Source organism: Hordeum vulgare, chromosome 2H (genome assembly GCF_904849725.1).
Source record: "Hordeum vulgare subsp. vulgare chromosome 2H, MorexV3_pseudomolecules_assembly, whole genome shotgun sequence".
Classification (NCBI taxonomy): domain Eukaryota; kingdom Viridiplantae; phylum Streptophyta; class Magnoliopsida; order Poales; family Poaceae; genus Hordeum; species Hordeum vulgare.
In genome coordinates, this window is record NC_058519.1 from 482,872,534 (window position 1) to 483,449,249 (window position 576,716).

The window sequence follows — 576,716 nt, forward strand, 5'->3', positions numbered from 1 at the left end:
AGACGAGTAACACTCGACGTGGTATTCGACACGCCCGAGAACTACCGATTGGAAGAACTTATTTTTTTCATAACGTACCCTTTCAAGTGGTTACCATGACATGTTACGATGTGAAGCATTCACAAGATTCCAGGCCATACCACACTACGGATACATGATGCTCAAAATGCCAGGGCCAAACTGTGTGATCACAGTCATAAGTGACCCCAACAGAGCCCTCCAAGCTAAAAATAAAACAGCATCCCTGGCCCTTGAGGTACTAGCAGAAACCGTCACCACAGAAGAACTCACTACACTCCATTCCATAGTGTACAAGGACGACGTGATCCTCGGTAAGCGGCCCAAGTCCACGTCCTTCAAACCTGCGGACGAGGTCATCAAATTGCACGTGCACCCAACGGACCCCAATAAAACCGCGTTCATTGGACCCTAGCTGGACCCACAATTGACGAAGCATTGCGCACCTTTTTACACGAAATTGGGACATATTCTCCTGGCACCACTCAGACATGCCAGGAATCCCTCGGGGGCTGGCGGAACATAGCCTCAATATAATAGCAGGCTTTAAGCCTATCAAACAGGCCTTGCACCGATTTCCAAACCAAAGCGTCAAGCTATGGGTGAAGTACTTGCCAAACTACTAGAAGTCGGGTTCATTAGAGAAAGCAAACATCCTGAATGGCTAGCAAACATGGTCATGGTACCAAAGAAGGACAAATCTTGGAAGATATGCGTTGATTTCAAAGACCTCAATAAGGCATGCCCTAAGGATCCTTTTCCCTTACCCCGAGTAGACGAAATTATTGACGCAACTACCGGAGACGACCCTCTATGTTTCCTCGATGCTTAGTCCAGATACCATCAGGTTAAAATGAAGGAATCTTACCAGGCTGCAACCGCCCCCTTTTGGGCCATTTTTTTAACATAATTCCTTTCGGGTTAAAAAAACATGGGCGCTACTTACCAGCGCATGATTCAGACATGATTGGAGAAACAAATCGGCAACAAAGTAGACGCATAGGTGGATGACATGGTCGTCAAGACCAAGCACGTCAGCTAGCTAGTAGATGACCTCAGGCATACCTTTGCCAACCTACGAGAATACGACATACGGCGTAACCCAAACAATTGTGTCTTCGGGGTCCCACCCGGCAAACTTCTCGGATTCATTGTGTCGCATAGAGGAATAGAGGCCAATGTGGCCAAGATCCAAACCTTGTCACAACTTGCCATCCCTACAAAGGTGTAGCATGTCCAAAAATTGGCAGGCTGCATGGCGACCTTGAGTCGGTTCATCTCTCGCCTCGGCGAGAAAGCCCTCCCACTTACGGGCTGCTTAAGAAGGCCAAGAACTTTGAATGGACCGATGAGGCTGCGACGGCTCTGGAGGAAATGAAAATGCTTCTCACTAGCAACCCCATTCTAGCAGCACCCCATGCGGGGGAACCAATGTTGCTATACATGTCGACTACCAATCAAGTGGTCAGTGCGGTCCTCGTCGTAGAATGGGAGGCCGAGGGTAACCAACTATGGATACAAATGTCGGTCTACTATGTATCTGAGGTGCTTACCCCCATGCAAAACCAGATACCCACACTATCAGAAGATTGCCTACACGGTGTTTATGGCATCACGCAAGCTCGGGCACTATTTCAAAAAATGTGCGGTCATGATAACATCCGACGTACCCCTGAACGACATCATTAACAACAAGGACACCACTAGCCGAATACCTAAATGGGCCATCGAGCTCCTGCTATTCGAGATCACATACAAGCCATGATGATCCATCAAATCTCAAGTGCTCGCCGACTTCGTTGCTGAGTGGATAGAGGCAGAGCTCCCCAAAGAGTATAGCACTTACGCTCATTGGACCATGTACTTTGACGGGTCCAAAACGCTTGCTGGACTTGGGGATGGGGTGATCCTCACATCCCCTGCTAGGGATAATGTATAATATGTACTACAGATCATGTAGCTGACTCGAATAACGTGGCAGAATACGTGGCACTACTACATGGTCTTCGGATGGAAACCTCAATGGGGATACAACGGCTCGAGGTACGGCAGGACTCCAACCTCGCTATCTCACAAATCAACGGCAAATACGATGCAAAAAATGGAAGCATACATAAATGTTGTCCTTAAGATATCAACATGGTTCAAGGGATTGGAATTCCACCACGTCTCGAGAGAAAACAACCAAGCAGCGAACGTCCTAGCCCGCTTAGGCGCAAAGCGTGACCACGTCCCCAAAAACACATTCCTAGAGAGGCTTTTCAAGTCATCTGTGTATGTCAAGAGGAGGTTAGAAGCACAAGATCTGATGGTGTAGAATAGGTTGTACCCCCCATAGCCGAGCCAGATGATCAAATCGTTGGTGGACCTACAACTGAAGAAACAACTTCAACTCACGAGGTCATGGCAGTGATCACGCCATGGCCCGAGCCTTTCCTTGCTTACCTTTTGCACAAAGAACTCCCTGACGACCAGACCGAGGCGAGATGCATCATCCCTTGATCAAAGGCCTACTATGGCCATGAGGGTGAGGTATATAAGAAAAGCAACACAGGAGTCCTCCAACGGTCCATCTACGAGGAAGAAGGGAGGCAACTTTTTGCCTAAGTACACGTAGGTATGGGCGCCACCATGCAGTGGCACGGGCCCTAGTCAGCAAAGCTTTCTAAGCTGGTTTCTTCTGGCCGACATCCCGAACAAGTTCACCAACAATCCCCAACAATCGTCCCCAACAATCGTCCAGCAACTGTGTGGGTGTCCACTTTTTGCAAATCAAAGCCACATGTCCCCAACGTCTCTTCGAACAATTCTGATCACCTGGCCCTTTGCGGTCTGGGTTCTGGACATGGTCGGACCACTTAAAGGGGGGCCAAGAAAAAGAAATACCTCTTGGTTATGGTTGACAAGTTCACCAAATGGATCGAAGCAAAGCCTGTAAGCTTCACCAAAGTAGGGCCGGTCATCGACTTCATATCAAGTGTCGTACACCATTATGGTGTCCCGCAGAGCATAATAACGAATAATGGATCCAATTTTACCGTCGAGGAGGTCAAAGATTGGTGCAGAAACTTGGGCCTCAAGCTCGACTATGCCTCGGTATATCACCCCCGCACCAATGGACAAGTCGAACGAACCAGTGGGCTCACTATGAGTGGTATCAAACATCGGCTGGACCGGTCTCTTAAAGAATCCGACTGCCACTCGGTGGAGAAGCTCGACTTTGTACTATGGGGACTTCGTACCACCCCGAATAGTTCAACAGGGCACATGATACATCTCCAACGTATCTATAATTTTTGATGGTTTCATGCTATTATCTTGTCAAACTTTGGATGTTTTGTATGCCTTTTATATGTTTTTTGGGACTAACTTATTAACTCAGTGCCAAGTGCCAGTTCCTGTTTTTTCCGTGTTTTCGACCCTTTTCAGCGGAGGATTTTAAATGGAGTCCAAACGGAACGAAACTTCCAAAAAAAAATTCTGAAATAGAAGACGAACTTGAGAACCAAGGCACAGGATCACGAGGGACCCCACAAGCCCCCTAGCCGCGGCCAAGGGGGCCCACGCCTCCCAGGCTTGTGGGATCCCTAGGCCTCCTCTGCCCTAGGTATTTCTCCTATATATTCCCTAAAATCCCACAAAAAATCAGGAGATCATCGAAAGTACTTTTCCGCTACCGCAAGCTTCTGTCTCCGCAAGATCCCATCTGGGGCACGTTATGGTGCCCTGCTGGAGGGGGGATTCGGATACGGAGGGCTTCTTCGTCAACACCATGACCTCTCCGATGATGCGTGAGTAGTTCACCATAGACCTAATGGTCCATAGCTAGTAGCTAGATGGCTTTTTCTCTCTCTTCGATCTTCAATACAAAGTTCTCCATGATATTCATGGAGATCTATCCGATGTAATCTTTGTTTGCGATGTGTTTGTCGAGATCCGATGAATTGTGGATTTATGATCAGATTATGTATGAATCTTATTTGAGTTTCTTCTTATCTCTTATATGCATGGTTTCATATCCTTGTAATTGTATTCGAGTTGTGGGTTTTGTTTGGCCAGCTTGATCTATGATTCTTGCAATGGGAGAAGTGCTTGGTTTTGGGTTCATACCGTGCCGTGACCTCACCCAGTGACAGAAGGGGTAGCGAGGCACGTATCATGTTGTTGCCATCAAGGGTAAAAAGATGGGGTTTTCATCATTGGTTTGAGTTTATCCCTCTACATCATGTCATCTTGCTTAAGGCATTACTCTGTTCGTCATGAACTCAATACACTAGATGCATGCTGGATAGCGGTCGATGTGTGGAGTAATAGTAGTAGATGCAGAAAGTATCGGTCTACTTGTCTCGGACGTGATGCCTATATGTATGATCATTGCCTTAGATATCGTCATGACTTTGCGCGGTTCTATCAATTGCTCTACAGTAATTTGTCCACCCACCGTAATATTTGCTATTTTGAGAGAAGCCTCTAGTAAACACTATGGCCCCCGGGTCTAATTCACACCATATTTTCAGCCTTGCTCTTTTACTTCGTTGCACTTTCCGCCTTCAGATCTCACTTTGCAATCAATCTTGAAGGGATTGACAACCCCTTTATAGCATTGGGTGCAAGCTCTTTTGTGTTTGTACAGGTACTCTGGACTTGACGCGATTCTCCTAGTGGATTGATACCTTGGTTCTCAAACTGAGAGAAATACTTAGTGCTCCTGTGCTGCATCGCCCTTTCCTCTTCAAGGGAAAAAACCAACGCAAGCTCAAGAGACGACAGAAGGTTTCTGTCGCCGTAGCAGCACACACCATTTTTCATGGTGTACGGGGCCGAAGTAGTTATCCCTTGCGACATCATCCACGAGGCACCTTTGGTGCGCAGGTACGAGGAAAGAGAGGCCGAGTTAGATCGTCAAGATGACTTAGACGCATTGGAAGGCGAGCGTGATATAGCTCGGGCCCGATCTACTTTTTATCAACAACAGGATCGATATTATCATAGCAGAGAAGTTTGGGCAAAAACATACAACATGGGTGAACTCATTCTATGTCTCCCAAAGAAGTAGAAGCATAAACTTAACCCCAAGTGGGAAGGCCCTTTCCTAATTGATTAAGTCTTGACAGGAGGAGCTTATCGCGTGTGCAACCTAGAGAACATCCGCTTCGAGCCAAACCCATGGAACACAGCCCGCCTTCAGCATTTGTACGGCTAGACTGATGTCGTTACCTTATTTATACCCTTGCATTTTTCCTTTTTCCAGTTTTTCTTCCCTACTTTTGTAGGATTCCTTAGATTTTCGTAGGATATGTTCGGATCAACTGAACTGCTTCAAGCATTTATCAGAACACGTTCATGATAAATATAATGTCCAAACTCAATAGCACCTGGGGGCTTCTACAGGGAAGCCGTTCAATGTATTTATTTCTCCTACATCTTTATGTACTATATCCCTCGACTGAACATTGATTTATGCCACCATATGCATCCATTGGACTTAAGATTCTTGCAATGTTGGGTTGTATTGCTCCTATGCTTACCCACTATGTTCCCGAATGTTCGCCTAGGGGGTAGAGGGAGCACCTCTACAATTGTTACAAGCGGTTCACCCAGATACATACCTTAGACGAGTGAAGCCAAAAGTGTTGGGGAACGTCGCAAGGGAAACAAAAAAATTCCTACGCACACGCAATACCTATCCATGGTGATAATCATCTACGAGAGGGGAGAGTGCATCTACATACCCTTGTATATCGCTAAGCGGAAGCGTATATAACATGGTTGATGTAGTGGAACATCTTCGCGATTCAAATCACAGCCCATCCCGCTATCTCATCACGATCCGTCCCGAGATCCCATCACGATCCATCCCGATCTAGTGCCGAACGGACGGCACCAACGCGTTCAGCACACGTAAAGCTCGATGACGAGCTCCGCCTTCTTGATGCAACAATAGGGGCGAAGAGGTAGATGAGTTCTCCAGTACTGCGGCATGGTGGTGGTGGCAGTGGATCTATTCCAGCAGGGCTTCGCCTAAGCGCTACTTAAAATCGATCTAGAGGAGAAATAGATCTATAGAGAAGTAGAGGGAGCACGTGGTTGTTTTTCTGTGTCTCAAAAACCCTCAATACCTCTAGTATATATAGGAGGTAGGGAGGGGAGGAGGCAGCCTAAAACCCTCAAGGTTTGGCCGAAATTGGAGGTGGAGGAGTCCTACTCCAATCCTACTAGGAGTAGGATTCCTCCTTTCCACTTGGAAACTCTTTCCACCTTTTCCACCTTTGGGTTTTTTGCATCTCAAACCTCATGGGCCTTAGTGGGAGCTTATGCCAGCCCACTAGGATCTGGTTTGTATCCTCCCACAGCCCATAAGGCCCCTCGGGGCGTGACGCCCCTCCTAATGGTCCCCGGTACCCTCCCGGCACTCCCGGTACACTACCGATGAGCCCGAAACTTTTCCGGTGACAAAAACAGGACTTCCTATATATCAATCTTTACCTATGGACCATTTCGTAGATCCTCGTGATGTCTGGGATCTCATTCCGGACTCCGAACAACTTTCGGTTACCAACACATATAACTTAACTATATCGAAACGTCACTGAACCTTAAGTGTGCAGACTCTGCGGGTTCCAGAACTATGCAGACATGACCTGAGACACTCTCCGGTCAATAACCAATAGCAGGACCTGGATGTCCATATTGGATCCTCCATATTCTACGAAGATCTCTATCGGTTCAACCTCTATGTCAAGGATTCAGTTAATCCCGTATGTTGTTCTCTTTGTCCTTCGGTATGTTACTTGCCCGAGATTCGATCCTCGGTATCTCCATACCTAGTTCAATCTCGTTACCGGCAAGTCTCTTTACTCATTCTGTAATACAAGATCTCGTAACTAACTCCTTAGTCACATTGCTTGCAAGGCTTGTTGTGATGTTGTATTACCGAGTGGGCCCCGAGATACCTCTCCGTCACACGGAGTGACAAATCCCACTCTTGATCCATGCCAACCCAACAGACACCTTTGGAGATACCTGTAGAGCACCTTTGTATTCACCCAGTTACATTGCAATGTTTGATAACACACAAGGTATTTCTCCGGTGTCCGGGAGTTGCATGATCGCATGATCATAGGAACAGATACATTGACATGTAGAAAACAGTAGCAATAAACTCACATGATCATATGCTACATTTATAGTTTGGGTCTTGTCGATCACATCATTCTCCTAATCATGTGATCCTGTTATGAAGTGACAACACTTGCCTATGCCCATCAAACCTTGACCATCTTTGATCAACGAGCTAGTCAACTAGAGGCTCACTAGGGACCGTGTGTTGTCTATGTATCCACACATGTATTTGAGTTTCCAATCAATACAATTCTAGCATGGATAATAAACGATTATCATGAATAAGGAAATATAATAATAACCAATTTATTATTGCCTCTAGGGCATATTTACAACAGTCTCCCACTTGCACTAGAGTCAATAATCTAGTTCACATCGCTATGTGATTTTGATGAATCTAACACCCATACAGTTCTGGGGTTTGATCATGTATTGCTTGTGAGAGAGCTTTTAGTCAACGGGTCTGAACCTTTCAGATCTGAGTGTGCTTTACAAATCTCTATGTCATCATGTAGGTGCTGCTACCAACGTGCCATTTTGGAACTATTCCAAATGACTGCTCCACTATACGAATCCGGTTTACTACTCAGGGTCATCCGGATTAGTGTCAAAGCTTGCATCGACATAACTCTTTACGACAAACTCTTCAATCACCTCCATAATCGAGAAAATTCCTTAGTCCACTAGTTACTAAGGATAACTTTTGACCGTTGTCAAGTAATCCATTCCTGGATCACTTCTCTACCCCTTGACAGATTCATGGCAAGGCACACATCAGGTGCAGTACACATCATAGCATACTATAGAGCCTATGGCTAATGCATAGGGGACGACCTTCGTCCTTTCACTTTCTTCTGTCGTGGTCGGGCTATGAGTCTTACTCAAATTCACACCTTACAAACAGCCACGAACTCCTTCTTTGTCGATCTATTTTGAACTCCTTCAAAAACTTATCAAGGCATGCATTTCATTGAAAGTTTTATCAAGCGTCTTGATCTATCTCTATAGATATTGATGCTCAATGTTCAAGTAGCTCAATCCAGGTTTTCCTCTGAAAACACCTTTTCAAACAACACTATATGTTTTCCAGAAATTCTACATCATTTCCGATCAACAGTATGTCAACCACATATACTCATCAGAAATTCTATAGTGCTCCCACTCACTTGCTTGGAAATACAAGTTTCTCACAAACTTTGTATAAACCCAAAAGCTTTGATCATCTCATCAAAGCATATATTCCAACTCCGAGATGCTTGCACTAGTCCATAGAAGGATCGCTGGAGCTTGCATACTTGTTAGCATTCTTAGGATCGACAAAACCTTCTGGTTGTATCACATACAACCTTTCCTCAAGGAAACCATCGAGGAAACAATGTTTTGACATCCTATGTGTAATATTTCATAAATAATACAGCAACTGCTAACATAATTCCAATAGACTTTTAGCATCGCTACGAGTGAGAAAGTCTCATCATAGTCAACTCTTTGAATTTGTCGGAAACATCTTTGCGACAAGTTGAGCTTTCTTAAATGGTGACTTTGACCATCATTGTCTCTCTTCTTTTAAAGATCCATCTGTAATTAATAGTCTTACGACCATCAAGTAGTTCTTCCAAAGTCCACACTTTGTTTTCATACATGGATCCTCTCTGGGATTTCATGCCCTCCAGCCATTTGTTGGAATCCAGGCCCACCATCGCTTCTCCATATTTCGTAGGTTCATTGTTGTCCAGCAACATGACCTCCAACACAGGGTTACTGTACCACTCTAGAATAGTACTTGACCTTGTTGACCTACTAGGTTTGAAGTAACTTGATCCGAAGCTCCATGATCACTATCATCAGCTTCCAATTCAATTGGTGTAGGCGCCAAAGGAACAACTTCATGCGCCCCGCTACACACTAGTTGAAGTGACAGTTCAATAACCTCATCAAGTTTCACCATCCTCCCTCTCAATTCTTTTGAGAGAAACTTTTTCTTGAGAAAGGACCCGTTTCTAGAAGCAAACACTTTGCTTCCGGATCTGAGATAGGAGGTATACCCAACTGTTTTGTTTGTCCTATGAATATGCATTTATCCGCTTTGGGTTCGAGCTTATCACGCTGAAACTTTTTCACATAAGTGTCGCAGCCCCAAACTTTTAAGAAACGACATCTTAGGTTTCTCCAAACCTTAGTTCATACGTTGTCATCTCAACGGAATTACGTGGTGCCCTATTTAAAGTGAATGTGGTTGTCTCTAATGCTTAACCCAAAACGATAGTGGTATTTCAATAAGAGACATCATAGTTTGCACTATATCCAATGTGGCGTGGCTATGATGTTTGGACACACCATCACACTATGGTGCTCCAGGTGACATGAGTTGCAAAATAATTTCCACATTGTCTTAACTGTGTACCAAGCTCGCAACTTAGATATTAATCTCTATGATCATATCGTAGACATTTTTATCTCTTGTCACGACGATCTTCACTCTGAAATAGCTTGAACTTTTCAATATTTCAGACTTGTGATTCATCAAGCAAATACTCATGTATCCACTCAAATCGTCACTGAAGTAAGAACATAATGATATCCACTGCGTGCCTCAGCACTCATTGGACTGCACACATCAAAATGTATTACTTCCAACAAGTTACTTTCTTGTTCCATCTCACTGGAAAACGAGGCCTTCAGTCATTTTGCCCATGTGGTATGATTTGCATGTCTCAAGTGATTCAATAATCAAGTGAGTCCAAACGATCCATCTGCATGGAGTTTCTTCATGTGTTTATACCAATATGACTCAAGTGGAAGTGCCACAAGTAAGTGGTACTATCATTACTACTTTATATATTTTGGCATCAATATTATGAACATGTGTATCACTACGATCGAGATTCAATAAACCATTCATTTCAGGTGCAAGACCATTGAAGGTATTATTCAAACAAGCAGAGTAACCATTATTCTCTTTAAATCAATAACTGTATTGTGATAAACACAATCTAATCATGTCTATTCTCAGTGCAAACACCAAATAAAAATTATTTAGGTTTAACACTAATCCCGATGGTAGAGGGATCATGCGATGTTTGATCACATCAACCTTGGAAACAGTTCCAACACATATCGTCACCTCGCCTTTAGCTAGTCTCCGTTTATTCCGTAGCTTTTATTTCGAGTTACTAACACTTAGCAACCGAACCGGTATCTAATACCCCGGAGCAATGGGGAGTACTAGTAAAGTACACATCCATATCACGTATATCCAATATACTTTTGTCGACTTTCCAACCTTCTCATCTACCAAGTATCTAGGGTAGTTCCGCTTCAGTGACCGTTCCCCTCATAACATAAGCACTTAGTCTCGGGCTTGGGTTCAACCTTGGGTTTCTTCACTAGAGCAGCAAATGGTTTGTCATTTTCATGAAGTATCCCTTCTTGCCCTTGCCCTTCTTGAAACTAGTGGTTATACTAACCATCAACAATTGATGCTCCTACTCGATTTCTACTTTCGTAGTGTCAAACATTGCGAATAGCTCAAGTATCATCATATATATCCTTGATATGTTATAGTTCATCACGAAGCTCTAGTAGCTTGGTGGAAGTGACTTTGGAGAACCATCACTATCTTATATGGAAGATCAACTCTCATTCGATTCAAGAGATTATAGCAGTCATACAATCTGAGCACATGCTCAACGATTGAGCTTTTGTCCCTTACTTTGTAGAAAAAGAATCTTGTCGGAGGTCTCATACCTCTTAACAAGGGCACGAGCATGAAACCCCAATTTCATCTCTTGGAACATCTCATATATTCCGTGATGTTCAAAAAGTCTTCGGCGCCTCAATTCTAAGCCGTTTAAGCATTACGCACTGAACTATCCTGTAGTCATCAAAAACGTGTATGCCAGATGTTCACAACATCTACAAACGACGGTCTGGGTTTAGCACACTGAGCGGTGCATTTAGGACATAAGCCTTCTGTGCAGCAATGAGGACAATCCATAGTTTACGGACCCAGTCCACATAATTGCTACTATCATCTTTCAACTAAATTTTCTCTAGGAACATATCAAAAACACTAGAGCTACAGCGCAAGCTACAACATAATTTGCAAAGACATTTTGACTATGTTCATGATAATTGATTTTAGCTAATCATATTACTAATAACTCCCACTCAAATATACATCCATCTAGTCATTCGAGTGGCGCATGATCCATATGCACTAACTCAAGTCCGATCATCACATGAGTTGAGTATAGTTTCAGTGGTGAACATCTCCATGTTGATCATATCAACTATATGATTCATGCTCGACCTTTCAGTCTCTTGTGTTTCGAGACCATGTCTGTACATGCTAAGCTCGTCAATTTTAACCCGAGTGTTCCGCGTGTGCAACTGTTTTGCACCTGTTGTATGTGAACGTTGAGTCTATCACACCCGATCATCACGTGGTGTCTCGAAATGACGAATTGTCGCAACGGTGCACAGTCGGGGAGAACACAATTCTATCTTGAAATTTTAGTGAGGGATCGCCTTATAATGCTACCATCGTTCAAAGCAAAATAAGGTGCATAGAAGGATTAACATCACATGCAAATCATAAGTGACATGATGTGGCAATGAACTTGTGCTTCTTGATCTCCATCACCAAAGCACCGGCATGATCTCCATCGTCACCGACGTCGCACAATGATATCCATCATCGTGCCACCATCGAGGTTGTCGCACTATCTATGCTATTACTACTATAACTACCACCTAGCGATATAGTAAAAACATCTGCAAGCACAGACGTTAGTTTGAAGACAACCCTATGGCTCCTACAGGTTGTCGTAGCATCAACGTGCAAGTCGATATTTTAACTATTACAACATGATCATCTCATACATCCAATATATCATATCATGTCTTTGCCCATATCAAATCACATGCATACCCTGCAAAAACAAGTTAGACGTCCTCTAATTTGTTGTTGCATGTTTTACATGGCTGCTATGGGTATCTAGTATGATCGCATCTTACTTACGCACAGCCACAACGGTGGTATGAAAATTGCTATTTAACCTTCTCCATGGACCACCTTGGTCAAATCCGATTCAACTAAAGTTCAAGAAACAGACACCGGCCAGTCATCTTTATGCAACTAGTTGCATGTGAGTCGATGAAACCGGTTTCTCATAAGCGTACGAGTAAAGTTGGTCCGGGCCGTTTCAATCCATCAATGTCGTTGAATCAAGAAAAGACTAAGGAGGAAAGCAAATTGAACATCAACGCCCACAAACTCTTTTGTGTTCTACTCGAGATATCATCTATGCATGAACCTAGCTCATGATGCCACTGTTGGGGAGCGTCGCATGGGAAAGAAATTTTTTCCTACGCACACGCAATACCAATCCATGGTGATAATGATCTACGAGAGGGGAGAGTGCATCTACATACCCTTGTAGATCTCTAAGCGGAAGTGTATATAACGTGGTTGATGTAGTGGGACATCTTCGCGATTCAAATCACAGCCCGTCCCGCGATCTCATCACGATCCGTCCCGCGATCCCATCACGATCCATCCCATCTAGTGCCGAACGGACGGCACCTCCGCGTTCAGCACACGTACAGCTCGATGACGATCTCCGCCTTCTTGATCCAGCAAGAGAGGCGAAGAGGTAGATAAGTTCTCCAGAATGACGGCATGGTGGTGGTGGTGCAGGATCTATTCCAGCAGGGCTTCGCCTAAGCGCTGCTGAAAACCGATCTAGAGGAGAAATGGATCTAGAGAGAAGTAGAGGGAGCACGTGGCTGTTTTTCTGTGTCTTAAAAACCCTCAATACCTCTAGTATATATATGAGGGAGGAAGGGGAGGAGGCAGCCTCAAACCCTCAAGGTTTGGCCAAATTGGAGGTGGAGGAGTCCTAGTCCAATCCTACTAGGAGTAGGACTCCTCCTTTTCACTTGGAAACCCTTTCCACCTTTTCCACCTTTGGGTTTTTTGCCTCTCAAACCTCATGGGCCTTAGTGGTAGTTTATGTAAGCCCACTAGTGGCTGGTTTGTATCCTCCCACATCCCATAAGGCCCCTCGGGGCGTGACACCCCTCCCGATGGTCCCCAGTACCCTCCCGGCATTCCCGGTACACTACCGATGAGCCCGAAACTTTTCCGATGACCAAAACAGGAGTTCCTATATATCAATGTTTAGCTCCGTACCATTCCAGAGCTCCTCATGACGTCTGGGGTCTCATCCGGGACTCCGAATAAATTTCGGTTACCAACACATATAACTCAACTATACCAAAATGTCACCGAACCTTAAGTGTGCAGACCCTGCGGGTACGAGAACTATGCAGACATGACCTGAGACACTCTTCGGTCAATAACCAATAGCGGGACCTGGATGTTCATATTGGCTCCTACATATTCTATGAAGATCTCTATCGGTTGAACCTCTATGTCAAGGATTTAGTTAATCCTGTATGTTGTTCCCTTTGTCCTTCGATATGTTACTTGCCCGAGATACGATCGTCGGTATCTCCATACCTAGTTCAATCTCGTTACCGGCAAGTCTTTTTACTCATTCCATAATACGAGATCCCTTAACTAACTCCTTAGTCACATTGCTTGCAAGGTTTGTCGTGATGTTGTATTACCGAGTGGGCCCCGAGATACCTCTCCGTCACACGGAGTGACAAATCGCAGTCTTGATCCATGCCAACCCAACAGACACCTTTGGAGATACCTGTAGAGCACTTTTATAGTCACCCAGTTACGTTGCGATGTTTGATAACACACAAGGTATTCCTCCGGTGTCCAGGAGTTGCATGATCACATGGTCATAGGAACAGATACATTGACATGCAGAAACAGTAGCAATAAACTCACACGATCATATGCTACGTTTATAGTTTGGGTCTTGTCCATCACATCATTCTCCTAATGATGTGATCCCGTTATCAAGTAACAACACTTGCCTATGGCCAGGAAACCTTGACCATCTTTGATCAATGAGCTAGTCAACTAGAGTCTTACTAGGGACAGTGTGTTGTCTATGTATCCACACATGTATTTGAGTTTCCAATCAATACAATTCTAGCATGGATAATAAACGATTACATGAATAAGGAAATATAATAATAACCAATTTATTATTGCCACTAGGGCATATTTCCAAGAAAAAGCTAGCGTTTATTAAGAGACAACTTGGTCGGCTACGAATGAGGTTCATATAATCGGCAATCTTCACCACAAAAGGGGATTATTCCTCCCGAAATTGCACATATCCACACTGCACGAATACATAGCTATAAAATCTACGTTTTATGTAGTAGCCCGAAGAAAAGGAACCCATCGAGGAACTATTTTCTTTAGAAGATGTTTCTTATGTCGTATCGTAATATAACATAATACCCCCGTGCGCTCTCTGTCTGTTTGCACCACATGGCCAGATTGCCTGGTTCTCGGAAATTAGCTTGCTACCGCAGGATACACAGTACGGAACACTGTCCGGTTATTAACAGGGGAGGTAGAAGCTGATGGCTGGTTAAATACCGAGTTTTTGAGCACGGAAGGAAGTGCCTTGATACACAAATACAAAATTACATATAATCTTGTGCTAGGAGATTGGCCGAGATGATGTATTATGACATCTAAGGTGCATTATTCTTGTGAAAGGCGGGCGGCGGGCATCACTTGGTCATATACCAGGTGAAGAGGAATCCCGTTACCATCCGACCATGCCGGCCCACCCCGGGCCATATGCTCTGGATTAAGCTAGGTAAAACGGGTCTTCACCATAGCCCACGCCTCTCGAGATCCTTCTCGGTAGGCCGAAGTCTTCCATAGCTCAAAGCGACTCTGGGGTACTTTGAACCGCTCGGCACGCTCATCCATTCCTGACGGAGGATTTTCATTTGGCCATAACGCTTTGATCATGTTCCTCATAGCCTTTCGAGCCTGCTCAAGCATAATGGATAACTCCTTTAGAAGCCCCCCGAAATATCTAACTTCTTCCTCGAGACGTCCACTCAAGAGACCTGATGAAAAGGAGTTGCGTGTTTTTATGATCAACGCAATAAAAAGTGATTTATCACATTCCAGGTTGGGATTTTGCTTACAGAATATGCCGCCCTTGAATTTTTGATTCTCTTCATGGTTTTGCACCAATTGAGCTTTCAAATTCTCAATTTATTTAGCTTATCATTTATTCCCCTCCTTGAGTTGGTTCTTTTCCTCATGACTTTGCTTTAATACGCGAAGACCAGCTTCAAGCTGAGATTCGGCATACCTCTAAGAATCTCTGGATGCATCTTTTTTTCGCAATTGGCTTATAAATTCGCCTGCTATGACAAAGTCCTTTGTTATAAAGGAAAACCCATTAAAGTTTAGCACATTTTAAATAATTTTACTCACTGTGCTTCTCCGGTGAATTTCTTCACCTCCTCTAGTTCGGCCTTGCTGGCTCGCAATTCAGCCTGGCTTAAGTCGAAATCCTTGGACAATTTTTCATTCTCCTCCTTTAGAGCCTGCATGGTGGCAAACTATTATCTCGACCCTTAACTCGATCATCCCAACCAAATTAAGGCTCGGGGGCTACTAGGTTCAAACTTATGTCCGGTTATCATAAACCAATCACTCACCTGTAGATTGGAAGACATCAGCCTGGCCGCTTCCTCGAGTCCGGCTCGTGCAGCCCCAAGGCATGCATCTGCTGAGCTGAGAGCGTTAAACTCTTGTTCAGGAAAAACGGGGTGACGCAATGACTCTTTTCACCACCGATGATTCATTGTGCTTTCAAATTCGGAATTAGTTGTCGAAACCCCTTCGGGGTCGTCAGCGAGTCGGTCCATATTTGGGACTCTTGCGTTAGCCGAAGACCTTGGGTTTTGATGACTGCCTAACATTTCGGCATCATCTTCGAACGAAGTAGGTTGCACACGTTTCCTGAGTATTTTGGCCTAGGGTCGTGAACAATTAAGGCAATCATTACCGTAATGGGTAGGGATTGATATGTATACCTCTCGGTCGATGGGACCGCCGGCATGTTTTTCGTTGTTGCCCCTTATCCAGGATTCCTGTTCTCGCTTGATGCAACCCCAGCCGGTATAGCCTGCGATGGAGTTTGGCGCGTGGAACAACGACCCTTGGGGGTAGAGACAAGAACACTTGGGAGGACGGGAGGCATGGCCGCTCTTCGGGTGTTGGCTTTCCTTTTGTTCGCTACAAGCGATGGGAGAGACCTGGGGTTGTCAGCCTAAAGGGCCACCTTGAGTTCGTCGACACTTTCCTGATAAAATACTCCATCCTCAAAAATGATTGAAATCTCTGGATCCTCATGGAATCTGGGGTCATCGTCATGGAAGTAATTATCAGGATGGGGGGCAGGACACCAGACAGTCTCAATCCAACGCCTCGAGGTCTGCTAAGGAGGACAAGAGGTTATTGATCGGAAAAATCAAGAATAAGCATCCGAGCTAAGAGAACATAATCACACTTACCCATTCAACGGGATTATATGCCGAGAAGTCGTCCCTGATGGTGAGGCAGGCAAAATCTTCTTTTTTCCCCTTGAAGAGGTCGGACAGAATAACTCTTAAGGCTTCCTAGTTGTCCCGTCCCTGTAGTCTGGAACGGGTAGTGTCGCTTGTCCAGTTATAGCATCACAAGGGGTGCATGCGCTGTTGTAATGGTTGGACGCACTGGGTAAGTACCACGTCCATCACCTCAATGATGGTCATCCCGCTGTGAGCAAGTAACATCACCTTGGCGGTTAGGCATTTTACTTCAGAGCTCTTTTCTTGGGATGAACTCACACGCCACCAGCGGAAACTCTTTTTAAGGGGGCCTCAGAATATTCGGGGAGACCCCTCCGAACTGGGTTGAATAGGGAAACGTCTTCAATATAAAACCATTCCGAAGATCGCTCGTTAGTTTCCTTCTTTGGGGTCCCAACCGGGTATCCTATACCGGCTATAAGCCACACTTAGGCTCCGCCCACTTCCCGAATTGATTTTTCCTTAGTCCGAGGAATGAGGCAAAAGTATTTTCTCCATAGGTCGAAGTGAGACTCGTAGCCCAAGAACATCTCGCACAGGGCTACGAAGCGTGAGATGTCATGGATTTGGCCGGGTGTGAGGTTGTGGAGTTGTAGCCCATAGAATTTCAATAAGCCCCTCAGTATGGTGTGGACTAGAAAGCCCATACCTCGAAGGAGGAAAGAGACGAAGCACATCTTTTCACCCATTTGAGGCGTACGGAAATTCTCTGCGAAGGCCTCGCCGTTTGCGGAGGTCAAACCAGCACGAGTGGGCGTAAGATCCGACATGGGAAGATATCCTTGTATTTTGAGCTCGCACAACTCGAGCGGGGAAACGAAGCATCTTGCCCAGTATCGTGGGAAGGGGCCAAAGCGTCGCAGGAGAAACTCGCCATGGCTCTAGGCACTGAAGCTTTAGAATTTCTTGATGGTGTTTGGAAGGTGATTATCACCTAGGACGGATCTTGATCTGCTTATAAAAGGTCTTTTCTCCCTCGGTAACGAGTGGCGGTTCCATGAAGGACTGCTGGATTTCTTGTCTTTATTAATACGCACAAGAATCAAGTGCCTCTATCGATCTTTGAGTGGAAATGTTAAAGGTCGAGGGCCCAGCGGCACTTTGATAATCGAGAACTAGTCGCTGACTAAATCATCACTATACGAATCAAAAGGGATAGAGGAACTCGCCTCGCAATCCGATTACTCTGGATACGAGGAGTTGTTGAAGACCATACACATCAGCGTTGGATGCTAGTTCAGGGGCTACTGAGGGAGTCCGGGACTAAGGGGTCCTTGGAAGGTCGGCCCATCTCTTAGATACCGACATAATTGGTCGTGTTGTTGAAGACAAATTGGTAATCTTCGAGGGGCAGGTGCTTCATCGCAATGAAGTTGTCGCTGCCACCTATCTGGATGGCCAATAGATAATCTTCAAGCCAAATTTCTGGCTTAGACTCGTCGTAGAACTTATTGATCCCTGTAGCCAATCGATAGTTGGAGGGGATCCCCTCTTCGCGGATGTGTGTGCCAAAACACTCAAGGCCAGAGACCCCCCCCCCCCCCCGGCTTGCTCGCGACCGGTCAACCATGTTATGCGTGATTATAGACCTCGTGTTGAACTGGTGAGCTCGGTAGTCGTCGTCTTCATAACCCATGTGCCGATTGGGGCTTGGACTGTGGTCGTGGGGCCTGTGTCCAAGTGAACCACTCATCGGGGAGGTGTTCTGCCTCTGATCCCCATACGGTCCTCTCAGAAGAGGAGGAGATCTTTGGCGTATTCCAAGTGCATGAGGGATGTGTGCCAACTGCATCGTGTCTGCTTGGACGGACCTGTTATGGATGCGATACCGCGATTGTGATACCGTGGAGTTCTGCTGCAAGGCACTCTTCAATAGAGTGTGGATGTGTTGAATGCCTTCCTCGGCCGCAAAATCACTCGGCTGAATGGAATCAGAGATCTGAGTGGCTCCGACCAGGTTCTACAAAGGTGTTTGCATCACCTCAATGTTACACTTGCGGTCGTTCGGAAACAACTGCCGGCGGTTGCGACTGGAACTCGGCTAATCCCTCGCGGCTCAGGTGTCGAGTGAGCGCTGAAGACGCTCGAGTCGCTCGCGCTCGGCCAGAGTGGCCTCGCATGCATTCTCAAGTGACGTCTCCTCTGGGGTGTTCCCGGTGATGGGAGTACGAAGAACCCCATCGCTCCTCCGCTGAAGTTCCTCCCACTGCTGCTCAGTGAGCAGCTGAGGAACGTGGTGGCTGATGTTGCCATGACGATGCTCGCCACCATCGTGTCCGTCAGAATTCTCTGTAGAAGAACTAGGCGTTCCTCCACTGGTTGTGTCGTCCATCAAGACCTCCGTAGCATCCCCGTTGCATTCGTAGTCAGAATCGTAGAAGGAATCGTCGCTTGACAAAGGGAAAACGCTGACGATGAGCTCGTTTGAATCGAGCATAGCCACATGCCCTGATGTGGCCTGAAGGGCCACCACATGCTTCATTCACCATTGCACTCGTTAGTGACCGGAGCGCTTGAGACAAACCGCAGCAGGACGTGGGGGCACTAAATGATACGGTACCGACGGATGTCGGGTCAGGACCCCGTGTGCCGCCTCGCTGAACTGCGAAGCACCTCGAGCGCGTAGAGCGTCGGTGTCGAGCGGTGCATCCTGCAGCCACGCAGAGTCGTCGACGATGAAGCTGAGAGAACCAAAGAGGATTTCGTCAACGAGTGTCATCAGGATGACGGAAAGGATGGAAATTCCAACTGTGCCTTGCTAAACACGCAGCCCCATGGTGGGTGCCAACTGTCGTAGAATGATCATGACAATATTACCGGGGGTGCGAATGAGGGGCGAAGCCTACCTACATCACAGTGGTTGCACTAGGATGTACGAGTTTGGGCCCCACTCGAGACTGGTAACGACCCTATGTCTCGAGCCCGGAGGCTAGTGTTTGCTTATGGGGGGTGTGAGATTACAGAATGCTCAACCTTGTCCAGGAGCTCGGATGCGGCTTATATAGAGTGCGCCACGACCGGCCGAGCACGATTACAAGGGTGATTTAATGCTAATAACTATGGAAATTACTAGTAACAACAGCTCTAACTCTGGCGTTACTAGTAACGTTGGTCTTCACTCCACTTCATGTGGTAGTTTAAGTCTGTGGTCATTGTAGTCTCTTCGTCATCCATACCTTGTTGTAGTCCGAGTGTCGGGTCACATCCGACTGACCGAAGATAGTCCGAGTGACCTTGAGCAACCGAGTGAGAACCTGTTTGCCCGAGTGAGACCGTGACTGCACCGGTATCTTTGAGGACATTGATGTCCATGTGAGGCCTTAGGTGGGCCCTCAAATGCAGGTCCATGAGCCTACCCCTAATGTACAATCCCATCAACTAGCTCACCTATATTATAGTATATTGACTTGAGGAGCCAAGCAACAATGCTTGATCATAGGTCATACTCATCGTTAAGATCAAATGGGGTTACCATTCATTAAGCATTTTAATGTCTTCATACCACTCGAGTTGCTTTACCTCATGACTTGTAGTAAAGCTTTATCAAGGATATGAGTACATACCTTTGCAACCGAGTGAGTCTAGCTCAAGTCTGAAGCATCAATGATGTTCAACTCACTCCTCAAGTGAAAAAACACTTTCTGATCAAGTGGATTTGTAAAAATATCGGCCAATTTTTTGTCGATACGAACATGCTTGAGATTAATATCTCCTTCCCGAACATGATCACAAATGAAATGATGTCAAACCAGATGGGATCACGGCGGAACAAAGACTTGCATCGACAGAAAAAGTGCTTCGGGTGGCTCTCTGATGTTTTTTCCACCATATTAGGATTTATAGGAAGGGAAATAGGTCAGGAGGCCGAGGGAGGTGGTCCCAAGCCATCACGGTGTGGCCATCCCCCTAGGCGCGCCCTGTTGGCTTGGCGCCATATCTTGTGTCCTCTGGTCTCCCTCCAAAACTTCTATGTCTTATTTTTGTCTCGAAAAAACATCAAAAAGTTTTGTTGAATTTGGACTTCGTTTGGTACTGATTTCGTGAAAAGCCAAAAACACGTAGAAAACAACAACTAGCACTAGGCACTGGGTTAATAGGTTTGTTCCTGAAAAAGATATAAAACATCACACAAATGCATAAAAAGTTTCCAAGATTGATAATATAATAGCATGGATCAATAAAATATTATAGATACGTTGGAGATGTATCAGCATCCCCAAGCTTAATTCATGCTCGTCCTCGAGTAGGTAAACAATAAAAACATATTTTTTTATGTAACATGCTACCTAACATGTAATCTTATTCAGGTATGATCACTGAGAAATGATGAACTAATAAACATCAACATAGTAATATCCATAAAAATGAGTAACACAATCATCAACTTTCAAAATAAATGATCCCTAAAGAATGTTACGCCCCATTCTTTTTATCATATTAGCATGGCACGGCTCCATCTTTACAACATAAATACAAATGTTGAGCACGAGGGTGTTAAGTCAGGCAATTGGACCGTACTTTTTAACGTGCTTCTGTATTTTCAACCTCACTCAATACATGAGCGTGAACCATAGACATACCATATAGGTGGAATAGAGTATAGTGGTAGTTATGAAAGGAGTAAAAGTGGAGAATAAAGTCTTAGATCAACTAGGCGGACGAACAGGCTATGGAGATGCCCATCAATCGATATCAATGCGAGGAGCAGGGATTGCCATGCAACGAATGCACTAGAGCTATAAGTGTATGAAATCTCAACGGAAGCTAAGTGGGTGTGCATCCAACTTGGTTACTCATGAAGACCTCATGCATTTGAGGAAGCCCATCATCGGAATATGCAAGCCAAGTTCTATAATGAAAAATTCCCACTAGCATATGAAAATGACAAATCGTGACACTCTGTATATGAAAAACATGGTGCTTTCTCTAAGCACAAGTGTGGAAAAATAGTTAGTAGCATTCTCCCTTCTCTCTTTTCTCTCACTTATTTCAATTTTCTCTCTGTTTTTTCTCATTTTTCTCTTTCTTTTCTTTTCTTTCTTTCTCTTTTTGTTTCTGTCCGGAGTCACATCCCAACTTGTAGGGGAATCATAGTCTCCATCATCATTTCCTCACCGAGACATTGCTCTAATAATGATGAACATCACACTTCTGTCTACTTACAACTCGATATAACAACTCAATAATGATGAGTGACTCTATATGAATGCCTCTGGCAATGTACCAGGATGTGTAATGTGTTGGGGAACGTCGCATGGGAAACAAAAAAAATTCCTACGCTCACCAAGATCTATCTATGAAGACTCACATCTACGAGAGGGGAGTGCATCTACATACCCTTGTAGATCACTAAGAAAAAGCGTATATAACACGGTTCATGTAGTCGAACATCTTCACGATCCAAATCGCAATCCGTCTCGCAATCCCATCACGATCTGTCCCATGATCCCATCACGATGTGTCCCGATCTAGTGCCGAACAGACGGCACCTCCGCGATCATCACACGTACAGCTGGATGACGTTCTCCGCCTCCTTGATCCAGCAAGCAAGGGTGGAGAGGTATATAAGTTCTCTGGCAGCACAACGGTGTGGGGGTTGTGGTGGTGAACTAATCCGGTAGGGCTTCGCCGAGCTCTGCCGAACTAATCTAGAGGAGGAAGGCGATCTAGAGAGGAGAGGGCAACACGTGGCTTTTCAGGTGGTGGTTGCCCTCAAAACCTCCACTATATATAGGAGGAAGGGGTGGGAGGAGGCGCCCTAGGGCTTCCCCAGGGCCTTTGGCCACCGGCCAAGGAGGTGGGCGTGGGGAGGAGTCCTACTCCAACAAGGACTCCTCCACCCTCCACCTTTTTCCTCTTGGGCACATGGGCCCCTTATGGGGTCGGCTACCCAGCCCACCAGGGGCTGGTGCACAAACTCTTGGGCCCATGTGCCCCCTGGGGTGGGTGCGCCCCTCCCAGTGGACCCCCGGAACCCATTCGTCACTCCCGGACACTACTGGAAATACCCGAAACCTTTCTAGAACCCAAATACCACTTTTCTATATATAAATATTTACCTTCAAACCATTACTATATATAAATATTTACCTCCGGACCATACCCTTTGTGACATCCAGGATCTCATACGGGACTCCGAAAAACTTTCGGTTATCACCACACATAACTCATTAATATTAAATCGTCACCGAATCTTAAGTGTGCAGACCCTGCGGGTTCGAGAACTATGCAAACATGACCGAGACACTCTCCAGTCAATAACCAATAGCGGGACATGGATGCCCATATTGGCTCCTAGATGTTCTACGAAGATCTTTACGGTCGAACCACGATGTCAAGGATTCAATCAATCCCGTATACTATTCCCTTTCTCCATCGGTATGTTACTTGCCCGAGATTCGATCATTGATATGTGCATACCCAGTTCAATCTCGTTACTCGCAAGTCTCTTTACATGTTCTATAATACAAGATCCTGTGACTACCTCCTTAGGCACATTGCTTGCAAACTTCTTGTGATGTTGTATTACCGATGGGCCCTAGACAAATCCCAGTCTTGATACCCTCAGAGATACTTGTAGAGGACCTTCATAGTCACCTAGTTACATTCTGATGTTTTACACACACAAGGCATTCCTCCGGTGTCTGGGAGTTGCATGATCTCATGGTCATAGGAACATATACTTGACATGTAGAAAACGGTACCAATAAACTGGCACGATCATATGCTACGTGCATAGTTTGGGTCTTGTCCATCACATCATTCCCCTAATGATGTGATCCTATTATCAAATGACAACTCATGTCTACGGCCAAGAAACCTTGACAATCTTTGACCAACGAGCTAGCCCATCACATGCTCACTAGGGACATAACGTTGTCTATGTACCCACACATGTATTTGAGTTTCCAATCAATACAATTCTAGCATGGATAATAAACGATTATCATGAATAAGGAAATATAATAATAACTAATTTATTATTGCCTCTAGGGCATATTTCCAACACAATGATATAGCATAGCAAAGATATCAAAAAACGAACAAGCCGTGGAAATATCATGATAGCTATCTTACGATCATGCAAAGCAATATGACGATGAACAAACAAGTCATGTGATGTAATGGTAGAAGTTGCATGGAAATATACTTCGGAATGGCTATGGAAATGCCATGATAGTTAGGTATGGTGGCTGTTTTGAGGAAGATATCCTGTGGCTTATGCGCAACAAAGTGTATCATGTTGCGGGGTTTGGATGCACCGGTGAAGATTGCACCGATCCTTGAGGTGAGAATGGGCAATGCACGGTACCAAACAGGCTAGCAATTATGGAAAGGTGAGTTTGCATACATACATGGATTCACATTAGTCATAAATAACTCGTATACTTATTGCAAAGCCTTATTATCTCTCTTGAAGCAAAGTACTACTTGCATTACCCTAGGGAGGAGGTTAGTAGGATTTAACCATCGGGTGCCCCCGACCTAAACAACACTAGGATATCAACAAGGAATAAGAATGCTCACACGTCATCACCATGCCATTACCAATTTTTAGATGAACAACAAGTTAACACCCTTTAACTATCGATATTTCCACTAACCAACAACCATGTACTCATGCCCTTTCATATTACCACATCAATATCATTAACCCACAATTTCTCTTTTATGTGCTATATGAAAGTTTTTATTATATCCTCCTTGAATACATATCATTCTTGAACTAGTATTATAACCCATGAAAATTACTATTCCCCATATTAGAATCTCAAACAAATATAAGTGAAGAATGAGAGTGCAATTATTTCTAAAAAATCTACATGCCACCATGCTCTAAAAGATATAAGTGAAGCACTAGAGCGACTTCTTAGCTCAAAAGATACAAGTGAAGCACATAGAGTGTTCTAAAAAATCATGATAAACATGTGTCTATATCAAGTAGGTGTGTCCAACAAACCATCATTTTGCAAAAGTTAAACAACAAAAAATTATAATACACAACGCTCCCAGCGAAACACATGATATGTGATGAATAAAAATGTAGCTCCAAGTGACATACCGATGGAATGAAGGCGAAAGAGGGCATGCCTTCCGGGACATCCACAATCTTAGACGGTTGAGTATTCCTAGGATATTGCCTTGGGGTGCCTTGGGAATCCCAAAGCTTGGAGTCTTTCCGCTCCGTATTCCTTGCTATCCCACAAACAACAGCGCCAGAAATTAACACGTTGACAGAGGTTGGGCTTGCGTTGGTTCTTCCCTTGAAGAGGAAAGGGTGATGCAGCACAGGAGTAGTAAGTAATTCCCTCAGTTTGAGAACCAAGGTATCGATCTAGAAGGAGGGTCTCGTCAAGTCCAGAGTACCTGCGCAAACACAAACAAGCTTGCACCCAACGCTTCAATCCCTTCAAGATTGTTTGCAAAGTGACATCTGAAGGCGGAAAGTGCAACGAAGTAAAAAGTGTAAGGCTGAAAATATAGTGTGGAGTAGACCCTGGGGGCCATAGTGTTCACTAGAGGCTTCTCTCAAAATAGCAAGTATCACGGTGGGTGAACAAATTACTGTCGAGCAATTGATAGAACCACGCAAAATCATGACGATATCTAAGGCAATGATCATGCATATAGGCATCACGTCCGAGACAAGTAGACCCATACTTTCTACATCTACTACTATTACTCCACACATCGACCGCTATCCAGCATGCATCTAGTGTATTGAGTTCATGACAAACAGAGTAACGCTTTAAGCAAGATGACATGATGTAGAGGGATAATCTCAAACCAATGATGAAAACCCCATCATTTTACCCTTGATGGCAACAACACGATGCATGCCTCGCTACCCCTTCTGTCACTGGGTGAGGTCACCGCACGGTATGAACCCAAAACCAAGCACTTCTCCGATTTCAAGAATCATAGATCTAGTTGGCCAGACAAAACCCACAACTCGAAGAGAATTACAAGGATATGAAATCATGCATAAGAGAGATCAGAAGAAACTCAAATAAGATTCATAGATAATCTGATCATAAATCCACAATTCATCACATATCAACAAACACACCGCAAAAGAAGATTACATCGGATAGATCTCCATTAAGATCATGGAGAACTTTGTATTGAAGATCCAATAGAGAGAAGAAGCCATCTAGTTACTAGCCATGGACCCGTAGGTCTATGGTGAACTACTCATGCATCACCGGAGAGATCATGGTGATGATGAAGAAGCCCTCTGTGTCCGAATCCTCCCTCCGATAGGGCACCAGAACGTGCCCCGGATGGGATCTTGCGGAGACAGAAGCTTGCGACGGCGGAAAAGAGATTGCGATGATCTCCTGATTTTTTCTGGAATTAACGGGAATATATAGGCGAAAGACCTAGGTCAGTGGACGTCCAGGGGGCCCACAAGCCTGGATGGCGCCCCCCTGGCCGCGGCGTGGGGGCTTGTGGGCCCCTGGGCTCCCTTGCCTTGGCTCCCAAGTTCCCCGATCTTCTTCCGTTCCAAAAAAATCTTTTCGGCGATTTTCTTCCGTTTGGACTCCGTTTCAAAATCTCCTATGAAAGGGGTCAAAAACATGGAAAAAAATAGGAACTGGCACTTAGCACTGAGTTGATAAGTTAGTCCGAAAAAATAAATAAAAGGCATGCAAAACATCCAAAGTTGGACAAGATAATAGCATGAAACCATCAAAAATTATAGATATGTTGGAGACGTATCAAGCATCCCCAAGCTTAACTCCTGCTCGTCCTCGAGTAGGGAAGTGATAAAGAATGAATTTTTGATGTGGAATGCTACCTAGCATAGTTGTCCTTTGCAACTTCTTTCACGTGACAAGAATGTTCAGATCCGTAAGATTCAAAACAATAGTTTGCTATTGACATGAAAACAGTAATACTTCAAGCAAACTAGCAAAGTAATCATGAACTTTCAAAATAACAAGGCCAAAGAAAGTTATCCCTACAAAATCATATAGTCTGGCTATGCTCCATCATCCTCACACAACTAATGTAAATCATGCACAACCCCGGAATTGGCCAAGTAATTGTTTTCGCACTCTTACTTTCTCCAACCTTTTATAACTATCACGCAATACATGAGCGCGAGCCATGGATATAGCACTATAGGTGGAATAGAGTGTGGTGGTGGTTGTGAGACAAAAAGGAGGAGATGGTCACACTGACTCGGCGTATCAATAGGCTATGGAGATGCCCATTAATAGATATCAATGTGAATGAGTAGGGATTGCCATACAAGAGATGCACTAGAGCTATAAGTATGTGAAAGCTCAAGAGGATAACTAGTGGGTGTGCATCCAACTTGCTTGCTCACGAAGACCTAGGGCAATTTTGAGGAAGCCCATCATTGGAATATACAAGCCAAGTTATAAAACGAAGATTCCCACTAGCATATGGTAGTGACAAAGCAAGAAGCTCTCAATCATGAAGAACATGGTGCTAACATGAAGCACAAGTGTGGAAAAAGATAGTAGCATTGTCCCTTCTCTTATTTTCTCTCTTCTCTTTTTTTTCATTTGGGATCTTAGGCCTCTTTTTTCTCTTTTTTTTGGGGGCTCTTTGGCCTCTTCTTTTTTTATTTTTTTTATTTCCTCACATGGGACAATGCTCTAATAATGATGATCATCACACTTTTATTTACTCACAACTCAAAGATCACAATGATGATGACTCCATAGGAAATGCCTCCGGCGGTGTACCGGGATGTGCAACGATCTAGCATGGCGTATGACGTTGAAACATCTCGCTAGCTATCTTACGATCATGCAATGGCAATATGAGAGTGACGGCACAACTCATGAGACGGAACGGTGGGAGTTGCATGGCAATATATCGCGGAATGGCTATGAAAATGCCATAGTAGGTAGATATGGTGGCTGTTTTGAGGAAGGAATTTGGTGCGTTTGTGCACTAGCGAGAATTGCGCGGCACTAGAGAGGCTAGCAATGGTGGAAGGTGAAAGTGCATCTATACCATGGGCTCACATTAGTCATGAAGAACTCACATACTTATTGCGAAAGTTTTTATTAGTAATCGAAACAAAGTGCTAAACGCATACTCCGAGGGGAAGGGTTGGTAGGTGTAAACCATCGCGCGATCCCGACCTCAACACAAAGGATGACAATCAATAGATCAATTATGCTCCGACTTCCTAACATAGCAGTTCACGATACGTGCATGCTACGTGAATCACTAACTTCAACACAAGTATCTCTAGATTCACAACACCCTACTAACATAACTCTCAATATTACCGAATCCACGTCTCAAAACTAATTGAGAGGAATCAAAACTTCTCTTTCTACTTAATGCACATGACGATGGAGGTTTTTGCATCCTCTTTGGGTACCTAGCACATTTGGGACTTCTTTCATAGCATAAGCCAACTACCAAGTCATGCACCGCCGTGCTCTAAAGATATAAGTGAAGCACGAGAGCAAAAGTATCTAGCTCAAGAGATATAAGTGAAGCACTAGAGCAAAAGTATCTAGCTGAAAAGATATAAGTGAAGCACTAGAGCAAAAGTATCTAGCTCAAAAGATATAAGTGAAGCACTATGAGCATTCTAGCAAAATCATGATGAGTGCATCTCTCTCTCAAAAAGGTGTGCAGCAAGGATGATTGTGACACAATAAAAAGAAAAGGCTCCTAAGATACAAGACGCTCCAAGCAAAACACATATCATGTGGTGAATAAAAATATAGCTCCAAGTAATGTTACCGATGGATTGAAGACGAAAGAGGGGATGCCTTCCCGGGGCATCCCCAAGCTTAGGCTTTTTGGTGTCCTTGAATTTGGCTTGGGATGCCTTGGGCATCCCCAAGCTTGAGATATTTCCACTCCTTATCTCTTTGGCAATGGGAACATCACCCAAAACTTGAAAACTTCACAACACAAAACTTAAACAGAAACTTGTGATAACATTAGTACAAGAAAACCAACTACCACTTCTTTTGGTACTGTAGCAAACTTGAATTCCATCCATATTGATGATGGGCTACTGTATTCTAACTGTTCTATGGCTAGTACCCCCCCCCCCCAATACTAACCATAGTTTCATCAAAACAAGAAACCAACTCAACAAAAACTTAATCTGTCAAAAAGAGACCAGTCTGTAGCAATATGTACACTTCGTAGACTTCTCGTACCTCAAAAAAATCTGAAAAATTACGATGGCCTAGGAAAAAAGCATATCAATCAGAAGAAAAAAGAATCAACTCAAAATCTCTTTCTGAATAAACATGAAAAATCATCTCGTGAGTGAAAAGTTTCTGTCTTTTTCCAGCAGGATCAAACAACCATCACCAAGACTAGTCATAAAGGTTTTGCTTGGCTCAAACACAAAAAGAAACACAAAAAACACAATCACAACAGAATTATGATGGTGTGGACTCAACAAAACAGAAAGAAAAAGATAAATTCATTGGGTTGCCTCCCAACAAGCGCTATTGTTTAACACCCTTAACTAGGCATAGAAGTGATAGAATCACGTATCGTCGCCTTTGGTGCTCAAACCATAAGTGGCCCTCATCATGGATTCATAAGGCAATCTTATTTTCTTTCTAGGAAAGTGTTCCATGCCCTTCCTTAAAGGAAATTGAAATCTAATATTCCCTTCCTTCATATCGATGATAGCACCGATAGTCCTTAGGAAAGGTCTACTAAGAATAATAGGGCAAGTAGGATTCCAATCAATGTCAAGCACAATGAAATCCACGGGTACATAGTTCCTATTTGCAACAATAAGGACATCATTGATCCTTCCCATGGGTTTCTTGACAGTATAATCAGCAAGATGCAAATTAAGAGAACACTCTTCAATCTCATTAAAACCCAGAACATCACATAAATACTTTGGAATCGCAGAAACACTAGCACCCAAATCACACAAAGCATTGCACTCGTAGTTTTTTATTTTGATTTTGATGGTAGGTTCCCACTCATCATGAATCTTTCTAGGGATAGAGACTTCCAATTCAAGTTTCTCTTCAAGAGATTTTATCATAGCTTCGACGATATGATCGGTAAAGGCTTTGTTTTGGCTATAAGCGTGTGGAGAGTTTAACATGGATTGCATCAAAGAAATGCATTCAATCAAGGAGCAACTATCATAATTGAATTCCTTGAAATCCACGGTAGTAATTTCATTGCTACTCAAAGTCTTAACGTATTCTACTCCACTTTTAATGCTTTTGGCATCAAGATAGATGAACTCCGAATCATTGGGGAACTTTTAAACCAAAGTGGATTCATATCCAGCCCCATAATCATTAGGTTTGACACAAGAAAACAAAGATTCAATGGGAGTCACACCAAGCACTTTAAGATCTTCGTGATTGTCATCACGAGAACACGCCTTTTTAAGCCATTCATGTCTAGCACGAATTTGGGCGTTTCTTTCTTGGCTCTCAATCATGGAAACACGCATATCTTTCAAAGTTTCATCCTTGTTGATTCTGGGAGGATCACATCTAACTTTCAAAGCATCAACATCACAAGAAATTATATCCACGCTCTTAGCCAAATCGTCAATTTTGAGTAGTTTTTACTCTATGGACGCATTGAAAATCTTTTGAGAGTTGATGAACTCTTTGATATTACTCTCTAGATCAGAGGGTAATATATTGTAATTTCCATGAGTATTGTTGTAGGAGTTGCCAAAGTTATTAGATGAGTTACTAGGAAAAGGCCTAGGAACATAGTTTCCTCTAAAGGCATTGTTGTTGCCAAAGTTATTCCTACCAACAAAATTAACGTCCAAGCTAGCGTTGCTACTCTCAATCAAAGAAGACAAAGGCATATCATTAGGATCCAAAGGAGCACTTCTACTAGCAACCAAATTCATTAACTCGCCATCTTAGCACTCAACGAGTTAATTTCTTCTATAGCGTATACCTTCTTACTAGTAGGTGACCTTTCAGTGTGCCACTGAGAGTAGTTCGTCATGATGTTGTCTAAGAGCTTTGTGGCTTCTCCTAACGTGATTTCCATGAATGTTCCACCTGAGGCGGAGTCCAAGATATTTCTAGAAGCGAAATTCAAGCCAGCGTAAAAGATTTGAATAATCATCCACAGACTCAAGCCATGAGCGTGACAATTTCTAATCATTAATTTCATTCTCTCCCAAGCTTGTGCAACATGTTCCTGATCAAGTTGCTTGAAATTCATGATATCATTACGGAGAGAGATGATCTTAGCCGGCGGAAAATACTTGGATATATAAGCATCTTTGCACTTATCCCAAGAATCGATACTATTGTTGGACAAAGAAGAAAACCAAGTTTTTGCGTGATCTCGCAACGAGAAAGGAAAAAAGCTTCAATTTAATCACGTCATTATCCACATCTTTTTTCTTTTGCATATTGCAAAGATCAATGAAGGTATTGAGATGGGATGCGGCATCTTCACTATGAAGGCCAGAGAATTGCTCTTTCATAACAAGATTCAGCAAAGCGGCATTGATTTCGTATGACTCCGCACTAGTGGCGGGAGCAATCGGAGTACTAATAAAATCATTACTATTAGTATTCGAGAAGTCACAAAGTTTGGTGCTTTCGTTCATGGTGACTTCAGCAAGCAAGCAAGCACGCAAGCAAACAAAGAGCAGGCGATAAAAAGGGCGGACGAAAAGGGCGAACGAAAAAGGCAAACGAAAAAGCAAATTGGTGAAGTGGGGGAGAGGAAAACGAGAGGCAACTAGCAAACAAAGTAAATGCAAGAGATGAGTTTGCGACACCTACTTGGATGAGTTCTTGATTTGATCTTCCTCCCCGGCAACGGCGCCAGAAATTCTTCTGCTATCCCACAGACAATAGCGCCAGAAATTGACACGTTGACACAGGCTGGGCTTGCGTTGGTTCTTCCCTTGAAGAGGAAAGGGTGATACAGCACAGGAGCAGTAAGTATTTCCCTCAGATTGAGAACCAAGGTATCGATCCAGAACGAGGGTCTCGTCAAGTCCAGAGTACCTGCGCAAACACAAACAAGCTTGCACGCAACGCTTCAAAGGGGTTGTCAATCCCTTCAAGATTGTTTGCAAAGTGAGATCTGAAGGCGGAAAGTGCAACGAAGTAAAAAGTGTAAGGCTGAAAATATGGTGTGGAGTAGACCCTAGGGGCCATAGTGTTCACTAGAGGCTTATCTCAAAATAGCAAGTATCACGGTGGGTGAACAAATTACTATCGAGCAATTGATAGAACCGCGCAAAGTCATGACGATATCTAAGGCAATGATCATGCATATAGGCATCACGTCCGAGACAAGTAGACCGATACTTTCTGCATCTACTATTACTCCACACATCGACCGCTATCCAGCATGCATCTAGTGTATTGAGTTCATGACGAACAGAGTAACGCTTTAAGCAAGATGACATGATGTAGAGGGATAATCTCAAACCAATGATGAAAACCCCATCTTTTTACCCTTGATGGCAACAACATGATGTGTGCCTCACTACCCCTTCTGTCACTGGGTGAGGTCACCGCACGGTATGAACCCAAAACCAAGCACTTCTCCCATTGCAAGAATCATAGATCTAGTTGGCCAGACAAAACCCACAACTCGAAGAGAATTACAAGGATATGAAATCATGCATAAGAGAGATCAGAAGAAACTCAAATAAGATTCATAGATAATCTGATCATAAATCCACAATTCATCGGATCTCGACAAACACACCGCAAAAGAAGATTACATCGGATAGATCTCCATGAAGATCATGGAGAACTTTGTATTGAAGACCCAAGAGAGAGAAGAAGCCATCTAGTTACTAGATATGGACCCGTAGGTCTATGGTGAACTACTCACGCATCATCGGAGAGGTCATGGTGTTGATGAAGAAGCCCTCCGTGTCCAAATGCCCCCTCCGGCAGGGAACCAGAATGTGCCCCAGATGGGATCTTGCGGAGATAGAAGGTTGCGACGACGCAAAAGCGATTGCGATGATCTCCTGTTTTTTTTCTGGAATTTATGGGAATATATAGGCGAAAGAACTAGGTCAGGGGACGTCCAGGGGGGCCACAAGCCTGGATGGCGTGCCCCCCCTAGCCGCGAGGTGGAGGCTTGTGGGGCCCCTGGGGCTCCCCTGCCTTGGCTCCCAAGTTCCCCGATCTTCTTCCGTTCCAAAAAAAAATATTTTCGGGGATTTTCTTCCGTTTGGACTCCGTTTCAAAATCTCCTCTGAAAGGGGTCAAAAACATGGGAAAAAACAGGAACTAGCACTTGGCACTGAGTTAATAAGTTAGTCACAAAAAATAAATAAAAGGCATGCAAAACATCCAAAGTTTGACAAGATAATAGCATGAAACCATCAAAAATTATAGATACGTTGGAGACGTATCATTCCTTAATCCATCGTGATCGCGCCCAAAACTTGAAAACTTCAGCACACAAAAATCAAGAGAAACCTCGTGAGATCCATTAGTACAATAGGCAAAGCATAAACTTTAGGTACTTTTATAAATTGATTCATATTTAGTTATTGCATAAGTTACTGTATTCTAACTTCTCCATGGCTTATACCCCTTGATACAATCCATAGCATCATCAAAACAGGCAAACTATGCAGCAAAAACAGAATTTGTCTAAATAGAACAGTTTGTAATGATCACCACTTAAACCATACTTATTTAACTGATAAAAGTATAAAAAAATTATGATAGGCTGATAAATTTGTATTAGAATACTGTATAAAAAAATTAGATCAAAAATGCATCCCACTAAAGTCACAAAAATTCTGCATTGGACGTAAAAGTTTTTGTTTTTCCACCGTATCAATTCTACTTATCATCCAGATAATCCCAAAGGATTTGCTTGGCACAAAAACTAATTAAAACATAAAAACATAATAATTAAAGTATCAATAATCATATCAACTCAAAATAACAGAACGTAGAACATGAAAAATAAGATAACTATTGGGTTGCCTCCCAACAAGCAATATCGTTTTACACCCCTAGCTAGGCATAATGCATAGTTTCATGTGTTGTCATACTTGACATTTAGTACATAGGTGGCCCTCATGATAGATTCATCAAGTGGTTTAATTATATTCCTAGGGAAGTGTTCCACCCCTTTCTTTAATGGGAATTTGAATCTTATGTTTCCCTCCTTCATATCAATAATAGTACCTATAGTTCGCAAGAAGGGTCTACCAAGTATAATTGGAAAATAAGGATTGTATTCAATATCAAGCACAAAGAAATATAAATGCACATAACTTATATTATCAATAGTAAGAACATCATTTATTCTACCCAAAGGTTTCTTAATGCTAGAATCCACAAGATGGAAGTTAAGGGAAGAATCTTGTATATCGGTGAGACCAAGCACATCACAAAGAGATATAGGCATAGTTAAAACAATATCACAAAGGTCACACAAATCATTAAAATCATATTATTTAAGCTTGATTTTAATAGTAGGTTCCCACTCATCATGCAATTTCCTCATAAGCTTTTATCATCTCTTCTACGATATGTTCACTAAAAGCTTTATTTTGTTCATAGGAATTGGGTGTGCTAATTATGGATCGCAACAAGGAAATACACTATACTAAACGACAACTATCATAATTAAAGCCCTAGTAATCCAAGATAGTGGGCACATCACTAGTTAAAGTTTTGACCTCTCCAAACCCACTTTTTCATTTTTATCATTAGGATCACCACCCTCCAAACAAATGGGACGCCCTCTAGCTAAAGTTGACTCATCTCCAGTCCCTTTATCATAAATTTTAAGATTATTAAATAAATATATAACAGGAGACACACCAATCGTTTTAATATCTTCATCATGATTACGGTAAAAACCAGGTGGAAGAACGTTTTCTAAGAATTCTCGTTTAGCTCTCAACCTAGCGGTCCTCTCCTTGTTTTCATTAATAGAGACTTGAATAGATTTAATGGATGATTCCGTGACAGCAAAACTTCCCCTGCAACGGCACCAGAAGAATGCTGCAAGCACTCTCCGGCAATCAAAACTAGAAGAATGTTGTTGACGGCCCACCAGCGCGTGGGATCGCAACAGTTTTCGAGGGTAGAGTATTCGACCAAAATTTGTTGATCGCCAGGTAGGAGGTGAGAGAATACTCTCGAGTATTAGCAGCTGAATATGTCAGATTCAACCACACCTGAAAGATTTGTATCTGCAAGCAAAGAGTCAGCAGCAAAGTAGTATGATAACAACGGTGTCAGACACGATCTGTTGATGGCAGACTATTCCTAACGATTGTATCAATGGCGCCAAGTTGCCCGTTGACGGAAATTGTCTTTTCCCGTCAACGTCGAGCGAACCAAAATTGTAGAAGGTAGCAGCAGTATAACGAGTAATAGCAGTGGCAAGGAACAGCAGTAGTGACAGCAGTAGCAAGTAGCAACAGTAGAAAGCGACAGTAGTAGCAACAGTAGCAGCAGAGCAAGACAAGTAACACCAGCAGAGCAAAACAAGTAACAGCAACAGTAGGACAAACTCGTTGGCAATGGGTCGGTGATTTGTTTGGATGATATTCATCATGCAACAGCTATAACACGAAGAGATATGTGGCTAGCTCCCGTTCATCAATGTGATGTAGGCATGCATTTCGTGTGTCGTCATACGTGCTTAGGGAAAAGAACTTGCATGACATCTATTGTCCATCCCTCCCGTGGCAGCGGGGTCCAAAAGGAAACTACGGGATATTAAGGTTCTCCTTTTAATAAAGAACTGGACCAACGCATTAGCACTTGGTGAACACATGAACTCCTCAAACTATGGTCATCACCGGGAATGGTTCCGGTTATTGTCACTCCGGGGTTGCCGGATCATAACACATAGTAGGTAACTACAACTTGCAAGATCGGATCTAAAACACACATATATTGGTGACAACATAATAATTTCAGATCTGAAATCATGGCACTCGGGCCCTAGTGACAAGCATTAAGCATGGCAAAGTAGTAGCAACATCAATCTCAGAACATAGTGGATACTAGGGATCAATCCCCACCAAAACTAACTCGATTACATGATAGATCTCATCCTACTCATCACCACCCAACGAGCCTACGAATAGATTACTCACGAACAACGAAGAGCTTCATGGAATTGGAGAGGGAAGAAGGTTGATGATGACGATGGCGACGATTTCCCCTCTCCGGAGCCCAAAACGGACTCCAGATCTGCCCTCCATATGAAGAACAGGTTGTGGCAGCGCCTCCAAATCGCAAACGCGACGAAATATTCTATCTTCATTTTTTCTCGGACGAAAGTGAACTTATAGAGCTAAGATTGGGGGCGGCAGAGCCACGTGGGCCCCACAAGCTTGCCATCCACCACCAGGGGGTGGCGGTGGCAAGGCCTGTGGCCCACTGGCCCACCTCCTCCGGTGGATCTTTGCGCAGGTATTTTTCATATTTTCCAAAAATATTCCCCGTAAATTTTCAGGACGTTCTGAGAACTTTGATTTCTGCACAAAAATAACACCAAGGCAATTCTGCTGAAAACAGCGTCAGTCTAGGTTAGTTCCATTCAAATCATGCAAATTAGAGGCAAAAACAAGGGCAAAAGAGTTTGGAAAAGTAGATACGATGGAGACGTATCAACTCCCCCAAGCTTAAAACCTTGCTTGTCCTCAAGCAACTCAGTTGACAAACTGAGAGAGAAAGAAAAACTTTGACAAAATCTGTTTGGTCTTGTTGTTGCAGCTATGTCTAACTCATAACCAGAATTTCAGCAAGATCACAAGTTAACCACATAAGCAAGTAACACAAAGGTCTCACGGTAAACTAATATCAATGGCATAATCAGCTAACGAGCAAATAATAATGAGTTTCAAATACCAACTCTTCAATCAAAACAAGCATGAAGCAATATGAATTGGTGGTATCTAGCTAGCTCTTTCTGAGACCGCAAAACATAAATGCAGAGCACTTTCAAAGATCAAGGGCTGACTAAACATTGTAATTCATAGCAACGAAGATCCAGTCATAGTCAAACTCAATATCAATCGAAAGCAAAGCATAAAAATCACAGACGTGCTCTCTAATTGGTGCTTAAATAAGAAGAGGATGACTCGATAGGAAAATAAATAGACAGGCCCTTCGTAGAGGGAAGCATTGATTTGCAGAGGTGCCAGAGCTCAAGCTTTGAAAACAGAGATAATAATTTTGGGTGGCATGCTTTCATTGTCAACGCAATGACCAAGAGTTCTCAATATCTTCCATGCTACTCATGCTATAGGCGGTTCCCGAACAGAAAAGTAAAGTTTTAACTCCCCCACCACCAATCAATCACACTCCACGGCTAGCCGAATCCTCGGGTACCGTCCATACTGACATCAATCCGGGGGGAGTCTTGTTTTACAGTTATGTTTTCGATTTAAGCGAGGAACTGGGCATTCCAATTACCGGCCCCTTTCTCGTGAATGACAGTGAATAAACACATGTCGAGGATAACACTCCTAGCATGGAAGATACCAATAGCCCCCTGCCACCACATGAGCGGTTTGAGCATGCAAAACAGATTATTTCTTGAAGGTTTAGAGAGTGGCACATGCAAATTTACTTGGAACGGCAGGTAGATACCGCAAATAGGTAGGTATGGTGGACTCTCATGGAAAAACTTTTGGGTTTATGGAAGTGGATGCACAAGCAGTATTCCACTTAGTACAAGTGAAGGCTAGCAAAAGACTGGGAAGCGACCAACTAGAGAGCACAACAGTCATCAAGATGCAATGAGTTTGACTAACATTGAATGCAAGCATGAACAGGATATAAGTCACCATGAACATGAACATCATAGAGGCTATGTTGATTTTGTTTCAACTACATGCATGAACATGTGCCAAGTAAAGCCACTTGAATCATTCAAAGGAGAATACCATCCTATCTTACTACATCATAGTCATCTCAAAATCTATGTTGGCATTCAAGACAAACCATTATAAACTCTCAGCTAAATAAGCATGGCATCAGAAACTATGATCTCTAAGTTATCATTGCAAACATGGTTCTCTCACCACAAAGTTGAATCTGGAACGACAATCTAGTCATATTTACAAAAACAAATAGATAGAGTTCATACCAGCTTTTCAGTCTCAGTCACTTCATCATATATCATCATTATTGCCTTTCACTTGCAGGATCGAACGATGTGAACAATAATAAGAGTGCTCATGCATTGGACTAAGCTGAATCTGTAGGCAAACACAAAGGAGAAGACAAAGTAATATGGCTCTTTTGAAAGCTAAACAGGTATGCTTGCAAGAACCACTAAACATTGTAACCAACATCTTCTACCTTGACCCAAAGAAAAAGAAAACTATTTACACGGGGAAGCTCCCAACAAGCAAAAGAAGAAAGGAAAATCTTTTTGGGTTTTCTCAAAAGGACACAAAACAAGAAAACGAAAATAAACTAGCATGGATATTATAGTGGCAAAGTGTAAACACCGTCTAACAAAGTGAAAGCATAAGCATGAATGTAAGGTCGGTGAGAACACGTACTCCCCCAAGCTTAGTCTTTTGGCCTAGCTTGGTCTACTCCCAAGGAGGGAAATAACCAGCTCCAGGATACTCCGGAGCAGACTATGGATGCCACTGCTGTGTGAGCTCCTCTGGCTCCCACTGATAAACTCGCGTCTGGTACTGAACTGGCGGCTCAGGCAGGGGCGCCTGTGGTTGGGCCAAGCCCCAATATGCGTAGATGTCCGAGGGCATAATAGTGTACCTTCCTGCATGAACATTGGACAAAGAAGGAGCAGGCAAAGTAATAGTCTCTCGAGTACCCTGACTAAATACCAGGTTATAAATCATCCGTCTACTAGCATCTCTATCCAGAAAATCATGGCGAACCATGCTGTCATAATCCAGATATTTCTCGGGGAGAAGCATCTCTCCTTCCTCTCCCAGTCTAATGGGTATCTCAAAGTGTCTGGCAAGACGGGTAGCATAGATACCTCCATAGACGACACCCTTGGAACGGTTGGTGTTCAACTGCTGGGCTACTATAGCACCTAAGCTATAAGCCTTATCGTTATAAAGGCCTTCGGCAAAACCGAAAGGTCTGGAGAACTAAGTGATCCAGCCTCCCCACGGCCAATCAAACATTTTCCTACAAATAGTGAGAAGTACCGAAGCATGGGAAAATGTATGCTAGCAATTCTAGCGCGAGACACTCTCTCTCCTCTCCAACAGCAATAGTACCAATGAAATCTTCCAAGTCCCGTGGACGAGGGTCACGGATATCCCCAACATAAGGTAATTTGCATACATTGCAAAAATCATGTAGTGTCATGCACTGGGGAACATCGTATACCATGAACTCAACCATGTGAGGATTCTTCCTTGGATAAAAGTTGAAGCTTTGAACAAAAATATTGGTGAGGAGGAGGTATTGTGAGCACTTATCTGCAACGAACGCAGTAAGACCTGTGTTCTCCACCAAGTAATAAAAGTCTTCATAAAGCCCAGCGGCGTGCAAAAATTCATCACTTAGCCACTCGCACGCTCGAACTTCTGTGAATCGAGGGACTACGTACTTGGGTGGTTCTTCTCATCCTCCTTGGGGTTACGGCTTGAAGAGCCTCTCAAGAACCTCCTCATCTTTTCCTTTTTCTAGCTCTGAAAAATTCTAAATTTTTTAGAGACTTCAAAAGAAAAGTGAATAAAGATTAACCCAACTTGTAGCAACTACTCCTACTAGTGCCTAGAGACCGTATCACGCGCTAAAACTACTTGGGACCAGCTAAAATCAACCTTTCTAGCTCAAGAACAGGGTCACCAAGGTAGCAAGAATATGCGAAGGATAAAGCACTAGAGCAAAAACTAATTGGACCAATGGAGGAGTCACTTACCAAGGAGTAATTTCCCCAAAACGGTTCGGAGAATGGTGCTTTGAGCAAGGAGATCGAAAATCATAGCCAAATGAGCAAGAACACATGTTTGAGCTGCGAAACAATTTTTTCTAGAGGTGGAAGAAGAGGCTGGGAGCTGGAATGAGTGGAGGGGGTCCATGTGGGCCCCACAAGCTTGCTAGCCGCCACCAGGGGGTGACGGTGGCAGGGCTTGTGGCCCACTGATCTGGCCGGCAGGCCAGCTCTCAGGCCCAATATTTTTCAAATATTTCAGAAAAAATCATACTAAATTTTCAGGACCATCGGAGAACTTTTATTTTCGACGAATTTTTCTCCGGGACGCTAAAACAGAAAACAGGAAAATTGAACTAAATCTATCGTTTTTTTTCTAAGCAACAGAAAATGAAATCTCAAAACAGAGGTATGTGACTCTTTGACTCATCCATTTCATGGTCATCGAAAGAAATCCGTCAATGGGGTTGATCAAGTCCTCATGACAAAACCTTCTCGAATCGCAAGAGAGAACGGAGAATTTTCGAGTAGCCACTAAGTCACCTCAATGGGGATATGTATCTCCCCAACAAGCAAATCATACTTCATCTTGACACGAGGAATAGGGCATTCAAAGCTCCCAATAAGAATCGATGAAGTCTTTTCGATAGCATTGATGCTATGTACTTGATATCGTTTCTTCGGAAAGTGCACTGTGTGCTCCTTACCGTTGACATGGAAAGTGACATTGCCTTTGTTGCAATCCATAACAGCCCCTGCAGTGTTTAAAAAGGGTCTTCCGAGGATGACAGCCATGGCATCGTCCTCGGGAATATCCAAGATAACAAAGTCTGTTAAGATAGTGGTGTTAGCAACCACAACAGGCACATCCTCGCAAATGTCGATAGGGAAAGCAATTGATTTGTCGGCCAGTTGCACAGAAATTTCAGTGGGTGCCAACTTATCCAACTCAAGTCTATGATAAAGAGAGAGCAGCATAACACTAACAACGGCTCCAAGGTCACATAAGGCAGTTCTTACGTAGTTTCCTTTAATGGAGCAAGGTATAGTGGGCACTCCAGGATCACCAAGTTTCTTAGGAGTTCCACCTTTGAAAGTGTAATTGGCAAGCATGGTGGAGATCTCAAGATTTGGTATCTTCCGTTTATTAGTCATGATATCTTTCATGTACTTGGCATACGGAGACATCTTGAGCATATCAGTTAACCGCATCTGCAGAAAGATGGGTCTTATCATCTCAACGAAGTGCTCAAAATCCTCATCATCCTTTTTCTTGGATGGCTTAGGAGGAAAGGGCATAGATCTCTGAACCCATGGCTCCTTTTCTTTACCATGCTTCCTAGCAGTGAATTCATTCTTATCGTATCTCTTAGGTTGTGGGTTATGAACATTAACCGAAGGTTCAATCTCCACATCCTCATCATTGCTAGGTTGAGCATTATTATGAACATCACTGTCCATATTGTCACCAGGTTCATGTTCATCACCAGATTGTGTTTCTGCATCAGACGCAGAAGTATCATTCGGTTCTTCAGGTGTGATAGTATTTGGTGAACTGGCATGTAGGTTTCTATCATCCTTCTTATTCTCCTTAGGATGACTGGGTGTATCAGCATTGATTCCTTGAGAATCTTGATCAATTCTCTTAGGATGACCTTCAGGATACAAAGGTTCCTGAGTCATTTTGCCTCCTCTAGTAATGACTCTGACAGAGTTGTCATTTAATACATTGAGCAGGTCATTCTGAGCTTTAGGTACTTGTTCTACCTGAGCAGTAATCATAGAGGCATGTTTACTCAGAAGCTTCAGATCATTGACATTTTTGTCTACACAAGCACTTAAATGGCTAAGCATACAAGTACTTTGTTCCAAATGTCTGCTAACATAATCATTGAAACTCTGTTGTTTGGCAACAAAGTTGTCAAATTCATCAAAGCATAGGCTAGCAGGTTTATCAAAAGGAATATCACTCTCATCAAACCTATGCAGAGAATTCACTTCTACTGCTTGTATCGGGTTATCGAGACCATAGATATCTTCGATAGGTGGTAGATTTTTGACATCTTCAGATCTAATACCTTTCTCTTGCATAGATTTCTTGGCTTCTTGCATATCTTCGGGACTGAGGAATAGAATACCTCTTTTCTTCGGAGTTGGCTTAGGAGGTGGTTCAGGAATAGTCCAAGCATTATCGTTGATCAAGATGTTATCCAGTAGGGTCTCAGCTTGTTCTACAGTTTGTTCCCTAAAAACACAACCAACACAACTATCTAGGTGGTCTCTAGAGGCATCGGTAAGTCCGTTATAGAGGATATCAAGTATCTCGTTCTTCTTAAGAGGGTGATCAGGCAAAGCATTCTGTAGCTGGCCGAGCCTCCCCCAAGCTTATGGGAGACTCTCTTCTTGGAGTTGAGCAAAGTTGTATATTTCCTGCAAGGCAGCTTGCTTCTTATGGGCAGGGAAATATTTCTGACAGAAGTGATAGACCATATCCTGGGGACTACTCACACATCCAGGAGCAAGAGAGGTGAACCAGGCTTTAGCGTCATCCTTTAGAGAGAAAGGAGACAGCTTAAGGATATAGTAGTGGCGGATCTTCTCCTCATTAGTGAAAAGGGTGGCTATATCGTGTAGTTTGGTAAGATGGGCTACGACCGTCTCAGACTCATAACCGTGAAAAGGATCAGATTCAACTAGAGACATTATCTCACGATCGGCACAGAATTCATAATCCTTATCGGTGATAAAGATAGGTGAAGTGGCAAACTTCGGGTCGTATTTCATCCTAGCTTTCAAAGAATTTTCCTACCACTTGAGAAGTAACTTCTCAGCGTCATAGGCATACTTACACGCAAGAAAATCCTCAGCTATCTCTCCCTCCATAACGTAACCCAGGTATATCAGGCAATTCATATCTAGGAGAGCTAGATCTAGCAGGAGCAAAAGCAGGTTCTATCTCAATAATATCGGCAGTTTCGGAAGCATCACGAGCATTGGCAGTAACTCTAACAATATGAGCATCATGGAATACCCCTAGTGGAACATCAGGCGAAGTAGTATCTCTAGCAGTATCAACCATAGCATCATTAGGCATAATAGCATCTCTAGCAGTATCAAGCATAGTATCTCTGGCAGTATCAGGCAAAGCAGTATCAGGCATAGTATCAAGCATAGCATCTCTAGCAGTAGCATCATAAGCATCTCTAGCAGTATCAAGCATAGCATCTCTAGCAGTATCAAGCATAGTATCATCAGGCATAGCATCTCTAGCAGCAGGTGATGTCACATACTTACTCCTAACTAAAGGTGAATCAAGTGCAGAGCTAGATGGCAATTCCTTACCTCCCCTCGTAGTTGAGGGCAAGACTTTGGTTTTCTGATCCTTCAGATTCTTCATAGTGATTAGCAGATATAAATCCCAAGTGGCTCAGAGAATATAGCAATACCTCCCCGGCAACGGTGCCAGAAAAATGGTGATTCCGTGACAGCAGACCTTCCCCTGCAACGGCACCAGAAGAATGCTGCTAGCACTCTCCGGCAATCGAAACTTGAAGAATGTTGTTGACGGCCCACCAGCGCGTGGGATCGCAGCAGTTTTCAAGGGTAGAGTATTCGACCCAAATTTGTGGATCACCAGGCAGGAGGTGAGAGAATACTCTCGAGTATTAGCAGCTGAATATGTCAGATTCAACCACACCTAAAAGATTAGTATTTGCAAGCAAAGAGTCAGCAGCAAAGTAGTATGATAACAACGGTGTCAGAAACGATCTGTTGATGGCAGACTATTCCTAACGGTTGTATCAATGGCGCCAAGTTGCCCGTTGACGGAAATTGTCTTTTCCCGTCAACGTCGAGCAAACCAAAATTGTAGCAGGTAGCAGTAGTGTAACGAGTAATAGCAGTGGCAAGGAACAGCAGTAGTGACAGCAGTAGCAAGTAGCAACACTAGCAAGCGACAGTAGTAGCAACAGTAGCAGCACAGCAAGACAAGTAACAGCAGCAGAGCAAAACAAGTAACAGCAACAGTAGGACAAACTCGTAGGCAATGGGCCGGTGATTTGTTTGGATGATATTCATCATGCAATAGCTATAACACGGAGAGATAAGTGGGTAGTCACGTTCGTCAATGTGATGTAGGCATGCATTCCGTGTGTCGTCATACGTGCTTAGGGAAAAGAACTTGCATGACATCTATTGTCCATCCCTCCCGTGGCAGCGGGGTCCAAAAGGAAACTACGGGATATTAAGGTTCTCCTTTTAATAAAGAACCGGACCAACGCATTAGCACTTGGTGAACACATGAACTCCTCAAACTATGGTCATCACCGGGAGTGGTTCCGGTTATTGTCACTCCGGGGTTGCCGGATCATAACACATAGTAGGTAACTACAATTTGCAAGATCGGATCTAAAACACACATATATTGGTGACAACATAATAATTTCAGATCTGAAATCATGGCACTCGGGCCCTAGTGACAAGCATTAAGCATGGCAAAGTAGTAGCAACATCAATCTCAGAACATAGTGGATACTAGGGATCAATCCCCATCAAAACTAACTCGATTACATGATAGATCTCATCCTACTCATCACCACCCAGCGAGCCTACGAATAGATTACTCACGAACGATGAAGAGTTTCACGGAATTGGAGAGGGAAGAAGGTTGATGATGTCGATGGCGACGATTTCCCCTCTCCGGAGCCCAAAACGGACTCCAGATCTGCCCTCCAGATGAAGAACAGGTTGTGGCGGCGCCTCCGTATCACAAACGCGACGAAATCTTCTCTCTTAATTTTTTCTAGGACGAAAGTGAATTTATAGATCTGAGATTGGGGGCGGTAGAGCCACGTGGGCCCCACAAGCTTGCCATCCGCCACCAGGGGGTGGCGGTGGCAGGGCTTGTGGCCCCCTGGCCCACCTCCTCCAGTGGATCTTTGCGCAGGTATTTTTCATATTTTCCAAAAATATTCCCCGTAAATTTTCACGATGTTCTGAGAATTTTGATTTCTGCACAAAAATAACGCCAAGGCAATTCTGCTGAAAACAACGTCAGTCCAGGTTAGTTCCATTCAAATCATGCAAATTAGAGTCCAAAACAAGGGCAAAAGAGTTTGGAAAAGTAGATATGATGGAGACGTATCAATGGACTCATTAATATCATGCTTGGGTGGCAAATTTTTAGTTTTAGGAGTTTCTACATCATGTGCAATTCTATCCATATTTCTAACAATATCGACAACTTTATGAATTTTTCTTGTACCATAGTATTGAAAACTTTTTGAGAACTAATAAATTATTTAATGGTGTACTCAAGATCAGTGGGTATCCTATTATTAGTAGTATAAGAGTTTCCATAGGAATTGCCATAACTATTAGAAGAATTACCGGGGTATGGTGTAGCATTGAAATTTCCTCTATAAGCATTGTTGTTGAAATTGTTTCGAGAGATAAAGTTCACATAAATAGCATCATTATTTTGCTCAATCAAAGTAGATAATGGCATATAATTGGGATCAACATGAGCATGTTTACTAGCAACCATATTTATAAGAGCATCCATCTTTAATAAGATCAAATAAAATAATGGCATATTAATAAGAGCATCCATCTTATAATGGCATATAATTTCTTCAACAGAATTTACCTTGTTGCCAATTGGAGCTTACTTGGTGTGCCATTGAGAATAATTTTTCATGATATTGTCCAGAAGTTTTGTGGCCTATACCAATGTAACCTCCATAAAGGTATCACCTGCAGCAGAATCTAGAAGATTTCTAGACACAAAGTTTAGTCCCGCATATAAATTTTGTATAATTATCCATAAATTTAAGCCATGAGTGGAACAATTTCTAATCATCAGTTTTATTCTCTCCCATGCTTGTGCAACATATTCTTGATCATATTATTTAAAATTCATAATTTGATTACAAAGAAAGATAATCTTTGTGGGAGGAAAATACTTGGCAAAGAAAGCATGTTTACACTTATCCCATGTTCCAATACTATTATGAGGTAAAGATGAAACCAAGCTTTAGCTTTGTCTCCGAGTTAAAAAGGAAATAATTTCAATTTGACTACATCATTATCCATATCCTTTTCCTTTTTCATATCACATAATTCAAAAAAAAATATTGAGATCCAAAGACGGATCCTCATTAAAACTTTCGGAAAATTGCTCTTTCATAATAAGATTTAGCAATGCAACATTAATATCGTAAAACTCCGCACTAGGGGCGGGTAGTATAAGAGTACTAATGAAATCATTATTATTAGTATTTGAGAAGTTACACAACTTGGTATTATCTTGAGACATAATGACGAAACAAGCAAGCGAAGAAAGTAAACTAACAAGTATAGCAAGCAAACAAGTAAACTAGAGAAGATAAATATTTTCTTGTTTTTGATAATTTTATGTAAGCAAATACAAAAACAACTAAAAAGTAGAACAAGTGAACGATAATTTGTGTGAAGGTACTTGATAGGAATTTGTTGATACTCCCCAGCAACGGCGCCAGCAATTCTTCCTGCTACTTGTAAACTGCGTTGGGATTTTCCCGAAGAGGAGGGAAGATGCAGCACAATAGAGATAAGTATTTACCTCAGTGAGAACCAAGGTTATCAAACCAAAAGGAGGACCATGCAAATTCCCATCTGCAGCGCCTACAGACAAAACAGCCACGCGTACACCCAACGCGGGCAAGAGGGTTGCCAATCCCCTTAAACTCGTTACTTGCAAGCGATAAGTTGTGATACATAGATAATATAAATACAAAATAAAATAATAGTAAATAGTATACAACAATATGTTTGCTGTTTAACAATAATATTGGTGAAGACCCGGGGGCCATAGTTTTCGCTAGAGGCTTCTCTCTCGAAGAAAGCATACGGTAGGTAAACAAATTATTGGTGGGCAATTGATAGAAAAGCGCAGAGTTATGCAATATTTATTCACGTCAATGATCATATATATAGGCATCACGTCCATAAGAAAGTAGACAGACTCCTGTATGCATCTACTACTATTACTCCACCCATCGACTACTATCCAGCATGCATCTACAGTATTAAGTAAAACAGATAATGCTTGAAGCAAGATAACATGATGTAGACAAATTAACTCAAATAATATGAATAAGCCCCATATTCTTACCACTAATAGAAGCAACAGAAAAACGTGTCAGGCCCCTTTCTGTCACTCGGATTGAGCACCGCAAGATTGAACCCATTACAATGCACCATCCCCGCCGAAGATAAATCAATCTAGTTGGCCTAAGCAAACCAATAGATCAGAGAGAAATACGAAGATATAATAATCATGCATATATATAACAGCAAAGATTCAATATATTTCAAGAATAATCTGAACATTAACTCACAATTCATCAGATCACAACAAACACACCGCAAAGATGATTACATAGGATAGAGCACCGCCGGAAACGCGGTGATCTTTGCATCGAAGAACATAGAGAGAGATAGATAGCCATCAAGGTACTAACTACAGACTCGTAGGACTGTGGTAAACTACTCATACATCACCATGGAAGCAGCAAGGTTTACATAGAGGCCCTCTGTTTGTCCATGATTGCCCCACCCCTAGTCAGAGGACCGGAATAGAGCTCCAGATGGGATCACGATGGAAGAGAGACTTGTAGCAGCGAAAAAAGAATATCAGGTGGCTTTCTGGTGTTTTCCCAACATATTAGTATTTATAGGAGTGCAAATAGTTTAGGAGGCCGAGGGAGGTGGTCCCCAGCCATTAGGGCGCGACCACCCCCACAAGGCGCGTCCTCTTGGCTTGGTGCCACCTCATGTGGCCTCCGACCTCTCTCCAAAGCTTCCACGTCCTATTTTTGTCCAAAAAATATCAAAATGTTTTGTTTCATTTGGACTTCGTTTGGTACTGATTTCCTAAAAAGCCAAAAACACGTAGAAAATAGCAACTAGGACTGGGCACTGGGTTAATAGGTTAGTTCACCAAAATGATATAAAACAGCATGTAGATGCATATAAAACATCCAATATTTATAATATAATAGCATGGAACAATCAAAGGTTATTGATACGTTGGATACGTATCAGAGACCAGTTCTTCCTTCTTCAACTGGGAACCTATGCCATGGAAGGTGGAGGACAAGCCTACTACTTCACCACCGTCATCACCCAAGAGGTACGCTTGAGTACATGGGTATGGGCACCCCCCTTAGCTTGTTCCAAAATTGGGGGAGGTTCCCTGGTATAGTATCACAATCACATTTAACATCATTACCTATTTCATTTTCATCCTTAGTCATCCTCTGATTTAGAAGAATAAAGTTTTAGTATGATTTAGTCTGAGTCTTTGCTTAGTGATATAACTATCAATCTAATTGAGTTCGAGAGTTATATAATAAAGAGTAGTTTGATTTCATTTTTTTTACCTTCTTGCATCAATCTTAGACATGAAAATAATAAATAAAAAGATCATATGCTAATCCCATGGGTAGTGGTGACTTCACATGAAAAGACTATGATTGATAAAACTTGTTGGGAGTTGGCAAACATAGTATTAGTCATTTGTGCAATTGCATGAAAAAGTAATAAGAGAAGAGAGGTATCACATATAAATATACTATCTTGGACGTCTTCTATGATTGTTATCCCCCATTAATTATTCTATGCATGATCAACTAGTTGACGTTGGACAAGGAAGACAATGTAATGATTTATGTTTTCTTACATTCACATAGAAGTTATATTGTTATCGATCCTCCAACATGTGGTGCTTTCTCATAACCTTTGCTACCAGAACATCACACCAAGTAGAGATATTACTTGTGCATCCATAAACCCTTAAACCCAGTTTCATTCCATGAGAGTCCATTATGCCTAGCTATGGATTGAACAAGATCCTTAAAGTAAGTTGTCAACGATACAAAAGCAATACTAGTTTATCCTAAATATGTATGATATTTTATTATAAGGGAAAATAAGCTTTGTACGATCTTGTCATGGCAAAGAAATAAAAGCAATAGACTGCATAATAAAGGTTGCTATCGTAAGGGGCAATATAAAGTGACATTCATTTACATTAATAGCTTGCACATCCAAATAAAAAGCGCATGACAACCTCTGCTTCCCTTCGTGAAGGGCCTATCTTTTACTTTTCTGCAAGAGTCATTAATTTTCATCCCTATTCCATCCTTATTTACTCTCTACTTGGCAAGCATCATGTGTTGGGGAAAGATCTACACACACACACACACACACATATATATATAGGATGGCCGTTTGGGGCACCTAGGTGCCTGGGCACCTTGCTTATAAACCGTCGGATTACGCTGAGATGTGTGCACTAGTATTAGTACTAAAATGTTTTATTAGGAAAGAATTATTGCTAATTATTGCTTCACATTTAATAGCCACATTAGAATGGAAAGAGAAAATAAACAATTAATAATCACATGCATGGTGCATGCACGTTTCTACACATAATATAAGTCATATTTTATTGCTGTGTTATAACTTTTTTTAGTGAAATGTATGTCACATGATACTATATTCATTTTACAATTTTAAAAACAATAGTTTGTGGGTAGAACATCTCAGGTATATATATATACCTCAAAAAAAGAGTATAGCATTATTAGGTATGTCATCATTAAAAATTATTATTATGGATTTGCCTTCAAGGCATATACCTCCACTAATTGAGAATTGAGTCTGTGCGTACAATATCTTAGGTATGTATGCATTCTCTATATCATTTTCACTAGAGGTATATCATTGTATTTAGAAATAATTCTATATATTTTCGCATAGCCAGGTATATGGGTCGACCAAGTATATTTAATATTTTCCTACCTTTTTTCACATGAACGAGTATATACGTCGGTCGAGTATGTAAAATATTTTTCTACCTTTTTCACATAGCTGGGTATATACATCGACACGGTATTTACATATATACTCATGATAGTTTCAACGTATCTACTTACTCATGATACATACTAGATTTACGTACATACTCATAATATTTTCAAGGTATCTACGTACATATGACATTTTTAAGTATGTTAGTAGGTATTTGAGCTACCCGAGGTATAGTTATAATATTTATTTTGTATAATACCTTGTGTATGTGTACATCTAATACCACGGGTATATTTTTTCTATTAAGTATAATACTTTTGCTATGTGTATATTTTCATTAGATATTGTAGCCCGTGTATGTGTATATTTCCATTAGGTATAATACATTAACATAATATTTCAAATGGAATTATTGTTAGGATAGTAGTGCATGCAAACAAAAAATGGAAATCAATCATTGATAATAAAGGATAGTAGTGCATGCAAATGAAAAATGGAAGCTAGTATTTCATTTATTGCACGCCATGCACTAATAAAAATGGCTTGCCATAATAGACGTCTAGCCCCAAACAATTTACCTATATATATATATATATATATATATCATGATGGATATAGGTGATCATGAGTCATTATTGTTGACATTATCCTCGAGACAAGTGGTGAGGTGGTTAAAAATTATAAACCCCTATCTTCCTATGTGTCTGATTGATGCTTTTGTTTCACAAATATGATGTGAGTGTCAACAATAATAGAAGGCTAAATTATAGTTGAGTATGTGAACTTGCTAAACAAAGCTCTAACGTAGACTCTTTCTGAAATATGATGAATTGCAAGTGCCTCATTGACTAAGAACATAGCTTGTTAGTTTTCAATAAGGTTTGTTGTCTATACTTTAGCATGTGAATAGCTTATCACTTGTTCATGATAAGTTTTATGATATTATATTGTTGTTATAATAATGATCATGATGCTATCATGCCATGATTTGTTTTTATCGACACCTCCCTCTCTAATCAAGTGGTCTTTATTATCGAGTTTGGCTTTCGCTTGAGGACAAGCGAGGTCGAAGCTTGGGGGAGTTGATACGCCTATTTTGCATCATGATTTCATATTGATATTTATAGAGTTTTTTATTTTTGTGCCCCTGGCTCCTTAGCTCTACTCATTCATCCCCGCGCTCTTAACTTTTGCTCAATTTTCCCCACTCCCTTGCCATAAACCCTCATAACTAGGCACAACGGGCGTTGTCGTCGGGTCAAAGGCTTGACCGTTAACTCTGACTAGTGGGGCCACGTTGGACTGTGTCGTCCGTTCGACCTGACAAGTGGAGCCGCGTTGGGTGGTGTCGGTGTTCGACCGTTGGGCCATGGTTTCATTGGGCCGTCCCTTGCATTAAATGTCTGCGCGTGCCGCCAGGACAGAAGCCTGCTATGCATGCACCCGTCAAACCCTGCCTGCATGCGTCGATCGAGCCTGCATGCGCCGATGCCACGATCCCATGATGCGCCGACCGAGCCTGCAAGCGTCGATGCATCCGCCACGATGCACTGACCGAGCAGCTTTCTTGCACGCCAGCCGCCACGGATGCAACGACGGTCACTACCACTGGTTCCTCTCTTCTAGCTAGGTGGCTACATATTTGTGGCTTGTGTAAAAAAAGTCACTCCCTTGCTTAGTTGTACTCATTCATCCCTACTAACAAAGCTTGCTTGCATGCACTAGGTGGTTACTAACAAGGGAACCCTACTAACAAGCCGAGCTCTCTAAGAAAATAATCAACAAATATGTAGTCCCAATATGTAGATGGGTTCCCTATGTAGATAGGGCCAACAAGCCCATAGCACGATCACATAGCTCAAACTAGGAAGAACTTAATAATAGAATAGATAGAAAACTTAATAATATAATTTAAGAAAAGGGCCAACAAGCCCATAGCAACTCCAACATAGTTCAATAACAACTTAACATAACATAGACTAAAAAAAGATAGAGGGTTTAGAACCCTAGCCGCCGCCTTCTCCACCTCGCTCCTCCTCCGGGAGCCCTTTTCACTGCTCCTCCGGGGCGTTGTCGATGGGGTACGGAAGAGTGTGCATGCGTGTCGCGGTGGGGAAGATGTTGTTGTACTCCGTGAACCTGTTCTGGGTGGTGAAAGCGATGAACTCAGAGCCACACCAAAACACCCAGCCGAGGAGGTAGAAGGCGTCGAATGTGTTGGTGAAGTGGGCAAGGAGAGAAACCACCACCTGGTTTTGGATGACCTCCTCGACGCGGAACATGTTGGAGATCTCCTCGGGAGGTGGTGGTAGCCGGACGCGAGGAATAAATCGGTGAAGTTCCTTGCGGTCCTCAGCCTTGATATCGCCCACACACGTAGTGTGCGATAAACGTACACGCCGGTAGGGTAGAGCCTCTCCGGTACGGTGGGTGGGAAGCGGTAGGTTAGTCCGGTGTACTGCATGGCTGAGGGATGTGCAGAAGACGGAGAAGGGGTCGAAGAGCAAGAAGGGTAGATGGATGAGGGATGGCAGAGGCAGAGGGTGGCCTAAATAGCCGTAGTGCTACGTGTTATTTGGTCGTGGCAATAACAGGGTCAAATGTGAAGTTAGTAGCCCATTTTCAAACCCACCGCACCATCGGGAGTGTACACGCATGGGAAACGGTGGTTTGAAAAGAAGAAGAAAAAGAAGCTAATTGCACGCGTGGGAATCTGTGGTCAAACCCTATATTATATGAAAAAATACAATTTTTGAAGAGCTTGTGGCCATTTTGCATGATAAAAACAAAAAAAACAGCCAACTGCTACCTCTTGAGCTTGCGTTGGTTTTTCCCTTGAAGAGGAAAGGGTGATGCAGCACGTAGCAGTAAGTATTTCCCTCAGTTTGAGAACCAAGGTATCAATCCAGTAGGAGTATCAAACCAAGTCTCCACTGTACCTGCGCAAAAATAGCAAACTTGCACTCAACGCTACAAACGGGTTGTCAATCCCTTCACGATTGATTGCTAGGTCAGATCTGAAGGCGGAAAGTACAACAAAGTAAAAGTGTAGGGCTGAAAATAAGATGTGAAGTAGACCCAGGGGTCATAGTGTTCACTAGAGGCTTCTCTCATGATAGCAAATATTACGGTGGGTGAACGAATTACTGTCGAGCAATTTATAGAACCGCGCAAAGTCATGACGATATCTAAGGCAATGATCATACATATAGGCATCACGTCCGAGACAAGTAGACCGATACTTTCTGCATCTACTACTATTACTCCACACATCAAGTGTTATCCAGCATGCATCTAGTGTATTGAGTTCATGACAAACAGAGTAACGCCTTAAGCAAGATGACATGATGTAGAGGGATAAATTCATGCAATAATATAAACCCCATCTGTTTACCCTTGATGGCAACAACATGATGCGTGCCTCGCTACCCCTTCTATCACTGGGTGAGGTCACCGCACGGTATGAACACAAAACCAAGCACTTCTCCCATTGCAAGAATCATAGATCCAGTTGGCCAAACAAAACCCACAACTCGAAGAGAATTAAAATGATATGAAATCATGCATATAAGAGATCAGAAGAAACTCAAATAAGACTCATAGATAATCTGATCATAAATCCACAATTCATCGGATCTCGACAAACAGAACACAAAATAAGATTACAACGGATAGATCTCCATGAAGATCGTGGAGAACTTTGTATTGAAGATCCAAGAGAGAGAAGAAGCCATCTAGCTACTAGCTATGGACCCGAAGGTCTATGGTGAACTACTCACGCATCATCGGAGAGGCAATGGTGTTGATGAAGAAGCCCTCCGTGTCCGAATACTCCTTCCCACAGGGCACCAGAATGTGCCCCAGATGGGATTTTGTGGAGACAGAAGCTTGCGGCGGCAGAAAAGTATTTTCGTGGCTCTCTCCCGTGGTTTTGGATTTTTTGGGCATTTATAGGCGGAAGAAGTATGGCAGAGGAGCCACAAGGGGCCCACAAGCCTGCTAGGCGCCCCCCCAGGCCGCGGCTAGGGGGCTTGTGGGCTCCCGTGGTGCCCTCTGCCTTGGTTCTCAAGCTCCCTGCATATCTTGTGTTCCGGAAAAAATCTTTTCGGAGTTTTATTCCGTTTGGACTCTGTTTAATATTCTCCTCTGAAAAGGGTCAAAAACACGGAAAAAACAGGAACTGGCACTTGGCACTGAGTTAATAAGTTAGTCCCAAAAAAGATATAAAAGGCATACAAAACATCCAAAGTTTGACAAGATAATAGCATGGAACCATCAAAAATTATAAATACGTTGGAGACGTATCAAGCATCCCCAAGCTTAACTCCTGCTCGTCCTCGAGTAGGGAAGTGATAAAGAATGAATTTTTGATGTGGAATGCTACCTAGCATATTTGTCCTTTGTAACTTATTTCATGTGACATGAATGTTCGGATCCGTAAGATTCGAAACAATAGTTTGCTATTAACATGAAAACAATAATACTTCAAGCAAACTATCAAGGTAATCTTGAACTTTCGAAATAACAAGGCCAAAGAAAGTTATCCCTACAAAATCATATAGTCTGGCTATGCTCCATCATCCCCACACAATGAATTTAAATCATGCACAACCCCAGTATTGGCCAAGTAATTGTTTTTGCACTCTTACTTTCTCAAACCTTTTTCAATTCTCATGCAATACATGAGCGTGAGCCATGGATATAGCACTTTTAGGTGGAATAGAGTGTGGTGAAGGTTGTGAGGCAAAAAGGAGGAGATGGTCACATTGACTCGGCGTATCAAAGGGCTATGGAGATGCCCATCAATATATATCAATGTGAAAGAGTAGGGATTACCATGCAATGGATGCACTTAGAGCTATAAGTGTGTGAAAGCTCAAAAGGAGAACTAGTGGGTGTGCATCCAACTTGCTTGCTCACGAAGACCTAGGGCAATTTTGAGGAAGGCCATCATTGGAATATACAAGCCAAGTTACATAATGAAGATTCCCACTAGTATATGGTGGTGACAAAACAAGAGACTCTCAACCATGAAGAACATGGTGCTATTATGAAGCACAAGTGTGGGAAAAGATAGTAGCATTGTCCCTTCTCTCTTTTTCTCTCTCTCTCTCTTTTGTATGGGCTCTTTGGCCTCTTTCCATATATTTTTTTGTGTGGGCAACTTTGGCCTCTTTTTTTTTATTTCCTCACATGGGACAATGCTCTAATAATGATGATCATCACACTTTCATTTACTCACAGCTCAATGCTTAGAACGATGATGACTCTATAGGAAATGCCTCTGGCAGTGTATCGGGATGTGCAACGATCTAGCTTGGCGTATGACGTTGGAACATCTCGCTAGCTATCTTACAATCATGCAATGGCAATATGTAAGTGACGGCACAAGTCATGAGACGGAACGGTGGGAGTTTCATGGCAATATATCTCGGAATGGCTATGAAAAGGCCATGATAGGTAGGTATGGTGGCTGTTTTGAGGAAGATCTATGGTGGTTTTGTGTACCGGCGAAAGTTGCGCAGCACTAGAGAGGCTAGCAATGGTGGAAGGTGAAAGTGCATCTATACCATGGACTCACATTAGTCATGAAGAACTCACATACTTATTGCGAAAGTTTTTATTAGTAATCGAAACAAAGTGCTAAACGCATACTCCTAGTGGAAGGGTTGGTAGGTGTTAACCATAGCACGATCCCGACCGCAACACAAAGGATGAAAATCAATAAATCAATTATGCTCCGAGTTCCTAACATAGTGGTTCACCATACGTGCTTGTTACGGGAATCACTAACTTCATCACAAGTATTTCTAGATTCACAACACCCTACTAACATGTCTCTTAATATTACCAAATCCATGTCTCAAAACTAATTGAGAGGAATCAAACTTCTCTTTCTAATCAATGCACAAGAATATGAAAGTTTTATTGTATCCTCTTTGGACGCCTATCATCTTTAGGACTACTTTCATAGCACAAGCCAACTACCAAGTTACTCAGAGAGAGGACTCTCAAAAAGATATAAGTGAAGATCGAGAGTTCTTATTTCTCCAAAATATGACACTGCCATGCTCTAAAATATCTAAGTGAAGCACTTAGATAAAAGTTATCTAGCTCAAAAGATATAAGTGAAACACATGTGAGCTAAATTGCCTAACTCAAAAGATATAAGCGAAGCTCAATGAGTATTCTAGCAAATTCACGATGAGTGCATGTCTCTCTCATAAGGTCAGCAAGGATGATTGTGACACAACAAAAAGAAAAGACTCCTATAATACATGACGCTCCAAGCAAAAAACACATATCATGTGGTCAATAAAAATATAGCTCCAAGTAATGTTACCGATGGATTGAAGAAGAAAGAGGGGATGCCTTCCCGGGGCATCCCCAAGCTTAAGCTTTTTGGTGTCCTTGAATTTGACTTGGGATGCCTTGGGCATCCCCAAGCTTGAGCTCTTTCCACTCTTTATCCCTTTGTCCATGAGAAAATCACCCAAAACTTGAAAACTTCACAACGCAAAACTTAAACAGAAACTCGTGATAACATTAGCACAAGAAAACAAACTACCACCTCTTTATGTACTATAGAAAACTTGATTTCTATTTATATTGGTGTTAGATTACTGTATTCTCACTTTTCCATGGCTCGTACCTGCCCCCCCCCCCCCCCCGATACTGTCCATAGTTTCATCAAAATAAGCAATCAACAAAACAAAAACAGAATCTGTCAAAAACAGACTAGTCTGTAGCAATCTGTATACTTCGTATACTTGTGTTATCTCAAAAATTGTGAAACATTTCGACAATTTGGGAAATTGGCATATAAACCAGCATCAAAAAGAATCAACTCAAAATATCTTTCTGGATAAAAATGAAAAATAATTTCGTGAGCGAAAAGTTTCTGTCTTTTTCCAGCATGATCAAACAACCATCACCAAAACTAGTCATAAAGGTTTTACTTGGCTCAAACACAAAAAGAAACACAAAAAACACAATCATAACAGAATTATGATGGTGTGGACGCAACAAAACAAAAAGCAAAAAAGCAAAGATAAATTAATTGGGTTGCCTCCCAACAAGCGCTATTGTTTAACGCCCTTAGCTAGGCATAAGGCGATAGAATCACGTATCGTCGTCTTTGGTACTCAAACCATAAGTAGCCCTCGTCATGGATTCATAAGGCAATCTTATTTTCTTTCTAGGAAAATGTTACATGCCCTTCTTTAACGGAAATTGAAATATAATATTCCCTTCCTTCATATCGATGAGAGCACAAATAGTCCTTAGGAAAGGTCTACCAAGAATGATAGGACATGTAGGATTGCAATCAATATCAAGCACAATGAAATCTACGAGTACATAGTTCCTATTTGCAATAATAATAACATCATTGATCCTTCCCATAGGTTTCTTAACAATAGAATCCACAAGATGCAAATTAAGAGAGCACTCATCAATCTCATTGAAGCCTAGAACATCACATAAAGACTTTGGAATCGCGGAAACACTAGCAACCAAATCACACAAAGCATTGCATTCATAGTTTTTGATCTTGATTTTGATAGTAGGTTCCCACTCATCATGAAGTTTTCTAGGAATTGAAACTTCCAATTCAAGTTTCTCTTCAAGAGATTTCATCATAGCATCCACGATATGATCGGTAAAGGCCTTGTTTTGGCTATAAGCGTGTGGACAGTTTAGCATGGATTGCATCAAGGAAATACCTTCAATCAAAGATCAACTATCATAGTTGAATTTCTTGAAATCCAAAGTAGTAGTTTCATTACTACTCAAAGTTTTGATATCCTCTACTCCACTTTCAATGCTTTTAGCATCAAGATAGATGGACTCCGAATCATTGGGGCGTTTATCAACCAAAGTGGATTCATATCCAGCCCCATCATCATTAGCTTTGACACTAGAAAACAAGGATTCAATGGGAGTCACACCAAGCACTTTAAGATCTTCCTGATTCTCATCACGAGAACACACTTTTTTAAGCCATTCATGTCTAGCACCAATTTGGGCGGTTCTTTCTTTACTCTCATTCATGGAAACACGCATAGCTTTCAAAGATTCATCCATATTGATCTTGGGAGGATCACATATAACTTTCAAAGCATCAATATCAAGAGACATTCTATCAACGCTACTAGCCAAATCATCAATTTTTAGTAGTTTTTCTTCTATGGACGCATTGAAAATCTTTTGCGAGTTGATAAACTCTTTAATATTACTCTCTATATCAGAGGGTAATTTATTGTAATTTCCATGAGCATTGTTGTAGGAGTTACCAAAGCTATTAGAGGGATTACTAGGGAAAGGCCTAGGAATATAGTTTCCTCTAAAAGCATTGTTGTTGCCAAAATTATTCCTACCAACAAAATTAACATCCAAGCTTTCATTGCTACTCTCAATCAAGGAAGACAAGGGCATATCATTTGGATCTAAAGGAGATCCTTTACTAGCAAACAATTTCATTAACTCATCCATCTTAGCAATCAACGAGTTAATTTCTTCTATAGTGCGTACTTTTTTACTAGTAGGTGACCTTTCAGTGTGCCACTGAGAATAGTTTGTCATGATATTGTCTAGGAGTTTTGTGGCTTCTCCTAATGTGATTTCCATGAAGGTTCCATCGGACGCGGAGTCCAAGATATTTCTGGAAGCAAAATTCAAACCAGCATAGAAGATTTGTATAATCATCCAAAGACTCAAGCCATGAGCGGGACAATTTCTAATCATCAATTTCATTCTCTCCCAAGATTGTGCAACATGTTCATGATCAAGTTGCTTAAAATTCATGATATCATTACGGAGAGAGACAATCTTAGCCGGCGGAAAATACTTGGATATATAAGCATCTTTGCACTTGTTTCAAGAATCAATACTATTTTTGGGCAAAGATGAAAACCAAAATTTTGCTCGATCTCGCAACGAGAACGGAAATAGCTTCAATTTAATCACATAATTATCCACATCTTTCTTCTTTTGCATATCGCATAACTCAATGAAGGTATTAAGATGGGATGCGGCATCTTCACTAGGAAGGCCGGAGAATTGCTCTTTCATAACAAGATTCAGCAAAGTAGCATTGATTTCATATGATTTCGCACTAGTGGCGTGAGAAATTGGAGTACTAACAAAATCATTATTATTAGTATTCCAGAAGTTACAAAGTTTGGTGTTTTCAGTCATGGTGACTTCAGCAAGCAGACAAGCACACAAGCGAACAGAAAGCAAGCGAAAGAAAAGGGCGAACGAAAAAGGCAAATATTTTTGTAAATTTTTGTTTTTCAGAAGTGGGGGAGAGGAAAACGAGAGGCAAAAAAGTAAATGCAAGATATGAGTTGGCGACGGCTACTTGGATAAGCTTCACTTGATGCTCCCCGGCAACGGCGCCAGAAATTGGCACGTTGATGGGAGACTATTCTTGACTTGATCCTCCTCCCCCGCAATGGCGCGAGAAATTCTTCTTGCTACCTCTTGAGCTTGCGTTGGTTTTTCCCTTGAAGAGGAAACGGTGATGCAGCACAGTAGCAGTAAGTATTTCCCTCAGTTTGAGAACCAAGGTATCAATCCAGTAGGAGTATCAATCCAAGTCTCCACCGTACCTGCGCAAAAACAGCAAACTTGCACCCAACGCTACAAAGGGGTTTTCAATCCCTTCACGATTGATTGCAAGGTGAGATCTGAAGGCAGAAAGTGCAAAAAAGTAAAAGTGTAGGGATGAAAATAAGATGTGAAGTAGACCCGGGGGGCATAGTGTTCACTAGAGGCTTCTCCCATGATAGCAAATATTATGGTGGGTGAATCAATTATTGTCGAGCAATTGATAGAACCGCGCAAAATCATGACGATATCTAAGGCAATGATCATACATATAGGCATCATGTCCGAGACAAGTAGACCTATACTTTCTGCATCTAGTACTATTACTCCACACATCGAGCGTTATCCAGCATGCATCTAGTGTATTGAGTTCATGACAAACAGAGTAACGCCTTAAGCAAGATGACATGATGTAGAGGGATAAGTTCATGCAATAGATATAAACCCCATCTTTTTACCCTTGATGGCAACAACACGATGCGTGCCTCGCTACCCCTTCTGTCACTGGGTGAGGTCACCGCATGGTATGAACCCAAAACCAAGCACTTCTCCCATTGCAAGAATCATAGATCAAGTTGGCCAAACAAGATCAAGTTGGCCAAACAAAACCCACAACTCGAAGAGAATTACAAGGATATGAAATCATGCATATAATAGATCAGAAGAAACTCAAATAAGATTCATAGATAATCTGATCATAAATCCACAATTCATCGGATCTCGACAAACACACCACAAAAGAAGATTACATCGGACAGATCTCCATGAAGATTGATACGTCCATTTTGCATCATGTTTTCATGTTGATATTTATCGCTTCTTTGGCTGTTATTTCACTTCACGGTACTATTCTTATGCCCTTTCTCTCTTATTTTACAAGGTTTGCATGAAGAGGGAGAATGCCGGCAACTGGAATTCTGGCCTGAAAGTGGAGCAAAGTTGAGATACCTATTCTGCGCAACTCCAAACGCCGTAAAAATCAACGAGAAATTTTTTTCCCGATTTATCAAAAATACTAGGCCGAAGAAGTGCCAGAGGGGCGCCACGGGGTGGCCACAAGCCTGCACGGCGCCCCCCCCCCCAGGCCGCGTCATGCGGGCTTGTGGGCACCCTGCTGGCCCACTTGCCCCCCTCTTTTGCTATATGAAGTGTTTCGTCCAGAAAAAAAATCAGGGAGGAGCTTTTTCGTGGTTTCGCCGCTGCCACGAGGCGGAACTTGAGCAGAACCAATCTAGAGCTCCGGCAGGACTATCCTGCCGGGGAAACTTCCCTCCCGGAGGTGGAAATCGTCGCCATCGTCATCACCAACACTCCTCTCATCGGAGGGGACTCGTCACCATCAACATCTTCATCAGCACCATCTCATCTCCAAACCCTAGTTCATCACTTGTAACCAATCTCCGTCTCGCGACTCCGATTGGTACTTGTAAGGTTGCTAGTAGTGTTGATTACTCTTTGTAGTTGATGCTAGTTGGATTACTTGGTGGAAGAGTTTATGTTTAGATCCTTCATGCTACTCACTACCTCTCTGGTCATGAATATGATTATGCTTTGTGAGTAGTTACTTTTGTTCCCGAGGACATGGGATAAGTCATGCTAATAGTAGTCATGTGAATTTGGTATTCGTTCGGTAATTTGATATGTTGTATGTTGTTTTTCCTCTAGTGGTGTTATGTGAACGTCGACTACATAACACTTCACCATTATTTGGGACTAGAGGAAGGCATTGGGAAGTAGTAAGTAGATGATGGGTTTCTAGAGTGACAGAACCTTAAACCCTAGTTTATGCGTTACTTCGTAAGCAGCTGATTTGGATCCACTAGTTTAATGCTATGGTTAGACTTTGTCTTAATTCTTCTTTCGTAGTTGCGGATGCTTGCGAGAGGGGTTAATCATAAGTGGGATGCTTGTCCAAGTAAGGGTCGTACCCAAGCGCCGGTCCACCCACATATCAAACTATCAAAGTAATGAACACGAATCATATGAACATGATGAAAACTAGCATGACAGAAATTCCCGTGTGTCCTCGGGAGCGTTTTTCCTCCTATAAGACTTTGTCCAGGCTTGTCCCTTGCTACAAAGGGATTGGGCCACTTTGCTGCATAGTTTCTACTTTTGTTACTTGTTGCTTGCTACGAATCATCTCACCACACAATCACTTGTTACCGACAGTTTCATGCTTGCAGATATTTCCTTGTTGAAAACCACTTGTCAGATCCTTCTGCTCCTCGTTGGGTTCGACACTCTTACTTATCAAAAGGACTACGATTGACCCCTATACTTATGGGTCATCAAGACTCTTTTCAGGCGCCGTTGCCGGGGAATGAAGCGCCTTTGGTAAGTGGAACTTGGTAAGGAAACATTCATATAGTGTGCTAAAATTTATTGTCACTTGTCACTATGGATACTAATCCTTTGAGGGGCTTGTTCGGGGTATCTTCACCTCGAACGGAAGCACAAATAGTTGCTCCTCAACCTGCTGCACCTACTGAAAATATTTTCTTTGAATTTCCTTCGGGTATGCTTGAGAAACTGCTGGCTAATCCTTTTACAGGAGATGGAACATCACATCCAGACTTGCATCTAATCTATGTAGATGAGGTTTGTGGTTTATTTAAGCTTGCAGGTGTGCCCGAGGATGAGGTCCAGAAGAAGGTATTTCCTTTATCTTTGAAGGATAAGGCGTTGACATGGTATAGGCTATGTGATGATACTGGATCATGGGACTACAATCGGTTGAAATTGGAATTTCATCAAAAGTTTTATCCTATTCATTTAGTACATCGTGATCGGAATTATATTTATAACTTTTGGCCTCGTGACAGAGAAAGCATCGCTCAAGCTTGGGGAGGCTTAAATCAATGTTATATTCATGCTCCAATCATGAGCTCTCGAGAGAAATTATCATTCAGAACTTCTATGCTCGGCTTTCTCATTATGATTGCACCATACTTGACACTTCTTGTACCGGTTCTTTTATGAAGAGAGATATTGACTTCAAATGGAATTTATTGAAGAGAATTAAACGCAACTCTGAAGATTGGGAGCTTGAAGAAGGTAAGGAGTCAGGTATGAATTTCACGTTTGATTGCGTTAAATCCTTTCTTGAGACAAATACTTTTTGTGACTTTAGCGCTAAGTATGGATTTGACTCTGAGAGAGTAGCTTCATTGTGTGAATCCTTTGCTGCTCATATTGATCTCCCCAAAGAGAAGTGGTTTGAATATCATCCTCCTTTAGAAGTCAATGTAGTTAAACCCAATCCAGTTGAAGAGAGAGTCATTGCCTATAATGATCATGTGGTTCCCAGTGCTTACATTGAGAAACCACCTTTCCCTGTTAGGATAAAGGATCAACCTAAAGCTTCAACTGTGATACGTAGAGGCTACATTAGAGCACCTACAGCCCCTGAGCAAATTAGAGTTGAACCTAGCATTGCTACTATCAAAGATCTTCTGTCTGAAGATGTTGAGGGACATAATATTCACTTCTGTGAAGATGCTGCTAGAATTGCTAAACCTCAGGTTAGAGACAAACATAGGCCTATTGTTGGCATGTCTGTGGTTTCTGTTAAGATAGGAGATCATTGTTATCATGGTTTATGTGACGTGGGTGCTAGTGTTAGTGCAATACCTCAATCCTTATACGATAAATTAAAGACGAGATTGCACATGTTGAGATAGAGCCTATTGATGTCACTATTCAGCTTGCCGATAGAGATACTATCTGCCATGTGGGAATTGTTAGGGATGTTGAAGTCTTGTGTGGTAAAACGAAGTATCCTACTGATTTCCTCGTTCTTGCTACCGCACAAGATAGCTTTTGTCCCATCATATTTGGCAGACCCTTCCTCAAGACTGTCAATGCTCATATTGATTGTGAGAAGCAAACTGTCACTGTTGGCTTTGAAGGTGTGTCACATGAGTTCAATTTCTCTAAGTTTGGTAGACAACCTCATGAAAATAAGTTGCCTAGTAGGGATGAAACTATTGCCTTAGCCTCTATTGTCGTGCCTCCTACTGATCCCTTAGACCAATACTTGCTTGAGCATGAAAATGATATGCATATGGATGAAAGGGATGAGATAGATAGAGTTGTCCTAGAACAATATCCTATCCTTAAGAATAACTTGCCTGTTGAACTGCTTGGGGATCCACCCCCACCAAAGGGTGATCTTGTGTTCGAGCTTAAACAGTTGCCTAATACTCTTAAGTATGCCTATCTTGACGAAAAGGAGATATTTAGGACAGTAAAACTGAGCCTAAACCGAGCAATCTTACGCCCTCATGATTTCTGGCCGTTAGATCTCACATTAGGGTCATTTCTTTCCGTTAGATGCTCTGTCCTAAGGGGCTGCTACTCCCGAAGATAAATCCGCGATTTGTGGTTCATCAGGCCTTTGTCGGCCCATTAACCTCTACCCCAATCGCGGGAGGCGAGAGCCTGTCGTTCGTCTTGATCGACAAAATCAGATCGACTCCTTCTCCCGACCTCTCGTCTCTCTCACGACCAGGCGACGACATACCTAGGGTTGGAGCCGGCGTGGAAGATGGCTCGACTAGGAAGTCGGTGGCCACCAACGACTTCCATCCGGCGTTGTCCCGGTCCTCCTCCCGTCCTTCCTCCCGCCATCTCTCTCTCTCTCCAGGAGGTTCTTCTCTTCGCGTTGTTTAGCTTCCATCCGAGATCTGGAGGAGGAGGCCCGGCAAAATCGAGCGTGTTTGCGGTGGCTCGAAGGTTGTGGCATGCAGCCGCTTGAACTCGCCACTATCAGCATGACTGAGGTGCAGGCACCACCTCGCGTGGTCATGTCCGGCACATCTACTGCAGGTTCATGTTTCCCCATTTTTTCTCCTACTGCTATTCAAGGATTTTTTAAGTTCATTGTTCATGTGTGTTGTATTATAAAATATTTACTAAAGAAGACGGTTATTTCTATGCCAAAGATCTTTTGTTGGTGAATCTATAGGGAAGAAAGAAAGAAAAAATATGTGAATGCAAAGTTTGGATTTGTAGCGAGCAAATGGGCCATGCCAATGCATTGCGTACTATATATAGCAACGATATACATCAGGTTGCTTTTAGAATTAGATTGAATTACTTCGGAGTTACTGAATAACCGAACATTAAAACATGCAAGAAAGTCCTCCGTTTGTTTTGATCCTACAGAAGCCCCTGCAGCCCTACTGTTCTTGATCCCAAATCCCATGACCAAGCCCCACCTCCTGGTTGTCCAATGAAGGAGTCCGCTTCTAAAAAGTGAGTTCTCTTAATCAGTATATATGGCCTCTCCTCACATGTCCTTCCTTCATATTTAAGAGGCCCTCAAGCTTTGTTAGTTTTTTGATAGATATGGAGTTTTAATTTGATAGCCCCAACAATAGTGGGTACCCATGGAGTTATCTATCTTTATTTTCAATCTGACACAATTTTTTCGCCTTCTATCATGTTAAGCTTTATTAATGGATGATATGTGCCATGTTTTTCTTCTTATTCTTTTTCTTCATTTTCATGTGAAAGTATTTGATATATCTTGGGTATGGACGATTTATTTGCAGAATGTCCCGGAATTTGTGAATCTTCGTGTGCAAGAATCAACACAAATGCTGAAACATGATTTTTGCTGAAGGTACTTATTTTTTTCCGTTCCCAAGATTGTCCTCATGTTTGCTTCTAAAAATTAACTTAGCAAGGCTTATGTGACTCATGGAGTTTACTTAGCAAAGATAATATTACCAGTTTATAACTTTTTTAAAGAAGCAGACAAGAAGTGCACTCACTCTACATAGAGAAAATCCCATACTGGGCATTCTTTCCTTTTACTTATTTTTCAGTAACATAGATTTAATTGTATCAACATGTGTTTATGCTTTACAGTCTGACGTCTAACCAGGACTAGCTTTTTTGGTTTTATTTCTTCCTCGTTCATGTATCTCCTCTTCCCTAATTCATCTTCCGTCTATGGAATTTGTTTTGTTCACTAGTGAGGTTGCTTGTGCCAAAATGCAGGACGAATTTAAGCAATAAGTTGCTCTGGGTCAAGCAGCACATCAACTAATTCATCGTGCACTTTTGCTTTAGCGATATATAAATTTTAAATCTATTTACCTAATGTATAATTGTCTAATTGCACTGTTCATGATTGTGAGGCTATAGCCAACTCAATATTTGACACTCTTGCGGATGGAAGCAATGTAATCAATCAAAACTATAACTAAATACGTTCGCGCGTCCTTGCTCAATTTACACTAATATATCACTATATTTATTTGATAGGTAAACACAAGCAGTAACAACAACGACCGGGACACCACTGATGAAAATGAACAGTGGAGTGCAGATTTCTCCTATACTTGATGCAACGATACTACCATTTCTTACTTAGTTATACCCTTGACTAAAATTATTCACTTCATTATCACCGTGATTTTCTTTTAATAATTAAAGGAACACATAGCACCATCTTCAGCCAAGTAAAAAAGAATCACCATCTTCTAACGTTGGAACTCCAAGCAAAAATGATTCAGCCACAGCTAGCAAGAAGTCCTACAAAAGGTCTAAGCTACACCTTAGAACCTTAATTGCTCCATGTCTGCTCAATATTTATTTACAAACAATTCTGTGGATTACAAGGCTGGAACTGAAGCCAACAAATTGTCTTCAGCAAAGAAGATGCATTGATACTAAAAAGATCTTGGATCAGTATTTGAAGTGCTAATAAAGTAATGACAACCTTGTGCATGTGTCCATATTTTTCGAGTGATTTAGTTTTCCCCTAATAAATATATCGCATGTGTACAAATGCTACTTCATGATCAGAACAACATTGTCTTTTGTGCCCTGGATAATTAAACATGCAATTCTACACATATGGTTATTCTACCTCTTAATAATGTTTGGTTCGATAGCCTGGTGCTAATAAAAATGCACTGATTCATATTCTACTCCCTTCGTCCGGAATTATTTGTCATAGAAGTAGATGTATCTAGATATATTTTAGATCTAGATACATTCATTTATTTCCATTTTGGTGACACAAGTAATTCCGGACGGAGGGAGTACTATTCTACCAAGAATATTTCACTCTCCGTGCCATATTATCTCAAATTGTATTAGCATAACGAAATGCACCTTTTTAGTTTCCAGTTAAACTTTCGCCTTGCATAAGCAGAAGCTAACATTTGATCTGACCATCTTAGTCTCTAAATTCATATGACAAATCAAAAATCTTACCCTAAATTCAGCAGTGAAAGCAGCGGACCTGTAGTGCCCACCACTGAAAAAATTGAAGCCTGGAGCTCCTTCCTCTCTTGTATCAAGGTACCTCCTTTTCCGAACGCACGTGGAGTCACAGTAAATGCGGACAAACTTTATTCATCACTTATCCAAAAATTATTTACTAATAAGCTACAGATATATGGTGCAAAATTCCTGCAACAAAAAGATATATGGCGCAAAATGATAACTGAATAGTTATAAATGCTTGAATATTGCACACAAATTAATCACACCATATAATGACCATTAGGCTAACCTATCACAGACTATTCTTAAGTATAGAAATTCTACAATACAAGGTATAATTACAATATAAAAGTTAATCAACAACATGTTTACATATATCTGTACCTTCGCTCATCTGTATCACTACCTAACATTAAATTGCAACAATAGATGGGCGCAGCAACGCGCGCCAGCATGATCTAGTATCCTGTTATTATTAGTGCTAGCCTCTCGGAGCATGAAGAAAAGAAGCTACTAAAAACTCTGAGGAAGCACCGTGTTGCTATTGGATATACTCTTGGTGATCTTAAGGGCATTAGTCCCACTCTATGCCAGCACAAGATTAAAACTGATCCTGACTTCAAACCAGTTGCTGATCATCAAAGGAGATTGAATCCTGAGATGAAAGAAGTAGTGAGAAAATAAACACTAAAGCTCCTGGAAGCAGGTATCATTTATCTTGTTGCTCATAGCGATTGGGTGAGTCCGGTGCATTACGTCCCTAAGAAGGGAGGCATTACCGTTGTCCCTAATGATAAGGATGAATTGATCCCACAGAGGATTATTACTGGCTATATGATGGTGATCGATCTTAGGAATAAAGCCACTAGGAAATATCATTACCCTTTACCTTTTATTGACCAAATGCTAGAAAGGCTGTCCAAACACACACACTTCTACTTTCTAGACGGATATTCTGGTTTCTCCCAAATACCAGTTGCACAATCTGATCACGAGAAAACCACTTTCACCTGTCCTTTCGGTACCTTTGCTTACAGACGTATGCCTTTTGGCTTATGTAATGCACCTGCCACCTTTCAAAGATGTATGATGGCTATATTCTCTGACTTTTGTGAAAAGATTGTTGAGGTTTTCATGGATGACTTCTCCGTTTACGGGTCTTCTTTTGATGATTGCGTCAGCAACCTTGATCGAGTCTTGCAGAGATGTAAAGACACCAATATTGTCTTGAATTGGGAGAAGTGCCACTTTATGGTTAATGAAGGCATCGTCTTAGGACATCAAATTTTCTGAAAGAGGTATTGAAGTCGATAAGGCTAAGGTTGATGCAATCGAGAAAATGCCATACCCCATAGATATCAAAGGTATAAGAAGTTTCCTTGTTCATGTTGGTTTTTATAGAAGGTTGATTAAAGATTTCTCTAAGATTTCTAGGCCTCTTACCAATATCTTGCAAAAGGATATTCCTTTTGTTTTTGACGATGATTGTGAGGAAGCCTTCGAAATACTTAAGAGGGCTTCGATAACTGCACCTATTGTTCAACCACATGATTGGAACTTACCTTTTGCGATTATGCTGTTAGTGTTGTTCTAGGGCAAAGAGTTGATAAGAAGTTGAATGTTATTCACTATGCTAGTAAAACTCTAGACAGTGCCCAGAGAAACTATGCTACTACGGAGAAGGAGTTTTTAGCAGTCGTGTTTGCATGTGAAAAGTTCAGGTCTTACATAGTTGATTCCAAAGTCACTATTCACACTGATCATGCTGCTATTAAGTACCTCATGGAGAAGAAGGACGCTAAACCTAGACTTATCAGATAGGTTCTCTTGCTACAGCAATTTGATTTGCACGTTGTCGACAAAAAGGGTGCTGATAACCCAGTAGCAGATAACTTGTCTAGGTTGCAGGACGTTCTTGATGACCCACAACCTATTGATGATAGCTTTCCCGGTGAGCAACTAAATGTCATCAATGCTTCACGTAGTGCACCATGGTATGCTGATTATGCAAACTATATCGTTGCCAAATATATACCACCTAGTTTCACGTACCAGCAAAAGAAGAAATTCTTCTTTGACTGGAGACATTTCTTTTGGGATGATCCTCACCTTTATAAGGAAGGAGTAGATGGTGTTATTAGACGTTGTGTACCTGAACATGAATAGGGACAGATCCTATAGAAGTGTCACTCCGAGGCCTGCGGAGGACACCATGCGGGAGATAGAACTGCACACAAGGTATTGCAATCAGGTTTCTATTGGCCCACTCTCTTCAAGGATGCCCGTAAGTTTGTCTTGTCTTGTGATGAATGTCAAAAAGTAGGTAATATTAGCAAACGCCAGGAAATTCCTATGAACTATTCACTTGTCATTGAACCATTTGATGTTTGGGGCTTTGATTATATGGGACCTTTTCCAAAATCCAATGGGTATACTCACATCTTAGTTGATGTTGATTACATCACTAAGTGGGTAGAATCTAACCCCACTAGTAGTGCTAATCACAACACCTCTATCAAGATGCTGAAAGAAGTTATCTTCTCTAGATTTGGAGTCCCTAGATATCTAATGATCGACGGTGGTTCACACTTCATTCATGGTGCTTTCCGTAAAACGCTTGCTAAGTACGATGTCAACCATAGAATTGCGTCTCCCTATCACCCTCAGTCCAGTGGTCAAGTAGAGCTAAACAACAGAGAGATTAAACTAATTCTGCAAAAGACTGTCAACAGGTCTAGAAAGAATTGGTCTAAGAAGCTCGATGATGCACTGTGGGCTTATAGAACTGCCTATAATAATCCCATGGGCATGTCTTCGTACAAAATGGTGTACGGTAAAGGATGTCATTTACCTCTTGAGCTAGAGCATAAAGCTTTATTGGGCAATCAAAGAGCTCAACTTTGATTTCAAACTTGCCGGTGAGAAGAGGTTATTTGACATTAGCTTGCTTGATGAATGGAGAACTCAGGCATATGAGAATGCCAAGTTGTTCAAAGAGAAGGTTAAGAGGTGGCATGATAAGAGGATACAAAAGCGTGAGTTCAATGTAGGTGATTATGTCTTGCTATATAACTCTCGTTTAAGATTCTTTGCGGGAAAGCTTCTCTCTAAATGGGAAGGTCCCTATGTTGTTGAGGAAGTATATCGTTCCGGTGCTATCAAGATCAACAACATGGAAGGTAATTGTCCGAGAGTGGTAAATGGGCAGAGAATCAAGCATTATATCTTAGGTACTCCCATTAATGTTGAAAGCAATATCATCAATACCATAACTCCGGAGGAATACCTAAGGGATGTTTATGAGCCTGTTTCAGACTCCAAAAACGAAGAGGTATGTGATTCGGTAAGAAAACAGAGTCCAAAACTTTTCCAGTAGGAAATTTTCTCCGTTTTGTAATATTTGAAAAAAATGAAAAAATTGGAAGTAGTCCGGAAAGTGCGCGAGGAGGCGACAAGCCCGCACGGCGCGGGCCCACCCCCTGGCCGCGCTGTGAGGGCTTGTGGCCACCTCGTGCGCCTCCCGGACTCCGTTTTCATGCAGGGTACTCCTTCTGGTCTGGAAAAAATCATTATATATACTTCTGTTTGGTCTGACCCCTGCATCACGTAGATTTCCTCTGTTTTTCGTTTCGAGCCTGTTTGTGTTGAAGATCTAGATCGCCATGACTTCCCCAAAAGCTCCGAAGGACAAGATCTTCGAGAAGGTCATCAATCCCTACCTCACGGGAGTGCTGCAACACCCTCAATCTATCGAGATGCGTGAGGGGATGTTGCACATCCGTGATGTTGAGGGGCCTAAGAAGACCGGAAGCGTGGAGACGAGGCTCGAAGCAATGGAGCAACAAGTCTTCAAGTGCCAAGGGATGGTGGAGCGTGGACTCAACGCCAACCACATGATGATCACCGAGTTCACCAACAAGCACAGGATTGATGCCAATGACATTGGGAAGCATATCTCCAGGCTCTATGACAAGATTGATCAACTCCAGGGCCACATCTATGACATGTAGAACCAAAACTGTGAGTATGAGTATAGATTTAAATCAATACGGTTGGCTGCAGATTTGAGGATTCCGGAGACTCGTTCATCTTTCCATGATGGAGCACCTATGCCTTGGAAGACGGAGGATCAAACTCATGTTGCAACAACTCCACCATGACCACCAAAGGAAGACAACTGAGCATTGGTATGGTCAATCCCCTTGGCTTGTGCCAAGCTTGGGGGAGTTGCCCCGGTATCGTATCACCATCACATCTTTTGCCTTTACCTTTGTTTTAGTTTTCCTTTTCAGTTTTCTTTTTCTCTAGTAGTTTAAAAGTCTTAGTGTTTTAGTCTTGAGTTTTGCATTGTGTCACCCCCGATGTATTCTTGCTCGTGAGCCATATAATAAAGAGTGTCTTAGTTGAAGGGCTTTGCCTCTTGCCATGATCAAAAGAGTGAGCATAGAACAAAAGCATGAAAGATCATGTAATGATCTTATGGGAAGTGATGGCTTCACATATAAAAAGAATGAGGATTGAAACTTGTTGAGGGTAGGCAAACGTAGACCTTGGTTATTGTTGCAATTAATAGGAAGTGATAAAGAAGGAGAGGTTCACATATAAATATATCATCTCTGACACCATCTATGATTGTGAACACTCACTAAACTATTGCATGCCTAGAAGTAGATGTTGGACAAGGAAGACAACATAATGAATTATGTTTGCTTGGTTCCGAACAATGTTATATGATTAAGAGATCCCCTAGCATGTGACGATTGCTTCCACCTCACATTAGCCAAGCCTCCCGCACTAAGTAGAGATACTACTTGTGCATCCAGAAACCTCCAAACCAGTTTTGCCATGAGTATCCACCATACCTACCTATGGATTGAATAAGATCCCTCAAGTAAGTTCTCATCGGTGCAAGCAATAAAAATTGCTCTCTAATATGTATGATCTATTAGTGTGTGGAAAATAAGCTTTATACGAACCTGTGATGAGGAAGACATAAAAGCGACAGACTGCATAATAAAGTTCTTTATCACAGGAGGCAATATAAAGTGACCTTCCTCCGCACTAAGAGGACACGCATCCAAACCTCAAAAGCGCATGACAACCTCTGCTTCCCTCTACGAAGGACCTATTTTGTACCTTTACTTTTTGCCCCTGAAAGAGTCATGGTGATCTTCACCAATTCCTTATTTTGCCTTTGTCTTGGCTAACATCATATGCTTGGGAAAGATCTATATTCATATGTCAACTTGGAAGTAAGTATTCATGAATTATTATTATTGACATTACCCTTGAGGTAAGCAGTTGGGAGGGAAAACTGTAAGCCCCTATCTTTCTTTGTGTCCAGCTGAAACTTTGATCTCATGAGTACCACGTGAGTTGTAGAAATTGTAGAGAACGAAAGAATGATTGAGTATGTGGATTTGCTTTACAAGCTCTTATTTGACTCTTTCTGATGTTGTGATAAATTGCAATTTCTTCAATGACTAAAGGCTATCGGTTGTTACTTCTCGGTAAGGTTCTTGATCCATGCTTTACTTTTTGAAGGAATTATCACTTTAGCATGAGATATTATATGTTGGTATTGCTGTTCTCATCATGATCATGATGCATGCATGTTCGTATCTTGTTTTGTCGACACCTCTCTCCCTAAACATGTGGACATATTTATTGAGCTAGGCTTTCGCTTGAGGACAAGCGAGGTCTAAGCTTGGGGGAGTTGATACGTCCATTTTGCATCATGTTTTCATGTTGATATTTATCGCTTCTTTGCTTGTTATTTCACTTCACGGTACTATTCTTATGCCTTTTCTCTCTTATTTTGCAAGGTTTACATGAAGAGGGAGAATGCCGGTAACTGGAATTCTGGCCTGAAAGTGGAGCAAAGTTGAGATACCTATTCTGCGCAACTCCAAACGCCGTAAAATCAATGAGGAATTTTTTCCCGATTTATCAAAAATACTGGGCCGAAGAAGTGCTAGAGGGGCGCCAGGGGGTGGCCACAAGCCTGCACGGCGCCGCCACCCCCCAGGTCGCGCCATGGGGTCTTATGGGCACCCTGCTGGCCCACTTGCCCCCCTCTTTTGCTATATGAAGGGTTTCGTCCAGAAAAAAATCAGGGAGGAGCTTTTTGTGGTTTTGCCGCCGCCACGAGGCGGAACTTGAGCAGAACCAATCTAGAGCTCCGGCGGGACGATCCTGCCGGGGAAACTTCCCTCCCGTAGGGGGAAATCGTCGCCATCGTCATCACCAACACTCCTCTCAACGGAGGGGACTCGTCACCATCAACATCTTCATCAGCACCATCTCATCTCCAAACCCTAGTTCATCACTTGTAACCAATCTCCGTTTCGCGACTCCGATTGGTACTTGTAAGGTTGCTAATAGTGTTGATTACTCTTTGTAGTTGATGCTAGTTGGATTACTTGGTGGAAGAGTTTATGTTCAGATCCTTGATGCTACTCACTACCTCTCTGGTCATGAATATGATTATGCTTTGTGAGTAGTTACTTTTGTTCCTGAGGACATGGGATAAGTCATGCTAATAGTAGTCATGTGAATTTGGTATTCGTTCGGTAATTTGATATGTTGTATGTTGTTTTTCCTCTAGTGGTGTTATGTGAATGTCGACTGCATAACACTTCACCATTATTTGGGCCTAGAGGAAGGCATTGGGAAGTAGTAAGTAGATGATGGCTTGCTAGAGTGACAGAAGCTTAAACCCGTTTTTGCGTTACTTCGTAAGGGGCTGATTTGGATCCACTAGTTTAATGCTATGGTTAGAATTTGTCTGAATTCTTCTGTCGTAGTTGCGGATGCTTGCGAGAGGGGTTAATCAGAAGTGGGGTGCTTTTCCAAGTAAGGGCGGTACCCAAGCACCAGTCCACCCACATATCAAACTATCAAAGTAACGAACGCGAATCATATGAACATGATGAAAACTAGCATGACAGAAATTCCCGTGTGTCCTTGGGAGCGTTTTTCCTCCTATAAGACTTTGTCCAGGCTTGTCCCTTGCTACAAAAGGGATTGGGCCACTTTGCTGCACCGTTGCTACTTTTGTTACTTGTTGCTTGCTACTTATCATCTAACCACACAATCACTTGTTACCGACAATTTCAGTGCTTGCAGATATTTCCTTGCTGAAAACCACTTGTCACATCCTTCTGATCCTCGTTGGGTTCGACACTCTTACTTATCGAAAGGACTATGATTGATCCCCTATACTTTTGGGTCATCAAAGATCATGGAGAACTTTGTATTGAAGATCCAAGAGAGAGAAGAAGCCATCTAGCTACTATCTATGGACCCGAAGGTCTATGGTGAACTACTCACGCATCATCGGAGAGGCAATGGTGTTGATGAAGAAGCCCTTCGTGTCCGAATCCCCCCTCCGGCAGGTCACCCGAACATGCCCCAGATGGGATCTTGCGGAGACAGAAGCTTGCGGCGGCGGAAAAGTATTTTCGTGGCTCTCTCCCGTGGTTTTGGATTTTTCGGGGATTTATGGGCGGAAGAAGTAGGGCAGAGGAGCCACAGGGGGCCCACAAGCTTGCTAGGCGCGCCCCCCAGGCCGTGGCCAGGGGGGCTTGTGGCCTCCCCTGGTGCCCTCTGCCTTGGTTCTCAAGCTCCTTGCGTATCTTCTATTCCGGAAAAAAAATCTTTTCGGAGGTTTTATTCCGTTTGGGCTCCGTTTAATATTCTCCTTTGAAAAGGGTCAAAAACACACAAAAAACAGGAACTCGCACTTGGCACTGAGTTAATAAGTTAGTCCCAAAAAGATATAAAAGGCATACAAAACATCCAAGGTTTGACTAGATAATAGCATGGAACCATCAAAAATTATAGATACGTTGGAGACGTATCACCAACACGTTCACAAAAAGCAGAGGCAACACGTTCACAAAAAAACGACGCGATTCGACGGCCCAACTAGAGCTTGGTTTCCTTTTGGTCCCAACACCACCATTTTTCCGCGGAGTCAATGGTGGGCGAGCAGCCGAGCACAACCAACAAGATCGCCTCTCGCGGATCGCCCCACGATCCAACGATGTGGAGCCGTCCTTGTGATCCAACGGCGCGGAGCCTGCACACAGCCTGCCCACCGAATTCCTTCTAGAAGACCACATCCGAGGGTTGTCGCTTGGCTCCAGGGTGTGATCGGACGACTAACATTGGGAGCTAGGGTTAGGCGAAACCCCGCAGGGTTTAGAGGCGTTTTGAGCTAGTCAACGGGGTTACGAAAGCTTTGACCGAGCATAACAAATTTTAAAAAAAACAAAAAAAATATGAAACCTTTGTCGTTCGTTGTTTTATAAGACACACTAACGTGGAAAAATACTAAACTTGGTATATGGTCATTTTCATGAAAAACCGTAGGTGGCACGATCGAGGTCAAATGAGCACCATTAAATTTTATTTTTTTTAAAACATGAAACCTGCGCACAATGTTGTCTTATGTGACATATTACCAACCAAAAATCATAAACTTGGTCTATGGTCATTTTCATGAGAAAACCTTCACACATATGAGCTATCACCTACAAGATTTCATAGAGTTCAAGGAGATGAGGTAGGGTTACATTCTGTTTTTTAAAAATTAAAAAAAATCAAAAAAATCACCAAAGCTTTATTTCAAAGTGAATAAGAAGGATCTGAACTTAGTTTTACATTTTCATATTTTAAACGTGTTTTTAATAGTTTTTATATTAAAGCATATTTTTCAAAAGAAAATGTAAAAATATGAAGATTAATTCAAAAAATAGTGAGACTTCAAATCTACACTATATAGATTGAATAGGTGTTAATACAAAACATTTGGCTCATTTAGAGTAGGTCCAAAAAAACTTGATTACAAATGGGCTGTTTACCCAAGCATGGGAGCTCATTTGGAGCATATTTTGAATCTACACTATATAGATTGAAGCAGCACTGAAACAACATGTGTGATCAGTGAAGCAACACTGAAGTGATCAGTGAAGCAACACTGAAACAACATGTTTGATCATTGCAGCACCTAAACTCTAATTCACAACATCTAAACAGAACTAACCATACACCACAGGCAAATATAAGGACAGACAAATATAGATAGAATAATACGTTACTAGCATCACCATAGATTAAGTTCACACCATAAACTGCCACATTAAGTTTACCATAAGTAACCGGACCCTAACTACCCAAAAGATTAAGATTCACTTCACATCATCGCACCATCACAGCATCATCACATCACTTCACGCCGGAGTCAGGGCCTTCTCGAGTGCAGCATGCTGCCCCTGATCTTATAGTCCTCCCCGCGGATCGCTACATCCTCTGCATGAGACAGAAGGTGATCGAAGCAGACATCCTTGGGCTTTGGCTTGGTGGTGCAGTAGGGGCAGTGCCACTTCTTGAACTTGCAACAAAAGGAAGCAACTCCCTTGGCCTTGATCTTCTGCACCTCCTTGGATGTGAAGGACACCACGTTTCCCTTGTACACATCATCTCCAGAATCATACTGCAAACATGAATGGATTGCATTAATACATTATAGATTCATATACACCATGTCAAAGGAACTAAATGAACAAGGGATAGGCTTACCTCATATTCAGAATCGTCACTAAACGCCTCCTCGTACGGGTCGTAGTCGGCCAACTTCCTCTTTCTCCCCCCCCCAACCATCATCCTCCTGGATATATAATTACATCCATCACTAGTAGCCAATTGAAAATTTAGATATGCACACATGACACATTGATCATAGGGCTAATATAATCCCAATATCAGAAATGTTTTAGAAGTGGGGTTTTTTTATTTCTGTGCCCCTTAGCTCTATGCATTCAAAAACCACATCCATCACTAGTATATCAATGTATTAGATTTTTACACACATTGATCAAAAACCCCAATATGACATTCAAATAACACACATTGAAGAACGGAGCTAATATAACTACATATTGTGGACAAATTTATATACTAATGAATAAAATTTATATACTAATGAATCAAAAACCCCAATATGACAAATTTACACACATTGAATCAAGGCCACCCTTGAATCAAATTTATAACTTCTTAATCAACGCATTCCATTTGGGCATATGACATTCAAAACCCCAATTTGAGTAGCATTCAAAAACAAATCTAATAGGGACCCAATCTAAGGCAACGAATCTGAGTAGCATTAAAATCCCCAATCTGTGAGCACTAAAAACAAATCTAATAAGCATCATAGCATTAAAAAAAACCCAATTTGTTCACAACATCTAGCACTTTTGCAACGAAATTATCCAAATGTAAAAACCCCAATCATTGCAGCACCTAAAATCATAGTTCACAACATAGCATTTTTGCAACGAATTTATCCAACAAACCCTAGTCCAAAAACCCCCGTCCCCACAACCCATACACTACAGAAAACCCCGGCCCATCCGTCAAACCAACTACTCTAACCTTCTGAACTACCATTTGAATCATAATCTAACCAATGCAACTAGGGAGCAATTAAGTCTACAAGCTAAGCAAGTGCAAATACCTGCTCCTCCATGGCAGGCGGCGCAACGGATGCATCTGGATTGACTATGCCGCTCAACGCCTTCACCTTCTGCAGCGATGAGGCAGAGCCCGCCACATCCGCAACGGTTGCAAGTATCCCCGCACCGCCGTGGACGCCGCCGACATCCGCAGTCACCGCGCCTGGACCCTGCAGCTCCACCACATCTCCGGCCGCTGCGCCGGTGTCGCCACGAGCGTCAGCCATCTTATAGATGGAGGCGATGAAGGTGAGGAAGAGGATGTGGTGGGGAGAGAGAGACGGTGCGGTGGAGGCAGTGGAGGAGAGCTAGATGACGCCGGTGAGGGAGAGGAAGACGATGTGGCAGGGAGGGGATTTGGGGGAAAATGGCAGGGGCGATGGAGGTGGTTGCCCTCTTTATATGATGGGACGTTTCGGGCATGCCCATGGACACGTGCTACCCCACGACCGCGGTCTCGCATGCACCCACGTATACGTGGCCCCACTCGTCAGCTAATGGTCAAAGGCATTGACCCGACGGCAACGTCCGTTATAACCCGTTCTGAGGGTTTCGGACAAGGGAGTGGGGAAAAGTGAGCAAAACTTAACACAGTGGGGATGAATGAGTAGAGCTAAGGAACCAGGGGCACAGAAATAAAAAAACCATATTTATAATGTTTTCAAGCATTATTTCACTTTTTAATGCAATCCTTATATCTTTTCTCTCTTATGTTACAAGGTTTACACAAAGAGGGAAACGCCGAAAACTGGAATTCTAGACCCCAAAGGCCATAGAAAAGTTGGAAAATTTCTGGACTCCAAATGATCTGAATCTTCACGGAGATTTTTTATGGAATATATAAAAATTATTGGAGAAAAGAAGTACTATAGGGGGACCACCACCTTCCCACAAAGCAACAGGGTGCGACCACCCCCTGGCGTGCGCTGATGCCTTGTGGGTCCCATAGGCCGCCTCTGGTGCCCATATTCTGCTATATGAGGGGTTTTGACCTAGCAAAAATTAAGAAGATACTTTCGGGAGAAGCGCTACCATCTTGAGCCGGAAACCTGGGTGAAAGGACGTGGATGTCACCTAGAGGGGCGTGAATAGGCGCTTTAAAATAATTACGGTTTAGGCTTGAACAAATGCGGAATAAAACTAACGTTTAATTTGTCAAGCACAAAACCTACAACAACTAGGCTCACCTATGTGCACCAACAACTTATGCTAAGCAAGATAAACAACTAAGTGATAGCAAGATATATGACAATAAACAATATGGATATCACAAAGTAAAGTGCATAAGTAAAGGGTTCGCGTAAGAGATAACCAAGGCACGCGGAGACGATGATGTATCCCGAAGTTCACACCCTTGCGGATGCTAATCTCCGTTGGAGCGGTGTGGAGGCACAATGCTCCTCAAGATGTCACTAAGGCCGCCGTAATCTCCTCACGCTCTCGCACAATGCAAGATGTCGTGATTCCACTAAGTGACCCTTGAGGGCGGTCACCGAACCCGTACGAATGGCAAACCTTGGGGGCGGTCACCGATACCCGTACAAATTGCTCGGGGCAATCTCCAGAACCTAATTGGAGACCCCCGACGCTTGCCCGGAGCTTTACACCACAATGATTGAGCTCCGAGACACCACCAAGCTTCTAGGATGCCAAAGCATCCACAAAGAACAATATCTAGGGTACTAAGTACCAAAGGTAATAAGCTTCTCAAACTTCACTTCCACGTATCACCGTGGAGAACTCAAACCGATGCAACTAATGCAATGGCAAGGGCACACATAGTGCCCAAGTCCTTCTCTCCCAAATCCCACCAAAGCAACTAATGCTAGGGAGGAAAATGAGAGGAAGAACAAAGAAGAACACAAAGAACTCCAAGATCTAGACCCAAGGGGTTGCCCTCACTTAGAGGAGAAAGTGATTGGTGCAAATGTGGATCTAGATCTCCTCTCTCTTTTCCCTCATGAACTAGCAAGAATCATTGGAGGGATAGAGAGTTAGCAATGTCGAAGAAGGTCAACAATGGGGGAAGAACACGAGCTAAAGAGATAAGGTTCAATGGGGAAGAAGACCCCCTTTTATAGGTGGGGAAAAATCCAACCGTTAAGCCTCACAGCCCGCACAGAGCGATACTACAACTCATGGGAGCGGTACTACCGCTCGGTAGGTTCACCAACCTTGTTGAAGCCAAAAAGGATGCAAAAACAGTCCGACGGAGCGGTACTACCGCTCCTGGAGCTAGCGGTAGTAAAAATTTACTACCGCTCCGGGGGCGGTACTACCTCTCAGGGGGCGGTACTACCGCTACAGGAGCGGTACTACCGCTGGATACTGAAACTGTTGTAACTTTCGCATACGGACTCCGAATTCAACGAAACCAAGTTTGTTGGAAAGCTAACGACATGGCCTAACACAATCTTGACAGAAAAACCAATAAGAAGCAAGTGAGAAAATTCCCATAATAAAATGGTGAGAACCCTTCTTCGAATAAGACCGGTAAAAACTCCCAACATCGAAAACATCATAGAAGATGCATATGGACTTCGTTTTCGATGAACTCGAGCGTGTCATGAAGATGACCATAAGATCTAAAACTCACAAAGAGAAATATAAAACAAGAACCAAGAAGTATGATGTAAGGATGCAAATGGTTTGAGCTCTCAACGAACGATACGATCACGCTACTCACTTGAGAGCCCCCCTTGACAGTACGACAATCTATCCTAAAACAAAAAACCTATAAAGGGCAAACCTATACCTTGCACCTCGTCCTCTTGAGCTAGATGACGATGATCTTGGCTTCCTCAAGATGGACCACCTTTCTTGCTTGCGTTGGCTTGATGAAGACTAGTTGATTGCTCCCCCATACACACTATGGGTGAGCCGCTCTTCAGCATATCTTCACAAGTCCATTGCCACCATCCTCCATCACTTGACGTCATCCTCCATGGGTTGTATGAGATATTCCTCTTGACGCAAGCCCATGGAAACACACCTAACCCCACATAGAACTATCAAGAAGACCATGGGTTAGTACACAAATACGTACTGGACAATGTTTACCATACCATGGGATTACTTGATCCCTCTCGGTACATCTTGTACGCTTTGTGTGTTGATCATCTTGATTTACCCTTTGTCTGGCGATCTTGATCAACCTTGTGTCTCTATGACCATTCTTTGGATAATACCTTGAATCCCACATTGGTTATCATATAAACTCCTTGAACCCAACAGATGGACTTCAAGAAGTGCCTATGGACAAGTCCTATAAATATAACTTCAGGCAACCATTAGTCCATAGGAATTGTCATCAATTACCAAACCTACATATGGAGACATATGCTCTAACAATCTCCCCCATTTTGGTAATTGATGACAACCACTTCAAGAGAGTTTATATAAGGAAATAAGCATAACCAAGCGCACACATACAAAGCAATAATGCATGCGTGCAAGATGTAAATGCTTGCACAATAAAAAGCAAAACCCTCTAAACATATCCAAAGTAAACTCTCTAAACTTCTCCCCCATTGGAATCGATTGCCAAAATGGACGAAAAGTTTAGAAAGCCAATATAGTAGGTGGTCCTCCAAAAAGTGTGTACTTCTCAGCAAATGAGTGAAAAGAAATACATAAATACAATGATAAGTAGTTGGAGGAAAACAAACTATATTGAGGACCCAAAGATTGCAAACGAAGGATCGTATGGCACAAATACATACAAAATAGAAGCAAGCAATCAAAAGATACCATATGGAACAAACAATCACATGGTCCTTCGAACCACATGAATAAAAGATACTATGATGAAGGCAAAGGAGTGTTTTATCAAAACTAGAGAAGCTCCCCATGATTTGTGCACTAATGAGAGATATTTTGTATTTGATTCAAGTGCACAAAATAGGATCGTTGCTCCCCCAAAATTAATAAAAACACACAACGAGTGCAAGGAGATAGATGAGACAATAAGCATATCACTTGCACAAAACAAATGGTTGAGCAACATGTAAAAGAAGAAACTTAAGAATAGGCTCAACCAAAATAATGTGTGTGAGTCATGGCAAATTACTTGAGAAGACTAAGATAAGGATGAGCATTACTCATCAACATAGTCTTGATGAAATGAGAAACAAAGTGCAAGACATATCATTCCCACACACACATACTAGAAAATGGGTTCACAAGCTTACTAATAAACAAAATAAGAACCAATGCTTGTGACAACCCATGGTGAAGATAGGAAATAAGAACCTTGTCAAGAGGAGGAATACCAATCGAAATGGCAAAACCCTCATCAAGACAAGCATGAGGAAAAATAATCTTCACGGCCAAAGAGTGCATCAAGATGTAGGAAAATAAGATACACACTCAAGACAAATCCTTTCACGAAGCCACTAAAACTAAATAAGGAAATGCAATGGTGGACATGAAAGAAAATAGGATATCAATTAGAGATGTAACTTCTCTCATGTGTAAAAGATTCTAAGTAGAAGACAATCATGATGATATATATCCACAAAGAAGGATGTACACACGAAATGGTTATAAGAAGGAACAAACAAGGTATCCAAAAGGAAGTCATAAATATATCAATAAGATCTTCGCTTGGAAGCATAACACATGGCCTAATATTTTCTTATTGTACAATATGAAATTCCAACATACGAACATCAAAGACATCCCAACTAGCAATAAGACATCATCGTTTGGATGCTTTGAGAAAGGAAACAAGTACTACAAGAATGAATAAAGAGATTCATGCCATGATGCAACCTGGAAAAGAAAAGACAGGTTTGGGCCTTTGCAAGAAATGAATGCATGAAGTAGATACTTGTTACCGAGACAACAATGGATTTATGTAGTAGATAGTTGTTCGTTGATCAACCTAACTTGGCTCCAATAATCACATGGTCTCAACACCTTCCTTGTAGATGAGCCGAGCATCCAACGCATCTCCAATTGTTCCTGGAACAAAAAAACAAACAAAATGGTGCCCAAGCTCATTGGGACCAAAGAGTTAGAAAACCAACAATACATAGGACAAACTCCACATACATTTGTGCACAAGGATATGAATTTGAATTTCATGCACACTTTAGCCAATTTATGACAAGGTGGAGTTTCCCCTAGATATTGGGTCAAAGAAAGAAAGCAAGAAAAATAAGCTATATATAGTAGATATGCATGCTCAAGGCTTTCAAGAATCAACTCAACACAAAGTTGATAATACACCAAAAGACAAGGTATCAAGTGATAATAAGATACCAAACGAAAAACTATCACTTGAAGGATATCAATTAAAAGATACCTCAAGGAATGAGATATCCATTTACACATGCCAAATAAAAGGAAACAAGATACCAATTGAAGGAAAACAAACATGAGGTATCTAGTTTCCAAAAGAAAGCTAGGTTGCAACAAACCAAACCCTCGACAAATTTGTTGGAATTATGCCCTAGAGGCAATAATAAATATAGTTATTATTATAATTCCTGTACCAAGATAATCATTTATTGTCCATGCTACAATTGTATTGAATGAAGACTTATATACATGTGTGGACACATAGACAAAACACTGTCCCTAGCAAGCCTCTAGTTGGCTAGCCAGTTGATCAAAGATAGTCAGGGTCTTCTGATTATATACAAGGTGTTGTTGTTTGATAACTGGATCACGTCATTAGGAGAATCACGTGATGGACTAGACCCAAACTAATAGACGTAGCATGTTGATCGTGTCATTTTGTTGCTACTGTTTTCTGCGTGTCAAGTATTTGTTCCTATGACCATAAGATCATATAACTCACTGACACCGGAGGAATGCTTTGTGTGTATCAAACGTCACAACGTAATTGGGTGACTATAAAGATGCTCTACAGGTATACCGAAGGTGTTCGTTGAGTTAGTATGGATCGAGACTGGGATTTGTCACTCCGTGTGACGGAGAGGTATCTCGGGGCCCACTCGGTAATACAACATCACACACAAGCCTTGCAAGAAAAGTGACTTAGTGTAAGTTGCGGGATCTTGTATTACGGAACGAGTAAAGAGACTTGTCGGTAAACGGGATTGAAATAGGTATGCGGATACTGACGATCGAATCTCGGGCAAGTAACATACCGAAGGACAAAGGGAATGACATACGGGATTATATGAATCCTTGGCACTGAGGTTCAAACGATAAGATCTTCGTAGAATATGTGGGATCCAATATGGGCATCCAGGTCCCGCTATTGGATATTGACCGAGGAGTCACTCGGGTCATGTCTGCATAGTTCTCGAACCCGCAGGGTCTGCACACTTAAGGTTCGACGTTGTTTCATGCGTATTTGAGTTATATGGTTGGTTACCGAATGTTGTTCGGAGTCCCGGATGAGATCACGGATGTCACGAGGGTTTCCGGAATGGTCCGGAAACGAAGATTGATATATAGGATGACCTCATTTGATTACCGGAAGGTTTTCGGAGTTATCGGGAATGTACCGGGAATGACGAATGGGTTCCGGGTGTTCACCGGGGGGGGCAACCCACCCCGGGGAAGCCCATAGGCCTTGGGGGTGGCGCACCAGCCCTTAGTGGGCTGGTGGGACAGCCCAAGAAGGCCCTATGCGCCAAAGGATAAGAAATCAAAGAGAAAGAGAAAAAAAAGAGGAGGTGGGAAAGGAGAGAAGGACTCCACCTTCCAAACCTAGTTGGATTCGGTTTGGAAGGGGAGGACTTCCCCCTTGGCTCGGCCGACCCCCTTGGGGCTCCTTGAGCCTCAAGGCAAGGCCCCCCCCCCTCTCCCACCTATATATACGGAGGTTTTAAGGCTGATTTAAGACAACTTTTCCACGGCAGCCCGAGCACATACCTCCACGATTTTTCCTCTAGATCGCGTTTCTACGGAGCTCGGGCGGAGCCCTGCCGAGATCAGATCACCACCAACCTCCGGAGCGCCGTCACGCTGCCGGATAACTCATCTACCTCTCTGTCTCTCTTGCTGGATCAAGAAGGCCGAGATCATCGTCGAGCTGTACGTGTGCTGAACGCGGAGGTGCCGTCCGTTCGGCACTAGATCATGGGACGGATCGCGAGACGGTTCGCGGGGCGGATCGAGAGACGTGAGGACGTTCCACTACATCAACCACGTTCACTAATGCTTCTGTTGTGCGATCTACAAGGGTACGTAGATCGGAAATCCCCTCTCGTAGATGGACATCACCGTGATAGGTCTTCGTGCGCGTAGGAAAATTTTTGTTTCCCATGCGACGTTCCCCAACAGTGGCATCATGAGCTAGGTTCATGCGTAGATGTCTTCTCGAGTAGAACACAAAAGTTTTTGTGGGCGGTGATGTGCGTTTTGCTACCCTCCTTAGTCTTTTCTTGATTCCGCGATATTGTTGGATTGAAGCGGCTTGGACCGACATTACTCGTACGCTTACGAGAGACTGGTTTCATCGCTACGAGTAACCCAGTTGCTCAAAGATGACTGGCAAGTGTCGGTTTCTCCAACTTTAGTTGAATCGGATTTGACCGAGGAGGTCCTTGTATAAGGTTAAATAGCAATTCATATATCTCCGTTGTGGTGTTTGCGTAAGTAAGATGCGATCCTACTAGATACCCATGGTCACCACATAAAACATGCAACAACAAAATTAGAGGACGTCTAACTTGTTTTTGCAGGGTATGCTTGTGATGTGATATTGCCAACGATGTGATGCGATATATTGGATGTATGAGATGATCATGTTGTAGTAGATAATATCGACTTGCACGTCGATGGTACGGCAACCGGCAGGAGCCATAGGGTTGTCTTTAAACTAACGTTTGTGCTTGCAGATGCGTTTACTATTTTGCTAGGATGTAGCTTTAGTAGTAATAGCATGAGTAGCATGACAACCCCGATGGCGACACGTTGATGGAGATCATGGTGTGGCGCCGGTGACAAGAAGATTGTGCCGGTGCTTTGAGGATGGAGATCAAGGAGCACGTGATGATGGCCATATCATGTCACTTATGAATTGCATGTGATGTTAATCCTTTTATGCACCTTATTTTGCTTAGAACGACGGTAGCATTATGAGGTGATCTCTCACTAAAATTTCAAGACGAAATTGTGTTCTCCCCGATTGTGCACCGTTGCTACAGTTCGTCATTTCGAGACACCACGTGATGATCGGGTGTGATAGACTCAACGTTCACATACAACGGGTGCAAAACAGTTGCACACACGGAACACTCGGGTTAAGCTTGACGAGCCTAGCATGTGCAGACATGGCCTCTGAACACATGAGACCGAAAGGTCGATCATGAATCATATAGATGATATGATTAGCATAGGGATGCTTACCACTGAAACTATACTCTCAACTCACGTGATGATCGGACTTGAGCTAGTGTAAGTGGGTCATGAACCACTCAAATGACTAGAGAGATGTACTTTTTGAGTGGGAGTTTAGCAAGTAATGTGATTAAGTTAAACTCTAAATTATCTTGAACATAGTCTAAGTCCACTTTGAATATATTTGTGTTGTAGATCATGGCTCACGCGACAGTCACCCTGAATTTTAATACGTTCCTAGAGAAAGCTAAGTTGAAAGATGATGGAAGCAACTTTGTAGACTGGGTTCGTAATCTTAAGTTAATCTTACAAGCTGGGAAGAAGGATTATGTCCTTAATGCTGCGCTAGGAGATGAACCACCTGCTACGGTTGACCAGGATGTTAAGAACGCTTGCTTAACACGTAAGGAGGACTACTCAGTAGTTCAATGTGCAGTCTTGTATGACTTAGAACTGGGACTTCAACGTCGCTTTGAGCGTCATGGAGCATATGAGATGTTCCAGGAGTTGAAGTTCATCTTTCAGAAGAACTCTCGGGTCGAGAGGTATGAGACCTCCGATAAATTCTATGCTTGCATGATGGAGGAGAATTCGTCTGTCAGTGAACATGTGCTCAAAATGTATGGGTACTCAAACCGTCTAACTGAGCTGGGGATTGAACTCCCGCAAGAGGCTATCACTGACAGAATCCTTCAATCACTGCCGCCAAGCTATAAGGGCTTTGTGTTGAACTACAACATGCAAGGGATGAACAAGTCACCCGGCGAGTTGTTTGCGATGCTGAAAGTCGCAGAGTCTGAACTCCGTAAAGAGCATCAAGTGTTGATGGTGAATAAGACCACTAGTTTCAAGAGAAACGGCAAAGGCAAGAAGGGTAATTCAAAGAAGAGCGGCAAGCCCGTTGCCAATCCGACGAAGAAACCCAAAGCTGGACCTAAGCCTAAAACAGAGTGCTACTATTGCAAGGGTATGGGTCACTGGAAGTGCAACTGCCCCAAGTATCTGGCTGATAAGAAGGCGGCCAAAGAAAAATCAGGTATATTTGATATACATGTTATTGATGTGTACTTAACCGGCTCTCGTAGTAGTGCCTGGGTATTCGATACCGGTTCTGTTGCTCATATTTGCAACTCGAAACAGGAACTGCGGAATAGGCGAAGGCTGGCGAAAGATGAAGTGACGATGCGCGTAGGAAATGGTTCCAAGGTTGATGCAATCGCCGTCGGCACAGTTTCACTTCAGTTACCATCGGGATTAGTTATGAACTTGAATAATTGTTATTTAGTGTCTGCGTTGAGCATGAACATTATATCTGGATCTTGTTTATTGCGAGACGGTTACTCTTTTAAGTCAGAGAATAATGGTTGTTATATTTCTGTGAGTAACATCTTTTATGGTCATGCACCCAATGTGAGAGGATTGTTCATATTGAATCTTGATAGTGATACACATATACATAATATTGAGACCAAAAGAGTTAGAGTTAACAATGATAGCGCCATATTTTTGTGGCACTGCCGCTTAGGTCATATTGGTGTAAAGCGCATGAAGAAACTCCATACCGATGGACTTTTGGAGTCACTTGACTTTGATTCACTTGACACGTGCGAACCATGCCTCATGGGCAAGATGACTAAAACTCTGTTCTCCGGAACAATGGAGCGTGCCAGTGACTTGTTGGAAATCATACATACCGATGTGTGCGGTCCGATGAGCGCAGAGGCACGCGGCGGATATCGTTATTTTCTCACCTTCACTGACGATTTGAGTAGATATGGTTATGTCTACTTAATGAAGCACAAGTCTGAAACATTTGAAAAGTTCAAGAAATTTCAGAGTGAAGTTGAAAATCATCGTAACAAGAAGATCAAGTTCCTACGGTCTGATCGTGGGGGTGAATATCTGAGTTTCGAGTTTGCTGCTCACTTAAGACAATGTGGAATTGTTTCACAGTTGACACCGCTTGGAACACCACAGCGTAATGGTGTGCCCGAACATCGTAATCGTACTTTATTAGAGATGGTGCGATCTATGATGTCTCTTACCGATTTGCCGTTATCGTTTTGGGGTTATGCATTAGACACAGCTGCATTCACTTTAAATAGGGCACCATCAAAATCCGTTGAGACGACACCATACGAACTGTGGTATGGCAAAAGGCCAAAGATGTCGTTTCTTAAAGTTTGGGGATGTGATGCTTATGTCAAAAAGCTTCAGCCTGAAAAGCTGGAACCCAAAGCGGAAAAGTGCATCTTCATAGGTTACCCAAAAGAGACAGTTGGGTACACCTTCTATCTCAAATCCGAGGGCAAAGTGTTTGTTGCTAAAAACGGAGCTTTTCTCACGAAGGAGTTTCTCTCGAGAGAATTGAGTGGGAGGAAGATAGAACTTGATGAGGTTGTCGAACCTCTCATCCCACTAGATGGTGGCGCAGGGCAAGGGGAAACCCCTGTCGTTGCGACAACGGTTGAGGAGGAAGTTAATGATGATGATCATGAAACTCCGATTCAAGTTCCTGTCGAACCACGCAGGTCGACGAGACCACGTGCTGCTCCAGAGTGGTACGGTAATCCCGTTTTGTCAATCATGTTGTTAGACAACAATGAACCTGCAAATTATGAAGAAGCAATGGTGGGCCCAGATTCCAACAAATGGCTAGAGGCCATGAAGTCCGAGATAGGATCCATGTATGAAAACAAAGTGTGGACTTTGGAAGTACTACCTGAGGGCCACAAGGCTGTTCAGAACAAATGGATCTTTAAGAAGAAGACGGACGCTAACGGCAATGTGACCGTTTATAAACCTCGACTTGTGGCAAAGGGTTTTTCACAAGTTCAAGGAGTTGACTACGATGAGAAATTATCACCCGTAGCGATGCTTAAGTCCGTCACAATCATGTTAGCAATAGCTGCATTTTTCGATTATGAAATCTGGCAGATGGATGTCAAAACGGCGTTCCTTAACGGTTTCCTTAAGGAAGAGTTGTATATGATGCAACCCGAAGGTTTTGTCGATCCTAAGAATGCTAACAAGGTGTGCAACCTCCAGCGATCCATTTATGGACTGGTGCAAGCATCTCGGAGTTGGAACAAACGTTTTGATGAGGTGATCAAAGCATTTGGGTTTATACAAGTGGTTGGAGAATCTTGTATTTACAAGAAAGTGAGTGGGAGCTCTGTGGCGTTTTTAATATTATATGTGGATGACATATTGCTGATTGGAAACAACGTAGAGTTTTTGGAGAGCATAAACGATTACTTGAATAAAAGTTTCACTATGAAGGACCTAGGAGAAGCTTCTTACATTCTAGGCATTAAGATCTACAAGGATAGATCAAAACGCCTGATAGGACTTTCACAAAGCACATACCTTGATAAAGTTTTGAAGAGGTTCAAAATGGAACAGTCCAAGAAAGGGTTCTTGCCAGTTTTACAAGGTACAAAATTGAGTAAGACTCAGTGCCCAGCAACTGATGAAGATAGAGAGCATATGCGCTCCGTCCCCTATGCTTCAGCCATAGGTTCTATCATGTATGCAATGTTGTGCACTAGACTAGATGTTAGCCTGGCCATAAGTATGGCGGGTAGGTTCCAGAGTAATCCAGGAGTGGATCACTGGACGGCGGTCAAGAATATCCTGAAGTACCTGAAAAGGACTAAGGAGATGTTTCTCGTGTATGGAGGTGACGAAGAGCTCACCGTAAAGGGTTACGTCGATGCAAGCTTTGACACAGATCCAGACGACTCTAAGTCGCAGACCGGATAGACTTTCCCTCCTATGCTCTGAGTTCCAGTATCGATAAGAATTTGAGTTCTTATTGTTCTTATGTTATGGTATGAATATACCATACCAATTCGTTATGTATGGATGATGGATGAGATTCCATGGATAGAGAGCCAGTTCCAATAGACTTATGGAATGTTCCCGTTCGTGTGCATCCAGCAGGAATTGAACCCGCAAATTTACCAATTATGAGTTGGGCGCTTTAACCATTCAGCCATGGATGCTTAACAGGGATCATCGTACATCGTAAATAACCAATTTTCATATAGAAAGACATATCATAGAAAAATGAAATCGAAAATATTCCGAGATGGCAAATATTCGGAGATGACTATGAAAACACCTCTCTGGATCCTCGAATTGAAAGAGAGATTGAGGGGGTGCGGTAAGCTGGTGCAGTTCCAAGCAAAGCGTTGTAGCAGATTCTACATGTGAAGCGGAGTACATGGCTGCCTCAGAGGCGGCTAAGGAGGGTGTCTGGATGAAGCAGTTCATGACGGATCTTGGAGTGGTGCCAAGCGCACTGAATCCAATAACCTTGTTCCGTGACAACACGGGTGCCATTGCCTTAGCAAAGGAACCACGGTTTCACAAGAAGACCACACACATCAAGCGACGCTTCAACCTCATCCGCGACTACGTCGAAGGGGAGGACGTAAATATATGCAAAGTGCACACGGATCTGAATGTAGCACACCCGCTGACTAAACCTCTTCCACGGCCAAAGCATGATCAACACCAGAACTGTATGGGTGTTAGATTTATTACAATGTAATTCGCATGATGATGTGAGGGCTAGATTATTGACTCTAGTGCAAGTGGGAGACTGTTGGAATTATGCCCTAGAGGCAATAATAAATATAGTTATTATTATAATTCCTGTATCAAGATAATCGTTTATTGTCCATGCTACAATTGTATTGAATGAAGACTTATATACATGTGTGGATACATAGACAAAACACTGTCCCTAGCAAGCCTCTAGTTGGCTAGCCAGTTGATCAAAGATAGTCAGGGTCTTCTGATTATATACAAGGTGTTGTTGTTTGATAACTGGATCACGTCATTAGGAGAATCACGTGATGGACTAGACCCAAACTAATAGACGTAGCATGTTGATCGTGTCATTTTGTTGCTACTGTTTTCTGCGAGTCAAGTATTTGTTCCTATGACCATGAGATCATATAACTCACTGACACCGGAGGAATGCTTTGTGTGTATCAAACGCCACAACGTAATTGGGTGACTATAAAGATGCTCTACAGGTATATTCGAAGGTGTTCGTTGAGTTAGTATGGATCGAGACTGGGATTTGTCACTCCGTGTGACGGAGAGGTATCTCGGGGCCCACTCGGTAATACAACATCACACACAAGCCTTGCAAGCAAAGTGACTTAGTGTAAGTTGTGGGATCTTGTATTACGGAACGAGTAAAGAGACTTGTCGGTAAACGAGATTGAAATAGGTATGCGGATACTGACGATCGAATCTCGGTCAAGTAACATACCGAAGGACAAAGGGAATGACATACGGGATTATATGAATCCTTGGCACTGAGGTTCAAACGATAAGATCTTTGTAGAATATGTGGGATCCAATATGGGCATCCAGGTCCCGCTATTGGATATTGACCGAGGAGTCACTCGGGTCATGTCTGCATAGTTCTCGAACCCGCAGGGTCTGCACACTTAAGGTTCGACGTTGTTTTATGCGTATTTGAGTTATATGGTTGGTTACCGAATGTTGTTCGGAGTCCTGGATGAGATCACGGACGTCACGAGGGTTTCTGGAATGGTCCGGAAACGAAGATTGATATATAGGATGACCTCATTTGATTACCGAAAGGTTTTCGGAGTTACCGGGAATGTACCGGGAATGACGAATGGGTTCCGGGTGTTCACCGGGGGGGCAACCCACCCCGGGGAAGCCCATAGGCCTTGGGGGTGGCGCACCAGCCCTTAGTGGGCTGGTGGGACAGCCCAAGAAGGCCCTATGCGCCAAAGGATAAGAAATCAAAGAGAAAGAGAAAAAAAAAGAGGAGGTGGGAAAGGAGAGAAGGACTCCACCTTCCAAACCTAGTTGGATTCGGTTTGGAAGGGGAGGACTTCCCCCTTGGCTCGGCCGACCCCCTTGGGGCTCCTTGAGCCTCAAGGCAAGGCCCCCCCTCTCCCACCTATATATACGGAGGTTTTAGGGCTGATTTAAGACAACTTTTCCACGGCAGCCCGAGCACATACCTCCACGGTTTTTCCTCTAGATCGTGTTTCTGCGGAGCTCGGGTGGAGCCCTGCCGAGATCAGATCACCACCAACCTCCGGAGTGCCGTCACGCTGCCGGAGAACTCATATACCTCTCCGTCTCTCTTGCTGGATCAAGAAGGCCGAGATCATCGTCGACCTGTACATGTGCTGAACGCGGAGGTGCCGTCCGTTCGGCACTAGATCGTGGGACGGATCGCGGGACGGTTCGCGGGGCGGATCGAGGGACGTGAGGACGTTCCACTACATCAACCGCGTTCACTAACACTTCTGCTGTGCGATCTACAAGGGTACGTAGATCGGAAATCCCCTCTCGTAGATGGACATCACCATGATAGGTCTTCGTGCGCGTAGGAAATTTTTTGTTTCCCATGCGACGTTCCCCAACAAAATTTTCATGATGGCACAAAGCATCATAAAGAGCAAGACTTGCCTCCCATCAACACACACTTGATGGGGATCAAAAGATTTTATGATGGGCGAATAAAGAGAGTGTTCTAAATAAAATAGGATAGCTCCCCCAAGGGATGTGCATTATATAGAATTTGCATTTAAATAAAAAATGCACAAGATGGGATCATCACTTTCTCTATATCTATAAAAACACTAGACATGTTAAAATAGATCCACAAGAGGCAAGAAAGACAAACGAAACACAAAATCCAATGTAAAGACGATTAGCAATTCCTACCACATGATGGGAATACCAATTGTCAAGGAGAAGAAGTATTTTGGAAATGATACTCATTGGTAGATCGCAAATATATCCAATATCATCTTTACCCATATCAACACTAAGTGGCAATACCTCAAATGTACACATTCTCCAGGCTTGTAATATGCACATAGCATATTACTCCCCCATAATGTGATAACCCAATAATATTAACAAGTGGCAAATTAAAACCAACAATAGATAATTAATGGACCATATAGAATTTGAATTTCTCATGAGTAAGACATACCACATAGAAACTAGATAATCTTGAAATATCAATCCTAAGTGGTATTCCCCATGTATACACATTTATAGGATTGTGAGGTGTGCAAAGCACATCACTCCCCCACAATGGGATAATCCATTAATCTCTCACAAGAGCCAACAAAGATACAAACAAGATGCAAAAAGGCTCAATACAAGACTCGCATGTACATGATATGCAAACCAACATACACATACTCGATTACTCAACATAAGCAAGTTGGAAGCACAACATGTACAAACACATGCAAGGTACCAAACCACAACATGCAAAGGGCAAGCAACTAACAATGTAAACAGTTTAAGTACAAGTTACCGTAAGGAGGCACATTGGATATAAGATAGAAACTCGATAATCCAAATGACTTGGCTTGAGAAAATATGAATGATGAAGACCCCTTAATTCTTCATTATGTATCCAAGTCTCTAATGTCCTCCACAAACACATATTGATCAAGTTTGAGCTTGTTGGTCCCCAACCACGTTGGGTCCTAAGAGGTTAGTCACAATAGGCTTGGCAACCCAAATGGTACTTTTCTTGACACCACTTTGAGTACCAACAAACTTGGCAAACACATTGCCAACCTTATCCTTCCCAAGCGAATAGATATCATCAATAATGATTGGGTTGGATAAATTACCTCTCGTGCAATAAGAAGTGAAGTGACCCTTCTCACAACATAAGTAGCAACATCTACCCTTTAATTTCTTCCATATTGATTTCTCAACACGAGGAGTGTTGGCTTGGGTCTTCTTGGGAAGGGGCCTTTCTTCAACTTGTATTTGAGTTTGTGAGTGCACTTGTGGCCTCTTCCCTTGTTTCTTGTGACTTTGGGGCTTCTTCTTTAGTGGGCAAGATCTAACATGGTGCCCTTCAATTTTGCACTTGAAGCAAATAATCTTGGTAGAATTCTTGACTTGTTCTTGGCCCTTCTTCTTGAAGCTTTTGGACTTATTCTTCTTGTTGGAGTTGAATCCAAGTCCATATACATTTGGGGATTTTTGCCCACACAAGACATTGTTGAGTGTGGACATTCCTTCATGACTCTATTCCAAGTCTTTCTTCAAGGAAGTGACTTGGGCCTTGAGCTCTTTGATTTCCTCTACATGGTTAGTATCAACACAAGTACTAGAGGAAGTATAGGCTTCATTGTTAGAGCAACAAGGCATGGGAAGTAATTCATCACAAGATGTAGCAACATTGTGAGTAGATGAATTACGAGGACTAGCACATGGCAATATAGCTTTTTGACTAGAAGTAGTGCTAATGTCCACATGAGGCTCACTCGATGTTACCTTGGTAGTAATAGCCTCATGAGATAATTTTAGCACATTATGGGATACTAGAAGATCATCGTGAGAGCTTGTGAGCATTACATGACTTTCTTCCAATTTCCCATAATTTCTAGATAGCAACTCGAGATGAGCCCTTAGCTCAACATTCTCCTTTAAAATGGATGCTTCACAAGAAGTAGAATTAGTAGCACAAGCATCATTATTAACAATAAGAGGAGAAGGCAACTTGGCAAGCTCTTTAGCATATGAAGCTTCAAGTTGAGCATGAGACTCGGTGAGTTCGATGAGTGAACTCTTAATAGCTTTTGAGCCATTTTCGAGGTGCTCATAGTCCTCAACGAGTTTAGCATGTGCAACTTCAAGCTTATCATTTTTAGTTCTAAAATCATTAGCCACCTCGAGAGCTCTATCATGGGATTCCTTTAATCTAGATAATTCTATAGCAAAGGTTTCCTCAAGAGATTCCTTGGTGGTTTGTTCATTTTCAAGAGCTTGAGATAGCTCCGCGATCTCGTTAGCGTATTCACGCTCATGACCTTCCATTGTCTCAATGGTGGCCTCATGCTCCTCGAGATGAGCTTCCAACTCCTCAATGTATTTCTTGCCCTCAGTGGAAACAGACATGATTTCCAAGAAGTTGGAACAAGCAAGTTTATTCTTATAAAGAGATTTAAAAATCATTTCACCCTGAATTTTTAAGGATGCAATATTATCACTCTCTTCATCATTATTCTCATCCCCATTATCATCAACATAGATGATGATGTAGGATCCCTTGAAGCATCATTCAAGGCCACATCTTGTTCCATGGAGTGATGAATTTCCTCTACATTGTTAGCACAACAACTTGAGGAAATATATACATTTTTATCATGGCAACAAGATATAGGAAGCATATCATCATGAGATTTAGTCAAGCAGTTTTTACATGATATGCAAGGACTATCAACACAAGCATGTAAAACATTTAGAGTGCTCGAAGTTTTAATGCCCAAAGATGAAGCATTTCAATAATATAGTAATGAAGGATCATCAACAATAAACCCACTATCATCGTTGCAATGATCACCACTACTCACCATATCATTACCTTGTGGCAATCCACATGTAGGTGAAGTAGATGAAGTTGAGAAGACCACACGACTGGAGGTGTAGGGAGAACAATTATTCCCACAAATCTTGGACATACCATATTTATCTTGAAGCTTTGTCCACAACTCATGAGCATCCCGGAATGGCATGATTTTAATTATAACTACATTGCTCAAAGCATCAAAAAGCACATTAGAAGCTTGAGCATTGAGATAAGAGTTTTTCTCATCCTCGAAAGATATATTTTGAGAATCCTTTGGAGGATAAAAAACCCATATCAACAATTCGCTCTAAATTTGGGTCCAAGACCCGAAAGTGATTAAGCATGCGAATTACCCAAACATCAAAATTTGTGCCATCGAAACTAAGAGTGTCAGTGAATCCTAAACCCCTAGTCGACATCCTTACTCTCTAGGTGGTTAAACCTAATAAAGAGAGACCTAGCTCTGATACCAATCGAAAGTACGTGGATGTCGCCTAGAGAGGGGGTGAATAGGCGCTTTAAAATAATTACGGTTTAGGCTTGAACAAATGCGGAATAAAACTAATGTTTAATTTGTCAATCACAAAACCTACAACAACTAGGCTCACCTATGTGCACCAACAACTTATGCTAAGCAAGATAAACAACTAACTGATAGCAAGATATATGACAATAAACAATATGGCTATCACAAAGTAAAGTGCATAAGTAAAGGGTTCGGGTAAGAGATAACCGAGGCACGTGGAGATGATGATGTATCCCGAAGTTCACACCCTTGCGGATGCTAATCTCCGTTGGAGCGGTGTGGAGGCACAATGCTCCCCAAGATGCCACTAAGGCCACCATAATCTCCTCACGCTCTCGCACAATGCAAGATGTCGTGATTCCACTAAGGGACCCTTGAGGGCGGTCACCGAACCCGTACAAATAGCAAACCTTGGGGGCGGTCACCGATATCCGTACAAATTGCTCGGGGCAATCTCCACAACCTAATTGGAGACCCCGACGCTTGCCCCGAGCTTTACACCACAATGATTGAGCTCCGAGACACCACCAAGCTTCTAGGACGCCAAAGCATCCACGAAGAACAATATCTAGGGTACTAAGTACCAAAGGTAATAAGCTTCTCAAACTTCACTTCCACGTATCATCGTGGAGAACTCAAACCGATGCAACTAATGCAATGGAAAGGGCACATGGAGTGCCCAAGTCCTTCTCTCCCAAATCCCACCAAAGCAACTAATGCTACGGAGGAAAATGAGAGGAAGAACGAAGAAGAACACGAAGAAATCCAAGATCTAGACCCAAGGGATTCCCCTCACTTAGAGGAGAAAGTGATTGGTGGAAATGTGGATCTAGATCTCCTCTCTGTTTTCCCTCAAGAACTTGCAAGAATCATTGGAGGGATTGAGAGTTAGCAATCTCGAAGAAGGTCAACAATGGGGGAAGAACACGAGCTAAAGAGATAAGGTTCAATGGGGAAGAAGACCCCCTTCTATAGGTGGGGAAAAATCCAACCGTTAAGCCTCACAGCCCGCACAGAGCGGTACTACCGCTCATGGGAGCGGTACTACCGCTCGGTAGGTTCACCAACCATGCTGAGGCCAAAAAGGATGCAAAAAACAGTCCGACGGAGCGGTACTACCACTCCTGGAGCTAGCGGTAGTAAAACATTACTACCTTACTACCTCTCCGGGGGCGGTACTACCGCTACAGGAGCGGTACTACCGGTGGCACCAGGAGCGGTACTACCGCTGGATACTGAAACTGTTGTAACTTTCGCATACGGACTCCAAATTCAACGAAACCAAGTTTGTTGGAAATCTAACGACATGGCCTAACACAATCTTGATAGAAAAATCAATAATAAGCAAGTGAGAAAAGTCCCATAATAAAATGGTGATAACCCTTCTTCGAATAACACCGGTAAAAACTCCCAACATCGAAAACATCATAGAAGATGCATATGGACTTCGTTTTCGATGAACTCGAGCGTGTCATGAAGATGACCATAAGCTCTAAAACTCACAAAGAGAAATACCAAACAAGAACCAAGAATTATGATGCAAGGATGCAAATGGTTTGAGCTCTCAACGAACGATACGATTAAACTACTCACTTGAGAGCCCCCCTTGACAGTACGACAATCTATCCTAAAACAGAAAACCTATAAAGGGCAAACCTATACCTTGCACCTCGTCCTCTTGAGCTAGATGACGACGATCTTGGCTTCCTCAAGATGGACCACCTTTCTTGCTTGCGTTGGCTTGATTAAGACTAGTTGATTGCTCCCCCATGCACACTATGCGTGAGCCGCTCTTCAGCATATATTCACAAGTCCATTGCCACCATCCTCCATCACTTGACGTCATCCTCCATGGGTTGTATGAGATATTCCTCTTGACGCAAGCCCATGGAAACACACCTAACCCCACATAGAACTCTCAAGAAGACCATGGGTTAGTACACAAATACGTACTGGACAATGCTTACCATACCATGGGATCACTTGATCCCTCTCGGTACATCTTGTACACTTTGTGTGTTGATCATCTTGATTTACTCTTTGTCTGACGATCTTGATCAACCTTGTGTCTCTATGACCATTCTTTGGATAATACCTTGAATACCACCTTGGTCATCATATAAACTCCTTGAACCCAACAGATGGACTTCAAGAAGTGCCTATGGACAAATCCTATAAATATAACTTAAGGCAACGATTAGTCCATAAGAATTGTCATCAATTACCAAAACCACGTATGGATATATATGCTCTAACACTCGGCAGAAGCACTTTTCTCTCCGGCACAACAATTCAATGGGGGGAACTTTCCTCCGGGAGGGAGAAATCAAAACCATCGTCGGCACCAACGCCTCCTCCTTCGTGAGAGGACCAATCTTCATTAACATCTTCATCGGCACCATCTCATCTCAAACCCTAGTTCATCTCTTGTATGCAATCTTTGTCTCAAAACCTTAGATTGGCACCCGCGGTTTAATAGTAGTGTTGATTACATCTTGTAGTTGATGCTAGTTGGTTCACTTGGTGGAAGATAATATCTTCAAATCCTTAATCATATTCATTATACCTCTAATCTTGAACATGGTGATGATTTGTGAGTAGTTACCTTTGTTCTCTAGGACATGGGATAAATCTTGTTATAGGTAATCGTGTGGAGTTGATATCTGTTTGATATTTTGATGATATCTATGTTGTTTCTTCCTTTAGTGGTGTCGTGTGAACATCGACTACATGACACTTCACCATATTTGGGCTTAAGGGAAGGCTTTGTGGAGTAATAAGTAGAGATGGGTTGCTAGAGTGACAAAAGCTTAGACCCTAATTTATGCTTTATTTTGTAAGGGGCTGATTTGGATCCACATGTTTCCTGCTATGGTTAGAGTTATCTTAATTCCTCTTTCATAGTTGTGAATGCTTGCGAGAGGGGGTAATCATAAGTGGGTTGTTTGTTCAAGTAAGAACAACACCCAAGCATTGGTCTACCCACATATCAAATTATCAAGGTAACGAACGTGAATCAACTCAACATGAGGAACGTGACTAGACGACAATTCCAATTTTTCCTCGAGAGCACCTTGCTTTATACTACCTCCGTCCCAAAATAAGTGTCGTTGATAGAGTATAAAATTTGTACTAACTTAGTACAAATTTTGTGATACTTATTTTGGGACAGAGGGAGTATAAGAGAACTTTCAGGCTTGTCCTTTTCTACAAAAAGGATTGGGACAATTTGTTGCACCCTTCCTACTATTGTTACTTTTTACTTGTTACGAATTATATTGCTACAAAACTATCTATCATTATTACTTACAACACTTGCAAAGAATACCTTGCTGAAAACTGCTTATCATTTCCTTCTGCTCCTCGTTGGGTTTGATACTCTCGCTTATAGAAAGGACTACGATTTACCCCCTATACTTGTGTGTCATCATGGTCCTAAGAAAGAAAGACATCATTGTTAATTGCTATAAGATAATGGTTGACAAGCTAAAATAAGTGGACCTGAGGTAATTGTGGCCTTGATAATGCTCTACCTCCCGAATGATCGAGCAAGTTGTCTGATCCCATGAGGTGATGCTAAGGTCTCGAAGCTTGGACACATATAGATCCATCTAGCTGCCCACTTCCTCAAATGGTTGTAGATCTAGGTGGAGGTCACCTCCTGGCCATAGCACTCGAACACCTGTTTCACAAGGGTGTTCGAGTGCACTTCCTTGAAGCTCTTGCGAGTCCTAACACCACTATATATGAGCTCACACATCTCGTTAAGCACGAATGTGGACATGAACGGGTGCCACTTTCATGAGGTCCCTCTACCATCCTTCTTTGCCTTTGCGACTGTCATTTGTGGAGTGGCAGAAGCAACATTTGGCACAACGAGCACAAATTTTGTAGGCACAAAAGTAGGACCCATGTCTTCACCCTGGAACACATCTGAATCAGGAGGCATCTGGCCATCGATGGGGGGAGTTCTCGACATAGGACGACGAGAATTGGCTCTCATACATGACAATGGCCTGACTAACTTCTTGCGTTTACATGACCATGTATTACATCATACACATGGACAGTAAGCATAGAACACACTACTGGACCTTCTAGCTAAACACATCACAATATGAGCATCATACACCAACAAGCATTCTATCAATCAATCACAACTAGCTACCAATTCATTGTGTTCAATACTATGATACAAGCCTAGCATGCTACAAATCCATCACCAATAGCTAGCACAACATGAAAATGTCACATATCGGTAGTGTATAATGCTACAAGATGGTCATAGATCAAACCCTACCACATGCTCTCAGTTCTAGCTTGAACGAGTTCAAAGAAGGGGGATGATTGACCTCATGAAGACCATCATTTCAAGTCGAGGGAGACATAGAGCAGGTCGGAGAAGAGAAGGGCACGATTAGTCGCCACCATGGATCACCGGCCAGAGAAGAAGTGTTGCTTACCTCCTCGTTAGTGTCGTTCCGCTTCGGAGAGAAAGTTCGAGGTCGGGGGGGAGGGGGGTTATGGCGAGAGTTTGCGTAGTGAGGTGAAGATTGCTATATATGGCGACTGAATTGGCGGGAGATAACCCGAAATCCTCCCGTTGATTTTTGGGGGATGCACGCGAGCTCGGCCATCTTCGTGATCACATGAGCTTCACCTCTTCCCCCCTCTTTGGTCGAGCCTGACTCACTAGAAACTGTTGCTTCAACGGTTCTTAGGTGCGAGGCAAGCCAAACTGTGAAGTCAAGCAACACAAAAAAACTAACTTTTTTCATGCGGGCAACCGGACGCTTAGTGAGATGGCATGATCCTTAGAGCAACTCCAATGCGGTGACCCAAACAGACGCGAGCTTTGTCCGGTTTTCGTCCGTTTGGGTCGGTCACGCAAAAGTGCAAGTCCGCTTTTTGATTTGGGTCGGTTGGTGCGTCCAACTCTGGCCCGACCCATATTTTCAAAAAACAGACTTAAAATAAAAGAAAAACATCACGTACAAAGTAAATCATAATTAAACATTAAACGCCGGTCAACAACAACTAGCCAGAGTCCACATCAACATTAAAATCAATAATTAAACTTTAAAAAAGTTCGCACCACCCCCACACCCAGCCCTAGGTGTCATCGTTGTCTGAGCCAGAGCTGGTGAGGTCGACTAGCTTCGGCGCTGGACCAACCCAGGGGAACACAGTCACGCAGGCCAGGGACACGTCAGCCTGTTGTGCCAGTTGCACCATCGTTTGGGCTGCTGCGGCGCTGGCACAACGCTCCTCCTTCTTCTTGTGGCGCTCCTCCTGCTTGCGCTCCAACTTCATGAGCCTCTCGCCGTCAGCGCGTTTGTCCGCTAATGCATGCTGCCTCCAGCGCTCGAGGTAGGCGGTCGCCTGCGCCGGCATCGCGTCGAGCCAAACATGGGGCGCACGGACCCACTCACGTACCTGTTTGGTTCATACGTAGCGTTGCGTCGACTTCATCGGTGGTGGCTCGGCCTTAGGCGTCGGTGGAGTGGGCCTCGGCGGCAAAGGTGGCACGATGTAGTCATCGACCGCATAAAGGGTGAGGGCCTCCGCCGACCTCACCTGGTAGTCTACCTCCTCTGCCTCCGCCTTGCGCCGCTCCTTAATGGAGATATGCATGGCCGTCGCCAGCGCCTCCTGGTATACAGCCTCCTCCCGCTCCTCCTCTTTCGGCCTGACGACGGGCGGCGAGCCAACAGTAGAGGGTTGGTGTGGTGCTCTTGAACACCGAGGCGGCGTTGCTTCTCGTGCTCGAGGGAGAACCACCTCTCCCAATTGGGAGAATCCAGAGCGTACGCCGGCACCCGATGTTGTTCCGACATGAGCAACTCCCGACAACGGCGCACCTCATTGGTGTGTGCCCGCTGCGTCCGCCGCACCGTCGACATCGAGATTCGTTGCGGATCGAGATGCCAGTCGTCCGGTAGGGTGACGTCCGGGTAGGACACCGATTGCATGTACAACAAGTGCCAACGCGTCTCGTGCATCGAAATATGCACGCGCTGCTGCACGGGGCGGGCAGGCGCCGGTGGAGATGGAGGAGGATGCGTAGGGGTGATCTTCCCTTTGCTCTTGTGGGAAGCATTGAAGAACCCCATGACTAGGGTTTGGTTGTCACCGGCGAGGGACCACGCGTGGGGGGGGGAGAGATTTGGACGGACAATGGAAGTGGATGAGCCCCCTCCCCCGTGCGTCCATTAAAAAAAGAACGGCGACGCGGCGGTTCCACCCACTGCTAGGAGGGCCTGAAGTAGGTGGGCGCATTTACTATGACCGCATACAGTGGTTGGTCGGCTGACTTGTGGGGGCGCGACAGACACCGAGGGAACGCGCGACGCATCCGCTTCATGTCTGCGGCAACTCATTTCAGAAATGCCTTGGCGCAGACACGAAAATGACGCATTTTGGGTTTAGGTCGGCGCGTTGGGCCGACATTCTTGTCCGCGGCGACCCAAACGAACATGGACGAAAGAAATGGGTCATCTCGTTCAGGTTGCTCTCACGGCATAACCAATGCACCCCAAGGTGATGTCCCGTATGTCATATAGGATCATAATATATGTCCGGACAGTCTAAAGTGATCCTTAGGAGAAGGCGAGTGCTTCAGAAGAAAAAACATGGTTCTATACAAAAAGTTAAAATAGAAAATAGAGATACATATGTATCAGAGTCCTTTTTCTTTGATGATGTCCATTAGTAAGAGTTCACATTGAAGAGAAAAATATCAATTTAGACGTCTCAATTTTTTTTTGGCATCATGGACATCTGCACCATTGTACATATCCTCGCAGACCAACTTCGTGGGACCGCTTGTCAGCTGGAGCTTCACCCGCCAGAGCCAGACTAGCAAGGCGCTTCCAGCCAACCACGCTCGCACACCGCAGGGTATCCACCCACTCGTGTTTGTGTTGCGTGCCCCGCCAAACACCCCCACTCGATCCGGCTGCGACCGCGACCTCCTCGCCGCCCCCAGCGCCACCGCCGCGCCATGGACCCGGACGCGGTGCGGCGGACCCTCGAACCCACCGCTTCCCCCGCGGACATCTCGGGTTCCACTCCTTACGACTCCTTCGTCATCAGCGGCGTCCGCCTCGAGGCCGCCGAGCACGGCCGCGTCCTCTGCTCCTTCGTCGTCACCCCCCGTATAGCCGTAAGCCACGCGCTCCCTCCCCGCTGAAACCACAAGCGCCAGCTTCCTTGCTCCTTCGGTCTTCACACGCTGACGTGACGGCGCGTGGTGTTTGGTTCGAATTTTGGTGATTCGTTTGCAGAGCCCCCAAGGGTACCTTCTCAGCGGCGTCACGGCATCGCTCGCAGACCAGTTGGGCTCGGCCGTGTTCTTCTCCAGCGGGGTAGGCACGAGCGGGGTCTCCCTCGAGATCAGCGTGTCCTACGTCGACACCGCCGCCATCGGGGTGAGACTTCAATTTCTCTCTCCCTTACTAAGGCTTCAGACACTGATCCTGTTCGTCATCAACATATTTTAGTTTATGCTGGATGAAATTTTTGGTGATGAAACTTTGATTCTGTCAAATTTGACGTGCGATTCGTGCTAGAATTCTGCCCTGTGAACTTGCTGGGGCATTGGACTTGGGGAGTAATTGAGTCGCAATGAGGCTCCTACCATGTTGTTTCTATTCAGATTTCAGAACGCTTTAGGGCGCATCTTATTTCTTAGGCGAGGAATTGGATCTGGTGTTAGTAATTACACTACGTCCTGCTGATAGGGGCGAAGCCAGCCAAAATTCTTTAATGTGGGCATCATATACTACATTGGTTCAACACTAATTACTTTTTGATAAGTAACTTACCATCCGTTTTACGTAATGTTTGGGTCAGCTGACTCCAACACTATAGTGCAGTTTCAGTTGAAAGTCAAAATTAGACTATTGTTCTGGAAGTTGCAATTGGGTATGCTTGTCATGACTTGGGTGTTAGGAACATTTTTATGCCTAGCTGAAGGTGTCACTTAGGTGTCGACTGGGATCTCAGTGGTACCTCCATTGGTATCGTATGTACAACTAACCAGTTTCTGATGGTAACAAGTTGTTGGAACTTGGAAGAAGACTTGATTGAACTGGGGTTAGTTTTGGCAATTACTTTGAACTTGGTGTGAGTTGTTAGAAATTCTTGTTTGCTGCCTCTTTTTCATAATAAGGATTTGACCTGGAGCATAAGCAGTAGAGTGTATTGTGTTGGCATAACAACCATGCAACATTTTTGTACTTGTTCATGAATGATTAGGTATGCTCATAGGTGACAGAAGTTAGGAGGCTCTAAATACTTATTCTTCAGTTTTCCTTAATGGTGACCATATAGCAATCTAATGGAGTGCCCTTTTATATAGAGAGTAGTTAAGAAGCTTTTGTCTTTTTGAGATGACTCATGCTATGGTGATACAATTTCTGTTTTATTGGTGGGTTTTTTCCCATCTTAAATGTTGGTTATATTGTTCATTACTAATTATTACGTGCAATCTTTTAGTTTGGCATTGTGATACTCCTAATTGTTTTCTTTTCTCATCTTCCAACAAATCCACTTTCCTTGTTTCGACACCTTTTGAGCGGCGTTCCTATTGCATGCCAAAGTATATAATTTAATGAAAATAATTTCGAGATTGGCTAAATTTTGTGCTCAAGTATATATGCTTACTTTCAGTTCATAGGGTTTAATACCTACTAGAAGGGTTGGACGCGCTTTGCTACGCTGTTGGTGTTGTTGGATGTCTTCACAAATTAATCACTCTGTTTCAAAATATAAGATGCATTATGTTTTAAAAAAGTCAAATCTTTTTAATTCAATCAAATTTATAGAGAAATATATCAAAATTTGGAACCATAATGTATAATATAGAAGAATTGAATAAGAATGACCGGTCGAAATCGGATGACTTAATTCTAATGGAGACCTCAATTGAACGTGAGCTCTTCAAAACTAGGGAGCTTAGTGTTATAGAGGATGGGAAATGATGTGACATGGATTGATTTGAAGTGCATGGCTGTTATGGCTCAGGTGGATGCCTCCAAGTTGTTGATCGGGATTGGATGTGCCAGGCTGGTTGCCTAGAGGTTCACTGCGCAAGCCTTAGTTTGGTGACCTCCAGGCAAAAGCCTAGCACTGACTTCAGATGATGGCGTCCTTGGACATTGTTGCCCTCCTTGGAGGCATCTTCGTGGAGCCCCTTCACCTCCCTTGTCATTTGAATCTCGAGTTCTCCAGGTGAAATCTCAAGTTTCGGCTTTGGTTGAAGCGGGCGTCGGGGGCGTGCGTTCTCCTGCACTGTTGTCGCTGGCTAGGCTGGTGTGTGTGCCTTTGGGATGCATGGTGACTGCTCTGGCAGCTTGGGTGGTAGAGATGTTGGTTCATTGGGTGTGCGGCCTTGGGGCCAGTGTGGAAGTCAGAGTGGTGGCTTCGAAGGTCACCTTTGTGATGCAAGGTGTCTGCTTTGGTTGCTCAGGCGACACAGTCGTTGGCTCGTCGGGTGCATGGCCCTGGGCTGATGGGGTGCATTCGCCGAGGTTTATATGCCGGAGTGGAGACTCTGGGTCGTGTTATAGGGTGTCGACTCCAGCTAGTTGAGTGGCAGAGTCGCCGTCTCGTTTGGGGCGTGGCCTCGGGGCTGGCATGGTGTTTGGTTTGTATGTGTCGGTTTTCGTTCAGTTTTCTCTCTCAATGAAATGGCAGAGCTCCCGTCGAGTCCTCAGAATTTTTGTTGGTACTATGACTTCTTTTTTGTAAAATAAATAAACACAGAGCATTGCAACTACAACCACTTCTATTTTTGTACGGGACACATTTGATCATATTTTTGCATAATAATTGCATACCTACATGTTCTAACATGATACACGTTTATGAAGTTTTTAAGATGCACAAGTACATAAACCTTAAACTCAGTCACCCACCCTTGCATGCACATTTGCTTTTTCCCAAATAATTTTTCATTGGTTAAAAATTAAAATTAACTTAAAACTTTGATTGCTTGTATATTCATAGTCTTCTAGAAAGGTGAAAGTTGGTACTCTGAAGAGTTAACTTCGGTGAACATGGGAGAATGACATCTCAGTTGGCAACATAAAAGGACCAATACTTCTTACCTTGCAGTCATTTTTATAATATAAGTATTAAGCGAAAAGATGGTTTAGTTCAATGCACCTGCATTTCTATGTTTTTTTGTTTTGTTTCCTTTGATGAATTCCATTCAGATTGGAGCTTGCTGGGTACAAAATGGTTCCTAGAACCAGTTTAGGGTCACAATTACTGTAATGTTGTCTAGATATTGCTCTGAAGAACCAAAACGGCCTTTTCAGGTTGCTTGGCTACAAGTTTTTCACCCCAAAAGGCAGCTTTGGCCAATTTATTGCTACAAGTAGTATGAGACGGCTTGATTAATTTCGAACGTACCTTTGTAATTTCGCTGTTATGCTATCTTTAGTAGTTACTTGACATGCCGTAAACTCTTTGATTAACTTTCCCAGGAAGAAATAGAGGTTGAGGCGAAGCTATTGCGTGCTGGAAAATCAGTGGGTGTTATCTCTGTTGATTTCAGGAAGAAAAGGAGCGGCAAATTGATGGCTCAGGCGCGTCATACAAAGTACCTTGCTGTATCTAGCAGATTGTGAGGATTCCCTTCTGTTGTAAGATAAAAAAAAACATGGTTCCGCTGCCCTTTATCGATAGACAAGAGCAACAGGATGTAGTGGTGTATTGTTTAAGAAAGTCTGGTTATATATATCAATCTGAAATTCTGTAACACACACTGCTCTGCTCATTTCTTTTTCGCTTTTCAACCTTTGTCACATACTCCCTCCGTTCCTAAATATAAGACCTTTTAGAGATTACACTATAAACTACATACAGATGTATATAGACATATTTTAGAGTATAGGTTCATTCATTTTGCTCTGTATGTAGTCCATAGTAGAATTTCTAAAAGGTCTTGTATTTAGGAACGGAGGGAGTAATATCTTCGAAAGAGTACAGTTCCTGTTTGGACTTTGGAACGCGGGAACTTTGCAGAAAACGGAGCAAGTCCTCCGAATTTCATGCCTAATTCCAGCACCCCAAACAGTGCCCTAAGAATATGGGGCAGCTGGAAAGTAGTACTGTATAACACTTGTAAAATTCTATGCTTTCTTCTGCTGATGGATTACTGTAGTCCGCCCTCATCTTGAGGGAGATAGATTCTTCCCTCATTCATTATTGTACAATTCGCGTGGTGACTAAAAGATGAGTGCCCTTTCCTGTTTCCTCGTTATTGTATATAACTGTCTGAGATAGTTGGTGAGAAGAGGCCCAGCTACCATCATGCTCGCGTATGTGTGCACACGCTATTAAGTTCTTGTGTGCTGTCCCGGACCCTGAGTGCCTCCCGTCCTCTTAACTGCTGGTCGATTTCAGTAGGGAAGCAAGACAAACCAAACCAAAAAATTGGGCAGATTGGTAGAATAGAAGGCTCAACAACCGATGCTCCTTTCTCCCTGCTCTCATGAGGCTGTGATGTACCTAGGCACAGTAGTTGCTAACAAGACAAAAACGTCACTTACGAATGTCCATTCTTGCATTCGGCACCGCTTGCATCATGAATTTGTACGAATCTATCTTTTCCAAAGTGCCAAACCCCGGTGCAGCTCGCTCCCTCCCAAGTCACAACACTATAAGTTTGCCCAAAAGAGTGGTAATGTTGAGTAATATGATTATTAGAAAGTACTTCCTACGTCCGAAATTACTTGTCACAAAAATAAATATAAATGGATGTATCTAAAACTAAAATACACCTAGATACATCCATCCCTACTACAAGTATTTTTGGACGGAGGAAGTATAAATTACTTGTCACAAAAATAAATATAAATGAATGTATCTAAAACTAAAATACACCTAGATACATCCATCCCTACGACAAGTATTTTCGGACGGAGGAAGTATAAAATAGACTAGAATTTGTTTATGTCTTGATTTGTACTTTAAGATAATCATGTATTTATATATATATTTTCACGATGCTCAAGCCATACAACCAACTATTTCATCAATCCATCTATCCCTTCTAACATGGTAACAACCTAACCGATTCAAATCCTAGCCGCCGCCCGTTGCTTTCGCCCCGTGTGCCGTCCTGGGACGGTTTGCCTCCATGACCGCCGTCGGGGGCCGTGCCGTCCGTACCTAGGGTTCGTCTGCCAGTCGTGTTGACCGGCTGCTCTAGAATGTCTTTTTCCCCGATCCTTTGGTTCGGGTTCCTCTCTTCTGCCGGTCGCTTTGATCGGCGTTTTTTTGTTGTTTTTCGATCTAAGATCGGTTTGCGTCGCCTACCACCGTTGTCGATCACGTGCCTCTACTCCGACATCGGTGCGAGCGCCCGACCTCTACTTCGACCCGACGACCCCTCATGATCATCTCCACATGCGTCTGCTTGCCCGTCGCCCTGCACCGGGTGTCGTCGTCCCGCTTCGACCGGGATCTCTCCATCACGACCCGCCTCCATCGTGTCTGTATGATCGCGCAGCCAGCTGCCTCGGGCCGACTTCCTCGGGCCGGGCGTGTCGGTCTTGTTGGTTGCGGCGGGCTGGTTGCCGACTCCGACCGCGTCGGGCTCGTTGGCTGCCGGCTGTTGGCTTCGCCGGCCTTGTCGACTGCCTCAGACCGGCTGCGTCGGGTCGGCTGCCGCCTCCGGCCACGCCAGACTCATAAGCACGTCGTCTCACGCAGGACCGTCGTCACCGACTTCATCTCGGACTCCATCGCCAACCCGCCTCTACCGAGCAACATCTCCAACCTCGCGCGCGATCGGATTGATCACCCGTCGGTTCGTGATCTGCCTCATCTACGCCGTGCGACCAATCTGGCATGTCGGTTGCACGCACCTCCGCAAGTACCGTGAAGACTGTCCCAAGTACACCGCGCCCCTTTATCGATCGAGCAACGGGCTGCCGTTGCGTCGCCCATTGGGCCGTAATGCCACCGCCTTGTGGTTCTCCCTGCGGCTGCACCAACTCGCGTGTTGCCACTACGTTGTCCCTTCGGGCCTAGTGCCGCAACACGCGGTCCCCATGACCCGCAAGTCGTCGCTACACCACCCCCTTCGGGCAATAGTGCCGCGACACGCGGTCCCCGCCGCTGCCTGAGGTCGTCCCCGTGGATGCACCGACCCGCACTCCGCTGTTGTGCCGCTCCTTCGGGCCGTCGCGTTGTGACTCCGCCGCCCCGAGGTCTTCCCGTCGTTGCCCCAACCTGCGTGTCGTCGCTTCGTGGCCCCTTGAGGGCGTAGCACCACGATATGCAGTCCACTCCGCCGTCCCCGCCCCGTCAACTTCTACGTGGCATGCGCCACGCCGACTCCCTTGGCGCGGGAACACCATTGTTCGCGTCGGTCTTCGTCACACTGTCGGGTTCTTCCTCGCCTACTTTGAGCTTCGCCGCCGCGCTCCTAATCAGCCGTCGCCGCCGCTCTTCTTCTACGCCGCTGCAGCTCGCTCACCCGAGTCGCGCCGCCCGTCCACCCCCTTCATCTCCGTCCAGCACCAACTCATCGCTAGCATCGTCGTCGTCTACCCCGACCACTTCATCTACTCCGACCACCGCGGACGACATCAGACCCACGTTGATTTGCACCGTAACCGTCGTTGAGTCATTCTCTACTAGTCCCCCTCGACATGGCGTATCCGCTTGTGTACGTCCCCGTCTCTGCATGTCTCGTGCTGTCAACAACTTCATCTCCGGTATGTTTCTAGGCCTGGCAAATGTGGAACGACGCATCGTCAACATCGCTTTTGTCCGTCTACGCATGCCCGGTGCTGGCAACACTGATGCGTGCCTTCGTCCACAACGTGTCCCCGGGCTTGGGAAACCCGGTGCGGTGCGTCGTCAACAACCCTTCTCCCTGGCGCACCACTACTTCGACACCACCACGCCCATGACTAACTCGATGTCTCGTTGCGCCTGCGGCTCCACGATGACTTCCTCGACATCGGCTACCCCGACTCGACATCGACCACAACGTTCTTCGCACGACTACGTCGATCATGGATACACCATCCTACGCTCTCGGTTACCTCGACATCGGCACAAAGGGCTACCACCTTGCTTGAGCAACCTCATCGCTTTTTCATTCCAGCCACAACTTCCACGATGCATCGACCGTTATGACCATGGGGTGGATGACCGTCGTCTTACCTTCGAATTCTTCTCCAGTCTCACCGTCTGCGTCGCTACCGTTGTGACTACGGGAGATGTTGAGTAATATGATTATTAGAAAGTATAAGATAGACTAGGATTTGTTCCTGCCTTACTTGTACCCTAAAATAATCATGTACTTGTAAGTATATATACCACAAGGCTCAAGCAATACAACCAACTATTCCATCAATCGCTCTATCTCTTCTAACGCATAACATTAAATCCTTGCTTACTGCTCCCTCTGCATCTTAATGTAAGATCTTTTTTTTACACTGTCATCTACTCTACTACAAACTCTGCGAATAAGTTTCGATGCAAATTGAGTTGGCGACACACAGCTGGCTTGGACCAGTACTCCCTCCGTTCCTAAATATAAGTCTTTTAAGAGTTTCTACTAGAAAACTACATACGGATGGATATACACATACATTAGATTATAGATTCGCTCGTTTTGCTCCGTATATAGTACTTTAGTAGAATCTCTAAAAAGGCTTATATTTAGGAACGGAGGAACTAGATGGCATGTATTATGAGGATGGAGATGACTACTGTTCTACTCCCTTCGTTCCTAAATATAAGTCTTTTAAGATATTTCATTATGAGTCTACATACGGAGCAAAATGAGTGAATCTATACTCTAAAATATGTCTATATACATCCGTATGTAGTTCACTCATGAAACCTCTTTAAAGACTTATATTTAGAAACGGAGGAAGTACTAGTAACGAGGCACTAGACGGTTGGGCGTCGCTGTCCCTCCTTTCGCCTTTAGTGCGAGCCAAATCTGCTGTCCCTAGGTGAGCTGAGCGAGCGAGCGAGTCACCCACACAAAACAAGCACGCGTCCTCCATTTTCCCCACTAAAAACAGCGCAAGCTTTTTACCCCACGAACGCACACAAATTGATAGGTGGCCCATGAAAATGTCGTGCACCTTTCTTGTGTCTTCAGATCCAAGGATATATTTTACATGGAAAAAGAGCCTCGTCCCTTTTCCAGTTCATAGGAAGGAAGTAAAAAAAAGGTTCGGCATACAGAATCTGGGCAGCTAAGCTTCCACTGTCTGGAAAGCAACCTCCATATTCATCATTACGTTGTGTCACTGGGGCGACCACTTAGCTGCTTCCAACGATTACATCATTGAGTAGTCATGACACGATATCTCTTGAGCCGTGACCAATGGAGAGATTTTCCACGGGTCTTGATTTTTTTGTTTTCTTGTCGATGAACACTAATTACACTTACCTAAATAAAAAACACTTAATAACTCATACTCGTCTAGTATAATTTACCACGAGGTCGTGATTCATGACAGGACACATCTCCTGGGTCATGACAAGTGGGTACAAAATAATTTCTACGGGTCTTGACTTTCTATACATTTTACAGAAACAAAAGGAGGAGCAAAGAAGATGATGCAAAACAATGGAGTGATATGTGCTGAATTCCTCTGTAACGGATGGGCTCTAGTTACACCCATCATGAACGAACGCTTAATTACACATGTCCGTGTAGTATATAACTTAATTAACTTACTCGGCGTTTGCATCACACGGATGTCGTCTCAGGTGATTGTGCAGGCTGTACGTGTGCTGTGTGCATGTATGCTGCATCACTTTGCTGCCTTGGCCTTCTGGCGCCGATGCGCGGCGGAGATGGTCGTCTTCTCGACGACGAAGAGCCTCTTGAAGATCCTCATGAGCAGCACCCAGCTGCCGCTCCGGCGGTAGTACTGCCCCGTCCCGCCGGCCCTCGACGACGCCCGCAGCATCGGCGCGCACCCGCGCCCGCGCTCCCCGGCCTCCGACTCCGTGTCCGACAGCTCGTCCAGCCCGCACGCCGCCGCCGTCTTCTTCGAGCAAGAACCGGCGCGCCGCAGCGCCTCCAGCTCCTCGTTGAAGTTCTCCCACAGCATGTCCATCTTGTCCTCGCCGTCCGCGCCGGCAGCGCGCACGACCACCCCTTCGTCCGTCTCTCCTCCCCTCTCCCCCTTGGACCGTCGCCCGGCGTCCGACGACGTGGGCTCCTGCTCTTCCATGCCGTCGGCGGGTCGGCGGCTCACCACGGCCACCACCGGTGTGACGGCGACGCCGTCGCCGGGAAACCAGAGCGGCGAGGAGGCGAAGTGCGGGAAGGGGAGAAAGCGGCGGTGGTGATGTAGGAACAGTGGCTCCGCATGCTCTGCCGCGGCGGCCGTTGCAGGGAAGGTGAAGTCGTCCATCGCTGCCCGCGGTCTCTCTATAGATAATCAGCACCTACCTCGCTGTTGCTGTTCGTCTGGCTGGCTGTTGGGACAAGGATATATGAAGCGAATCCGGTTGGCTCGTGCCGCTCGCTAGCTCTCGCTGGTGGTACTTGCTACGAGTGCTCTATCTCGAGCACTATTTATTACGTAGTCGCCACGTTAATATATACTCCCTCCGTTTCTAAATATAAGTCTTTGTACAGATTTCACTAATGGGTTAAATACGAATGTATATAGCATAGTTTTAAATAGCCCGCTATAGCCCCGTTATAGCCTCGTTATAACCTTTTCAGCAGGGTGTCGCTAAATGGTATCATGTACAAATATGCCGCTATAGAGGCTCGCCGCTATTTGCCGTAGTCCGTTATTTAAAACATTGGTATATAGACATACTTTAGAGTATACATTCAATCATTTTACTTCGTATGTAGACATCTAGTAAAATCGCTTAAAAGATTTATATTTAGGAACGGAGGGAGTACATATAAGACTGCAAACAAGTCAAATTTGAGCGAGTTAGAGTTGGCTAAGCTCAACTCATATTAAATGCCACACGAGCTTAAACTGAGTGAAATTTAAAATCGAGTTATAGAACATAACTCATGCTCAGCTCTAGTCGATCTCAACCTAGTTTTGAGCTAAATGAGATGATAAGAATTATAAATACATGGTGATTATTATAACTAGATAAGGCTGAACATGACATAAGAAAGCACTAAAAAATATTATTCCAATCTAAACGTTGATAATTTAAATTTCTTTGAAGTAGTTTGATTTATTTTCTCATAACCAAAAGTTTAGTATCAAAATAAGGTAATGATTTACGACAGATATATAATTGGGAAAACAAATTATAGAACAAAGACCATAATAAGGTCTAAATCTTCTCTGCACTTAATTAAGCTTTCATGTTTGCTGGTAACTAAAGTGAAGAAAATTGTGGACAACATGTCTGGTAATAAATTATTTTAATTTCATTTAATATATGGCATCATCATTTAACATAATACTATTATGTCGAGCTATGAGTCTGAAATCGAGCGAACTAGTATTGGCTCAAGATCGGTTCGTTTCTGGGTCGAGGTACACTCGATCTTCAGTCAAGCTAAAATACGAGTGGATCTCGAGTGGATCACAAGACTCGAGCTTTTCTTGCAGCCCTGTATACATACTTGAGACCGAGATAATGCTGCCATATCGTGGATTTAGAGGCATAAACAGGACATGCCCTCGTGTTATGGACACTAGAGCATATACAACCGTATTAGGCACATACCTATTTGAGTATGAGCAGGAATTAAGTCTAAGAATGTTGATACGTCTTCGTCGTATCTATAATTTTTTATTGTTCCATGTCAATATTATACAACTTTCACATATTTTTGGTAACATTCTATATGATTTATTGGACTAACATATTGATCTGGTGCCAAGTGCGAGTTCCTGTTTGTTGCGTGTTTTTTGTTTCACAAAATATCCGTATCAAATGAAATCCAAACGCGATAAAAATTTGCAGAGAATTATTTTGGAATATATGTGATTTTTGAAAGGTGGAATCAATGTAAACGGAGGCCACAACCTCTAGTAGTTCCATTGGTGAGCTTACCTTAGCTCATATGTGCATCCGTTACATGATAATCCATACTCCTCACATCATATCTATCATTTGGCTTTCTCTCGCCTATGGTTGTCCTCATTGATGTGAGCCTTTCACACCTTTTTGTCTTCCTTCCCCATCATTATTCTATTTGCCATCCTAAGTGCCAACATATCTTTCTTACACTCATCCATTGCATGAGTGCTCAAAGTCAAAAGGGAGAGGATCATTTTGACATGTGCCTGACTAGTGGTGTGGGGATGAGTCAAAATAAGATTTCGAAGGAGACCAAGTGTGAAATTTTAGTAGATTGAGTTCTCAATTAAAAAAAATATATTATGATCTCAACCCGTCTCCCACTTCTTGCACGCAAACACCATTTAGAAACATTCGAGTCACGGACAGTGAGAGCTCTTGCACCTTTATGTTCTTACTTTGTTAATTTCAATACTAGATATAAATTTTTGCTTGTTATTGTCTTGACTTGAATTGCGTATCTTACTTGCTTTACTTTGAAGTTCTTATATGTGTGTTAGCATGTTGATACGTCACCAACGTATCTATAATTTTTTATGGTTCCATGCTATTATCTTGTCAAACTTTGATGTTTTGTATGCCTTTTATATCTTTTTCGGGACTAACTTATTAACTCAGTGCCAAGTGCGAGTTCCCGTTTCGTGTTTTTGACCCTTTTCGGAGGAGAATATTAAACGGAGTCCAAACGGAATAAAACCTCCAAAAAGATTTTTTCCGGAACAAAAGATACGCAGGGAGCGTGAGAACCAAGGCAGAGGCCACAATGGGAGGCCACAAGCCCCCTAGGCGCGACCAGGGGGCCCGCGCCTAGCAGGCTTGTGGGCCCCGTGTGGCTCGTCTGCCCTACTTCTACCGCCTATAAATCCCCGAAAAATCCAAAACCATGGGAGAGATCCACAAAAATACTTTTCTGCCGCCGCAAGCTTCTGTCTCCGCAAGATCCCATCTGGGGCATGTTCTGGTGCCTTGCCGGAGGGGGGATTTGGATACGCAGGGCTTCTTCATCAACACCATTGCCTCTCCGATGATGCGTGAGTAGTACACCATAGACCTTCGGGTCCATAGCAAGTAGCTAGATGGCTTCTTTTCTCTCTTGGATCTTCAATACAAAGTTCTCCATGATCGTCATGGAGATCTATCCGATGTAATCTTCTTTCGTGGTGTGTTTGTCGAGATCCTATGAATTGTGGATTTATGATCAGATTATCTATGAATCTTATTTGAGTTTCTTCTGGTCTCATATATGCATGATTTCATATCCTTGTAATTCTCTTCGAGTTGTGGGTTTTGTTTGGCCAACTTGATCTATGATTCTTGCAATGGGAGAAGTGCTTCGTTTTGGGTTCATACCGTGCGGTGACCTCACCCAGTGACAGAAGGGGTAGCGAGGCACGCATCATGTTGTTGCCATCAAGGGTAAAAAGATGGGGTTTATATATATTGCATGAATTTATCCCTCTACATCATGTCATCTTGCTTAAGGCGTTACTCTATTCGTCATGAACTCAATACACTAGATGCATGCTGGATAGCGGTCGATGTGTGAAGTAATAATAGTAGATGCAAAAAGTATCGGTCTACTTGTCTCAGACGTGATGCCTATATGTATGATCATTGCCTTAGATATCGTCATGACTTTGCGCGGTTCTATCAATTGCTCGACAGTAATTTGTTCACCCTCTGTAATATTCGTTATCTTGAGAGAAGCCTCTGGTGAACACTATGGCCCCCGGGTCTACTTCACATCATATTTTCAGCCCTACACTTTTACTTGTTGCACTTTCCGCCTTCAGATCTCACCTTGCAATCAATCGTGAAGGGATTGACAACCCCTTTGTAGCGTTGGGTGCAAGTTTGCTATTTTTGCGTAGGTACATCGGTGATTCATCTTGATACTCCTACTGGATTGATACCTTGGTTCTCAAACTGAGGGGAATACTTACTGCTACTGTGCTGCATAACCCTTTCCTCTTCAAGGGAAAAAACCAACACAAGCTCAAGAGGTAGCAAGAAGAATTTCTGGCGCCATTGCCGGGGAGGAGGATCAAGTCAAAAATAGTCTCCCGTCAACGTGCCAATTTCTGGCGCCGTTGCCGGGGAGCATCAAGTGAAGCTCATCCAAGTAAGTGTCGCAAACTCATCTCTTGCATTTACTTTTTTGCCTCTCGTTTTCCTCTCTCCCACTTCTGAAAAAGAAAAATTTACAAAAATATTTGCCTTTTTCGTTTGCCCTTTTTCTTCGCTTGCTTTCTGCCTGCTTGAGTGGGATAGTCTACCTTCCCTCATGGCTAGACCTACCGCTTCGAACGATACTCCCGAGAGCGAATTTCTCAATTTTAAACAAAATGAGGAAGAAAACTTAAAGGACGCTTGGTATAGGATTTGCAATGCTCAGAGTAGATCAACTCGTAAGCAATCTACTACCGTCCTACTTCGCAACTTTTATGTGGGTATTTCCCCTTGGAATAGTTATGTTCTTGACACCATCGTAGGTGGAAATTTCTTGGGTAGCCATACCGTTGATTCTTACGATGCTTTAATAAATTTGGTAGGCTCAACCCCACTCATGGTTAATGTAACTACCTTAACTCTCGAACATGTGATGGGTAGCCTGGATATCATTGAAAATAAAGTTGCTACGATCGAACTCTTTGAGAATTTGGATAAAAAGATCCACAATCAAATCACTCAGTATGGATCCAAGGTGGGAATGACTTTGAAAAATTTAAGGGAGAGGGAACCCACACTTAACGAAAAATTAGGTCATGATTCCGCTAGGATTGGCAAACTAGAGGATGTTATAACCAACTTGGGTTCCGCTTTTGCCGCTGTGCAGAACACTCCAAATTTTGCCCACAATAAGGCCACCAAGGCTGTTTTTATTCCTAAAAATAGCGGTGAACCATCTAGTAAGAGATATGAAGACCTTAAGGTGATGAGTGTTCACCCTACTTATGGTTTAAATACCAAAGACGATGATACGTGATTCTATCACCTTATGCCTAGCTAAGGGCGTTAAACAATAGCGCTTGTTGGGAGGCAACCCAATGAATTTATCTTTGCTTTTTGCTTTCTGTTTTGTTGCGTCCACACCATCATAATTCTGTTATGATTGTGTCTTTTGTGTTTCTTTTTGTGTTTGTGCCAAGTAAAACCTTTATGACTAGTTTGGTTATGGCCGTTTGATCCTGTTGGAAAAAGACAGAAACTTTTCACTCATGAAATTATTTTTTATTTTTATCAAGAAAGAGCTTTTGAGTTGATTCTTTTTGCTACTGGTTGATATGCCAATTTCCCAAATTGTCGTATTTTTTCAGAATTTGTGAGATACCATAAGTATACGAAGTATACAGATTGCTACAGACTGGTCTGTTTTTGACAGATTCTGTTTTTTGTTGTGTTGGTTGCTTATTTTGATGAAACTATGGATAGTATCGGGGGGGGGGGGGGGGGGGGGTACTAGCCATGGAAAAGTGAGAATACAGTAATCTAACACCAATATAAATAGAAATCAAGTTTGTACAGTACCTAAAGAGGTTGTAGTTTGCTTTCTTGTGCTAATGACATCACGAGTTTCTGTTTAAGTTTTGTGTTGGTGAAGTTTTCAAGTTTTGGGTGATGTTCTCATGGACAAAGGGATAAAGAGTGGAAAGAGCTCAAGCTTGAGGATGCCCAAGGCATCCCAAGACAAATTCAAGGACACCAAAAAGCCTAAGCTTGGGGATGTCCCGGGAAGGCATCCCCTCTTTCGTCTTCAATCCATCGGTAACATTACTTGGAGCTATATTTTTATTCACGACATGATATGTGTTTTGCTTGGAGCGTCGTGTATTATAGGAGTCTTTTCTTTTTGTTGTGTGACAATCATCCTTGCTTCACACCTTTTGAGAGAGACATGCACTCATCGTGAATTTGCTAGAATACTCATTGAGCTTCGCTTATATCTTTTGAGTTAGGAAATTTAGCTCACATGTGCTTCACTTATATCTTTTGAGCTAGATAACTTTGCTCAAAGTGCTTCACTTAGATCTTTTAGAGCACGGCGGTGTCATATTTTGGATAAATAAGAACTCTCGATCTTCACTTATATCTTTTTGAGAGTGCTCTCTCTGAGTAACTTGGTAGTTGGCTTGTGCTATGAAAGTAGTCTCAAAGGTGATAGGCATCCAAAGAGGATACAATAAAACTTCCATATTCATGTGCATTGATTAGAAAGAGAAGTTTGATTCCTCTCAATTAGTTTTGAGACATGCATTTGGTAATATCAAGAGTTATGTTAGTAGGGTGTTGTGAATCTAGAAATACTTGTGTTGAAGTTAGTGATTCCCGTAACATGCATGTATGGTGTACCGCTATGTTAGGAAGTCGGAGCATAATTGATTTATAGACTGTCATCCTTTGTGTTCCAGTCGGGATCGCGCGATGGTTAACACCTACCAACCCTTTCCCCAGGAGTATGCGTTTAGCACTTTGTTTCGATTACTAACAAAAACTTTCGCAATAAGTATGTGAGTTCTTCATGACTAATGTGAGTCCATGGTATAGATGCACTTTCACCTTTCACCATTGCTAGCCTCTCTAGTGCCGCTCAACTTTCGCCGGTGCATAAACCCACCATATACCTTCCTCAAAACAGCCACCATACCTACCTATTATGACATTTTCATAGCCATTCCGAGATATATTGCCATGCAATTCCCATCGTTCCGTCTCATGACTTGTGCCATCACTTTCATATTGCCATTGCATGATCATAAGATAGCTAGCGAGATGTTTCAACGTCATACGCCAAGCTAGATCGTTGCACATCCCGGTACACTGCCGGAGGCATTTCCTATAAGAGTCATCATTGTTCTAAGCATTGAGCTGTGAGTAATTAAAAGTGTGATGATCATCATTATTAGAGCATTATCCCATGTGAGGAAAAAAAAAGAGGGCAAAGATGCCCAGAAAAAAAATGGAAAGAGCCCAAACAAAAAAAAAGAGAGAAAAAGAGAGAAGGGACAATGCTACTATCTTTTCCACACTTGTGCTTCATAATAGCACCATGTTCTTCATGATTGAGAGTCTCTTGTTTTATCACCGCCATATACTAGTGGGAATCTTCATTATGTAACTTGGCTTGTATATTCCAATGATGGACTTCCTCAAAATTGTCCTAGGTCTTCGTGAGAAAGCAAGTTGGATGCACACCCACTAGTTCTCCTTTTGAGCTTTCACATACTTATATCTCTAAGTGCATCCATTGCATGGTAATCCCTACTCTTTCACATTGATATCTATTGATGGACATCTTCATAGCCCTTTGATATGCCGAGTCGATGTGACCATCTCCTCCTTTTTGTCTCACAACCTCCACCACACTCTATTCCACCTATAATGCTATATCCATGGCTCACGCTCATGTATTGCGTGAGAGTTGAAAATGGTTTGAGAAAGTAAGAGTGCGAACAATTACTTGGCCAATACCGGGGTTGTGCATGATTTATATTAGTTGTGTGGGGATGATGGAGCAAAGCTAAACTATATGGTTTTGTAGGGATAATTTTCTTTGGCCTTGTTATTTTGAAAGTACATGATTACCTTACTAGTTTGCTTGAAGTATTATTGTTTTCATGTCAATAGGAAACTATTGTTTTGAATCTTACGGATCTGAACATTCATGTCACACGAAAGAAGTTACAAAGGACAAATATGATAGGTAGCATTCCACATCAAAAATCCAGTCTTTATCACTTCCCTACTCGAGGACGAGCAGAAGTTAAGCTTGGGGATGCTTGATACGTCTCCAACGTATCTATAATTTTTGATGGTTCCATGCTATTATCTTGTCAAACTTTGGATGTTTTGTATGCCTTTTATATATTTTTTGGGACCAACTTATTAACTCAGTGCCAAGTGCCAGTTCCTGTTTTTTCCGTGTTTTTTGACCCTTTTTAGAGGAGAATATTAAACGGAGTCCAAACAGAATAAAACCTCCGAAAAGATTTTTTCCGGAACAGAAGATACGCAGGGAGCGTGAGAACCAAGGCATAGGCCACGGGGGGAGGCCACAAGCCCCCTAGGCGCGACCAGGGGGGCCCGCGCCTAGTAGGCTTGTGGGCCCCCTGTGGCTCGTCTGCCCTACTTCTTCCGCCTATAAATCGCCGAAAAATCCAAAACCACGGGAGAGATCCACGAAAATACTTTTCCGCCGCCGCAAGCTTCTGTCTCCGCTAGATCCCATCTGGGGCACGTTCTGGTGCCCTGCCGGAGGGGGGACTCGGATACGGAGGGCTTCTTCATCAACACCATTGCCTCTCCGATGATGCGTGAGTAGTTCACCATAGACCTTCGGGTCCATAGCTAGTAGCTAGATGGCTTCTTCTCTCTCTTGGATCTTCAATAAAAAGTTCTCCATGATCTTCATGGAGATCTATCCGATGTAATCTTCTTTTGCGGTGTGTTTGTCGAGATCCGATGAATTGTGGATTTATGATCAGATTATCTATGAATCTTATTTGAGTTTCTTTTGATATGCATGATTTCATATCCTTGTAATTCTCTTTGAGTTGTGGGTTTTGTTTGCCAACTTGATCTATGATTCTTGCAATGGGAGAAGTGCTTGGTTTTGGGTTCATACCGTGCGGTGACCTCACCCAGTGACAAAAGGTGTAGCGAGGCACGCATCGTGTTGTTTCCATCAAGGGTAAAAAGATGGGGTTTATATCTATTGCATGAATTTATCCCTCTACATCATGTCATCTTGCTTAAGGCGTTACTCTGTTCGTCATGAACTCAATACACTAGATGCATACTGGATAGCGGTCGATGTGTGGAGTAATAGTAGTAGATGCAGGAAGTATCGGTCTACTTGTCTCGGACGTGATGCCTATATGTATGATCATTGCCTTAGATATAATCAGGACTTTGCGCGGTTCTATCAATTGCTCGACAGTAATTTGTTGACCCACCATAATATTCGCTATCTTGAGAGAAGCCTCTAGTGAACACTATGGCCCCTGGGTCTACTTCACATCATATTTTCAGCCCTACACATTTACTTTGTTGCACTTTCCGCCTTCAGATCTGATCTTGCAATCAATCGTGAAGGGATTGACAACCCCTTTGTAGCGTTGGGTGCAAGTTTGTTGTTTTTGCGCAGGTACATCGGTGCTTCATCTTGATACTCCTACTGGATTGATACCTTGGTTCTCAAACTGAGGGAAATACTTACTGCTACTATGCTGCATCACCCTTTCCTCTTCAAGGGAAAAAACCAACGCAAGCTCAAGAGGTAGCACATGTCACCATAGAAATTATTGTGTTATCATTTATCTACTCGAGGACGAGTAGAAATTAAGCTTGGGGATGTTCATACGTCCCAAATGTATCTATAATTTCTGCTTGTTCCATGATCTTTTGGGTGACATTGTTATATGTTTTGCTACACTTTTATATCATTTTACACATATTTGGACTAACCTACTAACTCAGTGCACCCAGTGCCAGTTTTTGTCTACTGATGTCTATTTTGCAGGGGCTTTTACCCAATTTTCCGAAGCCCCCAAAATTTGAGGAAAAATATATAAAACATCAGCGTAACGGAAGCTTCGAGATCACCGAAGATGGGCCAGAGGGGGGCAAGGGGCCGCCCAGGCGACCTGTTGGCGCGTCCTACCCCCTGGCCGAGCCAGGAGGGCGCCTGGGTGGGCGCCACCTCCTCCGGTGCCCTCCTAAGGCCTATATTTAGTCCTCTGAGAGGAAACCCTTCCACAACTTCCAGAATCGTGAATTTCTCCATCATTCCACCGTCGCAGCGCTTCCGAGATCGGGAGCGTCAGGAGACCTCTTCCCGCCACCCTGCCGGAGGGAGGATTGACCTCCGGGAGCTTCTCCACCGCCATGGACGCTTCCCGGACGTGCTGTGAGTAGTCCTCCTTGGACCATGGTGTTGGGGAGCGGTGCATGGGAAACAAAAAATTTCCTACGCACACGAAGACCTATCATAGTGATGTTCATCTACGAGAGGGAGATCCGATCCACATACCCTTGTAGATCGCTAATCGGGAAGCGTTAAGAAACACGGTTGATGTAGTGGTACAACTTCGTGATTCAAATCACCGTCGTCCCACGATCCGTCCCGATCTTGCACCGAACGGACGGCACCTCCGCGTTCAGCACACGTACAACTCGATGACGATCTCCATCTTCTTGATCCAGCAAGAGAGACAGGGAAGTAGATGAGTTCTCCGGCAGCATGATGGCGCGCCGGTGATGGTGATGATCTATTCCTACAGGGCTCTGCCCGAGCACCGCAGAAATCCGATCTAGAGGAAGAACTACGAGGTATAGGTTTGAGTTGCACGTGGCAAAGTTGTGTCTCAAAAACCCTAAAACCTCTAGTATATATAGGAGGAGGGGAGGGGCTAGCCTTGGGGCTCAAGAGAGCCCCAAGGGCGCCGACCGAAGGAGGAGATGGACTCCCACTCCAATTCGGTTTGGAGGAGGAGGAGTCCACTCCTTCCTTCCCACCTCCCTCTTTTTTTATTTTCTTTTGGTTTTTCTTTCCTTGGGGCCATAATCCACTTGGGCTGGCCTCACCAGCCTAGTAAGGGCTGGTGCGCCACCCTAGGACTATTGGGCTCACTACCGGGTGGGTGGGCCCCTCCCGGTGAATACCCGGAACCCATTCGTCACTCCCGGTACACTACCGGTAATGACTGAAATCTTTCCGGTGAACAAATGAAACCATCCTATATATCAATCTTCATTTCTGGACCATTCCGGAAACCCTCGTGATGTCCGTGATCTCATCCGGGACTCCAAACAACCTTCGGTCACCAACACCTATAACTCAACTATACTAAAACGTCACCGAACCTTAAGTGTGCAGACCATGCGGGTTCGAGAACTATGTAGACATGACCCGAGACACTCCTCGTTCAATATCCAATAGCGGGACCTGGATGTCCATATTGGATCCTACATATTCTACAAAGATCTTATCAGTTGAACCTCTGTGCCAAGGATTCCTATAATCCCGTACAACATTCCCTTTGTCCTTCGGTATGTTACTTGCCCGAGATTTGATCGTCGGTATCTCTATACCTATTTGAATCTCGTAACCGGCATTACTCGTTCCGTAATACAAGATCCCGTGACTTACATTTGAGTCACATTGCTTGCAAGGCTTGTATGTTATGTTGTACTCCCTCCGTCCCAAAATTCTTGTCTTAGATTTGTCTATATATAAATGTATCTAGTCAAGTTTTAGTATTTAGGTACATCCATTTCTAGAAAAACTTAAGACAAGAATTTTGAGACGGAGGGAGTATTACTGAGTGGGCCCGAGATACCTCTCCGTCACATGGAGTGACAAATCCCAGTCTTGATCCATGCTAACTCAATGGACACCTTCGGAGATACCTGTAGAGCACCTTTATAGTCACCCAGTAATGTTGTGACGTTTGATACACACAAGGTATTCCTCCGGTGTCAGTGAGTTACATGATCTCATGGTCATAGGAATGAATACTTGACACACAGAAAACAATAACAACAAAATGACACGATCACATGCTACATTCATAGTTTGGTTCTTGTCCATCACATCATTCACCTAATGATGTGATCCAGTTATCAAGTGACAACACTTGCATATGGTCAGAAACTATCCTTGATCAACTCGCTAGTCAACTAGAGTCTTACTATGGACATTGTTTTGTCTATATATCCACACATGCATCTATGCTTTCATTCAGTATAATTATAGCATGGATAATAAACGATTATCTTGAAACAGGAAATATAATAATAACTATTTTATCATTGCCTCTAGGGCATATTTCCAACAGTCTCCCACTTGCACTAGAGTCAATAATCTAGTCTCACATCGCTATGCGATTTACATTGGAATGAATCTAACACCCATACAGTTCTGGTGTTGATCATGCTTCGCTCGTGGAAGAGGTTTAGTCAGCGGATCTGCTACATTCAGATCCGTGTGCACTTTGCAAATATTTACGTCCTCTCCTTCGACGTAGTCGTGGATGAGGTTGAAGCGTCGTTTGATGTGTCTGGTCTTCTTCTGAAACCTTGGTTCCTTTGCTAGATAAATGGCACCAGTGTTGTCACAGAACAGAGTTATTGGATTTAGTGCACTCGACACAACTCCAAGATCCTTCATGAACTGCTTCATCCAAACACCCTCCTTAGCTGCCTTCGAGGCAGCCATGTACTCCGCTTCACATGTAGAATATGCTACGACGCTTTGCTTGGAACCGCACCAGCTTACCGCACCCCCATTAAGAATAAATAAGTATCCGGTTTGAGACTTAGAGTCATGCGGATCAGTGTCAAAGCTTGCATCGACGTAACCCTTTACGGCGAGCTCTTCGTCACCTCCATAAATGAGAAACATTTCCTTAGTCCTTTCCAGGTACTTCAGAATATTTTTGACCACCGTCTAGTGATCCACTCCTGGATTACTTTGAAACCTGCCTGCCATACTTATGGCCAGGCTGACATCTGGTCTAGTGCACAACATTGCATACATGATAGACCCTATGGCTGAAGCATAGGGGATGGTACTCATCTTTTCTCTATCTTCCGCTGTTACTGGACAGTGAGTCTTACTCAACTTTATAACTTGTAATACTCGCAAGAACCCCTTCTTGGACTGCTCCATTTTGAACTTCTTCAAAACTTTATCAAGGTATGTGCTTTGTGAAAGTCCTATTAGGCGCCTTGATCTATCCCTATAGATCTTAATGCCTAATACGTAAGCAACTTCTCCTAGGTCTTTCATTGAAAGACATTTGTTCAAGTAATCTTTTACGCTCTCTAAAAACTCCACATTGTTTCCAATCAGCAATATGTCATCCACATATAATATTAGAAACGCTACAGAGCTCCCATTCACTTTCTTGTAAATACAAGATTCTCCAACAACTTGTATAAACACAAATGCTTTGATCACCTCATCAAAGCGCTTATTCCAACTCTGAGATGCTTGCACCAGTCCATAAATGGATCGCTGAAGCTTGCATACTTTGTTAGCATTCTTCGGATCGACAAAACCTTCGGGTTGCATCATATACAACTCTTCCTTAAGAGAACCGTTAAGGAACACTGTTTTGACATCCATCTGCCAGATTTCATAATCGAAAAATGCAGCTATTGCTAACATGATGCGGACGGACTTAAGCATCGCTACCGGTGAGAACGTCTCATCGTAGTCAACTCCTTGAACTTGTGAAAAACCCTTTGCCACAAGTCGAGCTTTATAAACGGTCACATTACCGTCCGCGTCCGTCTTCTTCTTAAAGATCCATTTGTTCTAAATATCATTGCGACCTTCAGGTAGTACTTCCAAAGTCCATGCTACCTCTTGAGCTTGCGTTGGTTTTTCCCTTGAAGAGGAAAGGGTGATGCAGCACAGTAGCAGTAAGTATTTCCCTCAGTTTGAGAACCAAGGTATCAATCCAGTAGGAGTATCAAGCCAAGTTTCCAAAGTACCTGCGCAAAAACAGCAAACTTGCACCCAATGCTACAAAGGGGTTGTCAATCCCTTCACGATTGATCGCAAGGTGAGATCTGAAGGCGGAAAGTGCAACAAAGTAAAAGTGTAAGGCTGAAAATATGATGTGAAGTAGACCCGGGGGGCCATAGTGTTCACTAGAGGCTTCTCTCATGAAGCAGTTATTACGGTGGGTGAACGAATTACCGTCGAGCAATTGATAGAACCCCGCAAAGTCATGATGATATCTAAGGCAATGATCATACATATATGCATCACGTTTGAGACACCTAGACCGATACTTTCTGCATCTACTACTATTACTCCACACATCGACCGCTATCCAACATGCATCTAGTGTATTGAGTTCATAACAAACAGAGTAACGCCTTAAGAAAGATGACATGACGTAGCGGGATAAATTCATGCAATACATATAAACCCCATCTTTTTACCCTTGATGGCAACAACACGACGCGTGCCTCGCTACCCCTTCTGTCACTGGGTGAGGTCACCGCACGGTATGAACCCAAAACCAAGCACTTCTCCCATTGCAAGAATTATAGATCAAGTTGGCCAAATGAAACCCACAACTCGAAGAGAATTACAAGGATATGAAATCATCCATATAAGAGATCATAAGAAACTCAAATAAGATTCATAGATAATCTAATCATAAATCCACAATTCATCGGATCTCAACAAACACACCGCAAAAGAGGATTACATCAGATAGATCTCCATGAAGATCATGGAGAACTTTTTATTGAAGATCCAAGAGAAAGAAGAAGCCATCTAGCGACTAGCTATGGACCCGAAGGTCTGTGGTGAACTACTCACGCATCATCGGAGAGGCAATGGTGTTGATGAAGAAGCCCTCCGTGTCCAGATCCCCCCTCCGGCAGGGCACCAGAACGTGCCCCAGATGGGATCTTGCGGAGACAGAAGCTTGCGGCGGCAAAAAAGTATTTTCGTGGCTCTCTCCCGTGGTTTCCGGTTTTTCGGGGATTTATAGGCGGAAGAAGTAGGGCAAAGGAGCCACGGGGGACCCACAAGCCTGCTAGGCGCGCCCCCCAGGCCACGGCTAGGGGGCTTGTGGCCTCCCCCGGGACCCTTTGCCTTGGTTCTCAAGCTTCATGCGTATCTTCTGTTCCGGAAAAAAAATCTTTTCGGAGGTTTTATTCCGTTTGGACTCCGTTTGATATTCTCCTATGAAAAAGGTCAAAAACACGGGAAAAATCAGAAACTGGCACTTGGCACTGAGTTAATAAGTTAGTACCAAAAAATATATAAAATGCATACAAAGCATCCGAAGTTGACAAGATAATAGCATGGAACCATAAAAAAATATAGATACGTTGGAGATGTATCAATCATCCCCAAGCTTAACTCCTGCTCGTCCTCGAGTAGGGAAGTGATAAAGACTGATTTTTTATGTGGAATTCTACCTAGCATATTTGTCCTTTGTAACTTCTTTCATGTGAAATGAATATAATGTTTAGATCCAACATGAAAACAATAATACTTCAAGCAAACTAGCAAGGTAATCATGAACTTTCGAAATAACGAGGCCAATGAAAGTTATCTCTACAAAATCATATAGTCTGGCTATGCTCCATCATCCCCACACAACGAATTTAAATCATGCACCACCCCAGTATTGGCCAAGTAATTGTTTTCACACTCTTACTTTCTCAAACTTTTTCAACTCTTGTGCAATACATGAGCGTGAGCCATGGATATAGCACTATAGGTGGAATAGAGTGTGGTGGAGGTTGTGAGGCAAAAAGGAGGAGATGGTCACATCGACTCGGCGTATCAAAGGGCTATGGAGATTCCCATCAATAGATATCAACGTGAACGAGTAGGGATTACCATGCAACGGATGTACTTAGAGCTATAAGTGTGTGAAAGCTCAAAAAGGAGAACTAGTGGGTTTGCATCCAACTTGCTTGCTCACGAAGACCTAGGGCAATTTTGAGGAAGCCCATCATTGGAATATACAAGCCAAGTTACATAATGAAGATTCCCACTAGTATATGGTGGTGACAAAACAAGAGACTCTCAATCATGAAGAACATGGTGCTATTGTGAAGCACAAGTGTGGAAAAAGATAGTAGCATTGTCCCTTCTCTCTTTTTCTCTTTCTCTCCTTTTTTTGTTTGGGCTCTTTGTCCTCTTTCCATATTTATTTGTGGGCAACTTTGGCCTCTTTTTTTTATTTCCTCACATGGGACAATGCTCTAATAATGATGATCATCACACTTTTATTTACTCACAACTCAATGCTTAGAACAATGATGACTCTTATAGGAAATGCCTCCGGCAGTGTACCGGGATGTGCAATGATCTAGCTTGGCGTATGAAGTTGAAACATCTCGCTAGCTATCTTACGATCATGCAATGGAAATATGTAAGTGACGACACAAGTCATGAGACGGAACGGTGGGAGTTGCATGGCAATATACCTCGGAATGGCTATGAAAAGGCCATGATAGGTAGGTATGGTGGCTGTTTTGAGGAAGGTCTATGGTGGTTTTGTGTACCGGCGAAAGTTGCGTGACACTTAGCACAAACACTAAAATAAACACAAAAGACACAATCATAACAGAATTATGATGGTGTGGACGCAACAAAACAGAAAGCAAAAAGCAAAGATAAATTCATTGGGTTGCCTCCCAACAAGCGCTATTGTTTAACGCCCTTAGCTAGGCATTAGGCGATAGAATCACGTATCCTCGTCCTTGGTGCTCAAACCATAAGTAGCCCTCATCATGGATTCATAAGGAAATCTTATTTTCTTTGTAGGAAAATGTTCCATGCCCTTCTTTAATGGAAATTGAAATCTAATATTCCCTTCCTTCATATCGATGACAACACCAATAGTCCTTAGGAAAGGTCTACCAAGAATGATAGGACATGTTGGATTGCAATCAATGTCAAGCACATTGAAATATACGGGTACATAGTTCCTATTTGCAATAATAAGAACATCATTGATCCTTCCCATAGGTTTCTTAACAGTAGAATCTGCAAGATGCAAATTAAGAGAGAACTCATAAATCTCATTGAAGCCTAGAACATCACATAAAGACTTTGGAATCGCGGAAACACTAGCACCCAAATCACACAAAGCATTGCATTCATAGTTTTTGATCTTGATTTTGATAGTAGGTTCCCACTCATCATGAAGTTTTCTAGGAATAGAAACTTCCAATTCAAGTTTCTCTTCAAGATATTTCATCATAGCATCGACGATATGACCGGTAAAGGCTTTGTTTTTGCTATAAGCGTGTGGAGAGTTTAGCATGGATTGCATCAAGGAAATACATTAAAACAAAGAGCAACTATCATAATTGAATTCCTTGAAATCCAAAGTAGTAGTTTCATTACTACTCAAAGTTTTGATATCCTCTACTCCACTTTCAATGCTCTTAGCATAAAGATAGATAGAATCCGAATCATTGGGGCGTTTCTCAACCAAAGTGGATTCATATCCAGCCCCATCATCATTAGGTTTGACACTAGAAAACAAGGATTCAATGGGAGTCACACCAAGCACTTTAAGATCTTCGTGATTCTCATCACGAGAACACGCCTTTTTAAGCCATTCATGTCTAGCACGAATTTGGGCGATTCTTTCTTTACTCTCATTCATGCAAACACGCATAGCTTTCAAAGTTTAATCCATATTGATCTTGGGAGGAGCACATCTCACTTTCAAAGCATCAATACTAAGAGATATTCTATCAACGGTCCTAGCCAAGTCATCAATTTTGAGCAGTTTTTCTTCTATGGACGCATTGAAAATATTTTGCGAGTTGATAAACTATTTAATATTACTCTCTAGATCATAGGGTAATTTAATGTAATTTCCATGAGCATTGTTGTAGGAATTGCCAAAGTTATTAGAGGTATTACTAGGAAAAGGCCTAGGAATATAGTTTCCTCTAAAAGCATTGTTGTTGCCAAAATTATTCCTACCAACAAAATTAACATCCAAGCCCTCATTGCTACTCTCAATCAAAGAAGACAAGGGCATATCATTTGGATCCAAAGGAGCACCTTTACCAGCAAACAATTTCATTAACTCATCCATCTTAGCACTCAACGAGTTAACTTCTTCTATAGCGTGCACTTTTTTACTAGTAGGTGACCTTTCAGTGTGCCATTGAAAATAGTTTGTCATGATATTGTCTAGGAGTTTTGTGGCTTCTCCTAATGTGATTTCCATGAAAGTTCCGCCGGAGGCAGAGTCCAAGATATTTCTAGAAGCAAAATTCAAACCAGCATAGAAGATTTGTATAATCATCCAAAGACTCAAGCCATGAGCGGGACAATTTCTAATCATCAATTTCATTCTCTCCCAAGATTGTGCAACATGTTCATGATCTAGTTGCTTAAAATTCATGATATCATTACGGAGAGAGATAATCTTAGACGGCGGAAAATACTTGGATATATAAGCATCTTTGCACTTGTTCCAAGAATCAATACTATTTTTGGGCAAAGATGAAAACCAAGTTTTTGCTCAATCTCCCAATGAGAACGGAAATAGCTTCAATTTAATCACATCATTATCCACATCTTTCTTCTTTTGCATATCACATAACTCAATGAAGGTATTAAGATGGGATGCGACATCTTCACTAGGAAGGCCGGAAAATTGCCCTATCATAACAAGATTCAGCAAAGTAGCATTGATTTCATATGATTCCGCACTAGTGGCGGGAGCAATCGGAGTACTAATAAAATCATTGTTATTAGTATTCGAGAAGTCACAAAGTTTGGTGTTATCAGTCATGGTGACTTCAGCAAGCACACAAGCACACAAGCGAACAGAAAGCAAGCGAAAGAAAAAGGCAAACAAAAGAGGCAAATATTTTTTGTAATTTTTTTTTAGAAGTGGGGGAGAGGAAAACGAGAGGCAAAAAAGAGTAAATGCAAGAGATGTGTTTGCGACAGTTACTTGGATAAGCTTCACTTAGAATAATCCCTGGTGCCAGAAATTGACACGTTGGAGGAAGACTATTCTTGACTTGATGCTCCCTGGCAACGGCGCGAGAAATTCTTCTTGCTACCTCTTGAGCTTGCATTGGTTTTTCCCTTGAAGAGGAAAGGGTGATGCAGCACAGTAGCAGTAAGTATTTCCCTCAGTTTGAGAACCAAGGTATCAATCCAGTAGGAGTATCAAGCCAAGTCTCCAAAGTACGTGCGCAAAAACAGCAAACTTGCACCCAACGCTACAAAGGGGTTCTCAATCCCTTCACGATTGATTGCAAGGTGAGATCTGAAGGAGGAAAGTGCAACAAAGTAAAAGAATAAAGCTGAAAATATGATGTGAAGTAGACCCGGGGGCCATAGTGTTCACTAGATGCTTCTCTCATGATAGCAGATATTACGGTGGGTGAACTAATTACTGTCGAGCAATTGATAGAACCGCGCAAAGTCATGACGATATCTAAGGCAATGATCATACATATATGCATCACGTCTGAGACAAGAAGCCGATACTTTCTGCATCTACTACTATTACTCCACACATCGACCGCTATCCAGCATGCATCTAGTGTATTGAGTTCATAACGAACAGAGTAACGCCTTAAGCAAGATGACATGATATAGGGGGATAAATTCATGCAATAGATATAAACCCATCTTTTTACCCTTGATGGCAACAACATGATGCGTGCCTTGCTACCCCTTCTGTTACTGGGTGAGGTCACTGCACGGTATGAACCCAAAATCAAGCACTTCTCCCATTGCAAGAATTATAGATCAAGTTGGCCAAATGAAACCCACAACTCGAAGAGAATTACAAGGATATGAAATCATGCATATGAGAGATCAGAAGAAACTCAAATAAGATTCATAGATAATCTGATCATAAATCCACAATTCATCGGATCTCGACAAGCACACCGCAAAAGAGGATTACATCGGATAGATGTCCATGAAGATCATGGAGAACTTTGTATTGAAGATCCAAGAGAGAGAAGAAGCCATCTAACTACTAGCTATGGACCCGAAGGTCTGTGGTGAACTACTCACGCATCATCGGAGAGGCAATGGTGTTGATGAAGAAGCCCTCTGTGTCCGGATCCCCCCTCTGGCAGGGCACCAGAACGTGCCCGAGATGGGATCTTGCAGAGACAGAAGCTTGCGACGGCGGAAAAGTATTTTCGTGGCTCTCTCCTGTGGTTTCAGATTTTTCGGGGATTTATAGGCGGAAGAAGTAGGGCAAAGGAGCCACGGGGGACCCACAAGCCTGCTAGGCGCGCCCCCAGGCCGCGGCTAGGGGGCTTGTGGCCTCCCCCAGGACCCTTTGCCTTGGTTCTCAAGCTTCCTGCGTATCTTCTATTCCGGAAAAAATCTTTTCGGACGTTTTATTCCGTTTGGACTCCGTTTGATATTCTCCTCTGAAAAAGGTCAAAAACACGGAAAAAACAGGAACTGGCACTTGGCACTGAGTTAATAAGTTAGTCCCAAAAAAGATATAAAAATGCATACAAAGCATCCAAAGTTGACAAGATAATAGCATGGAACCATAAAAAATTATAGATACGTTGGAGACCTATCAGTCAACACTTTGTTTTCATACATAGATCCTATCTCGGACTTCATGTCCTCCAGCCATGTGTTGGAATCCGGGCCAACATTGCTTCTTCATAATTCGTAGGTTCTTTATTGTCTAACAACATGATAGATAAGACAGGATTACCGTACCACTCAGGAGCAATACGTGATTTTGTCGACCTGCGAGGTCCGATAGTAACTTGATCCGAAGCTTCATGAGCATCATCATTAGCTTCCTCCTCAACGGGCGTCGCCTTGACAAAGGTTTCCCTTGCCCTGCGCCACCATCTAGAGGGAGCAGAGGTTCTACAACTTCATCAAGTTCTATCTTCCTCTCACTCAATTCTTTCGAGAGAAACTCCTTCTCAAGAAAAGCTCCGTTCTTAGCAACAAACACTTTGCCATCGGATCTGAGATAGAAGGTGTACCCAGCTGTCTCCTTTGGGTAACCTATGAAGACGCACTTTTCCGCTTTGGGTTCCAGCTTTTGAGGCTGAAGCTTTTTTAACATAAGTATCGCACCCCCAAACTTTAAGAAACGACAACTTTGGCCTCTTGCCATACCATAGCTCATATGGTGTCGTCTCAACGGATTTTGATGGTGCCCTATTTAAAGTGAATGCAACTGTCTCTAATGCATAACCCCAAAACAATAACGACAAATCGGTAAGAGACATCATAGATCGCACCTTATCAAACAAAGTACGATTACGACATTCGGACACACCATTACGCTTTGGTGTTCTAGGCGGTGTCAACTGTGAAACGATTCCACATTTTCTTAAGTGAGCACCAAACTCAAAACTCAGATATTCGGCCCCTCGATCAGAACGTAGGAACTTGATCTTCTTGTTACGATGATTTTCAACTTCACTCTGAAATTGCTTGAACTTCTCAAATGTTTTAGACTTGTGCTTCATAAAGTAGATATATCCATACCTACTCAACTCCTCAGTGAAGGTGAGAAAATAACGATATCCGCCACGCGCCTCCACACTCATTGGACCGCACACATCAGTATGTATGATTTCCAACAAGTCACTTGCACGCTCCATTGTTCCGGAGAACGAAGTCTTAATCATCTCGCCCATGAGGCATGGTTCGCACGTGTCAAGTGATTCAAAATCAAGTGACTCCAAAAGCCCATCGGTATGGAGTTTCTTCATGCGCTTTACTCCAATATGACCTAAGCGGCAGTGCCACAAAAACTTGGCGCTATCATTGTTAACTCTACATATTTTGGTCTCAATGTTATGTATATGTGTGTCATCACAATCGAGATTCAATATGAACAAACCTCTCACATTGGGTGCACGACCATAAAAGATATTACTCATAAAAATAGAACAACCATTATTCTCTGACTTAAATGAGTAACCGTCTCACATTAAACAAGATCTAGATATAATGTTCATGCTTAACGCATGCACTAAATAACAATTATTTAAGTTCATAACTAATCCTGATGGTAACTAAAGTGAGACTGTGCCGACAGCAATTGCATCAACCTTGGAACCATTTCCCACGCGCATCTTCACTTCATCCTTCGCCAACCTTCGTTTATTTCGCACTTCGTGCTTCGAGTTGCAAATATGAGCAACATAACCGGTATGAAATACCGAGGCACTACTACGAGAGTTGGTTAAGTACACATCAATAACATGTATATCACATATACCTGATTTTTCTCTGGAAGCCTTCTTATCAGCCAAATACTTGGGGCAGTTGTGCTTCTAGTGACCCATCCCCTTGCAATAATAGCACTCTATTTCTGGCTTAGGTCCAGCCTTGGGTTTCTTCGTCGGATTGGCAACAGTTTTGCCGCTCTTCTTGGAGTTACCCTTCTTGCCTTTGCTGTTTCTCTTGAAACCAGTGGTCTTATTGACCATTAACACTTGATGCTCTTTCCGTAGTTCTGACTCTGCGACTTTCAGCATCGCGAATAACTCGCCGGTTGACTTGTTCATCCCTTGCATGTTATAGTTCAACACAAAGCTCTTTTAGCTAGGTGGCAGTGATTGAAGAATTTTGTCAGTGATAGCCTCTTGGGGGTGATCAATCCCTAGCTCAGCTAGACGGTTTGAGTACCCAGACATTTTGAGTACATGTTCACTGACAGACGAATTCTCCTCCATCTTGCAAGCATAGAATTTATCGGAGGTCTCATACCTATCGATCCGGGCATTCTTCTCAAAGATAAACTTAAACTCGTGGAACATCTCATATGCTCCATGACGCTCAAAACATCGTTGAAGTCCTGGTTCTAAGCCATACAAGGCTGTACATTGAACTACTAAGTAGTCCTCCTTACGCGATTGCCAAGCGTTCAAAACATCTTGGTCAGACGTAGCGGGTGGTTCATCTCCTAGCGCAGCATCAAGGACATAATTCTTTTTCCCAGCTTGTAGGATGAGCCTAAGATTACGAGCCCAGTCTACAAAGTTGCTACCATCATCTTTCAGCTTAGCTTTCTCTAGGAACATATTGAAATTCAGGGTTGCTACTGCATGAGCCATTGATCTACAACATAACATATTGCAAAGTGGACTTAGACTATGTTCAAGACAATTAGAGTTTAACTAATCAAATTACTAATAAACTCCCACTCAAATAGACATCCCTCTAGTTACTTGAGTGTGGCATGATCCAAATTCACTAACTCAAGTCCGATCATCACGTGAGTTGAGTATAGTTTCAGTGGTAAACATCTCTATGCTACTCATACCAACTATACGATTCATGCTCGACCTTTTGGTCTCTTGTGTTACGAGGCCATGTCTGCACATGCTAGGCTCATCAAGTTTAACCCAAGTGTTCCGCGTGTGCAACTGTTTTGCACTCGTTGTATGTGAATGTTGAGTCTATCACACCCGATCATCACGTGGTGTCTCGAAACGACGAACTGTCGCAATGGTGCACAGTCGGGGAGAACACAATTTTATCTTGAAATTTTAGTGAGGGGTCAACTTATAATGCTACCGCCGTTCTAAGCAAGATAAGGTGCATAAAAGGATTAACATCACATGCAATTCATAAGTGACATGATATGGCCATGATCTTGTGCTTCTTGATCTCCATCACCAAAGCACCGACATGATCTTCTTGTCACCGGCGCCACACCATGATCTCCATCATCATGATCTCCATCATCGTGCCGCCATCGAGGTTGTCGTGCTATCTATGCTATTACTACTAAAGCTACAACCTAGCAATATAGTAAACGCATGTGCAAACACAAACGTTAGTTTAAAGACAACCCTGTGGCTCCTGCCGGTTGCTGTAGCATCGACGTGCAAGTCGATATTAACTATTACAACATGATCATCTCATACATCCAATATATCACATCATATCTTTGTCCATGTCACATCACAAGCATACCCTGCAAAAACAAGTTAGATGTCCTCTAATTTGTTGTTGCATGTTTTACGTGGCTGCTATGGGTATCTAGTATGATAGCATCTTACTTACGCAAAAACCACAACGGAGATGTGCAAATTGCTATTTAACCTCTCTCCAAGGACCGCCCTAGTCAAATACAATTCAACTAAAGTTGAAGAAACCGACACCCGCCAGTCATCTTTATGCAACGAGTTGCATGTGGGTCGATGAAACCGGTCTCTTGTAAGCGTACGAGTAATGTTGGTCTGGGCCGCTTCAATCCAACAGTACCGCTAAATCGAGAAAAGACTAAGGAGGGAAGCAAATCGAACATCAACGCCCACAAAAATTTTTGGTTTCTACTAGAGATTACATCTACGTATGAACCTAGCTCATGATGCCACTGTTGGGGAACATTGCATGGGAAAGAAAAAGTTTCCTACGCACACGAAGACCTATCATGGTGATGTTCATCTACGAGAGGGAGATCGGATCCACATACCTTTGTAGATTGCTAAGAGGGAAGCATTAGGAAACACAGTTGATGTAGTGGTACAGCTTCGTGATTCAAATCACCGTCATCCCACGATCCGTCCCGATCTAGCACCGAACGGACGGCACCTCCGCGTTCAGCACATGTACAGCTCGATGACGATCTCCGCCTTCTTGATCCAGCAAGAGAGATGGGGAAGTAGATGAGTTCTCCAGCAGCGTGACGACGCGCCGGTGATGGTGATGATCTATTCCTGCAGGGCTCCGCCCGAGCTCCGCAGAAATCCAATCTAGAGGAAGAACTACGAGGTATAGGTTTGAGTTGCACGTGGGAAAGTTGTGTTTCAAAACCCCTAAAACCTCTAGTATATATAGGAGAGGGGAGGGGCTAGCCTTGGGGCTCAAGAGAGCCCCAAAGGCGCCGGCCGAAGGAGGAGATGGACTCCCACCCCAATTTGGTTTGGAGGAGGAGTCCACTCCTTCCTTCCCACCTCCCTCTTTTTTTTCTTTTGGTTTTTCTTTCCTTGGCGCCATAGTCCACTTGGGCTGGCCTCAGCATCCCACTAAGGGCTGGTGCGCCACCCTAGGACTATTGGGCTCACTCCCGGGTGGGTGGGCCCCTCCCGGTGAATACCCGGAACCCATTTGTCACTCCCGGTACACTGCCGGTAATGCCTGAAATCTTTCCGGTGACCAAATGAAACCATCCTATATATCAATCTTCGTTTCCGGACCATTCCGGAAACCCTCAAGATGTCCGAGATCTCATCCGGGACTCCGGAAAACCTTCAGTCACCAACACCTATAACTCAACTATACTAAAGCATCATTGAACCTTAAGTGTGCAGACCCTGCGGGTTCGAGAACTATGCAGACATGACCCGAGACACTCCTCGGTCAATATCCAATAGCGGGACCTGGATGTCCATATTGGATCCTACATATTCTATGAAGATCTTATCACTTGAACCTCTGTGCCAAGGATTCATATAATCCCGTACAACATTCCCTTTGTCCTTCGGTATGTTACTTGCCCGAGATTTGATCGTTGGTATCTCTATACCTATTTCAATCTCGTTACCAGCAAGTCTCTTTACTCGTTCCGTAATACAAGATCCTGTGATTTACACTTGAGTCACATTGCTTGCAAGGCTTGTATATGACGTTGTATTACCGAGTGGTCCCCGAGATACCTCTCCATCACACGGAGTGACAAATCCCAGTCTTGATCCATGCTAACTCAACGGACACCTTCGGAGATACCTGTAGAGCACCTGTATAGTCACCCAGTAACGTTGAGAAGTTTGATACACACAAGGTATTCCTCCGGTGTCAGTGAGTTACATGATCTCATGGTCATACGAATGAATACTTGACACGCAGAAAACAATAGCAACAAAATGACACGATCACATGCTATGTCATAGTTTGGGTCATTTCCATCACATCATTCTCCTAGTGATGTGATCCAGTTATCAAGTGACAACACTCGCATATGGTCAGAAAACCTTATCCATCCTTGATCAACTGGCTAGTCAACTAGAGGCTTACTATGGACACTGTTTTGTCTATATATCCACACATGCATCTATGCTTTCATTCAATACAATTATAGCATGGATAATAAACGATTATATTGAAACGTGAAATATAATAATAACTATTTTATCATTGCCTCTAGGGCATATTTCCAACACATGGGTCCACGACCAGGAGCTATGTTATGTCTTCTCTCCAATCTTGTGCTTCAATGGTTTGTCCTTGTGACCTCCGCTACATGATCAAGGCATCTATGTAACTCTCTTGCTATTGCGATGCTCGGTTTGTTGGGATCCGATGGATTATGATATTATGTTTAGATTTTTATGAGTTATATATTTGATTATCATTTTATATTATGTTCCTTAGTGATTCATGCATGTTCTCCGTTGCTATTTATTGCTTTGGCCGAGTAGTAGATTGTAACTCTAAGAGGGAGCGTTATGCATGATTGTGGGTTCATGCCCCTCGATGTCTAGCTTGAGTGACTCAAACGTGAGACTAGGGGATGCGCTATTGCCATGAGGGAGAAAACAACGGTGCTTGTGACCATGGTTGCAAGGATTGTTTACCTTACGCATAGTTTGTTAATGCAGGTGTCTATTGCTTTGAGTTTACACTTTAGGTGGGGCTCGCAACTTAATACCAGCGAGATGTTCTGGATAGATATCTCAAGGCGGATGATTAGTAAGTAGATGCTGAAGAATGAACAATCTACTTGTCTTGGCGTAATGCGCATTACTATTGAACCTCTAACTATAAAGTAGCATAATTAGCATTGTGGTGCGTTCATAATTCTGTCAATTGCCCAACTGTGATTTGTTTACCCAAGCATAGTTGTTTGTCGTCTTTTGGGAGATAGACATCACTAGTAAACATCATGTGACTCCGGTTCATATCACCATCATTGTTTACACCTCCATCATTTACCGTTTTCATTTACTTTTCCGTTGCAATCACTATTACTTTTCCCGCTTGTGTTTTGATCCTTTGCAAACTACAAGGCCGGAAAGATTGACAACCTATCTGTACTCGTTGGGAGCAAAGTTATTTGTGTGTGTGCAGGTCCACGTCTTCTGCTAGCGCCAGGGTGTAAGACACCTACTTGTTGATCCTAGGAGTCCTCCTGGTTCGATAAACCTTAGAGTCTCTGTGTGAGGGAAAACTTGCTGCTGACTACATCTCAACCTTCCACTTGGGGTAACCAACAAGGTGCGAGAATTATATACATCATCTCGTCATCAAGCAAAGTTTTCTGGCGCCGTTGCCGGGGACTCTAGTCTTCAAGATAGGGAAGTTGCACACTATCCTTTACCTTTCCTTTTCAATCTTGTTAGTTTGGTTTTCAATTTTTGCTTTAGAGTCTTATACTAAAAACCACAAAAAAATTAGTTGCTTTGTTCTTGCTTGTTGCTGCTGCTATGGGTTCCACTAAAAACACCAAGTTGTGTGACTTCACTAGTCACAACAATAATGAGTTTATCTGCACTCCTATTGTTGCTCCCGTCACTGGAGCTACCTCCTATGAGATTAAACCTGCTTTACTGAACCTAGTTATCAAAGATCAATTCTCCGGTGCTGGAGATGATGCTGCTTCGCACTTGAACAATTTTGTTGAGATCTGTGATATGCTAAAATATAAAGAAGTAGATGGTGATATTGTTAAACTTAAGCTGTTTTCCTTTCTCCTTGAGAGGAGGAGCTAAAGTGTGGCTTCAATCTTTTCCTAGGAATAGCATAGATTCTTGGGATAAGTGCAAAGATGCTTTTATTGGGAAGTATTACCGCCTGCTAAGATTATCCAGTTGAGGATTAACATTATGAATTTTAGGCAATTGGATAATGAACATGTTGCTCAAGCTTGCTCAAGCTTGGGAACGTATGAAATCTCTTTTTAAGAATTTTCCTACACATGGTTTGACAACTTGGATGGTTATCCAAACTTTCTATGCAGGATTGAACTTTACCTCGCGGAATCTGTTAGACTCGGCCGCGGGAGGAACCTTTATGTCAACTACACTTGGTGCTGCCACAAAGTTATTGGATGAGATGATGACAAATTATTCTCAATGGCACACCGAGAGAGCTCCAACAGGTAGGAAGGTAAACTCTGTTGAGGAGATCTCCTCCCTTAATGATAAGGTTGACATGATCATGACTCTACTTACTAAGAAAGTTCCTATTGATCCTCATGATGTTCCTTTAAATTCTTTGGTTGCTCAAGAAAAAGAGCAAGTTGATGTTAATTTTATCTCTGGGAACAACTTTAATAACAATGCTTATAGGAGTAATTTTGGTAGCAATCCTAGACCGTTCCCATCAAACAACTATGGGAACAGCAACACCTTTAGTAACACTCCTAATGATAGAAGAATGCCTAGTTATGAAAAACTTTTAGAGATAGAGAAGGCCTTCTCTAGACAATTAGATGAGCATTCTTCTATCTTGAAAAACATTGGAAGACAACTTGAGAGACTTAATAGTGAGATTACCAATCTCCAAACTAGACTCACCACCACGGAGACCCAATTCTCCAATATGTCTTACACACATGCCACTTTGATAAATCAAATGGCGGCCAAACCCGAAGTGGTTGCATCTCAAGAAGAGGAAGATAGGATTAAGAACCTTCCTACATACACTACCATTGTTACTATACAAGTTGTTGAGGACCTCAAAACTTTTAGCACCCATCACACTACTAGTCCCAATGGACCTATTAATGGTGATGCTAATACCTCAACTATAGGACAAGAAGGTCCTTTGAATTTAGAGACTACCAAAATAATGAGCTTAGATGACATTACTACCACTTTAATTAATGGTAGTAACCTTGATTTTGAAAATTGTAGTCTCTCCGAAGTCATCACCTTTTTGCAAAGAATGGCTAAAGACCCCCACACTAGTACACTCAATATTGCCTTCACTGAGCATATTACCAATGCTCTTATCAAAGTTACGGAGGAGAAGCTCAAGATAGAGACTTCTATTCCTAGAAAACTAGAAGATGGTTGGGATCCTATGGTCAAGATTAAATTGAATAATATTTCTTGCTTTGCTTTGTGTGATGTTGCAGCTAGTGCTTCCGTTATGCCCAAAAGAATGTACGATATGCTTGATTGGAAACCTTATGATCCATATTCTTTTGGTGTTAGTCTTGTTGATTATTCCATAAAGAAACCTTTAAGGAGAACTCATGATGTTCTTATTATTGTCAATGATAATTATGTGCTAGTTGATTTTCTTATTATGGACATTGAGTTTGATCCTTCATGTCCAATTATTTTGGGACGTCCTTTTCTCCGCACCGTTGGTCTATCATTGACATGAAAGAGGAAATCATTAAATTCAAATTTACCCTTAAAAAGGGAATGGAACACTTCCCTTGAGAGAAGATTAAGTTACCTTATGAGTCCGTTATTCGGGCAAGTTATTCTTTTGGAGTTGATAACACTTGATCTTCTTGCATTATGCCTAGCTTAAAGGCATAAAAGAAAGCGCTTGTTGGGACGCAACCCAATTTGTTTTTACTTTCAGTTTTAGTGGTCTTGATGCTTGTTACTACTGTAGCAACATCATTGTATCTTTATTTTTAAGCTTTGTGCCAAGTTATAGCCTCCAATTGCAAGAAAGTTCAAAAATTGTGACATGCTGTCCAGAAACAGATTCTGTCTGTCTGACGGAAAATTCGCCAAAAATCACCAGATCATCTTTTTGATTTGAATTTTTTTGACATCATGCTCTAAATAGATGCCTTTCTGGAATCGGTTCTCAGTTTTTTTATTTGAGTTGCGGAAGTGCCCCGAATAAATTATTTACTACCTGATGTTCTGTTTTTCACAGATTCTACCATATTTTGCGTTAACATTGTTTTGAAAATCCTAAGCTCACTTTTTATTTGCAAAAACCTTTTGGTAATCATGATAATCAGTAGATTTTCATGAAAATCTTTATTTCCAGCAGGTAATGAATTATTTTATTAAGGGTACTAACCACTCTAATCAGCTTATGATGAGTTTCGTATGAAGGGAGTTTTCAAGTATGCGATGGGAGATGATGAAAGAAGATATAGGAGTGTCAAGCGCTCAAGCTTGGGGATTCCCCCATGCACCCCAAGAAATATTCAAGGAGACCCAAGCGTCTAAGCTTGGGGATGCCCCCGTGCATCCCCTTCTCTATCAACAATCATCAGTCGTCCATCTCCATGCTATATTTTTATCACTTCATATGTTATGTGCTATGCTTGGAGTGTACCGCTATTTACTTTTTAGTTTGTTTTAGTTTTTCTTGCTGTTCATACCAATTCGGAACCTAGCCTACCTTGTTTGTGAGAGACACACACTCCATTCCACTCTAGAACACAACATAGGTTTTCATGCTTATCCTTTTTGTGTGTTCTTCATCTTTTCATAGCTGCTGTCATGCTTAGCTCTTAGTTTTCATGCTTATCTTTTCAAGAGATTTTATTTAGGTTGCTTTTGGAACTCTCTTGAGTTATCATGCTTATCTTGTTTAGAGAGTTGGCTCGTTGCACTGAGTTGTGTGTCTTGCATGAGTAGGTAATTGAGGTTGCTATTTAAGTATAGTAGTAACTTGTAATAGTTTTGAGGTATTGATTTGAGTAATGTTTGCACTATTGGTGCCAAGATTTTGAGCCTATTAGTGATACGTGTCGTATTTTGGGAAATCCATGTGTTTTTTGAAAACTAAAAATTAGTTGAGAACTCTAGCTACTAAATTGATCGCTAACCTCTGGAGGGGTTGGAATATATAGAGTACCCTCACGTTACCATGAGTCGAGGATGCACAAGGATAACCAAACCCCCAAACACTCCTCCTCGGGGTACTTGTCTCTTTGTGAATTTCCTAACTAGATAGAGAGTTACTGATAATAAGTGTATGAGTTCTTTGGACTACTGTGAGTATTCGATTGTTGGCACTTCCACCATCCATATTTTCCTAGCCTCTTCGGTATCGTGCATGGCCCTTTCTCACATTGAGAGTTGGTGCAAAATCCGCCGGTGCATCTATACCCATGACATGATACGCTCTATCATACATAAGCCTCATTATATCTTTCCTCAAAACAGCCACCATACCTACCTATTAAGGCATTTCCATAGCCTTTCCGAGATACATTGCCATGCAACATCCACCATCTCATGACTTGATCTTCATGTTATATACATGCTTTTGCTTGATCGTAGATCCGCATGATAGTTGGGACTTGCCCCAATTATTGCTACATGACGCGCTAGTATCATTGCATATCCTATTACACCGGCAGAGGCATACATCTGCATACATCATGATAGTTTTCATTGTCTTTATGATGAGTACTTCTTATAAAGTGTGATGATCTTCTTTTTATTCATGTAAAACATAGAGTGTTGCCCTGAAGTGAGGAAAAGATCCCAAAGAGGACAAAACAAAAGACCCCGAAGAGGACAAATGAGAGATAAGTAGAAAGAGCCAAAGAGGCCACAAAAAAAGAAAAAAAGAAAAAAAGACAGAGAAGGGGGCAACACTACAATTCCTTTGAAAGATCCACACTCGTACTCCACTGCTATATTTGTACTACATAGAGATTATCATTAATGCATAACAATGTGGGGACCCTTACACTATAGAACTTGGTTTGCATATTCCAATGATGAGCCTCCTCAAATGAGCTCTAGGTCTTCATGAGCAAACAAGTTGGATACAGCCCCACTAGTTCCATTGGAGAGCTTACCTTAGCTCATATGTGCATCAGTTACATGGCAAACCCTACTCCTCACATCATATCTATCATTTGGCTTTCTCTCGCCTATGGTTGTTCTCATTGATGTGAGCCTTTCACACCTTTTTGTCTTCCTTCCCCATCATTATTCTATTTGCCATCATAAGTGCCAACATATCTTGCTTACGCTCATCCATTGCATGAGTGCTCAAAGTCGAAAGGGAGAGGATCATTTTGACTTGTGCTTGACTAGTGGTCTCGGGATGAGTCAAAATAAGATTTTGAAGGAAACCAAGTGTGAAATTTTAGTAGATTGAGTTCTCAATTAAAAAATATATATTTTATGATCTCAACCCATCTCCAACTTCTTGCATGCAAACACCATTTGGAGACATTCGAGTCACGGACAGCGAGAGCCCTTGCACCGTTATGTTCTTACTTTGCTAATTTCAATACTAGATATAAACTCTTGCTTGTTATTGTCTTGACTTGAATGGCATATCTTACTTGCTTTACTTTGAAGTTCTTATATGTGTGTTAGCATGTCACCATAGAAATCATTGTGTTATCATTTATCTACTCGAGGAACAGCAGAAATTAAGCTTAGGGATGTTGATACGTCCCAAACGTATCTATAATTTCTACTTGTTCCATGATCTTTTGGGTGACATTGTTATATGTTTTGCTACACTTTTATATCATTTTACACATATTTGGACTAACCTACTAACTCAGTGCACCCAGTGCCAGTTTCTGTTTGCTGATGTCTATTTTGCACGGGCTTTTACCCAATTTCCTGAAGCCCGAAAAATTCCAGGAAAAATATACAAAAAATCAACATAAAGGAAGCTTCGAGATCACCGAAGATTGGCCAGAGGGAGGCTAGGAGCCACCCAGGCGACCTGCTGGCACGGCCTACCCCCTGGCCACGCTAGGAGGCCGCTTGGTTGGGCGCCACCTCCTCCGGTGCCCTCCTTTGTCCTATATTTAGTCCTCCGAGAGGAAACCCTTCCACAACTTCGAGAATCGCGAATTTCTCCATCGTTCCGCCGTCGAAGCGCTTCCGAGATCGGGAGCGTCAGGAGACCTCTTCCCGAAACCCTGCCGGAGGGAGGATTGACCTCCGGGAGCTTCTCCACCGCCATGGAGACTTCCGGGACGTGCCGTGAGTAGTCCTCCTTGGACCATGGGTCCATGACCAGTCGCTATGTGATGTCTTCTCTCCAATCTTGTTCTTCAATGGTTAGTCCTTGTGAGCTGCCCTAGATGATCAAGGCATCTATGTAATTCTCTTGCTATTGCAATGCTCGGTTTGTTGGGATCCGATGGTTTATGAGATTAGGTTCAGATTGTTATGAGTTATATATTTGATTATCCTTTTTATATTATGTTCCTTAGTGATTCATGCATGTTTTTCGTTGCTATTTATTGCTTTGGCTGAGTAGTAGATTGTAACTCCAAGAGGGAGCGTTATGCATGATTGTGGGTTCATGCCCCTCAATGTCTAGCTTGAGTGACAGAAACATGAGACTTGGGGATGTGCTGTTGCCACCAGGGAGAAAACAACGGTGCTTGTGACCACGGTTGCAAGGATTGTTTACCTTACACATAGTTCGTTAATGCAGTTGTCCGTTGCTTTGAGTTTACACTTTGGGTGGGGCTCGCAACTTAATACCGGAGAGATGTTGTGGATAGTTATCTCAAGATGGATGATTAGTAAGTAGATGCTGATGAATAAATAGCCTACTTGTCCTGGCGTACTGCCCATTACTATTGAACCTCTTACTATCAAGTAGCATAATTAGCATTGTGGTGCGTTCATAATTCTGTCAATTGCCGAACTGTGATTTGTTTACCCAAGCATAGTTGTTTATCGTCTTGTGGGAGATGTACATCACTAGTGAACATCATGTGACTCTGGTCCATATCACGATCATTGTTTACACCTCCATCATTTACCATTTTCATTTAGTTTTCCGTTGCAATTACTATTACTTTTCCCACTTGTGTTTTGATCCTTTGCGAACTACAAGGCCGGAGAGATTGACAACCTCTCTGTACTCATTGGGAGCAAAGTTATTTGTGTGTGTGCAGGTCCACGTCTTCTGCTAGCGCCAGGGTGGAAGACACCTACTTCTTGATCCTAGGAGTCCTCCTAGTTCGATAAACCTTACAGTCTCTATGTGAGGGAAAACTTGCTGCTGACTACATCTCAACCTTCCACTTGGGGTAACCAACGAGGTGCGAGAAGTATATACAACATCTCGTCATCAGTATTCCATATATGGTCATACATGCTTATGGAAAAGAACTTGCATGACATCTTTTGTCCTACCTTCCCGTGGCGGCGGGGTCCCAATGGAAACTAAGGGATATTAAGGCCTCCTTTTAATAGAGAACCAGACCAAAGCATTAGCACTTAGTGAATACATGCAGTCCTCAAACTACGGTAATCACCGGAAAGAATCCAAGTTATTGTCACCATGGGGGATGCGGATCATAACTCGTAATAGGTGTCTATAACTTGCAAGATAGGATAAAGAACACACACACACACACACACACACACACACACACACACATATATATATATATATTCATGAAAACATAATAAGTTCAGATCTAAAATCGTGGCACTCGGGCCCTAGTGACAATCATTAATCATAGCAAAGTCATCGCAATATCAATCTCAAAACATAGCGGGTACTTGGGATCAAACCCTAACAAAACTAACTCGATTACATGATAGATCTCATCCAAACCATAATCGTCCAACAAGCCTATGATGGAATTACTCACGAATGACAGAGAGCATCATGAAATTGGTGATGAAGGATTGTTGGTGATGACGACGGCGTCGATTTCCCCTCACCGGACCCCAAATCAGACTCCAGATCTGCCCTCTCGAGGAAGAACGGGAGGTGGCGGTGGCTCCTTATCGTAAAACATGATGAACTCTTCTCTCCGATTTTTTATCCCCGAATAGGAATATATAGAAGAGGTAACGAGGTCGGTGGAGCCACAGGGGCCTCACAAGCTAGGGGCGCGCCCTAGGGGGTCGCCCTGCAGGCTTGTGGCGAGGTGGTGGCCCCTCTCCGGTTGATTCTTTCACCAATATTTTTATTAATTCCAAAAATATTCTCCATAAATTTTCAGGTCAATCCGAGAACTTGTATTACTGCACAAAAATAACACCAAGGCAATTCTGTTGAAAACATCGCTAGTCCGGGTTAGTTCCGTTCAAATCATGCAAATTAGAGTCCAAAGCAACGACAAAAGAGTTTGGAAAAGTAGATACGCTGCACACATATCAACTATCCCAAGCTTAAACCTTTGCTTGTCCTCGGCAATTTAGTTGATAAAATGAAAGTGATAAAGAAAAACTTTTACAAACTCTGTTTGATCTTGTTGTTGTAAATATGTCTAACTTATGTGCAGATCTTCCGCTAAGATTATAGACTAACCACATTCAGAATAATATTTAGGTCTCATATTTACTTATATCAATGTCGTAATCAACTAGCGAGCAATAATAATAAGTCTTGGATGACAACAAATTTATCAAAACAATCATAATAAAATATGATAAACTTGTATCTCGCTAGCCCTTTGTGAGACCGCAAAACATAAATGCAAAGCACCTTCGAAGAACAAGGATTGACTAAACATAGTAATTCATGATAAAAGAGATCCAGTCACACTCATACTCAATATCAATTAATAACAAAACATACAAATGATGGATGTGCTCTCTAACTGGTGCCTTTTTATAAGAAGAGGATGACTCAACAGTAAAGTAAAATAGATAGGCACTTCGCAGAGGGAAGTATTGATTTACACTGGTGCGAGAGCTCGAGCTTTTAAAATAGGGATGAATCAAAATTTTGGGCGGTATGCTTTCATGGTCAACATAACAACTAAGAGATCTCAATATCTTCCATGCTAGATACATGATGGGCGGTTCCCAAATAGAATAGTAAAGTTTTTACTCCCCCTCCACCAATCGATCACACTCCACGGCGGGCCAAATCCACGGGTACCGTCCATACAAACAACAATCCTGCGGGAGTTTTGTTTCATTAAATTTTGATTTGACCTTTGAGAATGGAACTGGGCATCCCGATTACCAGCCACTTTCTCGTGAATGATAGTGAATCAACACATATCTTGAGAATAACCCACCTAGCATATGGAAGATACTGACAGCCCCTAGTCACTACATGAGTGATTCGGGCATACAAAACAGAATATTTATTTGAAGGTTTAGAGTATGGCACGTGCAAATTTACTTGGGACGGTAGGTAAATACCGCATATAGGTAGGTATGGTGGAATCAGGTGGAACAACTTTGGGTTTATTGAAACGGATGCACAAGCAATATTCCCGCTTAGTACAAGTGGAGGTTAGCAAGAGACCGGGAAGTGACCAACTAGAGAGCGGCAACAATCATAAACATGCTTTGAGATTAACCAACATTGAATGCAAGCATGAGTAGGATAGAAATAACCACGAACATGAACATCGTGGAGGCTATGTTGGTTTTGTTTCAACTACATGCGTGAACATGTACCAAGTCAAGCCACTCGAATCATTCGGAGGAGGATACCATTCTGTCATACTAGATCACAACCATTTTAATATGCATGTTGGAACTCAAGACAAACAATTATTCACTCCTAACTAATTAAGCATGGCATAAGTAACAATAATCTCTATTTGTCAATGCAAACATGTTCAATCCATAACGAACTGAATCCAGAACGATAAGCTAATCATATTTAAAAAAACAAAATATGATGAGTTCATACCAGCTTTTCTCCACCTGCTTCACTTCATCGAATATCGTCATTATTGCCTTTCACTTGCACGACCGAACGGTGTGAATAATAATAAGAGTGCACATGTAGACTAAGCTGGAATCTGCAAGCAATACTCAAAGGAGAAGACAAGGTAGTATGGACTCTCTGATAGATAAATGATAATGAATATGAGAGCCACTCAACATGTCATCGTGGTATTCTCCTTACGAGCCAAAGAAAAAAGAAAAATTATTTACACGGGAAAGCCCCCAACAAGCAAAAAGAAGAACAAAAAATCTTTTTGGGTTTTCTATTAACACTACAACTTAAACAAACTAGAAGGTACAGCTAGAACTATTTTTTTGTATTTTATCAAGGTTAATGAGACACACAAGAAGAAAGCAAAAGGAATAAATAAACTACCATGGATGGTACAATGAAAAAGTATGAACACCGCCAAATGGAATGAGTGTGTGAACATGAATGTAATGTCGGTGAGAAATACGTACTCCCCCAAGCTTAGGCTTTTCGCCTAAGTTGGTCTAAGGCCATTGCTGGAAATAACCTTCTCCTAGATACTCCGGGGGACACTGAGGGTTCCACTAGTTTGCAAGTTCCTGCGGCTCCCACTGAAAAACTGGAACATGATACGGGTCAAGTGCTGGTGCAGGCTCAGGTGCTGGGGGTTGCGACGTGCCCCAATATTTGTAATTGTCCTCGGGCATAATAGTTTACCTGCCTGAATGGATATCGAACAAAGAAGAAGCAGGCAAAGCAATAATCTCACAAGTACCCTGACTAAATACTAAGTTATAAAGCAACCTCTTATCATTGTCTTTCTTAATAAAATCACGTGCTACCATCCTATCATAATCTAGATATCTTATAGGAAGAAGCATTTCCTCTTCCTCGTCAAGCCTAATAGGTATCTCAAAGTGTTTAGCTAAACGAGGTGCATAGATACCTACAAATATAGGGTCCTTCAAACGGTTTAGGTTCAACCGTTGGGCCACTATAGCGCCCAGACTAAAAGTTCTATCAGCAAATACAGCGTGGTGCGGAATAGTGAGGTCGGGAGCACTCAGGCTTCCACTCTCGTGGCGACCAACTAAACATCTCCCTGCAAATAATGAATAATAACGTAGAATAGCAAAATGTACGCTCGCCGATCTTGCCTTCGACAACCCTCTGTCTTCCCGTACAGTGATTGCGGAAATAAAATCCTCCATGTCTCTAGGACGTGGTTCACTGATGCTACCCTCAAAAGGTATTTTGCAAGCATTGAAAAAAATCGTAAAGTGACATTTCCTTAGGCACATCATATAAATGAAATTCTACCATGTGAGGATTCTTCCTAGGATAAAAGTGAAACTTTTGCACGAAATTATTAGTAAGTAGGAGATATTGGTCACACTTATCGTTGAGTAAATCGGTGATGCCTGCATTTTCTTCTAGATAGTAGAAATCTTCATAAATTTCGGCCGCCCTCAAGAATGCCTCACTTGGCCATTCACATGGTCAAAGTTCCGCGGTGCGAGGAATATTGTATCTAGGCTTCTCATTTTCATTTTCTTTAAGACCCCGGCTTGAAGAGCCTCTCAACAATCTCCTCATCTTTTATTTCTCTGAAAAATAAATCTGAAATTTTTAGTGACTCCAAATAAAGGTGAACAAAGCTCAATCAAAACTTGTAGCAACTACTCCCACAGGTGCCTACAAGCTATATCATCCATCAAAACTACTTGGGACCCTACAAATTTGACATGCAAGCTCAGGAACAAGGTCACCACAAAAGCAAAAATTTCCAACATATAAAGCACTAGAACAAAAACTAATTGGACCATTGGAGGAGTCACATACTAATGAACAATCCCCTAAAATAATTTTGCAAATGGAGCTTTGAGCAAGGAGATCAAAAATGGCAGCAAGATGAGCTAAAACACGGATTTGAGCAATGGTTGGGATTTTTTTCTAGAGGAAGACGAAGTGGATAGGTACTGGAATAAGTGAAGGGGCCCCACGTGGGACCCACAAGCCATGGGGCGCCCATGGGGGTGGCCGCGCCCTAAGGCTTTTGGCCCACTGGTGCAGTCTCCTGATGTATTCTTAGTATAAAAAATTCTTAAATATTCCAGAAAAAATATATTAAATTTTAAGGGCGTTTTGAGAACTTTTATTTTCACGTCATTTTTCTATTCCACGGATAAAACGAAAAATAGAGAAATAATAGCATTTTTTATAAATTGAGACTAAGGAATAGAAAATAAAGGTTGGGTACAAAAGTTCGTGCTTTCTAAATTCATCCATATCATGCCCGTCAAAAAGAATCCATCGATAAGGTTGATCAAGTCTTATTGACGAACTTTTTGAATGACATCGAACGAGAGAATTTTTGAATAGCACTAGGTTACCACAATGGGGATATGCATGTCCCCAACAATAAGTATATCATATTTCTTCTTGGCAGTAGGGAGAGGGAATTCAATGTCTCCAATAGTAAATGCTGGAAATTTTTCAATGGAGTTGATACTATGGACTTGAAGTTGTTTCCTCGGAAAGTGTACTATATGCTCACTACCATTAACATGAAAAGTGGCATTGCCTTTGTTGCAGTCAATAACAGCCCCTTCAGTATTTAGAAGGGGTCTACCAAGGATGATCGACAAACTGTTGTCCTCGGGAATATCAAGAATAACAAAGTTCGTTAGGATAGTAACGTTTGCAACTACAACAGGCACATCCTCACAAATACCGATGGGTAGAGCAGTTTATTTATCAGACATTTGTAGAGAGATTTCAGTAGGTGTCAACTTATTCAATTCAACTCTACAATATAAAGAGAACGGCATAACACTAACACCAGCTCCGAGGTCACATAAAGCTGTTCTAACATAATTTCCTTTAATAGAAGATGGTATAGTAGGTACTCCGAGATCTCCTACTTTCTTTGGTATTCCACCCTTAAAAGTATAATTAGCAAGCATGGTGGAAGTCTCAGCTTCAGGTATCTTTCTTTTATTTGTAACAATATTTTTCATGTACTTCGCATAAGGAGACATTTTCAGAATATCAGTTAAGCGCATACATAAGAAAAGAGGTCTCAGCATTTCAGCAAAGCGCTCGAAATCCTCATCATCCTTTTTCTTGGATGGTTTGGGAGGAAAGGGCATGGGTTTCTGAACCCATGGTTCTCTTTCTCTACCATCCTTCCTAGCAACCAAATCTCTTTTATCATATCTCTTATTCCTAGGTTGTGGGTTATCAAGATCGATACCAGGTTCAATCTCCACACCATTGTCATTACTAGGTTGAGCATCAACATGAACATCATCATTAATATTATCAGTAGGTTCATGTTTATTACCAGATTGTGTCTCAACATCGGAAATAGAGATATCATTTGGGTTTTCATGTGACTCTATAACAGGTCCACTAGCAGCATGCAAAGTCCTATCATCATTCTTTTTATTTTTATTAGAAGGACCACATGCATCAATATTAACTCTGTGAGAATCTTGCTCAATTCTCTTAGGATGGCCCTCAGCATACAAAGGTTCCTGAGTCATTCTACCACCTCTAGTCACAACTCTAACAGAACGATCATTGTTCTTACTAATCATCTCATTGAGCAAATCATTTTTGTGCCTTAAGTACTTGTTCTACTTGAGTAGTTACCATGGAAGCATGTTTACTAATAACCCTAAGAACATTGACAGGTCTACTCATATAATCACCCAAACGATCAAGCATGTAAGCATTATGTTTCAATTGTCTACTAACGTAAGCAGTGAAATTTTCTTGTTTAACAACAAAGTTACCATATTCATCCAAGCATTAGCTAGCAGACTTATTACAAGGAATATCACCTTCATCAAATCTACAAAGAGAATATACCTCTACTACCTCTGTCTGGTTATCAAGACCATGTATTTATTCAATAGGTGGTAGATTCTTAACATCTTCAGCTTTAATATATTTTTCTTTCATAGATTTCTTTGCCTCTTGCACATCTTTAGGACCGAGGAATAGAATACCTATTTTCTTCGGAGTTGGTTTTGGAGGTGGTTCGGGAATAGTTCAATCATTATCATTGCTCAATATATTATTCAATAGTAGTTCAGCATATTCAATAGTTCGTTCTGTGAAAACACAACCAACACAACTATCTAGGTGGTCCCTAGAAGCATCGGTTAGTCCATTATAAAAGATGAGAGGGTGATCAGGCAAAGCATTAAGTAACTGGAGAAGCCTCCCCAAGCTTGTGGGAGACTCTCTTCTTCAATTTGCACAAAGTTAAATATTTGCTGCAAGGCACCTTGTTTCTTATGGGCACGGAAATATTTTTCAGAGAAGTAGTAATCATATCCCGGGGACTACGCACACAACCAGCAGCAAGAGAATTAAACCATATCTTAGCATCACCCTTTAATGAGAACATAAACAACTTAAGAATATAGTAGTAACGCTTTTTTCCTCATGAGTAAATAGGGTGGCTATCTCATCAAATTTAGTAAGGTGTGACACAAAAGTTTCAGATTCATAACCATGGAAAGGATCAAATTCTACCAAAGCAATTAACTCGGGATCAACAGAGAATTATAATCCTTACCAGTAACACATATAGGTGAAGTAGCAAACTTGGGATCATATTGCATTCTAGGATTCAAAGTTTTTCCTTCCACTTGCATAGCAATTTATTAAGATCATCTCTATCCTTACAAGCAAGAAAGTCCCTAGCTACTTCTCCTTCAATAACAAACCCTCAGGTATATTAGGCAATTCATATCTAGGAGAGCTAGGTCTAGTAGGTGCATCATGATGTTCAGTTTCAATAATTTCATCAGATTCAGAATTATCATCACTTTCAGCATCCACTCTAGCAAATTGTTCATCAAGAAATTCACCAAGTGGCACAATAGTATCAAACAAAGTATCATCATAAGCATCATGCATAGAAGAAGTAGCATCATCAATTACTTGCGACATATCACATTAAGTAGCATGTGGTGGTGTCGCATATTTACTCATAACAAACGGTAAATCAAGTGTAGAGCTAGATGATAGTTCCTTACATGCTCTCGTAGTTGAGGGGTACATCTTGGTTTTAGTGTCTTTGACATTCTTCATTGTGATCAACAGATATAAATTCCAAGTGACTAAGAGAATAAAGCTATGTTCCCCGGCAACGGCGCGAGAAAAAAGGTCTAGATAACCCACAAGTATAGGGGGTCACAACAGTTTTCGAGGGTAGAGTATTCAACCCAAATTTATCGATTCGACTCAAGGGGAGCCAAGGAATATTCTCGAGTATTAGCAGCTGAGTTGTTAATTGAACCACACCCGAAAGACTTAATATCTGCAACAAATTATTTAGTAGCAAAGTAGCATGGAAGTAACGGTAACGGTGGCAAACGTGACAGTATGCGGAAAAGTAACTTAGCAAAGATCAATATGTGGAAAGCTCGTAGGCAACATATCAGTGATGGATAATTATGTCGGATGGCATTCATCATGCAACAGTCATAACATAGGGTGATAGAGAACTAGCTCCAATTCATCAATTTAATGTAGGCATGTATTCCATATATAATCATACGTGCTTATGGAAAAGAACTTGCATGCCATCTTTTGTCCTACCCTCGTGTGGCAGCGGGGTCCTAATGGAAACTAAGGGATATTAAGGCCTCCTTTTAATAGAGAACCGGACCAAAGCATTAGCACTTAGTGAATACATGAACTTCTCAAACTATGGTAATCACGAGAAAAAATCCCAGTTATTGTCACCCTGGGGGATGCGGATCATAAGTCGTAATAGGTGTCTATAACTTGCAAGATAGGATCAAGAACACATATATATTCATGAAAACATAATAGGTTCAGATCTGAAATCATGGCACTCGGGCCCTAGTGACAAGCATTAAGCATAGCAAAGTCATATCAACATCAATCTCAGAACATATTGGATACTAGGGATCAAACCCTAACAAAACTAACTCGATTACATGATAGACCTCATCCAACCCATCACCGTCCAGCAAGCCTATGATGGAATTACTCACGAACAACACACTGCATCATGAAATTGGTGATGAAGGATGGTTGGTGATGACGACGACGTCGACTTCCCCTCTCCGGAGCCCAAATCAGACTGCAGATCTGCCCTTCGAGGAAGAACAGGAGGTGGCGGCGGCTCTGTATCATAAAACACGGTGAACTCTTCTCTCTGATTTTTTCTCCCGGGATAGGAATATATAGAAGTGGAAACGAGGTCGGCGGAGCCATAAGGGCCCCACAAGCCAGGGGCGCGCCCTGGGGGCGCCCTGCACGCTTGTGGCCAGGTGGTGGCCCCTCTCCGGTTGATTCTTTCGCCAATATTTTTTATTAATTTCAAAAACATTCTCCGTAAATTTTTAGGTCAATCCGAGAACTTTTATTTCTGCAAAAAATAACACCAAGGCAATTCTGCTGAAAACAGCGTCAGTACGGGTTAGTTCCATTCAAATCATGCAAATTAGAGTCCAAAACAAGGGCAAAAGTGTTTGGAAAAGTAGATACGTTGGAGACGTACCATGGATACACGATGTAGGGTTTGCAATATGTTCATGATTCACTTATAGTGGGTGGCGAGAGTGAGAGAAACTTACACCTGAGTAAGGGAGTTGTGCGCGTATGGGAGTAAAGAGAACTTGATGTTTAATGCTATGGTCGGGTTTACCTTAATGATTTCCAATTGTTGCGTATGCTTGCTAGAGGTCCAATCATAAGTGCATATGATCCAAGTACGGAAAGTGTGTTAGTGTATGCCTCTCCCTCATTGCACATGATAAGTATCTATCATGTTATATTCAGTTGCCTATGGACAATCGTTTTCTTGCATCACACAAAAATCTTTCTACTAAACAACACCTAACTCTTATTTACTTGTTCTTTGTTATCTTGCAAACCTATCTATTACACCTACTAAGTACTTCTAGTTTTATTCTTGTTTTAGATAAAGCAAACGTTAAGTGTGCGTAGAGTTGTGTCGGTGGTCAATAGAACTTAAGGGAATATTTGTTCTACCTTTAGATCCTCGTTGGGTTCGATGCTCTTATTTATCGATACAAAAGAACCCATATACTTGTGGGTCATGAGTGACCAGGGAGGAATCACCCTTGATGTTTCACGCTTGAGGGGTTGCATGACAGAGTCATTATCGGAAGTGGTGAAGGAGGAATCACCCTCCGTAAACCACCTCCGGTTAACTACACTAGAGAGTTAACATCTAGTGTATATAACGAGGTATCACCCTCTATACTCGATAGTAGCTCTGGAGGGTCGTACAACTGAGGGGTGTGAGGTGATGTGATGGGTCTGGCTCGTTGGTCGATTGGTCGAGTCTTCGAGTCTCCGAGACTTATAGTCATAGAGTCTTCGATGGTGAAGCACGGGAACTCGAACTAAGTGGAGTCACTAGGGATCACTAATCAACATATACTAAGCATTTAATATGTAGTACGGTACAAAAGTAGTTTAACAAAAAAGGCTAGGAGCATGTTATGATATTTCCCGGGTCTTTGAATACTACCGGACATTATATGATCCTAACGCAAACCATGTCCATCATGCTAGGATCATTTTGCAAATGTACGGACATCGTATTCAGATTCGTGGTATTTTTGTGAGCAACTTTCACATATAAATTATTTTCATCTGACTTATAGATTATTTTATAATAATTTTTGAAAGTTTCATTACTATCCTAAATTTGATAGATTTATTTTAAATAAGAAAATCATTTTATTGCATCAACATGACATCATGATAGCATCAGCGAAGAGCAGTCAATTTGACTAGTCAAACTGACCTCTCGGACCGAGCTCTCATAGACACTGGGCTATGAGGGTTAAATTTAACTAATTTAACTAATCTAACTACCAAGGCCCCACCTTTGAGTGTATATTATTTCAAATTAAGTAATTTACTTAACTTAATAGATTAATTAGGCTTAATGACCCTGAGCCCGCGTGTTAGTAGCCCAAGGGGGTATGGCCCACCGGTCAGTGACTTGGCAGTGCCCACTCAACCAATTGACCATGGTCAACTAGCCAACTGGAGCTCCTCGCCCACTGGCGAATGTCACTTGGGGTGGCCTTGTTTGGGATAGGTTAGCGGCGGCGGCCGGAGCAACTCTGGCGAACCCAAAAACACGGCGGAGGCTCGGCCAGGTGTCGGGATTTGGCCACACAGGCTCTTTTTGTGTCCGGAGACACGCATTCAAACATGCGCAATGCCGCCCATCGTTTGGCATCGTCAGGGGTAGCTGATTTGGTCGGACTTGTTGTTGGTGTAGTGTTTTGCTGCAGCGATGTTTGAGCGACGGTGGGGGATGGGCTACGGGGCATGAGGGAAGGTCGTGCATGCGTGCATTCGACTACTGCGAGCTTGAGGATCTTGATGGGGTGCTCGTCCACGATCTACAGCCGATGTGTCCACGACAGAGAGTTCGCGTCGGTAGCATGTTTAGGCAACGGTGGTTGAGCTAGGCGAGGGAGAGGGAGGAGTAGGAGCTCACCGGGCCGTGTAGGTATGCTCAAATGGGCTCGGGGGAGGCACGGGCGATGCATCGATGCGGCAGAAGTATGGCGACTCGAGGAGGAAGAGGGCGGCAAGGAGGCATTACGGTGGCTCCGTGCTTGATCCCATGGGCGATGACGACGTAGCGCGACACGGTGGAGCCGGGGAGCACGACAGCGAGGCGTGGGAGGCTCAGCGGCTATGCGGGCGAGCAGGCGACGACGATGGCCGCAAGGACCATTGCGTCCGGAGGGAGCAGACGACACGAGGGGGAGAAAAGGAAGGGGCTAGGGTTCCGAGGCGTCGGGGGCATCTTATAGGCACTGGCAAGCCGACGGATGGCCGCCAGGGTGACGGGCGCGGCGGGTGGCCATCATCGACTAGCCCACGTGTCCCCCCGTGAGTAGTGGGAGGAAGACAACAGGGAGGTGGGCTGGGCCGGTTGGCTCGGCATGTCCCTGTGGACTAAGGCCGAACACACGCAAGCCTTATTTTTATTCTTGATTTCTTTTTATTTTAGTTTCATTTTATTAAGTTTTGCATTTAATTAAAACAACAAGTAGCTTTATAAAAATATGGGAGTTTGCCCAATATTACTTAAGTAATATTAGACACAGCCACAAAAACTTAGGAGGACCTTTGAAAATGTTTAAAATTTACATAAATCAAAGGGCATTTAATAATTGATTTGGCCTCTATTTTAAATATTTTGAGGCAATAAAGCACTTTACAAAAATGCGGGTTACAATTTTATAATTGCTTAGGGAATATTTGGAACCCATCCATGAGCTTAGTTTTAAGGTTTGCCAAACTATTAAATCCACTCTTCAAATGAACTTGAATTGCAGAAGAAATTGAATTAAGAATTGATTCAAAAAGTGATAAAACTTTGATTAGCAAAAGCATTAGATTAATATCCTGGGTTACTGTACCCTAGTTACAATGATCATTGTAACATGAATCGAGGGGTGTTACAATTGTCCTTCTCCTTCGGCCACAAGGGGTTCCTCAAGGGGTAGGAAGTGTTCCACACCCATTCTTCTTATGGGGCAGGGAGGAATTTCATCACCTATATCATAAAGACCACTTTGATCCACTTGGGAGCAATTATTTTCATCAAACACCATGTTACACGTCTCCTTAATGAGTCCATTGATCTTGTTGAGGACACGGTAAGCATGAGAGTTTGTAGCATAACCAACAAATATGCCCTCTTGAGATCTAGGTTCAAATTTAGACAAACGAGCACCTTTTTGAGAATGAAACACTTACAACTGAACACCCATAATTATTTCAGGTTGGGCTTGTTACCGATAAGAATTTTATAAGGAGTCTTGTTCAAGCCTTTGCGGAGGTAGAGCGTATTAGTTGCATGACATGCGGTGTTCATGGCTTCGGCCCCAAAGTTGTACAAAGATTTTAATTCCGCCATCATTGCCCTTGCCGCGTCCATCAACGTACGGTTATTACTTTCCGCAACACCATTTTGTTGAGGGGTATATGGTGCGGATTATTGGTTCTTGATCCCCTGATCACTAAGAAACTCATCCAAGGTGTAGTTCTTGAACTCGGTGCCATTGTCACTTCTAATCATCAAAATCTTTGCCTCATGTTGACATTGAACTTCATTGGCATAGTTGATGATGGTTTGTTGAGTCTCACTCTTCCTCTTGAAGAAGTATACCCAAGTATATCTCGAGTAATCATCCATAATCACCAAGTTCTTCCCCCAAGACTATCAAAAGACGGAGGACCAAAGATATCCATGTGAAGGAGCTCCAAAATCCTCTTCAAGTACATGATAGTCGTGGGTCAGTGAGTCGTATCATGTAGCTTTCCTTCAATACAAGCATGATTTTGGAAAAACTCACATTTGTTAGTCCAAGAATGTGATTTCCTTTGAGGAGATTTTGCAAATATCTCATATTGACATGGACTAGCCGGCGATGCCAAAGCCATCCCACATCAACTTTAGCCATTAAGCAAGTCGCGGTCTTAGTGGGTCGCTCCACGAAGTTGTCCACATAAAGACTATTCTCGACATCCCCCAACAAAGGCTATTTAAGAGTCTTGCTCCACAAAAGGGTCACGGTGTCAATACCAAAGAAAGTACAAAAGCCCATGAGTGCAAGTTGAAGAACGGAAAGTAAAATGTATGCAAGGGTCTCAATAAGCATGCTATTATGAATGGGAAATTCCGGTGAGATTACCACATTGTCAAGACCCAATACCTTGGAAATTATATCATCACCAAAGGAGACTTGAGTGGCTAGAGATGGGTCAGGATGAATGATACATCTCCAAGATATTTATAATTTTTGATTGTTCCATGCTGATATAATATCATTCTAGAATAATTTTGGGGTATTTATTTACCAATTTATATTATTTTTGAGCACTAACCTATTGACCTAGTGCCCAGTGCTAGTTATTCTTTCAGGTTTTCCATACCAAACGAAGTCCAATATCCCTGAAACTTTTTGGTGATTTTTTGTGGACCAAAAGAAGACCAACGAGCATCGAAAGAAGGCTAGAGGCTTCACGAGGGCCCCACAAGCCAATGGTACATCTCCAACGTATCTATAATTTTTGATTGTTCCTTGCTATTATATTATCTGTTTTGGATGTTTTATATGCATTTATATGTTGTTTTATATATTCTTTGGGACTAACCTATTAACCTAGAGCCTAGTGCCAGTTTCTCTTTTTTCCACGTTTTTGAGTATTGCACATAAGGAATATTAAATGGAATCCAAACGGAATAAAATCTCCGGAAATATTTTTCTTGGACCAGAAGACACGCAACACACTTGGAGTAGGGGGCAAGGAAATTGCCGGGAGGCCACAAGCCTGCAGGGCATGCCCGAGGGGGGGGGGGTGTCTGCGCACCCTAGCTTGTGGGCCCCCTCTAGGTCTCCTAACCTTAATTCTTGGCCTATAAATTGCCAAATATTCCCGTATCTCCAAAAGGAGCAACGAAAATACTTTTACACCACAGGAAGCCTCTGTTCCTGAGATATCCAATCTGGGAGCCTTTTCCGGTAATCTGCCAATGAGGGAATTGATCACAAAGGGCATCTACATCAACTCCATTGCCCCTCCGATGATGCGTGAGTAGTTCACCACAGACCTATTGTCACACCCCTAAAATTTAATAATATTTTTATAACATAAAATATTGACTCGAATAAAATTATTTTGAAAATAATTTGCTTCATGACTCTTTTCAAAGGCTCTTTCCAAAAACTTTTCCTTTCAAGTGGCATTTTAAAGATCATGTAGTGCTTGAGCCCTTGCTTGAGACCATTTTAAATTCTTTATTTAATTAAATGGGATATTATTTTGGACATGTTTATTTAATATCTGGATTCAGGATTTTCAATTAATATTTGAACCATTGCTTTTCCCTAATTTATCAAATTCTTCACCAAGTAAATATGTTTGAAAATTTATGTTGGACCTGAGTGCTTGCATCAAAACATTTCTTTTCTTCTCACAAATTCATTGGAGATTTTCTTTTAAATATTTTTGCCAAGGTTTCTTTTATTCAAAAATGACTTTTATTTCCTTTAAGGGCCTATTTTGCACTACAACCTTTTTACAAATTCTTCTAAAAATTCTATAAAAACTTGAGGATGACGTGCGATGTCCATGGAACATATTTTTGCAAAAACTTAGCCAAGTATTTTGAAAAATTTGAGAACATTAGCCCCTTTTCTATTTTGGCCCAGATTGGAGTTTGTACTACAACCCCTAGTTATAACCTTTCAAAAGTTCTATAAAAATTTGGGGATGTCAAGTGATGCATGAGATTTAATTTTATGCAAAAACCCAACTTTATGCTTTGGGAAAATTTAGCAAAACAACCATTTTCTGTTCTCGTACAGTTTGGTACTTTGTACTGCAACCATGTTTTTCCTTGCTCTATTTGCCTTAAGATTTTGCATGCTTGTGTAACACCCTAACAAAACCTTAACTCCATGAGTTGAGCCCCATTGGATGATTTTAAATGCATGTGATAATAGCCTGAGCTTGCTGTGCAGAATTGTGATTTTCAAAATTTTGCATTTGCTAGTTTTGCTTCTTGCCAAACTAACCTCACCACCATTCTTGGCTCCCAAAGAGACTTTGATCTGGATTTTTTGGCCCCTAACAAAATCATTTTTGTGCAATTAACCTCATGTCGAACACCTTGGGTGCATAGGGAGATTTGGCATTGTTTTTGGGTTGCACTATGGAGTTGTTTACCCAGCCAAACCCTCATGTCCAGAAGCCCTCCCCTTGTCCCCTAGCCTAGCCCCGTGGATTTTCACCAGCTTTGGAACTTGTTTTGGTGCACTCGCATTTCCTCGAGCACTTTCCGTGTATGCCTAGAGCACGCCCGGACCGCACGCTTTGCACGCGTGTGTCCGAGCCATCGAGTCCACGCGTCCCTTGCCCCGTGGTCAGCTGCAGAGTCACGTCAATGCCCTCACCCGACCAATGGTCGCCCTACCCTGAGTCGCGAAGCGCTTCGGCTTGCAGTTCTGGCAGCCTGCCAATGGCAGCGGCTCGTCTAAGTAGTGGTCGGCGCCGCCCGAACCTCCCCATGCGCTAGGTGCCCCGGCCCCACTGCATCGTCTTCATGCTGCCCCGCTGCCCTTGCTGCCGCCCTCCTGTGCGTGAGCATCGCCAGAGCCTGTCCACCGCCATGCTTATCCCCTGCCATCGTCGAGCCTATCAAAAAGCCTCGACAAACTGCCTCGAGCCGGCTATAAGAAGGAGCCCCGAGCTCCCTTGAGCAGCATGCAACCTCCTTTGATCCACAGCTCGCCCCCTCGCTAGAGCGGTAACCCTGCTCCCCTCCGACAGCTTCAGCCACCGCAACCTTCCAGTGAGATTCGCCGCAGCTAAAGCCCCTAACCTCACCCCACCCCACCAGCTGCACTCCCCAAACCCCTCCAAGTTGTTCCGCCGCTCAAACTCGATGCAGAGCTACCGTAGGCTGAACCCATCAGAACCAAAGCCCCCTCCGCCATTGTTGGAACATCACCCAGCCTCGTGCTCTGTCGCACCCCTAGCCTACAAAAATGGATGCGACACCTTCCCCCGAACATGTGCATAGTGGGAGCACATCGTGGGGTGCCCTTTGCCGTCGGTGAGCCTCGCTGGAGCTCGCCACTGCTTCCTGCCCAAGCACGCGCGGGAGGTGGTAGAAGAACCCAAAAAGCGGGCCCCGCCTATCGGTGACACATCCTTAGGCCCTGAGTGGCGCAACCTCGCCTCTGTGCTTTTCTGCTTAGGAAGTACCCTCCTATGAGTACGCCTCCCCTGCCCGATAGCGTAGTTTTGATAAAATTGTGTTCTTTGGTGTTTCTTCTAAAAACAGATTTAAACAGAAACTTAAACCGACCATAACTTTTTATTTATAATTCATAATGGACTGATTGTTTTTCCTCCTCTCTAAAAACTCCTGAGGTTTATTTGCAAATTTATTTATAAATAACTTCAAATAACTTTTATGTGCTGTTTTAAATTTGTGTGTTAATTTAGATATTTTAAAAATAGGATTTTGGAGAGAGGAGACTCACTTCAAGTATTTTGTGTTGCACATCACCCTCCTTAAACTCGAAAGGCAAGCATCTTGAACTCTGATTTTCATAAAGTTGTGTGATGTTTGCTATGGTGCATCTATGGCGTGATTTTGGATCATGTTAATAAAAATCTTGCATGAAATCATACCTTGCATAAAAGTATGTGATGGATATTTTTGTTGTTGATTTTGTTGAAGGCAAGTGTTGAGTGGGTACTGCCTCATTCCTCGTATGCTATGTTGGTCTGGACAACCTCAGAGTAAGGTGTTTCGTGGTGGAAATGAGACCATGGGCTGACATTTCGTGGGACGAGAGTGGTCAATAAATGCATGTCTGGGTGTAATGGTAGTAACCCTGAGATATTTCATCCAGCAAGATTGTATGGTACTAACCCTTGCAGGAACATATTAAACCTCCTAAATCGACCATAGATCGAGTCTTGTCTGTGTGTCACCTTACCTTTCGTGCCGCCGTAGATCTTTCTGAAAGGGAATACGGTCTAGTAGGTCGTAAATTTATTACTAGGTACACACCAAGTAGAGAGGATGGGATGAAGGTATCCATGGCCCTGGACTAAATCCAGTCAACCGATGTCACATCCGTGGAACCCTAACCAAGGTTTAGCATTGTGCTCATATTTTCTTTGCATTGCATCCAAGAAAATGGCAACAAGATCAAAGTAAGTGGTGAAGGGAAACTCAAAACCCTAGCCACTTCTTAATTCAAACGAATTATAAACTTATTCAAATCAATGAACCCAAAATGGCCTTAAGAAAATTTCAACTTTTCTGATAATTCTTGAAAACAAATAAGCAATGAAGGAAACCATTTCCTTTATACTTTTGGCATTTTAAATAAATGCAAAAGACTACTGGTTTCAAGTTTTAAATTTGAATTCAAAGATTTATAGTTTTCAAAAATGCTGAAAACTTTATGGGTGATTGGAAATATTCCAACTAACACCCCAGCATTTTTCAAACTATTTATGGTTTGTTTGTGAAGCCAAAATAAATGGGAAACAGTGTTAGTAAATAAAACAGAAGGAAAAGAGAAAGGAAGAGTTTACCTCTTATCTGTCGCCGGCCCAGCCCACCAGGGGCTCCCCGGTCATCTTCCTCCTCCTGCCAGTAGGCACAGGTGAAAATGAGCACGGCGGCCAAGCCCCGGCCACCTCCTACCTGCCTGCTCGCCGCTGGAGGCCCCCAGGAGTGCCAGCGCGACGCCCCGAGCCTACTTCTCCTCCTCCCCGCGGCCTTATCTCCTCACCTCGGCCTCTCGTTCCCCTTTCCCCTCTCGGATCTCTCTCTCCCCAAAGCTCCGGTCACCGTCGATCCGTCGCCTTCCGGTCCTCCCCGACCGGTAGCTTCACAAGAACTGCCGTGAGCTCCTCTTCCCGTTCCCCCTCTTCCCGAGGCCATTCCCCTCCTCTAACCCAGTTAGCCACCGGAGCCTGAAGGTCCTCGTCGCCGGCCATGTCGTTGCCGTCGTTGTGTTACCCCGCTCGCGAGACCGAGCTCAGAAATGAGCTCCTGGAGCTCTGTAGATGCCGTAGAGCCCTTTCCCCAGCTCGCTAGTGCCCCGCAACGCCACACCCGACGATACCCGAGCCGCAGCCGCCGCTGACCTCGTCGCCGGCATGGATTCCGGTGACCACTGGGTCCAGCTCCTCCCCCTTTAGATGCGGCGCTTCACTAGCTAGCCGTAGCACTAAACCGCGCCCAAAACCGATGCCTGTAGCGTCGTTTAGCTCAACTCCGGCGAGTCCTCCGCCGCGCCCGTGGTCGCCGCCGGCCATATTCCGGTGGGGGCTGACGTGGTCAACTAGTTAGCCCACTAAACACCCCCCTAGCCACTGACAGTGGACCCCAGGGTGGGTCAAACCCCAGTTAGGGGCTGGTCAACTCGGGGATTAGCCCTGGTCACTGACCAGTGGACCCCACTGGTCAGGTTTGACCTAGCCCAGTCTCTGTTGACCAGAGACGTCATTGTGACGTAATAAAGGGATTTTCTAATATAAAAATAATTCCAGAAATGTCTAAAACTTCTAAAAATCATAGAAAATAATCTGTAAGTTCAATGAAAATAATTTATATATGAAAAAGTATCAGAAAAATTCAAGGAATCTGAATATGTCATTTTAAAACATGTTTGAAAATGTTACTGAACCCAAACATGTAGATTAATTAATAAGTTATTTCTTATAAATATTTTGGAGATGGAATTTGGAAATTATTTAAATTTCACTACAAATGATATGATCAAACACTGTCCAAATCACAAACCAGCAACCTAACATATCACTCCATGCATGTTAAAAGCAAGTTGATCGGAGCATCAGGCCGAATCAATTAAAATGGTATCCGAGAATACCTCGTTTGAAGTAATATATGAATTTGATTCAAATCAACTTCAAACCTAATAAATGTTAGCTATAATAGTATACCACTTTGCATCCTCATGCCATGCTCATGCATCATCTTGTTGCATATGCTTGTGATTGATTGTTGTCACTCTTTTCGGTAGGCTCCGCTCCTCCGGATTCCACCGAATATTCGACTGACGGATATTGTCCCTCCTCTGAGCAACAAGGCAAGCAACCATTTTGATCATCCCAATAAATCCCATGTTCTCGCTCCTGCACTTACTTATTGCATTAGGATCAAATGCTTTTGCCACGTTAGTTGAACCCACTTCCTTTGCATGACCTATCCTTGTCACAGTAAATAGCTGAACCTTGCAACCTAGCATACCTGGTAGTTGCTTGAGCCATGATGTGCCTTATCCTGCTATGCATTCTATGCTTAGAGTTGTGTATGGTCTGTCATCTGGGAGATGAACAGAATTGTGAGAATGTGTTCGGTAAGCAAGGGTTGTGTGTTGAACCTGATTTGGTAAAGGTACCGGTGAAAGGCTGTGTAGGAGTACATGGCGGGTTGTTTCATTGGAACCATCCTTAGGAACTGAGTTCCATGTACGTAATCCAAGACGAGATACTACCACATGCTGGGCCCTGAAATATGACCCCGCTCGACTTATTAATCGCTTAGTACTCGGTCCAGGAGTTGCAAGTAGTTTCTGGTGTTTATAGTCAAGCTGGAGGCCGTGCATAGTGCTGACCTGAAAGGTGGGCTGTGATGCGGTAGGCAGTGGCACGGTGTACCAAGTGGCACCCGGATGGTGGGCTTGGGAATCCTGCGCACATCGTTTGGGGCCGTGGCGGAAACCTCGGCCGGACTTCCATGCGGGTTACCCTCAGATAGGCGATAGACCCGGACTAGGTACTAGTGTGGTTAAGGGTCGTGGCCGACTCCCTCGCTGGGCTTCCGCTTGAAGGTTGCCGAGGTGCATGACGTGCACATGGTGATAAGTGGCGAGAGCGTGTGTGACGAAGTACACCCCTGCAGGGTTATGATCTGTTCGAATAGCCGCGTCCGCGGATATGGACTACTTGGAGACATATGTTGTTCATAGATAACTTAAATGGCTACTCATAAAATTGTCAAGATAAGCGTGAGTGTCGTAGACGACATTTCCGTATGGAGATGGAATGATTCCATGATGGAGTATTGTTGTGGTGTTAGTGGACTCATGTGCGAGAGATCAAGTTGTCAGAAGTTGTTTTAAAATGTAAGTTGTCTAGCCACGAGTCAAATGCTGGCTTTCCGCATCAAACCCCACAATACCTTTTGATACATTGCATGAGTAGATAGTTATCCTAAAGTCTTGCTGAGTACCTCCGTACTCATGTTTGTTTAATAATTGTTGCAGAGGTTCTTAATGACCCTAATGGAGGGTTCTTCCTAGACATCGACGACGACGAGTAGCTGGTGTCCCAGCTACGATCTGGCCCTAGGTTGGGTCTGTAGTATAGTCAGGCCATGTGCCTTCTAGTTTCACCTATGTGTACTCATACAGTTTTAAACACTTCCGCTGGTTGTAACTGAATGTCTGCTATGATGGGCCATGAGACCCTTACTGTGTAATATTATGTGTGTGGCTCTTCCGAGCCTTTTAAATAAAGCTTGTATGTTTATGGTTATGTTGTGATGCCATCGATGTATCTATACATATCGGTATGCCATGCGTACGTGTGTCGTACGTGATATGTATGGGGTTCGATTACCTAGCCATAAACTTCAGTAGCACTCCTTACAGGGAAATGCCCCTTTGTGATCCAACGAGCCATGGTAGTTCGCTACTGCTCCAGACACATTGGTTGACCGGCGTGTGTCCTTCTTAGCTGCTGTGTGTGTCCCCTTTGGGGAAATGTCACGCGATGTAATTGAGTCCTTGTAGCTTGCTACGACTCATCTACATTCGCTGGTGACCGACGCCTGCTTTGCTGTGTCATGTATGCCTGTCCCTGTGCGGAACTGCCACTTTGGTTTATGACTAGACATGTCGATCCGGGTTCTTTGTCATTGGATTGCTAGCGACACAGTTGCATACGTGAGTCAAAAGGCGCAAACGGTCCCGGCTAAGGTAAGGCTGCAACCGTGGGGTTAACCGTGCGTGAGACCGCAAAGGGATGTGATGTGTTACAAGCTGGATTCATATGGCTTAGGATCGGGGTTGGTATCAGAGCCTGACTGACTGTAGGACTAGGTTACTAAGCCAAACTGGTCGAAGTTGAGTCTAGAATTTCTTTAGTTATACATAAGGGAATTGTTTGTGGAAGGGAACGTAAGACTCTTGTTCTCTTCTCAAGTTATTCTATTCTGGTCATCCTCGTCTTTTCTGCGGGAATTAAGGACTAGGTTACTCATCTTCTTCTAGGCTCGTGTTTCTGATCGATAGATTATAAGACTACGGGTCAAGAGTTATATTGGGTTCCTTTTATTCCTAGGAAAAAGGAAGTAAGTTTGATGATCAGAGATTTGAACTTGATAGTTGAGTGGTTACGCTATTCCATTTTGGGTTGTCTCAAAATTTGTTTTTGAGCATTTACAACCGTTATGCTGCCCAATTTTGCATTCAGAGCTCTAATGCTTTCGCATTACTCTCTATTTTCAGATTCCCGGCCGTCCTTCTCGTCAGGTGGTACGTCTGACCAGGTGCATTGATGTGCCGGGTCATACGGCCATGCTCGTAAGGGTGATGTCGGTGTGCGGTTACCGCTGGTACCCCGAGTACATAGTGGAGGAACAGTACCGAGACTTCAACCAGAGCCAGTATATGTGCACTGTTAGGGTATTTCCAGATTACCCTGGAGCTGAGGAGCCAATCCATTGGTCCTATGGGTTGGGAGTCACTGTTGACATGGCAGTACAAGATGCTACCTATTCAATGCTGGCCATTATGAGGGCGAGACATGCACTGCTGCAGAATTCAGAGTTCTGCTATGTTCCTGCCTCTCAGCCTGGTGAAGAGGGATACCTTAGCGGAGTCTATTTTGATTCTTCTATGGAGGATCCACTACTGCAGTCCACTTCTGGGATGCTAGAGAACAGAGACAGGGATGCTCGTGCTCTCCGCGTGGAGCTTTATGCTACCCGTGCCCGTGTGTGGACGGCTTTGACGCAGCTGGCACCGGTAGTCCAGACAGGGTACGGAGATATGGAGATGCTGAACCCTGTTAGGACCCATCTTCCGACCCTCGTTGACTGGCCAGCTATAGGAGGAGTCACCCCTCTTCGGGGACCCCTATTACCACCAGTCAGGGGACCGAGGCCACATCCTTGTCCTTATGGATCCCAGGGATCTCAGGCCAGAGTGTTTCCTGATCCGCAGGTTGATCTTCCAGGCCATGGAGGCAATCTCTATGAGATGTTCTATGCGGATGCCTGAGCTGTGTGTGGAGGGATAGTATGGTAGTAGCCGTACGTTCAAAGTCCTGCGTGACTTGTGAAGTATGCCTGTGATGTGAAATGAATTCCGGAGGCCTAGATAAATAATGTATATGATGTAAGCCTCTGATGAGTAGTTTCATAATTTCAGTAGTTTTCTCTTCGATTAAGGTTGTACTGAACTATGTAAGGGTGTGTATGAACCATGGTGTATATATAGCAGATGCTTGTTACCATGTTGTTCGGATATTTATTTCCACATTCCGTGTGTTCAGTACATTCTTAATCCATAGCTAGTATTGATATGATATTGGTCTAAGTTGTGAGTTTGTTTGCCAGGATGGTGTTCACCAGGTTGAACCGTGCCCCTGCTCATGAGCAAGGCGAGGGTAGTCAAGCATCGCAGGAAGACCTGCCTCACCCGCCCTCTCTGGCGGAAGTTATGCTTGAGGCAGAGAGGGATAAAAGAGAGACCAACAGACTGTTAGAGCGTATTGAATAGAATACGGCTCGTCAGCCTAGGAATGCTGCAGTGTCCCTCAACGACTTTGTGAAGCTAAATCCTCCAAAGTTCCATCACTCCGTCGATCCCCTCGACGCTGATGACTGGTTGTGCAGCATCTCACGCAAGATTTGCTCTGCGAATGTTTCTGAGGCCGACAAGGTGACCTTTGCGGCGTATTTTCTGGAAGGACCCGCCAATCTGTGGTGGGAGAACTTTGAAGCTATGCGTCCTGCTGAGCCAGCAGCGACATGGGCAGACTTCAGTGCAGCCTTCCGTCTGCACCATATTCCAGAGGGCCTGATGGACAGAAAGAGAGAGGAGTTCTGTGCTTTCACCCAGGGCAAGTTGACCGTGGATGCCTATAGCCGCGAGTTCGGTAACCTCGCCCGCTATGCAACAGAGGAGGTGTCTACTGACGCTAAGAAGCAAGCAAGATTCCGTAAGGGTCTGAGCCCTGAGCTTCGTCGTGATCTGCGCCTCCATGAGTGTGCAAGCTTTCAAGCCCTGGTCAACAAGGCGATCAGTGCCGAGACTGGTCATACCGACTTTGAAGCCACAAGGAAGCACTCCCGTGACTTTGGCTCGTCATCTGGTTCCGCGTTTCCAAAACGCAGGCTGTGGGTTCCGAACAGTTCTCTGCTGCCAAGATATACCCCGAGGCCATCCTACGTGGCGCCTCAGACGAATCAGACCAACCCTCCAGCAAAAGCTTATGGTGGTCCAGCTAGCAATGCTGCACCACTTGCCAACCAAGTGATATGCTACAAGTGTGGACAACCAGGACACTATTCCCGTGAGTGTCCTCAAAATGTGGTTGCCAAGCAACCAGGAAAGTCCGTCGGGCAAGGCAAGTCGGGCACAGCTTACTATGTGAAGCCAACTCCTGCACGTGGTCGTGTGAACTATGTCTTAGCAGAAGAACCTGCAGAGGATCCCGACGTCATACTGGGTACGCTTCTTGTTAATCATCACCCAACGTCTGTTCTCTTTGACACTGGGTCTTCTCATTCCTTCATTTCAGAAAGTTATGCACAGTTGCATAACATGTCTTTTTGTGATATGCCAATTCCATTGGTTTTTCAAACTCCTGGTAGTAAATGGCAAACCTCTAGGATAACCTATGACAATGAAATTCTAGTAGACAGGCTTGTTTTTCTAGCCTCATTGATAGCCCTGAAATCTTCGGATATTAATATCATCTTGGGTATGGACTGGATGTCAGCCCACTATGCCAAGATTGATACTCATACTAGAAATGTTCAGCTTACCCATCCCTCGGGTGAGATAGTCAATGTCTCTACTCGAGTTGCCAAGTGCCAACTCTATTCCCTCAATGCCAACCCTCTTCCGGAACTTGAAGACATTCCGGTAGTCCGTGACTTCCCGGATGTTTTTCCAGATGAATTGCCAGGAATTCCACCTGACAGAGATGTAGAGTTTGTGATAGATCTTGTTCCGGGAACTGTCCCAATAGCCAGAAGACCATATAAGATGGCACCCCTGGAGCTAGCCGAACTTAAGAAGCAACTAGATGAGGCCTTGAATAAAGGTTTCATTCGTCCCAGCTCTTCTCCTTGGGCTTGCCCCGTCCTATTCGTCAAGAAGAAAGACGGAACGGATCGGATGGTTGTAGATTACCGACCAGTTAATCTGGTCACCATAAAGAACAAGTATCCGCTCCCCAGGATCAATGATCTGTACGATCAGCTCGCTGGATCCTCAGTCTTCTCCAAAATGGATTTGAGGTTGGGATACCATCAAATCAAGATCAAGAACGGGGACATTCCAAAAATGGCTTTTGTTACTCGTTATGACCAATACGAGTACACCGTCATGTCCTTCGGTTTAACCAATACCCCAGCCACCTTCTCTCGTCTGATGAATTCAATCTTCATGGAGTATTTGGATAAATTCGTCGTGGTATACCTCGATGATATTCTCATCTACTCGAAGAACGAACAAGAACATGTCGAGCATCTAAGGCTGGTATTGATGAAACTTCGAGAGCATCGCCTTTATGCCAAGTTTTCAAAATGTGAATTTTGGTTACCAGAAGTGACCTATCTAGGTCACGTAATCTCTGGTAAGGGTATTGCTGTCAATCCCGAGAGAGTTCAAGCCGTCCTTGATTGGACTCAACCTGAATCGGTTAAACAAGTTAGGAGTTTTCTTGGTCTAGCGAGCTATTGTCGCCGCTTTGTCGAGAATTTCTCCAAGGTTGCAAAGCCTCTAACTGAACTGCTCAAGAAGGATAAAAGGTTCAAGTGGACACCACAGTGTGAGCATAGTTTTCAGGAACTGAAAAGACGCCTCACTTCCGCTCGTGTGTTGCTACCACCAGATTTTTCTAAGGACTTTGTTATCTATTGCGACGCCTCGCGACAAGGATTAGGTTGCATTCTCATGCAAGATCGTCATGTGATCGCATACGCATCTCGACAGTTGCATCCACATGAGGATAATTATCCCACACATGACCTTGAGCTTGCAGCTGTGGTCCATGCACTAAAAACCTGGCGACATTACCTTTTGGGTAATCGTTGCGAAATTTTCACTGATCACCGAAGTCTGAAATATATCTTCACCCAGCCGGATCTGAATCTCAGGCAAAGACGGTGGGTTGAGTTGATCTCGGATTACGACTTAGGGATAACTTACACCGCGGGGAAGGCCAATGTTATGGTGATGCACTAAGTCGTAAATCTTATTGTAACAATTTGATGCTACAACAAGGTCAACCACATCTCTATGAGGACTTTCGGAAGTTGAATCTTCATAGTATTCCTCAAGGATTCCTTTCTACCCTGGTGGCGAAGCCTAACCTTAAGGATCAAATTATAGCTGGCCAGAAGCGTGACAAGGGTATATCACGGATCAGGGAGAATATTATAAGCGGAAACGCTAAAGAATTTTCCATGAAAGATCAAGGTGTTGTGTTCTTCCAGAATCGTCTAGTGGTTCCTAAGAACCTACATCTAAGGCAGTTAATTCTTAAGGAGGCCCATGATTCTCCTCTCACCATTCATCCCGGTAGTACTAAGATGTATCTGGACCTACGCCGGAGGTTCTGGTGGACTAGGATGAAGAGAGAAATTGCTGAGTTCGTTGCTAACTGCGACGTTTGTCGTCGAGTTAAGGCAGAACATCAAAGGCCTGCTGGCACCCTTCAACCTTTAGCTATTCCTGAATGGAAATGGGATAAAGTTAGTATGGATTTCATTACCGGATTTCCCAAGACCAACAAAGGAAATAATGCTATATTTGTGGTCATTGACCGTCTCTTCAAAGTAGCTCATTTCCTTCCAGTTCGTGAGAGTATAACAGCTAGCCAGCTAGCGGGGTTATATATCTCTCGAATAGTGTCTCTTCATGGTGTTCCCCTGGAGATTAACTCGGACCGTGGGAGTATCTTTACTTCTCGCTTCTGGGAAAGTTTTCAGAATGCCATGGGGACTCACTTATCTTTTAGCACTGCTTTCCATCCCCAATCAAGTGGTCAAGTAGAAAGAGTGAATCAAATCTTAGAAGATATGCTCCGAGCTTGTGTTATATCATTCGGTATGAATTGGGAGAAGTGCCTTCAATTTGCCGAATTTGCTTATAACAATAGTTATCAATCAAGCTTGGGCAAAGCTCCTTTTGAAGTTCTCTATGGACGAAGATGTCGAACACCTCTTAATTGGTCAGAAACCGGAGAGAGGCAACTCTTTGGCCCGGATATGATCCAGGATGCAGAAGAGCAGGTTCGCATTATTCGTGAAAAGTTGAAAACAGCCCAGTCTCGTCAAAAGAGCCAATATGATCGTCATCATAAGGCTGTGACCTTTGAAGTTGACGAGAAGGCTTACCTTCGGGTTACACCTTTGAAGGGTACCCATCGATTCGGTATCAAGGGCAAGTTGGCTCCTCGTTACATTGGTCATTTTCGCATTCTTGCCAAACGAGGAGAAGTTGCCTACCAGTTGGAACTTCCTCCGCATCTTTCCAAGGTTCATGATGTCTTCCACGTCTCGCAACTCAGGCGTTGCTTTTCGAATCCTATCCGTGAAGTGGACCACGAAATGCTTGATCTCCAAGATAACCTTTCTTATCCAGAATACCTTGTTCGTATTCTCGACCAAGCTGAGCGTACTACTAGACGTCGGAACATTAAGTTTCTTAAAGTTCAATGGTCAAATCATTCTGAGAAAGAGGCAACATGGGAAAGAGACGATCGTCTTCGACTTAAGTATCCTGCGTTATTCCCGACGACTTCTAAATCTCGGGACGAGATTCTTTTGAGTGGGGGTGAGTTGTCTCATCCCTGGAACCCTAACCAAGGTTAGCATTGTGCTCATATTTTCTTTGCATTGCATCCAAGAAAATGGCAACAAGATCAAAGTAAGTGGTGAAGGGAAACTCAAAACCCTAGCCACTTCTTAATTCAAACGAATTATAAACTTATTCAAATCAATGAACCCAAAATGGCCTTAAGAAAATTTCAACTTTTCTGATAATTCTTGAAAACAAATAAGCAATGAAGGAAACCATTTCCTTTATACTTTTGGCATTTTAAATAAATGCAAAAGACTACTGGTTTCAAGTTTTAAATTTGAATTCAAAGATTTATAGTTTTCAAAAATGCTGAAAACTTTATGGGTGATTGGAAATATTCCAACTAACACCCCAGCATTTTTCAAACTATTTATAGTTTGTTTGTGAAGCCAAAATAAATGGGAAACAGTGTTAGTAAATAAAACAGAAGGAAAAGAGAAAGGAAGAGTTTACCTCTTATCTGTCGCCGGCCCAGCCCACCAGGGGCTCCCCGGTCATCTTCCTCCTCCTGCCAGTAGGCACAGGTGAAAATGAGCACGGCGGCCAAGCCCCGGCCACCTCCTACCTGCCTGCTCGCCGCTGGAGGCCCCCAGGAGTGCCAGCGCGACGCCCTGAGCCTACTTCTCCTCCTCCCCGCGGCCTTATCTCCTCACCTCGGCCTCTCGTTCCCCTTTCCCCTCTCGGATCTCTCTCTCCCCGAAGCTCCGGTCACCGTCGATCCGTCGCCTTCCGGTCCTCCCCGACCCTGCCGGCAGCTTCACAAAAACCGTCATGAGCTCCTCTTCCCGTTCCCCCTCTTCCCGAGGCCATTCCCCTCCTCTAACCCCGTTAGCCGCCGGAGCCCGAAGGTCCTCTTCGCTGGCCATGTCGTTGCCATCGTTGTGTTACCCCGCTCGCGAGACCGAGCTCAGAAATGAGCTCCTGGAGCTCTGTAGATGCCGTAGAGCCCTTTCCCTAGCTCGCTAGTGCCCCGCAACGCCACACCCGACGATGCCCGAGCCGCAGCCGCCGCTGACCTCGTCGCCGGCATGGATTCCAGTGACCACTGGGTCCAGCTCCTCCCCCTTTAGATGCGGCGCTTCACTAGCTAGCCGTAGCACTAAACCGCGCCCAAAACCGATGCCTGTAGCGTCGTTTAGCTCAACTCCGGCGAGTACTCCGTCGCGCCCGTGGTCACCGCCCGCCATATTCCGGTGGGGGCCGACGTGGTCAACTAGTTAGCCCACTAAACACCCCCGTAGCCACTGACAGTGGACCCCAGGGTGGGTCAAACCCCAGTTAGAGGCTGGTCAACTCAGGGATTAGCCCTGGTCAATGACTAGTGGACCCCACTGGTCAGGTTTGACCTGGCCCAGTCTCTGTTGACCAGAGACGTCATTGTGACATAAAATGGATTTTCTAATATAAAAATAATTCCAGAAATGTCTAAAACTTCTAAAAATCATAGAAAATAATATGTAAGTCCAATGAAAATAATTTATATATGAAAAAGTATCAGAAAAATTCAAGGAATCTGAATCAAACATGTTTGAAAATGTTACTGAACCCAAACATGTAGATTAATGAATAAGTTAATTCTTATAAATACTTTGGAGATGGAATTTGGAAATTATTTAAATTTCACTACAAATGATATGATCAAACACTGTCCAAATCACAAACCAGCAACCTAACATGTCACTCCATGCATGTTAAAAGCAAGTTGATCTGAGCATCAGGTCGAATCAATTAAAATGGTATCCGAGAATACCTCGTTTGAAGTAATATTTGAATTTGATTCAAATCAACTTCAAACCTAATAAATGTTAGCTATAATAGTATACCACTTTGCATCCTCATGCCATGCTCATGCATCATCTTATTGCATATGCTTGTGATTGATTGTTGTCACTCTTTTCAGTAGGCTCCGCTCCTTCGGATTCCACCGAATATCCGACTAACGGATATTGTCCCTCCTCTGAGCAACAAGGCAAGCAACCATTTTGATCATCCCGATAAATCCCATGTTCTCGCTCCTGCACTTACTTATTGCATTAGGATCAAATGCTTTTGCCATGTTAGTTGAACGCACTTCCTTTGCATGACCTATCCTTGTCACAGTAAATAGCTGAACCTTGCAACCTAGCATACCTGGTAGTTGCTCGAGCCATCATGTGTCTTATCCTGCTATGCATGCTATGCTTAGAGTTGTGTATGGTCTGTCATCTGGGAGATGAACAGAATTGTGAGAATGTGTTCGGTAAGCAAGGGTTGTGTGTTGAACCTGATTTGGTAAAGATACCGGTGAAAGGCTGTCTAGGAGTACATGGCGGGTTGTTTCATTGGAACCGTCCTTAGGAACTGAGTTCCGTGTATGTAATCGAAGACGAGATACTACCACATGCTGGACCCTGAAAGATGACCCCACTCGACTTATTAATCGCTTAGTACTCGGTCCAGGAGTTGCAAGTAGTTTCTGGTGTTTATAGTCATGCCGGAGGCCGTGTATAGTGCTGACCTGAGAGGTGGGATGTGATGCGGTAGGCAGTGGCACGGTGTACCAAGTGGCACCCGGATGGTGGGCTTGGGAACCCTGCGCATATCGTTTGGGGCCGTGGCGGAAACCTCGGCCGGACTTCCGTGCGGGTTACCCTCAGATAGGCGATAGACTTGGACTAGGTACTAGTGTGGTTAACGGTGTTGGCCGACTCCCTCGCTGGGCTTCCGCTTGAAGGTTGCCGAGGTGTATGACATGCACATGGCGATAAGTGGCGAGAGCGTGTGTGAGGAAGTACAACCCTGTAGATTTATGATCTATTCGAATAGCCGCGTCCGCGGATCTGGACTACTTGGAGACATATGTTGTTCATAGATAACTTAAATGCCTACTCATAAAATTGTCAAGATAAGCGTGAGTGTCGTGGACGGCATTTCCGTATGGAGACAGAATGATTCCATGATGGAGTGTTGTTGTGGTGTTAGTGGACTCGTGTGCGAGAGATCATGTTGTCAAAAGTTGTTTTAAAATGTAAGTTGTGTAGCCACGAGTCAAAAGCTGGCTTTCCGCATGAAACCCCACAATACCTTTTGATACATTGCATGAGTAGATAGTTATCCTAATGTCTTGCTGAGTACCTCCGTACTCATGTTTGTTTAATAATTGTTGCAGAGGTTGTTAATGACCCTAATGGAGGGTTCTTCCTAGACATCGACGACGACGAGTAGCTGGTGTCCCAGCTATGATCTGGCCCTAGGTTGGGTCTGTAGTATAGTCAGGCCATGTGCCTTCTAGTTTCACCTATGTGTACTCAGACAGTTTTAAACACTTCCGCTGGTTGTAACTGAATGTCTGCTATGATGGGCCATGAGACCCTTACTGTGTAATATTATGTGTGTGGCTCTTCCGAGCCTCTTAAATAAAGCTTGTATGTTTATGGTTATGTTGTGATGCCATCGATGTATCTATACATATCGGTATGCCGTGCGTACGTGTGTCGTACGTGATATGTATGGGGTTCGATTACCTAGCCATAAACTTTAGTAGCACTCCTTACAGGGAAATGCCCCTTTGTGATCCAACGAGCCATGGTAGTTCGCTACTGCTCCGGACACATTGGTTCACCGGCGTGTGTCCTTCTTAGCTGCTGTGTCTGTCCCGTTTGGGGAAATGTCACGCGATGTAATGGAGTCCTTGTAGCTTGCTACGACTCGTCTACATTCGCTGGTGACCGACACCTGCTTTGCTGGGTCATGTATGCCTGTCCATGTGCGGAACTGCCACTTTGGTTTATGACTAGACATGTCGATCCGGGTTCTTTGTCATTGGATTGCTAGCGACACAGTTGCATACGTGAGTCAAAAGGCGCAAACGGTCCCGGATAAGGTAAGGCTACAGCCGTGGGGTTAACCGTGCGTGAGACCGCAAAGGTATGCGATGTGTTACAGGCTGGATTCCTATGGCTTAGGATCGGGGTCCCGACAGCGTTGGTATCAGAGCCTGACTGACTGTAGGACTACTAAGCCAAACTGGTCGAAGTTGAGTCTAGAATTGCTTTAGTTATACATAAGGGAATTGTTTGTGGAAGGGAACGTAAGACTCTTGTTCTCTTCTCAAGTTATTCTATTCTGGTCATCCTCATCTTTTCTGCGGGAATTAAGGACTAGGTTACTCATCTTCTTCTAGGATCGTGTTTCTGATCGATAGATTATAAGACTACGAGTCGAGAGTTATATTGGGTTCCTTTTATTCCTAGGGAAAAGGAAGTAAGTTTGATGATCAGAGATTTGAACTTGATAGTTGAGTGGTTACACTATTCCATTTTGGGTTGTCTCAAAATTTGTTTTTGAGCATTTACAGCCGTTATGCTGCCCAATTTTGCATTCAGAGCTCTAATGCTTTCGCATTACTCTCTATTTTCAGATGCCTGGCCGTCCTTCTCGTCAGGTGGTACATCTGACCAGGTGCATTGATGTGCCGGGTCATACGGCCATGCTGGTCAGGGTGATGTAGGTGTGCGGTTACCGCTGGTACCCCGAGTACATAGTGGAGGAACAGTACCGAGACTTCAACCAGAGCCAGTATATGTGCACTGTTAGGGTATTTCCAGATTACCCTGGAGCTGAGTAGCCAATCCATTGGTCCTATGGGTTGGGAGTCACTGTTGACATGGCAGTACAAGATGCTGCCTATTCAATGCTGACCATTATGAGGGCGAGACATGCACTGCTGCAGAATTCAGAGTTCTGCGATGTTCCGGCCTCTCAGCCTGGTGAAGAGGGATACCTCAGCGGAGTCTATTTTGATTCTTCTATGGAGGATCCACTACTGCAGTCCACTGCTGAGATGCTAGAGAACAGAGACAGGGATGCTCGTGCTCTCCGCATGGAGCTTTATGCTACCCGTGCCCGTCTGTGGACGGCTTTGACGCAGCTGGCACCGGTAGTCCAGACAGGGTACATAGATATGGAGATGCTGAACCCTGTTAGGACCCGTCTTCCAACCCACGTTGACTGGCCAGCTATAGGAGGAGTCACCCCTCTTCGGCTGATCATTGGCTAAACCTATCTTAGCCAGGTCGCTATCCCTACCCCAGATATTTATGTATCCGCAACCCAGCCTAGCCTACCCAATAGCAAACCATAGTGTCCATCCGACACCTTTTGGCCGTCGGTGCCTAACCTATCAGCCCAGCCTCTAAGCTGTGTGTCTATGACCGATGCCGGAGCTGTCGCATTCCCTAGCGTGCGATGAAAGACTCCCTACCCTATATAGTAACGCCTTGCCTCAACCTAGCAACCCGCAACTTCGAGTCCACTACCCTAGTAACCCCTTGACTTGCAAGATGTCGGGACCCCGATCCTAAGTCATAGAAATCCAGCCTGTAACACATCGCATCCCTTTGCGGTCTCACGCACGGTTAACCCCACGGCTGCAGCCTTACCTTATCCGGGACCGTTCGCGCCTTTTGACTCACGTATGCAACTGTGTCGCTAGCAATCCAATGACAAAGAACCCGGATCGACATGTCTAGTCATAAACCAAAGTGGCAGTTCTGCACATGGACAGGCATACATGACCCAGCAAAGTAGGTGTCGGTCACCAGCGAATGTAGACGAGTCGTAGCAAGCTACAAGGACTCCATTACATCGCGTGACATTTCCCCAAACGGGACAGACACAGCAGCTAAGAAGGACACACGCCGGTGAACCAATGTGTCCGGAGCAGTAGCGAACTACCATGGCTCGTTGGATCACAAAGGGGCATTTCCCTGTAAGGAGTGCTACTAAAGTTTACGGCTAGGTAATCGAACCCCATACATATCAAGTACGACACACGTACGCATGGCATACCGATATGTATAGATACATTGATGGCATCACAACATAACCATAAACATACAAGCTTTATTTAAGAGGCTCGGAAGAGCCACACACATAATATTACACAGTAAGGGTCTCACGACCCATCATAGCAGACATTCAATTACAAGCCAGCGGAAGTGTTTAAAACTGTCTGAGTACAGACAGGTGAAACTAGAAGGCACATGGCCTGACTATACTACAGACCCAACCTAGGGCCAGATCATAGCTGGGACACCAGCTACTCGTCGTCGTCGATGTCTAGGAAGAACCCTCCATTAGGGTCATTAACAACCTCTGCAACAATTATTAAACAAACATGAGTACGGAGGTACTCAACAAGAATTTAGGATAACTATCTACTCATGCAATGTATCAATAAGGAATTGTGGGGTTTCATGCGGAAAGCGAGCATTTGACTCGTGGCTAGACAACTTACATTTTAAAAACAATTTTTGACAACTTGATTTCTCGCACACGAGTCCACTAACACCACAACAATACTCCATCGTGGAATCATTCCGTCTCCATATAGAAATGCCGTCCACGATACTCACGCTTATCTTGACAATTTTATGAGTAGCCATTGAAGTTATCTATGAACAACATATGTCTCCAAGTAGTCCATATCCACGGACGCGGCTATTCGAATAGATCATAAACCTGTAGGAGTGTACTTCGTCACACACGCTCTCTCCACTTATCGCCATGTGCACGTCATGCACCTCGGCAACCTTCAAGCGGAAGCCCAGCGAGGGAGTCGGCCACGACCGTTAACCACACTAGTACCTAGTCCAGGATTATCGCCTATCTGAGAGTAACCCGCACGGAAGTCCAGCCGAGGTTTCCGCCACGGCCTCAAATGATGTGCGCAGGGTTCCCAAGCCCACCTTCCGGGTGCCACTTGGTACACCGTGCCACTGCCTACCGCATCACAGCCCACCTCTCCGGTCAGCACTATGCACGGCCTCCAGCATGACTATAAACACCAGAAACTACTTGCAACTCCTGGACCGAGTACTAAGCGATTAATAAGTCGAGCGGGGTCATATTTGAGGGCCCATCATGTGGTAGTATCTCGTCTTGGATTACATACATGGAAATCAGTTCCTAAGGACGGTTCCAATGAAACAACCCGCCATGTACTCCTACACAGCCTTTCACCGGTACCTTTACCAAATCAGGTTCAACACACAACCTTTGCTTACCGAACACATTCTCACAATTCTGTTCATCTCCCAGATGACAGACCATACACAACTCTAAGCATAACATGCATAGTAGGATAAGGCACATCATGGCTCAAGCAACTACCAGGTATGCTAGGTTGCAAGGTTCAACTATTTACTGTGACAAGGATAGGTCATGCAAAGGAAGTGGGTTCAACTAACGTGGCAAAAGCATTTGAAGCATTTGATCCTAATGCAATAAGTAAGTGCAGGAGCGAGAACATGGGATTTATCGGGATGATCAAAATGGTTGCTTGCCTTGTTGCTCAGAGGAGGGACAATATCCGTCACTCGGATATTCGATGGAATCCGGAGGAGCGGAGCCTACCGAAAAGAGTGACAACAATCAATAACAAGCATATGCAACAAGATGATGCATGAGCATGGCATGAGGATGCAAAGTGGTATACTATTATAGCTAACATTTATTCGGTTTGAAGTTGATTTGAATCAATTCAAATATTACTTCAAACGAGGTATTCTCGGATACCATTTTAATTGATTCGACCTGATGCTCAGATCAACTTGCTTTTAACATGCATGGAGTGACATGTTAGGTTGCTGGTTTGTGATTTGGACAGTGTTTGATCATATCATTTGTAGTGAAATTTAAATAATTTCCAAATTCCATCTCCAAAGTATTTATAAGAATTAATTTATTCATTAATCTACATGTTTGGGTTGAGTAACATTTTCAAAAATGTTTGAAAATGACATATTCACATTCCTTGAATTTTTTTGATACTTTTTCATATATAAATTATTTTCATTGGACTTACAAATTATTTTCTATGATTTTTAGAAGTTTTGGACATTTCTGGAATTATTTTTATATTAGAAAATCCCTTTATTGCGGCACAGTGACGTCTCTGGTCAACAGAGGCTGGGCCAGGTCAAACCTGACCAGTGGGGTCCACTGGTCAGTGACCAGGGACTAATCCCCGAGTTGACCAGCCCCTAACTGGGGTTTCATCCACCCTGGGGCCCACTGTCAGTGGCTAGGGGGGGTGTTTAGTGGGTAATTAGTTTTGGTCGCCCCCACGTCGGCCCCCACCGGAATATGGCCGGCGGCGACCACAGGCGCGGCGGAGGACTCGCCGGAGTTGAGCTAAACGGCGCTACAGGCATCGGTTTTGGTCGCGGTTTAGTGCTACGACTAGCTAGTGAAGCGCCGCATCTAAAGGGGGAGGAGCTGGACCCAGTGGTCACCGGAATCCACGCCGGCGACGAGGTCAGCGGCGGCTGCGGCTCGGGCATCGTCGGGTGTGGCGTTGCGGGGCACTAACGAGCTGGGAAAAGGGCTCTACGGCATCTACAGAGCTGCGGGAGCTCATTTCTGAGCTCGGTCTCGCGAGCGGGGTAACACAACGATGACAAGGACATGGCCGGCGACGAGCACCTTCGGGCTCCGGCGGCTAACAGGGTTAGAGGAGGGGAATATCCTCTGGAAGAGGGGGAACGAGAAGAGGAGCTCACGGCGGTTCTTGTGAAGCTGCGGGCAGGGTCGGGGAGGACCGAAAGGCGACGGATCGACGGCGACCGGAGCTTCGGGGAGAGAGAGATCCGAGAGGGGAAAGGGGAACTAGAGGCCGAGGTGAGGAGATAAGGCCGCGGGGAGGAGGAGAAGTAGGCTCGGGGCGTCGCGCTGGCGCTCCTGGGGGCCTCCAGCGGCGAGCAGGCAGGCAGGTAGTGGCCGGGGCTTGGCCGCCGTGCTCATCTTCTCCTCTGCCTACTGGCAGGAGGAGGAAGATGACCGGGGAGCCCTTGGTGGGCTGGGCCGGCGACAGATAACAGGTAAGCTCTTCCTTTCTCTTTTTCTTCTGTTTTATTTACGAACATTGTTTCCCATTTATTTTGGCTTCACAAACAAACCATAAATAGTTTGAAAAATGCTCGGGTGTTAGTTGGAATATTTCCAATCACCCATAAAGTTTTCAGCATTTTTGAAAACTATAAATCTTTGAATTCAAATTTAAAACTTGAAACAAGTAGTCTTTTGCATTTATTTAAAATGCCAAAAGTATAAAGGAAATGGTTTCCTTCATTGCTTATTTGTTTTCAAGAATTATCAGAAAAGTTGAACTTTTCTTGAGGCCATTTTGGGTTCATTGATTTGAATAAGTTTATAATTCCTTTGAATTAAGAAGTGGCTAGGGTTTTGAGTTTCCCTTCACCACTTACTTTGATCTTGTTGCCATTTTCTTGGATGCAATGCAAGGAAAATATGAGCACAATGCTAAACCTTGGTTAGGGTTCCACGGATGTGACACAAGATGTCTGGCCGCGTTCTTTGCAACGAGACCACCGTGTCCGAGCCTAGAGACTTCATAGTCATCCTCGCCGACCACAGCCGCCAAGTTTTTGGCATAGAAGAGCCTCTAGTATATGTTGTACATGAGGAGACTACGAGTGATGATATTCGTTACTTTTGGGCCTCGGTGCACACCTATGGAGGGAGTCCCTCATTGGAGTGCCCTCACCATTTCACTGGTAGATCCACCACCAGCGAAGCCCAAGCCCATCAGCTTGCAGCCCGAGAGGCTATAGTCCAGCTGCAACATTTGTCGCCGTGGATGAATAGCCGACCATCCTGCTACTATCCTAGTCGTGAAGGCTATGGTAGTCTGTCCCGAGTCGCCATCGAGGACCTTGAGGCAGACCCTGCCCTGGTGCTACTTGTGCGCTATTTGAGAGCGCAGGAGGCACTCATCGTTTAGATCACCTGTGACTTGGTCATGAGCTGCGTGCCAACTGCTCGTCGGACCCCGGCAAGCTATGAAGCCGCAACCGCCTCCAGCAACCAGCACATCTTGGTTGGAAGACCTATTGGATCTCTAAGGTCTACCCCATCATTTATGTTAGCCCACCCGACCATGACCCCGGCGGAGCTTCACCTCAGTTTGGATGCCTTCTACAATGAAGTTGTGCCAAGGGCGCATCGTCCCTGACGTCGCCGCCAACGCAACCCTGCAGCCCCGTTCCATGGCCATGTTGACTCTCGAGCCATGGCAAATGGAGGAGCCTTATTGGTTACTGAGCCCATCAGCTCAGAGGCCAATGAAGGAGAAGCGAGTTCGTCAGAGTAGTTGTCTGGCCTTAGTACCAACTATCCCCCAGTAATGTTGCATTCGCATAATTGTGATAAACCCGTTTTAAATAAAATTGCAGGATGCGTGCACGCCTTTGTTTTTGAAGGTAGATTGCGTAGAACAGTCTGCGTGGCCTTAGATTAAATTTTTCGGCGTGACCATCTAGCCACCAAGCCAGCTAATCGAGTAATGTGTCACTTGGGAGTTGATACCCGAGTTTCCAACCGGATGAACCAGACCAAACCAGTGTCATACTGTGTATCCCTAAGCCAGGCACCTACTGAGACCACCCATAACCGCTCCTAGCACTTCTCACCAAGTGCACTAACCTGAGCCAATCCTCCCCATGACTACCCAGTGGGATTCATTCGGAAATTCTGGATGTAACCCCACAATGGAAACCGTGTTGCCTCGCAACCCAGTATAGAGCAGCCCAGTGTGCCCATCCCTTGTCCTTTAGGTTATCACCATGGGTGTTGACCCACCAACGGGTGGATAAACTCCACACCTTTGCCCGTGAATTTTTTATGATTTCCTAATGGTAGGCCGTTGTTGTCAAGCAAAAAGGGGACACGTTCTCTAGACTCCTTCTAGGAGAAGTAGAATGTGTTCTTCCCCGACCGATAATATTTTCTCGGGAAGCCCTTGCCCGTATACCATTGACCGCCCTCGGAGTGTACGTTAGTCTAGTAGTATGTTTTACTGATGCTAGGTGAGTGACGGTGTACTATTTTGTTTGCACCTGCATATGAGTGACTGTGTGCTATATGATTGCTTCTTTTGCACCTGCAATTGAGTGATCATGATTCCGTGTTTTCATGATTGAATTATTTTCTTTCCCTAAGCAAATCTCGGGGATGAGATTTATTTTTATGGGGGGTAATATCTGTCACATCCCAAAAATTTAATAATATTTTTATAAAATAAAATATTGCCTGGAATAAAATTCTTTTGAAAATAATTTGCTTCATGACTCTTTTCAAAGCCTCTTTCCAAAAACTTTTCCTTTCAAGTGGAATTTTAAAGATCATTTAGTGCTTGAGCCCTTGCTTGAGACCATTTTAAACTCTTTATTTAATTAAATGGGGATATTATTTTGGCCATGTTTATTTAATATATCTGGATTCTGGGTTTTCAATTGATATTTGAACCATTGCTTTTCCCTAATTTATAAAATTCTTCTCCAAGGAAATATGTTTGAAAATTTATGTTGGGCGTGAGTGCTTGCATCAAAACATTTCTTTTCTTCTGACAAATTCATTGGAAATTTTCTTTTTAATATTTTTGCCAAGGTTTCTTTTATTCAAAAATGACTTTTCTTTCCTTTAAGGGTGTGTTTTGCACTAGAACCTTTTTTACAACTTCTTCTAAAAATTCTATAAAAACTTGAGGACGAATTGTGATGTCCCTCGATCATATTTTTGCAAATAATTAGCCAAGTGTTTTGAAAAATTTCCGCACATTAACTCCTTTTCTATGATGGCCCAAATTGGAATTTGTACTACAGCCCCTAGTTATAACCTTTTAAAAATTCAATAAAATTTTTGGGATGTCAAGTGATGCATGAGATTTACTTTTATGTAAAAACCAAACTTTGTGCTTTGGGAAAATTTAGCAAAACAACCATTTTTCTGTTCTGGTCCACTTTGGTACTTTGTACTGCAACCATGTTTTTCCGTGCTCTGATTGACTTAAGATTTTGCATGCTAGTGTAACACCCTAACAAAATTTTAACTCCATGAGTTGAGCCACATTGGATGATTTTAAATGCATGTGATAATAGCCTCAGCTTGTTGTGCAGAATTGTGTTTTTCAAAAATTTGCATTTACTTGTTTTCCTTCTTGCCAAACTAACCTCACCACCATTCTTGGCTCCCAAAGAGACTTTGATCTGGAGTTTTTGGCCCCTAACAAAATCATTTTTATGCAATTAACCTCCTATCGAACACCTTGGGTGCATAGGCAGATTTGGCATTGTTTTTGAATTGCACTATGGAGTTGTTTCCCCAGCCAAACCCTCATGTCCAGTAGCGCTCCCCTTGCCCCTAGCCTAGCCCTGTGCATTTTCACCAGCTTCGGAACTCGTTTTGGTGCACTCACATTTCCTTGAGCACTTGTCGTACACGCCTAGAGCACGCCCGGAGCGCACGTTTTACATGCGCGTGTCCGAGCCACCGAGTCGCCGCGTCCCTTGCCCCCTAGCCAGCTGCAGAGTCGCGTCAACACCCTCCCTCGACCGTTGGTTGCCCTGCCCTGAGCCATGGAGCGCTTCGGCCTGCAGTTCTGGCAGCCTCCCGATGGCAGCGGCTCGTCTAAGTAGTGGCTCGCGCCGCCTGGACCTCCCCCATGCGCCAGGTGCACCGGTCACCCCGTGCATCGTCTTCGTGCTACCACGCTGCCCCTACTGCCGCCCTACTGCGCCTGAGCATCGCTAGAGCTTGTCCACCGCCATGCTTATCCCTTGCTGCCATCAAACCTATCCAAAAGCCTCGGCAAACTGCCTCGAGCTAGCTATAAGAAGGAGCCCCGAGCCCCCTTGAGCATCAGGCAGCCTCCTTTGACCCACAGCTCGCCCCCTCGCTACAGTGGCGACCCTCCTCCCCTCCGACAGCTCCGGCCGCCGCAACCTTCTGGTGAGATTCACCAGAGCAAAAGCCCCTAACCTCACCCCACCCCACCAGCTGCACTCCCCTGACCCCCTTGAAGCCGTTCCGCCGCTCGAACTCGATGCGGAGCTACCGTAGGCCGACCCATCAGAACTGAAGCCCCCTTCCGCCATTGTTGGAACACCGCCCAACCTCGTGCTCTATCGCGCCCCTAGCCTCAAAAAATGGATGTCCACCTTTCCCCGAGCATGTGCATCCCGGATCACGTCGTGGGGTGCCCTGTGCCGCCGGTGAGCCTCACCAGAGCTCCCCACTGCTTCCTGCCCACGCACGAGCGGGAGATGGTAGAAGAACCCGACAGGCGGGTCCCGCGTGTCGGTGAGCCAGCCTCTGTGCTTTCCCGCTTAGGAAGCACCCTCCTCTGAGTACGCCTCCCCTGCCCGATAGCGTACATTTGACAAAACTATGTTCTTTTCTGTTCTTTTAAAACATATTTAAACATAAACTTAAACTAACGAGGAATTTTTATTTAAAATTCCAAATGGAATGATTCTTTTTCCCACCTCTCCAAAAACTCCTCTAGTTTATTTACAAGTTTATTTCAAAAAAAATCAAACAACTTTTATGTGCTGTTTTAAATTTGTGTGTTAATTTAGATATTTTAAAAATATGATTTTGGAGAGAGGAGACTCACTTCAAGTATTTTGTGGTGCACATCACCCTCCTCAAACACCAAAGGCAAGCATCTTGAACTTTGATTTTTCATAAAGTTGTGTGATGTTTGTTGTGGTGCATCTATGGCATGGTTTTGCATTATGTTAATAAAAATCTCGCTTGAAATCATACCTTGCATAAGAGTATGTGATGGATATTTTTGTTGCTGAGTTTGTGGAAGGCAAGTGGTGAGTGGGTACTGTCTCATAGCTCGTATGCTATGTTTGTCTGGACAACCTTAGAGTAAGGTGTGTCGTGGTGGAAAAGAGACCATGGGCTGACATCTCGTGGGACGTGGGACGAGAGTGGTTAGTAAATGCATGTCGCTGTGTGATGGTAGTAACCCTCGGATAATTCGTCCAACAATATTGTATGGTACTAATGTTGGAAATATGCCCTAGAGGCAATAATAAATTGGTTATTATTATATTTCCTTGTTCATGATAATTGTCTATTATTCATGCTATAATTGTATTAGCAGGAAACCATAATACTTGTGTGAACATATAGATCACAATGTGTCCTTAGTGAGCCTCTAGTTGGCTAGCTCGTTGATCAATAGATAATCATGGTTTCCTGATCATGGACATTGGATGTCATTGATAATGGGATCACATCATTGGGGAATGATGTGATGGACGAGACCCAACCCTAAGCATACCACTAGATCGTGTTCTTCGTCTGCTAAAGCTTTTCTAATGTCAAGTATCATTTCCTTAGACCATGAGATTGTGCAACTCCCGGATACTGTAGGAGTGCTTTGGGTGTATCAAACGTCACAACGTAACTGGGTGATTATAAAGGTGCACTACAGGTATTTCCAAATTATCTCTTAGGTCATACGAATCGAGACTGGGATTTGTCACTCCGTGTGACGGAGAGGTATCTCTGGGCCCACTCGGTAATCCATCATCATAATGAGCTCAATGTGACTAAGGAGTTAGTCACGGGATGATGTGTTACGAAACGAGTAAAGAGACTTGCCGGTAACCAGATTGAACAAGGTATATGGATACCGACGATCAAATCTCGAGCAAGTATCATACCGATAGACAAAGGGAATTACATACGGGATTGATCGAATCCTCGACCTCGTGGTTCATCCGATGAGATCACGTGGAACATGTGGGAACCAACATGGATATCCAGACCCCCATAGTTGGTTATTCATCGGAGAAGTGTCTTGGTCATGTCTACATGCTTCCCGAACCCGTAGGGTCTACACACTTAAGGTTCGATGACGCTAGGCTTATAGGGAAATAGTGTACGTGGTTACCGAAGGTTGTTCGGAGTCCCGGATGAGATTTCGGACGCCACGAGGAGTTCCGGAATGGTTCGGAGGTAAAGATTCATATATAGGAAGTGAGCATTTGATCATCAAAAGTGTTTCGGGCGTCATCGGTAATGTACCGGGACCACCGGAATGGTTCCGCGGGTCCACCGGGAAGGGCCACCAGCCCCAAGAGGCTTCATGGGCCAAAAGTGGATGGGAACCAGCCCCTAGGTGGGCTGGTGTGCCACCACTAAGGGCCCAAGGTGCAGCAAGGGGTGGACGGGGCCAAACCCTAGGGGTGCATGCTCCAAGGCCACCCTAGGGTGCCACCCCTCCACCCATCTAGGGCTGCCGCACCCCTTAGGGTGGAGACCCTAAGGTGGGCACCCTCGTCCCTCTCCTCCTATATATAGTGGAGGGTTTGGGACTGTTTTGAGACACAATTCCCTCTCTCCACGGTGCAGCCCTACTCCTCCTCCTCCTCGTCCTCCCCAGTGCTTGGCGAAGCCCTGTCTGAATACCACGCAGCTCCACCGTCACCACGCCGTCATGCTGCCGGAGCTTTCCCTCAACCTCTCCTCCCTCCTTGATGGATCAAGGCGTTGCAGACGTCACCGGGCTGCATGTGTGTTGAACGTGGAGGCGCCGTTGTTCGGCGCATAGATCGGAATCCACCGCGATCAGAATCGTTGCGAGTACGACTCCATCAACCGCGTTCTAGCAACGCTTCCGCTTCGCGATATTCAAAGGTATGAAGATGCTCTACCCCTTTTCTCGTTACTGGTTTCTCCATAGATAGATCCTTGTGGGACGTAGGATTTTTTTTGAAATTACAACGTTACCTAACAACTAACCCTTGCAGGAAAATATTAAACCTCCTAAGTCGACCGTAGATCGAGTCTTGTATTTGTGTCACCTTACCTTTCATGTTGTCACAGGTCTTTTCGAAAGGGAATACAGTCTAGTAGGTCGTAAATCTATTACCAGGTACATACCAAGTAGAGACGCCGGGATGAAGGTATCCATGGCCTTGGACTAAATCGATTCATCCGGTCAGGGGGCAAGGGTGTTTACACTCTGGGACCGAGAGGGAATGGTCGTTCCCTTGTAGCGCGCGGTATAAATTTGATCCCATGCTAGTCGAGGTTGGAGCCTCCCCTCCTTGTGGTTTTTCTCTCGCTGCGTAATCCGAGTGATGTCGGTCTTCGTGTAGAAAAATGGGTGTGTGCTGGTTCTGAGAGTTTTCTTCTAAAAACCGTATGTGGGATTAGTCCGAGTGACCATTGAAACCCATGGGTTGTGGGTAAAGAGTACACCCTGTGCAGAGTCAAAACTACACGAGTAATCGCATCCATGGTCAAGGACGACTGGTTGACTAGTTAAGTGTCGGTCTTCGGAGGAAGTTAATGAAATCGTGAGACTAATCAGGAAATGTGGTGGATGATCATACTATTATTATTACTATGAACTAACCCCTATGATTATGATTCTTGAATATCCGTGGGACATTTCTACCGCCTGGATATTCAATATTTATTATTGTTTCTTATAAGCCCTTTCTATGGTGTCGCTCAGACGCCCAATTGAGGCATGCTTATTATTATTTCTTATAATCCCTTTCTGTGGTGTCGCTCAGACACCCGACTGAGGCATGCTTATTATTATTTCTTATAAGCCCTTTCTTTGGTGTCACTCAGATGCCAGACTCAGGCATGCTTATTATTATTTCTTATAAGCCCTTTCTGTGGTGTTGCTCAGACGCCCGACTATGGCATGCTCGTTATTATTTCCTATAAGCCCTTTCTATGGTGTCGCGTAGACACCCAACTGTGGCATGCTCGTTATTATTTATATAAGCCGGCAACATGTGAGCCCTTTAGGCGGTGTCGCTCCGACACCCGACTGCGGCACGCATATTATTACTTATTCATAGTTAACTTCCTTGCTTGTTTATACAACATTGGTGAAAATTGCTTATCTGCATGAATGCATCCATAAGTTAATTCTTATGGTATGGCACAGTTATTAAGTCGTTTATGCATACATCTCACCTGCTTTAACTTATTTGTTTTCTTGATGTTTGCAAGTACATTCAAAGTACTCACTGGCTTGTCCCTGGCTATTGTATTGGCCAGATTGCATTTGGAGAAGAGCACGATGCCGTCAACCCCGGAACCTAGGAGCCGAGGATAGAAGCCTTGTGAGACAGGAATTTATCTAGGTCAGATGTTCCTGTGGGAATGGAGTCCCATGGACACTAGAGAATTCTTCGAGTCGCTTCCGCCGTCAACCTTCGACTTTTTTCCAAACCAGTAGACCTTTATGGTCTTGTAACCCCGATTTTGTTTTTTTTGCTTGGATATTCTGTATCAAGTGAGTGTCTACCAGTTACACCTACGGGTCCATATCTAGTAGCTAGGTTACTTCTTCTCTTTCTTTGATGTTCAATACCATATTCTTCATGATCTTCATGGAGATCTATCCGATGTAATACTCTTTTGCGGTGTGTTTGTCGAGATCCGATGAATTGTGAGTTTATGTTCAGATTATCCATGAATATTATTTGAGGCTCTTATGAATTCTTATATGCATGATTTCATATCTTTGCCAGTCTCTTCGAATTATTTGTTTGGTTTGGCCAACTAGATTGGCAATTATTGTAATTGGAGAAGTGCTTAGTTTTGGGTTCAATCTTGCGGTGTCCTCACCCACTGACAGTAGGGGTAGCAAGGCACGTATTGTATTGTTGCCATCAAGCATAAAAAGATGGGGTTTTCATCATATTGCTTGAGTTTATCTCTCTACATCATGTCATTTTACTTAATGCGTTACTCTGTTCTTCATGAACTTAATACTCTAGATGCACGCAGGAGTCGATCGATGTGTGGAGTAATAGTAGTAGATGCAGAATCGTTTTGGTCTACTTGACATGGACGTGATGCCTATATGCATAATCATTGCCTTGGATATCTTCATAATTATTCGCTTTTCTATCAATTGCTCGACAGTAATTTGTTCACCCACCGTATTATTTTCCTTTATGAGAGAAGCCTCTAGTAACTTATGGCCCCCGGGTCTATTTTCCATATTATATTTTCAGATCTATATAACATAAATACCAAAAATACTTTGCTGCAATTTATTTACTTTAGTTTTACTTTCAGATCTATCAATATTTTATATTTATCTCTATCAGATCTCATCCTTGCAAATAACTCTGAAGGGATTGACAACCCCTTTATAGCGTTGGGTGCAACTGTTTGATTATTTGTGTAGGTACTACTATTGGAGCCTTGCTTGTTCCTCCTACTGGATTGATACATTGGTTCTCAACAAACTGAGGGAAATACTTATCTACTTCACTGCGTCACCCTATCCTCTTCAAGGGAAAACCAAGGCAAGCTCAACAGGTAGAAGAAGGATTTCTAGCGTCATTGCAGGGGAGGATAAATAGTAAGATCAAGCCTACCAAGTACCCATCACAAACTCATCTCTTGCATTTACTTTATTTGCCTTTTTCCTCTCGTTTTCCTCTCCCCCACTTCACCAATTTTCCGTTTTACTCTCGTTTTCCTCTCCCCCACTTCACCAATTTTCCGTTTTACTCTCCTTTTTCTCGCCGGATCTCTTTTTGTCTACTTGTGTTACCATGTGCCTTCTATTTGCTTTCATATTTTGATATGGATATGGATCCTCGTCCACTTGCTAATCTTTTCAAGAGATCCAATTATGATGAACCAATTGCTAGTTAGTTGAGTGTACTTGATTATCTCCATGAAATTTTGCTTGAGATTCGTGAATCTGAAAATTGTGATGAAGTGATTCACGATGTTTCCTTCAATGAAAAGCATGATTGCAATGATATTGTTATAAATTCTATTAATATCAGTTGTGCTAATGATATGCAAACCCACAAGCTTGGGGATGCTAATGATCATGATTGGGGTGATAATGCTTCTTATGATCTTGATAATTTATTTAATACTCTTGATGAATATGATATCAAAATTGGGTTTGTAAGAGTGTCAACTTTAGGTAAAAAGAATCCCACATATTTGGAGAGTGTTCAATCTTATGATTTTTTTGATAAAAGTAGGTTTGGAGAGGTCATGACTTTAGTTAATGTTAATCCCACTACCTTGGAAGATTGTAAGACTTTTATGCATGTGGATCATGATATCCATGCTTTATGTGATAGGTATATTGTTGAATTTATTCATGATGCTACTAAAAATTACTATGAGAGAGGAACATATGCTTTTACATATTGCAATAATATCAAGTTTCTTCTCTATGTGTTGAAAACTTTGAAGTTATACTTGTTTTCCCTTCCTATGCTAATTAATTCTTGTTCCCATAATATGTTTGTTCACAAAACACCTATGAATAGGAAGTGGGTTATACTTAAATATGCTTGCCATGTGATTCATGATGCTCTGTTTGTGTTTCAGTTCTTTACCTTTATGCGAGCATCATTGAAATCGTTATGCAACAATAGCTAGGGGCGTTAAACAATATCGCTTGTTGGGAGGCAACTCAATTTGATTTTTATGCTTTTGTTTTTGCTAATGTTTTTGAGTGATGAAAACATTATTACCTCTGTAATAATTTTGTTTTATTGTTTTAACTAGTGTTTGAGCCAAGTAAGTCCTTGGGGATGGTTTACGGTGTTTGCAAGTTGATTTTGCTGAAAAACATAAACTTTCGCACTTAGTCCAGGCATTTTATAAATTCGCTGGAATGTGCTTTCATCTGAATTTTTTTACAAAAGATTGGTTTACAAATTTCCCATATTTTCCTAATTTTTCAGAATTTTTGGAGTTAGAGAAGTATTTTAAGTAAACATATTGCTACAGATTGTTCTGTTTTTGACATATTCTGTTTTCTTTGTGTTGTTTGCTTATTTTGACGAATCTATGGGTTGTACCGGGGGGTATGAACCATTGAGAAGTTAGAATACAGTAAATATTACATCAACATAAATAAATAATGAGTTCACAATAGTCCCTAAGTGGTGATTTATTTTTCTTATATTAACGGATCTCATTAGTTTTCTGTTGAGTTTTGTGTTGTGAAGTTTTCAAGTTTTGGGTATAGATTTGATGGACTATGGAATAAGGAATGGCAAGAGCCTAAGCTTGGGGATGCCCAAGTCATCCCAAGTCATATTCAAGGATACCAAATAGCCTAAGCTTGGGGATGCCCCAGAAGGCATGCCCTCTTTCGTCTTCAATCCATCGGTAAATTTACTCGAGGCTATATTTTTATTCACCACATGATATGTGTTTTGTTTGGAGCGTCTTGTATGATATGAGTCTTTACTTTTTAGTTTGTGATAATCATGCTTGCTGCACACATCTTTTGAGAGAGAGACACACACTGAACCATGAATTTATTAGAATACTCTTTATGCTTCACTTATATCTTTTGAGCTAGGCAATGTTGCTCTAGTACTTCACTTATATCTTTTAGAGAACAACACTGTTATGTTTTGTAGAAATTATTAAAATCTCGTAGTTCACTTATATTATTTTGGGAGTTCTTTAAACAGCATGGTAATTGGTTTAGGTTATGAATTTAGTCCTAATATAATAGGCATCCAATAGGGATATAATAAAAACTTTCATATTAAGCGCATTGAATATGATGAGAAGTTTGATTCCTTGAATATAGTTTTGAGATGTGAAGATGGTAATATGAGAGTCATGCTAGTAAGTAATTGTGAATTAGAAAAAACACTTGTGTTAAAGCTTGTGATTCCCGTAGCATGCACGTATGGTGAACCATTATGTGATGAAGTCGGAGCATGACTTGTTTAATGATTGTCAACATTTGTGTGGAGGTCGGGATCACGCGATGGTTAATCCTACCAACCCTTCCCCTAGGAGCATGCATCTAATACTTTTCTTCGATAACTAATAGGCTTTTGCAATAAGTATGTGAGTTCTTTATAATTAATGTTGAGTTCATGGATTATACAAACTCTCACCCTTCCACCTTTGCTAGCCTCTCTAGTACCGCGCAAATTTCGCCGGTACATTAAACCCACCTTCCTCAAAACAGCCACCATATATTTTCCTCGAAATAGCAACCATATCTACCTATTATGGCATTTTCATAGCCATTCCAAGATATATTGCCATGCAACACCACCGTCCTGTTTTTATGACACACACCATCACTTCCATATTGCATATAGTCATACTTTGTTCTAGATATCGAGTTGTAATCTTTGAGTTGTAAATAAATAAAAGTGTCATGATTTGCATTATTAGAGCATTGTCCCGTGTGAGAAAAGGATGATGGAAGCAATGATTCCCTCACAAGTTGGGATGAGTCTCCAGACTTTACAAAAAATAAAAGAGGCCAACGAAGCCCATAAAAAAATAAAAGAGGCCATAGAAGCCCATCCAAAAAAAGAGGAAGAGAAAACGTGAGAGAAAGAGAGAAGGGACAATGCTACTATCTTTTTCCACACTTGTGCTTCAAAGTAGCAGCATGTTCTTCACAGAGAGTCTCCTATTTTGTCACTTTCATATAACTAGCGGAATTACATCTTTTGCACAACAACTTAGTTTTCTTTTTGAGCTTTCATAAACTTATAGCTCTAGTGCATTTGTTGCATGGCAATCCCTACTCACTCACATTAATATCTATTGATGGGCATCTCCATAGCCCGTTGATATGCCTAGTTGATGTGAGACTATCTTCTTCCTTTCTTTTTGCAACCTCTACCACACTCTATTACACCTATTGTAACATCCCAAATTTTGGAATGTTAATATAATTATTAGATTGATTGTTTGTTTGTTTGAGTGATTGAAACTTGAGTGAAATTTGAAACTTTGTAAAAACTTTTGAATGAGAGGGAATAAAATGACTTTCCCCTTTTTTCTGTGAATTCAAATTCATCCATTTAAAATCGATGAGAGAAGATGACATGACTTCTTCAACTATGAAGAATTTGAATGAAGGTGGCATTTGAACTTCTTCGATTTTTGTTTTGCAAATTCTATTTTTCTGCAGTCAAGAAATGTCGGGAATAAATTCTTTCCAAGCAAGAAAGAGAGGAGGAACATGAACCTCCAAAACCAGGGTCATTCATTGAAATATTTTGAGCCAAGAAAACCAAAATTTAATTGAGAAAATATTTGCAAAAAAGAAATAAAGCATTTAGGGATTTTCTGCAAAAACATTTTTTAAAAAGTTTCTATTTTGGCCGTGGAAAAATGTCCATCATTTAGATTTTAGTTTTCTCATAATTTTAGTATATAGAAATTCTATATTCCGAATTTATTTGGTTGCCCTTTTATCGTTTACCTTCCGGTTTTTGAAAATAGGAAGGAAATCGTGTTTAAATGGAAATAAAGAGGTGGCCCATTAAGAACTTTCCAAAAACTGGCCCAACAGGATCTTCTTCTTCCTATGTCTCCTTCCTCACGTGCACATGACCTCCCTTAGCCATGGACAGGGAAATCCTCCTTTCCCGATCTCCCTCTCCCTTCCATCCCAGATCCTCCCACCACCACTATAAGAGAGCCCCGACTCTCCTCATTCCATTTTCCCTCTCACCTCGCCTTCTCCCTGCCCGCAGCCACCTTGCCACCATCCTCCACTTCCCTGCCTCGCCGAGCGACGAGGAGCTCTCCAGCGCCTCCCCTACCCTGTGTCGAGCCCTCCCTGGTACCCCCTGTCGTCACCCCTACCCCCGCTGCACCACCCCACGCCCACCTCTCACCCCATCGCCCCCTACAAGCCCTCCCCATCCCCACCGAGCTCCCTGCCAGGAGCTCCTCGCCAGGACTCCAGGAGCCCGACCGAAGCAACCCCTGACGCCCCCTCACGAGGAGCCCCGCCAGGACCCCCCTCGCCCCTCCGCCCCAAGCACCGGCCCCCTCCTCCGCCGCCCCACTCCGCCGGCGACCAGCCCCCCCTCGCCGGAGCAGCCACCGGAGCTCCCCAGCTCCTCTCATCCACGGTTAGACTCCCCTCTCCCTTTGTTTTATTTTTATTTTTCTTTACCACCGTTAGATCGTGAACCAAAGCATTAGATTAGAACTTGCATAACGCTTCGGTTCTTTTAAAAGAACCGGCGGTTGTCTTTATTTAATTAGTTAGCCGACGTGGTTTGTTTAGTTTGTGAGCGTCCGCTGTTTAGCACCGCAGCGCACACCCTACTAGCCACTCAGGACGCGCCACGTGGACCCCTGTTCGCTAGGTTAGATTTTTCTTTTCTGTTTTTAGTTTTAAAAAAACAGAACCAGTTCTGTTTTTAATTTATTTATAAGTTTTATTCTAGAGATACAATGGATTTGATTCTTTTTGCAGTAGATCACAATTTTCTTGTAGTTTTCGAAAATATATAATTTGTCTATGTTTGGATTTATAAAATTTGAATTAGATCAGATTTGATTTAAATCTTGTTTTGCTTATACCGGGAGTTTAAAAATAGCTTTTAAATTAATTCTTTTTGCTACTATTTCCTATTGATCATATCTTTCAGTAGTTTAAGTTTAAATTTTTTAAATATTTTTACTTGGGGTTCTTACCAAAACACATTCTGTTGTAGTTATGTAAAGAAAATTGCACCACTTTGTGCTATAGTTTTTGTGTGTTAGTGATTTTATTTTTATTGCATCAACTTTTATTGTTGTTTGTTATTTGATTGCTAGTGTGAGTGCTTATGTGAATACTATGTATGATTATATATATTTCATCGGAGAGTGACGAATAGTTCTATCCAGTTATTTCTCGAGAACGATAATTCTTCTTCATCAACCTCACCAGGCAAGTCATTTGATCATGTATTACCTATGTTTTATGCATTGTAGTTCTACCTTTCTACACCCAATTGCATGCAAAGTAGGAACTTGGAAATTATGGTTCTTGATGTAGTATCATGTGGTAGATACCCAACAACCTTGTTACTTGGCCCGGGATGAAGCATTCTATTTTGCTATACTTAAGTAGACGGGGTTTTGGTTGAGAGTCTATCACGAGTGATGCGAGAAATTTTTAATAATCAAGTCCGGTTAAGTCAAGACCTTTCAAGACCTCGTGATGCAATGCAACTCTGGGTGAAGGACAGTTTAGATGGGCTCCCTGGAGAAACCAGTGGACGACCCGGGATGCATGGGGAAGTGCCATGACATCTTGCGGAAAGCTTCACCCAGGCTCGAAGAGATGGACGGAGGCTTCAAGACCCAAGGCTTACCTGCACAGCCACAAGTCATTATGGGCTCTGGCTTGGTTGGACAACGCGGTGACTCTGGATAGGCGGTGCTAGCAGATGTAGAAGAACAGTAGGATTGGATGGGCACCGACAGGGGATCAGAGGGACCCATTGAAAGACCATGTTTTGATCATCCGGTCTTCAAACACCCTGAAGTGCGAGGACATACTCGGAGGCGATCAAATCTTTTGGGGAACGTGTGCAAAACTCTGCAGAATACCCAAACCTAATCGATTAGCCGTGTCCACGGTCATGGACAACTTGAGCCGAAGGAATTGAAATTATCCAGAACTCTCAACACAATTTAATAATGATGTGGGTATTATCGACAACTCGGGTACGAGAATTGGTTGGCGGAACCATCTCGTTAACAACCAACAATGTAGTAATATTTTGCTTTTAACCCTCTCTTGATGTAGGAGAAAACTTGCTTTTCGCTAAAAACTTACAGCCCCACCTGCCATATATGCATATAGTATAGATGATATTTTTACCCCTCTCTTTTGTGACTTGCCGGCATATTCAATATGCTGACCTACACGGCTGCAACGTCTTATGTTGTAGATACTTTCTTCGACGAGTAAGAGTACGATTTAGGGTTACGGTATGCACTCAACTTGTCGTTGGTGTTTATTGGGACTCCACTCCCTTGTCTGTTTCCGCTGAGATTTTAAGGTATATATCAGTTTTACGTTATTTACATGTGATTGCACTTTGATATATACATTGATGTACCGTGTGTGCTAGCATACTGACCCAGGGATGGCACAGATACCCAGGGATGGCACTGTCCATAGCTAGTAGCTAGACAGCTTCTTCTCTCTCTTTGATCTTCAATACCATGTTCTTCATGATCTTCATGGAGATCTATCCGATGTAATACTCTTTTGCGGTGTGTCTGTCGAGATCCGATGAGTTGTGAGTTTATGTTCACATTATCCATGAATATTATTTGAGTCTCTTTTGAATTCTTATATGCAAGATTTCATATCTTTGTAAGTCTCTTTGAATTATTTGTTTGGTTTGGCCAACTAAATTGGTAACTCTTGCAATGGAAGAAGTGCTTAGTTTTGGGTTCAATCTTGCGATGTCCTCACCCAGTGGCGGTAGGGGTAGAGAGGCACGTATTTTATTGTTGACATCAAGGATAAAAACATGGGGGTTTCATCATATTGCTTGAGTTTATCCCTCTACATCATGTCATCTTACTTAATGCGTTACTCTGTTCTTCATGAACTTAATACTCTAGATGCACGCAGGAGTTGGTTGATGTGTGGAGTAATAGTAGTAGATGCAGAAATGCTTTGGTCTACTTGACACGGGCGTGATGCCTATATGCATAATCATTGCCTTGGACATCTTCATAATTATTGTCTTTTCTATCAATTGCTCGACAGTAACTTGTTCACCCACAATATTATTTTCCTTTATGAGAGAAGCCTCTCGTAAAACATACTGCCCCGGGGTCAATTTTTCATATTATATTTTCTGATCTATAAACCAAAAATATCAAAAATACTTTGCTTTATTTACTTTAGTTTTACTTTCAGATCTATCAATATTTTATATCTATCTCTATCAGATCTCATCCTTGCAAATAACTCTGAAGGGATTGACAACCCCTTAATAGCGTTGGGTGCAAGTGTTTGATTATTTGTGTAGGTACTACTATTGGAACCTTGCTTGTTCCTCCTACTGGATTGATACCTTGGTTCTCAACAAACTGAGGGAAATACTTATCTACTTCACTGCATCACCCTTTCCTCTTCAAGGGAAAACCAACGCAAGCTCAAGAGGAAGCAACCAACAGGGCGCTGCTTGGGCGCGCGCCATGATAGATTGTGCCTCCCTCGTGGCTCTCCCGACTCCGTTCTTTAGCTTATAAATTCTCATCTACCCTAAAAACACGAGAGGGTGTCCCAAAACACTTTTTACGCCGCCGCAAGTCTATGTTATGACGGGAGGCCATCTGGAGCTCCATTTCGGCACCCTGCCGGGCCTCTTCATCAACCTTGGTGCCCTCATGATGATGTGTGAATAGTTAACCACAGGCCTACGGGTCCATAGTCACTACCTTGATGGGAATCTCTCTCTCTCTCTTTGATCTTCAATACAATGATCATCATATATTCGCTACTCCATATGATGTAATTCCTTTTGTGCAATGCATTTCTTGGGATCCGACGAATTGTGGGTTTATGTTAAGATTATTCACGATAAATATTTGAGTCTAATCTGAATACTTATATGATTCTTATGTGCATGATTATTATAGCTTCGTAATTCTCTCTGATCTATTGAAATAGTTTGGACATCTAGATCGATATTTCTTCGGTGAGAGAGGTTCATTGTCGTAGATTCAACCTAGCGAATTTCTATAACCCAGTGATAGAAGGGGATAAGATGTGTCTTTATGTCTCTGCTACTAAGGATAAAAGATGGGGTTTATTCATATTTCTTTAGTTTACTTTATCAATATCATGTCATTATTCTCCATGCATTACTTTGTTTTACTTAATACTCTAGATGTATGCTGGATAGGGGTCGATGAGTGGAGTAATAGTAATAGATGCAAGCACGAGTCGGCCAATTTTTTTTATGAACGTGATGCCTATATAGACATGATGATTGTCGTGAATATCGCATAACTATAAGCTTTTCTGTCAATTGCCCAATAGTAATTTGTTTACCCACCGTATGCTATTTTTCATGAGAGATGCCTTTAGGGAAAGCTATGGCCCCCGGGTCTATTTACAACATATTGATAAAACCTTAATTACCTTGTTGCTATTTACTTGTTCTTATTTTATCTTGCTATCTACAATTATCTACACACCTCACTTGCTTGCAAATAACAAGATAAGAGGATTGGCAACCCTTTTGCCCGCGTTGGGTGCATGTTGTTTGTTCTTTTGTGTGCAGCCACTGAAGACGGTTGTGGTTGATATTCCTATTGGTTCGATAAACCTTGGTTTCATAACTGAGGGAGATACTTACCCACATTATGCTGCGATAACTTGTTCCTCTTCACGGAAAACATAATGCAGCTCACAAGTATTATGGAGGATTTCTAGCGACGTGGCCGGGGAATATCATCACCAACAAACAAGTCACTCCAGAGAAAATTTCATTCACTTATTCCTCTTTTTATTTGCTGGTATATTTAGTTTGTCTCATAATAAATAAAAATACAAAAATATTTACCTTTGCTTGCTTTGCTTGTCACTATTTTGCATCTTCGCTCTCTAGTTTACTTGCCTAGTTATGCTATCTTTATCCTTGTTACACCAAAATAGAAAGTAAAATACAAAAATTAAGATAAATGGATCCCCTTCCACTGGATAATCTTTTAAAAAGACCCATTTATGTGCACTAGTTTATGTTTATGAGGTATTGCTTGAAAATCATGAATCCAAAAATTGTGAAAGTTATCAAGTGATTCATGATAGTTCCTTGACTGAAAAGCATGATTGCTATATTTTTTAATTTGAATATGATCCTACATGTAATCATTATGAGAGATTCAAACATGGTTATCGAAATTTTCGTGTTACTCACTTACTTATCTTGATATTCAAATTGTTAATGCTTCATTCTTCCTACTTGCTTATGCTAGACACTTCTTGTCTTGATAAATTGTTTACTTATAAATTGCCTATGCATTGGATGTATGTTAGACTTAACTATTCTTGTTACATGTTTTATGATGCCCTCTTTGTGATTCAATTCTTGTTTTTTATGTGAGCATCATTGAAATTTCAAGCCTATCTTAATGGCTATAAAAAGAGCTTGTTGGGAGACAACCCAATAGTTATCATTTTTTTATGTTAGTTTGTGATAACATGATTGTGTTTTTATGCTGAATTAGTGTTTTTATTTTTTTAATTAGTGTTTGTGCCAAGTAAAGCCTTTGGGATGACTTGCATGATGTGTAGAATTGAAATGGTGCAAAAACACAAACTTTGACGTACGGTGCAGACTTTTTCTGATTTTACTGGAACTTATTTTTAAGCTGAATTTTCTAAAGAAAATTTCTATATAAATTCCTCTGGTCGTCCTAATTTTTCCGAATTGTTGGAGTTATTGAAGTATAGGTTCATTATAGATTACTACATGGTGTTATGTTTCTGTCAAATTCCGTTTTTGCATGTGTAGTTTGCTTGTATTGATGATGCTATGGTTTGTATCGGGGGGGGGGGGGGGGTATAAGCCATGGAGGAGTTAAGATACATTACCCTATGTTAAAATAAAATAAGAATCAACTTGTAACAGCACATGAAAGTATTTGATATGTTGCTTATACTAACAGATTTCACGAAGTTTTGTTGAGTTTTATGTGATTGAAGTTTTCAATTTTTCGGTATTGTCCCGATGGACATAGGATTGAGGAGCAGCAAAAGACTAATCTTGGGAATGCCCAAGGCACCCCAAGGTGATATTATAGGAACACTCAAGTGTCTAAGCTTGGGGATGCCCCGGAAGGCATCCCCTCTTTTCATCTCAATCCATGAGTATCTTACATAGAGCTATATTTTTATCCATCACATGATATGAGTTTTTATTGGAGCATCGTTTGATTTTGTTTGCTTTTACTTTAAGTTTACCACCACCATTGTTTTCTGGAAACACTTATTTGAGAGAGATACCACATCATCACAATTTGTTAGAATACTGTATGTGCTTCCCTTATATCTTTTGAGCTAAGAAGTTGCTCTAGGGCTTCACTTATATCTTTTTTAGCACGGTGGCATGTAGATTTTATAGAAATATTATGCTCTCATTCTTCACTTATATTTGTTTGATAGCTGGAAAAATAGTGAAGGTAATTTGCATGGGTCATAAGACTAGATAAAAACTAGTGAGTGATAATAAAAACCATCATGTAGCACATACAGAGAAATTGTGGGTTTATGATATTGATGTGGTGATATGAAAAGGTGTAAATGCATTATTATCAATTCATATAGGTGTTGATATTAAGAGGTGTTAAACTTCTTGTTCATCTAAAAAATTAAAAAGGCATCATGATGATGTGTGAGCATTTCTATTCCTTGTTGAAATCCTAGTGTTGTTTTGATTCAGAGTCGTGCGATGGTTAATTCCTACCAACCCTCTCCCTCGGGGCATGCGAGTAGTATTTTGATTTGTGATAAAACTAATAAAACTTTTCAATAAGTATATGAGTTCTTCATGACTAATGTGACACCATGGACATATGCAATCTCACCTCCTCGTTTTTCCTACCCTCTTCGGTGTCGTGCATCGCCTCTTCTCACCTTGAGGATCGGTGCGACTTTCACCGATGCATCCAAACCCCGTGACATGACATGCTCTGTTGCACATACACCTTTTTATATCCTCCTCAAAACGGACACCATACCTACCTATCATGTCATTTCCATAACCATTCCGAGATATATTGTCATGCAAATGCCATCGTCACTTCACATGACTAGTTCATTGATCATCATAATTTTTTGCATGATCATATAGAGCTGACATAGTATTTGTGGCAAAGCCAACGTTCATAACATTTTTGATACATGTCATGCTAGATATTTGCACATCCTGGTACACTGCCAGAGGCATTCATTCAGACTCATATTGTCCTATCAGTTTTCATATTAAGTTGTAAGTAAATAAAAGTGTGATGATCATCATTATTAAAGCATTCTCTGAGTGAGGAAATAAAAATGGGGGAGGCCAAATGAGCCTACCATAAAATATGAGTGAGAGCAAAAGAGAGAAGGGACTTTGCTACTATTGTTTACCACACTTGTGCCTCAAAGTGGCACCTTTTTCTTCATATAGAGAGTCTCATGTTATATCATTCATATGCTAGTGGGAATCACTTTTTCGTAAACTAGACTTGTATAGTCCGATGACAGGCTTCCTCAAATGACCGAGGTATTCATGAGCAAGCAAGTTGGATGCACACCCCACTTAGCTTCAGTGGAGCTTTCATACACCTATAGCTCTTGTGCATCATTTGCATGGCAATCCGTACTCTTCGCATAGATATCTATTGGCGGGCATCTCCATAGCTCGTTGGTACGCCTAGTTGATGTGATACTATTGTATCCACTTTTACCCCTTTGAAACCTGCCACCATATTCTATTCTACCTTTATGCTATGTCCAATGGTTCACGCTCATGTATTGCGTGAAGAAGAAAAAGTTGATGCATATTGAAAAGGTACGATCCAATTGCTTGACTTGAACACCGTGGTGCTTGACATTTGTATTAATGTGGTGAAGATGGACCCATGCCTTGCTAATATAACAAATATGGATGGGGGGTAAAACAATCTTTGAGGATCGTATACTTTAAAAAAATAATGATTTGCTTCTTATACCTATAAGTATTGGTGTGTTAATATTTGTTAATTCATAATTTCTCAATGAGCATACATGCATAAGGTTACATCATGGATAGCATGTCACATCAAAAATTCTGTTTTTATCATTTACCTACTCGAGGACGAGCATGAATTAAGCTTGGGGATGCTTGATACCTCTCCAATGTATATATAATTTTTTGTTGTTACATGATTATATATTATCATTCTAGAATACTTTGGGGGTATTTATTTACTAATTTATATTATTGTTTAGCACTAACGTATTGACTCAGTGCCCAGTGCGAGTTGTTGTTTTTTGCGTGTTTTTCACTTTTTGGGTTTTCCTTACCAGACCAAATCCAACTGCCGTGAAACTTTTTGGTGATTTTTTCTGGACCAAAAGAAGACCAACGAGCATCGGAATAAGGCTGGAGGCCACATGAGGGGCCCACAAGCCAACAGGGTGCTGCCTGGGGGTGCACCCTGATGGCTTATGCCTCCCTCGTGGCCCTCCCGACTTCGTTCTTTGGCTTATAAATTCTCACCTACCCTAAAAACATCAGAGGGAGTCCCAAAACACTTTTTAGGCTACCACAAGTGTCTGTTCTAACGGGAGTCTGTCGGAAGCTTTGTTTCGGCACCCTGCCAGAGCGGGGATCGGTCGCGAAGGGCCTCTTCATCAACCTTGCTGCCCTCACGATGATGTGTGAGTAGTTCACCACAGACCTACGGGTCCATAACCAGTACCTAGATGGTAATCTCTCTCTCTCTCTCTTTGATCTTCAATACAATGATCATCGCATCTTTGCTTTGATCCAAACGATGTAATTCCTTTTGTGCGGTGCGTTTGTTGGGATCCGATGAATTGTGGGTTTATGTTCAAATTATTCATGATAAATATTTTAGTCTCCTCTTAATACTAATATTATTCTTATGTGCATGATTATGATAGCTTCGTAATTCTATTCGATCTATTGAAATAGTTTGGCCAACTAGATCGACATTTCTTCGGTGAGTGAGGTGTGTTGTGGTAGGTTCAACCTGGAGAATTTCTATATCTAGTGACAGAAGGGAACAAAATGCGTCTTTGTGTTGCTTCTACTAAGGATAAAACGATGGGGTTTATTCATATTTATTGAGTTTACATTTTCTACATCATGTCATTGTTCTTCATGCATTACTCTGTTTTCCTTAATACTCTAGATGCATGCTGGATAGCGGTCCATGAGTGGAGTAATAGTAATAGGTGCAGGCAGGAGTCGGCCTATTTTTAATGGAAGTGATGCCTATATACACATGCCGCGAATATGGCATAACTATCCGCTTTTCTATCAATTATCCAATAGTAATTGTTTTACCCACCGTATGGTATTTTTCATGAGAGAAGCCATTAGGGAAAGCTATGGCCCCTGGGTTTATTCACAACATATTGATAAAACCTTCATTACCTTGTTGTTATTTACTTGTTTTAATTTTATGTTGCTATCTAAAATTATCTTCACACCTCACTTTCTTGCAAATAACAAGACAAGATGATTGACAACACTCCTGCCCGTGTTGGGCACATGTTGTCTGTTCGTTTGCGTGCAGCCACTGAAGACAGTTGTGGTTAATATTCCTATTGGTTCGATAAAACTTGGTTTCATAAGTGAGGGTAATACTTACCCACATTGTGTTGCGATAACCCATTCCTCTTCACGGAAAACCCAACGTAGATCACAAGTATCAATGAATGTCCACCACCAAGTCCTTGCTTCTGGTCATATGATTTGTTGATCCACTATCAAGCAACCATAACACTCCCCCGGAAGCAAACTCCTACATGAGATCAATGCTTGGATTTAGGTACCCATTCTTTAGTGGGTCCTTTCAAGTTAGCAACAAGGGTCTTAGGAACCCAAATATACCGTTCAATGTACTCATAAGAAGAACCAACAAATTTAGCAAAAACATGTCCATCACTAGCACATCATAACACATAAGAGGGGTTAAAGTCGTCGGCATTGTTTGTTGAGGGGTTTTTGCCCTTCTTGGCGTTACCACTCGCAACCTTGTCCTTCTTATTCTCATGAGTACCTTCGCTAGCTTTGACAAAGGTTTCCTTGAGAGGGGGAGGTTGCTTAGCCTTGACATTCTTGTTCTTCTTGGACTTGGGTGCAAACCCAACTCCTTCCACAACAGGAATCAGCTTCTTTTCCGTCTCCAAAGCAGTTGGCAAAGTGGTGTTCCACTGTCAGCAAAGGCCTTTGCCGTCAGTCTCCTGTCGGCAAAAATTCTACGACTACTGTCGTCGGTAAAGGTCCTTCTTTGCCATCTGCCTGAACAAAGCAGACGGCAAAGGGGTTTGCCGTCAGCCAGAGATACAAGCAGATGGCAAAGCTGTTTAGACGGCAGCCGACACTCAACTACTCTGATAGGTGGCTAATGGAGTATTTGCCCTCTGCCTTCTTTAAGTTTTTTGTCGTTTGCCTTCTTTAAGCTCTTTGTCGTCTGCTTTTTTAAAACCTGCGTCGTTTGCCTTTTTTAAAACCTTTGTCGTCTTCCTTATTAAAAACCTTTGTCGTGTACCTTCTTTAAAACCTTTGTCGTCTACTTTCCGGGGCAGCACACGGCAAAGTACCTATATGGGACAGCCGCCTATTACCCCGGTTTGCACAGCTATCTTCCACGTGCCCCTTTGCCGTCTACCCACTGATGACAAAGGCCTTGCCATCAGCTGGCACACGGCAAAGAGCCCATATTGTCACTGTTTTGTTTATTTTATGTTATTTCACATAACTTATATATAGTTCACATCACATATATGATATATAGTTCACAACACATATATCATATACATATAAACTTCATCAATGCCATTTTTTCATCAATCACAGCACACAGATCGAAAGAACCAACATACAAAGTTTTACACTGTTCGTCCATATATACATAAATATAGTTCCACATTCTTCATCAACTCAAATGAAAAAAACTAAAGCACTCCATCAATGCCATCTTCCATGTAGTAAATCTAATCTGCAAAATGGGAATAAGAAAATTAGAAGAAGAACAACAATATATGACATTTTTGAGCTTATTATGTCATTTTGGAGGAAAATAAGCAAAGTATGTGACCTTTTTGAGCTAACCAAGGTTATTATGCCATTTTTGACCTAACTAAGCTAATTATGTCATTTTAGATGAAAATAAGCTAATTATCTGACATTTATGATGCAACAAATGTTCATATGCCATTTTTGACCTAACTAAGCTAATTATGTCATTTTAGAGGAAAACAAGCTAAGTATACAACATTTATGTGCATACCAAGGTTCTTATGTCATTTTGAGATTATTATGTCGTTTAGGAGGAAGATATGCTAAGTTCTGAGCTAACCAAGGTTCTTGCGATGTTCTTACCTAACTAAGCTAATTATCTCATTTTGGAGCTAAATTAGCTAATTACGTTATTTCAGAGCTAAATTGGCTAATTATGTCATTTTGGAGCTAAATTAGGTAATTATGTCTTTGTTGGGTAAAATATGGTAAGGAGAAGAAGAAAGAGGAGAAGAAAGAGGAGGAGAAGAAGAAGAAGAAGAAGGATAAGAAGAAGAAGGAGAAGAAGAAGGAGGAGGAGGAGGAGGAGGAGGAGAAGACGAAGAAGAAGGAGAGGAAGAGGAAGAGGATGATTACAATACTTTTCTTATTTTGAGCTTATTATGTCATTTAGGAGGAAGATATGCTAAGTTATGAGCTAACAAAGGTTCTTGTGATGTTTTTTACGTAACTAAGCTAATTATGTCATTTTGGAGCTAAAGTAGCTAATTATGTCATTTTGGAGCTAAATTAGCTAATTATGTCATTTTGGAGGATAATTAGCTAAGTATGTCTTTGTTGGGAAAATAAGCTAAGGAGAAGAAGAAAGAAGAGAAGGAGAAGACGTAGGAGGAGGGGGAGGAGAAGGAGAGGAAGAAGGAGGAGAAGAAGGAGGAGGAGAAGAAGACGAAGAAGAAGAAGAAGAAGAAGAAGAAGAAGGAGAATAAGAGGAATAGGATGATTACAATACTTTTCTTATTTTGAGCTTATTATGTCATTTAAGAGGAAGATACGCTAAGTTATGAGCTAACCAAGGTTCTTGTGTTGATTTTTACCTAACTAAGCTAATTATGTCATTTTGGAGCTAAAGTTGCTAATTATGTCATTTTGGAGATAAATTAGCTAATTATGTCATTTTGGAGCTAAAGTTGCTAATTGTGTCATTTTGGAGATAAATTAGCTAATTATGTCATTTTGGAGCTAAATTAACTAATTATGTCTTTGTTGGGTAAAATAACGTAAGGAGAAGAAGAAAGAGGAGTAGAAAGAAGAGGAGAAGGAGAAGAAGAATAACAAGAAGAAGAAGAAGAACAAGAAGAACAAGAAGAACAGGAAGAAGAAGGAGGAGGAGAAGAAGGAGGAGGAGGAGAAGAAGAAGAAGAAGGAGAGGAAGAGGAAGAGGATGATTACAATACTTTTCTTATTTGGATCTGATTATGTCATTTAGGAGGAAGTTATGAGCTAACCAAGGTTCTTGTGATGTTTTTTACCTAACTAAGCTAATTATGTCATCTTGGAGCTAAAGTAGCTAATTATGTCATTTTGGAGCTAAATTAGCTAATTATGTCATTTTGGAGGATAATTAGCTAAGTATGTCTTTGTTGGGAAAATAAGCTAAGGAGAAGAAGAATGAGGAGAAGGAGAAGAAGAAGGAGAAGGAGAAGGAGAAGGAGAAGGAGAAGGAGAAGAAGAAGAAGAAGAAGGAGGAGGAGGAGGAGAAGAAGGAGAAAAACAAGGAGGAGAAGAAGAATAAGAAGAAGGAGAAGAAGAGGAATAGTATGATTACAATGCTTTTCTTATTTTGAGATTATTATGTCAATTAGGAGGAAGATACGCTAAGTTATGAGCTAACAAAGATTCTTGTGATGTTTTTACCTAACTAAGATAATTATGTCATTTTGGAGCTAAAGTAGCTAATTATGTCATTTTGGAGCTAACTTAGCTAATTATGTCATTTTGGAGGATAATTAGCTAAGTATGTCTTTGTTGGGAAAATAAGCTAAGGAGAAGAAGAAAGAAGAGAAGGAGAAGAAGAAGGAGGAGGGGGAGGAGAAGGAGAAGGAGGAGGAGAAGAAGAAGAATAAGAAGAAGGAGAATAAGAGGAATAGGATGATTACAATACTTTTCTTATTTTGAGCTTATTATGTCAAGAGGAAGATACGCTAAGTTATGAGCTAACCAAGGTTCTTGTGTTGATTTTTACCTAACTAAGCTAATTATGTCATTTTTGAGCTAAACTAAGTAATTATGTTATTTTGGAGATAAATTAGCTATTTATGCCTTTGTTGGATAAAATAAGGGAAGGAGAAGAAGAAAGAGGAGGAGAAGGAGAAGAAGAAGAAGAAGAAGAAGGAGGAGAAGAAGAAGAAGAAGAAGGATAAGAAGGAGGAGGAGGAGAAGAAGACGAAGAAGAAGAAGAGGAAGAGGATAAGGATAAGGATGATTACAATATTTTTCTTATTTTGAGCTTATTATGTCATTTAGGAGGAAGATATGCTAAGTTATGAGCTAACAAAGGTTCTTGTGATGTTTTTTTACCTAACTAAGCTAATTATGTCATTTTGGAGCCAAAGTAGCTAATTATGTCATTTTGGAGCTAAATTAGCTAATTATGTCATTTTGGAGGATAATTATCTAAGTATGTCTTTGTTGGGAAAATAAGCTAATGAGAAGAAGAAAGAGGAGAAGAAAGAGGAGAAGGAGAAGAAGAAGAAGAAGAAGAATAAGGAGGAGGAGGAGGAGGATAAGAAGAAGAAGGAGGAGGAGGAGGAGAAGAAGACGAAGCAGGAGGAGAAGAAGAGGAAGAGGATGATTACAATACATTTCTTATTTTGAGCTTATCATGTCATTTAGGAGGAAGATACTCTAAGTTATGAGCTAACCAAGGTTCTTGTGATGTTTTTTAACTAACTAAGATAATTATGTTATTTTGGAGCTAAAGTAGCTAATTATGTCATTTTGGAGCTAAATTAGCTAATTATATCTTTCTTGAACCTAAATTAGCTAATTGCGTCATTTTGGAGCTAATTTAGCTAATTATGTCATAAATGAACTAGAGAAAACTTATCATCGTGGTCATCTAGGAGAAGCATTAGGGTTTCTCGGGCTGGTTGCGTTTCCAGACAGTTGCCATGGAGAAGGGTCGTGCGATGCCGCTCGGGAGTTATTCTGCAGAAAAGATATTTTGCAGTGTCTCGTTAGCATGATGACACTCAAATTTTAATACTACTTTATAATGTCCATTGAAATGAAACTCACCGTGCCAACCGCACAAAAGATGGGCATCGATGAAGAGGGCTGACCGGTCTTCTCGCACATAGACTGCACATTTGATTTTGAAGAGTCTGTCGTATTAGTTAGTAATGAAACACACATTACATACATGATTTGGCTAATGTGAAAAAGGAACTTACCACAAGAAACTCGTATATGGCCCGGTGACCCGCCTCATTTCGGGCCCTTCCCCCTCCTACAACCGAGCCGTGGTCCGGTCCCTCTCCTCAAGAGTAGCTTGAAGAGCAATGTGGTTTGCCACTCTCTCTTTCTGAAGAGCAGCCTGCAACACCATTCCTCGTTACCACTTTAATGTTCGATGGCCACACACACAATAAAATGGATGAAAGTTTTCTGAGTCCGTACAGCTAACCTCGATGGCGAGATCGACTGGCCGTGGACGAGGTGTTATCTCACGAGAGGAGCTCGACACGCATGCCTTGATCTCCGGGAGAGTGAGTGGACAACGTATTATCCCATCTACAATGGCTCTCGAGTCATGGGGCTCTGATACGTCTCAAACGTATCTATAATTTTGATGGTTTCATGTCGTTATCTTGTCTTCTTTGGATGTTTTATGTACCTTTTTATATATTTTTGGGACTAACTTATTAATTCAGTGCCAGTTCCTGTTTTTTCTGTGTTTTTTGACTCTTTTCAGATCTGATTTTGAAACGGAGTCCAAACGGAATAAAAACCCCGAAATGATTTTTTCCCGAACGGAAGAAGATCAGGGGGCCTCTGGACCAAGCAAGGTGGCCTCCAGGGAGCCCACAAGCTCCCACTCCGCCACCAGGGGGAGGCGGCGGTGTGAGGGCTTGTGGACTCCCTGGCCGCCCCCTGACCTAGATCCTTGGCCTATATATTCCCAAATATTCAGCAAAAAATGAGGGGAGCCTCGAAAATACTTTTCCATCGCCGCAAGATTCCATTTCTACGAGATCTCATCTGGAGACCCTTCCCGGCGCCCTGCCGGAGGGGACTTTGGAGTTGGAGGGCTTCTTCATCATCATCATCGCCCCTCCAATGACTCGTGAGTAGTTCACTTCAGACCTACGGGTCCGTAGTTAGTAGCTAGATGGCTTCTTCTCTCTCTTGGATCTTCAATACAAAGTTCTCCATGATCTTCATGGAGATCTATCCGATGTAATCTTCTGTGGCGGTGTGTTTGTCGAGATCCGATGAATTGTGGATTTGTGATCAGATTATCTATGATATATATTTGAGTCTTTGCTGATTTCTTATATGCATGATTTGATATCCTTGTAAGTATCTCCGAGTCTTGGGTTTTATTTGGCCAACTAGATCTATGATTCTTGCAATGGGAGAAGTGCTTGGTTTTGGGTTCTACCATGTGGTGACCTTTCCCAGTGATAGTAGGGGCAGCAAGGCACACATCAAGTAGTTGCCATCAAGGGTAAAAGGATGGGGGTTTTATCATTGGTTTGAGATTATCCCTCTACATCATGTCATCTTGCTTAAGGCGTTACTCTGTTCTTATGGACTTAATACACTAGATGCATGCTGGATAGCAGTCGACGTGTGGAGTAATAGTAGTAGATGCGGAAAGTATCGGTCTACTTGTTTTCGACGTGATTCTTATAGATATAATCATTGCATAGATATCTTCACGACTTTGTGCGGTTCTATCAATTGCTCGACAGTAATTTGTTCACCCACCGTCTACTTGCTTTCATGAGAGAAGCCACTAGTTAACACTACGGCCCCCGGGTCTATTCACATCCATCGTTTACCCCTCCGCTTTTAATTTGCTTTGTTACTTTGTTGCTTTCAGTTCTCACTTGGCAAACAATATATAAGGGATTGACAACCGCTTCATAGCGTTGGGAGCAAGCTTTTGTGATTGTGCAGGATCTTGAGATACTCCTCCACTGGATTGATACCTTGGTTCTCAAAATGAGGGAAATACTTACCACCGCTGTGCTACATCACCCTTTCCGCTTCGAGGGAACACCAACAAAAGGCTCCAAGGCCACGGGGGAAATCCTTTGTATACTTGCCTAGGAAGGCCCTTAAGGCGTAGCCGCAGCTGAAGGTTTCCTGGTGCCATTGACACGACTATTCTTGGCGCCATTGCAAGGGAAGCACAGCTCACATCCGCCTCCCGCCACCAGATATGATCACCAGCTCTGGATCCAAAGGTTCCTGGCTCGGGTTAAAGTCCTCCCCTTTCCTAGCCTTCCCCACGTCCGTGTATTTCACGAGCATGTGGTCGGAGGAGATGTTGGTGAACTTCTCTGGATGATCCAGGTAAGACTCAGAGAATGCCTTGGCCTTCTTGTAGGAGGCAGTATGGGCCATGCCATAAAGGTCGTACAACTCTGGCACCTCCATCCTATTGTGATGCACCTAAAAGAGAGGAACAAAGTATTAGTAAAGGGATCAATCTAGCATGAAGAATTAATTGCATGAATAAGGAAGCAAACCACATACCCAATTCTGTCCGAACTGAATTAAATTGGCGCTGCCTTGATGGTGTGGCACACCAACCATTTGGGCACGCCGATCCTTCGCATTGTCGTGGACGGCTCGCCAGTTGCGTGCGCACCACTCATCCACCAACGCCTCCCAACAATCTATCTTATGTGCACACCATCTCAGGGGCACCTATAAGTTATTAAAAATAATTTGGAGTGCTAGGCCTACGAGTCAAATCAAGAAAACTACGTACAAGGCCTTAATAATAGGTAATTACCTTCATGTACTGATCCTTCTTCACATACTTTCCGCGGCACTCCTTCTTCTGCTTCCTAACACCACGCGTGCTGTAGTAGTATGGAATAGCCTGCAGCCGAGCCTCGTGGCGCAAGTTCTGTAATAGCCGCATGCATTCGGCTTCGAGAATATTGGTTGCCGCCTCCTCACACCTGTAGAAGGTCTGGAATGAAACGAGACAACACCGGTTAGTACAATAATTAACTATATTGTTAATTTTAGATTGTGTAAAAGGAGAATTTACCCAGAAGGTGTTGATCACCATCTCGGCCCTCGTGTGGCACAAGAAACCATCTATCATCTCCTCCAGCGGGGCCTGCGCAGCCTGGTAGTGCTGCCAGGTAAATCCTAGTGTAGGAACCTGACCCTCACCGAGCAACGTGACAAACCCTGGGAAATTATTTCGGCAAAGCACACCAAGGACGGTGTTCGTCTTGCAGACTCCAAGGGGGTGTATCCAACCACTCCGGTATGACAAGGTCAAAGCATTACATATGTGAAGAAACTTGAAGGCAAAAGGTAAAAAAAAGAGTAAATGCACTTACCTATCCCCTTCAGGCTTAATCACCGGCCTCTGCTTAGGGGTCGCCCGTACGATCGGGAGACGTGTACTACCACGCTTGTACACGGTGACCCTGTCCACCATGTCGCCCTCACTATTCGTAGACTCATCCCTGCCACCAACAGAATGGCCACCCGGGCCCTCGGTCCGATCCGGCCCCTCGGTCTCTCCATGTTAGTCGAAGCCTTTATGGTGGGAGTCTCCTGGGACGTAGCCTCGAGAACTGTAGTCTCATGGGCCGAATGCCCGTCGACCCGAGGCTCCTGGACCGGAGTCCAAGTAGCATCCACCATAAACGGGTCCACCATAGTAGTCCTATGCTCGGGTGAATGAGCTGGTGGTGGTGGCGAGGACGGCGTAGCAGTCCGCCTACCTCTCCCGCGGCCACGTCCTGGACATTTGCCCTTCTTCCCTGCCCGACCTCCTCTCACAGTGACCTCCTCTCACAGCGGGTGGTGTCGTCAGACTGTCCGCCAAGGCTCTACAGATTGATAGGGGTGGAATGGAAGTACCACCCCTCGCGCAGGCCGCCTACGAAAAAGAACCCGCCAAGCGATCTGGACCCGCGCCCACCATCTTTCAACACCCGCCATGATAAAGAGTTAAATAAATTAGTACAACATAAAAAAAATTGAATACCTGACATGAATAATAATATGTACATATAAAATTTAAGTTGGAATGCATACAAATTAATAATAGTCTGGATCAATATCATGCGTGTCCTCATGAATGACGTGCTCATCGGATTCAATGGCATGAACTTGTGGAAGGCCTTTGTGTAATCGGTCAAGCATTGACAGGTCATCCGCAGCAGTAACCTCTTCTAGTTCTGGCTCTGCTAGTTTCGGCTCAGGGGTGAAGTCGGATTCACTGTCGCTGTCTACTTCCATGTTCTGGGGTGAAGCACGGCGGTTCTTGAAAAGTTTCTTGGAAAGACGTGTTTCTTGGAAGAATTCTCCGTCATATGTGTCTGGGTTAATGTGAGGTGCATAATCCTCTTCATCTGGGGAAGCTGGTCTAACATGTGGCGGAACTTCATAAACAACATACCAACCATTCAGATTCTTATCAGTTCGGCATGCCCACTGTAGATAGAAAACATGGGTTGCCTGTTGAGCCGTAATATAGACATCGAGAACATCTAAATCTATGCTTGGATTGATTTCGACTAGCCCTATATGTTCATGAGTCCTTCTAGTCTCCTTCGGCTGGAACCAATAACATTTGAATACTACGACGTTCGGTGGGTTTTCACCATAGAATTGAAGTTTATAAATTGCTTCAACTCTTCCATAATACCCGATACCACCTTCACCAATAGCAGAGACACAACAATTTGTAGATTTCCGGCCTGGCATAGATAGCTCTTTGCCAAAGGTACGAAAGTGATACCCGTTAATGTTTCAAATGAACGAACCTTATAGTCAAAACCATTAGTGACTTGTCTCAATTCCACATCCATAGACTCTGAATTAGCCTACAAGTTTAATACGACACGATTGTTGCATTAGCCGCAAGTTAGACCAAGGAATGAAATGGTCCATTATTGATAATTACCGTTTGTTTGAACCAAGAGATGAAACCGGGGCAGCCGCCTCCATGCTTTGCGAGAAGCTCATACTCTTCGACGGAATCATTTTGGATCACCGCTCTATCCGAGAATTTGGCGACGTATCGAATGTATCAAATATCCCGGAATAAGAGCAGTTCAAAGGAATTAGAGGTTACGGAAAAGTGTGCTGAGAACTTCCTCGATGTATGGCCGCACTTCCGTTAGGTTGTTGAAGATATACAACGAAATGTTCCGCCATTCTTCAACATTCAACGCTATTGGTTTTGAAGCACCGGCTTGTGCGAGCTTCCCTTTGAATAGGCTGAGGTTGCATCCACCTTTTTTTGGATCGTCGTCATTGTACCGAGGATTCGGATTATGCAAATGACGATTTTTGGCTTCATAGTGTGTTGTCACAAAGATAGCCACCTCCTCGGTAATGAATGCCTCGGCCATCGATGCTTCAATTCTACGTTTATTTTTACATTTAGCTCAAAGCGTCTTCTGCATCCTCTCAGTTGCAAAGCAACAAAAATTTTGCAAGGGCCCACCCAATCTTGCCTCGGTCGGTAGATGTAAAATCAAATGTTGCATTGGATTAAATAAGCTCGGCGGAAAGATCTTCTCTAACTTGCAGAGCAACTTCCATGCCAACTCCTCCATGTAATCTACCACGCCACGTGACAGTTCTTTCGCACAAAGAACACAGAAGAAATAGCTCGGCTCCAAAAGTACTAGCCATTCATCCTCAGGAATAAAGCCACGTAACATCACCGACATTATCTGCTCAAGCCATATGTGCCAATCATGACTCTTGAGACCAAATATTTTTAATTTTTCAAGACTCGCTCCCCTATTTAGATTCGCTTCAATACCCATTGGGGAACATTGCTATGGCGACAGAAATCCCCGGCAACAGCGCCAAAAATCCTTCTGCTGCCTCTTGAGCTTGCATTGGTTTTTCCCTTGAAGAGGAAAGGGTGATGCAGCACACGAGCAGTAAGTATTTCCCTCAGTTTGAGAACCAAGTTATCAATCCAGTAGGAGAATCGCGTCAAGTCCAGAGTACCTGCACAAACACAAAAGAGCTTGCACCCAACGCTATAAAGGGGTTGTCAATCCCTTCAAGATTGATTGCAAAGTGAGATCTCAAGGCGGAAACTGCAACGAAGTAAAAGAGTAAGGCTGAAAATATTGTGTGAAGTAGACCCGGGGGCCATAGTGTTCACTAGAGGCTTCTCTCAAAATAGCAAATATTATGGTAGGTGAACAAATTACTGTCGAGAAATTGATAGAACCGCGCAAAGTCATGACGATATCTAAGGCAATGATCATACATATAGGCATCACGTCCGAGACAAGTAGACCGATACTTTCTGCATCTACTACTATTACTCCACACATCGACCGCTATCCAACATGCATCTAGTGCATTGAGTTCATGACGAATAGAGTAACACTTTAAGCAAGATGACATGATGTAGAGGGATAAACTCAAACCAATGATGAAAACCCCATCTTTTTACCCTTGATGGCAACAACACGATGCGTACCTCGCTACCCCTTCTGTCACTGGGTGAGGTCACCGCACGGTATGAACCCAACACCAAGCACTTCTCCCATTGCAAGAATCATAGATCAAGTTGGACAAACAAAACCCACAACTCGAAGAGAATTACAAGGATATGAAATCGTGCATAAGAGAGATCAGAAGAAACTCAAATAAGATTCATAGATAATCTGATCATAAATCCACAATTCATCGGATCTCGACAAACACACCGCAAAAGAAGATTACATCAGATAGATCTCCGTGAAGATCATGGAGAACTTTGTATTGAAGATCCAAGAGAGAGAAGAAGCCATCTAGCTACTAGCTATGGACCCGAAGGTCTATGGTGAACTACTCACGCATCATCGGAGAGGTCATGATGTTGATGAAGAAGCCCTCCATATCCGAATCCCCCCTCCGGCAGGGCACCAAAATGTGCCCCAGATGGGACCTTGTGGAGACAGAAGCTTGCGGTGGCGGAAAAGTATTTTCGTGCATCTCTCTCACAGTTTTGGAATTTTTCTGGATTTATAGGCGGAAGAGGTAGGGAAGACATGCCACAAGGGGCCCACAAGCCTGCTAGGCGCGGGCCCCCCTGGCCGCGCCTAGGGGGCTTGTGGGGTCCCCTGCTGGCCCCTGCCTTGGTTCTCAAGTCTGGCACGTATCTTTTGTTTCGGAAAAAATCTTTTCGGAAGATTTATTCCGTTTGGACACCGTTTAAAATCCTCCTCTGAAAAGGGTCAAAAAGACGGAAAAACCACGAACTCGCACTTGGCACTGAGTTAATAAGTTAGTCCCAAAAAAATATATGAAAGGCATACAAAACATCCAAAGTTTGACAAGATAATAGCATGGAACCATCAAAAATTATAGATACGTTGGAGACGTATCAAGCATCCCCAAGCTTAACTCCTGCTCGTCCTCGAGTAGGGAAGTGATAAAGACTGAATTTTTGATGTGGAATGCTACCTAGCATAGTTGTCCTTTGTAACTTATTTCATGTGACATGAATGTTCATATCCATAAGATTCAAAACAATAGTTTTCTATTGACTTGAAAACAATAATTCTTCAAGCAAAATAGCAAGGTAATCATGAACTTTTGAAATAACAAGGCCAATGAAAGTTATCCCTACAAAATCATATAGTCTGGCTATGCTCCATCATCCTGACACAACTAATTTAAATCATGCACAACCCCGGTATTAGCCAAGTAATTGTTTTTGCACTCTTACTTTCTCAAACCTTTTACAATTATCACGCAATACATGAGCATGAGCCATGGATATAGCACTATAGGTGGAATAGAGTGTGGTGGTGGTTGTGAGACAGTAAAGGAGGAGATGATCACATTGACTCGGCGTATCAAAGGGCTATGGAGATTCCCATTAATAAATATCAATGTGAATGAGTAGGGATTGCCATACAAAGGATGCACTAGAGCTATAAGTAAGTGAAAGCTCAAAAGGAGAACTAGTGGGTGTGCATCCAACTTGCTTGCTCACGAAGACCTAGGGCAATTTGAGGAAGCCCATCCTTGCAATGTACAAGCCAAGTTATATAATAAAGATTCCCACTAGTATATGGTGGTGACAAAGCAAGAAGCTCTCAATCATGAAGAACATGGTGCTATTATGAAGCACAAGTGTGGAAAAGGAGAGTAGCATTGTCCCTTCTCTCTTTTTCTCTTTTTTTTATTTGGGCTCTTTGGCCTCTCTTTTTTTCTCTTCTCTCTTTTTTTGGGATCTTTGGCCTCCTTTTTTCCTCACATGGGACAATGCTCTAATAATGACAATCATCACACTTTTATTTACTCACAACTCAAAGCTTAGAACAATGATGACTCTATAGGAAATGCCTCCGGCAGTGTACCGGGATGTGCAACGATCTAACTTGGTGTATGACGTTGAAAACATCTCGCTAGCTATCTTACGATCATGCAATGGAAATATGATAGTGACGACACAAGTCATGATACGGAACGGTGGGAGTTGCATGGTAATATATCTCGGAATGGCTATGAAAATGCCATAGTAGGTAGTTATGGTGGCTGTTTTCAGGAAGGCATATGGTGGGTTTGTGCACCGGCGAAAATTGTGCGGCACTAGAGAGGCTAGCAATGGTGGAAGGTGAAAGTGCATCTATACCATGGACTCACATTAGTCATGAAGAACTCACATACTTGTTGCGAAAGTTTTTATTAGTAATCGAAACAAAGTGCTAAACGCATACTCCTAGGGGAAGGGTTGGTAGGTGTTAACCATCACGTGATCCCGACCGCAACACAAAGGATGACAATCAATAGATCAATTATGCTCCGACTTCCTAACATAGTGATTCACCATACGTGCATGTTACGAGAATCACTAACTTCAACACAAGTATTACTAGTTTCAGAACATCCTACTAACATAACTCTTAATATTACCAAATCCACGTCTCAAAACTAATTGAGAGGAATCAAACTTCTCTTTCTACTCAATGCACATGAAGATGGAAGTTTTTGTATCCTCTTTGGGTACCTATCACCTTTGGGACTACTTTTATAGCACAAACCAACTACCAAGTCACGCACCGCCGTGCTCTAAAAGATCTAAGTGAAGCACATAGAGCAAAATTATCTAGCTCAAATGATACAAGTGAAGCACGATGAGCATTCTAACAAATTCACGATGAGTGCATGCCTCTCTCAAAAGGTGTGCGTCAAGGATGATTATGACACAAAAAAAAGACTCCTACGATACAAGACGCTCCAAGCAAAACACATATCATGTGGTGAATAAAAATATAGCTCCAAGTAATGTTACCGATGGATTGAAGACGAAAGAGGGGATACCTTCCCGGGGCATCCCCAAGCTTAGGCTTTTCGGTGTCCTTGGATTTGGCTTGGGATTCCTTGGGCATCCCCATGCTTGAGCTCTTTACACTCTTTATCCCTTTGTCCATGAGAACAACACCCAAAACTTGAAAACTTCACAACACAAAACTTAAATAGAAACTCGTGATATCATTAGCACAAGAAAACAAACTACCACCTCTTTAGGTACTGTAGAAATCTTGATTTCTATTTATATTGGTGTTAGATTACTGTATTCTCACATTTCCATGGCTAGGACCCCCGATACTATCCATAGTTGCATCAAAACAAGCAACCAACTCAACAAAAACAGAATCTGTCAAAAACAGACCAGTCTGATGCAATCTGTATACTTTGTATACTTCTGGTACCTCAAAATTTCTGAAACATTACGACTGCCTCGGCAAAAGGCCTATCAACCAACAGCAAAAAGAATCAACTAAAAATCTCTTTCTGAAGAAAAATGAAATATAATCTCGTGAGCGAAAAGTTTCTGTCTTTTTCCAGCAGGATCAAACAACCATCACCAAGACTAGTCATAAAGGTTTTGCTTGGCTCAAACACAAAAAGAAACACAAAATACACTATCATAACAGAATTATGATGGCGTGGATGCAACAAACAGAAAGAAAAAGATAAATTCATTGGGTTGCCTCCCAACAAGCGCTATTGTTTAACGCCCTTAGCTAGGCATTGATAATTCAATGATGCTCACACAAAAGACAAGAACTAAAGCACGACGAGAGCATCATAAAGCATGTGAAAATCACATCTAAGTCTAACATACTTCCTATGCATAGGCATTTTATAGGAAAACAGATTGTCAAGACAACCAATAGTCACCATATGCAAGGAAGAAGAAAGAGACAAGAGCAATCTCAACATAACGAGAGGTGACTTAGTGATATGAAAGTTTCTACCACCATATTTTCCTCTCTCATAATAATTACATGTGGGATCATATTCGAATTCAACTATATAAGTATCACATAGGATATTCTTTTCATGATCCACATGCATGCAAAGTTGACGCTCTTCAAAAATAGTGGGATTATCATCAACTAAAGTCATGACTTCTCCAAACCCACTTTCAATAATTTTGCAAATATCATATTCATCATGAGGTTTAAACAAATTTTCAAGATCATAAGAAAAATCATCACCCCATTCATGATCATTGCAACAAGTAGTGGACATAGGAAAACTAGCATCCCCAAGCTTAGGGTTTTGCATATTTTTAGCATGATTGACACTAATAGGATTTATAGTGAAACCATTGCAATCATGCTTTTCATTCAAGGAGCCCTCGTGAATCACTTCATAAATTTCTTCATCACGATTTTCAGATTCACGCATCTCAAGCAAAACTACATAGAGAAAGTCAAGTGCATTCAACTCACTAGCAATTGGATCAACATAATAGGATCTCTTAAAGAGATTAGCAAGTGGATGAGGATCCATATCAATAGATTTTCAGCAAGCGAAGATGCAAGCATATTGAAGGCACATGGCAACACAAGCAAACAGAAAGCAAGCGAAAGAAAGGGCGAACGAAAAAGGCAAACGAAAAAGGCAAATATTTTTGTAATTTTTTTTCAGAAGTGGGGGAGAGGAAAATGAGAGGCAAAAAAGTAAACGCAAGAGATGAGTTTGCGACACTTACTTGGATGAGTTCTTGACTTGATCCTCTCCGGCAACGGCGCCAGAAATCGGCACATTGACGGGAGGCTATTCTTGACTTGATTCTCCCCGGCAACGGCGCTAGAAATCCTTCTGCTACGGTGACATAAATCCCCGGCAACGGTGCCAGAAATCCTTCTCCTGTCTCTTGAGCTTGCGTTGGTTTTTCCCTTGAAACGGAAAGGGTGATGCAGCACAGGAGTAGTAAGTATTTCCCTTAGTTTGAGAACCAAGGTATCAATCGAGGAGGAGAATCGCGTCAAGTCCAGAGTACCTGCGCAAACACAAAAGAGCTTGCACCCAACGCTATAAAGGGGTTGTCAATCCCTTCAAGATTGATTGCAAAGTGAGATCTGAAGGCAGAAAGTGCAACGAAGTAAAAGAGTAAGGCTGAAAATATGGTGTGAAGTAGACCCGGGGGCATAGTGTTCACTAGAGGCTTCTCTCAAAATAGCAAATATTACGGTGGGTGAACAAATTACTGTCGAGCAATTGATAGAACCGCGCAAAGTCATGACGATATCTAAGGCAATGATCATACATATAGGCATCACGTCCGAGACAAGTAGACCGATACTTTGTGCATCTACAACTATTACTCCACACATCGACCGCTATCCAGCATGCATCTAGTGTATTGAGCTCATGACAAACAGAGTAAAGCTTTAAGCAAGATGACATGATGTAGAGGGATAAACTCAAACCAATGATGAGAACCCCATCTTTTTACCCTTGATGGCAACAACACGATGCGTGCCTCGCTACCCCTTCTGTCACTGGGTGAGGTCACCGCACGATATGAACCCAAAACCAAGCACTTCTCCCATTGCAAGAATCATAGATCAAGTTGGCCAAACAAAACCCACAACTTGAAGAGAATTACAAGGATAAGAAATCATGCATAAGGGAGATCGGAAGAAACTCAAAAAAGATTCATATATAATCTGATCATAAATCCACAATTCATCGGATCTCGACAAATACACCGCAAAAGAAGATTACATCGGATAGATCTCCATGAAGATCATGGAGAACTTTGTATTGAAGATCCAAGAGAGAGAAGAAGTCATGTAGCTACTAGATATGGACCCGAAGGTCTATGGTGAACTACTCACGCATCATCGGAGAGGTCATGGTGTTGATGAAGAAGCCCTCCGTATCCGAATCCCCCCTCCGGCAGGGCACCAAAATGTGCCCCACATGGGATCTTGTGGAGACAGAAGCTTGTGGCGGCGGAAAAGTATTTTCGATGATCTCCTGAAAAACACGGAAAAAATAGGAACTGACACTTGGCACTGAGTTAATAAGTTAGTCCCAAAAAAGATATAAAAGGCATACAAAACATCCAAAGTTTGACAAGATAATAGCATGGAATATCAAAAATTATAGATACGTTGGAGACGTATCAAACATCAAGTGCATTTTGACCGACAAGGTAATTTCCCTCATAGCTAGCCTTCCAAGGTTGAACCAGGACTTTGGCTTCGACTACTTCTGCTTTTCTTTGCCTTCTCGCATGTTTTGTAACAGTCTATGACATAGCGTCTCTTGATCGACTCTAGCCTTAGTATTATCCTTTTTCTTCCATCTAGGCCGAACAATGTACCAAAAATGGCCTCTCTGATATTCTTTTCAGTGTGCATCATGTAGATGTTGTGTGGAAGAAGGAGGTCTTTGAAGTAAGGCAGATCCCACAAGCATGGTTTGTGAGTCCAAGCGTGTTCTGAATTATACCCCTTGAAATACCCTGGATGCTCTGAATCAGGCTTGACGGCATCTAACTGATCCAGGATCTGTTGGCCTGTCAACGCAGGTGGTGCCAAGGTTTTGACAACTTTACCTTTGGTAAAGTTCTTCTTGTCATTTCTGAACTGATGGTGAGGATCCAGGAACTGTCTATGCAAGTCAAAGCAAGACCCACCCGCGTGCAACCAATAAACTAAAGAGCTACCTTGCACAAGGGGCACAAGAACCTTCCATGCACACACCATTCAGAGAATAGCGCATACGCCGGCAAGTCATGCATCGAGTACATGTACCACACATGCATTTTGAAGTTTTCTTTCTAGCGGCATCGTATGTATTGACCCAATTATCCCAAGCTTCTTGCAATTCATCCTTAAGCGACTGCATGTACACATTCATATTCTTCTCTGAATAGTTGGGCCCTGGAATTATCAACGTCAGGAATATGTTCTTTCTTTGCATAATCTGCCCAGGGGGAGACTGAGTCGAATGACAAATACATGCCAACTACTGTATTGGGTTGCCGTCATGCCGAAGGGATTAAACCCATCTGTGGCGACGCACACTCGAAGATTCCTTGGATCTACCGCTTTATCATGATGTAATTCATCAAAATCTTTCCACACTTCCCCATCCAATGTGTGTACCACCATCTTATTCCCATCTGCATCTAGTTCGGTTCTTTTGCCCAATTTGTGCCATGTCATCTGTCTGGCTGTCTCTTCGACCATGAAAAGACATTGAAGCCTTGGTATGATTAGCATATACTGAAGAACATTAACTGCGATTTTGGACTGCCTCTTCTCACCCATACCGTTGTCTACCACAAGAACCTGCAAGACTTGCAATTGGGACAATAGTCCGAGTGTGCATAGTCCTTCCTAAATAAGACATATCATTTCTCACAGGCATCTATCTTATCATAGGGCATCTTAAGTACACGAAGTATTTTGTCCGACTGGTACAGGTTTGCAGGCATGACATGGCCTTTGGGAAGAAAGCGTCCAAATAGTGACATCATCGGGTCGTAGCATTCTCTTCCCAAGTTGAACTCAGACTTCAGAGCCATTACTTGTGCAATGGCATCCAGCTGACAAAGCTCAGTGTGCTCGTGGAGAGGGCGTTTTGAAGACTACAACATTTCATAGAAAGCCTTTGCAGATTCCTCCATCTCATCGTCCAAATCCCGAGCATCATCAAAGTCTTGCACCATGTCTTCGATCCCGGTACCATGCTCGTCGGTGCGACGATGAACCACCTCAGCTCTGGTGCGTTGTACAGACTCACCATGAAATGTCCACACCGTGTAATTAGGCTTAAAACCCCTCCTCTGCAGGTGTTTAATAATTGCAGACTCTGTCCTCTTTTTATAGTTGTCGCACAGTTGACACAGCCACCAGTTTGTTTCCTCGCCATTTGCAAATGCGGCTTTCACTAAGTCCTTGGTTTTTAGAAACCATTCTTTCGTCATCTCTTTCTGACTAGGGTGACCGATGTACATCCAGGCACGATCACTCATCTTGCCTAGCTACTAAACACACAAGAAAATAAATAAATAAATATATATATATATAACTCAGCATATATATTCAGCAGTTAATCAAGTTCGCCAGTTTTATTACGTCCATGCAACCTACACGCTAATAGGTAAAGATAGGTCCTAATCCCACCCGAGTATGTGTAGATCGGGTTTGTTTTCCCATGCTCTGCTCCGGATCCAATGCAAAATTTCGGTAGCACCTCCCCGTTGTCCTCCTGATACACGTCTCAGCAATAAACAGAGAGGATGTGTATCTGGAAAACAACAGGGAGACACTGACTAAATTATGCATTGGATCCGGAACAAAGCATATGGGAAAACGAAACCAATCTACAAATACTCGGGCTATACATGGATAACGTTGGACAATTCAGAAGAATCACGGTTATAAATATATGCAAATGCATGCATATTTATAATTGTAACCCTTTCGAATGGGAGACACATACTGGTCACGCATACTGATAATTTAATGTACCTATATCTAGCAAGTTTCATTCGAAGACCGACCCGGAGAAAATTAAGGGGCGAGGAGGAGATGCCATTTGTACTCACCCATGAACCCAGGGGCAGAGCTCGTCGAACGCATGGGGAGGTCTTCGAACAGCAGACCTCACAGCGACAAGACAACTGCACTCGTAAATCCACCCGATCAACACAAATATTTTGTGTTCATTAATAAAATCAGAAGATACATGACCTAACACAAATATATGACCTATATAGATGTCATTTAGGGTTCCATCAATGTCGAGGAACCCCCTAACTCACTCATCCCTGGCACCCTCAGGTATGGCGATGCACGGTCGAAGGGTCAGCACGCCAACTCTTCCGGTTCCAGAGACCTCTCTTCTCTGCCTCTCCTCTCCTATCCGAGCATTCTCCTGAGGTCCGTGGCCGGCAGCCTCTGGAAGGCTGAAGATCACCTTTTCGGTCAACAAGAGGCCGAAGAGGTGTCGGGGGTCGGGGGTTGGGGGTTAGTGGCGTCGGGGGCGGTGTATTTACAGCTGCGTGGAGTTTCGTGCCGGGGTGTCGGGATGTCGTGTCGGGGTGTCAGGGCGTTGTGTCGGGGTGTTAGGGTGTCATTTTCTTATTCCTCCTCTTCTTTTTCCCTCTTCTTCCTTTTCCTCTTCTTCCTCTTCTTCCTTTTATCCCTTTTCTTCTTCTTCTTCTTCTTCTTGTTGTTGTTGTTCTTCCTCTTCTCGTCTTCTTCTTCTTCTTTTTCTTCTTTTTCTTCTTCTTCTTCTTCTTCTTCCTTCTTTTCCTTTTTCCTCTTCTTATTCTTCCATCTTTCCTTTTTCCTCTTCTTTCTTCTTCTCCTCTCTCCTCCTTTTCTTCTTCTTCTTCTTCTTCTTCTTCTTCATCATCATCATCATCTTCTTCTTCTTCTTCTTCTTCTTCATCTTCTTCTTGTTCTTCTTATTCACTTGGTATCTAGCAAACCACTAAAAACTAACAACTATAATAACTAACAACTAACAACGAACACGAACAACATCCAAATTTTAAATTGGCATTACCACTAACAAAAAACCTAACTAACCTAATTAATAGTAGGTAATTAACAACTAACCTAACTAACCTAGTTAACAAATAAAACGAAAAATGGAAAAAAAATAGGGACTCACGGGATGGATGCGGTCGGGCAATGAGGACGGCACAGCGAGGTGGACCGTAGAGGAGGAGGGGCGCGGGGACGAGGCGGTGCGCTGGGAGGAGGGGCAGTGGTGGAGGAGGGGCGGGGCGGTGGTGAAGAAGGGGTTGTGGGGAGGAGGGGGCGGGGCGATGGTGGAGGAGGGGCACGGAGAGGAGGGGTGGTGGTGGAGGAGGGGCACGATGGTGGAGGAGGGGGTTGCGGCAGGAGGAGGCGGTGGTGGAGGAGGGGTCGTAGGGAGGAGGAGGTCCCGGGAAGGAGGAGGGCGCGGTGGTGGAGGAGGGGGCGCAGGGAGGAGGAGGGATCGAGGAGGAGGAGGGCGCGGTGGTGGAGGAGGGGGTGAGCTCCCGCAACGGGTCGCACGTGGGGAGGAGGGGAGGGAGAGCTCCGGCGCCGGTGGGGGTTTCGGGGGTGAGAGAGAGAGATCCTTTAGGGGAGAGAGGGGGAGTGGGGGTGGTGGCGACGACCGTTAGGGCGCCATCCTATTTGCCGTCTGCCCCCCGATGGAAAAGAGGTACAAAGAAGACAACGAAGATGGTGGAGGTGGTTGGGGCGACGGCCGTTAGGGCGTGATATCCCACAAGTATAGGGGATCGTGTGTAGCCTTTTCGATAAGTAAGAGTGTCGAGCCCAACGAGGAGCTAAAGGTGGGATAAATATTCTCTCAAGTTCTATCAACCACTGACACAACTCTACGCACACTAAATGTTTTGCAATATCTATGAAATAAAACTAGAGTGACAATACGGGTATGAGAGACAGCTTTTCAAGATAATAAATACAAGAAAGTAAATGTTAGTGCTGCAGCAATTAAATATACTAAGTAACCATAAACCAAGAGTACCATGAGTGTGGAAAAGTGGTGGTAATTGTGATGGATTTGTCCATGATCAAATAGTCAAATACAAGGTTGATATTCCTCTTTTATGTGGGAGAGGCAAAGCTAACAAGCTCTCACTATCCAATGATTGCAAGTACTTATGATTGGAACTCTAGCAAACATCCGTAAATACTAGAAGATACATTAAGGTAAAAATACCCAACCATAGCATTAAGATCAAAAGGTCCTCTTTATCCCATATGCTTTGATCACTAGATTGGGGCTCATGTTTGTGTCACTCAAGCAGCCCACCCTCTAGCTTTCTCCACATACTACAAACCCTATGATGTGATCCATGCGTGCATAAACATATGATGGGCACCATAGGACTGTAACAAATTCAATATATAGCTCAAGCCATACATGGATATTCAACAATTAATCATATGACAAAAGGGAACTACACAAACATGACATAGATGCAATAGATCATCTGCAAATAATTTATAACATCAAACACCATGTTTACATAGGGGATTACAGAGGTTTATGGGAAAGTGGACCGCTGTATCTATGGAGGAGATGATGAGGGAGGTGTTGGTGAAGGCGGCATCATGGCGGAGAGGATGGAGAAGGGGCAGCACGTGAGGTGTAGGGCGCCGTCGGCGGCGCATGGGGCTCCTCCTGCGCCGGCCGGCCATCAAGGGGGAGCTCCGCCCCTTAGCCCCCTTCCTCCATGGTTCTTGGTGTTCTAGATGAGCCCTCTCCCATGGAGAGGCCATGGGGGAGGCAAAATTCATGGCTTTTGGTGGCTGCCCATAAATCAGGATTTTCCTCTCCTTATATGAGCTGGGACGATCATCCTTGGCCCTTCGATGGATGGCCCTTTGATCCAAGGGATCTTGGGAACCTCTAGAACCTTCCTAGGGACCCCTCTAAGCCCTAATGAGGTCCCAAAGTCGTGGCTTGTCCGAATCCATCAAATATGGTAAGAGTTGGACTCAATCACGTCACTGATTCCCGTAATCCCGTAATCAGATATTTGTCCTCTAGTAAAACGGGCTTTCTTGGAGCGTCCGAACTCCAAATGGACCGAATGTTATGTCTAGAATTATCATCATAAAATTCCCCATACTTTTGTCTTCTTTGAGATGTTCGTTTGAGGCTATCTTCGTCTCGTGACGTGGTAATCTTTAAAAAGCGTTTTCACACAGATTTCACGAAAGTCCCAATTCGACTCCAACAAGGTTTCCTTTTCTATTTTTGATAGTTCCTACACATAAAAGTGTAAAAGAAGAACATTGTGCACTTTTGCAACTATTAATAGGTTAGTCCAAATAAATCATAAACTTAATATAAAAACAATTATCAAAAGAATAAAAGTTGCATGAAACCATAAAAAATTATAGATACGTTTTGGATGTATCAACATCCCCAAGCTTAGTTCCTACTCGTCCTCGAGTAGGTGAAACGATAAAAACAAAATAATTTTTTAGGTGACATGCTACCAACATAATCTTGATCATCATATTTGGAAAAGCAGCTGTAAGTTGAGATCATAGCACTCTAAACATAGGCAAGATAGATATAATTCTAACAATGAAACTTAGCAACCATGTTGCAACATGAAAGGTAACACAAAATAAATATCATGAATAATAATACACTTGAAAGTTATACGTTTGTTTCGAGCATAAATAAAACATAGCAAAGTGGTATTTCGCTTGTTCTTAAGAGTGGGGCAAAACATAAATGCCAGAACACCTTCAAAGTTCAAGTGGATGACTAGAACAGATAATTTGAGAGCAAGTAATAACACATCATGAATCAATCAATAATAAATTTTGGGACTATGCACATTATACTCAGAATGACAACTATGCTCTCTGAATTGGTGCATAAACTTAGAATATGAAGACTCAACATAAAAGTAAAAGAAAGGTCATTCATAGAGGGAAGCAGGGATTACTCATGTGCTAGAGCTTTTAGAGATTTATTAAATCAATAAGATTGTAAAACAAGCTTTTGGGAGGTGCATAATTCGTCAACGAATTCTAGAAGATAGCCCAATACTTCTCATGCTGGACAACTTTTGAGGAACGGCTCCCAAAGTGGGGACGATCACATCCCCTTAGTCTCCTTTGTTTATCACTATTCTAATTTCTCATGAACAAAGCGTGAAGGAGTTTTTTTGCTATTATCTTTTATAAGCTGGGCGCACTCATGTCAGTCCCTCCTCGTATTAGGGGTTCGCAGATTAGACATGCAAACCCAACATAAAGCTTGTCCAGTATGAGAAGATCATGAATTATCTACTACTTCCTCATGAGCTAAAACATAAGCACACAACAGGAATAATTTTGAAAGTTTAAAAGGTAGAACATGAGAAATTTACTTGAAGTGGCGGTTAAATACCACATGTAGGTAGGTATGGTGGACATATTTGGCAAACTTTCTTTTTGGGAGTTGGATGCACGAGTAGAGCTCATACTCAATACAGGTGGAGGCTAGCAAAAGACTGAGAGCGACAAATTAAGAGAGCAATAATGGCCATAATCATGCATAGCGACAAAAACATTATTAATCAAAGCATAAATGGTATTACAAGTCCAAAACTAAATGATCATAGAAGCTATAAGTGACTGGTTTGTAGTCATAACATGGTGTGAGCATGCGCCAAGTCAACCCAAATGAAGTAGTAAAGGAGAATACCACAATATTATGATTCGATATGATAAAAACAACACATGATTCTTTCAATGGCACATTAAGCACTCTCAGATATTTGAGACAAGTCATGCTACATCAATAACTACTAAGCATATAATTAAGATAATATCTAACATGACATGTTAAACTCTAAGCCACAGTCTAAACGAGCTTCCTATTGCACCACTATAAGAATGAAATATTTTACTCTTCTCCAACACCAATCAACTTTCTTGAAACAACTCTCATAGATAATATTAATTAAAGACCAGAGAGATAATCATATATAACTGAAGCAAACTAACAAGCTCTAAACAAAATATGAGTGGAAAACAAGAGCTAAACGCGGTACTACCAACAAGTGAACACTCACAGAAGAATAAGAGTGAAAACTAGAGTGTTCTAAGCAATTAAAACAGAACGTGTCTCTCTCCAAACTAATATTCTAGGATCCAACCATTTATTATAGCAAAGAAAACTAAACAAACTGAGGAGTAAAGAGCAGGACGCTCCAAGCATAGCATATAACATATGAAGTGATAAAAATATAGTATGGAGAAGGACGAACGGATGATTGCTGATGGAGAAGGGGATACACGGGGGCATCCCCAAACTTAGACGCTTGAGTCTCCTTGAATATTTCTTGTGGTGCATAGGGGTATACCCAAGCTTGAGTGCTTGACACTCCTGGATCTTCTTTCATCATCTTCCATCGCATACTTGAAAACTCCCTTCATACGAAACTCAATATAAGCTGATTAGAGTGGTTAGTGCATAATAAAATAATTCATTCTCTACTGTAAATAAATATTTTCAGGAAGAGATACTATTTATCAAGATTTCCAAAAGGTTTTTTCAAAGAAAAAACAAGCTTAAGATTTGTAAAACAATGAAAACGCAAAACAGGGCAGAATCTGGGAAAAACAGACCAGCAGGTAGTAAATAATTTTTTCGGGGCACTTCTGCAACTCAAATCAAAAAACTCGTAACAGATGCCATAAATTCAATTATATAGAGCATACTGCAAAAACAATTTATATCAAAAAGATGATCTGGTGATTTTTGGCGAATTTGTCCTTCAAGCAGACAGAATCTGTTTCTGGACAGCATGTCACAACTTTTGAACTTTCTTGCAATCGGAGGCTAGAACTTGGCACAAAACGAAGGATAAGGAGAGGTTGATATAGAGGTAACAACTTCCAAGACTCAAAGAAAACAAAAGAAACTGAAAGAAAACACATGAAAACATAAGGAAAACAAAGTGGGTTGCCTACCACAAGCGCTTTTCTTTAATGCCTTTTAGCTAGGCATGGAAAACGGAGGGATGCCTTGGGCAACCCCAAGCTTTGATGATTGAATATTCTTGAATAATTCATTGAGATGCACTTGGGAGTCCCCAAGATTGAGCTTTTCTCTTCTCATTCATCTCGTATCACCATCTCCATTGGATCTTAAATACTACATTCACATAAAACTTGACAAAAACTCATTAGTAGGGTCAGTACTCATTAAATAAAATCCACTCATGTTCAAGCATTGACAAGTTTCATAATATTTACTCAACATTAGCCACTGTATATACTAAGGTGTTCATGATTTCCGTTGTCCGTCGAAAAACTAATGAAACTAATAACACCGAGTACAATATTGAATAAACTAAGAAATCTATCAAAACTGAACAGTTTGTAAAGATGACGTTAGGTAGCTCAAATCGGAAAACTCGAAACTAATGAAAGACATATCATAATCTCAGGTTTACACACAAAAAATTTCAAATCAAAATACTATTCTGAGATTTATCACGATTTTTTACAGTGAAGCACAGGAAATCTGTTTAAACAGAACAGTCAATAAAGATCGAATTATTAGACCTATCTATGCACCTCAAAGTAAAAACTAATTAACGTAACGTAACGTAATAAACAGTACTTTGCACTCAATAAATTTCAGATCAAGATCACGCTCTGGTGATTTTTCAAATTTTCTACGGTGGAGCACGGAAATCTGTTTCTAGGCAGCAAAGTAGCAAACTTGCATCATAAACAAAGTAGAAGTTATCTATACATTTTATTTTTATGGTATAGAGGAATATGTACAATATATACATAATATATACAAGTTTTTAAATGAAAAGCTTACATGGAAAGAATTGTTGTGGTTTCATAGACATGTACACAAGTGTTCAAGGTCAACCCCCACTTAACCATTACTCATCTTTCTAATCACTTTCCTTTTCAAAAACGTTTTTAGATAACAAGTAAACCTAATTTTTTTAGTAATTCGCATTGCCTATCCATATAAAAACAGAGAACAACTTAAAACTAACAGTAAAACTACTTAGAGACAAAGCAAACAAGTGCACATAAGAACAATCACCCCACACTATTGCTCCCCGACAACGGCGCTAGGAAAGGTCTTGATATCCCACAACTATAGGGGATCGTGTGTAGCCTTTTCGATAAGTAAGAGTGTCGAACCCAATGAGGAGCTAAAGGTGGGATAAATATTCTCTCAAGTTCTATCAACCACTCACACAACTCTACGCACACTAAACGTTTTGCAATATCTAGGAAATAAAACTAAAGTGACAATACGGGTATGAGAGAAAGCTTTGCAAGATAATAAATACAAGAAAGTAAATGTTAGTGCTGCAGCGATAAAATATACTAAGTAACCATAAACTAACAGTACCATGAGTGTGGAAAAGTGGTGTTAATTGTGATGGATTTTTCCATGATCAAATAGTCAAATACAAGGTTGATATTCCTCTTTTATGTGGGAGAGGCAAAGCTAACAAGCTCTCACTATCCAATGATTGCAAGTACTTATGATCGGAACTCTAGCAAATATCCATAAATACTAGAAGATACATTAAGGTAAAAATTCCCAACCATAGCATTAAGATCAAAAGGTCCTCTTTATCCCATATGCTTTGATCACTAGATTGGGGCTCATGTTTCTGTCACTCAAGCAGCCCACCCTCCACCTTTCTCCACAAACTACAAACCCTATGATGTGATCCATGCGCGCATAAACCTTTGATGGGAACCATAGGACTGTAAAAAATTCAATATATATCTCAAACCATCCATAGAGATTCAACAATTAATCATATGACAAAAGGGAACTACACAAACATGACATAGATGCAATAGATGATCTGCAAATAATTTATAACATCAAACACCATGTTTACATGGGGATTACAGAGGTTTGTGGGAGAGTGGACCTCTATAGCTATGGAGGATATGATGAGGGAGGTGTTGGTGAACATGGCATCAAGGCGAAGAGGATGGAGAATGGCAGCACGTGAGGTGCAGAACGGCGCCGGCGGCCGGCGGTGGCGCAGGGGGCTCCTCCTTCGTCGGCCGGCCATTATGGGGGAGCGCCGACCCTTAGCCCCTTCCTCCATGGCTTCTTGGTGTTGTAGATGAGCCCTCCCCCATGAAGATGAGGCCATGGGGGAGGCAAAATTCGTGGCTTTTGGTGGCTGCCCAGAAATCAGGGTTTTCCTCTTCTTATATGAGCTCGGACGATCATCCTTGGCCCTCCGATGAATGCCCCTTTGATCCAAGGGCTCTTAGGAACCTCTAGAACCTTCCTAGGGACCCCTCTCAGCCCTAATGAGGTCCCAAAGTCGTGGCTTGTCCGAATCCATCAAATATGGTAAGAGTTGGACTCAATCACGCCACCGATTCCCGTAATCCCGTAATCAAATATTTGTCCTTCAGTAAAACGGGATTTCCATACTTTTGTCTTCTGTGAGATGTCCGTTTGAGGTCGTATTCCTCTCGTAAGGTGGCAATCTTTAAAAAGCGTTTTCAGGAAAGTCCCAGTTTGACTCCAACAAGGTTTCCTCTTCTATTTTTGATAGTTCCTACACGTAAAAGTGTAAAAGAAGAACATTGTGCACTTTTGCAACTATTAATAGGTTAGTCCAAATAAATCATAAACTTAATATAAAACAATTATCAAAAGCATAAAAGTAGCATGAAACCATCAAAAATTATAGATACGTTTTGGACGTATCAGGGCGCCATCCTATTTGCCGTCTACCTGCTGTCTCTTTGTCGTCAGCTCACAGACGGCAAAGTTCTGACTGATGGCACGTGCTCTTTGCCGTCTGCCTGCTTCCTCTTTGCCTTCAGCTGGCAAATGGCAAAGTTCTGACTGATGGCAAATAGTATCTTTGCCATCAGTCTGCTCTTTGTCGTTTGGTTTGTGGCAGCGAACGGCAAAGAGGGTCTTTGCCATTAGCCAACGAAAGACAAAGACCAGGCAGATGGCAAATTATGTGATTCCAATAGTTTTCCTTTGCAACTTCTTCTGTTTGATTTATCAAAAGGTAATTAAGGTTCTTTTCTCCTTGGATTCATGTCAGAAGGACTTTCTCAAGTTGCTCTTTTAACTTGGCATTCTCCTCCACAAGATGCACATACTCACAACAAGGGTTAGTAGCACATGCATTATCATTTAATAGGAAAGGAGGACATGTGGCTATTTCCTTAGTAAGTTTTACTTGGAGTTGAACATGAGACTCTTTTAAATAAGCATGAGCACACTTCAAAGCTTTGTGTGCCTTGTCAAGTGTGACAAACTCTTCCCTGAGTCTATCATGGTCAAATCCAAGAGGAACCTTTTCGGATGGATCACACGAGTAAGAACAAGAGCATGATTATGATCTTTTTGTAAAATAGAAAGGTCATCATTGTGTGACTCCTCAAGAGTCACACGAAGACCTTGCTCTTCCTCAATGGCAATGGAAAGATCCGCAATCTCATCAACATTGTCACGACTATGACCCTCTAATTGAGAGATGGTTTCCTCATGAGTCTCAGTGAGATCACTAGCCTCACCTAGTTGTTCCAAGAGAGCAACAAAATGCTTCTTGGTCTCACCCTTGTTTTTTCTCATGAATTTATCCAAGGGGTTTTCTTTAACTTTTACCTCCTCTTTTTAATGTCCACTATCCATAGAAGAAGGGGTAGTGGAAATGGTAGTTCTGACATTGGAGGTTACCTTGTTGGATGCCTTGTCCATAAGGCACTTGGCAATGTGGTTCTTGTTGGGGGAGTCAAAGAGGGGCACCTTGATTGGAGAAGAGGATGCAGTGTCCACTGTTGCCATTGCCATCACTTCACCACTTGCATCATCATCCTCATCCTCATCGGACATGTACCCTTATTGTGCCACCAACAGCTTTTGAGGCATCTTCTTGGAGAAGTTGTTCTTGTTGGGGAAGGGCTTGGCCTTGTCTTTGCGAATGAGCTTGCAACCATTGTCTTCCCTCTTCTCATATGTAGAATGTGCCACAAAGTGACTCACATTACCACAATTGTAGCAAGTCCTCATGCGTTGCTTTCCCTTGGACCCACTTGTGTTGTTCTTGGATAAGTTGGGCCTTGAGTTTCTTGCCCCAAATTGCCTTGACAGAAGATCCATGTGCTCGTGATAAGCGTATTTGGTGTCTTCGGGACAATCTTCCTCTTTTTTTTCTTCTTCTTCCTCCAAAACAGCCTTGGCCTTCAAATATAGGTTGGAATAGTCTTTTCTTGACCGCTGGACATGAGTTAGAGCATTGTCGGCGGTCTTGTTCAATATGCTTGTGGCAATGAATTAATCCAACACATCGCTTGAGGACAAAGAGTGAAAGTCTGGCCTTTGACAGATGAAGGAGGACATGGCCTTGTTGAATGGCATGATGGCCTTGAGAAACTTATTCTTGATCCAATTGTCATAAACATCCTTGCTTCCATGATCTTGAAGAGCAACGAAAAGTGTTGTCACTCTCTGGTAGAGCTCATGAGGATCCTCATCATCAAGCATCAGAAATTCATTGGCCTCATCAAGAATCACCTCAAAGTTGGACCGTGGAATATTTGAGCTTCCCTTGTACATGGAAACAAAGTGTTCCCAACAATCCTTAGCATGAGTGGAAGGCTGCAAGTGAGCAAGATCTTCAACGGGGACAACTGCTTGAAGGATGAACAAGGCGGAGTGATTGAGTTGATTATCGACATCTTCTCTTGGAGTGAGGTTGTTGGGATCATGACGACAGTACCCTTGCTCAATGATTCTCCAAAGCTATGTTTAGCTGTGATTCAAATGAGACTTGATACGGAAAACCCAATTAGCAAAATCATTCGTAACAATTTTAGAAGGAGTACCAAGGTTAATAATATGATATGGGTGAACCGGTCCTCCATAGACCACGCGAGGGGGAACCGGGGCATAGGTATGTGTCCCGCTCGTTCCTTGAGGCAACTTGTTTTTATCATGACTAGCCCTCTCCTTATCGGAGTTGGCATCCGAGTCCTAAGTAGTGGGGTTAACCACTTGCAATGGATTGTAGAGAGTTTCAGACCATCAAGGAAATCTTTAAACATGGATTTGAGCTTGGTAGCCATAGAGGATTTAATTGAGGAAATTGCCTCGTTTAAATCGTCTCGAGAGACCGTGCTCACACCCATGGATCCGGTAAATCCACAACCCGATCCCCGACGTTAACCATACTCTTTGGGTGGTGAAACCATTAATAAAGAGACGTAGCTCTTATACCAATTAAAAGGATCGATATGGTTGATTAGAGGGGGTGAATAGGAAACTACCATTTTTAACTTTTCTTTAACAAATTAAGTTTAGCAACAAATAGGTTGTCTAGATATGAAACTAGGTGAGCAACCTATATGATGCTAACAACAACAATTACAAAGTAAAGGTAAAAAGTAACCACAAGTGGAACCGATGAATACGAGGATGTGTTACCGAAGTTCCTACCCTTTGAGGGGAAGTATGTCTCCGTTGGATCGGTCTGGAGGCACAATGCTCCCCAAGATGGCACTAAGGCCACCATATTCTCCACGCCCTCACACAATGCGAGATGCCGTGATTCCACTAGTGGTGCACTTGAAGACGGCAACCGGACCTTTACAAACAAGGTTGGGGCAATCTTCACAACTTAATTGGAGGCTCCCAACGAAATCAAGAAACTTCACCACAATGGAATAATGCTTCGAGGTGACCTCTTCCATCTAGGGTGCTCAAACACCCAAGAGTAACAAGATCCACAAGGGATTAGTGGGGGAATCAAATTTCTCTTGGTGGAAGTGTAGATCAAATCCTTCTCCTCCAAACCCTAGAGCATCAACAAGAATCGATGGCTAGGGGGAGAGATCGGGCAAGAATAATCTTAGGAGCAACAACGGAGCTTTTGGGGGAAAGGTGAGGTCTCTTGGAGAAGAACACCCACTTATATAGGAGTGAAGAATCTGACCGTTTTTTGCCCACAAGTCGTGGATAAGCGGTAATACCGCTCAAGGGAGCGGTACTTCCGCTTGCACGGAAGTACCGGGCTTCACACGCAGTTTTACATAGTCAGGGAAGCGGTAGTTCCGTGAGAGTACTACTACCGTTCATGCCAGCGGTACTTCCACTTAGCACTGTAGGAAGCCTAGACTTAGCAGAAATGAGGAGGGTTGCACGGTACTACCGCTGAGAGTTGTACTTCCGCGTATTATTGCCGCTCACTATCTTCTCGAGTGCCGAAGACATCAGAGAGCTTAAAATAAACGGAACTCGGTCGGAAGGGAAGGGCGGCAGTATCACTCGAGTGGTACTACCGCTCTGCTCCGAGTGGTACTTCTGCTAATTATGGGCAAAGGCACCCGAGGACACCAGAGAGGAAATATAAATGATAGTGGACCTAGTACTGCAGGGCGGCAGTACCACTCGGGCGGTACTTCCGCTTATATGACCGTGAGGGCCTTTGGGGCAGAACAAGGGCTCATAAGTGTTAGGAAACGGAGGGGGTGCAAATGTGTACGTGATAGTTCCTCTCAACCTTTCCAAATGTGGATCCCCTCTTGATAGTACGGATTTTTCTATGACTCAAGTCCACCAACACTAAATCGATAGAAAAACATCATCTTCTCTTTTAACCACTCACGGGATGAAAACCGTCTCATGCCACCTGATAATCTGTGAAAGCTTAATGCACACGATTAGTCTGTAAGGAGCATTGTCATCAACCACCAAAACTATTTAGAAAAAATTATGCTCTTACACATTTCGTATTATCAAGAGGATGGCAGTTTTATTAGGGAAAAGATGGGAATTTTTCTTAATTTTCACTAACATGGCATTCTTTATGATTTTTTGTAGAATGGATCAAATAAAGCAGAAAAATAACAACATGTCAATTCTATTATCAAGAGGTTGACAGTTTTATTAGTAAGAATATGATAATTCTATTTTACTTTTAGTTGCATGGTAGTCTATGAATTTTTTTCAAATGGGCCAAATAAAGAAACACAAAAAATACATCATGGGCATTTTGTCTATGGTCGTTGGCAAAAATAGTAGAAAATTTTCTCCAAAACATGGTTTTTCTTCAAATTGAAAACATATCCATGGCAGACTTTGGAAAAAAAATAGATCAATGACACATTTTATTTTTAATCTTACCATTTTTCAAAAATTTATAAATCAATATGACATTTTTATTAAGTAGTGTGGCAGTTTTATAAAGCAAACTAGGCCTCTGGACTAATAGTGGTCGTACTGGCCCTCTCCAGGCCGAATGATCGAGGGGGACGGGGGACGATATGTTAGCTCGAAGTTTCCCTTCTTAGGGAACTAAAGCATTCGCGACTAGTTAGAGCATCTCTAGCACACCTCGTATAATGCCCCGGCCCGTAAAATAACCGTCAAAATTCGGGTCCGCGCGGAAAAGGTTGCTCGATAAGACCCCGCAAACGCGTCGGACCCATAAATAATTTTGTGGGGGTGGTAAAATTCCCACCCTGCTACTGCAACAAAAGACCTTCCAATGGCGCCAGAAATAGGTGTGTCGACGGCACCAGGAATCCTTCTGCTACGGCTGCGCCTTAAGGGACTTCCTAGGCAAATATGCAAAGGATTTACCCCGTGGCCTTGGAGCCCTGCGTTGGTGTTCCCTCGAAGCAGAAAGGGTGATGTAGCGCAGCGATGGTAAGTATTTCCCTCAGTTTGAGAACCAAGGTATCGATCCAGTGAAGGGGTATCACAAGAGCCTGCACAAACACAAAGAACCTGCTCCCAACGCTATGAAGGGGTTGTCAATCCCTTATAGATTGTTCGCCAAGTGAGAACTGAAAGCAACAAAGTAACAAAGCAAAGTAAAAGCGGAGGTGTAAACGATAGATGTGAATAGACCCGGGGGCCGTAGTGTTTACTAGTGGCTTCTCTCATGAAAGCAAGTAGACGGTGGGTGAACAAATTACTGTCGACCAATTGATAGAACTGCGCAAAGTCGTGACGTCATCTATGGCAATGATTATATCTATAGGCATCAGGTCCAAAACAAGTAGACCGATACTTTCTGCATCTACTACTATTACTCCACACGTCGACCGCTATTCAGCATGCATCTAGTGTATTAAGTCCAAAAGAACAGAGTAACGCCTTAAGCAAGATGACATGCTGTAGATGGACAATCTCATATCAACGACAGAGCCCACCTCGTTACCCTTGATGGCAACCACTCAATGTGTGCCTTGCTGCCCCTACTGTCACTGGGAAAGGTCACCAAATGGTAAGAACCCAAAACCAAGCACGTCTCCCATTGCAAGAATCATAGATCTAATTGGCCAAACAAAACCCAAGACTCGAAGAGACTTAAAAGGATATCAAATCATGCATATAAGAAATCAGCAAAGACTCAAATATATATCATAGATAATCTGATCACAAATCCACAATTCATCGGATCTCCACAAACACATCGCCAAAGAAGATTACATCGGATAGATCTCCATGAAGATCATGGAGAACTTTTTATTGAAGATCCAAGAGAGAGAAGAAGCCATCTAGCTACTAATTACGGACCCATAGGTCTGAAGTGAACTACTCACGAGTCATTGGAGGGGCGATGATGATGATGAAGAAGCCCTCCAACTCCAAAGTCCCCTCCGGCAGGGCGCCGGGAAGGGTCTCCAAATGAGATCTCGCGGAAATGGAAGCTTGCGGCGATGGAAAAGTATTTTCGAGGCTCCCCTCATTTTTTGCTGAATATTTGGGAATATATAGGCCAAGGATCTAGGTCAGGGGGCAGCCAAGGAGGCCACAAGCCCTCACACCGCTGCCTCCCCCTGGTGGCGGAGTGGGAGCTTGTGGGCTCCGTGGAGCCCACCTTGCTTGGCCCAGAGGCCCCCTGATCTTCTTCCGTTCGGGAAAAAATCATTTCGGGGATTTTATTCCGTTTGGACTCTGTTCCAAAATCAGATCTGAAAAGAGCCAAAAACACAGAAAAAACAAGAACTGGCACTTGGCACTGAATTAATAAGTTAGTCCCAAAAAAGATATAAAAGGTACATAAAACATCCAAAGATGACAAGATAACAGCATGAAACCATCAAAAATTATAGATACTTTTGAGACGTATCACACCCCAACCCGCAAAAACGCAAGTTCTCTCCGTCGCCCCGTCAGTGCCCTGTATATATCGGGACCGGTTGGCGGGTGGGACATTTCAGCCCGCACTTTTCCCCCATCCACTGCCGCCAGGCAGCCGCCTACAACTCCGGCCATACCAGTCGTGGGGATCACGCAGGCGGGCCGCCACACGCGCGGGATTGATGACTATTTGTCGTGTGTGCTGGATCTGGCATTTCCGGCCACCAGCAGTTGCACCAAGCCATGGATTGGTCGGGGAGCACTCCGCACAGCCCTGGCAAAGCGCTAGCGCCGCATGCAAGTACTAGTCAGTCCTCTAGTCGCCATCGACGGTTTGCCGGCAAGGACTCGATCGACCGTTGCCCGTGCTCGGTGCTCACGCAGCGGCTCGCCGGCTTGCCGATGCCGTTCATACAGTGCGACGAGTGCACAGAGAGAGTGTTGCACCTAACATCTAGCACGCGGCAACACCTCGGATGGGTATCCTTCAAATGCAATAACGACGAGGTATATTCTTGTTTTCGTTCGGCTTTGTCAACTTATTTGGTTCAATTCCGGTAGCTTATTGGGATGTTCATGTGTGTAGGAAGGTGGATGCTTATTTTGGTATTGGGAAGAAGAATACATGGATTTATTGATAGGAAGAAACTTAATAGATGTTCGTGCACTCCTTAATACAATTGAGGCTAATAATGCGGCTCTGATACGTCTCAAATGTATCTATAATTTTTGATGGTTTCATGTTGTTATCTTGTCAACTTTGGATGTTTTATATACCTTTTATATCTTTTTTGGGACTAACTTATTAATTCAGTGCCAAGTGACAGTTCCTGTTTTTTCTATGTTTTTGACTCTTTTTAGATCTGATTTTGGAACGGAGTCCAAACGGAATAAAATCCCCGAAATGAATTTTTCCAGAACAGAAGAAGATCGGGGGACTTGAGGGCCAAGGCAGGAGGCCCACAGGGAGCCCACAAGCCCTGTAGCCACGGCCAGGGGGCCACGGCTACCAGGCTTTTGGCCTCCCTGGAGCTCCCCTGCCCTAGCTCTTTCGCCTATATGTTCCCTAAAATCCCAGAAAAAATAAGGGCGTCCACGAAACCACTTTTCCCCCGCTGCAAGCTTCCGTTTCCGCGAGATCTCATCTGGAGACCCTTCTCGGTGCCCTGCCGGAGGGGACTTTGGAGCTAGAGGGCTTCTACATCAACATCATTGCCTCTCCAATGACTCGTGAGTAGTCTACTTCAGACCTACGGGTTCGTAGTTAGTAGCTAGATGGCTTCTTCTCTCTCTTGCATCTTCAATACAAAGTTCTCCATGATCTTCATGGAGATCTATCCGATGTAATCCTCTTTGGCGGTGTGTTTGTCGAGATCCGATGAATTGTGGAATTGTGGATCCGATGAATTGTCGAGATCCTCTTTGGCGGTGTGTTTGTCGAGATTATCTATGATTTATATTTGAGTCTTTGCTGATTTCTTACATGCATGATTTGATATCCTTGTAAGTCTCTCCGAGTCTTGGGTTTTGTTTGGCCAACTAGATCTATGATTCTTGCAATGGGAGAAGTGCTTGGTTTTGGGTTCATACCGTGCGGTGACCTTTCCAAGTGACAGAAGGGGAAGCAAGGCACGCATCGTGTTGTTGTCATCAAGGGTAACAAGATGGGCTTTCATGATAGATTTGAGATTGTCCATCTACATCATGTCATCTTGCTTAAGGCGTTACTCTGTTCTTATGAACTCAATACACTAGATGCATGCTGGATAGCGGTCGACGTGTGGAGTAATAGTAGTAGATGCAGAAAGTATCGGTCTACTTGTTTTGGACGTGATGCCTATATGTATGATCATTGCCATTGATAACGTCATGACTTTGCGCGGTTCTATCAATTGTTCGACAGTAATTCGTTCACCCACCATCTACTTGCTTTCATTAGAGAAGCCACTAGTGAACACTACGGCCCCCGGGTCTACTCACAATTATCATCTCCGCTTTTACTTTTACTTTGCTTTGTTTACTTTTTGCTTTCAGTTCTCACTTTGCAAACAATATATAAGGGATTGACAACCCCTTCATAGCGTTGGGTGCAAGCTCTTTGTTTTTGTGCACGTACTTGTGACTTGACGCGATCCTCCTACTGGATTGATACCTTCGTTCTCAAACTAAGGGAAATACTTACCGCCGCCGTGCTACATCACCCTTTCCTCTTCAAGGGAACACCAACGCAAGGCTCCAAGGCCGCGGGGGAATCCTTTGCATATTTGCCAAAGAAATCCCTATAGGCGTAGCCAGCAGCAGGCTGCATGTGCAATTAGAAAAGAATTAGAGGGTAAGCAACGTTTAATTCTTTAGAATCAAAGCCGAAGAGTAAAGAATGTAAGATCAAGAATCCGCAGATCAACAATGAATGCATGGAGAATATGTTAGTTCAACTAGTGGGAGCAGTTATGGAAGTTAGATATCTTCTAAAATGCCTAATTATGATTCTTGTTTTCTTTGACCTTGCTATTTTAGCAAAGATTTGGTGAATTATTATGTATTCAATGCCTTTGGAGAAAATAAAGAAGCAAAAAAATGTGTTTTCATGCTCGAAATTGAAATGCAAATAACTGATTTACGGGTCAACGGCGGATGACGGTCGAGGAGACCCCGCAAACCGGACCCGTAGAAAAGGATATTCTGAATATCCTTTTTACGGGTCCGTTTTAGGGGTGTGTTCGGTCGCCGCCCACGCCGGCCCGCAAAACCGTTTTTTCACGAACTGTAGACGACTTTTACAGATCGACGATATACGGGGTGTGCTAGAAATGCTCTTATTAGGTTCAAAATAAAACATGCAGACCTAGGTTTCAAAAATTACTTGCGGGAACCAATCTATGATTGGATCGTTAGGAGGATAGTGCTATTCCTTGCACATGAGAGTTTAAGTCACGGAACTAATATTCATGCTCATATTTTTTAGATTTATTTTAAGTCTTTCGATGATGTGCGTATAATAAAAAAAGATGTTTTTTATCGATTATAAAGGCGTATGTGATATTTCGTCAACTCAAAATGATCTGATGGCTTAGTGTATGAAAGATGTGCATAGGAATAAAGTATATACGTGCATTCATATGAATGATTGTATGATGGTGTTCGTGTATGTAAAGACTTCGATTTATTATATGCTAAGAAAAGAAAGTTCCTTGCCGAGTTGGAGAGGGAGCGTGCGTAAACGGCCAGCACACGTGACCGGTCCCGAGCAGGGGTAGATCGGGGGCGCGGATCTACCCAGACAACCGCAAGGTTCGACCGTACGTGTCACACTGTGGCGGCCGTTGGAAACGTACAAACTCAGCCTGAGACAGCACTCACGTCCTCTACGTGCGATTGGCGTACCAGAGCTAGGTCAGCATGTGAGTGTTTTGTGTTGGAGACCGCTTGCCACGACGCCGGATGCGGATCCGATCAACGAAGTAGGTGGGCTGTACCGGCTCGGCTGGGAGCGCGGTTTAGGCCGTAGTGCCGATGGCGATCCTGGTCGGCCGTGCGCCACTGATATGATCGCGTCAGCCCAAGACAAGGCTACGCGTTTGCTTGCTCGGGGCCACGGATGGGTGGACCGCGACGGCGATGGATTGGCGTGGCTGCACCAACCGAGGTAGGCGAATGTGAGGCGAGCTCCGTGTCGGCGGCCCAGGCTGTTCTCGTCGATCTTGGCTGTTGGCTTGGACTGATCCGTGGGGCGAATACAAAATCAGTATTACAGTATTATTTTTCGCCGCAAAAGAGAAAGTGATTGGGCACTGGGCACACAATCTGCCGATGTGGGCGTCGCCCGAGCTCCGTTTACTTCTGCCCAGCACCTGTTTTTGACCTTTGTTTTGCTTTCTGGATCAGGAGCGACCCTATCGTCAGTTTTGACCTTTGTTTTGCTTTCTGGATCAGGGGCGACCCTTTGCGCCGGTTGACGCAAACAAATAGATCAACGCAATAGACTCTAGCCAAAATAACCAAACATACCAGCATCTAGGACTAATAAGTGTTGATATACCATACCAGGATAGAAACAAGGACTAATGCAATCCAGGGGAACTTGGGTCCTGTTTGTTTGAGCTTCACGAACCAGATTCAGCTTTGCCAGTGAAACTGATTCTCGAATTCGAAACAAACAATTATTTCGAATCAGCTTTGCGCAATGTTGGATGTTTTGGACGATGAAATCCTCGACGATACAAACTTATTTCTTCTGTTATATCTTGCTTGTGTTGTCTTTGCTCTATGCGCTATTCTGTCTGCACCATGTACGTGCCGCCTGACGTTGTTCTGCCTCACTTTCTTTCTCTTCCTCTATTTCATGTTGCTTGTAAGTGGTTCATCATTGTAATCCTGGCCAGTTAACGGCTTTGTTAATTTAAAATCGACCGAGATTTGAATCTCCTTCTGGGCTTGACCGATGTATTTCCTCTAAAAACATCAGCTTCGTCAGTGAATCGGAATCTGAAATCTAGAACAAACAGCAGTTTGGAACCAGCTTTGCCACTGAAATTAAATCTGTAGTCAGGCCATTTTCAGTACAATTTGCTAAAAAGCACCTTAAAGTGTACTTCGATGACGAAACTGATGATTCAGGTCCTATCAAAGCTAAAACAAACAAGGTATTACATCATTGTGAATCGTCTTTGCCGAGACGATTTTCTATGCACTAGGAAGCTTGCACGTGCAATGCACGTCTCAAGCGACATCAAATAATTGTTGCCTCTTGGTTTCTTGCCTATCTCCAATCATTCACACAGATTTTGTAGTATAAGTCCTCTCAGTTTTTGCATAGTTACATGATGTATTCGTCATTCTTTATAAATTGATAAGATGATCTAAGGGTAGTACCAACCACCCTCGCGTCTACGTGATGACTAAGGGCCAGTTCTTTTCACCTCATAATTCTTCAAAATCATAATTCGGGAAAACTGCCCATAGAATTGTCCGTCCAATTCTTTTCTGTAATTCTAGCATGTAATTATTGTATGAGTTGTGTGTTGAAATGTCTTAAACGCCCCTAGATTGAAATGGAGAAGGGGTGGCGGCCCGGCGACGCAAGAGCAGGGTGGCTGGTCAGGGAGGCATCGAGATGTGGCGGCCCGACGGGAAGGAGAGGAGGAGAAGGGACGGCGACGGTGCAGGGTGGCTGGGCAAGGAGGCATCGAGATGTGGCGGCCCGACGGGAAGGAGAGGAGGAGAAGGGACGGCGACGGTGCAGGGTGGCTGGGCAGGGAGGCATCGAGATGTGGCGGCCCGACGGGAAGGAGAGGAGGAGAAGGGACGGCGACGGTGCAGGGTGGCGGCCTGGCAACGCAGGAGCAGGGTTGCGGGGTGGGGAGGCGTCGAGATGTGGCGGCCCAGCGGGATGGAGAGGAGTAGAAAGGGCGGTGGCGGCGCAAGAGCAGGGTGGCCGGGTAGAGAGGCGTCGAGATGTGGCGGCCCGGCGGCACAGGGTGGTGGCCCGACGGCGTAGGAGCAAGGTGGTCGGGTGGGGAGGCATCAAGATGTGGCGGCCCGGCGGGATGGAGAGGAGGAGAAGGGGCGGCGGCGAGACAGGGGTGGCCCGATGGCGTAGGAGTATGGTGGCCTGTCCGGGGAGGCGACGGCACAGGGTGGCGGGGATGTGACGGCTGGCGGCGACACTGGGGTGGGGGAACGAAACGGGAGGCTCTGTTTTGGCCCTCTTGCAGTCTGGCCTGAGTGGAAATTTGAACTTAATATCGTCATCCAATAGGGGTGGCAGGCTCTGTTTTGGCCCTCTTGCAGTCTGGCCTGAGTGGAAATTTGAACTTAATATCGTCATCCAATAGGGGTGGCAGTTCAAAACGAAAGGTTTTCTTTTGAGGGGCTGGCTAGAATTGCCCGAATTGCCAGGTTCTCACAATTATGAAATGCACTAGTAATTCTGGTAATTCTCAGATACTTCCTCGGGAAGAAACGAGTTCTTTTACGATTGTAATTTTTCGGATAGTAATGCTTCATAATTGAATCAAAATAACTGGCCGTAAGGGGGGAGCCTAAGCACTTAAACGGGCATAATGGCAATACACCTTGTCCCCTAAGCATCCAAGACGGGATACCTTGTACAAAATGCCATTCACAATATAAGTCACATGACATGAATAGAAAAACATTTAAATCAAAGTAAGCGTCCAAATTTGATTGGGCATATAATAAGTCTATACTTTGTGTGTCGAAAGGAAGTCCAAAACAAACAAAAAAGTGTAAGCAATATAACATAGGAACACTAAAAACGAAATGACTATTGAATAGAATAAAATATCGGGTAATACAATATTTGATACACCATAATGCTTCTTTCTCATTATTATTGTAAAATTACATTCATAATACATTCAAGGAGTCATTGCTATCTTCATCAAGTGCATGCTCTTGATAGTCCAACAACTAATCTGAAGATGATGTTGCAAGTTTTGCAATGCATAAAATATTTTTTGTGCAATTGCACCTTGAATGGTAAAAAGTGTCGGTTCCAGAAAAATCAAGAGCGCAACGATTGATGTGAATAAAAGATGCATAATAACACAAAGGGACTTTTTACCAAAAATATATTCATGTACGTAATTTGCTTACTGAAGATCAAAAATATGTATCAAGATAATAGGACCAAATCATTGATATGTTTAACAACAAACTTTTCATATTCTAGTAAAAGTAAAGGAATGCCACATATTCCCGATTTAAAAAAGGAGTACCAAATGTTCTTTGCTAGAAATTATTTGTGCAATGTTTGCCAATGATATAATATGATCAATACTACCAGTAAGTATGATGGACTAAACATTGAAAAAGCCATATACATAATCTTAGGACAGTTGGGCTATTGAGATGCTAGATATAGTAAATGCCCATGCGAATTGTAATAGTACACTTTCAAACCATCGATTATAGTACTTGTAGTATATTTGAAGAAACATATTTGATGAATAATAATCTTCAAAAAAGAAATATATCTTTTGAGAGGATACAATTGCAGATTGCTGGTGATTAAGATATACTCCCTCCGTCCGGAAATACTTGTCGGAGAAATGAATGTATCTAAACATATTTTAGTTCTAGATACATTCATTTTTATTAATTTTTGTGACAAGTATTTCCAGATGGAGGGAGTATGTAACATGTAGCAAAGCCTCCTTCAGTACCTTCTTTATATTACTGTGTAGGCAAAACTTTATGTTTTATACAAATCTGATACATGCTAGCATGAACTGAAGTAAAACATATATTACTAATATTGTCATACATGCATATAATTGAACTTTTGTTCTCTTGGGATCACATTACTGTCTTACACTTCCTCCGTCCGGAAATACTTATCGGAGAAATTGATGAAAATGGATGTATCCAAAACTGAAATAAGTCTAGATACATCGATTTTTATCCATTTATGCGACAAGTAATTCCAGACAGAGAGAGTACATATAATCAAATTCCCATTTCCAAGACAGCTAACACAGGCTACTATAAAGAATCTCCATTGCGCACCCTGCAAATCCTTGTCTGACTGAACCGAATCACACTGAGAGACATGTTGATCCTTGCATGTATTGTTAGCTGTCCAGATTTTTTACAGAAAAAAAGTCCACTTTCTTTAGTCCTAATTTGATCGAATGTGTTATTTGACACATATATATGTCCTCTTGAGGAGAGGACCTGCTGGGATTCTCAACTGTAAGTGTATATTAATCCTTATAAACAAAATAATTGCAACAACAATTCATTGTTTCCAAACAAGGATTTAAGTCTAGTCGGAACTATATTTGTTTGACTGGTCTGTTCTGGATGATGTATTTATAAGGATTGGTATATGTGTCTCTGAATTATATTTGTTAGTTCCTATGTTTTCCTTGATCATTTTATTGCTATATGATCTGGTAGTCTCTTAAAGTCCAACTTATGTTGCTATATGTGTTGTATAAACTGCTTACAATGCTATAAATAGAGGAGGCATGTTGTTAAAATAGTCCAAGAAGTTGAACTGGCGGGTGACCATAACCTGCACAATGTTCTAACATCAGTTTGTAGACATACATAGTTTTGTTCCTTCCTTTCTTATAGAGACTGTTCCATATTTTTCATAAGTAATAAAAAATAGCTGAAGGATTCTGAAAAATATCACAAATATAAATTTGGGATGACACATACTGAACATTTCTTTGAATGCTTGTATTCCTGAATGTTTTTTTTTTTCGAGAAAATGCAAAAGACTTTTGCGGTTCATTGTATTGAAAAGAAGGGTTTTAGTATAATCCTCCTAGGAGGCATATTTACAAGGTGAACATATGCACACTAGTGGACATCCCATGTTTGTGGCAAGATGGCCCGGAGCCCCAAGGCGCCCGCGCTGGCCCAGAGGTCGGCCTCTTCCTTAATCGTAGCCGCCAGGGAGCTAACCGACAGTGTTGCACCCTCAAACACGCATCTGTTGCTGAAAAGACCTCGATGACGCCTAGAGGGGGGGTGAATAGGCTATTTAAAAACTTCTTCAGATTTGGCTTGAACCTAATGCGGAAATAAACTAAGAGGGTACTTGTCAAACACAAATCCTAAATGCACTAGGCACTGCAACGTGTATCAACAACACGATCTACCAAGATGGACACAATGCAGTTACTAACAAGCACAAGTAAGTTACACAAACTTACTTGAGCTATATCACACGACAAGTAGGTGAACAACACAAGATACTAGATCACACTATATCACACGATATATCAAGGGCTACAAGTATGTACGTGTGGATATAGAGGGTATGCTTGAATGATTAATCTTGTACAAGAAATAGCCAACACAATATAATGAGCACAAACAATATGCAATGTATGTATGCTCAAGTAACACAAGTAAACCACAAGTAAGGAGTTAGGGTTAAGGATAACCAAGGTCACTGAGACGAAGATGTATCCCGATGTTCACTTCCTTGGAGGGAAGCTAGTCACCGTTAGAGAGGTGGATGTTACCACGAAGGCACACCAACGCCACGAAGGCTCACCCTATTCTCCCTTTGAGATAACACCACGAAGGCGTTTCTCAACCACTAGTGGTAAGCCTTTGAGGTGGCTTCCAAACCCTCACAAACTTTTCCGGGGGAAATCACACGAATTGATTCCTCTCCGAAGAACTCCTACCGCCTAGGAGTCTCCAACCTCCAAGAGTAACAAGATCACGGGGAATTCTCAAAACTAGCTCAAATCACAAATAGCTTGGGTTGAGAGAAGGAGAGGGAGACGATCTATCTTTTGATTGGAACAACTCTCAAAGGGGCTCACAAATGCTCTTGGGATCTAAGATTTGGAGTGAGCAAATGTGTGTGAGGTGGAAATGTGTTCTTATGAGGATAAGGCTGTGTTGGGCAACCCTCTCACTAAGTGGGAGGGGGGTATTTATAGAGGGGAGAGAAAAAGAGCCGTTGGGGACACTTTAAGTCACACAGGGTCCGGACGTCCGACAGTTGTCGGAAGTCCGGACGTCCGCGAGGGGTCGGACGTCCGACGGGGGTCGGTCGTCCGAGGCCTGTAGATACGACTGAAACTATTTTGAATTAAACAGCGACCGGACGTCCGACAGGGGTCGGTCGTCCGAGGCCTGAAGATACGACTGAACCTATGTTGAATTTATCAGCCACCGGACGTCCGGAGAGGACCGGAAATCCGAGTTATACAGCTCAACTTCTACTGGTGGTAGGTTCCGGATTTCCGACGGGTGTCGGACGTCCGACGCTCGGACGTCCAGAGGGAGCCGGATTTCCGAGATATAGAACTCAACTTCTACTGGTGCAGGCTTCCGGATTTCCGGGTCTTGGCCGGACATCCGGGCCTCGGACGTCCGGAGGAAGCAGGAAGTCCGAGTTATATGGCTCTGATTTCTCTCGTATAGGATTCCGGATTTCCAAACTAGTCGGTCGTTCAGTCCTCGGACGTCCGGAGAAATCCGGATGTCCGAGGCACTGGTTCTGTTTTCAGATAACAACAAAGCATTGGAGATGTGGTCTGAGCAGAAAGTGATGATGTAGTTTGAGCAAGTTCATCACAAAACCTCTGATCCCCTCTTAATAGTGCGGGATCCCTAAGGACTCAAGAATCATAAAAGAGTACTGATGATCCATACTTGAGTGTATACTTTTATTCGCTGATCATCACTCCGCACAACTAACGTCAAAGGAACTGATACCTTTGAGTTAGCCCTTTCACCTGAGCTTGATGTTGTTGTTCCTTCTTGGCTCAAGTCGAAAGCAAGACATGATGAAGTCTTCAAGTAGCTTTCCCATACACAATGCGGAAAGCCTAGCTTATGTATTCATCTTCATTTGTCCACCATGTGAACATCCACGAGAATCAAGCATGTAGTGCTCAGGAATGCTTATCTTGATCTTGTCCTTGTTAGCACATGAGGTTGTCCTTATCAACATCCTTGTTAGCTTATGTTTCAATGATATATTCGTGCTGATCCACTTGAACTTGCACACCACAATCTTGATGACGATCACCACTTCATTTGTCCACCATGTGAACATCCACAAGAATCAAGCATGTATTGCTCAGGAATGCTTATCTTGATCTTGTCCTTGTTAGCACATGAGGTTGTCCTTATCAACATCCTTGTTAGCTTATGTTTCAATGATATATTCGTGCTGATCCACTTGAACTTGCACACCACAATCTTGATGACGATCACCACTTGACGTCATCCTTCATGGGTTGTATGAGATCTTCCTTTTGACGCAAGCCCAAAGAAAGCGCACCTAAACCCCCACGCAGGAGTCTCACAAAGACCATGGGTTAGTACACAAACACGTAATGGACAATGCTTACCATACCATGGGATCACTTGATCCCTCTCGGTACATCTTATACGCTTTGTGTGTTGATCATCTTGATTTACTCTTTGTCTGAGATCTTGATCAACCTAGTGTTTCTATGACCATTCTTTGGATAATACCTTGAATAACATCTTGGTCATCATATAAACTCCTTGAACCCAACAGATGGACTTCAAGAAGTGCCTATGGACAAATCCTATAAATATAACTTAAGGCAACCATTAGTCCATAGGAATTGTCATCAATTACCAAAACCACATATGGAGATATATGCTCTAACAATCTCCCCCATTTTGGTAATTGAAGACAACCACTTCAAGAGAGTTTATGTAAAGAAATAAGCATAACCAAGCGCACACATACAAGGTAATAATGCATGTGTGCAAGATGTAAATGTAAATGCTTACGCAATAAAAGCAAAACCCTCTAAACATATCCAAAGTAAACTCTCTAAACTTCTCCCCCATTGGCATCGATTGCCCAAATGGACGACAAGTTTAGAAAGTCAAAATAGTAGGTGGTCCTCCAAAAAGTGTGTACTTCTCAGCAAATGAGTGCAGAAAAATACACAAATACAATGATAAGTAGTTGGAGGAAAACAAACTATATTGAGGACCCAAAGATTGCAAATAAAGGATTGTATGCCACAAAGACATACAAAGATGGAGGCAAGCAATCAAAGAATTCCAGATGGAACAAACAATCATATGGTCCTTCGAACCACATGAATAAAAGATATTATGATAGATGCAACATAGTTCTTTATCAAAAACTAGAGAAGCTCCCCATGATTTGTGCACTAATATGAGATTTTTGTATTTGACAGAGGTGCACAAAATAGGATCGTTGCTCCCCCAGAATTAATAGAAACACACAACGAGTGCAAGAAGATAGATGTGACAATAGGCATATCAATTGCACAAAACTAATGGTTGAGCAAAATGTAAAGGAAGCAACTTAAGAATAAGCTCAACCAAAGTAAGAATCTTGTCAAGAGGAGGGATACTAATTGAAAATGGCAAAACCCTCATCAAGACAAGCATGAGGAAAATTAATCTTCACGGCCAAAGAGTGCACCAAGATGTAGAAAAATAAGATACGCACTCAAAACAAATCCTTTCACGTTGCCACCAAAAACCGAAAAAGGAAATGCAGCGATGGACGTGAAAGAAAAGAGGATATCAATTAGAGATGTAACTTCTCTCATGTGACCAAGATTCTAAGTAGAAGACAATCATGATGATATATATATCCACAAAGAAGGATGTACACACGAAATGGTTACAAGAAGGAAGATCACTAGATATCCAAAAAGGAAAGTCATAAATATATCAATGAGATCTTTTGCTTGGAAGCATAGCACATGGCCTAATATTTTCTTATTGTATAATATGAACTTCCAACATACGAACATCAAAGACATCCCAACTAGTAGTAAGACATCATCGTTTGGATGCTTTGAGAAAGCAAACAAGTACTACGAGAACAAATCAAGAGATTCATGCCATGATGCAACCTGGAAAAGAAAAGACAGGTTGGGTCCTTTGCAAGAAAAGAATGCATGAAGTGGATACTTGTTACCGAGACAACATTGGATTGATGTAGTAGATAGTTGTTCTTTGATCATCCTAACTTGGCTCCAATAATCACATGGTCTCAACATCTTCCTTATAGGTGAGCCGAGCATCCAATGCATCTCCAGTTGTTCCTGGAACAACAAAAACAAACAAAATGGTGCCCAAACTCATTGGGACCAAAGAGTTAGAAAACCAGCAATACATAGGACAAACTCCACACACATATGTGCATATAGATATGAATTTGAATTTCATGAACACCTTAGCCAATTTATGTCAGGGTGGAGTTTCACTTATATATTGGGTCAAAAGAGGAAAGCAAGCAAAAGAAGTTGTATATAGTAGCTAGATACGCATGCTCAAGATTCTCAAGAATCAACTCAACACAAAGTTGATAAGTCATCAAAAGACAAGGTATCAAGTGATAATAAGATCCTAAAACAAAAGAACTATCATTTTAAGGATATCAATTAAAAGATACATCAAGGAATGAGATATCCATTGACACATGCCAAATAGAAGGCAACAAGAAACCAATTGAAGGAAAACAAACACGAGGTATCTAGTTTCCAAGAGAGAGCTAGGTTCCAACAAACAAAGCCCTCTAGAAATTTTCATGATGGCACAAAGCATCATAAAGAGCAAGACTTGCCTCCCATCAACACACACTTGATGGGGATCAAATGATTTTATGATGGGTGAATAAAGAGAGTGTTTTTAAAGAGAATAGGATAGCTCCCCCAAGGGACGTGCATTATATAGAATTTGCATTTAAATACAAAACGCACACGATGGGATCATCACTTTCTCTATATCTATAACCACACTAGACATGTTAAAAATAGATTCATAAGAGGCAAGAAAGACAAACGAAACACAAAATCGAATGTAAAGATGATTAGCAATTCCAATCACATGATGGGAATACCAATTGTCAAGGACAAGAAGTATTTTTGAAATGATACTCATTGGTGGATCACAAATATATCCAAGATCATCTTTACCCATAAAACGCAAGCAAATGACACTTGTAGAGCTAACATGCCACCTAGGAACAAGATAATTTACAATATCAACATTAAGTGGCAATACGTCAAATGTACACATTTTCTAGGTTTGTAATATGCACATAGCATATTACTCCCCCATAATGTGATAAACCAATAACATTAACAAGTGGCAAATTAAAACCAACAAGAGATACTTAATGGACCATATAGAATTTGAATTTCTCATGAGTAAGACATACCACATAGACACTAGATAATCTTGAAGCATCAAAACTAAGTGGTATTCCCCATGTATACACATTTATAGGATTGTGAGGTGTGCAAAGCACATCACTCCCCCACAATGGGATAGTCCATTAATCTCTCACAAGAGCCAACAAAAATACAGACAAGATGCAAATAGGCTCAATACAAGACTCACATGTACATGATGTGCAAACCAACATACACATACTCGATTACTCAAGATAAGCAAGTTGGAAGCACAACATATACAAACGCATGCAAGGTACAAAACCACAACATGCAAAGGGGCAAGCACCTAACAATGTAAACAGTTTAAGTATAAGTTACCGTAAGGAGGCATATTGGATATAAGATAGAGACTCGATAATCCAAATGACTTGGCTTGAGATAATATGAATGATGAAGACCCCTTAATTCTTCATTATGTATCCAAGTATCTAATGTCCTCCAAGGTCACCTATTGATCAAGTTTGAGCTTGTTGGTCCCCAACTACGTTGGGTCCTAAGAGGTTAATCATAATACGCTTGGCAACCCAAATGGTTCTTTTCTTGACACCATTTTGAGTACCAACAAACTTGGCAAACACATTGCCAACCTTATCCTTCCCAAGGGAATATGTATCATCAATAGTGATTGGGTTGGATAAGTTACCTTTCGTGCAAGACGAAGCGACGTGACCCTTCTCACGACATAAGTAGCAACATCTACCCTTTGTTTTCTTCCCAGTTGATTTCTCACCTTGGGGAGTGTTGGCTTGGGTCTTAGTGGGAAGAGGCCTTCCTTCAGCTTGTAGTTGAATATGTGATTGAGTTTGTGGCCGCTTCCCTTGTTGCTTGTGACTTTGAGACTTCGTCTTCAGAGGGCAAGATCTAACATGGTGCCCTTTAACTTTGCACTTAAAGCAAATGATTTTGGCCGAATTATTGACTTGTTCTAGGCCCCTCTTGTTCTTGTTTAAGTTTACTCCAAACTCATTTTTGTCATTCGGAGATGTTTGCTCACACAGGACGTTGTTGAGTGTGGGCATCCCTTCATGACACTGTTCCAAGTCTTTCTTCAAAGAAGTGACTTGGGCCTTGAGCTCTTTGATTTCCTCTGCACGGTTAGTATCAATGCAAGTACTAGGGGAAGTGTAAGCTTCAATGTTAGAGCAACAAGGCAAGGAAAGTAATTCATCACACGAGGTAGCAACATTATGAGTAGACGAATTACGAGGACTAGCACATGCAAATATAGTACTTTGACTAGAAGTAGTGCCATTGTCCACAGGAGGCTCGCTTGATGTTACCTTGGTGATGATAGCCTCATGAGCTAACTTTTGCACATTAAGGGATGTTAGAAGATCGGCATGAGAGCTTGTGAGCATTACATGATTTTCTTCCAACTTCCCATAATTGCTAGTTAGTAAATCAAGTTGAGCACGTAGCTCAACATTCTCCTTCAATGTTGATACTTCAAAAGAGACGGGGTTAGATGTACAAGTATCATCAACAATATGAGAGGAGTAAGTAGCGATCAGAGACTTCTCATGAGTAGATTGAAGCTCCTCATAGATCTTAGAGGTTTTGACGAGCTCTCCCTTGACATTCTTGCATTCAAGGAGAAGGGCCTCAAAATCCTTCTTAAGTTTATCATGAGCAACTTCAATCTCTCCTTTTGAAGATCTTAAGTCTCTACATGCTTGATGACTCTTCTCAAGTTCATGTTCAAGTTGTTCACTTTTAGCTTGTTCATGATTAAGTGAATCATTACAATTTTCAAAGTAAGCAAGAACATCTTGGATCTTTGAAGAGCGTTATTTTTAGCTTTATGAAGAATTTTACTGATCACATAGATATTTTAGGTCAAATCATCATCATCATCCTCATCGCAAATATCATCGTTATTGCACAGGGAAGATGATACCTCATTATTACCTCTTGCCATGAGGCACATGTGAACTGGAGGAGTTGATGATGATTCTTTTGGTGAATCAGATTCTTCATTAGTCAAAGGTACTTCATATTTCTTGATTTCCCCTAAATGATTAGTCATAGAACAACTAGGGAGAAACAAGATATTTTGATCAAGAGGACACGAGGAAGCAGGCATATCACCACAGACATTTGTCGAGGGATCTTTAGGTGAAATGCATGACCTATCAGCACAATAATTTACACTATGTGTGGTGCTAGATATGCTCGTGTCCATAGAGGCTATGACATTTTCATCAACATATATTTCTTCACTCACCATGTCATTACCTTGTGAGATTGAAGATGCTGAGGTGTGCAAGCAATCGGATATGGAAGTAGTGGTGGAATCTTTAAGATCGAAAAGAGTGAAGAACTCATGCACCAACTCCTTCATCATAATACCGTCTTCATCAAGATTGGACCCACCATATATATCTTCAAGTTTAGTCCAAACTTCATGAGCTGACTTGCAAGTCGAGATAGACTTAAACACTTCAGGACTTATAGTTCGATGAATGGCAAGAAAAGCCTCACAATCAAGATACATCTCATTAGTAGATGAAGATGCATCATCCTTTTTGTCGGCAATCCCTACAAGAACAATTTGTAAAGTATTTGGGCCCATGGCCCGAAAGTGATGAAGCATACGAATTCTCCATAGGGTATAATTTGTGCCATCAAAGTCAAAGATGCCATTGTGCACTAATCCAATAGTCGACATCGATACTCTCTAGGTCGTGAAACCTAATTAAAGAGAGACCTAGCTCTGATGCCAATTGAAAAGACCTCGATGACGCCTAGAGGGGGGTGCATAGGCTATTTAAAAACTTCTTCAGATTTGGCTTGAACCTAATGCGGAAATAAACTAAGAGGGTACTTGTCAAGCACAAATCCTAAATGCACTAGGCACTGCAACGTGTATCAACAACACGATCTACCAAGATGGACACAATGCAGTTACTAACAAGCACAAGTAAGTTACAAAAACTTACTTGAGCTATATCACACGACAAGTAGGTGAACAACACAAGATACTAGATCACACTATATCACACGATATATCAAGGGCTGCAAGTATGTACGTGTGGATATAGAGGGTATGCTTGAATGATTAATCTTGTACAAGAAATAGCCAACACAATATAATGAGCACAAACAATATGCAATGTATGTATGCTCAAGTAACACAAGTAAACCACAAGTAAGGAGTTAGGGTTAAGGATAACCAAGGTCACTGAGACGAAGATGTATCCCGATGTTCACTTCCTTGGAGGGAAGCTAGTCACCGTTAGAGAGGTGGATGTTACCACGAAGGCACACCAACGCCACGAAGGCTCACCCTATTCTCCCTTTGAGATAACACCACGAAGGCGTTTCTCAACCACTAGTGGTAAGCCTTTGTGGTTGCTTACAAACCCTCACAAACTTTTCCGGGGGAAATCACACGAATTGATTCCTCTCCGAAGAACTCCTACCGCCTAGGAGTCTCCAACCTCCAAGAGTAACAAGATCACGGGGAATGCTCAAAACTAGCTCAAATCACAAATAGCTTGGGTTGAGAGAAGGAGAGGGAGACGATCTATCTTTTGATTGGAACAACTCTCAAAGGGGCTCACAAATGCTCTTGGGATCTAAGATTTGGAGTGAGCAAATGTGTGTGAGGCGGAAATGTGTTCTTATGAGGATAAGGCTATGTTGGGCAACCCTCTCACGAAGTGGGAGGGGGGTATTTATAGAGGGGAGAGAAAAAGAGCCGTTGGGGACACTTTAAGTCACACAGGGTCCGGACGTCCGACAGTTGTCGGAAGTCCGGGCGTCCGCGAGGGGTCGGACGTCCGACGGGGGTCGGTCGTCCGAGGCCTGTAGAAACGACTGAAACTATTTTGAATTAAACAGCGACCGGACGTCCGACAGGGGTCGGTCGTCCGAGGCCTGAAGATACGACTGAACCTATGTTGAATTTATCAGCCACCGGACGTCCGGAGAGGACCGGAAATCCGAGTTATACAGCTCAACTTCTACTGGTGGTAGGTTCCGAATTTCCGATGGGTGTCGGACGTCCGGCGCTCGGACGTCCGGAGGGAGCCGGATTTCCGAGATATAGAACTCAACTTCTACTAGTGCAGGCTTCCGGATTTCCGGGTCTTGGCCGGACATCCGGGCCTCGGACGTCCGGAGGAAGCCGGAAGTCCGAGTTATATGGCTCTGATTTCTCTGGTATAGGATTCCGGATTTCCGAACTAGTCGGTCGTTCGGTCCTCGGACTTCCGGAGAAGGCCGGATGTCCGAGGCACTGGTTCTGTTTTCAGATAACAACAAAGCAGTGGAGATGTGGTCTGAGCAGAAAGTGATGATGTAGTTTGAGCAAGTTCATCACAAAACCTCTGATCCCCTCTTAATAGTGCGGGATCCCTAAGGACTCAAGAATCATAAAAGAGTACTGATGATCCATACTTGAGTGTATACTTTTATTCGCTGATCATCACTCCGCACAACTAACGTCAAAGGAACTGATACCTTTGAGTTAGCCCTTTCACCTGAGCTTGATGTTGTTGTTCCTTCTTGGCTCAAGTTGAAAGCAAGACATGATGAAGTCTTCAAGTAGCTTTCCCATACACAATGCGGAAAGCCTAGCTTATGTATTCATCTTCATTTGTCCACCATGTGAACATCCACGAGAATCAAGCATGTAGTGCTCAGGAATGCTTATCTTGATCTTGTCCTTGTTAGCACATGAGGTTGTCCTTATCAACATCCTTGTTAGCTTATGTTTCAATGATATATTCGTGCTGATCCACTTGAACTTGCACACCACAATCTTGATGACGATCACCACTTCATTTGTCCACCATGTGAACATCCACAAGAATCAAGCATGTAGTGCTCAGGAATGCTTATCTTGATCTTGTCCTTGTTAGCACATGAGGTTGTCCTTATCAACATCATTGTTAGCTTATGTTTCCATGATATATTCATGCTGATCCACTTGAACTTGCACACCACAATCTTGATGACGATCACCACTTGACGTCATCCTTCATGGGTTGTATGAGATCTTCCTTTTGACGCAAGCCCAATGAAAGCACACCTAACCCCCCACACAAGAGTCTCACAAAGACCATGGGTTAGTACACAAACACGTAATGGACAATGCTTACCATACCATGGGATCACTTGATCCCTCTCGGTACATCTTATACGCTTTGTGTGTTGATCATCTTGATTTACTCTTTGTCTGAGATCTTGATCAACCTAGTGTTTCTATGACCATTCTTTGGATAATACCTTGAATAACATCTTGGTCATCATATAAACTCCTTGAACCCAACATATGGACTTCAAGAAGTGCCTATGGACAAATCCTATAAATATAACTTAAGGCAACCATTAGTCCATAGGAATTGTCATCAATTACCAAAACCACATATGGAGATATATGCTCTAACAGTTGCGATGCTTCCAAATCATCCAAGGGACGAGCAAAGCAACGGAAGCCAATCCCGTGTGCATAGGCCTAGGGGTGTCGTGTCGTGCAGAGCACCACCAGTCGTGAAGAGTGGCATCGTTATTGGGCAGCGGGCAAGAGAGGCGCAGCCATGAGAGGATCTCGTGCCACACTTCGCGGCTGAAAGGGCATTCCAGGAGAAGATGATGAATCGTCTCCGGAGCCTGATCGCAAAGAGGGCAGCGTTGTGGGTGCGGCAGGTTGCGCCTCGCGAGGCGGACGGCCGTCCAGCACCGATCGAGGTTGGCAAGCCAGTGGAAAAAGCGCACCCGTGGCGGTGCCCAGCACTTCCAGGTAAGTTTCCAAGCTTGGCATCTCGCGGAGCCATGAAAAGTGGCGAGGTATGCGGACTTGGCGGAGTACTCGCCGTTCGCGGTCCACTTCCAGCGAATGATGTCTGGTGCGTCAGTGAGGACAGTTTCGGCGAGCATGTGCCAGAGGCGCAGGTATTCTCCAATCTCCGGGATGCCAATCATGCCGTGAATGTCCGCGGCCCATTGGTTCGCGTGAAGGCCATCCGCAACAGTTCTTGACTTGCGACGCCGTTTGGGGATGAGATCAAAAAGGAGAGGCGCGATCTCTCGGATTGCACGTCCGTTGATCCATCGGTCCTCCCAGAACAGGGCGCGCTGGCCATTGCCGATAGCCATGGTGGTAGAGGCGAAGAAGAGCGCGCACTCCTCGGGCGCGAAGTGCAGGTCAAGGCCGCTCCAGGCCCTGCCAGCATCGACTCGGCTGAGCCATTGCCACCGCAAGCGAAGGGCGAGGCCAGTGCGCTCGAGGTCGTGAACGCCGAGGCCCCCAAACTGGATAGGCCGGCAGACGCGCCGCCAGTTAACATGACAATTGCCTCGGTGGGCCTCAGCGCGGCCAGCCCAGAGAAATCCTCTCTCAATCTTCTCCAAGAGTTTGATGGTCTTCTTTGGCGGCGCAAGCACAAGGAGCTGATGAATGGGGATCGCGCTCAAGACAGCCTTGGCGAAAGCAAGGCGGACGGCTTTGTTCATGAGCCAGGCCTTCCAAGAGGGCAGCTTCCCAGCGACCTTATCGACGACGGGTTGCAGTTGGGCAGCCGTGGGGCGACACAGCGTGAGCGGGATGCCCAAGTAAGTAAGCGGGAAGTCGACGATGGGGCAGCCCAGGTGCGCGGCAACATGAGAAACGTCCTCGGTGTCGCAGCAGATGAGGGCCGCAGCGCTCTTCTGGAAGTTCACGTGCAGGCCAGAGGCGCGTCCAAAGAGCTGCAGAATCTCCTTCACCGCCGCGATATCGTCCGGCGAGGGGTGGCACAGAAGAATTACGTCGTCGGCGTAGAGGGATATGGTGGGGATGCCGCGGCGCGGATGCAGCTGCTGCATGACTCGGAGCTCGACCGCGCGATGAAAGAGCCTGCCCAACGTATCGACAGCAAGGACAAAGAGCTGCGGGGAGACTGGATCACCTTGGCGCAGTCCACGGCGGTGCCAAATCGCTGGTCCAGGGTTGCCGTTGAGGAGAACCTTGGTGCTGGCCGACGACAGGAGAAGGGCGATCCAACCAAGGAAGCGGTTGCCGAAGCCATGGCATCGCAGCACCTCGAATAGGAAGGGCCACGACACGGAGTCGAAAGCCCGTGCCAAGTCAAGTTTCAGCAGCACGCGAGGGGCACCCCAGCTGATGCAATAGCCGTGCGGATTGACGCACTAGGATGAAGTTGTCGTGAAGACTTCGCCCAGGGATGAACGCATTTTGGACGTTGCTGACGAGGTTGTTGAGCCTGGGGGCTAGGCGGAGCGAAAGCAGCTTGGCCAGGACCTTGGCGACGATGTGAATTAGGCTTATGGGCCTATAATCACCCAGGCCAGTGGCCTCGGCGCACTTGGGGAGGAGCGTGATCAGCGCCTGGTTAAGGCAGCTAAACCCTCGTCCACGCAGCGCGTAAATCTGGTCGAAGACGCATCGGAGGTCATGCTTGATGATCTACCAACAGGATCGGAGGAACTCCGCAGTGAAGCCATCGGGGCCGGGCGCCTTGCGGGACGGCATGCTTTTAATGGCTTGCCAAATCTCATCCTCGCTGAATGGCGCGTCAAGATCTTCCAGGTTTGAGGGCTCTATGAATTGCGACAGGCTAATGGAGCAGTCACGTTGCACGTCCGTCCCAATCCGGCTGTCAAAGTGCTCGAAAGTGGCCGCGGCCATGCAGGTAGGATCAGTGATAGCGGCGCCGTCGACAGAGATGCCATGTATCCGGTTCTTCTGCTTGCGGTATGCGCACTGGCGATGGTAGAATGTAGTGTTCGCATCGCCATCTCTGAGGGAGGCAATGCGAGCGCGCTGCCGGGCGATCGTCCGCTCGAGGGAAGCAAGGCCAAGGTAAGAGAGCTTGAGTTGACGACGCAGCCAGTCCTCATGTGGTGATAGGTCCCGTTGCTCTTGCGCGGCGTCGAAGCGGAGCAGCAGCTCACGCGAGATCGCAAGCTGGTCTCGCACGTTGCCAACGGAATGCGCGCTCCAGCTGGTGAGCTTGCGCGCTGTGGCCTGCATGCGCCGCATGAACCGCTGGAACGGGTCGGCATCATCCACCGAATGCCACGAGGTCGCTACGATCTCCGGGAAACCGACGAGACGAGTCCAGTACTCCTCGAAGTGGAATCGTCGACGCGTTGCTGGGAGTGGCGAGCAGTCGAGCAAGAGGGGGGAGTGATCCGAGACGACCGAGGCCAGGCAACGTAGGTGGCATTCGCAGTGCCGCTCCTCCCAGTCCGTGGAGCACAACACCCGATCAAGGTGGACTAGGGTGGGCGGGTTCTGCTCATTGGACCATGTAAAGCGCCGGCCGCTGAGGTAAATCTCCTTGAGCGCGAGGTCGTTGAGAACGCGACGGAACCGCCCCATCATTCTCCGTTGAGATTGCCGTTGTTCTTGTCTTCGTCACGGTAGATCATATTGAAGTCCCCGCAGATGAGCCATGGCCCGGGGCATGCGTCGCGGACGTCGCGAATCTCCTATAGAAAAGCTATCTTGGCGTTGTTGTCCTGGGGCCCATAGACGATAGATAGCCACCACGGCAAGCTCGTGCTACCAGTTGTGCTAACCCGGACGGAGATGGTATTGGTGGTGAACATCAGGTCCGTGATCGTCACGTCCCGGCTCTTCCACGCCAGTAGTATCCCGCCACGGGTGCCGTTCGCTGGGAGATAAACATATTCATCAAACTCAGAGCCCAACGTCTCAAGGACAGTCGACGAGTAGACGAATTCCATTTTAGTCTCTTGGAAGCAAGCGATCGAAGCGCTAGAAGTTACAACTAGCGAGCGAACTGCCGTACGTCTGGCACGGGCGTTGAGGCCCCGAACGTTCCAGTTGATGATTTTGAGGCCATGATCCATTAGGCAGAGGTCGACAAATGGGCGCGCGACGGCACGGCTAGGCCTCGATCGGGCTGCCCGATATCACCGTGGTGACAGGCGCCGTGGACGGGTCGGCGGGCAGCGTGCGGCCAACGAGCGCGGCAATGGCCGTCAACACAGCATGTGAGAGGGGCGCAGCAAAGACCCCATCATAAGCCTTCATAGCCTCGGCGGAGATCACCTGATCGGTGCCGATGATGCCGAGGGTGCGCAGTATCTGGACCTGCGCACAACGCTCAGCGGTGGGCGGCACGCCGGGTTTGGTCTTCACAGCGGTGGCAGATCGTCCGTGGCGCGGCGAGAAGTTCAGGGGCTGTCGGCGACGTTTGCATCCGGGGTTGGGTAGGGCAGAGCAAGTCTGCTTAGTTGCCGCGGCGAGGAAATCTCCAAGGGTCCAGGAGCTGACAGAGGCCGGCTGCCTGGTACGTCGCAGGGTGATTGGCGGCGTGGCAAAGCGCCCTGCGCTGCGCACCTGAGGCGCATGGGACGCAGGGGTGGATTGCGGCGTTGACGGGCTTGGTGAAGCGGGCGTGGGTATATCCTCTACTAAATTATTATGTTGGCAGAAAATGTCATGAATATAGTCACAACACAAAAAAAGATGATGTACTCCTTTACTAGATTATTTTTTGGCAGAACAAAGTTACACTGATTTTTTCTACTGAATTTTACTGAAACTCAAGAGATCTACAGTTTGAACAAAAAAGGTTCAAAAGTGGGGGTCTCTGCCAGTGTGAACGGTTATATTCCTCGACACATATTAAATGACTGAAAATTTTGCAAAGTGTTGTTAGCATAGGGCTACGACCTCCTCCATGAATGGAGTACATCATCATCCCAAGAGCCAGAGACAATCCATCACTTGCTTCTAGCGTGCCCATTGGCCAAGCAAACTTGGCACACCATTCTGGACTGGATGCACATACGAGCGCAACCACCAGGTAAAGAAGCTACCTTGCATGACTAGTGACAACGAGTGAAGGAGCAAACCCCACCCGCACTCCACAAGGCTCTACAATCCATCACAATGCTTGTCCCCTGGATGATTTGGAAACAGAAGAACGATTGTGTCTTCAACAACACGAGACCCTCAATAGATGCATTAGTTGATAGGATCAAAGTAAAAGCCAAATGTTGGGCACAAGCTGGAGCACAAGGGCTGAGAGTTGTGCTTCCTGTCTCCTGGGACTTCCATTGATGATGAACTGGCCTTGTAACCACCACCTCTTAGGAGGCATGTAATCTCCCACCTTTTCAATGAAATGAAACACAAGTGCTCCTTGCGTTTTCTCGAGAAAAAAAAGCAGCAATGGGACTAACTACATATACGTACTCCTTCTATAGTCTGAAAGTCATTCATTCTTCTCTCTTGAATGAAAGAAATAAAAAAATCTGACTCTCACCAAGTCCTCTTCGAGTGTTTGGTCTTTGGAAGTCCACAAATAGCCAAACTACCAAGACGTGACCATTCTGTATGGTCTACTGGCATGGATACAATTCCAAGGACATCCTATGGGTATGTTGGCATGGCTGGCTCTGCAAATGTCGATGTTCCACAACCATTCCTCCTAGTCAGTTTACTTAATGCAGTCATGTTTATCCAAGTTTGATTGTAGACGTACTGTTCATTGTGCTCATCACAATATGAAGATAAAAATCAACATTATATGAAACGATATAGATCAGAATTATTTTCTAGGGTAAATTACATTTATACAAAATAGATGGAATAAGTTTTTCATGATATCTAACAATGCTTATACTGGACATAAAAACTATAGCCAATTCCAAATAAAAGAACAAGGAGGTGATCTAACATATTTGAGTGAACGACAAAGTTACCTCAGAAGCTATATATTTCTGTACTTCAAGTCATGTGTCCTTACCCATGTCATGATTCCCAAATCCCAAGCTCTATATTTCTGGCACATGGAACTGAGCATATCATATCTTGTCATACGCAGAACAAAGTTTAGTGAAGAACTTGTTAGTCGTTACTCCATCTATGTTGTCCTATCAGACTAAATTATGTGGAGATTGTCCATGTATCTCTACAGTCTTGCAGGTCAAATCAAAGTCTTACTACAGAAAGGCAAAAATAATTTATTCACTATAATTTATCCATATAAAGTACATTGGGTGAATATACCAACTTCCTATTTCTGAATTATCTTAGCTTCATCTAAAAAAAAAATACCTTTTCGTATTATTCCAAGCTCAGCGGTGGGAGGGAGATAATTTCTTAAAATAAGGCCCACGATCTAATTACTAATATACGTATGTAAGCAAGGAGCACCATAATGTAACAGATGTCCAAATAAAAATAGGATGTAATAGAATGGAAAGACGTATGATGTGTTGACATATAGAATGAAAATGCTTCACATCCTCTTCAATGAGATACGAATGAGTCAAAACAGTATCACCTAAACAACCATGATCTTGATGCAGCAGATACACCTATAGTTTTAGATCACGATAGTTGAAATGCAACAGAACAAAGGGGTTGTTGTGATGAAGAACCTGAAAGTATAAATGGCCACCCATATATGGTTGTAATAATATTAAAACATTCAAATATAACCATTGTAGTTGCTTTCTCCTTCAGATGAAGCTTAATTCTACCGTTCACATCAATATCTAGCTGCCTCTTGGCACTTGAGTTCCAAAAGTTATATCAACAATTTACAGTACAATTATAGGCAACTATATTTGGTAGGTAGGTTCTGCATTTGTCTTTCCTTGAAACATAAGTGGGCTGGTTTACATGAATAATTTTGCATCCGGATTAGCAATTTAGCTCGTTCAAGGTTGCCTAAGAGTGAGCAGTTTTCCATAGCTTGCTACTGTCTATGAAGAATTATGTTTTATTGAAATTTTGAATGAATAATTATTCTAAAAAATTTAGTTTAGTCGCCTTCCATCAGTTTTTTTTTTTTGCACACTCAGAGGAATCTCGAGTTAGCTAGTATTGACTTCAACATCTCAAAGAAAGTTGCCCATTGGAAGTTTGGTACTGGACATCAGATAGGACAAATCGAAATTCAAGTGGCAACTACTAATAGAAGAAGAAAAATCAGCAATGATTGACAATCATGTCTCTTTAATATTCAAGGTCGATGCTCCATACCAGTTGACGGAAGGTGGACACTCAAACTTCAGAGAGTGAATCAAACATCATTATACTCGAAACTGATTTAATTCACGGGCACGGTGATTGTGTTGCATGAGCAAATGGAAACATATTTAACTCCCTTTTGCACCTGAAGTGTGTAAACATGACCAATCGACATTGTCATAGCTGGTTGTAGAAATACTAATAAGGTTAAGAATGCACAGCATTTTCAAGCCAATTTGATCATCACTGAACAACAATTTCCCCATATGAATCACAAAGAAATTCCAAACCAGTTTAATCACCACTGAAGGGCATTTTCCATCTCCAAAAGAAGAAGACATTTTCCTCGGATGTTAGTTGAGAGGAAGAGGAGTACTTACTTGCAGTATCCTTTGCTGCTTTTCTTGATTAGTTGCAGCATGGTATGGTGGGCATCTAGAAACAAGGAATGGTTGGTTGCGTGCGTACTTGAGGCGATGACATACTGGTCGTCGGGGGTGACCTTGATCCTGGTGGTGGCGGTCTCGAACCTCAGGTCATGGATCAGCTCGAGCCGCCGTTGGTACTCTGGAAGCAAGCAAGCAGCAACGACACCATGAGTGAATCAATAAAAAAACAGACAACAAAGTGAGAGAGAGAGGGATTCCCGAAGTGGGGGGGTGGCGGCTTGCATGCGTCCTTGCGGAGGGATCGCTTCTTCATATCAAGGACCCACGGGTCGACGTAGTTCTTGACGCCGGTGATGGAGGTGGACTTGAGCGTCCCCACCGCGCCGCCCTTGGCGGCCATGCCCGCCTCTTCTTCCGCTCCATCTACCGATCCATCAGCAAATCGACACGCAGAGCAACTAGGAAAGTGGGCGAGCAGCAGCGGCACCGGCGACCCGAGTGGGCGAGCGGCGGTGGCGTGGGAGCGAGTGGCGGGGGCGTGGGAGCGAGCGAGCGTGGGAGAGGTTTCCAATCGATAACGTGTGGGGGGTGTCAGGTTTCGTTATTAGCAATGGGGTTTCATTAGCCAGGATCAGTTTCGTTAACAACGTATTTAGATCATTGATGACGTGATTAGAGGGTCCAGATTTATAGTTGAATCTGCTCTCTCTTCCTTTTTTTAATGGTAGTAGATGATGGTAGCTACACATTCTTTGACATAAGTGCCTTTTTAATATATGAGGTGTCGAGTTTGAGTTGTATTTACACAGGTGTATTTTTGTTGTATAAAACTGACTTTTTCTCACATTTTTTTGTATTTTTATTATTTTTTTAACACAAGTGTCTTTTTGCTATGTAGAAAGGGTGTTTTCTCACTTCTATTTGTCCTTTTGTTTGCCTTTTTGGTATAATTATCTATTTACTTACTTTCGTTATAGAGTTGTTTTTCATAGTTTAAAATAATTTATGAAAATAATTAGAGCTAAAAATTGAGGTCGTGCGTAGCTATCACCATGATGCTAATTATTGCTGAAGCGAATCTGCATTTGTTCGAATCCAATCAAAGTTTAAGCAAACAAGGCCTTCAACTCCAAGAGCAAGTGTTTAAGTGAAGCCGGAGAGGAAATCTTCACCCACTAGTTGTAAGCATGCCTACACCCTTGTGAAGTTTGGTAAACCTTACTTAGGACCTGTTTTATGAGACTTGCTCCCAACATCTAGCATCTTTTGATTTTCCTTCTTTACCTGCAAAATTCCCCATTTTTGTGATCCAATGACAAATTAATTAGATTAGCACTGTTGGATCATTAACCAATTTCTTCCAAATACAATGTCATTTCTACATCTCCATATAGTCCAAAAATAGAAATAACCCCACCTAAACTTAGTCTCTTTTTGGATAAATTTTAATGAATGTACAATTTTCTAAAACAAAAAATCTGAAAATCGACGACCGTTTTTTAAAATGTACCAAGAATTTCTAAAGTTCAAAGAATCATAAGTTTTGAATAAATACAAACATTTTGAAAATCACAACCAAATTTTGGAAATTTTGAACAATTTTTTAAACCAACCATGAACATTTGTTGAAAAAAGGAACAAAATTTGAAAAGTCAAACATTTTACGAAAACAGAAATACTTTCAAACCACGAACATATTTTAAAATTCTAGAAGATTTTTTGAATTTGTGAACAGTTTTTGAGCCAGGGATATTTTATGAAATTCCAAAGAAATTTTGAAACCATGGTCATTTTTTTAATTTGTCAAGAAACTTTGAAAAACAGGACAATCTCTAAAAATTCCGAAACAAAAAGTGAAACTACCAACATTTCTGAAAACATGAACATGTTTTGAAATCCTAATTTTTTTTGGATATATAAATTTTTTCTGAAAAACATGAATAGTTTTTGAAATTCCGAACAAAAATTGTGAAACCACGAACATTTTTTAAAATTGTGATCAATTTTGCAAGAACAGGAAGGTTTTTGAAATTTCGAACATTTTTTCAAAAATGGGAATATTTTATAAAATTACAAAGAATATTTAGAATTTACGAACACATTTTAAATAGGAAAATATAAAATGAAAATGAAAAGAATAGAATAGAAAGTAAAAAGAAAACCATAAAAAAACTAACCAAAAACAATAGGAAAAAGGAAACTGGCTCAACTCGTATGCTAACTTATCTATAATGGGCCTCGGCCTACTAGAGGGCTTGGCCTCGTTAGCCTGTGCAAAGGTCCACCTATTTGACACAGTATCTCCAACAGGTAGGCAGGGCCGGTCCTAATATTTCTGGGGCCCAGGGCGAAACTGTAACTCTGGGCCCATACTAAGAAGATCAAAATAATCAGCTAATTCTTTTATGAATCATTTTTTTACTTAGTTAATTATTGTCAATATTGTTCCATAAAAATACAAAAATATATATATCAAGTGAAGATTAGTTTGCATTCAAAATGAGTTAATTAAGGGAAACAACATTTGTGAAGGCTTGAAGTTTCAAACTACATTCCCAACATCAAAATATCATTTACCTACCTGACGTCCAGGAGTGTCAGTGGCCTTCTTATATAACCATGTTTTGATGGTAGTTATGCATGCGTGCATGCATGGCGGAGAGCCCAAGACCATCTTCAAATTTCGAAATATACCTACAATTCTTCAAAAAGAAAAAAAAACAGAAGTTAACTTGCAATCATATGATATGACAACAGTTTATCTGAGGAAAGATTAGTATAAAGGCAAAGAACGACTACCATAAACATAGCTGGCAAATTTTAACCGAGAAGGTGATCAGTGTTGTCCCTGCAAAGTCTAAATCGAAGTAAGAAAAAGTCAACCAAAAAACATTGCGACATCAAAAGCAAAGGGAACAGCTGAACCGGAACACAAACTATTTTTTATGCACTGCGGCACATCGAGCCCTGCTAAGAGCTAGCCAGTGATGCATCATTGGAACGCGAACAAATAGGAAAGGGCAAAGATTGAAAGAACAGGGATGGCCTTGTAAGTGGGGTGGCTTGTCTTGCACATGAGAGGGCATCTCGCGAACAGAGATGAGAACTATGGGACCTCGAAGAACACCGGCGAGGCGCATGGCGGAGATTGGATTTTCTTCGGTGGCACCACTCACGATCAAAGTTTCGGGGAAATAGAATCATCGCGAAGCAGGCGAACTCGCGACTGGAAGAAGAAATACGGGCCGACATGGGCTACGTAAGTCTGCGTAACTTCCTCTTGGGAGGGTCTTGGGTCGCAGCGAACCCAAAAGGGGGCCCTTCTAGCACCGGGGCCCCGGGGCGACCGCCCCGTTCGCCCCCCCCCCCCCCCCCCTCTCAGGGTCGGGCCTGCAAGTAGGGTCGCGCTGGATAAATTGTTTTTTTTGCATGTGCAGCCGTTCCGAACGCTCAAGCAAAAACACAAAAAGCGCGTGACATAAATGGTTCATCACGCGGAACGAAACGGCATCGCGCGCTGTTTATTTCGTGCGCCCGCTCCCGCGTGTTGTACACTCGAGTGTCCGCGCCCTGACTTCGACCTACCGCCATATCCAGGCACGGGTGTCGCCACCCACACCTTTCCATATGCTCCGATGACCCGACGACGCGTCCCCGACTATCGTCGCGCCGTCACTGCTTCCTCCACCTCCCTCTGGGCGTCGTTGTCCCTCGATCGCGTCATTCCTCCGACGAACAGCGCTCGACCGCTCACTGCAGCTCGGCGCCAACAAGGTGTTTGACAAAACGCTTGCAAAATATGTACTGCTTCAATTTTACAATTTTTTACATGAATTTGGTGCATGTTGTTTGTAGTTTTTATAGACTGGTTTAAATTCAATATTACAGATAAGTTCATCATATGATTCTTCCGACAAAGAATTTGATATTGAAGGTGAGGAGGAACTTCCAGTGATCCTATGATATTTGATATTGTTGCCTCCTATCATGTCATTTGACGTGTCGAAACACATGACGATCTTCAGAAGGATCTAATCAAGGAGTGATGGGAATGAAATGACCGACAAAACGAGTGATTTGTATGTTTAATGTTGTATTTTTGAACTATTTGTTGTATTGAAAAATAAACTATTTGTTTGGGTTATAATAAAATTGAACTATTTATTATTATTTTTTATGTGTTTGATTTTTTGGTTTTCTTTGAAGTGTCAAATGTTGTTTGTGTTGAAGGCGTGCGGTGTTTTTTTTACAGCGTCAGCTGAAGCGGTTCGCGTGTGTTATATTTTACAGCGACCGCTGAAGCCAGCGCTCTGCCACGCGTAAACAGATGTTGTTTGGGTGATGTATCTTTATCGTTGGAGATACTCTTAGAGGATTTGCAACAGGAGGACGGTCAAGCGGGCGCTCTATGGGCATCGTTGGATGCGAGATGTGTCGCGTGAGCTACCTTCTGATAGTTTGGTGAAATTCTTCCATCTTTGGGAGGCACTTCATGCGATGCAGCCTGAGCCGGATGTGCAGGACGAGGCGGTCTGGAAGCGGTTCAACGGTACTTCATATTCTCCTGCCTCTGCACAAATTTTGTCTGTGCGAAACCAGTTGCTGGATTTTTCATATGATTGGCGCTTCATTGTCGTATTTGGAATCCGGAACGCCCGGTTGCAACATGGGATGCATGACCTTCCTTGTTCCTTCTGCGTGCTTCCTTTGTGAGCAAGAGGAAGACACCACGGATCATATTTTGATGCAGTGTGTGTACTAGACTGGTAATATTATGAGGCTGGTTGTAATGGGGAGTATCATATACTAGTATGATACTCAACTCTTTCTTTCTTCATTTAATTCTATGCCACATCATTAAAGTTGTCTAGTTGGCATGCATGATACTAGCTATGATACTCTCATTACGACCAGCCTATGCAGCGTGTGTACGTACTAGACTCCCATTACGACCAGCCTGATGCAGCGTGTGTACGTACTAGACTGGTATGGTTCGATTGCTTTCAGGTGACACAGCTGGACTTTTCGCTCATACTTTCTAGGATTGACAAACTTGAAGATTGGTGGGGCAGAACTCGAAAGAGGATCCACAAAGAAAAGACGCCAGGATTTGATTCCTTGGCGATGCTCACTTGCTGGACGCTTTGAAAACAACGGAATGCAAAGGTCTTTAATAATCGATCGCAACAACTTCCCATGAGGGACCAGACACGGTTCATCTTTCAAGAGCTAAGAATGTGGGTGAATGCAGAAGGACGAAAGAAAGATTACGGCTATTTGTGAGCAATAGAGTGCAGGTCTAGAAGTGGATGTGTCTTTGTTTTGCTTCGGTTTTTTATTTTGCCTTCTCCCTTCTAGCTGTTCTTCTTCGGACATGTATGTACTGATCCTGAGCTTATATGAGTCGGATAAACAGTAAAATTTCAACAACAAAAAAACAGATATTTTTTTGTGTGAAACACGGACAAATGTTTTGATAGCTGGAAAATTTCATCACCAGATGTCATTCATTGAAAATGTGGCCAAAAAAAAAACCAATCTTCGAAAATATTATTTTTAAACGCATTTTGGAGCATCGATTTTGTCTTTCTTTTTACCACGTTTTCCACTAATGTTGTTTCATGATGAAATTTTACACGCTGTCAAAACATTTGTCGATGTTTCACACACAAAATATTATATTCGTTTTAAGAAAAAACTTATTATTGTTTTTTTGCTGTTACCTGAGCTCAGGATTAGAACATCACTTTCCTTCTTCTTGCTTCTCACTTGGACAGAAGCTTTGTATTATACAAGTGAGAAGCTTTGTATTATACTCTTCCCTTCTATAAAGAAAGGGCACTGCTAGGCCCGGTGCGCCGGCCCAAGTAGTTGCGCCGGTCGTGCCCTAGCCGTCCGATGCAGCCAGCCCTACCGTTCGATCTGCGTTGACTTCTTTTTTTTCGAGCGTAGCCCCACCCCGCCCCGCACTGATGCAAGCCGCCTCGTCCCCACCGCAGCGCCGCAAACCGCACCCCGCAGCGCCGCAAAGCCGTCCCGTCCTCGCCGCTGGTTGTCGTCCTTGCAGCTCCTGTCATGGTCGCTCCCCGTCGTTTTTTTAAAAAGCTTCAACCGCAGAGCCTTCTGCCCCCACGTCGGCCCGTCCCTGATCCGCGGCTGCGGCGGCCGGATCCGCGGCGGCGACAGGCAGGATTAGCTCGAGGAGGGTCTTCCCCATCTATCACGGGACCTAGGGTTTGCTTCAACCATGTTTACATCTAGAATCAACTACTTGCTCCCATGGATTTGGGCTCAAGCTTTGGGATGAGCTTCGTTGCCAGAATACGGTTGCAACAAAACAGAATGACGGATGTAGCAAATTTGTATAATAGTTGTAGCATTTTGCCTCACGTGAAGAAAAAAAATTGTCGGTGGAAGCAACAAAACAATACGGTTGCAACAAAAACAGAACGAGGATGTAACAAAATATATAATGGTTATAGCATTTTCCCATCATGGTTGCAGCTCGCCATGCCAACGGTTATAGCAAAAAAACAATATGGTTGCAACAAAACAGAATGACTGATGTAGCAAATTTGTATAATGGTTGCGGCATTTTTTCATCATGGTTGCAACTCCGTCTACAAACTCCGACGAAGTTTGGTTGCAACTCTCACGGACGTGGTTGTAACTTTTTTTATCAACGGTTGTAGCTTTTTTTTTGAATGCTTGCAGCTTTTGTGATACGTGGTTGTAGCATTCACGACATCATCCCTGCAGATCCTCGTGCAGCAACCTCATCTGCCGGCCATGGGATCACCCGCCCGCCGTCGCCATTCTGGTTGCAGCTCCTCCCGTCTGCGGTTGAAGCTCCCGTGTAGTCGGATGTAACTTTTCCGTCCACCATGGATCTGACGGGAACGAAGAACAGATGTGACAGAGACGAGAGGAAGAATAGGTCGCTGGAGAACGTGCCCGCCACCGCCGCTGCGGGCCCTGTCACCGGATCCGCCGGTCCTGTCACCGGAGCAGCCACCAGCCCTGTCGCCCTCCCAGTCGCCCCTGTCGTTCGAAAATGGTGTGGATGAGATGCAAATGACCGGTTGAAGCAAATCGGTGGTAGGTGAAAAAAAAAACAGTCCACATGAAGCTGCGGGCGTGTTTCGGTCGCTGTAGATCAAACGGACCTAGCGAGTCTGGTGGGACGTGCCGGCTGAAAACGTTTACATAAAGAAATAGTACGCTTTAACTGTCGAAGAAAAAGGAGGTGTGGCAAATAGCACGTTTGTTTCTGGTATAAGTGGCCAAAAGGGAATTGTGTAGACAGTTGAGGGGCCGAAAAACATATTTTTCTCATTTCATTGTCATTAGCTCATTAGAAAAAACGATAATGTGTCAATATGTTATGATATTATTGTTAGTATATCTTCCAGAAAACAGCTTAGTTCAGATTGAGCTATCAAAAATACTAGGAGATAAGAACGAATAGCTTATTGATGGTACCGTCCAAACAAAGTGTCGGATGAAGCTACCGAAACATTCAGAACACAGGTACAGGTTGATTCTACTAGCCACCTCTAAGAGGTGAATTATACACCATAGCCCATAGGTGCCGACACATCATCTCTCAACGCCGGGAGAAGGCGGTTCCTCTCCTGGAAAGTACTTTGGCAGAACGGAATGCACAAAAACTGGACACCACTAGATGGAAACTGATGAACAATGCGCAAGGTTTTTTGGTGGTAGTGCTAGGGTTAATGAGGTACATAGATGACGGGTCATCGCACTAGGATCAAACGCGCATTCTCTTTACATCATTCTCGGGCACACTCGCATCCGCACCATTGCCACGCGCGGTGGCATCACCTGGTTTTGCAACCTACAGATCAACATGGAGCAATCTTCAGAGACAGTCCTACGGTATGTAAAAGAACTTTATGTTCTCGCAAGGAGAAAGAGGTTGCATGTCTACTAGGCATGAGCTCACCTTCTCATCAGGAACAAGAGCATATCTTTCAGAGGGTGACACCCAAATTTTAGCTGAAAACATCACGAAGCACCATCAGTTGTCTGTCTGAAAACACGCACCTGCTAGTATCTGCGGCTAGAGCGCATTTGGTACCAACCAACCTGCAAATGGAATAGCTGCTGAAGACTCCAGCTTCTTGCAACCAGGACCGTCTGGGCTTAGGGCATCAATAATCACAGGTGTGTTCCTTCAGGATTGGGCAAAGATGATATTTTGTTAGTTCACGCTATGACAGGTGATCTAGGGCTAGTTCAAATGAGTGCTTCACTTAAGATGGGGAATAAAAACATTAAACAGGAACCACCTGTCAACTATTTCCCCATGACCGAGTTGTCCACTAGTACCCCTTCCCCATGCAAACACATTTTTCTTTTCTGTGAAAGCAAGAGTGTGCCTCCATCCACAAGCAACTTGGGCAACTTTCTGCAGCACCACCACAAGGTATGGAAGTTTGAAATTATTATTCACGTGAATCAATGAGAGGATTTGAGCATAAATATGCTGGTTATGACTTCTATGAATCATTTAGCACTCCCAAACACATGCCATACCTGTTCCTCAGGAAAATTAACCTGGGCTGGGGAACAGTGATCAGCATTATCGCCAGCTCCAACTTGCCCAAACTGCAGATAAAAATATGAGACGATTAGTGCAGATAAAGATAAACCACCTGGACAAGTGAAAGATGAAACACCGGAAAAATAATATGTCGAAACATAATATGCCAGTACGACCGGTTTTCAGAAAAGTAGTCGGAATTCAAGCCAAGCTCAGCATACAGGCACCGTTTATAACAATAGTAAAATAAATTGAATGAGATTACAAAAAACCAGTCCACCACTAGCTGTAGCATTGTGAAAAAACTTATCAAATGACGACTGGGATAATGAAAGGGCTCAAATCTAGGGATCTGCCAGAACTCCATTCATTCTGACTGGTCATTACTCATTAGTAAACACTAAGTATTGTATAGCCCAATCGATGAGTTATGACTCAACATACTTCCAAAGCCAAGCATCTGTAAAGACTTTCTATCCTATATAAAGTGGTTGAACTTTAGCAAACAATGGTGATTCTCCTAGTAGAAATTATAATAAATGATTGCATTCTGAAACCCGGTTGATCCTGTTTAAATTAATATGAGTCTTATCTTGTTTTCTCTGTGTGGAGGAATCTTTTGATTGTCATGAAATGGTGATGCCGTAGCAACAAATGCATATAAAAAGTTGATTAAGGCTTGGGTACCACATTAGAGATTCATTTCGAGTATTTGGTCTTTTGAAATCGTGAACAAAACCACGCAATAGAAGACTTCCTTGTGTAGTTTTACACAGATACCAACCATACGACGGATAAAGAAAAGTAGATGGACATTGATGATGACCTTGTTCCATCCCCATCCATAAAGTTTTCCATCTGATGTAAGTGCCATTGTGTGCCTCCATCCACCTGAAATCTAAATCAGATAGAGCATATGTATATATTATTAACCTTCTTCACAGACCTCAATCACCAATCAATCAGCACATATGTAGTATGTAACAAAAGAAAACTTGATAGCTCCAAGACTTTAGTCTGGCCCGAGGAATTCTGCAGGCTGAATAGCATATGATAGGTTCTGAGTTGCTTGGAGGACTACAAAAGTAACACCACACTGCCTCTAGATAGCCCTATGAGCTTGCATGAAGATGTAATCATACAGATTGCATCACACAGAATGTAGTTGGTATTAGCTAGTACCTGGGATGTAGAGCTATCCTTTAAGGCTTCTACTTTATGTGGAACTAGATGATCTTCAAAATCGCCATGACCAAGCTGACCATATTTACTCCAACCGTAAGTGTACAAACTACCGGAGGAGGAAACAGTAATGGTATGGCGCCATCCGCATGCAACAAGCACCATCTTGTCTCCCTACAAAAGTGCAAGTAACAAGAATAAAGATAAACCTGGAAGCATAAGAATAAACAGGGCAAGTAAGAAGAAGAGACAAAAAACAAAAAACTAACGCCTTCCATAGTCGGAACTGTAGAAGACAGCATTGCATGTAATTTCAATGAATAAAATCACCTATGGATGACTGGACAGGGATGGCTAGATGGGCATATATAAGCTTCTACTAGTCATCTCAGAGAACAATATGTATTCTAGATGTTTCCATTTAGGCAAGAGATTCTTCTGCAGTGTTAGCTATTTAACTATGAAGCATGAAAATACATGGGTAGTACTGCACCAGACAGGAAGCCAGTCCTTATCTTTGAATACTAGTCCTTCATATTCATCATTAATTAGTTCTATGATGACACTAACAGGGATATGTTGGGTGCTTGATAATACCACTCCAGAACACAGATATAGATGGTTCTCCAAAAAACAAAACAGATATAGATTGAATTTTTTTTTAGAAAAGGAGGCAAAGCCCCGGCCTCTGCATCGAGAGATGCACGCAGCCATAGATTATTCCATTTTTATGTATTAAGTAATGAAGGCATTAGTAGGAGTGCATCTGTGGGTGTAAATGTTAAGCAAGTCATGCCAATTTAGATCATTACCTCCACCGAAGATACTTTTTCAGGAACAAATCGGTCATTCCGATCACCAAGACCCAAGTTTCCATATCGACCCCAGCCCCATCCATAGATATCGCCATCTTCAGTTACTGCAGCAGTATGTTCGGCACCAGCAGCAATCATCTTCACAGAAATACCCTATACATTTTGGACCATTAGCTCTTAATAACCTTGCACATCATATTCATTAGAAGGTCAGCATGTGTACATTCTCACACAAGCTTTATTATATTTGTTGATAAATTTTGAGAAGATAGAAGTATACTTAAAGGTTATTTGTTTAATCATTAACGCGGTGCTATTCACTGATGTCTATATCAGAGTGGTACCTATGTATAAATGACGGAATGCCCATCCCAATAACCTGACAGGATCCCACCTACACTACATGTCATGTTGGTCTGTATAGGAGTGTTGCAAACCATAACAATGATTTTCACATGACATGCTTCCCCGGTAGGGAATCCCTACCGTAACAAAATGCGATCAAAAGATTGTTGTCATGGACAAATATCAAAGAAGATGACACTAGATTATTATTTTTCTTGTACCATATATTTGCATCTGCTATCTAAAAATAGCACATAAGAAGAATATTGCACCTCAAAAGCTTGAATCGTTTGTGGGAGCAGCGAATCTTCAGTAGTTCCAAGACCAAGCTGGCCATTTTGGTTACGCCCCCAACTAAAACAAGCATGTATCAGAAGTTCAGACTAAGTAACAGTCACTCGAAGATCAGCAAGAGCAATGCAGTGCAGGTATCTTATCAATTGCCGAAAAGTCCTCTCAGCAACACATAGTATCTTTTCCATGTTTTGAAAGGCGGCTGGTACATACTGTTGCTAGCCGTCTTACCTGAGCACTTCACCGGCCATGGTGACGGCCAGGCAGTGGCTATCCCCACAGGCTAGCTGCTTGATCTTGATCCCCTGCAGCGCCTTGACCGGCTGGGGCGTGAAGACGTCGGTGGAGTTGCCGTGGCCGAGCCTCCCGAAATCCCCCCACCCCCAGCTGTAGACCTGGTGCTCGTCCTCGGAGTAGGCGGTGGTGTGGTCCGCCCCGCAGATGACGGACGTGATCCCCGGCGCGTCGAAGCCGCTGATCACCGTCGGCACGAGCCGGTCCTCCGCGTCCCCGTGGCCGAGCTGCCCGTCCTCTCCCCTGCCCCACGTGCACAGCACATTGCCCGCTGCAAAGCACAAGCCGCCGCCGCCGCCGCCACGGCACGGACCCGTCAGCACCACGATCCACACTAACACCTGGACCTGGAAAGAATCCCCGCCCTGTGCGCGCCGAGACGACGCTCGACGAAATGCTCCCCATGCCCGGAAAGAAAGAAAGAAAGAAAGAAAGAAAACGGTCCGTTCGACTTACCGAGGAGGGCGACGGAGTGGCTGGCACCGGCGGAGACGAGGACGACAGCGGGCGGCGCTTCGTCGGCGACGGCGGATAGGGCCGCGTCCATCTGCCGATCGCCGATCTGGGCTCTCGCGGCCACCCGAGAGGGGTGAACTCAAGTGAGCGGATGAAAATATCTGGGAGGCCGCCAATAATTATCGGTAATGATTATGCTAAGCGACACCAAGAATGGCGATGGCTAGGGAGGGAGGGAGCCAGGGAGGCCAGGGGCGGGTTTAAAGCGGGCCGGGACCCGGAGGCGAAGGCGAGAAGGGACGGCGGCCGCGGTGGGACGGGATGGGATGGGATGGGCGACCTGCCGACTGCCGTAATAAATGTGCTAGCTAGCGTACGTACAAGCCCATCCCATGTGACGCTTCACAGCGCGCTCCGGTGACTGTAGTAGTAGAAGCTCGGCGAGATGGATTACCGCGCGTCATTAAGGGCGGCAAAGGTGGACGACGACCGCCTCCCTTTGCTTCTTGGCCGGAGAGCGGGCGGGTGTTTCGCTGACGCGTGGCCTCGTGACCGGTGGTGGTCCAGGCCTGCAGCGGGTGGGTCTGCTCTGCGAGAGGTTGGGGGTTTGGGGAATGGAGACGGAGGCGGAGGTGGAGGTGGAGGAGGACCACTCGTTCGGCCCCGGCGAGTGAAGAGACGAGAGCGCGCGACGTCGCCTTCCCCGGCTTATCTGAATTTTAAACTCGCTGCGCACCAACCCCTGCCTTTTTCTCTCGGCTTCCAAATCAGATGGATACGGTTGCGTCTGGATCATCGCCGTACGGGTACGTTGTATGTATCGTGCGTGCCAGGTTTGCCTTTTTTTCTTTTCTTTTTTAAAAAACTAGTACAAATACCCGTGCGTTGCAACGGGCAAAAAATATCATAAAACCTATTTCATGTGTTAGTATGCGTCATTTATTATATATAGTTTTAATAACCATCATTAATAATTTTAGAACTGAGACATGTTGTGAAAATAACATTTTTTGGAACACATGTTTTTCTGAAATAGAATTTTTGAAACATTGTGATTAATTTAAATGGTCTTTTAAAAAAGTTAGAACGTTTTTTCAGAAAATTTGAATTTTTTTAATAAAAGCATGAACATATTTAAAAGCATAATTTTTTTAGTGCAAGAAGAGTTTACAACACTCCTTATCTTAAAAAGCACACATGCTCGGTGCTAGCACGTATAACAACATCTAGTAGCTTTTGGTCGGTGCAGCCAATTAAAAAAGCATTCCACACTAAGCTATCTCCCACCGCATGGACCTTATCCGCATCACCATTCTTCCAGGCCCTGCTCTCCTTTCTCTTCTTCGTGCTCCAGCCACACACACACCCACGGGAGCGTGAGGTGCTCTAGTCCACTTGGAAATTGGATTGTCCAAATGGTGCACTCCAGAAGAAAGCGGGTGCACATGGGGGCGACTTCTCTGCCACATCGCTGAAGGAATTAGATGGATGGCTAATGAGATTGGTCGGGCCTGCACATGTGGCGGCTGGGTTTGTGGCGGAGGCGTGGCAACGGTGACCGGCGGCTGGGTTTGTGGCGGAGGCGTGGCAACGGTGGCCGGCAGCTGCTTTATGTGGCCGTGCGGATCTGCGCCCAGGCTTCAGGCTCCGGATCGGCGTGGTCGTCGTGTGCAGTCCACCCTCCCACGGCGCCTTGCCGCGGGGCTTCGAGCCTAGATCTCGCTCCCCTACGCGGTCTCTGGCTTGGAGCTCACAAAGTGGAGTGTGCGAGAGGAGTGATTCGGGCAGGAGACTGTTGCGGTTCCTGTCATGGTGCCACTCCAAGGACTCCGCCTGATTGGGGGATGAGGAGCACGACAGGCCGATTGCGGTGCTTGCACGGATGGGTGACCTCCTCGGCCTCGCGTCACCGGTGACAGGGCTGAGCTCCCTTGCGTCCTCGTCGGAAGCAGGCGACCGACGTCCTCCTACGCATACTTGACCCCGCCCCCTCGGCCTCACGTCACCGGCGACAAGGCTGAGCCGAGCTCCCCGAGCTCCCTCGCCTCCTCGCCGAAGCCGACGGCCGGCTGGTCGCCTCCTCGCCAAAGCCGACGACCGGCTGGGAGCTCCCTCGCCTCCTCGGCTCCTCCTGCACATCCTCGCCCCCATCTCCTCGCGCCTGCGCGCCCCCTCCTCGACCCCGCCTCCTCGTGCCCGAGCTGAGATGCCAGCGGTGGGCGTGCGTGGTCTCTGGATAGGATAGGAAGACGTTGACCGCGGGGAGGGGGGATTTTGTAAAAACGAAACGTTTTTCAACTATAAACAATGGACTGCGGGTTTATTCAGCCAAACGACATGGATTTTTTTGTAAAAATGTCTCGGTGGAAATTCCGACGGAAGCGATAGCCTCTTTATTATTAGGTAAAGATATATCGCATTAGAGGTGTTTCGTTGCCTACGTTACACCCAAACAGGATCAATCGGTGCGAAAAATAAAATTTGGTTGCGTACAGAGAGTGTGACTCACACGCGCGCACAAAATGTAGAGAAACCCAGAGCATGGTTTGCTAGGAACACAGAATCAACCGTTTCTGACGAGATATGCTGAGTCGAGCGTAAAATAGGAAACGACGTGTGCAGCGGTGTAAGGGGATTGGATGCAGAGATGGCGGGAGGCTGAAATGTGCTAGCGCGGAATGGTACGAAATCTAGTTTCAACCTTATTTACTCGCTCATCTCATGCTCTAGGACAAGTTCATCCTCAGTTCTTGACAGCGACAGCGGCGACAACTCAGATCTGTGCAAACGACGGAGGCGACACCATCACTGTGTGGCGACAAGAGGTGGATGTCCCCTTCTTCTTGGCCTCTGCCACATCCTCATAGTTGGAATCATGGCCCCCCTTCCGTGTCCTCGTCATCGACTCCGAAGCTAGTGAGCGGCATACACCCCCCTCCCTCCTCATGTGCTACGTCGTTTATTAGGCCCTTGTTGAGATCCCGATCCTAAAGCACACAAATCTAGCATGTCACACATCGTATAGTTTTGCGGCCTCACGTACGGTATACAACGACTGTCACCTTACCTAGGTCGGAACCATTTGCGCCTTTTGGCTCACGTATACGATTATGTCGCTAGTATCCATATGTCAGAGAAGATGGGTCGACATGACTAGTTATAGACCCCAGTGGCACAAACAGTACAGGGATAGACATACATATCCCAGCAATGCACATGTCAGCCATCAACGTGTGTAACTGAGTCGTAACGAGCTACAAGGACTCGAGTAAGCACCGCGTGACATTTCCCCATAAGAACAAACACATGAGTAAAGAAGGATACATGCCAGTTAATCGTATGTGTGTGGAGTAGTAGGAACTACCAAGGCTCAGTGGAAGCACAAAGAGGCATTTCCTTGTAAGGAAGGTTACCATAGGCATACAACTAGGTGTCGAACCCCACACATATCAATGCATTTCAAAACATACACGCAATATGCACGATATATGTAGATACAACATGGCATCACAACATAACTCTATGTTGGAAATATGCACTAGAGGCAATAATAAAATAGTTATTATTATATTTCCTTGTTCAAGATAATCATTTATTATCCATGCTAGAATTGTATTGATTGGAAACTCAAATACATGTGTGGATACATAGACAACGCACTGTCCCTAGTAAGCCTCTAATGAACTAGCTCGTTGATCAAAGATGGTCAAGGTTTCCTGACTATAGATATGAGTTGTCATTTGATAACGGGATCACATCATTAGGAGAATGATGTGATGAACAAGACCCAAACCATAAATGTAGCTGATGATCGTGTCAGTTTACCGCTACTGTTTTATGTATGTCAAGTATTTGTTCCTATGACCATAAGATCATGCAACTCCCGGATACCGGAGGAATGCCTTGTGTGTATCAAACGTCACAACATAATTGGGTGAATATGAAGGTGCTCTATAGGTATCTCCGAGGGTGTCTGTTGGGTTGGCGTGAATCGAGACTGGGATTTGTCACTCCGTATGACCGAGAGGTATCTCTGGGCCCACTTGGTAATGCAACATCGCAATGAGCTTGCAAGCAATGTGACTAAGTAGTTGGTCACGGGATTCTGTATTACGGAACGAGTAAAGAGACTTGCCGGTAACGAGATTGAGCTAGGTATGAAGATACTGACGATCGAATCTCGGGCAAGTAACATACTGATGGACAAAGGGAATAGCATGCGAGATTGATTGAATCCTTGACACTAAGGTTCGACCGATGGAAGATCTTCGTAGAACATGTAGGAATCAATATGGGCATCAAGGCCCCGCTATTGGTTATTGACCGGAGAGTGTCTCGGTCATGTGTGCATAGTTCTCCAACCCGCCAGGTCTACACACTTAAGGTTCGGTGACGACATAAGCATAATTGAGTCATTGTGTTGGTGGCCGAAGGTTGTTTGGAGTCCCGGATGAGATCCCGGACGTGACGGGGAACTTCGGTTAGTCCGAAGGTGAAGATTGATATATAGGATGAAGGTTATTGGAGTACGGAAGTGTTCTGAGGTGTACCGAGGGAATCACGGAGTGCCCAAAGAGGTTTCGAGAGGCCCCGACAATTGTTGGGGGGGCTTATGGGCCAAAGAGATGGGGCACCGCAGCCCACCAGGGGGCTGGGTGCAGCCCTTCTCTCCAACCCACTTCGGCTGAAGGGGTGCGGGCCTGCTTGGGGCACTGCCGGCCCAACTTGGGTGACAAGGCTCCCAAGTGGAGGGGCCACCCTAACCCTAGCCGCCGCCCCTCCCCTCCCTAGGGCACCGGCCCCTGATACGTCCATTTTGCATCATGCTTTTATATTGATATTTATTGCATTATGGGCTGTTAATACACATTATGGTACAATACTTATGCATTTTCTCTCTTATTTTGCAAGGTTTACATGAAGAGGGAGAATGCCGGCAGCTGGAATTCTGGATCGGAAAAGGAGCAAATCTGAGAGACTTGTTCTGCACAACTCCAAAAGTCCTGAAAACTTACAGAGAATTGTTTTGGAATATATAAAAAATATTGGGTGAAAGGAATACATCAGGGGACCCACCAGGTGGCCACAAGCCAAGGGGTGCGGCCTACCCCCTGGGCGCGCCCAGCAGGCTTGTGGCCCCCCTGGCAGGCCTCCGGTGCCCATCTTCTGCTATATGAAGAGTTTTGACCTGGAAAAAATCATATCAGAACTTTCGGGACGAAGCACCGCTGTCTCGAGGCAGAACTTCGGCAGAACCAATCTAGAGCTCCGACGGAGCTATTCTGCTGGGGAAACTTCCCTCCCGGAAGGGGAAATCGAAGGCATCATCATCACCAACGATCCTCTCATCGAGAGGGGGTCAATCTCCATCAACATCTTCATCAGCACCATCTCCTCTTCAAACCCTAGTTCATCTCTTGTATCCGTTCTTTGTCTCAAAACCTCAGATTGGTACCTGTGGGTTGCTAGTAGTGTTGATTACTCCTTGTAGTTGACGCTGGTTGGTTTACTTGGTGGAAGATCATATGTTTAGATCCTTGATGATTATTAATACTCCTCTTATTATGAACATGAATATGCTTTGTGAGTAATTACGTTTGTTCCTGAGTACATGGGATAAGTCTTGTTATAAGTAATCATGTGAATTTGGTATTCGTTTGATTTTTTGATGAGATGTATGTTGTCTCTCCTCTAGTGGTGTCATGTGAACATCGACTACATGAAACTTCACCATTATTTGGGCCTAGGGGAAGGCATTGGGAAGTAATAAGTAGATGATGGGTTGCTAGAGTGACAGAAGCTTAAACCCTAGTTTATGCATTGCTTCGTAAGGGGTTGATTTGGATCCATATGTTTCATGCTATGGTTAGATTTATCTTAATTCTTCTTTCATAGTTGTTAGAGCATATATCTCCATATGTGGTTTTGGTAATTGATGACAATTCCTATGGACTAATGGTTGCCTTAAGTTATATTTATAGGATTTTTCCATATGCACTTCTTGAAGTCCATCTGTTGGGTTCAAGGAGTTTATATGATGACCAAGGTGGTATTCACGGTATTATCCAAAGAATGGTCATAGAGACACAAGGTTGATCAAGATCGTCATACAAAGAGTAATTCAAGATGATCAACACACAAAGCGTACAAGATGTACCGAGAGGGATCAAGTGATCCCATGGTATGTTAAGCATTGTCCAGTACGTATTTGTGTACTAACCCATGGTCTTTGTGAGGGTTCTATGTGGGGGTTAGGTGTGTTTCCATGGGCTTGCGTCTAGAGGAAGATCTCATACAACCCATGAAGGATGGCGTCAAGTGGTGATCGTCATCAAGAATGCGGTGTGCAAGTTCAAGTGGATCAGCACGAAGATATCATGCTTGAAGCTTGCCGTCCATTGTGGTGGCAATGGACTTGTGAAGATATGCTGAAGAGTGGCTCACCCATAGTGAGTATGGGGGAGCAATCAACTAGTCTTCATCAAGCCAACGCAATCAAGAAAAGTGGTCCATCTTGAGGAAGCCAAGATCATCATCATCTAGCTCAAGAGGACGAGGTGCAAGGTATAGGTTTGCCCATGGTAGGTTTTCTGTTTAGGATAGATTGTTGTACTATCAGGGGGGGCTCTCAAGTGAGTAGCTTGATCGTATCGTTCGTTGAGAGCTCAAACCATTTGCATCCTTGCATCATACTTCTTGGTTCTTGTTTGATGTTTCTCTTTGTGAGTTTTAGAGCTGATGGTCATCTTCATGACAAGCTCAAGTTCATCGAAAATGGAGTCCATATGCATCTACTATTATGTTTTCGATGTTGGAGTTTTTGCCGGTTCTTCATTCATAGAGGACTCACATCTCTATATCATTGGCATTTTCATATCTGCATGGTCGCTATTTGGATAGCTCTTGTCGTCCTGAATCCAACAAGCTTGGGTTTGCTCGATTCGGAGCTCATATGCGAAAGTAATGGTTGTTTCAATGGCGAGCGGTAGTACCGCTGGACCTAGCGCTAGTACGCTAGAGTTGGCGGTAGTACCGCTGGCCCTAGCGGTAGTACTGCTAGAGCTGGCGGTAGTACCGCCCCTGGTCAGCGGTAGTACCGATCCAATATTTTAGTACCGTCATCTTTGCGTTTGTACTGCATCGGACATTTTGCGAAGACTTTCTTAGCGGTGGTTGGCCCGGTAGTATCTTTGCGCTACCATGGGATCAGCGGTAGTACCGCTGCAGCCAGCGGTAGTACCGCGGGAGGGTCAGCGGTAGTACCGCCGGAGGGTCAGCGGTAGTACAGCTGGAGCCAGTGGTAGTACCGCTGGGCTCGGGCTGTAAGTGGGGGTAACGGTCTGATTCCTTCCCCCACTATATAAAGGGGGTCTTCTTCCCCCTTGGTCTCATACATCTGTTGAGCTCTTGTTCTACCTCCATTGTTGACATTCTTAGAGCTTGCTAACTCTCAATCCCTCTAATGATTCTTGCTTGTTCTTGAGGGAAAAGAGAGAGGAGATCTAGATCCACATCTCCACCAATCAGTTTCTCCTTTATGTGAGGGGAACCCCTTGGATCTAGATCTTGGAGTTCTTTGTGAGCTCCTTGTTCTTCCTCTCATATTTCTACATAGCTTTCGTTGTTGTGGAGGGATTTGAGTGTGAGGGACTTGACCACTTCGTGTGTTCTTGCCATTGCATTAGTTGCATCGGTTTGAGTTCTCCACGGTGATACGTGGAAGTGAGAAGTTGAGGAGCTTACTACCTTTGGTACTTAGTACCCTAGATATTGTTCTTCGTGGATGCTTTGGCGTCCTAGAAGCTTGGTGGTGTCTCGGAGCTCAATCATTCTGGTGTGAAGCTCCGGGCAAGCGTCGGGGTCTCCAATTAGGTTGTGGAGATTGCCCCGAGCAATTTGTACGGGTACCGGTAACCGCCCCCAAGGGTTGCCACGTGTACGGGTTCGGTGACCGCCCCAAGGTTTGCCATTTGTACGGGTTCGGTGACCGCCCTCAAGGGTCCCTTAGTGGAATCACGGCATCTTGCATTGTGCGAGGGCATGAGGAGATTACGGTGGCCTTAGTGGCATCTTAGGGAGCATTGTGCCTCCACACCGCTCCAACGGAGATTAGCATCCGCAAGGGTGTGAACTTCGGGATACATCATCGTCTCCCCGTGCCTCGGTTATCTCTTACCCGAACCCTTTACTTATGCACTTTACTTTGTGATAGACATATTGTTTATTGTAATATATCTTGCTATCACTTAGTTGTTTATCTTGCTTAGCATAAGTTGTTGGTGCACATAGGTGAGCCTAGTTGTTTGTAGGTTTTGTGCTTGACAAATTAAACGTTAGTTTTATTCCGCATTTGTTCAAGCCTAAACCTTAATTATTTTAAAGCGCCTATTCACCCCCCCTCTAGGCGACATCCACGTCCTTTCAATAGTTGCGGGTGCTTGCGAGAGAGGTTAATCATAAGTGGGATGTTTGTCCAAGTAAGGGCAACACCCAAGCACCGGTCCACCCACATACCAAATTATCAAAGTAACGAACATGAATCATATGAGCATGATGAAAACTAGCTTGACATAAATTCCCATGTGTCCTCGGGAGCACTTTGCTTTATATAAGAGATTGTCCAGGCTTGTCCTTTGCTACAAAAGGATTGGGCCACTTTGTTGCACCATTTTTACATTTGTTACTTGCTACCCGTTACGAATTACCTTATCACAAAACTACCTGTAATCGATAATTTCAGTGCTTGTAGAGAATACCTTAGTGAAAACCGCTTGTCATTTCCTTCTACTCCTCGTTGGGTTCGACACTCTTACTTATCAAAAGGACTACGATAGATTCCCTACACTTGTCAGTCATCAAGACTCTTTTCTGGCGCCATTGCCGGGGAGTGAAGTGCCTTTGGTGAGTAGAATTTGGTAAGGAAAAATCTATATATTGTGCTGAAATTTACTGTCACTTGTCACTATGGAAAATAATCCTTTGAGGGGCTTGTTCGGGGTATCTTCACCCCGACCGAAAGCACAAAGAGATGCTCCTAAACCTGTTGCACCCACTGAAAATATTTATTATGGAATTCCTTCTGGTATGATAGAAAAACTGCTAGCTAATCCTTATGCACGAGATGGAACACTACATCCTGATTTGCATCTAATCTATGTGGATGAAGTTTGTGGATTATTTAAGCTTGCAGGTCTGCCCGACGATGATGTCAAGAATGAGGTATTTCTTTTATCTTTGAAGGAGAATACATTGACGTGGTATAGGCTATGTGATGATATTGGATCGTGGAACTACAATCGATTGAAATTGGAATTTCATCAGAAGTTTTATCCTATGCATCTGGTTCATCGTGATCGGAATTATATTTATAATTTTTGGCCTCGTGAAGGAGAAATAATCGCTCAAGCTTGGGGGAGGCTTAAGTCAATGTTATACTCATGCCCCAATCATGATCTCCCGAGATAAATTATTATTCATAACTTTTATGCTCGGCTCTCTCGTAATGATCAATCGATGCTCGATACTTCTTGTGTTGGTTCCTTTATGAAGAAAGATATTGAATTCAAATGGGACTTATTGAAAATAATTAAACGCAACTCTGAAGATTGGGAACTCGACGAAGGTAATGAGTCAGGTATAAACCTTAAGTTTGATCGTGTTAAATCCTTTATAGACAGTGATGCTTTTCATGATTTTAGCACTAAATATGAACTTGACTCTGAGGTAGTAGCTTCATTTTGTGAATCTTTTGCTACTCATGTTGATATCCCCAAGGAGAAGTGGTTTAAATATCATCCTCCCATTGAAGTTAAAGTGATTGAACCTATTAAATTTGAAGAAGAAACTATTATTTATAATGTTGGTCCTGTTATTCCTACTGCTTATATTGAGAAACCACCCTTTCCTGTTAGAATAAAGGATCATGCTAAAGCTTCAAGTGTGGTTCGTAAGAGTTGTGCTAGACCACCTATACCTCCTGAATAAATTAAAGTTTAACCTAATATTGCTATGTTTAAATATCTCTTGGTTGATAATATTGATGGGCATGTCATTCATTTCTGTGTTGAGGCTGCTAGAATTGCTAGACCTGATACTAAAGGCAAACATAGACCTATTGTTGGTGTGCTTGTTGTTTTTCTGTTAAAATAGGAGATCATTGCTATCATGGCTTATGTGATGTGGGTGCTAGTGTGAGTGAAATTCCCTTTACCTTATACCAAAAATCATGAACGATATTACACCACCTGAATTAGAAGAAATTGATGTTACCATGAAGCTTGCTAATAGAGATACCATTGCACCAATTGGGATTGTTAGAGATGTTGAAGTCTTGTGTGGGAAAATAAAGTATCCTACTGCTTTTCTTGTTATTGGTTCCCCAAAAGATGATTTTTGTCCCATTATATTCGGTAGACCCTTCTTGAATACTATTAATGCTAGGATTGATTGTGAGAAAGAAACGGTTACTGTAAGTTTCGAGGATGTGTCTCATGAGTTCAATTTCTCTAAATTTAATAGACAACCCCATGACAAATAATTGCCTAGTAAATATGAAATTATTGGTCTCGCTTCTATCGATGTGCCTCCTACCGATGCCTTAGAACAATATTTTGTAAACCATGAAAATGATATGCATATGAATGAAAGGAATGAAACAGATAAGATTTTCTATGATCAGCAGCCTATTTTGAAACACAACGTGCCTGTTGAAATACTTGGGGATCCTCCTCCACCCAAGGGTGATCCCATGTTTGAGGTTAAACAATTACCTGATACTCTGAAGTATGCTTATCTCGATGAAAAGGAGATCTATTTTGTTATTATTAGTGCTAACCTTTCAGAGCATGAAGAAAATAGATTATTGAAAACTTTGAGAAAGCACACCACAACTATTGGATATACTCTTGATGATCTTAAGGGCATTAGTCCCACTCTATGTCAACACAAAATCAATATGGAGCGTGATGCTAAACCAGTTGTTGATCACCAACGACGATTATATCGTAAAATGAATGAAGTGGTAAGAAATGAAATACTAAAGCTTCTCGAGGGAGGTATAATTTACCCTATTGCTGATAGTAGATGGGTTAGTCCCGTTCATTGTGTCCCTAAAAAGGGAGGTGTTACCGTTGTTCATAATGATAAAAATGAATTGATCCTGCAAAGAATTGTTACAGGATATAGAATGGTAATTGATTTTATAAAATTAAATAAAGCTACTAGGAAAGATCATTACCCGCTACCTTTTATTGATCAAATGCTAGAAAGACTATCCAAACACACACATTTTTTGCTTTCTAGACGATTATTCTGGTTTCTCTCAAATATGTGTGTCAAAAGAGGATCAAGAGAAGACCATTGTTACTTGCCATTTCGGTACCTTTGCTTATAGACGTATGCCTTTTGGTTTATGCAATGCACCTGGTGCCTTTCAAATATGTATGATGGCTATATTCTCTAACTTTTGTGAAAAGATTGTTGAGGTTTTCATGGATGATTTTTCCTTTTATGAAACTTCTTTTGATGATTGCTTGATCAAGCAGAGATGTGAAGAAACTAATCTTGTCTTGACTTGTAAGAAGTGCCACTTTATGGTTAATGAAGGCATTGTTTTGGGACACAAAATCTCCGAAAGAGGTATTGAAGTTGATAAAGCTAAAGTTGATGCTATTGAAAAAATGTCGTGTCCAACAGATATCAAAGGTATAAGAAGTTTCCTTGGTCATGTTGGTTTATATAGGAGATTTATTAAAGACTTCTCTAAGATTTCTAAGCCTCTCACCAATCTTTTGCAAAAGGCTGTTCCGTTCGTTTTTTATGACGATTGTGTAGAAGCATTTGAAATTCTTAAGAGAGCCTTGATCACTGCACCTGTTGTTCAACCACCTAATTGGAACCTACCCTTTGATATTATGTGTGATGCCAGTGATTATGTTGTTGGTGCTTTTCTAGGGCAAAGAGTTGATAAGAAATTAAATGTCATCCATTACGCTAGTAAAACTCTAGGCAATGCTCAAAGAAACTATACTACCACTGAAGGAATTTTTAGCAGTAGTGTTTGCTTGCGATAAGTTTAGACCCTATATTGTCGATTCCAAAGTAAATGTTCACACTAATCATGCTGCTATTAAATACCTTATGGAAAAGAAAGATGCTAAACCTAGAATTATTAGATGGGTTCTTCTGCGACAAGAATTTGATTTGCATATTATTGATAGAAAGGGCGTTGATAACCCCGTAGCAGATAACTTGTCTAGACTAGAGAATGTTCTTGATAACCCACTATCTATTGATGATAGCTTCCCTGATGAATAATTAGCTGTCATAAATGCTTCATGCAGTGCTCCTTGGTATGCTGACTATGCTAACTACATTGTTGCTAAATTTATACCTCCTAGCTTCACATACCAACAAAAGAAAAAGTTCTTCTATGATTTAAGACATTGCTTTTGGGTCAATCCACGCCTTTATGAAGGAGTAGATGGTATTATTATATGTTGTGTACCTGAGCATGAACAGGGACAGATCCTACACAAGTGTCACACCGAGGCCGACGGAGGACATCACGCTGGAGATACAACTGCACACAAGGTATTACAATCTGGTTTTTATTGGCTTGCTCTCTTCAAGGATGCTCGTATGTTTGTCTTGTCTTGTGATGAATGTCAAAGAATTGGTAATATTAGTAGACGTCGGGAAATGGCTATGAATTAGTCTCTTGTTATAGAACCATTTGATGTCTGTGGTTTTGATTATATGGGATCTTTTCTAAAGTCCAACGGGTATATTCATATTCTAGTTGATGTTGATTATGTTACTAAGTGGGTAGAAGCTATTCAACTAGTAATGCCGATCACAACACTTCTATTAAAATGCTGAAAGAAGTTATTTTCCTTAGATTTGGAGTCCCTAGATATTTAATAACTGATGGTGGTTCACACTTTATTCATGGTGCTTTCCGTAAATTGCTTGCTAGGTATGATGTTAGTCATAGAATTGCATCTCCTTATCATCCCGAGTCTAGTGGTCAAGTAGAATTGAGAAATAGAGAAATTAAATTGATATGGCAAAAGACCGTCAATAGATCTAGAAATAATTGATCTAAGAAACTTGACGATGCATTATGGGCTTATAGAACCGCTTACAAAAACCCTATGGGTATGTCTCTTTATAAAATGGTTTATGGTAAAGCATGTCACTTACCTCTAGAGCTAGAACATAAAGCTTATTGGGCAATTAAGGAGCTTAACTATGATTTCAAACTTGCTGGTGAGAAGAGGTTATTTGACATTATCTCATTTGATGAATGGAGAACCGAGGCCTATGAGAATGCTAAGTTGTTTAAATAAAAGGTTAAGAGATGGCATGATAGAAGGATACAAAAGCGTGAATTCAATGTAGGTGATCATGTCTTGCTATACAACTCTTGTTTAAGAATTTTTGCAGGAAAACTTCTCTCTAAATGAGAAGGGTCTTACATTATCGAGGAAGTATATCGTTCCGGTGCCATCAAGATCAACAACGCCGAAGGCACAAATCCGAAGGTGGCAAATGGGCAAAGAATTAAACAATATATCTCAGGTACTCCCATAAATGTTGAAACCAATATTATCAATACCATAACTCCGGAGGAGCACATTAGGGAGACCTATCAGAACGTTTTAGACTCCGAAAAGGAATAGTATGTCTTACGGTAAGCAAACCGACTCCAAAACATTTCCAATGGCAATTTTTATCAGTTTTGGAATATTTAAAAAATTAGGACAATTTAAAGTAGTCCGAAAAGTTCACGAGGAGGCGACAAGCCAGGGGCACGGCCTACCCCCCTGGGCGCTGATGACCCACAAGTATAGGGGATCAATCGTAGTCCTTTCGATAAGTAAGAGTGCCGAACCCAACGAGGAGCAGAAGGCTCTGATAAACGGTTTTCAGCAAGGTAATAACTGCAAGCACTGAAAGTAGCGGTAACAAGTGATGGTGTAGCGAGGTGAAACGTAACAAGTGAAAAGTAACAAGTAGTAGCAACGGTGCAGCAAGTGGCCCAATCCCTTTTGTAGCAGGGGACAAGCCTGAACAAAGTCTTATAGGAGGAAAAACGCTCCCGAGGACACACGGGAATTTCTGTCATGCTAGTTTCATCATGTTCATATGATTCGCGTTCGTTACTTTGATAGTTTGATATGTGGGTGGACCGGACCTTGGGTACCGCCCTTACTTGGACAAGCATCCCACTTATGATTAACCTCTCTCACAAGCATCCACAACTACGAAAGAAGAATTAAGACAACGTCTAACCATAGCATTAAACTAGTGAATCCAAATCAGCCCCTTACGAAGCAACACATAGACTCGGGTTTAAGCTTCTGTCACTCCAGCAACCCATCGTCTACTTACTACTCCCCAATGCCTTCCTCTAGGCCCAAATATGGTGAAGTGTTATGTAGTCGATGTTCACATAACACCACTAGAGGAAAAGACAACATACATCATATCAAAATACCGAACGAATATCAAATTCACATGACTATTATCAGCATAACTTATCCCATGTCCTCAGGAACAAAAGTAACTACTCACAAAGCATAATCATAATCATGATCAGAGGTGTAATGAATAGAATCAATGATCTGAACATAAACTCTTCCACCAAGTAATCCAACTAGCATCAACTACAAAGAGTAATCAACACTACTAGTAACCTTACAAGTACCAATCGGAGTCGCGAGACGAAGATTGGTTACAAGAGATGAACTAGGGATTGGAGAGGAGATGGTGCTGATGAAGATGCCTCCCCTCCGACGAGAGGACTGTTGGTGATAACGATGGCGACGATTTCCCCCTCCGGGAGGGAAGTTTCCCTGGCAGGATCGTCCTGCCGGAGCTCTAGATTGGATCTGCTCAAGTTCCGCCTCATGGCGGCGGCGAAACCACGAAAAAGCTCCCGAATGATTTTTTTTTCTGGAACAAAACCCTTCATATAGCAAAAGAGGGGGGCTAGTGGGCCGTCAGGGAGCCCACAATCTTGCCCTCCGCCACAAGGGGGTGGCGGTGGCAGGGCTTGTGGCGCCCTGGTGGCCCCCCTCTGGTACTTCTTTCGCCCAGTATTTTTTATATAATACCAAAAAATTCCACGTAACTTTTCACGACATTTGGAGATGTGCAGAATAGTGGACTAAGATTTGCTCCTTTTTCAGTCCAGAATTCCAGCTGCCTGAATTCTCCCTCTTCAAATAAACCTTGCAAAATAAGAGAGAAAAGGCATAAATATGGTACCACAAAGTAATATAACAGCCCATAAAGCAATAAATATCAACATGAAAGCATGATGCAAAATGGACGTATCAACTCCCCCAAGCTTAGACCTCGCTTGTCCTCAAGCGAAAACCAAGTTCCATAAACATGTCCACATGTTGAGGGACGAAGGTGTCGATAAAACATAATACAGACATGAGGGCATCATGATCACACATAGAACATCAATACATCATAAAGATTCTTATGGGAAAGTAAAAATTCCTTCACAAAGCAAAGCATGAAGCAAAAACCTTATCGAGAAGTAACCAACAACAGTCCAAAGTCATTGAAGCAATTGCAATTTATCACAACATCAGAAAGAGTCAAGTAAGAGCTTGTAAGGAAAATCCACATACTCAATCATCTCTTTTGTTTTCCACAATTGTTACAACTCACGAGGTACTCATGGTGTCAAAGTTTCAACTGGACAAAGAGGAAGATAGGGGCTTATAGTTCTGCCTCCTAACTATTTACCTCAAGGGTAAAGTCAACAACAATAAAGCATAAGTACTCAACTCCAAGTTGATATATGAATATAGATCTTTCCCAAGTATGTGACGGTAGCCAAGACAAAGGCAAAAGTAGGGAATTGGTGAAGATCACCATGACTCTTACAAGGGCAAAAAGTAAAGGTACAAGATAGGCCCTTCGCAGAGGGAAGCAGAGGTTGTCATGCGCTTTTGAGGTTTGAATGCGTGTCCTCCTAGTGTGGAGGAACGTCACTTTATATTGCCTCCTGTGATAAAGAACTTTATTATGCAGTCTGTCGCTTTTATGTCTTCCTCATCAGAGGTTTGTACAAAGCTTATTTTCCACACACTAATAGATCATACATATTAGAGAGCAATTTTTTATTGCTTGCACCGATGACAACTTACTTGAGGGATCTTATTCAATCCATAGGTAGGTATGGTGGACTCTCATGGCAAAACTGGGTTGGAGGTTTGTGGATGCACAAGTAGTATCTCTACTTGGTGCGGGAGTTTTGGCTAATATGAGGTGGAAGCAATCATCACATGCTAAGGGATCTCTAATCATATAACATTGTTTGGAACCAAGCAAACACAATTCATTATGTTGTCTTCCTTGTCCAACATCTATTCCTAAGCATGCAATAGTTTGGTGGGTGCTCACAATTGTAAAAAGTGTCTAAGATGATATATTTATATGTGAACCTCTCTTTCCTTATTACTTCTTTTTAGTTGCAACAATGACTGAGGTCTATGTTGATTTATTCTCAACAAGTTTCAATCATCATACGTGTCATATGTGAAGCTATCACTTTCCATAAGATCGTCTCATGATCTTTCGTGCTATCGTTCTTTTCATACTTTTGATCATGGCACAAAGCAAAGCCCTTGACTAAGATACTCTTTATTATATAGCTCTTAAGCTCGAATACATTGGGGGAGAGACAAGCAAAATACTCAAACTAAACACTAAAGACTTATTCCTCTAAGAGAAGAAATAAAAACTGAAAAGGAAAGAACTAAAACAAAGGTAAAATCAAAAGATATAAAGGTGATACGATACCAGGGCAACTCCCCCAAGCTTGGCAGAAGCCAAGGGGATTGCCCATACCAATACTTAGTTGTCTTACTTTGGTGGTGATGGTGGTGGAATTGTTGAAGCAGTCTTGAGCTTGTCTAATTTCCACTTGAGCAAAAAGTTCTGCTCCCTTAGATCGTCATTTTCCTCCTCAAGTTTCAACACTCTATGGCAAAGTTCCTGCTTACTCTCCTGCAAGAAACGAGAAGGGATAAACAAGGTCTTAGGCTTCTTCCTATGGTCAGGGAGGCTTGACTTCTTGAACTCCACATGAGTGCGTCCAGGTTGAGGTAGAGGAGCCTCCTCTTCATCGGAACTCGTTTGTTCCTTCCCCTTCGGCTCATAGTCCTCTTCCTCGTCAGTGGTCCAGCCATATGGTTCCAAGTCCCCATAGACCTTGGGGTTACAAAGGTAGTCAGCCACATAGCTCTCCCCCTCTGAATCCTAAGAAGACATCTTGACCTAGATCTGCGGCAGACAACAAGCTCGAAACGAAAACAGAGGAAAACTGCGCGATACGGAGATCAAAACCTTCGGGCGAGTATATATTGATTTTTTCTGGACCAGAAGGAGTGCTCTGCAAGAAAACGGAGTCCGGGAGGCACACGAGGTGCCCACAAGCCCTCTCTCCGCCACCAGGGGGTGGCGGTGGCCAAGCTTGTGGCCGCCTCGTGCGCTCTCCGGACTGCTTTTTATTTTTCTAATTTTCCAAAAATTCCAAAACGGAGGAAATTTCCTATTGGAAAAGCATCGGAGTCCAATTTCTTACCGAAACAGATACTTCTTCGTTTTCAAGGTCTGAAACAGGCTGATAAACATCCCTTATGTACTCCTGTGGAGTTATGACATTGATGATATTGGTCTCAACATTTATGGGAGTACCAGAAATGTAATGCTTGATTCTTTGCCCATTTACCACTCTAGGAAAATTCCCTTCCGTGTTATTGATTTTGATGGCACCAGAACGATATACTTCCTCGATAACATAAGGACCTTCCCATTTAGAGAGAAGCTTGCCTGCGAAGAATCTTAAACGAGAATTGTATAGCAGGACATAATCACCTACATTGAACTCTCGTTTCTGTATTCGTTTGTCCTGCCATCTCTTAACCTTTTCCTTGAACAACTTGGCATTCTCGTATGCCTGGGCCCTCCATTCATCTAACGAGCTGATATCAAACAACCGCTTCTCACCGGAAAGTTTGAAATCAAAGTTGAGCTCTTTGATTGCCCAATAAGCTTTGTGTTCTAGCTCAAGAGGTAAATGACAGGCCTTACCGTAAACCATTTTATACGGCGACATTCCCATGGGATTCTTATAAGCAGTCCTATAAGCCCATAGTGCATCGTCAAGTTTGCTAGACCAATTCTTTCGAGATCTATTGACGGTCTTTTGCAAGATCAATTTGATCTCCCTATTACTCAACTCCACTTGACCACTAGACTGAGGATGATAATGAGATGCAACTCTATGGTTGACATCATACTTAGCGAGCATCTTGCGGAAAACACCATGAATGAAGTGTGAACCGCCATCAGTCATCAAATATCTAGGGACTCCAAATCTTGGGAAAATGACTTCTTTAAGCATCTTAATAGAGGTGACGTGATCAGCATTTTTAGTGGGGATAGCTTCTACCCACTTAGTAACGTAATCCACAACAACTAAGATGTGAGTGTACCCATTGGAACTCGGGAAGGGTCCCATATAATCAAAGCCCCGGACATCAAATGGTTCAATGACAAGTGAATAGTTCATAGGCATTTCCTGACGCTTACTGATATTCCCTATTCTTTGGCATTCGTCACAAGACAAGACAAACTTACGGGCATCCTTGAAGAGAGTGGGCCAATAGAAACCTGATTGCAATACCTTATGGGAAGTTCTATCTCCAACGTGGTGTCCTCCGTAGGCTTCGGAATGACACTTCTGCAAGATCTGTCCCTGTTCATGTTCAGGCACACAACGTCTAATAACACCATCTACTCCTTCCTTATAAAGGTGAGGATCATCCCAAAAGTAGTGTCTCAAATCAAAGAAGAATTTCTTCTTTTGCTGATAGGTGAAACTGGGTGGTATGTATTTGGCTACGATATAATTTGCATAATCGGCATACCACGGTGCACTATGTGAAGTGCGGATGACATTTAGTTGCTCATCGGGAAAGCTGTCATCAATAGGTAGTGGGTCATCAAGGACATTCTCTAGCCTAGACAAGTTATCTGCTACAGGATTATCAGCACCCTTTCGGTCAACGACGTGCAAATCAAATTCCTGTAGCAGGAGAACCCATCTGATCAGCCTAGGCTTAGCGTCCTTCTTCTCCATAAGGTACTTAATAGCAGCATGATCAGAGTGAATAGTGACTTTGGAGTCAACTATATAAGATCTGAACTTTTCACATGCAAACACGACTGCTAAAAATTCCTTCTCCGTAGTGGCATAGTTTCTTTGGGCACTGTCTAGAGTTTTACTAGCGTAGTGAATGACATTCAACTTCTTGTCAACTCTTTGTCCTAGAATAGGACCAACAGCATAATCACTAGCGTCGCACATGATTTCAAAGGGCAAGTTCTAGTGAGGTGGTTGAACAATAGGTGCGGTTATCAAAGCCTTCTTAAGTATTTCGAAATCTTCCTCACAATCCTCATCAAAAACAAAAGGAACATCCTTCTGCAAGAGGTTGGTAAGAGGCCTAGAAATCTTAGAGAAGTCTTTAATGAACCTTCTATAGAAACCAACATGACCTAGGAAACTTCGTATGCCTCTGATATCTGTGGGGCAAGGCATTTTCTCAATTGCATCAACCTTAGCCTTATCAACTTCAATGCCTCTTTCAGAATTTTTGTGTCCTAAGACGATACCTTCATTAACCATAAAGTGGCACTTCTCCCAATTCAAGACGAGGTTGGTATCTTTGCATCTCTGTAAGACGCGATCAAGGTTGCTAAGGCAATCATCAAAGGAAGACCCGTAAACGGAGAAGTTATCCATGAAAACCTCGACAATCTTTTCACAAAAGTCAGAGAATATAGCCATCATACATCTTTGAAAGGTGGCAGGTGCATTGCATAAGCCAAAAAGGCATACGTCTATAGGCAAAGGTACCGAAGGGGCAGGTGAAAGTGGTTTTCTCCTGATCAGATTGTGCAACAGGTATTTGCGAGAATCCTGAATAACCGTCTAGAAAGCAGAAGTGTGTGTGTTTTGATAGCCTTTCTAGCATTTGGTCGATAAACGACAAAGGATAATGGTCTTTCCTAGTTGCCTTGTTCAGTTTCCGGAAGTCTATCACCATCCTATAGCCAGTAATAATCCTTTGTGGGATTAGTTCATCCTTATCATTAGGAACGACGGTGATACCTCCCTTCTTAGGTACGCAATGTACCAGACTTACCCAATCACTATGAGCAACAGGATAAATGTTTCCTGCTTCCAGAAGCTTTAATATTTCTTTTCTAACGACCTCTTTTATCTTAGGATTTAATCTCCTTTGATGATCAGCAACTGGTTTAGAATCAGGATTGGTTTTAATCTTGTGCTGACATAGAGTAGGACTAATACCCTTAAGATCATCAAGAGTATATCCAATAGCAGCACGGTGCTTCCTCAGAGTTTTTAGTAACTTTTTCTCTTCATGCTCTGAGAGGAGAGCACTAATAATAACAGGATATATCTCCTTCTCATCAAGATAGGCATACTTAAGAGTATCAGGCAACTGTTTAAGCTCGAACACAGGATCACCCTTTGGTGGGGGAGGATCCCCAAGCAGTTCAACAGGCAGATTATTCTTGAGAATAGGATATTGTTCTAAGACAATTTTATCTATCTCACCTCTTTCCTCCATATGCATATCATTTTCATGCTCAAGCAGATATTGCTCTAAAGGATCCATAGGAGGTACGACAATAGAGGCAAGAGCAATGATTTCATCCCTAACAGACGACTCTTTTTCATGGGGTTGTCTTCCAAACTTGGAGAAGTTAAATTCATGAGACACACCCTCGAAACTAACAGTGACGGTCTCCTTAATGCAATCAATGTGAGCATTGACAGTGTTGAGAAAGGGTCTACCGAATATGATGGGACAAAAGCTATCTTGTGCAGTACCAAGGACGAGGAAATCAGTAGGATACTTTGGCTTACCACACAAGACTTCTATGTCTCTCACAATTCCCACAGGCAGATAGTGTCTCTATTAACTAGCATAATAGTGACATCAATGGGTTCTAACTCAGCAGGTGCAATCTCATCTTTGATTTCATCATATAGAGAACGGGGTATTGCACTAACACTAGCTCCCATATCACATAAACCATGGTAACAGTGATCTCCTATCTTGATAGAAACAACGGGCAGGCCAACTACAGGTCCGTGTTTGTCTTTCGTGTGAGGTTTAGCAATTCTAGCGGAGTCCTCACAGAAATTGATAACATGCCCATCTATGTCTTCGGCTAAGAGATCTTTGATAATAGCAACACTAGGTTCAACTCTAATCTCCTCAGGGGGTGCAAGTGGTCTAATGTAACCCCTACGTATCACAGTTGGAGCTTTAGAATAATCCTTTATCCTAGCAGGGTATGGTGGTTTCTCAATGTAAGCACAAGGAACAACAGGATTACTAAAAGCAATGACTTTCTCCTCAACTAGATTGGTTTTGGCTATGTTGCTTTCTACAGGAGGATGATATTTAAACCACTTCTCTTTGGGAAGATCAACATGAGCAGCAAAAGATTCACATAGAGAAGCTACTATCTCAGAGTCAAGTCCATAATTAGCGCTAAAATCTCTAGAAGTGTTTGTCTCAACAAAAGATTTAACGCAATCAAACTGGAAATTCATACCTGACTCCTTACCTTCCTCCAGCTCCCAATCTTCAGAGTTGCATTTGATTCTTTCCAATAAATTCCACTTGTGATCAATATCCTTCTTCATAAAAGAACCGACACAAGAAGTGTCAAGCATGGTACGATCTTCATGAGAAAGCCGAGCATAAAAGTTTCGAGTGATGATTTCTCTCGAGAGCTCATGATTGGGGCATGAATATAACATTGATTTAAGCCTCCCCCAAGCTTGAGCTATGCTTTCCCTGTCACGAGGCCAAAAGTTATAAATAAAGTTCTGATCACGATGTACTAAATGCATAGGATAGAACTTTTGATGAAATTCCAATTTCAACCGATTGTAGTCCCATGATCCCGTATCATCACATAGCCTATACCATGTCAACGCCTTATCCTTCAAAGATAAAGGAAATACTTTCTTCTTTACCTCATCCTCGGGCAAACCTGCAAGCTTAAATAAACCACAAACTTCATGTACATAGATCAGATGAAAGTCTGGATGTGAAGATCCATCTCCTGTAAAAGGATTAGCCAGCAGTTTCTCAAGCATACCCGAAGGAATTTCATAAAATATATTTTCAGTCGGTACCTTAGGTTGAGGAACAACTCCTCGTGCTTCCGTTCGTGGTGAAGATACCCCGAACAAACTCCTCAAAGGAACAGTTTCCATAGTGACAAGTGACAATAAATTTCAGCACAGTATATAGATGTTTCCTTACCAATTTCCACTTACCAAAGGTGCTTCACTCCCCGGCAACGGCGCCAGAAAAGAGTCTTGATGACCCACAAGTATAGGGGATCAATTGTAGTCCTTTCGAGAAGTAAGAGTGTCGAACCCAACGAGGAGCAGAAGGCTCTGATAAACGGTTTTCAGCAAGGTAATAAGTGCAAGCACTGAAAGTAGTGGTAACAAGTGATGGTATAGCGAGGTGAAACGTAACAAGTGAAACGTAACAAGTAACAAGTAGTAGCAATGGTGCAGCAAGTGGCCCAATCCCTTTTGTAGCAAGGGAGAAGCCTGAACAAAGTCTTGTAGGAGGAAAAACGCTCCCGAGGACACACGGGAATTTCTGTCATGCTAGTTTCATCATGTTCATATGATTCGCGTTCGTTACTTTGATAGTTTGATATGTGGGTGGACCGGCGCTTGGGTACTGCCCTTACTTGGACAAGCATCCCACTTATGATTAACCTCTCTCGCAAGCATCCGCAACTACGAAAGAAGAATTAAGACAACGTCTGACCATAGCATTAAACTAGTGGATCCAAATCAGCCCCATACGAAGCAACGCATAGACTGGGGTTTAAGCTTCTGTCAATCCAGCAACCCATCATCTACTTACCAACGAATATCAAGTTCAGATGAATATTATCAGCATGACTTATCCCATGTCCTCAGGAACAAAAGTAACTACTCACAAAGCATAATCATAATCATGATCAGAGGTGTAATGAATAGCATCAAGGATCTGAACATAAACGCTTCCACCAAGTAATCCAACTAGCATCAACTACAAAGAGTAATCAACACTACTAGTAACCTTAGAAGTACCAATCAGAGTCGCGAGACGAAGGTTGGTTACAAGAGATGAACTAGGGATTGGAGAGGAGATGGTGCTGATGAAGATGTTGATGAAGATGCCTCCCCTCCGACGAGAGGAGTGTTGGTGATGACGTTGGCGACGATTTCCCCCTCCGGTAGGGAAGTTTCCCCGGCAGGATCGTCCTGCCGGAGCTCTAGATTGGATCTGCTCAAGGTCCGCCTCGTGGCAGCGGCGAAACCACGAAAAAGCTCCCGAATGATTTTTTCTGGAACGAAACCCTTCATATAGCAAATGAGGGGGGCTAGTGGGCCGTCAGGGAGCCCACAAGCTTGCCCTCTGCCACCAGGGGGGTGGCGGTGGCAGGGCTTGTGGCGCCCTGGTGGCCCCCCTCCGGTACTTCTTTCGCCCAGTATTTTTTATATAATCCCAAAAAATTCCACGTAACTTTTCAGGGCATTTGGAGATGTGCAGAATAGTGGACTAAGATTTGCTCCTTTTCTAGTCCAGAATTCCAGCTGCCTGAATTCTCCCTCTTCAAATAAACTTTGCAAAATAAGAGAGAAAAGGCATAAATATGGTACCACAAAGTAATATAACAGCCCATAAAGCAATAAATATCAACATGAAAGCATGATGCAAAATGGACGTATCAGGCGCGCCGTGGAGGCTTGTGGCCACCTCGTGTACCTACCGGACTCCATTTTCTCGTGGTATACTCTTTTGGGTCGGCAAAAAATCATTATATAATCTCCCGAAGGTTTTGACCTTTGTATCATGACAATATCTCTTGTTTTCATTTTGGGTTGTTTCTGCAGCAGATTTAGAGTAATATGTCTTCGCAAGAGTCGGTCTGGGAGAACCGTGCCTTTCACCTGACACCGGGGGCCGCGGCATTCAGCAAAGCCAACCACTTCGGGCAGGCCATGGAGGAAAAGATGGAGGCTGGCTTGAGAAGGATAGATGCTATGGAGGATGACCAATAAGTTACCTCTCGTTTACAACCTGAAGCCATGTTGGAAGAACTTCAGAGCTGAGCAATTCCGAATTCGGTTATCCCTCCCAATGCTAAATTTCTTACTTATGAAAATATGAAAAAAGAGCGTTGCCTTTTCCCCCGCAGCAATGGAACATTCATGGGTTATGGGAGCTCTAACCGTCACTGGAAAACTTTGCAAGGAAATAATGGATCTCAGACAACGAAATAATAAGCTTGTGGAGGATAACCCCATTCTGAGGGGCATCATCGCCAAGAATATAAAACCGGTAAGTGCATCTAGTGCCCTTAGTGATTTTGGTGGTTTGAAGACTTATAGATTCAGTATCTAATGTGTTCATAATTGTACACATGATCTATAAGTCGTTGAGGAGTTTGAACTATACGATGAATATCGACCCCTAAAAATGTATATCTTTGGCTGAAGAAATTGGTCTGAAGCTGAAGAATTGGATCGCAAAGTAATTGCGATGGAATTGATATTCCTCATGAAGATATTGAAGATGAGGAATCCGGTGTGTCCTGAAGAAAATCAACACGAAGACTTTGAAGCATGAAGATTTATTCTTTCTGTTTTATTTTCTTCACTCTTGAGTCATAGGAACACCTTACTGTTAAAGGGGGTCGAGGTAACACTTCGGAATGAATTTCCTCATGATGCTCAACCCAAGCCTAATCCTACCAAAAGCCTCCAGTGAGGAATATGAGAGACATGAGGACTCTCACAGTTGAGGGTCCCAACCGTTGCCGCTTGCCACATCATCGATCTTATCCACACCAACGGTCATATTATTTAATGGCATTAATGCCAAATCATGCCGGGATGCTCCCAGGTTATAAATAGCCGCCCCCACAACCATTAGCTGGTTGGCTGCTCCGTGAGAAACTGACACTTGTCATTTAGAGCAACCCAAATTCCTCAGAGTTTTCGAGAGTAAATCATCAGTGAGGAAACACCCCACACACCAAACCACAAACCAAAAACCAAGTGATTGAGCATCACTGAAGAATTTGTTCCTGTGTGGAACTGAAGCCTTTTACCTTTGAGGACTGTGCATCCTCGAGACGGTTAGGCGTCATGGTCTAGAGCAACCCAGCAGTCAATTGTGGATCGCCGGGTGACCGAGTTTGTGAGGGTTTGGAAGTCTGCCCTGAAGACTTACCACGAGAGTTGAGTGAGGACTATGTGTCCTTTTCTCAAGGAGAATACGGTAGGGACTGTGTGTCTGGGGACTGTGTGTCCTTTGGTTTCAATACCAAGCCGCTCCAAACCAGATGTACAACTGTCACAGCAGTTGGAACTGGGTCATCAACCACTGTATTCACTGTGATACGGGCTCTATTTCTTCAACTCTTTCAATTCCTCAATATTGTATGTTGAAGACTTTCATTGTCTCTGTTTGAAGAATTTGCTGAAGACTTTCTCTGAAATTACTCAACCTCAAGATCTTCACGCGAGTTAATCATCACTTGCTTACTCTATACGTGCGTACTGTGCAAACTGTTTTTCATATTCCTCATCTTGAAAACTGATGTAGTGATACTTTGCACCCCTGATCCTTTGCTGTTTCCGCTGCAAGTTAGTCCTCAGTGAGGAATTTCCTCAAAAGGAATTTCCTCAATGATGAAATTCTAAAAATCTCCTATTCACCCCCTCTAGTCGATATAACGCACTTTCAATTGGTATCAGAGCAAGGTACTCCCTTGTTCTGTGTGATTTTGGTTTAACCACCTGGAGTTTTAGTTATGTCGACTGGAGGCATGATCAAGGTTACTGCAGGATGTCCTACTTTCGAAGGAAAGGACTTTCCCTTCTGGAAGACCAAGATGCAGATGCATCTACAAACTATTGACAATGATCTCTGGTATATTGTGGAACATGGTGTCCCTCTCATCACTGCTATTATCTCTGCCGATGATGTGAAGAAATTCAAGCAACTTGATTCTCAAGCGAAGAATATCATTTGTGGACATCTGAGCAAAGGTCAGTATGGAAGAATGAGTGCTTTGGGCTCAGCAAAACTAATATGGGAAAGGCTGTCCAAAGTAAATGAAGGAGTATCAACTCAGCGTGACTCTCGTGTTGATGTTCTCCGCAATATCTTCAATCGCTTCAAGAGGCTTGACAATGAAAGCTGCCAAGATACCTTTGATCGCCTCACTGACATATCAAATGAACTGCAAGCACTAGGAGCTCGAGACATTACTGACCATGAAGTTGTGAAGAAACTGCTAAGATCTTTGGATTCTTCATTTGACACTTTAGTTCTGATGATTCAAGAAAGACCAGACTACAAGATGCTTGATCCTGCTGATATACTCGAAAGACTCAATACTCATGAATTCGAACAAGAAGAAAAGAGAGACCTATATGGACCAAGCTATTCTAGACCTCGTGCACTGAAGGCCAAAGCAATTTCCTCATCTGAAGAAGAAGACTCGGATTGCAACATTGGTGATCCTGAAGAACTTGGACAGGAGCTTGCAATGCTCGTGAGGAAATTTCAGAAGTTTACAAGACGTGGCCAATTTGGTAAATCTTCAAGAAGAGATATGAGGAAATCAGAATCTTCATCTGAGGACTACAAGAAAAGAACCTGCCACAAATGCAAGAAATCAGGTCACTACATTGCTGATTGTCCTCGTTGGGTGAAGGAATCAAAGAAGAAGAAGTACAAGGATGAAAGTTCTGATGACTCGAAGAAAAAGAAGAAATCTTCAAAATCCTCATCCTCAAAGTCCTCATCGCACAAGAAGACTAGTTTCAGAAAGGCTTGGGCACTTATTGGCAAGGAAATGGATTCTGAGGCAGAATTTGAGGAATGTGATGAAGAGGAGGGTACTGAAGAAGACTCGGAATCTGGACAAGCTAGTCTTGCACTAGCTACCACATTTGTCAGCAAGTCAATCTTCAAACTTGAAGAAGACGACAACGCCATCCATACTGATGACTATGCTGATGACTTCGCTCCAACCTATTGCTTCATGGCAAAAGGTTCAAAGGTACCGAATGATGCTTCCTCCTGTGATTCAACTGACTGTGAACCTGATGATTATAAAAAACCCAGTTACAGTAAACTTGCTATCATTGCAACCAAACAACAAACTGCCCTTGAAAAGCTTCAGAAACTACTAGACAGAAGCGATGACCTGTTGAATGATGAAATGAATCTTACCCAAATCCTCACTAAAGATATGAAAAGTCTTCAGTCTAGATTTGATAATCTTCAAGATCGTCATGGCACATTCCTCGCTGATCATGAGAAACTTTCCTATGAATTTCTTCAAAGGAAACTTGATCTTGAGAAGCTAAGAATGTCTCATGATGATCTTCGTATGGAAAATGATTCATTACTTGCTCAACAGATCAGTGTCGCTCTGGTTAAATTCATTCCTCCATGTCTTAAATGCATCGAACGTGAAACTGTCAATTCTTCACCAGAATCATCAAATGCTTCTATTGCTACAAATTCTTCAACTGCTCATGTGGTATCAAATTCCTCACTTGAGGAAACCACAAATGTCACTAACGAAAATGCATGGCTGAAGGAATTGTATGTGACAGGCATGTACAAAAGTCTCAAAGGGCACCAAACCCTTTGAGATGTGCTCAAAAAACAAATGTTGAAGAGGAACCCGAGGAAAGAAGGAATTGCCTTTGAGAGGAAATTGAATGTTGATGGATCATACTGGAAACCTGAGCAGTACACCAAAACCTCATGGGTTGCTTCTAAAGGGCCTCCTGTTGATCCATACAATCTAACAGGCTTTGCATGTGAATTATCCTATTCCTCAGATGAGTCATTTGACTCCAACTATAAACTGTTCAAAACTCAATCTGGTGAAGTATTTGCTCGATATCTTGGAACTAACTGCATGAATGGACCACCCCTGAGGAAAATCTGGGTCCCCAAATGTTGCCTTGAAAATCTTCAGGTGAATGTCCTCATGACACCACCTATGAAGAATCTGAACCCCAGATCAAATTCCTCAGGAGGACCAAAGTCTTCAAGAGGATTAAAATCCTCAACTGGTCAAAACTATGCTCGTACCCATGCCAATGCTTCTTGTATGCAGGGAAATTACAAGGGATATGAATATGAGCATTACTCTTCAAATCATTATGTTCATAAATCCTGAAAGAATTTCTCTGCCTATTCATTTGTGTCTCTAACCCCCTACTGTGAAGAGAAGTGCATTAGCTTCAATGCCCCCTTTCGCATATGGTGCTCGCAGGATGATGAACTCTTTACCACCCCTTCAGATGTGGGTGGTGAAGAAATTAAACTAATCACTTCTGCAGGTCAGGTCTCCAGATGAAAATCATCATGTGAAGAATTTGCTGGAGACGTGAGGAAAATGCTTGATAGGACGCAAGCTAACATTGATGAAATGAAAACATTTCACACGTCCTCAAAATTACTGATTATGATGAAATTCCTATGTGATGAAATTGATATCATATTCTTCAAGTCTGAAGCATATGAGATGGTAAGCTGTACTAATTCATCTACAGGATAACAAATCCAAGAGTACTGAGTGGGTTCTTGATAGTGGCTGCACACACCACATGACTGGTGACAAAAGCTTGCTGATGAATATGCCACTAACTCCATCACCACTGAAGCAAATCACTTATGCTGACAAAGGTAAAAGCAAGGTACTCGGACATGGCAAAGTGGCTATTTCCAAGGACGAGCACATGGACAAAGTGATGCTTGTTGAATCCCTTGGGTTTAACCTCATGTCAGTCTCAATGCTTTGTGATCTTGATATGGTTTTTAATTTGGAAAATATAGATGTGTTGTCATCATGGAATCTGACAGATCCAATATCTTCGAAGGTGTTAGAAGAGGGGATTTGTACATTGTTAATTTCTCTACAGGTCCTCAACCAGCCACATGCTTACTAGCAAAAACCTCAGAAGGGTGGCTATGGCATCGAAGACTTGGTCATGCAGGCATGAGGAATTTGCACACGCTGGCGAAGAAGAAGCATGTCATTGGCATCGAATCAGTCAAATTCCTCAAAGACCACCTCTGCGGTGCTTGTGAGTCTGGAAAAATGACCAGATCCAAACACCCCTCGAAGACTATCATGGCTACTACTCATACATTTGAATTGCTTCACATGGATCTATTTGGACCTACTCATTATGCCACTCTAACAAATTCAGCATCTCTATATGGCTTTGTTATAGTTGATGATTACTCTAGATACACTTGGGTGCATATCATTCTGTATAAAACTGGAGTGCAGGAAGTCTTCAAACAATTTTCCTCAAGGGCCTCAACGAACTTTGGCGTCAAGATCAAACACATCAGGAGTGATAATGGAACAGAATTCAAAAACACTGGTCCTGATGATTATATTGATGAACTTGGTATTACTCATGAATTGTCTGCTCCTTATACTCCTCAGCAGAATGGCGTCGTCGAAAGAAAGAACATGACTGTGGTTGAGATAGCACGAACCAGGCTTGAAGAATATCATACTCCTCGTCGTTTCTGGCGTGAAGCTATCAACACTGCTTTCCATATCATCAATAGGGTATATCTTCACAAATTCCTCAAGAAAACCTCATATGAACTCCTCACTGACAAGAAACCCAACGTAAGTTATTTCAAAGTCTTCGGTGCAAAATGTTGGATTAGAGATCCTCACCATAGCTTAAAGTTTGCACCTAAGGCACATGAGAGTTTTATGCTTGGTTACGAAAAGGACTCGCACACCTACAGAGTCTTCAACACCTATCACAACAAGGTTGTTGAAACTGTAGATGTGCGGTTTGATGAAACTAATGGCTCGCAAAGAGAGCAATTGCCTCCTGATGCAGATAAGCTGTCTCCTGAGGAAGCAATAAAGCTCAAAACTACTGAAGACATTGTTCCTACTGAGGAAATTGCTGAAGAAATCACTCCCAGCACTGATGAAAATCAAGAAGATGCTCCTGAGGAAATTGCTCCAGAACCAATTCCTCAGCCCAGACAAAATCCTCAACCAGCTCATCCGAGGATTGCAAATGAAGTGGAACTTGACAAAATCCTCGATGACATCAATGCTCCAGGTCTTCTCACTTGCTAAAAAGCTTCACACTTAGTTAACTTTTGTGGGCATTCTTCCTTTGTGTCTATCACAAAACCTTCAAAAGTTGCTGAGGCTTTCATGGAACCTGTAACATCCCAAATTTTGGAATGTTAGAATAATTATTAGTTTGTTTGTTTGCTTGCTTGAGTGATTGAAACTTGAGTGAAATTTGAAACTTTTCAAAAACTTTTGACTGAGAGGGAATAAAATGACTTTCCCCTTCTCCGGTAAATTCAAATTCAAAAGCAATGAGAGAAGATGACATGACCTCTTCAACTATAAGAATTTGAATGGAGTTTGCATTTGAATTCTTTCAATTTTTTTTCCTTTTGCTTTTCTATATTTTTATTTCCATGAGAAAATGCCCCGACAAAATTCTTGCACGCAAGAAAGAGCGGAGGAAAATGACCCTCCAAAATGTGAGGCATTTCTGAAATATTTTGAGCCAAGAAGACCCAAGTTTTATGGATAAAGTATTTTGCCAAAAGAAAATAAAGCCTTAGGGATTTTTGTGAAAAAAACATTTTTTAAAAGTTTTTATTTTGGTGTTGGAAAAATCATAAACGAGTAGGAAATATTTTTCTGAAAATTTTGGTATATAAATATTTTTTATTTTGTTTCCTTTTATTATTTTTCTCTTGCTGTAAAAAAAACAACAACAAAAACAAATCGGGGCCAGACTCCTCGATCGCTGGGATCCAAATCCCCTGCCCAACCGCCCAACACCTCCAGCGCACCCCTTCCTTTCTTTATTATTTTCTCTCCTTTCTCTTTCTTTTCTTTCCTTTTTTTTCTTCCTTCTTTCTTCTTCCTTCCTTCTTTCTTTCTCCCGTGACTTTCCTTCCCCAGCGCCACTGCTCCTTCCATGGTGAGCCCCCTGCATCACGGGATCCCTTCCCGATTCCTCCCCTTTCCTCCCGAGATCCCCTCTCTCCCCCTATATAAGCCGAGCCCCCTACACACCCCGTTTTTCCCTGCCGTCGCCTCCCGTCACCGCCCCAACAGCCCCGCCGCTGCCTTGGTGGAGCCAAAGCTCCGAAGCTTCTGCAGCTCGCTGTCGCGCCGCCCTGCGCCACCCACCACCACCAGAGACACCCCTACCCTCTCCTCGTTCCATTCCCCTCCCCAAAACCCAAAGCCCTCCACCCAGCCGCCCCCTGCATCCACCTCGCCGGAGCCGAGCTCCCAGGACCTCCCGCGCCCCCTGCTGCTCCTCCCGTCGCCCCCCTGCACCCCTCTCCATCTCCCCCTCGCCTTCCCCAGGAGCCCCCCTCCTCCACCGACCCCTCCCCACGCCGGAGCCGCCCTCCCCACCTCGCCGGTGTAGTCCCCCTCGCCGGAGTGCCTCCTCCTCACCACTACTCCTCCCTGCCATTGTGCACGAGGTAACTCCCTCTCCTTTCTTTTTTTTTTCTTTTGTTTTACTTCCTACCGTTAGATCTTTAAGCAACGTGCTAGATTAGATCTAGAATACCCCTTCGGTTCTTTTAAAAGAACCGGCGGTTGTTTTTATTAGTAACTTTAGCCGAAGAGGTTTTAGATAGTTTTCGGTCGATTGTTAGATTCCCTCGCAGCAAACACCCATCAGCCAATCAGAAGCTGCCACGTGTACCCCTGTCTGTTAGAATCTGTTTTCTCTTTTTCTGTTTAATTCCAAAACAGAGAAAGTTTCAAAATTGTTTTGATCATAGATTTTGATCCACAACTCCAATGAGGTTGATTCTTTTTCCAGTAGATCACAATTTTTCTGTAGTTTTTAAAAACAAATAATTTGTCTATGTTTGAAATTTTCAAATTTGAATTAGATCAAATTTAGTTTAAACCTTGTTTTGCTTATTCCAGGATTTTAAAAATAGCTTTTAATTTGATTATTTTTGCTACTGATCACTAGTGATCTTAGTTATCAGTGGTAAAAATTTCAGAATTATTTGAGTATTTTAGCTCATTGTTTCTTGTGAAACAATTTCTGTTTCATCTCTTTTAGGATTATGGTTATTTCCTTTTCTATAATTGTTTTTAAATTATTTTCTTTTATATTTTAGAAAGATTATGTTTTGTTTCTGTTAGCTAACAGTAGGTTTGAAACAAGTTTTGATTTTTTATTTTTATATGTTATCATGAAATCAATTCTAGTTCTCTAATAACTTGCAATTGGTTTCTCCACTGTTTCAAATCCCGTTTGGAAATACTTTCAAATAGTTTTGTGAAAAATACTTTATTTTATCTTAGTTAAATTTATATCTTAGTTCCCTGTTATTATTTTCCGTTGGACAAAAACTATTTAGTGTTTGATGTAGTAGAAGACTCCCTAGTCTTATTTGAAGTTTCCTTCGGATTCTTATTCACTCTCTCTTTTGTTTTGATTGCTAGAAAGATTGCTAGTATGAGTGCTTATGTGAATGATATGTTTTTTATATAGATTTCATCGGAGAGTGACGAGTAGTCTATCAAGTTATTTCTCGAGAAATTCTTCTTCGTCAACATCGCCAGGCAAGTCATTTGATCATGTATCACCTATGTTTTATGCATCGTAGTTCTACCATCCTATGCCCAATTGCATGCTGAGTAGGTACTTGGAAATTATGGTTACATATTGTAGTATCATGTGGTAGGCACCCAACAACCCCGTTACTTGGCCCGGGACGACAAATTTCATATTGCTATGCTTGAGTAGACGGGATTCTTGTTGAGAGTTTACCACGAGTGATGCGAGAATAATTTAATAACCAAGACCGGTTAAGTCAAGACTTTTCAAGACCTCGTGATGCAATGCAACTCTGGGTGAAGGACGGTTGATCGGCTCCCTGGAGAAACCAGTGGATGACCCGGGATGCTGGAGATGACCATGACATCCTGCGGAAAGTTTCACCCAGGCTCAAAGAGACGGACGGATATTTTCAAGACCCAAGGCTTACCTGCACAGCCACAAGTCATTATGGGCTCTGGCTTGGTTGGACAACGCGGCGACTCTGGACAGGCGGTGCTAGCAGATGTAGAAGAACGGTAGGAATGGATGGGCACCGACAGGGATTCAGAGGGATCCGTTGAAAGACCATGTTTTGATCATCCGGTCTTCAAACACCCTGAAGTGCGAGGACATACACGGAGGCGATCAAATCTTGTGGGGAACGTGTGCAAAACTCTGTAGAGTACTCAAACCTAATCGATTAGCCGTGTCCACGGTCATGGACAATTTGAGCCAAAGGAACTGAGGTTATCTGAAATTCTCAACACAGATCATAATATTGATGTGGGAATTATTGACAACTTGGGTACGAGAATTGGTTGGTGGAACCATCTCGTTAACAACCAACAATGTAGTAACATTTTTCTTTTAGCCCTCTCTTGATGTAGGAGAAAACTTGCTTTTCGCTAAAAACTTATAGCCCCACCTGCCATATATGCATATAGTATAGATGATTACTTTTCACCCCTCTCTTATGTGACTTGCCAGCATATTCAATATGCTGACCTAGACAGCTGCAACGTCTTATGTTGCAGATATTTTTCTCCGACGAGTAAGAGTACGATTCAGGGTTACGGTCTACACTCAACTTGCCGTTGGTGTTTATTGGGACTCCACTCCCTTGACCGCTTCCGCTGAGATATTTAAGGTATATATATCAGTTTTACGCCATTTACATGTGATTGCACTTTGATATATACATTGATGTACTGTGTGTGCCAGCATACTGATCCAGGGATGGCACAGAAACACATAGGCTTGACTCGTTTTGAGTCGGGTCGCTACAGAAGTGGTATCAGAGCACATGTTGACTGTAGGACGTGACCCCTAGAAACTGGAAATTTCTTAGGAAAGGATCTCTCAAAAATTTCTATTTTTCAAGAACACCTTTTACTTCTCTTCTCTTCTGATTTCATCAAACATTCTCTCTCACCTCAAATAGTTAGACAATGCCCTTTCCCCTTTGAACACGTGAAGGATCAACCGACTCCCACTTTAAAGTAAAGAGGATTTCATCATGCAGTTGAAGCTACAACAATTGAAGAATCTCAAGACCCGAAGAACTCGAAGACCCCGAAACGTTCCAATGTTTATTAGAAGTCCAAACCCCAATTATATACCCACGTTAGTTACGATGATTTGTGAGCCGTCATTGGTGTGTTTTTTCCGACGGCCACAAATAAAACCTATTCTCAAAAATATTGTTTGTATTGTGTGTATCTCCCTCCCTCTCTTACCCGTCTCATCCCCAAAACCTCAACCCTACCAGATGGAGTATGAAGCTGGACTTGTAGTCTCTAGACCAATGACCCAGCTGGAGGCTGAAATATGGATTCAGAACATGGAGAACCACTTCGGGAGCAACTTGATCTCAAGGAAGTATGAAGTGGAACACACTCCTCAGTACTTTACCCAAAGTGCTGCTATCTGGTGGAAAATGCACCATGCCATACAAGGATTTAGTGGAGCAGAAACTTGGGACGAATTCAACAACACTCTGTTAAGATCCCGACTTATTTGGAAGTGCTATGACAATCCGAAGGAGAAGACTTGTGCATGCAAGATCTGTGGAGAAATAGGACACACCCAGGAAGAACACAAGGATGGATGCACTCATTGTGAAGAAAATCACCCAGCTGAGGAATGCCCAAGTAGTCAGGTGACTTGTTTCCTTTGTGAAGGAACCACCCACTACCCAGCTCAATGTCACATTTACCCCAAGGTACAACAAGTTGTCCAGCAGCAGAAAGAAGCAATGAAGGAAACACTCAAGAAGAAGATTCTAGAAGAGCCGGTGATGAACGAAAATATTGAAGACCCTGATGGACAAGGTTTGACCAGATTTTTCTCCAATGCATGCTACTCATGTGGAGAAGAAGGACATTATTCACAGGATTGCACGAAGGGAAGCCAAGAGTATTTGGGAAACTTCCCGACGGAAGAAGTGGAGTTTGATCCACCTGAAATAGAATAACTAGCCAAAATAAAGGAGTCCAGAAAGAAGAAAAAGTACCCTCAAAAGAGCCAAATCTCTATAGATATAGACCTGAGTCATGTCATATGTTACAAGTGTATGGAATTCGGCCACCACAAATACATGTGCTCAGGAAGGAAGCCGGAAACCCAAGGAGCAAAAGCAAACGCTAAGATGCCTCGAGACTTGTCAGAACTCATTTTGCTTTCGTTGCAAGGAAGCAGGACATTTTGCTAGCGATTGTCCACAAAGGAAGAAAGCTAAAAAGGAGTAGTTAAGTTTTGACCGCGACAATTAGTGTAATCTGAAGAACTCTTGTTTTTCAAGAGATCATGGAGTGAAATTTTTGTAACAGTAGTCCCTGAGATTGTAATAACATCATGAATAAATGGAATTTATTGTCTCATGATTGCATATGTTGAAACTGTATGCGTTGTTTCTCTACGAACAAAGATCTCTGAACATTTATGAGGATATGAGAAAAATATGGTCTATGCAGGCATGAGTATAATTCATTTAAGTGTGGTAGTAATCGGTAAACCCCACAGGATCCACTGAGTAGGAATGTACCATAACTACCAAGGAGACATATACATTCCTCTGAGTACCTATTTACTGACACTTGCAGATGACAACTCTCTACGAGTCATTCCTCAAGGGCCCAAAAACGATCATGACCCTGAAGAGTGACCATGATTACCCAAAAATCCTGAAGGACATGATGAAGCACATTCATCTTGAAGGAGATGCAGTCTACAAAGGCTACCCATTCGTGGAAAGTGGAGTAGAACTTTGGTATGTGGAAGTACACCTCCATCATGTGAAAGGAGTTTGTCCAAAGACAATGGGGCAATACTTTTTCATTTCACGTGTACCACGAGCAACCTTCTTTGATGCTGTTCGTGAAGCTGCCATGGAAGCCATACGTCAGATTGGAGAAATACTTGAAGCAAGACTCCGTCATACCCAGGAATACCTGAGTGAGGTACATGCGGAGATGATGGAGATGAAGCTCATGACTACCATGATGAAGCGAAAGATGGATGATTTCAAGGAGCACCTCGGAAAGTTCGAGTGGAACTAAAGTACCTCCAAGAGAGACAGATGAATAAAGTTGGCAGAAATTCTTGACCATACCGAACACTGTGGATGGCAGCATTTGTAATAAATTACTTTTGAGTTAGAATTTTGAAGAAAGCAAGGATGTAATAAAGGATTGATTATGAAATGAATATGATTTATGGAAGAAGCTATGATGGATCAGCAAACGTTTTCTTAGGAACATACGAAAGCGAGAGAGTGGTGAAGATACGATAGATGTTTTGTTCAGCTTGCAGGACCATTGGATCTATCCGAACTTCGTTCGTGGACAAGAGAACTCTGCAACGCATGTGAGGATGCCCAAGTGTTAGAATACGAGATTCACTAAGCCTTATACAAGGTAATGATTTCAGTGCGACATGGCTTGGCCACCATGACGACTTACTATTATCATTCTCTTGCTATTCGGAATGGTAAATCTGAGAGACTTACCCATAGTGAGAGACGACGTTCTTTGAAGCTTTTGTTTAAGCCTTAGAATGGTATGATGAAAGCCCAATGTACATGGCACTTGTTGTCACACGTAGGAAATTTTACGGTGAGGATGAAACCAAGACCCCTCTCTCTGTAGGATAGCCACAAATGGTAGACCACCATGAGAATCATCGATAGGTTATTTAGAACTGATCACGAGACTGTGAGTTAAAGAAGACCCAGTAAGGGAAGAAGCTTATATCCACAGAAGAACCCTCAATGTTGATGGAAACGTTATGAATATAACGGGAGAGCATCACCAAAGGATTTAATATGAAGACTGTGCGAAGTCAGTTGCCAAAACCCGAGAGGATCGTTAAAACATTTTGAGGGACCAATAATCTTCATTTTAAGTGTGGTAGCATCCCACCTTGCCGGAGATTGGATTTGTTAGAAGACCCCCAAACCCTAACCTTTCTTTCTAGCCTCTTCGAATCTCGAGACGAGATTCATTTTAAGTGTGGTAGGTTTGTAACATCCCAAATTTTGGAATGTTAGAATAATTATTAGTTAGTTTGTTTGCTTGCTTGAGTGATTGAAACTTGAGTGAAATTTGAAACTTTTCAAAACTTTTGAATGAGAGGGAATAAAATGACTTTCCCCTTCTCCGGTAAATTCAAATTCAAAAGCAATGAGAGAAGATTACATGACTTCTTCAACTATAAGAATTTGAATGGAGTTTCCATTTGAATTCTTTCAATTTTTTTTCCTTTTCCTTTTCTATATTTTTATTTCCCCGAGAAAATGCCCCGACAAAATTCTTGCACGCAAGAAAGAGCGGAGGAAAATGACCCTCCAAAATGTGAGGCATTTCTGAAATATTTTGAGCCAAGAAGACCCAAGTTTTATGGATAAAGTATTTTGCCAAAAGAAAATAAAGCCTTAGGGATTTTTCTGAAAAAAAACATTTTTTAAAAGTTTTTATTTTGGTGTTGGAAAAATCATAAACGAGTAGGAAATATTTTTCTGAAAATTTTGGTATATAAATATTTTTTATTTTGTTTCCTTTTATTATTTTTCTCTTGCTGTCAAAAAAACAACAACAAAAACAAATCGGGGCCAGACTCCTCGATCGCTCGGATCCAAATCCCCTGCCCAACCGCCGAGCACCTCCAGCGCACCCCTTCCTTTCTTTATTTTTTTTGTCTCCTTTCTCTTTCTTTTCTTTCCTTTCTTTTCTTTTCTTCCTTCTTTCTTCTTCCTTCTTTCTTTCTCCCGTGACTTTCCTTCCCCAGTGCCACTGCTCCTTCCATGGCGAGCCCCCTGCATCACGGGATCCCTTCCCGATTCCCCCCTTTCCTCCCGAGATCCCCTCTCTCCCCCTATATAAGCTGAGCCCCCTCCACACCCTGTTTTTCCCCGCCGTCGCCTCCCATCACCGCCCCAACCGCCCCGCCGCTGCCTTGCTGGAGCCGAAGCTCCGAAGCTTCTGCAGCTCGCTGTCGCGCCGCCCTGCGCCACCCACCACCACCAGAGACACCCCTACCCTCTCCGCGTTCCATTCCCCTCCCCAAAACCCAGAGCCCTCCACCCAGCCGCCCCCTGCATCCACCTCGCCGGAGCTGAGCTCCCAGGACCTCCCGCGCCCCCTGCTGCTCCTCCCGTCGCCCCCCTGCACCCCTCTCCATCTCCCCCTCGCCTTCCCCAGGAGCCCCCCTCCTCCACTGACCCCTCCCCACGCTGGAGCCGCCCTCCCCACCTCGCCGGCGTAGTCCCCCTCGCCGGAGTGCCTCATCCTCGCCACTGCTCCTCCTTGCCATTGTGCACGAGGTAACTCCCTCTCCTTTCTTTTTTTTCTTTTGTTTTACTTCCTACCGTTAGATCTTTAAGAAACGTGCTAGATTAGATCTAGAATACCCCTTCGGTTCTTTTAAAAGAACCGGCGGTTGTTTTTATTAGTAACTTTAGCCGAAGAGGTTTTAGATAGTTTTCGGCCGTTTGTTAGATTCCCTCGCAGCAAACACCCATCAGCCAATCAGAAGCTGCCACATGTACCTCTGTCTGTTAGAATATGTTTTCTCTTTTTCTGTTTAATTCCAAAACAGAGAAAATTTCAAAATTGTTTTGATCATAGATTTTGATCCACAACTCCAATGAGGTTGATTCTTTTTCCAGTAGATCACAATTTTTCTGTAGTTTTTAAAAACATATAATTTGTCTATGTTTGAAGTTTTAAATTTGAATTAGATCAGATTTAGTTTAAACCTTGTTTTGATTATTCCAGGAGTTTAAAAATAGCTTTTAATTTGATTATTTTTGCTACTGATCACTAGTGATCTTAGTTATCAGTGGTAAAAATTTCAGAATTATTTGAGTATTTTAGCTCATTGTTTCTTGTGAAACAATTTCTGTTTCACCTCTTTTAGGATTATGGTTATTTCCTTTTCTATAATTGTTTTTAAATTATTTTCTTTTATATTTTAGAAAGATTATGTTTTGTTTCTGTTAGCTAACAGTAGGTTTGAAACAAGTTTTTATTTTTTATTTTTATATGTTATCATGAAATCAATTCTAGTTCTCTAATAACTTGCAATTGGTTTCTCCACTGTTTCAAATCCCGTTTGGAAATACTTTCAAATAGTTTTGTGAAAAATACTTTATTTTATCTTAGTTAAATTTATATCTTAGTTCCCTGTTATTATTTTCTGTTGGACAAAAACTATTTAGTGTTTGATGTAGTGTAAGACTCCCTAGTCTTATTTGAAGTTTCCTTCGGATTCTTATTCACTCTCTCTTTTGTTTTGATTGCTAGAAAGATTGCTAGTATGAGTGCTTATGTGAATGATATGTTTTTTATATAGATTTCATCGGAGAGTGATGAGTAGTCTATCAAGTTATTTCTCGAGAAATTCTTCTTCGTCAACATCGCCAGGCAAGTCATTTGATCATGTATCACCTATGTTTTATGCATCGTAGTTCTACCATCCTATGCCCAATTGCATGCTGAGTAGGTACTTGGAAATTATGGTTACATATTGTAGTATCATGTGGTAGGCACCCAACAACCCCGTTACTTGGCCCGGGACGACAAATTGCATATTCCTATGCTTGAGTAGATGGGATTCTGGTTGAGAGTTTACCACGAGTGATGCGAGAATAATTTAATAACCAAGGCCGGTTAAGTCAAGACTTTTCAAGACCTCGTGATGCAATGCAACTCTGGGTGAAGGACGGTTGATCGGCTCCCTGGAGAAACCAGTGGATGACCCGGGATGCTGGAGACAGCCATGACATCCTACGGAAAGTTTCACCCAGGCTCAAAGAGACGGACGGATATTTTCAAGACCCAAGGCTTACCTGCACAGCCACAAGTCATTATGGGCACTGGCTTGGTTGGACAACGCGGCGACTCTGGACAGGCGGTGCTAGCAGATGTAGAAGAACGGTAGGAATGGATGGGCACCGACAGGGATTCAGAGGGATCCGTTGAAAGACCATGTTTTGATCATCCGGTCTTCAAACACCCTGAAGTGCGAGGACATACACGGAGGCGATCAAATCTTGTGGGGAACGTGTGCAAAACTCTGTAGAGTACTCAAACCTAATCGATTAGCCGTGTCCACGGTCATGGACAATTTGAGCCAAAGGAACTGAGGTTATCTGAAATTCTCAACACAAATCATAATATTGATGTGGGAATTATTGACAACTTGGGTACGAGAATTGGTTGGTGGAACCATCTCGTTAACAACCAACAATGAAGTAACATTTTTCTTTTAGCCCTCTCTTGATGTAGGAGAAAACTTGCTTTTCGCTAAAAACTTATAGCCCCACCTGCCATATATGCATATAGTATAGATGATTACTTTTCACCCCTCTCTTATGTGACTTGCCAGCATATTCAATATGCTGACCTACACGGCTGCAACGTCTTATGTTGCAGATATTTTTGTTTGACGAGTAAGAGTATGATTGAGGGTTATGGTCTACACTCAACTTGCCATTGGTGTTTATTGGGACTCCACTCCCTTGACCGCTTCCGCTGAGATATTTAAGGTATATGTCAGTTTTACGCTATTTACATGTGATTGCACTTTGATATATACATTGATGTACTGTGTGTGCCAGCATACTGATCCAGGGATGGCACAGAAACACAGAGGCTTGACTTGTTTTGAGTCGGGTCGCTACAGAACCTGAGTGGATTCAAGCCATGCAAGACGAACTTCTTCAATTCAAGCTAAATGACATGTGGGAGCTCGTCAAGCGACCAGATCCTTGCAAGCACAATATCATCGGCACCAAGTGGATTTTCCGAAACAAGCAAGATGAGGATGGTCAAGTGCTGAGGAATAAGGCACGACTTGTAGTTCAAGGCTACACACAGGTTGAAGGAATTGATTTCGATGTAACTTTTGCATGTGTTGCTAGACTTGAAGCTATTCGAATGCTACTTGCTTATGCTAATCATCATAACATTATCTTATATCAAATGGATGTGAAAAGTGCATTCCTCAATGGTAATATTGAGGAAGAAGTATATGTTGCTCAGCCCCCAGGGTTTGAGGATCCAAAGAATCCAGACAAAGTCTTCAGACTCAAAAGGGCACTCTATGGCCTCAAGCAAGCCCCTCGGGCATGGTATGATACATTGAAGGAATTCCTCATGAAGAAAGGCTTCAAACCTGGTTCACCCGATCCAACTCTTTTGACGAAATCCTATGACAATGAACTATCCGTGTGTAAAATATATGTCGATGACATCATATTTGGTTGTACTGAAAAATGTTACAGTGATGAATTCGCTTACATGATGAGTGAAGAATATTAGATGTCTATGATGGGGGATCTGAAATTCTTCTTAGGTCTTCAAATTCGTCAACAACGCAATGGGATCTTCATATCACAGGAGAAATACCTCAAGGATGTTCTGAGGAAATTCGACATGCATGAATGCAAAGGCGCCAAGATTCCCATGCCTACCAACGTCCACCTCTGCACTGACGAAAATGGTAAAGAATTCGATCAGCAAGTATATCGCTCCATGATTGGCTCTTTACTGTATTTGTGTGCATCTAGGCCAGATATAATGCTTAGTGTTTGCATGTGCGCACGTTTTCAAGCAAAACCGAAGGAATCACACCATAAGGTTGTGAAGCATATTCTTCGATACTTAGCTCACACACCAACACTAGGATTATGGTACCCCAAGGGCTCAAATCTTCATCTTGTGGGATATTCTGATTCAGACTATGCTGGTGACCGTGTGGATCGCAAGTCAACTTCCGGCACTTGTCATTTCCTCGGAAGATCATTATTCTGTTGGTCCTCAGAGAAGCAGAACTGTGTTTCTCTCTCCACTGCCGAAACTGAGTACATTGCTGTTGGATCCTGCTGTGCTCAATTGCTGTGGATGAAGAAAACCCTCAAGGACTACGACATCAACATGAAGAATGTACCTCTCTACTGCGACAATGAGAGTGCAATCAAGATTGCATACAACCCAGTACAACATTCAAAGACTAAGCACATGCAAATTCTTCATCACTTTCTTCGGGACCATGTCCTCAAGGGCAATATCCTCATCGACCATGTGAAGACTCGCGATCAACTAGCAGATATTTTCACTAAGCCCTTGGATGAGAAAAGGTTTTGCAAGTTGCGGTGTGAGCTAAATATCTCAGAATCTTCAAATGTTTTGTAAAAACATGCACACATCCTAACACTTATGCAAAATTGATGACTTAGATGTGCAACACACCAAGAATCGATTTTATTCAACCAATGAAGAATATTAGTCTTAGTGTGAGGAAATTAATGAAAAATTTGGTTCTCGCGGCCCTACGACAATTGTACGCGGCACCTGTAATCTTCATTCTTATACGGTGGACCACGCCACCACCCAACTTTGATATTCCTCAAGTTGATTTTCTTCAAAGATGATTTTCTTCAATGATGAAATTCATCAACATGACGCTTTGTCACAAAATCCTCAAGTTTTTCAAAATCTTCAAAACACTTGATGATTTTCATTTGCATATATATATATATATATATATATATATATATATATATATAGGGTCGCGCTATTCGTCATCCTGGGTGAGAAATAGTTATTCTTCACCCCCTCTATTTCAACATCAATGCACCGTAATTTTACGTTCCGCAAATTTTATCTTATTTTATACATAAAAAGAGATCGTAAGAAAATTTATAATCACCGTAAAAAATATTTTTGCTACGTAAAATTATGAATGTAAAAACATAGTGAAAACTATACATAAAATGCAATTTTTCTGATTTTATGGCCTATATTTTTTGTTTCTTATGCCAAATTTTACATAGTGGATCAATTTGAATGTAACTATTTGTATTCGAAATGTAATTTATTTATAAAACAATCGTAAGATTACCTCGGGTGAAGAATAACTTATTGTGCACCCTGGATGATGAATAGTATTATTATATATATATATATATATATATATATATATATATATATATATATATATATATATATATATATATATATATATATATATATATGGACTGTGATTTAAAAGTCCTCAACAACATTCACTTATAGCTGTTTCTTCAACTTGATATTTCATCTAAGTGAATGTGATCAGACCCTACTCCCCTCTATGCTATACTCAGCCAGTCTATTCAATTCTTCATATGCGTTCTACTTGAAAGTCTGTTCAAAATCCTCACTGTATCCTTGTCAGCTGAGGACTTTGCAACAGAATCCTCAAATCTTCAAAAATAATTTTTAAATCGTTACATAGTAACTGATCCCCACTTCCGATGATCAGATAAGCACGATCTCCTCCTCTTTAAACTCAAACTACATGTCTCACGCGGAGACGAATGGGCAAGGGCAGTTTGGTCCGAAAGTTTCGGCCGGACAGTTTTCACCTGAGCTATAAATACGTCCTTACCCCCTTCGATCAAAACTCTTCGTTCTCTCTCAACCTTCTCTCCGCCTCAGCAAAAACCTAGCGCCACCGCTAGAAGTTTCGTGCCGGTGAGGAACAACTTCACTGCCTCGACCTCTCCGTCGCCGAACTCACGCCGGAGCCGGAACATCTTCGTCCGCCGCCGCCGTAGTCGTCTTCTGCCGCCAAGTTAGGGCGCAGTGGACTCGCACCGAACATCATCTACTGTTGCTACCTCTGTTCTTCGTGCTTGCTATATAGGGTAAATAAAATCCTATTTTACTGTTCCTTTCGATCTACTATTTTACCTTAGATTCGAGAAATCTGTTTTTCCTCAGTGTCTATCAGCTTCGCACACTCTATTCCTCAAACACTTGATGAATTTCACTAAGCCACTAAAATTCTTCACGTGATTCCCCAGTTGTTCAAATTTTCAAATCTGCACAACTCTGGAACCCCAAGATCAGAGTGATTAGACAAATTCCTCAATCTACTGGTCAAATTCCTCAACTTTATTTTTTTTCAATTTCTTCAAATCTAGGAACGCATATGACCTCTCCAAATTCCTCGCACCTATACTCTATTAACAGGTAGAAAAATGTCAGCTGATGAATCTCTAGGTTCTCGTCAACTTAACTCATTTGCAGCGTTTCTTGAAGAAAATCTGCCAGTGTCATTAGAATCCTGAAGAGTTCAAATTCCTCAGCAAAAGCCTCAGCTGAAGAAAATGGAAGATGACAGAAAACAAAAAGGCGGAAAGAAACTGGAACATAACACTGCAATTGATATCCCTGAGGATATATACCTTGACTACTGCATGCCAGATGAACAAGAATCCATGGAAAAGAGGAAAATCAGGCTTCAAAGAATAGAACGCAGGTGGACTAAGGAGTGGAAGGAGTATCACTTCGTCACTCCCAAGTATACGAGGAAATTCGCCCTCAAGCCACCCTGCAAAAGGCCCCCTCTCGGTTGTCATCAGGTAGCACACACTTCAAGCCTCAAAACTGTTGATGATTATCCTAAGGAGAAAGACAAACACTTGTCTAAACTTCAAAAGAAAGTAGAAGCTGTAGTGAGGAAATCCAATGAGGAATCTGCTGCTGCCACTGGATCCACCTCCTGTGCTGTTGAAGCCTCAGGTACAGCCATTCCTCAAGCGAAAGTTGCACCCCAGAAACCAAAGGCTTCAAAGCCAAAAGAGCAATTGCCTCAGAAGGCTGCTCCTGCTCCAAAACCCTCAGCAACCACACAGGCTTCAATGCCTGAACTAAAGAAGATTGTCAAGCATCAGTCAGCTCACTCCAGTTCCCCGGTGCCTTCTGCCACAAGTTCAGAGACAAAGTCTTCACCTACACCTCTGAAGACTAAAATGAGTGCTGGAAGGGGTGTTAAGCGAAGCCCAAGCAAAGTCATCAATTTCCCTTCTGCATTAGAAGGAAGTGATGAGTTTGATGATGAAACTCTTCAAGCCATCATCAGGAATAAGCAGGAACAAGTTGCACAAGCTTTAGGCAGCTCAATCGCTCTTTCTATGGATCCGAAGGTTCTACTGGACTACATCAATGTCTGGTGTGATGACCCAAACACACCAATTGATGATTTGAAGCTCCCCCCAGGCATCAGTCATATGGTGGCCACATTCATCAATGAGGCCAAATGGAAGGAGACGCAAGCCAAGCAAGCTAAGGCTGCCAAACTGAAGAAGGAGAAATTCCTCAGGTAGAATCTCCTCAGCCTCACGCCTGAAGATCTTGTGTCCACCCATGCTGAAGTGAAGACTTTGACAGATAAGTGCTCAAAGCTATCTGACCGTCAAAGTCTCAAGAGCAATTTCATCAACTTTGCTACTAATGCTGTTGATTAATACAACAAGAAAGCTGCTCCTCCAGCTAAACCAAAGCAGCGTGAGCCCAGCTACTCTGTTCAGCTCACGGAGGAAGATGAAGAAGAAGAAACCCATGCTGAGGAAATGCCTCAAGAAAGCTGTGCTGATGTACCGGTTATTTAGGAAATACCTAAGGACATTCCAGCTGATGAGTCTGTGTCACCTGATGAATCTGCTCCAGCTGAAGAAAATGCTTCAGCTCATGAAACCGCCGGGACTGATACTATACCAGCTCCTGAAGAGAAAATACCTTCACCTAAATCCTCAAAGGTAAAGAAAATGGTCCGTCTGCATCAGACGTGAAGAAAACCAAGGCTGCTGAAAAAGAAGCGAAGAAAAGAAAAGCTTCTTCAACCCAAGAATCATCAGAGGCCAAGCGCCTCAAAACTCTTGATGAAAATGCTCCATTGGATGTCGTGCCTCTGAAGGTAGCTCCATCATATACTATGATTCCCTACGAAAGTGAAGATAAGGAGAATCCGATTTATGAGGAAATGAAAAATGCTTAGTCTGAAGAACACACAGATGAGGAAATTCAAATTGATGATATTCCTCAGTCCTTCATTCCTCTCAAGACGCGAGACGAATCTGCTCAAGGATCACTTGCAACAGCTGAAGAATTTGCCTCCTCCTCCAAGCAAATACCTCAAGCTGAGGAAAACCCAGAAAAAATCGTCAGCCCGAGGAAAATCCTCATCCTGAGCAAAACTCTGAACCTGAAGAAAATCCTCAACCTGAGGTGAAGGCTGAAGAAAATCCTCACCCTGAGGAAAACCCCCAACCTGAAGCAGATCCTCAACCTGAGGTACACGCTGATGAAATTTCTCATGCTCCTGTACCCAATACAGAAACTGCTATTGTGGTCGTCAACATTGAGACTGCAATGATAGTATCTCCTCAAGAGAAGCAGCATAATGTTCAGCCAATGCAAAATCAGCCTTTTTTCAAAGAGGCCAAAGTTTCAGAAGGAAGTTTTCTATGAAGAACGAATGTATTTCATCGGCGACAACCCATATGACAAACGTCGCATCAGGCACAAGAAGTTTTGGACAAGGACTCAGCTGAACTACTATGCCTCTATGCTCTGTGGAAGAAACAAAATATTTCAGCACAGGCATGTTCCTCATGTTGAGTTAGAGGAAATTCCTTGCTTCGCCCGAGTCCTCAACGTTCTTCATGAAGCCGGACTGCTGCCCCTCTGCACCGATATCTGTGACTGAAACAGTGATATCATTCTTCAGTTTTATGCTACTTTGCACATCTCTGGAGACCCAACAGATATCAACACTTGGGTGCTGGACTGGATGACTCAGCACACACACTACAAGGCCCCTGCTAATGAGCTATTGCGAGTACTTCCGGTTTCAATATCCTCAGAACATGCTGTGAAGATGTATGATGAACGGGAACTACCAAACAAACTGATGGAAATCCTCATGAAGCCTCTGGCCAAGGATCAACCTCCAAGAATGACTTTTCTGGTTCAAGACTTGAAGTATGAACCGAGGACTGTCTACAAGATTCTGTGTAGTGTCATCGCTCCAATCAAGGGCCCTGATGATAAAGAAGATGTTGTGGGCATCATGAAGAATATCCTCTTCAACATCATCCATGGCATCCCTATAAACCTTCACGACTTCTTCCTGAAGACTCTGGCTGACAATGCTATGTCACCCTTCGACCTGAAGATTTATGCTCCATGGATCACGAGATTCATCAGACGCAGGTCAGGCATCAACTATCATGCTGATTTGAATAATCACACTGGATATATGCCTCCTATCAGAGTCAACAAGAAGACTTTTGAGCCTGTTGAAGGAAAAGGCAAATATGTTATCGATGAAGGAAGTCGGCCCCTTGATGGCCAGTTTTGTGAACCAGATGCATATTCTTCATGGGATGATACTGAAACTCAAGAGCCGTGATAACCCACAAGTATAGGGGATCGCAACAGTTTTCGAGGGTAGACTATTCAACCCAAATTTGTTGATTTGACACAAGGGGAAGCCAAAGAATATTCTCGAGTATTAGCAGTTGAGTTGTCAATTCAACCACACCTGAAAGACTTAGTATCTGCAACAAAGTGTCAGTAGCAAAGTAGTGTGACAGTAACAGTAGCAGTGGTAACAGTAACAGTAGTGACAGCAGTAGCGCTAACAGTAGCAACAGTGACAACAGTAGCGGTAAAGTAACGTAGCAAGGACCGGTAGGAAAAGACTCGTAGGAATTGGATCGGTGATGGATAATTATGTCGGATGACATTCATCATGTAATAGTTATAACATGAGGAGATATGTGACTAGCTCTAGTTCATCAATGTAATGTAGGCATGTATTCCGTATTTAGACATACATGCTTATGGAAAAGAACTTGCACGACATCTATTGTCCATCCCTCCCGTGGCGGCGGGGTCCTAATGGAAATTAAGGGATATTAAGGTCTCCTTTTCATAGAGAACCGGAACAAAGCATTAGCACATAGTTAATACATGAACTCCTCATACTATGGTTATCTTCGAGAGTGGTTCCGGTTATTGCCACTTCGGGGTTGCCGGGTCATAACACATAGTAGGTGACTACAACTTGCAAGATAGGATCAAGAACTCACATATATTGATGAAAATTTAATAGGTTCAGATCTGAAATCATGGCACTCGGGCCCTAGTGACAAGCATTAAGCATAGCAAAGTAGTAGCAACATCAATCTGAGAATATAGTGGATACTAGGGATCAAACCCCATCAAAACTAACTCGATTACATGATAGATCTCATCCAACCCATCACCGTCCAGCAAGCCTACGATGAGATTACTCACGAACCGTGAAGAGAATCATGGAATTGGCGATGAAGGATGGTTGGTGATGACGACGGCGACGATTTCCCATATCCGAAGTCCAGAACGGACTCCAGATCTGCCCTCTAGAGGAAGAACACATGGTGGCGGCAGCTCCGTGTCGTGAAACGCGATGAAATCTTCTCTCTTAATTTTTTCTGGGCGAGAGAGAATATATAGAGCTGGAGTTGGAGGCAGCGAAGCCACGAGGGCCTCACAAGCCTGCGAGGCCTGGCTAGGGGGGGCCTCCTGGGCTTGTGGGCTCCTGGCGCCGTGTCTCCAGGTGATTCTTGTGCCTGTATTTTTTATATATTCCACAAAAAATTCTCGTAAATTTCCAGGTCATTCCGAGAACTTATATTTCTGCACGAAAACAACACCATGACAATTCTGCTAAAAACAACGTCAGTGCGGGTTAGTTCCATTCAAATCATGCAAATTAGGGTCCAAAACAAGGGCAAAAGAGTTTGGAAAAGTAGATACGATGGAGACGTATCAACTCCCCCAAGCTTAAAGCCTTGCTTGTCCTCAAGCAATTAAGTTGACAAACTGAAAGAGACAAAAGAAGAACTTTTACGAACTCTGTTTGATCTTGTTGTTGTAATTATGTCTAACTCATATTCAGATTTCCAGCAAGATCATAAGCTAACCACATAAGCAATGACATTTAGGTCTCATGGTGCACTCATATCAATGGCATAATCAACTAGTGAGCAATAATAATAAGTTTCAAACGTCAACACTTCAATCGAAACAATCATGAAGCAATATGAACAAATGGTATCTCGCTAGCCCTTTCTGAGACCGCAAAACATAAATGTAGAGCACCTTCAAAGACAAAGGGCTGACTGAACATTGTAATTCATGGCAAAGAAGATCCAGTCACAGTCATACTCAATATCAATTAATAGCAAAGCATAAAAATGATAGAGGTGCTCTCTAATTGGTGCCTTTTGATAAGGAGAGGATGACTCAACAGAAACGTAAATAGATAGGACCTTTGCAGAGGGAAGTATTGATTTGTAGAGGTGCCAGAGCTCAAGCTTTTAAAACAAAGATAAATAATTTTGACTGGTATGCTGTCATTGTCAATGCGATGACCAAGAGTTTTCACCATCTTCCATGCTACACATACTATAGGCGCTTCCCAAACAGAAAAGTAAAGTTTTGACTCCCCCCCACCGATCAATCACACTCCACGACTAGCCAAATCTTCGGGTGCCGTCCATTCCAACAACAATCCAGGGGGAGTTTTGTTTGCAATTATACTTTCGATTTGAGCATGGAACTGGGCATTCTGATTACCGACCCCTTTCTCGTGAGCGATAGTGAATAAACACGTATCGAGGATAATACGCCTAGCATGGAAGATACTGACCGCCCCTTGTCACCACATGAGCAGTTCGGGCATACAAAACAGATTATTACTTGAAGATTTAGAGAGTGGCACATGAAAATTTACTTGGAACGACACGTAGATACCGCATATAGGTAGGTATGGTGGACGCAAATGGAATAACTTTGGGTTTATGGAAGTGGATGCACAAGCAGTATTCCCGCTTAGTACAGGTGAAGGCTAGCAAAAGACTGGGAAGCGACCAACTAGAGAGCGACAACAGTCATCAATATGCATTGAAATTAACCAACATTGAGTGCAAGCATGAGTAGGATATAAATCACCATAAACATGAATATCATAGAGGCTATGTTGATTTTGTTTCAACTACATGCGTGAACATGTGCCAAGTCAAGCCACTTGAATCATTCAAAGGAGGATACCATCCTATCATACTACATCATAATCATCTTGAAATTCATGTCGGCATCCAAGACAAACCATTATAAGCTCCTAGATAATTAAGCATGGCAACAGAAACTATGATCTCGAAGTTGTGATTGTAAACATGTTTCTCTCATAACAATGCTGAATTAGGAACGATGAGCTAGACATATATACAAAAACAAAATAGGTCGAGTTCATACCAGCTTTTCCAGGCTTAGTCATTTCATCATATATCGTCATTATTGCCTTTCACTTGCACGACGAAATGATGTGAATCATAATGAGAGGGTTCGTGCATTGGACTAAGCTGGAATCTGCAAGCAAACACAAAGGAGAAGACAAAGTAATATTGCTCTTTGACGGATAAGCAGATATGCATGTGAGAGCCACTAAACATTTTAACGATGGTCTTCTACCTTGACCCAAAGAAAAAGAAAACTATTTACACGGGAAAGCTCCCAACAAACAAAAGAAGAAAGAGAAATCTTTTTGGGGTTTCCTTTTAAATACCACTAAGCAAGCTGGAAAGCAAACTTACAACTAACTTTTTTTTGTTTTTCTCAATTTAAACAAACACAAGAGAAGAAAGCGAGAAAAAGAAACAAACTAGCATGGATGATACAATGGCAAGATGTGAACAGCGACTATGAAAGTGAAAGTGTGAGCATGAATATAAAGTCGGTGAGAAAGAGGTACTCCCCCAAGCTTAGGCTTTTGGCCTAAGTTGGTTTACTCCCACGGCTGGTCTGGGCGATATCCAAAATCAAAACAAACATAAATCCCAAGTGACTTCGAGAATAGAGCTATACCTCCCTGGTAACGGCGCCAGAAAATAGTCTTGATAACCCACAAGTATAGCTGACCGCAACAGTTTTCGAGGGTAGAGTATTCAACCCAAATTTGTTGATTTGACACAAGGGGAAGCCAAAGAATATTCTTGAGTATTAGCAGTTGAGTTGTCAATTCAACCACACATGAAAGACTTAGTATCTGCAGCAAAGTTTTAGTAACAAAGTAGTGTGACAGTAACGGTAGTAGCGGTAACAGTAACAGTAGTGACAGAAGTAGGGGTAACAGTAGCAACAGTGACAACAGTAGAGGTAAAGTAACGTAGCAAGGACCAGTAGGAGAAGACTCGTAGGCATTGGATCGGTGATGGATAATTATGTCGGATGACATTCATCATGTAACAGTTATAATATGGGGAGATATGTAACTAGCTCCAGTTCGTCAATGTAATGTAGGCATGTATTCCGTATTTAGTAATACGGGCTTATTGAAAAGAACTTGCATGACATCTATTGTCCATTCCTCCCATGGTAGCGGGGTCCTAATGGAAACTAAGGGATATTAAGGTCTCCTTTTAATAGAGAACCGGAACAAAGCATTAGCACATAGTGAATACATGAACTCCTCATACTATGGTCATCTCCGGGAGTGGTTCCGGTTATTGTCACTCCGGGGTTGCCGGGTCATAACACATAGTAGGTGACTACAACTTGCAAGGTAGGATCAAGAACACACATATATTGATGAAAACATAATAGGTTCAGATCTGAAATCATGGCACTTGGTCCCTAGTAACAAGCATTAAGCATAGCAAAGTAGTAGCAACATCAATCTCAGAACATAGTGGATACTTGGGATCAAACCCCATCAAAACTAACTCGATTACATGATAGATCTCATCCAACCCATCACTGTCCAGCAAGCCTACGATGAGATTACTCATGAATCGTGAAGAGCATCATGGAATTGGCGATGAAGGATGGTTGGTGATGATGGCGGCGACGATTTCCGCTCTCCGGAGCCTAGAACAAACTCCAGATCTGCCCTCCAGAGGAAGAACAGGTGGTGGCGGTGGCTTCATGTCGTGAAATGCGATGAACTCTTCTCTCTTAATTTTTTCCGGGCGAGAGAGAATATATAGAGATGGAGTTGGAGGTTGCGGAGCCACGAGGGCCTCACAAGCCTGCCAGGCCCGACCTGGGGGGGGGGGCCTCCTGGGCTTGTGGGCTCCTGGCTTCGTGTTTCCACGTGATTCTTGCACCAGTATTTTTTATATATTCCACAAAAAATCTTCGTAAATTTCCAGGTCATTCCGAGAACTTTTATTTCTGCGCAAAAATAGCACCATGGCAATTCTGCTGAAAACAGCTCCAGTCCGGGTTAGTTCCATTCAAATCATGCAAATTAGAGTCCAAAACAAGGGCAAAAGAGTTTGGAAAAGTAGATATGATGGAGACGTATCAAGCCGCCTAGCCGAGTTGCCCCAAGGGTGATGACTAACAGATAACTGCTCCTCAGTGTTCATCAAAAGGTTGATCGCAATCACAGATGGGTCAAACGACAATTCAGTGCCATTGTGAAAACCCTCAATGAGACTGAGAATGCTGTGAAGAAAAATCACTACTATGTTCATGAGGTTTTTGATCGCACCTGGGCCACACTGGCTCATCTGAATACTCAAGAAGAACTTGATGAATTGGAGTTTACTCAGGACTTTGACTGGTCGTGGCCACCCAAGAAGAAATTCAAGCCGATTCCAGTTCCAAACCTTGAGGACAGTTCATTTTCTTCATTCCGTACTGAAGTTTCTGATGAAGAACCAGAAGACACTGCCACTGGCCCAAGGAGGAAGCCCATTACCAAGAATCCTCATGCGTCTTCTTCATCAGCCAAGAAGTGAAAGTCTTCACGGGGTGTTAGTCCTCAGTCTTGCCCCTTTTTCGTCACTTGATGACAAAGGGGGAGAAATCTGAGAGTTAGCCTTCACGCGGGATATATTTTGGGGCTTATGAACTTTATTAAGTTACAAACTCTTGGCTCTTGTGAATTGTTTTATGTAATGAGTTGTAACTTAAGCCTGATGGTACTGTGACACTTTTGAATGTTTTCCTTCGCATGCTTATTCCTTAAAAATTTAATGCACGCAAGCTGAAATTCGTCAGATACCATTTGTCATCATGCATTCTCAAATTCCTCATGGTATATGTCAAATGTATGCATGATTTGCAAGATACACGGGGAGATCTCCATGATATAAATCATCAATGTGCATATGCTGTGAAAAGCAGAATCCTCAAAGTCTGCACATCTTCAGGGGGAGCCTGTGAGTATCTTGATTTCAAATTCCTCAACTGAGTATTTACACTTCATATTTTTATCCCCGTTGAAAACTTAACCTAATTGTCATCAACCACCAAAAAGGGGGAGATTGTAAGTGCATCTAGTGCCCTTAGTGATTTTGGTGGTTTGAAGACTTATAGGTTAAGTATCTAATGTGTTCATAATTGTACACATGATCTATAAGTCGCTGAGGAGTTTGAATTATACGATGAATATCGACCCCTAAAAATGTATATCTTCGGCTGAAGAAATTGGTGTGAAGCTGAAGAATTGGATCGCGAAGAAATTGCGATGAAATTGATATTCCTCATGAAGATATTGAAGATGAGGAATTTGGTGTGTCTTGAAGAAAATCAATACGAAGATTTTGAAGCATGAAGATTTATTATTTTTGTTTTATTTTCTTCACTCTTGAGTCATAGGAACACCGTACTGTTAAAGGGGGTCGAGGTAACACTTCGGAATGAATTTCCTCATGATGCTCAACCCAAGCCTAATCCTACCAAAAGCCTCAAGTGAGGAATATGAGAGACATGAGGACTCTCACAGTTGAGGGCCCCGACCATTGCCGCAATTCGCGCCACATCACCAATCTTATCCACACCAACGGTCATATTATTTAAGGGCATTAATGTCAAATCATGTCAGGATGCTCCTAGGCTATAAATAGCCGCCCCACAACCATTAGCTAGTTGGCTGCTCCGTGAGAAACTGACACTTGTCATTTAGAGCAACCCAAATTCCTCAGAGTTTTCGAGAGTAAATCATTAGTGAGGAAACACCCCAGACACCAAACCACAAACCAAAAATAAGTGATTGAGCATCACTAGAATTTGTTCCTGTGTGGAACTGAAGCCTTTTACCTTTGAGGACTGTGCATCATCCAAACGGTTAGGCATCATGGTCTAGAGCAATCCAGCAGTCAATTGTGGATCACCGGGTGATCGAGTTTGTGTCCTTTGCTCAAGGAGAATACGGTAGGGATTGTGTGTCCTTTGGTTTCAATACCAAGCCGCTCCAAACCAGATGTACAACTTTCACAACAGTTGGAACTGGGTCATCAACCACTGTCTTCACTGTGATACGGGTTCTATTTCTTCAACTCTTTTAATTCCTCAATATTGTATGTTGAAGACTTTCATTGTCTCTGTTTGAAGAATTTGCTGAAGACTTTCTCTGAAATTCCTCAACCTTAAATTCTTCACGCGAGTTAATCATCATCTGCTTACTCTATGCGTGCGTACTGTGCAAATTGTTTTTCATATTCCTCATCTTGAAAACTGTTGTAGTGATGCTTTGCACCCCTGAACCTTTGCTGTTTCCGCTGCAAGTTAGTCATCAGTGAGGAATTTCCTCAAAAGGAATTTCCTCAGTGATGTAATTCTCAAAATCTCCTATTCACCCCCCTCTAGTCGATATAATGCACTTTCAAAACCACCATCTCCAAAGAAAGACAACTAAACACATGGGTATGGGCACCCCCTTGGCTTGTGCCAAGCTTGGGGGAGGTGCCCCGGTATCATATCACCATCACACCTTTTACTTTCTTCATTTTTCTATGTTCGATCCTTTTGGTTATATCTTGATCTAGTAGAATAAAGTGTTAGTGTGACCTAGTTTCGAGTTTTGCTTTATGTCCCCCCTATGTAAGCAAGTCCGAGAGTTATATAATAAAGAGTAGTTTTGAGTTGAGGGCTTTGCTTGCTTGTTATGATTTTGAGAGATAGTAATAGAAAGAAGTATAGAATAAAAGCAAAAGAGTATACATAATGATCTTATGGGGAGTGATGACTTCACATATAAAAAGTATGTCGATTGAAATTTGCTGTGAGTTGACAAACAAAGCTATTGGTCATCTTTGCAATTAAAACGAAGTAATAAAGAAAGAGAGGTTCACATATAAATATATTATCTTAGACATATTTTGTGATTGTGAACACTCATTAAAATATTATATGCCAAGAAGTTGATGTTGGACAAGGAAGACAACATAATGAGTTATGTTTGCTTATTTCTGAATAGAAGTTATATGGTTATATATCCTTAAACATCGGCCGCTTGCTTCCACCCCATACTAGCCAAAAACTTTCGCACCAAGTAGAGATACTAGTTGTGCATCCAAACACCTTTAACCCAGTTTTGCCTTGAGAGTCCACCATACCTACCTATGGATTGAGTAAGATCCTTCAAGTAAGTTGTCATCGGTGCAAGCAATAAAAATTGCCCTCTAAATATGTGTGATTTATTAGTGCGAGGAAAATAAACTTTATACAAACTTGTGATATATAAGAAATAAAATCGACAGACTGCATAATAAAGTTCTTTATCACAAGGGGAAATAAAAAGTGACATTCTTTTGCATTAAGGGATTGTGCATCCAACTATAAAAGCTCATGACAAACTTTGCTTCCTCCTACTTCTCAAACAACAGCGCCAGAAATTGACACGTTGACGGAGACTGGGCTTGCGTTGGTTTTTCCCTTGAAGAGGAAAGGGTGATGCACACATGAGCAGTAAGTATTTCCCTCAGTTTGAGAACCAAGGTATCGATCCAGAAGGAGGGTCTTGTCAAGTCCAGAGTACCTGCGCAAACACAAACAAGCTTGCACCCAACGCTTCAAAGGGGTTGTCAATCCCATCAAGATTGTTTGCAAAGTGAGATCTGAAGGCGGAAAGTGCAACGAAGTAAAAAGTGTAAGGCTGAAAATATTGTGTGGAGTAGACCCTGGGGGCCATAGTGTTCACTAGAGGCTTCTCTCAAAATAGCAAATATCATGGTGGGTGAACAAATTACTGTCGAGCAATTGATAGAACTGCACAAAGTCATGACGATATCTAAGGCAATGATCATACATATAGGCATCACGTCCGAGACAAGTAGACCGATACTTTCTGCATCTACTACTATTACTCCACGCATCGACCGCTATCCAACATGCATCTAGTGTATTGAGTTCATGACGAACAGTGTAAGGCCTTAAGCAAGATGACATGATGTAGAGGGATAATCTCAAACCAATGATGAAAACCCCATCTTTTTACCCTTGATGGCAACAACACGATGCGTGCCTCGCTACCCCTTTCTCACTGGGTGAGGTCACCGCACGGTATGAACCCAAAACCAAGCACTTCTACCATTGCAAGAATCATAGATCTAGTTGGCCATACAAAACCCACAACTCGAAGAGAATTACAAGGATATGAATTAATGGATAAGAGAGATCAGAAGAAACTCAAATAAGATTCGTAGATAATATGATCATAAATCCACAATTCATCGGATCTCGACAAACACACCGCAAAAGAAGATTACGTCGGATAGATCTCCCTGAAGATCATGGAGAACTTTGTATTGAAGATCCAAGAGAGAGAAGAAGCATCTAGTTACTAACTATGGACCCGTAGGTCTACGGTGAACTAGTCACGCATCATCGGAGAGGTCATGGTGTTGATGAAGAAGCCCTCCGTATCCGAATCCTCCTCCGGCAGGGCACCAGAACGTGCCCCAGATGGGATCTTGCGAAGACAGAAGCTTGCGGCGGCGGAAAAGTATTTTCGATGATTTCGTGATTTTTTTGGGATTTTTAGGGAATATATAGGCACAACCCCTAGGGCAGAGGGCGTCCAGGGGGCCCACAAGCCTATGGGCCACGGCCTCCCCCCTGGCCGCGGGGTGAGGGCTTGTGGGGCCCCTGGGGCTCCCCTGCCTTGGCTCTCAAGATTCCCGATCTTCTTCCGTTACGGAAAAAATCTTTTCGGGGATTTTCTTCCGTTTGGACTCCATTTCAAAATCTCCTCTGAAAGGGGTCAAAAACATGGAAAAAAGGAACTGACACTTGGCACTGAGTTAATAAGTTAGTCCCAAAAAATTATATAAAAGGCATGCAAAACATCCAAAGTTTGACAAGATAATAACATGAAACCATAAAAAATTATAGATACGTTGGAGACGTATCAAGCATCCCCAAGGTTAACTCCTGCTCGTCCTCGAGTAGGGAAGTGATAAAGAATGAATTTTTGATGTGGAATGCTACCTAGCATAGTTGTCCTTTGCAACTTATTTCACGTGACATGAATGTTCAGATCCGTTAGATTCAAAACAGTAGTTTTCTATTGAAATGAAAACAATAACAATTCAAGCAAACAAGCAAGGTAATCATGAACTTTCAAAATAACAAGGCCAAGGAAAGTTATCCCTACAAAATCATATAGTCTGGCTATGCTCCATCATCCTCACACAACTAATGTAAATCATGCACAACCCCGGTATTGGCCAAGTAATTATTTTCGCACTCTTACTTTCTCAAACTTTTTGTAATTATCACGCAATACATGAGCGCGAGCCATGGATATAACACTATAGGTGGAATAGAGTGTGGTGGTGGTTGTGAGACAAAAAGGAGGAGATGGTCACATTTACTCGGCGTATCAAAAGTCTATGGAGATTCCCATTAATAGATATCAATGTGAATGAGTAGGGATTACCATACAAGAGTTGCACTAGAGCTATAAGTATGTGAAAGCTCAAAAGGAAAACTAGTGGGTGTGCATCCAACTTGCTTGCTCACGAAGACCTAGGGCAATTTTGAGGAAGACCATCATTGGAATATACAAGCCAAGTTATATAATGAAGATTCCCACTAGCATATGGTAGTGACAAAGCGAGAAGCTCTCAATCATGAAGAACATGGTGCTATTATGAAGCACAAGTGTGGAAAAAGATAGTAGCATTGTCCCTTCTCTCGTTTTCTCTTTTTTTTCATTTGGGCTCTTAGGCCTCTTTGTTTTCTTTTTTTTTGTTTTTGGGCTCTTTGGGATCTTTTTTTTATTTCCTCACATGGGACAATGCTCTAATAATGATGATCATCACACTTTTATTTACTCACAGCTCAAAGCTCACAATGAGGACGACTCCATAGGAAATGCCTTCGGCAGTGTACCGGGATGTGCAACGATCTAGCATGGCGTATGACGTTGAAACATCTCGCTAGCTATCTTATGATCATGCAATGGCAATATGAGAGTGATGACATAAGTCATGAGACATAACGGTGGGAGTTGCATGGCAATATATCTCGGAATGGCTATGAAAATGCCATAGTAGGTAGGTATGGTGGCTGTTTTGAGGAAGGAATTTGGTGGGTTTGTGCACCGGCGAGAATTGCGCGGCACTAGAGAAGCTAGCAATGGTGGAAGGTGAAAGTGCATCTATACCATGGACTCACATTAGTCATGAAGAACTCACATACTTGTTGCGAAAGTTTTTATTAGTAATCAAAACAAAGTGCTAAACGCATACTCCTAGGGGAAGGGTTGGTAGGTGTTAACCATCGCACGATCCCGACCTCAACACAAAGGATGACAATCAATAGATCAATTATGCTCCGACTTCCTAACATAGCGGTTCACCATACGTGCATGCTATGGGAATCACTAACTTCAACACAAGTATTTCTAGATTCACAACACCCTACTAACATAGCTCTTAATATTACCAAATCCGCGTCTTAAAACTATTTGAGAGGAATCAAAACTTCTCTTTCTATTCAATGCACATGAAGATGGAGGTTTTTGCATCCTCTTTGGGTATCTATCACCTTTGGGACTACTTTCATAGCATAAGCCAACTACCAAGTCACGCACCACCGTGCTCTAAAAGATATAAGTGAAGCACAAGAGCAAAAGTATCTAGCTCAAAAGATATCAGTGAAGCACTAGAGAAAAAGTATCTAGCTCAAAAGATATAAGTGAAGCACTATGAGCATTCTAGGAAAAATCACGATGAGTGCATGTCTCTCTCTCAAAAACGTGTGCAGCAAGGATGATTGTGCACAACAAAAAGAAAATAATCCTACGATACAAGACGCTCCAAGCAAAACACATATCATGTGGTGAATAAAAATATAGCTCCAAGTAATGTTACCGATGGATTGAAGACGAAAGAGGGGATGCCTTCCCGGGGCATCCCCAAGCTTAGGCTTTTTGGTGTCCTTGAATTTGGGTTGGGATGCCTTGGGCATCACCAAGCTTGAGCTCTTTCCACTCCTTATCTCTTTGTCCATGAGAACATCACCCAAAACTTGAAAACTTCACAACACAAAACTTAAACAGAAACTCGTGATAACATTAGCACAAGAAAACAAACTACCACTTCTTTTGGTACTGAAGCAAACTTGAATTCTATCTATATTGGTGTTGGGCTACTGTATTCTCACTTTTCCATGGCTAGTACCCCCCGATACTAACCATAGTTTCATCAAAACAAGCAACCAACTTCAACAAAAACAGAATCTGTCAAAAACAGACCAATCTGTAGCAATCTGTATACTTCGTATACTTCTGGTACCTCAGAAAATCTGAAATATTACGACGGCCTGAGAAAAAATCATATCAACCAGGAGCAAAAAGAATCAACTCAAAACCTCTTTCTGAATAAAAATGAAAAATCATCTTGTGAGCGAAAAGTTTCTGTCTTTTTCCAGCAGGATCAAACAACCATTACCAAGACTAGTCATAAAGGTTTTGCTTGGCTTAAACACAAAAGGAAACACAAAAAACACAATCACAACAGAATTGTGATGGTGTGGACTCAACAAAACAGAAAGAAAAAAGATAAATTCACTGGGTTGCCTCCCAACAAGCGCTATTGTTTAACGCCCTTAGCTAGGCATAAAAGCGATAGAATCATGTATCGTCGTCTTTGGTGCTCAAACCATAAGTGGCCCTCATCATGGATTCATAAGGAAATCTTATTTTGTTTCTAGGAAAGTGTTCCATGCCCTTACTTAAAGGAAATTGAAATCTAATATTCCCTTCCTTCATATCGATTATAGCACCGATAGTCCTTAGGAAAGGTCTACCAAGAATAATAGGGCATGTAGGATTGCAATCAATGTCAAGCACAATGAAATCCACGGGTACATAGTTCCTATTTGCAATAATAAGAACATCATTGATCCTTCCCATGGGTTTCTTGACAGTAGAATCAGCAAGATGCAAATTAAGAGAACACTCTTCAATCTCATTAAAACCCAGAACATCACATAAAGACTTTGGAATCGCGGAAACACTAGCACCCAAATCACACAAAGCATTGCAGTCATAGTTTTTAATTTTGATTTTGATGGTAGGTTCCCACTCATCATGAAGCTTTCTAGGGATAGAGACTTCCAATTCAAGTTTCTCTTCAAGATATTTTATCATAGCTTCGACGATATGATCGGTAAAGGCCTTGTTTTGACTATAAGCGTGTGGAGAGTTTAACATGGATTGCATGAAAGAAATGCATTCAATCAAGGAGCAACTATCATAATTGAATTCCTTGAAATCCACGGTAGTAATTTCATTACTACTCAAAGTTTTAACATCCTCTACTCCACTTTCAATGCTTTTAGCATCAAGATAGATGGACTCCGAATCATTGGGGCACTTTTCAACCAAAGTGGATTCATATCCAGCCCCATAATCATTAGGTTTGACACAAGAAAACAAAGATTCAATGGGAGTCACACCAAGCACTTTGAGATCTTCGTGATTCTCATCACGAGAACACGCCTTTTTAAGCCATTCATGTCTAGCAAGAATTTGGGCGGTTCTTTCTTGGCTCTCAATCATGGAAACACGCATAGTTTTCAAAGTTTCATCCATGTTGATCTTGGGAGGAGCAAATCTAACTTCCAAAGCATCAACATCACTAGGCATTCTATCAACGCTCTTAGCTAAATCGTCAATTTTGAGTAGCTTTTCCTCTATGGACGCATTGAAAATCTTTTGAGAGTTGATGAACTCTTTGATATTACTCTCTAGATCAGAGGGTAATCTATTGTAATTTCCATGAGTATTGTTGTAGGAGTTGCCAAAATTATTAGAGGAGTTACTAGGAAAAGGCCTAGGAATATAGTTTCCTCTAAAAGCATTGTTGTTGCCAAAGTTATTCCTACCAACAAAATTAACGTCCAAGCTAGCATTGCTACTCTCAATCTAAGAAGACAAAGGCATATCATTAGGATCCAAGGGAGCACTTATACTAGTAACCAAATTCATTAACTCGTCCATCTTAGCACTCAACGAGTTAATTTCCTCTATAGCGTGTACCTTCTTACTAGTAGGTGACCTTTCAGTGTGCCATCGAGAGTAGTTTGTCATGATATTGTCTAGGAGCTTTATGGAGTCCAAGATATTCCTAGAAGCGAAATTCAAGCCAGCGTAAAAGATTTGTATAATCATCCAAAGACTCAAGCCATGAGCAGGACAATTTCTAATCATTAATTTCATTCTCTCCCAAGATTGTGCAACATGTTCATGATCAAGTTGCTTGAAATTCATGATATCATTATGGAGAGAGATGATCTTAGCCGGCGAAAAATACTTGGATATATAAGCATCTTTGCACTTATCCCAAGAATCGATACTATTTTTGGGCAAAGTAGAAAACCAAGTTTTTGCACGATCTCGCAACGAGAAAGGAAAAAGCTTCAATTTAATCACATCATTATCCACATCTTTTTTCTTTTGCATATCACAAAGCTCAATGAAGGTATTGAGATGGGATGCGGCATCTTCGCTAGGAAGGCCAGAGAATTGCTCTTTCATAACAAGATTCAACAAAGCGGCATTGATTTCGTATGACTCCGCACTAGTGGCGGGAGCAACCGGAGTACTAATAAAATCATTATTATTAGTATTCGAGAAGTCACAAAGTTTGGTGTTTTCATTCATGGTGACTTCGGCAAGCAAGCAAGCACACAAGCGAAGAAAGAGCAGGCTAGAAAAAGGGCAAACGAAAAAGGCGAACGAAAAGGCAAACGAAAAAAGGCAAATTGTGAAGTGGGGGAGAGGAAAACGAGAGGCAACTGGCAAACAAAGTAAATGCAAGAGATGAGTTTGCGACACCTACTTGGATGAGTTCTTGACTTAATCTTCCTCCCCGGAAATGGCGCCAGAAATCCTTCTGCTACTTCTCAAACAATAGCGCCAGAAATTGACACGTTGACAGAGACTGGGCTTGCGTTGGTTTTTCCCTTGAAGAGGAAAGGGTGATGCAGCACAGGAGCAGTAAGTATTTCCCTCAGTTTGAGAACCAAGGTATCGATCCAGAAGGAGGGTCTCGTCAAGTCCAGAGTACCTGCCAAACACAAACAAGCTTGCACTAACGCTTCAAAGGGGTTGTCAATCCCTTCAAGATTGTTTGCAAAGTGAGATCTGAAGGCGGAAAGTGCAACGAAGTAAAAAGTGTAAGGCTGAAAATACGGTGTGGAGTAGACCCTGGGGGCCATAGTGTTCACTAGAGGCTTCTCTCAAAATAACAAATATCACGGTGGGTGAACAAATTACTGTCGAGCAATTGATAGAACCGCGCAAAGTCATGACGATATCTAAGGCAATGATCATACATATAGGCATCACGTCCGAGACAAGTAGACCGATACTTTCTGCATCTACTACTATTACTCCACACATCGACCGCTATCCAGCATGCATCTAGTGTATTGAGTTCATGACGAACAGAGTAACGCCTTAAGCAAGATGACATGATGTAGAGGGATAATCTCAAACCAATGATGAAAACCCCATCTTTTTACCCTTGATGGCAACAACACGATGCGTTCCTCGCTACCCCTTCTGTCACTGGGTGAGGTCACCGCACGGTATGAACCGAAAACAAATCACTTCTCCCATTGCAAGAATCATAGATCTAGTTGGCAAGACAAAACCCACAACTCGAAGAGAATTACAAGGATATGAAATCATGCATAAGATAGATAAGAAGAAACTCAAATAAGATTCATAGATAATCTGATCATAAATCCACAATTCATCGGATCTCGACAAACACACCGCAAAAGAAGATTACATCGGATAGATCTCCATGAAGATCACAGAGAACTTTGTATTGGAGATCCAAGAGAGAGAAGAAGCCATCTAGTTACTAACTATGGACCCATAGGTCTATGGTGAACAACTCACGCATCATCGGAGAGGTCATGGTGTTGATGAAGAAGCCCTCCGTATCCGAATCCCCCTCCGACAGGGCACCAGAATGTGCCCCAGATGAGATCTTGCGGAGACAGATGCTTGCGGCGGTGGAAAAGTATTTTCGATGATCTCGTGATTTTTTTGGGATTTTTAGGGAATATATAGGCGCAACCCCTAGGGCAGAGGGCGTCCAGGGGGCCACAAGCCTGTGGGTCACGGCCTCCCCCTGGCCGCGGGGTCAGAGCTTGTGGGGCCCCTAGGGCTCCCCTACCTTGGCTCTCAATCTTCCCGATCTTCTTCCGTTACAAAAAATATCTTTTCGGGGATTTTCTTCCGTTTGGACTCCGTTTCAAAATCTCCTCTGAAAGGGGTCAAAAACATGGAAAAAACAGGAACTGGCACTTGGCACTGAGTTAATAAGTTAGTCCCAAAAAATATATAAAAGGCATGCAAAACATCCAAAGTTTGACAAGATAATAGCATGAAACCATCAAAAATTATAGATACATTGGAGACGTATCACTTCCCTCTGTGAAGGGCCTATCTGTTACCTTTACTTTCTAGTACTTACCTTTATGCAAAGAGTCGTGGTGATCTTCACCATTTCCTTTATTTCGCCTTTATCTTTTGGCAAGCGTCATGTGTTGGGGAATGATCTTGACAAATATATCCACTAGGATATGGGCGATCATGAGTTATTATTGTTGACGTTACCCTTGAGCTATATAGTTGGGAGGCAAAACTATAAGCCCCTATCTTTCTCTATGTCCGATTGAAGCTTTGAGCTCATAGGTACCGCGTGAGTGTTAACAATTATGAAAGACCATAAGATGATAGGGTATGTGGATTTGCTTTACAAGCTCTTATATTGACGTTTTCCTACGTTGCGATAAATTGGAATTGCTTCAATGACTAAAATCATAGTTTGTTAGTTCTCAATAGAGTTCTTGATTCATATTTTTGCTTGTGAATGAATTGTTAATCTAGCATAAGATATTCTATGTCAATATGTTTTGTTGTTCTAAAGATAACCATGATGCCTTCATGTCCGTATTTTATTTTTATCGACACCTCTATCTCTAAACATGTGGGCATATTTATCGATCTTGGCGTTCGCTTGAGGACAAGCGAGATCTAAGCTTGGGAGAGTTGATACGTCCATTTGCATCATGCTCTATATTGATATTTATTGCATTACTGGCTGTTAATACACATTATGGTACAATACGTATGTCTTTTCTCTCTTATTTCACAAGGTTTACACGAAGAGGGAGAATGCCGGGAGCTGGAATTATGGACCGAAAAAGGAGAAAATCTGAGAAACCTATTATGCACAACTCCAAAAGTCGTGACAACTTACGGAGAATTGTTTTGGAATATATAAAAGATATTGGGCGAAAGGAATACATCAGGGGACCCACTACGTGGCCACAAGCCAGGGGGCGCGGCCTACCCCCTGGGCACACCCTGCAGGCTTGTGGGCCCCATGGCAGGCCTCCAGTGCCCATCTTTTGCTATACGAAGGGTTTTGACGTGGAAAAATCATATCATAACTTTCGGGACAAAGCGCCGCCGTCTCAAGGCGGAACTTTGGCAAAACAAATCTAGAGCTCCGACGGAGCTATTCTGCTGGGGAAACATCCCTCTCAGAGGGGGAAATTGAAGCCATCGTCATCACCAACGATCCTCTCACCGAGAGGGGGTCAATATCCATCAACATCTTCATTAGCAACATCTCCTCTTCAAACCCTACTTCATCTCTTGTATATGATCTTTGTCTCAAAACCTCAGATTGTTACCTGTGGGTTGCTAATAGTGTTGATTACTCCTTGTAGTTGATGCTAGTTGGTTTACTTGGTGGAAGATAATATGTTCAGATCCTTAATGATTATTAATAACCCTCTTATTATGAACATGAGTATGCTTTGTGAGTAATTATGTTTGTTCCTCAGGACATTGGATAAGTCTTGTTATAAGTAATCATGTGAATTTGGTATTCGTTTGATATTTTTATGAGATGTATGTTGTCTCTCCTCTAGTGGTGTCATGTGAACGTCGACTACATGAAACTTCACAATTATCTAGGCCTAGGGGAAGGCATTGGGAAGTAATAAGTAGATGATGGGTTGCTAGAATGACAGAAGCTTAAACCATACTTTATGTGTTTCTTTGTAAGGGGCTGATTTGGATCCATATGTTTCATGGTATAGTTAGATTTATCTTAATTCTTCTTTTATAGTTTTGGATGCTTGCGAGAGAGGTTAATAATAAGTGGGATGTTTGTCCAAGTAAGGGCAACACCAAAGCACCGGTCCACCCACATACCAAATTATCAAAGTAACGAACGCGAATCATATGAGCATGATGAAAACTAGCTTGACAGAAATTCCGATGTGTCCTCGGGAGCACTTTGCTTTATATAAAAGTTTGTCCAGGCTTGTCCTGTGCTACAAAAGGATTGGGCCACTTTGGTGCACCATTGTTACATTTGTTACTTGCTACCCGTTACAAATTACCTTATCACAAAACTATGTGTTACCGATAATTTCAGTGCTTGCACAGAATACCTTACTCAAAACCGCTTGTCAATTTCCTTCTACTCCTCGTTGGGTTTGACACTCTTACTTACCGAAAGGACTACGATAGATCCCCTACACTTGTGGGTCATCAGCCCCTAGGAGGAAACCCTAGGGAGCCCTCCCCTCTCCGTTCCCCCTATATATAGAGAGGTAGAGAGAGGGCAGCCACACGACAATCTTGCCGCGTCGCTGCTGTTGGGGAACGTCGCATGGGAAACAAAAATTTTCCTACGCGCACGATGACCTATCATGGTGATGTCCATCTACGAGAGGGGATGTGTGATCTACGTACCCTTGTAGACCGTAGAGCAGAAGCGTTAGTGAACGTGGTTGATGTAGTGGAACGTCCTCACGTCCCTCGATCCGCCCCGCGAACCGTCCCGCGATCAGTTCCACGATCTAGTGCCGAACGGACGACACCTCCGCGTTCAGCACACGTACAGCTCGACAATGATCTCGGCCTTCTTGATCCAGCAAGATAGACGGAGAGGTAGAAGAGTTCTCCGGCAGCGTGACGGCGCTCCGGAGGTTGGTGATGATCTTGTCTCGGCAGGGCTCCGCCCGAGCTCCGCAGAAACGCGATCTAGAGGTAAAACTGTGGAGATATGTGGTCGGGCTGCCGTGGAAAGTTGTCTCAAATCAGCCCTAAAACCCCACTATATATAGGAGGAGGAGGGGGAGCCTTGCCTTGGGGTCCAAGGACTCCCAAGGGGTCGGCCGAACCTAAGGGGGAAGGTCTCCCCCCAAACCGAGTTCTACTTGGTTTGGAAGGTGGAGTCCTTCTTCCCTTTCCCACCTCCTCCCTTTTTTTTTCTTTTCTCTTTGATTTTTCTTCCAATGCGCATAGGGTTCTTTTTGGGCTGTCCCACCAGCCCACTAAGGGCTGGTGCGCCACCCTCAATGCCTATGGGCTTCCCCGGGGTGGGTGGCCCCCCCAGTGAACTCCCGAAACCCATTCGTCATTCCCACTACATTCCCGGTAACTCCGAAAACCTTCCGGTAATCAAATAAGGTCATCCTATATATCAATCTTCGTTTCCGGACCATTCCGGAAACCTTCGTGACATCCGTGATCTCATCCGGGACTCCGAACAACATTTGGTAACCAACCATATAACTCAAATACGCATAAAACAACGTCGAACCTTAAGTGTGCAGACCCTGCGGGTTCGAGAACTATGTAGACATGACCCGAGAGACTCCTCGGTCAATATCCAATAGCGGGACCTGGATTCCCATATTGGATCCTACATATTCTACGAAGATCTTATCGTTTGAACCTCAGTGCCAAGGATTCACATAATCCCGTATGTCATTCCCTTTGTCCTTCGGTATGTTACTTGCCCGAGATTCGATCGTCAGTATCCGCATACCTATTTCAATATCGTTTACCGGCAAGTCTCTTTACTCGTTCCGTAATACAAGATCCCGTAACTTACACTAAGTCACATTGCTTGCAAGTCTTGTGTGTGATGTTGTATTACCGAGTGGGCCCCGAGATACCTCTCCGTCACACGGAGTGACAAATCCCAGTCTCGATCCATACTAACTCAACGAACACCTTCGAAGATACTTGTAGAGCATCTTTATAGTCACCCAGTTACGTTGCGATGTTTGATACACACAAAGCATTCCTCCGGTGTCCGTGAGTTATATGATCTCATGGTCATAGGAACAAATACTTGACACGCAGAAAACAGTAGCAACAAAATGACACGATCAACATGCTACGTCTATTAGTTTGGGTCTAGTCCATCACATGATTCTCCTAATGATGTGATCCCGTTATCAAGTGACAACACTTGCCTATGGCCAGGAAACCTTGACCATCTTTGATGAACGAGCTAGTCAACTAGAGGCTTACTAGGGACAGTGTTTTGTCTATGTATCCACACATGCACTGTGTTTCCAATCAATACAATTATAGCATGGATAATAAACGATTATCATGAACTAAGAAATATAATAATAACTAATTTATTATTGCCTCTAGGGCATATTTCCAACAATCTCCCACTTGCACTAGAGTCAATAATCTAGCTCACATCACCATGTGATTCCAACGAATCCAACACCCATATAGTTATGGGGTCTGATCACGTCTTGCTCGTGAGAGAGGTTTTAGTCAACGGTTCTGAAACTTTTCAGATCCGTGCGTTCTTTACAAATCTTTATGTCATCTTATAGATGCTGCTACTACGTGCTATTCGGAAATGCTCCAAATATCTACTCTACTATACGAATCCGTTTCACTACTCATAGTTATTCGGATTAGTGTCAAAGCTTGCATCGACGTAACCCTTTAAGACGAACTCTTTAATCACCTCCATAATCGAGAAAAATTCCTTAGTCCATTTGTTACTAAGGATAAATTTTGACCGCTGCTATTGATTCAATCATGGATCACTCTCTGTACCTCTCAACAGACTTTGAGTCAAGGCACACATCAGGTGCGGCACCCAGCATGGCATACTTTAGATTCTACGGCTAAGGCATAGAAGACGACCTTCGTCTATTCTCTTTATTCTGCCGGGGTTGGGTTTTGAGTCTTACTCAAATTCACACCTCATAACGCAACCAAGAACTCCTTCTTTGCTGATCTATTTTGAACTCCTTCAAAAACTTGTCAAGGCATGCATCTTGTTGAAACTTCCATTAAGCGCTTTCGATCTATCTCCATAGATCTTTGATGCTCAACGTTCAAGTAGCTCAATCCAGGTATTCCTTTGAAAACTCCTTTCAAACAACCTTGTATGCTTTACAGAAATTCTACATTACTTCTGATCCACAATATGTCAACCACATACACTTATCAGAAATTCTATAGTGCTCCCACTCACTTCTTTGGAAATACAAGTTTCTCATAAACCTTGTACAAACCCAAAATCTTTGATCATCTCATCAAAGTGTATATTCCAACTCCGAGATGCTTGCACCAGTCCATTGAAGGATCACTGGAGCTTGCATACTTGCTAGTATCTTTAGGATCGACAAAACCTTCTGGTTGTATCACATACAATGTTTGCTCAAGGAAACCATCGAGAAAACAATGTTTTGACATCCTACGTGCAATATTTCATAAATAACGCATCAACAACTAACACAATTCTAATAGACCTTTAGCATCGCTATGAGTGAGAAAGTCTCATCATAGTCAACTGTTTGATCTTGTCGAAAACATCTTTGCGACAAGTCGAGCTTTTCTTAATAGTGACTTATCACCATCATCGTCTGTCTTCTTTTAAAGATACATTTTTACTCAATAGTCCTATGACCATCAAGTAGTTCTTCCAAAGTCTACACTTTGTTTTCATACATGGATCCCCTCTCGGATTTCATGGCTTCCAGCCATTTGTCGGAATCCGAGCCCACCATTGCTTTCTTCATAACTCGTAAGTTCATTGTTGCTCAACAACATGACCTCCAAGACAGGGTTACCGTACCACTCTGTAGTAGTACACGACCTTGTCAACCTACGAGGCTTGTAGTAACTTGATCTGATGCTCGATGATCACCATCATCAGCTTCCACTTCAATTGGTGTAGGCGCCACAGGAACAACTTCCTGCGCCCTGCTACACACTGGTTGAAGTGATGGTTCAATAACCTCATCAAGTTCTACTACCCTCCCACTCAATTCTTTCGAGAGAAACCTTTCCTCGAGAAAGGATCCGTTTCTAGAAACAAACACTTTGCTTTCGGATCTGAGATAGGAGATGTACCCAACTGTTTTGGATATCCCATGAAGATGCATTTATCCGCTTTGGGTTCGAGCTTATCAGACTGAATTTTTTTCACATAAGTGTCGAAGCCCCAAACTTTCAAGAAACGACAGTTTAGATTTCTCTAAACCTCAGTCTATACTGTGTCATCTCAACAGAAATACGCGGTGCTCTATTTAAAGTGAATGCGGTTGTCTCTAATGCATAACCCATAAACGATAGTGGTAATTCGATAAGAGACATCATAGCATGCACCATACCAAATAGTGCGTGGCTATGACGTTTAGACACATCATCACACTATGATGTTCCAGGTGGCATAAACTGCGAAACAATTTCCACATTGTCTTAACTGCATACCAAAACTCGTAACTGAGATATTCATTTCTATGATCATATCGCAGACCGTTTATCCTCTTGTTACGACAAACTTCACTCTGAAACAGAATTGAACTTTTCAATATTTCAGACTTGTGATTCATTAAGTAAATACTCTTGTATCTACTCAAATCGTCATTGAAGTAAGAACATAATGATATCCACTGCGTGCCTCAGCACCCATTGGACTGCATACATCAAAATGTATCACTTCCAACAAGTTACTATCTTGTTTCATCCCAATGAAAACAAGGCCTTGCTCATGTGGTATGATTTGCATGTCACTAGTGATTCAAAATCAAGTGAATATAAAGATCCATCAGCATGGAACCTCTTCATGCAATTTATACCAACATGACTCAAGCGGCAGTGCCACAAGTAAGTGGTACTATCATCATTACCTCGTATCTTTTGGCACCAATATCATGAACATGTGTAACACTACGATCTAGATTCAATAAACCATTGAAGGTGATTATTCAAGAAAATAGAGTAACCATTATTCTCTTTAAATGAATAATCATATTGCAATAAACACGATCCAATCATGTTCATGCTTAATGCAAGCACCAAATAATTATTATTTAGGTTTAACACCAATCCCGATGGTAGAGGGAGCGTGTGACGTTTGATCATATCAACCTTGGAAACACTTCCAACACGTATCGTCACCTCGCCTTTAGCTAGTCTCCGTTTATGTCGTAGCTTTCATTTCGTGTTACTAATCATTTAGCAACCGAACCGGTATCTAATACCCTCATGCTACTAGGAGTACTAGTAAAGTACACATCAACATCATGCATATCAAATATACTTCTTTCGACTTTTGCCAGCCTTCTTATCTACCAAGTATCTAGAGTTGCTCCGCCTCAGTGACTGTTCCCCTCATTACAGAAGCACTTAGTCTCGGGTTTGGGTTTAATCTTGGGTCTCTTCATTAGTGCAGCAACTGTTTTGCCGTTTCACGAAGTATCCCTTCTAGCCCTTGCCTTTCTTGAAACTTAGTGGTTTTACAAACCATCAACTATTGATGCTCCTTCTTGATTTCTACTTTCGCAGTGTCAAACATCGTGAATCACTCAAGGATCATTGTATCTATCCTTGATATGTTATAGTTCATCACGAAGCTCTCATAGCTTGGTGGCAGTGACTTTGGAGAACCATCACTATCTCATCTGGAAGATTAACTCCCACTTGATTCAAGTGATTGTCGTACTCAGACAATCTGAGCACACGCTCAACGATTGAGCTTTTCTCCTTTACCTTGTGGACAAAGAATCTTGTCGGAGGTCTCGTACCTCTTAACAAGGGCACAAGCATGAAATCACAATTTCATCTCATTAGAACATCACTTATGTTCCGTGATGTTTTACAACGTTTTTCGGCGCCTTGCTTCTAAGCCATTAAGTATTTTGCACTGAACTATCGTGTAGTCATCAGAAACGTGTATGTCGGATGTTCACAGCATCCACAGACGACGCTCGAGGTGCAGCACACCGAGTGGTGCATTAAGGACATAAGCCTTCTGCATAGCAACGAGGACAATCCTCGGTTTTACAGACTTAGTCTGCAAAGTTTGCTACTATTAACTTTCAACTAAATTTTCTCTAGGAACATATAAAAACAGTAGAGCTATAGCGCAAGCTACATCGTAATTCGCAAAGAACATTAGACTATGTTCATGACAATTAGTTCAATTAATCATATTACTTAAGAACTCCCACTCAAAAAGTACATCTCTCTAGTCATTTGAGTGGTACGTGATCCAAATCCACTATCTCAAGTCCGATCATCACATGAGTCGAGAATAGTTTCAGTGGTAAGCATCTCTATGCTAATCATATCAACTATACGATTCATGCTCGACCTTTCGGTCTCATTTGTTCCGAGGCCATGTCTGCACATGCTAGGCTCGTCAAGCTTAACCCGAGTGTTCCGCGTGCGCAACTGTTTTGTACCCGTTGTATGTGAACGTTGAGTCTATCGCACCCGATCATCACGTGGTGTCTCGAAACGACGAACTGTAGCAACGGCGCACAGTCGGGGAGAACACAATTTCGTCTTGAAATTTTAGTGAGAGATCACCTCATAATGCTATCGTCGTTCTAAGCAAGATAAGGTGCATAAAGGATTAACATCACATGCAATTCATAAGTGATATGATATGGCCATCATCACGTGCTCCTTGATCTCCATCACCAAAGCACCGGCACGATCTTCTTGTCACCGGCGTCACACCATGATCTCCATCATCATGATCTCCATCAACGTGTCGCCATCGGGGTTGTCGTGCTACTCATGCTATTACTACTAAAGCTACATCCTAGCAAAATAGTAAACGCATCTGCAAGCACAAATGTTAGTTTAAAGACAACCCTATGGCTCCTGCCGGTTGCCGTACCATCGACGTGCAAGTCGATATTATCTATTACAACATGATCATCTCATACATCCAATATATCACATCACATAGTTTGCCATATCACATCACAAGCATACCCTGCAAAAACAAGTTAGACGTCCTCTAATTTTGTTGTTGCATGTTTTACGTGGTGACCATGGGTATCTAGTAGGATCGCATCTTACTTACGCAAACACCACAACGGAGATATATGAGTTGCTATTTAACCTCATCCAAGGACCTCCTCGGTCAATTCCGATTCAACTAAAGTTGGAGAAACTGATACCCGCCAGTCATCTTTGAGCAACGGAGTTACTCGTAGTGATGAAACCAGTCTCTCGTAAGCGTACGAGTAATGTCGGTCCGAGCCACTTCGATCCAACAATACCGCGGAATCAAGAAAAGACTAAGGAGGGCAGCAAAACGCACATCACCGCCCACAAAAACTTTTGTGTTCTACTCGAGAAGACATCTACGCATGAACCTAGCTCATGATGCCACTGTTGGGGAACGTCGCATGGGAAACAAAATTTTTCCTACGTGCACGAAGACCTATCATGGTGATGTCCATCTACGAGAGGGGATGTGTGATCTACGTACCCATGTAGACCGTACAGCAGAAGCGTTAGTGAACGCGGTTGATGTAGTGGAACGTCCTCACGTCCCTCGATCCGCCCCGCGAACCGTCCCGCGATCAGTCCCACGATCTAGTGCCGAACGGACGGCACCTCCGCGTTCAGCACACGTACAGCTCGACGATGATCTCGGCCTTCTTGATCCAGCAAGAGAGACGGAGAGGTAGAAGAGTTCTCCGGCAGCGTGACGGCGCTCCGGAGGTTGGTGATGATCTTGTCTCGGCAGGGCTCCGCCCGAGCTCCGCAGAAACGCGATCTAGAGGTAAAACCGTGGAGATATGTGGTTGGGCTGCCGTGGCAAAGTTGTCTCAAATCAGCCCTAAAACCCCACTATATATAGGAGGAGGAGGGGGGAGCTTTGCCTTGGGGTCCAAGAACTCCCAAGGGGTCGGCCGAACCTAAGGGGGAAGGTCTCCCCCCCCAAACCGAGTTCTACTTGGTTTGGAAGGTGGAGTCCTTCTTCCCTTTCCCACCTCCTCCCTTTTTTTTCTTTTCTCTTTGATTTTTCTTCCAATGCGCATAGGGTTATTTTTGGGCGGTCCCACCAGCCCACTAAGGGCTAGTGCGCCACCCTCAATGCCTATGGGCTTCCCCGGGGTGGGTGGCCCCCCCGGTGAACTCCCGGAACCCATTCGTCATTCCCGGTACATTCCCGGTAACTCCGAAAACCTTCCGGTAATCAAATGAGGTCATCCTATATATCAATCTTCGTTTCCGGACCATTCCGGAAACCCTCGTGATGTCCGTGATCTCATCCGGGACTCCGAACAACATTCGGTAACCAACCATATAACTCAAATACGCATAAAGCAACGTCGAACCTTAAGTGTGCAGACCCTGCGGGTTCGAGAACTATGTAGACATGACCCGAGAGACTCCTCGGTCAATATCCAATAGCGGGACCTGGATGCCCATATTGGATCCTACATATTCTACGAAGATCTTATCGTTTGAACCTCAGTTCCAAGGATTCAGATAATCTCGTATGTCATTCCCTTTGTCCTTCGGTATGTTACTTGCCCGAGATTCGATCGTCAGTATCCGCATACCTATTTCAATCTCGTTTACCGGCAAGTCTCTTTACTCGTTCCGTAATACAAGATCCCGTAACTTACACTAAGTCACATTGCTTGCAAGGCTTGTGTGTGATGTTGTATTACCGAGTGGGCCCCGAGATACCTCTCCGTCACATGGAGTGACAAATCCCAGTCTCGATCCATACTAACTCAACGAACACCTTCAGAGATACCTGTAGAGCATCTTTATAGTCACCCAGTTACGTTGCAACGTTTGATACACACAAAGCATTCCTCCGATGTACGTGAGTTATATGATCTCATGGTCATAGGAACAAATACTTGACACGCAGAAAACAGTAGCAACAAAATGACACGATCAACATGCTACGTCTATTAGTTTGGGTCTAGTCCATCACATGATTCTCCTAATGATGTGATCCCGTTATCAAGTGACAACACTTGCCTATGACCAGGAAACCTTGACCATCTTTGATCAACGAGCTAGTGAACTAGAGGCTTACTAGGGACAGTGTTTTGTCTATGTATCCACACATGCACTGTGTTTCCAATCAATACAATTATAGCATGGATAATAAACGATTATCATGAACTAAGAAATATAATAATAACTAATTTATTATTGCCTCTAGGGCATATTTCCAACAGATGCACCTCCTCTCCCTCGTAGTTCTCTCCTCCAAAACCCCACGACAAAGCCGTGCCAAGCTGTCACCACCAACACCTCATCACGCGGTTGTCCTGCCGGAGGACTCGGGCTGCTACTTCACCATCGCTCGTTGGATCGAGGAGGTGAAGGCGTCACCAAGTTGTACGTGTGTTGAATGCAGAGGTGCCACCTGTTCGACACTTGATTGGGAGATCGCAGGACAGTTTGTGATTGGATCGCAAAGACGTACCACTACATCAACCCCATTCTTGAATGCTCCCCCTTAGCGATCTACAAGGGTATGTAGATTCAATCTCTCGTCTCATAGATGGTCATCACCATGGATAGATAGTGTTTTCACGTAAGAAATTTTTTGTTTCCCATGCAACGTTCCCTAATAGTTACCTTGGTTTCATAACCGAGGGAAATACTTGTCATTGTTGTGCTACATCACCCTTTAAGCTTGGAGGGAAACCAACGCAATCAACGGGGAGTCATTATGTCTTATGACTCATGTTCCCTTGTACTAACAATGCAACTGAGTATGAGGCTCTCCTCCATGGCCTCTGAATGGCTAAGGAGATGAACTTAAGTTGGGTCAGATGTTTAGGTGACTCGGATTTGGTGGCTCAACAAGTGTTAGGGACTTGGGATCCAAAGGATCCTCTCATGACGGCTTACCAGCGCACGATCATGGTCATTTTAGGTTATTTATAAGGTTATAAATTGACCACATCGATCGCCGGTTTAACGAGGCTGCAAGTGCTTTGTCGCGACTCGGCTCACAGCGCAAGCCGGTTCGGCCCAATGTTTTCCTTGACGTGCTTCACAACCCCTTAGTCAAACTACCATCAGAGGAAGATATAGCTATCCTGACTCGGAGGCATAGCTCGTGGTGGCTCTTCATGCTATCCCTGATTGGACTATTCCCTATTTAGCTTATTTGACCCGTGGCAAGCTCCAAGATGAGAAAATCATCGCCCGATAGATTATCACGCACTGCAAATCTATGACTATAGTCAATGGAGAGTTACACCGACGAAGCATTACTAGTGTGTTTCATTGTTGTGTTTCGCATGCAGAATGTTGCGAGATCCTTAATGAAATCCATGCCGGAGATTGTGGTCATCATGCCGGCTCAAGATCATTGATAGTCAAGGCTTTCCGACAAGGTTTTTACTGGCTTACCGCCCACGCTGATGCTGAAGACATTGTGCGAAAGTGTGATGGTTGTCCAAAATTTGCGCGACAAGCTCATGTGTCGGCTCAAGAATTGAGGATGATTCCGATTACTTGGACATTTATAGTCTCGTGGCTTGACATGGTCGGTCCATTCAAACTATCATCACATAAGAAGACCCACCTTTTGGTGGCAGTTGATAAATTCACCAAGTGGGTGGAAGCAGAGCTATCAGTAACTGTGATGCCGAGACAACGGTGATTTTTTTTAAAAACTGATTTTCCATTTTGGATATCCACATAAGTCAGCACACATAACGTTACAAACTTGTCAAAGGCGGCAATGGAATAGTTTGTCAATGAGAGCACATGAGGCTTGATTTAGCCTCGGTTGGACATCCACAATCTAATGGACAAGCTGAATGTGCTAACTAGGAGATATTGTGCGGAATCAAACCTTGGCTTATGGTTCCCCTCAAGAGAACTCCTTGTTGTTGGGTTGAGGAACTTTCCGCAGTACTTTGGAGCATACAAACTACTCCAAACATATCCACAAGCTACACGACGTTTTTCTTAGCTTATGGAGGAGAAGTTGTTTTGCCTAGCAACATCACACACGATTCCCCTAGGATTACCGCTTATGTAGAGGCTGATAATGAACAAGCTCGTGAGGACTTCCTAGATGCGTTGGACAAGGAACGTGAGTCCGCATCCTCAAGATTGGCTATATACTAACAATACCTACGTCGCTATCATAGGCGTAGAGTTCACAGCCGAACTTTCCATGAAGGTGATTTAGTGCTCCGTTTGATCCAAGACCAAACAAACATGCATAAGCTTTCACCACCATGGGAAGGGCCTTTTGTTATCAGCAAGAACCTCAACAATGGGTCATATTACCTAGTTGACATACTGGAACACAAGAAATCCCACATCTCCGAAGACAAGACCAAGATGCCTTATAATATTTCTCATCTTTGGCATTACCATACTTAGAGCCACTGGCTCCAACTCATTGTACATACATATGTATATACCTTCGTGTTAAATATAGTAAAGCCGACACCCTCAAAACTCAGGGTCTCTCTCATTTTATCTCAACCATTGTGCATGAGTCTTTATTATTTGAACATAAGTAACTAGGGGGATCCCGACTCAATGAGTTCACCTTTAATTCCCACTTGACTAAGCTAAATGCCACTATAAATTTGGTTAAATCTGCCTGTATGCCAGATGTTATTCTGAAAAGGTGACCTAGTGTACTCTCGATAAGTCAATCCATATGGACTCTAAACTTATCTAGGTAAAAACACCGACTTAAGTCACGAGAGAGCTCTCTTACACAGAGCAAGGATAAACCATGGGCTATTAAGCCAACTTCATTGAAGCAAGACTTGAGCCTCCAAAGCCAGCCTCATTGCTGAGTATTGCTTATAAATTATAAAATGAAGTATCTCTTTTATGTATCCTAATTTAAAAGTACAAATTCTATCATATTTTTGTCGGGTCATCAATAGACACCCGCGTTATTTCATTGGATCACACGATGACCAGTTATTTACTTGGTTAAAATATGAGGGACTTTGCTATATCTAAGCATGATCTTATTCTTTCAACTCATGATACGCAACAAAAATACGACTTATTAGATATGCACGATGATTGCTAAACAAAGCAAACCCAGTGATAAAGTGGTCACAGAAAGATAACAAATCAAAAGTATTTTGTGCAAGATGGCACAACACACGACGTCTCGGATGGCACGCCCTTGGCACAACTTCATTGCAGAAAGCATCCAAACTATGGTGAAGCTCCGTCGGGGTCATGGTTGGGTCAGCTAACCTAAAGGCTGGGGCAGACCTCACCGATCCAATGGGTCTTCTAACCAATATGGGCTCGTTGCTGGAGGCGGTTGCAGCTTCATGGTTTGTCGGGGGTCCGGCGAGCAGTTGGCATGCGGTTCATGACTAGGCGAGAGGTGATCTCATCGATGAGTGCCTCATACGCTCTCAAATAGCGCACAACCTGCACCAAGGCACGGTCTGCCTCAAGGTCTTTGCTCGCAAGTTGGGCTGGACTACCATAGCCTTCACGACTAGGATAATAACAAAACGATCGGCTATTCATCCATGTGACTGATACGTCTCCAACGTATCTATAATTTTTGAATGTTCAATGCTATTTTATTATCTGTTTTGGATGTTTTATATGCATTAATATGCTATTTTATATTATTTTTGGGACTAGCCTATTAATCTAGAGCCTAGTGCCACTTTATGTTTTTTTTCATGTTTTTGAGTATTGCAGATAAGGAATATTAAGCGAAGTCCAAACGGGATAAAATCTCTGGAATAATTTTTCTTCGACCAGAAGAAACTTGCCAGAGTTGGAGGAGGGGGCAGGAGACATGCCGGGAGACGACAAGCCTGCAGGGCGCGCCCCTGGCTTGTTGGCTCCCTGCAGGTCTCATAACCCTAATCTTTGTCCTATAAATTCCCAAATATTCCCCCAATACCAGAAGGAGACCAAAAAATATTTTTCCGCCGCCGGGAGCCTCTGTTCCCGTGATATCCGATCTGGGAGCCTTTTCCGGTAATCTGCCGGAGGGGGAATCGATCATGGAGGGCATCTACATCAACTCCATTGCCCCTCTGATGATGTGTGAGTAGTTCACCACACACATACGGGTCCATAGCTAGTAGCTAGATGGCTTCCTCTCTCTCTTTGTTCTTCAATACCATGTTCTTCATGATCTTCATGGAGATCTATCCGATGCAATACTCTTTTGCGGTGTGTTTGTCGAGATCCGATGAATTCTGGGTTTATGTTCAGATTATCTATGAACATTATTTAAATCTTCTATGAATTCTTATATGCATGATTTCATATCTTAGCAAGTCTCTTGGAGTTATTGGTTTGGTTTGGCCAACTAGATTGGTAATTCTTGCAATGGGAGAAGTGCTTAGTTTTGGGTTCAATCTTGCGGTGTCCTCACCCACCGACAAAGTAGGGGTAGAGAGGCATGTATTGCATTGTTGCCATTGAGGATAAAAAGATGGGGGTTTTCATCATATTGCTTGAGTTTATCCCTCTACATCATGTCATCTTACTTAATGCGTTACTTTGTTCTTCATGAACTTAATACTCTAGATACAGGCAGGAGTTAGTCGATGTGTGGAGTAATAGTAGTAGATGAAGAATCGTTTTGGTCTACTTGATACGGACGTGATGCCTATATGCATAATCATTGCCTTGGATATCTTCATAATTATTCACTTTTCTATCAATTGCTCGACAGTAATTTGTTCAACCACCGTATTATTTTCCTTTATGAGAGATCCTCTAGTGAAACCTATGCCCCCCGGGTCTATTTTCCATATTATACTTTCATATCTATAAACCAAAAATACCAAAAATATATTGCTGCCATTTATTTACTTTTTTTACTTTTAGTTCTAGCAATATTTTTTATCTATCTCTGTCAGATCTCATCCTTGCAAATCAATGTGAAGGGATTGACAACCCCTTTTCAGCGTTGGGTGCAAGTGTTTGATTGTTTGTGTAGGTGCTAAGATTGGGGCCTTGCTTGTTCCTCCTAATGGATTGATACCTTGGTTCTCAAAAAACTGAGGGAAATACTTATCTACTTTGTTGCATCACCCTTTCCCCTTCAAGGGAAAACCAACGCAAGCTCAAGAAGTAGCAAGAAGGATTTCAGGCGCTGTTGCCGGGGAGGATACATAGCAAGATCAAGCCTACCAAGTACCCATCACAAACTCATCTCTTGCATTTACTTTATTTGCCATTTGCCTCTCGTTTCCTCTCCCCCACTTATAAAGCGATTTTCAGAAAATACCAAAAAGATTTGCCTTTTTATTCGCCCTTCTTCCATTCGTCTTTTCGTTTGATTGCTCTTGTGCTAGATTGCTTGCTTTTCACAATGACTCAAGAGAATACCAAGTTATGTGATTTTTCCACTACTAATAATGATTTTATTAGTAATCCAATTGCTCCCGCCACTATTGCGGAATCTTATGAAATTAATGCCTCTTTGCTTAATCTTGTTGTGAAAGAACAATTTTCTGGCCTTCCTAGTGAAGATGACGCATCCCATCTAAATACTTTTGTTGAGTTGTGTGATATGCAAAAGAAGAAAGATGTGGATAATGAAATTGTTAAATTGAAGCTATTTCCTTTCTCACTACGAGATCGTGCTAAAACCTTGTTTTCATCTTTACCTAAAAAGAGTATTGATTCATGGAATAAGTTAATAACCCACAAGTATAGGGGATCGCAACAGTTTTCGAGGGTAGAGTATTCAACCCAAATTTGTTGATTCGACACAAGGGGAAGCAAAAGAATATTCTCGAGTATTAGCAGTTGAGTTGTCAATTCAACCACACCTGAAAGACTTAGTATCTGCAGCAAAGTATCAGTAGCAAAGTAGTGTGATAGCAACAGTAGCAACAGTATCAGTAGCAGTGACAACAGTAGCAGCAGTGACAGCAGTAGCGACAAAGTAACGTAACAAGGACGAGTAGGAAAAACTCGTAGGCATTGGATCGATGATGAATAATTATGCCGAATGACATTCATCATGCAACAGTTATAACATGGGGAGATATGTAACTAGCTCCAGTTCGTCAATGTAATGTAGGCATGTATTCTGTATATAGTCATACGTGCTTATGAAAAGAACTTGCATGACATCTATTGTCCATCCCTCCCGTGGCAGTGGGGTCCTTATTGAAACTACGGGATATTAAGGTTCTCCTTTTAATAGAGAACCGGAACAAAGCATTAGCACATAGTGAATACATGAACTCCTCATACTATGTTCATCTCCGGGAGTGGTTCCGGCTATTGTCACTCTGGGGTTGCCGGGTCGTAACACATAGTAGGTGACTACAACTTGCAAGATAGGATCAAGAACACACATATATTAACGAGAACATAATAGGTTCAGATCTGAAATCATGGCACTCGGGCCCTAATGACAAGAATTAAGCATGGTAAAGTAGTAGCAACATCAATCTCAGAACATAGTGGATACTAGGGATCAATCCCCATCAAAACTAACTGATTACATGATAGATCTCATCCAACCCATCACCATCCAGCAAGCCTACGATGACATTACTCACGAACGATGAAGAGCATCATGGAATTGGTGATTAAGGAAGGTTGGTGATGACGATGGCGACGATCTCCCCTCTCCGGAGCCCAGGACGGACTCTTGATCTGCCCTCCAGAGGAAGAACAGGATGTGGCGGCGCCTCTGTATCGTAAAACGCGATGAACTCTTCTCCTTGATTTTTTCCTGGGCGAAAGGGACTAAATAGAGCTGGAGTTGGAGGCGGCGGAGCCCCGAGGGCCCCACAAGCCTGCTAGGCGCGGCCAGTGGGAGCCCGCGCCTCCTAGGCTTATGGGCTCCTCGCTCCACGCTTCCGGTTGATTCTTGCGCCCGTATTTTTTATATATTCCACAAAAAATCCTCGTAAATTTCCAAGTCATTCCGAGAACTTTTATTTCTGCGCAAAAACAACACCATGGCAATTCTACTGAAAACAACGTTTGTCCGGGTTAGTTTCATTCAAATCATGCAAATTAGAGTCCAAAACAAAGGCAAAAAGTTTGGAAAAGTAGATACGATGGAGACGTATCATAATTGTAAAGATGTTTTTATTTCCAAGTACTTTTCGCCCGCTAAGATTATTACCCTTAGGAACGACATAATGAATTTTAAGCAACTTGATGATGAGCATGTTGCACTATCTTGGGAGAGTATGAAACTAATGATTAGGAATTGCCCCGTGCATGGTTTGAGTTTATGGATGATTATACAATTTTTTTATGCGGGATTGAATTTTCCTTCTAGAAATATTTTAGATTCTGCTGCGGGTGGTACTTTTATGGAAATCAAATTAGGAGAAGCTACTAGACTCCTAGATAATATTATGGCAACTACACTCAATGGCATACAGAAAGATCTCCTACTAGTAAAAAATTGCATGTTATTGAAGAAATAAATACTTTGAGTGAAAAGATCGATGAATAGATGATTTTTTTGCTAATAAGAGTGCTCCTATTGATCCCAATGATATGCCTTTGTCTTCTTTGATTGGAAGTAATAATGAATCTATGGATGTGAGTTTTGTTTGTAGGAACAATTTTGGCAATAACGCGTATAGAGGTAATTTCAATCCTAGGCCGTTTCCTAGTAATTCCTATAAAAAATATGGTAATTCCTACAACAATTCTTATGGAAATTATATTAAGATGCCCCCTGATCTTGAGAATAATATTAAATAATTCATTAGCTCCCAAAAAGGTTTCAATGCTATGATTGAAGACAAATTGCTCAAGATTGATGATTTGGCTAGGAACATTGATAGAATTTCTCTTGATATTGATTCGTTGAAAATTAGATCTATTCCACCCAAGCATGATATTAACGAGTCTTTAAAATCTATGAGAATTTCTATTGATGAGTGTAAGGAAAGAACCTCTAGAATACGTGCCAAGCGTGAATGGCTTGAAGAGGTGTTTTCTCGTGATAATAATGATGAAGATCTTAAAGTGATTGATGTGACTCCTATTGAATCTTTGTTTTCTTGTATAATTCTTGAAAAGATAGGACTGGAGATGAGTCAACTTTAGTTAAAAGCCATCCCAATGATTCAGAGTTTATAGATCTTAATGCTAAGATTGATAAAAGTGGGATTGAAGAGGTCAAAACTTTAAATAGCAATGAACCCACTCTTTTGGATTTCAAGGACTTTAATTATGATAGTTGTTCTTTGATTGATCGTGTTTTGTTGTTGCAATCCATGTTGAATTCTCCGCATGCTTACACTACAGGAATCAACTTCTTTGTCGTCTACCAAAGCAGACGACAAAGGGGTGTTCCACTATCGGCAAAACTTCTACGACTACTATCGTCGGTAAAGGCCCTTCTTTGCCCCTGCCTGGACAAAGCAGACGGCCAAGGGGTTTGCCGCCAGCCAGAGGTGCAAGCACACAACAAAGTTGTTTAGATGGCAGCAGACAGGAAACTACTCTGTTAGGTGGCTAACGGAGTATTTGTCGTCTGCCTTCTTTAAGTTCTTTGTCGTCTGCCTTCTTTAAGCTCTTTGTCGTCTGGTTTTTTAAAACCTGTATCGTGTGCCTTCTTTAAAACCTTTGTCATCTGGCTTCTTTAAAACCTTTGCTGTCTACCTTCTTTAAAACCTTTGTTGTCTATTTTCTGGGGTAGTAGACAGCAAAGTACCCATATGGGCCAGCCGCCTGTTGCCCCAGTTTGCACAGCTATCTGCCACATGGCCCCTTTGCCGTCTGCCAGGTGATGGCAAAGGCCTTTTCCATCAGCTGCCATACGACAAAGAGCCCATATTGTCATTGTTTTGTTTATTTTATGTTATTTCACAACACTTATATATAGTTCATAGCACATATATGATATATAGTTCACATCACATATATATAATTCACAACACATATATGATATACATATAAAGTTCATCAATGCCTTTTGTTCATCAATCATAGCACATAGATCGAAAGAACCAACATACAAAGTTTTACACTGTTCATCCATATATACATACATATAGTTCCACATTGTTCATCAACTCAAATGAAAACAAAACTAAAGCACTCCATCATTGTTCATCTATATATGTATTTTTTTAGCTTATTATGTCATTTTGGAGGAAAATAAGCAAAGTATATGACCTTTTTGAGCTAACCAAGGTTATTATACCATTGTTGACCTAACTAAGCTAATTATGGCATTTTGGATGAAAATAAGCTAACTATCTCACATTTATGATGTAACAAATGTTCTTATGCCATTTTTGACCTAACTAAGATAATTATATCATTTTAGAGGAAAACAAGCTAAGTATATAACATTTATGAGCTTACTAATGTTCTTATGCCATTTTGATATTATTATGTCATGTAGGAGGAAGATATGCTAAGTTATGAGCTAACCAAGGTTCTTGTGATGTTTTTTACCTAACTAAGCTAATTATCTCATTTTGGAGCTAAATTAGCTAATTATGTCATTTTGGAGCTAAATTAGCTAATCATGTCATTTTGGAGCTCAATTAGCTAATTGTGTCTTTGTTGGGTAAAATAAGGAAAGGAGAAGAAGAAAGAGGAGAAGAAAGAGGAGGAGAAGGAGAAAAAGAAGAAGAAGAATAAGAAGGAGAAGAAGAAGAAGGAGAAGAAGAATAAGGAGGAGGAGGAGGAGAAGAAGAAGGAGAGGAAGAGGAAGAGGATGGTTACAATACTTTTCTTATTTTGAGTTTATTATGTCATTTAGGAGGAAGATACGCTAGATTATGAGCGAACCAAGATTCTTGTAATGTTTTTTACCTAACTAAGCTAATTATGTCAATTTGGAGCTAAAGTAGCTAATTATGTCATTTTGGAGCTAAATTAGCTAATTATGTCATTTTGGAGGATAATTAGCTACGTATGTCTTTGTTGGGAAAATAAGCTAAGGAGAAGAAGAAAGATGATAAGAAAGAGGAGAAGGAGAAGAAGAAGGAGGAGGAGAAGAAGAAGAAGAAGAAGAAGAAGAAGAAGGAGGCGGAGGAGGAGGAGGAGGAGGAGGAGAAGAAGGAGAAGAAGAAGGAGAAGAAGGAGGAGGAGAAGAAGAATAAGAAGAATAAGGAGAAGAAGAGGAAGAGGATGATTACAATACTTTCCTTATTTTGAGCTTATTATGTCATTTAGGAGGAAGATACGCTAAGTTATGAGCTAACAAAGGTTCTTGTGATGTTTTTTTACCTAACTAAGATAATCATGTAATTTTGGAGCTAAAGTAGCTAATTATGTCATTTTGGAGATAAATTAGCTAATTATGTCATTTTGAAGGATAATTAGCTAAGTATGTCTTTGTTAGGAAAATAAGCTAAGGGAAGAAGAAAGAGGAGAAGAAAGAGGAGATGGAGAAGAAGAAGGAGGAGGAGGAGGAGAAGAATAAGAAGGACAAGAAGGAGGAGGAGGAGGAGGAGAAGAAGAAGAAGAAGAAGAAGAAGAAGAAGAAGGAGAAGAAGAGGAAGAGGATGATTACAATACTTTTCTTATTTTGAGCTTATTATATGATTTAGGAGGAAGATACGCTAAGTTATGAGCTAACCAAGGTTCTTCTGATGTTTTTTACCTATCTAAGATAATTATGTCATTTTGGAGCTAAAGTAGGTAATTATGTCATTTTGGAGCTAAATTAACTAATTATGTCTTTCTTGAACCTAAATTAGCAAATTACGTCATATTGGAGCTAAATTAGCTAATTATGTCATAAATGAACTAGAGAAAACTTACCGTCGTGGTCATCTAGGAGAAGCATCAAGGTTGCTCGGGCCGGTTGCCGTGGAGAAGGGTCGTGCGCTGCCTCTCGGGAGTTATTCTGCAGAAAAGATATTTTGCAATGTCTTGTTAGCATGATGACACTCAAATGTTGATACTAGTTTATAATGACCATTGAAATGAAACTCACCGTGCCAACCGCAGAAAAGACGGGCATCGGTGGAGGTGGCTGACCGGTCTTCTCGCACATAGACTGCACATTTGGTTTCGAAGAGTCGGTCGTATTAGTTCGTAATGAAACAAACATTACACGCATGATTTGGCAAATGTGAAAAAGGAACTTACCACAAGAAGCTCGTACATGGCCCGGTGACCCGCCTCATTCCGGGCCCTCTCCTCCTCCAATAACCAAGTCGTGGTCCGGTCCCTCTCCTCAAGAGAAGCTTGAAGAGCAACTTGGTTTGCCACTCTCTCTTTCTGAATAGCGGGCTACAACACCATTCCTCGTTACCGCTATAATAATCGATGGCCACACACAAAATGAAATGGATGAAAGTTTCTGAGTCCGTACAACTAACCTCAATGGCGCGATGGACTGGCCATGGATGAGGTATTATCTGAGGACAGGAACTCGACTGGGGCGCCTTGATCTCCGAGAGAGTGAGTGGACAACATATTATCCCATCTCCAATGGCTATCAAGCCATGGGGCCTCCCGCCACCAGATATCATCACCAACTCTGGATCCAAAGGTTCCTGGCTCGTGTTAAAGTCCTCCCCTTTCCTAGCCTTCCACATGTCCCTGTATTTCACGAGCTTGTGGTGGGAGGAGATGTTGGTGAACTTCTCTGGATGATCCAGGTCAGACTCAAAGAATGCCTTGGCCTTCTTGTAGAAGGTAATATGGGCCATGCCGTAAAGGTCATACAACTCTGGCACCTCCGTCTTATTGTGATGCGCCTAAAAGAGAGGAACAAAGTATTAGTAAAGGGCTCAGGCTAGCGTGAAGAATTAATTGCATGAATAAGGAAGCAAACCACATACCCAGTTCTGACCGAAATGAATTAAGTTGGCGCTGCCTTGATGGTGTGGCACACCAACCATATGGGCACGCCGATCCTTTACATTGTCATGGACGGCTCGCCAGTTGCATGTGCACCACTCATCCACCAACGCCTCCCAACAATCCATCTTATCCGCACATCATCTCGGGGACACCTATAAGTTAGTAAAAATAATTTTGAGCACTACGCCTATGAATTAAATCAATAAAACTATGTACAAGGCCTTAAGAATAGGTAATTAGCTTCATGTACTGCTCCTTCTTCACATACTTTTCGCGACACTCCTTCTTCTGCTTCTTAACACCACGTGTGGTGTAGTAGTCTCGAATAACCGGCGGCCGAGCCTCATGGCGCAAGTTCTGTAATAGCCGCCTACACTCGACCTCGAGAACATTGGCCGCCGCCTCCTCATATCCCTCCTCACACCTGTAAAAGGTCTGTAATCAAACGAGACAACACTGATTAGTAAAATAATTAGCTATATTGTTAATTTTAGATTGAGTAAAAGGATAATTTACCCAGAAGGTGTTGATCACCATCTCGGCCCTCGTGTGGCACAAGACACCATCTATAATCTCCTCCGGCGGGGCCAGCGCAGCTTGGTAGTGCTCCCACATAAATCCTAGTGAATAAACATGACCCTCACCGGGCAACGTGACAAACCCCGGGAAATTTGTCCGGCAAAGCACACCAAGGATGTTGTTCGGCTTGCGGACTCCAAGGGGGTGTATCCAACCCCTGCAGTATGACAAGGTTAACACATTACATATTTGAAGAAACTTGAAGGCAAAAGGTAAAAAAAGAGTAAATGCACTTACCTCACCCCTTCGGGCTTAATCACCAGCCTCGTCTTGCGGGTCGCCGGTACGACCGGGAGATGTGTACTACCACGCTTGTACACGGTGACCCCGTCCACCACGTTGCCCTCACTATACGTAGACTCATCCTCGCCACCAACAGAATGGCCACCCAGCCCCTCGGTCCGATCCGGCCAGGCACCCCATCCGGACGTCTCCATGTTAGCCGAAGCCTCTGTGGCGGGAGTCTCGTGGGACGTAGGCTCAGGAACCGTAGTCTCATGGGCCGAATGCACGTCGACCCGAGGCTCCTGGACTAGAGTCCCTGTAGCATCCACCACAAACGGGTCCACCATAGTAGTCCTATGCTGGGGTGAATGAGCTGGTGGTGGTGGCGAGGCCGACGTAGCAGTCCGCCTACCTCTCCCGCGGCCACGTCATGTACCTCTCCCCTTCTTCCCTGCCCGACCTCCTCTTGCAGTGGGCAACACCGCCGATGAAGAAGGACCCGCGAGTGGTGTCATCAGACTGTCCGCCAAGGCTCTACGAAGAGATAGGGGTGGAATGGAAATACCACCCCTCGCGCGGGCCACCGACGAAGAAGAACCCGTCGAGCGATCTGGACCCGCTCCCACCATCTTTCAAAACCTTCCATGATAAAGAGTAAAAGAATTTAGTACAATATAAAAAATTGAATACATGACATGAATAATAATATGTACATATATAATTTAAGTTGGGATGCATACAAATTAATAACAATCTGGATCAATAAATGCATAATTATCATCACTATTATGTGTGTCGTCATGAATTACGTGCTCATTGGGTTCAGTGACATGAACTTGTGGAAGGACTTTCTGTAATCTGTCAAGCATTGACAGGTCATCCATAGCAGTAACCTCTTCTAGTTCCGGCTTTGCTGGTTTCGACTCAGTGGTGAAGTCGGATTCACTCTCGCTGTCTACTTCCATGTTCTGGGGTGGAGCACGGCGGTTCTTGAAACATTTCTTGGAAAGACGTGTTTCTTGGAAGACTTCTCCGTCATATGTGTCTGGGTTAATGTGAGGTTCATAATCCTATTCATATGGGGGAGGTGGTCTAATATGTGGAGTCACTTCATAAACAACATACCAACCATTTAGATTCTTATGAGTTTGGCATGCCCAAGGTAGATAGAAAACTTGGGTCGCCTGTTGAGCCATAATATAGATATCGGGAACATCTAAATGGGTGCTTGGATTGATTTCGACTAGCCCTATATGTTCATGAGTCCTTCTAGTCTCCTTCAGCTCGAACCAATAACATTTCAAGACTATGACGTTCGGTGGGTTTTCACCATAGAATTGAAGTTCATAAATTGCTTCAACTCTTCCATAATACTCGATACCACCTACACCGGTAGTAGGGACACAACAATTTGTAGATTTCTGGTCCGGCATAGATAGCTCTTTGCCAAAGGTACGAAACTGATACCCGTTGATATTGTATTCCTCAAATGAATGGACCTTATAGTCAAAACCATTAGTGGCTTGTCTCAATTCGGCGTCCATAGACTCTGAATTAGCCTACAAGTTTAATACAAAACGATTGTTGCATTAGCCACAAGTTAGACCAAGGAATGAAATGGTCCATTATTGATAATTACCATTTGTTTGAACCAAGATATGAAACCGGGATAACCACCTCAATGCTTTGCGAGAAGCTCATACTCTTCGACGGAATCATTTTGGATCAACTCTCCATCCAAGAATTTGGTGACGTATCGACTATATCAAATATCCAACAATAAGAGCAGTTCAGAGGAATTAGAAGTTACGGAAAATGTGTCGAGAACTTACTGGATGTACGGCCACTTTTCTGTTAGGTTGTTGAAGATATACAACAAAATGTTCCGCCATTCTTCAATATACAACGTTATTGGTTTCGATGCACCGGCTGGTGCGAGCTTCCCTTTGAATAGGATGAGGTTGGATCCACCTTTTTGGGATTAGCATCATTGTACCGAGGCTTCGCATTATGCAAATAACGATTTTTGGCTTCGTAGTGTGATGTCACAAAGTTAGCCACCGCGTCACTATTGAATGCCTCGGCCATCGAAGCTTCCATTCTATGTTTATCTTTATATTTAGCTCAAAGAGTCTTCTGCATCCTCTTAGTTGCAAAGCACCAACGATTTTGCATGGTCCCACCCTATCTTTTTTTGAAGGAAAACTATAAGGGAAACCCCCCACAACGAGTTTTTTTTTGAAATAATAAGAACCCAAATTTGCGCCCATGGGGACTTGAACCTGGGTGGCTGGGTTGTACATCCACTCCACTAGCCAAGTGAGCTAGGCTCACTTCCTGGTCCCACCCTATCTTGCCTCGATCAGTAGATGTAAAGTCAAATGTTGCATTGGATTAAAGAAGCCCGGCGGAAGATCTTCTCTAACTTGCAGAGCAACTCCGACGCCAACTCCTCCATGTCATCTACCATGCTAGGTGACAGTTCTTTCGCACAAAGAACACGGAAGAAATAGCTCAGCTCCGCGAGTACTAGCCATTCATCCTCGGGAATAAAGCCACGTAACATCACCAACATTACCCGCTCTAGCCACATGTGCCAATCATGACTCTTGAAACCAAATATTTTTAATTTTTCAAGACTCGCTCCCCTCTTTAGATTCGTTGCATACCCATCGGGGAACATCAAGTGCATTTTGACCCACAAGATAATTTCCGTCATAGCTAGCCTTCCAAGATTGAACCAGGCATTTGGCTTCGACCACTTTTGCTTTCCTTTGCCTTCTTACATGTTTTGTAACGGTCTATGACATTGTGTATCTTGATCGACTCTACCCTTAGGGTTGCCCTTTGTCTTCTAATTTATGCCAAACAATGTACCAAAAATGGCCTCTCCGATATTCTTTTCAGTGTGCATCATGTCGATGTTGTGTGGAAGAAGGAGGTCTTTGAAGTAAGGCAGATCCCACAAGCATGGCTTGTGAGTCCAGGCGTGTTATGAATTATACCCCTTGAAATACCCTAGACGCTCTGGATCAGGCTCGAGGGCGTCTAACTGATCCAGGATCTGTTGGCCTGTCAACACAGGTGGTGCCAAGGTTTTGACAACTTTACCTTTGGTAAAGTTCTTCTTGTCTTTTCTAAACTGATGGTGAGGATCCAGGAACTGTCTATGTAAGTCAAAGCAAGAATACTTCCCACGAGCCTGCAACCAATGAAACTGAAGAGCCACCTTGCACATGGGGCACGGAAACCTTCCATGCACACACCATCCAGAGAATAGCGCATACGCCGACAAGTCATACATCGAGTACATGTACCACACATGCATTTTGAAGTTTTCTTTTCTAGCGGCATCGTATGTCTTGACCACATTATCCCAAGCTTCTTGCAATTCATCCTTAAGTGGATGCATGTACACATTAATATTCTTCCCCGGATAGTTGGGCCCTAGAATTACCAACGTCAGGAATATGTTCTTTCTTTGCATAATCTGCCCCCGGGGGGGGGGGGGGAGATTGAGTGGAATGAAAAATACAGGCCAACTACTGTATTGGGTTTTCGTCATGCCGAAGGGATTGAACCCATCTGTGGTGACGCACACTCGAGGATTCCTAGGATCTGCTGCTTTATCCTGATGTAATCCATCAAAATATTTCCGTGCTTCCCCATCCGATGTGTGTACCGCTTTCTTATTCCCATCCACATCTAGTTCGGTTCTTTTGCCCAGTTTGTGCCATGTCATCTGTGTGGCTGTCTCTTCGACCATGAAAATACATTAAAGCCTTGGTATGATTGGCATATACTGAAGAACATTAACTGCGATTTTGGTCTGCCTCTTCTGACCGATACCGTTGTCTACCACAAGATACCTGCAAGACTTGCAATTGGGACAACAGTCCAAGTGTGCATACTCCTTCCTAAATAAGACACATCCTTTCTCACATGCATCTATGTTCTCATAGGGTATCTTAAGTACACGAAGTATTTTGTCTGACTAGTACAGGTTTGTAGGCATGACATGGCCTTTGGGTAGAAAGTATCCAAATAGTGTCATCATCACGTCATAACATTCTCTTCCCAAGTTGAACTGAGCTTTCAAAGCCATTACTTGTGCAATGGCATCCAGCTGACCAAGCTCAGTGTGCTTGTGGAGAGGACATTTTGAAGACTCCAACATTTCATAGAAGGCCTTTGCAGATCCCTCGATCTCATTGTTCGACTCCCGAGCATCATCAAAGTCTTGCACCATGTCTTCGATCCCGGTACCATGCTCGTCGGTGCGATGACGAACCACCTCAGCTCTCGTGCGTTGTATAGACTCACCATGAAATGTCCACCGTATAATTAGGCTTAAAACCCCTCTTTTGCATGTGTTTAATCATTACAACATCTGTCCTCTTTTTATAGTTGTCGCACTATAGATAGCGGCACCAGTTTGTTTCCTCGCCATTTGCAAATGCGGCTTTCACAAAGTTCTTGGTTTTTAGAAACCATTCTTTCATCATCTCTTTCTGACTAGGGTGACCGGTGTACATCCACGCACGATCACTCATCTTTCCTAGCTACTAAACACACAAGAAATATATATATATATATATATATATATATAATTCAATATATATATTCATTAGTTAATCAAGTTCGCCAGTTTTATTATGTCCATGCAACCTACACGCTAATAGGTAAAGATAGGTCCTAATCGCACCCGAGTATATGTAGATTGGGTTCGTTCTATGCTCTGCTACGGATCTAACACAAAATTTCGGCCGCACCTCCCCGTTGTTCTCCTGATACACATCTCAGCAATAAACAGAGAGGATGTGTATCCGGAGAACAACAGGGAGGCACTGACGAAATTATACATCGGATCCAGAACAAAGCATATGGGAAAACGAACCCAATCTACACATACTCGGGCTGTCCATAGATAAAGTTGGACAATTCGGAATAATCACGGTTATAAATATATGCAAATGCATGCATATTTATAACTGTAACCCTTTTGAATGGGAGACGCATACTGGTCATGCATACTGATAATTTAATGTACCTATATCTAGCAAGTTTCATCCGAAGACCGATCCAGAGCCAATTAAGGGGTGAGGAGGAGATGTCATTTGTACTCACCCATGAACGCAGGGGCGGAGCTCATCAAACGCACGGGGAGGTCTTCGAAGAGCAGACTTCGCAGCGACGAGACAACTGCACATGTAAATCCACCCGATCAACACAAATATTTTGTGTTCATTAATAAAATCGAAAAATATATGACCTAACACAAATATATGACCTATATAGATGTCATTTAGCGTTACATCAACATCGAGGAACCCCCTAACTCACTCGTACCCGGTGCCCTAAAGTATGGCGACGCACGGTCGAAGGGTCAGCACGCCAACTCTTTCGGTTCCGAAGACCTTTCTTCACTGCCTCTCCTCTCCTCTCCGAGCATTCTCCTGGTGAGGTCCGCGGCCGGCAGCCTGTGGAAGGCTGAAGATCACCTTTTCGGTCAACAAGATGCCAAAGAGGTGTCCGGGGTCTGGGGTTGGGGGTCAGTGGCATCGGGGGCGCATTTTAACAGCTGCATGGAGTTTCGTGCCGGGGTGTCGGGATGTCGTGACGGGGTATTGAGGCGTCGCGTCGGGGTGTCACGGTGTCGTTTTGTTCTTCATCCCCTTCTTTTTTCCTCTTCTTCTTCTTCATATTCTTCTTCTTCTTCTTCTTCTTCTTCCTTCTTCTCCTTTTTCCTCTTCTTCTTCTTCTTCTTCTTCCTTCTTTTCCTTCTGCCTCTTCTTTCTTCTTCTCCTCTCTCCTCTTTTTCTTCTTCTTCTTCTTCTTCTTCTTGTTCACTTGGTATCTAGCTAACCACTAAAGACTAACAACTAACCTAACTAACAACTAACAACTAACATGAAGAACGTCCAAAATTTAAATGGGAATTACCACTAACAACTAACCTAATTAACACTAGGTAATTAACAACTAACCTAAATAACCTAATTAACAAATTAAACGAAAAAGGGAAAAACATAGGGACTCACAGGAGGTGGGCGGTCGGGCAATGAGGACAGCGCAGGGAGGCCAGCCGTAGAGGAGGATGGGTCGCGGGGAGGAGGCGGTGCACTAGGAGGATGGGTCGTGGGGAGGAGGCGGTGCACTGGGAGGAGGGGCAGTGGTGGAGTGCTTCCACTTGCTCAACAATTAGCAATTGTCTTGCAATGGCCCACCAGCGTGTGGGATCGCGATAGTTTTTGAGGGTAGAGTATTCAACCCAAATTTGTTGGTTCGACACGATGGGAGTGAAAGGATATTCTCCAGTATTAGCAGTTGAGTTGTCGGCTCAACCACACCTAAAAGATTAGTATCTGCAAGCAGGGTATAAGCAGCAAAGGTAGTATGATAGCAACGGTGCTAGGAAACAATCTGTTGATGGCAGATTATTCCTAACTGAAGTATCAATAGAGCCAGATAAGTATTGTAACAGGTAGTAGCAGAGTAACGAGTAACAACAGTGGCATGGAACAGCAGTAGTGACACCAGTAGCAAGTAGCAACAGTAGCAAGTAACAGCAGTGGCAAGTAACAGTAGTAGCAACAGTAGTGGCAGCAGCAGCAGGACAAAGCAAGTAACAGTAGCAGCAAGTAACAGTAGCAGCAACAACAAGTAACAGTGGCAGTGGGACAAACTCGTAGGCAATGGATCGGTGATTTGTTGGATGACATTCATCATGCAACAGTTATAACACGGAGAGATATGTGTCTAGCTCCCGTTCGTCAATGTGATGTAGGCATGCATTCTATGTGTAGTCATACGTGCTTAGGGAAAAGAACTTGCATGACATCTATTGTCCATCCCTACCGTGGCAGCGGTGTCCAAATGGATACTACGGGATATTAAGGTTCTCCTTTTAATAAAGAACCGGACCAACGCATTAGTACTTGGTGAACACATGAACTCCTCAAACTATGGTCATCACCGGGAGTGGTTCCGGTTATTGTCACTCCGGGGTTGCCGGATCATAACACATAGTACATAACTACAACTTGCAAGATCGGATCTAAAACACACATATATTGGTGACACCATAATAATTTCAGATCCGAATTCATGGCACTCGGGCCCTAGTGACAAGCATTAAGAATGGCAAAGTAGTAGCAACATCAATCTCAGAACATAGTGGATACTCGGGATCAATCCCCATCAAAACTAACTCGATTACATGATAGATCTCATCCTACTAATCACCGCCCAGCGAGCCTACGAATAGATTACTCACGAACGATGAAGGGCTTCATGGAATTGGAGAGGGAAGAAGGTTGATGATGACGATGGCGACGATCTCCTTGATCCGGAGGCCAAAACGGACTCCAGATCTGCCCTCCAGGGCAAGAACAGGATGTGGCGGCGCCTCTGGATCGTGAAACGCGATGAACTCTTCTCTCTTGAATTTTTCCGAGACGAAAGGGAATAAATAGCGCTCGAATTGGGGGCGGCAGAGCCATGTGGGCCCCACAAGCCTGGTAGCCGCGGCCAGGGGGGAGCCCGCGGCTACAGGGCTTGTGGCCCACTGACCCGTCCCCTCGGGTGGATCTTTGCGCAAGTATTTTTCATATTTTCCAGAAATATTCTCCGTAAATTTTCAGGACGTTCCGAGAACTTTCATTTGTGCACAAAACAACACTATGGCAATTCTGCGGAAAACAACATCAGTCCGGGTTAGTTCCATTCAAATTAGGCAAATTAGAGTCCAAAACAAGGGCAAAAGAGTTTGGAAAAGTAGATACGATGGAGACATATCAACTCCCCCAAGCTTAAAACCTTGCTTGTCCTCAAGCAATTCAGTTGACAAACTGAAAGAGAAAGAAAAACTTTGACAAACTCTGTTTGATCTTGTTGTTGCAAGTATGTCTAACTCATAACCAAAATTTTAGCAAGATCACAAAATAACCACATAGGCAAGTGACACATAGGTATCACGGTAAACTAATATCAATGGCATAAACACCTAGCGAGCAAATAATAATTAGTTTCAGATACCAACAATTCAATCAAAACAAGCATGAAGAAATATGAATAGGTGGTATCTCGCTAGCTCCTTTTGAGACCGCAAAACATAAATGCAGAGCACTTTCAAAGATCAAGGGCTCACTAAACATTGTAATTCATAGCAACGAAGATCCAGTCATAGTCATGCTCAATATCAATCAAAAGCAAAGCATAAAAATGACAGAGGTGCTCTCTAATTGGTGCTTATAAAAGAAGAGGATGACTCAACAGGAAAATAAATAGACAGGCCCTTCGTAGAGGGAAGCATTGATTTGTAGAGGTGCCAGAGCTCAAGCTTTGAAAACAGAGATAATAATTTTGGGTGGCATGCTTTCATTGTCAACGCAATGACCAAGAGTTCTCAATATCTTTGATGCTACTCATGCTATAGGCTGTTCCCAATCAGAAAAGTAAAGTTTTAACTCCCCCACCACCAATCAATCACATTCCACGGCTAGCCGAATCATCGGGTACCGTCCATACTAACATCAATCCAGGGGGAGTCTTGTTTTACAGTTATGTTTTCGATTTAAGCGTGGAACTGGGCATTCCAATTACCGGCCCCTTTCTCGTGAATGACAGTTAATAAACACATGTCGAGGATAACACGCCTAACATGGAAGATATCAATAGCCCCTTATCACCACATGAGCGGTTCGGGCAAGCAAAACAGATTATTTCTTGAAGGTTTAGAGAATGGCACATGCAAATTTACTTGGAACGACAGGTAGATACTGCAAATAGGTAGGTATGGTGGACTCTCATGGAAAAACTTTTGGGTTTATGGAAGTGAATGCACAAGCAGTATTCCGCTTAGTACAAGTGAAGGCTAGCAAAAGACTGGGAAGCGACCAACTAGAGAGCGACAACAGTCATCAAGATGCAATGAGTTTGACTAACATTGAGTGCAAGCGTGAGCAGGATATAAATCACCATGAACACGAACATCATAGAGGCTATGTTGATTTTGTTTCAACTACATGCATGAACATGCGCCAAGTCAAGCCACTCGAATCATTCAAAGGAGAATACTATCCTATCATACTACATCATAGTCATCTCAAAATCTATGTTGGCATTAAAGACAAACCATTATAAGCTCCTAGCTAATTAAGCATGGCATCAGAAACTATGATCTCTAAGTTGTCATTGCAAACATGGTTCTCTCTCAACAAAGCTGAATCTGGGATGACAAGCTAGTCATATTTACAAAAACAAAATAGATAGAGTTCATACCAGCTTTTCCAGTCTCAGTCACTTCATCATATATCATCATTATTTCCTTTCACTTGCACGATCGAACGATGTGAACAATAATAAGAGTGCTCGTGCATTGGACTAAAGCTGGAATCTGCAGGCAAACACAAAGGATATGACAAAGTAATATGGCTCTTTGAAAGCTAAACAGGTATGCATGCAAGAGCCACTAAACATTGTAACCAATATCTTCTACTTTGACCCAAAGAAAAGAAAACTATTTACACGGGAAAGCTCCAAACAAGCAAAATAAGAAAGGAAAATCTTTTTTGGTTTTCTCAAAAGGACACAAAACAAGAAAACAAGAAAACAAAAATAAACTAGCATGGATAATACAGTGGAAAAGTGTAAACACCGACTAACAAATTGAAAGCATAAGCAAGAATGTAAAGTCGGTGAGAACACGTACTCCCCCAAGCTTAGGATTTTGGCCTAACTTGGTCTACTCCCAAGGAGGAAAATAACCAGCTCCGGGACACTCCGGAGCGGACTGTGGATGCCACTGCTGTGTGAGCTCCTCTGGCTCCCACTGATAAACCGACATCTGGTACTCGACTGGCGACTCGGGCACGGGCACCTGTTGTTGGGCCAAGCCCCAATACGCGTAGATGTCCGAGGGCATAATAATGTACATGCCTGCATAAACGTTGAACAAAGAAGGAGCAGGCAAAGTAATAGTCTCTCGAGTACCCTGACTAAATACCAGGTTATAAATCATCCGTCTACTAGCATCTCTATCCAGAAAATCATGGCGAACCATGCTGTCATAATCCAGATATTTCTCAGGAAGAAGCATTTCTTCTTCCTCGTGAAGTCTAATAGGTATCTCAAAGTGTCTAGCAAGACAAGTAGCATAGATACCTCCATAGACGACACCTTTGGAACGGTTTGTGTTCAACCGCTGAGCTACTATAGCACCTAGGCTATAAGTCTTATTGTTATAAAGGCCTTCGTGCAAAACCGCAAGGTCTGGAGAGCTAAGTGATCCAGCCTCCCCACGGCCAATCAAACATTTTCCCACAAATAATGAAAAGTACCGAAGCACAGGAAAATGTAAGCTAGCAATTCTAGCGAGAGACACTCCTCTCTCCTCTCCAACAACAATAGTATCTATGAAAGCCTCCAAGTCCCGTGGACGAGGATCATGAATATCCCCAACATAAGGTAATTTGCACACGTTGCAAAAATCCTGTAGTGTCATGCACTGCGGGATATCGTATAACATGAACTCAACCATAGGAGGATTCTTCCTCGGATAAAAGTTGAAGCTTTGAACGAAAATATTGGTGAGGAGGAGGTATTGTGGGCAGTTATCTTCAACGAATGCGGTAAGACCTGCGTTCTCCACCAAGCAATAAAAGTCTTCATAAAGCCCAGCGGCGCGCAAAAATTCATCACTTGGCCACTCGCATGCTCGAACTTCTGTGACTCGAGGAACCACGTACTTGGGGTGGTTCTTCTCATCCTCCTTGAGGTTACGTCTTGAAGAGCCTCTCAAGAACCTCCTCATCTTTTCCCTTTTCTAACTCTATAAAATTCTGAAATTTTTAGAGACTTCGAAAGAAAAGTGAGTAAGGATTAACTCAACTCATAGCAACTACTCCTACTAGTGCCTAGAGACCGTATCACACGCTAAAACTACTTGGGACCAGCTAAAATCAACATTTCAAGCTCAAGAACAGGGTCACCAAGGTAGCAAGAATACGCGAAGGATAAAGCACTAGAGTAGAAACTAATTGGACCAATGGAGGAGTCACTTACCAAGGAGTAATTTCCCCAAAACGGTTCAGAGAATGGTGCTTTGAGCAAGGAGATCGAAAATCACACCCAAATGAGCAAGAACACGGGTTTGAGCTACGAAACAATTTTTTCTGGAGGTAGAAGAAGAGGACGGGAGCTGGAATGAGTGGAGGGGGTCCTTGTGGGCCCCACAAGCTTGGTAGCCGCAGCCAGGGGAGGAGGCCCTGGCTACAGGGCTTGTGGCCCACTGGTGTGGCCTCCAAGCCAGCTCTCAGTCCCAGTATTTTTCAAAAAATCCATAAAAAATCATATTTGATTTTCAGGACCATCGGAGAACTTTTATTTTTGGGGTACTTTTCTCCGGGACGCTAAAACAGAAAACATGAAAAACTAAACTAAATCTATCATTTTCCTTCTAAGCAACAGAAAGTGAAAGCTTAAAACATAGGTATGTGACTCTTTGATTCATCCATTTCATGGTCATCGAAAGAAATCCGTCAATGGGGTTCATCAAATCCTCATGACAAAACTTTTTCAAATCGCAAAAGGAAACAGAGAATTGTCGAATAGCCACTAAGTCACCTCAATGGGGATATGAATCTCCCCAACAAGAAAATCATACTTCATCTTAACACGAGGAATAGGGCATTCAAAGCTCCCAATAAGAATCGATGACGTTTTTTCGATAGCATTGATGCAATGTACTTGATATCGTTTCTTCGGAAAGTGCACTGTATGCTCATTACCATTGACATGGAAGGTGACATTGCCTTTTCTGCAATCTATAACAGCCCTTGCGGTGTTTAAGAATGATCGCCATGGCATCATCCTCAGGAATATCCAGGATAACAAAGTTCGTCAAGATAGTAACGTTAGCAACCACAACACGCACATCCTCGCAAATGCCGACAGGGAAAGCAGTTGATTTGTCGGCCATTTGCAGAGAGATTTCAGTGGGTGTCAACTTATCCAGTTCAAGTCTACGATAAAGAGAGAGAGGCATAACATTAACACCGGCTCCAAGGTCACATAAGGCAGTTCTTACGTAGTTTCCTTTAATGGAGCAAGGTATAGTGGGCACTCCGGGATCACCAAGTTTCTTAGGAGTTCCACCTTTGAAAGTGTAATTGGCAAGCATGGTGGAGATCTCAAGATCTGGTATCTTTCTTTTATTGGTCACGATATCTTTCATGTACTTGGCATATGGAGACATTTTGAGCATATCAAATAACCGCATCTCCAGAAAGACGGGTCTCAACATTACAATAAAGCGCTCAAAATCCTCATCATCCTTTTTCTTGGATGGCTTAGGAGGAAACGGCATAGGTCTCTGAACCCATGGCTCCCTTTCTTTACCATGCTTCCTAGCAGTGGAGTCATTCTTATTGTATCTCTTAGGTTGTGGGTTATCAAGATTAATCGTAGGTCCAATCTCCACATCCTTATCATTGCTAGATTGAGCATTATTATGAACATCGCTGTCCATATTGTCACCAGGTTCATGTTCATCACCAGATTGTGTTTCTGTATCAAACACAGAAATATCTTTTGGTTCTTCAGGTGTGACAGTATTTGGTGAACTGACATGTAGGTTTCTATCATCCTTCTTCTTCTTCTAAGGATGACTGGGTGTATCAGCATTAATTCCTTGAGAATCTTGATCAATTCTCTTAGGATGGCCTTCAAGATACAAAGGTTCCTGAGTCATTTTGCCTCCTGTAGTAATGACTCTGACAGAGTTGTCATTTAATTCATTGAGCAAGTCATTCTGAGCTTTAAGTACTTGTTCTACCTGAGTAGTAATCATAGAGGCATGTTTATTCGGAAGCTTTAGATCATTGACATTTCTCTCTACACAAGCACTTAAATGACTAAGCATACGAGTACTTTGTTCAAATTGTCTGCTAACATAATCATTGAAACTCTGTTGTTTGGCAACGAAGTTGTCAAATTCATCAAAGCATATGCTAGAAGGTTTGTCATAAGGAATATCACTCTCATTGAATCTACGCAGAGAATTCACCTCTACTACTTGTATCGGGTTATCGAGACCATGGATCTCTTTGATGGGCGGTAGATTTTTAACTTCTTCAGATCTAATGCCATTCTCTTGCATAGATTTCTTGGCTTCTTGCATATCTTTGGGACTGAGTAATATAATACCTCTTTTCTTAGGAGTTGGCTTAGGAGGTGGTTCGGGAATAGTCCAAGCATTATCGTTGATCAAGACGCTATTCAGTACAATCTCAGCTTGTTCCATAGTTCGTTCCCTAAAAACACAACCGGCACAACTATCTAGGTGGTCTCTAGAAGCATCGGTAAGTCCGTTATAGAAGATATCAAGTATCTCGTTCTTCTTAAGAGGGTGATCAGGCAAAGCATTCTGTAGCTGGATGAGCCTGCCCCAAGCTTGTGGGAGACTCTCTTCTTTGAGTTGAGCAAAGTTGTATATTTCCTACAAGGCAGCTTGCTTCTTATAGGCAGGGAAATATTTCTCATAGAAGTAATAGACCATATCCTGGGGACTACTCACACATCCAGGAGCAAGAGAAGTGAACCAGGATTTAGCGTCATCCTTTAGAGAGAAAGGAAACAACTTAAGGATATAGTAGTAGCAGATCTTCTCCTCACTAGTGAAAAGGGTGGCTATATCGTGTAGTTTGGTAAGATGGGCTACGACCGTCTCAGTCTCATAACCGTGGAAAGGATCAGATTCAACTAGAGAGATTATCTAAGGGTCGACACAGAATTCATAATCCTCATCGGTGATAAAGATAGGTGAAGTGGCAAACTTTGGGTCGTATTTCATCCTAGCTTTCAGAGATTTTTTCCTTCCACTTGAGAAGTAATTTCTCAGCGTCATAGGCATCCTTACACGCAAGAAAATCCTCAGCTATCTCTCCCTCCATAACATAACCCTCAGGTATATCAGGCAATTCATATCTAGGGGAGCTAGATCTAGCAGGAGCAAAAGCAGGTTCTATCTCAATAGTATCGTCAGTTTCAGAAGCATCCCGAGCATTGGGAGTAACTCTAGCAATATGAGCATCAAGGAATACCCCTAGTGGCATATCAGGCAAAGTAGTATCTCTAGCAGTATCAAGCATAGCATCATTAGGCAAAATAGCATCTCTAGCATCATCAGGCAAAGCAGTATCAAGCATAGCATCATGGATAGCAGTATCAGGCATAACATCTCTAGCAGTATCAGGTATAGTAGCATAATAAGCATCATCAATAGCAGTAGCATCTCTAGCATCATCTAGCATAGGCGACATATCAAGATTTCTAGCAGGAGGTGGTGTCGCAAACTTACTCATAACTGAAGGTGAATCAAGTGCAGAGCTAGATGGCAGTTTCTTACCTCCCCTCATAGTTGAGGGCAAGACTTTGGTTCTTGGATCTTTCAGATTCTTCATAGTGATCAGAAGATATAAATCCCAAGTGACTCAGAGAATATAGCTATCCTCAACGGCAACGGCGCCAGAAAAGAGCTGCTTCCAGTTGCTCAACAATTAGCAATTGTCTTGCAATGGCCCACCAGCGTGTGGGATCACGACAGTTTTTTAGGGTAGAGTATTCAACCCAAATTTGTTGGTTCGACATGATGGGAGTGAAAGGACATTCTCCAGTATTAGCAGTTGAGTTGTCGGCTCAACCACACCTAAAAGATTAGTATCTACAAGCAGGGTATAAGCAGCAAAGGTAGTATGATAGCAACTGTGCTAGGAAAGAACTGTTGACGGTAGATTATTCCTAACTGAAGTATCAATGGCGCCAGATAAGTATTGTAGCAGGTAGTAGTAGAGTAACGAGTAACAACAGTGTCAAGGAACAGCAGTAGTGACAGAGTAGCAAGTAGCAACAGTAGCAAGTAACAACAGTAGCAAGTAACAGTAGTAGCAGCAGTAGTGGCAGCAACAGCAGGACAAAGCAAGTAACAGTAGCAGCAACAACAAGTAACAGTGGCTGTGGGACAAATTCGTAGGCAATGGATCGGTGATTTGTTGGATGACATTCATCATGCAACAGTTATAACACGGAGAGATATGTGGCTAGCTCTCGTTCGTCAATGTGATGTAGGCATGCATTCCATGTGTAGTCATACGTGCTTAGGGAAAAGAACTTGCATGACATCTATTGTCCATCCCTCCCGTGGCAGCGGGGTCCAAATGGATACTACGGGATATTAAGGTTCTCCTTTTAATAAATAATCGGACCAACGCATTAGCACTTGGTGAACACATGAACTCCTCAAACTATGGTCATCACCGGTAGTGGTTCCGGTTATTGTCACTCCGGGGTTGCCGGATCATAACACATAGTACATAACTACAACTTGCAAGATCGGATCTAAAACACACATATATTGGTGACACCATAATAATTTCAGATCCGAATTCATGGCACTCGGGCCCTAGTGACAAGCATTAAGCATGGCAAAGTAGTAGCAACATCAATCTCAGAACATAGTGGATACTCGGGATCAATCCCCATCAAAACTAACTCGATTACATGATAGATCTCATCCTACTCATCACCGCCCAGCGAGACTACGAATAGATTACTCACGAACGATGAAGAGCTTCATGGAATTGGAGAGGGAAGAAGGTTGATGATGACGATGGCGACGATCTCCTTGATTCGATGCCCAAAACGGACTCCAGATCTGCCCTCCAGAGCAAGAACGGGATGTGGCGGCGCCTCTAGATCGTGAAACGCGATGAACTCTTCTCTCTTGAATTTTTCCGGGACGAAAGGGAATAAATAGCGCTGGAATTGGGGGTGACAAAGCTACGTGGGCCCCACAAGCCTGGTAGCCGCGGCCAGGGGGGGAGGCCGCGACTACAGGGTTTGTGGCCCACTGGCCCGTCCCCTCCGGCGGATCTTTGCGCAGGTATTTTTCATATTTTCCAGAAATATTCTTTGTAAATTTTTAGGACGTTCCGAGAAATTTCATTTCTGCACAAAAACAACACCATGGCAATTCTGCTGAAAGCAGCGTCAGTCCGGGTTAGTTCCATTCAAATCATGCAAATTAGAGTCCAAAACAAGGGCAAAAGAGTTTGGAAAAGTAGATACGATGGAGACGTATCATGGAGGAGGGGCGATGCGATGGTGAAGGAGGGGGTCATGGGGAGGAGGGGGCGTGGGGAGGAGGGGACCGGGGCGGAGTTGGAGGAGGGGGCATGGAGAGGAGGGGCAGTGGTGGAGGAGGGGGGCACGATGGTGGAGGAGGGGTCGCGGTGAGGAGGAGTCAGAGGTGGAGGAGGGGTCGCAGGGAGGAGGAGGTCCCGGGGAGGAGGAGGGCACGGTGTTGGAGGAGGGGTGCAGGAAGTAGGAGGCCCCGGGGAGGAGGAGGGCGCGATGGTGGAGGAGGGGCGATGGTGGAGGAGGGGCTGCTACTTCTCGAGCTTGCGTTGGTTTTTCCCTTGAAGAGGAAAGGGTGATGCAGCAAAGTAGAAATAAGTATTTCCCTCAATTTGAGAACCAAGGTATCAATCCAGTAGGAGTATCAAGATGAGGCAGCAATGAACCTGCGCAAAAGCAAACAAACTTGCACCCAACGCGATAAAGGGGTTGTCAATCCCTTCACGTTTATTTGCAAGGTGAGATCTGAAGGTGAAAAAAGGTAAAAAGGAATAAAAGTGCAGCAAAGTATTTTTGGTAGATCTGAATATAAGATGTGTAAAATAGACCCGGGGGCCATAGTGTTCACTAGAGGCTTCTCTCATGATAGCAAGTATTACGGTGGGTGAACGAATTACTGTCGAACAATTGATAGAATCGCGCAAAGTCATGACGATATCTAAGGCAATGATCATACATATAGGCATCACGTCCGAGAGAAGTAGACCGATACTGTCTGCATCTACTACTATTACTCCACACATCGACCGCTATCCAACATGCATCTGGTGTATTAAGTTTATAACAAACAGAGTAACACCTTAAGAAAGATGACATGATGTAGAGGGATAAATTCAAGCAACATAATATAAACCCCACCTTTTTACCCTTGATGGCAACAACGCGATGCGTGCCTCGCTACCCTTTCTGTCACTGGGTGAGGACACCGCACGGTATAAAAACCCAAAACCAAGATATTCTCCCATTGCAATAATTATAGATCAAGTTGGCCAAATGAAACCCATAACTCAAAGAGAATTACAAGGATATGAAATCATGCATATAAGAAATCACAGGAGACTCAAATAATATTCATAGATAATCTGATCATATTTCCACAATTCATCGGATCTCGACAAACACACTGCAAAAGAAAGTTACATCAGATAGATCTCCATGAAGATCATGGAGAACTTTGTATTGAATATCCAAGAGAGAGAAGACGCCATCTAGCTACTAGCTATGGACCCGAAGGTCTGTGGTAACCTACTCACGCATCATCGGAGAGGCAATGGTGTTGATGAAGAAGCCCTCCGTGTCCGAATCCCCCTCCGGTAGGGCACCAGAATGGTCCCCAGATGGGATCTTGCGGAGACAGAAGCCTGTGGCAGCGGAAAATTATTTTCGTGGCTCTCTTCTTTGGTTTCGGGATTTTAGAGAATTTATAGGCGAAAGAGGTAGGGCAAAGGAGCCACCGGGGGGGGGCACGAGCCTGCTAGGATCCCCCTAGGGCGCGCCTAGGGGGCTCGTGACTTCCCCCGAGATCTCCTGCCTTGATTCCCAAGTCCTCTACATATCTTCTGTTATGGAAAAAATCATCCCGTAGGTTTTATTCCGTTTGGACTCCGTTTAATATTCTTTTCTGAAAAAGGTCAAAAACACGGAAAAAACATAAACTGACACTAGGCACTAAGTTAATAGGTTAGTCCCAAAAATGATATAAACTGGCATATGAATGCATATAAAACATCCCAAGTTGATAATATAATAGCATGGAACAATCAAAAATTATAGATACGTTGGAGACGTCTCAAGCATCCCCAAGCTTAACTCCTGCTCGTCCTCGAGTAGGGAAGTGATAAAGACCGAATTTTTGATGTGGAATGCTACCTAACATATTTGTTCTTTGTAACTTCTTTATTGTGGCATGAATGTTCAGATTCGTAAGATTCAAAACAATAGTTTAATATTGACATGAAAACAATAATACTTCAAGCATACTAGCAAAGTAATCATGAACTTTTGAAATAACAAGGCCAAAGAAAGTTATCCCTACAAAATCATATAGTGTGGCTATGCTCCATCATCCCCACACAACGAATTTAAATCATGCACAACCCCGGTATTGGCCAAGTAATTGTTTTCGCACTCTTACTTTCTCAAAATTTTTTAACTCTCACGCAATACACGAGCGTGAGCCATGGATATAGGACTATAGGTGGAATAGAGTGTGGTGGAGGTTGTGAGGCAAAAAGGAGGAGATGGTCACATCGACTCGGCATATCAATGGGTTATGGAGATGCCCATCAATAGATATCCATGTGAATGAGTAGGGATTGCCATGCAACGGATGCACAAGAGCTATAAGTGTGTGAAAGCTCAAAAATAAAACTAGTGGGTGTGCACCCAACTTGCTTGCTCACGAAGACCTAGGGAAATTTTGAGGAAGCCCATCATTGGAATATGCAAGCCAAGTTATATAATGAAAATTCACACTAGTATATGAAAGTGACAAAACAAGAGACTCTCTATCATGAAGAACATGGTGCTATTTTGAAGCACAAGTGTGGAAAAAGATAGTAGCATTGTCCCTTCTCTCTTTTTCTCTCATTTTTTTGTTTGGGCTCTCTGGCCTCTCTTTCTTTTATTGTTTTGGTGGGCAGACAATGCTCTAATAATGATGATCATCACACTTTTATTTACTTACAACTCAATACTTAGAATAATAATGACTCTAGATGAAATGCCTCCGGCAGTGTACCGGGATGTGCAACGATCTAGCTTAGCGTATGACGTTGAAACATCTCGCTAGCTATCTTACGATCATGCAATGGCAATATGAAAGTGATAACACATGTCATGAGACGAAACGATGGAAGTTGCGTGGCAATATATCTCGGAATGGCTATGAAAATGCCATAATAGGTAGGTATGGTGGTTGTTTTGAGGAAGGTATATGGTGGGTTTGTGCATCGGCGAAAGTTGCGTGGCGCTAGAGAGGCTAGCAATGGTGGAAGGTGAGAGTGCATCTATACCATGGACTCACATTAGTCATGAAGAACTCATATACTTATTGTGAAAGTTTTATTAGTAATCAAAACAAAGTGCTAAACGCATACTCCTAGGGGAAGGGTTGGTAGGTCTTAACCATCGCGCGATCCCGAGCGGCACACAAAGGATGACAATCAATGAATCACTGATGCTCCGACTTCCTAACATAGCGGTTCACCATACGTGCATGCTACGGGAATCACTAACCTCAACACAAGTATTTCTAGATTCGCAACACCCTACTAACATGACTCTAATATTACCATATCCATACCTCAAAACTAATTGTGAGGAATCAAACTTCTCTTACTAATCAATGCACTTGAATATGAAAGTTTTTATTATATCCTCTTTGGATGCCTATCATATTTAGGACTAATTTCATAGCACAGGCCAATTACCAAGTTACTTAGAGAGAGCACTCTCAAAATGATATAAGTGAAGATCGAGAGTTTTTATTTCTACAAAATATGACACCGCCATGCTCTAAAAAGATTTAACTGAAGCACTAGAGCAAAATTATCTAGCTCAAAAGATATAAGTGAAGCTTATGGGAGCTAAATTGCCTAGCTCAAAAGATATAAGTGAAGCTCATTGAGTATTCTAACAAATTCACGATGAGTGCATGTCCCTTTCAAAAAGGTGTGCAGCAAGGATGATTGTGACAAAACAAAAAGCAAAGACTCCTATAATACACGACGCTCCAAGCAAAACACATATCATGTGGTGAATAAAAATATAGCTCCAAGTAACGTTACCGATGGATTGAAGACAAAAGAGGGGTTGCCTTCCCGGGGTGTCCCCAAGCTCAGAATTTTTGGTGTCCTTGAATTTTACTTGGGATGACTTGGGAATCCCCAAGCTTAAGCTCTTTCCACTCTTTTTTTCCATTGTCCATAAGAACATCACCCAAAACTTAAAAATTTCACAACACAAAACTTAAACAGAAACTCGCGATATCATTAGCATAAGAAAACAAACTACCAACTTCTTAGGTACTCTAGTAAACTTGATTTAAATTTAGATTTATGTTATATTACTGTATTCTCACTTTTCCATGGCTCGTACCCCCCGATACTAACCATAGTTTCATCTAAATAAGCAATCAACACAACAAAAACATAATCTGTCAAAAACAGAACAGTCTGTAGTAATCTGTATATTTCGTATACCTCTAGTATCCCAAAAATTCCGAATAATTATGACAATTAGGGAAATTTGAATATCAATCATAAGAAAATAAAATCAACTCAAAATCTATTTCTGTATTGGAAATAAAAATAATTTCGTGAGCACAAAGTTTCTCTCTTTTTCAGCATGATTAAAACACTAACACCAAAATTAATCATAATGGTTCTACTTGGCACAAACACTAATTAAAACATAAAAACACAATCATAACAGAAGTATGATGGTGTGGACTCAACAAAACAGAAAGTAAAAAGAAAAAATAAATTTATTCATCGGGTTGCCTCCCAACAAGCGCTACCGTTTAACGCCCTTAGCTAGGCATAATGCAATAAGATCAAGTATCGTCATCTTTAGTGCTCAAACCATAAGTAGCTCTCATCATGGATTCATAAGGCAATCTTATTTTCTTTCTAGGAAAGTGTTCCATGCCCTTCTTTAATGGAAATTGAAATTTAATATTCCCTTCCTTCATATCAATAACAACACAAATAGTCCTAAGGAAAGGTCTACCAAGAATAATGGGGCATGTAGGATTGCAATCAATATCAAGCACAATGAAATCTACGGGCACATAGTTCCTATTTGCAATAATAAGAACATCATTGATCCTTCCCATAGGTTTCTTAATAGTAGAATCCGCAAGATGCAAATTAAGAGAGCACTTATCAATCTCATTCAAGCCTAGAACATCACATAAAGATTTTGGAATTGTGGAAACACTAGAACCCAAATCACGCAAAGCATGGTATTCATAATTTTTAATCTTGATTTGTATGGTAGGTTCCCACTCATCATGAAGTTTTCTAGGAATAGATATCTCCAACTCAAGTTTCTCTTCAAGAGATCTCATCATAGCATCAACGATATGATCAGTAAAAGCCTTATTTTGGCTATAAGCATGTGGAGAGTTTAGCATGGATTGCATCAAGGAAATACATTCAATCAAAGAGCAACTATCATAATTAAATTCCTTGAAATCCAAAGTATTAATTTGATCACTACTCAAAGTTTTGATATCCTCTACTCCACTTTTTGCATCAAGATAAATAGACTTTGAATCATTGGGGCGTCTCTCAACCAAAGTGGATTCACATGCAGCCCCATCATCATTAGGATTGACATTAGAAAACAAGGATTCAATAGGAGTCACACCAAGCACTTTAAGATCTTCGTGATTCTCATCACATATTTCAGGTTTAGCAGCCATTTTATTGACTAAGGTAGCTTGTTTATCAAAAATCTGGCCTACCAATTTTTCAAGACGAGCAAATTGAGAATTTAACGCAAGGAATTCTTTGGCCATATCATCAACCTCTTTATTCATATAGGCCATAAAAGAATTTTGCTCCCTTAATTTTCTAGGAAAGTAACTATTATGATAAAACTGTGTAGACATGAAGCTTTTAGCACTAGTTTCAATCTCTTCCAACCTTTTATAGTAAGCATCATAATCATTTGGTTGGCCCATGATGACTTAGCGAGCAGACAGTCACACAAGCAAACATAAAGCAAGCGAAAGAAAGGGCGAACGAAAAAGGCAAATATTTTTGTAAATTTTATTTTTTAGAAGTTGGGGAGAGGAAAACGAGAGGCAAAAGGCAAATAATGTAAATGCAAAAGACGAGTTTGCGAGAGTTACTTGGATATGCTTCACTTGAATACTCCACGACAACGGCGCTAGAAATTCTTCGTGCTACTTCTCGATCTCGAGTTGGTTTTCCCTTGAAGAGGAAACGGTGATGTAACAAAGTAGAAATACGTATTTCCCTCAGTTTGAGAACCAAGGTATCAATCCAGTAGGAGTATCAAGATGAGGCACCAATGAACCTGCGCAAAAGCAAACAAACTTGCACCCAACGCGATAAAGGGGTTGTCAATCCCTTCACGTTTATTTGCAAGGTGAGATCTGAAGGTGATAAAAGGTAAAAAGGAATAAAAGTGCAGCAAAGTATTTTTGGTAGATCTGAATATAAGATGTGTAAAATAGACCCGGGGGCTGATACATCTCCAACGTATCTATAATTTTTGATGGTTCCATGCTATTATCTTGTCAAACTTTGGACGTTTTGTATGCCTTTTATATATTTTTTGGGACTAACATATTAACTCAGTTCCAACTGCCAGTTCGTGTTTTTTCCGTGTTTTTGACCCTTTTCAGAGGAGAATATTAAACGGAGTTCAAACGGAATAAAACCTCCGAAAAGATTTTTTTCCGGAATAGAAGATACGCGGTGAGCTTGAGAACCAAGGCAGAGGGCGCTACAGGAAGCCACAAGCCCCCTAGCCGCGGCCTGGGGGGCCGCGCCTAGCAGGCTTGTGGGCCCCCTGTGGCTCCTCTTCCCTACTTCTTCCACCTATAAATCCCCGAAAAATCCAAAACCATGGGAGAGATCCACGAAAATACTTTTCCGCCGCCGCAAGCTTCTGTCTCCGCAAGATCCCATCTGGGGCACGTTCTGGTGCCCTGCCGGAGGGGGATTCGGATACGGAGGGCTTCTTCATCAACACCATTGCCTCTCCGATGATGCGTGAGTAGTTCACAATAGACCTTCGGGTCCATAGCTAGTAGCTAGATGGCTTCTTCACTCTCTTGGATCTTCAATACAAAGTTCTCCATGATCTTCATGGAGATCTATCCGATGTAATCTTCTTTTGCGGTGTGTTTGTCGAGATCCGATGAATTGTGGATTTATGATCAGATTATCTATGAATCTTATTTGAGTTTCTTCTGATCTCTTATATGCATGATTTCATATCCTTGTAATTATCTTCGAGTTGTGGGTTTTGTTTGGCCAACTTGATCTATGATTCTTGCAATGGGAGAAGTGCTTGGTTTTGGGTTCATACCGTGTGGTGACCTCATCCAGTGATAGAAGGGGTAGCGAGGCACGCATCGTGTTGTTGCCATCAAGGGTAAAAAGATGGGGTTTATATCTATTGCATGAATTTATCCCTCTACATCATGTCATCTTGCTTAAGGCGTTACTCTGTTTTTCATGAACTCAATACACTAGATGCATGCTGGATAGCGGTTGATGTGTGGAGTAATACTAGTAGATGCATAAAGTATCGGTCTACTTGTCTCGGACGTGATGCCTATATGTATGATCGTTGCCTTAGATATCGTCATGACTTTGCGCGGTTCTATCGATTGCTCGACAGTAATTCGTTCACCCACCGTAATATTTGCTATCTTGAGAGAAGCCTCTAGTGAACACTATGGCCCCCGGGTCTACTTCACATCATATTTTCAGCCCTACACTTTTACTTTGTTGCACTTTCCGCCTTCAGATCTCACCTTGCAATCAATCATGAAGGGATTGACAACCCCTTTGTAGCGTTGGGTGCAAGTTTGCTGTTTTTACGCAGGTACATTGGTGCTTCATCTTGATACTCCTATTGGATTGATACCTTGGTTCTCAAACTGAGGGAAATACTTACTGCTACTGTGCTGCATCACTCTTTCCTCTTCAAGGGAAAAAACCAACGCAAGCTCAAGAGGTAGCAAGAAGAATTTCTGGCGTCGTTGCCGGGGAGCATCAAGTGAAGCTTATCCAAGTAAGTGTCGCAAACTCATCTCTTGCATTTACTTTTTTTCCTCTCGTTTTCCTCTCCCCCACTTCTGAAAAACAAAATTTACAAAAATATTTGCCTTTTTCGTTCGCCCTTTTCCTTCGCTTGCTTTCTGTTCGCTTGTGTGCTTGTCTGCTTGTTGAAGTCACCATGAGTGAAAACACCAAACTTTGTGACGTCGCGAATACTAATAATAATTATTTTATTAGTACTCCGATTGCTCCCGCCACTAGTGCGGAATCATATGAAATCAATGCTGCTTTGCTGAATCTTGTTATGAAAGAGCTATTCTCTAGTCTTCCTAGTGAAGATGCCGCATCCCATCTTAATACCTTCATTGAGTTATGCGATATGCAAAAGAAGAAAGATGTGGATAATGATGTGATTAAATTGAAGCTATTTCCGTTCTCATTGCGAGATCGAGCAAAAACTTGGTTTTCATCTTTGCCCAAAAATAGTATTGATTCTTGGAACAAGTGCAAAGATGCATATATATCCAAGTTTTTTCCGCCGGCTAAGATTATCTCTCCCCGTAATGATATCATGAATTTTAAGCAACTTGATCATGAACATGTTGCATAATCTTGGGAGAGAATGAAATTGATGATTAGAAATTGTCCAGCTCATGGCTTGAGTCTTGGGATGATTATACAAATCTTCTACGCTGGTTTGAATTTTGCTTCTAGAAATATCTTGGACTCCGCCTCCGGTGTAACTTTCATGGAAATCACATTAGGAGAAGCCACAAAACTCATAGAAAATATCATGACAAACTATTCTTAGTGGCACACTGAAAGGTCACCTACTAGTAAAAAAGTACACGCTATAGAAGAAATTAACTCGTTGAGTGCTAAGATGGACGAGTTAATGAATTTTTTTGCTAGTAAAGGTTCTCCTTTAGATCCAAATGATATGCCCTTGTCTTCCTTGATTGAGAGTAGTAATGAAAGCTTGGATGTTAATTTTGTTGGTAGGAATAATTTTGGCAACAACAATGCTTTTAGAGGAAACTATATTCCTAGGCCTTTTCCTAGTAATCCCTCTAATAACTTTGGCAACTCCTACAACAATGCTCATGAAAATTACAATAAATTACCCTCTGATCTAGATAGTAATATTAAAGAGTTTATCAACTCGTAAAAGATTTTCAATGCGTCCATAGAGGAAAAACTACTCAAAATTGATGATTTGGCTAGGAGCGTTGATAGAATGCCTCTTGATATTGATGCTTTGAAAGTTAGATGTGCTCCTCCCAAGATCAATATGGATGAAACTTTGAAAGCTATGCGTGTTTCCATGAATGAGAGTAAAGAAAGAACCACCCAAATTCATGATAGGCATGAATGGATTGAAAAGGCATGTTCTCGTGATGAGAATCACGAAGATCTTAAAGTGCTTGGTGTGACTCCCATTGAATCCTTGTTTTCTAGTGTCAAACCTAATGATAATGGGGCTGGATATGAATCCACCTTGGTTGAAAAACACCCCAATGATTCGGAGTCTATCTTTCTTGATGCTAAAAGCATTGAAAGTGGAGTAGAGGATATCAAAACTTTGAGTAGTAATGAAACTACTACTTTGGATTTCAAGAAATTCAATTATGATAGTCGATCTTTGATTGAATGTATTTCCTTGATGCAATCCATGCTAAACTCTCCAAGGCCTTTACCGATCATATCGTCGATGCTATGATGAAATCTCTTCAAGAGAAACTTGAATTGGATGTTTCTATTCCTAGAAAACTTCATGATGAGTGCAAGTGTTTCCGCGATTCCAAAGTCTTTATGTGATGTTTTAGGCTTTAATGAGATTGATGAGTGCTCTCTTAATTTGCATCTTGCTGATTCTACTGTTAAGAGACCTATGGGAAGGATCAATGATGTCCTTATTATTGCAAATAGGAACTATGTACCCATAGATTTCATTGTGCTTGATATTGATTGCAATCCTACATGTCCTATCATTCTTGGTAGACCTTTCTTAAGGACTATTGGAGTTGTCATCGATATGAAGGAAGGGAATATTAGATTTCAATTTCCTTTAAAGAAGGGCATGGAACATTTTCCTAGAAAGAAAATAAGATTGCCTTATGAATCCATGATGAGGGCTACTTATGGTTTGAGTACCAAAGACGACGATACGTGATTCTATCGCCTTATGCCTAGCTAAGGGCGTTAAACAATAGCGCTTGTTGGGAGGCAACCCAATGAATTTATCTTTGCTTTTTTGCTTTCTGTTTTGTTTTGTCCACACCATCGTAATTCTGTTATGATTGTGTCTTTTGTGTTTCTTTTTGTGTTTGAGCCAAGTAAAATCTTTATGAATAGCTTGGTGATGCTTGTTTGATCATGCTGGAAAAAGACAGAAACTTTTCGCTCACTGATACGTCTCCAACGTATCTATAATTTTTGATGGTTTCATGCTATTATCTTGTCAAACTTTGGATGTTTTGCATGCCTTTTATTTATTTTTTGGGACTAACTTATTAATCCACTGCCAAGTGCCATTTCCTGTTTTTCCATATTTTTGACCCCATTCAGAGGAGATTTTGAAACGGAGTCCAAACGGAAGAAAATCCCCGAAAATATTTTTTTCTTGAACGGAAGAAGATCGGAGAGCTTGGGGGCCAAGCCAAAAGAGCGCCAGGGGCCCCACAAGCCCCCACCCCGTGGCCAGGGGGGCCGAGCCATGCAGGCTTGTTGGCCCCTGAAGGTCCCCTGACCTAGATCTTGTGCCTATAAGTTACCAAATATTCCCAAAAAAACCAAGGGAGCATCGTAATCACTTTTCCGCCGCCGCAATCTTCTATCTCCGCAAGATCCCATCTGGGGCACGTCCTGGTGCCCTACCGGAGAGGGGATTCGGACACGGAAGGCTTCTCCATCAACACCATGACCTCTCCGATGATGCGTGAGTAGTTCACCATAGACCTACGGGTCCATAGCTAGTAACTAGATGGCTTGTTCTCTCTCTTGGATCTTCAATACAAAGTTCTCCATGATCTTCATGGAGATCTATCCGATGTAATATTCTTTTGCGGTGTGTTTGTCGAGATCCGATGAATTGTGGATTTATGATCAGATTATCTATGAATCTTATTTGAGTTTCTTCTGATCTCTCTTATGCATGATTTCATATCCTTGTAATTCTCTTCGAGTTGTGGGTTTTGTTTGGCCAACTAGATCTATGATTCTTGCAATGGGAGAAGTGCTTGGTTTTGGGTTCATACCGTGCGGTGACCTCACCCAGTGACAGAAGGGGTAGCGAGGCACATATCGTGTTGTTGCCATCAAGGGTAAAAAGATGGGGTTTTCATCATTGATTTGAGATTATCCCTCTACATCATGTCATCTTGCTTAAAGCGTTACTCTGTTCGTCATGAACTCAATACACTAGATGCATGCTGGATAGTGGTCGATGTGTGGAGTAATAGTAGTAGATGCAGAAAGTATCGGTCTACTTGTCTCGGACGTGATTCCTATATGCTAGATCATTGCCTTAGATATCGTCATGACATTGCGCAGTTCTATCAATTGCTCGACAGTAATTTGTTCACCCACCGTAATACTTGCTGTTTTGAGAGAAGCCTCTAGTGAACACTATGGCCCCCAGGGTCTACTCCACACCATATTTTCAGCCTTACACTTTTTACTTCGTTGCACTTTCCGCCTTCAGATCTCACTTTGCAAACAATCTTGAAGGGATTCACAACCCCTTTGAAGCGTTGGGTGCAAGCTTGTTTGTGTTTGCGCAGGTACTCTGGACTTGACGAGACCCTCTTTCTAGATCGATACCTGGGTTCTCAAACAGAGGGAAATACTTACTGCTCCTGTGCTGCATCACCCTTTCCTCTTCAAGGGAAAAACCAACGCAAGCCCAATCTCCGTCAACGTGTCAATTTCTGGCGTTGTTGTTTGAGAAGTAGCAGAAGGATTTCTGGCGCCGTTGTCGGGGAGGAAAATCTAGTCAAGAACTCATCCAAGTAGGTGTCTGCTAGCAGTCCCCGGCAATCACACTAGAAAAATGTTGTTGACGTGTTCCTGACTTGATGCCTCCACGGCAACGGAGCCAGAACTGGTCCCAGTTGCTCAACAATTAGCAATTCTCTTGCAATGGCCCACCAGCACGTGGGTTCGCGACAGTTTTTGAGGGTAGAGTATTCAACCCAAATTTGTTGGTTCGCCCGACGGGAAGTGAAAGAATAATCTCAAGTATTCGCAATTGAATGTGTCACATTGAACCACACCTGAAAGATTAGTGCCTCCAAGCAAAGTATCAGCAGCAAAGTAGTATGATAGCAACGATGCCAGAAACGATCTATTGACAAGGCAGACTATTCCTAATTGTCGTATCAATGGCGCCAGAAGTTGCCCGTGGACGGGAAATATTCTTTCCCGGCAACGGCGCGAGAAAAAGTATTGTAGCAGGTAGCAACAGTGTAACGAGTAACAGCAGTGGCAAGGAACAGCAGTAGTGACAGCTGTAGCAACTAGCAACAGTAGTAACAGCAACAACAAGAGTAGTAACAGGAGCAGAGCAAAACAAGTAACAGCAGCAGCAGTGGGACAAACTCGTAGGCAATGGGTCGGTGATTTGTCTGGATGGAATTCATCATGCAACAGCTGTAACACGGAGAGATATGTGGCTAGCTCCCATTCGTCAATGCGATGTAGGCATGCATTTCGTGTGTCGTCATACGTGCTTAGGGAAATGAACTTGCATGACATCTATTGTCCATCCCTCCCGTGGCAGCGGGGTCCAAAAGGATACTACGGGTATGTAAGTTCTCCTTTTAGTAAAGAACCGGAACAACGCATTAGCACTTGGTGAACACATGAACTCCTCAAACTATGGTCATCACCGGGAGTGGTTCCGGTTATTGTCACTCCGGGGTTGACGGATCATAACACATAGTAGGTAACTACAACTTGCAAGATCGGATCTAAAACGCACATATATTGGTGACAACATAATAATTTCAGATCTGAAATCATGGCACTCGGGCCCTAGTGACAAGCATTAAGCATGGAAAAGTAGTAGCAACATCAATCTCAGAACATAGTTGATACTAGGGATCAATCCCCGTCAAAACTAACTCGATTACATGATAGATCTCTTCCTACTCATCACTGCCCAGCGAGCCTACGAATAGATTACTCACGAACGATGAAGAACTTCATGGAATTGGAGAGGGAAGAATGTTGATGATGACGATGGCGACGATTTCCCCTCTCCGGAGCCCAAACTGGACTCCAGATCTGCCCTCCAGATGAAGAACAGGATGTGGCGGCGCCTCTGTATCGCAAACGCGATGAAATATTCTCTCTTTATTTTTTCTGGGACGAAAGTGAATTTATAGAGCTGAGTTTGGGGGTGGTAGAGCCACGTAGGCCCCACAAGCTTGGTAGCCGCCACCAGGGGGCGGCGGCTACAGGGCTTGTGGCCCACTGGCCCATCCCCTCACGTGGATCTTTGCGCAGGTATTTTTCATATTTTCTAGAAATATTCTCCGTAAATTTTCAGGACGTTCCGAGAACTTTCATTTCTCCACAAAAAAACACCAATGCAATTTTGCTGAAAACAACATCAGTCGAGGTTAGTTCCATTCAAATCATGCAAATTAGAGTCCAAAACAAGGGCAAAAGAGTTTGGAAAAGTAGATACGATGGAGATGTATCAACTCCCCCAAGCTTAAAACCTTGCTTGTCCTCAAGCAACTCAGTTGACAAACTGAAAGAGAAAGAAAAACTTTGACAAACTCTGTTTGATCTTGTTGTTGCAACTATGTCTAACTCATAACCAGAATTTTAGCAAGATCACAAGTTAAACACATAGGCAAGTGACACAAAGGTTTCACGGTAAACTAATATCAATGGCATAATCAGCTAGCGAGCAAATAATAATGTGTTTTAGATACCAACAATTCAATCAAAACAAGCATGAAGCAATGTGAATAGTTGGTATCTTGATAGCTCTTTCTGAGACCGCAAAACATAAATGCAGAGCACTTTCAAAGATCAAGGGCTGACTAAACATTGTAATTCATAGCAGCGAAGATCCAGTCATAGTCATACTCAATATCAATCAAAAGCAAAGCATAAAAATGACAGAGGTGCTCTCTAATTGGTTCTTATACAAGAGGAGGATGACTGAACAGGAAAATAAATAGACAAGCCCTTCGCAGAGGGAAGCATTGATTTTCAGAGGTGCCAGAGCTCAAGCTTTGAAAACAGAGATAATAATTTTGGGTGGCATGCTTTCATTGTCAACGCACTGACCAAGAGTTCTCAATATCTTCCACGCTACTCATGCTATAGGCGGTTCCCAAACAGAAAAGTAAAGTTTTAACTCCCCCATCACCAATCAATCACACTCCACGGCGAGCCGAATCCTCAGGTACCGTCCATACTAACATCAATCCGGGGGGAGTCTTGTTTTACAATTATGTTTTCGATTTAAGCGTGGAACCGGGCAGTCCAATTACCGGCCCCTTTCTCATGAATGACAGTGAATAAACACATGTCGAGGATAACACGCCTAACATGGAAGATATCAATAGCCCCCTGTCACCACATGAGCGGTTCGGGCATGCAAAACAGATTATTTCTTGAAGGTTTAGAGAATGGCCCATGCAAATATACTTGGAGCGGCAGGTAGATACCGCAAATAGGTAGGTATGGTGCACTCTCATGGAAAAAAATTTGGGTTTATGGAAGTGGATGGATAAGCAGTATTCTGCTTAGTACAAGTGAAGGCTAGCAAAAGACTGGGAAGCGATCAACTAGAGAGCGACAACAGTCATCAAGATGCAATGAGTATGACTAACATTGAGTGCAAGCATGAACAACATATAAATCACCATGAACACGAACATCATAGAGGCTATGTTGATTTTGTTTCAACTACATGCATGAACATGCGCCAAGTCAAGCCACTTGAATCATTCAAAGGCGAATACCATCCTATCATACTACACCATAGGCATCTCAAAATCTATGTTGGCATTCAAGACAAACCATTATAAGCTCTTAGCTAATTAAGCATGGCATCAGAAACTATGATCTCTAAGTTGTCATTGCAAACATGGTTCTCTCACAACAAAGCTGAATCTGGAACAACAAGCTAGTCATATTTACAAAAACAAAATAGATAGAGTTCATACCAGCTTTTACAGTCTGAGTCACTTCATCATATATTATCATTATTGCCTTTCACTTGCACGATCGAACGATGTGAACAATAATAAGAGTGCTCGTGCATTGGACTAAGTTGAATCTGCAGGCAAACACAAAGGAGAAGACAAAGTAATATGGTTCTTTGAAAGCTAAACATGTATGCATGCAAGAGCCACTAAACCTTGACCCAAAGAAAAAGAAAACTATTTACATGGGAAAACTCCCAACAAGCAAAAGAAGAAAGGAAAATCTTTTTGGGTTTTCTCAAAAGGACACAAAACAAGAAAACATAAAAACGAAAATAAACTAGCATGGATAATACAGTGGCAAAGTATAAACACCGACTAACAAAGTGAAAGCATAAGCATGAATGTAAGGTCGGTGAGAACACGTACTCCCCCAAGCTTAGGCTTTTGGCCTAGCTTGGTCTACTCCCATGGACGGTCTTGGCGAAACCCAAAATCATAATGGGTGTTATACGGGAGTGCTGCAGCCACTGTCTGAATAGCTACCTCACGACGACGAGCAGCCGTCGCCTCCCTCTCATACTCCTGTGCCTCTCCTATGGTTATGTTGTATCTTCGTTTTACCTGAAAGTCAAAGAAAGCAGGAGCAAGAAGGGTAATATGGAAAACACGCTGCCGGTTAAATATCAAACGGTATAGGAGGGATTCATCATCCCTCTCAAGGAACTGGTAGCGTGTTAGAGCGACACGATCAAGGTAGGCTGTACGGAGAGGGGGGTCTCCTGAACGGATGGGTACTCCAAGAAAATTTGCTAAGCGCGTAGCATAAATTCCACCAAAGAAATCCCCATCAATGGCATTATTATTCAGCCTCCTTGCTATTATAGCTCCCATGTTGAAACTCCTGTCACCTGTTACTGCGATCTTAAGGATACTAAGGTCGGATGCGCATAGGTGACAATGTGCACCCTTGCCGTTAATGCACCTACCTATGAAGAGGGAAAAGTAGTGCAAGGCAGGGAAATGAATGCTTCCTATGGTAGCTTGCATGATGTCTCTAGTTTCTCCAATAGTTATACTAGAGACAAAATATCCAACCAAAGACTTAGCAGGATCATTAAGACTACCCCCATCGGGTGTCTTGCAAATCCTATTGAAATCCTCCAAATCCATGGTGTAGGATTTATCATACAGATCAAACAGTATGGATGAGTCACGGCCAACTGAAAATTTAAATCTACGCACGAAAGAGGCGGTGAGCATAGCATACCGTTCACATTTATCTAAGAGGAATTCTTCTAACCCGGCGTTGCGGACAAGTGTATCAAACTCATCCTTGAAGCCTCCTTCGATCATGAACTCATCGGAAGGCCATTCACATGGTTGTACCGGTGTGTCCCTTAGTTGATAAGGTTCGGGCTCCCGAAAAGAAAGACAGGGACCCTTCTTACTTGAGGAACCACCATGAAACTTCCTCCTGAACATAATTTCCTTTTGCTGAAAGTTTTGAAGTTCAAGAGAAAAGTGAATGAAGACCAACCACACCTTGTAGCAATTAGTCCTACTAGTGCCTAGAGACCGTATCATGCGCTAAAACTACTTGGGACCAGCTAAAATCAACATTCCAAGCTCAAGAACAGGGTCACCAAGGTAGCAAGAATACACGAAGGATAAAGCACTAGAGCAAAAACTAATTGGACCAATGGATGAGTCACTTACCAAGGAGTAATTCCCCCAAAACGGTTCGGAGAATGGTGCTTTGAGCAAAGAGATCGAAAATCTCAGCCAAATGAGCAAGAACACAGGTTTGAGCTGCAAAACAATTTTTTCTGGAGGTAGAAGAAGAGGATGGGAGCAGGAATGAGTGGAGGGGGTCCCTGTGGGCCCCACAAGCTTGGTAGCCGCCACCAGGGGCGGCGGCTACAGGGCTTGTGGCCCACTGGTGTGGCCCCCAGGCCAGCTCTCAGTCCCAGTATTTTTCAAAAATTCCAGAAAAAATCATACTAGATTTTCACGACCATCGGAGAACTTTATTTTCGGGGTATTTTTCTCCGGGACGCTAAAACAAAAAACAGGAAAAACTAAACTAAATCTATCATTTTTCTTCTATGCAAGAGAAAGTAAAAGCTTAAAACAGAGGTATGTGACTCTTTGATTCATCCATTTCATGGTCATCGAAAGAAATCCGTCAATGGGGTTGATCAAATCCTCATGACAAAACCTTTTCGAATCGCAAGAGGAAACGGAGAATTGTCGAATAGCCACTAAGTTACCTCAATGGGGATATGTATCTCCCCAACAAGCAAATCATACTTCATCTTGACACGAGGAATAGGGCATTCAAAGCTCCCAATAAGAATCGATGAAGTTTTTTCGATAGCATTGATCCAATGTACTTGATATTGTTTCTTCGGAAAGTGCACTGTATGCTCATTACCGTTGACATGGAAAGTGACATTGCCTTTGTTGCAATCTATAACAGCCCCTACAGTGTTTAAATAGGGTCTTCCTAGGATGACAACCATGGCATCGTCCTCGGGAATACCCAAGATAACAAAGTCTGTTAAGATAGTGGTGTTAGCAACCACAACAGGCACATCCTCGCAAATGCCGATAGGGAAAGCAGTTGATTTATCGGCCATTTGTAGAGAAATTCCAGTGGGTCTCAACTTATCCAGTTCAAGTCTACGGTAAAGGGAGAGCGGCATAACACTAACACCGGCTCCAAGGTCACATAAGGTAGTTCTTACGTAGTTTCCTTTAATGGAGCAAGGTATAGTGGGAACTCCGGGATCACCAAGTTTTTTAGGAGTTCCACCTTTGAAAGTGTAATTGGCAAGCATGGTGGAGATCTCAAGATCTGGTATCTTCCGTTTATTAGTCACGATATCTTTCATGCACTTGGCATACAGAGACATTTTGAGCATATCAATTAACCGCATCTGCAGAAAAACGGGTCTTATCATCTCAACGAAGCGCTCAAAATCCTCATCATGCTTTTTCTTGGATGGCTTAGGAGGAAAGGGCATGGGTCTCTGAACCCATGGCTCCCTTTCTTTACCATGCTTCCAAGCAGCGAAATCATTCTTATCGTATCTCTTAGGTTGTGGGTTATCAGGATTAACCGTAGGTTCAATCTCCACATCCTTATCATTGCTAGGTTGAGCCTCATTATGAACATCGCTGTCCATATTGTCACCAGGTTCATGTTCATCACCAGATTGTGTTTCTGCATCAGACGTATAAATATCATTTGGTTCTTCAGGTGTGATAGTATTTGGTGAACTGACATGTAGGTTTCTATCATCCTTCTTCTTCTTAGGATGACTGGGTGCATCAACATTAATTCCTTGAGAATCTTGATCAATTCTCTTAGGATGGCCTTCAGGATACAAAGGTTCCTGAGTCATTTTGCCTCCTCTAGTAATGACTCTGACAGAGTTGTCATTTAATTCATTGAGCAAGTCATTCTGAGCTTTAAGTACTTGTTCTACCTGAGTAGTAATCATAGAGGCATGTTTACTCAGAAGCTTCAGATCATTGACATTTCTGTCTACACAAGCACTTAAATGACTAAGCATACGAGTACTTTGTACCAAATGTCTGCTAACATAATCATTGAAACTCTGTTGTTTGGCAACAAAGTTGTCAAATTCATCAAAGCATAGGCTAGCAGGTTTGTCAAAAGGAATATCTCTCTCATCAAACCTACGCACATAATTTACTTCTACTACCTGTATCGGGTTATCGAGACCATGGATCTCTTCGATAGGTGGTAGATTTTTGACATCTTCAGATCTAATTCCTTTCTCTTGCATAGATTTCTTGTCTTCTTGCATATCTTCGGGACTGAGGAATAGAATACCTCTTTTCTTAGGAGTTGGCTTAGGAGGTAGTTCGGGAATAGTCCAAGCATTATCGTTGATCAAGATGTTATTCAGTAGAATCTCAGCTTGTTCTATAGTTCATTCCCTAAAAACACAACCGGCACAACTATCTAGGTGGTCTCTAGAAGCATCGGTAAGTCCGTTATAGAAGATATCAAGTATCTCGTTCTTCTTAAGAGGGTGATCAGGCAAAGCATTCTATAGCTGGATGAGCCTCCCCCAAGCTTGTGGGAGACTCTCTTCTTTGAGTTGAGCAAAGTTGTATATTTCCTGCAAGGCAGCTTGCTTCTTATGGGCACGGAAATATTTCTCACAGAAGTAATATACCATATCCTGGGGACTACTCACACATCCAGGAGCAAGAGAAGTGAACCAGGCTTTAGCGTCATCCTTTAGAGAGATAGGAAACAACTTAACAATATAGTAGTAGCAGATCCTCTCCTCACTAGTGAAAAGGGTGTCTATATCGTGTAGTTTGGTAAGATGGGCTACGACCGTATCAGACTCATAACCGTGGAAAGGATCAGATTCGACTAGAGAGATTTTCTCAGGGTCGATAGAGAATTCATAATCCTTTTCGGTGATAAAGATAGGTGAAGTGGCAAACTTCGGGTCGTATTTCATCCTAGCTTTCAGAGATTTTTCCTTCCACTTGAGAAGTAATTTCTCAACGTCATAGGCGTCCTTACACGAGAAAATCCTCATCTATCTCTCCCTCCATAACATAACCCTCAGGTATATCAGGCAATTCATATCTAGGAGAGCTAGATCTAGCAGGAGCAAAAGCAGGTTCTATCTCAATAGTATCGGAAGTTTCAGAAGCATCACGAGCATTGGCAGTAACTCTAGCAATATGAGCATCAAGGAATACACCTAGTGGCATATCAGGCAAAGCAGTATCTCTAGCAGTATCAAGCATAGCATCATCAGGAAAAATAACATCCCTAGCATCATCAGGCAAAGCAGTATCAAGCATAGCATCATGAGGCATAGCATCTCTACCAGTATCAGGCATAGCATGTCTAGCAGTATCAGGCATAGCATCATAAGCATCATCAAGCACAGGCGACATATCAAGATTTCTAGCAGGAGGTGATGTCGCAAACTTACTCATAACTGAAGGTAAATCAAGTGCAGAGCTAGATGGCAGCTCCCTACCTCCCCTCGTAGTTGAGGGCAAAACTTTGGTTTTTGGATCTTTCAGATTCTTCATAGTGATCAGCAGATATAAATCGCAAGTGACTCAGAGAATATAGCAATCCCATCCCCGGCAACGGCGCCAGAAAAAAATGCTGCTAGCAGTCCCCGGCAACGACACTAGAAAAATGTTGTTGACGTGTTCCTGACTTGATTCCTCCACGACAATGGAGCCAGAACTGCTCCCAATTGCTCAACAATTAGCAATCGTCTTGCAATGGCCCACCAACGCGTGGTTTCACAGCAGTTTTCGAGGGTAGAGTATTCAACCCAAATTTGTTGGTTCGCCCGACGGGAAGTGAAAGAATACTCTCAAGTATTAGCAGCTGAATGTGTCAGATTCAACCACACCTGAAAGATTAGTGTCTCCAAGCAAAGTATCAGCAGCAAAGTAGTATGATAGCAACGATGCCAGAAACGATCTATTGACAAGGCAGACTATTCCTAATTGTCGTATCAATGGCGCCAGAAGTTGCCCGTGGACGGGAAATATTCTTTCCCGGCAACGGCGCGAGAAAAAGTATTGTAGCAGGTAGCAACAGTGTAACGAGTAACAGCAGTGGCAAGGAACAGCAGTAGTGACAGCTGTAGCAACTAGCAACAGTAGTAACAGCAACAACAAGAGTAGTAACAGGAGCAGAGCAAAACAAGTAACAGCAGCAGCAGTGGGACAAACTCGTAGGCAATGGGTCGGTGATTTGTCTGGATGACATTCATCATGCAACAGCTATAACACGGAGAGATATGTGGCTAGCTCCCGTTCGTCAATGTGACGTAGGCATGCATTCCGTGTGTCGTCATACGTGCTTAGGGAAAAGAACTTGCATGACATCTATTGTCCATCCCTCCTGTGGCAGCGGGGTCCAAAAGGATACTACGGGATATTAAGGTTCTCCTTTGAATAAAGAACCGGAACAACGCATTAGCACTTGGTGAACGCATGAACTCCGCAAACTATGGCCATCATCAGGAGTGGTTCCGGTTATTGTCACTCTGGGGTTGCCGGATCATAACACATAGTAGGTAACTACAACTTGCAAGATCGCATCTAAAACGCACATATATTGGTGACAACATAATAATTTCAGATCTGAAATCATGGCACTCGGGCCCTAGTGACAAGCATTAAGCATGGCAAAGTAGTAGCAACATCAATCTCACAACATAGTGGATACTAGGGATCAATCCCCGTCAAAACTAACTCGATTACATGATAGAGATCATCCTACTCATCACCGCCCAACGAGCCTATGAATAGATTACTCACGAACGATGAAGAGCTTCATGGAATTGGAGAGGGAAGAAGGTTGATGATGACGATGGCGATGATTTCCCCTCTCCGGAGCCCAAAACGGACTCCAGATTTTCCCTCCAGATGAAGAACGGGATGTGGCGGCGCCTCCATATCGCAAACGCGATGAAATCTTCTCTCTTGAGTTTTTCTGGGACGAAAGTGAATTTATAGAGCTGAGTTTGGGGCCGGCAGAGCCACGTGGGCTCCACAAGCTTGGTAGCTGCCACCAGGGGGGCGGCGGCGACAGGGCTTGTGGCCCATTGGCCCATCCCCTCCGGTGGATCTGTGCGCATGTATTTTTCATATTTTCCAGAAATATTCTCCGTAAATTTTCAGGACGTTTCGAGAACTTTCATTTCTGCACAAAAAACAACAGCAAGGCAATTCTGCTGAAAACAGCGTCAGTCCAGGTTAATTCAATTCAAATCATGCAAATTAGAGTCCAAAACAAGGGCAAAAGATTTTGGAAAAGTCGATACGATGGAGACGTATCAGTGTTGCAAACTCATCTCTTGCATTTACTCTGTTTGCCAGTTGCCTCTCGTTTTCCTCTCCCCCACTTCACCAATTTTCCTTTTTCGTTTGCCTTTTTTCGTTTGCCTTTTTCGTTCGCCCTTTTCTCGCGCTTGCTTTTTGTTCGCTTGTGTGCCATGTGCCTTCAATATGCTTGCATCTTCGCTTGCTGAAAATCTAGTGATATGGATCCTCATGCACTTGCTAATCTCTTTAAGAGATCCAATTATGTTGATCCAATTGCTAGTGAGTTGAGTGCACTTGACTATCTTTTTGGAGTTTTTCTTGAGATGCGTGAATCTGAAAATTGTGAAATTTATGAAGTGATTCACGAGGGCTCCTTGGATGAAAAGCATGATTGCAATGGTTTCACTATAAATTCTATTAGTGACAATCATGCTAAAAATATGCAAAACCCTAAGCTTGGGGATGCTAGTTTTGCCATGTCCAGTACTTGTTGCAATGATCATGAGTAGGGCGATGATTTTTCTTATGATCTTGAAAATTTGATTCAGCCTCATGATGAATATGATATTTGCAATATTATTGAAAGTGGGTTTGGAGAAGTCATGACTTTAGTTGATGATAATCCCACTATTTTTGAAGAGCGTCAACTTTGCATGCATGTGGATCATGAAAAGAATATCCTATTAGATAGTTGCATTGTTGAATTCGAATATGATCCCACATGTAATTATTATGAGAGAGGAAAATATGGTGGTAGAAACTTTCATATCACTAAATCACGTCTCGTTATGTTGAGATTGCTATTGTCTCTTTCTTCTTCCTTGCATATGGCAACTATTGGTTGTCTTGACAATCTGTTTCCCTATAAAATACCTATGCATAGGAAGTATGTTAGACTTAGATGTGATTTTCACATGCTTTATGATGCTCTCATTGTGCTTCAATTCTTGTCTTTTGCGTGAGCATCATTGAATTATCAATGCCTAGCTAAGGGCGTTAAACAATAGCGCTTGTTGGGAGGCAACCCAATGAATTTATCCTTTTTCTTTCTGTTTTGTTGTGTCCCCACTTTCATAATTCTGTTTTGATTGTGTTTTTTGTGTTTCTTTTTGTGTTTGAGCCAAGCAAAACCTTTATGATTGGTCTTGGTAATGGTTGTTTGATCCTGCTGGAAAAAGACAGAAACTTTTGGCACACGAGATGATTTTTCATTTTTATTCAGAAAGAGCTTTTGAGTTGATTCTTTTTTGTGCTGATTGATATTCTTTTTCCACAAACCGTGGTAATTGTTCAGATTTTTTGAGCTACCAGAAGTATACGAAGTATACAGATTGCTACAAACTGGTATGTTTTTGACAGATTCTGTTTTTTGTTGAGTTGGTTGCTTGTTTTGATGAAACTATGGTAAGTATCGGGGGGTACTAGCCATGGGAAAGTGAGAATATAGTAGACCATCATCAATATAGATTGAATTCAACTTTGCTACACTACCAAAAGAAGTGGTAGTTTGTTTTCTTGTACTAATGTTATCACAAGTTTCTGTTTAAGTTTTGTGTTGTGAAGTTTTCAAGTTTTGGGTGATGTTCTCATGGACAAAGAGATAAGGAGTGGAAAGAGCTCAAGCTTGGGGATGCCCAAGGCACCCCAAGACAAATTCAAGGATACCAAAAAGCCTAAGCTTGGGGATGCCCCGGGAAGGCATCCCCTCTTTCGTCTTCAATCCATCGGTAACATTACTTGGAGATATATTTTTATTCACCACATGATATGTGTTTTGCTTGGAGCTTCTTGTATCTTAGGAGTCTTTTCTTTTTGTTGTGTCACAATCATCCTTGCTGCACACCTTTTTGAGAGAGAGAGACATGCACTCATCGTGATTTTTCTAGAATGCTCATTGTGTTTCACTTATATCTTTTGAGCTAGATACTTTTGCTCATTGTGCTTCACTTATATCTTTTGAGCTAGATACTTTTGCTCATTGTGCTTCACTTATATCTTTTGAGCTAGATACTTTTGCTCTTGTGCTTCACTTATATCTTTTGAGCTAGATACTTTTGCTTTTGTGCTTCACTTATATCTTTAGAGCACGATGGTGCGTGATTTGGTAGTTGGCTTATGCTATCAAAGTAGTTGATACGTCCATTTTGCATCATGCTTTCATGTTGATATTTATTGCTTTATGGGCTGTTATATTACTTTGTGGTACCATATTTATGCCTTTTCACTCTTATTTTGCAAGGTTTATTTGAAGAGGGAGAATTCGGGCAGCTGGAATTCTGGACTGGAAAAGGAGCAAATCTTAGTCCACTATTCTGCACACCTCGAAATGCCCTGAAAAGTTACATGGAATTTTTGGGGATTATATAAAAAATACTTGGAGAAAGAAGTACCGGAGGGGGGCCACCACGACGCTACAAGCCCTGCCACCGCCACCCCCCTGGTGGCGGAGGGCAAGCTTGTGGGCTCCCTGACGGCCCACTAGCCCCCCTCTTTTGCTATATGAAGGGTTTCGTTCCAGAAAAAATTATTCGGGAGCTTTTTCGTGGTTTCGCCACCGCCATGAGGCGGAACTTGAGCAGATCCAATCTAGAGCTCCGGCAGGACGATCCTGCCGGGGAAACTTCCCTCCCAGAGGGGGAAATCGTCGCCATCGTCATCACCAACACTCCTCTCGTCGGAGGGGAGGCATCTTCATCAACATCTTCATCAGCACCATCTCCTCTCCAATCCTTAGTTCATCTCTTATAACCAATCTTCCTCTCACGACTCCGATTGGTACTTGTAAGGTTGCTAGTAGTGTTGATTACTCTTTGTAGTTGATGCTAGTTGGATTACTTGGTGGAAGAGTTTATGTTCAGATCCTTGATGCTATTCATTACAGCTCTGATCATGATTATGATTATGCTTTGTGAGTAGTTACTTTTGTTCCTGAGGACATGGGATAAGTCATGCTGATAATAGTCATGTGAATTTGATATTCGTTCGGTATTTTGATATGTTGTATGTTGTCTTTTCCTCTAGTGGTGTTATGTGAACATCGACTACATAACACTTCACCATATTTGGGCCTAGAGGAAGGCATTGGGGAGTAGTAAGTAGATGATGGGTTGCTGGAGTGACAGAAGCTTAAACCCCAGTCTATGTGTTGCTTCGTAAGGGGCTGATTTGGATCCACTAGTTTAATGCTATGGTTAGACGTTGTCTTAATTCTTCTTTTGTAGTTGAGGATTCTTGCGAGAGAGGTTAATCATAAGTGGGATGCTTGTCCAAGTAAGGGCAGTACCCAAGCGCCGGTCCACCCACATATCAAACTATGAAAGTAACGAACGCGAATCATATGAACATGATGAAACTAGCATGACAGAAATCCCCGTGTGTCCTCGGGAGCGTTTTTCCTCCTATAAGACTTTGTTCAAGCTTGTCCCTTGCTACAAAAGGTAATGGGCCACTTGATGCACCGTTGCTACTACTTGTTACTTTTCACTTGTTACGTTTCACCTCGCTACACCATCACTTATTACCGCTACTTTCAGTGCTTGCAGTTATTACCTTGCTGAAATCCGTTTATCAGAGCCTTCTGCTCCTCGTTGGATTCGATACTCTTACTTCTTGAAAGGACTACGATTGATCCCCTATACTTGTGGGTCATTAGTAGTCCCATGTGCTAGGTACCCAAAGAGGATGAAAAAATCTCCATCTTCATGTGCATTCAGTCGAAAGAGAAGTTTTGATTCCTCTCAATTAGTTTTGAGACATGGATTTGGTAATATTAAAAGTTATGTTAGTAGGGTGTTGTGAATCTAGAAATACTTGTGTTGAAGTTAGTGATTCCTGTAGCATGCACGTATGGTGAACCGCTATGTTAGGAAGTCGGAGCATAATTGATCTATTGATTGTCATCCTTTGTGTTGAGGTCGGGATCGCGCAATGGTTTACACCTACCAACCCTTCCCCTCGGAGTATGCGTTTAGCACTCTGTTTTGATTACTAATAATTTTTTTTGCAATAAGTATGTGAGTTCTTTATGACTAATGTTGAGTCCATGGTATAGATGCACTTTCACCTTCCACCATTGCTAGCCTCTCTAGCCCCGCGCAACTCTCGCCGGTGCACAAACCCATCAAATTCCTTCCTCAAAACAGCCACCATACCTACCTACTATGGCATTTTCATAGTCATTCCGAGATATATTGCCATGCAAATCCCACCGTTCTGTCTCATGACTTGTGTCATCACTCTCATATTGCCATTGCATGATCATACTAGATCGTTGCACATCCCGGTACACTGCCGGAGGCATTTCCTATGGAGTCATCATCATTGTGATCTTCGAGCTTTGAGTAACTAAAAAGTGTGATGATCATCATTATTAGAGCATTGTCCCATGTGAGGAAATAAAAAAATATAAAAAAAGAGGCCAAAAGGCCCAAAAAGAAAAAAAGAGAAAAGAAAAAAAGAGGCCTAAGAGCCCAAATAAAAAAAATGAGAGAAAAAGAGAGAAGGGACAATGCTACTATCTTTTTCCACACTTGTGCTTCATATTAGCACCATGTTCTTCATGATTGAGAGCTTGTTGCTTTGTCACTACCATATGCTAGTGGGAATCTTCGTTTCATAACTTGGCTTGTATATTCCAATGATGGGCTTCCTCAAAATTGCCCTAGGTCTTCGTGAGCAAGCAAGTTGGATGCACACCCACTAGTTTTCCCTTGAGCTTTCACATATAGCTCTAGTGCATCTCTTGTATGTCAATCTCTACTCATTCACATTGATATCTATTAATGGGCATCTCCATAGCCTATTGATACGCCGCGTCAATGTGACCATCTCCTCCATTTTGGTCTCACAACCACCACCACACTCTATTCCACCTATAGTGCTATATCCATGGCTCGCGCTCATGTATTGCGTGATAGTTATAAAAAGTTTGAGAAAGTAAGAGTGCAAAAACAATTACTTGGCCAATTCCGGGGTTGTGCATGATTTACATTAGTTGTGTGAGGATGATGGAGCATAGCCAGACTATATGATTTTGTAGGGATAACTTTCTTTGGCCTTGTTATTTTGAAAGTTCATGATTGCTTTGCTAGTTTGCTTGAAGTATTATTGTTTTCATGTCAATACAAAACTATTGTTTTGAATCGTACGGATCTGAACATTCATACCACGTGAAAGAAGTTGCAAAGGACAACTATGCTAGGTAGCATTCCACATCAAAAATTCATTCTTTATCACTTCCCTACTCGAGGACGAGCAAGAGTTAAGCTTGGGGATGCTTGATACGTCTCCAACGTATCTATAATTTTTGATGGTTTCAAGCTATTATCTTGTCAAACTTTGGAATTTTTGCATGCCTTTTATTTATTTTTTGGGACTAACTTATTAATCCAGTGCCAAGTGCCAGTTCCTGTTTTTTCCATGTTTTTGACCCCTTTCAGAGGAGATTTTGAAACGGAGTCCAAACGGAAGAAAATCCCTGAAAATATTTTTTATGGAATGGAAGAAGATCGGAGAGCTTGGGGGCCAAGCCAGAAGAGCCCCAGGGGCCCCACAAGCCCCCACCCCGCGGCCAGGGCGGCGGGCCATGCAGGCTCGTGGGCCCCCTGGAGGTCCCCTGACCTAGATCTTGTGCCTATAAATTCCCAAGTATTCCCAAAAAAAATCAGGGGAGCATCGTAATCACTTTTCCGCCGCCGCAAGCTTTTGTCTCCGCAAGATCCCATCTGGGGCACGTCCTGGTGCCCTGCCGGAGGGGGGATTCAAACACGGAAGGCTTCTCCATCAACACCATGACCTCTCCGATGATGCGTGAGTAGTTCACCATAGACCTACGGGTCCATAGCTAGTAACTAGATGGCTTCTTCTCTCTCTTGGATCTTCAATACAAAGTTCTCCATGATCTTCATGGAGATTTATTCGATGTAATCTTCTTTTGCGGTGTGTTTGTCGAGATCCGATGAATTGTGGATTCATGATCAGATTATCTATGAATCTTATTTGAGTTTCTTCTGATCTCTCTTATGCATGATTTCATATCCTTGTAATTCTCTTCGAGTTGTGGGTTTTGTTTGGCCAACTAGATCTATGATTCTTGCAATGGGAGAAGTGCTTGGTTTTGGGTTCATACCGTGCTGTGACCTCACCCAGTGACAGAAGGGGTAGCAAGGCACTTATCGTGTTGTTGCCATCAAGGGTAAAAAGATGGGGTTTTCATCATTGGTTTGAGATTATCCCTCTACATCATGTCATCTTGCTTAAAGCGTTACTCTGTTCCTCATGAACTCAATACACTAGATGCATGCTGGATAGCGGTTTATGTGTGGAGTAATAGTAGTAGATGCAGAAAGTATCGGTCTACTTGTCTCGGACGTGATGCCTATATGCTAGATCATTGCCTTAGATATCGTCATGACTTTGCGCGGTTCTATCAATTGCTCGACAGTAATTTGTTCACCCACCGTAATACTTGCTATTTTGAGAGAAGCCTCTAGTGAACACTATGGCCCCGGGGTCTACTCCACACCATATTTTCAGCCTTACTCTTTTACTTTGTTGCACTTTCCGCCTTCACATCTCACTTTGCAATCAATCTTCAAGGGATTCTCTTTTGTGTTTGCGCAGGTTCTCTGGACTTGACGAGATTCTCCTACTGGATTGATACCTTGGTTCTCAAACTGAGGGAAATACTTACTGCTCCTATGCTGCACCACCCTTTCCTCTTCAAGGGAAAAACCAACGCAAGCCCAGTCTCCATCAACGTGTCAATTTTTGGCGCCGTTGTCTGTTGCCGTAGCAGAAGAATTTCTGGCGCCGTTGCCGGGGAGGATCAAGTCAAGAACTCATCCAAGTAAGTGTCGCAAACTCATCTCTTGCATTTACTTTTTTGCCTCTCGTTTTCCTCTCCGTCACTTCTGAAAAATAAAAATTTACAAAAAAACATTTGCCTTTTTTGTTTGCCTTTTCGTTCGCCCTTTTCTCTCGCTTGCTTTCTGTTCGTTTGTGTGGGATAGTCTACCTGTCCTCATGTCTAGATCCACCACTTCGAACGATACTCCCGAGAATGAAGTTCTCAATTTCAAACAAATTGAGGAAGAAAACTTAAAGGACGCTTGGTATAGGATTTGCAATGCTCAGAGTAGATCAACTCATAAGCAATCTACTACCGTCCTGCTTCGCAGTTTTTATGTGGGTGTTTCTCCTTGGAATAGGTGTATTCTTGACACCATCGTAGGTGGAAATTTCTTGGGTAGCCATACCGTTGATTCTTACGGAGATGTAATAAATTTGGTAGGCTCACCCCCACTCATGGTTAATGGAACTACCTTAACTCTGGAACATGTGATGCGTAGGCTAGACGTCATTGAAAATAAAGTTGCTATGATCGAACTCATTGAGAATTTGGATAAAAAGATCCACAACCAAATCACTCAGTACGGATCCAAGGTGGGAATGGTTTGAAAAATATAAAGAAGAAGGAACCCACAGTTAACGAAAAACTAGGTCATGATTCCGCTAGGATTGGCAAACTAGAGGATGTTATAACCAACTTGGATTCCACTTTTGCCGCTGTGCAGAATACTCCAAATTTTGCCCACAATAAGGTCATCAAGTGTGTTTTTGTTCCTAAAAATAGTGGTGAATCATCTAGTAAGAAAGATCAAGACCTTAAGATGCCGAGTGATCACGCTACTTATGGTTTGAGCACCAAAGACGACGATACGTGATTCTATCGCCTTATGCCTAGCTAAGGGCGTTAAACAATAGCGCTTGTTGGGAGGCAACCCAATGAATTTATTTATTTTTAGTTCTGTTTTGTTGCATCCACACTATCATAATTATGTTATGATTGTGTGTTTTGTGTTCCTTTTTGTGTTTGAGCCAAGCAAAACCTTTATGACTAGTCTTGGTGATGGTTGTTTGATCCTGCTGGAAAAAGACAGGAACTTTTTGCTCACGAGATGATTTTTCGTTTTTATTAATAAAGAGCTTTTGAGTTGATTCTTTTTTATGCTGGTTGATATGCCTTTTTCCCAGGTAGTCGTAATTTGTCAGAATTTTTGAGGTACAGAAGTATACGAAGTATGCAGATTGCTACAGACTGGTCTGTTTTTGACAGATTATGTCTTTGTTGAGTTGGTTGCTTGTTTTGATGAAACTATGGATAGTATCGGGGGGTACTAGCCATGGAAAAGTGAGAATACAGTAATCTAACACGAATATAAATAGAAATCAAGATTGCTACAGTACCTAAAGGGGTGGTAGTTTGTTTTCTTGTGCTAATGATATCACGAGTTTCTGTTTATGTTTTGTGTTGTGAAGTTTTCAAGTTTTGGGTGATGTTCTCATGGACAAAGAGATAAGGAGTGGAAAGAGCTCAAGCTTGGGGATTCCCAAGGCATCCCAAGCCAAATTCAAGGACACCAAAAAGCCTAAGCTTGGGGATGCCCCGGGAAGGCATCCCCTCTTTCGTCTTCAATCCATTGGTAACATTACTTGGACCTATATTTTTATTCACCACATGATATGTGTTTTGCTTGGAGCGTCGTGTATTATAGGAGTCTTTTCTTTTTGTTGTTTCACAATCATCCTTGCTGCACACCTTTTGATAGAGACATGCACTCATTGTGAATTTGCTAGAATACTCGTTGAGCTTCGCTTATACCTTTTGAGTTAGGTAATTTAGGTCACATGTGCTTCACTTATATCTTTTGAGCTAGATAACTTTGCTCTAAGTGCTTCACTTAGATATTTTAGAGCACGGCGGTGTCATATTTTGGAGAAATAAGAACTCTCGATCTTAACTTATATATTTTTGAGAGTGCTCTCTCTGAGCAACTTGGTAGTTGGCTTGTGCTATGAAAGTAGTCCTAAAGATGATAGGCGCCCAAAGAGGATACAATAAAACTTCCATATTCTTGTGCATTGATTATAAAGAGAAGTTTGATTCCTCTCAATTTGTTTTGAGACATGGACTTGGTAATATTAGAGTCATGTTAGTAGGGTGTTGTGAATCTAGAAATACTTGTGTTGAAGTTAGTGATTCCCGTAACATGCACATATGGTGAACCGCTATGTTAGGAAGTCGGAGCATAATTGATTTATTGATTGTCATCCTTTGTGTTGCGGTCGGGATCGCGCGATGGTTAACACCTACCAACCCTTACCCTAGGAGTATGCGTTTAGCACTTTTTTCGATTACTAATAAAAAACTTTCGCAATAAGTATGTGAGTTCTTCATGACTAATGTGAGCCCATGGTATAGATGCACTTTCACCTTCCACCATTGCTAGCCTCTCTAGTGTCGCGCAACTTTCGCCGGTGCACAAACCCACCATATACCTTCCTCAAAACAGCCACCATATCTACCAATTTTGGCATTTTCATAGTCATTCCGAGATAAATTGCCATGCAACTCCCACCGTTCTGTCTCATGACATGTGCCATCACTTTCATATTGCCATTGCATGATCGTAAGATAGCTAGCGAGATTTTTCAACGTCATACGCCAAGCTAGATTGTTGCACATCCCGGTACACTGTCGGAGGCATTTCCTATAGAGTCGTCATCGTTCTAAGCATTGAGTTGTGAGTAAATTAAAGTGTGATGATCATCATTATTAGAGCATTGTCCCATGTGAGCAAATAAAAAAAAGAGGCCAAAGTTGCCCACAAAAATATATATGGAAAGAGGTCAAAGAGCCCAAACAAAAAAAGAGAGAAAAAGAAAGAAGGGACAATGCTACTATCTTTTCCACACTTGTGCTTCATAATAGCACCATGTTCCTCATGATTGAGAGTCTCTTGTTTTGTCACCGCCATATGCTAGTGGGAATCTTCATTATATAACTTGGCTTGTATATTCCAATGATGGGCTTCCTCAAAATTGCCCTAGGTCTTCTTGAGCAAGCAAGTTGGATGCACACCCACTAGTTCTCCTTTTGAGCTTTCAGATACTTATAATTCTAAGTGCATCCATTGCATGGTAATCCCTACTCTTTCACATTGATATATATTGATGGGCATCTCCATAGCCCTCTGATACGCCGAGTCGATGTGACCATCTCCTCCTTTTTGTCTCACAACCTCCACCACACTCTATTCCACCTATAGTGCTATATCCATGGCTCACGCTCTTGTATTGCGTGCGAGTTAAAAAAGGTTTGAGAAAGTAAGAGTGCGAAAACAATTACTTGGCCAATATCGGGGTTGTGCATGATTTAAATTAGTTGTGTGGGGATGATGGAGCATAGCCAGACAATATGATTTTGTAGGGACAATTTTCTTTGGCCTTGTTATTTCGAAAGTTCATGATTACCTAGCTAGTTTGCTCGAAGTATTATTGTTTTCATGTCAATAGCAAACTATTGCTTTGAAGCTTACGGATCTGAACATTCATGTCACATGAAAGAAGTTACAAAGGACAAATAAGCTAGATAGCATTCCACATCAAAAATTCAATCTTTATCACTTCCCTACTCGAGGACGAGCAGGAGTTAAGCTTGGGGATGCTTGATACGTCTCCAACGTATCTATAACTTTGCTGGTTCCATGCTATTATCTTGTCAAACTTTGGACGTTTTGTATGCCTTTTATATCTTTTTTGGGACTAATTTATTAACTCAGTGCCAAGTGCCAGTTCCTGTTTTTCCGTGTTTTTTACCCTTTTCAAAGGAGAATATTAAACGGAGTCCAAACAGAATAAAACCTCCGAAAATATTTTTTCCGGTACAGAAGATACGCACGGAGATTGAGAACCAAGGCAGAGGGCGCCAAGGGAGGCGACAAGCCCCCTAGCCGCGGCCTGGGGGGCGCGCCTAGTAGGCTTGTGGGCCCCCTGTGGCTCCTCTGCCCTACTTCTTCCACCTATAAATCCCCGAAAAATCCAAAACCACGGGAGAGATCCACGAAAATACTTTTCCGCCGCCGCAAGCTTCTGTCTCCGCAAGATCCCATCCGGGGCACGTTCTGGTGCCCTGCGAGAGGGGGGATTCGGATACAAAGGGCTTCTTCATCAACACCATTGCCTCTCCGATGATGTGTGAGTAGTTCACCATAGACCTTCGGGTCCATAGCTAGTAGCTAGATGGCTTCTTCTCTCTCTTGGATCTTCAATACAAAGTTCTGCATGATCTTCATGCAGATCTATCCGATGTAATCTTATTTTGCGGTGTGTTCGTCGAGATCCGATGAATTATGGATTTATGATCAGATTATCCATGAAACATATTTGAGTTTCTTCTGATCTCTTATATGCATGATTTCATATCCTTGTAATTCTCTTAGAGTTGTGGGTTTTGTTTGGCAAACTTGATCTATGATTCTTGCAATGGGAGAAGTGCTTGGTTTTGGGTTCATACCGTGCGGTGACCTCACCCAGTGATGGAAGGGATAGCGAGGCATGCATCGTGTTGTTGCCATCAAGGGTAAAAAGATGGGGTTATATCTATTGCATGAATTTATCCCTCTACATCATGTTATCTTGCTTAAGGCGTTACTCTGTTTGTCATGAACTCAATACACTAGATGCATGATGGATAGCGGTCGATGTGTGGAGTAATAGTAGTAGATGCAGAAAGTATCGGTCTACTTGTCTCGGACGTGATGCCTATATGTATGATCATTGCCTTAGATATCGTCATGACTTTGCGCGGTTCTATCAATTGCTCGACACTAATTCGTTCACCCACCGTAATATTTGCTATCTTGAGAGAAGCCTCTAGTGAACACTATGGCCCCCCGGGTCTACTTCACATCATATTTTCAGCCCTACACTTTTACTTTGTTGCACTTTCCGCCTTCAGATCTCACCTTGCAATCAATCGTGAAGGGATTGACAACCACTTTGTAGCGTTGGGTGCAGGTACATTGGTGCTTCATCTTGATACTCCTACTGGATTGATACCTTGGTTCTCAAACTGAGGGAAATACTTACTACTACTGTGCTGCATCACCCTTTCCTCTTCAATGGAAAAAACCAACGCAAGCTCAAGAGGTAGCAGGGGCCATAGTGTTCACTAGAGGCTTCTCTCATGATAGCAAGTATTATGGTGGGCGAATGAATTACTGTCGAGCAATTGATAGAATCGCGCAAAGTCATGATGATATCTAAGGCAATGATCATACATATAGGCATCACGTCTGAGACAAGTAGACCGATACTGTCTGCATCTACTAGTATTACTCCACACATTGACCGCTATCTAGCATGCATCTAGTGTATTAAGTTAACAAACAGAGTAACGCCTTAAGCAAGATGACATGATGTAGAGGGATAAATGCATGCAACATGAAATAAACCCCATCTTTTTACCCTTGATGGCAACAAAACGATGCGTGCCTTGCTACCCTTTCTGTAACTGGGTGAGGACTCCGCACGGTATGAACCCAAAACCAAGCACTTCTCCCATTGCAAGAGTTATAGATGAAGTTGGCCAAACGAAACCCATAACTCGAAGAGAATTACTAGGATACGAAATCATGCATATAAGAAATCAGAGGAGACTCAAATAATATTCATAGATAATCTGATCATAAATCCACAATTCATCGGATCTCGACAAACACACCACAAAAGAAAGTAACATCGGATAGATCTTCATGAAGATCATGGAGAACTTTGTATTGAAGATCCAAGAGAGAGAAGAAGCCATCTAGCTACTAGCTATGGACCCGATGGTCTGTGGTGAACTACTCACGCATCATCGGAGAGGCAATGGTGTTGATGAAGTAGCCCTCCGTGTCTGAATCCCCCTCCGGCAGGGCACCGGAACTGTCCCCAGATTTGATCTTGCGGAGACAGAAGGTTGCAGCAGGAGAAAAGTTTTTTCTTGGCTCTCTTCTTTGGTTTCGAGATTTTAGAGAATTTATAGGTGAAAGAGGTAGGGAAAAGGAGCCATGGGGGGCCCACGAGCCTACTAGGTGCGCCCCCTAGGGCGCGCCTAGGGGGCTCGTGACCTCCCCCGAGATCTCCTGCCTTGGTTCTCAAGTCCTCTGCATATCTTCTGTTATGGAAAAAATCATCCCGCAGGTTTTATTCCGTTTGGACTCCGTTTAATATTGTTTTCTGAAAAAGGTCAAAAACACGTTAAAACAGAAGCTGGCACTAGGCACTGAGTTAATAGGTTAGTCCCAAAAATGATACAAAATGGCATATGAATGCATATAAAACATCCCAAGTTAATAATGTAATAGCATGGAACAATCAAAAATTATAGATACGTTGGAGGCATATCAGGGGCAAGCTCCGGTAGCGGGTCGCGCGTGAGGAGGATGGGAGGGCGAGCTCCGACGGAGGTGGGGGTTTTGGGGGTGAGAGAGAGATCCATTAGGGGAGAGGGGGTGTGGGTGGTGGGGGCGATGACCGTTTGGGGAGAGAGGGGGTGTGGGGTGGGGCGACGGCTGTTAGGGCGCCATCCTATTTGCCGTCTGCCCCCCGACGGCAAAGAGGTACAAGGCAGACGACAAAGATGGTGGAGGTTGTGGGGGCAACGGTCATTAGGGCACCATCCTCTTTGTCATTTGCCTGCTGCCTCTTTGCCGTCACGTGGTAAACGGCAAAGTTCTGACTGATGGCACGTGCTTTTTGCCGTCTGCCTGCTGCCTCTTTGTCGTCAGCTGGCGGACGACAAAGTTCTGACATATGTCAAATAGTATCTTTGTCATCAGTCTGCTCTTTGTCATCTGGTTTGTGGCACCGGACGGCAAAGAGGGTCTTTGCCATCAGCCAGCAGATGGCAAAGACATGGCAAATGGCAAATTATGTGATTCGAGTAGTGTTATAATCAAAATAAAGCTTTTACTAAACATATTGTGGATGCTATGATGAAATCTTTTGAAGAAAAACTTGAGTTGGGAGTTTCTATACCTAGAAAGCTTTATGATGAGTGGGAACCTACTATTAAGATTAAAATTAAAGATTATGAGTGACATGCTTTGTGTGAATTGGGTGCTAGCGTTTCCATGATCCCAAAAACTCTATGTGATGTGCTAGAATTCCGTGAATTTGATGATTGCTCTTTAAATTGGCATGTAGCGGATTCTACAATTAAGAAACCTATGGGAAGGATTAATGATGTTCTTATTGTTGCAAATAGGAATTATGTGCCTATAGATTTCATTGTTCTTGATATAGATTGCAATCATACATGTCCTATTATTCTTGGTAGACCTTTCCTTAGAACGATTGGTGCAATTATTGATATGAAAGAAGGAAATATTAGATTCCAATTTCCATTAAGGAAAGGCATGGAGCACTTTCCTAGAAAGAAAATAAAATTACCTTATGAATATATTATGAGAGCTACTTATGGATTCCATACCAAAGATAACAATACCTAGATCTATTGCATTATGCCTAGCTAGGGGCGTTAAACAATAGCGCTTGTCGGGAGGCAACCCAACTTTATTTTTATGCTTTTGTTTTTGCTTCTGTTTTTGAGTGTTTCACACATTATTACCTCTGTAATAATTTTGTTTTCTTGTTTTAATTAGTGTTTGATCCAAGTAAGACCTTTGGGATGGTCTCGGTGTTTGCAAGTTTATTTTGCTGAAAAACAGAAACTTTTGCTCTCAGTCCAGGAATTTTGTAAATTCGCTGGAATGTGCTTTTGATCTGAATTTTTTACACAAGATTTATATACAAATTTCCCTGATTTTCCTAATATTTAAGAATTTTTGGAGTTACATAAGTATTTGAAGTATACATATTGCTACACAATATTATGTTTTTGAAAAATTCTATTTTCTTTGTGTTGTTTGCTTATTTTGATGAATCTATGGTTTGTGTCGGGGGTATGAACCATGGAGAAGTTGTAATACAGTAAATATTACACCAATATAAATAAATAATGAGCTCACAGCATTACCTATTAGAGCATTGTCCCGTGCGCGAAAAGGATGATGGAAGCTATGATTCCCTTAGAAGTTGGGATGAGTCTCCGGACTTTACAAAAATAAAAGAGGCCAATGAAGCCCATAAAAAATAAAAGAGGTCAAATATTCCCACCAATAAAGAGAAAAAAGAAAAAAAAAAGAGAAATAGAGAAGGTGCAATGCTACTATCTTTTTCCACACTTGTGCTTCAAAGTAGCACCATGTTCTTCATAGAGAGTCTCCTATTTTATCACTTTCATATAACTAGTGGAATTTCATGTTTTGCACAACCACTTAGTTTTCTTTTTGAGCTTTCATACACTTATAGCTCTAGTGCATTTGTTGCATGGAAATCCCTACTCACTCACATTGATATCTATTGATGGGCATCTCCATAGCCCATTGACACGCCTAGTTGATGTGAGACTATCTTCTCCTCTTTTATGCAACCTCCATCATATTCTTTTTCACTTATAGTGTTATATCCATGGCTCACGCTCATGTATTGCGTAAGAGTTGAAAAGGTTTGAGAACATAAAAAGTGTGAAACAATTGCTTGACTTTCATCGGGGTTGTGCATGATTTAGATACTTTGTGTGGGGAAGATGGAGCATAGCTAGACCATATGATTTTGTAGGAATTACTTTCCAAGGCCATGTTATTTCGAAAAGGTCGCAATTGCCTTGTTAGTATGCTTGAAGTATTATTGTTTTTATTTCAATATTAGACTTTTGTTTTGAATCTCATGGATCTGAATATTCATGCCACAATAAAGAATATTAGATGGGAAAATTTGTTAGGTAGCATTCCACATCAAAAATATTGCTTTTATCATTTACCTCCTCGAGGACGAGCAGGAATTAAGCTTGGGGATACTTGATACGTCTCCAACGTATCTATAATTTTTTATTATTCCATGCTATTTTATTATCTATTTTGGATGTTTTATATGCATTAATGTGCTATTTTGCATTATTTTTGGGACTAACCTATTAATTTAGAGCCTAGTGCCAGTTTCTTCTTTTTCCATGTTTTTGAGTATTGTAGATAAGGAATATAAATGGAGTCCAAACAGAATAAAATCTCCGGAATAATTTTTCTTGGACCAGAAGAAACCTGTCAGACTTGGAGAAGGGGGCAGGAGACCTGTCGGGAGACGACAAGCCTGCAGGGCGCACCATAGGGGAGTCCCGCGCCCCGTGGCTTGTGGCCCCCCTGCGGGTCTCCTAACCCTAATCTTCGTCCTATATATTCCCAAATATTCCCCCAACACCAGAAGGAGACCAAAAAATACTTTTCCGCCGCCGGGAGCCTCTGTTCCCGTGAGATCCAATCTGGGAGCCTTTTCCAGTAATCTGCCGGAGGGGGAATCGATCGTGGAGGGCATCTACATCAACTCCATTGCTCCTCCAATGATGCGTAAGTAGTTCACCACACACCTACGGGTCCATAGCTAGTAGCTAGATGGCTTCCTCCCTCTCTTTGTTCTTCAATACCATGTTATTCATGATCTTCATGGAGATATATCTGATGTAATATTATTTTGCGGTATGTTTGTCGAGGTCTCATTAATTGTGGGTTTATGTCCAAATTATCTATGAATATTATTTGAATCTTCTCTAAATTCTTATATGCATTACTTCATATCTTAGCAAGTCTCTTGGAGTTATTGGTTTGGTTTGGCCAACTAGATTGGTAATTCTTGCAATGGGAGAAGTGCTTAGTTTTGGGTTCAATCTTGCGGTGTTCTCACCCAGTGACAAAGTAGGGTTAGCGAGGCACGTATTGCATTGTTGCCATCGAGGATAGAAAGACGGGGTTTTCATCATATTGCTTGAGTTTATCCTTCTACATCATGTCATCTTACTTAATGTGTTACTCTGGTCTTCATGAATTTAATGCTCTAGATGCACGCAGGAGTCGGTCGATGTGTGGAGTAATAGTACTAGATGCAGAATCGTCCCGGTCTACTTGACACAGACGTGATGCCTATATGCATAATCATTGCCAAAGATATCTTCATAATTATTCGCTTTTCTATCGATTGATCGACAGTAATTTGTTCACCCGCTGTATTATTCTCCTTTATGAGAGAAGCCTCTAGTGAAACCTATGGCCCCCGGGTCTAGTTTCCATGTTATACTTTCAGATCTATAAACCAAAAATACCAAAAACATATTTTTGCCATTTATTTACTTTTGTTTTACTTTTAGTTCTAGAAATATTTTATATCTATCTCTATCATATCTCATCCTTGTAAATAACTGTGAAGGGATTGACAACCCCGTTTTAGCGTTGGGTGCAAGTGTTTGATTGTTTGTGTAGGTGCTAAGATTAGGGCCCTTGCTTGTTCCTCCTAATGGATTGATACCTTGGTTCTCAATAAAATGAGGGAAATACTTATCTACCTTTTTGCATCACCCTTTCCTCTTCAAGGGAAAACCAACGCAAGCTCAAGAAGTAGCCGCGACAAATGTCGCAGCTGGACTATGTTTTCTCGGGCTACAAGCTGGCGGGCTTGGGCTTCGCGGGTGGCTGCTCTACCTGTGAAATGGTAAGGGCACTTGATGATGATTTCATGGATATACTTCTCGCCCCTTGTTGGTTACCCCAAGTGGAAGGTGGAGATGTACTCAGCAGCAAATTTCCCTTACACGGAGACTATAAGGTTTATCGAACTAGAAGGGCTCCTAGGATCAACAAGTAGGTGTCTCCAGTCCTAGTCAGCAGAAGACGTGGACCTGCACACACAACAAATAATTTTGCTCCCAACGAGTACAGAGAGGTTGTCAATCTCTCCGACCTTGTAGTTTGCAAAGGATGAAAACACAAGCGGGAAAGTAATAGTGATTGCAACGGAGAAGTAAATGAAAGCGGTAAATGATGGAGGTGTAAACAATAATGGTGAAATGGACCGGAGTCACATGATGTTCACTAGTGATGTCTCTCTCCCAAAAGACGATCAACAACTATGCTTGGGTAAACAAATCACAGTTGGGCAATTGATAGAATTATGATCGCACCGCAATGCTAATTATGCTACTTGATAGTTAGAGGTTCAATAGTAATGGGCAGTACGCCAAGACAAGTAGACTGTTTATTCATCAGCATCTACTTACTAATCATCCACCTTGAGATATATATCCAGAACATCTCTCCGATATTTGGTTGCGAGCCCCACCCAAAGTGTAAACTCAAAGCAACGGACAACTGCATTGACAAACTATGCGTAAGGTAAACAATTCTTGCAACCGTGGTCACAAGCACCGTTATTTTCTCCCTCGTGGCAACAAGCACATCCCCTAGTCTCATGTTTCTGTCACTCAAGCTAGACATTGAGAGGCATGAACCCACAATCATGCATAACGCTCCCTCTTGGAGTTACAATCTACTACTCAGCCAAAGCAATAAATTGCAACGGAGAACATGCATGAATCACTAAGGAACACAATATAAAAAGATAATCAAATATATAACTCATAACATTCTGAACATAATATCATAATCCATCAGATCCCAACGAACCGAGCATAGCAATAGCAAGAGAATTACATAGATGCCTTGATCATGTAGGGCAGCTCACAAGGACTAACCATTGAAGCACAAGATTGGAGAGAAGACATCACATAGCTACTGGTCATGGGCTCATGGTCCAAGGAGGACTACTCACGGCACGTCCGGGAAGCGTCCATGGCGGTGGAGAAGCTCCCGAAGGTCAATCCTCCCTCCGACAGGGTGCTAGGGAAGAGGTCTCTTCACGCTCCCGATCTCGGAATCACTGCGGCGGCGGAACGCTGGAGAAATTCGCGATTCCAAACAATCTTTGAGGGTTTCCTCTCAGGACTCTAAATATAGGCCAAAGGAGGGCATCGGAGTAGGTGGGACCCACCCAGGCGACCTCCTGGCGCGGCCTAGGGCCTGGCCGTGCCAGCATGGCGCCTGGGAGGCCCATGGCCCCCTCTGGCCCAGCTTTGGTGATCCGGAAGCTTTCGTTTTGCTGATTTTTTATATAATTTTTGTGGAATTTTTCGGGCTTCGGAAAATTGGGTAAAAGCCCCTGCAAAATAGACATCAGCAGACAGAAACTGGCACTGGGTGCAATGAGTTAGTAGGTTAGTCCAAATATGTGTAAAATGATATAAAAGTGTCGAAAAACAAATAATAATGTCACCCGAAAGATCATGGAACAAGCATAAATTATAGATACGTTTGGGACGTATCAACATCCCCAAGCTTAATTTCTGCTCATCCTCGAGTAGATAAATGATAACACAATAATTTATGTGGTGACATGCTAAGACACGTATAAGAACTTCAAAGTAAAGCAAGTAAGATGTGCAATTCAAGTCAAGACAATAACAAGCAAGAGTTTATATCTAGTATTGAATTTAGCAAAGTAAGAACATAAAGGTGCAAGAGCTCTTGCTGTCCATGACTCAAATGTCTCCAAATGGTGTTTGCGTGCAAGAAGTGGGAGAAGGGTTGATATCATAAAATATTTTTTAATTGAGAACTCAATCTACTAAAATTTAACACTTGGTATCCTTCGGAATCTTATTTTTACTCATCCCCAGACCACTAGTCAGGCACCAATCAAAATGATCCTCTTCTTTCAATTTCGAGCACTCATGCAATGGATGAGCGTAAGAAACATATGTTGGCACTTAGGATGGCAAACATAATAATGATGGGGAAGGAAGAAAAAAAGGTGTGAAAGGCTCACATCAATGAGGACAACCATAGGCGAGAGAAAGCCAAATGATAGATATGATGTGAGGAGTAGGGATTGCCATGTAACGGATGCACATATGAGCTAAGGTAAGCTCTCCAATGGAACTAGTGGGGGTGCATCCAACTTGTTTTCTCATGAAGACCTAGAGCTCATTTGAGGAGGCTGATCACTGGAATATGCAAACCAAGTTCTATAGTGTAAGGGTCCCACATAGTTATGCAAGAATGATAATCTCTATGTAGTACCAATATAGTAATGGAGGACAAGTGTGGATATTTCAAAAGTAATAGTAGTGTTGCCCCCTTCTCTCTTTTTTTCTTCTTTTTTATTTTTTGTGGCCTCTTTGGCTCTTTATTTTTATCTCTCATTTGTCCTCTTTGAGATCTTTTGTTTTTTCCACTTTGGGATCTTTTCCTCACTTAAGGGCAACACTCTACGTTTTACATGAATAAAAAGAAAAATCATCACACTTTATAAGAAGTACTCAACATAAAGACAAGTGAAAACTATCATGAGGTATGCAAATGTATGCCTCTGCCAGTGTAGCAAGATATGCAATGATACTAGCGCGTCATGTAGCAATAATTTTAGGCAAGGCCCAACTATCACGCGGCTCTACGATCAAGCAAAAGCATGTATGACATGAAGATAAAGTCGTGAGATGGTGGATATTGCATGGCAATGTATCTCGGAAAGGCCATGGAAATGCCTTAATAGGTAGGTATGGTGGCTATTTTGAGGAAAGATATAATGAGGCTTATGTATGACAGAGCGTATCATGTCATGGGTTTGGATGCACCGGTGGAGTTTTCACCAACTCTCAATGTGAGAAAGGGCAATGCACGGTACCGAAGAGGCTAGCAAAATATAGATGGTGGAAGTGCCAACAATCGAATACTCACATTAGTCCGAAGAACTCATACACTTATTATCGGTAACTCTCTATCTAGTTAGGAAATTCACAAAGAGACAAGTCCCCGAGGAGGAGTGTTTGGGGATTTGGTTATCCTTGCGCATCCTCGACTCATGGTAACGTGAGGGTAGTCTATATATTCCAACCCCTCCAGAGGTTAGCGATCAATTTAGTAGCTAGAGTCCTCAACTAATTTTTAGTTTTTCAAAAACACATGGATTTCCCGAAGTACAACACCTATCACTAATAGGCTAAAGCTCTTGGCACCATTAGTCCAAACATTACTCAAATCAATACCTCAAAACAATTGCAAGTTACTACTGTACTTAAATAGCAACCTCACTTACCTACTCATGCAAGGCACACAACTCAGTGCAACAAGCCAACTCTCTAAACAAGATAAGCATGATAACTCAAGAGAGTTCCAGAAGAAACCTAAATAATAGCTCTTAAAAAGCCAAGCATGAAAACCAAGAGCTAAGCATGTTAGTAGCTACGAAAAGATGAAGAACACACGAAAAAGATAAGCATGAAAACCTATGTTGTGTTCTAGAGTGGAATGGAGCATGTCTCTCTCCCAAAAAAGGTAGGCTAGGTTCCGAATTGTTATGACCATCAAAAAAAAGTAAAACAAACTAAAAATTAAAGAACGAGACGCTCCAAGTATAGCACATATCATATGAAGTGATAAAAATATAGCATGCAGATGGAAGAACTGATGATTCTTGATAGAGAAGGGGATGCACAGGAGCATCCCCAAGATTAGACGCTTGAGTCTCCTTTGAATATTTGTTGGGGTGCATGGGGGCATCCCCAAGCTTGAGCGCTTGACACTCCTGTATTTTCTTTCATCATCTCCCATCGCATACTTGAAAACTCCCTTCATACGAAACTCATCATAAGCTGATTAGAGTGGTTTGTTCCCTTAATAAAATAATTCATTAGCTGATGGAAATAAATATTTTCATGAAAAGATACTGCTTCTTATCAATGCCAACAGGTTTTTGCAAATAAAAAGTAAGCTTAGGATTTGCAAAACAATGAAAACGCAAAACATGGCAGAATCTGTGAAAAAAAGAACAACGTGTAGTACATAATGTATTCGGGGTACTTATGCAACTCAAATCATAAACTCAGAACCGATGCCTGAAAGGCAATTATATAGAGCATGCTTTCAAAAAATTCAGATCAAAAATAAGATCTTGTGATTTTTGGCGAATTTTTCCATCAAGCAGACATAATGTTTTTGTGGACAGCATGTCACAATTTTTGAACTTTCTTGCAATCGAAGGCTATAACTTGGCACAAAGCTTAAAAATAAAGATACAATGATGTTGTTACAGTAGTAAAAAGCACAAAAGAACACTAAAACATAAAGTAAAAAACTCAAAGTAAAAACTCAAAGTAAAGATAACAAGGGTTGTCTCCCTAGAGCTCTTTCTTTATAGCCATAAAGATAGGCTTAAGATTTTAATGATGCTCTCGTAGGAATAAGAGTTGTAGAAAAAATGAGAGCATCAAGAAGAAAATACGAAACACATTTAAGTCTAACATGCTTCCTATGCATAGGAATATTGCAATAGAATAATTCATTGAAGCACAAAGCAATAAACATAGGAAGACAAAACAAGTGCAGCTTCAAAACCTTCAACATAAAGAGAGGGAACTTGATATTATTGAAATATCTATAAGCATCTGTTCCCTTCTCATAATAATTTTCAGTGGGATCATGAATAAACTCAACAATATAAGTATCACATAAAGCATTGTTACCATGATCCACATGGACTTCATGTAGAGGATAAAACTTGGAGTAAAAGAGAGACTGAATCTATTCCCAATCCCGTAGGTGAGAATCATCTAGTAGCCTATACCATTCCAATGCTTTTCCTTTCAGTGACAAGGCAAATAATTTCCTCATGACTCCATCTCTTGTCAAACCTGAAATCTTAAACAACTCACAAAGTTCTGTAAGTTTCAACAAATGAATACTAGGATTGACTATTCCATCTCCTGCATAACAATCATTCCTAATTATTTAAATTATCCCGAGTGGCATTTTGAATGGGATACATTCAGTAGGTGGAGGAGACTTCTCCACCACGGGTGTGGTAAAGCGGCCTTCCCGAAGCAGCGAACTAAGAGTGCAGTTTTCCATAAGCCTAACTAGTGGAGTCACACAACTTAGTGTTCTCAGTGAAACCCATAGCAGCAACAACAAGCAAGAACAAAGAAACTATTTTTTGTGTGGTTTTTGGTATAAGACTCTAAAGCAAAAACTAGAAAGCAAACTAACAATACTAAAAAGCAAAAGTAAAAGATAGCATGCAACTCTCCTATCTTGAAGACTGGAGTCCTCGGCAACGGCGCCAGAAATTTTCTTGATGACGAGTTGATGGATATACTTCTCGCCCCTCGTTGGTTACCCCAAGTGGAAGGTGGAGATGTAGTCAGCAACAGATTTCTCTTACACGGGGACTGTAAGGTTTATCAAACCAGAAGGACTCCTAGGATCAACAAGTAGGTGTCTCCTGTCCTGGTTAGCAGAAGACGTGGACCTGCACACACAACAAATAACTTTGCTCCCAACAAGTAAAGAGAGGTTGTCAATCTCTCTAGCCTTGTAGTTTGCAAATGATCAAAACACAAGCGGGAAAGTAATAGTGATTGCAACGGAAAAGTAAATGAAAGCGGTAAATGATGGAGGTGTAAACAATGATGGTGATATGGACCAGAGTCACATGATGTTCACTAGTGATGTCTCTCTCCCAAAAGACGATAAAAAACTATGCTTGGGTAAACAAATCACAGTTGGGCAATTGACAGAATTATGATCGCACCGCAATGCTAATTATGCTACTTGATCGTTAGAGGTTCAATAGTAATGGGCAGTATGCCAAGACAAGTAGATTGTTTATTCATCAGCATCTACTTACTAATCATCCATCTTGAGATATCTATCCAGAACATTTCTCTAGTATTAAGTTGCAAGCCCTGCCCAAAGTGTAAACTCAAAGCAACGGACAACTCCATTAACGAACTATGCGTAAGGTAAACAATCCTTGCAACCATGGTCACAAGCAACGTTGTTTTCTCCCTGGTGGCAACAAGCACATCCCCTAGTCTCATGTTTCTGTCACTCAAGCTAGAGATCGAGGGGCATGAACCCACAATCATGCATAACGCTCCCTCTTGGAGTTACAATCTACTACTCAGCCAAAGCAATAAATTGCAACGGAGAACATGCATGAATCACTAAGGAACACAATATAAAAAGATAATCAAATATATAACTCATAACATTCTGAACATAATATCATAATCCATCGGATCCCAACGAACCGAGCATAGCAATAGCAAGAGAATTACATAGATGCCTTGATCATGTAGGGCAGCTCACAAGGACTAACCATTGAAGCACAAGATTGGAGAGAAGACATCACATAGCTACTGGTCATGGGCTCATGGTCCAAGGAGGACTACTCACGGCACGTCCGGGAAGCGTCCATGACGGTGGAGAAGCTCCCGGAGGTCAATCCTCCCTCCGGCAGGGTGCCGGGAAGAGGTCTCCTGACGCTCCTGATCTCGGAAGCGCTGCGGTGGAAGAACGATGGAGAAATTCGCGATTCCAGAAAGTCTGCGATGGTTTCCTCTCGCTACTCTAAATATAGGCCAAAGGATGGCAACGGAGGAGGTGGGACCCACCCAAGTGACCTCCTAGCGCGGCCTAGGGCCTGGCCGTGCCAGCAGGCCGCATGGGAGGCCTCTTGCCTAGCTTCAGTGATCCGGAAGCTTCCGTTTCGCTGATTTTTTATATAATTTTTCTGGAATATTTTGGGCTTCGGAAAATTGGGTAAAAGCCCCTACAAAATAGACACCGGCAGATAGAAACTGTTACTCAGTGCAATGAGTTAGTAGGTTAGTCCAAATATGTGTAAAATGATATAAAAGTGTAGCAAAACATATAACAATGTCACCCAAAAGATCATGGAACAAGCATAAATTATAGATGCGCACCGAGGCCCAAAAGTAACGGACAGCATCACTCGCAGGTTCCTCATGCACAATATACACTGGGGGATCGTCTATGCCAAAGACTTGGCGGCTGAGGTCGACGATAATAGCTATGAAGTCTCGAGGCTCGGATGCGGTGGTCTCGTCGCAAAGAACACGACCATGCATCTTGTCGGTCTAGGGTTTACTTGGGTGGGAATCTCAAGGTTGCGGTTAGCTGGGTTGAGGCAAGGCTCTACTACATAGGGTAGAGAGTCTTCCATCGCAAGCTAGGGAGTGCGACACTACAGTGTCGGTCATAGACACAAAGCTTAAGGGATGGGCTAACAGGTTGGGCACCAATTGCCAAAAAGGTGTCGGATGGTCTTGGTGGTTGGCTATTGGGTAGGCTAGGCTGGTTTGCGGATATATGAATATCCGTCCTAGGTATAGCGGCCTGGCTAAGATAGGTTTAGCCAATGGTCAGCCTAGATCAGATACCAAGGTTGTGGTGACCGACTTTTGCTGCCTCTTGAGCTTGCGTTGGTTTTTCCCTTGAAGAGGAAAGGGTGATGCAGCACAGGAGCACTAAGTATTTCCCTCAGTTTGAGAACCAAGGTATCAATCCAGTAGGAGAATCGCGTCAAGTCCAGAGTGCCTGCGCAAACACAAGCGAGCTTGCACCCAACGCTATAAAGGGGTTGTCAATCCCTTTAAGATTGATTGCAAAGTGAGATCAGAAGGCGGAAAGTGCAACAAAGTAAAAGTGTAAGGCTGAAAATATGATGTAAAGTAGACCCGGGGGCCATAGTGTTCACTAGAGGCTTCTCTCAAAATAGCAAATAATAAGGTAGGTGAACAAATTACTGTCGAGCAATTGATATCTAAGGCAATGATCATACATATAGGCATCACGAACGAGACAAGTAGACCGATACTTTCTGCATCTACTACTATTACTCCACACATCTACCGCTATCCAGCATGCATCTAGTGTATTGAGTTCATGACGAACAGAGTAACGCCTTAAGCAAGATGACATGATGTAGAGGGATAAACTCAAACCAATGATGTAAACCCCATCTTTTTACCCTTGATGGCAACAAAACGATGCATGCCTCGCTACCCCTTGTGTCACTTGGTGAGGTCACCGCACGGTATGAACCCAAAACAAAGCACTTCTCCCATTGCAAGAATCATAGATCAAGTTGGCCAAACAAAACCCACTACTCGAAGAGAATTACAAGGATATGAAATCATGCATATAAGAGATCAGAAGAAACTCAAATAAGATTCATAGATAATATGATCACAAATCCACAATTCATCGAATCTTGACAAGCACCCCGCCAAAGAAGATTACATCGGATAGATCTCCATGAAGATCATGGAGAACTTTGTATTGAAGATCCAAGACAGAGAAGAAGCCATCTAGCTACTAGCTATGGACCCGAAGGTCTATGGTGAACTACTCATGCATCATTGGAGAGGTCGTGGTGTTGATGAAGAAGCCATCCGTATCTGAATCCCCCCTCCGGCACGGCACCAGAACATGCCCCAGATGGGATCTTGCGGAGACAGAAGCTTGCAGCGGCGGAAAAGTATTTTCATGGATCTCTTGCGCAGTATTGGATTTTTCCTGAATTTATAGGCGGAAGAGGTAGGGCAGACGAGCCACAAGGGGCCCACAAGCCTACTAGGCGCGGGCCCCCCTGGCCATGCCTAGGGGGCTTGTGGGGTCCCTTGGTGGCCTCTGCCTTGGTTCTCACGTCCCCTGTGTATCTTCTATTCCGGAAAAAATATTTTCGGAAGTTTTATTCCGTTTGGGCACCGTTTAAAATCCTCCTCTGAAAAGGGTCAAAAACACGGAAAAAATAGGAACTCGCACTTGGCACTGAGTTAATAAGTTAGTCCCAATAAAGATATAAAAGGCATACAAAACATCCACAGTTTGACAAGATAATAGCATGGAACCATAAAAAATTATAGATACGTTGGAGACGTATCAAGCATCCCCAAGCTTAACTCCTGCTCGTCCTCGAGTAAGGAAGTGATAAAGACTGAATTTTTGATGTGGAATGCTTCTTGCATAGTTGTCCTTTGTAACTTCTTTCATGTGACATGAATGTTCAGATCTGTAAGATTCAAAACAATAGTTTGCTATTGACATGAAAACAATAATACTTCAAGCAAACTAGCAAGGTAATCATGAACTTTCAAAATAACAAGGCCAAAGAAAGTTATCCCTACAAAATCATATAGTCTAGCTATGCTCCATCATCCCCACACAACTCATTTAAATCATGCACAACCACGGTATTGGCGAAGTAATTGTTTTCGCACTCTTACTTTCTCAAACCTTTTTCAACTCTCACGCAATACATGAGCGTGAGCCATGGATATAGCACTATGGTGGAATAGAGTGTGGTGGTGGTTGTGAGACAAAAAAAGAGGAGATGGTCACATTGACTCGGCATTTCAAAGGGCTATGGAGATGCCCATTAATAGATATCAATGTGAATGAGTAGGGATTTCCATACAAAGGATGCACTAGAGCTATAAGCATGTGAAATCTCAAAAGGAGAACTAGTGGGTGTGCATCCAACTAGCTTGCTCACGAAGACCTAGGGCAATTTTGAGGAAGCCCATCATTGGAATATACAGTCCAAGTTATATAATAAAGATTCCCACTAGTATATGGTGGTGACCAAACAAGAGGCTCTCAATCATGAAGAACATGGTGCTATTATGAAGCACAAGTGTGGAAAGAGATAGTAGCATTGTCACTTCTCTCTTCTTCTCTCCTTTTTTTGTTTGGGCTCTTTGGGCTCTCTTTTTTCTTTCCTGTTTTTTTTGTTTGGGCTCTTTGGCCTTTTTTATTTCCTCACATGGGACAATGCTCTAATAATGATGATCATCTCACTTTTATTTACTCACGGCTCAAAGCTTAGAACGATGATGACTCTATAGGAAATGCCTTCGGTAGTGTACCGGGATGTGCAACGATCTAGCTTGGCGTATGACGTTGAAACATCTCGCTAGATATCTTACGATCATGCAATGGAAATATGAGAGTGACGGCACAAGTCATGAGATGGAACGGTGAGAGTTGCTTGGCAATATATCTCGGAATGGCTATGAAGATGCCATAGTAGGTAGGTATGGTGGCTGTTTTGAGGAAGGCATATGGTGGGTTTGTGCACCGGCAAAAATTGCGCGGTACTAGAGAGGCTAGTAATGGTGGAAGGTGAAAGTGCATCTATACCATAGACTCACATTAGGCATGAAGAACTCACATACTTGTTGCGAAAGTTTTTATTAGTAATCGGAACAAAGTGATAAACGCATACTCCTAGGGGAAGGGTTGGTAGGTGTTAACCATCACGCGATCCCGACGGCAACACAAAGGATGACAATCAATAAATCAATTATGCTCCGACTTCCTAACATAGAGGTTCACCATACGTCCATGTTTTGGGAATCACTAACTTCAACACAAGTACTTCTAGATTCATAACACCCTACTAACGTAACTCTTAATATTACCAAATCCACGTCTCAAAACTAATTGAGAGGAATCAAACTCATGAAGATGGAAGTTTATTGTATCCTTTTTGGGTACCTATCACCTTTGGGACTACTTTCATAGCATAAGCCAACTACCAAGTCACGCACCGCCGTGCTCTAAAAGATCTAAGTGAAGCACATAGAGCAAAATGGTCTAGCTCAAAAGATATAAGTGGAGCACAATGAGCATTCTAGCAAAATCACGATGAGTGCATGTCTCTCTTAAAAGGTGTGCAGCAAGGATGATTGTGACACAACAAAAATAAAAGACTCCTACGATACAAGATGCTCCAAGCAAAACACATATCATGTGGTGAATAAAAATATAGCTCCAAGTAATGTTACCGATGGATTGAAGACGAAAGAGGGGATGCCTTCCCGGGGCATCCCCAAGCTTAGGCTTTTTGCTGTCCTTGAATTTTAGGCATCCCCAAGCTTGAGCTCTTTCCACTCTTTATCCCTTTGTCCATGAGAACATCACCAAAAACTTGAAAACTTCACAACACAGAACTTAAACAGAAACTCGTGATATCATTAGCACAAGAAAACAAACTACCACCTCTTTAGGTACTATAGGAATCTTGATTTATATTTATATTGGTGTTAGATTACTGTATTCTCACTTTTCCATGGCTAGTACCCCCGATACTATCCATAGTTTCATCAAAATAAGCAATTAACACAACAAAAACAGAATTTGTCAAAAACAGAACAGTCTGTAGCAATCTGTATACTTCGTATACTTATGGTATCTCACAAATTCTGAAACATTACGACATTTTGGGAAATTGGCATGTAAACCAGTAGCAAAAAGAATCAACTCAAAAGCTCTTTCTGGATAAAAATGAAAAATAATTTCGTGAGCGAAAAGTTTCTGTCTTTTTCCAGCATGATCAAACAACCATCACCAAACTAGTCATAAAGGTTTTACTTGGCACAAACACAAAAAGGAACACAAAAGACACAATCATAACAGGATTATGATGGTGTGGACGCAACAAAACAGAAAGCTAAAAGAAAAGATAAATTCATTGGGTTGCCTCCCAACAAGCGCTATTATTTAACGCCCTTAGCTAGGCATTGATAATTCAATGATGCTCACACACAAGACAAGAATTGAAGCACAACGAGAGCATCATAAAGCATGTGAAAATCACATCTAAGTCTAACATACTTCCTATGCATAGGCATTTTATAGGAAAACAGATTGTCAAGACAACCAATAGTTACCATATGCAAGGAAGAAGAAAGAGACAATAGCCATCTCAACATAACGAGAGGTAATTTAGTGACATGAAAGTTTCTATCACCATATTTTCCTCTCTCAGAATAATTACATGTGGGAACATATTCAAATTCAACAATATAGCTATCACAAAGGATATTCTTTTCATGATCCACATGCATGCAAAGTTGACACTCTTCAAAAATAGTGGGATTATCATCAACTAAAGTCATGACTTATCCAAACCCACTTTCAATACTATTGCAAATATCATAATCATCATGAGGCTTAAACAAATTTTCGAGATCATAGAAAAAATCATTACCCCAATCATGATCATTGGAACAAGTAGTCGACATAGCAAAACTAGCATCCCCAAGCTTAGGGTTTTGCATATTTTTAGCATGATTGACACTAATAGGATTTATAGTGAAACCATTGCAATCATGCTTTTCATTCAAGGAGCCCTCGTGAATCACTTCATGAATTTCTTCATCACGATTTTCAGATTCACGCATCTCAAGCAAAACTCCAGAGAGAAAGCCAAGTGCACTCAACTCACTAGCAATTGGATCAACATAATTGGATCTCTTCAAGAGATTAGCAGGTGGGTGGGGATCCATATCACTAGATTTTCAGCAAGCGAAGATGCAAGCATATTGAAGGCACATAGCACACAAGCGAACAGAAAGCAAGCGAAAGAAAAGGGCGAACGGAAAAGGCAAATATTTTTGTAAATTTTTGTTTTTCAGAAGTGGGGGAGAGGAAAATGAGAGGCAAAAAAGTAAATACAAGAGATGAGTTTGCGACACTTACTTGGATGAGATTCACCTAGAATAATCCCCGGTGCTAGAGATTGACACGTTGAGGGAGACTATTCTTTGACTTGATCCTCCCCGGCAACGGCGCCTGAAATTCTTCTGCTGCCTCTTGAGCTTGCGTTGGTTTTTCCCTTGAAGAGGAAAGGGTGATGCAACACAGGAGTAGTAAGTATTTCCCTCAGTTTGAGAACCAAGGTATAAATCCAGTAGGAGAATCGCGTCAAGTCCACAGTACCTGCACAAACACAAACGAGCTTGCACCCAACGGTATAAAGGGGTTGTCAATCCCTTCAAGATTGATTGAAAAGTGAGATCTGAAGGCGGAAAGTGCAACGAAGTAAAAGTGTAAAGCTGAAAATATGATGTGAAGAAGACCCCGGGGCCATAGTGTTCACTAGAGGCTTCTCTCAAAATAGCAAATAATACGGTGGGTGAACAAATTACTGTCGAGCAATTGATAGAACCGTGCAAAGTCATGACGATATCTAAGGCAATGATCATACATATAGGCATCACGTCCGAGACAGGTAGACCGATACTTTCTGCATCTACTACTATTACTCCACACATCGACCGCTATCTAGCATGCATCTAGTGTATTGAGTTCATGACGAACAGAGTAACGCCTTAAGCAACATGACATGATGTAGATGGATAAACTCAAACCAATGATGTAAACCCCATCTTTTTACCCTTGATGGCAACAACATGATGCGTGCCTCGCAACCCCTTCTGTCACTGGGTGAGGTCACTGCATGGTATGAACCCAAAACCAAGCACTTCTCCCATTGCAAGAATCATAGATCAAGTTGGCCAAACAAAACCCACTACTCGAAGAGAATTACAAGGATATGAAATCATGCATATAAGAGATCAGAAGAGACTCAAATAAGATTCATAGATAATCGGATCATAAATCCACAATTCATCGGATCTCGACAAACACACCGCAAAAGATGATTACATCGGATAGATCTCCATGAAGATCATGGAGAACTTTGTATTGAAGATCCAAGAAAGAGAAGAAGCCATCTAGCTACTAGCTATGGACCCGAAGGTCTATGGTGAACTACTCACGCATCATCGAAGAGGTCATGGTGTTGATGAAGAAGCCCTACGTATCCGAATCCCCCTCCGACAGGGCACCAGAACGTGCCCCAGATGGGATTTTGCGGAGACAGAAGCTTGCGGCGGCGGAAAAGTATTTTCGTGGATCTCTTGCGTAGTTTTGGATTTTTCCTGAATTTATAGGCGGAAGAGGTAGGGAAGACGAGCCACAGGGGGCCCACAAGCCTGCTAGGCGCGGGCCCCCCTGGCCGCGCCTAGGGAGCTTGTGGGGTCCCCTGGTGGCCTCTGCCTTGGTTCTCACGTCCCCTCCGTATCTTCTGTTCCGAAAAAATCTTTTCAGAAGTTTTATTCTGTTTGGACACCGTTTAAAATCCTCCTCTGAAAAGGGTCAAAAACACGGAAAAAACAGGAACTGGCACTTGGCACTGAGTTAATAAGTTAGTCCTAAAAAGATATAAAGGCATACAAAATATCCAAAGTTTGACAAGATAATAGCATGGAACCATAACAAATTATAGATACGTTGGAGAGGTATCAACTTTTCAGAAAATAATTTTCAGAAAACAGGTCTTTGTGTTCACCAGCCCCAGGACTACTGTTAGCTGGTGGACACTCACTTGATACGGAGAATCCAAGCAAAATAAAAATCTGGGTTACAATACCATGAAGGTCTACTGGTTTGAGCAAAAGTCTGAGGTTGATGGCGGAACCGACTCAAGGAATCTCAAGTGCCCATGGGACTCCATTCCCACAGGAACAGCTGACCTGGATAAATTCCTATCTCACAAGGCTGCTATCCTTGACTCCTAGGTTCCGGGGTTGATGGCATCGTGCTCCTCTCCGAGCGCAATTTGGCCAAGACAACAGCCAGGGACAAGCCAGTGCGTACTTTGAATGTACTCGCAAACATCAAGAAAACAGATAAGTTAAAGCAGGTGAGATGCATGCATAGTCCATTAATAACTCTATCATGCCATAAGAATTAATTCACGGATTCATTCATGCACATAAACTATTTCCACCAATTTTGTATAAACAAGCAAGGAAGGGTAACAATGAATTATTAATAGCATGTGTGCTGCAGTCGGGCGTCGGAGCGACACCGCCTAAAGGGCTCACATGCAAGTAATAATAGTTACCACAGTCGGGTGTGTAAGTTTTTTTTTCGAGAAAGCGCAAAGGACCTTTGCGTTTCATTATATTGAAAAGATAGAGAGAAAGGGCTTATATTAAAGAAATAACAGTTTCCACAGTCGGGCATCTAAGAGACACCACAGAAAGGGATCATATGAAAGAAATAACAGTTGCCACAGTCGGGCGTCTAAGCGACACTATAGAAAGGGCTTATATTAATAATAAACATGGCGGAGTCGGGAGTCTAAGTGACACCACATAAAGGGCTTATATGAGACAATAATAAATATTGAATATCCAAGAGGTAGAACCGCCCCAGGGATATTCAACAATAATAATCATAGGGGTTAGTCCATGGTAAAAAAAATAATAGTTATGATCATCCACCATATTTCATGATTATTCTTTCGTTAACTTCCTGTGAAGACCGACACTCAGACCGACACTTGACTAGGCAACAATCGTCCTTGACCGTGGACACGGCTACTCGAATAGTTTTGACTCTGCACAGGGTGTACTCTTTACCCACAGCCCACGGGTTTCAATACTCACTCAGACTAATCCCGTGTACGGTATTTTAGAAGTAAATTCTCAAGACCAGCACACACCCATTTTTCCACCACGAAGACCTAACTCATGAGGACTACGCTACCATGGAAAAACCATAAGACGGGGAGGATCCAACCTCGACTAGCATGGATCAAATTTATACCGCGCGCTACAAGGAAATAGATCTTCCCTCTCGGTCCCAAACCGGAAACACGCATGCCCCCTAACCGGATTACTGGATTTAGTCGAGGGCCATGGATACCTTCATCCCAGCCCCTCTACTTGGTGTGTACCTGGTAACAGGTTTACGACCTACTAAACCGTATTCCCTTTCGAGAATACCCGTGGCAGCACGAAAGGTAAGGTGAGACATTGACAAGACTCGATCTACGGTCGACTTCGGAGGTTTAAGTTTTCCTGCAAGGGTTAGTACCACATGATTTTGTTGAATGACATATCTCAGGGTTATCACCTTCACACCACGACATACCTTCACTGAGCACTCTCGTCCCACGAGATGTTAGTCCAATGGTCTCATATTCACCACGACACACCTTCCTCCGAGGTTGTCCAGAACACCAAGGCATACGAGGCATGAACTAGTACCAACTTACCATTTGCATCATATAAAAATCAACAACATACCTATCTCGTGCACTCATGCAAGACATGATTTTATGTGGGGGTTTCCTATCAACATAACCGAAATCACGCATACGAATGCACCAGAGCAAACATCACATACTTAGTGAAAATCAGAGTTCAAGATGCTTGCCTTTGGAGTTGAGGAGGGTGGGGTGCACCCAAAATTCTTGGAAGAATTCTGCCATTCTTCAATTGCTATTTTGAAAATAATTCAATTTAACACACCATTCCAAAACAGCATATAAAAATTGTTTAAAAATATTTCAAAAAATTCGTAAAATAAACTAGATGAAATTTTAGATAGGTAGAAAAAAGAATCAATTGATTTGGAGTTTTATTCAGGAAGTTGTGGCGAGTTAAAGTTCCTAGTCAAATCTTTTTTTCAAAAGAAAAAGAATAGAAAACCCTTCGGAGCGAATACGTTTTCCAGAGAAGCAGACGTACTAGGAGAAAAAGCTTCACCCAAAATACGCATTAACGAGAAGAAAGCGCACAAGCGGAGACTACGCCACTCGGGGGGGCAACGATTGGCTCATCGACAGGCGGGGCCCGCTTGTCGTGTTCTCCTCCTTCCTCCCGTGCGCAAGGGACACAGACAGAGACGACTCCGACGGTGATCGCCGGCGGCACAGTGCATCCCTCTTGATGCTCGACCCATCCACGCGCTCAGGGGGACGACCCGCACCGCGTGGAGGGGAAAGAAACACACGGAAGCTCTAGGCTGAGCAGAGCTAGGCCAATGGCGGAAGGAGCTTCGGGCATGCTGGGGACTTGGCTTTCGGAGGCTCCTCGCTAAAATTGGCTAAGTTTTTACAAAAATGTGATCCAGAAACATCATAGTTCATCCACAAATTTTTATAGAATTTTTAGAAGAAGTTATCAAGAGGTTGTGGTGTAAAATAGGTCATTAATGGAATTAAAAGTCATCTTTGAATAAGAGAAACTTTGGCAAAATATTTATAAAAATATCTCTAATGAATTTGTGATAAGAAAAAGAAATGTTTTGATGCAAGTACTCAAGTCCCAACCTAATTTTGAGAAACTTCTACTAGGGGAAGAACCATATAATTGGAGAAAAAAAGGAGTGGTTCTCAGATCAATGGAAAACCAGAAATTAGAAATTTAAACGAACATGCTCAAACAGAAAAGAATATACCCACTTAATTTAAATACAGGATTAAAATGGTCTCAAGTAAGAACTCAAGTACTCAAGGATCTTTTGAAAAAATGCCACTTGAAAAGGAAAGTTTTTGGAAAGACGCTTTGAAAAGAGCTATGAAACAATTAATTTCTCAAAAAAATTATTCTAGGCAATATTTTAATTTATAAAAATATAATTTAAATTTTTGGGTGTGATAGTCATCTTCTGCTGACTCATCTTGATCGATCTAGGGGCCCTTTGGCGTCCAGTAAATAGTCGATAAAGCAGGAAAAATCGAGTCTCCTCGGGTGATAATGGAGGGGTCGACACGAGGAGCAAAGTATTTCTTACGCCGATGAGGAATAAGCTCAAAAGGTTGATATTTCGGTGGGTTGACGCATTTGTTGTCCTTAGCATAGCCAGGTTGATATTTTGACAAATCCAGCTTGTCGGCGAGTTGAGTGGCCAACATACGAGTCTCCTTCACACATCTGGCAAAGTCTATTTTGAGAATTCTGAGCCGTCCAGATTATATTCATGAAACCTATCTTCCATTAAAAGCGGCTCTAACTCCGGCATATATGCCTTGGCACGTGCAAGAGCACCACTGACTCGAGCATGAGCCGCCATTTTTTCAGCTCTTGGATCCGCTGAGGAAGAGTCGACAACATTGTGAGCAAGCTTTTGAGCTCGTAAGGAGTCTTGGCACCGCTGGTCATAGATTTCACAGTATAAACACATCATGTGTGGGGACCCCGACTAGAAAATCGAGTTCGCCGTGCTAGGTGACCCCAAGGATCAATGTTCACTGAACACAGATACCGAATAATAGAGTCTTACATCCAAGTACCGAAATTATTACATCGAACGACCGGAAGGTTGGGTTCAAGAGCAAGGCCTAAGGCCAAATTAAACAGATATATCGAGTAGCGGAAACTCGTAAGGGCTAAGCGGTGCCCATGCCATCAAGCCTACACCGACAGGCATTCTGACTTGGAAGCGTCCTAGATCGCAGGTTCGTCTCCGACGGCGTACTCATCGCCAAACTCCGGTCCTTCCATCTCTGGTCAATGACATAACTAGTGGCAAGCCAATGAGTACTTTGAATGTACTCGCAAACTTCCCATGATATGAATATATAGTAAGGAATAACAACAACATGTATCTTTAGTGGAATACAATGTGGGGGGCATGATCAGGTATATGCAACAAGTTAAAGAATTACTTTTGAAGAACAGGTTACAGATATTGACATATCTGACATGGGTTGAACACACCGGCTCACCCTATATGCCAAGTCATCGTACTTGTCATAACCTCAAGGTTTTAATGAGGGCTAAACCATCCGGGTTTACCCTATATGCCAAGTCATCGAACTTGATCATATTATTGTGATTATCATAACAACACCTTTTTAACACCACACAAACACACACTCTTTTGGTTTATGCGGAAACACTGGACGTAGTTTAAGAAGCACCACCCAACTGTCCTTGACCGTGGACACGGCTATTCGAATAGTTTGACACTCTGCAGAGGTAGTACGCTTGACCCACGAGAAACGGGAAACTTTCGTGTCATCCACGACTCGCGGTATATCACATATACCCGAGGTAAGTACCCGATCATCATCTTTCCCCTGACGATACTAGACAAAGAGGTCCACTCGATTGGTACCCAGCCCACATGTTGTACGTCTTACGAGCACCGACTCTGGACCGTATCAACCATGCAGGGAACAACGGTGTGCCTGGAACTCATAATAATGGCATAGTCGTCCTACCTGGCACGACCCCATCACGAGAGTGACACCGATCACTCCCGCCACTAGTAATGTGGCTCTTTGCTAGTACCGACCAGAGTAATCAACAAAGCCCCGTCCCATAAAGGGGTATCGTGGTCGTACTAGTAAGGTTGGGACGGTCGACACATCATAAATCTAATCCCATTTCTGAAACCATACACACACAAAATCACCGGTGCATCACTTCACCAAAAGTGATCACCAACTCATCATCACCCTCGGGCATTAGTGGCACCCGACGGGGTTTTCATAAACTCTTTATTTAACTCATCATCATGCTTGTGATAATATGCTCTATCTTTACTTGTCATCATGGTAATAACATGACCCTCACGGGGTAGGGTCAAGCTCAATGCAATGATCTTATGACCTTATTAATCAACATGACAGTAGCTTGATCCTCATAGACAGTAGGGTCAGCTCATCATGTTTGTGCTCCGAGGAGACATGTGAATATCATTACTATTATGCAAGTGCTTCGAAGAAGCCTTCGGTACCATCACATCAATGATGAACCGGCACTGTGATCACATGCAACGGGAAAGTACTTGCTATTCTAGCATGCATCATTTCATATGTTTAAGTCATGGCAAAAGGGCTGCTTGCCTTGGTCAGCTAGGTATCCGGGGTCTTCGAGGTCTTCCGCTCATGATCCTCCGTCACTAGGTAACTCTACCGTTGAGAAAGGAATAAATAAATACTAGCTCTCACTAAAACAGATCAAAAAGTGCTTTAAAAAATGTTGCAAGGCTTGAATAAATTCAATTTATTATTTTGGAAAATGTTACCTATAGTTTTATTAGCTAGGCATATTTATTTAAAAGTAAACAGAAGTAAACAAGTGCTTTTTAATATCATTATATTATATCAAAATAGTTTCAGTTTTTGATAAATGTCAACTATTACAGAATCAAATACTACTCATTTTTAGAAAATTACTCGTGGAAGAATCATATTTTTCTATTGGCTAAATATTTTTATAAAAATCATTTAAGTTACTCGATTAAAATAGAAGGAGAAGGCCAGGGGAACAGATCCAGCCGGCCCAGCGAGCAGGCCTGGCCACCAGGCGCGCGCGGGCCAGGTTCAAACCTGACCTGCGAGCCCCTGGGGTCAGCGTCAGCGGCTGCGCGCGCTGGCTGCCCCAAGACACCGACAGGTGGGCTCCACGTGTCGGGTCCTTCTCCTACCTCCAGCCAGAGAGGTGGAGATGGACGCCAGCGAGGCTGCCATTGTCCTCACACAAATCTAGGAACGGGAACGGGTCCCTCGTGCCTCCTCCTACCTGCTCGTGGTCGGGACGTCACCGGAGGTGGTCTGGGTCGCCGGCGAAGAGGTGCCCGTGGCGGAAGGGTTTCGGGTTGGTGTTGAACTAGGGGATAGGGGCATGGATTCGCTCGGGGAAGTTAGGGGAAATGTTCCTGGTGTCAAGGGGAGTGTAATGGGGGGTCGGGCAGCGCAGGAGCCGACGTGTAGCCGGAGATCGACCGGAGCTCCGAGGCGGAGGGGCCTCGGTCGATCTCGAGCACCGGGGCTCTGCGAGCTCGATTAGGTGGCTAGGGAGTGTCTACTGGTTGTGCTGAAGCTGCTTGGAGGGTGCTGGGGTGCCGGGGGGACCTATTTATAGGCCAACGACGGTGACCCGACTCGGGCGCGCCGGTGACTCACCGTGGCGCGCGTGCGAGCACAGTTAGGTACTGGCCGCGAAACCACGGGTTCGGGACGTGGTTTAGGACCTCCTGGTGCAACGGCCGCAGAGGGAAAACAAGTGGGGTCGAGCCGCAGCGACCGTGCATGCTCGGCCGCATCGGGCGCGCACGGGCATGCGTCGCCTGAGCTCTTGCGCGAGGGGGAGAGGTTCCCTGGGGTAGCTTTGCACTGAATGGTTGTCGGGGGAGCGTTTGGACATAACTGGGGAGGTTGGGACCGGCCGGAGCGTCGTCCCCTTGCTGGTGGCTCTCTGCAGCGCGCCCGGAGCGCAGTTTTGGCATGCCACGGCATGCTGGCTCGCTCTGGGGCACTTGGGTCGTGTCCTTCATGTCCTGAGTGTTGCTGGGAGTGTGCCTAGCCGTTGTGTCTTAGTGGGAGCTCGAGCTGGTCAAGGGAGCAAGGAACACTAGTGTTGCCAGTACTGCCCTGCGGCTTAAATGGGAGTTCTTGTCACTTGTGCTTGGAGTTGGGGAGGGGCTGATTGACTGGGTGCTCAGGGTGTTCTGGTGCTCTAACCCACCAAGTTTGGGGCCTTGACATTGGGTAAAACAGTGGCTAGGAGGGTTTTTACCTTCCTGTCGGTAGGTGTTCGACGGTGACTTGGGGTGCTTCCACCCCACCACTGGAAATGAAACTTAACAGGTTTGGTCTTGGGGTAAAAACATGGGGTTCCACCAAATCTGAGCTCCATTGAACAAGTTTGGCTTTGTAAACTTGAAAATGTCTCAAAATGACCAGAACTGTCCTTTACAAAGGGAGTGTGGCCAAACAGAGTCTCACAAATCCCATCTTTGGTGTGAGTCCTCATTTGGGGTGTCAAACACTTGTGCAAAGTTTCAGCTCCATTGGAGAAACTTTGCAATGTAGCGTTGTTCCAACTCTACTCTGGATAGAGAGGGTTTTGGGCTCATTAGGTGCACTTCCCCACCTTGGATCAAGGTGAGATTTTAGGTGAGCACCTAATATGGCTTGGGAGGGCTCCTGTAATTTTATGGGATTTTACTGAGATAATTTCCTTTGGAAACATCTCAAAAAGCTAAAACAGACAGAAATGGTTTTCAGGGTTTTACTCAAATAATATTAATATAAAATAGGGTTTAAAATCTTATATATGGAAAATATATGTCCTTCTGAGCTTCCATGAATTTACTCAGAATTTTCCAAGGCAGGAAAGCAATTTTGCTTGTGGGAATATCATTACTGGCCTTAGAAACACACATAGATATAAAATAGGAAAATAATATTTTAAATCACCAATTAGTGTTTTTAATGAATGAAAATAATATTTGGATCAGATCACCAACTTTGGTTGGAGGTGCCACTTGGCTTCATGAGCTAGTAGTGTATCCCAACATGATGAAGGTGATCTTGATATAAAGGAAAAAGGGTTTTTGAAGAGATCAAAATAATAAGTTTTCATAGGTTTGAGTCATCAAACAAACAAGCATACACTCAAACATGGGTTCACATTGCACTCACAACATTATTTGAAAAAGTTTTAACAAGCTCTGATTTTTGTAACATAAAATACTTGTGGTGAAAAACAGGGTGTGACAGACCTATCCCTCTTACAAGAATCTCGTCCCCGAGATTCCTAAGCTAAGCGCTAAATAGCTCGGGAAATTCTGATCGGAGATAGTCTTCACGTTCCCATGAGGCTTCTGCTTCGGTATGGTTGCTCCACTGAACCTTGAAAAACTTGATGGTGCGGCTTCTGGTGCAACGTTCGGCTTCATCCAAAATGCGGATCGGTCTCTCGCGGTAGGTAAGATCTGGTTGAAGGTCAATAGCTTGAAGATCAATGTCCTTGTAAAGATCGGGACGGTTCGGCACTTGCAAACACTTCAAGTTCTCTCGGACAAGATGAACCTTGTCCCCTGCTTCCTGGAGTGCTTCTGGTCCGAAAACTAGTCCTTCACCGGTTTCGGACCAATTGAGCGGGGTGCGGCACTTCCGCCCATATAACGCTTCGAATGGGGCCATTTGAAGAATGGACTGGTAGCTGTTGTTGTAAGAAAACTCAGTAAACGGCAGGCAGTCTTCCCACTTGGCACCATGGGCCAAAACACAAGCGTGGAGCATGTCCTCAAGTATCTGGTTTACCCTCTCGGTTTGTCCGCCCGTTTGCGGGTGGAAAGCCGTACTGAAGGAGAGTTTGGTTCCGAGAGCTTCTTGAAACTTCTTCCAGAATCTTGAGGTGAATTGCGTGCCGCGGTCGGACACGATCTCTTTGGGAACTCCATGGAGACTTACCACTCGATGAATGTACAGACTGGCCAGCTGGCTGCCATCATAGGTGGTGTTGACGGGGATGAAATGGGCCACCTTGGTCAAATGATCGACTATGACCCAAATGGAGTTATGACCCTTATTCGACCGGGGCAACCCGGTGATGAAGCCCATGCCGACTTTATCCCAATTCCATTCCGGCACTTGAAGAGGTTGTAGCAATCCAGCAGGTCGCTGGTGTTCAGCCTTGACTCGCTGACATACATCGCATTTAGCGACATAGGAGCCGATTTCCCTCTTCATGCTATGCCACCAGAATCGTTCTCGGATGTCTTGGTACATCTTGGTACCACCTGCATGGATAGAGTACGGTGTGTCATGAGCCTCTTGCAGGATCAAGTCCTTAAGTTTGGCCTTGTTAGGTACGCATAAGCGCTTTCCGTACCACATTACTCCTTGCTCATCAACCGAGAATCCTGGGGCTTTGCCTTCTCACACCTTCCTCTTGAGGCCTTTGATACTCTTGTGCCCCTTCTGGGCTTCCTTGATGTCGCCTGCCAGAGTAGGCTTGACTTCGAGGTTGGCCAGGTACCCTGGTTCGAGTATCTCAAGTCCGAAGCCCTCCATCTCTTCATACAAGACGGGTAACCTTTCCTTGAGCGTGACGTTCAAGGAGCCTGCCTTTCGGCTCAAGGCATCGGCTACCACGTTCGCCTTGCCGGGATGGTACTGAATGCTGAGGTCGTAATCCTTGATTAACTCAAGCCATCTCCGTTGTGTCATATTCAGCTCCCTTTGAGTGAAGATATATTTCAGACTTTGTGGTCTGTATATATCTCACATCGCTTTCCCAGAAGGTAATGTCGCAACGTCTTCAGAGCATGCACTACAGCTGCTAGCTCGAGATCATGGGTGGCGTAGTTCTCCTCATGCAGTCGCAATTGCCGTGACAAGTACGCCACGACCCTGCCATCTTGCATCAGGACTCCACCGAGCCCGGTTCCAGAGGCATCACAATATATCATGAATTCCTTGCTCATGTATGGGGTAGCCAACACCGGGGCGGTAGTTAGCCTCTTCTTCAACTCCTGGAAGCTTCCTTCACACGCCGGTGTCCACTCAAACTTCCGGCCCTTCCTCAAGAGCTGAGTCATAGGTCGGGCGATGCTGGAAAATCCTTCGACAAACTTGCGGTAGTATCCCGCGAGCCCGAGGAAACTCCTAACATCCTTCACGTCCTTTGGTGATTCCCAGTTGGTCACTTTAGTAATCTTGGACTGATCTACGGCCAAACCGCGTGCTGTCAGGGTTTGACCCAGAAATCCAACTTCGTTCAGCCAGAACTGACACTTGCTGAATTTGGCATAAAGTTGGTGCTCTCGAAGCTTTCCCAGAACTAACCTCAGATGTTGCTCATGCTCCTCTTCGGACTTGGAGAAGATTAATATGTCATTGATGAACACGATGACAAACTTGTCCAAATATTCCATGAAGACCTTGTTCATGAGGTACATGAAGTAGGCTGGGGCATTAGTCAAACCGAAGGGCATGACAGTGCATTCATATAGACCGTATCGGGTCACGAATGCATTCTTGGGTATATCTTCGGGTCGGATCTTCAACTGGTAGTATCCCGATCGAAGATCGATCTTGGAAAATACCCTGGCCCCGTTTAACTGGTCAAACAGGTCTTCGATCTTGGGGAGAGGGTACTTGTTCTTAATTGTGACTTCATTAAGAGAACGGTAGTCGACGCAGAGTCGAATGGTACCATCCTTCTTTGAAAAAATAGAACAGGTGATCCCCAAGGTGACGCACTCGGACGGATGAACCCTTTCCTAAGTTGCTCATCCAGCTGTTTCTTTAGGCCTTGATCCGGGCATGAGCTCAATGATGAACTCGATGTCTCGATCAGGAGGCATTCCGGGTAGCTCGTCAGGAAAGACGTCCGGGTACTCACAGACTATGAGCACTTGATCAAGCTCTATCTCGGATAGACTGTTGACGCGAGATGCGTGAGCCGAAACTGGCTCGGAGACAAACTTGACCTTGACCCCTTGGTTGCTTATCATGGTAATGGCCCTGTTGGCACAGTCCAAAAGACTCTTGTGCTTGGCCAACCAATCCTTGCCAAGGATTACTTCTACACCTTGCGATTTAAGCACAATGAGGTCTGCCAAGAAACTCGTCCCATTGATAACTATCTCGACCCTTCTACACCCTAGGTTGGTCCTCAATACTGCTCCCGGGGTTTGAATTGCCATCTGCCCATGGAGTAAAGTGGGTTTTAAACCGCACTTCTCCGCAAACCCTTGAGTAACAAAAGAATGTGAGGCACCACAATCAAACAACACTGTTGCTGGAGTTGAGTTGACGAGGAACGTACCCAGAATGCAGTCCGGGTCTTCCTGTGCTTCTTCTGCAGTGATGTGATTGATCAGGCCCCTGCCATTGAACTGTTGGTTGTGGGGGGCCTGGTTCCTTCTTGGTGCACCTTGACCGGGGTTGGGTGCATTGGGACGCGGTGCGTCGGGCTTCTTGTTGAGACACTGTCTGGAATAGTGCCCAGTCTGACCACAGCCAAAACAGGTGACTTGCCCCGGAGGGTTGGTCTTGGCTCCACCATTGTTTGGCGTGTTGATTATTGGCTTGGCTTGTTGCTGAGGCTGATAATTCTGGCAGAACACCGGATACTTGTACTGCTGCTGCTGAAAGTTGGGTCTTGCAGGTGCTGACTGCCATGGTCTTGGTCTTGCGTTACCGGGTCCTCCACTACCTATCAATTTGCGCTTGCGGGTGTCGTCCATCGCACGACGCTTGTCTTCCAGCATAAGTGCGTTGTTAACCAGCTCGTTGAAAGTCTGGCAGTCGCAAACCACCAGCTGGTATTGCAGGGACTGCTGTAACCCTTCCATGAAGCGTTCCACCTTAGCGGCCTCGGTGTTAACATCTTCAGGCTCGTACCTCGACAAGAGGTTAAACTTCTGCAGGTACTCCTTAACAGTTCCACTACCCTGCCTCAAGGCTCGGAATTCCCGCTTCTTAATGGTCATCAGTCTAGGTGGAATGTGAGCCGCGCGAAATCCTTCCTTGAACATCTCCCAAGTGATGACTTGCCCTGTCCGCATGATCTGGAATCCATCCCACCATGCCCTGGCGGTGCCTCCGAGACAGTGAGAAGCACAAAGGACTTTCTCATGATCATCGGTGCACTTGACCAGCGCAAGGAGGTCTTCAATGGTGCGAATCCAGTCATCGGCGTCCAGGGGTTCGGTTGACTTCGTGAATATGGGAGGCGTAGTCCGCATGAACTCAGAAAGAGTAGAGCGACCACCGCCATTCCCATTCCGCGGCGGGTTGTCCACCAGGACTTGAGTCGGCTGCTGGATAGCGGCATTGCTGGCTTGACGCTCGTCCCGGAGAGCTTGAAGTAACTGAGCCATCGTCAAGTTCTCAGGAGGATATGGTGGCGGAAGGTCTCTAGGCTGCTCGTGGTGACCTCCAGCATGAGATTCTCCTTCAGTTCCCTGCGGCGTCCCTGAGGAGCCGGCGCCGGGGTTGCCGAAGGTGCTGTTGCGGGTTGCGTTCACCATCCTGTCATAGAAACAGACAGGTCAAAATGTCACCTTGCTCGGGAACACAAGATTCATTCCTAGTAAGAGGGGGTCCAATACGTGCATGTGCCAAGTTTTCAAAACCAAAGTTTTTGACAAACTGGAAATTGCATTCATAACAACTAGGTGATGTAGTCACTTACAGGCTGCCTACGGCAATAGGTGACTTACATCAACCACACATACGCAAATTAGAAACGGATACACGGATACCCTATGCTCGGGGTACTCCTAATTGTCTACGCTAAAACCTACGCGGCGGACTGCTCGGTCTCAAAGGCGGACTCAACAGGATCCTAATCTTCATCAGCATCTTCTTCCTTTATAGGAGTGGAAGAAAGAATCCGCACATCACGGCGTATTTTGGGTGAGCCGGCGAAGATCTCAGTGTACTCTTCTGCTGTCAGGCGGCGACTCCGAAGAGGGACTGCCTGGATGGGTAACACACCACCCCTAGTGGCAATAGCTGCCCTCCCTTCAGGTGCGCCTGCCTTCTTTACTCTGCGGCTCTACATCTTCTCAGTGTGGAGCAGGCCCTTGACTAGTTGCAGCTCTTGGCGAAGCTTGACTGATTCCTTAACCAGGAAGTGTGTCAGGGTGTCCGACGAGAGGCTGAAGTAGGTCTGAAACCTTAATGGCATTCCATCCTCTGCGGCTGGGGTGAGTGTCCAACTCCCATCCACTCCTTCCTTAACGAAAGGTAGGTAACGAGTGACAGGCTCATTAGCCATCTCAGGGAGGATGCTGCGGAGTTGCACGAGCGCCTCTCGTGCAGCCGTCTCCACTGCCAACATCAGCTCTCCCATCTGTGGTCCTTCGAAGAACCAACTAGACGGGGAGTCATTAGCCTTCACTATCACGTCCACGTGATATTCCTTGGTGTCGGCGTTGACCGAGTCCTCGTGGTAGAGGGAGATGGGCGTGCGTCGTACGTGGCACTTCTCGAGACAATCCACCAGAAGTAGTGGAAAGCCGGTCTCCAGAAGCGTCTCACGTACGGCAGCCATCTACAAGGCATAGGAGAGAAGTCAGAAGGTTGTATGTGCAAAAGTCTTGTGCAAGCCTGGCGTTCTAACGTTCTCGGCTATAGTCCATGCTATCTAAGGCTTCCTATAGTCAGGATGGCTCTGATACCAGTTCTGTGGGGACCCCGACTAGCAAGTCGAGTTCGCCGTGCCCAGTGACCCCAAGGATCAATGTTCACTGAACACAGATACCGAATAATAGAGTCTTACATGCAAGTACCGAAATTATTACATCGAACGACCAGAAGGTCGGGTTCAAGAGCAAGGCCTAAGGCCAAATTAAACAGATACATCGAGTAGCGGAAACTCGTAAGGGCTAAGATGCCATCAAGCCTACACCGACAGGCATTCTGACTTGGAAGCGTCCTAGATCGCAGGTTCGTCTCCGACGGCGTACTCATCGCCAAACTCCGGTCCTTCCATGTCTGGTCAATGACATAACCAATGGCAAGCCAATGAGTACTTTGAATGTACTCGCAAACAGCCCATGATATGAATATATAGTAAGGAATAACAGCAACATGTATCTTTAGTGGAATGCAATGTGGGGGGCATGATCAGGTATATGCAACAAGTTAAAGAATTACTTTTGAAGAATAGGTTACAGATATTGACATATCTGACAAGGGTTGAACACACCGGCTCACCCTATATGCCAAGTCATCGGACTTGTCATAACCTCAAGGTTTTAATGAGGGCTAAACCATCCGGGTTTACCCTATATGCCAAGTCATCGAACTTGATCATATTATTGTGATTATCATAACAACACCTTTTTAACACCACACACACACACTCTTTTGGTTTATGCGGAAACACTGGACGTAGTTTAAGCAGCACCATCCAAATGTCCTTGACCGTGGACACGGCTATTCGAATAGTTTGACACTCTGCAGAGGTAGTACGCTGGAACCATGAGAAACGGGAAACTTCCGTGTCATCCACGACTCGCGGTATATCACATATACCCGAGGTAAGTACCCGATCATTATCTTTCCCCTGACGATACTAGACAAAGAGGTCCACTCGATTGGTACCCAGCCCACATGTTGTACGTCTTACGAGCACCGACTCTGGACCGTATCAACCATGCAGGGACCAACGGTGTGCCTGGAACTCATAATAATGGCATAGTCGTCCTACCTGGCACGACCCCATCACGAGAGTAACACCGATCACTCCCGCCACTAGTAATGTGGCTCTTTGCTAGTACCGACCAGAGTAATCAACAAAGCCCCGTCCCATAAAGGGGTATCGTGGTCGTACTGGTAAGGTTGGGACGTTCGACACATCATAAATCTAATCCATTTCCGAAACCATACTCACACAAAATCACCGGTGCATCACTTCACCAAAAGTGATCACCAACTCATCATCACCCTCGGGCATTAGTGGCACCCGACGGGGTTTTCATAAACTCTTTATTTAACTCATCATCATGCTTGTGATAATATGCTCTATCTTTACTTGTCATCATGGTAATAACATGACCCTCACGGGGTAGGGTCAAGCTCAATGCAATGATCTTATAACCTTATTAATCAACATGACAGTAGCTTGATCCTCATAGATAGTAGGGTCAGCTCATCATGTTTGTGCTCCGAGGAACCATGTGAATATCATTACTATCATGCAAGAGCTTCGAAGAAGCCTACGGTACCATCACATCAATGATGAACCGGCACTGTGATCGCATGCAACGGGAAAGTACTTGTTATTCTAGCATGCATCATTTCATATGTTTAAGTCATGGCAAAAGGGTTGCTTGCCTTGGTCAGCTAGGTATCCGGGGTCTTCGAGGTCTTCCCCTCCGGATCCTCCGTCACTCGGTAACTCTACCGTCGAGAAAGGAATAAATAAATACTATCTCTCACTAAAACAGATCACAAAGTGCTTTTAAAAATGTTGCAAGGCTTGAATAAATTCAGTTTATTATTTTGGAAAATGTTACCTATAGTTTTATGAGCTAGGCATATTTATTTAAAAGAAAACAGAAGTAAACAAGTGCTTTTTAATATCATTATATTATATCAAAATAGTTTCTGTTTTTGATAAATGTCAACTATTACATAATCAAATACTACTCATTTTTAGAAAATTACTCGTGGAAGAATCATATTTTTCTACTCGCTAAATCTTTTTATAAAAATCATTTAAGTTACTGGATTAAAATAAAAGGAAAAGGTCAGGGGAACAGATCCAGCCGGCCCAGCCAGCAGGCCTGGCCACCAGGCACACGCGGGCCAGGTTCAAACCTGACCTGCAGGCCCCTGGGGTCAGCGTCAGCGGCTGCGCGCGCTGGCTGCCCCAGGACACCGACAGGTGGGCTCCACCTGTCGGGTCCTTCTCCTACCTCCAGCCAGAGAGGTGGAGATGGACGCCGGCGAGGCTGCCGTTGTCCTCAGACCAATCTAGGAACGGGAACGGGTCCCTCGTGCCTCCGCCTACCTGCTCGTGGTCGGGACGTCACCGGAGGTGGTCTGGGTCGCCGGCGACGAGGTGCCCATGGCGGAAGGGTTTCGGGTTGGTGTTGAACTAGGGGCTAGGTGCACGGATTCGCTCGGGGAAGTTAGGGGAAATGTTCCTGGTGTCAAGGGGAGTGTAATGGGGGGTCGGGCAGCGCAGGAGCCGACGTGTAGCCGGAGATCGACCGGAGCTCCGAGGCGGAGGGGCCTTGGTCGATCTCGAGCACCGGGGCTCTGCGAGCTCGATTAGGTGGCTAGGGAGTGTCTACTGGTTGTGCTGAAGCTGCTTGGAGGGTGCTGGGGTGCCGGGGGGACCTATTTATAGGCCAACGACGGTGACCCGACTCGGGCGCGCCGGTGACTCACCGTGGCGCGCGTGCGAGCACAGTTAGGTACTGGCCGCGAAACCACGGGTTCGGGACGTGGTTTAGGACCTCCTGGTGCAACGGCCGCAGAGGGAAAACAAGTGGGGTCGAGCCGCAGCGACCGTGCATGCTCGGCCGCGTCGGGCGCGCACGGGCATGCGTCGCCTGAGCTCTTGCGCGAGGGGGAGAGGTTCCCTGGGGTAGCTTTGCACTGAATGGTTGTCGGGGGAGCGTTTGGACATAACTGGGGAGGTTGGGACCGGCCGGAGCGTCGTCCCCTTGCTGGTGGCTCTCTGCAGCGCGCCCGGAGCGCAGTTTTGGCATGCCACGGCATGCTGGCACGCTTTGGGGCACTTGGGACGTGTCCTTCATGTCCTGAGTGTTGCTGGGAGTGTGCCTAGCCGTTGTGTCTTAGTGGGAGCTCGAGCTGGTCAAGGGAGCAAGGAACACTAGTGTTGCCAGTACTGCCCTGCGGCTTAAATGGGAGTTCTTGTCACTTGTGCTTGGAGTTGGGGAGGGGCTGATTGACTGGGTGCTCAGGGTGTTCTGGTGCTCTAACCCACCAAGTTTGGGGCCTTGACATTGGGTAAAACAGTGGCTAGGAGGGTTTTTACCTTCCTGTCGGTAGGTGTTCGACGGTGACTTGGGGTGCTTCCACCCCACCACTGGAAATGAAACTTAACAGGTTTGGTCTTGGGGTAAAAACATGGGGTTCCACCAAATCTGAGCTCCATTGAACAAGTTTGGCTTTGTAAACTTGAAAATGTTTCAAAATGACTAGAACTGTCCTTTACAAAGGGAGTGTGGCCAAACAGAGTCTCACAAATCCCATCTATGGTGTGGAGTCCTCATTTGGGGTGTCAAACACTTGTGCAAAGTTTCAGCTCCATTAGATAAACGTTGCAATGTAGAGTTGTTCCAACTCTACTCTGGACAGAGAGGGTTTTGGGCTCATTAGGTGCACTTCCCCACCTTGGATCAAGGTGAGATTTTAGGTGAGCACCTAATATGGCTTGGGAGCGCTCCTGTAATTTTATGGGATTTTACTGAGATAATTTCCTTTGGAAACGTCTCAAAAAGCTAAAACAGACACAAATGGTTTTCAGGGTTTTACTCAAATAATATTAATATAAAATAGGGTTTAAAATCTTATATATGGAAAATATATGTCCTTCTGAGCTTCCATGAATTTACTCAGAATTTTCTAAGGCAGGAAAGCAATTTTCCTTGTGCGAATATCATTACTCGCCTTAGAAACAGACATAGATATAAAATAGGAAAATAATATTTTAAATCACCAATTAGTGTTTTTAATGAATGAAAATAATATTTGGATCAGATCACCAACTTTGGTTGGAGGTGCCACTTGGCTTCATGAGCTAGTAGTGTATCCCAACATGATGAATGTGATCTTGATATAAAAGGACGCAAATGATCTCGACATTTACGATGGCTCCGCTCTGCTTCGCTCCCCTCCCTCCCGCTCCTCTAGCCTGACCCAGCCCTCCACCAGCCTCGCCGCCGTCGAACCCACACCGGTGGCCCTCCTCTCCAGCCCCTCCCCCACCCCCCGTCGTGCGCCATGTCTGGGGACCGCGTCTCCTTCGGCGACGGCCGCTGGTCAGGCTCCGACAGCGACTCCTCTGCGCGCTCCTACAGCGAGGTAGCCCGCACGCCGCCAGCCGGCCGGTGCGCCGTCCCCGCATCTTCCTCCCGGAGCACCACCCCCGCGCCCCCTGCCCCTGGCCCTGTGGTGGCGGCTCCCCGGCTTCCGGCTAAGGCCTGCATCGGTCCCCGCTCCGAGGTGCACCGCATTGCTGGTGGCGACGTGGTGGATGAAGACGGCTTCCAGCAGCCCCGCCGCAAGAACCGTCCCCGCCCCCGTCGTGCGCCCGAGCCGGTGCCCGCGTTGCAACGCCCGCGTAGCCCCTCCCCCGAGGCAATCGCTGGGCTCTCCTTCCGCTGCCTAGATCATCGCCACCGGGTCCGGGACTGCAAGAGCGACATCCGCTGCGGGAAGTGCCTCATCTCCGGCCATGACTCCTGCAAGAGCTTCCACCAACGTATGGGCCCCGCTCCCCCAAGCACTCGCAGTCCGGACGTCCCCGCAGCTAGTCCCACCCTCGCCACCCCCCCCCCCCCCCCCCCCCCCCCCCCCCGCCACCGACTCTGCTCCCAGCTCCGGTTGCCCAGGTGCCTGTCGCTGTCCCAGCACAGGTCATCCTCGCGCGCACCGTTGAGATGGAAGAGGCACAGGAGGTGCTGGCCCGGGCCATGGTGATCACCATCACGGGCACCAAGCCGAAGGTGTTCGCCGATGAAGTCGCCGACCTACTCCACAGCACCTTCAGCTTCGAGGTCAGGGACTTCTCCATCCACGCGCACCAGCCCGAGGACTTCATCGTCATCTTCGGCACTAGAGCCTGCAAGGACCGCATGAACAACGAGCACCTCGTCTATGGCCCAAGGTTCACCCTGTCGTTGCGCCCGTGGTGCAAGCTCGCGCATGCCAGCTCGGGTGGGTTCGAACACCGTGTCGAGCTCGAGCTCCGCGGCATCCCTGCCCATGCCCGGAATGTTGCCACAGCTGAGCACATCCTCGGCACGACGGTTTGGATCGAGCGGCTACATCCTCGCACACGGTCCCGCACCGACCTCGACGTGTTCCAACTTGCTGGCCGCACACATGATCCTGATGCCATCCGGCGCGCCGCTACACTGGAGGTCATCGAGCTGCTCCCCGGCGCTGGCACCTCCGCCCCGTCCGTCCGCATCCTGTCGTACCCCATCTCCATCTCCCTCGCGCGCTCAGAGATTGACCGCGCCCATGCCCATGCTGCGATTGCCGCCAGGCGTGATAGGGACGGCAACGCAGGGATGGCCACGGCACGGCCCCGGACATCGGCCAAGACCCTGGCCGCTACCGACGCCACGGCCGCTACCGCCGTCGCGCCGACGCGCCACCACCGGGCCGTGTCGATGGCACCGCCATCGACCCCCTAGGATGGCAGGCCAAGGATAGACCTCCGCGTGCGGATGGTGTCGCCATGGCTCCTTGGGGCTCCTGCACGGAGGCGGCGCTGCCGGCCGACCGTCGTCCTCTCGTGTGCATGCTGCCATGGCCTGGCCGGGATGGGGCCCGCCACTACCGCTCGGTTGCCAAAAGAGGAAAGGCAAAAAGGAAAGTAAAGCAAGGTACTGTAGACGGTCCTCCCCCCACGACTGCTGCATTCGGGGACGTAGGGCCAGCAGGCACAGACTCGCCAGGATGCGGGCCAGCTGGCGACACGGCATTGGCGGCGAGTGGCATGGAAGCCACCCCGAATTTGAATTCGGTGGCGCCTTCTGCCCAAGATGACAGCGCTGGCGGGCCCAACTCTGACCCATGCAGCCCCAGGCCTCGTCGGGATCTGGCCCCTGTCGGCTCGAACATCGTGGTACCAGACTCACAGCTGGCGGGCCCGTCCTCACCGGCCAACAGCACAGCCCGGTCGGGGCAAAGTGGTGCTTTGGCCGCGTCACAACCTGCCGCAGTTTTGGAGCCTTCTGAGGGTCAGTCCCCGGGGACCGCGATGACCAAGGAGGGGGAGGGCGCGCGCAGCGTTTCTCCCGCCGTTATTTTGCCGCCTCCCCCAGCCATGCAAGATGCTCCTCCCCACGTGTCGGCCCTGCAGCCCACCACTTCACCGCCAAGGCCCATGCTAGCTGCCGGACTGGTGCAAGGCCAAATTCTGCCTCCTCCATCGTCGCCCCCTCCTCAGCTCACTGATAGAGGGGCCACCGAAGACTGCACAACCATGCGCTCGGCTCCCAACCGCTTCGCCTCGCCTCCGGTTACCCCACGTCGCTCAAGAGAACATCTTACTGCTGACATGCACTGGACCCTTGGGGACTTCCTTGCTACCGCCACGAAACAAATTGCTGCCTCTCTTCCCACGCCGGGGAAGAGGCACACCCGACGCCCACTAAGCTTCTCCGTCCCTCGCCGCGGTCGCTCTGCCTCCACTGCCAAATCCCCTGGAGCGGCGCCGCCCACTGCCGAAAGGAGGGCACAGGTGCAGGTCTTGCGCACACTTCGGATCATAGGCGTCGACCAGCGGATCACTTCCGCGGAGATGCGCGCATATGATGGCATCTTCGCCGCGCCCGTCCCGCTCGACGTACTCGCGGCTATGGCCGCGCTGATTGATCGAAAGCTACCGGAGGGACTTTGCCGTCTGACGAGCACCCCTGCGACCGCTGCCGGCGCCGGCGATACTTAGCCCCCGCGCTGCAATCCCCGACCGTCGATCCCGTTGTTTATGGATCACGGCCCTAAGATTGTAGTTTGGAACGTCCGCGGCTTAAACTCTCACGTTCGACGTTACGCTGTTAGATCGCTGATGGAGACTACGGGCGCGACCATCACCTGCTTCCAGGAAACAAAAATGGATTTCATCTGCTCGTCGGTGCTTCTCGATACGCTAGGTTCTGAGATTGACGATCACGTATACCTGCCTGATGCTGTGGCTCCAGGCAACGGCGCGGTCGCTGACTAGTTGGAGCTCTCGATCTGTTGGGAACATCAGAAGCAAGCTCGCCATCTCTCGTGAGCTCATCTCACGGTTCGACAAGGCGCAAGAGGATAGGATGCTATCACCACATGAGGAGTGGTTCCGTAAACAGCTCAAAATATCCTACCTCGGACTCGCCTCAATGGAGCGCACGTTAGCTCGCCAGCGTGCCCGTTTGGCATACCTGAAGGACGGCGACGCCAATACCGCCTTCTTCCATCGACAGTGCTCTTATCGCCGGCAGAAGTCCAGGATTCTTGGGCTCGCCGTGGAGGGCCACCTGATCACCGAGCAGGAAGGTCTCGCCCAGGCAGCCTACGAGCACTACGACACCCTCCTGGGCACCACCCTCGACCGCGAACACACCCTGGAACTGTCGGAGCTGATCAAGCCCACGGACCTGGAGGACCTAGACCTGCCTTTCAGCGCTGACGAGATCTGGGCGGCGATTAAGCGCCTGCCTGCGCACAAGGCGCCAGGGCCGGATGGCTTCACTGCAGAGTTCCTGCGGGCGTGTTGGAGCACGGTTAGACAAGACTTCCTCGACATCTTCCAGGAGCTGTTTGAGCTACGAGGCAGGGGCTTTGCTAGCCTGAACCAAGCGCTGCTCTCCCTCCTGCCTAAGCGAGCTGGCGCCAATACGCTCAATGATTTCCGGCCCATTAGTCTGATCCCTCTTGTGGCCAAGATCTTCGCCAAGGTTCTCTCGCTGCGCCTCGCCCCAAAACTCGATGGACTGGTCAGCAAGAGTCAGAATGCTTTCATCACTGGTCGAAGTCTCCACGACAATTTCATCCTTGGCAAGCATTCTGTGAGGCGGCTACACCAGCTAGGAGCCCCAAGGATCCTGCTCAAGCTGGACCTGGCGTGCGCGTTCGACTCCCTATCCTGGCCCTTCCTATTCGAGGTCCTGCGGGGATACGGCTTTGGCAGCAGACTCCTGGATTGGATAGCCATCCTCCTCTCAACAGCAAGCACGCGTGTCCTGATGAACGGTGAGCCCGGCCCCCCTATATGGCACCGTCGAGGGCTACGTCAAGGAGACCCCCTCTCTCCGCAGCTGTTCGTGCTCGCTGTAGACACACTCGGACGTCTAATCCGGAGGGCCATCGAAGTTGGTGTTCTGGCACGGTTGCACCCTGCGAGGGAAATCCCCGCGGTGCCGCTATATGCCGACGACGTTGTGCTCACAACATTATTTGAAAAAGTTTTAAGAAGCTCTGATTTTTGCAACATAAAATACTTGTGGTGAAAAACAGGGTGTGACATCATGTGAACATTTGTTCGAGTTATGTGAAAATAGCCTTCAATTTCATTATTGGCGCCTTCACAAGATTGCCATTTTCCCTACCTGCGAACAAGGAAAATACATCAGAAGAGTTGTCTTATAATATAGACCGAGAAGATGACTATGATATGATCACTCACCAAAGATGGCCCGAGTCATATGGATAATATGACATTGAAGATTTAGCAAGTCTTCCTTCGTCAAACCAAGTTGCGCTTCAAGCACGTGAGCGCATTGGCATAAGACAACCTTTTGTTCATCAAATTTGGCTTTAGTCTTCTCCAAGTGGCCGTCTGATTTGCTCAAATATTCTTGAAGACAAGCCGCCAAAAGTTCTGCATCAGCCTTAAGATTATTCTCATGCTTAATCTTCTTTCGCAAGCCGGCCGCAACAGACTCGGCCTCATTCAACAAGACCTACAATATCCAAGACATGAGAACAAGTATACAAGCCCCGAGCCACCGCAAGTAGACGACCCGACACTTGGGAGCTACAAAACACCAAAATGTATCTAGTATTCAAGTCCCATGTAGTTGCACCCACTCTACACGACACTTGGGGGCTAATGCAAGTCACTCTTTTTCTAAACTATAGCAAGACCCGATGATCTCAAAGAGATAAGCGGCCCTTAGGGGCTACTGATCATGTTTTGCAGTTTGAAAATGACAAGTATTTTAGTGCAAAAAGACACGACTATCCCAAAGAGATAAGCCGACCCTTGGGGGCTACATGCGACACTTTTATCTTATAAATTTCCACGCAACTCGAAGCACCGGCTCATTATTATCATAAAGACCCGGTCCTTGGGGGATACGATTGAATCTCAAAAATAGAATAACAGAAAGACCCGTCCATCTCAAAGATCTAATCCGGCCCTTTGAGGGCTATGATTGGTTTTCACAATTATAACAAGACCGAGCTCATTACTTTTGACAATGAACTGGCCCTTGATATATCTCCAACGTATCGATAATTTATGAAGTATTCATGTCATATTTGCCTATGTTTATAATAACTTTATATCGTATTGATGTACTTTATATAATTTATTTAGAACTAACCCGGACTGACACTATTTTCACCGGAATTACCGCGGTGTTGTTTTTTGTGCCGTGGAGGGCCTCGTTGATTGATCGAAAGCTACCGGAGGGACTTTGCCATCTGACGAGCACCCCTGCGACCGCTGCCGGTGCCGGCGAGACTTAGCCCCCGCGATGCAATCCCCGACCGTCGATCCCGTTGTTTATGGATCACAGCCCTAAGATTGTAGTTTGGAACGTCCGCGGCTTAAACTCTCACGTTCGACGTTACGCTGTTAGATCGCTGATGGATACTACGGGCGCGACCATCGCCTGCTTCCAGGAAACAAAAATGGATTTCATCTGCTCATCGGTGCTTCTCGATACGCTAGGTTCTGAGTTTGACGATCACGTATACCTGCCAGCTTTAGGTACGCGCAGAGGCATCCTCCTCGCTTGGAAGAGCCGGTCTGTGAGCATCACAGACCCAACGTTCTCCACGAACGCACTCACCGCTAAGGTTGCTCTCGGCACAGCCACGCCCTGGTGGATGACAGTCGTATAGGGCCCGCAGGATGAGGCGGCAAAGATCGCCTTTCTCCAGGAACTCCGTGATATCGGCGCTGGCTGCCCTGGACCTTGGATGCTTTGCGGTGACTTTAACATGATCTACCGCAACGAGGACAAAAATAACGGCCATCTTCATCGGCGCATGATGGGAAGATTCCGATGGGTGATCAATGAGCTCACGCTGAAGGAAGTATATCTCAACGGGCGCCCCTACACTTGGTCGAATGGGTAGTCCCCCCCCACCCTCGTGCACCTCGACAGAGTCTTCTGCACCTCAGACTGGGAGGAAGCACATGCTGCATGTCACCTTCGTTGCCTGGCCTCGGTCGTTTCCGATCACAGCCCGCTGTTAATGGACTGTTCCCCCGTGCCTGCCGCTCAACATCGCTTCCGCTTCGAGGATCTTTGGCTGCGACTTGACGGCTTCCACGACACGGTCGACGTAGCCTGGAATTCGGTCACCCATGTTGACCCATTCCACCGCCTGATGCTGTGGCTCCAGGCAACGGCGCGGTCGCTGACTAGTTGGAGCTCTCGATCTGTTGGGAACATCAGAAGCAAGCTCGCCATCTCTCGTGAGCTCATCTCACGGTTCGACAAGGCGCAAGAGGATAGGCTGCTATCACCACATGAGGAGTGGTTTCGTAAACAGCTCAAAATCTCCTACCTCGGACTCGCCTCTATGGAGCGCACGTTAGCTCGCCAGCGTGCCCGTTTGGCATACCTGAAGGACGGCGACGCCAATACCGCCTTCTTCCATCGACAGTGCTCTTATCGCCGGCAGAAGTCCAGGATTCTTGGGCTCGCCGTGGAGGGCCACCTGATCACCGAGCAGGAAGGTCTCGCCCAGGCAGCCTACGAGCACTACGACGCCCACCTAGGCACCGCCCTCGACCGCGAACACACCTGGAACTGTCGGAGCTGATCGAGCCCACGGACCTGGAGGACCTAGACCTGCCTTTCAGCGCTGACGAGATCTGGGCGGCGATTAAGCGCCTGCCTGCGCACAAGGCGCCAGGGCCGGATGGCTTCACTGCAGAGTTCCTGCGGGCCTGTTGGAGCACGGTTAGACAAGACTTCCTGGACGTCTTCCAGGAGCTGTTTGAGCTACGAGGCAGGGGCTTTGCTAGCCTGAACCAAGCACTGCTCTCCCTGCTGCCTAAGCGAGCTGGCGCCAATACGCTCAATGATTTCCGGCCCATTAGTCTGATCCCTCTTGTGGCCAAGATCTTCGCCAAGGTTCTCTCGCTGCGCCTCGCCCCAAAACTCGATGGACTGGTCAGCAAGAGTCAGAATGCTTTCATCACTGGTCGAAGTCTCCATGACAATTTCATCCTTGGCAAGCATTCTGCGAGGCTACTACACCAGCTAGGAGCCCCAAGGATCCTGCTCAAGCTGGGCCTCGCGCGCGTTCGACTCCCTGCCTGGCCCTTCCTATTCGAGGTCCTGCGGGGATACGGCTTTGGCAGCAGACTCCTGGAGTGGAAAGACATCCTCCTCTCAACAGCAAGCACGCGTGTCCTGATGAACGGTGAGCCTGGCCCCCCTATATGGCACCGTCGAGGGCTACGTCAAGGAGACCCCCTCTCTCCGCAGCTGTTCGTGCTCGCTGTAGACACACTCGGACGTCTAATCCGGAGGGCCATCGAAGTTGGTGTTCTGGCACGGCTGCACCCTGCGAGGGCAATCCCCGCGGTGTCGCTATATGCCGACGACGTTGTGCTCACAACATTATTTGAAAAAGTTTTAACAAGCTCTGATTTTTGCAACATAAAATACTTGTGGTGAAAAACAGGGTGTGACATCATGTGAACATTTGTTCGAGTTATGTGAAAATAGCCTTCAATTTCATTATTGGCGCCTTCACAAGATTGCCACTTTCCCTACCTGCGAACAAGGAAAATACATCAGAAGAGTTGTCTTATAATATAGACCGAGAAGATGACTATGATATGATCACTCACCAAAGATGGCCCGAGTCATATGGATAATATGACATTGAAGATTTAGCAAGTCTTCCTTCGTCAAACCAAGTTGCGCTTCAAGCACGTGAGCGCATTGGCATAAGACAACCTTTTGTTCATCAAATTTGGCTTTAGTCTTCTCCAAGTGGCCGTCTGATTTGCTCAAATATTCTTGAAGACAAGCCACCAAAAGTTCTGCATCAGCCTTAAGATTATTCTCATGCTTAATCTTCTTTCGCAAGCTGGCCGCAACAGACTCGGCCTCATTCAACAAGACCTACAATATCCAAGACATGAGAACAAGTATACAAGCCCCGAGCCACCGCAAGTAGACGACCCGACACTTGGGAGCTACAAAACACCAAAATGTATCTAGTATTCAAGTCCCATGTAGTTGCACCCACTCTACACGACACTTGGGGGCTAATGCAAGTCACTGTTTTTCTAAACTATAGCAAGACCCGACGATCTCAAAGAGATAAGCGGCCCTTAGGGGCTACTGATCATGTTTTGCAGTTTGAAAATGACAAGTATTTTAGTGCAAAAAGACACGACTATCCCAAAGAGATAAGCCGACCCTTGGGGGCTACATGCAGCACTTTTATCTTATAAATTTCCACGCAACTCGAAGCACCGGCTCATTATTATCATAAAGACCCGGTCCTTGGGGGATACGATTGAATCTCAAAAATAGAATAACAGAAAGACCCGTCCATCTCAAAGATCTAATCCGGCCCTTTGAGGGCTATGATTGGTTTTCACAATTATAACAAGACCGAGCTCATTACTTTTGACAATGAACTGGCCCTTGATATATCTCCAACGTATCGATAATTTATGAAGTATTCATGTCATATTTGCCTATGTTTATAAGAACTTTATATCGTATTGATGCACTTTATATAATTTATTTAGAACTAACCCGGACTGACACTATTTTCACCAGAATTACCGCGGTGTTGTTTTTTGTGCAGAAAATGAAAGTTCTCGGAATCGCCCGAAACTTTTTTATGATTCTTTTTCGGAACATATGAGCAACGTTGGAGCGAAGAACGACCAGAAGAGGGCTGCCACGGAGGCACAAGCCAAAAGGGCGCGGCCTGGGCCTTGGTCGCGCCCTAATGGATTGTGGGGCCCGTGTGACTCTGTTGCGCATGATTCCAACGCTGAAAAATCCTATAAATCCCAGAAACCCCAGAAATAAAGGGAGAACTTCGGCTCCGCCGCCGCAACTCTTTGTATCACCGAAAAACCAATATGGAGCGATTCTAGTACCGTGCCGGAGAGGGAAAACCATCACCGGTGGCCATCTTAATTATCCCGGCGGAGGCCATGACAAGGAGGGAGTAGTTTACCCTCGAGGCTGAGGGTATATACTAGTAGTTATGTGTTCAATATCTCTCTCCCTCTCCCTCTCTCCCTCCCTCTCTCCCTCTCTCCCTCTCTCTCTCCCTCCCTCCCTCTCTCTTCCTCTCTCCCTCCCTCTCTCCCTCTCTCTCCCTCCCTCTCCCTCTCCCCCTCTCTCCCTCCCTCTCTCCCTCTCTCTCTCCCTCTCCCTCTCCCTCTCCCTCTCCCTCTCCCTCTCTCCCTCTCTCTCTCCCTCTCCCTCTCCCTCTCTGTCTCTATCTATCTATCTATCTATAAATATCCCTCCCTCTCTCTCTCTCTCTCGTGTTCTTGAGATGGCACGATCTCAAGAACATGGGCTCTGTTAATATAGTTGGATCATATGATGTATTTCCCTTACCTCTAGTTGTGATGAATTGAGTCTTTGCCTTTAAGATCTCGTCATGTTGGATTGAGGATATTGGTATGACAACACTTGATGTACGTCTTGCGTGGGATACCCGTAGTGACATTGGGGTATTCAATTGATTCCCTTGATATATTTTGAGGCATCAACTTGCGAGTTTCGGTGACCTTGGGGATCTATGCATAGGGTGTTGGGGAAAGTTGCATGGGAAATAAAAAAATTCCTACGCACACGAAGACCTGTCATGGTGATATTCATCTACGAGTGGAGATTTCGATCTACGTACCCTTGTAGATCGCACAGCAGGAAGCGTTAAGAAACGCGGTTGATGTAGTCGAAGTCTTCACGTCCCTCGAACCGCCCCACGAACCGTCCCGTGATCCGTCCCACGATCCGTTCCAATCTAGTGCCGAAAGGACGACAGCTTTGCGTTCAGCACACGTACAACTCGAGGATGATCTCGGCCTTCTTGATCCAGCAAGCAAGACGGAGAAGTAGATGAGTTCTCCGGCAGTGTGACGATGCTCCGGTGGTGGTGATGATCTACTCCTGCAAGGCTCCGCCCGAGCTCCGTAGAAATCTGATCTAGAGGTGAAACTGTGTGGTTTAGGCTAGAGTTGCACATGGCAAAGTTGTGTCTCAAAAAACCCTAAACCTCCACTATATATAGGAGGGAGGGGAGGGGCTAGCCTTGAGGCACAAGGCCTCAAGGGTGCGTCGGCACTAGGGAGGAGGAGGACTCCTCCTCTAATTCGGTTTGGGAAGGAGGAGTCCTCCTCTTCCTTCCCACCTCCCTCTTTCCCTTTTCTTTTTCTTTTCTTTTTGGTATTTTCTTATGTGGCGCCATGGGCTCTTTAGGCTGACTCCACTAGCACACTAAGGACTTGTGGCGCCACCCTAGGGCCTTGGGCTCACTCCCAGGTGGGTGGGCCCCTCCCGGTGAACACCCGGAACCCATTCGTCACTCCCGGTACACTGTCGGAATTGCCCAAAACTTTTCGGTAACCAAATGAGACCATCCTATATATCAATCTTTGTTTCGGACAATTCCGGAAACCCTTGTGACGTCCGTGATCCCATTCGGGAATCCGAACAACATTCGACAACCACACATATAACTCAACTATACTAAAACATCATGAAACCTTAAGTGTGCAGACCGTGCAGGTTCGAGAACTATGTAGACATGACCCGAGGCACTCCTTGGTCAATATCCAATAGCGGGACCTGGATCCCATATTGGATCCTACATATTCTCCGAAGATCTTATCGGTTGAACCTCAGTGTCAAGGATTCATATAATCCCGTATGTCATTCCCTTTGTCCTTTGGTATGTTACTTGCCTGAGATTTGATCGTCGGTATCCGCATACCTATTTCAAGCTCGTTATCAGCAAGTCTCTTTACTCGTTCCGTAATACAAGATCCCGTGTCTTACACTTAGTCACATTGCTTGCAAGGCTTGTGTGTGATGTTGTATTACCGAGTGGGCCCTGATATACCTCTCCGTCACACGGAGTGACAAATCCAAGTCTTGATCCATACTAACTCAATGGACACCTTCGCAGATACGTGTAGAGCACCTTTATAGTCACCCAGTTATGTTGCGACGTTTGATGCACACAAGGTATTCCTCCAGTGCCAGTGAGTTATATGATCTCATGGTCATAGGAACAAATACTTGACATGCAGAAAACAATAGCAATAAAACGACACGATCAATATGTTACGTTCATAGTTTGGGTCTAGTCCATCACATGATTCTCCTAATGATGTGATCCAATTATCAAGTGACAACACTTGCGTATAGTCATAAAACCTTGACTATCATTGATCAACTGGCTAGCCAACTAGAGGCTTGCTAGGGACATTGTTTTGTCTATGTATCCACACATGTATCTATGTTTTCATTCAATACAGTTATAGCATGGATAATAAGCGATTATCCTTAAACAGGAAATATAATAATAACTATTTATCATTGTCTCTAGGGCATATTTCCAACATAGGGGTTGATTGCAAGTTCTCACACCATGTTCTCCGATAGAAATCTTGGGGTGCTCCTTGCACGTTCTTTGTGTTGGATTGCATATGATAGCTCTGAAATTGTTTGATGCATCTCGCATAATTTACCCACGGATACTTGAGGTGACATTGGAGTATATAGGTGACATTAGGGTCGATTGATATGTGTCATTGGTGTTATCTTAGTAGAAACTCTTGAATAGGTTGAACGAAAAGGATAGCTTGATGTTATCTTAGTACGAACTCTTGAATAGATTGATCAGAAAGAATAACTTTGAGGTGGTTCTACTACCTACAACAATTTCATCTTATTGTTCTTCACTAGATAGGAACTTTGGAGTGATTCTTTGTTGCACGTTGAGGGATCCAACTATGTTAGCATTGTTGAGAGATCGAACTAGTGAAAGTATGTACCCTAGGCCATATTTCCAAGCATCAATACAACGTTTTGCTCACTATTTGTCAGTTGTTACCTTGTTGTTTTTAAATTTTTAGATTACAAAATCCTATATCTACCATCCATATTGCACTTGTATCACCATCTCTTCGCCGAACTAGTGCACTGATGTTTGCTATGTATCCCTTGCAACAGCGCCAGAAATAGTTGTGTCGACGGCACCAGGAATCATTCAGCTACGGCTACACCTTAAGGGATTTCCTAGGCAAGTATGCAAAGGATTTCCCCCGTGGCCTTGGAGCCTTGCGTTGGTGTTCCCTCGAAGCGGAAAGGGTGATGTAGCACAGCGACGGTTAGTATTTCCCTCAGTTTGAGAACCAAGGTATCAATCCGGCAGAAGAGTATCTCAAGATCCTTCACAAACACAAAAGCTTGCACCCAACGCTATGAAGGGGTTGTCAATCCCTTATAGATTGTTTGCCAAGTGAGAACTGAAAGCAACAAAGTAACAAAGCAAAGTAAAAGCGGAGATGTAAACGATGGATGTGAATAGACCCGGGGGCCGTAGTATTTACTAGTGGCTTCTCTCATGAAAGCAAGTAGACGGTGGGTGAACAAATTACTATCGAGAAATTGATAGAACTGTGTAGAGTCGTGACGATATCTATGCAATGTTTATTTCTATAGGCATAACGTCCGAAACAAGTAGACCGGTACTTTCTACATCTACTACTATTACTCCACACGTCGACCGCTATCCAACATGCATCTAGTGTATTAAGTCCATAAGAACAGGGTAATGCCTTAAGCAAGATGACATGATGTAGAGGGATAATCTCAAACCAATGATAAAAACTCCATCTTTTTACCCTTGATGGCAACTGCTTGATGTGTGCCTTGCTGCCTCTACTGTCACTGGGAAAGGTCACCACATGGCAGAACCCAAAACCAAGCACTTCTCCCATTGCAAGAATCATAGATCTAGTTGGCCAAACAAAACCCAAGACTCGGAGAGACTTACAAGGATATCAAATCATGCATATAAGAAATCAGCAAAGACTCAAATATATATCATAGATAATCTGATCACAAGTCCACAATTCATCGGATCTCGACAAACACACCGCCAAAGAAGATTACATCGGATAGATCTCCATGAAGATCATGGAGAACTTTGTATTGAAGATCCAAGAGAGAGAAGAAACCATCTAGCTACTAACTACGGACCCGTAGGTCTGAAGTGAACTACTCACGATTCATTGGAGGGGTGATGATGATGATGAAGAAGCCCTCCAACTCCAAAGTCCCCTCCGGTAGGGTGTCGGGAAGGGTCTCCAGATGAGATCTCGCGGAAACAGAAGATTGCGGCGGCGGAAAAGTATTTTCGAGGCTCCCTTGATTTTTTGCGGAATATTTGGGAATTTATAAGCCAAATACCTAGGTCAGGGGGCGGCCAGAGAGGCCACAAGCCTGCCCACCGCCGCCTAATTTATAGGCCAAAGACCTATGTCAGGGGCGGCCAGGGAGGCCACAAGCCTGCCCACCGCCGCCTCCCCCCTGGTGGCGGAGTGGGGGCTTGTGGGCTCCCTGGAGCCCACCTGGCTTGGCCCAAAATCCCCCTGGACTTCTTCCGTTCAGGAAAAAAACCATTTCGGGGTTTTTCTTCCGTTTGGACTCCGTTCCAAAATTAGATCTGAAAAGAGTCAAAAACACGGAAAAAACAGGAACTGGCACTTGGCACTGAATTAATAAGTTAGTCCCAAAAAGATATAAAAAGTTACATAAAACATACAAAGAAGACAAGATAACAGTGTGAAACCATCAAAAATTATAGATACGTTTGAGACGTATCAAGCATCCCCAAGCTTAACTCATGCTCGTCCTCGAGTAGGGAAGTGATAAAGGATGAATTTTTTATGCTTTCATGCTACCTAGCATAGGTGTCCTTTGTAATTCTTCTTATGTGACGTGAATGTTCACATCCATTAGATTCAAAACAATAGTTTGCTATTGACGTGGAAACAATAACAATTCAAGCAAACTAGCAAAGTAATCATGAACTTTCAAAATAACAAGGCCAAAAGAAAGTTATCCCTACAAAAGCATATAGTCTGGCTATGCTCTATCATCCTTTCACAACAAATTTAAATCATGCAAAACCACGGTATTGGCCAAGTATTGTTTCACACCTTTACTTTCTCAAACATTTTCAACTCTCACGCAATACATGAGCGTGAGCCATGGTTATATCACTATAGATGGTGTGGAATGTGGTGGAGGTTGCAAGACAAAAAGGAGAAGATAGTCACATTAACTAGGCATATTAATGAGTTGTGGATATGCTCATCAATAGATATCAATGTGAATGAGTAGGGATTGCCATACAAATGATGCACTAGAGCTACAAGTATGTGAAAGCTCTTAAAGAAAACTAGTGGGTGTGCATCCAACTTGCTTGCTCACGATGACCTAAGGCAATTTTGAGGTAGCCTATCATTGGAATATACAAACCAAGTTATATAATGAGAATTTCCCACTAGCTATATGGTGGTGACAAAACGAGAGACTCTCAATCATGAAGATCATGGTGCTCAAAATGCACAAGTGTGGAAAAAGTGGTAGCATTGTCCCTTCTCTCTTTTTCTCTCATTTTTTTTATTTTGGTGGGCTCTTTGGCCTCTTTTTTATGGGCTTCTTTGGCCTCTTCTATTTCCTCACATGGGACAATGCTCCAATAATGATGATCATCACACTTTCAACTCAAAACTTAGAGCAACTATGACTCTATATGGAATGCCTTCGGTATTGTACCGTGGCAATGATCTAGCATGGCATAGACATCAATGGAAACATCATGCTAGGTATCTTACGATCATGCAATGGCAATGTAGACGTGGTGGCACATATCATGGTGGTAGTTGCATGGCAATAAATCTCTGAATGACTTTGAAAAAGCCATAGTAGGTAGGTATGGTGGCTGTTTTGAGGGAGGCTAATGGTGGGTTTTGTGCACCGCCGAAAGTTGCACGGCACTAAGAAGATAATGATGGGGGAAGGTGAAAGTGCATCTAAACCATGGACTCAACATTAGTCATGAAGAACTCATATACTTGTTGCAAAAGTTTTATTAGTAATCGAAACAAAGCATTCAACGCATACTCCTAGGGCAAGGGTTGGTAGGTATAAACCATCGCGCGATCCCGACCGCCACGCAAAGGATGACAATCAATATACTAATCATGCTCAGACTTCATCACATAGCGGTTCACCATACGTGCATGCTACGGGAATCACTAACTTCAACACAAGTATTTCTAGATCCACAACACCTTACTAGCATGACTTCAATATTACCATAACCACAACTCAAAACTAATTGAGATGAATCAAACTTCTCTAACTATTCAATGCACATGAAGGTGGAAGTTTTTGTATCCCTTTGGATAACTGCCCCTTTTGAGACTACTTTCAAAGCATAGATCAACTACCAAGCCATGCACCGCTGTGCTCTAAAAGATATAAGTGAAGCACATAGAGCAAAAGTATTTAGCTCAAAAGATATAAGTGAAGCACATGTGGGCTGAATTGTCTACCAAAAGATATAAGTGAAGCTCGACAAAATCACGGTGTGTGCATGTCTCTCTCTCTAGGTGTGCATCAAGAATGATTGTGACACAACAAAAAATAAAGGACTCCTACGGTACAAGATGCTCCAAGCAAGAACACATAACATGTGGTGAATAAAAATATAGCCCCAAGTATCGTTACCGATGGATTGAAGACGAGAGAGGGGATGCCTTCACGGGGCATCCCCAAGCTTAGGCTTTTACGACATCTTTGAATCTCTTGGGGTGCCTTGGGCATCCCCAAGCTTGAGATCTTGCCACTCTTTATCTTTTTGTCCATAAGCACTTCACCCAAAACTTGAAAACTTCACAACACGAAACTTAAACAGAAACTCGTGATAACATTAGTACAAGAAAGCAAACCACCACTTCCTTAGGTACTGTAGAAAACTTAAATTCTAATTGTGCTGATGTTGGGTTACTGTACTTTCAATCTTCCATGGCTAATACCCCCCCCCCCCCCCCCGATACTATCCATAGTTTCATCAAAATAAGCAACCAACACAACAAAAACAGAATCTATTAACAGCAGACCAGTATGTAGGAATCTGTATGTTTCGTATACCTGTGGTACTTCAAAAATTCTGAGAAATTACGACAGGCTGAAGAATTTGTGTAGCAATCAGCAGAAAAAGAATCAACTCAAAATCTCTTACAACAAAAAAATAAAAATTCTTTTCGTGAGCAGAAAGTTTCTGTCTTTTCCAGCGTGACCAAACGATCATCCCCAAGACTAATCATAACGGTTTTGCTTGGCACAAACGCAAAAAGAAACACAAAAAACACAATCATAACAGAATTATGAAAGTGTGAAAAACACAAAACAGAAATAAAAAGTATAGATTCGTTGGGTTGCCTCCCAACAAGCGCTTTTGTTTAACGCCCTTAGCTAGGCGAAAGTGATGGAATCACGTATAGTCATCTTTGGTGCTCAAACCATAGGTAACCCTCATCATAGATTAATAAGGCAATCTTATTTTCTTTCCAGGAAAGTGCTCCATGCCCTTCTTTAAGGGAAATTAAAATCTAATATTCCCTTCCTTCATATCGATGATAGCACCAATAGTCCTTAGGAAAGGTCTACCAAGAATAATGGAACCTGAAGGATTGCAATCTATGTCAAGTACAATGAAATCCACGGGTACATAGTTCTTATTTGCAACAATAAGAACATCATCGATCCTCCCCATGGGCTCCTTGACTGTAGAATCCGCAAGATGCAAATTAAGAGAACACTCTTCAATCTCATGAAAACCAAGAATATCACATAAAGACTTTGGAATCGCGGAAACACTAGCACCCAAATCACACAAAGCATTGCACTCATAGTTTTTATCTTGATTTTGATAGTAGGTTCCCACTTATCATGAAGTTTTCTAGGTATAGAGACTTCTAGTTCGAGCTTCTCTTCAAGAGATTTCATCATGGCATATACGATATGCGCGGTAAAGGCTTTGCTTTGGCTATAAGCATGTGGAGAGTTTGCAATGGATTGCATCAAAGAAATGCATTCAAACAAGGAGCAATTATCATAATTGAATTCCTTGAAATCCAAAGTGGGAGTTTCATTACTACCCAAAATTTTGACTTCTTCTACTCCACTCTCCACACCTTTATCATCAAGATAGGTGGACTCCGAATCATTGGGGCGTTTTTCAACCAAAGTGGATTCATATCTAGCCCCTCCATAAGTAGGTTTGACACGCGAAAACAAAGATTCAAGAGGAGACACACCAAGCACTTCAAGATCTTCGCGATTTGCATCACTGGAACGCACCCTTTTAAACCATTCATGTCTAGCGCGAATTTGGGTGGTTCTTTCTTTGCTCTCATTCATGGAGATACGCATAGCTTTCAAAGTTTCATCCAAGTTGATCTTGGGAGGAGCGCATCTAACTTTCAAAGCATCAATATCACAAGACATCCTATCAACGCTCTTAGCCAAATCGTCTATTTTGAGTAGTTTTTCCTCCATGGACGCATTGAAAATCTTTTGAGAGTTGATGAACTCTTTGAAATTACTCTCTAGATCAGAGGGTAATTTGTTATGATTTCCATAAGTGTTGCCATAGGAATTGCCATAATTGTTAGAGGAGTTACTAGGAAAAGGCCTAGGAACATAGTTTCCTCTAAAAGCATTGTTGTTGCCAAAATTGTTCCTACCAACAAAATTCACGTCCAAACTAGCGTTGCTACTCTCAATCAAATAAGATAGTGGCATGTAATTAGGATCTACGGTAGCGTTTCTACTAGCAACCAAATTCATCAACTTGTCCATCTTAGCACTAAGCGAGTTAATCTCTTCTATAGCGTGCACCTTTTTGCTAGCAGGCGACCTTTCAGTGTGCCACTGAGAGTAGTTGGTCATCATATTGTCTAGGAGTTTTGTAGCGTCTCCTAACGTGATTTCCATGAACGTTCCACCTGAGGCGGAGTCCAAGATATTGCGAGAAGCGAAATTCAAGCCAGCGTAAAAGATTTGTATAATCATCCACAAACTCAAGCCATGAGCGGGACAATTTCTAATCGTAAGCTTCATCCTCTCCCAAGATTGTGCAACGTGTTCATGATCAAGTTGCTTGAAATTCATGATATCGTTACGTAAGGAGATGATCTTAGCCGGCAGAAAATACTTGGATATGTAAGCATCTTTGCACTTATCCCAAGAATCGATACTATTTTTAGGCAAAGAAGAAAACCAAGTTTTTGCGCGATCTCGCAACGAGAAAGGAAAAAAGTTTCAACTTAATCACGTCATTATCCACATCTCTTTTCTTTTGCATATCACAAAGCTCAATGAAGGTATTGAGATGGGATGTGGCATCTTCACTAGGAAGGCGAGAGAATTGCTCTTTCATAACAAGATTCAGCAGAGCTGCATTGATTTCATACAATTACGCACTAGTGGTGGGAGCAATCGGAGTACTAATAAAATCATTATTATTAGTGCCCGAGAAGTCACAAAGTTTGGTGTTTTCAGACATGATGTCTTCAACAAACAAACAAGCACACAAGCAAGCAAGAAACCGGCAAAGGAAAACGACAAGGGCAAGAGAAAACGGCGAAGGAGAAAGGCGAATGAAAACGGCAAATGTAAAGTGGGGGAGAGGAAAACGAGAGGCAACTGGCAACAAAAGTAAATGCAAGAGAAGAGTTTGTGAGACCTACTTCGATAGATCTTGATTTCTCCTCCCCGGCAACGACGCCAGAAATACTTCTGATGTTTGTTGTGTATCCCTTGCAACGGCGCCAGAAATAGTTGTGTCGACGGCACCAGGAATCCTTCAGCTACGGCTACGCCTTAAGGGACTTCCTAGGCAAGTATGCAAAGGATTTTCCCCGTGGCCTTGGAGCCTTGCGTTGGTGTTCCCTCGAAGCGGAAAGGGTGATGTAGCACAGCGACGGTTAGTATTTCCCTCAGTTTGAGAACCAAGGTATCAATCCGGCGGAAGAGTATCTCAAGATCCTTCACAAACACAAAAGCTTGCACCCAACACTATGAAGGGGTTGTCAATCCCTTATAGATTGTTTGCCAAGTGAGAACTGAAAGCAACAAAGTAACAAAGCAAAGTAAAAGCGGAGATGTAAACGATGGATGTGAATAGACCCGGGGGCCGTAGTGTTTAGTAGTGGCTTCTCTCATGAAAGCAAGTAGACGGTGGGTGAACAAATTACTGTCGAGCAATTGATAGAACTGAGCAGAGTCGTGACGATATCTACGCAATGATTATTTCTATAGGCATCGCGTCCGAAACAAGTAGACCGATACTTTCTGCATCTACTACTATTACTCCACACGTCGACCGCTATCCAGCATGCATCTAGTGTATTAAGTCCATAAGAACAGAGTAACGCCTTAAGCAAGATGACATGATGTAGAGGGATAATCTCAAACCAATGATAAAAACCCCATCTTTTTACCCTTGATGGCAACTACTTGATGTGTGCCTTGCTGCCCCTACTGTCACTGGGAAAGGTCACCACATGGCAGAACCCAAAACCAAGCACTTCTCCCATTGCAAGAATCATAGATCTAGTTGGCCAAACAAAACCCAAGACTCGGAGAGACTTACAAGGATATCAAATCATGCATATAAGAAATCAGCAAAGACTCAAATATATATCATAGATAATCTGATCACAAGTCCACAATTCATCGGATCTCGACAAACACACCGCCAAAGAAGATTACATCGGATAGATCTCCATGAAGATCATGGAGAACTTTGTATTGAAGATCCAAGAGAGAGAAGAAGCCACCTAGCTACTAACCACGGACCCGTAGGTCTGAAGTGAACTACTCACGAGTCATTGGAGGGGCGATGATGATGATGAAGAAGCCCTCCAACTCCAAAGTCCCCTCCGGCAGGGTGCCAGGAAGGGTCTCCAGATGAGATCTCGCGGAAACGGGAGCTTGCGGCGGCGGAAAAGTATTTTCGAGGCTCCCCTGATTTTTTGCGAAATATTTGGGAATTTATAGGCCAAAGACCTAGGTCAGGGGGCAGCCAGGGAGGCCACAAGCCTGCCCACCTCCGCCTCCCCCCTGGTGGCAGAGTGGGGGCTTCTGGGCTCCCTGGAGCCCACCTCGCTTGGCCCAAAAGCCCCCTGGAATTCTTCCATTCGGGAAAAAATCATTTCGGGGTTTTTCTTCCGTTTGGACTCCGTTCCAAAATTAGATCTGAAAAGAGTCAAAAACACGGAAAAAACAGGAACTGGCACTTGACACTGAATTAATAAGTTAGTCCCAAAAAGATATAAAAAGGTACATAAAACATACAAAGAAGACAAGATAACAGCGTGAAACCACCAAAAATTATAGATATGTTTGAGACGTATCAAGCACCTATACAATTTACCATTGTATTGGGTGTGTTTGGGACACAAGAGATTTCTTATATTTGATTGCAGGATTGCTTGAGAGAAACCATCTTCATCCTACACCTCCCACGAATTGATAAACCTTAGGTCATTCACTTGAGGAAAAATTGCTATTGTCCTACAAAACTCGTGGTTGATGAGATACTGTTGATGAAGATGGCCTTCCCCTTTAGGGCTTACGGTAAATTCCTACTGTCATCCACTTAGGTCATCCACTTTAGGGTTTAGAGATACTATTGATGCAGATCATCAACATCAAGGATGGCAACATCTGGAATCTCCAGCTTGGCCTTCCCCTTTTCCAAAGTTTTTGGCTCATCCTTCGACAGAACGTTGGCTAATACGGTTAAAATTTTGGGAGCCTTGAAAGTTTCTGGCTCATCCATGCGAGACAGGCACATTCACGCCGCCCCCTTCACGAGCGAGGCCTCCTCCAAGTAAAACAGGTGTACTAGGACAATGTGATGAAGTACCTTTTTTTCTACGAGTTGAGAAGGACCTTGTCTTGCGAAAGTGCCCTTTTGCTTCCGAGCTTAAATGAGCTTGGTGAAAATTAAATCGATTTTTTTCAAAAAAATCAAAAAAATCTGATTATTTTTGTAAACAACATTGAGAAATGTTTTAAATGCATGCAATTTTTTTGCATGAAATAACATTCCTATAAAGGGACCGCGTCCATCGGTGGATTTGTAGTAATCATCCATCACCCGATTAGTCCTCCGATGTACGCGCGTGCACCGTCCGATCACCAGCTTGGTCGCTTCCACCCACCATATAAAATCCTGAAACAACGTTTCAGTTGCAGAAACAAGACACTGCTATGCGTCCGCCGACCAATCTTTTCAAAAGATCGGTCGGGGCGCTAGTCACCAGATCTAGTGTTAAAAAGTGGCTGACGGGTCTTTTGCAATATAGATTATGTTGCAGTTTTTTTTGCAACAGAGAGCATGTTGCGAAAACGGCTGTAGATTTTTTCGTAATAGTATTTGTTATAGAATATTTTCTGCAACAAGGATCGTGTTTCGGAAACACCTGTAGATTTTTTATCACATAGTTGTGTTGCGGATTTTTTTTGCAACATCGGTTGTGTTGCAGGATATTTTTTGCAACAAATTCTTGTCGCAAAATCTTTCGCAACAGAGATTTTGTTGTAAATATTTTGTGCAACATAGCTGATGTCGCCAAAACTTGTGTAAACTGCCATCGTCGTTCCCCGACGTGGTTTGCAATACCGTTGTTATTGCAAGATACGACAAACAGACACGTGGTAAGCAAAAAAAAAGAATGAACACATTTAAGGTTGCATGGATCAAGGGCGATCCAATGGCTACGCAGGTGACGAAACTTCTCGTGCAATCAGCCGATAGAGCATTAGTTTTTCCCTTCCTATAAGACGTGTTGAAAAAACAAAACCGATGCTCTAAAAAACGCTTTTAAAGTATTTTTTTGTTTTTTTGCCACCCCTTATAGAAAAGTTACTTCATGCTGAATTATTGAACGCGTTTAAAACAGTTGTTAATATTGTTTTTTTTTATTTTACTGTTTATCAAGCTGATTTGAGCTCCGGAGGAGAAACTCTGTGTCCCTTGGCTTGGTACTAGTCTAGTGAGTACGTTAATGAAAAATTAAGACTGTGGTGGGTGAAACAGTACGACAAGGATTGCCGAGCCGATACAAGCGATAACGAGACGTGACTAAACCGTCCTGATACAACACATCAGTGATCCGATAATTAGCTAGAACAGGCAGTGAGCTAGAACCCTCGGTGTACTGGGCCGCTACATTTAGGTGAAACCCTCACTATCATAGTACGTGCAGCTAGACTTCCCGGACGTACGCCGTTTAATTACTCCTGTCGACTAACGTAACTGCCACAAGAAAACAAAAACATCATGTTTCCCTGCTTAACACTAACGAACACGTCACTGATCAGCTGCAACGAAAAATACTGCCTTCGTTTCTAAATATAAGTTTTTTTAAAGATTTTACTAAATCTATATATGAATGTATATAGACATAATTTAGATTGTACATTTATTTATTTTGCTTCGTATGTAGTCCTTTAATGAAATATCTAAAAAAATATTCTCTTTGTTTAATTTTTTTTGTCTTAGATTTATCTAGAAATGAATGTATCTAATCACGTTTTTATAATTTTGATACATCCATTTGTAGACAAATCTAAAACAGAAAAAATTGAGGTGGAAGGAGTATTTAGGAAGGGAGAATAGGCAATAGCAGGCCAGCGCGGATGCATGCACGTTCCAGCTCCAGACATGTCGCGCTCGTGCATGCATCAATCATGGAGGGTTTTTAGGCACCGATAGAGTCCATAGCGCACGTTCTCGCTCAATGGAGGCCACGGCGATAAAGCCGGCCGGCCACCGGCTTTAACGCATGTAGTACGACGTTTGGTAGTTAGCTGGTTGGGAGTTCAGCTCGCCCATGGGCATGGCACGCACGCTCGGCTGGTAGGGCGCGCCGCGCGGATCCGTCCCCATCCGCCCGCCCGATCTCCGTCTGGGTAGGTGAACAAAGAATTCTTTCTCGCCTCGGCTACTTATGCGCGGCTGTGCTACACTGCAATTACGTCGACGTAGTACTATACTTACCACTCGTGGAGTGATGATAGAGCGTCTCACGGAGAAACCAAGCCGCAAAAGAAATCTCACTCCGGTGCCATGAGGCGGAAGAGAGGGATCCTCTTTTCAGCCTTTTGTCCCTCTGCTAGGCAGAAATTGCCAATCGAGCTCGAGCTCTCGAGCCTGAAATATGAAAAAATAAAAAAATAATAAATTTTAGATTTAAAAAAGACACACACACATACCTATGTATGTATACTACTTGTCTGTAAAGTTTCATGGAGAAATATATGTTTATGCGAGCTACACAAAAAATGAGAAATCATGCATTTCTTGCACATGTACTATTCACTATGAAAGTACATGCTTTTTTTTGCGCATATCACATCAAAACTTATTTCATAAAAAAATTTACACACATCTAGTATGCATCCATAACTACTTGTGTATTTATTTTCAGATTTTTTGAAACTTAAAAAGTTAAGTTTTGAACTTCTCAAAAAAATCAATCTTCATGGAGCCCGAGAGCAAAAATGCCCCACTCCCCTTCGGGTCGATATATTAGTTGGGCATGAGTTTTTAGGTCTTTGATTTGACTAACAAAACATGTATAATATGCTTCAAAAATTATATGGCTAGAAATGCATTTGACAATGAATCATAAATATAATATATATATATATATATATATATATATATATTCCTAGTTAAATTGAAGGCCTATAAATCCATGACCAACTTATAAACTGAACAGGAGGAAGTAGTATTTTTTTGGATGGCCATGATGATGGTGTCATCTTAAATAAAGATCATCGCACTTCTTGATGGCGCTTGGTGTGGCGTTATTGATGAGCCTTGGAATTTTTTGTTCTGGTCATTCTTAGTCGACTGAGTTGGTTACTTGTGTTGTCTCTCGACGTGGTTTCATGTGCATCGTCGATGATAACATCTTCTTTTTCGACAACAACTTCCTTCCTTTGAGCCTTCGCGAGCAGGGTCACCGGTTTGGTCTCATGATATTAGCATGGTTGTCTACCTAGATCGCTAGAATCATTCAAAAAATACTACTCCCTCCGTTCTAAAATATTTGTCTTAGATTTTTCTAAATATAAATGTATCTAGTCACGTTTTAGTATTTTGATACATTCATTTTTAAACAAACCTAAAACAAAAAAATTGGGATGGAGAGAGTACTTAGTGTAGGGCAACTTGGACATAAAATCGACGCCGTGCTCGGGACGATCCTTTCCACTACACGTCGGTCTACTATTGCGGGTGGTGCTTCAATGTGATTTATTTTTTCACATGTATTTGCAGATACTTAACTAGTTGGATTTCTCGATGCTGTCACTTTTTGATGTGAGCTACAATGGTGCAACACAGGTTCAGCCGCGCCTCCAACATGAGTTTCGAGGCATATAGTTGTGGTCATAGTTTATTGTTTTTGTGCATGTCCATACCGCTATATAGTGTACAAATGACTCTCAATATTATATTACACAGTATACATTGGATGAAGCTGATCCAATGATTGTGAGGTGGAAAATTCGAGTAATGTTGACCATTAGATATTCTCTTAACTACATCAGATTATGGCAGATCTATAGCCTAGAAGATTCTATATCTGATTATCAGCATCATGCATAATGTGCACACACACCTCGAACACAAAGAGATTTTCTTTAAAGGAGGAACCGAGACCTGGTCTCTGCATCAATCGATGCATGCAGCCATCTTATTATAATAGGTTAAAACATAGTCTTAGATCCACAAAGCTCTGAAGCTCATAAACAAAACAAAGATGAAATGAAAAAAAAACTGTCATATCCATCGTAGCTAAAAGCACACTACGATGCCTATACACCTAGCCTATTATTACCACGTCATCCAAACCGGCTAAAGATAGCCCGTGCGACCATCTCCCGTCGGTTGTACCCAATATCCATAGCTCCCTGTAGTCCGCATGACAGAGTAACGACCACGTACGGATCCAAGACTCTCTCTGAAGATAACCTGTAAAAAGTTGTTGAAGTTCTTGCCATTAAAAATCATGTCATTCTTGATATTCCATATAGCCAAAAATAGAGCACATACCCCAATTCTGATAAGTTTCGATATTTTAGCGTCTACTTCGTTGAGCCACGTTGTAAATAAAGAGCTAATGCATGTAGGTGAGGTAATATTAAAAGCTATATGAACAGTCGCCATAATAGTTTTGCAAGAGTGCAGTCTAGAAATAGGTGTCGTATTGTTTCATTGTGATCATAATAACAACAGTTAGGTCTGCGTCCACATCTTCGTTATATCAAGTTATCTTTAGTTAATATCACCCCTTTTTGTATAAACCACATAAAAAATTTAATCCTGAGAGGCACTTTGATATTCCAAATATGCAATGATCTGGGGAGTGGTCCAGTGTTTATCAGATCCGTGTACATGGACTTTACTAAGAATACACCATTCGCAGCTAAAGTCCACCGAACACTATATGTCTGGTCAGATAAGTGTACATGAATAAGTCTTCTAACCAGATGTAACCATGCATTCCAGCGTGCTCCCACTAAAGCTCGCCTGAACTGCATATTAAGAGGTACCGATTGTAGTAACGTGGACACATAGTCCTCTTTACGTTGTGCAATATTATAAAGCATAGGATATTGAAGTGCTAAAGGAGTGTCCCCAAGCCAAGTATCTTTTCAAAATCTTGTTGAGGCACCATCACCAACCACAAATTTGACCCTCTGAAAAAAAAGTCACCTTTATCTTCATTAACCCTTTCCAGAAAGGTGAGTCATTTGATCTAGATGTAACATGTGCTAAAGTCTTGGAATGTAAGTATTTATTCTTCAATATTTGAATCCACATCCCCTCGGTCTCTGTGGATAACCTGTAAAGCCATTTGCTAAGTAGGCATTTGTTCTTTACTTCCAAATTTCAATGCCCAACCCCCCTGATCTTTTGGTCTACATATAATATCCCAACGTGTCAACCTGTATTTCTTCTTAGCATCATCACTTTGCCAGAAGAAACGCGATTTGTAAAAATCTAGTCTTTTCCGTACCCCCATGGGCAATTCAAAGAAAGACAAGAGGAACATGGGCAGGCTTGTTAACACTGAGTTTATTAGTACTAGCCTCCCTCCATATGACATAAGATTGCCCTTCTAGCAACTTATTTTTTTTTAAATATATCTTCAATACATTTCCATACCTTATTCGTCGGTCTTCTATGATGAATAGGAATCCCTAGGTAGCTAAACGGTAGTGATCCCATTTCACATCCAAATAGATGCTTGTAAGCATTTTGCTCCTCTTTTGCCTTCTCAAAGCAGAGAAGTTATCTTTTGTTGAAATTAATTTTCAGCCACGAAAGTTGTTCAAATAAGCACAAAAGTAGTTTCATATTCCTCGCTTTAGCCATATCGTGTTCGATGAAAATTATCGTATCATCACCATATTGCAGTATAGATACGCCCCCTCTACCAGATGTGGAATAAGGCCTCCCACTTGGCCCTTTTCTTTGGCCCGAGCAATGAGTATTGTCAACATGTCTGCTACAATGTTGAACAACACTGGGGACATTGAATCACCCTGCCTTAATCCCTTGTGTGTTTGAAAAAAATGGCCAATATCATCATTAACTTTAACCCCCACACTGTCTTTCTGAATGAAAGTATCAATTTGATCTCTCCATCTTTCATTGAATCCTTTCATACGTAAGGCCTGTTGAAGAAATGGCCATTTGACTTTATCACATGCTTTCTCGAAATCCACTTTAAAGATAACCCCATCTAGTTTCTTTGTATGAATTTCGTGCAGTGTTTCATGCAGGACAACAACACCCTCTAAGATGTGTCTCCCAAGCATAAACGCCATCTGCGTTGGTTGGACTACTGAATGAGCTATCTTCATCAACCTATTCGTGCAAACCTTTGTAAAAAATTTGAAGCTGACATTGAGCAAACATATCGGTCTGAACTGCTCAATGCGTACAGCCTCCGCCTTCTTTGGCAACAACGTGATTGTTCCAAAGTTAAGGTGGAATAGTTGTAACTGTCCATTAAATAAATCCTGGAACATAGACAACAAATCCCTCTTCATGATATGCCAACATTTTTTAGAAAATTCCATCGGGAACCCGTCCGTCCCGGGAGCCTTATTTTGTTTCATTTGTGCTATTGAGTCGTACACCGCCTTCTCGGTAAATGGGGCTGATAGCACCTCATTCTCATCTGAATTGAGTTGAGGTATATCATGAGTTGTGCTTTCATCCAAAGAGACCCAAGTCTCCTCTGATGCACCAAATAATTTCTTGTAATATTCAAAGATATATAGTTTTAAATTCTCGTGACCTACTATTGTTCCTTCATCTTGCTCAAGTTGGGTTATTTTTTTCTTTCAATGTTTACCATTTGCAATAATGTGAAAGAACTGTGTGTTATCGTCCCCATGAACCACCTTTGTCACCTTAGCTTGAAGTGCCATTTCATCTCCTCGTCTCTCAATAATTTTTCCAAATTCTTCTCAGCTTCAATCTTGTTATTCCTATCAGACAGATTGAGCTGAGCAGACTCAGCTTTCACATCTAATTCATCAATCAGGCGAATGAGTCTTTCCTTTTCCCTTTTATATATACCGCTCTGATTTTTCGCCCCTCCTCTCAAAACTGGCGCAAGTTTCGTATTTTGTTTTGCCATCTTTCTATATTCGTAGATCCACCCTGTTGGGTAACGTAGCATAAATTCAAAATTTTCCTACGCATATTCAGATCTTCCTATGGAGAGACCAGCAACGAGAGAGGGGTAAGAGCATCTTCATACCTTTGAAGATCGCTAAGCGGAAGCGTTGCTAGAACGCGGTTGATGGAGTCGTACTCGCAGGGATTCCAATCTAGTGCCGAACAACGGCACCTCCGCGTTCAACACACGTGCACCCCGGTGACGTCTCCCGCACCTTGATCCAGCAAGGAGGAGGGAGAGGTTGGGGAAGAACTCCAGCAACACGACGGCGTGGTGTCGATGGAGAGACAAGGTCTCCCGGCAAGGCTTCGCCAAGCACCGGCAGAGAGGAGGAGGAAGAAGAGCAGGGCTGCGCCGAGAGAGAGGGAAAAACCGTGTGTCTCAATGGCCAAAAGTTCCCGATATATATATAAGGGGAGGGGAGAGGGGGTGCCACCCCTAGGGTTCCCACCCTAGGGGGTGCGGCAGCCCCCCAAGATGGGAGGTGCGGCGGCCAGAGGGAGGAGGAGGGGGTGGCGCACCATCTCGTGGGCCTTAGGCCCACCTGGCCTAGGGTTTGCCCCCCCCCTTTTCTCTCCCTTGCGCAATGGGCTGAGTGGGGAGGCGCACCAGCCCACCTAGGGGCTGGTTCCCACCCCCACTTGGCACACCTTATCTCCCGGGGTCGTTGCCCCCCTTCGGTGGTCCCCGGGGCCACCTCCGGTGGTCCCGGTACGTTACCGGTGATGCCCGAAACACTTCCGGTATCCGAAACCATCCGTCCTATATATCAATATTTACCTACGGACCATTCTGGAGCTCCTCGTGACGTCCGGGATCTCATCCGGGACTCCGAACAACTTTCGGTAACCTCGTATAACAATTCCCTATAACCCTAGCGTCATCGAACCTTAAGTGTGTAGACCCTACGGGTTCGGGAGACAGGCAGACATGACCGAGACACCTCTCTGGCCAATAACCATCAGCGGGGTCTGGATACCCATGGTGGCTCCCACTTTCTCCACGATGATCTCATCGGATGAACCACGATGTCAAGGATTCAATCAATCCCGTACACGATTCCCTTTGTCTGTCGGTATAGAACTTGCCCGAGATTCGATCGTCGGTATACCTATACCTTGTTCAATCTCGTTACCGGTAAGTCTCTTTACTCGTTCTGTAGCACGTCATCGTGTGACTAACTCCTTAGTCACATTGAGCTCATGATGATGCTCTACCGAGTGGGCCCAGAGATACCTCTCCGTCACACGGAGTGACAAATCCCGATCTCGATTCGTACCAACCCAACAGACACTTTCGGAGGTACCCGTAGTGCACCTTTATAGTCACCCAGTTACGTTGTGACGTTTGATACACCCAAACCACTCCTACGGTATCCGGGAGTTGCACAATCTCACGGTCGAAGTAAAAGATACTTGACATTAGAAAAGCTTTAGCATACGAACAATACGATCTAGTGCTATGCTTAGGATTGGGTCTTGTCCATCACATCATTCTCCCAATGATGTGATCCCGTTATCAATGACATCTAATGCCCATGATCAGGAAACCATGATCATCTATTGACTAACGAGCTAGCCAACTAGAGGCTTGCTAGGGACACATTGTGATCTATTTATTCACACATGTATTACTGTTTCCTGTTGATACAATTATAGCATGAACAATAGACGATTATCACAAACAAGGAAATATGATAATAACCATTTTATTATTGCCTCTAAGGCATATTTCCAACAGTCTCCCACTTGCACTAGAGTCAATAATCTAGTTACATTGTGATGTATCGAACACCCATAGCATTATGGTGTTGATCATGTTTTGCTCGTGGAAGAGGTTTAGTCAACGGGTCTGCAATATTCATATCCGTGTGTACTTTACAAATATCTATCACTCCACTCTGGACATGGTCCTGGATGGAGTTGTAGCGGCGTTTGATGTGCTTCATCTTCCGGTGAAACCTGGGCTCCTTGGCTATGGCAATGGCTCCAGTGTTATCACAGAAGAGTGTCATTGGACCCGACGCGCTTGGAACCACTCCAAGGTCGGTGATGAGCTCCTTCATCCAAATTCCTTCATGAGCCGCTTCTGAAGCAGCTATGTACTCCGCTTCACATGTAGATGCTACCACGACTTCTTGCTTGCTGCTGCACCAGCTCACTGCCCCACCATTCAACACATATACGTATCCGGTTTGTGACTTAGAGTCATCCGGATCTGTGTCGAAGCTAGCGTCGACGTAACCCTTTACGACGAGCTCTTCGTCACCTCCATAAATGAGAAACATTTCCTTAGTCCTCTTCAGGTACTTAAGGACATTCTTGACCGCTGTCCAGTGTTCCATGCTTGGATCACTTTGGTACCTCCCTACCAAACTTATGGCAAGGTTTATATCAGGTCTGGTACACAGCATGGCATACATTAGAGAGCCCACGGCTGAAGCGTAGGGGACAGAACTCATCTTCTCTCTATCTGCTGCCGTGGTCGGCGACTGAGTCTTACTCAATCTCATACCTTGCAAAACTGGCAAGAACCCTTTCTTTGAGTTTTCCATATTGAACTTCTTCAATATCTTGTCAAGGTATGTACTTTGCGAAAGACCTATGAGGCGTCTCGATATATCTCTATAGATCTTGATGCCTAATATGTATGCAGCTTCTCCAAGGTCCTTCATTGAAAAACTCTTGTTCAAATAGGCCTTTATGCTCTCCAACATCTCTATATTATTCCCCATCAATAATATGTCATCCACATACAGTATGAGGAAAGCTACAGAGCTCCCACTCACTTTCTTGTACAGACAGGCTTCTCCGTAAACCTTTATGAACCCAAACGCTTTAATCACCTCATTAAAGGGAATGTTCCAACTCCGAGATGCTTGCACCAGCCCATAGATGGAGCGCTGGAGCTTGCATACTTTGTTAGCACCCTTAGGGTGGACAAAACCTTCTGGTTGCATCATATACAACTCTTCCTTAAGGTTCCCGTTAAGGAACGCTGTTTTGACGTCCATTTGCCAAATTTCATAATCATAAAAGGCGGCAATTGCTAACATGATTCGGACTGATTTCAGCTTCGCTACGGGAGAGAAAGTCTCTTCGTAGTCAACTCCTTGAATTTGTCGAAAACCCTTTGCGACAAGTCGAGCTTTGTAAACGGTTACCTTACCGTTTGCATCAGTCTTCTTCTTGAAGATCCATTTATTTTCTATGGCTCGCCGGTCATCGGGCAAGTCCATACTTTGTTCTCATACATGGATCCTATCTCGGATTTCATGGCCTCAAGCCATTTGTTGGAATCCGGGCCCGCCATCGCTTCTTCATAGTTCGAAGGTTCACCGTTGTCTAACAACATGATTTCCATCATAGGGTTTCCGTACCACTCTGGTGCGGAGCGTGCCCTTCTGGACCTTCGCGGTTCAGTAGTAACTTGATCCGAAGCTTCATGATCATCATCATTAACTTCCTCTTCAGTCGGTGTAGGCGCCACAGGAACAACTTCCCGCGCTGCGCTACTATCCTGTTCGAGAGGGGTTGCAATTACCTCATCAAGTTCTACCTTCCTCCCACTTACTTCTTTCGAGAGAAACTCTTTCTCTAGAAAGGATCCGTTCTTGGCAACAAAGGTTTTACCTTCGGATCTAAGATAGAAGGTATACCCAATAGTTTCCTTAGGGTATCCTATGAATACGCATTTCTCCGCTTTGGGTTCGAGCTTTTCTGGTTGAAGTTTCTTCACATAAGCATCGCAGCCCCAAACTTTAAGAAACGACAACTTAGGTTTCTTGCCAAACCATAGTTCATACGGTGTCGTCTCAACGGATTTAGACGGTGCCCTATTTAAAGTGAATGCTGCAGTTTCTAATGCGTATCCCCAAAATGATAGCGGTAAGTCAGTGAGAGACATCATAGATCGTACCATATCTAATAAAGTGCGATTACGACGTTCAGACACTCCGTTGCGCTGCGGTGTGCCAGGCGGCGTCAGTTGTGAAACGATTCCACACTTCCTTAGGTGTGTGCCAAACTCGTGACTCAAATATTCTCCTCCGCGATCAGATCGTAGACATTTAATTTTTCTGTCACGTTGATTCTCAACCTCACTCTGAAATTCTTTGAACTTTTCATACGTCTCAGATTTGTGCTTCATCAAGTAGATATACCCATACCTACTCAAATCATCGGTGAGAGTGAGAACATAACGATAACCACCGCGAGCTTCAACGTTCATTGGACCACACACATCAGTATGTATTATTTCCAATAAGTCGGTTGCTCTCTCCATTATTCCTGAGAATGGAGTCTTAGTCATCTTGCCCATGAGGCACGGTTCGCATGTGTCAAATGATTCAAAGTCAAGAGACTCTAATAGTCCATCAGTATGGAGCTTCTTCATGCGCTTAACGCCGATATGACCAAGGCGGCAGTGCCACAAGTATGTGGGACTATCATTATCAACTTTGCATCTTTTGGTACTCACACTATGAATATGTGTAACATCACGATCAAGATTCATCAAGAATAAACCATTCACCAATGGAGCATGACCATAAAACATATCACTCATATAAATAGAACAACCATTATTCTCTGACTTAAATGAGTAGCCGTCTCGCATTAAGCAAGACCCTGATACAATGTTCATGCTTAAAGCTGGTACTAAATAACAATTATTAAGGTTTAAAACTAATCCCGATGGTAGATGTAGAGGTAGCGTGCCGACGGCGATCACATCGACCTTTGGACCATTCCCGACGCGCATCGTCACCTCGTCCTTGGCCAGTCTCCGCTTATTCCGCAGTTCCTGCTTTGAGTTGCAAATGTGAGCAACAGCACCGGTATCAAATACCCAGGAGCTACTACGAGCGCTGGTAAGGTACACATCAATAACATGTATATCACATATACCTTTAACGTTGCCGGCCTTCTTGTCCGCTAAGTATTTGGGGCAGTTCCGCTTCTAGTGACCCTTTCCCTTGCAATAGAAGCACTCAGTCTCAGGCTTGGGTCCGTTCTTTTTCTTCTTCCCGGCATCTGGCTTACCGGGTGCGGCAACAGCTTTGCCGTCTTTCTTGAAGTTCTTCTTACCCTTGCCTTTCTTGAAACTAGTGGTCTTGTTGACCATCAACACTTGATGCTCTTTCTTGATTTCTACTTCTGCAGACTTGAGCATCGAGTACAACTCGGGAATGGTCTTCTCCATCCCTTGCATGTTGTAGTTAAGCACAAAGCCTTTGTAGCTTGGTGGGAGAGACTGGAGGATTCTGTCAATTATAGCATCATCCGGAAGTTCGACTCCAAGTGAAGTCAGACGACCGTGTAACCCAGACATTTTGAGTATGTGCTCACTGACAGAACTGTTCTCCTCCATCTTACAACTGAAGAACTTGTCGGAGACTTCATATTTCTCGACACGGGCATGAGCTTGAAAAACTAGCTTCAGCTCCTGGAACATCTCATATGCCCCGTGTTGCTCAAAACGCCTTTGGAGCCCCGTTTCTAAACTGTATAACATGCCACACCTAACCAGAGAGTAGTCATCAGTCCGCGTTTGCCAGACGTTCAGAATGTCCTGGACTGTTGCGGGAGCGGGAGGGTCACCTAGCGGCGCATCAAGGACATAAGACTTTTTAGCTGCTTCAAGGATGAGCTTCAAGTTGCGAACCCAATCCGCATAGTTGCTACCATCATCTTTCAGCTTGTTTTTCTCTAGGAATGCGTTGAAATTGAGGTTGACGTTGGACATCTACAATATTTATAAAGACAACTTTTAGACTAGGTTCATGACAATTAAGTTCATTTAATCAAATTAAGTATGAACTCCCACTTAATCGACATCCCTCTAGTCATCTAAGTGATACATGATCCATGTTGACTAACCCGTGTCCGATCATCACGTGAGACGGACTAGTCACCATGGTGAGCAACTTCATGCTGATCGTATTCAACCGTACGACTCATGTTTGACCTTTCGGTCTCTTGTATTCGAGGTCATGTCTGTACATGCTAAGCTCGTCGAGTCAACCTAGGTGTTTCGGGTGTGTAAATCTGGCTTACACCCGTTGTATGCGAACGTTAGAATCTATCACACCCGATCATCACGCGGTGCTTCGAGACAATGAACCTTCGCAATGGTGCACACTTAGGGGAATACGTTCTCGAAATTTTAAGAGGGATCATCTTATTATGCTACCGTCGTTCTAAGCAATAAGATGTAAAACATGATAAACATCACAATGCAATCATATAGTGACATGATATGGCCATTATCATCTTTCCTCTTTCGATCTCCATCTTCAGGCATCGCATGATCATCATCGTCACCGGTGTGACACCATGATCTCCATCATTGTGTCTCCGTGAAGTCGTCACGCCAACTACTACTATCACTACTACTATAGCTAACCGTTAGCAATGAAGTAAAAGTAGTAAGCACATGGCGTTGCATCTCATACAATAAAATAAGACAACTCCTATGGCTCCTGCCGGTTGTCATACTCATCGACATGCAAGTCGTGAAACCTATTACAATAACATGATCATCTCATACATCATACATGCAACATTACAACTTTGGCCATATCACATCACATGTCAAACCCTGCAAAAACAAGTTAGACGTCCTCTAATTGTTGTTGCAAGTTTTACGTGGCGGATTTAGGTTTCTAGCAAGAACGCCTTCTTACCTACGTGACAGCCACAACGATGATATGCCAAAGCTATTTACCCTTCATAAGGACCCTTTTCATCAAATCCAATCCGACTAGAGTAGGAGAGACAAACACCCGCTAGCCACCTTTATGCACGGTGTGCATGTCTGTCGGTGGAACCAGTCTCACGTAAGCGTACGTGTAAAGTCGGTCTGGGACGCTTCATCCCACAATACCGCCGGAAAAGAATAAGACTAGTAGCGGCAAGCAAATTGACAAATCATCGACCACAACTTTTGTGTTCTACTCGTGCATAGAATCTACGCATAGAAAACCTGGCTCGGATGCCACTGTTGGGGAACGTAGCATAAATTCAAAATTTTCCTACGCATATTCAGATCTTCCTATGGAGATACCAGCAACCAGAGAGGGGTAAGAGCATCTTCATACCTTTGAAGATCGCTAAGCGGAAGTGTTGCTAGAACGCGGTTGATGGAGTCGTACTCGCAGCGATTCCGATCTAGTGCCGAACAACGGCACCTCCGCGTTCAACACACGTGCAGCCCGGTGACGTCTCCCGCACCTTGATCCAGCAAGGAGGAGGGAGAGGTTGGGGAAGAACTCCAGCAACACGACGGCGTGGTGTCGATGGAGAGACGAGGTCTCCCGGCAGGGCTTCGCCAAGCACCGGCAGAGAGGAGGAGGAAGAAGAACAGGGCTGCGCCGAGAGAGAGGGAAAAACCGTGTGTCTCAATGGCCAAAAGTGCCCGATATATATAAGGGGAGGGGAGGGGGGGTGCCACCCCTAGGGTTCCCACCCTAGGGGGTGCGGCAGCCCCCCAGATGGGAGGTGCGGCGGCCAGAGGGGGGAGGAGGGGGTGGCGCACCATCTGGTGGGCCTTAGGCCCACCTGGCCTAGGGTTTGCCCCCCCCCTTTTCTCTCCCTTGCGCAATGGGCTGAGTGGGGAGGCGCACCAGACCACCTAGGGGCTGGTTCCCACCCCCACTTGGCCCACCTTATCTCCCGGGGTCGTTGCCCCCCTTCGGTGGTCCCCCGGGGCCACCTCCGGTGGTCCCGGTGGTCCCCGTACGTTACGGGTGATGCCCGAAACACTTCCGATATCCAAAACCATCCGTCCTATATATCAATCTTTACCTCCGGACCATTCCGGAGCTCCTCGTGATGTCCGGGATCTCATCCGGGACTCCGAACAACTTTCGGTAACCTCGTATAACAATTCCCTATAACCCTAGCGTCATCGAACCTTAAGTGTGTAGACCCTACGGGTTCGGGAGACAGGCACACATGACCGAGACACCTCTCTGGCCAATAACCATCAGCGGGGTCTGGATACCCATGGTGTCTCCCACTTGTTCCACGATGATCTCATCGGATGAACCATGATGTCAAGGATTCAATCAATCCCGTACACGATTCCCTTTGTCTGTCGGTATAGAACTTGCCCGAGATTCGATCGTCGGTATACCTATACCTTGTTCAATCTCGTTACAGGTAAGTCTCTTTACTCGTTCGTAGCACGTCATCGTGTGACTAACTCCTTAGTCACATTGAGCTCATGATGATGTTCTACCGAGTGGGCCCAGAGATACCTCTCCGTCACATGGAGTGACAAATCCCGATCTCGATTCGTACCAACCCAACAGACACTTTCGGAGGTACCCGTAGTGCACCTTTATAGTCACCCAGTTATGTTGTGACGTTTGATACACCCAAACCACTCCTACGGTATCCGGGAGTTGCACAATCTCACGGTCGAAGGAAAAGATACTTGACATTAGAAAAGCTTTAGCATACGAACAATACGATCTAGTGCTATGCTTAGGATTGGGTCTTGTCCATCACATCATTCTCCCAATGATGTGATCCCGTTATCAATGACATCTAATGCCCATGATCAGGAAACCATGATCATCTATTGACTAACGAGCTAGCCAACTAGAGGCTTACTAGGGACACATTGTGATCTATTTATTCACACATGTATTACTGTTTCCTGTTGATACAATTATAGCATGAACAATAGACGATTATCACAAACAAGGAAATATGATAATAACCATTTTATTATTGCCTCTAGGGCATATTTCCAACACACCCGAATCCCTAGCCCATTCGGTAACTATGAGATCCATGAATCCTTCTCTTTCGAACCAACTTAGCTAAAAAGAGGAAAAAATTCTATTTCCCGCATAGTTGGCATCCCCTAAGTCAACTATGAGAGGTGTGTGATCTGAGATTGTTCTTTGTAAAGCCCGTACTGAAACCAGCGGGTAGTTCTGTTCCCACTGGACACTGTTTAGTACCCGGTCCAACTTCTCATATGTTGGCACCGGTAGAGAGTTCGCCCATGTGAATTGTCTACCAGTGTGGTCAATATCCCTCAAATTGAGACTCTCAATAACCATGTTGAACATAAGTGACCACCATGCATCGAAGTTATCATTCTTTTTTCATCTTGTCTTCTAGTGATATTAAAGTATCCCCCACCATAATTGGCATTCTTTCGTCTCCACAAATTCTTACTAGATCGGCGAGAAAATCAGATTTGAGCTCCGATTGCGCCGCCCCATATACAACCACGAGAGCCCGTCTGAACCATCAAGTTTCTACCTCACGCGAAGTTTGACAGAAAACTCGCCATAAACCACACTCATCACCTCTAAAGTTTCACACTTGACCCCAAGTAAGATTCCACCAGATCTACCCCTTGGTGGTAAGCAGTGCCAATCAAAATCAACTCCTCCCGATAGAGTATCTAGGAATTGCGGTGTGAAATTATCCCTGCTCGTTTCTTGTAATGCCATAAAGTCAAGCTTATATTCTAGCGATGCCTCTCGAAGAAACCTTATTTTAGCCAAGTCTGCTAGACCTCCGCTATTCCAAAAGATTCCTTTCATATTTCATCATGACATTTTTTTCTTCCGTTTCACTCTTGCACTTCTCCAAACCGTTGATTCAGGGTAAACCTTCCTTTTCCAAGGTCTCTTTGGTTTGTCCTGAATTATTTCTGTTTTACTCTATGAAGTAATTACATGTGGATGACAACGGTCAATCAAAGGGGCCATATACCCCTCCGATCCCATGTCATCTACATCCTCCTCATCTCCCTATAAGTGCAATAAATTCTCACATAGATTTTGTAATTCTGCGCCTCCTAAATTATTAATATATGATTCATTCATTGGTTTCACCACTGCTAGATTTTGAATAAACTCTATGGCTCTGTCTGCTTATAAATCTAAAATATCATTACTTGATTTTGCTAGTTGTTTGCTAGAGGTAACCATAGAAATGCCTATGTCGCTAGCATTATGTATGATCTCTGCATCCGATAAATGAAGAATAGAAGCACTAGTATCGACCGACATTCTTGTAGTTGCCTCGACGTCTCGAAGCTTTGCGGCCCTCATAGCACGCCCTAGCATCATGTCATCAACATCTGACTGCTCCTGGATGCGGTGACTGAAGCATCGATCACCGGACGTAGGATCTGGTATCCCTCCAAATGAGATCACCTCGTCTGTGGATATCACTGTAGGGTTGGGGCCACCTGCCTCAGTCCCCAGAGTAACATTAGCATGTCCTGGTGTGAGAACCTGAATTGGAGGATCCTACAACGGCTGCCTCTCTGTGGACCGGCAAAAGTCAGTTGTAATGCAGGGTGAGGGAACACGGGCCTCCTGCCCGATGACCGGAAGCCCCACACCAATAGAATGCTGAATAGTAGATCAAAGAAAATCTTGATGCCCGCTGCGCCCGAGCGTCGTCGGAGTACCTGGATGACTGGCATCATGCCCGGTGTCCACTGGCGACACCGTATTACCACTGTTGGTCGGGGTCACCAGAAGACCCGGCAAGCGGACCTTGTGTATGTCAAGCTGATCCACGCGGACATGCACGTCGCCCACCGGCTTCACCATAGTATCACTGCTGGTCGATGTCACCTGGAGACCCGGCCGGCTGTCCTCCTCACTGCTGAGTTGGTCCACGTGAACCGGTGAGTCAACATCGACATTACGCGCCAAACTGCTTGATCGTGTAGCTGTAGAGTAGGGGGGCGATTGCTGGTTCTACATGTCTCCCCTGCACATCATAATCCCCCCATAAGCGACTCGGCATGGGCATCACCTCAACCGAAACGAACTGGAGGGTGGCCATGGGAGTAGTCGTAGGTGCAGCCCCGTCATTAAGCGGTTTATCAGTAGCAGTAGATGGTGAAGGATTTTTGTCGTCCTTTGCCTTCTCCGAGTGCTCATCTTGATTCCCATCTCCATGGTCCCCATCACGATCATCTCCATCAGCCATGTGAACATCCCCATCCTATGACTGTGGTTGGGTTACCTCCTCCACCTCCACGTCGAGATCATAATGCACACCATCATATGACCACGGTGCGAAATCAGGTATGTACTCAACATCCAGCACAGTCACAAGTAATCTGCCGATCCCCCGTTTGCGCGTGAAAGGCATGTCTACTTTCTCGGTCTTACCAACCAGTGAGCCAAGGCTCCACACAATAAGGAAATCACTGAGCAGAATCTCTGGGATGCTTGAAAATCTGATCCAAACCTTCTCTAACCGTGTACCCTGTAGTTCCGGTTTTTTATATTCCTCAAACTCCAACAAGCACTTGCTTCCACTCACCTTGCTGATCCCGAATGTCATCAAACGTTGGAGATCCTCTCTTTTAGGAAACTCCACTTGATAGATCTGCTCACCTACTCTAGCTGGGGCCCATTGGTATGTCTCAGACACAAGTCTTCTCAGCTGCTGAGAAACTTGCTCAGCTGTCAGCATACCATTTGTGACTTTTATCAATCCCGTTCTTGAACTCTCAAGACTTGGAGGTACTAGGACTGATGTAGAACGCGGTGTCTCAAAAAACATAAGTCTATTCTGGAAGATACCATATATGTTGATCACCGGCTAGGGAGCTAAAAGAAGTGGACAAGCTGCCTCGTCGTGTCCTGGTTTCTGACAGATATCACATAGCTCTGTGGTGCAATCCACGACAAAGTGACCAGGTACCCCCACATCTATAACACGTCAACTTTTCTTTCTTACGAGCCGCCTTATTGGCCCGTGCCATGTCTCTATCCTCAGCTGTCAACTTGGGTGCTACGACTTCTTCTCGCATAGTAAAACCGGCGGTGTTAACCGGAGCCATATCAGTTGTCGTCGGTGTTACTTCCTTCCACTTCGGAAAAAAATTATTCCGACCAAAGGTACTCACTCCTCCGCCGCCGCGCTGCCAATAGTTTGTACCCCTGGCCCCTTCCACAAAGTTACCTTCCGGGGGTTGGAAGGACTGGTGCCACTGATTGGGACCTCCCCCTGGACCCCCTCCGGCGTTCCACTGACCGCGGCCACCGCCTGAACCGCCGGTGTTTTCATTCCAATGATTCCCATTGTTCCTGTAACCGTGATACCCACCACCACCGCATCCCGTTCCTCCTCTTCCAGTATAGGAGCCGCCGTGCCCCTGTCCCTCACACGAACCAGCAGCAGCAGTGCCCCGACCACCTCCGCCGATACGTTATGTGGCGGGGGGAGTGCATCCCCGCCTGCTCCATGTCTAGCAGCAGTCGGCGGCTTGCCCTGTGAGGCAGCAGGTGTTGGGGAACGTTGCATGGGAAACAAAAAAAATTCCTAAGCACACGAAGACCTAGCATGGTGAGGATCATCTACGAGAGGGAGATCGGATCCACATACCCTTGTAGATCACTAAGCGGGAAGCGTTAAGAAACGCGGTTAATGTAGTGGAATGTCTTCGCGATCCAAATCGCCGTCGTCCCGCGATCCATCTCGATCTAGAACCGAACGGACGGCACCTCCGCGTTCAACACATGTACAACTCGATGACGATCTCCGCCTTCTTGATCCAGTGATACGTCCCAAATGTATCTATAATTTCTGCTTGTTCCATGATCTTTTGGGTGACATTTTTATATGTTTTGCTACACTTTTATATCATTTTACACATATTTGGACTAACCTACTAACTCAATGCACCCAGTGCGAGTTTCTGTCTGCTGATGTCTATTTTGCAGGGGCTTTTACCCAATTTTCTGAAGCCCGAAAAATTCCAGGAAAAATATATTAAAAATCAGTGTAACCCTGCTGGAGGGAGGATTGACCTCCGGGAGCTTCTCCACCGCCATGGACGCTTCCCGGACGTGCCGTGAGTAGTCCACCTTGGACCATGGGTCCATGACCAGTCGCTATGTGATGTCTTCTCTCCAATCTTGTGCTTCAATGGTTAGTCCTTGTGAGTTGCCCTACATGATCAAGGCATCTATGTAATTCTCTTGCTATTGCTATGCTCGGTTTGTTGGGATCCGATGGATTATGAGATTATATTCAGATTATTATGAGTTATATATTTCATTATCCTTTTATATTATGTTCCTTAATGATTCATGCATGTTCTCCGTTGCTATTTATTGCTTTGGCCGAGTAGTAGATCGTAACTCCAAGAGGGAGCGTTATGCATGATTGTGGGTTCATGCTGCTCGATGTCTAACTTGAGTGACAAAAATATGAGACTAGGGGATGTGTTGTTGCCACCAGGGAGAAAACAACGGTGCTTGTGACCACGGTTGCAAGGATTGTTTACCTTACGCATAGTTCGTTAATGCAATTGTCCATTGCTTTGAGTTTACACTTTGGGTGGGGCTCGCAACTTAATACCGGCGAGATGTTTTGGATAGATATCTCAAGGTGGATTATTAGTAAGTAGATGTTGATGAATAAACGGTCTACTTGTCTTGGCGTACTGCCCATTACTATTGAACCTCTAACTATCAAGTAGCATAATTAGCATTGCGGTGCGTTAATAATTCTGTTAATTTCCCAACTGTGGTTTGTTTACCCAAGCATAGTTGTTTATCGTCTTTTGGGAGAGATATATCACTAGTGAACATCATGTGACTCCGGTCCATATCACCATCATTGTTTACACCTCCATCATTTACCGTTTTCATTTACTTTTCCATTGCAATCACTATTACTTTCCCGCTTGTGTTTTGATCCTTTGCAAACTACAAGGCCGAAGAGATTGACAACCTCTCTGTACTTGTTGGGAGCAAAGTTATTTGTTGTATGTGCAGGTCCACGTCTTCTGCTAGCGCCAGGGTGGAAGACACCTACTTGTTGATCCTAGGAGTCCTCCTAGTTCTATAAACCTTACAGTTCCCGTGTAAGGGAAAACTTGCTGCTGACTACATCTCAACATTTCACTTGGGGTGATCAAGGAGGTGCGAGAAGTATATACATCATCTCGTCATCAAGCAAAGTTTTCTAGCGCTGTTGTCGGGGACTCCAGTCTTCAAGATAGGGGAGTTGCACGCTATTCTTTACCTTTGCTTTTTAGTCTTGTTAGTTTGCTTTTTAGTTTTTGCTTTAGAGTCTTATACCAAAAACCACAAAATAATAGTTGCTTTGTTCTTGCTTGTTGCCGATGCTATGGGTTCCACTAAGAACACCATGTTGGGTGACTTCACTAGTCACAACAACAATGATTATACCTTCTCTTCTATTGCTCCAGTTACCACTAAGGGTCTTTTTACAAGTAAACCTTGTGACTATACTAGTCATTATGGAGAATTATGCCCTTGGCATGGTTGCATCGGGAAGCCACATGATCTTTGTTATGAAGTTGCTCCTAAACGTCCCCAAACTTGGGAAGACGTCCAAACTCTTATAATAGAGAGCAAATCAAACATAAAGGATGACACTACAGTTTTACTTAATAGCAATGATATTGATTTTGACAATTGTAGTCTTTTCGAAGTCATCACCTTTTTGCAAAGAATGGCTAAAGACCCCCACACTAGTACGCTTGATATTGCCTTCACCGAGCATATTACCAATGCTCTTATCAAAGCCAGGGAGGAGAAGCTCAAGCTAGAGACTTCTATTCCTAGGAAACTAGAAGATGGTTGGGATCCTATGGTCAAAATTAAATTGAATAATATCTCTTGCTTTGCATTGTGTGATGTTGGAGCTAGTGCCTCCGTTATGCCCAAAAGAATGTATGATATGCTTGATTGGAAACCTTATGATCCATGTTCTTTTGATGTTCGTCTTGTTGATTCTTTCATAAAGAAGCCTTTAGGGAGAATTGATGATGTGCTTATTATTGTCAATGATAATTATGTGCCCATTGATTTTCTTATTATGGACACTGAATGTGATCCTTCATGTCCAATTATTTTGGGACGTCCTTTTCTCCGCACCGTTGGTGCTATCAGTGACATGAAAGAGGGAATCATTAAATTCCAATCCCCCCTTAAAAATGGAATGGAACACTTCCCTAGAAAGAAGATTAAGTTACCTTATGAGTCCGTTACTCGGGCAAGTTATTCTTTTGGAGTTGATAACACTTGATCTTCTTGCATTATGCCTAGCTCAAAGGCATAAAAGAAAGCGCTTGTTGGGAGGCAACCCAATTTGTTTTTACATTCAGTTTTAGTGGTCTTGATTCTTGTTACTACTGTAGCAACATCATTGTATCTTTATTTTTAAGCTTTGTGGCAAGTTATAGCCTCCGATTGCAAGAAAGTTCAAAAATTGTGACATGTTGTCCAGAAACAGATTATGTCTGCTTGACGAAAAAATTCGCCAAAAATCACCAGATCATCTTTTTGATCTGAATATTTTTTGACAGCATGCTCTATATAATTGTCTTTCTGGCATCTCATCTTTTCTCTATCTTCTGCAGTTACTGGACATTGAGTCTTACTCAACTTTATACCTTGTAACACAAGCAAGAACCCCTTCTTGGATTGTTCCATTTTAAACTTCTTCAAAACTTTATCAAGGTATATGCTTTGTGGAAGATCTATTAGGCGCCTTGACGTATCTCTAGAGATCTTTATGCCATGTAAGCAGCTTCTCTTAGGTCCTTCATTGAAAAACTTTTATTCAAGTAAACCTTTACACTTTCCAGAAACTCTACATTTTTTCCAATCAGCAATATGTCATCCACATATAATATTAGAAATGCTATAGAGCTCCCACTCACTTTCTTGTAAGTACTAGCTTCTCCAAAAACTTGTATAAACCCAAATGCCTTGATCACCTCATCAAAGCGCTCATTCCAACTCCGAGATGCTTGCACCAGTCCATAAATGGATCGCTGGAGCTTGCACACTTTGTCAGCATTCTCTGGACCGACAAAACCTTTGGGTTGCATCATATACAACTCTTCCTTAAGAAACCCGTTAAGGAACGCCGTTTTGACATCCATCTGCCAGATTTCATAATCGAAAAATGCAGCTATTGCTAACATGATTCGGACGGACTTAAGCATCGCTACGGGTGAGAATGTCTCATCATAGTCAACTCCTTGAACTTGTGAAAAACCCTTTGCCACAAGTCGAGCTTTATAAACAGTCACATTACCGTCCGCGTCCGTCTTCTTCTTAAAGATCCATTTGTTCTGAATAGCCTTGCGACCTTCAGGTAATACTTCCAAAGACCACACTTCGTTTTCATACATAGAACCTATCTCGGATTTCATGGCTTCTAACCATCTGTTGGAATCTGGGCCCACCATTGCTTCTCCATAATTCGCAGGCTCATTGTTGTCCAACAACATGATTGACAAGACATGATTCCCGTACCACTTTTGAGTAGTACGTTCTCTTGTCGACCTGCGAGGTCCGACAGTAACTTGATCTGAAACTTCATGATCATCATCATTAGCTTCCTCTTCAACTGGTGTTGCCTCGACAGAAATTTCTTTATGCCTTGCACCACCATCTTGTTGAAGCATAGGCTCCACAACCTCATCAAGTTATATCTTCCTCCCACTCAATTCTTTCGAGAGAAACTCTTTCTCAAGAAAAGCTCCGTTCTTAGCGACAAGCACTTTGCCCTCGGATCTGAGATAGAAGGTATACCCAACTATCTCTTTTGGGTAACCTATGAAGACACACTTTTCCGCCTAGGGTTCCAGCTTTTCAGGCTGAAGGTTTGGTCATATTGGTGTTAAGCGCATGAAGAATCAAAAGATGTAGAGTTAACACTGATAGCGACACTACATCTTTTGGTCTCAATGTTATGGATATGAGTGTCATCACAATCGAGATTCAATATGAACAAACCCCTCACATTGGGTGCATGACCATAAAAGATATTACTCATATAAATAGAACAATCGTTATTCTCTAACTTAAATGAGTAATCGTCTCGCAATAAACAAGATCCAAATATAATGTTCATCCTCAACAGAGGCACTAAATAAAAATTATTTAAGTTCATCACTAATCCCGATGGTAACTGAAGTGAGACTGTGCCGGCGGCGATCGCATCAACCTTGGAACCATTTCCCATGCGCATCGTCACTTCATCCTTCGTGAGCCTTCATTTATTCTGCAGTTCCTGTTTTAAGTTGCAAATGTGAGCAACAGAACCGGTATCAAATACCTAGGCACGACTACGAGAGCTGGTGAGGTACACATCAATAACATGTATATCATATATACCTTGTTTGGCGTTGGCCGCCTTCTTATCTTCCAGATACTTGGGGCGGTTGCGCTTCCAGTGACCAGTCCCCTTGCAATAATAGCACTCAGTTTCCGGCTTAGGTCCAGTCTTGGGTTTCTTTATCGGAGGGGCAATAGCTTTGCCACTCTTCTTGGAGTTACCCTTCTTGCCTTTGCCGTTTTTCTTGAAACTAGTGGTCTTATTGACCATCAACACTTGATGTTCTTTCTGGATTTCTAACCCAACAACTTTCAACATCGCAAATAACTCATCGGGTGAATTATTCATCCCTTGCATGTTATAGTTCAACACGAAGCTCTTATAGCTAGGTGGCAGTGACTGAAGAATTCAGTCAATGATAGCTTCTTGCGGGAGTTCAATCCCTAGCTCAGCTAGACGGTTAGAGTACCCACACATTCTGAGCATTTGTTCACTGATAGACGAATTCTCCTCCTTTGCAGGCATAGAACTTATCGGAGGTCTCATACCTCTCGATCCGGGCATTCTTCTCAAAGATAAACTTCAACTCCTGGAACATCTCATATGCTCCATGACGTTCACAACGTCTTTGAAGTCCCGGTTCTAAGCATATTCAAAACTGCACATTGAACTAGTGAGTAGTCATCCTTACGCGCTTGCCAAGTGTTCAAAACATCTTGGGTTGCCGTAGCGGGTGGTGCATTGCCTAGCATAGTATCAAGCACATATTGCTTTTGACCAGCTTGGAGGATAAGCCTTAGATTTCGAGCCCAGTCAACAAAGTTGCTTCCATCATCTTTCAGCTTAGCTTTCTCTAGGAACGTATTAAAATTCAGGGTTGCTACTGTGCGAGCCATTGATCTACAACATAAAATTTTGCAAAGATTACTTAGACTATGTTCAAGACAATTGAGTTTAGCTAATCATATTACTAATAAACTCCCACTCAAATAGACATCCCTCTAGTTATTCGAGTGTCGCATGATCCAAATTCACTAACTCAAGTCTGATCATCACGTGAGTTGAGTATAGTTTCAGTCGTGAACATCTCCATGTTGATCATATCAACTATATGATTCATGCTCGACCTTTCGGTCTCTTGTGTTCGGAGGCCATGTCTATACATGCTAGCCTCGTCAAGTTTAACCTAAGTGTTCCGCATGGGCAACTGTTTTGCACCCGTTGTATGTGATTGTTGAGTCTATCACACCCGATCATCACGTGGTGTCTCGAAATGGAGAAGTGTCGCAACGGTGCACAGTCAGGGAGAACACAACTTTATCTTGAAATTTTAGTGAGGGATCACCTTATAATGTTAACGTTGTTCTAAGAAAAATAAGGTGTAGAAAAGGATTAGCATCACATGCAAATCATAAGTGACATGATATGCCATGAACTTGTGCTTCTTGATCTCCATCACCAAAGCACCGGCATGATCTCCATCGTCACCGGTGCGGCACCATGATCTCCATCAACGTGGCGCCATCGAGGTTATCGTGCTATCTATGCTATTACTACTAAAGGTACAACCTAGCGATATAGTAAAATCATCTGCAAGCACAAATGTTAGTTTAAAGACAACCCTATGGCTTCTGCCAGTTGCCGTAGCATCGACATGCAAGTCGATATTTAACTATTACAACATGATCATCTCATACATCCAATATATAATATCATGTCTTTGGCCATATCACATCACATGCATACCCTGCAAAATCAAGTTAGACGTCCTCTAATTTGTTGTTGCATGTTTTACGTGGCTGCTATGGGTATCTAGTATGATCGCATCTTACTTACGCAAAGCCATAACGGTGATATGCAAATTTCTATTTAACCTTCTCCAAGGACCGCCTCGGTCAAATCCGATCCAACTAAAGCTGAAGAAACAGACACCCGCCAGTCATCTTTATGCAACAAGTTGCATGCCAGTCAATGAAACCGGTCTCTCGTAAGCGTACGAGTAAAGTTGGTCCAGTCCGCTTCAATCTAACAATACCGCCGAATCAAGAAAAGACTAAGGAGGTTAGCAAATTAAACATCAACGCCCACAAACTCTTTTGTGTTCTACTTGAGATATCATCTACACATGAACCTAGCTCATGATGCCACTGTTGGGGAACGTTGCATGGGAAACAAAAAAATTCCTATGAACACGAAGACCTATCATGGTGATGATCATCTATGAGAGGGAGATCGGATCCACATGCCCTTGTAGATCGCTAAGCGGGAAGCATTAAGAAACGCGGTTGATGTAGTGATACGTCTTTGCGATCTGTACCGATCTAGCACCGAACGGACGGCACCTCCGCGTTCAGCACAAGTACAGCTCGATGACGATCTCCGCCTTCTTGATCCAGCAAGAGAGACGAATAGGTAGCTGAATTCTCTGGCAGCACGACGGTGTGGCGGTGATGATAGTGGATCTACTCCGGCAGGGCGGCGGCGTGTCGTACCGATCTAGCTACGAGGTGTCACGAAGTAGTGGAGGGAGAGAGGTTTGCACAAAGGCTTGAGTTGCAAAAACCTTAAAACCCTCCACTATATATAGGAGGAACCAAGGGGTGGTTAGCTTCCCTCCTACTCCAAGGAGGATCTTCGACCAAGGCAAGGAGGGAGGAGTCCTCCTCCAATTCGGTTTGGTGGAGGACTCCTTCCTATCTTGTCCACCTCCTTTTTTTTCCTTCTTTATTATTGCTTTGGTCGAAATAGCCTTATTGGTCTGGCCTCACCAGACCACTAAGGGTTGGTGCGCCACCCATGGACCTATTTGGTTCTCTCTCGGGTGGGTGGCCCCTCCCTGTAAAAACCCCGGACCCATTCGTCACTCCCGGTACTTTACCGGTAATGCTCGAAATCTTTCCGAAACCCAAATGCAACAATCCTATATATCAATCTTCGTTTCCGGACCATTCCAGAGACACTCGTGACGTCTGGTATATCATCCGAGACTCCAAAGAACATTTGGTTACCAACATCGATAATTCAACTATACCGGAAACGTCACCGAACTTTAAGTGTGCAGACCCCGCGGGTTTGAGAACTATGTAGACATGACCGAGACACTCTCCGGTCAATATCCAATAGCGGGACCTGGACGTCTATATTGGATCCTACATATCTACGAAGATCTTTTTGGTTGAACCTATATGTCAAGGATTCACACAATCCCGTATATCATTCCCTTTGTCCTTTGGTATGTTACTTACCCGTGATTTGATCGTCAGTATCGTCATACCTATTTCAATCTCGTTACCGGCAAGTCTCTTTACTCGTTCCGTAATACAAGATCCGTGGCTAACTCTTTAGTCACATTGCTTGCAAGGCTTGTTTGTGATGTTGTATTATCGAGTGGGCCCTGAGGTACCTCTCCGTCACACGGAGTGACACATCTCAGTCTTGGTCCATGCTAACTCAATGGACACCTTCGGAGATGCTTGTAGAGTACCTTTATAGTCACCCAGTAACGCTGCGACATTTGGTACACACAAGGCATTCCTCCGGTGTCAGTGAGTTACATGATCTCATGGTCATAGGAATATATACTTGACATGCAGAAAACAATAGCAACAAAATGACACGATCATATGCTACGTTTATAGTTTGGGTCTTGTCCATCATACCATTCTCCTAATGATGTGATCCTGTCATCAAGTGACAACACTTGTCTATGGCTAGGAAACCTTAACCATCCTTGATCAACAAGCTAGTCAACTAGAGGCTCACTAGGGGCATTGTTTTGTCTATATATCCACACATGCATTTATGTTTCCATTGAATACAATTATAGCATGGATAATAAACGATTATCTTGAAACAGGAAATATAATAATAACTATTTTATTATTGCCTCTTGGCCACATTTCCAACAGCAGGTGGTGCCTGCCCGGAGCCCTGCGCGGCCATCAGCACCGGCAATGGAGGATTCAGCGCCGACGACGGAGAACTCAGCGCCGGAACGCGCCTCGCTCTCCCTGGTCATGATGGAAACCCAGGATGTGATCGATGCGTGCCGCCAGCCCTAACGACACCGGTTTCCTTGTGGCGAGTCATAGCTATATGTTCTTTTTCTATCGCTGCAAGACTCTCGCGATCGCACGACGCTATCGCCGATCGTGAGTCCTCTTTGGCAGCTGCATGTGGGCCGTCTGTCGTGATCAGCTGGGCCGTATACCCAGCTGGCACGTGCCCTTCTCTCTGATTTACCGACCCATCATGGCCGAGAAGAGCATTCAAACATGACTGCCTTGCCGCACGGATCCCTAGATCCGATTCGGCCGGAGTTGTCGTTGGCGGCCGTGTCTCCGCCGCCGGTCCGTTGTTCTTTCGTCTGATCGGAACCTTCTTCCAAGTGTCGATGAAATCTGCGAGTGTGAGTGTCGGCAAACGTTCCTTCGGTAGTGGTCCTTTCCATGGCCGTACCGCGGATGCCGACGTTCGCCGATGTACGATCTAGTGGAGGACCTCCACCATGTCGTCTCCATCATCGCCTAGTCCATCCCAGGCGCAGTTGTTGGGAGGAACGACGCCGTCGATGCATTTTGCAACCTGTTCCTCGGAGTAACCTACCTGAATGAACTCGCAGATCAAGTCCGATGGCGTCGGCGAGGTCACCTCCGACTAGTGGACGTCGTCGTCATCAGCCTCGTCGTCGTCCGCCAGCGCCCAAAACCTGCCACCCACCCGCCTGTGTCCTCCGGGCCGAGGGCCAACGACGACGGCGGGGGCCATCGCAGTCGCCCGTCTAGTCACCCCTCCTAAACTGATGGATCATGTTGGGAAGTAGCTCGAAATTGACGGTGGTCTGAAACAACAAAGAGATTTCTTGTTTGTAGGTTTTTCCATAGTTTAATTCTCTAATTCTATTCTACTAAAAGAATTGCCATTCTTTTCAAATTTTATTCCATGCTTTACCTCTGCATGCTTTTTATTCCAAGATACGATCAATCAATTTCTACCCCCTTTGTTCCATAATTCTTGTCATGATTTTAATTCAAATTTTAACTAAAACAACGACATGAATTATGGAACCAAAGGGATATTGGTTCAAAATAAACCATGATCTTGATTATACATCTGGAGCGAGGAGTTAAAAATTGAGAAGTGACAGAGAATTTAACAATGAAAAGATTATACCAAATCATTCAGGTCAAACACAACACCCGCTAGCTATACATCCACGCTGTTTGTGGGCAAGAAACTATTTTGCAGAAAATAGAGGGGAAGAAACTATAGCTAACTATAGTACAATTATGATTTTTATAACCAACAAACGTCATATTTTTAAGCAATCCCAAGTGAATGCTCGTTGGACTGTCAGATCTCGTTCGAAGGTATAGTAATTACTCTGCGCTGCATAACAAATTTTCTGTCATTTTTTTTGTAGTACGTGGCAATTTTCGCTCTAGAGCATGACAAATCCTGTACTAATAGCATGGCACTTTTACCTGTTTTCATATGGCAATTCTGGACGTTCGCCAGGAAATCCTAAAAATTCGAGTCAGTTTTTGTACAGTCCCTGCATTTTTTTTTGGCGGGTGAGCATTCCCTATTATTATTATGAGATGTGAAGGAAACCTGGATTATGCAAGTGTCTTTTTTGTTGTTGTTGCAAATTGGTTTATACAGGTGTCACGAAGCTGGTCGATCACAAGGACGATCGAACTCCCTCCTATCTCACGACATCTCATCATAAAGACGGTAGGCAGGGTTCCATCGCAGAGATGCCACCCCCTGTCCGTCGTTCTACACGGTAGCACGCCCAAACACAATGCATGTGTGATCTGCGAGGAAAATGAAAAACCATGATGGAGCGTTGATGAGATGACTTGTTCTCTCGCTGCAATGAATAGTAGGAGTGGTCGGCTAGGAGCAGTCGCGGTCGGGTCATGGCCCCGAGCAAATGAAGCCGTCCTTCGCCGCGAAGAATAGATGGGGCGGGTATGGTCCATGATGACCACACGCATTCATGGAGCGAACGCTACGCCATCCCCTTCATCTCTAGCACAAAAATTTCAACAAGTATACCGATTCGATCGGTTTCGGTGGTCACAACACACCTCGTATCACACATTCGATCCGTAATTTTTTATCATGACCCGTAAAAAGACCCCTCCAACCTATATATATGCGGTTTCACTACGCGTTTACGGATTAAACCCTATCCTTCGTTGTTGCAGCTCCGCCGCGATTCAACTCCCACTCCGTCCTAATTTTTCGTCGCCGGCGAGACAAAAAATCACCAGCGGACCGTCTCGATCATGGACGGCCACGAAAATGGAGGGGACGACGCCGAGCGCCATCGCCGATGCACCTCCGATGCAGCACGCAAGCGGGGATCACGGAGGTTGCTGAACTACGGCCGCCGCCGTTTTTCGAACGCCACGAGCTCGAGGAGTACGAGCGCGAGCTCGTAGCTCGACGCATCGGCTCCTCCGGCTCCTCTGCTGCTGGGAGTTCGTCCACTCGCGCCTCGTCCTCGCGGACCATCACTCTGGTGAAGAGAAGGGCGGAGGAGCTCAGGCCGCTCGCCGTCAAGCTCGAGCACGACGCCGGCCAGCTGCGTGGAGGGGTCGTCGGTCAGGAGGACTACCCCCCCCCCCCCGGCAGGAGGATCACCTTATGCGCGTCATCATGAAGCACTCGGTGAGGGAGGCAGCGGAGGACGCCGCGAGCTCGAGATCAAACAGATCTTCCTCGAACAAGGGGTCACCGCGTCGCATGCAAGTGCGTCCAAGGACGGACCTGCGCGTCCTAAAGTCCAAGCAGGAGAAGATCTGGATCGACGTTGACTCTGACGACGACTGAGCTTCTCTAGCTCCCCCGTCGCGTTGTCGCCGCCGCATACATCATTTTTGGTAGCATTGGCTCGGGTATGCTGCATGGCCCGAGATCCCCCCTACCTAGTAGTAGTATGAAAAAATTATGTAGTTTGATGAAGAACTAATGTAGTTTGATGAAGACCGATGGTGTAGTTTGATGAATGATGTAGTAGTTGCTTCCCGCGAACCTTTTCTTAAAATTTTATAATTTCATAAACGAGGTCTGATCTTTGACGCACGAAATAGCTCCACAAAATTGCTCTACAGCGACCTGTAAACCCATTTTGCAGGTCGGTCTTTTACGGGGTTTGCTAGAGTTGCTCTTATCAACTCTAGCCGACCCGTATATCATAGAACGGTATCACACATTTACAGTTCACGAAAAACATTTTTTACGGGTTGTCCAAGGTCGTGGTAAAATAGAACCCGTGTCACAAAATTGTAAATTAAAATATTTTGTTTTACAACTTTGTGATGCGAGTTCTATTCTGCCGCGGCTCTCACCAGCCCGTAAAAAACGTGATATTTGCTGAAATTGACTAATATATATATAATTAAATATTCAAATCATAATACAACAATTATTTAGATTACAATAATTATTCAAATCTCCGAAATAAGGTAATAGTTTAATACAAAAATAGTTTGGAATACAACAATGGTGAAAATCCCACATGAATTAAATGAAATGAATGAAAAATGGTAGAAATTACTGCCCATATCTCTCCCAATGGTGCTCCATAAGATCCTCGTGAAGCTGATAGTGGGTGTTTGCTTCCTCAAAATGTCGGTATATCTGAAGAAATGCTTGTATGCGGTCAGGTTCTTTAGATAGCGTCACACGGCTACCGACATTGTCGTAGAAGAATTCCAAGTTCATGTCCCTCACATCTTTGAGGATCATGTTGTAAAGAATCACACAACAATTCATGATGTTCTTCACGGTTTGTTTGTCCCAAAAACAAGCAGGATCACGAGCAATGGCAAACCTTGATTGCAAAACTCCAAAGTCTCTATCAATATCTTTTCGGGCAACCTCTCGTCCCTTTGCAAATTGAACATGCTTTTTAGAGCATCTACAACGGACATTCCAAATATGACCCCCTAAATACCCGCGGACGCGCCCGGTGGAAATATGCCCTAGAGGCAATAATAAATTAGTTATTATTATATTTCTTTGTTCGTGATAATCGTTTATTATCCATGCTACAATTGTATTGATTGGAAACTCAAATACATGTGTGGATACATAGACAAAACACTGTCCCTAGTAAGCATCTAGTTGACTAGCTCGTTGATCAAAGATGTTCAAGGTTTCCTAACCATAGACAAGTGTTGTCACTTGATAACGGGATCACATCATTAGGAGAATCATGTGATGGACAAGACCCAAACTATGAACGTAGCATATTGATCGTGTCATTTTATTGCTATTGTTTTCTGTGTGTCAAGTTTTTATTCCTATGACCATGAGATCATATAACTCACTAGCACCAGAGGAATACCTTGTGTGCATCAAACCTCACAACGTAACTGGGTGACTATAAAGGTGTTCTACAGGTATCTCCGAAGGTGTCCGTTGAGTTAGTATGGATCAAGACTGGGATTTGTCACTCCGTCTCACGGAGAGGTATCTCGGGGCCCACTCGGTAATACAACATCACAAACAAGACTTGCAAGCAATGTGACTAAGTGTAAGTCACAGGATCTTGTATTATAGAACGAGTAAAGAGACTTGCCGGTAACGAGATTGAAATAGGTATGCGGATACCGATGATCGAATCTCGGGCAAGTAACATACCGAAGGACAAAGGGAATGACATACGTGATTATATGAATCCTTGACACTGAGGTTCAACCGATAAGATCTTCGGAGAATATGTAGGATCCAATATGGGCATCCAGGTCCCCCTATTGGATATTGACCGAGGAGTGCCTCGGGGCATGTCTACATAGTTCTCGAACCCGCAGGGTCTGCACACTTAAGGTTCGATGATGTTTTAGTATAGTTGAGTTATATGTGTGGTTACCGAATGTTGTTCGGAGTCCCAGATGAGATCACGGACGTCACAAGGGTTTCCGGAATGGTCTGGAAACGAAGATTGATATATAGGATGGTTTCATTTGGTTACCGGAAGGTTTTCAGGCATTACCGGCATTGTACCGGGAGTGACGAATGGGTTCCGGAAGTTCACCGGGAGGGGGGGGGTAACCCTCCCGGGGGAAGCCCAATGGCCTTAGGGGTGGCGCACCAGACCTTAGTGGGATGGTGGGACAGCCCAAGAGGGCCTTGGCGCCAAGGGAAGAAAACCAAAGTGAAAGAAAAAAAAAGGGAGGTGGGAAGGAAGAGAAGGACTCCAGTTTCCAATCCTAATTGGAGTAGGAATCCTCCTCTCCTCCTGGCCGGCGCATTCGCCCTCAAGAAAAGCCTCCTCCCCCTCCCTCCTACATATAGTGGTGATTTAGGGCTGATTTGAGACAACTTTTGCCACGTGCAACTCAGATCTAGACACCATAGTTCTTCCTCTAGTTCGTATTTCTGCGGAGCTCGGGCGGAGACCTGCAAGAGTAGATCGTCACCACCACCGGAGCGCCGTCACGCTGCCGGAGAACTCATCTACTTCTCCATCTTGCTTGCTGGATCAAGAAGGCCGAGATCATCCTCGAGCTGTACGTGTGCTGAACGCGGAGGTGTCGTGCGTTCAGCACTAGATCGGAACGGATCGTGGGACGGATCACGGGACGGTTCATGGGGCGGATCGAGGGACGTGAGGACGTTCCACTACATCAACCGCGTTTCTTAACGCTTCCTGCTGTGCGATCTACAAGGGTACGTAGATCCAAATCTCCTCTTGTAGATGGACATCACCATGATAGGTCTTCGTGTGCGTAGGAAATTTTTTGTTTCCCATGCAACTTTCCCCAACAGTGGCATCATGAGCTAGGTTCATGCATAGATGTTATCTCGAGTAGAACACAAAGGGTTTTGTGGATGGTGATGCTCGATTTGCTACCCTCCTTAGTCTTTTCTCGATTGGGCGGTATTGTTGGATTGAAGCGGCCCGGACCGACATTATTCGTATGCTTACGAAATACCGGTTTCATCGATTGACATGCAACCTCGTTGCATAAAGATGACTGGCGGGTGTCGGTTTCTTCAACCTTAGTTGAATTAGTTTTGACCGAGGCGGTCCTTGGAGAGGTTAAATAGCAATTTGCACATCTCCGTTGTGGTTTTTGCGTAAGTAAGATGCGATCATACTAGATACCCGTAGCAACCACGTAAAACATGCAACATCAAATTAGAGGACGTCTAACTTGTTTTTGCAGGGTATGCTTGTGATATGATATGGCCAATGACGTGATGTGATATATTGGTATGAGATGATCATGTTGTAATAGTTAATATCGACTTGCACGTTGATGGTACGGCAACCGGCAGGAGCCATAGGGTTGTCTTTAAACTAAAGTTTGTGTTTGCAGATGTGTTTACTATATTGCTAGGTCGTAGCTTTAGTAGTAATAGCATAGATAACACGACAACCTCGATGGCGACACGTTGATGGAGATCATGGTGTGGTGCCGGTGACAAGAAGATTATGCCGGTGCTTGAGTGATGGAGATCAAGAAGCACAAGATGATGGCCATATCATGTCACTTATGAATTGCATGTGATGTTAATCCTTTTATGCACCTTATTTTTCTTAGAACGACGGTAGCATTATAAGGTGATCTCTCACTAAAATTTCAAGATGAAATTGTGTTCTCCCCGACTGTGCACCATTGCGACAGTTCGACGTTTCGAGACACCACGTGATGATCGGGTGTGATAGACTCAACGTTCACATACAACGGGTGCAAAACAGTTGCACACGTGGAACACTCGGGTTAAACTTGATGAGCCTAGCATGTGTAGACATGGCCTCGGAACACATGAGACCGAAAGGTCGAGCATGAATCGTATAGTTGATATGATTAGCATAATATGCTTACCACTCAAACTATTGTCAACTCACGTGATGATCGTACTTGTGTTAGTGAATTTGGATCATGTACCACTCAAATGACTAGAGAGATGTACTTTTTGAGTGGGAGTTCTTAAGTAGTATGATTAATTGAACTAATTATCACGCACATAGTCAAAAGTTCTTTGCGAATTATGATGTAGCTTGCGCTATAGCTCTACTGGTTTTTATATGTTCCTAGAGAAAATTTAGTTGAAAGATGATAGTAGCAACTTTGCGGACTGAGTCCGTAAAACTGAGGATTGTCCTCATTATTGCGCAGAAGGCTTATGTCCTTAATGCAACACTCGGTGTGCTGCACCTCGAGCATCGTCTATGGATGTTGCGAACATCTGACATACACGTTTTTGATGACTACGTGATAGTTCAGTGCATAATACTTAAATGTCTTAGAAGCAAGGCGCCGAAGACATTTTAAAACGTCACGGAACATAAGAGATGTTCTAAGAGATGAAATTGCGATTTCATGCTCATGCCCTTGTTGAGAGGTATGAGACCTTCGACAAAGATTCTTTGTGTACAAAGTAAAGGAGAAAAGCTCAATCGTTGAGCATGTTCTCAGATTGTCTTAGTACAACAATCGCTTGAATCAAGTGGGAGTTAATCTTCCAGACGAGATAGTGATGGTTCTCCAAAGTCACTGCCACCAAGCTGCTAGAGCTTCGTGATGAACTATAACATATCAAGGATAGATATGATGATCCTTGAGCGATTCGCAATGTTTGACACTGCAGAAGTAGAAGTCAAGAAGGAGCATCAATTGTTGATGGTTAGTAAAACCACTAGTTTTCAAGAAGGACAAGGGCTAGAAGGGATACTTCATGAAACGGCAAAACAGTTGTTGCTCTAATGAAGAAACCCAAGATTGAACCCAAACCCGAGACTAAGTGCTTCTGTTATGAGGGGAACGGTCACTAAGGCGGAGCTACCCTAGATACTTGGTAGATGAGAAGGCTGACGAAGTCAACATAAGTATATTTGATATACATGATATTGATGTGTACTTTACTAGTACTCCTATAGAACGAGGGTATTAGATACCGGTTCGATTGCTAAATGATTAGTAACTCGAAATAAAAGCTATGCAATAAACGGAGACTAGCTAAAGGAGAGGTGTCGATAAGTGTTGGAAGTGTTTCCAAGGTTGATGTGATCAAACATCGCACGCTCCCTCTACCATCGGGATTGGTGTTAAACCTAAATAATTGTTATTTGGTGTTTGCGTTGAGCATGAACATGATTGGATCGTGTTTATTGCAATACGATTATTCATTTAAAGAGAATAATGGTTATTCTATTTGCTTGAATAATTACCTTCAATGGTTTATTGAATCTCGACCGTAGTGTTACACATGTTCATAATATTGGTGCCAAAAGATACAAAGTAATAATGATAGTACCACTTACTTGTGTCACTGCCGCTTGAGTCATGTTGGTGTGAAATGCATGAAGAAGCTCCATGCTGATGGATCTTTGTACTCACTCATTTTTGAAACGTTTGAGACATGCAAACCATACTTGTTGGTATAAACGCATGAAGAAACTCCATGCAGATGGATCGTTTGGACTCACTTGATTTTGAATCACTTGAGACATGCAAAATCATACCACATGGAACAAGAAAGTAACTTGTTGGATGCAATACATTTTTTATGTGTGCAGTCCAATGAGTGCTGAGGCACGTAGTGGATATCGTTATGTTCTTACTTCACTGATGATTTGAGTAGATACATGAGTATTTACTTGATGAATCACAAGTCTGAAATATTGAAAAGTTCAAAGCTATTTCAGAGAGTAGATCGTCGTGACAAAAGGATAAACTGTCTACGATATGATCATAGAGATGAATATATGAGTTGCGAGTTTTTGGTACGCAGTTGAGACAATGTGGAAATTGTTTTCACAATTCATGCCACCTAGAACACCATAGTGTGATGTTGTGTCCGAACGTCATAGCCGCACCCTATTTGATATGATACATACTATGATGTCTCTTATCGAATTACCACTATCGTTTATGGGTTATGCATTAGAGACAACCGCATTCACTTTAAAAAGGGCACCGTGTATTTCCGTTGAGATGACATGGTATAGACTATGGTTTGGAGAAACCTAAGCTGTCGTTTCTTAAAAGTTTGGGGCTGCAATGCTTATGTGAAAAAGTTTCAGTCTGATAAGCTCGAACCCAAAGCGGATAAATGCATCTTCATAGGATATCCAAAACAGTTGGGTACATCTCCTATCTCAGATCCGGAGTGAAGTGTTTGTTTCTAGAAACGGGTCCTTTCTCGAGGAAAGGTTTCTCTCGAAAGAATTGAGTGGGAGGGTGGTGGAACTTGATGAGTTTAGTGAACCATCACTTCAACCAGTGTGTACCAGGGCGCAGGAAGTTGTTCTTGTGGCGCCTACACCAATTGAAGTGGAAACTAATGATGGTGATCATTGAGCTTCGGATCAAGTTACTACAAACCTCGTAGGTTGACAAGGTCGCGTACTACTACAGAGTGGTACAGTAATCTTGTCTTGGAGGTCATGTTGTTGAACAACAATGAACCTACGAGCTATGGAGAAGCGATGGTGGGCCCGGATTCTGACAAATGGTTGGAGGCCATGAATCCGAGAGAGGATCCATGTATGAAAGCTAAGTGCAGACTTTGGATGAACTACTTGATGGTTGTAAGACTATTAAATAAAAATGGATCTTTTAAAGGAAGACAGACGATGATGGTGAAAAGTCACCATTAAGAAAAGCTCGACTTGTCGCAAGGATGTTTCCGACAAGTTCAAAAGAGTTGACTATGATGAGACTTTCTCACTCGTAGCGATGCTAAAAGTATGTTGGAATTATGTTAGTAGTTGCTGCATTATTTATGAAATATTGCACATAGGATGTCAAAACATTGTTTCCTCAACGGTTTCCTTGAGGAAAGGTTGTATGTAATACAACCAGAATGTTTTGTCGATCCTGAAGATAATAACAAGTATGCAAGCTCCAACGATCCTTCTATGGACTGGTGCGAGCATCTCGGAGTTGGAATATACGCTTTGATGAGATGATCAAAGCTTTTGGGTTTATACAAGGTTTATGAGAAACTTGTATTTCCAAAGAAGTGAGTGGGAGCAGTATAGAATTTCTGATAAGTGTATGTGGTTGACATATTGTTGATCGGAAGTAATGTAGAATTTCGGTGAAGCATAAAAGGTTGTTTGAAAGGAGTTTTTCAGAGGAAGACCTGTATAGAGCTATTTGAACATTGAGCATCAAGATCTATAGAGATAGATCAAAATGCTTAATAGAACTTTCAAATGAAATGCATGCCTTGACAAGTTTTTGAAGGAGTTCAAAATAGATCGGCAAAGAAGGAGTTCTTGGCTGTGTTGTAAGGTGTGAATATGACTAAGACTCAAAAGCCCGACCACGGCATAAGAAGAGAGAGGACGAAGGTCGTCCCCTATGCCTTAGCTGTAGACTTTACAGTATGCCATGCTGTGTACCGCACCTGATGTGTGCCTTGCCACAAGTTTGTTAAGGGGTACAGAGAGTGATCCAGGATTGAATCACTGAACTGCGGTCAAAGTTATCCTTAGTAACTAATGGACTAAGGAATTTTTCTCAATTATGGAGGTGGTGAAAGAGTTTGTCGTAAAGATTTACGTCGATGCAAGCTTTGACACTAATCCGAATAACTATGAGTACTAAAACGGATTCGTATAGTAGAGTAAATATTTGGAGTATTTCCGAATAGCAAGTAGTAGCAACATCTATAAGATGACATAAAGATTTGTAAAGCACACACGGATCTGAAAGATTCAGAACCGTTTACTAAAACCTCTCTCACGAGCAAGACGTGATCAAACCCAGAACTATATGGGTGTTGGATTCGTTAAAATCACATGGTGATGTGAACTAGATTATTGACTCTAGTGCAAGTGGGAGACTCTTGGAAATATGCCCTAGAGGCAATAATAAATTAGTTATTATTATATTTTTTTCGTTCGTGATAATCGTTTATTATCCATGATATAATTGTATTGATTGGAAACTCAAATACATGTGTGGATACATAGACAAAACACTGTCCGTAGTAAGCCTCTAGTTGACTAGCTCGTTGATGAAAGATGGTCAAGGTTTCCTAACCATAGACAAGTGTTGTCACTTGATAACGGGAGCACATCATTAGGAGAATCATGTGATGGACAAGACCCAAACTATGAATGTAGCATATTGATCGTGTCGTTTTATTGCTATTGTTTTCTGCGTGTCAAGTATTTATTCCTATGACCATGAGATCATATAACTCACTAGCACCGGAGGAATACCTTGTGTGCATCAAACGTCACAACGTAACTGGGTGACTATAAAGGTGTTCTACAGGTATCTCCGAAGGTGTCCGTTGAGTTAGTATGGATCAAGATTGGGATTTGTTTCTCCGTGTGACGGAGAGGTATCTCGGGGCCCAGTCGGTAATACAACATCACAAACAAGCCTTGCAAGCAATGTGACTAAGTGTAAGTCACGGGATCTTGTATTACAGAACGAGTAAAGAGACTTGCCGGTAACGAGATTGAAATAGGTATGCGAATACCGGCGATGGAATCTCGGGCAAGTAACATACCGAAAGACAAAGGGAATGACATACGGGATTATATGAATCCTTGACATTGAGGTTCAACTGATAAGATCTTCGGAGAATATGTAGGATCCAATATGGGCATCCAGGTCCCGCTATTGGATATTGACCGAGGAGTGCCTCGGGGCATGTCTACATAGTTCTCGAACCCGCAGGGTCTGCACACTTAAGGTTCAATGATGTTTTAGTATAGTTGAGTTATATGTGTGGTTACCGAATGTTGTTCGGAGTCCCAGATGAGATCACATACGTCATGAGGGTTTCCGAAATGGTCCGGAAACGAAGATTGATATATAGGATGGTTTCATTTGGTTACCGGAAGGTTTTCATGCATTACCGGCATTGTACCGGGAGTGACGAATGGGTTCCGGAAGTTCACCGGGAGGGGGGCAACCCACCCGGGGGAAGCCCAATGGCCTTAGAGGTGGCGCACCGGCCCTTAGTGGGCTGGTGGGACAACCCAAAAGGGCCTTGGCGCCAATTGTAGAAAACCAAAGAGAAAGAAAAAAAAAGGGGAGGTGGGAAGAAAGAGAAGGACTCCACTTTCCAATCCTAATTGGAGTAGGAATCCTCCTCTCCTCCTGGCCGACGCACCCTTGAGGGATTGGCCCTTAAGGCAAGCCTCCCCCCTCCCTCGTATATATAGTGGTGATTTAGGGCTGATTTGAGACAACTTTTGCCACGTGCAACTCAGATCTAGACACCATAGTTCTTCCTCTAGATCGTATTTCCGCGGAGCTCGGGCGGAGCCTTGCTGGAGTAGATATTTACCACCACCAAAGCGCCGTCATGTGCCGGAGAACTCAGCTACTTCTCCGTCTTGCTTGCTGGATCAAGAAGGCCGAGATCATCGTCGAGCTGTACGTGTGTTGAACGCGGAGGTGTTGTCCATTCGGCACTAGATCGGAACGGATCGCGGCACGGTTCGTGGGGCGGATCGAGGGACGTGAGGACGTTCCACTACATCAACCGCGTTTCTTAACGCTTCCTGCTGTGCGATCTACAAGGGTACGTAGATCCAAATCTCCTCTCGTAGATGGAGATCACCATGACAGGTCTTCGTGTGCATAGGAAATTTTTTGTTTCCCATGCAACGTTCCCAACACGGGCATGTCCTCTACTTGTCTGTTCGCGCAGCTACACTCTTTATTTTCTTCCTCCTATGTCCGATCACTTGCACGTGATTAGTGGAGAGGAAGAGAGGGAAAGAAAAAGAATGAATAAAGAAAAGAAAAAGGTGGTCCGGGGTGGGGTCGCGTCCTATATTGCGGACTGATCGGGCGCGTCCGCGAGCCCTTATATCGTTCTCATATTTGAGATGGATGTGAGGGCTCGCGGACAGCCTGGACGTAAAGGGATGATATGAGTGGTCCGGTTGGGTCACTTTTTTCCTTCTCTCTCATGTCCGGTCATTGATCAGGTGCGTCCGCAGGCTATGAGGGCTCATTTGAGGCGTCCGACTGTAGATGCTCTTAGTGCTGGTTTTTTCTATTCTCTTGACTAATATACATCAAGAAGGATAAATACCATGTGCAAGATAGTATCCCTTGATGTACTCGTGCCTATTGGCCATCTTGATGCAAGCAGGAGCATCATCACTAGAAAGTCTAGAAAATTAATAAGATCGTTGCAACACATTGATATCAATTAAAGTATCCGACATACAAAAAAGCAATGCCAAAATTTATAAATCCTTGGATGCTACGGCTTCTAGCACAATTGTTGTATCATGAGACTTGCCACAATACTGTCTGTGTCATGCCCTCGGATAGTTTTTCCAAGTCCAATGTACACAATCAACACTTCCTAGCATACCATGCCAATCTCCCCTCTCACTTGTCGCCATCAACCTTGGTGTGCCTTCCTCATTGGGTGCACGAATATAGACAAGGCTAGAGACGCGAACGATCAAACCTACAAACTGACTCAGTTGTAGTATCTTCACCAATGCAACGATATTCGTCGGCATAGTCAGCCGGAACACCATATGCAATCACTCACATAGCTGCTGAGATTTTTTTGATATGCGCTAAAACAATTCAAACGAGGGGCGTTTCTCTTTTGAGTAAATAAAAAAGAAATACTAGCAAAAGGGCCCATGCGTTGCACCGGGAGAAAGAAATACTACACAACACACGCTCTTAATTTATAAAAATGTCTATAATTTGAGAATTTATAGTTACGATACAAATAAAGATGGTCTTATCCTACAAAAATGCAGTTCAAAATTTCACAGGTCTTCTATTTTAACACGGTTTTATGTAGATTTAATACGTACAAAGAATCAGTCAAGTGACCTTCAGTTTCATCTCTAATCCTGATTTTGTTGACGTGTTCATCCCCAACCCGGATGAGTACCGGTATGAAAGAAAGACGAATAATGACTTATTTATTAAGATTGCACCCTAGATAGTATTTTTATTAAACGTTTAACAGATAAAATAATATCATATTTAAATTCTACATATTTTTCTAATCAAATTCCATGTATAATATGTTAAATTTGGAGTTACGGTTTAAAAGATATGAGTATTTAAAAAAATATTTAATATATACTACGAGTTTAATGTCATAAACAGTAAGGGCTTTTTTTTAAAATCATCTCGGTGGGTTTTCCGACGGAAGCGAAAGCCTCTTTATTATTAGGTAAAGAAAAAGAATTTTCCTTGCAAACTTGCACTAATTTTATGAAGAGGGATCGACGCATTCGATACCTTTTTTCAAAGAGGTGCGATGAATATGTTGGATTCTCTATGAAGTAATCTTGTATGAGCATCTCGTTCCCAAGTTGGCGGTCGCGAGGGATGCACAAGCGGCCGGCAGTAGACCCTCACCGTCTCTTTCGGTTCCTATCCTTGTACTCCTTCACGGCGGGCACGACCACCACCATTTGCTGTCGATGTCTATCGAGCAACGACTCTATGTCCGAGTCATCCGACGAGGACGAATCCTCAAGCAAAAATTCCTCGCAAGAGCTCAAATCCATCAAAATGACGCACTTGAACTCGTATGAATGGATTTTCTTTGCCAAATCGACCGCTACTTTGAGCTAGACAAGGGCACGGAAGGACTCACTGACGGCAAGGCGAGGGCGGCTGCAAACTTGCGAATCCGAGGCGAAGGTGGGCCTAAGCCGGCGGCGGCTCAGTGGGGGTCGATCCGGTCTAGTGGGGGCTCGGCGGATCTGATGGGGCGGCGAGGCGGCGCGGTGGAGCGGGCCCACGAGCGGTCCGACGACGTGATTCCGACGACAGGTATGGCTGAAATTGCACGCAGCGGGCAGGCAACGGCGCTATAGGATGGGGAAAGGGAACCCGTGCGGGCTAAAATGTCATTTAGTTTGCTTTAACCCTCGTGGGTATATATCTATACCTACTAATAAAGCATCTATTGCTTCTGTGGTACGTCATTAAATTTATCCCTAAAGTTCGCCAAAATTACGCACCAATGCCACCCTAAGTGACAAAAACGATTCGCTTTTGAACTTCTATTCGACTCTTTTTTTCTCATTCTAAAGGATGCGTTTCCATATTTTCTCACAGACACAAAGTTAGCCCAATTGGTTGGGTGCGCCTTGTTCCACCTAGGAGACCCAAGTTTGATCCGCAGTGCAGCCTACAACCCTTTTGGTTCTTCTATTTCGCATTTTTTCTACTTTTTTTTCTCTCTTTTGCCTTTATTTCAATAAACTAATAAATGTCAAATTTATAGATAATAAAATTCCCATATATACAAAAAATGTACAGTGCGTATGAACAATAAATAATATATTTTTCTTTTATTTTAAAAACTATTGATCGTGTATTTAGAAAACTTTAAATGTGCATAGGAATGTGTTTCCTGTGTATAAGAAAACATATACAAAAATATATAATATGTATGGAACAAAGTAGATATAAAAAATAGAACTTTTCAAAAATGTTAATCGTGTATTTGAATAATGTAAAACATGTATAAAAAAATGTTCATGATGCATACAGAATATGTAAAATGTGTATTAAAAAAATTAGACATCAACACTCAATAATGTTTCTGATGTCACACGCAAAAAAATGTTTCTAATGTATAAAAAATATACAATGATGTTTATACAAGCTTTATATAAATAAATGGCTTAGCTCTGATCTTTTATATATATAAACTGTTTTGCTAATTATTATTTTAAGAATATTGATATTGATACGCAACCTGGAACATTTGGTAGGCATGTACTTACAAATTGATTGTTTTCGATGAAGTTGTCTAATATGTTTGCAATCAAATTAAGACTTCACTTAGATTACAAATGCAAACACATATATCAGCAAGATAAAAATAATGTTTTTATGCATATGCTATCATTAATTAGCAAAACATACTTTGTCATTTTCATCATAATTTAAATAATGTTCATGCATTTCAAGAAATGTCCTAAAATTTTAAGAACATAATGTGATTGCCACAGTTGAAGATTATGAATTTTTTTTCTTCCGTTGCAACGCACGGGCTTTTTTGCTAGTAGTAGAATAAACCAATGTGACAACAGATACTTTCAGTATATTTCTTTTGCCTTTTCCGTGAAGATATTTCTAAATGGATGGTTAAGGCTCCTTGGATACACCTATTGTGGGAAATAGACTTCTTATGGAACATGTGGGACTGTGTGTAGTTACCAACGATGCAAGCGACTCCCTTCCATAAACTTATAATAGCGACACCATGGTCCAAGCCCATTGACATGATGAAATATCCTATTCTTCTCCCTCACAGTGAAGAATAGGAGCGTGCCACGAACCTTGATATTTGTATTTTTCTTAAATATATTTATGTCGATTGTTCATCAGAGTTTAGTTATCAGATTTGTTGTTGATGTTTGTATTTTATTAAATTTATTTCAAGGCTTTTGATGATGTGTGTTTGATGGAAGAAGACATTTTCGTTAAATGGAAAGACGTTAGTGACGATTTTATCAGTCTTAAAATGATATGTCGTTTCAGTCTTTAAAAAATGCTCATAAAAGTACAAATGCTTGCAGCCGGAGCGCCGACCGAACCGTTCGGCCGGTCGCTCGCGGCTCGCGCGCCTGACAGCACCCATGCGACATTGTTTTAGTGCAGATTTGCTGCAATCATGTATATTTTTGATACACTGGTTCATACATGCAACATTTTTTAATACATATTTGCTATAAACACGGTTAAATTTGCTACAAGCCTTTTCTATTTTGTTGCAACTTGTTCATTAAAAAAGTTGCATCCACGTTTGGTTGGAACTCGAGTTCGTTGAATTTTTTTGCTACAACCGACGTTTGATTTTTGCTACAACCGTGTTAATTTTTGCTACAATCGGCGTCATTTTTGTTGCAACCGTTCATTAAAAAAGTTACATACACGTTCGTCAGAGTTACAATCCCAGTTCACCGGATTGTTTTGCTACAACCCTTTTTTGTTTTGCTAACACGCATCATCAGCTTCGTCTTTTTTGCTACGATCATGTAGATATTTTTTGGCTACAATTTTTTATTGCAACCGTTGACGAAATTGCTGCATCGTGAACGAAATTTGTTGCATCAAAAAAAAAATGTTATATGGAGATCTAACGGCGCGACCCACGTCCAACTGGCGGATCGAGCGGCCCGCGCGCGGCCTTTCGAACGATTTGACCGGTACGACGGCGCAGAGCATTGCCCTATAACGTATGCGTGTGTTTACGAGGATAAATATATGTGTGTATAAACGTATGTGTTTGTATCATGTTAAAAGACAATATGGGTGTGCCCGCTTTTAGCGAGCATATGGCTGACACCACGAGCGCGATACTAGCCCAGCCCAACATGTGGGGAGCCACCGACCTCAAACCGATAGTTTCTTTTTCTGATTTCTTTTATATTAAAAAATCTTTACATAAATATTGAAGAAATATTAACCAGGTATTTAAAAAATGTCAAACTATGGAGAACAAACTACTTCTCATCTTTACGAAAATGTACGGTATGCATGAAAAAATTAGACATAAAACATATAAGAAATTGTTCATACAACATACACAAATGTTCCTGTAATTCAAAATAATAATAAAGGGCTATAATCATAAGTATAAGAAGAATGTATTACGTGTATGAAAAAAATAGACATCAAAATATATAATTGAAAAAAGAGTAATCACGTATACGAAAAGTGTTACACCTGTATAAAAAATGTTTTAGATGTGTACCAAAAACGTACAATGTGTATGAAAATGATAGACATCAAAATATACATAAAAATTTTAAATTTTAAAATTATAAAAACATTGTTTTAGAACATACCAAAAATGCACAAGGTGAAAAAGTTAGACATAAAAAATTCGTTTTAAAAGTTTTAAATTATGTATTTTGAAAATGTAAAACACATATATAATGTATGTTCATGATTTATACGAAATTTTTTGTATTTGTACTGAAATAGTTGACATGTGTTGAACTAAAACGAAACTGATGACTAATCAACAGAGGAACAAAGAAAACCAGAAATTAGAAAATAAATAAACCAAAAAGAAAGTGAAAGCCGGAGAAAACCAATGCAAAAATAATAATAATAAGTGAAATCCAAAATGAAACAAAGAAAGAAAGAAAAAGCAAAAAATCCAGCATAACCAAAAAAGAAACGAAGAAAAAAAAGAAAACAAATGAGAAAAAGGAAAAAATGCCGAAGAAAACCGAAAAAAAAACAAAAGAAACCGTAAATATCAAATGAAAGAAGATGAAAAAAAGACGAAAATCCTGTACGTGGACAGACGATTGAGCGAGCAAGAAACTAATGGACTGGCCCTATATGCACTCTGTAGGCGAGACTGACAGCTATACCCTTCCCACGGTTTGGGCCATCCAACTACTCCACTGGCCCTATTTTCACTACCTTTAGTGTTTTGTCTTCAGTTTTGTACACTTTTTTCACAGAAAAGTCATGGATGTACCCCTGGCCATATGAACCCACTATGAAAAAAACATTTTTAATTGTCTACAAACTCTGAAAAAAAATCCATGCATACATACTCACATTCTATGCAAGCACGGTTAATTTCATTGCAAAATAAGTTTTTGTTTGGCCTGTAAGAAAAGACAAAAAAACAATATCATGAAACGCTATTTAGAAGCACTGTAATTTATCTTTTTTGCGAAGGCAAACTAAAAATATGTTCTTCCACAAAATTTTATGCCGCGCACTCATGTTACAAAGATTTATGCGTGGAATTTTGTTTCAAAAAATTTCTCATTTTAAAACGCTAAAATCAGTTTTAGAAAACGGATTCATATGCCTCTGGGTTCAGTACGGCCACACTCCATTTTTGACCTGTTATTTTACTTCACTAATTTTCTCTCTTCTTTATTTTCTGATTTTATTCCGTAGAGATATCTTGAGGAAATGGTGATTTTATTTAATTGGGAATATTTCTATAATTCATGAAATTTTTAACATTTGTGACGCTTTTAAGTCAGTGGACATTTTTAAAATTCTAACTTTTTAGTCTGCTGAAAAATTGAGAGAAGATTTTTTGAATATGATGTTTTTATTACCTAGCATGATTTTAGAAAAATTTCTGTAATAATTTTAGTGTTAGCTGTGATATTTCTTCATATTAAAAACACATATATAAATTGTTTGTCCACCTCATGAAACGCCACATGGGCCAGTCCATTCATCACCTATGCTGATGATTTTCTTTCCTCGGCCCAACAGGTGATTTTTTTTATTCCAAGCTCCAGGTTGAGTCATACTACTATTTAAGGAAAAAACACTTGTAGCTTTATTCCAACTCGACAACAATTTAAACTACAATGCTTTGGATCATGAAGCCTACGAGTTACAAAATAACTCTTACGATTAAGAATTACAACGAATTTTTTTAGAGGCTTGTTCTTCATGGTGATGTCGAGGTTTAACAAAGACACTGCAATTAGACTAGTGTAGCGCCATCTCCACGATACACGTGTAGATACTTCCTCCATTACGAAAAGGTTTAAAGCTATATATTAAGCATATAGGTCTGTATAAATTTATCTGTACAAATGAAATAAAATTATATTCATATTCTTCGGCGTGCCGAAGTCTTCTTGCTCCCTCATCCACGTTGGCGCGCTTTGAGCATAGCTTGATGTCACCTATGGGCCTCCACCTCGACATCACATACTTCTCTTGTCCTAGGAGCTTGTAGACCCATCGGCTAGGAAGTTGTAAATGCATATTAGGAGAGGTCGACGACTGCGATATACGAAGCAAATCGCCACCCCAGAGAATAAAACACCGACAAAGGTTGTAGAAATGCCTCGAATCAACTTGTTCTTAGTTTTGTTCAACAAACATCCTTCAAATTAGTATGAACATGTTTATATTCTCCACATCATTTACGTATTATTGTTATTTGGAGCTCTTTATGTGTACCATTAGGCATAGTTGGTCAAAAAGCAATTGCTACCTTTATAGTAAAGTCTAGCTAATCTCTATACATATGATTTGGTACCATATAATTTAGCCCATCATAAGAAGTTTGAATTACCATCCAGTTAGTAAATTCATGCGTGGGACAATTCTTAGACATAATTTCCATTCTTTTTCAAGATTGGGCTGCATGCTCATAATCAAACTGTTTAAAATTCATGACAACATTTCTCTGTTGTATATTTTTAGCACGAGGATAATATTTCCCATCAATAGCATCTTTGCATTTAGCCCATGAATCAATGATATTTCTAAGCAAAGATAATAGCCACTCTTTAGCTCTAGATCTTAGTGAAACAAGGAAAAAGTTTAAAATTCACAATATCAGGTTGTAACTCTTTCAATTGTTTTGCATGCCATATAATTCAAGAAAGTTGTGTAAATAAGAAGCAACAACTTCATTATAGTAACAAGCAAATTGGTCTTTCAATACCAAGTTCAATAAAGCATGACCGATTTCGTAAGTTTCAACCTTAGTCGTAATAGGTAGAGAAATAGGTGTATGCAATCATTGTTATTATAGTTTGTGAAGTCACAAAGCTTGGTGTTCTCAGCTAAAATACCCATGGTAACTAAGGAAAAGAAAATAAATGGCATGCTAACATTCAAATATTTTTGTTTATTTCGGTTTGTTTGAAGTGCGTGAAAGCAAACTAATGATAAATAAAAATTAACTAAGCAAAGTAAATAACAAGAAAGTTAAATACTTAAATGCATGGCTATGAACTTGTGAAGGATATCTTTGGCAACGACACCTGATGATTTGCTTCCTTGATATCCTGGGCTAATAACATAGTGCCAAAAATAAAAAATATTTTCTGTGCCCGAAAGAGTAAGGGTTTGTAGTATCGGAAGAAGCATATGTTAGTATTAAGAACCAAGGCACCGATGTGCGGAGTTGTCCTAGGCTCTAATGATCAACCCTACACTCAACTAAGAGAACTTTATCTATTCCCCATCTTAGTCTAGTGAGGGTGTCAATCTCACTAGCTCGGCTAATTACAATGATTATGTATCGTGTGTTTGGAAGCAATTTTTCTATGTAGTTAAAATAAATATACAAAACATAAAAAATAGTAAAGCGGGAATATGAAGTTTAATTTATGGGGAATAAAGGACCATGATCCATAATTTCACTAGCGACATCTCTCCCAATAGCATAGGCATGATAAACATTACAATTGTGTGTCGATTAAATTATTGTTTTTATGTTTGTTCATACATGTCATGATTGCATATAGGCATTATGTCTTGTATCCATGACCGTCATACAGCTGCATTTATAGACAATACTCCATTTCAAGACCTGAATCCATCATGCATCTCAAAGTATTAAGTAACTAAAGAAAGCATTGCATTAAGCAAGGTGACATAATACCGATAATATATTCTCCTTACCTCCATTTCATCACCGAAACAACTAGACTATCTGAGTGGCAACAACACGTAAACAACCCCTTCTTGGAGTTTGTTCATCTAAACATGGACACTAGAATACTGGTATACCGAATAACATATACATATATAAGTCATGTAGCCAAGATATCAAACAAACCAATTGCAAAGCCGCATATAATCTGATCAGAAAGTGACAATTCACCACACCATAAAAACATACTAGGAATCACATCGACCACAATCATGTTAGACATCTCATGTGATATTTGAATCGGAGAACAAGAGAGAGTAGATGCCACATAATTATTTTTATGAACCCATAGTCTAATGAATACTACTCACACATGCTCGTCAAAGCAATAAAGTTGATAAAGAGAGACCCAACAACAACTAACCCCTCTCACAGAGTACGTGAGAAAGACCCCAGATTGGAACACCTCGCTTTCCTTAAGCGAAAGCCGATAACAAAAATCATGACCACATGCTTTGAGAGAGAGGTGTCAATAAAAACAAAATACAGACATAGTAGCATCATGCTCATTATTATAAGATCAAATAAAACTTTATAAAATACTTCATCACAACATTTTCATCATAAAAACTTATTATAAACAAGTAACAATTCATCAGAACATCGAAGTACGAAGCATAAACTCTATCGAAAACTAATAAACTATGTTTTTAGTCAACTTTGCAACACAATACATAACATTTTCAGGAAGGGTCACATATCTAAGCTTTTAAGCAAGTATACATACTAAACGATCATTTAGTCTTTATGATTGCTAACACTCACCGCATACATATGAGCAAAAGGTTTCAACTAGACACATAGTAAGATAGGGGCCTAAAGTGTGGCCTCACAATGTATTCACCTCAAGGGTGATGTCAACCATAATAACTCATGACCACCCACATTCAGCTCGACATGTATGTCTAGATCTTTTCCCACCACATGATGCTTGCAAAAGAGAAAATAAAAAGGAGTAGAAAAGAATACTTTGACTCTTGCATAAAAGTAAATACATAAAATTAAAAGATAGGCCCTTCGCAGAGGGAAGCAGAGTTGGTCATGTGCTTTTTTGTTTTATGCCAAATCCCTTAGTGCAAAGGAACGTTACATTATATTGCCCCTTATGATGGAAACCTTTATTATGAGGTTTATCGATTTTATTATTTCCATCACAAGTGCGTACATCGCTTAATTTCCCTTACACTAAATGATCGAACACGTTTAGAAGCAATTTTTATTGCCTTTTGCACCAATGACAACTTACTTGAAGGATCTTACTCAATCCATAGGTAGGTATGTTGGACTCTTAAAACATGGATTTGGGTTTAAATTTTTGGATGCACAAGTAGTATCTCTACTTACTGCGGAGTTTTGGCTAGCAAAGATATTGGGAAAGAATCACATGTTAGAGGATCTATAACAATATAACTTCTATGTAAATGTGAACAAACATAAACCATTACTTTGTCTTCCTTGTCAACGTCAACAGTTTTGGCATATTATGATTAGTGAGGGCCCAAAATCATAAAAGATAACAAGGATAGTGTATTTGCATGTAAATCTTCTATTCCCTTATTAATTCTTTCATGTGTTGCATCACCAACAATGCTATGTTTGTCAACCTTCAACATATTTTACCACTTATACTTTTCCTTATGTGATGTCACTACTTACTATAAGATTAGCATATGATCTTTTCCATTATTTTCCTTTATTTTGATTGCAACAAGAAAGTAGAGAAGCAAAAACTCAAAGTAAACTTTATCATATAACTCTCACTCGATTACATAGATAGATAGACAGATCACGAAACTAGCACTCAAAAAGATGGATCAAACTAAACTTTTATTTGACTAAATCACAAAATAACTGAAGACCAAACTAAGATGGATAAGGATAATAAGAGTGATGGTGATACGATACCGGGGCACCTCCACCAAGCTTGGCACAAGCCAAGGGGAGTGCCCATACCCGTGTACTCAAGTCTCCTTCTTTCGTGATGAAGATGAAGGTGGTGGTGGTGTAGATGACTAGGTAGCGTCACAATGTAGCCTCAACAGGTTCTCCATTTATTGGATAATGCTTCAGAGGCCGATGATTTGGTCCTTTAACAAAATGTTTTCATGATTAATATATTTATTATGAACACAAACCGTTTTGAAGGCTCTAAAGGCTTCCATTTCAATAGGGGTGAGATGCTCATAGTAGGGTTGGAGGTTATCTTCTTCCTCCTCTTCCTTTGCCGGCATGGCCTGCCCCTCTTACAGAGCTTGATCCCCCTTGACTCCTTTCCCTTGTTCTCCTTGGTGGCTTCTACTTGGGTCAAATCATTGAGAGATATATACAAAGATTTTTTATATAGGGAAATACTTCTCCTACAAGAAAACAGAATGATGAAGGTGCCTAAGGGGCCCACTACCCACCAGGGCGCTAGGGGGGCTCGCGCGGCCTGGTGCCTAGTGGGCACCTGGGTTGCCTTCCCATGTGTTCATCAATTTCCTAATTATTTTAATATTCCAAAACTAAAAGAAAATATTTTTGCGGATTTTTTGGAGTCCGTTTACTTACCGTATGACATACCTCTTCCTTTTAAGGGTTCTGGAGTGTTGTGGAAGGTCTCCTTTATGTGTTCCTCCAGTGTCATGGTTTGAATAATATTTGTTTCAACATAAGTTGTTGTACCTGAAATATAGTGCTTTATTCTTTGTCCATTGGCCACCTTCGGGTTAGTGCCTTTGGGATTATTGACCTTAATGGCTCCAGACCGATAAACTTCTTCAATGATATATGGTCCTTTCCATTTGGAGAGAAGTTTTCCTGCAAAAACCCAAAAAGAGAATTGTACAATAGAACATATTCATCAACTTTGAATTCTTGCTTTTGGATTCTTTTGTTATGCCATCTTTTAACTTTTTCTTTGAATATTTTGGCATTTTCATAAACTTGGGTTCTCCATTCATCTAGTGAGCTAATACCAAATAACCTCTTTTCACCAGCAAGTTTAAAATCATAGTTTAGTTCTTTAATTGCCCAATAAGCTTTATGTTATAACTCAAGAGGTAAATGACATGATTTTCGATAAACCATTTTATAAGGACACATACGCATAGGATTTTTATAAGCTGTTCAGTAGGCCCACAATGCATCGTCTAATTTCTTTGACCACTTCTTTTGGGACCTATTGATAGTATTTTGTAATTTAATTTTATTTCTCTATTGGTTAATTCTACTTTACCACTAGATTGTGGATGATAGGGAGATGCAATTCTATGGTTAACATCATATCTAGCAAGAAACTTACGAAAAGAACCATGAATAAATGTGAACCACCATCAATCATTAAGTATCTAGGACTCTAGAATGCAGGAAAATAACTTCCTTAAGCATTTTAATAGAGGTGTTATGGTCAAAACTATTGGTTGGAATAGCTTTTACCCATTTAGTGACATAATCAACAACAACCAAAATATGTGTATACCCATTAGAGGAAGGAAAAGGTCCCATATAATCAAATCCCCAAACATCAAATGATTCAATAACAAGTGAGTAATTCATAGGCATTTCTTGACGTATACTAATATTACCAATTCTTTGAAATTCATCAGAAGAGAGGACAAACTTAGTAGCATCTTTGTAAAGAGTAGGCCAATAAAATCGAGACTCTAATACCTTGTGTGCAGTTCTATCTCCTCCATGGTGTCCTCCATAAGCCTCGGAGTGACACTTCCGAAGGATATGTTCCTGATCATGCTCACGTATACAATGTCTAATAATACCATCTACTCCCTCTTTATAAAGATGTGGGTCATCCCAAAAGTAATGTCTTAAATCAAAGATTTTTTTCTTTTGCTGATAGGTGAAACTAGGTGGTATGTATTTAGCAACAATGTGATTAGCGTATCAGCAAACCACGGTGTGTTATGAGAAACATTGACCACATCTATTTTTTCATCAGGGAAGCTATCATCAATATGTAGTGGGTCATCAAGAACATTTTCTAACCTAGACAAGTTATCAACTACGGGGTTCTCCGCTCCTTTCCTATCAATGATATGCAAATCAAATTCTTGTAACAAAAGAACCCACCTAATAAGTCTAGATTTATCATCTTTCTTTTCCATAAGATATTTATTAGGAGCATGATCAGTATGAACAATTACTTTAGAATCAATAATGTAAGATGTGAATTTATCACAAGCAAATACAACTGCTAAGAATTCCTTTTCAGTGGTAGCATAATTTCTCCTGGTAGTGTCTAGAGTTTTACTAGCATAATGGATAACATTTAATTTCTTATCAACTATTTGTACTAGAACAACACCAACGACATAATCACTAGCATCACACATAATTTCAAAAGGCAAGTTCCAATCAGGTAGTGATAATAGGTTCAGGCTTTCTTAAGTGTTTCATAGGCTTCTACACAATCATCATCAAAAACAAAAGGAACATCCTTTTTGTAATAAATTGGTAAGAGGTCTAGAAATTCTAGAGAAGTATTTACTAAACCTCCTATAGAAACAAGCATAACCAAGGAAACTACGAATACCTTTAATATCTTTATGACATGGCATCTTCTCAATTGTATCAACTTTAGCCTTATCCACCTCAATACCTCGTTCGGAAATTTTATGACCCAAGACATTACCTTCATTTACCATAAAGTGACACTTCTCCCAATTCAAGACAAGGTTAGTTTGGTCACATTTGTGCAAAACTTGATCAAGGTTGCTTGAGAAATCATCAAAAGAAGTTCCATAAATGAAAAAATCATCCACGAAAACCTCAACAATCTTTTCACAAAATCGAGAAAATATAGTAATCATACATTTTTTAAAGGTAGCAAGTGCATTGCATAATCCAAAAGGCATACGTCTATAAGCCTAGGTTCCAAAAGGACAAGTAAAAGGTGGTTTTCTCCTGATCAGGTTGTGACATAGATATTTGAGAAAAACTAGAATAACCATCTAGAAAGCAAAAATGTGTGTGCTTCGATAATCTTTCTAGCATTTGGTCTATGAAAGGTAAAGGATAATGATCTTTTCTACTAGCTTTGTTTAATTTTCTAAAATCAATTACATTCTATAGCCAGTCACAATTCTTCATGGAATGAGTTCATTTTTATCAATAGGAATAACAATAATACGTCCTTTCTTAGGAACATAATGAACGTGACTTACCCATCTATTATCAGCTATGGGATAAATTATACCTGCTTCGAGAAGCTTTAGTATTTCATTTCTTACCACTTCTTTCATTTTAGGATTCAGTATTTAGTGGTGATCAACTACAGGTTTAGCATGTGGTTCCATATTAATCTTGTGCTGACAGAGAGTGGGACTAATGCCCTTAAGATCATCAAGAGTATAACAAATAGCATCTCAGTGCTTCCTTAAAGTTTTTAACAATCTTTCTTTTTCATGCTCTGTAAGGTTAGCACTGATAATAACAAGATATATCTTCTTTTCATCAAGATAAGAATATTTCAAAGTGTCAGGTAATTGCTTTAATTTAAACATAGGATCACCCTTGGGTGGAGGAGGACCTCCTAGAGTTTCAACATGCAAGTTGTGTTTAAGGATGGGCTTTTGCTCAAAGAATATTTTATCTATTTCATTTCTTTCACGCATATGCATATCATTTTCATGGTATAGAAAATATTGTTCCAATGCATTAGTAGGAGGAATGACAATAAAATCAAGACAAATTACTTCATCTTTACTAGGCTAATCTTTATCATGGGGTTGCCTACTGAACTTAGAGAAATTAAACTCATGATACATACCACCAAAATTAACATTGACAAGTTCCTTTTTGCAATCTATTTGAGCATTGAAAGTGACCAAGAAGGGTCTACCAAATATTATGGGACAAAAATCATCTTGCCATGAGCCAAGTAACAGAAAATCAATAGGGTATTTTACTTTTCAACACAAGACTTCAACATCTCTAACAATCCCAAGTGGTGTGATGGTGTCTCTATTAGCAAGTTCAATAGTAACATCTATGTTTTCTATTTCAGTGGGTGCTCTCTCATGCATAATTTCTTGATATAAGGAAAAAGGAATAGCACTAACACTAGCACCCATATCACATAAACCATGATAACAATGATCTCCTATTTTGACTGATACGACAAGCATGCCAACAACGGGTCTATTTTTATCTTTAGTATCAGGTTTAGCAATTCTAGCAGCTTCATCACAGAAATAGATAACATGCCCATCAATATTATCCTAACAGGGAAATGCGGTTTCTCAATATAAGCAGTAGGCACAAATGGGTCAACATTGTAAATGATAGTTTCATACTAAACTTTAATTGGTTCTTAAACTTTGTCTTTAATAGGTGGATGATATTTAAGCCATTTCTCTTTAGGGAGATCAACATGAGTAGCAAAGGTTTCACAAAATGAGGCTACTATCTCAGAGTGCCATATTTAGTGCTAAAATCATTGAAAGCATCGGTATTCATAAAAGATTCAACACAATCAAACTCAAATTTTATACCCGACTCTTTATCTTCGTCGAGTTCCCAATCTTCAAAGTTCCCTTTAATTCTTTCCAAAAGATCCCACCTGAATTCAATAGTATTCTTCATAAAAGAACCAAAACAAGAAGTGTCGAGCATGGTTTGATAATTACGAGAAAACCGAGCATAAAAATTCTGAATAATAATTTCTCTCAGGAGCTCATGATTGGGGCATGAATGTAACATTGAATTAAGCCTCCCCCAAGCTAGAGTGACACTTTCTCCTTCACGGGGCCAAAAATTATAGATAAGATTCCGATCACGATGAACAAGATGCATGGGATATTTTTTTTGTGAAACTCCAATTGCAATCGATTCCCGTTCTAAGATCGTGTATCATCACGTAGCCTATACCATGTCAATGCTTTTCCCCCGAAAGGTAAAGGGAAAACCTTCTTCTTTACTTCATCTCTAGATGAACCTGCAAACTTAAATAATCCACAAACTTCGTCCACATAGATTAGGTGCATATCGAGATGTTTTGTTCCATCTCCTGCATAGGGATTAGCTAGGAGTTTCTCTATCATACCTGAAGGAATTTCATAATAAACATTTTCAGTAGGTTGTGGGACAACTCTAAGTGCTTCCGGTCGAGGTGAAGATACCCCGAAAAACCCCCTCAAAGGATTACTTTCCATAGTGACAAGTGATAGTAAATTTATCACGTAATATAAAATTTCCCTTACCAAGTTCCGCTTACCAAAGACGCTTCACTCCCTGGCAACGGTGCCATAAAAATGTCTTGATGACCCACAATTAAAGGGGATTAATCATAGTCCTTTCGATAAGTAAGAGTGTCGAACCCAACGAGGAGCAGAAGGAAATGACACACGTTTTTCACCAAGGTAATTTATGCAAGCACTGAAAAAGCGGTAACAAGTTGTTTGATAGGAAGATAATCGTAACAAGTAACGAGTAGAAATAGTAACGATAAGTGCAGCAAGGTAGCCCAATACTTTTGTGGCATAGGACAGGCCGGAATAATCTCTTATAATAGGCGAAGCATTCTTGAGGGCACACGGGAATTTCATCTAGTCACTTTCGTCATGTCGGGTTAATTCGCGTTCGGTACTTTGATAATTTGATATGTGGGTGTACTGGTGCTTGGGTGCAGTTCTTACTTGAACAAGACTCCCATTTATGATTAACCGTCCCGCAAAAATCCACAACTATGAGAAAATTATTAAGAATAAATTCTAACCATAGCATTAAACATAAGGATCCAAATCGACCCCTTATGGAATAACGCATAACCTAGGGTTTAAGTTTCTGTCACTCTCGCAACCCATCATATAATAACTACTCCACAATGCATTTTATTAGTCTCAAAGATGGTGAAGTGTTATGTAGTCGACGTTCACATAACACCAATAAGTGAATCACAACATTCATATCATTAAGATATCAAACGAATATCAACTTCACATGACTACTTGCAACATGACTTCTCCCATGGCCTCAAGAACAAAAGTAACTACTCAAAAGTGATATACATGCTCATGATTAGAGAGGTATTAAATATCATATTGGATCTGAACATATGATCCTCCACCAAATAAACTATAAAGCATCAAGTACAAGATGTAATCAACACTACTAATCGCCACCAGGTACCAATCTGAGGTTTTGATACAAGAATGAGCACAAGAGATGAACTAGGGTTTTGAGAGGAGATGGTGTTGTTGAAGATTGGCGTCCCTAATATGAGAGGGTTGTTAGTGACGATGATGGCCTCGATTTAATCCTCCGGAGGGAAGTTCCTCCGTCGGAGGGCAAAAGTGCTTCTGCCCAGGTTATGCCTCGAGACAGCGGCGCTTCGTCCCGAAAGTCCTCTCCTAATTTTTTCAGGTCAAAAGAGAATTTATACCAGAATATGGTCACCAGAGGTGGGCCAGGGGCCCACTAACCACCGGGCCACACTAGGGGGGCTAGCACGCTGTGGTGGGCGCCTGGTAGCCCCCCTGTGGTACTTCTTTCCTCCAGTATTTTTCATTAATTCCAAAATAAATCTTCATAAAGTTTCAGCCCATTTGGAGATGTGCAGAATAGGTATCTTTGATGTAGCTTTTGCAGGTCCACAATTCCATCTGCCGGTATTCTCCCTCTTGATGTAAACCTTGCATATTATGAGAGAAAACGCATTGGAATTACTCCACCAAGTGGTATAATGCATAAAAACACTATAAATAACAGTAAAGAAAGATGAAAAATGGACGTATCACTTGCTTCTCCGGGAGGGTCTTCCCGAAAGTCCTCTCCTCATTTTCTCGAGGTCAAAAGAGAATATATACCAGAAGATGGTCACGAAAAGTGGGCTGGTGTCGCACTACCCACCAGACCGCGCCAGGGGGGCTGGCGCGCCCTGGTGCCTATTGGCCACCTAGAAACCCCCCTGTGGTACTTCTTTCCTCCAATATTTCTTATTTATTGCATAAAAATTCCTCATGAAGTTTCATCCCATTTGGATATGTGCAGAATAAGTATCTTTGACGTAGCTTTTTCAGGTCTAGAATTCCATGTGCCTTCATTCTCCCTCTTGGTGTAAACCTTGCAAATTATGAGAGAAAAGGCATTAGAATTACTCCATAAAGTGGTATAATGCATAAAAACACTATAAATAACAGTAGCAAAACATGATGCAAAATAGACGTATAACAAATCCTTTGCCAAACCCTACTCTCTTGGTACCACCAACTTTCATATCGGTGCCATCGAAAGACAGTGACCAACTTTGTGGTATATCTATTTCAAGAATTGGAATTTCTGAGACTGAAATCGGTACCACCGAGATTTGGAAATTGCCCTAGGTCATCGAATTGGTACCACCGGGATTTATATATCAGTCTCACTGAGAATTCAAAAGTTGCCACATATAGTGCAACTCGGTACCACCGAGATTCATTTCGGTGTCACCGAGTTGGGCAATAATGTTATAATGGTTGGATTTTGAGAGATGCCTATATATGCCCCTCTCCCACCTCTCATTCATTGAGGAAGCACTCAGAACACACACACACACTTGCAAGATCTATTTTTCTGAGAGAGAGCCACCTACTCATGTGTTGAGATCAAGAGATTCCAATCCATCCATTTGAAACTTGATCTCTAGCCTCCCCAAGTTGCTTTCCACCAAATCAATCTCTCCTACCCATGCCAAATCTTTGAGAGAGTGATTGAGTATTGAGGAGACTATCTTTTAAAGCACAAGAGCAAGGAGTTCATCGTTCTGCCACATCTATTACCTTTTGTAGGGTGGTTCCTCCTAGATTGGTTATGTGTCGCTTGGGAGCCTCAAACTTCATGTTGTGGAGTTGAACCAAGAAGTTTGTACGGGAAAGGAGATCGCCTACTTCGTGAAAATCTACCTGATTGAGGATAGTCCTATGTGGACATAAGCCATGGTGGAATAAACAAGGCCTCTTCTTTGTGGACCCCTTGTGGACTCTCGCAGTCGTTACCCTCCATGGTTTAAAGTCTCCACGAATGTGGATGTAAGATAGCGCCACCTATCGGAACCATGCCAAAAATCATTGTGTCTTCTTTGCGTTTGATCTTCCTAAACTCTACTCATTACTTACATGTGCAATGTATTTATGATGACTCACAAGTGTAGGGGATTTATCATAGTCCTTTCGATAAGTAAGAGTGTTGAACCCAACGAGGAGCAGAAGGAACTGACAAATGGTTTTCAGCAAGGTATTCTCTGCAGGCACTGAAATTATCAGTAACATATAGTTGTATGATAAGATAATTCGTAGCAAGTAGCAAGTAACAATAGTAACAAAGGTGCAACAAGATGTCCCAATCCCTTTTGTAGCAAGGGACGAGACTGCACAAACTCTTATATGAGGTGAAGCGCTCCCGAGGACACATGGGAATTTCTGTCAAGCTAGTTTTCATCATGTTCATATGATTCACGTTCGCTACTTTGATAGTATGATATATGGGTGGACCAGTGCTTGGGTGCTGCCCTTACTTGGAAAAACATCCCACTTATGATTAACCCCTCTCGCAGGCATCCACAACTACGAAAGAAGAATTAAGACAAAGTCTAACCATAGCATTAAACTAGTGGATCCAAATCAGCCCCTTACGAAGCAATGCATAAACCAGGGTTTAAGCTTCTGTCACTCTAGGTATCTCAAACTTGCTCCTTTTTCAGACCAGAATTCCAGCTGCCAGCATTATCCCTCTTCATGTAAACCTTATAAAATAAGAGAGAAAAGGCATAAGTATTGTACCGTAAAGTGTAATAACAACCCATAAAGCGATAAATATCAACATAAAAGCATGATGCAAAATGGATATATCAATTTACTTCCCGATGTCATATATGTTGACTAGCATGTGTAGGGTGCACTAGAACTTTTAGAATTGCTTAAATCTGCCAACCATTAAAATTGGGAAAAGGCTAGGATTTTAGTTTACGCAAGTAGTCTATTCACCCCCTCTAGACAACCCTTCTATCGATCCCACTATTGGTATCAGAGCTTTGGTCTCCATAGCCTAGGTTTAATCACCATTGAAGGAAGATGGATGTGCCTAGTTTGGGGAATCTTAGTCGTAGAGTGCATGTTCTCGATGGGGAGTACTATAGACAATGGAAAGGTGAAATGCTTGATATATTAAATGAAATCCATTTACACAAGTATGTTGAATATCCCTATGTGCTTCCATTGATCCATTACATCCTTCTCATGATGATGAAGTTAATATGCTTGGCAATGTTAAAACTGTTAATCTGATCATTAGAGGACTGCCAAGAAATGTGTTTAATCAAATGAAGAACTTTGAATGTGCTTACACCTTGTGGAAAGATTTGGAGAAAAGATATCCCGACTACTCATTGAAAAATCTTGATATTATTTTCCAAAAAAACCATTGCCTTTCACAAAATGAAGCCAAATGATCCTAATTTTGATAAATGTTTGTTTGAGCTTCATGACCTCATGCGTGCTAAAGGAGATGCCATTACCATCAATAATATCAGTGTTGTAGCCATTCACATGCATAAACATGAACATTGTCATAGTCGAAATTCTGATGAAAGTCTTGATTCTTATGACGAGGATATTCCATGTGACAATGACAATGTGGAGCATGGCTACTACGATGAAGACAAAGAGCTTAACATCGAATATGAGAAGACCACGAGGAGCCTCAGTCTTATGGAAAACCTTAGAGACTACATGGCCGGAGAAAAAAGAGTGGATACTTGATAGTGGATGCACCGATCACATGACCGGAGATAAAGACATGTTTCATAAGATCACACCAAACCACGGACCACGAAGTTATGTGACCTTTGGTGACAACTCCAAGGGTAAAGTACTTGGTCTCGGTAAGGTGGCCATATCTCACGATAGTTCCATTCAAAATGTCATGCTTGTTGAATCTCTTGGTTACAATCTTATTTCTGTACCTAGACTAGATGAATTTGGTTTGAATGAGCTATTTACGTAAGTTGATGTCCAACTGTTTCGCAGTGACAATCATAACATGGTTTTTATTGGTTTTTGTAAAGGTGATCTATACATTGTCGATTTCACTAAAAAATCCAAATCATGTACATGTCTTATTGCAAAATCTGCGAAAGGTTGGTTATGGCATAGAAGGCTAGGACATGTTGGTATGCGTAATCTTGACAGTCTTATCAAAGGTGATCATATTCTTGGTGTTAAAGATGTTATCTTGTACAAAGATAGACTTTGTAGTGCTTGTCAAGCAGGAAAGCAAGTCGATGGAAGTCATCCTATGAAGAACATCATGACAACAAGAAGTCCACTCGAGCTACTTCACATGGATCTCTTTGGTCCCAATGCTTACAAAAGCCTCAATGGGAATTCTTTTGGTTTAGTCATTGTTGATGATTTTTCCAGATTTATGTGGGTATTCTTTCTTTATGATAAGTCGCAGGTACAAAGGATCTTCAAGAACTTCACTCGAAAAGCCCAAAATCAGTTTGAAGTGAAGGTCAAGAAAGTTTTGAGCGATAATGGATCGGAGTTCAAGAACACAAATGTGGATACCTTTCATGACGAAAAGCTCTCTCACATGAGTTCCGACAATGCATACACCTCAACAAAATGGAGTTGCTGAGAGGAATAACCGAACTCTCATAGAGATGGCTAGAACGATGCTTGACGAATACAAGACGCCAAGACACTTTTGGGCTGAAGCCATGGAAACAACCTGTCATGCCAGGAACTGACTCTACTTACACAAGCTTCTCGATAAAACAACATACGAGCTTGATAGTTTTGAATATTCGGCTCTAAGTGCTACATACTTGATAAGCATCATCGCTCTAAATTTTCTCCTAAATCTCATGAAGGTTTCTTTCTTGGTTACAGATCAAACTCTCAGACTTACCGTGTCTACAACAACTTCACTCGAAAATTTGAAGCTATGGTAGATGTGAAGTTTGATGAATCTAATGGTTCGGCAGTCAAACAATTGCCAAATGATGTAGGAGATAAGGAACCTTCGGAAGCCATCCAAGATCTACATATCGACAAGATTCGTCCCATGGAGGTGAACGAGAGTACTTCATCAACTCAAGTGGAAGCTCCTACTTCGCGTCAAGGCGGGCCACAAAACGACATTAATGCATCCAGAAGCGGTACACGACATGATGAAGAGGAGGAAAAAGTACATCGTGAAGGTCGACCTCAACCTTCCTTGCCACCACCTCAAGGAGATGACACCGTCAAGGACAATGAAAAAGAAGATGATGACGAGGAAGCTCCACCATCCAACAAGAAGAAACTGTCATGAGTTCGAGCAAGAGTGGACAAGGATCATCCGCTGAATCAAATCTTCGATGACATACTGATACGCCCATTTTGCATCATGCTTTCATGTTGATATTTATCGCTTTATGGGCTGTTATATTACCTTGTGGTACCATATTTATGCCTATTCTATCTTATTTTGCAAGGTTTCTTTGAAGAGGGAGAATACCGGCAGCTGGAATTCTGGACTAGAAAAGGAGCAAGTCTGATTCCTCTATTCTGCACAACTCCAAATGCCCTGAAAATCAACGTGGAATTTTTTTGGAATATATAAAAAATACTGGGCGAAAGAAGTACCAGAGGGGAGCTACCAGGGCCCCACAAGCCTGGTAGCCGCCACCCCCTGGTGGTGGCTACAGGGTTTGTGGGCTCCCTGACGGCCCACTGGCCCCCCTCTTTTGCTATATGAAGGGATTCGTTCCATAAAAAAATCAAGAAGGAGCTTTTTCGTGGTTTCGCCGCCGCACGAGGCGGAACTTGAGCAGATCCAATCTAGAGCTCCAACAGGACGATCCTGTCGGTGAAACTTCCCTCCCGGAGGGGGAAATCGTCGCCATCGTCATCACCAACACTCCTCTCGTCGGAGGGGAGTCATCTCCATCAACATCTTCATCAACACCATCTCCTCTCCAATCCCTAGTTCATCTCTTGTAACCAATCTCCATCTCGCGACTTCGATTGGTAGTTGTAAGATTGCTAGCAGTGTCGATTACTCTTTGTAGTTGATGCTAGTTGGATTACTTGGTGGAAGAGTTTATGTTCAGATCCTTGATGCTATTCATTACACCTCTGATCATGATTATGATTATGCTTTGTGAGTAGTTACTTTTGTTCCCGAGGACATGGGATAAGTCATGCTGATAATAGTCATGTGAATTTGGTATTCGTTCGGTATTTTGATATGCTGTATGTTGTCTTTTCCTTTAGTGGTGTTATGTGAATGTCAACTACATAACACTTCACCATGTTTGGGCCTAGAGGAAGGCATTGGGGAGTAGTAAGTAGATGATGGGTTGCTAGAGTGACAGAAGCTTAAACCCCAGTCTATGCGTTGCTTCGTAAGGGGCTGATTTGGATCCACTAGTTTAATGCTATGGTTAGACGTCGTCTTAATTCTTCTTTTGTAGTTGCGGACGCTTGCGAGAGGGGTTAATCATAAGTGGGATGCTTGTCCAAGTAAGGGCAGTACCCAAGCGCCGGTCCACCCACATATCAAACTATGAAAGTAACGAACGCGAATCATATGAACATGATGAAACTAGCATGACAGAAATTCCCGTGTGTCCTCGGGAGCGTTTTTTCCTCCTATAAGACTTTGTTCAGGCTTGTCCCTTGCTACAAAAGGGATTGGGCCACTTGCTGCACCGTTGCTACTACCTGTTACTTGTTACTTTTCGCTTGCTACGTTTCACCTTGCTACACCATCATTTGTTACCGCTACTTTCAGTGCTTGCAGTTATTACCTTGCTGAAAACTGTTTATCAGAGCCTTCTGCTCCTCGTTGGGTTCGACACTCTTACTTATCAAAAGGACTACGATTGGTCCCCTATATTTCTGGGTCATCAAGACTCTTTTCTGGCGCCGTTGCCGGGGAGTGAAGCGCCTTTGGTAAGTGGAATTTGGTAAGGAAACATTTATATACTGTGCTGAAATTTATTGTCACTTGTAACTATGGAAACTGTTCCTTTGAGGAATTTGTTCGGGGTACTTCACCACGAACGGAAGCACGAGGAGTTGTTCCTCAACCTGAGGTACCTACTGAAAATATCTTTTATGAAATTCCTTCGGGTATGCTTGAGAAACTGCTGGCTAATCCTTTTACAGGAGATGGATCTTCACATCCAGACTTGCATCTGATCTATGTAGATGAAGTTTGTGGTTTATTTAAGCTTGCAGGTTTGCCCGAGGATGAGGTAAAGAAGAAAGTCTTTCTATTATCTTTGAAGGATAAGGCGTTGACATGGTATAGGTTATGTGATGATACTGGATCATGGGACTACAATCGGTTGAAATTGGAATTTCATCAAAAGTTCTATCCTATGCATTTAGTACATCGTGATCGGAATTATATTTATAACTTTTGGCCTCGTGACAGGGAAAGCATAGCTCAATCTTGGGGGAGGCTTAAATCAATGCTATATTCATGCCCCAATCATGAGCTCTCGAGAGAAATTATCACTCAAAACTTTTATCCTCGGCTTTCTCAAGATGATCGTACCATGCTCGATACTTCTTGTACCGGTTCTTTTATGAAGAAGGATATTGTTCACAACTAGAATTTATTGGAAAGAATCAAACGTAACTCTGAAGAATTGGAGCTTGAAGAAGGTAAGGAGTCAGGTATGAATTTCCAGTTTGATTGTGTTAAATCTTTTGTTGAAACAAACACTTCTAGAGATTTTAGCACTAAGTATGGACTTGACTCTGAGATAGTAGCTTCTCTATGTGAATTTTTTGCTGCTCATGTTGATCTTCCCAAAGAGAAGTGGTTTAAATATCACCCCCTGTAGAAGTCAACATAGCTAAACCCAATCTAGTTGAGGAGAAAGTCATTGCTTTCAGTGATCCTGTTGCTCCTTGTGCCTACGCTCAGAAACCACCTTACCCTGCTAGGAAAAAGGATTATTCTAAAGCTCCAACTGTGATACGTAGGGGTTACATTATACCACTTGCACCCCCTGAGGAAATTAGAGTTGAACCTAGTGTTTCTATTATCAAAGATCTCTTAGCCGAAGACATAGACGGGCATGTTATCAAATTCTGTGAGGACTCTGCTAGAATTGCTAAACCTCACGCGAAAGACAAATACGGACCTGTAGTTGGCCTGCCCGTTGTTTCTGTCAAGATAGGAGATCACTGTTACCATGGTTTATGTGATATGGGTGCTAGTGTTAGTGCAATACCCCGTTCCCTATATGATGAAATCAAAGATGAGATTGCACCTGCTGAGTTAGAACCCATTGATGTCACTATTACGCTAGCTAATAGAGACACTATCTGCCCTCTGGGAATTATGAGAGACGTAGAAGTCGTGTGTGGTAAGACGAAGTATCCTACTAATTTCCTCGTCCTTGCTACTGCACAAGATAGTTTTTGTCCCATCATCTTCGGTAGACCTTTTCTTAACACTGTCAATGCTCACATTGATTGCATTAAGCAGACTGTCACTGTTAGTTTCGAGGGTGTGTCTCATGAATTTAACTTCTCCAAGTTTGGAAGACAACCTCATGAAAAAGAGTCATCTGGTAGGGATGAAATCATTGCTCTTGCCTCTATTGCCGTACCTCCTACGGATCCTTTAGAGCAATATCTGCTTGAGCATGAAAATGATATGCATATGGATGAAAGAGATGAGATAGATAAAATTGTCTTAGAACAATATCCTATTCTCAAGAATAATTTTCCTGTTGAACTGCTTGGGGATCCTCCCCCACCAAAGGGTGATCCTGTGTTCGAGCTTAAACAATTGCCTGGTACTCTTAAGTATGCCTATATTGATGAGAAGGAGATATATCCTGTTATTATTAGTGCTCTCCTCTCAAATCACAAAGAGAAGAAGTTACTAAAAACTTTGAGGAAGCACCGTGCGGCTATTGGATATACTCTTTATGATCTTAAGGGTATTAGTCCCACTCTATGTCAGCACAAGATTAAAACTGATCCTGACTTCAAACCAGATGCTGATCATCAAAGGAGATTAAATCCTAAGATGAAAGAGCTCGTGAGATAAGAAATATTAAAGCTTCTGGAAGCAGGAATCATTTATCCCGTTGCTCATAGTGATTGGGTAAGTCCAGTACATTGCGTACCTAAGAAGGGAGGTATCACCGTCGTTCCTAATGATAAGAATGAATTAATCCCACAAAGGATTATTACTAGCTATAGGATGGTGTTAGACTTCCGAAACTGAACAAGGCAACCAGGAAAGACCATTATCCTTTGCCGATTATCGACCAAATGCTAGAAAGGCTATCCAAACACACACACTTCTGCTTTCTAGACGGTTATTCAGGTTTCTCGCAAATACCTGTTGCACAATATGATCAGGAGAAAACCACTTTCACCTGCCCCTTCGGTACCTTTGCTTATAGACGTATGCCTTTTGGCTTATGCAATGCACCTGCCACCTTTCAAAGATGTATGATGGCTATATTCTTTGACTTTTGTGAAAAGATTGTCGAGGTTTTCATGGATGACTTCTCCGTTTACGGGTCTTCCTTTGATGATTGCCTCAGCAACCTTGATCGAGTCTTACAGAGATACAAAGATACCAACCTCGTCTTGAATTGGGAGAAGTGCCACTTTATGGTTAATGAAGGCATCGTCTTAGGACACAAAATTTCTGAAAGAGGCATTGAAGTTGATAAGGCTAAGGTTGATGCAATTGAGAAGATGCCTTGCCCCACAGATATCAGAGGTATACGAAGTTTCCTAGGTCATGCTGGTTTCTATAGAAGGTTCATTAAAGACTTCTCTAAGATTTCTAGGCCTCTTACCAACCTCTTGCAGAAGGATGTTCCTTTTGTTTTCGATGAGGATTGTGAGGAAGCTTTCGAAATACTTAAGAAGGCCTTGATAACCGCACCTATTGTTCAACCACCTAACTGGAACTTGCCCTTTGAAATCATGTGCGACGCTAGTGATTATGCTGTTGGTGCTGTTCTAGGACAAAGAGTTGACAAGAAGTTGAATGTTATTCACTACGCTAGTAAAACTCTAGACAGTGCCCAAAGAAACTATGCCACTACGGAAAAGGAGTTTTTAGCAGTCGTGTTTGCATGTGAAAAGTTCAGATCTTATATAGTTGACTCCAAAGTGACTATTCACTCTGATCATGCTGCTATTAAGTACCTTATGGAGAATAAGGACGCTAAGCCTAGGCTAATCAGATGGGTTCTCCTGCTACAGGAATTTGATTTGCACGTTGTTGACCGAAAGGGTGCTGATAACCCTGTAGCAGATAACTTGTCCAGGCTAGAGAATGTCCTTGATGACCCATGACCTATTGATGACAACTTTCCTGATGAGCAATTAAATGTCATCGACACTTCACATAGTGCATCGTGGTATGCTGATTATGCAAATTATATCATAGCCAAATACATACCACCCAGTTTCACCTACCAGCAAGAGAAGAAATTCTTGTTTGATTTGAGGCACTACTTTTGGGATGATCCTCACCTTTATAAGGAAGGAGTAGATGGTGTTATTAGATGTTGTGTGCCTGAACATGAACAGGGACAGATCCTGCAGAAGTGTCATTCCGAAGCCTACGGAGGACACCATGCTGGAGATAGAACTGCTCATAAGGTATTGCAATCAGGTTTCTATTGGCCCACTCTCTTCAAGGATGCCCGTAAGTTTGTCTTGTCTTGTGACGAATGCCAAAGAATAGGGAACATCAGTAAGCGTCAGGAAATGCCTATGAACTATTCACTTGTCATGTGATTATATGGGACCCTTCCCGAGTTCCAATGGGTACACTCACATCTTAGTTGCTGTGGATTACGCCACTAAGTGGGTAGAAGTTATCCCCACTAGAAATGCTGATCACCACACCTCTATTAAGATTCTTAAAGAAGTCATTTTCCCAAGATTTGGAGTCCCTAGATATCTGATGACTCATGGCGGTTCACACTTCATTCATGGTGTTTTCCGCAAGATGCTTGCTAAGTATGATGTCAACCATAGAGTTGCATCTCCTTATCATCCTCAGTCTAGTGGTCAAGTGGAGTTGAGTAATAGGGAGATCAAATTGATCTTACAAAAGACTGTCAATAGATCTCGGAAGAATTGGTCTAGTAAACTTGACGATGCACTATGGGCTTATAGGACTGCTTATAAGAATCCCATGGGCACGCCGACGTATAAAATGGTTTACGGTAAGGCCTGTCATTTACCTCTTGAGCTGGAACACAAAGCTTATTGGGAAATCAAAGAGCTCAACTTCGATTTCAAACTTGCCGGTGAGAAGCGGTTGTTTGATATCAGCTCATTAGATGAATGGAGGGCCCAGGCATATGACAATGCCAAGTTGTTCAAGGAAAAGGTTAAGAGATGGCACGATAAAAGAATACAGAAACAAGAGTTCAATGTAGGTGATTATGTCTTGCTATACAATTCTCGCTTAAGATTCTTCGCAGGCAAGCTTCTCTCTAAATGGGAAGGTCCTTACATTGTCGAGGAAGTATATCGTTCCGGTGCCATCAAAATCAATAACACGGAAGGAAATTTTCCTAGAGTGGTAAATGGGCAAAGAATCAAGCATTATATCTCCGGTACTCCCATAAATGTTGAGACCAATATCATCAATATCATAACTCTAGAGGAGTACATAAGGGATGTTTATCAGCCTGTTTCAGACCCTGAAAACGAAGAGGTATCTGTTTCGGTAAGTAATTAGACTCCGGAGCTTTTCCAATAGGAAATTTCCTCCATTTTGGAATTTTTGGAAAATTAGAAAAATAAAAAGCAGTCCGGAGAGCGCACGAGGCGGCCACAAGCTTGGTAGCCGCCACCCCCTGGCAGCAGCTACAGGGCTTGTGGGCACCTCGTGTGCCTCCCGGACTCTATTTTCTTGCGGAGCACTCCTTCTGGTCGAGAAAAAAAAATCATTATATATACACCCGAGGGTTTTCATCTTCGTATCGTGTAGTTTTCCTCTGTTCTCGTTTCGAGCCTGTTTCTGTGGCAGATCTAGATCGTCATGACTTCCCCAAACGCTCCTAAGGACAAGATCTTCGAGAAGGTCATCAATCCCTATCTCACGGAAGTGCTGAAACACCCTCAATCTATCAAGATGAGCGAGGGGATGTGATACGTCTCAAACGTATCTATAATTTTTGATGGTTCCATGCTATTATCTTGTCAACTTTGGATGTTTTATATGCATGAATATGCTATTTTATATGTTTTTTGGGACTAACCTATTAACTCAGTGCCAAGTGCTACTTTCTGTTTTTTCCGTGTTTTTGGCCCATTTTCACACGGAGTCCAAATGGAATGGAACTTTCGATGATTTTTTTGACCAAAAGAGACCCCCAAAGCTTTGGAAGAAGGCCAGATGGGCCACGAGGGAGTCACAAGCCCTCACGCCGCCACCACCCCCCCGGTGGTGGCGAGCAGGCTTGTGACCTCCTCGTGGGCCCAACCAACGTAATTCCACCGCCATAAATTCCTATAAATTCAGAAACCCCCAAAAATAAACCTAGATCAGGAGTTCCGCCGCCGCAAGCCTATGTAGCCACCAAAAACCAATCTGGAGCCCGTTTTGGCACCCTGCCGGAGGGGGAATCCATCTCCAGTGGCCATCTTCATCATCCCGGCGATCTCCATGACGAGGAGGGAGTAGTTCTCCCTCAGGGCTGAGGATATGTACCAGTAGCTATGTGTTTGATCTCTCTCTCTCTCGTGTTCTTGAGATATCTTGATATCGATGTACCATGGGCTTCGCTACAGTAGTTGGATCTTATGATGTTATTCCCCCTCTCCCTTCTTGTAATGAATTGAGTTTCCCCTTTGGAGTTATCTTATCGGATTGAGTCTTTGAGAACACTTGACGTATGTCTTGCATGTGTCTATCTGCTGTGATCAACTTGCGGGTTTGTGACAATTGGGAACCTATGCATATGGGTTGGCACACGTGGATTCACGTGAGTACTTGATGTATGTTTTGGTGATCAACTTGCGGGTTTGTGACATTGGGAACCTATGCACAGGGGTTGGCACACGTTTTGACTCTCTGGTAGAAACTTTGGGGCACTCTTTGAAGTTCTGTGTGTTGGTTGAATAGATGATTCTGAGATTGTGTGATGCATATCGTATAATCATGCCCACGGATATTTGAGGTGACAATGGAGTATCTAGGTGACATTAGGGTCTTGGTTGATATGTATCTTAAGGTGTTATTCTAGTACGAACTCTATGATGGATCGAACGGAAAGAATAGCTTCGTGTTATTTTACTACGGACTCTTGAATAGATCGATCAGAAATAATAACTTTGTGGTGGTTTCGTACCCGACAATAATCTCTTCGTTTGTTCTCCGCTATTAGTGACTTTGGAGTGACTCTTTGTTGCATGTTGAGGGCTAGTTATATGATCCAATTATGTTATCATTGTTGATAGAACTTCACTAGTGAAAGTATGAACCCTAGGCCTTGTTTCCACGCATTGCAATATCGTTCGTGCTCACTTTTGTTACTAGTTACCTTGCTGTTTTTGTAATTTCAGATTACAAAAACCTATATCTACCATCCACATTGCACTTGTTTCACCATCTCTTCGCCGAACTAGTGCACCTATACAATTTACCATTGTATTGGGTGTGTTGGGGACACAAGAGACTCTTTGTTATTTGGTTGCAGGGTTGCTTGAGAGAGACCATCTTCATCCTACGCCTCCCACGGATTGATAAACCTTAGGTCACCCACTTGAGGGAAACTTACTACTGTCCTACAAACCTCTCCACTTGGAGGCCCAACAACGTCTACAAGGAGAAGGTTGCGTAGTAGACATCAAGCTCTTTTCTTGCGCCGTTTGTCACATCCCTGGAACCTAACCAAAGTATAGCATTGTGCTCATATCTTCTTTGCATTGCATCCAAGAAAATTGCAACAAGATCAAAGCAAGTGGTGAAGCAAAACTCAAAAACCCTAGCCACTTCCCAATTTAAAGGAAATTCCAAACTTGTTAAAATCAATGAACCCAAAATGGCCTTAAGAAAAGTTCAACTTTTCTGATAAATCCTGAAAGCAAATAATTAGTGAAGAAAACTATTTTCATAACACATTTGGCATTTTATTTAAATACAAAAAGCCACTGAATTCAAGTTTAAATTTGAATTCAAAAACTTTAAGTTTTCAAAAATGTTGAGAACTTCAGGAATGGTTGGATATATTCCAACTATTATTCTGGTGTGTTCAAAATAATTTTATAAACTATTTTGGAGCTGAAATAAATAGCAAATCAAAATAGTTAGCAAATCAGAAAACAAAACAAGAAAAAAAATGCAAAACGCTTACCTCTCGCTTACGTGGCCCAAGCGCAGCTCCCCTGTCGTTTTCCTCCTCGCCAGTAGGCAGCAGGAGGTGGCCGCCGCGAGGCCTGGCGCCTCCACGCAGCTCCCTGCTTTCCTGGACATCCCGGTGCGCTGGCAAGACGGGGATAACCTCCCCGCAGTCGACCCTATCCATCCCCACGATGCATTCCTCCCCTCTCCTCTCGGTTGCTCTGTTCCCCATTGCCGCCATTGACAGGAGCTCGAGCTCGAGCTGCCCAAGCCCTCTAGCCACAGTTTAGTTCCCCCGAGTGCTCCATTCGCTCCGCCTCGACACGCTGGTCGTCCCTGCCCAAGAAGAAGGTCCCCCGAGACCTACAACGCCCACGGCATCGTCGTCTTCAAGCTTCGGCCGCCGGCGAGCTTCGTTCGATTCGTCGCCCACAGCGCCTCCCTGAGCCGTCTAAGCCCTCCACTACACTCCCCATGAGCCTAGCAATATTTCCCCCAAGTTTCCCCCTTCGATCTCTTCCTCTAGCCCTGATTTCACCGGGGCTCGACGAGATCCGATGCGGGAGCTCGTGGCCGATAGCTCTCCGCTGAACGTCTCGTCCTTCTGAGGCCACCAGAAGCTTCAGGCCGTCGAGTAGATGCCGTAGGTGCTTAGCCCCGTGCCTTTCTCCTTCGGATTCGACTAGCCCGACGATGCCCGAGCTTCGGCCGCCGCCAAGCTCGTCGCCTGCGTCATCTCCGGCCAGATCAGCCCCGGCTAGGTCCAAAAATGAACCTGCGGGAGACGTGTCGTTCCTCTGGTGCACTCCGCGCAGAGTTTGGCCGCCTGTGCGCCGTTTCCGAGCCTCTCCGCCGTTCTCTTGGTCGCCGGAGGCTCACCGCCGGCGAGGACGACCTCGCCGCTGGTGGATCTCAGCTGGCCTGAGCCACTGACGCGTGGGGCCAGCCTCTGGATGATTATAATTAATAAAAATTAAATCAATTAAACTAATAAGTCACTGACATGTGGGTCCAGTTCTGTTAATTAGCTAATTAAGTTTAAATCTAATCTAAAACTGGCCAGAGTCACTGACCAGTGGGTCCCACTAGTCAGGTTTGACTTTCAACGGCCAATTGGACCTGCTGATGTCATGCTGATGCAGTAAAGATTTTCTGATTTAAAAGAATTCGAGAAAATGCCCAAAACTTCTAAAAATCATAGAAATTAATCTGTAACTCCAATGCAAATAATTTATATATGAAAAAGTATCAGAAAAATCCAAGGAATCTGAATATGTCATTTTCAAACATGTTTGAAAATGTTAGTGGACCAAACATGTAGAATAATAAATAGGTTAAATTTAATAATTGCTTTGGAGTTGGAATTTGAAAATCATTTGGATTCCACTTCAAATGCTATGATCAAACATTGTTCAATCAAAACCAGCAACTTAATATATCATTCCCATGCATGTTAAAAACAAGTTGATCTGAGCATCAGGTCGAATCAATTAAAATGGTATTCGAGAATACCTCGTTTGAAGTGATATTTGAATCTCATTCAAATCCACTTCAACCTAATAATGGTAGCTACATTAGCATACCACCTTGCATCTCATGCCATGCTCATGCATCATTTTGTTGCATATGATTGTTACTGATTGATGTTATTTCTATCGGTAGGCTCCACTCCTCCGAATTCCACTGAATATCCGTCTGAGGGATATTGTCCCTCTACTGAGCAACAAGGCAAGCAACCATTTTGATCATCCCGATAAATCCCATGTTCTCGCTCCTGCAGTTACTTATTGCATTAGGATCAAATGCTTCAAATGCTTTTGCCACGTTAGTTGAACCCACTGTTGGAAATATGCCCTAGAGGCAATAATAAATTAGTTATTATTATATTTCTTAGTTCATGATAATTGTTTATTATCCATGCTATAATTGTATTGCTTGGAAACACAATACTTGTGTGGATACATAGAAAAAACACTGTCCCTAGTAAGCCTCTAGTTGACTAGCTCGTTGATCAAAGATGGTCAAGGTTTCCTGGCCATAGGCAAGTGTTGTCACTTGATAACGGGATCACATCATTAGGAGAATCATGTGATGGACTAGACCCAAACTAATAGACGTAGCATGTTGATCGTGTCATTTTGTTGCTACTGTTTTCTGCGTGTCAAGTATTTGTTCCTATGACCATGAGATCATATAACTCACGGACACCGGAGGAATGCTTTGTGTGTATCAAACGTCGCAACGTAACTGGGTGACTATAAAGATGCTCTACAGGTATCTCCAAAGGTGTTCGTTGAGTTAGTATGGATCGAGACTGGGATTTGTCACTCCGTGTGACGGAGAGGTATCTCGGGGCCCACTCGGTAATACAACATCACACACAAGCCTTGCAAGCAATGTGACTTAGTGTAAGTTACGGGATCTTGTATTACGGAACGAGTAAAGAGACTTGCCGGTAAACGAGATTGAAATAGGTATGCGGATACTGACGATCAAATCTCGGGCAAGTAATATACCGAAGGACAAAGGGAATGACATACGGGATTATATGAATCCTTAGCACTGAGGTTCAAACGATAAGATCTTCGTAGAATATGTAGGATCCAATATGGGCATCCAGGTCCCTCTATTGGATATTGACCGAGGAGTCTCTCGGGTCATGTCTGCATAGTTCTCGAACCCGCAGGGTCTGCACACTTAAGGTTCGACGTTGTTTTCTGCGTATTTGAGTTATATGGTTGGTTACTGAATGTTATTCGGAGTCCCGGATGAGATCACGGACGTCACGAGGGTTTCTGGAATGGTCCGGAAACGAAGATTGATATATAGGATGACCTCATTTGATTACCGGAAGGTTTTTGGAGTTACCAGGAATGTACCGGGAATGACGAATGGGTTCCGGAAGTTCACCTGGGGGGGGGGGGGGCAACCCACCCCGGGGAAGCCCATAGGCCTTGGGGGTGGCGCACCAGCCCTTAGTGGGCTGGTGGGACAGCCCAAAAGAGCCCTATGCGCATTGGAAGAAAAATCAAAGAGAAAAGGAAAAAAAAAGGAGGTGGGAAAGGGAAGAAGGACTCCACCTTCCAAACCAAGTAGATTTCGGTTTGGGAGGGGGAGACCTTCCCCCTTAGGTTCGGCCGACCCCTTGGGAGTCCTTGGACCCCAAGGCAAGGCTCCCCCCTCTTCCTCCAATATATAGTGGGGTTTTAGGGCTGATTTGAGACAACTTTGCCACGGCAGCCCGACCACATATCTCCACGGTTTTACCTCTAGATCGCGTTTCTGCGGAGCTCGGGCGGAGCCCTACTGAAACAAGATCATCACCAACCTCCGGAGCGCCGTCACGCTGCCGGAGAACTCTTCTACCTCTCCGTCTCTCTTGCTGGATCAAGAAGGCCGAGATCATCGTCGAGCTGTACGTGTGCTGAATGCGGAGGTGCCGTCCGTTCGGCACTAGATCGTGGGACTGATCGCGGGACGGTTCGCGGGGCGGATCGAGGGACGTGAGGACGTTCCACTACATCAACCGCGTTCACTAACGCTTCTGCTGTATGGTCTACAAGGGTACGTAAATCACACATCCCCTCTCGTAGATGGACATCACCATGATAGGTCTTCGTGCGCGTAGGAAATTTTTTGTTTCCCATGCGACGTTCCCCAACAGTGGCATCATGAGCTAGGTTCATGCGTAGATGTCTTCTCGAGTAGAACACAAAAGTTTTTGTGGGCGGTGATGTGAGTTTTGCTGCCCTCCTTAGTCTTTTCTTGATTCCGCGGTATTGTTGGATCGAATCGGCTCGGACCGACATTACTCGTACACTTACGAGAGACTGGTTTCACCGCTACGAGTAACTCCGTTGCTCAAAGATGACTAGCGGGTGTCAGTTTCTCCAACTTTAGTTGAATCGGATTTGACCGAGGAGGTCCTTGGATGAGGTTAAATAGCAACTCATATATCTCCGTTGTGGTGTTTGCGTAAGTAAGATGCGATCCTACTAGATACCCATGGTCACCACGTAAAACATGCAACAACAAAATTAGAGGACGTCTAACTTGTGTTTTGCAGGGTATGCTTGTGATGTGATATGGCCAACGATGTGATGTGATATATTGGATGTATGAGATGATCATGTTGTAATAGATTATATCGACTTGCACGTCGATGGTACGGTAACCGGCAGGAGCCATAGGGTTGTCTTTATAACTAACGTTTGTGCTTGCAGATGCGTTTACTATTTTGCTAGGATGTAGCTTTAGTAGTAATAGCATGAGTAGCACGACAACCCTGATGGCGACATGTTGATGGAGATCATGGTGTGGCGCCGGTGACAAGAAGATCGTGCCGGTGCTTTTGTGATGGAGATCAAGGAGCACGTGATGATGGCCATATCATGTCACTTATGAATTGCATGTGATGTTAATCCTTTTATGCACCTTATTTTGCTTAGAACGACGGTAGCATTATGAGGTGATCTCTCACTAAAATTTCAAGACGAAATTGTGTTCTCCCCGACTATGCACCGTTGCTACAGTTCGTCGTTTCGAGACACCACGTGATGATCGGGTGTGATAGACTCAACGTTCACATACAACGGGTGCAAAACAGTTGCACACGCGGAACACTCGGATTAAGCTTGACGAGCCTAGCATGTGCAGACATGGCCTCGGAACACATGAGACCGAAAGGTCGAGCATGAATCGTATAGTTGATATGATTAGCATAGAGATGCTTACCACTGAAACTATTCTCGACTCACGTGATGATCGGACTTGAGATAGTGGATTTGGATCATGTACCACTCAAATGACTAGAGAGATGTACTTTTTGAGTGGGAGTTCTTAAGTAATATGATTAATTGAACTAATTATCATGAACATAGTCTAATGGTCTTTGCGAATTACGATGTAGCTTGCGCTATAGCTCTACTGTTTTTTATATGTTCCTAGAGAAAATTTAGTTGAAAGTTGAGAGTAGCAAACTTTGCAGACTAAGTCTGTAAAACCGAGGATTGTCCTCGTTGCTGCGCAGAAGGCTTATGTACTTAATGCACCACTCGGTGTGCTGCACCTCGAGCGTCGTCTGTGGATGCTGTGAACATTCGACATACACGTTTCTGATGACTACACGATAGTTCAGTGCAAAATACTTAATGGCTTAGAAGCAAAGCGCCGAAAACATTTTGAAACGTCACGGAACATAAGAGATGTTCTAAAGAGATGAAATTGTGATTTCATGCTTGTGCCCTTGTTAAGAGGTATGTGACCTCTGACAAGATTCTTTGTCCATGAAGTAAAGGAGAAAAGCTCAACCGTTGAGCGTGTGCTCAGATTGTTTGAGTACGACAATCACTTGAATCAAGTGGGAGTTAATCTTCCAGATGAGATAGTGATGGTTCTCCAAAGTCACTGCCACCAAGCTATGAGAGCTTCGTGATGAACTATAACATATCAAGGATAGATACAATGATCCTTGAGCGATTCACGATGTTTGACACTGCGAAAGTAGAAATCAAGAAGGAGCATCAATAGTTGATGGTTTGTAAACCACTAAGTTTCAAGAAAGGCAAGGGCTAGAAGGGATACTTTGTGAAACGGCAAAACAGTTGCTGCACTAACGAAGAGACCCAAGATTAAACCCAAACCCGAGACTAAGTGCTTCTGTAATGAGGGGAACAATCACTGAGGCGGAGCAACTCTAGATACTTGGTAGATAAGATGGCTGGCAAAAGTCGAAAGAAGTATATTTGATATAAATGATGTTGATGTGTACTTTACTAGTACTCCTAGTAGCACGAGGGTATTGGATACCGGTTCGGTTGCTAAGTGATTAGTAACACGAAATGAAAGCTACGGCATAAACGGAGACTAGCTAAAGGCGAGGTGACGATACGTGTTGGAAGTGTTTCCAAGGTTGATATGATCAAACGTCGCACGCTCCCTCTACCATCGGGATTGGTGTTAAACCTAAATAATTGTTATTTGGTGCTTGCGTTAAGCATGAACATGATTGGATCGTGTTTATTGCAATACGATTATTCATTTAAAGAGAACAATGGTTACTCTATTTCCTTGAATAATCACCTTCAATGGTTTATTGAATCTCGATTGTAGTGTTACACATGTTCATAATATTGGTGCCAGAAGATACGAGGTAATGATGATAGTACCACTTACTTGTGGCACTGCCGCTTGAGTCATGTTGGTATAAATTGCATGAAGAGGCTCCATGCTGATGGATCTTTATACTCACTTGTTTTTGAATCACTAGTGACATGCAAATCATACCACATGAGCAAGGCCTTGTTTTTCATTGAGATGAAACAAGATAGTAACTTGTTGGAAGTGATACATTTTGATGTATGCAGTCCAATGGGTGCTGAGGCACGCAGTGGATATCATTATGTTCTTACTTCACTGACGATTTGAGTAGATAAAGGAGTATTTACTTAATGAATCACAAGTCTGAAATATTGAAAAGTTCAATTCCGTTTCAGAGTGAAGTTCGTCGTAACAAGAGGATAAACTGTCTACGATATGATCATAGAAATGAATATCTGAGTTACGAGTTTTGATACGCAGTTAAGACAATGTGGAAATTGTTTCACAGTTCATGCCACCTGGAACATCATAGTGTGATGATGTGTCTGAACGTCATAGCCACGCACTATTTGGTATGGTGCATGCTATGATGTCTCTTGTCTAATTACCACTATTGTTTATGGGTTATGCATTAGAGACAACCGCATTCACTTTAAAATAGGGCACCGCGTATTTCCGTTGAGATGACACAGTATAGACTGAGGTTTAGAGAAATCTAAATTGTCGTTTCTTGAAAGTTTGGGGCTTCGACACTTATGTGAAAAAGTTTTAGTCTGATAAGCTCGAACCCAAAGCGGATAAATGCATCTTCATAGGATATCCAAAACAGTTGGGTACATCTCCTATCTCAGATCCGAAAGCAAAGTGTTTGTTTCTAGAAACGGATCCTTTCTCGAGGAAAGGTTTCTCTCGAAAGAATTGAGTGGGAGGGTAGTAGAACTTGATGAGGTTATTGAACCATCACTTCAACCAGTGTGTAGCAGGGCGTAGGAAGTTGTTCCTGTGGCGCCTACACCAATTGAAGTGGAAGCTGATGATGGTGATCATCAAGCATCGGATCAAGTTACTACAGCCTCGTAGGTTGACAAGGTCGCGTACTACTACGGAGTGGTACAGTAACCCTATCTTGGAGGTCATGTTGTTGAGCAACAGTGAACCTACGAGTTATGGAGAAAGCGATGGTGGGCCCAGATTCCGACAAATGGCTGGAAGCCATGAAATCCGAGAGAGGATCCATGTATGAAAACGAAGTGTAGACTTTGGAAGAATTACTTGATGGTCATAGGACTATTGAGTAAAATGGATCTTTGAAAGGAAGACAGACGATGATGGTGATAAGTCACTATTAAGAAAAGCTCGACTTGTCGCAAAGATGTTTCCAACAAGATCAAACTGTTGACTATGATGAGTGTTTCTCACTCGTAGCGATGCTAAAGTTCTGTTAGAATTATGTTAGTTGTTGATGCATTATTTATGAAATATTGCACATAGGATGTCAAAACATTGTTTTCTCAATGGTTTCCTTGAGCAAACATTGTATGTGATACAACCAGAAGGTTTTGTCGATCCTAAAGATACTAGCAAGTATGCAAGTTCCAGTGATCCTTCAATGGACTGGTGCAAGCATCTCGGAGTTGGAATATACACTTTGATGAGATGATCAAAGATTTTGGGTTTGTACAAGGTTTATGAGAAACTTGTATTTCTAAAGAAGTGAGTGGGAGCACTATAGAATTTCTGATAAGTGTATGTGGTAGACATATTGTTGATCAGAAGTAATGTAGAATTTCTGTAAAGCATATAAGGTTGTTTGAAAGGAGTTTTCAAAGGAATACCTGGATTGCGCTACTTGAACGTTGAGCATCAAAGATCTGTGGAGATAGATCAAACGCGCTTAATGAAAGTTTCAATAAGATGCATGCCTTGACAAGTTTTTGAAGGAGTTCAAAACAGATCAGCAAAGAAGGAGTTCTTGGTTGCGTTGTAAGGTGTGAATTTGAGTAAGACTCAAAACCTGACCACGGCAGAATAAAGAGAATAGACGAAGGTCGTCTTCTATGCCTTAGCTGTAGACTCTAAAGTATGCCATGCTGAGTACCGCACCTGATGTGTGCCTTGACTCAAAGTCTGTTGAGAGGTACAGAAAGTGATCCATGATTGAATCACTGATCAACGGTCAAAAGTTATCCTTAGTAACTAAATAGACTAAGGAATTTTTCTCGATTATGGAGGTGGTTAAAGAGTTCGTCGTAAAGGGTTACGTCGATGCAAGCTTTGACACTAATCCGAATAACTATGAGTAGTGAAACGGATTCGTATAGTAGAGTAGATATTTGGAGTATTTCCGAATAGCACATAGTAGCAGCATCTATAAGATGACATAAAGATTTGTAAAGAACACACGGGTCTGAAATTTTCAGAACCGTTGACTAAAACCTCTCTCACGAGCAAGACGTGATCAAACCCCATAACTATATGGGTGTTGGATTCGTTGGAATCACATGGTGATGTGAACTGGATTATTGACTCTAGTGCAAGTGGGAGACTGTTGGAAATATGCCCTAGAGGCAATAATAAATTAATTATTATTATATTTATTAGTTCATGATAATCGTTTATTATCCATGCTATAATTGTATTGATTGGAAACACAATACTTGTGTGGATACATAGACAAAACACTGTCCCTAGTAAGCCTCTAGTTGACTAGCTCGTTGATCAAAGATGGTCAAGGTTTCCTCGCCATAGGCAAGTGTTGTCACTTGGTAACGGGATCACATCATTAGGAGAATCATGTGATAGACTAGACCCAAACTAATAGACGTAGCATGTTGATCGTGTCATTTTGTTGCTACTGTTTTCTGCGTGTCAAGTATTTGTTCCTATGACCATGAGATCATATAACTCACGGACACCGGAGGAATGCTTTGTGTGTATCAAACGTCGCAACGTAACTGGGTGACTATAAAGATGCTCTACAGGTATCTCCAAAGGTGTTCGTTGAGTTAGTATGGATCGAGACTGGGATTTGTCACTCCGTGTGACGGAGAGGTATCTCGGGGCCCACTCGGTAATACAACATCACACACAAGCCTTGCAAGCAATGTGACTTAGTGTAAGTTACGAGATCTTGTATTACGGAACGAGTAAAGAGACTTGCCGGTAAACGAGATTGAAATAGGTATGCGGATACTGACGATCAAATCTCGGGCAAGTAACATACCGAAGGACAAAGGGAATGACATACGGGATTATATGAATCCTTGGCACTGAGGTTCAAACGATAAGATCTTCGTAGAATATGTAGGATCCAATATGGGCATCCAGGTCCCGCTATTGGATATTGACCGAGGAGTCTCTCGGGTCATGTCTGCATAGTTCTCGAACCCGCAGGGTCTGCACACTTAAGGTTCGACGTTATTTTCTGCGTATTTGAGTTATATGGTTGGTTACTGAATGTTATTCGGAGTCCCGGATGAGATCACAGACGTCACGAGGGTTTCTGGAATGGTCCGGAAACGAAGATTGATATATAGGATGACCTCATTTGATTACCGGAAGGTTTTCGGAGTTACCGGGAATGTACCGGGAATGACGAATGGGTTCCGGAAGTTCACCTGGGGGGGTGGGCAACCCACCCCGGGGAAGCCCATAGGCCTTGGGGGTGGCGCACCAGCCCTTAGTGGGCTGGTGGGACAGCCCAAAAGAGCCCTATGCGCATTGGAAAAAAAATCAAAGAGAAAAGGAAAAAAAAGAAGGAGGTGGGAAAGGGAAGAAGGACTCCACCTTCCAAACCAAGTAGATTTCGGTTTGGGAGGGGGAGACCTTCCCCCTTAGGTTCGGCCGACCCCTTGGGAGTCCTTGGACCCCAAGGCAAGGCTCCCCCCTCTTCCTCCTATATATAGTGGGGTTTTAGGGCTGATTTGAGACAACTTTGCCACGGCAGCCCGACCACATATCTCCACGGTTTTACCTCTAGATCGCGTTTCTGCGGAGCTCGGGCGGAGCCCTACTGAGACAAGATCATCACCAACCTCTGGAGCGCCGTCACGCTACCGGAGAACTCTTCTACCTCTCCGTCTCTCTTGCTGGATCAAGAAGGCCGAGATCATCGTCGAGCTGTACGTGTGCTAAACGCGGAGGTGCCGTCCGTTCGGCACTAGATCATGGGACTGATCGCGGGACAGTTCGCGGGGCGGATCGAGGGACGTGAGGACGTTCCACTACATCAACCGCGTTCACTAACGCTTCTGCTGTACGGTCTACAAGGGTACATAGATCACACATCCCCTCTCGTAGATGGACATCACCATGATAGGTCTTCGTGCGCATAGGAAATTTTTTGTTTCCCATGCGACGTTCCCCAACACCCACTTCCTTGCATGACCTGTCTTTGTCACAGTAAATAGCTCAACCTTGCAACATAGCATACCTGGTAGATGCTTGAGCCATTATGTGCCTTATCCTGCTATGCATGCTATGCTTAGAATTGTGTATGGTCTATCATCTGGGTGATGAACATAATTGTGAGAATGTGTTCAGTAAGTAAAGGTTGTGTGTTGAACCTGATTTGGTAAAGGTACCGGTGAAAGGCTATGTAGGAGTACATGGCGGGTTGTTTCATTGGAACCGTCCTGAGGAACTGAGTTCCGTGTATGTAATCCAAGACTAGATACTACCACACGTTGGGATACTTAATTGACCCTCTCGACTTATTAATCATTTAGTACTCGGTCCAGGAGTAGCAACTAGTTTCTGGTGTTCATAGTCATGCTGGAGGCCGTTCATAGCGTTGACCTGAGAGGTGGGCTGTGATACGGTAGGCAGTGGCACGGTGTACCAAGTGGCACCCGGATGGTGGGCTTGGGAACCCTGCGCACATCGTTTGGGGCCGTGGCGGAAACCTCGGCCGGACTTCAGTGCGGGTTACCCTCAGATAGGCGATAGACCTGGACTAAGTACTAGCGCGGTTAACGGTCGTGGCCGACTCCCTCGCTGGGCTTCCGCTTGAAGGTTGCCGAGGTGTATGACGTGCACATGGCAATAAGTGGCGAGAGCGTGTGTGAAGAAGTACACCCCTGCAGGGTTATGATCTATTCGAATAGCCGCGTCCGCGGATATGGACTACTTGGAGACATATGTTGTTCATAGATAACTTTAATGGCTACTCATAAAATTTTCAAGATAAGCGTGAGTGTCGTGGACGGTATTTCCGTATGGAGACGAAATGATTCCACGATGGAGTATTGTTGTGGTGTTAGTGGACTCGTGTGCGAGAAATCAATGTTGTCAAAATTATTTAAAAATCCAAGTTGTCTAGCCACGAGTCAAATGCTGGCTTTCCGCATGAACCCCCACAATTCCTTTTGATACATTGCATGAGTAGATAGTTATCCTAAAGTCTTGCTGAGTACCTCCATACTCACATTTGCTTAATAATTTGTTGCAGAGGTTGTTAATGACCCTAATGGAGGGTTCTACCTAGACATCGACGACGACGAGTAGCTGGTATCCCAGCTACGATCTGGCCCTAGGGTGGGTCTGTAGTATAGTGAGGCCATGTGCCTTCTAGTTTCATCTGTTTGTACTCAGACAGTTTAATTACTTCCGATGGCTTGTAACTTGAATGACTGTTATGATGGGTCGTGAGACCCCTACTGTGTAATATTATGTGAGAGGCTCTTCCGAGCCTTTTAAATAAAGCTTGTATGTTTATGGTTATGTTGTGATTCCATCAATGTATCTATACATATCGGTTTTCCATTCGTACGTGTGTTGTACTTGATATGTATGGGGTTCGATTACCTAGCCGTAGGCTTTAGTAGCATTCCTTACAGGGAAATGCCCCTTTGTGATCCAATGAGCCATGGTAGTTCGCTACTGCTCCGGACACATTGGTTGACCGGCATGTGTCCTTAGCTGCTGTGTCTGTCCCCTCTGGGGAAATGTCACGAGATGTAATGGAGTCCTTGTAGCTTGCTACGACTCGTCTACATTCGCTGATGACCGACACCTGCTTTGCTGGGTCATGTATGCCTGTCCCTGTGCGGAACTGCCGCTTTGGTTTATGACTACACATGTCGATCCGGGTTCTCTGTCACTGGATTGCTAGCGACACAATTGCATACGCGAGTCAAAAGGGGCAAACGGTCCCGGCTAAGGTAAGGCTGCAGCCGTGGGGATAACCGTGCGTGAGACCGCAAAGAGATGCGATGTGTTACATGCTGGATTCCTATGACTTAGGTTCGGGGTCCCGAGAGCGTTGGTATGAGAGCCTGACTGACTGTAGGATTACTAAGCCAAACTGGTCGAAATTGAGTCTAGAATTGCTTTAGTTATATATAAGGGAATTGTTTGCGGAAGGGAACGTAAGACTCTTGTTCTCTTCTTAAGTTATTCTATTCTGGTCATCCTCGTCTTTTCTGCGGGGATTAAGGACTAGGTTACCCATCTTCTTCTAGGCTCGTGTTTCTGATCGGTAGATTATAGGACAACGGGTCGAGAGTTATTTTGGGTTTCTTTTATCCCTAGGAAAACGAAGTAAGTTTGATGATCAGAGAATTGGACTTGATAGTTGAGTGGCTACGCTATTCCATTTTCTGGGTTGTCTCAAAATTGTTTTTGAGCATTTACAGCCGTTATGCTGCCCAATTTTGCATTCAGAGCTCTAATGCTTTTGCATTACTCTCCATTTTCAGATGCCTGGCTGTCCTTCTCGTCAGGTGGTTCGTCTGACCAGGTGCATTGATGTGTCGGGTCATACGGCCATGCTGGTCAGGGTGATGTTGGTGTGCGGCTACCGCTGGTACCCAGAGTACACAGTGGAGGAACAGTACCGAGACTTCAACCAGAGCTAGTATATCTGCACTGTTAGGGTATTTCCAGACTACCCTGGAGCTGAGGAGCCAATCCATTGGTCTTATGGATTGGGAGTCACTGTTGACATGGCAGTACAAGATGCTGCCTATTCAATGCTGACCATTATGAGGGCGAGACATGCACTGCTGCAGAATTCAGAGTTCTGCTATGTTCCTGCCTCTCAGCCAGGTGAAGAAGGATACCTAAGCGGGGTCTACTTTGATTCCTCTATGGAGGATCCACTACTGCAGTCCACTGCTGAGATGCTAGAGAATAGAGACACGGATGCTCGTGCCCTCCGCATGGAGCTTTATGCTACACGTGCCCGTCTGTGGACGGTTTTGGCGCAACTGGCACCGGTAGTCCAGACAGGGTATGGAGATATGGAGATGCTGAACCCTGTTAGGACCCATCTTCCGGCCCATGTTGACTGGCCCGCTATAGGAGGAGTCATCCCTCTTCGGGGACCCCTACTATCACCAATCAGGGGACCAAGGCCACATCCGTGTCCTTACGAATCCCAGGGATCTCAAGCTAGAGTATTTCCTGATTCGCAGGTTGAGCTTCCAGGCCATGGAGGCAATCTTTATGAGTTGTTCTATGCGGATGCCTGAACCGTGAGTGGAAGGATGGTATGGTAGTAGCTGTACTTTCACAGTCCTGTGTGACTTGTGAAGTATGCTTATGTCGTGAAATGAATTCCGGAGGCATAGATAAATAATGTATAGGAAGCTTGTAAGCCTCTGATGAGTAGTTTCATAACTTCAGTAGTTTGCTCTTTGGTTAAGGTTGTACTGAACTATGTAAGGGTGTGTATGAACCATGGTGTATATATAGCAGTTGCTTGTTACCATGTTGTTCGGATATTCATTTCCGCATTCCATGTGTTCAGTGCATTCTTAATCCATAGCTAGTATTGATGATGATATTGGTCTAAGCTGTGAGTTTGTTTGTCAAGATGGTGTTCACCAGGTTGAACCGTGCCCCTGCTCATGAGCAAGGCGAGGGTAGTCAAGCGTTGCAGGAAGATCTGCCACACCCGCCCTCTTTGGCGGAAGTTATGCTTGAGGCAGAGAGAAACAAAAGGGAGACCAACTGACTGTTAGAGCGTATTGAGAAAAATACGGCTCGTCAGCCTAGGAATGTTGCAGTGTCCCTCAATGACTTTGTGAAGGTGAATCCTCCAAAGTTCCATCACTCCGTCAATCTCCTCGACGCTGATGATTGGTTGTGCAGTATTTCACGTAAGATTCGCTCTGCGAATGTTTCTGAGGCCGACAAGGTGACCTTTGCGGCGTATTTTCTGGAAGGACCCGCCAATCTGTGGTGGATGAACTTTGAAGCTATGCGTTCTGCTGAACTAGCAACCACATGGGCTGACTTTAGTGCAGCCTTTCATCTGCACCATATTCCAGAGGGCCTGATGGACAGAAAGAGAGAGGAGTTCTGTGCATTCACCCAGGGAAAGTTGACCGTGGATGCCTATAGCCGTGAGTTCGGTAACCTCGCCCGCTATGCAATAGAGGAGGTGTCTACTGATGCCAAGAATCAAGCAAGATTCCGTAAGGGTCTGAGCCCTGAGCTTTGTCGTGATTTGCGCCTCCACGAGTATACAAGCTTCCAAGCCCTGGTCAACAAGGCGATCAGTGCCGAGACTAGTCACACCGACTTTGAAGCCACAAAGAAGCACTCCCATGACTTTGGCTCGTCATCTGGTTCTGCGTTTCCAAAACGCAGGATGTGGGTTCCAAACAGTTCTCTGCCGCCAAGATACACTCCGAGGCCATCCTATGTGGCGCCTCAGATGAATCAGACCAACCCTCCAGCAAAAACCTATGGTGGTCCAGCTAGCAATGCTGCGCCACGTGCCAACCAAGTGATATGTTATAAGTGTGGAGAACCAGGGCACTATTCCCGTGAGTGTCCTCAGAATGTGGGTGCCAAGCAACCCGGAAAGTCCGATGGGCAAGGCAAGTCGGGCAAAGCTTACTATGTGAAGCCAACTCCTGCACGTGGCCGTGTGAACTATGTTCAGCACAAGAAGCTGCAGAGGATCCCGACGTCATACTGGGTACGCTCCTTGTTAATCATCACCCAGCGTCCGTTCTTTTTGACACTGGGTCTTCTCATTCCTTCATTTTAGAAAGTTATGCATAGTTGCATAACATGTCTTTTTGTGATATGCCAATTCCATTGGTTGTCCAAACTCCTGGTAGTAAGTGGCAAACCTCTAGGATAACCTATGACAATGAAATTCTAGTAGACAGGCTAGTTTTCCTAGCCTCATTGATAGCCCTGAAATCTTCGGATATTAATATCATCTTGGGTATGGACTGGATGTCAGCTCACTATGCCAAGATTGATACTCATTCCAGAAATGTTCAGCTTACCCATCCCTCGGGTGAGATAGTCAATGTCTCTACTCGAGTTGCCAAAGGCCAACTCTATTCCCTCAATGCCAACCCTCTTTCGGAACTTGAAGACATTCCGGTAGTCCGTGACTTCCCGGATGTTTTTCCAGAGGAACTGCCAGGAATTCCACCTGAGAGAGATGTAGAGTTCGTAATAGATCTTGTTCCGGGAACTGTTCCAATAGCCAGAAGACCATATAAGATGGCACCCCTGGAGCTAGCCGAACTTAAGAAGCAACTAGATGAGGCCTTGAATAAAGGTTTCATTCGTCCTAGCTCTTCCCCTGGGCTTGCCCCGTCCTCTTCATCAAGAAGAAAGACGGAACAGATCGGATGGTTGTAGATTACCGACCAGTTAATCTAGTCACCATAAAGAACAAGTATCCGCTCTCGAGGATCAACGACCTGTATGATCAGCTCGCTGGATCCTCAATCTTCTCAAAAATAGATTTGAGGTTGGGGTACCATCAAATCAAGATCAAGAACGGGGACATTCCAAAAACGGCTTTTGTTACTCGCTATGGCCAATACGAGTACACCGTCATGTCCTTCGGTTTAACCAATGCCCCAGCCACCTTCTCTCGCTTGATGAATTCAATCTTGATGGAGTATTTGGATAAATTCTTCATGGTATACCTCGATGATATTCTCATCTACTCGAAGAACGAACAAGAACATGCCGAGCATCTATGGCTGGTATTGATGAAACTTCGAGAGCATCGCCTTTATGCCAAGTTTTCAAAATGTGAATTTTGGCTACCAAAAGTGACCTATCTAGGTCACGTAATCTCTGGTAAGGGTATTGCTTTCAATCCCGAGAGAGTTCAAGCTGTCCTTAATTGGACTCAACCTGAATCGGTTAAGCAAGTTAGGAGTTTTCTTGGTCTAGCGAGCTATTGCCGCCGCTTTGTCGAGAATTTCTCGAAGGTTGCAAAGCCTCTAACTGAACTCCTCAAGAAAGATAAAAAGTTTGAGTGGACACCACAGTGTGAGCATAGTTTTCAGGAATTGAAAAGACGCCTGACTTCCGCACCTGTGTTGCTACCACCAGATTTTTCTAAGGACTTCGTTATCTATTGCGACGCCTCACAATAAGGATTAGGTTGCATTCTCGTGCAAGATCGTCATGTGATTGCATACGCATCTCGACAGTTGCGTCCACATGAGGATAATTATCCCACACATTATCTTGAGCTTGCAGCTGTAGTTCATGCACTAAAAACCTGGCGACATTACCTTCTTGGTACTCGTTGCGAAATATTCACTGATCACCAAAGTCTGAAATATATCTTCACCCAGCTGGATTTGAATCTCAGGCAAAGACGATGGGTTGAGTTGATCTCGGATTACGACTTAGGGATAACTTACACCCCGGGGAAGGCCAATGTTATGGCTGATGCACTAAGTCATAAATCTTATTGCAACAATTTGATGCTACAACAAGGTCAACCACATCTCTATGAGTAATTTTGGAAGTTAAATCTCCATATTGTTCCTCAAGGATTCCTTTCTACCATGGTGGCGAAGCCTACTCTTAGGGATCAAATCATAGCCGTGCAGGCTTATGATAAGGGTATATCCCGGATCAAGGAGAATATTGCTAGCGGAAACGCTAGGGATTTCTCCATCAATGAGAAAGGTGTTGTGTTCTTTCAGAACCGTTTAGTGGTTCCTAAGAGCAAACGTCTGTGGCAATTGATCCTTAAGGAGGCTCATGATTCTCCTCTCACCATTCATCCCGGTAGTACTAAGATGTATCAGGACCTACGCCAGAGGTTTTTGTGGACTAGGATGAAGAGAGAAACTGCTGAGTTCGTTGCTAACTGCGACGTTTGTCGTCGAGTTAAGGCAGAACATCAAAGGCCTGCTAGCACCCTTCAACCTTTAGCTATTCCTGAATGGAAATGGGATAAAGTCAGTATGCATTTCATTACCGGATTTCCCAAGACCAAGAAAGGAAATAATGCTATCTTTGTGGTCATTGACCGTCTCTCCAAAGTAGCTCATTTTCTTCCAGTTCATGAGAGTATAATAGCTAGCCAGCTAGCAGAGTTATGTATCTCTCGAATAGTGTCTCTTCATGGTGTTCCCCTGGAGATTAACTCAGACCGTGGGAGTATCTTTACTTCTCGCTTCTGGGAAAAATTTCAGAATGCTATGGGGACTCACTTATCTTTTAGCACTGCTTTCCATCCTCAATCAAGTGGTCAAGTAGAAAGAGTGAATCAAATCCTAGAAGATACGCTCCGAGCTTGTGTTATATCGTTCGGTATGAATTGGGAGAAGTGCCTTCCATTCGCCGAATTTGCTTATAACAATAGTTATCAATCAAGCTTGGGCAAAGCCCGTTTTGAAGTTCTCTATGGACGAAGATGTCGAACACCTCTTAATTGGTCAGAAACCGGAGAGAGGCAACTCTTTGTCCCGGATATGATCCAGGATGCAGAAGAGCAGGTTCGCATTATTCGTGAAAAGTTGAAAACAGCCCAGTCTCGTGAAAAGAGCCAATATGATCGTCATCATAAGGTTGTGACGTTTGAAGTTGGCGAGAAGGCTTACCTTCGGGTTACACCTTTGAAGGGTACCCATCGATTCCGTATCAAGGGCAAGTTGGCTCCTCGTTACATTGGTCCTTTTCGCATTCTTGCCAAACGAGGAGAAGTTGCCTACCAATTGGAACTTCCTCAGCATCTTTCCAAGGTTCATGATGTCTTTCACGTCTCGCAACTCAGGCGTTGCTTTTCGGATCCTATCTGTGAAGTGTACCACGAAATGCTTGATCTCCAAGATAACCTTTCATACTGAGAATACCCTGTGCGTATTCTTGATCAAGCTGAGCGTACCAATCGACGTCGAAACCTCAAGTTTCTTAGAGTTCAATGGTAAAATCATTCTAAAAAGGAGGCAACATGGGAAAGAGAGGATCGTCTTCGACTTGAGTATCCCGCGTTATTCCTGACGACTTCTAAATCTCGGGACGAGATTCTTTCGAGTGGGGGTGAGTTGTCACATCCCTCGAACCCTAACCAAGGTATAGCATTGTGCTCATATCTTCTTTGCATTGCATCCAAGAAAATTGCAACAAGATCAAAGCAAGTGGTGAAGCAAAACTCAAAAACCCTAGCCACTTCTCAATATAAAGGAAATTCCAAACTTGTTAAAATCAATGAACCCAAAATGGCCTCAAGAAAAGTTCAACTTTTCTGATAAATCCTGAAAGCAAATAATTAGTGAAGAAAACTATTTTCATAACACATTTGGCATTTTATTTAAATACAAAAAGCCACTGAATTCAAGTTTAAATTTGAATTCAAAAACTTTAAGTTTTCAAAAATGTTGAAAACTTCAGGAATGGTTGGATATATTCCAACTAATACTCTGGTGTGTTCAAAATAATTTTATAAACTATTTTGGAGCTGAAATAAATAGCAAATCAAAATAGTTAGCAAATCAGAAAACAAAACAAGAAAAAAATGCAAAACGCTTACCTGTCGCTTACCTGGCCCAGGCCCAGCTCCCCTGTTGTCTTCCTCCTCGCCAGTAGGCAGCAGGAGGTGGCCGTCGCAACGCCCGGCGCCTCCACGCAGCTCCCTGCTTGCCTGGACGTCCCGGTGCGCTGGCAAGACGGGGATAACCTCCCCGCAGTCGACCCTATCCATCCCCGCGATCCATTCCTCCCCTCTCCTCTCGGTTGCTCTGTTCCCCACTGCCGCCATTGACAGGAGCTCGAGCTCGAGCTGCCCGAGCCCTCTAGCCACAATTTTGTTCCCCCGAGTGCTCCATTCGCTCCGCCTCGACACGCTGGTCGTCCCTGCCCAAGAAGAAGGTCCCCCGAGCCCTACAACGCCCACGGCATCGTCGTCTTCAAGCTTCGGCCACCGGCGAGCTTCGTTCGATTCATCGCCCACAGCGCCTCCCCGAGCCGTCTAAGCCCTCCACCGCACTCCCCGTGAGCCTAGCAAGCTTTCCCCAAGTTTCCCCCTTCGATCTCTTCCTCTAGCCCTGATTTCACCGGAGCCCGACGAGATCCGACGTGGGAGCTCGTCGCCGGTAGCTCTCCGGTGAACGGCTCGTCCTTCTGAGGCCACCAGAAGCTTCCGGCCGTCGAGTAGATCTCGTAGGTGCTCAGCCACGTGCCTATCTCCTTCAAATTCGACTAGCCTGACGATGCCCGAGCTTCAGCCGCCGCCAAGCTCAACGCCGGCGTCATCTCCGGCCAGATCAGCCCCGGCTAGGTGCAAAAATGAACCTGCGGGAGATGTGCCGTTCCTCTAGTGCACTCCGCGCAGAGTTTGGCCACCTGTGGACCGTTTCCGAGCCCCTCCGCCGTTCTGGTGCTCGCCGGAGGCTCACCGCCGGTGAGAACGACCTCGCCGCCGGTGGATCTCAGCTGGCCTGAGCCACTGACGCGTGGGGCCAGCCTCTGGATGATTATATTTAATAAAAATAAAATCAATTAAACTAATAAGTCACTAACATGTGTGTCCAGTTCTGTTAATTAGCTAATTAAGTTTAAATCTAATCTAAAACTGGCCAGAGTCACTGACCAGTGGGTCCCACTGGTCAGTTTTGACTTTCAACGGCCAGTTGGACCTGCTGATGTCATGCTGATGCAGTAAAGATTTTCTGATTTAAAAGAATTTCAGAAAATACCCAAAACTTCTAAAAATCATAGAAATTAATCTGTAACTCCAATGAAAATAATTTATATATGAAAAAGTATCAGAAAAATCCAAGGAATCTGAATATGTCATTTTCAAACATGTTTGAAAATGTTGCTGGACCAAACATGTAGAATAATGAATAGGTTAAATTTAATAATTGCTTTGGATTTGGAATTTGAAAATCATTTGGATTCCACTTCAAATGCTATGATCAAACATTGTTCAATCAAAACCAGCAACTTAATATATCATTCCCATGCATGTTAAAAACAAGTTGATCTGAGCATCAGGTCGAATCAATTAAAATGGTATTCGAGAATACCTCGTTTGAAGTGATATTTGAATCTGATTCAAATCCACTTCAACCTAATAATGGTAGCTACATTAGCATACCACCTTGCATCTCATGCCATGCTCATGCATCATTTTGTTGCATATGATTGTTGTTGATTGATGTCATTTCTATCGGTAGGCTCCGCTCCTCTCGATTCCACTGAATATCCGACTGGCGGATATTGTCCCTCTACTGAGAAAAAAGGCAAGCAACCATTTTGATCATCCCGATAAATCCCATGTTCTCGCTCCTGCACTTACTTATTTCATTAGGATCAAATGCTTCAAATGCTTTTGCCACGTTAGTTGAACCCACTTCCTTGCATGACCTATCTTTGTCACAGTAAATAGCTGAACCTTGCATCCTAGCATACCTGGTAGATGCTTGAGCCATGATGTGCCTTATCCTGCTATGCATGCTATGCTTAGAGTTGTGTATGGTCTGTCATCTGGGTGATGAACAAAATTGTGAGAATGTGTTCAGTAAGTAAAGGTTGTGTGTTGAACCTGATTTGGTAAAGGTACCGGTGAAAGGCTATGTAGGAGTACATGGCAGGTTGTTTCATTGGAACCGTCCTTAGGAATTGAGTTCCGTGTATGTAATCCAAGACTAGATACTACTACACATTGGGATACTTAATTGACCCTCTCGACTTATTAATCGTTTAGTACTCGATCCAGGAGTTGCAAGTAGTTTCTGGTGTTCATAGTCATGCTGGAGGCCGTGCATAGCGCTGACCTGAGAGGTGGGTTGTGATACGGTAGGCAGTGGCACGGTGTACCAAGTGGCACCCGGATGGTGGGCTTGGGAACCCTGCGCACATCGTTTGGGGCCGTGGCGGAAACCTCGGCCGGACTTCCGTGCGGGTTACCCTCAAATAGGCGATAGACCTGGACTAAGTATTAGCACGGTTAACGGTCGTGGCCGACTCCCTCGCTGGGCTTCCGCTTGAAGGTTGCCGAGGTGTATGACGTGCACATGGCGATAAGTGGCGAGAGCGTGTGTGAAGAAGTACACCCCTACAGGGTTATGATCTATTCGAATAGCCGCGTCCGCGGAGATGGACTACTTGGAGACATATGTTGTTCATAGATAACTTTAATTGCTACTCATAAAATTATCAAGATAAGCGTGAGTGTCGTGGACAGCATTTCCGTATGGAGACCGAATGATTCCACGATGGAGTATTGTTGTGGTGTTAGTGGACTCGTGTGCGAGAAATCAATGTTGTCAAAATTATTTAAAAATGCAAGCTATCTAGCCACGAGTCAAATGCTGGCTTTCCGCATGAACCCCCACAATTCCTTTTGATACATTGCATGAGTAGATAGTTATCCTAAAGTCTTGCTGAGTACCTCCGTACTCACGTTTGCTTAATAATTTGTTGCAGAGGTTGTTAATGACCCTAATGGAGGGTTCTACCTAGACATCGACGACGACGAGTAGCTGGTATCCCAGCTACGATCTGGCCCTAGGGTGGGTCTGTAGTATAGTCAGGCCATGTGCTGTCTAGTTTCATTTGTTTGTACTCAGACAGTTTAATTACTTCCGCTGGCTTATAACTTGAATGACTGTTATGATGGGTCATGAGACCCCTACTGTGTAATATTATGTGTGAGGCTCTTCCGAGCCTTTTAAATAAAGCTTGTATGTTTATGGTTATGTTGTGATGCCATCGATGTATCTATACATATCGGTATGCCATGCGTACGTGTGTTGTACTTGATATGTATGGGGTTCGATTACCTAGCCGTAGGCGTTAGTAGCATTCCTTACAGGGAAATGCCCCTTTGTGATCCAATGAGCCATGGTAGTTCGCTACTGCTCCGGACACATTGGTTGACCGACATGTGTCCTTCTTAGCTGCTGTGTCTGTCCCCTCTGGGGAAATGTCACGCGATGTAATGGAGTCCTTGTAGCTTGCTATGACTCGTCTACATTCATTGATGACCGACACCTGCTTTGCTGGGTCATGTATGCCTATCCCTGTGCGGAATTGCCGCTTTGGTTTATGAGTACACATGTCGATCCGAGTTCTCTGTCACTGGATTGCTAGCGACACAATTGCATACGCGAGTCAAAAGGCGCAAACGGTCCCGGCTAAGGTAAGGCTGCAGCCGTGGGGATAACCGTGCGTGAGACCGCAAGGAGATGCGATGTGTTACAGGCTGGATTCCTATGACTTAGGATCGGGGTCCCGACACCGTTGCCGGGGAGGCTAGGTAAGCGACACTAACATCCCGTCAACGAAGCTCTTTTCTGGCGCCATTGCCGGGGAAGTTAGCGCTTGAAGGTATATCTTTAGATCTTGCAATCGAATCCTTTTGTTTCTTGTTCTTTCACTGAAAATTACAAAAAAAATGGAATTGAGGATGCCTCATATGCTCCATCTTTTCAATGTCTTTCGTGAGCATGATGGGAAGGAAAATTGTGCTCAGGTGCTGAAAGAAGAATTACATAGAATGCTTGGCTTAGAATATGTGAATGATGAGCATGATTGCAATGTTGTTAGCATGAATTCTATGAATTCCCATGATGCTAATGATATGCAAAGCCACAAGCTTGGGGATGCTACATTTGATGAAGATGATCTTTTTAGTTCTTCCACTTTGAATGATCAAAATTATTTTGATGAAAGCATGCCTCCTATCTATGATGATTATTGTGAGGATACTTATGCTTTAAAGAAGAGGGATGATAAAACTTGTCATACTCTCGAGAACCCTTTTGCTAAACCTTGCTTTTTCATTGTGGACACAAATTGTAGTGCTCAAGTCTTTTACGATACTCCCACTACTATTCTTGAGAATAGATTTCCTTATGTGGAGAGTAGTAAAATTTCTATGCTTGTAGATCATGAAAAGTATGATTTAGTTGCTGGTTATATTGTTGAATTCATTCATGATGATACTGAAAATTACTATGAGAGAGGATCATATGCTTCTACTTATTGCAATAGTATCAAGCTTCCTCTCCATATGTTGAAATTTTTGAAGCTATGCTTGTTTTGCCTTCCTATGCTAGTTGATTCTTGCTCCAATAAATTGTTTGATCACAAAATCCCTATGCATAGGAAGTGGGTTAGACTTAAATGTGCTAGCCATTTGCTCCATGCTGGTCTCGTTGTGTTTCAATCCTTACCTTTTATGTGAGCATCATTGAAATCAATGCCTAGCTAAGGGCGTTAAACGATAGCGCTTGTTGGGAGGCAACCCAATGAATAAATTTTCTTTGCTTTTTGCTTCCTGTTTTGTTTTCTCCACACCATCATAATTCTGTTATGATTGTGTATTTTGTGTTTATTTTTGTGTTTGTGCCAAGCAAAACCGTTATTATTAGTCTTGGTGATGATTGTTTGATCATGCTGGAAAAAGACAGAAACTTTCTGCTCACGAAAAGAATTTTAATTTTTATTATGTTAGAGATTTTGAGTTGATTCTTTTTGCTTCTGATTTCTATGAAACTTATTCAGCTGTCGTAATTGTTCAGATTTTTTGAAGTACCAGAGGTATACGAAATATACAAATTGCTACACACTGGTCTGCTGTTAACAGATTCTGTTTTTGTTGTGTTGGTTGCTTATTTTGATGAAACTATGGATAGTATCAGAGGGTATTAGCCATGGAAGATTGAAGATACAGTAACCCAACATCAACATAAGTAGAATTTAAGTTTGCTACAGTACCTAAGGTAGTGGTGGTTTGCTTTCTCATACTAATGTTATCACGAGTTTCTGTTTAAGTTTCGTGTTGTGAAGTTTTCAAGTTTTGGGTGAAGTTCTTATGGACAAAGAGATAAAGAGTGGCACGAGCTCAATCTTGGGGATGCCCAAGGCACCCCAAGAGATTCAAGGATGCCGTAAAAGCCTAAGCTTGGGGATGCCCCGGGAAGGCATCCCCTCTCTTGTCTTCAATCCATCGGTAACGTTACTTGGGGCTATATTTTTATTCACCACATGTTATTTGTTTTTGCTTGGAGAGTCTTGTACCGTAGGAGTCTTTTATTTTTTGTTGTGTCACAATCATACTTGCAGCACACCTAGAGAGAGAGACATGCACTCACCGTGATTTTGTCGAGCTTCACTTATATCATTTGGTAGACAATTCAGCTCACATGTGCTTCACTTATATCTTTTGAGCTAGATACTTTTGCTCTATGTGCTTCACTTATATCTTTTAGAGCACAACGGTGCATGGCTTGGTAGTTGATCTATGCTTTGAAAGTAGTCTCAAAAGGGGCAGTTATCCAAAGGGATACGAAAACTTCCACCTTCATGTGCATTGAATAGTTAGAGAAGTTTGATTCATCTCAATTAGTTTTGAGTTGTGGTTTTGGTAATATTGAAGTTATGCTAGTAAGGTGTTGTGGATCTAGAAATACTTGTGTTGAAGTTAGTGATTCCTGTAGCATGCACGTATGATGAACCGCTATATGATGAAGTCTGAGCATGATTGGTCTTTTGATTGTCATCCTTTGTGTGACGGTCAGGATCGCGCGATGGTTTATAACTACCAACCCTTCCCCTAGGAGTATGCGTTGAATGCTTTGTTTCGATTACTAATAAAACTTTTGCAACAAGTATATGAGTTCTTCATGACTAATGTTGAGTCCATGGTTTAGATGCACTTTCACCTTCCACCATCACAATCTTCTTAGTGCCGTGCAACTTTCGCTGGTGCACAAAACCCACCATTAGCCTCCCTCAAAACAGCCACCATACCTACCTACTACGGCTTTTTCAAAGTCATTCCGAGATATATTGCCATGCAACTACCACCATGACATGTGCCACCACGTCTACATTTCCATTGCATGATCGTAAGATAGCCAGCATGATGTTTCCATTAATGTCTATGCCATGCTAGATCATTGTCACGGTACACTACCGAAGGCATTCCATATAGAGTCATCGTTGCTCTAAGTTTTGAGTTGAAAGTGTGATGATCATCATTGATGGAGCATTGTCCCATGTGAGGAAATAAAAGAGGCCAAAGATGCCCACCAAAAAAAGAGGCCAAAGAGCCCACCAAAAAAATTATGAGAGAAAAAGAGAGAAGGGACAATGCTACCACTTTTTCCACACTTGTGCATATTAAGCACCATGATCTTCATGATTGAGAGTCTCTTGTGGGAAATTTTCATTATATAACTTGGCTTGTATATTCCTATGATGGGCTTCCTCAAAATTGCCTTAGGTCTTCGTGAGCAAGCAAGTTGGATGCACACCCACTAGTTTTCTTTAAGAGATTTCACATACTCTTAGCTCTAGTGCATCATTTCTATGGCAATCCCTACTCATTCACATTGATATCTATTGATGAGCATCTCCATAGCTCATTGATATGCCTAGTCAATGTGACCATCTTCTCCTTTTTTGTCTTGCAACCTCCACCACACTCCACACCACTTATAGTGCTAAAACCATGGCTCACGCTCATGTATTGCGTGAGAGTTGAAAAGGTTTGAGAAAGTAAAGGTGCGAAACAATTACTTGGCCAATACTGGGGTTGTGCATGATTTAAATTCGTTGTGCAATGATGATAGAGCATAGCCAGACTATATGCTTTTGTACGGATAACTTTCTTTTGGCCTTGTTATTTTGAAAGTTCATGATTACCTTGCTAGTTTGCTTGAATTATTATTGTTTCCACGTCAATAGCAAACTATTGTTTTGAATCTAACAGATCTAAACATTCATGTCACGTGAGAGAAGTTAGAAAGGACATCTATGCTTGGTAGCATGAAAGCATCAAAAAATTCATTCTTTATAACTTCCCTATTCGAGGACGAGCAGGAGTTAAGCTTGGGGATGCTTGGTATGCAAACGTATCTATAATTTTTGATGGTTCCATGCTATTATCTTGTCAACTTTGGATGTTTTATATGCATGAATATGCTATTATATATATTTTTTGGGACTAACCTATTAACTCAGTGCCAAGTGCCAGTTTTTTTTCCCGTGTTTTTGGCTCATTTTCAGACGGAGTCCAAATGGAATGAAACTTTACGATGATTTTTTTTGGACCAAAAGAGACCCCCGAAGCTTTGGAAGAAGGCCAGATGGGCCACGAGGGAGTCACAAGACCTCACGTCGCCGCCACCCCCCCCGGTGGTGGCGAGCAGGCTTGTGACCTCCTCGTGGGCCCAACCGACGTAATTCTAGTGCCATAAATTCCTATAAATTCAGAAACCCCCCAAAAGAAACCTAGATCGGGAGTTCCGCTGCCGCAAGCCTCTGTAGCCACAAAAAACCAATCTGGAGTCCGTTCTGGCACCCTGCCGGAGGGGGAATCCATCTCCGGTGGCCATCTTCATCATCCCGGCGATCTCCATGACGAGGAGGGAGTAGTTCTCCCTCGGGGATGAGGGTATGTACCAGTAGCTATGTGTTTGATCTCTCTCTCTCTCTCGTGTTCTTGAGACGTCTTGATCTCAATGTACCATGGGCTTTGCTACTATAGTTGGATCTTATGATGTTCTTCCCCCTCTCCCTTCTTGTAATGAATTGAGTTTCCCCTTTGGAGTTATCTTATCGGATTGAGTCTTTGAGAACAATTGACGTATGTCTTGCACGTGTCTATCTGTTGTGATCAACTTGCGTGTCTGTGACAATTGGGAACCTATGCATATGGGTTGGCACACGTGGATTCATGTGAGTACTTGATGTATGTTTTGGTGATCAACTTGCCGGTTCGTGACATTGGGAACCTATGAACAGGGGTTGGCATACGTTTTGACTCTCTGGTAGAAGCTTTGGGGCACTCTTTAAAGTTCTATGTGTTGGTTGAATAGATGATTCTGAGATTGTGTGATGCATTTCGTATAGTCATGCCCACGGATACTTGAGGTGATAATGGAGTATCTAGGTGACATTAGGGTCTTGGTTGATATGTATCTTAAGGTGGTATTCTAGTACGAACTCTATGATGGATCGAATGGAAAGAATAGCTTCGTGTTATTTTACTACGGACTCTTGAATAGATCGATCAGAAAGAATAACTTTGTGGTGGTTTTGTACCCGACAATAATCTCTTCGTTTGTTCTCCGCTATTAGTGACTTTGGAGTGATTCTTTGTTGCATGTTGAGGGCTAGTTATATGATCCAATTATGTTATCATTGTTGAGAGAACTTCACTAGTGAAAGTATGAACCCTAGGCCTTGTTTCCACGCATTGCAATACCGTTCGTGCTCACTTTTGTTACTAGTTACCTTGCTGGTTTTGTAATTTCAGATTACAAAAACCTATATCTACCATCCATATTGCACTTGTTTCACCATCTCTTCGCCGAACTAGTGCACCTATACAATTTACCATTATATTGGGTGTGTTGGGGACACAAGAGACTCTTTGTTATTTGGTTGTAGGGTTTCTTGAGAGAGACCATCTTCATCCTACGCCTCCCATGGATTGATAAACCTTAGGTCACCCACTTGAGGGAAAATTGCTACTGTCCTACAAACCTCTGCACTTGGAGGCCCAACAACGTCTACAAGGAGAAGGTTGCGTAGTAGACATCAGGATGTTGCACATCCGTGATGTTGAGGGGCCTAAGAAGACCGGAAGCATGGAGACGAGGCTCGAAGCAATGGAGCAACAAGTCTTCAAGTGCCAAGGGATGGTGGAGCGTGGACTCAACGCCAACCAAATGATGATCACGGAGTTCACCAGCAAGCACAAGATGGATGCCATTGACATTGGGAAACACCTCTCCAGGCTCTATGACAGGGTTGATCAACTTCAGGGCCAGATCTATGACCTGCAGAACCAAAACTGTGAGTATGAGTATAGATTTAAATCAATAAGGTTGGCTGTAGATTTGAGGATTCCGACGACTCATTCATCCTGCCATGATGGAGCACCTATGCCTTGGAAGACGGAGGATCAGACTACTCCAACAACTTCACCACCAAAGGAAGACAACTAAGCATCGATATGGGCAATCCCCTTGGCTTTTGCCAAGCTTGGGGGAGTTTCCCTGGTATCGTATCACCTTTATATCTTTTGCTTTTACCTTTGTTTTAGTTCTTTCCTTTTCAGTTTTTATTTCTTCTCTTAGTGGAATAAGTCTTTAGTGTTTAGTTTGAGTATTTTGCTTTGTGTCTCCCCCGATGTATTCGAGCTTGCAAGCTATATAATAAAGAGTATCTTAGTCAAGGGCTTTGTTTTGTGCCGTGATGAAAATTATGAAAAGAACGATAGCATGAAAGATCATGAGATGATCTTATGGAAAGTGATAGCTTCACATATGACAAGTATGATGATTGAAACTTGTTGAGAATAGACCAACATAGACCTCAGTCATTGTTGCAATTAATCAGAAGTAATAAGGAAAGAGAGGTTCACATATAAATATATCATCTTAGACACTTTCTATAATTGTGAGCACTCACCAAACTATTACATGCTTAGAAGTAGATGTTGGACAAGGAAGACAACATAATGAATTGTGTTTGCTTGGTTCCAAACAATGTTATATGATTAGAGATCCCTTAGCATGTGACGATTGCTTCCACCTCATATTAGCCAAAACTCCCGCACCAAGTAGAGATACTACCTATGCATCCATAAACCTCCAACCCAGTTTTGCCATGAGAGTACACCATACCTACCTATGGATTGAATAAGATCCCTCAAGTAAGTTGTCATCGGTGCAAGCAATAAAAATTGCTCTCTAATATGTATGATCTATTAGTGTGTGGAAAATAAGCTTTATACGAACCTGTGATGAGGAAGACATAAAAGCGACAGACTGCATAATAAAGTTCTTTATCACAGGAGGCAATATAAAGTGACGTTCCTCCGCACTAAGAGGACACACATCCAAACCTCAAAAGCACATGACAACCTCTGCTTCCCTCTGCGAAGGATCTATCTTGCACCTTTACTATTTTCCCTTGTAAGAGTCATGGTGATCTTCACCAATTCCCCATTTTGCCTTTGTCTTGGCTATCGTCACATGCTTGGGAAAGATCTATATTCATATATCAACTTGGAGATGAGTACTTATGCTTTATTATTGTTGACTTTACCCTTGAGGTAAATGGTTGGGAGGCAAAACTATAAGCCCCTATCTTCCTCTGTGTCCAGCTGAAACTTTGATACCATGGGTACCACGTGAGTTGTAACAATTGTGGAAAACAAAAGAGATGATTGAGTATGTGGGTTTGCTTTACAAGCTCTTATTTGACTCTTTCTGATGTTATGATAAATTGCAATTGCTTCAATGACTATGGACTGTTGTTGGTTACTTCTCGGTAAGGTTTTGGCTTCATACTTTACTTCGTGAAGGAATTGTTACTTTCCCATAAGAATCTTTATGATGTATTGCTGTTCTATATGTGCTCATGATGCCCTCATGTTCGGATTATGTTTTATGGACACCTTCATCCCTAAACATGTGGACATGTTTATGGAACTTGGTTTTTGCTTGAGGACAAGCGAGGTCTAAGCTTGGGGGAGTTGATACGTCCATTTTGCATCATGCTTTCATGTTGATATTTATCGCTTTATGGGTTGTTATATTACCTTGTGGTACCATATTTATGCCTTTTCTCTCTTATTTTGCAAGGTTTATTTGAAGAGGGAGAATACCGGCAGCTGGAATTCTAGACTGGAAAAGGAGCAAGTCTGAGTCCTCTATTCTGCACAACTCCAAATGCCCTGAAAATCAAGGTGGAATTTTTTGGGAATATATAAAAAATACTGGGCGAAAGAAGTACCAGAGGGGAGCTACCAGGGCCCCACAAGCTTGGTAGCCGCCACCCCCCTGGTGGCGGCTACAGGGTTTGTGGGCTCCCTGACGGTCCACTGGACCCCCTCTTTTGCTATATGAAGGTTTTCGTTCCAGAAAAAATCAAGAAGGAGATTTTTCGTGGTTTCACTGCCGCCACGAGGCGGAACTTGAGGAGATGCAATCTAGAGCTCCGGCAGGACGATCCTGCCGGGGAAACTTCCCTCTCGGAGGGGGAAATCGTCGCCATCCTCATCACCAACACTCCTCTCATCGGAGGGGAGTGATCTCCATCAACATCTTCATCGACACCATCTCCTCTCCAATCCCTAGTTTATCTCTTGTAACCAATCTCCGTCTCGCGGCTCCGATTGGTACTTGTAAGGTTGCTAGTAGTGTTGATTACTCTTTGTAGTTGATGCTAGTTGGATTACTTGGTGGAAGAGTTTATGATCAGATCCTTGATGCTATTCATTACACCTCTGATCATGATAATTATTATGCTTTGTGAGTAGTTACTTTTTTTCCTGAGGACATGGGATAAGTCATGCTGATAACAGTCATGTGAATTTGGTATTCGTTCGGTATTTTGATATGATGTATGTTGTCTTTTCCTCTAGTGGTGTTATGTGAACGTCGACTACATAACACTTCACCATGTTTGGGCCTAGAGGAAGGCATTGGGGAGTAGTAAGTAGATGATGGGTTGCTAGAGTGACAGAAGCTTAAACCCGAGTCTATGCGTTCTTCGTAAAGGGCTGATTTGGATCCACTAGTTTAATGCTATGGTTAGACGTTGTCTTAATTCTTCTTTCGTAGTTGCGGACGCTTGCGAGAGGGGTTAATCATAAGTGGGATGCTTGTCCAACTAAGGGCAGTATCCAAGCGCCGGTCCACCCACATATCAAACTATCAAAGTAACGAACGTGAATCATATGAACATGATGAAATTAGCATGCCAGAAATTCCCGTGTGTCCTCGGGAGTGTTTTTCCTCCTATAAGGCTTTGTTCAGGTTTGTCCCTTGCTTGAAAAGGGATTGGGCCACTTGCTGCACCGTTGCTACTACTTGTTACTTGTTACTTTTCGCTTGCTACGTTTCACCTTGCTACACCATCACTTGTTACCGCTACTTTCAGTGCTTGCAGTTATTACCTTGCTGAAAACTGTTTATCAGAGCCTTCTGTTCCTCGTTGGGTTCGACACTCTTACTTATCGAAAGGACTATGATTGATCCCCTATACTTGTGGGTCATCACATACAAACCGGGAGAAGTACTCGCTCTAAAACTTGTTTCGTTAACTTTTTTGAGCATTACTCATTTATCTCTGGAATTAAGCCTATGAAGGTTGAAGAAGCCCTTCAAGACCAAGATTGGGTAAATGTGATGCACAAAGAGCTACACAACTTTTAGAGGAATGAAGTTTGTACACCCGTGGAAAATCCCAAGGACGAGCACAACATCATTGGTACAAAATGAGTGTTTCAGACCAAGATAGATGAAGATAGTCTAGTGTTATGCAACAAGTCATGTTTCGTAGCCCAAGGGTACACGAAAGTCGAATGTATGGACTAGGATGAGACCTATGCCCCCGTTGCTAGACTTGATGTCATTCGTATTCTTCTCGCTTATGCCAATCACCATGATATTACTCTTTACCCAATGGATATCAAAGTGCTTTTCTAAATGATGAAATTGAGGGGGAAGTTTATGTCAAATAACATCTCGAATTTGTGAACCCCAAGAAACTTAATAATGTTTACAAACTTCGTAAAGCTTTATATGGTCTTAAACAAGCCCCTCGAGCTTGGTACAAAGGCCTAATGAAGTTTCTCATTGAAAACGGTTTTGAGATTGGTAAAATTGACGCAACCTTATTCACTAAAAGAGCTAATGGCGAACTATTTGGGTGCCAAATATATGATGATGATATCATATTTGGTTCTATTAACCGACATTTCAGTGAGAAATTTGGAAGGTTGATGGTAGAGTGTCCATGATGTGTGAGCTGGAATTCTTCCTTGGGTTGAGATCCATTTTTCTGAGAGAGGGCCACCTAATCATGTGTTGAGATCAAGAGATTCCAATCCATTCATTTGAAACTTGATCTCTAGCCTCCCCAAGTTGCTTTCCACCAAATCAATCTCTTCTACCCATGCCAAATCTGTGAGAGAGTGATTGAGTGTTGAGGAGACTATCTTTTGAAGCACAAGAGCAAGGAGTTCATCATTCTACCACATCTATTACCGTTTTAAGGGTGGTGCCTCCTAGATCAGTTAGGTGTCACTTGGGAGCCTCCTACTTCGTGTTGTGGAGTTGAACCAAGATTTTTGTACGGTCAAGGAGATATCCTACTTCATGAAGATCTATCCGAGTGAGGCTAGTCTTGTGTGGACGTAAGCCATGGTGGAATAGACAAGGCCGCTTCTTCATGGACCCCTTGTGGGTGAAGCCCTCCGTGGATTCTCACAGTTGTTACCCTCTGTGGATTAAAGTGTCCAGTAATGTGGATGTACGACAACGCCACCTATTGTAACCATGCCAAAATCACCGTGTCTTCGTTGCGTTTGATATTCCTAAAGTCTACTTCTTACTTACATGTGCAATGTATTTACTTTCCGCGGTCATATATGTTGACTAGCATGTGTAGGGTGCACTAGAATTGTTAGAATTGCTAAAATCTGCCAACCATTCAAATTGGGAAAATGCTAGGATTTTAGTTTATGCAAGTAATCTATTCACCCCCGCTAGTCACCCCTTCTATCGATCTCACATGAGCAAGAAAAGTCAAGGCCTCCAGCCTAGGAGCCTCCTAACTACTCCTGGTCGTCAGCGGCCTCCATGTAATAGTAGGCTCCGTCGGGGTAGTAGTAGTCATCTGCGGGATCAGTCATCTCCTCGGCTCCATCATCTGTTCGTGGCAATCGTATCAAGAGGAAAAAGGGGAGCAAAGCAGCGGTGAGTACTCATCCAAAGTACCCGCATGATTGACATCAGAACTATGCTAAGTATGATTGAGTATCAAAGGAATGGGGCTATATCTTTGGACTCACTACAAAAATGCCAGAATAGAGAGAAGGGCTAGTCCTATAAAAGACTAGCATCTTTAGTGTCTTGCA

At 43.0% G+C, this 576,716-nt stretch overlaps 3 protein-coding genes across 3 annotated transcripts; 1 reads left to right on the top strand and 2 right to left on the bottom strand.

The window, feature by feature from the left end:
* Nucleotides 1–101,917: 101,917 nt before the first annotated feature.
* LOC123426767 (acyl-coenzyme A thioesterase 13-like) lies at nt 101,918–105,785 on the top strand. The gene is made up of 3 exons (XM_045110648.1): nt 101,918–102,182; nt 102,304–102,447; nt 105,511–105,785. Exons 1-3 carry the CDS (start codon nt 102,021–102,023, stop codon nt 105,652–105,654), a joined length of 450 nt encoding a protein of 149 aa, XP_044966583.1. The 5' UTR covers nt 101,918–102,020; the 3' UTR covers nt 105,655–105,785.
* Nucleotides 105,786–110,472: 4,687 nt separating this feature from the next.
* On the bottom strand, nt 110,473–111,567 carry LOC123430301. Its single transcript, XM_045114172.1, has one exon. It carries the CDS (start codon nt 111,427–111,429, stop codon nt 110,821–110,823), a length of 609 nt encoding a protein of 202 aa, XP_044970107.1. The 5' UTR covers nt 111,430–111,567; the 3' UTR covers nt 110,473–110,820.
* Nucleotides 111,568–271,853: 160,286 nt separating this feature from the next.
* Nucleotides 271,854–277,038, bottom strand: LOC123426768 (ultraviolet-B receptor UVR8-like). The gene is made up of 11 exons (XM_045110649.1): nt 276,351–277,038; nt 275,832–276,165; nt 275,579–275,660; nt 274,959–275,114; nt 274,147–274,320; nt 273,791–273,862; nt 272,958–273,029; nt 272,711–272,829; nt 272,508–272,593; nt 272,365–272,417; nt 271,854–272,256 (listed from the first exon to the last, which is right to left on the bottom strand). The coding sequence occupies exons 1-11, from the start codon at nt 276,439–276,441 to the stop codon at nt 272,170–272,172; spliced, it is 1,326 nt and encodes a 441-aa protein (XP_044966584.1). The 5' UTR covers nt 276,442–277,038; the 3' UTR covers nt 271,854–272,169.
* Nucleotides 277,039–576,716: the final 299,678 nt, after the last annotated feature.

Excerpts from the sequence above, each read along its gene's own strand:
- LOC123426767 (XM_045110648.1), top strand. The coding sequence starts at position 102,021 with ATGGACCCGGACGCGGTGCGGCGGACCCTCGAACCCACCGCTTCCCCC. Across the intron at positions 102,183-102,303 it reads TCGTCACCCCCCGTATAGCC|AGCCCCCAAGGGTACCTTCT; the intron begins GTAAGCCACGCG and ends ATTCGTTTGCAG. Across the intron at positions 102,448-105,510 it reads TCGACACCGCCGCCATCGGG|GAAGAAATAGAGGTTGAGGC; the intron begins GTGAGACTTCAA and ends TAACTTTCCCAG.
- LOC123430301 (XM_045114172.1), bottom strand. The coding sequence starts at position 111,429 with ATGGACGACTTCACCTTCCCTGCAACGGCCGCCGCGGCAGAGCATGCG.
- LOC123426768 (XM_045110649.1), bottom strand. The coding sequence starts at position 276,441 with ATGGACGCGGCCCTATCCGCCGTCGCCGACGAAGCGCCGCCCGCTGTC. Across the intron at positions 276,166-276,350 it reads CCACTCCGTCGCCCTCCTCG|CGGGCAATGTGCTGTGCACG; the intron begins GTAAGTCGAACG and ends TGTGCTTTGCAG. Across the intron at positions 272,594-272,710 it reads CATGGGGAAATAGTTGACAG|GAACACACCTGTGATTATTG; the intron begins GTGGTTCCTGTT and ends CCAATCCTGAAG.